We start from the raw sequence: 576,716 nt of genomic DNA, 5'->3' as shown, positions 1-576,716 counted from the left end.
TTGTTGATTAATATCTTCCTCTTTGGTTTCGATGGGTGATGTTGCTGTGCTGGGTGTGGCATCAGAATTGGACTCATCGACAGTAATGGAAACATTTTGCGTAGTATTTAACTGCAAAGAGAAAGGAAAACTTGTCAATACCACTGGTGTACTAATGCTCAACTGACTTCTAAAGCGTCGGAAATAAATGCCAAGTCAAAAGGTACTGAAAAATTAGATTTTTTTGTCATGACTATGCTAGGGAGGTCATGTTGTACTTATGGATGGCCCAGAAAGGATTTCACTCGAACGAAAGATCTTCATTGCGCTCGAAGAGGAAATTAAAGGGAAAACTTGATCTCCCTTGATACTCCCCATTGGAGTTGGTTAGGCGAGAATTTCAAATTAGCTTGAAACAGAAATTTTTGTCTAGCATAGACTTAATTTCTGATAAAGAAAGCTTTAATTTGGGATGATTCCGGTATGACAACTTGTGAACATTTAAAAGGTATTTATGCATCGATCACAGCTTAGTTCACAGGACTCATTTAGGCTCCAGTAACGTCACCGTTTATCTTTTTAGAACCCGTTTGGTACTCAGAACCTATTACATCTTTACAACCGGTTATTTTCTTAAAACCGCTTCTTTCTTAAAACCGTTCCTATCTTAGAACCCCTTATTTCGTAGAACCGGATACGCTCCTAGAAATGTCTACTTTCTCAGAAGTGGTTACTTTCTTGAAACCGGATAATTTCTTAGAAAACTTATAACAGTAATGGAACCGGTTTATATCTTGAAATCAATAACATTTATGGAACGAAATTATCGGCTGTTTATTTTTAGAAAATTTGTTTGGAACCGGTTACTGTTTTAGAGCCAGCTACTTTTTGGAATATTTTACTGTTTGAACCGGTTTCTTTTTTGAACCGGCTTCTTTTTTGAACCAATTTCTTTTCTGGACTGGTTACTCTTTTGAACAGGTTGCGTTTTTGAACCACTTTGTTTCTTGAGCAGATCACCCTTTTTAACAGTTACTTTTCTGAACCGGTAAACTTTTTCAATCGGTTACTTTTTTGAACCGGCTTCTTTTTTGAACCAATTTCTTTTCTGGACTGGTTACTCTTTTGAACAGGTTTGTTTTTGAACCACTTTGTTTTTTGAGCAGATCACCCCTTTTAGACAGTTACTTTTTTGAACCGGTAAATTTTTTGAATCGGTTACTTTTTTGAATCGATTAGCTTTTTGAAACGGCTACTTTTCGCAACCGCTATTTATTTTAACCGAAACTATTTTTGACCAGGCTACTTTTTTTAACCGGTTACTTTCTTAAACCGGCTAATTTATTGAACCGGTTAATTTCTTGAACCGGCTACCTTTTTTAACCGGTAACTATTTTGAGCCGGTTGCTTTTTTGAAATATCCACTTTTTTAATAGGCTATTTTTCTGAATCAGTAACCTTTTTAATCTGGTTACTTTTTTGAACGGTTACTTTTGCGGAGGCGATTATTCCTTTGAAACCTGGGACACTCTAGGTAACGGAACACTTTTGGTACGAGTTATACAAGAATCGCTAACTTTTTGCAGGTGAAAAGTCAGACTCTGACTTCTAAGTACAGTCAGACTCTGACTTCTGACTTTCAACTCGTATAACAGCTGTTATACTAAATTTCTCAAAAAAAGAATCCAGCCCTTCTAATAAGGGAAAATAGCGGACCACGCCCACATTTTTACTTTTTCAATTTGCCGAACACGTTAACAAAAAAATAAAATAAAATTTCGAAATGTAGAATTTCGAACTTCGAACTTCGTAAGCCGATATCTATTTTTGGAGGCTAAGTTCAGAAACGGAGATAGTACTTTGTTTACTTAAGCCTCAATCTCTACGCAAAAGTGGGTTTTGCCCAATACCCAGAAAAAAACTTGATTTTGTCGCATAGTGATATTATTATAAATACGAAACAACAGGTTTGGCTCACTTATTTACTTTGACTTCCCCTATTCATGATATTTGGCATATCTTTATTAACTCTTCAATGCAAACCCTCCAATTTTTCCTCCAAAAATATCATGAGTTTCAGGTCTAAGTATAATAAGAATCACGTGAAATAACGGTTGCAATAAATATTAAAAGTGCTATAACTTCTTTGTTTATTATTTTAGTAATATGTTTTCAAAGCAACATTTTCTTGAATTTTTAAGTACTTTCGTTTGGTAAGGAAAAAAACATACATTAGGGGGGGGGGGGGGGGGTATAATTTTATTAGCTGACCTAATCATGTGCAAACGACTTCATAGCTTAAAAGGACATTAAACGGAAATATGAAGCTTCCCAAGGCCAAAATAATGACATATCAATTTTAAAAATCGGACATCAAATAACGAAGTTACAACGAAAAAAATCGTTTCGGCTGTATTTCGAAGGATCAAAAAAAAATTTAAAACAATTTTTCCGAAACCCTCTCAACATAATCTTCAAATTTAGGGGCGGACATTAGCAACTTTTGTTTTTGTATGAGGACCAACCCAGTCTAATATACATAGTAGGAGGGCTTTACATAGATTAAGTGAGGGCCTTGAAAAAAATATTCTTATTACTAACTTCAGAGCACACAATGCATGCGAGCCACGACTACTTACCAATTGCATATTCCAAGTACGCGGTCGACTTGTAGCGCCATTCATCGCATGTTGCGGACTCGCAGCACCAATACCGCTGCCAGACGGATTAGTATCCACTTTATATGAATTAATGCTAGTTGGTGAGGACACTGTCACCTGTGCGCTCGTCTGATTCGTTTGCTTCATAATCTTACTAATTAAATCTAATTGTTCACGCGTTAAACCTTCGCTAGCGTCCACAATACTCGTCTCTGTTAGAGCAATTGTTGGCGATGAGGCAGGTAAAGAAATACCACCCACAGACGATGCAGACGATGTGGATGTTGGTGAAAGTAAAGTCACACCAGTTTTAATCGGCAGATTTATAGCTTTTAATTGTTCTTCTGTAAGTGCTACACCTGTAGTTGCATCTACAACTGCACCACCTGTAGAAATGTAAGTGCGTATGCATGTGGCGCCATCTGGCGAACTAGCATCCCCTGTGGGGGGAAAGAAGTAAAGCAATATCGATTCAGTTCAAGTATCATAAAATGTAAACGGGTATAATAAAAAAGAGATATATGTATATTTATACCGCTTGCTGTAGCTGGAGAAAGGCTAAGACCAGTTGGTGTACCCGAGGTTGGTGAGAGCGTTTGATTTTGTGGTGTTATAATACCCGAATGATGATTCTCAGTGTGACGTCGCAACGAACGTGCATCACAATATGATTTACCACAGCCTTCTGCTTTGCATTCGTAGGGTTTCTTGTTACGATGTGTCATCATGTGGCCATTCCTGTTAACAAAATTGGTTGTTAAGAAATACATAAGATCAAAGTAGTTGTACATTAGACCGTATCACAAAAAAAAAGATTTAAAATCTGAACAAAAAATTAAAAGAAAATGTAAGTGTTTAATCCTAAGTAACACATCGTTTTAATGATACGGTCTAATGCCTTTTGTGTATATAAACATAAATATAGATCAAATATTAAGGAAATTGCTGTAATTAACTTACAAGTGATCTTGTCGCTTGAATGCTTTCGAGCACATCGCACAAACGTATTTACGCTCATCACTGTGTGTCAATTTATGTTTGGCCAATGCTGACGCATTTCCAAAGATTTTACTACAAACCTACAAATATAAAATAAGCCACAAGTCCATTAGTTGTCTAAATATATGCATGATGTGCTTAAACTACTGGTGAGAAATATCAAAAGGTCGATAAGCTCATGGATGGAAACAAATAGTTTGCTTGCGATTTTCTTATACTTTTATTTTAGTAACGAATTAAGAAAATGAACTTTAGGGGTAATTCTCTCTCAAACTTTGAGAGGTCCTTCGCAAATCTGATTGCGCTGGTGGTGTTGCTTATTGGTATTTTGAACAACCGTATGATTACGTGATCACAACTTACGTTACTCTCCTTTATGTCCGAATTTCTTTGAACTAAGCATAAAAGAAATGTTAGAAATGTAGATGCGGTGGCCACCGTGGTGTGATGGTAGCATGCTCCGCCTACCACACCGTATTCACTGGGTTCAAACCCCGGGCAAAGCAAGATCAAAATTTTAGAAATAAAATTTTTCAATTAGAAGACAACTTTTCTAAGCGGGGTCGCCCCTCGGCAGTGTTTGGCAAGCGCTTCGGGTGTATTTCTGCCATGAAAAGCTCTCAGTGAAAACTCTTCTGCCTTGCAGATGCCGTTCGGAGTCGGCATAAAGCATGTAGGTCCCGTACAGCCAATTTGTAGGGAAAATCAAGAGGAGCACGACGCAAATTGGAAGAGAAGCTCGGCCTTAGATCTCTTAGAGGTTATCGCGCCTTACATTTATTTTTTATCATTTCCTTCTTATTCTGAATTGAATATAAAAAGGTATTTTATGATGACCAGTCCATTATCGAAGAAGTAACTACCTGTGGGTCTTGAGTCTTGAAATTTGGAACTTGGAACATACTTTGAGCCCCTATGTCAATGCAATATGAAAAATGACCTTTCTCTGGGTGGCGCAGCGGTCGTAAATAAAAAACTCGTCCGAATTTGAAAATTTTACGGTCGGGTTTGAAGTACTTTACCGTTGAGCTACGGACTTGAAAATTTGGACATAGCTTAAAGTTCTAATAAAATTAAATATCTACGATAAAACAAGTAAGGAAGTCTAAGTTCGAGTGAAACCGAACATTACATGCCCAGCTGTACACTTGAAATGCTGTTGTTCTTTGTTTTGTGTGCTTAATAGTGTTACAAGGCTGCGCAATAAATATGAAACTGAGTCAAATATGACCCAGTTTCGGCTGCCAGTTCGAAAACGCCCTATCCCAGAATATTTTTCTAAAACGGTTTTGTTTCAAAAATGCTCTCAAAATTCGGCTGAAGAACGTCGCATTTCAGAATTTTAACATAAAATGCCCAAACTTACGTTAAACTATTTTAAATGTATGCTAAGATATGGCGTTTTCTGAGGTAGGAAATAGGGCGTTCTTCAAAAGTTTTCCGAAATAAGGCGTTTTCGAAACGGCATAGGGTAATAGGGTAATATTCCACTCAGCAGTAGATTAAGTATTTTAGTCCCAAACAGCCGTAATTATAAATAAACAAATAAATAAATAAATTGCAGATCAGATAGATAGCTTGCGTGACTTGTTATGCAACATCCAAAAATGCCTCAGCGATTAGGCGTCAATTACTGATGAAGTTGAGAATTTTTTCTCCTTTTTCTTTTTTTAACTATTTTATTTAATAATTTTTGCGAAAATTTTAACAACATGACATCAGGACGGAGAAGGCGGCAGCTGTTTCGATTGTACCTTTTAAATCTCTTCAAAACCTTTTCTCCCGGGAGTGAAATTCGAACCCGCACTCCTACGATGGTTGAAGCGTTACAAATACATTCAGCCACGTCATGCCGTAGTTGTTGTGAACTTATTCCAATTTTCTTCCTTGCAAATTTTATTCTTTGCACAGTACATATTTTGTATGTAATCATATGTTAAAGTTATGCTTTTGTTGGTGGCGGTTTTATTGCCGTTAAACTCTGAACGAACATATTCTGAGTCACCAGATGAAAGATTGCGTTTAGCTTTCTGAGGTTCGCTAGACTAGCGCTGCTCGTCAAGAAACGCCCCAAGGTGTTGTTTCTGAGAGCTTACTATATGTTGGAAGTTTTCTGTGATCTTACTATTTTTCTTTAAATTTTTTTGAAAAGCGTAAAGATAATTTGTATTTGATGGGATATTCCTATTGCTGATCAGTTGCATAATTCTATCTATTTAAGTTTGCTCTCAACTCGACAAAGTCATAAAATCGTATCACATTTTAATTAATTTCTTTGTAGTGCTTTAAAACTATCAATTAAATGTGGCGATGACTTGCTTAGTGACTACAATGTATTTAGTAAATGTTAATAGTGACGTAGATAAAGAAAAATTTCATCAAGTATATTAATTTTCAAAGCGAGCAAAGTTTATTTCACATTTCCTTTCGAAAACTGTGAACATTTTTACTGCGCCTTTGTAAATATATCTGTCTTCTCATTAAGTTAATTATGTTGTAATTTTTATTATACTCAGCTGAGCAGAGCTCACAGAGTATATTAATTTTGTTCACTTAACGGTTCCCCGTTACGGCATAAACTAATCGAGGTAGATATAGACTTCTATATATCAAAATGATCTGGGCGAAAAAAGAAATTCATTTAGCCATGTCCGTCCGTCCGTCCGTCCGCAAGTTCCTGGGCACTCATCTCAGATCGCTATTTAAAATGAACGAAACCGGATTATGACCACGCCCGCTTTTTCGATATCGAAAATTTCGAAAAACCGAAAAAGTGCGATAATTCATTAACAAAGACGAATAAAGCGATGAAACTTGGTAGGTGCGTTGACCTTATGACGCAGAATAGAAAATTAGTAATTTGGCAGCTGAGTATGTAATGTTCGGTTACACCCAAACTTAGACTTCCTTACTTGTTTCCTTTATATTAGGTCAGTGGTTTGTCCGCATTCTCAATACAAATCTTGCAATTGATTTTTAAATAACTTCTCATTGAGCTTCAAACGTGAAACTTCACAGATTAGATAAGAATTTGGAAATTGGGAATTTTGAGATCAGTTTTTAAGTAACTTCTCAGTGAGCTAGAGACTTGAAATTTCAAACTTAGGCCCGTATTATGTATGTCACCGTGAATATTTGCGTCGCATTCACTCGTATTCACATTCACCCAGAAATCGTATTTTATAACTTCTTACGTATTCGCGTTTGTCCTCTTACGTAGTCACTACGTATTCACTGAGACTGTCAAACCAAATACGTAGCCAGTATAGCCACTTATTACTTTTGTTATTTCGGAAAATTTTGCAGTGCAATTTTTTCGGGAAACATCGTTTCAACGAGCTGGCAATATTGCAGCGAAACACCTGACAATGGTAAAAAAAGAAAACATTGCAATCATTGTATTGCAATATTGTTTGAATGTTAATGCTTTTAAAATTAGTTGCTTGTTTATTTTCCAACATGCTCTTTTATATTGAGCTGTTCATAACTATAGTTTATATATAGTATATAAATATGTTTAACATGGAAAATACCGAGGGTAGTGTTGTGGCAGGCTTGCAGCCTTTTCGAGTGTGTGTACTGCTGCACCCAAGCTTCCCTAGTTGCAGTTGTTAACGCTACACTCTTTGTAAATTTTTTACGACAAACAAAATTTCTGGTAAAGTCCAGAACAGGGGTCGATTGCTAATATGCTTCCAAAAATATAGAGAGAGGTGTCAAAACACGCGTATTGACCTCGACAATAATCCGAAGGCGGAAAATAAGAATGTGTTCTCTGTCCATAGATATTTACAGTTGAAGGTGGCAATTTTCATGTGGTTGTTGTAATGTCGTGCACTGAAAAAATTTTGTGAACAAAGGGATTTTGCACGCATTTAATTTTTATCCCACGCGCGGCCGAAGACTGCCAACGCGGAAAGGTGTTCTGCGCAAAAATAATATGGATGCCACCACCGGTTTCGGAGGGACCCGGGGTCATTTTTCAGCTTTTCGTTTATAAATTTTGCACGAGTTAATATTTTTATTTTCGTTTCACACCTCACGATATTTTTGGACGCGTATTAGCAGTCGACTGTTCTAGAGTATGACCAAAATTCTAATTTGTTTTTTTCAATATTTTGTGTTCGAATTTTATTAAATTCCCTCAATGTTCTTTCAAGTTTTATGTCGGGGTTGATTCTAGATAGGTAGAGTTTAACCTGATACAGTACCCAGATCGAATCTTAGCTAGAGTGATGCGTATTTCCCTAGGGAGAGTGATTTCCTCTTCTGCTAGTTCTGGGAATTTTTCTTTGAGTACCGGATTTGCCGGGAAAGTCCTGGCATAGAGGTCCGACGCCTGTTTGAGGATATCACTGAGGACCTGTTTGTGCTTTTTTGCTTCATATGGGTGTATTCTCAGGTGCCGTATTTCCTCATACTGCTTACGGAGATGACCCCTTAAGCCCCTGGGCGGTGTAGCCTCATCAATCATATGTCTATTGGGATGCCCAGGTTTCTAGGTATTCAAAACAAACGGTTTGGTTAGCATCTCATTTCTCTTTCTAATGGGGAATACCCTCGCCTCATAATGTAGATGGTGTTCTGGGGACATAAGAAAACAGCCCGTAGCGGTTCTGAGGGCAGTATTTTGGGCCTCTGTTTTCTTCCAGTGAGTATCCTTTAGGCTTGGAGATCATATCGGGGACGCGTAGCATGCAATCGACCGGTCAATTGCTTTGTAAGTGGCAATGAGTGTTTTTTGTCTTTGAGGATTTTATTACGGCTGTGGATCGTAGGGATAATTGCGGTTGCATGCTCTTCAAAATGTAGATCCTGATCGAACGTCACACCCAAGATATTAGGGTGTAAGTCAGTCGGTAGCGTGATTCCATCGACGTGGATGTTCAATATGGTCGACATTTGGCGCGTCCATGTTGTAAATAAGGTGACTATTGTTTATTTTATTACCTAGCTCATCGATGGGTGGGCCTGGCCCTGTGGCCATTATTGTGCAGTCATCGGCGTAGGAAACGATAGTGACTCGTTCTGGTAGTGAAGGTAGCTTCGATATGTAGAAGTTAAACAGAAGCGAGGATAGGACACCACCCTGTGGTACCACTTGTTTAATAGGCTTAGATGTTGCGTTCCTGAATTGTACCAATGTTTGCCGACGAGATAGGTAATTTGCGATACACCTTTTAATTTACTACGTTGTTCGAGAATCACTGATTTATAGGAAAATTTAAAAAAAAGTAGCACGGAGTAATAATTATTATAGTTATTAAAAAATCTACAATAAAATTTTTATTTTTATTTTCCTATTACTCAGAATTATTTTTTGACATAAAACTAAGAAAATAAGGATCGTGACGGAAGACAGTGACAAAACTATGGTATAACTATTGGTTATAATCATTCTCATTTTAATAGGTATTTGTTTTTTTTGACTCTTAAAAGTCCTTTTAAAAACTTTTCCTTGGTGAAAGTGTATGTGATTTCCGGGATACCATAGCATTTTCATGACAAATCATGCATCCCATCTCAAAAAAAAAAACCACAAAAAAACTAAAATCCGGACATGTATTTTATAAGGCCGAAAATAAAAGTTAAATCCGGACTTCTATTTTTTAAGAATAGAATAAAAGTGCGACCGCATAACTAAGATACGGTTCGTCAAAATGAAATGAATTTTTTACCAATCCATTCTCGTAAATATCTGGATTTGAAACCTGTAGGGACACTATAATTTTTTCTACTAACACTAGAAACTTGTTATCGAAAAACCATAACCAATTGTTGTTGTTGTTGTAGCTATATCGGTGTTGATGGTCCTTTACCGGATATATATCCGGTATGTTCCGGTAACAAACACCTTTAAGGTAAAAGCTCGACCATCTAGGGAACGATTTAATATGACCACATTGAACCTTCTAGGCCATACAACCAATAATTTTTTCTGAAGGACTTTTATTACAAAAGGAATAACAGTTTGGATCCCTGGCTATAATTTTTATAGGTTTCGATTTTTTTTTTATTCCTGTAAAAAATTGAACGAAGCTCCAAATATAACCTTTATCGGATGTCTATGGAAAATTTCGGAACAAGTGCAGAATACATACATTTGTCAAAAAAAAAAAAAATATAAAAAATCGGGCTTTCTAGAGATGTTTATGCTGATTCCAACGGTATATTTCTTTTTTGGTGCAAATGAAAGGTTTGGGGTAATTCCATGTCAAAAGACGAAATTATGAATTTTTCAAATCAAAATATCTCCTATATATCAAACAAAGCCTTGTTTTATTATCTATCTAAAGACATTACAATTTTCAAGAGTCACTCAATAGTTTCAAAGATATTTTGTTTTAAAAAAATGTAAAATTTACCTTTTGACGTGGAATTACCCCTATAGTTATTATTTGCACCAAAAAAAAATACGGTTGAACTCACCATAAACACCACTACCGATACTCATATACATTTTTTTAATTTGACAAATGTATGTATTCTGCACTTAAGCCAAAATTTCAATCTTTTTTCACGAAATGTTAAGACTCTCAATTTTTACTCAAAAATTATAAAAAACGACAATAAAAAAGCGAAGTGAATGAAGCAAACGCGACCCAGAAGCAAGTGAATATTTTGACAGCAAAAATGAGTGTTCGTGACACTTTGCGTCGCTATATAATACGAAAAAACGTTAGACAATCACCTGCAGTCACCCATAGTCACCGAGAGTCACCGAAGTGAATGAATGCTCTTATATGATACGAATTTGGTTTCACTTGGGTGAAGGTGATTCCTCGCGTCGCTTTGCGTTAAACATAATAACGCCGTTAGTTCAGAGGCCGTTGACAGTATAAAACATCGGATAAAGTGAATATATAGAGTAATAGTACTTGGGCGCTGAGCTTTGCTCGGCGATCTTCGAGTATGCCGCATAACATACTCTCTTCTACATGTCATCATTAATCAAACTCTACTTTTTTTTATATGTATGTACATTATTATATATTTTTAGTTACCAATATTTGATTTCTTTAAAAACAGATTTCAAAAACATATCAAACACTAACCGAAAAATGAACTGGAATGAAATATTTGAAATGGGTAATTCCAGCCTATAGTATTGTTATGACAATTAGTAAAATCGGGAACTAAGTTATTTAGGTCGAGTATCTTCATGCGCCGAATTATTAATTTCAAACATTTTCTTAGTTATACACTATGAAAGTCTCACAATTTTATTACATTCCAAAAATTTGTAAATTTCACGAATGACAACTATCAATTAGTTTAATTAAATGTCAACTTACATCCCTAAGCGCCATCTGTTGGTAAGTAGTTAAATTGTTAGATGTCGTTTTCAAATTGAACATATACCTCTAGTGTTCAACGGTAGCAAATTATCATGATGAGATATCTTTTTGCTATGGTGAGAAATCTTCTAATAGTAATCTGTGAGAAATTGCAATTATTCATTTCATATTTGCCAAAAGTATGCATTTAAATATATTTTGCTAGGATTTTCCACGGTGCCTTGATGTTGCATTTCAATTTTATTACCGTGTGTGAAATTAAGAAAATTAAGGCGAATCATGTGTAAGATTTTTTACGAAGATTTTTAACTTTAATGTTAAAGATTTAATAGAATATGAGTAAGTAGAGTACTATTTCGTCTAACTAACCCAACCCTAAATGGAAACCCTACTCAAAAATGTTCCTATTGTAATGCAGAGAGAAATACCTTTCGTTAGATACCCATATCGGCATATCTTATGCAATTTTTTTTTTAATTCTAATAGGTGGCAACCCTAAATGGCAACCCTACTCAAAAATGTCCCTATTGTAATGGGGAGTGAAATACCTTACGTTTGATATACATATCGGCATATCTCATGCAATTTTTTTTTAATTTTGAAAAGGTGGCAACCCTAAATGGCAACCCTACTCAAAAATGTCCCTATTGTAATGCGGAGTGAAATACCTTACGTTTGATACACATATCGGCATATCTCATACAATTTTTTTTTTATTTGGAATAGGTGGCAACCCTAAATGGCAACCATACTGAAAAATTTTCCTATTCTAATGCGGAGTGAAATACCTTTCGTTTGATACCCATACCGGCATATATCATGTAATTTTTTTTAATTTCGAATAGGTGGCAACGTTGTGAAACATTCTGAGTGGCAACGCCTAGGTAGAAGTCATAGAAGGTGATACATTATCTCTGTGCCAAATTTCATTTAAATCGGTTGAGCCGTTCCCGAGATCGTTCGGCTATACAAACATACAAATATACAAATATACAAGAATTGCTCGTTTAAAGTTATAAGATACATGTATAATTAGGTGAGGGAGCAACCCTAAGTGGCAACCATACTTAAAATATCTCTTTTGGAATGCGGAGTGAAATACGTTTTCGTTTCATACCCATATTGGCATGTCCCGTGAATTGTTTTTTTTTTTTTTTTTTTTTTTTGCATTTATTTACGTGGCAACCTTGTGAAAATAGCCTAGGTAGAAAGTTTAAGATTGTGATATATTATCTTTGTACAAAAATTCATTCAAATGGGTTAAGCCTTTCCGCGTTTGTAGTCGATATACAAAGAGATATAAATGATAAGGTGAGGTGGCAACCCTAAGAGGCAACTCTACTTAAAAATTGCTTTATTGATATACGAAGAGAAATACCTTTCGTTTGATACCCATATTGGCGTATCTCATGTCATTTTTTTTTATTTCAAATATGTGGCAACCTTGTGAAAATACCCTTAGTGGCAACGCCTAAGTATAAAGTCTTGCAGAGCCGAGAATTGTTCATACCAAAATAGTTGTAAGAGAACTGGAATTCTTCCACTATCTCAAAGCCCTCACTTTCTCAGTCCTTTGGGTCGACCACTGCACACAAGCGTTACTGTCCCGGATTATAAGAGTGTTCTCTTATACTCCCAATCTCGTTCCTGTCCTTACTTTAGATCTTTGTCCAAGCTGGCAGACCGCTCCTTCACCGAGAGCATTGACTGCGCACTTCATTTGCTATCTGCGTTCGATTCTTCGTGGATATCGGTTTTCTCTTCCCCGGCTTGTGACGTTATACCCTTTCGCTTCGCATCCTCTTTTGTTGTGAAGTTTTTTAGTTCATCTTGGTCATATAAAATGTGTGAACGGAAGTAGCCTAAGGGCAGGCCCCCAAACCGCTCAGCGTACGGCTGAGTCCTCAGACCAGCGACAAGGTGCCTGTCTTAGTGGGAGAATTTCAGCTCTACTTGTCGGGGTAATTATTTCTATTGAAGAAAGTTATGAACCAGCAAAATTGAAACAAATAACTTTAAATTAAAATTTATGGAACTATTTTTTTTTTCTCGACCTGAAAAGTTTTGGGGTTTTTCTTTTACAACTTTGTCTCTGAGGATGTGTGCGAATAAGTTACATTACATTGGATTCCATACTCTTATATGGTGAAGAAATGTGGGCGAACCCAATGAAATACCGGAAGAACGGAAGAGCCGAATCGCCCTCACCTCGGTCCAACGCAGAGTAGAGCTGCTGTTGCCATACAGGAGATTCGATTCGACGCTGGCAAGAACAGTGCAGCAACAGCATCATAGGAAAGTGCACTAGAGAACTCATCTCTGAACTGAATCCATGGTTGAAGTGACCACACCGAGAGCTATACTTTTACCCAGTTTCTAACTGGACACTGTTACTTCCGCAAATACCGCAAATACCTGCAGAGAATGGGCAAGGCTGATAAGCCGAGCTGCCTGTACTGTGGGCAAATTGACGATGTGCGCCACACCTTCTTCGAATGCGGGCACTACTCCGATCAGTGAAAGAGGGTAGAAGAGATACTTGGAGACCTATACCCGGGCAGTGTCATCAATAGCATGACCTGCCGAAGAGACAGATGAGATACAGTCAGCACATATATGAAGTAAACGAGAAGACGTGAGAGTAACCATGGAGCTCATGTAGTGCGCACCCGTACCGAGGTAATGCTAAACACGGTCCCAGGGACGGGAATTTGCGCGGGCCGTAGGAGGTTAGGTTTTAGTGGGTAGCCATTCATGGAAGAAGGGTGTTCTACACTCGGAGAGTCTCGCAGTGAGACTTAAATAGCCCGGTCAGTGCATTAAGAATTTCCTCCTTCCACGGAACACAAAAAAAAATATGTTACATTTTACTCTATAGAAAAATGAAGTGTATAAATTTTCTATTTTGGTCAAAAATTTCCAATACAGCTATGCCACGTTTGTATGAGTTAAGCGGGGATTGCCCTTACTGCTTAAATGTATAAAAACATTTATTTGAAGCAATTTTTAATTTATAATTTATTTAATAATTTGGGAAAAATTATACAACGTAACATCAGGACGGAGAAGTCGACAGCTGTTACGATTATACCTTGTAAATCTTAATGTAGTATATTGGAACGATTTTCCGTCATCCCTTGTCAAATTTGGTTTCGAGACAAACCGGTTTCGGCATTGTGCCATCATCAGTGATGATTTTCGTTCGGAGAACGCCGCACAACGCCGAACCCGGTTTGTCTCGAAACCAAATTTGACAAGGGATGACGGAAAATCGTTCCAATATACATCGTTTATCCACCCTGTCGGAAAATCAACAAAACAAAATAAGCCTTGTAAATCTCTTCAAAGCCTTTTCTCCCGGGACGCATAATCGCCACAGATACTAAGTTTTGGAAGACTTCAGCCTGATGACTTTACTTTAATTAACAAACGTCTTCTTCTTACCTGGCATTGTTGTGGCCCGTGTCGTGTTGGTGAGGACAATTTGGGACGACTCTTCTTCGATGTGACACTCGTCACACCACTCGCACCGCTAGCTTTGCTACTGCTACCGCTTTTCAAACCGCCTCCAGCGCTGTTGTTGCTATTTAAACTAACAATACTATCGTTGCTGCTACTTGACGAACTAAAATTGCTATTACTGCTACAATTGCTGTTACTATTCGTATTACTGTGATTCAATAATGACGTTGAGCTACTCGTACTGCTATTATTCATTATTTGCGCCAACGATGTGACGTTATTTGTATTGATGCAACTGCTGCTGCGTATTAAGCAATTTTTAACATAACTGCTGGTTGTTTTATTGGTGGTATTTGTTGCTGTGGATACAGTTTGTACAGATATTTTACCCGTTGACGTAGTTGTTGCTGCTGCTGCTGCTGTTGTTGTGCTTGTTGTTCCAGTGCCAGATGCTGTTGTTGGTACGGATGCCGCTGTTGTAGTTGTTGCGGTAGTTTGATTGCGTCGACTAATTGTAATTTTATTAACAGGTGCTGAGTCAGAGGTAGTGTTGTTACAATTGCTCGGCGGACTGTTTATGTTGTTATTATTATTGATCGTACTATCGGAAGTGTTGTTAGTGCTGGTGCTGCTTGTGATTAATATTTGGTTATTGTTATTGTTGCTACTGCTGCTGCCATTACTTATATTGCCAACAAGTATTTCATTATTATTATGATTTGTTGTTGCAATCGTGGGTGGTGGTGGTGGTGGTGTTGTTGCTACTGCACTGCTGTGATTCTTGAATGCTGAAATTGGTATGGAGTATATATTTTTGAGAGCTAATCAAATTTTTTTTTTTTTTAGTTTTTACTTACAAGCTGTCTGCAGTGAACCGAATACATCGGCCAGCATCTCTGGATCGGGGTAGCCAATGGTCAAGGCATTTTCTAAAGATGTTGATGCCGGTGATTGATTTGAATCGGATGAGTCTCTTAGTTGTAGTGTTACAGAACCCTCAGTGCCGACGGAAGCGCTACACATCAAAACACGAGGCGACGACAAGTTTGTTAATGGCAAATGAATACTTTTCTGTACCTGCAATCAGCCGACACAAAAAAAAAAAAAAAAAAAAATTATATAAAAACATGCGTTAAGTATATGAAGGCTATAACGGTATAAACATTGTGGTGCATTACATAAAATTTATGTACTAAGTAAATAAATATTTCTTAAGTGAATAACAATATTTTGTGTAGCAGAAATGAGTGCCAACTGGGCGTATGTGCTTGCAAATAATGTGTTGGGCCAACTAAATGCCAGTACATTACACACTTCAATCATTTTACACACAAATATATTCAATTTTTTTTTTTTTTGCCTTCTTATTCAGATCCTAAAATCATCGCACGATCATTCACATTGAGGTCGACGATGCTGCTAATGCGTCTGACTACAATCTAATTAATTAAATATGAATGCATTCAGTCTTATGGGCCAATGTATGTTTGTCTGTCTATTGGCACCATCATCATGTTAGTCGTCTAAAGCATTTGTCTATGGCTGTCAGTTTTTGGGCCACAGTAATGACGGAAGCAGAAATTTAAAAACTTTTAAGGACCGAAGTGCGTTGTGCGCCCAATGGTTACAGTCTTACTAACTTATATATTGAATGTTTACATACAGTTGCGAACTAAAACTTTTTGCTTGTTTTAACTAATAGTTTCTGTAATAATTTATACCAATAATAGCTCCGAGCCCGTCTTGATTTTTGGTAGTATTGTGCGTCCCTTATTAGGTCCATTTTATGTTTGTCCGTACGAATATTGCTGCCTGAAGCTAGAATTATAAAACTTGGAGCATAGTTCAGAAACCGATGGCAATGCAAGATGAGAGATTAAAGTGGTAAATACCAATTATTCGTGATGTTTTTGAGTTAACTCGAGCTCGCCGAAGGATTGAAGTTAAACCACAACATAGATAAATTTCTCAGAAACAACTAATTTCGGGTTATTTGAGATGAAGTTCGTCGGCTTCTTACGAGACACAACCGATTTTATATTCAGACCAATTCTACATATTCTTGCGGAATTTTGTTCTCGCGGATTTTTTTATTCCCGCGGAAAAATTCCTCTAATTCTTTTTTCCTAGGGAGAAGAATAATTGGGGAATAGGAATTTCGATTTTTCGAAGTCAGCTGTTTTGTCAATTGAAATTTCGTTGCGCATTTCTTATTTTGTTTAAAAAATTGAAAAGTTTAATTATTGTTGCCAATTGGTTTGAAATTAAGAAATAAGGTATAAACAATGCACATTATTGCATTTCATGTGGTATTCACTGAAATGAGTAATGAATTAATGCCACAGCAACATCAACAGAGGAGCATAGGAAGAACACCGGCGGGATAAGACAAATCCGCCGGAGTTGCCTGCATTCATTCTGCAAAGCAATTTTCTGGCGGCCAAGTCGAGTTAAGTTCGCCTTTCGTCATATGCCAAAATCTATTTAAGCCTTCTTAAAAAATCCTTGCGCAATTTCTGGATGGTTGCAGCAAATATACGAAGAGCTCTTCTGTTGCTTATGATATACTTTTCGACTTAAAATAAAGAATATTGTGGTTGTTGTTGTTGTTGTATTAACAGTGAGAATATTGTGGTAGAACGTAAATACATATTTTATCACAAATTTGTACAAATAAATGTTCTTTCTTAAAATAACCAATTTCCTTTAACTATTTTGATGTATTCCCTTTAATTTAACTAGTGAAAGAACTCCTATGAAATGGCAGAGAAATCTCCCTCTCCCTCACATTCATAATACCTACTTTTCTTCCATTACCGGTTTCCGCTTTTTCGAACATTGTTCAGAATAGGAGGAAAGGGAGAAGGGAAAAAACTCGCACGGAATTTTCGTTTAGAATTGGGCTGATTGAAATTATATCACCATCTGTTTCATAGCAAACCGATAAGTCGTCGATAGTAAATCGATAGTAAATCGATAACATCCCCATGAAAAGTCGATAGCTTTGTTATAAATACAACTTTTATATAAACCATCGATTATTTATCCATAGATGTTTTAGAATAAATCGATATTTTTCGCTAAAACTCGATTATGAATCGATAAAAACAACGAAACTTTTCGACAAGTAATCGATAACTTTTCGATTGCTAATAGATAGCTTTTTGATAGCGAATCGTTAACATATTATATAATAACATTTTCCACAAATAATCGAAAGCCTTTTGACAATAATGTAATAATAAGTTAATAAAACAATAATGTAATAACAACCTTTATTATCGATGGCAAGTTTATAAGACTTGATAACAAATCGATAACCTACACCTCACCGATAACATACCGTTAGCAAATCGAGAATAGAGAAATAAACACGTTGGAAAATTGTAAACCGCAGGACCTTCGGTGATGTAAGCGAGCTACTACCAACACAACACGGCAGCTTTCTATAAGAAGAACAAAACAGCATAAGTATGCAGGGATTTGGTTTAGGAAGGCTGCAAAAAAAGCATTCATAAGAAATCAAGAAACTACCATAGCGAGTGCATATCTCTAGCAAAAAGAAATTTCTAAACTTTATCGCAGGTAGCATACCATACTTTCAATTGGCTTATCCTTACTGGTGGGGCGGCTTGTAATACGAAAACTCGGGATTGACGGTATACGGTACGAAGACCCAACATGTGCCTATCAAGACCAAGCGTCAGGAGATAGGCTCTTTAGAAAAAGGAGGTGAATCATAAAGAAATATAAAGCGCCAGAGGTTTTGATGCTTCAAATCAAAGCATTCACTTTTACCAAATGACGAATAAGAAGTTTTTTGATTATAAATTATTTATTTTATACGGCACTAGTGAATCTAGAAAACATGTAGAGAACCTTTAAATACTTCTAGCCTTATAGTACAATCCGACAGCTATAATCTGACTGAACATTTATTTACCTTCGAACTAAAACCAAATCCTAAAACTGTATCCACCTGCTTCTACTCTGTCTTATACACTTCGTCGTCTCTTATTTTCTTTTCCCTCTGCATCTATCCGTTAATCCTAGTCGACCCACTCAAATTCTTTACCTTTTTTGTCTCTTGTCAAACGTCAGGAATCGAAGTTCCTCTTACGCTTTCTGCTCTTTCATTTATCTTAACCTCTCCCTCTCTCTCATTACTCTTAATCTTATCTTAATGTTATTCTTACTCTTGTGTGCTAACTTATGTCTACTATCTTTCCTCAAAATTTACTCCCTTCTTTTTCTATTACTCTCTCTCTCTCTCTTCCACTTTTCCCTCTTCCCTTTTTTTTCCTTCTACCATATAATTTCCTCTACTTTTCTCTCTCCATTTTTTTTTATATAAATTTTTGGCTCACACCTTTCCTTTTCTTTTCCTTTCCTTTTTTCCATAAAAGGCGTACATTTTATTAATAAATTAGTAAAACAGTAGAAAAATAGTTCCAAAAAATTTCGCTCCCTCCCAGCTTAACACTGTCTTCTTCTTCCTTTTTCGTTGCATCATGTGTTATCCTCTACGTTGTCCCTTGCTCGGAAAACTTTCAGATTTCTAAAAATGTGATTCTGTTTAAGGTTCAGTTTATCTTACTTATGACTATCAGTAGAAATTTGACGCGTCCAACGCTTTTATTTAATTATCTGATCAACGCCCTAGATTGATGAGGAGTGTTATGACTAGTACCTAGGATCTACCTAATTATTTTCTTGCTTTTAGTATTATTATTACTTTATGTAAGTATTGTAAATTTAGACGGTTAAGCGCCAATTAAGTAAGTAAGTAAGTATTGTTTTCAATAAAACCGTTTACCTAAAACAATTTGTTTAATTATTTTATTTTAATACCTCGATCCTTGCGCCACCTGGAGGCGATTTTTTTCATAGGTCGCTTTCCATTCATGTATGTATTATGTGTTCCAAATATGAGCCAAATCGGACCAAAAATACGATTTTTTTTAATATTTCGATCCATGTGCCACCTATCGGAGTTTTTTTCTTATTGTTGCATTCTCATAGGGCTGTGAACTATATTCCAAGTTTAAAGCTTGTAGCTTATCGGGAAGTTACTTAAATTATAATTACAAAATTCGTTGACAACGGCCGCCCAATTCAAGCTAAATAAAACCGTTTAAAAATAGGTAGGTACTTTGTGTGAGGATGCAAATTTTAACGTTTTTTGTGGTCTGCATGAAATAGCTATGGCCACGAATCACGTAAGTATTTGATGAACCTTGAAGCTTCAAGCCGTTAAAAAGGGGGCAGAAATTACAGTTTATATGGGGTATATAATATATATACCACCGAATCTATGATTTTTTAAGACAACAATATATGCTATATTTACGTAAGCAGTTGGTGAAATTTGAAGCTTCTAGCTGTTAAAATGTTGTAGAAATTGCGACAAGTGTCTTATCTGAATAATCGGTTGTAGGGGATATATGCTATACATAAGACCAATTTCATCCATTTTTTTCATACAACAATATCACTATCACTTCATCACTATCACTATCAACACTATCACTACATAGTATAAAACATAGTCGCGTAGTAAACACGATAACTTGAGTAAATTTTGAGGTATCTTGATGAAATTTGGTATGTAGGTTTCTGAGCACTCATCTCAGATCGCTGTTTAAAATGAACCATATCGGCCTATAACCACGCCCACATTTTCGATATGGAAAATTTCGAAAAAACGAAAAGTGCGATAATTCATTACCAAAGACGGATAAAGCGATAAAACTTGGTAGGTGAGTTGAAAGTATGACTCAGAATAGAAAACTAGTAAAATTTTGGACAATGGGCGTGGCACCGCCCACTTTTAAAAGAAGGTACTTTAAAATGTTTGCATGCTGTAATTTGGCAGTTGTTGAAGATATCATAATGAAATTTGGCAGGATCATTACTCCTGTTACTATATGTATGATTAATAAAAATTAGCAAAATCGGAGATCGACCACGCCCACTTTTAAAAAAAAATTTTTTTAAAGTAAAATTTTAACAAAAAATTTAATATTCTTACAGCATATAAGTAAATTAAGTCAACATTCAACTCCAGTAATGATATGGTGCAACAAAATTCAAAAATAAAAGAAAATTTCAAAATGGGCGTGGCTCCGCCCTTTTTCATTTAATTTGTCTAGGATACTTTTAATGCCATAAGTCGAACAAAAATTGACCAATCCTTGTGAAATTTGGTACGGGCTTAGATTCTGGGACGATAACTTATTTCTGTGGAAAAGGGCGAAATCGGTTGAAGCCACGCCCAGTTTTTATACACAGTCGACCGTCTGTTCTTCCGCTCGGCCGTTAACACGATAACTTGAGCAAAAATCGATATATCTTTACTAAACTCAGTTCACGTACTTATCTGAACTCACTTTGTATTGGTTTAAAAAATGGCCGCAATCCGACAATGACCACGCCCACTTTTTCGATACCTAAAATTACCAAATACGAAAAAAGGGATGAAACATGGTATTTGGATTGGTTTATTGACGCAAAATATAACCACCTTTATGGCGATATCTCGAACCAAGGCCCACTCCATTTTAAAATGCTCATTAACCCCTTTCATTTGATACCCATATCGTACAAACGCATTCTAGAGTCACCCCTGGTCCACTGTTATGGCGATATCTCGAAAAGGCGTCCACCTATAGAACTGAGGCCCACTCTCTCATAAAATACTCTTTAATACCTTTCATTTGATACACATGTCATACAAACACATTCCAGGGCTACCCTCGGTTCATTTTCCTAAATTGTGATTTTCCCTTATTTTGTCTCCAAAGCTCTCAACTGAGTATGTAATCTTCGGTTACACCCGAACTTAACCTTCCTTACTTGTTTTTTAATAAAGCTATTGCCGAGAGCTTTAAAGTAATTTTCATTGTGATATTCGATTTAGTCCCATCAACCTGGCAAAACTGATAAATATGCATGCGAAGCCGAAATAAAGAAATTAATTAATAATTCCCGCATACCTGTTGACATACGTTCTATTCGATTTGCCTGAAATTGGTATATAAATTTGCCATTATTAGTATTTACGATCCTTTTTCCGGGAAGTAGACCAGAGACGGACTGGGACTGGGATTAGGACTAGGACTGGAACTGAGACTCGGAGTGGGACTGGGACTTGAACAAATTACAAAACCACCCATTGGGACTGGTAATAGGGGAAGAAGAAGAATGAGAAGAACTTCAGAGAAGAGGAAAGAAGGAAGGGGAAGGACACTGGGAAAGGAATAGAGTGAGACGAAGATAGAGATAGATGAAGCGAAAAAGACAGAGGGAGGAGTGAATAAAAGGATTAAGAAAACGTGAAGAGGGGGGGGAGGCAGAGTTAAACGGAGGTTAGGTTGGGTTGAACTGGCCGGTCCATAAGGACCTCACATAGACTGATTGAGTCCGTAGTATTACCAGACGTTTGTTTTAGCGACCAAACTGAAAAACCCTATCAAAAACCAGGACCTATGTTATAAAATAACTCCATCCTCCTGGCAAATACTAAAAGCTTCCTAGGATTTAAGCCACTTTCTGCTTCTAGGTCTGACAGCTGTACACAATCCTAATAACTGGAGTCTTGGCCTGGCAAGTGCAGGGCACGATCACAGAACGTGCTCAATCGTTTCCTCCTCCAACCCGCACTTCCTACATCTGCTATCACTGACCAAGCCTAATTTAAATTCAGAATACCCGTCATGAGTCTACAGTCCTCTCTTATTAATGATAGAAGCAACTTTGTTAGTCTAAGGCTGTAAGACCTACACATAATCTTCGACACATTACAGCCGCGCGCTTGAACCCCCGCCTTTCCCGCATGTGCACCTCTCGGCTTCGCTTAATCTCGCCCAGTCTAATTGGGACGTCTAGGGAGTAAGCTTCAAGGGATGCGCCCTTTTTAGCTAGTTCGTCCGCTTTTTCATTCCCATCTATTCCCATATGCCCTGGAACCCAATATAGATGTATGCTTCTCCCTGTCCCGATTCTCTTCAGAGACTGCTTACACTCTAACACGCATTTAGATGCTGTGCTATGCGAGATTATTGCCTTAATTGCTATTTGACTGTCAATATAAAAGTTAACACGATTGCAGCTCAAGCTATTCTCTTCCAGGGTTTCTACTGCTTTGGTTACGGCTAATATTTCCGCTTGGAAAACGCTACAGTAATCTGGCAGCCTGTAGGATCTGCTTATTTCCGGATCAGCACAGTATACCGCAGACCCTACTACTTCCACTACTTTGGAACCATCTGTGTACACATGTATCGCCTCGTCCGCCATTTGCGCACTCTTGCGCAAACCGTCCACCTCTATTGTGGCCTTAAGATCTCCCTCGAAGCGCTGATAGGGAATCAGGTAGTATGTTCGTCTTGTGATTGATGACGCTATACTACTATGGCCATATGGTCGGCGCTCAAGCTGCCCCGTGGCACCGAGCCTGGTTGCGGTTGTTAAACCGATTTAAACGGAAAAAGTTTATTAAAATTTAGGCATATACTCCAAATTTAGGGCAGAACAACACCGGGTCTGCTAGTGTATAGTATACGAAAGCATGTGGTAAAGTTTGAAGCTTCAATCTGATAAGTTGAGGAAGATATGACAAAAATCCTCTTTTCACAAAAACCGGTAGTATGGGGGATAGATGCTATAGTGGTCCGATCTGGCCGGTTCCGACAAATGTCTAATCGGACACCTAAATATACCCGCACACTAAAATTTATCAAGATATCTCAAAAATTGAGCGACTAGCTTGCATGCAAACAGACAGACAGACAGACAGACGAACATGGTTAAATCAACTCAGCTCTTCATCCTGATCATTTCGGTGTACTTATTGGTGGGCCTATCTATTTTCCTTTAAGGACTTACAATATTCAGAATCTTCACGAAGTCAATATACCATTTAATTTTCATGAACGGTACAAAAATTTTATCTCCCAAAAATATGGTACAGGTGAAATGCCTAGCTCGGCAGTGTCAGCGTCGGTACGAATTTGTTAGGAAATTTGGTCTTAATTTATTCACATAAAAAATATTTAAAACTACTTCCCCTCATTTTCAAAAAAACATTTTTATTACTTTAGCAACGAACTTAAAACAACAACTTATTTTAGCTTGAAAAAATAATGTTAATTAAACAAATATTTGGCTAGCAACAAAAACTATTTGTAATTTTTCCGTGAAAAGTATTTCACGTACCGTAAGTTACTTTTTTCTTTTCTAAAGTTTAATTAAAACACAAATAAATTGTTGGCACACAAATAGAATTTATATTGAATTAATAGCGAGCATTGACCTTTCAAAAATTTTAATCCAATAAAAAGTGATGAATAATTTTATTTGAAAAAGTAAATAGACCTTTAAAAAGATTAATTAAGGAACAAAGTTTTTATAGCTTGTGTAGGCTGAAATTTTTATATTAACATATATGTATTTGCATATATACAATTAGAGGCGTGTGTGTTGTATTGTATAAATAAATTTGTAAATGGCAATAAAAAAATAGCAGACAGTTAGGCGTCTCTTTCCAGTTGCGTGCGAATATGAAAACCAAAATTTATGTATTTTCTTCATTTATTTTATAACCCTGCAAAAAATGCGATTAGTCCTGCATGAATCTGGGATGTATCTCAAAGGAGTATGCGAACAATGCCAGTTTTTATCTCTTTGTATGAGTTGAACTGTTCCCTTTTGTTTGAGCATGTCCTATGAACAGACTAATTGCAAAGAGGATAAATTAACAAAAGACATCACTTAACATGTTTGCTTCGAACTCAAACTACTCGCTGATTGAGATTGGGGTTACTGACATTTCTTTTTATAGCTGTTCGCAAAAACACGGCGAAAACCACGGTTGCCACTTCGGACTCTGTTTGGTGCGCTTGTACCTTTTTGTAAATTTTGGTGCTATTTAAGCAAGTAGCCACGATTTTGATATTTTTGTCTTTTTCACTACTGCACAGATTCAAAAATCGTTCAATCCTTTAGTTGTAGCAGAACAAAGGCATTTCCGGCACATAAAGGAGTAATGTTGGATTTTCCAAAAAAAAAAAAACAGATTTTGTAGATAGTTGATGAAGCAACGGACTTATCAGAACTAGAGGTCTAGTTTTGGTGGTTAGATATTTCGATCGATTGACAAACAAATTTCATCATAGATCACTAGTTTAGCCTAATAAAAGTGATACAACGCTGAATTGCCTCTTGGTAATTTTATAAAGCTTCCCATTGGTGGAGTCAATAAGATGGCCAGCGAAAAAATTAATTGAAAACAAAATTTTACATTTAGTGCATTCAGGGGAATCGACTTGAACTAGGTAACCTATCACTCTGCAAAATGGCTGAGTTTATACCCCTTTTCTTATTTTCTACGAAATATTGCCCCGGTTTTGTTATAAGATATGATCTCATTAATTCTTACACATCAGATGATGAATAGCACTGTGATATTGAAATATTTTGTGACTTATTCATGTATATGGGCAAGTCTGGGTTCCTGGCGCGACATTTTCATGCATTTTATGAGAATCTTTGCGAAGCTTCGCCTAGTTTTATATTCCTTAGACGAGAGGCTTATGCTCGTAGATTAACCAACGCGACAATGTTAACTCAATTAAATAGACCATATGACATTGAAAATATATTCTTTTCAAGATATACCTCAACTTTTAGGTCAAGTCTAGAATACAAAATCTGCATACTTGGATCATATACGCCCTCAAAATCCGGAGTTGGGGTCCAAAAACCCCTGTTGATAAGCGGAGACATCTACTGTCATATAACTTTCCATCTGTCTATTCTTCCATTTATTTTCACATCATTGAGATGAGTAAATTTTTGTGCTTGCAACGTTGCACAAAATGTAGGTTTTATTGACAGAAATATAGGAGAAATAGTATAAAATAAACCCAAAATTTGAATTTTTGCATTTTGAGTCAGCGTTTCCTTTACTATTTTGCTTGCCACTAATCGACAAATATTTTCACTGCATTCATAAACTACATTCAAAAGAAAAATTCTAGGTAGTTTGACTGCTTCCTTTTGTTTGTGCATATGCCATCCGTGAATACACCAACCTCAATTAATCTTTAAAACATTCATCCTAGACTAATCGCATTTTTTGCAGAGCTGTTATGGTTTTTATGAAAAAAAAATAGTAAAACTCTTAAAAAGTTGCCTTTAACTTTTAGCTTTTATGCTTAGCTTTAAAAAATTTTATTTCGTTTCTTTTAGCCTTTAATTTTTGTCCATATAGCCTTTTTTCTGCAAAAAAGTTCTGGCAACACTGCTCTAGTATTTTGACAAGCGGTGAAAATTAAAACGAAAAGTGGGAAGCAACTGTCAGAAACTCTCTTTGCTCTTTGCTAATTGTACCCATTTATACCCAAAAGCGATCGATAGAACCAATCCACTTTGTACCCATATGGGACTATATGAAGTCTAGTTCCTTTTCGTTTCAATAAGGACTAAAATGGAGACCAGTCACATTTTTCATGGCAGAAACACAATCTAAAGGTTTGCCAAGCCACCAAATCTATTTCATGTAAGTTCAAATAGAATAAAAAATATTCTCCGAAAATTTAACCCCAACTCCGGCATAGTCGTTAAGTCCGAGTAATTTAGGTTTGGTATAGGGCGCCGCATTTTTCTTAAATAATTCGATTCAATCCCCTGTAGTCTTTGTTATTTTTCTCATTTCGTTGCCGTTTTTTTTTAATATTTCTTAAAATGGGCTACATAGATTTCAAAATGGATAATCCCAACTGTACCCTAATGGGACTAACGGTGATCAATCATGCGCAAATGTAGACAAAGGAAATCAATTGGAGACCAATCTCTTTAGGGATTTATCGCACGATTTTTTGCAGGGAAATGTTAGAGTTGTTTACACATGCATACGCAAATTAGATACATAAATACGCTGGGACGTATGGAAATGGCGTCTTGCAGATTCGTTGGAGATGATGAAATAAATTTTAGCCGCTATATTAAAGAAACAGCTATTCGGAGCGTGTTTAAATTATGTAAACATCTACAGCATTTATCTGGATGCCCAACTTCTTGCAGGAAACTAGTTTGCACGCACTAATAAAATAAGTAGCAAGTGAGGTGAGTTTACTACCTACATATTTGGCTATTGGTAACTCAAGAGACGACGATGATGCAACAACATACCTGATAGAGTTTTGAAAGTCTTTAGAGCTATAGCTGGTGCCTTCGCACAGATTGCGATTACATGTGGGGGATTTTCCTGGCATCTATAATACTAATGCATAACTTAGACGCACAGTCTTTATTTACCGGCCAGTTCAGCCTAACCTAACCTAACTTGGACGCACTGAGATTGTGCAATGGCACAAGATTGCAAATAACAGCATTAACATATGTTTTGCAAGCCAGTATATTCACTGAAGGGGCCAAGTGAGAATTGGTATTGATACCTAGGATTCTATATTTTATTACGACTACATGGCTTTTCGATTGAAACGTTGGCATTTCCCTGTGAAAACTCCATTATACGAGTCCTTAAATATGAGGCAAGGACAAACACCCAAAATGGTATGAAAGCTTTGCCTACGACCAACTTTGAGTTGGTTGCTCGAGAGTATCAAAAGCTAGAAAAATTTTTGTATGAAGTGTTAGCAATAAAAAAGTTACTTATTTTAAACATGGCTGAGCTTGTTTAGATTCAAAAATATTCTGGCAAATTCTCAGGAACCGAAGAAATCTCTTACGACGTTATTTACAATGTGAAAATCGCAAATGTCTACCATATTGAACATCCACGTCGATGGCATTACGCTACCGATTGTCTTACAACCAAAAATACTGGGTATGACGTTCGATCGGGATCTACATTTTGGCGAGCATGCAGCCGCAAATTGTACTTAAATTCCAAAACCGTTTCAAAATCCTCAACTCGCTTGCAAGCAAAACTTGAAGAGAAGATAAAGAAACGCGCGTAAACACGTTTAAAGTAATTGGTCGGTCGCTTGTATGCTACGAGTCCCCAATATGGTCGCCGAGTCTTAAGGAAACACACTGGAGGGAACTACCAAGGAATGTCTTCTTCTGTCACGCGACCATCATCTAAACAGCGAAGCAAAATACTCCCCATAAAGGAGCGAAATGAAATGCTGAACAAACACTTTTGCTACCTACCGAGAAACTTGGGCGTTCCAACAGACATCTGACTCAAGAGTTTATTGTAATTTGTCGATATAAAAAAAAAAAAACAAGTAAGGAATTCAAACAAGAACGGGCGGAATGTGCACGAAAATAGTCCAGGTACTATCAAGAAATTATATAGAAGGCAAAGTTCGCGTGTAACCGAACATTACACACTCGGCACTTTTTCAGTTTTTCGAAATTTTCGATATCGAAAAAGTGGGCGTGTTTATAGTCCGATTTCGTTCATTTAAATAGCGATCTGAGCTGAGTACCCAGGAACTTACGTACCAAATTTCATTAACATACCTCAAAATTTACTCAAGTTATTGTGTTACAGAAATGGCTAAATGAATTTCTTTTTTCGCCCAGATCATTTTGATATATAGAAGTCTATATCTATCTCGATTAGTTCATGTCGTTACGGGGTACCGTTATACGAAAAAAATTAATATACTATGTGAGCTCTGCTCAGCTGAGTATAAAATGGTTCTGACAGTGTTCCTAACCGTTTCTGAAATATTTTAAGAATAATTGTGAAGTGATTCTGTATGTCCTGAAAAATTTCCAAATTGGTCTCGAAATAGTGTCGAAATGATTACAAAAATAGCCCCAAAGTATACCCAAACGGTTGCTTAAACTGTCCAAAAATTGACCCGAAACAGTCTCGCTATGGTTCTGAAGTTTTCTTGAAATGATACTTAAAATAATCCCTCAGTGATCCTGAAATTGTTCCGAAAGTTGCAAAATGATCCCGACGTGACATTGTAAAACTCTCGAAATGGTTTCGAAACAGTCTTGAAATGGTCCTGAAGTTTTCACTTAATTATACCTAAAATAATGCGGAAGTGATTCCAAATTTTCCGATATTTGTTCTGATAAAGTCTCGAAATAATTCTGAAGTCCCAAAATGGTCCAAGAAGATAAGATACAGTTCCATCCCATATAAAATTTAGCGCTCTACCATAGAATCTTCCACAGGCCATTGACTTATAAAAAACAACTTATATTCATGAATATAAAACCAACATATTTGCGTATGCAGGAGAGAAACTTGTCTATATATGTACATTTTAATAGTACGTGAATTTTAAAACAATTTCGGGTACTACACGTTCTAGACATATTTTGACTAAATTTAAAATTTAACATTCATAGATAAACTTTGTGATTTATTTTTATTTATATTTTTAATGGATGAGTGATTAAATATGATTCATTTGTATGTATAAGTACTTACCGAGTTCATGGTAGCCATCGTTGTGAATGGTAGATTTGGTTGTGGCGATGAATATTTTGTTGGTGGTATTTGTGGTTGTAATGATATTGGTGGTATTGATTGTGGTTTTGGTGATGGTGGAAAGGAATAAAATCAAAAATCTGCAAAAAAAGAAACAAGAAACATAAAGATGAAAAAAACTCATTTATGAGTCAAAATGGCGCAAAACATAATATTTAAAATTTCATATATATAAATATATATATGTTATGTACGTACATTTAAGTATATATTAATGCTAAATGATAAACATTTTTATTGAATATATGTTTTTACATCAAATGTTTTCAACAAAAAATAGTTAGATGTGTTTATGTTAACAAGAAGCCAAATGAAATGATAACTACTTATCGGTATAAGGATTAAATACTTAAAAATGTTAAGCAACATTACAAATGTAGAATAGCACTTTCCAAGTTTTCGCAAAATAAATGTTAAAAGTGCTACTTTTCGTGTGGCATGTCAATATAGACCGAAATTAGAACCAACTATGACTATTAGATAATATTTCTTTCTACTAGGATACCAGCAATTTTACAATTCTTTTGAGATTACTTTATCGTCCTTCCCTCTCCATTTTTTCTTTCTTCTCCTTGTCTCTTCATCCACCACATTCCACTCCTCCTGCACTTTCAGATGGGATTTTTAATTCAACGCCCGTTGAACTTTACTATATGTATATGTGAGTACTACTTCGGCTGATGATTACATGTGTTTATGAGTATGTCTCCGTTGCCTTGTACGTATGTGTGTAGATGATGATTGATTTGTTTACGTACATAAGAGTGGCTGATTAGTATCGGCCTAGGGATGCTAGTATCACTTAGTGATGTTAATATTCGTCACAATATATATATATAGAGTTCTCTCCAAAACATATATCCAATATGCATGGGTATTTTCTTTATTATTATAAAAAACCTTTTAATAAATTTACGAAAAAATCTCTATTGCCTAATACAGAAATGCTTCCAGCTTTTCATGCTCTGAGGAAGTTTCAGTTTCACATTTTGCACATGGACAGCTGCGAAGTACAATGACAAAGCCTATAAAAGTATTTGTTGTGAAGAGTTGGTGGAATATTATCATCTTCACTGGGTGCTTCATGATGTTGTAGCAGCGCTTCGCCCCATCCAATGGACTCGACCGATCACAAATTGTCGGCAATACCCTCTAACGGGAGAACAAGGAAACTTGCAGTTTCAACAGGAGTGAGCCATAATTAGAGGGGTCTTAGAGACGTTGGTAGAGGTTGGACAATTAATGAGATGATTGGTGTCAAGTGGAGATACATTGCAAGCAGGACATACATTTTGTATGTCAGGTTTTGATTCTGGATAGGTAAGATTTTAACCTGTTACAGTATCCAGATCGAAGTTGAGCTAGAGTGACGCGCATTTCCCTAGGCAGAGAGCCTTCCACTTCTGCGAGTTCTGAATATTTTCTTTAAGAAATGGATTCGGCGGGCAATAGAGGTCCGACGCCTGATTGTGGATATCACTGAGGACTTGCTTGTGCTTTTTTGCTACATACGGCTGCATTCTCAGGTGCCGTATTTCCTCATAATGTTTACAGAGATGACCTCTTAAGTCCCTGGGAGGTCTGTTGGGATGCCCAGGTCTCTGGGTACTCAACAGAAACTGTTTGTTAAGCATTTAATTTCTCTCTTTGATGGGATTACTCTCGCCTCATTGGGGAGATGGTGTTCTGGGGACATAAGAAGACAGCCCGTAGCGGTTATGAGGGCAGTGTTTTGGCAAGCCTGTATTTTCTTCCGGTAAATAACCTTTAGGCTTGGCGATCATATCGGGGACGCGTAGTATGCAATCGACGGGTCAATTGCTTTATAAGTGGTAATGAACGTTTCTTTGTTGTTGTTGTTGTTGTTGTAGCGATTAGGTTACTCCCCGAAGGCTTTGGGGAGTGTTATCGATGTGATGGTCCTTCGTCGGATACAGATCCGATACGCTCCGGTAACACAGCACCATTAAGGTGCTGGCCCGACCATCTCGGGAATGATTTATATGGCCACATTAAACCTTCAGGCGATCCCTCCCTCCCCACCCCCAAGTTCCATGAGGAGCTTGGGGTCGCCAGAGCCTCGTCTGTTAGTGAAACGGGATTCGCCGCTCAAAGGTGAGGTTGACAATTGGGTTGGAGAAGCTATATATTGCGCTACACAACCCCTTGAATCCCAGCGTTTCTTTGTCTTTACCTTAAGTACTGCCGGCAAGAGATTTGAGGATTTTATTACGGCTCTAGATTTTAGGTACAATTGCGGTTGCATGCTCTTCAAAATGTAGATTCTGATCGAACGTCACACCCAAAATTTTTGGGTGTAACGCAATCGGTAGTTCAATACCATCGACGGGGATGTCCAATATGGCCGACATTTGCCGGTGTCCTTGTTGTAAATAAGGTCGCCGATAATTTGATCGGTGACAATGTCAGGTTTCGCGAGGCGAAAAAACTGGAGAAATCAGGGAGATAGCTGTTTATTTTATTACAAAGCTTATCGATGTGTGGGGCTGGGCCTGTGGCCATTATTGTGTAGTCATCGGCGTAGGAAACGATAGTGACCCCTTCTGGTGGTGAAGGTAACTTCGATATGTAGAAGTTAAACATGAACTTCATCGCTGGTTTCGTTTAAGAGGACAGCACTCTCTGAACATTGGTTACAGGTCACGGCTCTTTTTCTGACAGGAATTTGACCGGTGCTTGAAACTCCGCATTTTTCGGCGAATTTCGGGTAACTCAATTTTTTAAATTTTCTTTAGAAACAAGGTCGATCTAATAGTGCCGTAATTTTCGATCGGCTGACAGCGATTTAGCTTTATGCAACTTGTAATTCTAAAACTTTGTGTTTGTAAAGTTTTTATTTAAAAATTTTATTTTATTTTAATGTCAGTTGTATCAGTGCAAGTTTAAACTACAAGTGAACGAGAGACCAATTTAATCTTAGCACTTTGGCTATTTAGTTTTAATGTTCGTAAAAGTTCTCATCTTCGTAAAAGCGCCAAAAGTTCGGCATAGGCTCTCAAAGAGTTCACAGTGTGAAGAGCATTGTTTTACGTATCGTGTGAGTTTCTTCCTTCTCATACTAATTTCTGTACCGAAGTTTTCTCACGTTTACACCCTTGAACTGCGTTCGGCCTAATTTTACTGCCTCTTGGACCAAGCGCTCACTTTTCAGGTTGGTTGTGTCGACCGCTGCTTCTAGGTGCTTGACAATTTTTAAGGCTGCACAGTACTATGGGAGGGCTCTCTTGAGTCCTCTGATCCGTACTTTTCCCCACTCTTCTTCTCCGATAGGTTTCACTTGCATTTACAAAGCGGACCTTATTATAATATTCAGCTGAGAGTATATTAGTTTTGTTCGCATAACGGTAATCTGTAACGGCATAAACTAATCGAGATTGATATAGACTTCTTTATATCAAAATGATCTGGGCGAAAAAAAAAATTCATTTAGCCATGTCCGTTCGTCCGTAAGTTCCTGGGCACTCATTTCAGATCGATATTTAAAATGAACGAAATCGGACTATAACCACGCCCACTTTTTCGATACCGAAAATTTCGAAAAAGCGGAAAAGTGCGATAATTCATTACCAAAGACGGATGACGGATAAAGCGATGAAACTTCGTAGGTGGGTTGACCTTATAACGCAGAATAGAAAATTAGTAAAATTTTGCACAATGGGCGTGCCACCGACCGCTTTTAAAAGAAGACAATTTAAAAGTTTTGCCAGCTATAATTTGGCCGCTGACTATGTAATGCTCGATTGCACCCGAACTCAGCCTTCCTTACTTGTTTTATGTTTGCAATGATCATGGCCATCGGGCATGAAATGTTTGATTTTCCTATGTATGTATTATGGGTTGTAGCTTTTATGGTCTTCGTTGAGTTGGACAATATTTTCCGGTTAAGCAAATGTGCTGACGTCATCAGTGCTAAGTGACTTTCATACAGAAATATATAAAATATGAACCATTAGGTTGTTTCATTTTCTTTAGCGCACGCGAAATCTGATTCTTTATAGAAATTAAGGATAGTGAGGAGCGGAAGCCTACGCACCTTTTGCACCTGGAATATCCCGTCCCTTAATGGGGTTAGTGCCCGGTAAAAGCTCATATCATCACCTTTCAACATATATAAGGCAGTAAAACATGACATAGGAGACGCGCCTGGAATGCAAATTTGGATGCTACCTGCACCATGATACAAAATTTGTACGACTTTATGCCAGGGTGAACAGAGTAGTGATATTTTGTTACATAGCCGAAAAGTTTAGCCTCTACGATAAAACATCATCTAATGGATTATGGACTGATCGACTTCGCCGGCGAAACATGGGAATATAGAGCATCAAATTTAAACATAAAAATATTCATCAAGCTACGTAGCTGTTCCCGTTAAGATTACAATCAACCAGATCGACCATGTTGCGGCATACATCATTGTCATTTTTTTTAGATGTGTACACGAATGGAGGTTGAAACATCGACTCGGATAGCTACCTCGACACACTTAAATCTGTACCCACCTTGCACATACAGCGAATAACTGCAAAACTTCACTTTCACACCTGATTAACCAGCGGGAGGGCATGCCTTCTTCCTCTGACAAACAGGCAGGTTCTAGGACGGGAACGTAATGGACTTCGGGGACTATTTTCGGAACAGTATCGTGATTGTTTCGGGCTAATTTTAATCAATACAATCATTCCTATCGAAATAATTTCAACACCGTTTCAGGATCAAATCGGGACTGTTCCGGGGACACTTCGAAATTATTTCGACGATAATTCCCGAAGGTTTTCGAAGTCGTTTCTAGACTGTATTCATGAAAATATCTGGATCTTTTCAATAATGTTTCGGAAAAAATCGGCATGATTTTCGAAATAGTTTGGAGGCCATTTCTGAACTGTTTTCAGGATTAATTCGAGACTATATCAGGATCGCTTGAAAGTTATTTTCGGGAAATTTTCCGAATTTTGAGTCGTGCCAACACATGTTTATGCACACCAAGTGCTTTCGAATTGTTATTGTTCAGAAAAATCCGGCAACAGACCCTAAAACCAAAATACGGGCAATTGCTTCTCAAGACAATTGAACTGTTGAATACGAACCAACTACTAGCTCGACCCTTACACAAAGAACCATTCACAGGGCATGACCACTCACAAATTGTCATCAAAGTCCTCTAACGGGAGTCCAAGGAAACTGGTTGTTTCAACAGGGGCGTACAATAGGAAGATTTGTGTTAGAGGCGTAGGTTTTACATTACAATTGAAAAGATGGTTGATGTCATGTGCGAACACATTGCATGTAGGACATACATTACGTATTTCGGGGTTGATTCTGGACAAGTAAGAGTTTTACCTGTTACAGTATTCAGAACGAAATTGGGACAGGGTGACTCGTGTCTCCCTTGGTAATGTGATTTCTTCTTCTGCAAGGGTGGGATATTGCATATTAATAACAGGGTTCACTGGGCACGTCCTGGCAAAAGTGTTTACCGATTCTTGTGGATTTGGCTTAAGGGTCTGCCATGCATGTATGGAGTACTCGCAATGGACCAAGCGAGTGCTCCAAAATTAACCAAAATTTATACAAACAAGTAAGGAAGGCTAAGTTCGGGTGTAACCGAACATTACATACTCAGTTGAGAGATATGGAGACAAAATAAGGGAAAATCACCATGTAGGAAAATGAACCTCGGGTAACCATGGAATGTGTTTGTATGACATGCGTATCAAATGGAAGGTATTAAAGAGTATTTTAAGAGGGAGTAGACCATAGTTCTATAGGTGGACACCTTTTCGAGATATCGCCATAAAGGTGGACCAGGGCTGACTCTAGAATTTGTTTGAACGATATGGGTATCAAATGAAAGGTGTTAATGAGTATTTTAAAAGGGAGTGGGGCTTTGTTCTATAGGTGGACGCCTTTTCGAGATATCGCCATAAAGGTGGACCAGGGGTGACTCTGGAATTTATTTGTACGATATGGGTATCAAATGAAAATTAACACCTGAGTATTTTAAAAGGGAGTGGGCCTTAGTTCTATAGGTGGACGCCTTTTCGGGTTATCGTTATAAAGGTGGACCAGTGGTGACTCTAGAATGCGTTTGTACAATATGGGTATCAAACGGAAGGTGTTAATGAGTGTTTTAAAAGGGAGTGGGCCTTAGCTCTATGGGTTGACGCCTTTTCGAGATCTAATATATATTATAAATGGCAAAGTTTGGATGTGAAGATGTTTGGATGTTTGGATGTTTGGATGTTTGGATGTTTGTCCAGACGTTTGTCTTTGTGACTCAATCACGCAAGAACGGCTGGACCGATTTGGATGAAATTTTGCACACATATAGCCAATAGTCTAGAAGGATCTACTAACTATATATTTTTGAAAAGGGGCGTGGTCCCCGCCCCCTAGGAACAGTTATATTTTAATTATTATATTTTTCCGTCTTTGCGACTGAATCACGCCAGAATGGCTACACGGATTTTGATGAAATTTGGGACACAGACAGTAGTCTACTAGCGAAATTTTTTTCGAACATGGAAAGAGGGGTGGGGGTCCCACAACCCCTTCGAGAAGTTATTTTTCAATAATTTTTACACATTATAACTTTACGTATACTGGCCTTCACCAATATCACAGACTCAAGGGGTCAAATAAGTCGAGGGCTTACAAAGTAAGCAGTGACACCCTCCGCCCGCCCACCCCCCTTTATCCTCCCTCTGGTGTAAAATCTATAAATTGTTATAACTCAATATAAATTTTCTCCTAAATCAATAGTTTTTGGTATCTGGTACATACAGAACGAGATCTAGACAATTTTGGAGGAACGATCAGTGGTCCTCTCCTCTACTCCCGCCATCCGCCCTCCATCAATTGTTTTTATTAGCACGCTTTTGTTAGCTTTACCTGTATGTTTCTATGTAACTTTTTATTCGCTCCAATGCGCCTGCTGCCTTATTAACATGGTTTTATAATTAGCTTCACCTTATTTGTAATCCCGTAAGGGTCATATCGAGACCCTCCGGGATCATTTCTGGATGGTTTTCGGGATCGGTCCGGGATTACGCCGGGGTAATTTCGGGACTTTTTCGGGACTATTTCGGGATCATTTTGGGACCCTTCCGGGATCATTTCTGTATAGTTTTCGAGATCCGTCCGGGATCCCGTCGGGGTTATTTTGGGACATTTTCGGGACAATTCCGGAATCATTTCGGGACTATTTCGCGATCATTTGGGGACCCTTCCGGCATCATTTCTGGATGGTTTTCGGGATCCGTCCGGGATCCCGTCGGGGTACTTTCGGGATCATTTGCGTACCTTCGAGAGATAAATTCTTGATGGTTTCCTGGATCATTACTGGACGTTTTCGGGGTCAGTTTGGGTCCTTTCCGTAATCATTCCTGGATGGTTTTAGGAATCCATCTGGGATCCCTTCGGCGTCATTTTGGGACTTTTGCGGGATCATTTGGGGTCTCTTTCGGCATCATTTCTGGATGGTTTACGGGATCCGTCCGGGATCCCGTCGGCGTCATTTTGGGACTTTTGCGGGATCATTTCTGGATGGTTTACGGGATCCGTCCGGGATCCTGTCGGGGTCATTTTAGGACTTTTGCTGGATCATTTGGGGTCTCTTCCGGCATCATTTCTGGATGGTTTACGGGATCCGTCCGGGATCCTGTCGGGGTCATTTTGGGACTTTTGCGGGATCATTTGGGGTCTCTTCCGGCATCATTTCTGGATTGTTTACGGGATCCGTCCGGGATCCCGTCGGCGTCATTTTGGAACTTTTGCGGGATCATTTGGGGCTCTTCCGGCATCATTTCTGGATGGTTTACGGGATCCGTCCGGGATCCTGTCGGGGTCATTTTGGGACTTTTGCGGGATCATTTGGGGTCTCTTCCGGCATCATTTCTGGATGGTTTACGGGATCCGTCCGGGACCCTGTCGGGGTCATTTTGGGACTTTAGCGGAATCATTTGGGGTCTCCTCCGGCATCATTTCTGGATGGTTTACGGGATCCGTCCGGGATCCTGTCGGGGTCATTTTGGGACTTTTTCGGGATCATTTGGGGTCTCTTCCAGCATCATTTCTGGATGGTTTTCGGGATCCGTCCGGGATCCTGTCGGGGTCATTTTGAGACTTTTGCGGGATCATTTGGGGTCTCCTCCGGCATCATTTCTGGATGGTTTACGGGATCCGTCCGGGATCCTGTCGGGGTCATTTTGGGACTTTTGCGGGATCATTAGGGGTCTCTTCCGGCATCATTTCTGGATGCTTTACGGGATCCGTCCGGGATCCTGTCGGGGTCATTTTGGGACTTTTGCGGGATCATTTGGGGTCTCTCACGACATCATTTCTGGATGGTTTTCGGGATCCGTCCGGGATCCTGTCGGGGTCATTTTGGGACTTTTGCGGGATCATTTGGGGTCTCTTCCGACATCATTTCTGGATGGTTTACGGGATCCGTCCGGGATCCTGTCGGGGTCATTTTGGGACTTTTGCGGGATCATTTGGGGTCTCTTCCGGCATCATTTCTGGATGGTTTACGGGATCCGTCCAGGACCCTGTCGGGGTCATTTTGGGTCTTTAGCGGGATCATTTGGGGTCTCCTCCGGCATCATTTCTGGATGGTTTTCGGGTTCCGTCCGGGATCCCGTCGATGTCATTTCGGGACTATTTCGGCATCATTTGGGGTACCTTCCTCTATCAATTCTAGATGGTTTTCGGGATCCGTCCGGGATCCCGTCGGAGTCATTTTGGAATTTTTTCTCGACTAATACAGGATCATTTGGGGACCTTATCGGCATCATTTCTGGATGGTTTTCGGAATCCGTCCGCGATCCCGTCAGGGTCATTTCGGGACTATTTCGGGATAATTTGGGGTACCTGCCGGCATCATTTCTGGATGGTTTTCGGTATCCGTCCGGGATCCCGTCGGTGTCATTTCGGGACCATTTGGGGTCCATTCCGGCATCATTTCTGGATGGTTTTCGGGATCCGTCCGGGATCCTGTCGGGGTCATTTTGGGACTTTTGCGGGATCATTTGGGGTCTCTTCCGGCATCATTTCTGGATGGTTTACGAGATCCGTCCGGGATCCTGTCGGGGTCATTTTGGGACTTTTGCGAGATCATTTGGGGTCTCTTCCGGCATCATTTCTGGATGGTTTACGGGATCCGTCCGGGACCCTGTCGGGGTCATTTTGGGACTTTAGCGGGATCATTTGGGGTCTCCTCCGGCATCATTTCTGGATGGTTTTCGGGATCCGTCCGGGATCCTGTCGGGGTCATTTTGGGACTTTTGCGGGATAATTTGGGGTCTCTTCCGGCATCATTTCTGGATGGTTTACAGGATCCGTCCGGGATCCTGTCGGGGTCATTTTGAGACTTTTGCGGGATCATTTGGGGTCTCTTCCGGCATCATTTCTGTATGGTTTTCGGGATCCGTCCGGGATCCTGTCGGGGTCATTTTGGGACTTTTGCGGTATCATTTGGGGTCTCTTCCGGCATCATTTCTGGATGGTTTACGGGATCCGTCCGGGATCCTGTCGGGTCATTTTGGGCCTTTTGCGGGATCATTTGGGTTCTCTTCCGGCATCATTTCTGGATGGTTTACGGGACCCATCCGGGATTCTGTCGGGGTCATTTTGGGACTTTTGCGAGATCATTTGGGGTCTCTCCCGGCATCATTTCTGGATGGTTTTCGGGATCCGTCCGGGATCCTGTCGGGGTCATTCTGGGACTTTTGCGGGATCATTTGGGGTCTCTTCCGGCATCATTTCTGGATGGTTTACGAGATCCGTCCGGGATCCTGTCGGGGTCATTTGGGGACCTCTGCGGGATCATTTGGGGTCTCCTCCGGCATCATTTCTGGATGGTTTTCGGGATCCGTCCGGGATCCTGTCGGGGTCATTTTGGGACTTTAGCGGGATCATTTGGGGTCTCCTCCGGCATCATTTCTGGATGGTTTTCGGGATCCGTCCGGGATCCTGTCGGGGTCATTTTGGGACCTCTGCGGGATCATTTGGGGTCTCTTCCGGCATCATTTCTAGATGGTTTTCGGGATCCATCCGGGAACCCGTCGGAGTCATTTCGGAACTTTTTCTCGACTAATACAGGATCATTTGGTGACCCTTTCGGCATCATTTCTGGATAGTTTTAGGGATCCGTTCGGGATCCCGACGGGGTCATATCGGGACCATTTGGGGTACCTACCGGCATCATTTCTGGATGGTTTACGGGATCCGTCCGGGACTCTGTCGGGGTCATTTTGGGACTTTAGCGGGATCATTTTGGGTCTCCTCCGGCATCATTTCTGGATGGTTTCCGGATCCGTCCGGGATTCCGTCGGCGTAATTTCGGGACTATTAGGGGGTTATTTGGGGACCTTTCCGGCATCATTTCTGGATAGTTTTAGGGATCCGTGCGGGATCCCGACGGGGTCATATCGGGACCATTTGGGGTACCTACCGGCATCATTTCTGGATGGTTTACGGGATCCGTCCGGGACCCTGTCGGGGTCATTTTGGGACTTTTGCGAGATCATTTGGGGTCTCTCCCGGCATCATTTCTGGATGGTTTTCGGGATCCGTCCGGGATCCTGTCGGAGTCATTTTGGGACTTTTGCGGGATCATTTTGGGTCTCCTCCGGCATCATTTCTGGATGGTTTCCGGATCCGTCCGGGATTCCGTCGGCGTAATTTCGGGACTATTAGGGGGTTATTTGGGGACCTTTCCGGCATCATTTCTGGATAGTTTTAGGGATCCGTGCGGGATCCCGACGGGGTCATATCGGGACCATTTGGGGTACCTACCGGCATCATTTCTGGATAGTTTCCGGGATCCGTCGGGAATCCCGTCAGGATCATTTCGGAACTATAAGGGGATCATTTCATTTTTCATCTTTCTTTAAGGGGATCATTTCACCTTCCAGCATCATTTCTGTATACTTTTGGGGATCCGTCCGGGATCCCGACGGGGTCATTTCTGGCCTATTTCGGGATCATTTTGGGGTACCAACCGGCATCATTTCTGTATGGTCCGGGATCCGTCCGGGATCCCATCGGGGGAATTTCGGGAATTTTTCGGGATCATTTGGGGTCCCTTCCGGCATCATTTCTGGATCGTTTTCGGGATCCGTCCGAGATCCCGTCGGGTTTATTTTTTTACTTTTTCGGGAAAATGTCAAGGAATTTCGAGACTGTTCTTGGATCATTTGGGGATCCTTCAGGTATAATTTCTGGATGGTTTTCGGGATCCCGTCGGGGTAATTTCGGGATTTTTTCACGACTATTTCGGGGTCAGTTGCCCTTAAAGATCATTTCTGGGTGGTTTTCGGGATCCGTCCGGGATCCCGTCAGGATTATTTCGCGCCTTTTCGGGACTATTTCGGGATCATTTTGGGACCCTTACGGGATAATTTCTCTATGATTTTCGGGATCTGTTCGGGATCCCTTCGTAGTTTTTTCGCGACTTTATCTGGGATAAATTGCGGACCCTTTAGAGATCAATTCTGGATGGTTTTCGGTATCGGTCTGGGATCCCCTCAAGGTCATTTCGGGACTTTTTCGGGACTATTTCGGAATCATTTTGGGACCCCTCCGGCATAATTTCTGGGTGATTTCCGGGATCTGTCCGGGATCCCGACGGAGTTTTTTCGGGACTTTTTCCGGACTCTTTCTGGATTATTTGCGGACGTTTCAGAGCTCAGTTCTGGATGATTTTCGGGATCTGTCCGGGATCCCGTCGGAGTTATTTCGGGGTAATTTTGGGACCTTTCCAGGATAATTTCTTCATGATTTTCGGGATGGGTCTGAGTTTTTCGTGACTTTCGGGACTATTTCGGGATCATTTGCGGAACCTTCAGAGATCAATTCTGGTTGGTTTGTGGACTTTTCCGGGATCATTTGGGGATCCCTCCAGAGTCATTTCTGGATGGTTTTCGGGATCCCGTCAGGGTCATTTCGGGCCTTTTTCGTGACTACTATTTCGGAATCATTTTGGGACTCCTCCGGGATAATTTCTGGGCGATTTTCTGGATTTGTCCGGGATCCCGTCAGAGTTTTTTCGGACTATATCGGGATCATTTGCGGACCGTTCAGGAATCAAATCTGGATGGTTTTCGGGATCCGTCCGGGTAATTTCGGGACTTTTCGTGACTACTTCGGGATTATTTTGGGACCCTTCCGGCATCATTTCTGGATAGTTTTCGAGATTTGTCCAGGATCCCGTCGGCATCATTTCGTGACTATTTGGTGTCATTTAGGGACACTTCCGGGATCATTTTAGGTCTCTTCGAAACCGGTAATTCAGCACACATGGCCGTGGATTTACGGCAAATTATTCGTAATTAAAATTCGGTATGTTTTATCTTTAATATATCACAGCTTTTTCGTTCTATTTTTAAATGAATCCTGTAACGAACTATTACAACTATAATTAAAATTTTTGTAATATTTTAACCAACTAAATACCCGAAAAAGCAACACTGCTTTCATTTAAAATCTTCTTTTTGGTTTTAGCTAATTGTAGTTTCACTCCTTTGTTCTATGAGTAGTAATTATTTCACCCCTGTCATATCAATTAATTTAACTTAGAAAAAAAAAATGTATTTTTTTTAATTCGAAAAAAGTGTATTGTACTATTCATGTAAGCGTGCCCATCAGCTCAGTTAGTTCTTTTTTTTACTGTATTAAAAAATAACATACATTGACAGAAAAAATTTTTAAACAGACAACTTGATAAGCAGGCTAACGTGAATAGCACATATATTTTATTTTCTCCTTGCGGACGGGGCCGCGGGTAAAGGCTAGTATTGCCATAAAGGTGGACCAGGGGTGACTCTAGAATTTGTGTGTACGATATGGGTATGAAATGAAAGGTGTTAATGAGTATTTTAAAAGGGAGTGGGCCTTAGTTCTATAGGTGGACGCCTTTTCGGGATATCGTTATAAAGGTGGACCAGGGGTGACCCTAGAATTAGTTTGTACGATATGGGTACCAAATAAAAGGTGTTAATGAGCATTTTAAAAGGGAGTGGGCCTTAGTTCTATGGGTGGACGCCTTTTCGAGATATTGCCATATAGCTGGACCAGGAGTGACTCTAGAATTAATTTGTACGATATGGGTATCAAACGAAAGGTGTTAATGAGTATTTTAAAAGTGGGTGGGCCTTAGTTCAATGGGTGGAAGCCTTTTCGAGATATCGCCATAAAGGTGGACCGGGGGTGACTTTGGAATTTTTTTACGATATGGGTGTCAAATGAAAGGTGTTAACGAGTATTTTAAAAGGGAGTGGGCCTTAATTCTATAGGTGGACGCCTTTTCGGGATATCGTTATAAAGGTGGGCCAGGGTTGACTCTAGAATGCGTTTGTACATTATGGGTATCAAACGAAAGGTGATAATGAGTATTTAAAAGGGAGTGGGCCTTAGTTCTATATGTGGACGCCTTTTCGAGATATCGCCATAAACGTGGACCAGGGGTGACTCTAGAATGTGTTTGTACGATATGGGTATCAAACGAAAGGTGATAATGAGTATTTAAAAGGGAGTGGGCCTTAGTTCTATATGTGGACGCTTTTTCGAGATATCGCCATAAACGTGGACCAGGGGTGACTCTAGAATGTGTTTGTACGATATGGGTATCAAATTAAAGGTATTAAAGAGGGTTTTAAAAGGGAGTAGCCCTTAGTTGTATATGTGAAGGCGTTTTCGAGATATCGACCAAAATGTGGACCAGGGTGACCCAGAACATCATCTGTCGGGTACCGCTAATTTATTTATATATGTAATACCACGAACAGTATTCCTGCCATGATTCCAAGGGCTTTTGATTTCGCCCTGCAGAACTTTTTCATTTTCTTTTACTTAATATGGTAGGTGTCACACCTATTTTACAAAGTTTTTTTCTAAAGTTATATTTTGCGTCAATAAACCAATCCAATTACCATGTTTAAACCCTTTTTTCGTATTTGGTATAGAATTATGGCCGTGGGCGTGGTCATAGTCAGATTTCGGCCATTTTTTATACCAATACAAAGTGAGTTCAGATAATTATGTGAACTGAGTTTAGTAAAGATATATCGATTTTTGCTCAAGTTATCGTGTTAATGGCCGAGCGGAAGGACAGACGGTCGACTGTGTATAAAAACTGGGCGTGGCTTTAACCGATTTCGCCCTTTTTCACAGAAAACAGTTATCGTCCAATAATCTAAGCCGCTACCAAATTTCACAAGGATTGGTAAATTTTTGTTCGACTTATGGCATTAAATGTATCCTAGACAAATCAAATGAAAAAGGGCGGAGCCACGCCCATTTTGAAAATTTCTTTTATTTTTGTATTTTGTTGCACCATATTATTACTGGAGTTGAATGTTGACATAATTTACTTATATACTGTAAAGATATTAAATTTTTTGTAAAAATTTCACTTTAAAAAAAAATTTGTTTAAAAGTGGACGTGGTCGTTCTCCGATTTTGCTAATTTTTATTAAGCAGACATATAGTAATAGGAGTAACATTCCTGCCAAATTTCATCATGATATCGTCAACGACTGCCAAATTACAGCTTGCAAAACTTCTAAATTACCTTCATTTAAAAGTGGGCGGTGCCACGCCCGTTGTCCAAAATTGTACCAATTTTCTATTCTGCGTCATAAGTTCAACCCACTTACCAAATTTCATCGCTTTATCTGCCTTTGGTAATGAATTATTGCACTTTTTCGGTTTTTCGAAATTTTCGATATCGAAAAAGTGGGCGTGGTTATAGTCCGATATCGTTCATTTTAAATAGCGATCTGAGATGAACGCCCAGGAATCTACGTACCAAATTTCGGCAAGATATCTCAAAATTGACTCAAGTTATCGTGTTAACGGACAGACGGACGGACGGACATGGCTCAATCGAATTTTTTTTCGATACTGATGATTTTGATATATGGAAGTCTATATCTATCTCGATTCCTTTATACCTGTACAACCAACCGTTATCCAATCAAAGTTAATATACTCTGTGAGCTCTGCTCAACTGAGTATAAAAATATGGTTCAATCAACATTGCTATGTCCTATGACTGACCATATACTCCAGCTCAGAATTACATCAGAGTAATCCATGGAGTACCCAGTATGACACAATTAACATTGCGATGTCCTAGGACTGGACCATATACTCCAGCTCAGCATTATATAAGAGTAATCCATGGAGTACTCTAGTATGACACAAGTGGACCACATGATCCAACGATTTTTGCAGGGTTATGCTTGTCTGGATTATACGGCTGTCTTGGCAGATGGAGGATCTCGTCATAGTGCTTATGGAGATGTTTCCTTAAATCCCGTCGAGGCGAAGCTAGATCAAGCAGTTGTTTGCTAGGATGTCCTGGTTTATGACCTTTTAGCAAAAACTGTCTGTTTTCGTTGTGCTCTTCAATGTTGAGCTCTTTGGCCGCACTATGTAGGTGGTGTTCGAGGGTCAAAGGAGACATCCGGTGGCAGTTCCGATAGCAGCATTTTGACAGGCCTCTAGCCTTTCGCAGTAGGTGTTTTTGTGATCAGGCGGCGTACCTCATGAGCGGCCGGCCAATTGCTTTGTACGTGGTTAGCAACGTTTCTTTATCTATTCCCCAGGTGCTGCCGGCAAGCGACTTGAGGATTTTGTTGCAGATTTGTACATTAGATACAATTTCGGTGGCATGCGCCTTGAAGGTCAGAGTATTATCGAACGTTATCCCTAAGATCTTTGGGTGGCTGACAGTTGGAAGTGTTTCATCATCTATGTGAAGGTCAAATTTTTGCGACATCTGTTCCTTCCATGTCGTAAAAACAGTCGCCGTGGATTTTATCGGTGATAATGCCAGCTTGCGCGAGGTGAAGAAACTAGAAAGATCGGGGAGATAGCTGTTTATTTTAGGAACTAATTCATCATTTTGCGGGACCAGGTCCTGTTGCCATAATCGAGCAGTCGTCGGCATAAGAAATAATTGTAACTCCTGGCAGAGTTCTAGTAGTTGGTCCATTTTCATAGTTCAGCTACCTGGTTGGGGAATTTTCGACTACGGTATTGCTTGTAAGAAGTTTAAATGAGGGGGAAATAAGCTCAATAGCCAATTGATGTTATGTCCAGTTCAAAAGGACATCAGATCAATTGGCCTTATGACCACTTGAGATGGTCATAAGGTCAATTGCCATATGATCCTTCTTAATTTGAACTTAAGACCCTTTACGAAATTTCCCTTTGATCTAATGAATGTTTCGGAAATAGGATCATAGCCATTAACAGAAAATTTAAGATCGGCACAAAAAACCCCAACTTTTAATCCAATTTTGGACAAGATTGGAAAAAATATAGGAAAAAAGGGTGCCCTATTCTAAAACTTTAAAAAAAATTTCTTGTCGTTCTACTGAGCAAAAATTAAGGGAAAAAGATAAAATGTAGCAGCAATTCAACATTTTAATCCATAGAGGTGCGAAATAAAATGATTTACCTAATGACACTTTGAGAAAAAAAGTTGACTCTATTGCCATTTCGGAAAAGCAGGGTGGTCATAATGTCAATACCGTTGACATTGTAACCATTTGAAATTTGGCGTAGTGACTGCAATGAATTTATGGCGTTTTGAAGTGGTCATAAGGTCAATTGACATTATGCCCGTTGACCTATTGTCACCCCTACGGCTGAAATATGTATGCCTTATATTAACAAAAACAAACCATGACTTAAATATCCGTTGGGTACACATATTTTAAAATCAATTAATCAAATATTTATCTATTATTAGATGCAAATTATAAATTTTGCCAAAAATCTTTATGACGTGTATACACACTCCATTTATTATTTCATACACTTTGCTACATATTTTGTGTATTCTTTTATTAATAAACTGAACCATAAAGATGATGATGATAATGATGACGACGATATTGAAAATTATGAAAATAAATATAAAATAAATGACAATTACAAAACTAATGTCGTCAAGGTTTTCATATCTCACTCAACTAAAAGGTGTTGACATTGAAGTACGTTTTGTCATTCGTGATCTTCCTTTGTACACTTTTTATGTGTTGTCCAATTCAATTTTTTTGTTTCCGCTTTTTATTTAGACTGCACCTACACAAAGTCCATTACCTAAACCGCATCCGTCGTTGTATCCATGCACGCATACGAATATTAACGGTTTGTCAAAAGTCAGCATTTCAAAGAAATATTTTAACAAATACGTAAGAAGATTTTCGAATGATGTGGCTGCCTGCCGTCCACCACAGGCGACTTAAACGTGGCGCTGTTGGTGTATTACTCAAGGTGTTGGCGTGAGGAGCTCAGCAGGGGGCGACAGACAGTAGAAGGCACAAGAATTGGTGGCACGAATTGATGTGTTGTTGCTACAACTACTTTTGTAATTTAAAAATATATATTTTTATTGTTTTTGACAAGCATGAAACGCTTCGAATATTTTTCAACGTTCCCTATGCGCCGTTACGGCTATTCAAAGTACTTATGGTACTTACTATTTGACTTTTGCGTTTTTGTACATTTTGATTTTCTAAATTTGATTTCTTTTATTCTATTTAAATTGAATTTATTTTATTTTTGGTTTTTGCTATTGTTGTTGTATTTTTATTTATAAATTCTGCGCGTTTTGTCATTACGCTATAGTTTTCGTTGTACTTTAAACAGATTTCAAAAATTTGTGTCCGATTGTCAACTTTCAACCGAAGAGACGAAAATTTTCAGCAGACGTTCGCCTCTTTTGACAGAAGGTACTGGGGTGGTCAGTGAGCACACAATACTTTGTGCATATAAACATACACTTAACTATGCTGTAGATATGTGCTATTCATACAGCTCTATATACATACATTAGAGCGGGTCAAATTGTATGGACGGTTTTTTTTTTCATTATGAGTATAGCAAAAACATAATCTGCAGATGATTCTAAGAAAAATTACTGAAAACACTATAGCTCTAAATCCGATGTCGAGTCCCCGAATTTTGCAAAATAGATATTTTTGCATATGAATGTAGGGTTTGGCCAAAAACTCTGCATAGCTTCTGATAGAAGTATAGGAAAAATATCATATTGGGTATTTGGGTATTTTACGTACACTCCAGAATCTGTATTAATATCTACAGTGTTTTTGAATTTTAGTAGAGATATCAGGCTCAAATTATGAGAAATTAGCCCAAAATGAACTTCTAACTACTATATTATCAGTTTTAACAAATTTATTATGACAACTTTTTTTTCTTTACAGCAGCTAAAATAAGTTCAGAACATTTCCAACAACTTTTATTCAGACAGGTTTTCTTTTTTCGAATTCGTTTTAGTAGAAAGCCATTTTCAAAAAAAAAAAACACCTATATTTTCAAGTAATAAGCAAAAAAAACACAATTTTTATATTTTTAATGTAATTTATTTAAAAAATTATTTTTATACTCAGCGTGATTGGTACACAGAGTATATTAATATGTTATTGGATAACGGTTGGTTGTACAGGTATAAAGGAATCGAGATAAATATAGACTTCCATATATCAAAATCATCAGTATCGAAAAAAATTTGATTGAGCCCTGTCCGTCCGTCTGTCCGTCCGCCGTTAGCACGATAACTTGAGTAAATATTGAGATATCTTCACCAAAATGAAATGAAAATGAGCGAAATCGGATGATAACCACGCCCACTTTTTATATATATAACATTTTGGAAAAATCAAAAACCATATTTTTTAGTAAATAATGCACCTAGATTGTTGAAATTTGACGTGTGGATTGATGTTGAGAGTCTTAATAAAAATTTGAAAAAAAAAATGGAGTGGCACCGCCCACTTGTGATGAAATCATTTTTACAAATATTATTAATCATAAATCAAAAATCGTTAAAACTATCGTAAAAAAATTCGGCAGAGAGGTTGCCTGTGCTATAAGGAATACTTTAAAGACAAATTAAAGAAATCGGTTAAGGACCACGCCCACTTTTATATACAAGATTTTAAAAAGGGTCGTTGGCGAATAAAATAAGCTATATTTTTGCAAAAAAGAGCTTTATATCAAGGGTATTTCATTTCCCAAGTGGATTAATAAAAATAAATAGGAAAAACTTCAAATTTAAAAAATGGGCGTGGCACGGCCCCTTTTATAACTAAGCAATTTTCTATGTTTCGGGAGCCATAAACACAAATTTGCCCTATAGTAGAAAATATTTCTAGTAAAAATGGACAAGATCGGGTTAAAGACCACGGCAACTTAGATATAAAACAAGTTAAAAAAAAAAGCTCACGCTGAGTATATAATGTTCGGTTATACCCGAGCTTAGACACCTTTACTTTTTTTACTTACAATTGGCCATTTTAACGTATTTTTCAAAATAAAATTAATGTTATGTTATTATTTTTTAAAATCTTTTTTGCTCTCCAGTCCTGGTTGTTTTTCACGACTTTCTGCTGTAACAGCCATAACACCTTCACGTTTTTTTTTCTACAATACGCTTGGAAACAGATGTTAACTACTGTACATATTTTTCTGTTCCTTGTATATGCAATGGAATATTAGGATCATATGGTGTTGGCTGATCATAATCTAATAATTGTACCAAGTGATCGTGTGGAATATCTTTTGTGAATGCCGGTTCAGATAGTAAATTATCGTCATTCAGATCAACCATATCAGTATAATCTAAAGCATTAAAATTGATACTATATTTTTTGTAAACTCTGAGTTTAGTTGGATCAAGTATTTTTTTTCGATAGTATAAAATTTTTTTGATAGCTCTATCACGAGTGGCTTTTCTATCATCAAATAACATTGTTAATAAAATGTTTTCTGGATGAGCGTAATATAAATTATTTTGGATTACACCATCTACAATATTAAGTAAATTACGCGGTAGGTATTGTGTCCAACGAATAAACTTTGATAAAAGTACACTGCCGTATAAAACAGAATTATAGTATTTCATATTGAAATACATTGCCACATAAATTATAATAATATAAACTGCTAGAGTTTTCAAATTTTCCGATGGTGTATTAGTTGTTGTATATAGATGTAATACCCTGCTTGGTTTGGTTAGCCATCGAGAATGTACAGTTGTTAACATCTATTTCCAAACGTGTTATAGGATAAAACGTGAAGGTGTTATGGCTGTTACAGCAGAAAAACGTGAAAAGCAACCACGAATGGAGAGCAAAAAGGATTTTAAAAAATAATAACATAACATTAATTTTATTTTGAAAAATACGTTAAAATGGTCAATTCTAAGTACAAAAAATAATTTTTTAAATAAATTACTTTAAAACTATCAAAATTGTGTTGTTTTGCTTATTATTTGAAATATAGGTCTTTTTTTTTTTGAAAATGGATTTCTACTAAAACGAATTGGAAAAAAGAAAACCTGTCTGAACAAAAGTTGTTGAAAATATTCTGAACTTATTTCAGCTGTAAAGAAAAAAAAATTCCATAAGAAATTTGTGAAAAATGATAATATAGTAATTAAAAGTTCATTTTAGGCTAATTTCTCATAATTTAAGCCTGATATCTCTAATAAAATTCAAAAACACTATAGATATTAATAAAGATTCAGAAATGTACGTAAAATACCTTTAAAGTAAATCCAATATGATATTTTTCCTATAATTCTATCACAAGCTATGAAGATTTTCGGCGAAATCCTACATTCATATTGCAAAATATCTATTTTGCAAAAGTCGCGGACTCGAAATCGGACATAGAGCTATAGTGTCTTCAGCAATTTTTCTTAGAGTCATATGTTTTTGCTATACTCCCGATGAGAGAAATCGATACATAAAATTTAACCCGCTCTAATATACATACATAAATATATTACGAAATGTGCGCATAAATAAAATCAACTTATTAAGTTGTCTTCCTTCAAACCCATTATAATCGTTTTTTTTTGTAGAATGAATTTTTGTGGAAAGCACCATAAAGACGAGTGAACTAGTATTAACTAGTCAGTATTTAATATTCACGTAAGAGGGTTTTATCATTAGTAGACTAAAGAATAAAAATTATTAGGCTTTCAGAGTGATTTACAGATATTCATATATTTTAAGTGCATAATTATATCAACTTAAGTACCATAATTTTGCAGTCACTTTCTGGTCCAAATAGAGTTGATATGGCACTACCAATAAATACTCGAGTACTTTGCACAAATACTGAACATTTTCGTTATCGATTAGCTCGTAAAAAACAAAACCTCGAAAGTGCAACTATTTTGGTAAACTTAGTAATTACATTTTATGCATGTAAAAAAATGCAAGGGTGTACTTGGAGTCTACCGCCCTATCCTATACCATGAAGTCCTTGTTTGGTGGTGAGCTACAAAAAAAAAGAGCCTATCTCCAAAAATTAAAAGGGACATGTAGGTTATTAATGTTTAGCATTATGGGAGCCCTGAAAGCAACCTCGACGGCTGCACTGTATGCCATTCTACACATTTACCCTGTAGGCCTGATGGCAAAGAATATAGCACAGACAATGCGGCCATAGTAGTATAGTGTTATCAATTACAAGACGAACCGACTACCTGAACTCGTACCTACGTTTCGAAGGGGTCCTCAGAGCCACAATAGAGTTGGATGTTTGACGCAAAGGTTCCCAAATGGTGGAAAAAAGCGACAAACGTTTACACGAATGTTTCCAAAGTAGTGGAAAGAGTAGCGTCTGTAGTATACTGTGCTGATCTGGAAATAAACCCATTATACAAGTTGCCAAATCACTTCAGCCTTTATCACCCTGAAGTAGTAGCCATAATCAAAGCAGTGTGACAACTTTTATATTGACAGAAAATCAGCAATTAAGGCAATAATGTCGCACAGCACAGCATCTAAAAATGTGATAGAGTGGAAGTAATCCCTAGAAATAATTGGTATAGGGAGAAGCATACATCTATATTGTGTCTCAAGATATATGAGAATAGATGGGAATGAAAACGTATGAACTAACTAAGAAGGATACATCCTTCAACGCTTGCTTCGTAAATGTAGAAAAGGTCAGAGTTGCACATGATCGACAAGCGAGATAGGCGTTGACACAATCGAGTGGTTGTAAACTGTTGAAGATTATTTGTAAGTCGTACAACCTTATACTAACAAAGTTATTCCTATCATTAAAAAGAGAGCACTGTAGACTCGTCTTTTTTTCTGACTGGGCACTGCTTTCTGGCGTCGCATGCCTTTAAATTAGGCTTAAGCAGTGGTAGCAGATGCAGGAACTGCACAAAGTAGGAAAGATAGGAACTGCAAACTTAGTTTTAACTCTTATAAAACGGGTATTGTCAATAAAGCTTAAGGTGTTTTAGCATGAGTGAAAAGGTAAAGCAAACTTTATATTACGAAAACGCTTTTTCAACTTGTTAATAACGATTTTAAGACCACTCAATAGTCTGAAATCTGCAGTCTCAAGTGCATGCAGACAGGCTCTAATCAATAAAAATAGTTGTTATAATTTGCCATAAGAAATGTTTAAGAGACTCTTTTCATAATCTTCCAGCTCTTTTTAGTCGAAGGGAAATGCTTGGTGTTATATATTTATGCAAAACTGGTGAGTGAAGCGATTTCAAGCCCATTCCTTCTGAACAGTGTGAACTACGAGACACTATAAACCTCTTCTTCTTAAACAATGTAGAGCGAATTTCAAAATAAACTGACCTTTTCATAACTCTCACCCACATCTCTCAAACACGTTTGACAGCTCGGAATCCAGTTTTTCTATAAAAAAAATGCTGTTCTTACATCTTTTTATAGTTTACGTTTTACATGTATTTTACTATTCAATAAACTTAAGTATTACACTCAGCTGATGGTTATCCTTCTGTAGCCACTGCCCGTCAAGCACTCGGCCAAAAAAGAGTTTTCCCGTGATTCCATTGGGTCACTTGAAAGCAGTGCGCTGCCACAACGTCCAAGAAAAAGATTACGTACAAGCTATCGAGTATCTAAGTGAGCACGATATCGAGGTATCGATTCTCCTGTCAAAAATAATTTTCGTTTCGAAAATGTCCGCCAAATTTCAAGGATTAATTTTTTTATGAGTGCAATACTTGACCTTTTAAGTGAGTACAGGTACAGAGTATAAGGCGGTATCGAAACAACACCAGACCAAACGCCTCAACCAATTCTAATGAATATTTTTATTAATTAAGCGGGGTTGCCTTATTGCTTTTAAATGTATGAAAACATCTATTTGAAGCAATTTTAATTTATAATTTGTTTAATAATTTGGGTTTTGTCCGTTCTTTAAAAATTGTTCCCAAATTATTAAATAAATTATGAATTAAAAATTGCTTCAAATAAATTTTTTCATACATTTAAAAGCAATAAGGGTAACCGCCGCTGAATTCATACAAATATACAATATTTGTTAATTCTTTGTAGTTCTATAAATAGAACAAAAGCAAAAATACCAGTTTCGTAGAAACCGCCACCAACAAAAAGCATAACTTTAACACATGATTACATACAAAGTATGTACTGTGCAAAAAGAATAAAATATGCAAGGAAGGCAATTGAGATAAAGTTTACAACAACTAAGGCATGACGTGGCTGAATGCGTTTGTAACACTTCAACCATCGTAGGAGTGCGGGTTCAAATGGCACTACCGGGAGAAAAGGATTTGAAGAGATTTACAAGGTATAATCGAAACATCTGTCGCCTTGTCCCTCCTGATGTCATGTTGTTTAAAAATTTGTCCCAAATTACTAAATAAATTCTAATGAGATTTTCAGTAATAATAGCTTTTAGTTTCGACTCGAAACTTTTTATATATATCTTAGGAAAGGAGGGCGATAAAGGCCTTCTCCGATAGAACATACGCTTAAGTTTTGCTGCTAATTCTGCAAATTATAAGTTAGAAGTTTTTCAGAGTTAGCTCAAATGAAACATATTCCGTTTTGGCTGTTCACCTAATATTTTGCGTTCGAGTAAACCTACAATTTCGCTATTAATGTGTATATACTAAAAAAAAGTATAATCCACTAATATTAAGTACTAGCTTATCCAGCAGACGTTGTCTTATGCAAAAAGTGTTTCTCCGATTCCGGTATTACTCTCTATCTCATTTCGTTTACTATAGCTTTCATTTATCCATACGCTTGTCCTTCACCTATTCACTTTATCTCCATGAACTTCCCGTACCCTTTCTTCCTTCCCTCTCCCACTCCCACCGCTACTCTCACTCCCATTTCTATTCCCCTTTTCTTGCCCTCAGTTTTCTTATATATGGAATTACTATACCGTATTTTGGATAACTGTATCAGGTAATTTTGGAGAACTTAAATTTTTCCTTATAGGGGGTGTGGAGCCGCTCACTTTTCCAAATTTCTATACTCATTTATAAAAAGAGTCAAATATCAATACTTTGAGGCAGCGATATTTGGCAAACTAAAATTTAATTTACTTGGTGGCGTAACGTCACCTACTTTTCCAAAAAAATCGTCAAGCTCGGTTGATAGGTACTACATACATACAATAATAAGTAAAATACTACAATTTTCTAAAGCTATTTTCTGAACTGACTGTTATCTAAATGGACTAAAGGAGCTCAAACTTGCCAATACACATGGGGAGTTGTTATACATTTTGCTTTTGAAGTATTAACCAAAACAGATAATAGTAGTAATTTCTTGGTTAGCGGTGATATATCAAATCTCTGGCTTACTACACAATTCCGTAGTTATTTCACTTGATTTTTTTTGTTTCGCTTATGTTGAATATTCATTGCCCTCTAAACAAAATTTCAAATTTTCCTCGAATGGGCCAAATTTCCAGTGTATAGCAAAATTTTATCAGTTTTGAAAAAGTTTTGCAAATATACATATCTCGACCCATACGCCTCCTATCAGAGTTTTTCACCCTTCTCAATTCTTGTGTTCTGAACTGTGGTTTTAGTTTCGGCAAGATTGTTACTTCAAAAAATGTTACGTATACGCACCGGTGCCCGTCTTTTCAAGTGGCCCGGATATGTTTAGGAGTAATTACTTTGTTTTTAATACAACAATGTGCGTCTTTAAATATGTGTATTACTTAAAATTGTATCGCAAGGTTCCGTCGGGCTTATACCATCGCCAAAACTCCAGAATTTCTTATTATGTTCTCGTGTAGTAAGTGGGCTCTGGAATGTGGTTTGGGTTTCAAAAATCTTCTTCACTGGCAAACTTCAAGTTTTCGATTGCGAAATCATGCGTTCCCTGAATGTAGGCTCACTTAGAGATTGTATTGGGCAATATTTCTTTTAATTGGCAAAGTTTTAAATTTTGAGCCTATTTCAATTATTGAGTGTCGACCAAAGTGTTTATCTACAGCTCTGTAAATTTGTTTTAAAGCTGACCTACTTTTGACTATCGGCTTTACGTGAAGTCTACTTTAATAAGCTGAATCCTTTTTGCAATGTCATAGTCGCAATTGTGATTCGGTTTCCCTCCCTGACTGAGATAAGGGGTTAGAACTCTATCCAAAGACCATATATTCCAAATACTACAAAGCATCTATCGAACAGATTAGAAGCTGTTATGAGTAATATTTTTCCCATTGAGAGAACCGTGACTGAAGGGTTTGTATTAAAAATAGCAGACTTCGTAAGTTCAGCAGGACTGCAATTGAAGTGGTGCTATATTCAAATGACGTAGTAACGCTGGCAACTAGTACTGAAGAAGCTAACTGATCTCTCCACCGACCATTTTTTCTAAACTGGCAAGTATTAGATATTTCTCATGGAGCGAATAATGTAGTAGACCTCTAGACACCAAGTTTAATCATAAGTAAAATACAGAGTATAGAGTTAAACTGGCCTTTACGCTAACGACTTTTATAACAAAACAAAAATTGATACCATCAAACCTTTCAAGCCTGGGTAGCTGAGATTTTAATACTCCCAATTCTAGGTACATTCCCAGACATCAGAGTGCCGATATATTGTTGTTTAAACGTTTTTTTTTTTTTTGTATTCAATAATCGAATGTACCTAAATTCAAAGTTTTCTTGTCACACTTATGCTGCTACCATGGTAGAATCACCAGGTGAAGTAAATAAACAAAGACAGAAGTTTTACGCTATCTGAAACGGTAGGGATGTATTTTCAACGGTGGAAGAGGGTAAAATTTTTACCCGCTTTGAAAAAATAGGAGCAGAGAATTAATACCTTGCTACGAAGAAACTGTAAAATTGAATAATGCGTCTAAAGCAAACTTACCTCAACTTCAACTGAAATTTGAAGCTTTCATCAAAAAACCGGACATAAAAGCGAGAGGTGTTATCCATTATTTAATTGAACTATAGTAACTTTGCGCACTTAAATGTGTTTCGGGTTCGGTGAAAAGTTTTACAGTCCAACTTGGAAGTGACCATAAGGCTAAGTTTATGATCGAGCGTAATCGCATCGCGCGATGCGACGAGAATCGCTGTTAGCAATAAATTATATTAGTGCATATGGAGATGTTAATGACAAAGCGATTTAGCTTAAAGCGAATTGAGTGATTACAAGCGACAAAAGCGACGAAAATATGCAACCAAAATATTTTGATTCAGTTGGGCGAAATTAGCGAAACAATATGGATATTTTTATTGAAAAGGTACGTGACATGCAGTGTTTGTGGAATTTGCGTCGTGCAGATTATTAAAATCGCGATTGGATGCACTTGATATTTTTTTTCTTATGTATACTTTTTAAATATTTTTTTCGTAACTAATAGCTTTTTTCTAATAATAAAATTTTACGAGTTAATGTACGCATGTTGCACTCTCTACACTGCCACAACATGAATAAAAAGATGTTGAGTTATATTGTTGGACAGTCCATCGCTTGCGATTTCGCTCTGCTATAAACACTCAATCGCCGGCGATAACGCTAGCGAAAACGTAACAAGCGATGGAGCGTTTCTCTTGTTGTTGTTGTTGTTGTAGCAATGCTTCGCCCCACCTAACAGCCGCGACCGATCACAAATTGTCATCAATATCCTCTAACGGGAGTCCAAGGAAACTTGCTGTTTCAACAGGGGTAGACCATAGGGAAAGAGGCGTTGGTTCTACATTACAATTAAAGAGATGGTTGGTGTCATGTGGGGACACATTGCAAGCGGGGCATACATTTTGTATGTCGGGATTGATTCTGGATAGGTAAGAGTTTAGCCTGTTACAGTATCCAGAAAGAAGTTGAGCAAGAGTGACACGCGTTTCCCTGGGGAGTATGCGTTCCTCTTCCGAGAGTTTTGGATACTTTTCTTTGAGTACTGGATTCACCGGGCAATTCCCGGCATAAAGGTCCGACGCCTGTTTATGGAGTTCACCAAGGACCTGCTTGTATTTTTCGCTTCATACGGCTGGGTTCTCAGGTGCCGTATTTCCTCAAAATGCTTGCGGAGATGACTCCTTAAGCCCCTAGGCGGAGCTGGTTCATCAATCAGATGTCTGTTGGGATGCTCAGGTTTCTGGGTATTCAACAGGAACTGTTTGGTCAGCATCTCATTTCTCTCCCTGATGGGGAGTATTCTCGCCTCATTATGCATATAGTGTTCTGGGAAAATAAGAAGACAGCCCGTGGCAATTCTGAGAGCTGTATTTTGGCAGGCCTGTAGCTTCTTCGAGTGAGTAATTTTTAGGCTTGGTGACCATATGGGTGACGCGTAGCACGTAATCGGCTGGCTAATTGCTTTGTATGTAGTCATGAGCGTTTTTTTATCTTTTCCCCAGGTTTTGCCAGCGAGGGATTTGAGGATTTTGTTACGGCTCTGAATTCTCGGAACAATTGCGGCTGCGTGCTCACCAAAATGTAGATCCTGATCAAACGTCACACCCAAGATTTTGGGGTGTAGGACTGTCGGTAGCGTAGTGCCATCGACGTGGATGTTCAAAATGGTCGACATTTGGGACGTCCATGTTGTAAATAAGGTCGCGGAAGATTTAGTCGGTGATAATGCCAGGTTTCGCGAGGCGAAAAAACTGGAGAGATCAGGGAGGTAGCCGTTTATTTTATTGCATAGCTCATCGATCTTTGGGCCTGGGCCTGTGGCCATTATTGTGCAGTCATCGGCGTAAGAAACGATTGTGACTCCTTCCGGTGGTGAAGGTAGCTTAGATATGTAGAAATTAAACAAAAGTGGAGATAGGATAAGACCCTGTGGCACCCCTTGTTTAATTCTCCTTGGTTTTGATGTTTCGTTTCTAAATTGCACCGATGCCTGCCGACCACCCAGATAATTTGCGCTCCACCTTTTAAGACATGGGGGAAAGGTAGACCCTTCCAGGCCTTGCAGTAGCGCTACGAGTACTGTTCTGGGTGCTAATGGCATTTAGCGCGGTGGTAGTGCTATGGAGTTTTCTAAAGCCATGCTGATGAGAGGCTAGCTGCAAATTTGCTTGGAAATAAGGGAGCAAAATGGCTTCAAGCGTCTTTGCTACTGGCGATAGGAGAGATATCTTACGATAGGACCCTCCTATGTTAGCTGGTTTCCCAGACTTTAGTAGCGGGACCACCTTGTCCATTTTCCATTTCTCGGGTATGACAAAGGTGGAAAGAGACAGGTTGATGACATGCGCTAAATATTTGAAACCCCTTTCCCTAGGCTTTTACGCATCGGCATGGCTATGCCGTCTGGGCCCACTGCTTTGGATGGTTTAGCGCGACCAATGGCGTCCTCAACCTCCGTCTATCTTTGTCGACCGTAGAATGCATTATATATTGTCGGCAGAAAGCGCTCTCGCATTTTTTCGCATCCGACAGCACTTTGTCGCCAAAGGCGATGGAAACTTAGTCTTTGTGCTTAGTCGGATTCGATAGGGACTTTACGGTGGACCAAAGTTTACCCACACCGGTAGAGAGGATACAACCTCTTAGGTGCTCCTCCCATTTCGCCCGCTTGTGTTCGTCCACAAGCAATCTGATGCGATGGTTTATATCCCTTATTTGGGGGTTGCCTGGATCAAGCTATCTTACAAGGTCACGTTCTCTCGCTAAGTTTGCGGCCTCCACCGGGAAGTGGGACCGGATTTCGGGAATTCTCCCGGCGGGAATGAAACGTGCCAAGGCAGATTCAATGACCTTAAGGAAGACACGCTCCCCTTGGCGGGCATCAGTCGGGATAGGGAGGGCAGCAAAGAGGTTGTCTGTAAAAGATTTATATTCTTCCCACTTTCCTTTTTTGAAGTTTATGAAAGTGCGTTTTTCGGTGGCGATGAAGTCGGCGGTACGCTCGAGCGAAATAAGTATAGGCAGGTGGTCGGATGCCAATGTTACCATCGGCTGCCAGTTGACGCAGTTTACGAGTTCTGGGCTCACGATTGAGATATCTGGTGAACTGTGACAGCTTCCTACCATACGTGTGGGGGCGTCTCCGTTTATTGTGCAGAACGTCGTTTCTTCTATTTGATCCGCCAACATCTCACCCCTACTGTCCGCCCGCAAGTTTGAGTGCCATAGATCGTGATGGGCATTGAAATCGCCTAAGATAATGCGATTGTTGCCAGTGAGTAAGGCTCTGATATTAGGGCGGTATCCACTGGGGCAACAGGTGGCAGGAGGGATGTAGATGTTGATGATTTCTAGGTTTGCATCGGCTGACCGGACAGATAGGCCTTGACGTTCTAAGACATTGTCCCTGCGGTCGATTTCAGGATCAAATATATACTATTGCACAGAGTGGGGTATGATAAACGCGAGGCCGCCTCCATTTCCGCTCTCGCGGTCTTTCCTGTGGACATTATACCCGGAGCAGGTCTGCAATGCAGATCTTGCTGTGAGTTTAGTCTCTTTAATCGCAGCAATGCGGATGTAGGCGTAGACTACGGGACGCCCTTGGGCGTGAACAGCAATGAGCCACAAACGATTTATAAAAGTTACGTGGACGTCGGGTTTTGGGATCAAGCCCAGAACAACCTGTCCGAAGCAACCATCCGTTACACGAGGCACACTGACAAGAGTATGACCGTCCTAAAAAGATTATTTTCCAGCAGATGCAGCAAAACCATTTCTCAGGACCGGGGTCAGGAGACGGACCCGGATTGGATTCGATGCCTTCCCGGAGTAAGAGAATATGGAGCAGTCCTGCTGCAAGGACCTGCTGGGAGGATGAAAATCTGTGGGAGAGACGCAACAAATTAAATGGGGTTACACTGAAATGACAGTCCTTGGTCGGGAAAAATCTCGAGTCGCTCCGGTACATAGAACCGACTGCCTTGGGAAGCGAGAGCGATTACGCTCGATCATAAACTTAGCCTAACAGCTCCGACACATAAGCAGTTTTTCATATAGATGAGTTTAACACAAGCTTATGCATTATGAGTAGATTGACGTATGGAGAACGGTAGAATGAGCGACACGGGCGCCTTCTGATATTGAAAAGTAGCCAACTCCACAATTTAGTTCCAAGCAAATCATAAGAAGAAGAATTTGACATTTGCTTTGGCTAGGGGTGTTGGCACACTTTGCAAGTGAAATTATTTTTCCCACTGGCTGGTAAATTTTCTAAAACTTTCCGCAATTAAAAACTGCAATATAACAATCGAATACGACACATAATATGTTAGCAAGTATTTTTGTTGTATAGGGAGAATGATTACAACAGGGCTTCGCGAAATGTTGTATGTGAATGGGCAAGGCGTAATAAACTTCAATTGCTAAGTCTGAAGTTCCTTCATATTTACAAACTCAACATCTTGGTTTATTGTGGCGATGTTTTAGGAATGCACAAGCTTGTGTTAAACGCATCTATATGAAAAATGTCATTGTACCGCGGCCTTAATACTTCTAAATGTGTTTCTATCCCTAAAAATGCATTGATAATGCCATCTGCTCTGTTGATTTGTCATTGAGAGTTGGAACTTAAACATATGCCCTTCTAATGTATTATACAAACTTGATCAGAAGATCCCCCAAAAACTCGTGACAGTTGAATTCATGATGTATTACTAATGTTACCAAGTTATTAATTACTAAAATATGCCACGGGATATATAGTAGCCCCGGATACATATATATATTATTTCTAATTGCTGTTTTTCTGTACGGGTCCCTTTTTCGCTCTTATTTGGAATCCCAAACTATAAATAAAGTTTTGGTTGTAAAGATGGAGATTCGGGTTATTAGCGAGCTTTGGGCAATTTTGGTCGTAGTGCTTTTGTTAAGCTATATTTTATTAAAATAATTTGTAAAAATAAACGATTGTGAGCACACAAAGAAATCTATTTGTACTATGACACTATTGTGAATGTTTGCACTGCATTACCGGCAGTTGATATTGTATGCTATATGGCAGCGCAAGCTGAAAGTTATAGAACAGCTGATTTCTGTTGGCATTTTATAAGAGACTTTTATATTGGTTGCGCTAGATGCGCTAAATTACAATCCATAACTGTAACATTCCTCATATCTTAGTGATTTAATTTTAGGGCAAAACACCAACAGTGAGTTACAATTTTTATTTTTTGTAACTATATTTAAAAATCCATTGTTTTAGCGAAGTTTTTGCACATATAAGGTGTAATACCACAGTTTTGGTGTTCTTGATGCAGGAATGACAAAAACATTTCTCGAAAGTCTTCAGTAGCGCTGCACAGGCCAAAATCCTTGTTGGATATGACGTGAATACAAATAGTTTGTTTTAAAAAAGAGCTGCTTCAATTTATATATAATGGAAACATCAACAATATGAACGTAATAGTTAAGAACGGCCTTATTTATGAAAGCCAACACGAAAGATACTCAAATGATGTATATCTGTAATTAAATCCAGTAAAGATCCATCGATATTCACCTACTAGTTTATCTGAAAAAAGTACTAAAACTACCATTTTTTACTCCTGAAAAATGTGAAAACACAACACTTTTCGGGGACAACATTGGTGAAAATTTTTCAGATAGTCGAATTACAGAACAAAGAAGAATTTAGAGCGAGACAATTGACGGCGTACTTCACCTGGTTATTCCACCATAGCTGCTACAATCACAAAAATTTTATAGGCTGTCTTGTTTCGATTTCGAGTTCAAAACACATTGCGAGCAGTTTCTGTTAGCAATATAGGAGTATTACATATATTCTGTCGAAGTAGAAAAAGAAAAGCCCCTAAGAAATTAGTTTAATTAGTTTTTAATGTGAATGTATACGTATGTTTATGTTACTTATGTGGAGAAAATGTTTCATAATATAGAAGGTTTGAAGTTCTAATGATAGCTGGGTTAGTACTATTTGATTAATCAATAAAATCTTAATTTGAATTGCAGACACACAAAAATTATCCTCACTATAGAACCAGAGCACCTTGATGTCTTCACGGATGTCTCCAAACTTAATGTATATGTACTTAGATAGTGCCTTAGTATAAGACTGCCGAAGCACAGAAGAGTCTTTCTGATGGAATTAGCAGCCATCAAGCAGGCTGATCGATGTATGCCTCCTATGAATCCCAGATCCATACTCATGAACTGTCAAGCAGGAAACCCATGGCATTTACACTGAATTGAGGAAAGATGGTAAGCAGTCTCTTCATCAACTTATAAATCGGTATGCCACAGCAATACCAGGTGTCCATACACACTGAAATCTGAATAAATGAGACACGAGCTAGGTTTGAAATTGAAATTTATCATTGAGTGGGATATTAACAACCTACTGTCTGATGGAAGAATACGCTGAATAAATAGTAATAACAAGATATACGTTTGGAATTTCTGAACAAGTGATTGCTCATCGACTGTTTGCATGAATTTAGCTTTTCTGAGATAAGCTTAGGAAGGAAAGGTCACATATTATATCCATAGGTGTCACATCAGTTCAACCGTCCTAGGTATACCCAAAATGGAAGCAATAACTATAAACTAATTTAATCCCACCCAGTTAGGTAAGTACTTTAATAAGCTTGCTACGGCGGTTATTGGATCTATATCTGATTAAGAGCCGTCTATTCGATAGAATTTCTAAAAATCTTCAAAGCATGTCTTTAACCTTACTCCAACAACAACTGTTTCAATATGACATATTTCCTTTCTGCGAACTAAGCACCAACATTTTTTGTTAATTTTTTAGCGTTGGATAATAATTTAATTTAGAACTCCACTCGAATCCTCACGGCTGCAGGTTTAAAGGGCGCCAGAGTTGCCAGATATTGAGCTAGTTCCCAGAAAACTGCTTATATTTGCATTTGCGTTCTATAACATAAATTCTGGCACCTGATTGTGGCTCTTACGTTTCCCCACATTCAGTCTATATGCGGTTTTTATTGGCCGCCCAGTTCAACATAACCTTACCTCCTTACTCCACTCGGTAACGGCAACTCACGCACATATATATAAATTTTTATATACATATTGTGACTAATATTAGCACCACTAAGCGATACTAGCATCACTAAGCCGATACTAAGCAACCAGACGTATGTACGTAAACAAATCAATCATCATGCACACGCATACATACCAGTTGGCGAAGAGATACTCGCAAACGCATGTAATCATCAACCGAAGTAGTATTCATATATACACACGCATGTAGCTACAAATTACAAATATACATGTATATGGCTGGTAACCATGCATGCCGTTCGCGAAACTACTAGACCTTAGGAGAAATGCGTGAACGAGGAAACCGAGAGTATACAAGCAGCGCAAGCTGAGGCATGACTCAGCAGTTTGATTTAAACACGCTATCAGTTACGAAGTGAAGTATTATTGTGAAGTGTAACTGTACTACTCTCAAAGCCCTCTAATAAAAACGATTTTGCAATACAGAATATTGGAGTGATTTATTCAACAGTTTAGCGATTCGAACGTTAGCAGAAGGTTTCATATAGGCGGAATTTCCCTTAATTCGTTACAATATGTATATCGCGTGAAGCAATCTATCAATCATACTTCTATGATAGAGCTTTACCGCAATACCACATAACAAGTAAGTTCCCTGCAGATGTGCTTGTGGCTGTATGTACATAAGTATGTGCGAGTGGCGCCTATGTATTTGTTGCAAATTAATTAAAATTATTTGAGATATTAAGGCGTCATGGCTCAACGAAATCACTTGGCTTCTACTATTTTTTTTCGAGACACTGACACGCCATCCATATACCTCTAGCAACAACAACTCACTAAGCTATCTCGCAGGATGCAAATGTGATGAGCGACGTTAGCTAACTGTTATACTGAATTGTCATTGTGCATACAAACCTACTTTGTGGCAGAAGTACTAAATCGCATTTATGTTTATATGTATGTTGCTGTTGTTGCACCGTTGTTATTGCCTTTGCTGTCGACCAACGTGTATCTATGCACGCCACGAAGAAAAAGAATGTTGTCGAGCGCGACGACAATTTGTTTCAGAAATGTTTGGCAACACGCCCAGTGAACCATCGGCATGCACAAACAACAACAACAACAACAAAAACAACATAAATCGCAGAAGTAACAAAAAATAAATAAAAATTGCACTCAAAATCTAAGAGCCAAACACATGACAACAACAGCAGCACCACGACCGCTTTGTTAACAGAAATCGTTGCAACAGCAATAACAATAAAGTAGTGACAACAACAAAAAAAACCAAGACAAAAAGATGCCACAAAGCCATACCAATCGCAACACTTTGAAATACAAAGAGTCTGCACAAATGTTCAAAATCATATCATAAGGATGAGCAAAATACGACAGATGCATATGAATTTGAGCTAAATCACGACAACCACAATCTTGTGGCTCATCATCATCCAACAAAATAATAAAAGTTTTATTTGGATAGTTGTACAGCCAATTTGAATTTAAGCAACTACATATTTGTTATTCCATCTGTGTTAGCGGTTTTTTGTCTTCAGACATGCCAATAGTTTTATCTTGTACTCGTATCAAACGATTATCAAAATTATCAAACAATTCAGGGTTGATTTAAATATTACGATCCGGTTTTTCCGGCCGAGTTTGAAGTAGAATTAAAGTTTACTCAAATTTATCTCTGTCTCTTTGCTTGACTTAAACTAAGATGCACAGTAAATGGGATTCAAAGTGTTTTGTAGCGCAACCTTCTCAAGGCGTGCCAACACGACACAATTATCAACCTCGCCTACGCGTAAAAAATCATGTTTCTTTAGCAGAAAGTTCAACATTGTAATATCAAATCGAAACGTACCGGATCAATATCTGCAAAAGACCAGCAAAATTGTTAAAACTCCGCAAAACCTTTGGGAAGTCCCTTCATCGCTACAAAAAGAAGAGGGAGAAGATGAACAGTGAATTGCTAATTAACGACAAAATGGCAAGGATCAAATGAGCTCAACTTTAACTCTAACGCTGACGAAAATTCAAATTTCATTCACAAAACACAAAGCTAATATCTAAGGGCGGTATACAATAGCTGTACTCCTTCTTTAAGAAGCAAATTATGAATAGCGCAACGAGTTGGCTGGCTGGCTGGCTGGAATATAGTTCAGAACCCGATTACAATGCAATAATAAAAAAAACTCCAATAGATGGCGCATGGATCGAAATATTTCAAAAAATCGTATTTGTGGTCCGATTTTTTTCATATTTGGAACACATAATACATACATGAATAAAAAGCGACCTATTAAAAAATTGCCGCTAGGTGGCGCAAGGACCGAGATATTCAAAAAATCATATTTGTGGTCGGATTTGGCTCATATTTTGAGCACATAATACATACATGAATAAAAAACGGCCTGTGAAAAAATCGCCGCTAGGTGGCGCAAAGATCGAGATATTCAAAAAAATCCTATTTGTGGTCCGATTTGGCCCATATTTGGAACACATAATAAAAACATGAATAGAAAGCGACCTATAAAAAAATTGCCGCTAGGTGGCACAAAGATCGAGATATTACAAAAAATCGTATTTGTGGTCGGATTTGGCTCATATTTTGAGCACATAATACATACATGAATAGAAAACGCCCTGTGAAAAAACGCCGCTAGGTGACGCAAGGATCGATATATTAAAAAAAATCGTATTTTTGGAACACATAATACATGTAAAATGGAAAGTTAAAGTTTGTGGAAAAGTTATTCACTATTTATTTATAGTTTTATTTCAATATATTTCAAATTCACAAACGATTGAATAATTTAATAATTTTTTGTTTAAAAGTATAGAAAATATATAGAGTATTGTATGAAGTAAGTTTTACGTTTCGCGTCTTTACTTAATGCTTTAGAAAAAACACCGACGGCTGTCGACTGACTTCTACGACTGACTCTACTGGACCAACGGATACATCAAAAACGACTGGATCAACTGCAATAAACAACGGGATCAACTGAGAGGGTAATTAACGATTGGAAATAATATGACCATGTTCCAACGGGAACGTAAAGTCACACTGGTTGTTGTTGGCAACTGTTATTAGACGGTGACCATTGTTTACATACATATATGAATAGAAAGCGACATATGATGTCCGATTTGGCTCATATTTATAACAGATATTGTATATAGTCCGGCTGAAGTGACATCAAAATATTTTATGTGAGATTGAAATTTTAGAAAATGTGACACAAAAGTGAGTTCGTGTGTATGTTCGCTGTGAATTGTGCGCGCCGAATTGGTCCTTTCCAACCCAGTTTGGTCCGCTGGTCCATTTATTTTTAATTTTGGTCCTTTTTACGCTGTAACGAAGATGTTGGTACTTTTGTTTCTTTTTCACTGAGGTAAAAATTTACAACATTGCCCACAAAATTTTCCACACCTTCATTAACCCTTATATAATTTTCATTTACGTCAATGGATTTCCTACCAAAAAAATTGCTATCATTAAAATGTAGCAGAACAATGCATTTCACCTAGCAGATAAATAAGTAAAGTGCTGGATCTTGAAACAAACCAATTTTCGTTGATTGTTGATGATTCAAGCGGCTAATTAGAAAAATCTTGTTTTGGTGGATCGGTTATCAAACACTTTTTGTGATAGATTTTTGTCACTATTTGAGCTTAAAAAAAAGTTGTTGCAAATGCACGTACCAAAGCAAATTAATGAGATATCCAAGGCTATTGTGGTGCTAGGTCGCGCAAGATATTGGGCATTTATTTTACTCGTTGGCTACCTCTGGAAAGGTTCTTCTTACGTACGCCTCACACTATTCTCCGGACGTTAAAGCCGTTTCTACTATACAATTGTCAAATTTAATACCAGTTACAAAATTAAAAGATTATACATATATATTTCTGGCCTTTACTAAAGACTTCAATCAGCAAAAGTTTGTCCGCTGATATTATACCATCAATATGAAGTACATTTTGAGTAATTTTAGGTATAATGACTATATCAAAATACTGGATATTGAAAAAATTTCAGTGCACATAATTTAGAATACTATGTATCTTCACCCGTGGAATATTTTTATTGGAAGCGAGGCCGACATATTTTTTTAAAGCGTTAACTTTACAAATGCTCAATATAGATCTGATGTAAACGCAAATTATTCCCGTTGGAGAGCAGAACCCCAAAACCTTATAGCGTTTTGTATTCTGAAATAAATTGTTGCCTAAGTGAATGGTAAAGCCTTAATAGAGTTGCTCCTACTTCAAAAAACATGCATAGTGCATTCAAAGAACATAAATGGCTACCCCGTGTATCAGCTGATTTTCTATTCGTTTAATCAACATTTTTCGTAGGAAACCGTCGAAACAACCTGAAATTTAAGATTTTACAACAAATTCGACAAATTTGTGAATTACCGAATGGTTTGTAAACCAATTAAAGAATAATAAAATTTCGTATATTTCTTTGAGATTTGGTCTTTTTTTATGTGAATTTTGGTCCCAATGAAAACATGGTGTGGCAACCGTGGGTGTGAAGTCCGCCCGTTAATTTGAAGCTTATGTTAAGAGAGTTTCGGAAAACTGATTATAATTTTTTTAAATCTTTCGAAATTGTTTTTTTTTGGTTGGATATTTGACATTCGATTTTTTTAATTGATGCGTCATTATGTTGATCTTGGAAATTTGCAATTTTGCTTTTAATGTCATTTCGATCGTTTTCACTTGATTAGGTCCTTTAATTTTGTTCTAACTTTTAGCTCTTTTTTGCAAAGATATAGCTTATTTTTTTCGTCCACTACCCTTTTAAAAATATTTTAAATGAAAGTGGGCGTGGTCCTTAACCGATTTCGTTAATTTTTCTTCAAAGCATTCCTTATAGTAAAGGCAACCTCTCTGCCGAATTCTGTTACGATAGGTTTAAAAATGTTTGGTTTATGATAAATAATATTTGTAAAATTGATTTTATCACAAGTGGGCGGTGCCACGGCCATTTTAAATTTTTTTTCAAACTTTTATCAAGAGTCTCTATACCAGTCCACACGTCAAATTTCAACATTCTAGGTGTATTATTTACTAAATTATCAGGTTTTTTGTGTTTTCCAAAATGTTAAAAAGTGGGCGTGGTTATCATCCGATTTCGCTCATTTGCAATACCAACCTATTATGGGTCCAGGTAAGCTCGTGTACCAAATTTGGTGAAGATATCTCAATATTTACTCAAGTTATTGTGTTAACGGGCAGACGGACAGAGGAACGGACGGACATGGCTCAATCAAATTTTTTTCGATACTGATTATTTTGATATATGGAATATATGGATATATGGCTGCCACGGTGGACCCAACATAACAACAAAACGGTGCCGCTGATAAATGACGACAAAAAATTTGTTTTAAATGAAAAACCTTTTTTAAAATTTTTCGTGCCCCTGACTTGAACTCAGGACATTCGGTGTGGTAGGCGGAGCTCACTTGGTGATACCAAATTGGTATGCATTGGCTGTCACGGTGGGCCAACATACCAACAAAACGGTACCGCTGATGAGGGACGACAAAAAATTTGTTTTAATTCGAATTCCAACACTCAAATAACAATAAAAATGCAATTTCGGCTGAATTTCGAAGGAATAAACAAATTTTTAAACCTGTTTCTGAAACCTTCTCAACATAGTATTCAATTTAAGTACGGGTTATTATAACTTCTTTTTGCGACCCACTCTAATGTATGTATATGGATTAGAGCTTACGATTTCTCGAACATGTTCGAGAAGAGATTTCTCGCGAGTCTCGCCTTCTCGCGAGATTCTCGAATCTAGAATTACTCGTAAGGCTCGCGAGCTTCTCGAATCTCGAATTATTCGCAAGGCTCGCGAGCTTCTCGACATTCAACTTAATAGATTCATTGCCTGTGTTATATAGAGCTTACGATTTCCTCTGGAGCACAATCCAAAATGTCCGCAAAACCACAAGTAAAAAACCCCGTAATGTATACAATATTGCCAATGCAGCGACTGAATTGAAAGTTGATAAGATCGCGAGTATTACGAGTAATTCAAGATTCGAGAATCTCGCGAGCCTTAAGAGTAATTCGAGATTCGAGAATCTCGCGGGAAGCCGTGTTCTTGATGTCTCGTTGAAAAATAAAATACTGCGAACAAAATTATCAGTATAATAAATATGTTTTGGGTGAAATGTCATTGAAGCAATATAATCAACAATAAAGTCACAAGTAAAAAAACCAAATGTATAAATACTGTCCATACAGCGATTAAGTAAGAATGTCGAGAAGCTCGCGAGATTTACGAGGACTTCGAGACACGAGAATCTCGCGAGAAGTCGAATTCTCGATTTCTAGGGTCTCGAAAATCTCGCTTGTGTTCGAGAAGAAATCGTAAGCTCTAATATGGATGTACGTTTATAGTCGAAATAAAAAAAATTGTTTAAGTTAAACGGTTTTATTGAAAACAATACTTCCATTAAGTACCAATAATAATACTAAAAGCTAGAAAATAATTAGGTAGATCCTAGGTACTACTCATCACACTCCCTTATCAATCTAGCGCGTTGATCAGGAATTAAATGAAACCGTTGGGCGCGTAAAATTTCTAAAAATGTGAGGCGTTGCATAACCTGATTAAGGTTCAGTTGATCTTACTTATGACTATCAATAGAAATTTCACGCATCCAGCGCTTTTATTTGATTGTCTGATCAACGCTCTAGATTGATGAGGGAGTGTGTTGAGTAGGACCTAGGATCTACCTAATTATTTTCTAGCTTTTAGTATTATTATTGCTACTTAATGAAAGTATTGTTTTCAATAAAGCCGTCTAACTTAAAAATTAAAAAAATTTTGTTTTTTTCATATTTTGTTTTCTATTCATGTATCTAATATTTATGTATTCCAAATATGGGCTATATCGGACCCCAAATAAGATTTTTTTTGACTATCTCGATCCTTCCGCCACCTGGCGGCGATTTGTTTTCATAGGCCGCTTCCTGTTCATGTATGTAATATATGTTCCAAATCCAATAATATATGCCGAATCGCACCACAAATACGATTTTTTTAAATATTTCGATCCATGCGCCACCTATCGGAGTTTTTTTTCTTATTATTGAATTGTCATCGGGTTCTAAACTATATTCCAAGTTTCAAGCTTGTAGATTATCGGGAAGTTACTTAAATTTAAATTACAAAATTCTTAAGCAACGCTCGCTACACAGAGCCAAGCTAAACCGTTTAAAAAATAAGACTCGTTTTCCATCTCTCCAATCTCTATCCCATTCTCGTCTACTTTATCTTCCATTTCTTCTTCTTATTTTTGTCACAAGCAACCTCACTCTCACTTCCAGTCCTCATCCCACTCCCATTCCGCCTTCCACCTCATTTTCCTTCTATATGGAATTTCTTTACCAAATAACGGAAATCTGGAGGGCGTGGCAAAAGAGTTTGAGCTAATAAATTCGATCTTTTGGCATGTTGTGTGGAGGCGTGTTTTGACTTGTAATTTTTCTATGTTTCGGGAGCGATATCTGTAAGTAGAATTTACCTGTCGCATCAATGTGTCAATTATTAGCATAACGGGAGCCTTAAAAGCTACCCCGACAGCAGCATTGCATGCCATTTTACTTACACATTCCGCCTGCAGAGCTAAAGGCCAAAAACTTCGCGTTAGCAACGGCAACAAGGCTTAAGGCCTCGGGACGGCTTGAGTGCGGGCCTTATGGCCACAGCAGAATAGCGCAATCTAATATCGGACAAACGGAATATATGGTCCCGTGCCTGAACTGGTAAAGAAATATTGGGGCCACAATTGAGCCGGAGGGTTGGTTCCGGGATGCAGAAATGGCAGAACATGCTATACACGTGTATACGGATGGTTCCAAATTAATGGATGGTGTTGGGTCTGGTTTTTACTATGTCGACCCAGAAATAATTAGATCCTACAGACTGCCAGATTACTGCAGCATTTTTCAGGCGGAAATTAAAGCAGTGAAGAAAGCAGCAGAAATTCTGGAGGAATTTATATATTGATAGTCAGGCTGCGATTAAAGCAACAATGTCACAAAGTAGTTCATCAAGAAGTGTTCTGGAATGCAAAGAAGCATTGGAAAAACTTCACTCAGGCCGGACCATACATCTTTACTTGGTTCCCGGTCATAAAGGGATAGAAGGTAACGAAAAGGCCGTTTAGTTGGCAAAGGAGGATGCAACACTTGCTGAGATGACGATAGACGTCCCAATCCGTTTGGGAGAAATCAAAAGGTGGCAGGAATTGCATATGATCCATCAAGCAGGAAAGGCGTGGACAAAAGCGTAGGGCTGCAAAATTTCTAATTTCATGTGGAAAGCCTACGATATTAGACTCACAAAGTGGCTCATATCCCTGAAGAGAGAAGAATTAAGGCTCACGATGGGCATACTGACTGGCCACTGCCTTCTGGCGTCACATGCTTACAAGTTAGGCCTCATCAGTAACGGAAAGTGTAGGAAGTGTGAGCTGCAGGAAGAAACGGTTGAGCACGTTCTGTGTTCATGTCCTGCGCTCGCCAGGTCAAGGCTCCAGCTATTAGGGGTGGCAGAGTAGCCAGATCTTGAGGCAGCAATTAAGCTGGGTCCAAGAAAACTGCTAGTATTTGCCAATAGGACGGAGGTATTCTATAACATATGTCCTGGAACCTGATTGGAATTCTTCCGTTTGGTCGTCAAACAAACTCTGGTAACAATATGGACACATTCAGTCTATGCGAGGTCTTTATTGACCGGCTAGTACAACCTATCCTAACCTACCTGTCGCGTGAAACTATTTAATAAACACGCCCGCCTTTGATAATACTTTGTCAGGAAACTGAAGCTAAATTAACTATACGATAGAAGCTCTAAGTATTTAATAATCCGGTACATCCGAACTGAGAAACCCTTCCTTCTTATCTATCTATATATAAATACGCCACACGCAAATTTTCCAACTCCTTTTTTGGACGCACTGTTTGGCCGATTTGGGTGAAATATACACCGATTTGTAGGAAAAAGAGCTCTTAACTGCATAGGGGGTAGTTTTGGTATTTAAGAGGCATGACGTCTCATATTTAAAGTAACATATGAAATTTCAAATATATCTGAGGTTAGTAGTATCAGGTAATGTTGACTGATCCCGTGATTTTTGAGGAACAATGTTATCTGTGATTGTGACCTCTCCGTCACAGCGGCTTTTAATCGTGACTGTGACTGAAAAAAAAAAAAACAAATACCACGCCAACAGGAATCAGTTTTGGTGATTCTATACGACAGCATGATACTGCTAATACGCGTCCAAAAATATCGAGAGAGCTGTCAAAAGACGCGTATTGACCTCGACAACAATAATCCAAAGGCGGAAAATAAAAATGTTGGGTCTGTCGGGAGATGTTTGCGAAAGAAATTGAAAATTTTCATGTGGTTGTTGTAATTTTGAAGATTTTGTGATACCCACAAAAAAAATTCTGAACATAAGTGTTTGGCGCGGAGACCAAAACTATGTCTCCAAACCGGTTTCGGAGCACTCCGGGCCATTTTCCGGTTTTTCGTTAATATTTTTTGAACGAGCTAAAATTTGTATTTTCCGCCTACGGATTATTGTTGTCGAGGTCAATACGCGTCTTCTGACACCTTCCTCGATATTTTTGGACACGTATTAGCAGTGTCATGCTGTCATATAAATTACCTCAGTTTTATATTTTCCCCTGCGGATTGTGTTGCGAATAACAAACTCTGCGTAATTTTTTGGGACATCTACTGTTATTCAGTCGCAGCTTAAATAACTTGCTCATTGTATTTGTTCCTGTGATGAGAGCTATGTTTGAGTCTGTGATTGGTAACGGGAAATAAGTGCTGTCACAGGCAATAACCATCATCCGGTGGCAAAATCCTGAGCCAGATAAATAATTTTGCATGTAAATGCAACAACAACGATTTGAGCCAGAAAAATCCAGATAAAAGTCTGGTTCAATTTGTGAGCCAGATAATTTGTTAATTACTTCTTTTTAGTTTGGCAACGCTGCCTTTAATAAACCTAATTTTCCAAAAATAGATGTCTCAGCTTAGTCTTTCGCCGTATGAGTTAAATGAAAAACAGCGGCGACATCTGCCTATCACATTTCACGTGTGCGAAAATTTCACGACATCTGCTTCTCAAGTCTCTCAATGATCCAGAGCATTCCTGTGAGAATTGAGCGTGAGCCAGGACTGTCAAGCTCACTGGAAGACGGCAAATAAGTCACGAATATTCCTCGTAAGCTGTCGCTGAAGTGTACTATGATATTTCAGTAGCTGTGACAAAATCGCAGGTACACGGATATTTACCAACTCTAGTATCAGGGCAATGATGCTTGGCAGGCGGATGCCCAACATCGGTATTATATCAGTGGAGGAATTGAAAAAAGAAGTGTTCCACGTCCCATACAATTTTGATTTCCATACTGCATAGCTGCTGTACAGATTCGTATGGTTAAAATTTTGTTATTATAAAAGTTTTAACAAAAATTAGGCTAAACGAGAAAAAGGCATGTGGAATTTCCATACAAATTCAAATTTCCATGTGTATATAACTACTGAATCTACTTCACTGATATTCGTTGAAAATTGTCAATATTGGAAGTCTTGCACAAAGAACAATTATATTATCATATACATAAATACTTTGGCAAATATTAGCAGTTCTATACATCACTATGCCTCTAGTAAATAAATGCAATACAATAGCAAAGTAATCAGCCACACATATGTACATATATGTAAACCAGTGGTCGGCAAAAATTTAAATGTATGTGTATTAGTGAGAACGAGAGCATGAGCATTCCAGCAGGAATTTTAATTTAAAATAGCATCGTGCATTTATTAAAAACAGTTTAATAAAATTTTTGGATAATTTGATGTTACATTGATTAACTCTAACAAACCTAAAAAGGTAAAACTCCACCCTAAATATGTTTAGACCATGAGTTAATTACGGAAAGGTCGTCTTAACATTTGCATGTAAACTGCCAAGCTAACAGCAACTAGAATATTTCACATACATATATGTAGTCGGCTGCTAAGAGAAGAAGTTGTTACTCACACCTACACACACATATAACTAGATGAAAAACGCAAATTTCAGATACATAAAGGAGACATAAATAAGCAGCTGCTCGTGAAAAGTCTAGACCTTAAGATAAATGGGTGAACGAGGTATCCGAGAGTATAAGAGCAGCGCAAGCTGGGTAATAAGGAATCAGTTTGATTTAAAAACGCTATTAGTGAAATACGCGATAATTGTTATTGTGAAGTGTTACTCCCAAAGTAGTATAAATAAAGAATATTTTGCTAAACTAAATATTCGACATTTCAGAGATTCGAACGTTAACAGAAGCTGCAAAATAATCAGAATTTCCAAAACTTGTTACAATAAATAATACCAAAGATATGCAACTTCGTTTAGGCATATCCGATTCGCATGCTTAAGCTTATTGTAGGTCCGTTTTCACGACTGCCTGTTAATGTGGGGATAACGCAACTGGCAGATAAATTTGTCAACCTGATAATTTCGATTTTTTTTTCTCAGTTAAATATTTATCAAATTATTGCGGATGTGCGGCAGCGCTGCGAATGGATTATAAGAGACTGTCAAAATTAATTGAAAAAATAAAAATATTTTGTTCTGAAACTATGTGAGCTTTATGAAAAAAGGTAAAAAAGCTTAGAACAGAGGATGAAATAGGTAGTGGAATAATTAAAAAAAAACTAATACAAAACCGGTTGCAGTGTCTTAAAACAGGATCTGAAAAATTTACACGTAGCAATCAGCTGTTTCTTGAGTATAAAAAAAAAAGATGGCGCTGTCGAATCGAATAAATTTAACAGGTGGATTGACTGCCTGAACTTTGTCGCTAGAATAAATAGAACGGGTACTGCAGTAAATGAAATTGAAGAGATATATTTTAGCAGACAGTCGAGAAAACGACACTAAATAGGTTGTTCTCCGAGTGCCAGTAAGTAGGTTGTAAGTTTTCTACAAAGACAGTGATCAGAGACAGTTCGACATGAACTTCGTGTTATACAGGCAGTCAAGGGGTTGATAAGTGCAATACAAAGCTTTATAGCTTCAAAGCTTTTGCAACCAAAATTGTTAACCTCACCCGCGCGAGGGGAATCCTTTTACAAATATGAACGTATCATACACATGTTTAGCAAGCGAGGCCCTGCCGACGCCAAGTTCCTCACGGAACTAGAGGATGGAGGGCGGGTTGGCCCAGAAGGTTTAATGTGGTCATATAAATCGTTGGCGAGATGGTCGTGCTAGTACCTTAATTGTGCTTTGTTACCGGAACATGTCGGATCTATATCCGACCATGCACCATCAACATCGATAACACTCCCCAAAACATTCTGGAAGTGTCTTTATCATTAATACAACATCAACAACAACATCGTGCTATACAGAAGAGTAGAATTTACGGAAAAGATTTTGGCCCATCTCAAATAAAGAAAGATTTGTATCTTGAAATCACCGCACAGGCTCAAGTTTTGATATCCCTTATGTTAGAAATTGGATTGGTCGAATTTTCGACACCGGGCGACACTTAATAGTATATGTATAGTATATGTGACCCGGTCTATGAGAAGGTGGCTTATGACTCAAAAAAATTACTACTACTAAGAAACTGAAGAAATGCATTGTTTATCTTTAACAGCTGTTTCTCGAAATTTTTTTTTGAGTCATAAGCCACCTTTTCATAGACCGGGTCACATATACAAATGTACAAAAATTTAGTTTAAACATTCTCTTACACGAATATGTTTTTTATTGAGGCAGTATTTTACAATCACATAAATCAGCCAAATGCTTTTTGCGTATAGAGACCATCACATCTACGCACACAAATTTTAACATTCGACAGTTTTTTTTTTAAATAAAAAAAATAAAATACAATATTTATTTTTTATTTTTAGAAAACATCGCAAGAGTCTAACATTTTCATTTAACCCATATCATAAAAACTTTAAAAGCTGTTGACCTTTTCGTTTTTTATTTAAAATTTTCATTGAAAATATTTCTTATGCAACGAAAAATTTTGAAGCAACAAAAAATAATAATATATTACGACATAATTGAAATTAATCGTCAAATCACTCGCACGCAAAATAAAAAAAATAAATAAAAATTGGGAAAAATGGAAATGAGCAAATGAAAAATAACATAAAACACACAACAACAAAAACAAAAACGAAAAACGCACAAACCGGCTAATTTTCAGTCAGACCGCAGCATTAAAAACCCCCCAAAATAAATAAACAATTTGTTGCCATTTATACCCTTCCGGCTCTTAAAATAAGAACAAACAAGTAAGGAAGGCCAAATTCGGGTGTAAACGAACATTACATACTCAGCTGAGACCTTTGGAGACCAAATAAGGGAAAATCACCATGTAGGTAAATGAACCTAGGGTAACCCTGGAATGTGTTTGTATGACATGGGTATCAAATGGAAGGTATTAAAGAGTATTTTAAATGGAAGGGAGGTGGACGCCTTTTCTAGATATCGCCATAAAGGTGGGCCAGGGGTGACTATAGAATATGTTCATACGATACGCGTATCAAATTAAATGTATTAATGAGGGTTTTAAAAGGGAGTGGCTCTTAGTTGTATATGTGAAGGCGTTTTCGAGATATCGACCAAAATGTGGACCAGGATGACCCAGAACATCATCGGGTACTGCTAATTTAGTTATATATGTACTACCACAAACAGTATTCCTGCCATGATTCCAAAAGCTTTTGACATCGCCCTGCAGTACTTTTTCATTTTTTTCTACTTAATATGGTAGGTGTCAAACACATTTTACAAAGTTTTTTCTAAAATTATATTTTGCGTCAAAAACCAAACCAATCATCATGTTTCATCGCTTTTTTCGCATTTGGTATAGAATTATGGCATTTTTTTAATTTTGCGAAATTATCGATATCGAAAAGGCGGGCGTGGTTATAGTCGGACTTGGCACATTTTTGACACCAAGGTAAATTGAGTTCAGATATGTACGTGAACTAAGTTCAGTAAAAATATGTCGATTTTTGCTCAAGTTATCGTGTCAATGGCCGATCGGAAGGACAGACGGTCGACTGTGTATAAAACCTGGGCGTGGCTTCAACCGATTTCGCGCATCTTCACAGAAAATAGTTATCATCATAGAAGCAATGGCCTTACCAAATGTTACATGGATTGGTAAATTTTTGTCCGACTTATGGTATTACAAATATTCTAGACAAATTAAATGAAAAAGGGCGGAGCCACACCCATTTTAAAATTTTCATTTATTTTTGTATTTTGTAACACCATATCATTACTGGCGGTGAATGTTGACATAATTTACTTATATACTGTAAAGATATTAAATTTATTCTTAAAATTTGACTTAAAATTTTTTTTTAAAGTGGGCGTGTACGTCATCCGATTTTGCTAATTTTATTTAGCATATATATAGAATAGGAGAAACGTTCCTGCCAAATTTCCTCATGATATCTCCAACGACTACGATATTACAGCTTGCAAAACTTTTAAATTACCTTCTTTTAAAAGTGGGCGGTGCCACGCCCATTGTCCAAAATTATACTAATTTTCTATTCTGCGTCATAAGGTCAACCCATCTACCAAGGTTCATCGCTTTATCCGTCTTTGATAATGAATTATCGCGCTTTTTTGGTTTTTCGAAATTTTCGATATCAAAAAAGTGGGCGTGGTTATAGTCCGATTTTGTTGATTTTAAATAGCGATCGGAGATGAGTGCCCAGGAACTTACATACCAATTTTCATTAAGATACCTCAAAATTTACTCCAGTTATCGTGTTTACGGGCAGACGGACGGACGGACATGGCTAAATGAATTTCTTTTTTCGCCCAGATCATTTTGATATATAGAAGTCTATATCTATCTCGATTAGCTTATGCCGTTACGGGGTACCGTTATGCGAACAAAATTAATATATACTGTGAGCTCTGGTAAGCTGAGTATAAAAAAAAACATATTTCGAAGCTTTATTACATACAAATTTATTTATTAGCACAAAAGCACATATGGTTCTATGCAAATATGTACATTGTTTGAATGTATTAAGGCGTGTTCATATGTACTCTTAAGCATATTTTATGTATCGGAGTTTTATGTTATTTTCAAGTACCTTAATTTTTTCTTTCAACAAAATTTTTTTGTTCCATTTACAAATGCCAGAATATAATCATAAAAGTTAAGTGAACGGTGCAGCAACAACATAAAATCAAATGGATATAACCAAATTGAACTTCTATAGTGACACACACACATACATATGAACACACATACATTAATTTGCATTGAGAATTTTTATTGTATAAAAGGCGGCAAATAATAACGAAACAAGAACAAGAAATTATAAGCAGAAAGTTTAAGCAGTAAAAGTTGAACTGTCGACACAAAATCAAATAAACAATTGAATTCGTGTGAAACTTCTGCCACCAGTACCTGCATATTATTCCTATTATTATTATTATTATTTTATATGCCTTTTTGTATGCATACATAGTCCTACAGCGAGGACATACAAGAATCTAAGATTAAACTTTGCTATCGTTTGAAGAAGAAAAAATGTTTATGAGTATGTAGTTGTGCCAACATTAGGGCAATTGGATTCGATCGCATGCAAATATCATGATAATGAGCATAGTAAGATCGGAACATTCGGGAAATTCTTAAAATATGTTGTAGACGGGGTCGAAAAAATTTGCAAATATCGACTCCAAAATTGAAGGACACGAAATAAATATTTTTCTACACAGTCAAAATCATTTTTTGTTTTCAAAAGCATTATTGGCAACCGATCTTAGTACCTGATATGTTATTATTTTGGTCTTGCAAAAGCTCAATATTACCTTAAACCAACCTTAAAAATTTCCTCTCTTCAGAGATATAAGCCACTTTGTAAGTCTTATATCGCAGGATTTGCAATCTTGGAAACTGTGCAGAACTGCGCTTCTGTCTATGCCTTTCTTTCTTGATGGATCATATGTAACTCCTGTCTCCTTTTCATTTCCGCCAAATGTATTGGGATGTCTACCGTCGTCTCAGTGGGTGCTGCACTCTCTTTTGGCAACTCGTCGATCTTTTTGTTACCTTCAAACCTTTTATAACCAGGAGCTCAGCAAAGGTTAATGTTCCGGCCTGCGCGTTGTTTTTCCAGTGCTTCTATGCATTCCAGGACACTTCTTGATAAAGTACTGTATGAGATAATTGCTTAACCGCCGCCGACGTGACTGCAGCTTAAGCACGCCTCCTCCAGTATTTCTGCAGAATTTCTACACGGCTACAATTTCCATCTGAAAGACGCTACAGTAATATGGCAGCCTATAGGATCTACTTGTTTCTGGATCGGCACAGTAAACAGCAGACCCAACCCCTTCCGTTAATTTAAAATTATTCGCCCAGGACCTGTTTCGAAGCTCTGGCATAGGACCAACTATTCCGTTTGTCCGATATTAGTGTGATATTGAAGTGCAATTTCAAATGTGTAGCTTTTTTAGGGATTTCCTAAAGATCTCTTAATATCTCGACCCCTGCACCATCTGTTCCAATTGCTTATCCTAACTAAAGCATTGTAATAGGTCTTTAAATTACGTTCAATGCTTCAAGTCTCTAGCTCGACAGAAAGTTACTCAAAAACGGAATACACCATTCACCAATTTCGTACAGATATCATAGAATAAATATAAAACTGAAGCAATTAAAAAAGACTATTGTAACGAATTTAGGGAAATTCCGCTTAGCAGAAGGTTTCAGCTAACGTCCGAATCGCTAAACTGTTGAATAAATCACTGTAATATTCAGTATTACAAACTGGTCTTTATTTAGGTTACTTTGGGAGTAATACTTCACGATTACACTTCACAATCAATAGCGTGCTTAAATCAAAACTGACTGGTTATTACTCAGCTTGCGCTGTTTTTATACTCCCTGTTGCTTCGTCTGCACATTTCTCCAAAGGTCTAAACGTTTCACTTTCTAGAACTCTTGTAGCTCATGCTTGGTTACGAGCTAAATACGTGTATATTTGTAGTTTATGGCCATATGCGTGTGTATGTGTGAGTAACTACTTCGGCTGATGGCTACATATATGTGCGTGTGAGATATCTCTTGTTATTGTTGTTGTTGTAGCGATAAGGTTGCTCCCCGAAGGCTTTGGGGAGTGTTATCGATGTGACGGTCCTTTGCCGGATACAGATCCGGTACGCTCCGGTAACACAGCACCATTAAGGTGCCAGCCCGACCATCTCGGGAAAGATTTATATGGCCTCATTAAACCTTCAGGCCATAACTCCCTCCCTACCCAAAAGTTCCATGTGGAGCTTGGGATCGCCAGTGCCTCGTCTGTTAGTGAAACAGGATTCGCCGCTGATAGGTGAGGTTGACAATTGGGTTTGGAGGAGCTATATATTGCCCTGGCAACCTGAAGGGTTGCGCTACACAGACTCTTGAATCTGGTATTTTAGTCGCCTCTTACGCGGGCATACCTACCGCGGGTATATTCTGACACCTTAACCCGCTGGGGGATGAGATATCTCTTCGTCGCCTTCTACATAAGTGTTGCTAGCTTTAACGTGGACATGTATATAAGAGTGGCTGATCCATGTTTTTGTTCTTGCGTGATTATTTACTAACAGCCTAGTGATGTCAACATTCCCCACATTATGTTAAGAAGACGGTGGATCTCAGAAAAACATAAAAAGGAATTAAAGTGTTCCTAAGACTATTAAAATGGCATATCTGTTAAAAAATCGAATATCAAATAACCAAGTAACAAGTTCTGAAGGTATTTTCAGAGAAAAAAATATTATATTGAGATCCCTTTAAACATAAATTCAAATTTATGAGCTAATTTTTGCTACTTTTTTAGTTTGTATGAAGACAAGACAGACAGTCCACGTTTTTCTAAAAAACCTTGGGTGTCAACTTTTTGTTTCGAATGCCTTTAACCCTTAACTAAATTTTACTCTGAAAATAGTATAAGCTTATATCATTCATGCATGGTTTTTCAGTACCAGTTTAAACTACAGTTAACGTCGAGTTTAACTCTGCCCCTTTGCTGGCAATGTTCACTCTAAACCGTCGTTCAGCCTCGAAATACGTGGCGAAATGCGTGGGGAACTACGTCAGTGCATAATGTCGTTCAGAGTTAGTTCGTTTTGAACTGAGCTGCTGACAACGGTAAACACGATTATTTTCCAATTTTAATCCAGAGTTTATCGAAATCTGACACACACTAAAATAAAATTGAAGAAAAAAAGGAAAATGTTTCAGCTCTAAAAACATGATGGATTGCTGCTTTCGAACCACTGACGAATTACTCAAGAGCACCGTGTGGGCATTACATTTAGCGGTAGTGAATTATTTCACGCCCTAATTAGATGCCGTGTGGACATGCTTTAAATTTTAAGAGCGAGTCATATTATTGGCTGATATTTCATTCTGAACTAAACCTTTATTTTCCCTTATTTGCATCGAAATCGAGAACTGAGAAAAAGTTTCAAACAGACGCAAACAGATAAACAAAAATATAGAGATGGAAGGTACTTACTGTATCTCGCATAGCACAGCATCTAAAAGTGTGTTAAAATGTAAGCGACCCCTGGAAAGAATCGTGACAGGGAAAAGCATATGTCTATATTGGGTCCCAGGACATATGGGAATATATGGGAATGAAAAAGCGGATGAACCTGCTAAAATGGGCGCATCCCTTAAAGCTTGCTTCGTAGACGTCACAATTAGATTGTTCGATATTATGAGAAGGCGAAAGATGCACTGGATCGACCAAGCGGGAAAGGTGTGGATCCAAGTGCGTGGCTGTAAAGTGTGGAAGATTATGTGTACGTCTTACAACCTTTGACTAACAAGTTACTTCTATCATTAAAAAGGGAGGACTGTAGACTCATGATAGGTATTCTGACTGGAAACAGCCTTCTGGCGTCACATGCCTTTAAATTATGCTTGATCCTTGATAGCAGATGTAGCAAGTGCGATGTGGGAAAGGGAAACGATCGAGCACATTGTGTGCTCGAGTCCTGCGCTTGCCAAGCTAAGACTCCAGCTACATATTAAGATTTATATAGCTGTCAGATCTATAACCAGCAAGTGGCATAGGTCCTAGAAAGCTTCTAGTATTTGCCAAGAGGACAGAGTTTTTTTATAACATAGGTCCTGGTTTTTTATAAGATTTTTCAATATGGTCCTTAAATAAACTTCTGGTAACACTACGGACTCATTCAGTCTATGTGAGCTCCTCGTGGACCGGCCAGTTCAACCTGACCTAGCCTATAGGAATAAAACGATCGCCAAAAGTAAGTTGTTAAGGTAATAAAAATTGCATGATGACATTGGCTACAAACAATACTTTCAAGGGTAATGTTGGAGCTCTGCTTCCAAAATGAATGACGTCGGAGTTATGAATGCGACGTATGTGTAGTGCAAATCGAGCTTTAATTAGGTGCCGAGTATAAATCATTTACAACACTTAAAAAACTTATGAGGTAATTGTAATTACTATTCAACAAAAATAAATTTACATATGAAATAATACAGACTGCAATTAAATACTGCAAAGTATGTACATTAGACTGGGTCGATTTATTAACCGATATTGCGCCATCGATTTTTCGATAAGATTTGGGCTCAGGAAAAAAAGTTCCACTACGCATACCCAAAAAAATTATTTTCGAGCCTGCGAAATTTTTTTTTTTTTTTTCAAAAAACTGTTACCGACACAATGTTTTTAGTGGACATTTTTGGGTCGGACAGGATATACATATGAAAATTTGAAAATTTTTTTAGTAGGTCATGAAAAAAACCTTAAAAATCAAAAACCAAAAAAAAAAAAATTTCGCAGGCCTGAAAATTATTTTTTGGGTATGCGTAGTGGAAGTTTTTTGCCTAAGCACAAATCATATCGAAAAATCGATGGCGAGATATCGGTTAACTTTCGTCCATACAAATCGACCCAGGTTAATGTACATACATAAATGCATAGTTAAAACACCCTAATGTTCATACATACATCTACAAATGTTGTAGATATAGAGATTACTCTGAACTTTCCCCAATGTATTTGACAGATAATTGAAGTTTGAAGTTGAATACAGATTTTATTTGTGCTTGTGAGTTTTAACAACGTTTTTTTATTCGATTTATGATTTTCTTTCGCGCTAAAGAAGGAATATTTTTCTCCGATTTCATACATTTCCAATTATATGTATTTTAGTATATTTTGTCAGTATGCAATCAAGGTCCAACTTTTTATATTTGCACGTTTCTAACAGCTTAATTATAAGATAAATATGTAGGTATATCTATCTCTTTTAAATTCTTCGAAAAATTTGTGGCATAGTGAAGTTTTCTTGCGCCCGGGGAAATACATATATTTGGGGGTCACCTCCGTCTCCATTATTACCAAAACAATATAATTGTATATTTTCAAAAATTAATAAACCAATAAAGTCGTAAGCTGAAGATATCACCTATAAGTAGACTTAAAACCATATTTAATAATAATATGATTATAATACATTAGTAAAATCAATATCTATGTACAAATATATCAATGGTATCATCAAAATTTATCATTTCAAAATTTTCTTTTTCCACACTTAATAATGTTAGGTCACTTAGGCGACCTTGCCAATCGATGATCGTAAATATGTCAAAATCAGTTTTAATTTGCTGAATGAATGTTCGCAGCTAGCAATTGATACTGAAATAGTCAAGAGTATTTGGCGGCCGCCGTGGTGTGATGGTAGCGTGCTCTGCTTCCCACACCGAAGAACCTGGGTCCACGCCCCGGTCAAAGCAATACCAAAATTTTAGAAATAAGTTTTTTCAATTATAAGTAAATGTTTCTAAGCAGGGTCGCCCCTCGGCAGTGCCCTCCGAGTGTATTTCTGCCATGAAAAGCTCTCAGTGGAAACTTACCTTGTCGATGCCGTTAGAAGTCGGCATAAAGCAAGTAGCTCCCGTCCCACCAATTTGTAGGAAAACTTAAAAGGAGCACGATGCAAATAGGAAGAGAATAAAAAAATAAAAATAAATGTAAGGCGCGATAACCTCCGAAGAGATCTAAGGCCGAGCTTCTCTTCCAATTTTCGTCGTGCTCCTCATTTTCCCTACAAATTGGCCGGACGGGACCTACATGTTTTATGCCGACTCCGAACGGCATCTGCAAGGCAGATGAGTTTTTACTGAGAGCTTTTCATGGCAGAAATACACCCGGAGCGCTTGCTAAACACTGCCGAGGGGCGACCCAGCTTAGAAAAATTTTCTTCTAATTGAAAAACTTTATTTCTAAAATTTTGATGTTGCTTTGCCCGGGGTTTGAACCCAGGGCATACGGTGTGGTAGGCGGAGCACGCTACCATCACACCAAAGGAAGTGAAGCTTGGCCTAAAATCTCTCGGAGGTTATCGCGCCTTACATTTTTTTTTTGTATTTGAAGACCCCCAGCAGATTAGGGGGCCTAGAATATACCCGCGGTAGGTATGCCTGTCGTAAGAGGCGACTAAAATGCCAAATTGCTTCAAGGGGTTGCCAACGCAATATATAGCTTCTCCAAACCCAATTGCCAACCTCACCTACCCGTTGCGAATCCGGTTTCATTAACAGCCGAGACTCTGGCGACCCCGAACTCCTGATGGATCTAGGTGTGGGAGGGCGGTATGACCTATAAAGTTTCATGTAGTCATACCAAATCGTTCTCGAGATGGTCAGGCTGGTACCTTTATGGTGCTTGTTACCAGAATGTACCGTATCTGCATCCGGCAAAGTACCATCAAGATCGACAACACTCCCCAAGGCCTTCGGGGAGTGTCCTTATCGCTGCAACAACAACAACAACAACAGAGTATTTGAAGTGTCACTCGCAAGTTTGAAAAAACATCTTCTCCACACGAGATTATAAAAGTATGTAATTCTAACGGAGTTTAGGTTCAATTTTTTTTTCAACTGCGAAGTAATATTTTGCAGTCACATATTTCGATAAAAAGTTATATTCCATCGAAATCAGTGTTATAAAATTCACCCAAGTTCTTACAACTCTAGCCGATTCTCCGGGCATTTTGCGGCGCCTTCTTACACGTTTTACTATATAAATATCCATTTTTCACAAAGAGACTTCGCTTTTTCTAATGCTTATTCACAGAGAGTGTCTCGAATTTCGGGTAGTTCAGTCGCTTATGAGTCAAGATCATGAAAGGAAAGGAAAGGAAAGGAAAGGAAAGGAAAGGAAAGGAAAGGAAAGGAAAGGAAAGGAAATGAAAGGAAACAAAAGTAATGAAAAGGACAGGAAATCAAGGGAAAGAAATGAAGTTAATTACTTATCTAAAAATTATCCATTTATTATCGGTAAATTATCGATATGCTATCGCAAAGTAAACAACTTTTTATCATCACTTTTTCTTTGTTCATTAATACCCTAAGCAGAGCTGTATGCAACTACTGCCCCTTACTTAATAGGAAACAGTGCCAGTTAATTTGGCGCAAATAATTTAGCTTAGATCGCTTTTAGCGTTCGATAAGCCCGTTTGACACAAGCTGTTTAAATATAGTCCTACTTAACTTGCTCTAGGGAGCTATTCATGTTTTGAAACTTCGTAAGTGGTATTCAGTTAGAAAAGAGCAATTCAAGCTTTAAAATACTGTTAATATGTTTGGATTTAAAATCGAATACTGAACCGATTAGCACGCTATTCGGTTCTTAGACCTCGTCGTCAATTTAAAAATGCCTACATAAATTTTACTCAAACATTTTTTGCGAAATTCGTGTTGGCAGTTTTTTGATGAGAAATTTCAACTTTAGTTAAAAAACAGTCATACAACTTTAAAAAGAATTGGTGTCAACAAGTGGCAGGTGGGCGATCATTTCAAATAATTTTTTGTTAGTTGGTTTTTGGAATGACGCTGTTAATAGGAAATATTTATAGAGCACGACATATAGATAAATAAATATATATATATATACAACATAATTTTAAAACAAATGAGAAAGACTTTTCAAGGTTTATTTAATTTAAATAATAAATTTTTAAATATAGAAAACTTTTAGAATTCTTTCGTGAATGCACCCACCTAAAATTTTTATGAATTCTTATAAATAAAATATGTACGTATATAGCTTACATAGTTAAATGTAGTGAAATTGTATATTCACATGCATGTGTGCATATATATATACATTAGAGCGGGTCAAATTTTTTTTCCGTCAGGAGTATAGCAAAAACGTAATCCAAAGATGATTCTAAGAAAAATTGCTGAATACACCATAGCTCTAAGTCGGATTTCGAATTCCCGACTTTTGCAAAATAGAAATTTTGCCATATGAATGTAGGGTTTGGCCAAAAAATCTTCAAAGCTTCTGAAAGAGTTATAGGGAAAATATTTTATTGGGCTTACTTTAAAGGTATTTTACGTACATTTCAGAATCTGTATTAATATCTATAGTGTTTTTGAATTTTAGTACAGATATTAGGCTTAAACTATGAGAAATTAGCCTAAAATGAACTTTTAACTACTATATTAGCGTTTTTAACAAATTTCTGATGGAACAATTTTTTTCTTTACCACTAAAATAAGCTAAGAACATTTGCAACAACTGTCATTCAGACAGTTTTTCTTTTTTCGAATTCGTTTTAGTAGAAAATAGAATAGAATTTTCAAAAAAAACCTACATTTTCAAGTAATAAGCAAAAAACACAATTTTTATAATTTTAATGTAATTTATTTAAAAAATTATTTTTTTACTTAGAATTGACCATTTTAACGTATTTTTCAAAAGAAAAGTAATGTTATGTTATTATTAGAAACTGTCAATAGATCAATTGCGATGGAGAACCAGCTAATACTGGAATAGAAAATGGTGTTATAAGACTTTTTGAAAAGCATTCAAATTGACCACTGCACTGGTTTATATGTTTCACATACATGCACAGTCTTGAAAGTCTTTGAATATTTTGCCACTTGCTGCTCTTGGTCCACTCGTGACTGTTTTATCTAATGCTCTGAATAAATGACCAAATGGTAATTCATTGAAATGAAGCAAACATATAAACCAGTTCAGTGGTCAATTTGAATGCTTTTCAAAAATTCTTATAACACCATTTTCTATTCCAGTATTAGCTGATTCTCCATCGCAATTAATTGATCTATTGACAGTTTTTAATAATAACGTAACATTAATTTTATTTTGAAAAATACGTTAAAATGGTTTATTCTAAGTAAAAAAATAATTTTTTAAATAAATTACATTAGAATTATAAAAGCTGTGCTTTTTTGCTTATTACTTGAAAATATAGGGGTTATTTTTTCTACTAAAACGAATACGAAAAAGAAAAACTGTAAACTGCTGTAAAGGAAACAAATTTTCTATAAGATATTTGTTAAAAATGATAATATAATAATTAAAAGTTCATTTCAGGCTAATTTCTCATAATTTAAGCCTGATATCTCTACTAAAATTCAAAAACACTTAATACAGATAAATGTACGTAAAATACCTTTAAAGTAAGCCCGATATGATATTTTCCCTATAATTCGATCAGAAGCTATGCAAAGTTTTTGGCCAAACCCTATGTTCATATGGCAAAATATCTATTTTGCAAAAGTGCGGGAGTCGAAATCGGACTTAGAGCTATGGTGTCTTCAGCAATTATTCTTAGAATCATCTGTAGATTACGTTTTTGTTATATTCCTGATGAAAAAAAAATCCATCCATACAATTTGACCCGCTCTATTATATATATATATATTAATATACAAATTTTTAAGGCAGGTTGTATAAATTATATTTAATTTATTTATTATATGCACATTATACTTAGTCATGAGCAATAACAACCTAAGTCTAATATTTTTACATCGTAATTTAGTATTTATTTCTTATGACAAGAGATACAGCATCGAACAGAAAAATAGTAATAAAAAAAATGTTTTCAAATTTTTGATACTCAGCTGTACTTGTACACAGGGTATTACAACTTTGATTGGATAATTAATTTACTTGAGTTCGCAACTCACATATCGAACGGGTGCAGAGAAGATCTTCACTCCGACGTTATACACACCGATATTAGTAAAGTATTTGATAAAGGATGCCACTCTTTACTTGTCTATAAACTCGATATGCTTGTCTTTCAATCTAGTCGCGCTCGGTGAATTTCCTCCTATCTCTGTAGCAGATCACAAAGAGCAAACTTTACAAATATGTTTTTGAGTATCATTAGTGTCACCTCTGGTGTTCCTCAGGGCAGCCATCTTGGCCCGATTTTGTTTTTCTATTTATAAACGATATCTCTGCAACAATAAAATATTCTAAAATCTTGTTGTATCCTTATGATGTAAAACTTTTTAAGACTTAGGCATCGATTGAAGAATGTACTTGGTGCAATATGAACCACATGCCGCTTAATTTTCAAAAATTTAAACTTATGTGTTTTTCGCGTAGGAATTAAAACCAGCTTCTTGCAAAATTAACAACCAAAACCTTGAAATTGTTAATGTTTTTTAGACTTGGGAGTTACAATGAACTGCAAACTTAGCTTCAACTCTCATATAAGTGCCACTGTCAAAAGAGCTAAAGGTGGTTTAGCATTTGTGAAAGGGTGATCAAAAGAGTTTAGCGAGCCCTACGTTACGAAAACCCTCTTGACAACATTGGGTAGACTGATATTAGAGTATGGCTCAATAGTTTGGAATCCGCATTTTAAAGTCCATATTGACAGTCCCGAATCAATACAAAAATAGTTTTTCCTATTTGCCTTAAGCAATCTTCAATGGGACTCTTTATTTAATGTTCCCTCTTACACTAATCGATTAAAACTTATCCGTCTTCCAACTCTTGCTAATCGAAGGAAAATATTTGTCGTTATATTTATGACAAAACTACTGAAAGGATCGATTTCAAGCCCATTTATTCTGAACGAAATGAACTTTAGTGTTCCCTGTCGAACTACGAGACACTAAAAACCTTTTCTTTTAAAACAATGTCGAACGAATTTCGAACTTAACGAACCTTTCCCGTATTTGTGCCAAGATTATAATAACTCTCACTCAAACACATTTGATATGTCGGACTCCCTTTTTTCTATAAAAAAGATTGTCCTTATCTCTCTTAATCGTTAATACTGTATATTTTTGTTTCTATATCCTATTAATTTAAGTTTTACCCTCAGCTGATGATATTTCTTATGTAGCTGAGCAGGTATAGATCTCGACGCTTCATAAACCACTGCCCATCAGTGACGCGGCCAAAAAAAAAAAAATATTTATAAATAATACAATTGATAAATAGAAAAAAATAATGAACAGGAATCGAGATAGATATAAACTTCCACTTATAAAAATTAGCAGTATCGAAAAAAAATGTGATTAAGTGATGTTCGTCCGTCCGTCCGTCTGTCCGTCCGTTACCACGATAACTGACCAAATATTGAGATATCTTCACCATATTCGATATACGGACTTATCTGGATCAAGAATAGATCGGTACTGAAAATGAGCAAAAGCGGACGATAACCACGCCCACTTTTTCGGTATCGAAAATTTATAAAAATGGAAAAAATTCGATAACTCAAAAACTAATACCAATACCTATTCTTAAGAATTCATGAGCTTAACACCGGATTATAATAATTGAATATTCAATTATTATGTTTTTCTAAGAGAAACTGAAAAGAAAGAAAGAAACTGAAAAGAGAGAAGGAATTAATAGAGACAGAATGTCTCAATTGTGTTGTTAGTGTAGAAATAAGATAAACTGAATTAAGCAAGGAAACAAATACAAGCAGGATATCCTAGTAGTTAAGGCAACTGCAGTTTCAGCGTGTGATTCGCGGTTCGAATCACGGCGAAACCTTTGATAACATTACGAAATTGCCTGATGATGAATACGTGACGGTTTTTGAAATGGTACCATTGCAATATGCCAGTAAATGTTTCTTTCGTTCTTTTCAGTTTCTCTTAGAAAAACATAATAATTTAATATTAAATTATTATAAGCCACGGTTAAGCTCATGAATTCTTGATAATAAGTATAAATTGAACATACCATTAAAACAAACAAACATAAAAAAAACTAATACCGTTAAGCTAATGAAATTTGGTAGTTGGTTTCGATTTGTTACGCAAAACATAAATTCCAAAAAAATGTTTAATATGGGCGAGGCACCACCCACATTTAGAAGAAGTAAATTTGGAAGTTTAAAAATCGGTAAATCAAAAGCCGTTAAAGATATTAATTGAAGTTTGGCAGAGACACTGTCCTTGCCAAATTATATAGACTGAGTGAAGATAAACAAAATCGGTTAAGGAGCACCCCTTCTGTACCTAAAGATAACAAAGTCTGCAATAACTCTATGGTATTTAACTACATTTGACTAATATTCTACCTAAGTAGCGGTATGGTTGAGCTAAGAACAAAACTTAAACAAATTTGAAAAATGTCGAACAAAAATCTCCCAATCCGATCGAAATTTGGAGTGAATATCTTTTTCTGTTTGCTATGAAAATGAGCGAAATCGCCTCAAAGCCACTGCTACTTCAGCGTTTCAAGTGCACAGCTGGTTATATGTAATGTTCGGTTTCACCCAAACTTGGACTTTCTTACTTGTTATTTTTAATATTTTAAGAAAAAAGTTTTTGGAACTATGCAAATTAACCTCAAAAGATTTAAAATTTAAGAAAACTTAAATCATTTTTATTGAATAATTTGGGAAAAATTTAAACAACGTGACATCAGGAAGAACAAGGTCCCCAGCGGGTTAGGGGGTCAGAATATACCATATACCCGCTGTAGGTATGCCTGTCGTAAGAGGCGACTAAAATACCAGATTCAAGGGGCTGTGTAGCACAACCCTGTTGTTGTTGTTGTAGCGATTAGGTTACTCCCCGAAGGCTTTGGGGAGTGTTATCGATGTGATGGTCCTTTGTCGGATACAGATCCGATACGCTCCGGTAACACAGCACCATTAAGGTGCTGGCCCGACCATCTCGGGAACGATTTATATGGCCACATTGAACCTTCAGGCCATCACTCCCTCCCCACCCCCAAGTTCCATGAGGAGCTTGGGGCGCCAGAGCCTCGTCTGTTAGTGAAACGGTATTCGCCGCTCGAAGGTGAGGTTGACAATTGGGTTGGAGAAGCTATATATTGCGCTACACAACCCCTTGAATCCCGTAGCACAACCCTTCAGGTTGCCAGTGCAATTAGTAGCTTCTCCAAACCCAATTGTCAACCTCACCTATCCACGGCGAATCCTGTTTCACTAACAGACGAGGTTCCGGCGACCCCAAGCTCCTCATGGAATTTGGGGGTGGGGAGGGAGGGATGATCTGAAGGTTAAATGTGGCCATATAAATCGTTCCCGAGATGGTCGGGCCAGCACCTTAATGGTGCTGTGTTACCGGAGCGTATCGGATCTGTATCCGACAAAGGACCATCACATCGATAACACTCCCCAAAGCCTTCGCGGAATAACTTTATCGCTACAACAACAACAACAACAGGATGAACAAGGCGACAGCTGTTTCGATTATGCCTTTTAAATCTCCCCTTTTCTCCCGGGAGTGGGATTTGAACCCGCACTCTTACAATGGTTGAAGTGTTACAAGAGCATTCAGCTACGTCACACCTTAGTTGTTGTCATCTTATCTCAATGGCCTTCCTTGCCTATTTTATTCCTTTGCACAGTACATACTTTGTATGTATTCAAGTGTTAAAGTTATGCTTTTTGTTAGTGGCAGTTTCAAACCTGGTATTTGCTTTGTTCTATTTGTAAAAATACAAAGAATTTACCAATGTTGTCTATTTGTATGAATTAAGCGGGGGTTGTCCTTACTGCTTTTAAATGTATGAAAACATTTATTTGAACAAAAACAATATCAGTTGCTTTTAAACCGCCTTACCAACAATCATAATTTTAACACATGATTACATAAAAATTATGTACTGTGCAAAAGAATAAAATATGCAAGGAAGGCCATCGGGATAAGATTACAACAACTAAGGCATGACGTAGCTGAATGCGTTTGTAACACTTCAACCATCGTAGGAACGAGGGTTCAAATCCCACTCCCGGGAGAAAAGGCTTTGAAGAGTTTTACAAAGTATAATCGAAACAGCTGTTGCCTTGTCCGTCCTGATATCACATTGCTTCAATTTTTTCCAAATTATTAAATAAATTATAAATTAAAATTTGCTTCAAATAAATTTTTTCATACATTTAAAAGCAAAAGGGCAACCCCCGCTTAATCATTTAAATCAATTTATTTGAAATTCTCTGAACTTTTTAAGCATGCATTTTAGTAGCCCAATAATTTTAGTTTACAGAGTACAAGATAGTGGACTCTCAAAATTCGCATTGATTTTTGACAATTTTTCCCGAAGGGTATTTTAGATTTTCTTCTATGTATATAAAATACCCTTCCGAAAAAAATTGTCAAAAATCAAGGCGACTTTTGAGAGAACTAAAACTTGTGCTTTATCACACTAAAATTGGTTAGGCTACAAAGCTGCATACTAAAAAATATTCAGGGAACTCTTAACAAAAAGTTTAAAGTTTTTACAAAATTTTCTTAAACTATCAAACTTTATCGAAACTGTTTTTTAGATTGGTTTGCATAATTTATGTATGTACATTACAAAATTTATAGAAAGTTTTTCTTAAAATATGGAAAATAAAATAAGAAGAATTTATTTTACAAAATTTGATATAAATTGCCACTGCTAATTTTTTATTCTTCGCTGTATATGCACTAACCTGGGTCGATTTGTATGGACGAAAGTTAACCGATATCGCGCCATCGATTTATCGATAGGATTTGGGCTCAGGAAAAAAAGTTCCAATACGCATACCCAAAAAAATAATTTTCGAGCCTGCGAAAAAAAATAGCGAAAGGTCAATTTTTTGAACCAAAACACTCACCAAAACCCAAAACGTATTTTTTTTTTCTTTTCAACAAACTGTTGTAAAAACGTTGGCGATAACAGTTTTTTGAAAAAAAAATATATAATTTTTGGGTTTTGGGGAGTGTTTTGGGCGGAAAATTTAACCTTTCGCCATTTTTATTTCGCAGGCCCGAAAATAATTTTTTTGGGTTTGCGTAGTGGAACTTTTTTTCCTGAGCGCAAATCCTATCATTTCGATAGATGGCGCGATGTCGGTTTATAAATCGACCCAGTCTAATATGCACACACATTAGCACATCCCTTTTCATGTGTCACAATACTAGCAAACCCATTCGTTGATTACTCATTGTTATAAATCCTGCTGCACTTTGGTTTAAAAATTCTTAATTTTTATTGGTTGGTAAATTGTTTTGAAAACAATACAAAAACTGTCATTCATTTCAACAAAACAAAACATATCATTAATTATATAAAGTAAAAACAAAAACCACAATACAAATCGTCCACATTCACCACGGCAAAGTTGCTGCATTAATTATATTTTTGTTGGTTTTTTTTTTATGTATATATTTTTAATTTTTTTGTGACAAACTGCATTGGCAAAATCACTCAGCGTACATATAGGCATGCGTACCAAAATGTTTTAAATAAATCATTCGAAAAAGTAAGTATCTACTGGCACTTCAACATTCATTTATACATACATACATACATACATACATACATACATACATACAGCCGCCACTGACAAGCAATGGCATAGCGCAAAATGCAAATTCAATTTTAATTTTCTTTTTAATTTTAATAAAATTCTATTGTGCGAAATGAAAAATGATAAAAAGTAAAAAAGAAGTATGGTAATATAAATGAGCGTGAAATAATATTTTATATACTTAGTTGCAGATTTTCAATAAGAAGGCTACTCAATGCAATTTTTTGCATTTTATGTACTCTCTTGAATTCATAATTCTCTTTAACAGAAATTCTGAAAAAAAATTTTGTTTTTAAAATGTAGGGGTGACATAGTGTCAACGGCCAGAACGTCAACAGACTTTATGACCACTTACTTGCTTGCACACAGAGTATATTAACTTTGGTAACATAACGGTTGGTTGTACTGGTATAAAGGATTCGAGATCAGACCTGTAAAGTACTGAGTACATACTTGTACTAGTACCAAATAAGTACAAGTGCTCAAGTACTTCAAATCTAAGTACAAAGTAGTAGTACTGCAGTACTTGTACTTCGAATCCGAAAGTACAAGTAGACATACTTACGAAATACTTGCAAGTACACGAAAGTACTTTTTCTGATAAAATATGTCAGTTTGATTCATAAATGGAAAATCAAAATATGAGTAAAATTTATATTAGAAAGCAACAATAAGTAAAACTACATATCAAATAAGTATAAACTGTACAACAGCTAACAACATTAAAGTAGTTTTGTGTTTGCCTTCATTAGTACTAGCTTTTCAAACGGAAAGTCCGTGATTGGTTGCCTTCTAGGACTATAAATAATGCCTGCTAAGGAAAATAAACGCTCTGCTGGGTCGGAGGAAGCTGAGGGCGTATTCATTTTGAGTGATAGGTCCTTCATAAGAGGATAACTCTGAAGCATATTGAAATCTGTTGATGTGTCATTAAAATACCTGTAAAACTCTTCTTCAACCATTTTGTCAAAGTTAGGTGATCGTAAGGGTACTGGTGGGTCCGCTTCAAAACTGTTCAATACTTATGAAAATACTTCGAAAGTACTTACAAATACTTTAGTTGTACTTCAACAATTCAATTACAAGTACTTCGATACTTATACTTGTACTCATTTTTCGAAGTACTGAGGTACTGATACTTGTACTGGTACTTTTTCTTTACAGGTCTGATGGAGATAGATATAGAGCTTTACATCAATTATATATCTTTTCCCAACATTATAGCAAGAAATAGGAAAAAATTTAAAATTTCGAAAATGGGCGCGGCACCGCCTCTTTTATGACTAAGCAGCCATAAATCAAAGAAAAATTACAGGATCGTGATAAGATTGGGCCCAAATATTTTCCCTATAACTGGTAATATATCTAGAAAAAATTGACGACATTGGTTAAGGACCACCCACATTTATATAAAAGACTTAGTATCAATGGTATTTTACTTTCTAAATGGAATTATAACAAAAAGTTAAGAATTATAACAAAAAATAATCTTGAATAGCATGATAAACACTCCAACAATAACAAGTAAGGAAGGTTAAGTTCGGGTGTAACCGAGCATTACATACTCAGTTGAGAGCTATGGTGACAAGATAAGGGAAAATAACCATGTAGGAAAATGAACCGAGGGAAACCCTGGAATGTGTTTGTATGACATGTGAATCAAATGAAAGGCATTAAAGAGTATTTTATGAGGGAGTGGGTCATAGTTCTATAGGTGGACGCCATTTAGGGATATCGCCATAAAGGTGGACCAGGGGTGACTCTAGAATTTGTTTGTACGATATGAGTATCAAATGAAAGGTGTTAATGAGTATTTTAAAAGGGAGTAATCCTTAGTCCATAGGTGGACGCCGTTTCGAGATAGCTCCATAAAGGTGAACCAGGGGTGACCCTAAAATTTGTTTGTACAATATGGATATCAAAAGAAAGGTGTTAATGAGTATTTTAAAAGGGAGTGATCCTTAGTTCCATAGGTGGACGCCGTTTCGAGATATCGCCATAAAGGTGGACCAGGGGTGACCCTAGAATTTGTTTGTACGTTATGGGTATCAAACGAAAGCTGTTAATGAGTATTTTAAAAGGGAGTGGGCCTCAGTTCTATAGGTGGACGCCGTTTCGAGATATCGCCATAAAGGTGGACCAGGGGTGACTCTAGAATGTGTTTGTACGATATTGGTATCAAATTAAAGGTATTAATGAGGGTTTTAAAAGGGAGTGGTGGTAGTTGTATAGGTGGTCGCCTTTTCGAGATATCGCCACAAAGGTGGACCAGGGGTGACCCTAAAATTTGTTTGTACAATATGGATATCAAAGGAAAGGTGTTAATGAGTATTTTAAAAAGGAGTGATCCTTAGTTCCATAGGTGGACGCCGTTTCGAGATATCGCCATAAAGGTGGACCAGGGGTGACTCTATAATGTGTTTGTACGATATTGGTATCAAATTAAAGGTATTAATGAGAGTTTTAAAAGGGAGTGGTGGTAGTTGTATATGTGAAGGCGTTTTCCAGATATCGACCAAAATGTGGACCAGGGTGACCCAGAACGTCATCTGTTGGATACCGCTAATTTATTTATATATGTAATACCTGCCAAGATTTCAAGGGTTTTTTATTTCGCCCTGCAGAACTTTTTCATTTTCTTCTACTTAATATGGTAGGTGTCACAACCATTTTACAAAGTTTTTTCTAAAGTTATATTTCGCGTCAATAAACCAATCCAATTGCCATGTTTCATCACTTTTTTCGTATTTGCCATGGAATTATGGCATTTTTTTAATTTTTTGTAATTTTTGATATCAAAAAAGTGGGCGTGGTCATAGCCGGATTTCGTTCATTTTTTATACCAAGATAAAGTGAGTTCAGAAAAGTAGGTGAACTAAGTTCAGTAAAGATATGTCGATTTTTGCTCAAGTTATCGTGTTAACGGCCATGCGGAAGGACAGACGGACGACTGTGTATAAAAACTGGGCGTGGCTTCAACCGATTTCGGCCCTTTTCATAGAAAACAGATAACGTCACAAAATCTATGCCCCTACCAAATTTCAAAAGGATTGGTAAATTTTTGTTCGACTTATGGCATTAAAATTATCATAGCCAAATTAAATGAAAAAGGGCGGCCCATTTTGAAATTTTCTTTTATTTTTGTATTTTGTTGCACCATATCATTACTGGAGTTGAATGTTGACATAATTTACTTATATACTGTAAAGGATATTAAATTTTTTGTTAAAATTTTACTTTAAAAAAATTTTTTTTTAAAGTGGGCGTGGTCGTTTTCCGATTTTGCTAATTTTTATTAAGCATATATATAGTAATAGGAGTATCGTTCTGCCAAATTTCATCATGATATCTTCAACGACTGCTAAATTACAGCTTGCAAATTTTTTAAATTAGCTTCTTTTAAAAGTAGGCGGTGCCACGCCCATTATCCAAAATTTTAGTAATTTTCTATTCTGCGTCATAAGTTCAACTCCCTACCAAGTTTCATCGCTTTATCTGTCTTTGGTAATGAATTATTGCACTTTTTCGGTTTTTCGAAATTTTAGATATCGAAAAAGTGGGCGTGGTTATAGTCCGATATCGTTCATATTAAATAGCGATCTGAGATGAGGACCAACATACCAACCTACATACCAAATTTCATCAAGATACCTCAAAATTTACTCAAGTTATCGTGTTAACGGACGGACGGACGGACGGACGGACATGGCTCAATCAAATATTTTTTCGATCCTGATGATTTTGATATATGGAAGTCTATATCTATCTCGATTCCTTTATACCTGTACAACCAACCGTTATCCAATCAAACTTAATATACTCCGTGAGCTCTGCTCAACTGAGTATAAAAAAAAACATCCTAGGGTTACCCGCGTCCACGTTTTAATCTATATCTCCATAACCTAGTATTCGACTATCAAAATTTAAAAACAGAAACCATCTAGGCGTATGAGCACATTTAGTGCTCGTACCCTGCGCTTGCCAGATGTAAAAGTCTGAAGTGGCATACCTCTTTATATATATACATAGAAAGCTTCTAGTATTTGCCAAGAGGGCGAATATTTATTAACAGAGGTCCTGGTTTTTAAGATAATTTTTAATTTTGCCGATTAAACAAACTTCTGGTAACCCCTATGGACTCATTCAGTCTATGTGAGATCCCTATGAACTGACCAGTACAACGTAACGTAACCTAGACGTATGTGCATATGTGTAAGTTTAACGGTCATGATAGTTATTGTACTTCTAAAAATAGCATAACGAAAAAACGTATTCATTAAAAATATTCCAACAACAATGCCATAGGTACATGCAAATATACTAAAGCATTTTCTGTATGTAAAAAAGTATAAATATACATATTTTAACGAATTTTGGGGAGTTCCTGATAATTATGCACTTTCTGCTAACGTTCCAATCGATGAGCTGTCGAATGAATAACTCCTATATTCAGTATTGTAAAATGGTCTTTAGGTTGAACTGGTCGGTCAATGAGGACCTCACATAGACTGAATAAGTCCGTAGTGTTAAAAAAAAAGGTCTTTATTTTAGCGTATTTATATCCAACTGATTAGTCACTGCTCAGCTTGCGCTGCTTTTATATTTTCTCAGTTAGCCTCGCACCTATTACTCCTAAGGTCTAGACCTTTCATAAACATGCCTTCTAGAACAGCTGTATATCATATTTGGTTATTTAGCTATATACATGTACATATACATACATATCTTTAGTTTATATTTTTCTTCTAGCCATATACATGTGTACGTGTGAGTAACAACTTCAGTTCTTAGCTGCCGCCTACATATATGTATGCGAAATAATATCTCTGCTTTAAGCTGCTGGTTATGTGTATGGAATATCCTTCGTTGCCTTGTACATAAGTGTGGCTGCTTGCTGTTTTTGTCATGGTAATTATTTACTAACAGAACAGTGATGCTAAAATTCGCCACAGTATTTATGTATACAACAGAAGGCAAAAGCAACAATGTCGTAAAACAACAAAACGTGGTTTGCGTTGAGTCTATCTGACGACAGATCGAGCATTACAGGAGTGCCGGTTTGAGTCTCGATCGCAAAAGAAAAGGCTTTGAAGAGATTTACAAGGTTTATCTGTTGCTTTGCTGATGCTGTTGTTTTTATTTTTTCTAAAATATCTATTACTATGGATTGGCTTTGTTCTCACTTCACATGCCATATAAATAATTAAATATTGATTAAATGATTAACTATTATGTGTAGCTACACGTCTTAGCTAAAAAATGAATCATCGGAAGATAGCCTAAGAAAAGTATGAGCAAAATTTCTAAAAGTTTTATGTAGCAACCACCCTAATTTCACAACACACAAGACATTCGTTTTCACTCGTTAATAAGAGCCTAAAATTCTACAAAAAAATAATACGAAAAGAAAATTAAATGTGGTAAAAACTAAAAATTTAAAAAAAAATTTGTGACTCGTAACAGAGGAACATGTGTTTTTGACATAAATGCATTGACAGGCAGGCACAACTCGTGTCACTCAGCCACTCACACACACACATGTATCTGTGCTTTTCGTACAACAGAGCGTATGAGTAACATTCACTTATTAAGTAGAAAATGAGATTACATTCAGCATTATTTTCTGTTGCTAAATTGTTTTTTGTTATTTTTTATAAGCAAATATAAACATGAAGTACGCAAGTATTCTGCAGTATGGGCGGTCAATACTGAAATAAAGGAAAAGTGTAAGGGTAAGGAAAAGGAAAGTAAATTAAACGGAAAGATAAAATGGTAACACAAATCATTTACTAACTTAATTGGCGCTTAACCATTTAAACAGTTATGGCTGTCCAACAGAGCGCTGTGATGAATTCATATTTTACAAATATTATTAATCATAAATCAAAAATCGTTAAACCTATCGTAACAGAATTGGACAGAGAGGTTGCCTTTACTATAAGGAATGTTTTGAAGAAAAATTAACGAAATCGGTTAAGGACCATGCCCACTTTTATATAAAAGATTTTTAAAAGGGTCGTGGACGAATAAAATAAGCTATATCTTTGCAAAAAAGAACTTTATATCAATGGTATTTCATTTGCCAAGTGAATTTATAACAATAAATAGGAAAAACTTCAAATCAAAAAAAAAAAAAATGGACGTGGCACCGCCCCTTTTATGACTAAGTAATTTTCTACGTTTCGGGAGCCATAACTCGAAGAAAAATTAGTTCAGAATAGAACAACATGTATATGTATTATTGCGCAGCCTTGTAACACTACTAAGCATACAAAACAAACAACAACAGCATTTAAAGTGTACAGCTGGGTATGTAATGCTCAGTTTCACCCGAACTTTCTTAGTAGGCTTTCTTATTTGTTATTCTATATATTAATCCAGAGCGGTTAAGTTATGCAGATAGTATAATTTTCTCCAGAATCACATTAAAGAAATCGGATGATAAGAGATCTGATCTTTTAGTTTCAAAATGCCCGGAGAGGTACTTGCCAACTCCGACTGAGCTGATGGTGTTGCTCAACGTCGTTGTGCACAGCCGTATAAGTTTTGGGGGAAACCAAATTCAAACAAAGTGGCATATAGACAGCTTCTTTTCGTGCTGTCGAAGGCGGCTTTGAAATCGACGAATAGATGATTCAATTCAATTTCAATTCAGTTTATTCAAAACAATATATTAGTGCAATACGATCGATAAATGATCTTTTCTAGCAGAACAGTTAAATATACAAGAAATATATAAGTTACTCATGAGCAAACTTAGAACTAAATATTAATAGTAATGGTAAAACATTGAAATAAAATGTAAAAAATTAACATTTGCAACACAATAAGAAAATTTATATATATGTGTGTAATTAAAGAATTTAACTAGCTATATGATAAATATTATATAAATGAAAATATAGATAGCAAATCTCATCATTGTACATATATAAATCAGTGAAAGTATGAATATAAAGTTTTCTTAAAGTTGGTTTTATTTAGACCATTCTTAATAGAAGCTGGGATGGAATTCCAAACACGAACAGCGTTGACAAAAATTAGTCTTGCAGAGGATAGGAGAGAAAAGTTGGGAACAATCAAGTAATATAGTCAGCCAGACCTTGGAAATATCAATTTCTCATATAGTTAATTAAGCTTTTTCTCCGCCTTCAGACAATAAAGAAAGATACAATTTCTTGCCTTTAAATACTCCAAAATTTCACAGCCCAAGTGGCTAGATTTCCATGCAGAGATATGCTCGTATCTTGTTAGTCCGTATACATATCTCGTGACATTATTGAACACTACTTCAATTTTGTGAGCTGACCTGGAGTCCATCTTGCTATAGATGAGTTCAGGATAACAAATGATCGGTAGTATAAGTTGTATGGCGAGCTTTCTCCTAACGGCGACCGGAGTATATGAGGCAGAAAATCGTAGGTTACGTAAAACATAATAAACTTTACTTATGATAGAGTTGACATGATCGGTACATGTTAGGCTAGAATTAATGATTAAACCTTGATTAGTAACCTTTGACACAAATTGTACACTCTCATCTCCTAAAAATACCGGTGGAATGATGTGTGTCAAATCTATTTTTGTGGGTTTTTTCCAAATTTGGCTAATTGTCAAAATCTGATAGATGATGCGGTCTGAAACCGCACTGATGAGGTCCAATCAGCCGATCTACGGTGGGCTTCAATCTATTCCACAATACACTGGAGACAACTTTATAAGCGACTGAATGTAAGCCTAAGTATAATGATTACACTATAAAGTAATATGGTAACAATATAGACGTAATCGGGATTGCACGGCTTGCTATCAATTTGTTATCGACGAATTACGCGACTCTAGAAAAAAATTTTGTTATATTTCCTAAAGTGTATTTCATGATTTCCGTTTTATTATAAACAAAAACGAAAAGAAAATATCTTTTTTCGGTGTAAAGTTAGCTTTTGTAATAGTTATATTAAGAATTCTCATAGCGCTAGAGTGATAACTAAACAACGATAAGGTGTTTTGTACAAATCTAGAATAACACTGGCTTCCAGCCAAAATGCACCAGAGACCCCATTATGAAATTCGTATGTAAATTCACCTCTGATTCCGAAAATGAAAGTTATTTTTACTTCTATGGTAACGTTTTTGAAATATTTACGAATTACCCTTTTTCAAAAAAAAAAAATTAAGTCCACTTAATCATATATATCTCAAGACCGAATTGAGAAATTCCAAAACGGTTTGAAGCTTTTAAAAAGTAATAAAATTTGCTATATTTGTGCATACAACACTTTTTGCTAGGCCCTGCAGATTCAAAGATAACGAACAATCATTACGGATTTTTTCAATTTTTTTTTGTAAAGATATAAAAAAATTTGAATTTTGCGAGGAAGAATCTCGAAAACTTTTTATTTTTTTGCAGATTTTTTTCTTTCTCTCTAAGCTCTGTTTTATTACAAAAAATAAGCTTTCATTCAACAAAATCGATTGAGTAGTACAAAAGTTATAAGCATTCAAGTAAATATATCCATTTAATACTTAAGTACCCTACTGGTATATATGTGTTAGTATTCGTATATCAGTTAGTTAGCGAATAACCAGAGCCACCGAAAAGTGAAGTGAATCATCTCTTAAGGCCAATATAATGAAAACATGATGGGAGACTATATTTGGGGTCTATTGAGGGATAGTACCTACGAACATGAAAAAAAGTAAAAGTTTACACTTTTAAATCATTTTCCACTTTTTTGTAAGTTATTTCGATATTAAAACTTAATAAAAATATTTATTTGAATTCTTTCATTTTCAAGTAAAAATTAAAACCGCAGATTTTGGAATATTTCGTTCAAGCGGTTTCCTAAATAGGAAAGCAAACTTTTTCATCCCATATATTTGTTTTCCGTCAAATTACGAGCTAAAGAATTAAAGTTTAATGCTTTGAAGTCAAAGTCAAATTAAGTGTTGACCCGTGTTATCGGTATGTTATAGTTGTGTTTGCGACGAGATATAGATTTACTGATTTATTATAGAAGTGTTATAAATTTCCTATAGATAACAAATGGTTGTTTATCGACGAGTTATCACTTTGTTATCAAAAATTTATCGAATATTTATCGAAAAGGTATCGAAAAATTATAAATATATAATCAAAAAATTATCCTTTTTTATCGAAAATTTATGGAAAGTTAAGCGGTGTGTTACCAATTCTTTATCGCCATTTTATCGATATGATATCGAAAAATCTTCAATTTATTTTATCGATGCGTAATCGAAAAATCATCAATTTATTTTATCGATATGTTATCGAAAAGTTTTTTAACTGTCATCGAAAGGCTATAAATTTGTTATCGAAAAGTTAGCGATTTTCTACGAGAAAAATATAGATATACTCCCGAAAAGTTATAGATTTTTTATCAAAAACTTTGTCTTATCACAAATTTATCGATTCGTTATTAAAAATGTATCGATTTTATATCGAAAAGTTATCAATTTCTTATCGAAGTACTACCAGTTATATTCTAGACTATCGAGTATCACAAGCACTTGGTGCTCACACCTTTTTTATCATTTGGTACATATTATTATCATGCATGCAACAACTAAAAGCTCTGTAGGGCAGTCAATAACTAGTGATAGAATTTATTAGTTCAGAACTAGGCTTAAGGTATCAAATGAGAACTCATTCGATAGCAGCTAGATGTTTACCATCGTCATGTGAATGTGGTGAATGAGGACAATACGAAGTACCTGGTGTCATCGAGCAAAGAGTCAGCACATTTGCGCCTTGGAAGCGACGTTACTGTTGGCAGCCATAATTTCGAAATAGTAAAAGACTTAGTTATATTAAAAAAAAAATATATATCATTCATCTGCGCCCATGCGCCGACAGAGGAGAAAGACGATGAGGTGAAAGACACTTTTTATGAACAATTAGAACGCACATACGAGCGCTGCCCCCGTCATGATATAAAAGTCGTGCTTGGCGACTTTAACGCCAGGGTGGGCAAAGAAGGTGTTTTTGGCCCTACAGTCGGAAAGTTCAGCCTACACAATGAAACTTCTCCTAACGAACTGAGGCTGATTGACTTTGCCGGTGCTCGAAACATGGTCATATCAAGCACGAGGTTCATGCATAAAAAGATACATCAAGCTACATGGCTGTCTCCTGATCGAAATACTCGCAATCAGATCGATCACGTTGTGATAGACGGACGGCATGCCTCCAGTGTTTTAGATGTGCGAACGATCCGAGGACCTAACATCGATTCGGACCATTATCTCGTTGCAGCCAAAATACGCACCCGCCTCAACGCGGCTAAAAACAAGGAACAAAAAACACAAGGAAAGCTAGACGTCGAAAAGCTTCAATCACAACAGACTGCCAATGATTTCGCAACTCGACTCTCACACCTGCTCTCTGAGGGCACAACTCATCCTGAAGGAATACAGGAGCAGTGGGAGCATATCTCCAAAGCACTTCATACTGCCGCCGAGGAAAAAATTGGTTACCGGCGGCCACGAAAAAACAACTGGTATGATGAAGAATGCCGCGTTGCAACCGAAAGAAAAGACGCTGCCTACAGGGCTACGTTAAAAGCGAGCGCGACAAGAGGAGTGTGTGAACGCTATCGTGAGTTTTCAGGAAGAAAAAAGCAGAAGCAGAAAGGCGTGAGTGCGAGGAGCTTGAGCTGCTAGCCACCAGGAATAACGCCCGAAAATTCTACCAAAAAATACGGCGACAGACGGAAGGTTTTAAGACCGGGGCAAACTCCTGTAGGAATGAAAACGGCGACCTTGTAACTGATGTCCAGAGAGTGCTTAGATTATGGAGGGAACACTTCTCTGCTCTCCTAAATGGAGGCAGCAATTCACCGCGCAGAGATGAAGAACCCGATCCCGCAATCGATGATGATGGAATATATGTCCCCCCGCCCGATTATGACGAAGTTAGAATAGCAATAACCAGATTGAAAAACAACAAGGCCGTGGGCGCTGATGGATTGCCTGCGGAGCTATTCAAGTTCGGCGGCGAGGAGTTGGTAAGGCGCATGCAGCAGCTTCTTAGCAAAATATGGGCGGACGAAAGCATGCCCGACGGTTGGAATCTAAGTGTTCTTTGCCCAGTCCACAAGAAGGGGGATACTGCAAAATGCACCAACTATCGTGGAATCAGCCTTCTTAATATCGCATATAAGGTCCTTTCAAGTGTATTGTGCGAAAGATTGAAGCCCACCGTGAACCGGCTGATTGGACCTTATCAGTGCGGCTTCAGACCTGGTAAATCTACCATCGACCAGATTTTCACAATGCGCCAAATCTTGGAAAAAACCCGTGAAAAGAGAATCGACATACATCACCTCTTCGTCGACTTTAAAGCCGCCTTCGACAGCACGAAAAGGAGCTGCCTATATGCCGCTATGTCTGAATTTGGTTTCCCCGCAAAACTTATACGGCTGTGCAAAATGACGTTGAGCAACACCATCAGCTCAGTCAGAATTGGGAAGGACCTCTCCGAGCCGTTCGAAACTAAACGAGGTTTCAGACAGGGTGACCCCCTATCGTGCGATTTCTTTAATTTGATGCTGGAGAAAATTATACTAGCTGCAGAACTTAACCGCACTGGAACAATATACTATAAAAGCGTGCAATTACTGGCATATGCTGATGAAATTGATATCATCGGCCTAAACACCCGCGCTGTTAGTTCTGCTTACTCCAAGCTGGAAAAAGAAGCGGTAAAGATGGGTTTGATGGTGAATGAGGACAAAACGAAGTACCTGCTGTCATCGAGCAAAGAGTCAGCGCATATGCGCCTTGGCAACCACGCTACTGTTGGCAGCCATAATTTCGAAATAGTAAAAGACTTCGTTTATTTGGGAACCAGCATCAACATTAGCAACAGCATCAGCACTGAAATCCAGCGAAGAATCAATCTTGCCAATAAATGCTACTTTGGACTAGGTAGGCAATTGAAAAGTAAAGTCCTCTCTCGGCAAACGAAAATCATACTCTACAAGTCACTTATCGTACCCGTCCTGCTATATGGGGCAGAAGCATGGACCATGACAACAGCAGATGAAGCGGCTTTGGGAGTGTTCGAGAGAAAAGTTCTTCGAAAGATTTATGGACCTCTACGCGTTGGCGATGGCGAGTACCGAAGAAGATTTAATGATGAGCTGTACGAGCTATACGCAAACATCAACATAGTCCAGCGAATTAAAACGCAGCGGCTGCGCTGGCTAGGCCATGTTATGCGAATGAAAGATGATGCTCCGGCCAAGAAAGTGTTTCTATGGAAGCAGAGGTAGAGGGCGGCCCCCACTCCGTTGGAAGGACCAGGTGGAAAACGATTTAAAATCCCTTGGTGTGACCAATTGGCGCCGGTTGGCGCAGCGAAGGAGCGACTCTCGGCAAACGAAAATTATAAGTCACTTATCGCACCCGTCCTGCTATATGGTGCAAAAGCATGGACCATGAAAACATCAGATGAAGCATCTCTGGGAGTGTTTGAGAGAAAAGTTCATCGAAAGATTTCCGGACGGAGCTTAACGCAGACATCAACATAGTCTAGCGAACTAAAACTCAGTGGCCACGCTGGCTAGGCCATATTATTCTAATGCAAGATAACGATCGAACTAAGAATATATTTTTATCGGAAACAGCCTATGGTAGCAGAGGAAGAGAACGGACCCGCACTCCGCTGAAAAGACCAGGTTGAAAATGATTTAAACTCCCAGTGTGACCAATTGGCGCCAGTTGGCAGAGCGAAGAAGCAAATGGTGCACATTTTTCGACGGTTATAACGGTTTAAATGGTTAACCGCTAATTAAGTAAGTACACATCGTCATTTTAAATGCGCTACTTGAAAGCATGCAATAGATGTTGAGGGCTGTGGAGTTATCTACTTTATATAAATATACTTTATTTGTGTAAATTATTTTTTGAATTACTTTATTTTTGAATATTATTTCAATCCGAAAATTTTAGTGTCAGTGCATTTATAAATTTTCAATGTTAATATTAATATTTTAAAATAAATAAAATTTTAAAAAATATATAGTTGTATTATCAACTATATAATGGCGATCCTACCAACGGACCTATATCTATATTTTATACAATTGTTGAATGTGGCGCTTTACGTATCGCAAAACTACTGACCAATACAATACCACAAATAGAAGTGCAGCTAAGTGATGTGCTACCAAAAAAAATTTGTTTTAGTTGCCTGAACCAATTACAACTATCTACCGGTTTCAGCAAATGTGCACACGATTCTGTTCCGAATCACCACGTCATTGAATACTGTTTAATATAAATTTTAAAATTATATTCAGTGCATTTTCATACAACTAGAACAACCATTAAAATTTAAATAAAAAAAAAAAACCGAATTAACAGGAGAAAATACTACCATGAATTTTGCGTTTGTGCCATATTTTAACCACGTCATTATCTTCAACTTTCTCAATTGAACATCTTTAGATATTCTTTCTGTACTACGAAAACAAAGTTGATTCATTTGCATATCTACAATATTAACAAACAACCACAATTTCAATTCACAATTAGTTTCTTCTGTGCAAATTATCAACATTCAACCTCAATATCAATTTATGGTTTTAACTCCAGCATCTATCAACTATCCTCAACATTTTTCAATACAAATTTTTCTTCTTTCAACCTTTTCTACCAATATCAACAATCAATAATTTTACATGAAACTACTCTTCAATCAATTTAAAATTAACTACGTAACAACAAACAATAATCAAAATTTCAAACAAAATTTATTTGGAAATTCGCAGCAAGTTATTTAATCATATTTTTTACTTATTTAATATTTTTTCAATATTTAACTTTTAATTATATGTTGATAAATTAAAGAAAAAAATATTTTTCTTGATTACCTTATTATTTTATTATATATTAAATATTCCCAAATTTATTTTTACTTGTGCAAACTTCTTCTCCAGTATACAAATAAATACATTTATCAATTATGTATACAAGAACTTTCACAACACCAAATATTGTAACCCAAAATACAAACAAAAACTTCATTTTCAATTCGAAAACAACACAAAAAAAAAACTACAAAAACAAGAAATAACTTAAATTTTAAAAATCAAACTAATAACTACAATCAATTTTAAAAAATCTCAAAAGATTTCTTAAAATAATTTTTATTGACATATATCAATTATTTCATATTGAAATTAAAATCATATTGAAAATTCAATATTAAACTCATTAACATGACAGGAATCATTGACAATTTCATATCACCCCACCCTCAAACGAATTAAGGAATCAACTTTTCATTCCTTATCAACAATTTGGACATACATTATTCAGAGTACAATTATATATTGAACATATATTCTGCATAATACAAGTTTTTAATTTTTGAGTGATTGTGCACACAAAGTTACCATCTACTATCATTCAACCTCATTGTAGGTTTTTCAAAAACATAATTATAATTGACAATATTTAACAAACAGCTATTAAGCAATTTTTAACCCCGATAGCAATAACACAACCAAATATTAATATACATAAAGTATTAATACAATAAGTAAACAATAACTACAACTAAAAATAAGCTATCAAGTACATCAAATCATCAAAAAATTGGGTACTTACATCAATACTAACATAAACTTTTAACGCAATTAACACATAATTCAATTTTTTTTTTTTTTTTCAATCTATAACAAAATTCTTATAGTACATTAAAAAATAAATTTTTCGTTTCACTGGAGGGGGAGTAAATGTTGAGTTATCTACTTTATTTATGTAAATTATTTTTTGAATTACTTTATTTTTGAATATTATTTCAAAACCAAAATTTTAGTGTCAGTGTATTTATAAATTTTCAATGTTAATATTAATATTTTAAAATAAATAAAATTTTAAAAAATATATAATTGTGTTATCAACTATATAATAAAAAATAAATAAAAAAAAAATAATAAAAATATATAGAAAATAATAATTTTCTATTTAATTTTGATTAATATATTTTAAACTTTTTTTAAAAGATATTTTTGATGACTTAAAATATTTTCATTTTTTGATAATAAAAAATAAATAATATAATAAGAATAAATTTAAAATATAACAAGTATATTTGTTACAAGTGATAACTCTACAAGGCCGAACTAGTTAGTAATAGGTACTAAAAGTACCTGTCAACTAAAAGGCTAGTAAAAGGTACTGGAAGTATACCAGTTCAGACTAGACATTTTCCCTACAGGGAACTTGTTCTTCCATAGGCCACTAGCGCAGACATATCACATTAAGAGACGGTACTACTAATATTTCTGCTTCTGGGTAGTGCTTTTAAGTGATACCTTTTACATTGTGATGTCGCACGAAATGCCAATTGCCCCTCTTACCCTCTTTTAACGCATTTTTAACTGGTTCAGACGTAGGTGGTTCAGATATAAACGCAACCTTTGATAAATTAATTTTAATACATATTGTGGCGAATATTAGCATAACTAAGCGATACTACCATCACTAAGCTGACACTAAGCATACACTCGTATATACGTAAACAAATCAATCATCACTTACAACATGCATACAAGGCAGCGGAGAGATAATCACAAACGCATGCCATCATCAATTGAAGTAGTACTCATATATACACACGCATATCACTATCATAAACGCATAAACTACAAATTTCGCTGGGAAATATGCGAATGAAGCAACGGAGAGTATAAAAGCAGCGCAAGCTGAGTAGTCAGTTTGATTTAAAAAGAAAATAGTTGTGAAGTATAAGTGTTATTGTGAAGTACTCTCAAATTAGTCTAATAAAGACCATTTTGCATTACTGAATATTGGAGTTATTTATTCGAAAATTTAGCGATTCGAACGTTTGCAGAAGGTTTCAAATAAGCGGAATTTCCAAAAATTCATGACAATATGTATAGCTCAAACTTAAGCACTGTTGGTACAAGTCTTCCAACTCTCCCGCTCCGCATCCGATGAGCATCAGTTGGGAGGTTGCCATTGAACTTTTAGTTCGAAAGTGTCGCTTTGCGTGACTGTCTCCCTTTTTCTCTGCAGGGTAGTTATCCAAATCATGGAATCCGATATTCAATGTGGAATAAATATATATTTATTTTAAATGAACAATTTAATAGAATTTGTGATACACATGCAATTTTATATTTGTATGGGTGTGTGTGTGTGTATGAATCAAAAGTTAAGCACATGCCTTTAGAAGCATGGCATTATTGCGTTCAGTTCAGTGTATTCACTAATATCCATTTACATACCGCAATGGCTATAATAGGCACCACAGTAACAACAACAATGTAACAAAAAACTGTCTATTGCCACCATAATAGCAGAACAATTGCGACTTTTGTTGCCAAAAATTTGTTATAATAGGCGCACTTTTGAAAGCAATTAGGGCCATTGAACACAATCTTCGTGCAGCATGACAAATTTACAACAGCGGCAACTACAACAAAAACTTTAAAAGTGCTAGAAAATAAAACATGATGTTGACCCTTTTTTTAACCAACTTGTAGTATGACTGACATTTGTTTGCGATAGCTGATGCTCATAAATACTATGTACATATATGTAAGCGCATATGCATGTACGTACGCACAAAATGCGATTAGTTCGGGATGAGTCCAGGATGAGTTGCAAAACGAGCGACCTACTAATGCCCACTTCGATCTCCTTAAATGACATTAATTATTTCCTTTTGTATGAAGAGATGTAGTGCTCCGCCTTCCACACCGAAGATCCTGGGTTGACGCCCTAGGTAAGGCAACATCAAAATTTAAGGAACAAGTTTTTCAATTACAATAAAACTTTTCAAAGCGGGGTCGCCCCTCAGCAATGTTTGGCAAGCACTCCGAGTGTATATGTCCCATGAAAATATCTAAGTGAAAACTCATCTGCCTTGCAATTTGTAGGAAAAATTAAATGAAACACGACACGAATTGGAAGATAAGCTCGGCCTTAAATCTCTTCGGAGGCTATCGCACCTTATATTTCGATTGTACGTCCTATCCGATAGGTAATCTTTGTATCCCAAGGAGCAAACTTTCTGATTTAGAAACATTACGAAAAATATGAAAAAAAGTTGAAAGGCATATTCGAACCCGGTAAGATGTTCGAGATAATCGAATTTTAGAAACTTTGTGTGCCTTTAAACCAGGCATGCTTAACGAACGAAACGATATCATTTCGTTACGATAATCAACGTTAATAAACGAAACGAAGTCATTTCGTTTCGTTTATTAACGTTAAGAATGACAAATTAACGTTAATTTGACGATCTTAACGTTAATAAAAGAAACGAAGTGACTTCGTTTCGTTTATTAGCGTTGATTATCGTAACGAAATGATATCGTTTCGGTCGTTAAGCATGCCTGCTTTAAACTTTTGCATTTGGTTTCTTGGGTCACTTCATAAAAAAAACAACGAGAGTCATTAGGGCCACTCGGTCATACTTATACTTCAGTGTCGTTACACCAAAAAATATTTCCTCATGCGAGCATCTGTAAGAACTAACGGGTGGTGGCCTAGGTCATGCAACCACAGTTCTACTACAGTTGGAAAGTATGAGGCAAAGCATGATACATAGCACGAAGGCAAAAAGTGTTGGATTTGTGGAAGAGAATAACCACACCGTTAACTACTACTCCTTTAAGAACAAAAAACCAAATTTTATCGATTGCATTGAAATCGTGTGCAGACAGAAGTGTCTCGCCTGACATTCGGAATTTTCAACCTCCACCAGGTCACATCTTTAACTAGAAACAAGCTAATTTACTTCGCTGCCGACGAAATATAGTTCATAAAATAATAATGCATTCAGTTTCAAAAAGTCGAATACGAAATCGGAAGCGTCGTCATCTTCCGCAGATATGGCTGCAATATAAACAATGTTCGTTCTTTTCAAAATCCCAGCCGTTATTTGAACCATAATCTTGTCGCAGCTTGTATACTCATACGCATGTATATAGCAAAAATTAGGATCTCAAGACAATTTCCACACAGAATCACCTCTCTAAATGGTTAGCAATCTTCGAAACAACGCGGTAACTGCTCAGTGGGAACATATTTCGAGCTCACTCCATACCACCGATGTGACTAGAAGATAAGAGAAGGAGTTCTCATTCTGTGTGATTGCAGTTTTCCACACTTTTCTCTCAAATACTCGATCTGGTTCTCTCTTGTTCATGGAGGGGAAACTCCAGCTAGCTTCCCGTATTCTCCCAATGGAAAAATGTTGCGAGGATAGGTCTATCTAGTAAGTTTTATTGAATGAACGTTCGATTGGGAGACATAGTGCCCTTATGTAGATGAAGCTGATAGTGCTAAAAATTTATATTGTCTATTCGTAATTGTATTGCCACAGATCATGATTACGCCTCCCAGATTACAATAATTTTTGTCCTATAATAAATTGTGATCGCTGAGGAAGATTAAGTCTTCCCCAAACCTCTTTTTCCATTTCAGTGAAGGTCTCTACTGCTATCAAAAATCACAATCTTTGCACCCTGTAAAGCTGCTATAATTCTTGGACGTATTTTGCAGAAGATTTAAAGGACTCTTAAATGGTCATTTGGGGATCACTTCGGAGTTAATTTGGGTTTAGTTTGGTAATTAATTCACGGTCCTCTCAGGGTCATATAGGGATCATTTTAAAGTATTTTGGGAACACTTTAGGGTCATATATGTGTAATTTTGGGAAGATTTTGTTAATACTTTCAAGGCTCATCCATGGTCACTTTAGTTATTTGCGGACGATGTTGGGATTCTTTGGAATTTTATCTTCCCGGAGTCATATCGATATTATTTGAAGATCATTTGAATATCATTTCTGGAAGAGTTTGGAATCACTTCGAGGTTATTTGAAAATAACTTTGTGATAAATTTGGAGATTATTTTCGAGGCACATCGAGGGTAATTTTAGTTATTTGGGGGCTTTTGTATGACTAAGGAGTCACATCGGGATTATTTGAAGGTAATTTGAATATCATTTCTGGAAGAGTTTGGGATCAGTTTGGGGTCATTTGAAAGTATGGGGTACTCCCAGCGTCATTTGATCATCATTTCGAGTTCAGTTTAAGGTTTTTTTGGGATGATTGCAGGGAAAAATGGGATGAATAACTGGTTCGATGAGAATTACTTTGAAATAAGAGAATCTAGGCGTCAATGATGTGATGGAAGCTTGCCACACCTGCCACACCTCTGAAAGCAACATTTACATCTTAAGGAAAGAGTTTTTTCAATTTAAAAAAAATCTAAACGGAGTTGCCCCTAAGCCGTGGTCAAAAATTCCAAGTGCTTTTCTGCCATGAAAAACTTTTCAGCGAAGATTCGTCTGCTTACAGACGCCATTCGGAGTCACCATAAAAGTCGGCCAGTTTTCAAGACAATTTAAAAACTAACACGAAACAAATTGGAAGATAAGCTCGACCTAAATCTTCTCGTAGGTTTATCGCACCTTGTATTTATATTTTTAAGGTAACGTTTACGCTTTTCAGGTGGTACCGATATGTTTGCGTATATGTGATTGATTTCTACTAAAACAAAGTGCTTTTTGTTTTTGCGCTGATCCCGATAAAATAAAAATATGGTTACGGCCTCTTGCACAATTGTTCGCAAGTCAAAACCGAGCTTTTAAATTGTTATGAAGTCAAATCTAAAAAAAAGGTAATAAAGTTAATTGACCTTATGTCCATTTGACGTGGCAATAAGACCATTTGACCTTATGACCATTTGAATTGCCCATTGACTTTTTGACTTGATAAGTGAAATATCATTGATTCAAAACTATTTTTTGCTAAGTTATAGCTTGTTATTCTACTCTACGACCCTTTTAAATTTGTTTTATATCTACGTTGCCGTGGTCTTTAACCGATCCAGTCCATTTTTCTAGAAATATTTTCTACTATAGGGAAAATTTGTGTACCCAATTTTATTACGATCCGTTAATTTTTCTTCGAGTTATGGCTCCCAAAATATAGAAATTGCTTAGTCATAAAAGGGGCGGTGCCACACCCATTTTCAAAAATTTTAGTGTTTTCCAATTAAATGTTATAATTCAATTTAAAAAGTAAAATTCTATTAATACAAAGCTCTTTTTCGCTAAGATATAGCTTATTATTTTCGTCTACGACCTTTTTAAAAATCTTTTATATAAAAGTGGGCGTCGTCTTTAACCGATCTCGTCTATTTTTTAAACGGTTTTATTTAGCTTGTTCTAGAAATATATTCTACTAAACGGAAAATCTGTGTACCCAATTTTATTACGATCCGTTAATTTTTCTCCGAGTTATGACTCCCGAAACATAGAAAGTTGCTTAGCCATAAAAGGGGCGGTACCACGCCCATTTTTTAAATTTGAAGTTTTTCCTATTTACTGTTATAAATTCATCTGGGAAAGGAAATACCATCGATGTAAAGCTCTTTTTTGCCAAGATATAGCTTATTTTATTCGTCCACAACACTTTTAAAAATCTTTTATATAAAAGTGGGCGTGGTCCTTAACCGATTTCGTTAATTATTCTTCAAGGCTTTTCTTATAGTAAAGGCAACCTCTCTGCCGAATTCTGTTACGATAGGTTTAATGATTTTTGATTTATGATTAATGTTTGTAAAATTGATTTTATCAGAATTGGGCGGTGCAACGGCCGTTTTAAGAAATTTTTTCAAAGTTCAAGAGTCTCAGTATCAGTCCACACGTCAAATTTCAACATTCTAGGTGTATTATTTACTAAATAATCAGGTTGTTTGTGTGTTTCCAAAATGTTATATATGTATATAAAAAGTGTGCGTGGTTATCATCCGATTTCGCTCAATTTATTCTTGGTCCAGATAAGCTCGTGTACCAAATTTGGTGAAGGTATCTCTATATTTACTCAAGTTATCGTGTTAACGGACAGGCGGACGGACGGACGGACCGACACGGCTCAATCAAATTTTTTTCGACACTAATGATTTTGATATATGGAAGTCTATATCTATCTCGATTCCTTTATAACTGTGCAACCAAGCGTTATCCAATCAAAGTTAGTATACTCTGTATGCAAAGCACGCTGAGTATAATTGCAAAGTTTACAAACTGCAAGGGTTACTAAAACATGTTTTTGAATTTCACTTCTTAATGAGCTAGCTTCTTGGGACCTGAGTACTGAACTCGAAATCTCCAACTATCATACTTTATACTAGAGTAAAGGGAAATGCCTTTAGCCACTCAGCCATATGAATGCCCCGCTGCTCGCTTTGTAATTGGCCTCTAAGTGCTGCCTTTTTCTTGCTATTCCTTTATTCGAAACGGTACTTACTAATCCCATATGCTTTTTAATCCTATTTGTGTGGAATAATTATAGGCGCCCTCTAAGGGTTTTGTAACACTGAGTTCATAGCATTGCTTTTATAAGCAGCACTTCGGCTGTTCATTATTAAAACAATAATATTGTCTGTATTTATTTAGCGAGACATGCTCATATTGTTTTATACAATTGGTTTTGTTATTGATATTAGAGAAGAATTACAAAGTTTACAAAGGGCGATGATTACTAGGACATGTTTCTGAATTTCGTCAGCTAGCTTCTCGGGAGCTGAGTATTGAACTCGAAATCTCCAACATTCATACTTCATACTAGTGTAAAGGCAGACGCCTTTAGCCACTCAGTCATATGATCTCTAAGTATTACTTTTTTGTTGCTATACCTTTAATCACCATTTAGGTACATACTCATTCGATATGCATTTTAATCCTAATTGTGTGGAATAATTATAGGCGCGCTCCAAGGGCGTAGTAACATTGGGTTTATAGCATTGCTTTTATAAGCAGTACTTCCGCTGTTCACCATTATATCAATATTATTATAGGGTATTTAAACAAAACTTGTTTGTGATTTAAGTCATTTATTAATTTGTTTGGCCAATTGAGAAGGCTTAGTTTACTTGACAAGTTGGAGTTGTGTTCACAAATGTTTAATCTTCTTCTAGTAAATCCTTTTTTATTTGCTTAGTTTTTATTTACAAAATACGTAACAAGTAAGTCATGACCTCAAATTACTCATCAATGCCAACAATTTTGTAGAAATACCTATGAAAAGTCTGACAGTTTTAATTGCATCATATATTCTTGTTTTGCTGTAGATTAATTAAATCTCTTGTATATTCTATGAAAAAGATGCTGAAGAATGCTTTTAATTTTATGTAAACTATACTTCAATAAAAGTACGCATAAATTTGTGCTAATCAAAGCAAATCAACAAATGGATTTATGGAAGGTACTAAATATAAAATTTTATCGTACACTAAAAACATCATAAAAGCAATAAAATTATTGAAGAGAAAGCGATATAATTAATTAAGACTTAGCAAGCTTTATCTACACATGGCTACTTGATCTTTCTGCAGTTTTCAAACGAATGATATAAAATTTCTGAAAAAAACCTGTATCGAAATATATATATGTAGATATTAGACCGTTAGAGAAAAAATAATAAGAAATTTATTGTTATAATATAGAGTTCTTATAAACATATGTAGAGCAGCGAACACGTAAATGAATGTGAAATTTTTATTTTCCAAATTACATCAATTAAATTTGTTTTTAAACGGTTTTATTTAGGTTGACTTGAACGAATTTTGTAATTAAAATTTAAGTAACTTCCCGACAAGCTGTATGCTTGAATCTTGGAATACAGTTCAGAACCCGATGACGATGCAATAATACAAAAAAAAATCGCCTCTAGGTGGCGCAATGATCGAGATATTCACAAAAATCGTATTTGGGGTCCGATTTGGCTCATATTTGGAACTTATAATACATACAAGAAAAGAAAGCGACCTGTGAAAAAAATCGCCGCTAGGTGGCGCAATGATCGAGATATTCACAAAACTCGTATTTGTGGTCCGATTTGGCTCATATTTGGAACTTATAATACATACAAGAATAGAAAGCGACCTATGAAAAAACTCACCGCTAGGTGGCGCAAGGATCGAGATATTCACAAAAATCGTACTTGTGGTACGATTTGGCTCATATTTGGAACACATAATACATACATGAATAGAAAGCGACCTATGATGTCCGATTTGGCTCATATTTGGAACAAATATTACATACATTCCGGTAGAAGTGATATCAAAATATTTTGGAGTTGGAGGAGGTTGTTTTCTAAAGATAATTGTAACTCTCCTTCGATGCTTCATAATAAAACAGCTCTTCAATTGGTCCTTGTCATGTTTCCCTTTCTTTCTTACGCCTCATATTAACATATAGGAAATTTATTTTCCGCTGCTTGCACTCGCATTAACGAAAAGTTAATGAAAATATTTTGGTTTCTTTCATTAATGTTTAAAAAATTTTGTTTTTATTTTTGTCGCGCGAATTTTATTTATAAAATTTTTGAATTTAGATTCGTTGGCTCATTATAGCGATACAGAATGGTAAACGAAGCAACGGCAGCAGAAGGCGATGTCATCATTATTAGGTTTTTCAGAAGGTATTTGCAAAATTTATGTCGACTATGCAAGATGTATGTGTACAAGCATGTGTGTATGTGTGAATGTGTGATCTGCATGTAATAAATACAGATTCTTAGCCCATTTCTGATCTTAAATACTTAGCAGAGAAACCAAAGCATTAGCCAGCAACAACCTACAATGCCAAAATTTAACTGATTAACAAAGCAAAATGAAGGAATGAATGGTCAGTATGCGATTTAGCCACCTGTCGCTGTTTGTTTCCGCTTTGTGACCGCAGCAAAAGGCAACCGCATTTGTTGGCATGGCGATAGAAATGACAGCAGAAACAACAAAAACAATATTCTTCTCAGATTGAGGGAAAAGATCAGCTTCTAAAAATGTGCAACTGTGCAATAGCATGCGCAGTGGCGAATAACTTGTTTAAATATTTTTATAAATTTCCTTTTTCAAGAAAGACTTGTTTTGCATTGTTTTTTTTAGAAAACTGTCGTAAAGCGGGTTTTTAGAAGTATTTTCTAGGCGGTAAGACTCTTTAGCAAATCATTTGTAGGAAATTTTACTAGGAGTGCTCTAGAAAAAAACTTTGTTTGACGAACGCGAGATACCACAGATAACACTAAAAGTAAATGTTCAGTCTTGAAATATGCAATAATTTGCATGATCTATTGAATGCCCATTGTTGGAGCCAAGGCGAATCCGTACCAGATGGTGGCAAAGCGAATTTAACCAATTCATTTCATTTCATTTATTTATTTGAGTTTTTGTACAAGTAAGACATAGTCTTTTAGATAGTACATCAATCGTATCACATTATCAAAAATAAAAGTAGAGTAATATAATATAATATAATATAATATAATCTAATATAATATAACGCAAATACAAGGGTTAAAAATATAATAAAATAAAGTTATTCTTTAACAATTAAACAACCTCAGTTCAAAATTTTTGTGACAAGGATAAAGATATATAATTAAAAGGTAGGTTAAGAGTTGATAAAAGATAATACTGCCTGCTTAAAACATCCTGCTTTCCTAATAGCTTTAGTTGCGTATGGGAGTGAGTTCCATAGACGGATTGTACTGACAAAGAACATTCTGGATGACGTTGTGTACTTAAAATTCGGGACTAATAGATTCAAAGTCCGTGTAGATTGGCAGAAACTTAGTTTATTAAATAAGTACGGCGGCTTTTGTGAGTGTATTAGCTTATGCAAAAAACAGAGATTTCGCATTTTTAGGAAATTATAGATATCGCATCCAAGAATCTGCATTGCATAAGAAGATATGTGATCAAATTTCTTTTTAGAAAAAACAAACCGGGCAACATTGTTAAAGGCCAGCTGCAATTTGTTGAGTGACATTGAGTCCAGGTTACCGTATATTAGTTCACCATAAGAGACTTGAGGTATTATTAGAGCTTTGACCAGTTTCATCTTAGCGTCTCGTGGTAACAAATAGGCAGTTATGTATAAATTACGCAAGGTATTATATATCTTCCTCACCACAAGGTTGATATGGTCAACACAAGTCAGTTTAGAGTTGATTTTATAACCTAAATTAGTTACCACATTATGAAAAATAATTTTATCTCCATTGAGAATAATATCAGGAAAGTTGTTTACGTCATTTGATGTATTTGCTAACGTAATCGCCTTAGATTTAGCTGCATTGAGAGATAGTTTATTAAGGTTAGCCCAGTTTGCTATACGTCTTAAGTCTTCATTCAGTCTAGCAAATAAGTCTTCGGAAAGACCGATAGGTCGAGACATGTATAATTGGGTATCGTCTGCATATAAATGTATGGAGGCATTGTGGCAACAAGTAACTATGTCATTGATGAAGAGTGTAAACAATAATGGTCCTAGGATCGATCCCTGTGGAACACCAGATGTGATTGGTTTTAGACTAGAGACTTGGTTATCGCATTGAACCTGTTGAAATCGCTCGAGGAGATAACTTCGCATTAACTTGATTGCAAAAGGGCTGAAATTATAGCTGGCTTCGAGCTTGAAAAGAAGTATTTTGAAATCAACCGTATCAAACGCTTTGGAGAAATCCAGTAGTACTAACACAGTAAGTTCATTATTGTCATAGGCTGGACGTATATCTTCAAGAATCTTTAACACGGATGACGCACAGCTGTGCCCTCTTCTGAATCCCGACTGGATGTCCGATAGCAAGTTATTCGTAGTTATATGTTCAGTTATTTGCGTTGCCAATAACTTCTCATATACCTTCGATAAAGAAGGCAACAGACTTATCGGTCTAAACTCATTGCAGGAGCTCGGAGACTTAGTTTTGGGGACCGGGACAACATTGGCTATTTTCCATTAACTAGGAAAACTACTGCTAGTTACAGAAAAATTAAAAATGTGAGTAAGCGGAGAGATAACAACAGGAAGGATCAGTTTGATAAATCGTATGCTAATTCCATCGATTCCTACAGCATTCGACTTAATAGCAATTCGCCATACAGAACAATGTCAAGTCTTAAGAAAGTTTTAATTGATTTCGATTAACTGACATATTAAAGTACAAGGCACTGTATGAAAAATAATCAAGAAGAAGCAATCAGCTGTTGCGATAACAACGCCTGGTAGATACAGAATTGGCCTTGGTTGGAGCAATACAACGCTTTTAGTACTCGTTGTTATTGATGTTACTGCAAAAACAGCACATGAAAGTTTAGGTGACCATAACTGATATGGGCAGTACTTTGTCGGATATCAATTCGACTACCTCTCTAATAAGCACTTTCTGATAGTAATCCGACCGCTGTGGGAGCGATTTATCACTAAACTTTCTTAACCATTATCCAAAACATATTTAGAGTTAGCAGTACCAAATAACATGAAGGTAAGCAAGAGCGTAAAATAGCAATTGCTTTAAAAAATGTATTGCACCTTTCAAGGTGCATATTTCCTTTTTTTTTTTACTTTCTCTGTTATTTGAGGTTTATTGATCAAGGATTTCCTAAAGTGTTTTCTCAAATATTTTTCAAAAATGTTGCAAACTTGTGGTGATCAAAAAATTCCTTTCACAATACATTTAAGGTGTTAAATAGTATTGTATATTTCTAGGGGCGAATATCTTTTTTTCACTCTCTTGACGTTTCAGGTCGTTTTAACTAGGATTTCGCCTACTTGTAGTGAAGCTTCCTGCAAATATTTTTTCAAAACATTTTTATCATTTGGTGATCAACAATTTCCTTGCATATACGAGATAAAGTGTAAAAGTGCATATTTCTAGACGCAAATTTCCGCTTTTTTACTCTTTCTGGCCTTTCAGGTTATTTGAACAGTGATATCGATCACTTATAGTGAAGTTTTCATGCACATATTGTAAAAAAGCATTTTAACCTTTGGTGACCAAAAATTTTCTTTCATAATACAGGAAAAGTGTTAAAATGTTCAATACAAATATTCTATGTGAAATTTAACTATATGCCCAAATTTCACATGTTACAGCCATTTATGTATTTATCTTTATTTTCAAATTTTTTTCATAGAAATCTTACTTAAAGTGCGATCAAATTTCCTTTGAGTTTTTTGAAACTTATTTTATATAAAAAGAAATAAAAAAATTGGCCGACAAACAACTAGAATTATAGAAGAAAAATTTGTACATATTTTTAAGAAGAAACAAGTAAGGACGGGACTGTCTTCGGCTGTGCCGAGGACTTCATACCTTTCATGAATGGGGCTGAGCAATAATCTTATCCCATTCGTAATTTCCAAATAATGCGCTGTATAAGATAAGAAATATACAGTGAACAGATGTACATACCTAAACGATTTTAAGTTAAATATAAAAAAAATGGCAAAAAACCCCGTTATCTGAACGATCGCTTGTGTGGGATATATATTATATATAGCTCCGATCGAAATGATTTTTACAGGAAATCTTCTATGCGTGACTTTGCAGTCATTGCTATTACTGCGTTACCCGACGATTGCTTACGAGCTTCACTTTCTTCTATTATCTTCACCTTGAGTACCTCAGCGGTTGGAAGAGCATCACGAGACTCGATTGCGCATCGAAAATTTTCATATACGACGGAAAGCTGTATAGCAGCATAATGGAAAGTAGATCACCATTTATCTGCACACTCATACTCTCCAATGTATCCACTGCATCAAAAAATTTAGCAATGTCCTCTTTAACGTCTCCTCCTTCATCCAGCTTCTGTAGCATCAGCTGCTTAAGCTATGTTGCCTTTCGCGCCGGGCCCTTTGACGCATATATCGACTCCAACTTGAGCCAAACTTCTCGCGAAGTTTCACAACCACGTACCTGCTTCAACTCTGATGGCTGTATAGCCAGAACCAAATCTGCTTTAGCTGTCTTTTCAGCTTTTAACCACGCAGTTCGCGCTGCTGTATCACCATCTGCCGGTATTAAATTTTTACCATTTACATATTCCCAGAGATCGTTTTTCACAAGTAACGCTTCCACTTGCATACTCCAAGTGTCGAAGTTTTCCTTGGACAGTAACTCGATTCGGGACGAACTCGGTGTAGAACTCACGGCCATCACTGTGGATACTTCGTTACACGTGTTGACAGGAATTGGCGTAATATTTTCTGATTTTTGCTCAGACTTTGCAATATCGTCCATAACATGAACAATTATATAAAATACGTATTATTTTCGGGGCCTGGGCCCATAACCTGATGCGATGTCCGGAATATAATCGTATTTTATTTATGCAAAGGAAAAATACGAACCTTACTCAACGAGTTATAAATCCAGAAGAAGTTTTATTTGACAAAAAAGGAAGTTAAAAAGTAATATGTGATGACGTTTATAATGACATTGTAAGTTATGACAAGATTACATGCATAGTGTTGTTAAGAAACAAAATGAATAATAGTTAACTCCAACAATATATTAGTATATATATCACCAAGTTTCACGTTTTTATATTGGAAACTAAGGGAGAAATGGCCAAAAATCTTTCTATCTGAACGATCGGTTGTATGGAATATGTATATACCAGGGGCATAGCGACGGGGGTTTTTGGGGGTTTAAACCCCCCCCCCCCCCCCCCCGGATCATTTGATTTTTTAGGTCATTACAATTCAAATATTTGATGTTTTATGTCTATGTTAATACATTTCTTTATAATTCTGCTAGGTATTTACTTTGTTGGTGATATTATATTTTTAATATGCAAGCATATGTATGTACGAAGTGAACACTTATATATTTTAATCATATTCTCTTTTATAATAATTCTGCAATTTATTAAATATACAAATGTACATGTTAACTTTTACTATAATTTCATAACGAAGTTTCCTTGTAAATTTGCCTAACGACCATCTACATACATATCACAGAACAGCAAAAATCGAACACAACAACGTTCGGCAATAACGGCAACATGATCGTGTTCAATGATCCAACTTGCTTAAGCGAACATAATCGACATTGATTTAAAATCAACCAACTTATTGCATGCGTGAATATAATCAATTTAGGCGTTTGCTCGTTTGCCTCAACATTTAAATAATGTTAAATTTACAGCATTTTTTTGAAGTACACATTTCCTATTTTGAAATGTAATTCAAATCTGATATTATTTTTCATGTGGAAAACACATTATTATAATGTAATATCTACAATTTTTTTTTCATGTCAAAAACACATTTCAAAAATGTTAAATTCAAATTATTTGATAAAGGAAAAATAATGTGTTTTTCACATTTTAAAATGTAAAAAACACATTAGTGTTTTTTCCGTGTAGATATGACTTTTTTAAATTAAGTTTTTTTCTTTTCGATCACTTTCATGGTTCAATTATGTACAGGTTGGCTCATCTCATCAGCTGATTTTATTTATGTCATTGCATGGTCGAAGGGATTGTCAAAAGGAGATGGCAAACTCAAAATGAAACCAACACATTGGCAACATTTTACTTACACATACAAAAACTGCTAAGTTTTATGTTTCCATTCCATACCATTCGCACCAACACCAATACACAGATTTTGACGATTTGAACAGACATATTTTGTTGCTTTACAGATGAGCCAACCTGTATATAGTTGAACCATGATCACTTTCTTTCTTTTTAATTTTATATACGCATACGTTAGATCTCATGCATAGGCTTAAAAGGCATGAATTCTACTTATTCCTGAAGGAGGTACTTCGGTTTTTTTTTTATCAATTTATCTATGATTAATATTATAGGAATGCGATTCTGTGGCTTTTCCTAATGTTCACATGTTGTTGAAAATCTTGTGTACGCTTCCAATAACAACGGCAACGAACGAGAGATCTTTTTCAACTCTTAGGCTGATTAAAAACTATTTGAGAAACACGATGGTGAAAACCGATTGAATGGCTGTACATCACTAAACATCCACCGTGATCAAATTGTAACCGTTGATGAAGTTTTAGATGAAATGGCAAAGAAAAGCCGACGCATGCGCTTGAATTTTTAATGCAACCTTTTTCATATCATATTCTAAATACACGTAATTTAATGTTAAAGTTAAAGACAACATTTTTTTATTTATTTAACTGAAAAAAAAATTTTTTTTTTTGAAGCCCCCTCCCCCCAAGGCAATTTTCTGGCTATGCCCCTGGTATATACTATATACATATAGCTCCCATCAAATTGATTTCTTCAGGAAATCTTCTATGATATATTAGAATAAATATCACCAAGTTGAACGTTTTTATATTGGAAAATAAGGGAGAAATGGCTAAAAATCGTTCTATCTGAACGATCGGTTGTATGGGATATATATTATATATAGCTCCGATCGAAATGATTTTTTCATGAAATCTTCTATCATCTATTAGAATAAATATCACCAAGTTTAACGTTTATATTTTCTAAATTGCGGCAGGAATGACCAAAATGGGAAATTAAGGGAGAAATTGCCAAAAATCTTTTTATCTCTACAATCGGTTGTATGGTATATATACTACATATAGATTTGATCAGTGATTTTTTCAAAAAATCTTCTATGATATATTAAAATATATATCACCGAGTTTCACGTTTACACTTTCTAAATTAAGGGAGAAATGGCCAAAAATCTTTCTATCTGAACGATCGGTTGTATGGGATATAACTATATATAGCTCCGATCAAAGTGATTTTTTCAGGATATCTTCTATGATATATTAGAATATATATCACCGAGTTTCACGTTTATATTTTCTAAATTGCGGTAGTAATGACCAAAATCGTCTTATATGAACGATCGGTTGTATGGGAGATATATGTTATAGTGGTCCGATCCTACCGGATCCGACAGATGTCTAATATAATACAAAAATACATCCTTGTGTCAATTTTCATTGAGTTATCTCAAAATATGGGGGACTAGTTTGCGTTCAAACAGACAGACGGACGGACGGACAGACGGACATGGCTATATCAACTCAATTCGTCGCCCTGATCAATTCGGTATACTTTATGGTGAGTCTATCTTCTATATTTCTCAACGTCACAAACATCATATACCATTTCATGTTCATGAAAGGTATAACAAAAAGGTAAGAACCAAATGCTTACTTAATTTAAAGAAGTGGCTATTCGACCGGAAAATTGTCTTTTCGTCCAGAATCAAATAAAATATAGGAAATGTTTGAACAGAATTTCCTTGAAGAATACGGACAGCAAAAATTTAAATGTTTAAAATTTTTATTTTCCGGTTTTTTATTTTATATGACTGAGGATGCGAAGTCATCATCACAAATCTAAGAGGAATTGACGCGCACGCACTTTCAGCAAATAATAATTTCACTCTGCCTCATAGAGCTGGATTTCCATTAGATTCTTAGTCGATTTAATCGATCTTTTTTTTAGAAATGTAGAATCGATTTTTTAAAAAAAAATCGTTCGATTCTTCAGGCATTAAAGTTTTTATCACTATCTGCTTTACGGATTCTTGAGGAAATACATATTCTGTAATTATTGTTTTTATAAATTTAGCTTTATTGGCTTCGAGAGAAAGAAGAAGAAATTTCTTCGCACTTCTGGTAAGCAATATATTGAACATGTGTTTATCCATTTTGTGGTATGATATTGTGTTCAGTACGAAATTAATACCACAGTTTTAGATTCTAGTATGCCAATTGGAAGTGAATGAAGGGGAATTCAATTAAAGTAATCCAAAGATTCGCAGATCTGTTGTCTGGAAGTATTTAAGTCAAGTGCAGGGCGATTCTCCGAAATGCAAATCGTACGGAAAAATGCAAAACAGGTGGAAATACAACCAATTTGTTAAATCACTTGAAGCGGTAACATCCAACGTTGATGGAAATGTCTTCATCAACAGCTCATATAGAATCCTTTATTGAACGTCATAACAATAACATAAGGAAGTCTCAGTCTGTAGATGAGCGAAAAAAACAAGTGGATTGTGCTTTGATTAGAAAGATTGCCACAGATATGCAACCCCTTAGTATTGTCGAAGATAACGGATTCAGATCTTTTACACAATGCTTGGATCCTCGGTACGTTTTGCCTTAACGAGTAACATTAAGAAATACACCTTAACAAATATATAAAATCAATACTTTTTATGACATAGACAGCAGCAAACACGAAAACAGAAGTGGCAATTTTTATGAAATTTCGTCAATTAAATTCCTTATTCCTTTCCGTATGTTGTTAATTGAAAGTTCCGTATACTTCATTGGTTAAAAAGCTGCAAACGTATACTGAGAACATGTTACCTTACGTATGTATATTTATATGACCCTAAACGTAGATCGATTCTAATGCCGTAAACGAAGCGAGAACATTATACATATCGTAATAATAAGTATTAAAGAAGAAAGTGTATTGGTTAATGTTCCCAAGGTTGGTTTTTCTACATTTTGAACTAAGAGATTCAAAAAAGCGCAAAAAGTATGACATTTCAGTAAAGACTATACTAATGATCTCACTTCGATGAAGGGATCAAGTAAAGACCCATGTGGCATTCCTTGATGCGGCCAATTTTGTCGGCAGGTAACGAAACGAAAGAGAAACTGACCAGCTTTATTTGTCGGGAAAAATCGTGTAATGGTTAAGTACGTAGACAAGTGCATCGAATCGAAAAAATCGATTCTTAAAAAAATCGAATCGAATCCAGGTCTACTGTCTCATATTTTTCACTACTCAAATATTTTCATTATTATTTTCCTCGCCTACTAATTTTTAATATGTAAACTTTACAACAAGTGTTTTATGAAATAGTGCGCGTCACTTCATCAAAGTATGTCCCCCCATACTCTAAACTTATTGACAGATCCGACATGGCCATAATGACAAGTCATACCCCCCGTGATATACTTCAAAGAGTCTACCACTCGACCATTACTGACTTAAAGTCTTACCTTCAGTTTTTCTTTTATTCATTTTATAATAAGAACTACAACTTTCCTTCAACATAAATAAACAAATTTAAATTCATTACAAATATCGCTCCGCTAAGCCACGTTATCTTTTCCTGCACTTACACCAGTGGTTACATTTCATTATCCACCACTTACACCAGTGGTTACATTTCATTATCCACCACTTACACCAGAGATTAAATATAATTTTCGTTAAAAATAAACTAAATAGATAACTCGGATGTGTTCAATTTTTGGAAAAAGTGTTCTTATATTTCTATGTCCTTACTTTCAGTTTCTTTATCTTCGCCATCTAACTCTCGTAAAATACCTGATGGCGACTTTACAGCACAAATATCGACTCTACGATTAGCAATACCACTCAATGTTTTGTTTTTTGGCAACGATAACACTTGACTGATGCCTTGTTTGGATTAAAAGAACTCCTATTTGGTAATTCCTTCTTGGGTGTTAATTGTGTGGTTTTATCCAATTTATATTTGCACATCGCCGCTTTGTGTCCTGATTTACCACAGATGAAACATTTGACAACAAACGGAACTGGGGAATGCTTCTAACGTTTGGTATCAATTCGTTCACATTCACTGCTCGTTGTTGAAAATTTCCTCTTGATAAACGACATCGAATTTAGTTCTTGCTGTAAAAGTTTTCTTGTTCCCAAGCTTGATGTCCCATTTGCGGGGTAATTTTAAATTGCTTCTACACATTTTCATGAGGTATTTTTGATTGTTTTAAAGGATCGTATTAATTTAACAATTCATCCTTTTTCCAACAATCACAATATATTGTGACGAATATTAGTAACACTAAGTGATACTCACATCACTAATCTAAAACTAAGTGCCACACTTGTACAAACACATGCATATATCTGAGATACTCCCAAAAGTAGGCAATCATCGGTAGAAGTATCACTCACATATACACGCGCATATGGCTATGCGAGAAGCTATAATTGTGCATGTGTAGTTATAGCTGATGACTTTATAGCTGGTAAACAAGTAGTAGATTCTAGAAGATAGAAACGCCTAGAAGTATGCGAACGAGACATCACAGAGTATAAAAGGAGTTAAAGCTGAGTAATCAGTAAACAATTTGATTTAAGCAAGCTATTGGTTGTGAAGCATCAGTGAAGTGCTTTAATAAAGGCCATTTTGCATTATTGAATATTAGAGTTATTTATTCAACATTTTAGCGATACGAACGTTAGTAGAAGGTTGCAAATAAGCGGAATTGCACAAAATTCGTTACAATATATTAATATAAACAATTTTCTAATACCCGCCAATTAGGTACATTACAAATCAAAATTGAACTGACATCTCTTATTCTATCTATTCTCTTTGGCCTGTCCAACACCGGCTACTCGATCCACAGTATTCTGTGCAGAACACCTTTCTGCGTAGGTGGCTATCGGCCACGTCTCAAAAAAACTTACTTTTAGGCGATCCAACACCGGCTACGCGATCAACAGTTTTTCAACGCATAGCACCATTCTGCGTAGACTTGGTGTGTAAAAACGAAATTTGAGTAAATTTGTCTGGATCGTGTGATGTTGGGATTTGGAGTTGTAAGGATTTTGCCTAGTCGGGGTTTCTGAAAATTTTCAGGGTTATATCTTGTCGAGATTCTGAAAGTTGGGTTTACAAGGTGCACCCGAGAAAAATATTGAAATAAAAACCAAATTATATAAATGTTTAAAACATGCAATTTACAAGTTTTGTTATATTTACATATGATGTGGTTTTAGGTACAATATTTTAGTGAACATATTTTCATTCCTAATTCTAAAACACCCCTTGAATGAACGAACTTTGTGTTTTCGCCACATTATTATTTGTTATACGTGAGTAGCACACACGTTTTTTATATTCATTTATTTAAACATATGTATAAATATTTTCTGTAGATATTTTTGAAAAAATATTTATTGATACAAATGTGTGAACACGAGTTTGAAAGCATTTAACGGATACAATTCAATTACAATCGTTAAATATTTAAGAATCATCAATAAAAAAATATCATCATCAGTAGAAGCATGATTGAAAAGTAATAAAAACATTTATATTTGAGTGCGTTCCATGTCTACTTATCGTAACGAAGGTGTTTGCTAAAAATTTGAGCATATCTTTGTGATACATGTGATAATTCAATTTGTTTCGGAGCACTTCTTCTGAAAGAATAAATTTTTCAGAAAAAAACTTTTCAGAATTCACTTTTATTACGAGGCTTGTGTTTTTGTGAAAAGGAGATATTAGTTTTTTAAAATTGAATATTTTTAAAAACTTTTTTTTGCAATTTTTTGTGTGACTTGGCTGATATTGAATTTCGTTTTTAGTTTTTATAGATTTCCTGAAAAAAAAATTTGGTACAAATTTTATTTTTAAATTCTAACATGAGGTTTATACTCCAAAAAAATTTTTTTTAAATATAATTTTTGAAAATTTTGGTGAAACTTTTTTTCTTCTTAATCTATTGTGTTTTCATAACGTATATTCCGTTTCAAACAATTAACTACAAATTTAATACTTTTTTTATTTCAAAAACGTTAAAGCGTTGACTATAAGATAATTCGTACTTCTCGATTTCTAATTTCAGAAATCCCAAAAATTTTATTTTTTCAGAATTTTCATGAAGTAAAAAGTAATAAAAAAATTACCCAAGCCTAACAGTTTTTTTTTTAACAAGTATGAATAAAAGTTAAAGTTTGGTTAAATAAATTTAAAGGATGTAAACAATCCTAAAATCCTTGTATATCGTTTTTAACTTAAAAAAAATTATAAAATTATCAAACTTATGATCAATAATTATAACTAAAAAGGATTGTGGTGAATAATTAATCATCACCACTCTTTTAATTTTTTTTTTTTATTTATTGCTTCTCCGACTTGGGAGATTTATTATTTCAATAATGAAAAAAATATTCAATAACATACATATTTTCTTTTTCTAAATTAAAAAAGTTCAAAAAAAATTATTTCAAATCTTATTAATTAAAGTTTTTTTATTTTCTCTTACTTGGTTGTAAAATTTTTCGAAATTATAATTTTTGAAATCCAAAAAAATTACAAAATAAAACAGCTCAATTAAAAAATTTTTGAAAAACGGGGCATTCGTATGGCTGAGTCGTTATAGACATCTATCTGCCTTTATACTAGTATAAAGTAGGAATGTTGGAAGTTTTAGTTCAATACTCAGCTCCCGAGAAGCTGGCTGATGAAGAAGTAAAATTCGGAAACATGTCCTGTAACCATCGCCGTTTGCAAACTTTGCAATTTTCTCTAATATCAATAACAAAAACAATTGTCTCGTTAATTAAATACAGATTTTTGAAAATAGGTGCTTCAAAATCGGTTTTAACTTCTTTAACTCTACAATTTTTCATGACTAATTCGTTGTACATAATTTTTTCTCCGACTACGTTTAATGAAAGTGAATGCCAGGAGGTCTGCCGAAGTAATTGGGTTCAGTAAGGCTCACCTATCAATGATACTGCTGCAGCTCTATGGAGGATGATGAGATGGAATTATCAAATCACTTTAAGCTTGATTGTTCAGCTTTTGCCAGAACTAGGCGAAAGTACTTCGGTCGCGACTCACTTGGATCTCCCGGGGATTTATCCAAGGTTGAGATCGGTATCATTCGTACACTACGTCACCGTTATTTACTGTATGTGGTATCACAACGGACCTTCATGTTGTTCAAGTGAGCTTCCCCTATCAGGGCAGCTACTACCAAACCTAACCTAAAATGAAATTTCATGAAGTTTGTCACGAATTTCAACACTGTAAGTCTTGAAGGAGAAAAGAAAGACTCACCAATTAATATACCGAAATGATTAGGATGGCAAACTGAGCTGATTTAGCTATGTCCGTCTCTCTGTCTGCCTGTCGGTTTGTTTGAACGCAAACTAGTCACTCAGTTTTTGAGATATTTAGAAACAATATGGTGGGCGGGTATATTTGGGGGTCCAATTGAGCATTTGTCGGAACCGGCCGGATCGGACCACTATAGCATATATGGGGGATATACAACATATTTTTCGAAAAAGAGGGTTTTTGTCATTTATTCCTTATTTTAACAGCTAGAAGGTTGAAATTCCTGAAGATGCTTACACATATGTATGTTATACGTTTTTGTCTTAAAATCGTCTAGATCAGTCATACATATTATATATATCCCATACAAGCGATTGTTCAGATAAAAGATTAAACGTAATTTCCAGAAGCTAGAAATTCCACAGGATGTCTACATATAAGGCATATAATTTTGTCTGAAAACACCGTTATTATCGGTAGCTTATATGTATGTATAAGATATATACTCCTGATTGAACAGATGTTATGAATTTTTGAAATTTAAACACATTATTGTTCAAATCGCTTCATGAAAAGTATGAGCTCTTCGGTACAGCCGAAGACAGTCCCGTCCTTACTTGTTTTTATTTTATTTTTTTAATAAGTTCTTAAAAAACATTTAAGTTAATAATTAATTGCGAATTTTTTTTTAAATTTGTTTTAAAAATAAAAAAGAATCCTCAATGTCCTTTTTCAAAGAGTACAAAATGAGAACAAAATTTTTGCCGAATCGGTTGGTTGAAATGGAATGCCTCATGCAAACATAAATACATCATATTTTCACTATGGCATAAAAACATCAACAACCGAACATTTTTTTTGTTTTGCAATTGATTTCCGCACATCCTAAATTTTTTTTGGCTATATTTACGTATTACCACACATACATATACATATAAGTACTTATGATGCATAAAAAAAAAATTTTATTTGATATTGAGATGATTGATTTGGTTTTCTTATTTGCCATAAAGTTTATTTATTTTTTGTGTACTACAATATGAAATTAGTTAGAAATTTAAAAAATTCTTCTGAAGTTTTCATTTCAACTCGTATCTGTTGAAAATTGATGATGTTTGAAAATTCATAAAGTACGAATACCATTGTGAAAACTCTCTGGTAGATAAGTAAATAAAATGTTACAATTTTTTTTTTTTTTTTAATTTTTATTTAATGCATTTTTACTACGCTTGCACTATTTTTGCTTCTACGAGCACGTGTCACGCTATTTTACATTCACACTTAACCATTAGCTCTTAAATATCTTAATATATAAAAAACACGTGTCACACAATTGAGGCCAATGGACTCCTAAACTACTCAACCGATTTTGAATTTGTTTTGCACCCCGTGCGTAGTTTGATCTAACTTGAAATATAGGATAGGTTACTGGGTGTCTAGGGTCTCGAGATATAGGGCAAAACGTGGACCCAGGTACCCCTAGAGTGTGTTTATAGAATATGGATATCAAATGAAAGCTGTCGATGAGTGCTTTAGTAGAGGGTAAATTTCATACCCCTGGGTGACTAGGGTCTCAAGATATAGGCCAAAACGTGGACCCGGGGACCCCTAGAGTGTGTTTATAGAATATGGATATCAAATGAAAGCTGTTGATGAGTGCTTTAGTAGAGGGTAATTTTCATACCCCTTGGTGACTCGGGTCTCGAGATATAGGCTAAAACGTGGACGTGGGTACCCCTAGAATGTGTGTATAGAATATGGATATCAAATGAAAGCTGTTGATGAGTGCTTTAGTAGAGGGTAAATTTCATTCCCCTGGGTGACTAGGGTCTCGAGATATAGGCCAAAACGTGGACCCGGGTACCCTTACAGTGTGTTTATAGAATATGGATATCAAATTAAAGCTGTTGATGAGTGCTTTAGTACAGAGTAATATATTATCCAGAGATGGACAGGTTCTGGGAGTCAGATGGAAAAAGCTTATTAAAATGTATGCAGATTGGCCAAATTTAGGGCTGGACAACGTCTGCCGGGTCTTCTAGTCTTATATATTATTTCTAACTGCTGTTTTTATATACAAGCCCCTTTTTCGCTCTTATTTGGTTGTGGGGATTTACGCTATTAGCGAGCTTTGGGCCTTATTAGTCGTAGTGCTTTTGTTTAGCTATATTTTGTTAAAATTATTTGTTAAAAATTAACGATTGTGAGCACACAAAGAAATCTATTTGTACTATGGCACTATTGTGAATATTTGATTAGAACTAACACTGTATTACCGGCAGTTGCTAACATTCGCCAGATGGCAGCGCAAGCGCATGTGAGTTTATAGATGTTTGATTGATAGAACAACTGATTTCTGTTGATATTTGATATGAGACTTTTATATTTGTTGCGCAAGATGCACACGGGTCCGGCTCGTAAATTATTAATAAAAAACTTTTATAGTTTCAGAGGGCGTTTTATAGAATTTAATTCTAAACGTCTACGAATTCCGATGAAAGCAATAATTGTAAGCATAGCAAGAGTAAAAGTTGAATAAATGTGTTTGAGTGTCAATCTTAATATGCAAATATATGGAAATAATATTTTTTTTTACTTGGTTTTCTGCCGAAAAATTAATGTAAGAATTTCAGCATGTCTATGGCTCAGTTTATTCTGACAGCTAACGATTATCAGCTTAATTTATATGGGATTAAATTTTGTTAAATACAAAGATTTACCTGAGCTCCAACAATTTGAATATGACAATTCTTACTTATTTTTCTCAGAAAAATCAGCTCATTTGACAAATGAATGTACGAACGAAATCAACAGATAAGATAACCGCCACTTCAAGTATTCGAAATATGATTTTCTGGGAAAGGAAAGGAAACTAGAGGAAAGGAAAGAAAAGTAAAGGGAAGGAAACGAAAGGAAAGGAAAAAAACGAAAGGAAAGGATAGGAAAGCAAGGGAAAGGAATGGAAACGAAAGAAAGGAAAGGAAAGCAAGGGAAAGGAAAGGAAGTTCGCTATCGAAAAGTTATCGATATTTTATCAAAAAATTATCAATTCGGTATCGAAATGTATCAGTTTATTGTTAGAGTGTTGACAACTCATATTCGGTATGTTATGGATTTGTTATCGAAAATCTATAGATTTTCTATCGAAAGTTTATCGATTTGTTTTCGGTTTGGTATCGATTTTTTATCAAAACTTGCTTATTTGATATTGGCAAGTCATCGATTTCTTATCGACGATTCCTCGGTCTTTACTCCGTCATTTAAGCCGATAAAAAAACAATTAAAGCCGAATATTCGAAGCTAACAAACCGATAATTCTACGATTATATCTTGCAATCGATAATAAGGCGATATTAAAACAATAACTTGTCGGCAGCGGTTATTAGTGACAAAAAGTCGACGAAGTTCTTCCCAAAACGTAATTGTTGCTCTTTAGCTCTTGAGCTCTAGTTAAACTAAATAAGCTTTCTAGACGACATGTCATTTTTACAGATTTTAGTAAAGCTATCGATGAAGTTTACCATTAATTTCTTCTGTTCAAAATCGATCGATTTCGCTTTCCGCCTTTTTTTCTCTCCTGGGCATCTTCATACTTGAGGAAAAGAAAACAAACAGTTATATTTAATAATCACTACTGGAGTTCCTCAAGGCAGCCACCTTGGTCCAGTGCACTTTCTGGTGTTCATTAACGACCTTCCATATGTTTTGAAGTACCACAAACCGCTAATGTACGCAGATAATATCAAACTTATTATGCCTATCCGCTCACTAAGGGATACATCAAATATTCAATCGGATCTGGATAGCTAAGCTGAATGGTGTAACGTAAATGTAATCTCATTAAACCTGCCGAAGTGGAAATTCATTTGCTTCACAAGGGACTCCTAACAATCCCACGAGTATGTGATTGATGATTATTTCATAAACCAAGTCAATAGCTTCGTAGAACTCGGCGTTTCGATGTGCTCTAATGTTTGGTGGGAACAAAGTACTGCATATACAAAATTTGTTACCAGACTATCACCTTGTTGGTCACAAAAAGTTCGGTGCTAATTTTCGTACGATACGTCAATTACCAAAATCTAAGTTCATACAGGTCACGTGAATATCAAAATTTTGGCAAAATTGGTCGAAGTTGCAAAACACATAACATTTTGAAGATTTGGTGGAAAAGGGGAGCGACTTAATAAATTTTTTTCTATTATATGGGGCGCGAAGCTTTGAAATATATGACGGTATTATGAGTGGCGCGGCAAATGAATGGGCGAAGGGAACATTTTTTCAAAAGAGTTTAAAGGGACCATGTTACTCTTTAGCAAATTTACTCCCAATGGAAATATGTGTCCTTATATCTGCCAAGGATGCCCACTTTAACTAAATTCATGCTAAATTTAAATTGTCGTTTGTAATTGTAATTGTTTTATGTTTTGTCAAAGATACTTTTAAACCCCTGATGAAGGTACGAATTAGCTCCGAAACGTGTATTTGGAAACAGGAAAGCTTAGTAGGTATTTGGTTTCAACAAAATCCAACCGTAAGCTTAATAAGTATACACTTAACCTCCCTGCATTTTTCCCCTTTTAGGCGTATTCGCTTCGCCAACTCATTCCTTCCCGCACGTATAACCTCACGACGGGTGAAATGTACAAATATTTGCAATGCATCATTTGCAATTAAAATGAATGGCGCGAACTTTTTCATATTTACTATTCGGATCGCATCGTTTCACACCTTTGCATACACTTTCTATACTTTTAAAATATTTCGATTTTGTATTGAAGTTTTTTCGGTACCTCGTCAGCCAAGTGTGCAAACCTGCTAAGTATCATTTTTCCAAAAGTGAATTTTTGATGCAGTTCGATAGAGCAGGAGGAAATGCATTAATCTGGCATAACAGTAATATTAAATATTGGCCACACACAAATTTAATCAACTTTATGCTGACTCACTTCCTAAGCTTTCAATGAAAAGTTCAAATAGTTGTTTGACTGTCAGTTAACAGGTTTGCACCCTAAGCCGACGATCTGTTTCATAACAAACCGATGAGCCGTCGATAGTACACCTATATCGAACTGGTAACACTCCGAGAAGAAATCGATAACATTTTTATATCAAATCGATAACTTTTTTATATTAATTCGATAACTTTTTGATAATTAATCGATAACTTTTCGATAAAAAATCGACATCTGCAGCTGGTCGAAACACTCCGATAAAAAAGGCGATAACAAATAAAAACCTTCTCCAAAACAAATTGATAACTTTAATATTACATATTGATAACTTTTTCATAACAAACCACTAATTGGCAGATAAATTATCGATATCTCAGAGATAACCTCTGTTATCGATAGCAAATCAGCAACACTTAAATAACAAACCGATAACTCGTCAACAAGAAAGAGATAACATGGCTATAGCCCCTTGCTAATAAATTGCTTTGAGCTATATAGATAATTTTTCGATAAAAAACCGATAACTCAGCGATAGCAAACTGTTATCAAATCGTTTTCCTCGTATCAACTTATTACTTATATTGTTCACGCATTACGCTACAGTGTAATGACTATATTTACGCTTATACCTATTCTCCCATACCGTGAGCAAAGATGTTTACATATTAGAAATTCGTTTCCGTTTACAGTAAATTCATTTCCGACACGTCGTTAAATATACATACGCCAAACTAAAACCAAAAGCTGCGTATACGCCCCGCATACAAATTACACTGTGCAACAGCCGACTGGGTATTGGACCAAACCCATTTTTTTGTAGAGATTGAGGCTTAAGTAGAAAAAATACTATCTCTGTTTTTCCAAGTTAGCCTCCAAAAAATAGATATCGGCCTTCGAAGATCGAAATTCTACATTTCGAAATTTAATTTTTTGTTTTGTTAACGCGTTCAGCAAATTAAAAAAGTAAAAATGTGGTCGTGGTCCGCGTTTTTCTTTTATTTGAATTTTGTATAACAGCTGTTATACGAGGTGAAAAGTCAGAATTTCGAAAATATGAAAAAAATATGATGTTCTGATTTTTCACCCCGTATAACAGCCGTTATACTAAATTTCCCAAAAAAAAAATTCAGCCCTTCAAATAAGGGAAAAGGGTTGACCACGACCACATTTTTAATTTGCTGAACGCGTTAACAAAAAAAATAAAATTTCGAAACGTAGAATTTCGAACTTCGTAAACCGATATCTATTTTTTGGAGGCTAACTTAAGAAAACGGAGATAGTACTTTTTATACTTAAGCCTTAATCTCCTCAAAAAAGTTGGTTTGGTCCAATACCCAGAAAAAAGTTGATTTTGTCGCATAGTGTTATTTACATACCAAAGCAATGCGCTGTTCCAACAACATACCAAATCATTAAATGCAAACAAACTAAAGTTGTGGGCGATCAAAAGCATAAAATTTGTCATACGCGATTTAAATTATGTTTAATATAAATTTATGAATATCAGATAGCGTACGATGAAGAGAAAGCAGCAAAACAAAAAATAACACGCCAATAAATTGACGTAAACAAAAAACAGCGAATAGCGGAAAATGTGTAAACTATAAGAAATGTCGGCGAATAAGGTAAACAATTTTTTTTTTGTTTATTACAAAAACAAACAAAAAAACAAAGAATCTTTATATACACATAAATACAAACTCACCAATGGTTTTTGATGCATGCGCTGTCTATAGATCCTGCAGCGCTACACTCACTACTTACACAATCACACACACAAAACACGCCTGCTGAGCAGCCGCCTAAATATGACGGGCAGCTAAAGTCGACGAATGATAGGCGCGTCTGTTTAATTGACGCTGCGTCATCTATTGAACTTCAATTGGCAGAGTTCAGCTGCTACTGTTGCTCTTGTTAGCGTGTTTGCAGCGTTTGTGCTTGGTTTTAATTACGTATCATTTGACATTTCAATATTTATTTAATACCGATTTTCCAATATGATTTATTGGCATGTTGGCGCACTCTCACTACACCGCTTACGTTTTATGCGTGTTTTAATTGATTAATTTTTTGTTGTTGTTATGCTTGTTTGCACTTTTTTCTTCGTATTTGCTATTCACTGTCTTGCCTTCATTGTTATTGTGTTTTTTTTTTTTTTTGGCTATTTATTCTTGTTGCTTTATTTGCACGTATAACAAATGATCCTTCCCATGGAAGCTGCCCCTTTTCTGTTGTTGACAGCTTGCAGCACGCACCGTTGCTTTGTAACACCGCGCTTGTGTGCGTGCGCCGCGAGCGTGTGTGTGTATATGATGTATAGCTTATTGGCAAACAAAAAATTCAGTATTTGCTTCAGCGCGTACTCTGCTTCTTCTTTGTTTTCAAATTTTTGCACTTTCTTTTAGTTGCCTCCTTTACACGCAGCGCTCTATTGATATTTCGATTCTTGTTGAATGTTGTACAAATATTTCGTTTTCTTCCATATTCATAGTTTATACTTTTCTTTGTATATATATGCGTTTGTATGTATGCCTATGAATTTTAATTAGGTACATTCAGTGGATTTACTCAGACACTTAATTGAATGGGTGAAATGTGTTTTGGAAATTTTGATACACCTTTTATTGCAATTGTTATTATAATGCTGCTTTGTTTGTTTGTATTCTTTGAAATTTGAGTGTTTTATTATTTTTGTTTGCTTTCACAATTTTGCCAGCATGGTCTATGACAGTTTTGTGTACTTACACGAATACACATTTAGCTAGAACTTGCAACTGTTTTCAATATATTCGGCGCTTTGTGGAACTATTTTATGTTTGGCTTCACTCAATCTAGACTTGCGCTGCTTTTTTTTTTTATTTATAATTTTTTTATTTTTTTTGAGATTTTTTTTGTAATAATTTACTATTAAAAATACACACAGCTATTTTAAAAGTTAGTTGAAATACTTTTGTTGGTTAAACTGTTGGCTTATAATATTATTAATACATTTTTTTTTTTTCTTAAATATTTTTTTTCTACTTTTTTATTTGTAATGTAAAGAGGACGGTCGTTTATTTCGAGTAAAATTACGTTAGTCTAGGCTTAAAATGTACAATAAAAATTTAAAAACTAGACATGCTTCATTTCACTGCGACACTGCAACGCGCATTCATCTAAATTTATGTTTAAAATGTTTTTTTAATTTTTTTATGTAGAGCAGAGCACACAGTCACAAAGATAAGTTCGTCAAGTTATTACTTATACATATATTTATACAGGTGTAAATATTTTCTTTTATCAATTTATTTATTTTATATTTTTTACATAGTCATTTGCGCGCACACACACATGAAAAAATTAATTATAATTTTTAATTATAATATGTATGTACATACATATATGGTATCTATTATGTCACACTTTTACTTTGTTTTCATTTTTGTATGTGTGCATTTATGCGTGCACAATCACTACGAAATATACATACATACATACCATATATTACGCGTGAAAATTTTAATAAATTTTAATCTTATTTTAATATTTTATTTTAATTAAAATTTTCAATTAGCGTTTTTTTGTTGTTATTAAACTATGCATGCAATTTATTTTATATCAGTTTGTATGTTTTTTTTGCTAAAATGGTTTCTTTTTCTGTTTTTGTTTTTTTTTTTTTTTGTAGTAAGCTTAAGTCACGCCTAAATTTTCACAACCACGCGGCTTTTATTTTTATTTTTTTTTTTTTTTGTTGAGTACTCGGGAAGGGGGAGGATTTGGAGTACGAATTGTTTTGTGATTTTGTTGTTGGCGCTCTCTTTGCTAATGCATGTGTTTTGTTTGTTGTTTTTGCATATTTTTGTTAGCTTCCTATTATGCGCTTCATTTGCATAGCACAAATTTTACACAGAATTTGCTTGTATTGATTTGGAGTTGTTTTTATTTCAATTTTTGTTTGTTATGCAGTTGTTTTTTGCATAAAATTATTTTGTCAACCAAATTGAATATGCAATTTTTTTCAAACGAGTTTTTAAGTAGCTGCTGCCCATATCACTGTTGGCCATACGTGCTCATCTGAAATAGTAATAAAAAGAAAAACAATAATTAGAAAAACACATTTTCAATTTTCGGTCAAATTCGAATAATATAACAACATTTAAATCGTTGAGTTTCAATAAACTTGAGCGCATTTGTCAATAAGTTGATATAAGTGTGAAAATTTGCACGGGGTTATAAAAAATCGTGCCCTTAAGGTATGAAGCTGTAATTAAATTTTCAAGTGCAGTTCTCCATTTGGACACATATTTCTGAACGAACGAACGAAATTGTGTCAGCGATAAAATTTGGAAATCTTTTTTTTTTTTTTTTTGCATCAAACATTTTTTTTTTTGTGTTTTATCGGCCTATTGATAAAGGATTTCAGGTTCGATTCGAGCTCAAGACCAGAAAAATAATTTTTATGATAATTATTGTTTTTTAAATTTTTCTTTATTTGAAAATTTGTTTTTTCATTTTTTTTTTTCAAAACTAAAAAAAAAAAACAATTTTTCAATTAAAGAAAAATTACTTTTATTCTATTTTGGCCTTTATTTTGTAAATTTTTATAAACATTTTTTCGAGCTGTAGGCCATGTATATGTAAGTTGAAACACCAAAAATGCTTATTTTACATATAAATTTTATATTTGGCAAATTTATTTGTATCAATTTATTTTTATCGATATTTCGATTTCAAACTGAACTCATCTTCAGGACTGAAAGACATGTAAAAATAAAAACATATTAACACATAAAACATAACAACATTCCATAATTTTTAACTTACACTCTTGAGTGCATCTGATCGACTAACTTAACAAAGCTTAAAATAAACAAGTACAAGGGAAAACGGTAAACAAAAAAGGTAAACATCTAAAGAACCATAATAATAAACAAATTTTTACATAAACAACAATACGTTAAATAATTAGCAATAAGTGGCGCTCAGCACATTAGCGTTGGGACAGCATGTTTGGAACGACACTCTTCTCACGAGTAATTGTAGTTGTTGTAATCAATCAACGATAGGCTGCCGCGCAGCCTTCTACATCTCTACCTTAAAATTTATTCTTTGATCTCTTGGTGTATTGATAATATGAAGCATTTCTAATGTGTATCTTTTGTTGTTATGCCTCTCTTATTGAATTACTGCTACGTTGTTTAAATCTGGAGAGTGCCCGGTTACTCTGCAATGTTGTGTCAAAGCTGTTTTATTATCATAAGCATGGTCCCGATTTTTGATATTTGATTTATGCGCGGAAATCCATGTCTTTAATTTTGATTTTGTAGTCCCGACATATACTTTATTGCATACGTGAGACCCATCGCCGTTACATGAAATTTGGTATATTACGTCAGATTTCTCGTATTTTTCGATTTTGTCCTTTGTGTTGCTAAAAATTTGTTGTACGGTGTTGTTGTACGTGAAGGCCATTTGGAATTTTTCGTGGTCATACATATTGGAATATTTTAGCCGTTTGGACAGTCCAGGGACCTATACGGACATTTTATATATTTTATTTCTATTATTATTTATTCGATTGGTACTTGATTTTTCAAAATAATCGCGTATATAACCTTTTATAAGATATATCGGAAAGTCGTTGTTTTTAAGCATTTTTACAATAATTTCTATATTTTTATTATGGTATATTTCATCACTGATGGTCAGTACTCTTCGAATAAAATTTTTTGCTGTGTTTACTATAGTTGCTTTGCTGTGTTTCGACTGGAAATTAATCAATCTGCCTGACGACGTAGGCTTTTTATACCAATCAAAGTATAGTTTTTTGTATTTTCTTATCACCAAAGTATCTAAAAATGATAACTGGCCATCCTTTTCAATTTCATGGGTAAACTTTACTGATTTATTATAACTGTTTAAGTTCGTTAGCATATCTTCTACAGCATCAATTTTTACGATGGCGAAATTTACAAGGTATAATCGAAACAGCTGTCGCCTTGTCCATCCTGATGTCACGTTGTTTAAATTTTTCCCAAATTATTAAATAAATTATAAAATTAAAAATTGCTTGAGATAAATCTTCATACATTTAAAGCAATACGGGCAATCCCTGATTGTTTCATATAAGGAGACAACATTTGTTTAATTCGTTGTAGTTCTATAAATAGAACAAAAACAGCGATAATACCAAGTTTCTATGAAACCGCCTTACAAACATGCATAACTTCAACACATAACTACAAACGAAGTATGTGATGTGTGGAATATAATATATGCGAAAAAACGCAATTGGGACAAACTTTACAACAACTAAGACATGACGTAGCTGAATGCGTTTGTAACCATTTCAACTATCGTAGGAGTGCGGGTTCGACTCCCACTCCCAGGAGAAAAGGCTTTGAAGAGATTTACAAGGTATAATCGAAACAGCTGTCGCCTTGTCCGTCCTGATGTCGCGTTGCTTAAATTTTTCCCAAATTATTAAATAAATTAAAAAATAATTATAATAAAAATTGTTGTTCTGGCTTTAAGCAAGAATAGAACAAAACTTTTTTTTTTTTTTTTTAATTTTAATTCTTTTATAACTTTTCTTTTCAAAAGTTTGAGAAAAAATGGAAGACTTTGTTTAAAGTTTTTTAATCAATTATTTTTAAATCGCGGTAAAAAGTCTAAATTCCGCGCTAAATCAGACAGTTTGCAACCCTGCAAAAATTGTTGGATCATGTGGTCCACTTATGTCATACAGGAGTACTTACCATTCTACTCCACTGTAATGCAGCTATGGACCAACTCATGTTTCTACACGAACATATTATAAGCCGATCATTGATCGATGTTTATTGCTCTGTGAGTACTCCATGGATTACTCTGATGTAATGCTGAGCTGGAGTATATGGTCCAGTCCTAGGACATCGCAATGTTAATTGGGTCATATTTTTTGTATGAATTGTGGTTAATTTTGAAGCACTCGCTTGGTCCATAGCGAGTACTCCATACATGCATGCATGGAGTACTCGCGATTTTGGCAGGGCTACAATTATTTCTGCTCACATTTAATATTGGAGCGCTCATTGCAGGGCAGGTAGAGGTAGTAAATATCAAGAAATTTTTACGAAAATATGAGAGGAAAACCTACCCGTGGCGAATCCTGTTTCTTTAACAGCCGAGGCTCTGGCGACCCCAAGTTCCTCATGGATCTAGGGGGTGGGAGGGCGGCATGCCCTAGAAAATTTCACGTGGTCATACTAAATCGTTCCCGAGATGGTCGGGCCAGTACCTTAATGATTCTTGTTACCGAAACGTACCGGATCTGCATCCGGCAAAGGACCATCAACATCTATAACACTTCCCAAAACCTTCGGGGAGTGTCCTTATCGCTACAAAAAAAAACACCAACTAGGATAACTTAGATGATTTAGAGCCAGAGTTATCAAAAGACTAGCTGATGGTGCCGCGCAGCATTAAGAATCATTCAGTGCATGCCAGCCGTAGTCGACCCAATCGATCCGGCGGACAAGCACTTGGCAAGTATGTTGGTGAGACAATATACCCCAATTGAAAGCTGTTCGCTTATAAATACATAAACACGATTAATTCCGGATACCTGAATCGGTTTAAGGATGGATTAAAGAGACAGTGATTGGTTGAATCAAAAAACCTGTTTTGCGAAGCGAAATCCATGTAGTCATGCTGATAAGACATACCCCTCTTAAGCTGCAAATGAGAGGAAAGAAGAAGAGCGTGAACCACGAAAGCTGCTAAGCAAAAAAAGAGGTTAAATTGTTTAGGTATGCTGAGATCAAAGAGTGAGGCAGAAGAAGTTGTTGATAAATCGGAAGGAATTACCAAGAACCACTGTGATTCCTCTTTAACTCGAAAGAACGTGCAACGTGGCCAAGGAGGTCCTCATTCATGCACTAATTGAGCGTGCAATAACAATAAGAAGATAGATACCGAACGTGATAAACCAGAACGAACCAAATAAACCAGGACCAACCTTTGCTTAGGATAGGAACAACATCATTCAAATACACATATTATAACAAAACTGCTGGTATATCGATGATTTCTTTTATTAATATATGGTCCCACTGTTATTATTATCGGATTGTTATCCGGATGTTATTGGTTTGTTATTGGCGTGCAATCCGCTTTTTATAAGTAACAACTTTTATCGAAACCGCTATTATCGAAATTTTATCGATTTAATATCGAATATTTGTCAGTTTAAGAAGGAAAAACTATCGATTCGTTATCGAAAAAATATCGATTTGTTAACAAAAGTTAATCGGCTTTTTATCGAAGTATTATTATAATCGATAACAAGGCAATACTCGATACTTTTCGATGGCAAATCGAAATTTTTGCGATAACGAATCGATACATTTTCAATAATAGATCCATAAAGTTTGTCATCGATACCAAATGTGTAACCCTTAACAACCTAATAACAAATGCATAAAAAACCGATGACTCTTCGATAACGGTTGTTATTAAAAACAAACCGTGACCACTTCGATAAAAAATCTATAATAAGCCGTTTAGTTTCCGTTTTGAATTCTTATATTTCGGCATTAATAAAAATAATAAGGTGTGTAAGCATATCAGCGATTTATTTGAACAAAATAGTATTACAGCTTAGAGCGACTTCCAAGACTTCCATTCAGTTCGCTATAATTCTAAGGTAGGTACATAAATAATTATGAAAATTCACCCCCCCCCCCCTAGGTTTATTGTGAGATTCGTATTAATTTAGAATATCTATTGGAGAGAGAGAATATACCCATTAGGGTGGGTCGATTTATTACCCGATTTCGCGCCATCAATTTTTCGATAGGATTTGGGCTCAGGAAAGAAAGTTCCACTACGAGTACCCAAAATAATAATTTTCGAACCTGCGAAATTTGGTTTTTTTGACTTTTTTCGACTTTGATTTTTAAGGTTTTTTTCATGACCTACTAAAAAAATTTTCATATGTATACCCTGTCCGACCCAAACATGTCCGCTTTGTAGATAATATTTTTATTTTTTTTTTCAAAAACCTGTTATCTACAACGTTTTTAGCAGACATTTTGGATCGGACAGGGTATACATATATGAAAATTTTACAATCAAATGAAAATTTGCTTAGTAGGTCATGAAAAAAAATATAAAAATCAAAGTCGAAAAAAGTAAAAAAATGAAATTTCGAAAATTATTTTTTTGCGTATGCGTAGTGGAACTTTTCGATGGCGCGATATCGGTTAACTTTTATCCATACAAATCGACCCACCCTAATACTCATATAGTAGTTTTTGTATACTTTTACACTTTTTATATAATATCAGCTTCCTTATGACCTGAGTAGCGCATTTAATCCAAAAATATTCACTACTATCATTAAGCATTGGCTTCTTTGCTTTGTTGTTCAGCATTCAATTACTAAGAATACTTGTCAAAAACCTGACTGTCATACTAAATGCTAGTATGAAAAGCTTTTTTGCAATTGCATGTGTGCTCACTTTCAGTTGTGGATATATTTGATCCTTCCTCTTAGGCACTCACAATTGTTTATTGTTATTTTTTTGACAAAAATTTTTTTTTAGTCAAGTGTTAGTGTTTCCATTTTTATTGCCACTTAAGAATTGCTTAATGTGACATTTGCTTTGTTAGTGAATATGTCGGTAGGTATGTATGTATATGTGAATGTACATATAGAAATGTTATACCTTGTTTCTATGTAAGTGTGTACTATAAATATGCTAGTATCTCATTTTGTATACAAAAAAAATATTTGTATAGAGCATCTCTAACCCCACGAAAACTGTACCTTAGTTTAGCTTTAAGAGCACACATTGAATCGCGTTAAAAGCCGAAGGCTAGCAAGGTAATCAATAAAATATACTACACGAGATATACATATACACACATATGTATTTGAAATGTAGACCCTGTCAGCAATTTCCTGATAATCTGATCGTCTTTCGCCAAGATGTAACTAATTCGATACGTTTTGTAGTTAAATTCATTTTTCAAACAAAAAAATACTTTAAGGGAATTATTTCCTCGTGTTATTCGAGTTTATTATTATTATTATGAGGCCTGGAAGCACTGTGACCTTTGTGCAGATTATGATATTTCAGCCTAATTTTGTATTTGGAGGCTTTTGATGTATCTAAGTACATCTTCAAGGGTTTTACTCCATATCACATAGGGATTTAAAGTCACACCACCTAGATGGGAGAGTCTCTGCCTTGCCAGAGCGACGCATTTTCAGAGAATGTGAACGGGCATTTCATCCTCCAGCTCACAGAAACGACAAATTTGAGTATCGGATAGATTTAACTTACTTAGGTGATATCGCAGACCACAGTGTCGCGTATAGTACCCAGTGAGAGTTGTTAGGTTCTCCCTGCTTAGATTAATGAGTTTGGCTGATACTTGCTCGAAGTCTAAACAGTTTGGTCTGTCTTTGCCCTGGGCTGCCAATCCCGTAACGTCTGAATTGTTTTGTTTCACAGTTACTTATGGTTTTCCTAATCTGTGCTTTTGTGAGTCTACAAAAGGGGTTTTGGACCATAGAATGCTGCTATAGCACCCTGCTTTGCTAGGCAATCTGCATGTTCATTACCCAGTGCGTCCTGTCCACATTGGACACTTCAAAGTTCTGTGAGATTCTGAGCTACGTCACACGTGAATTTTGGTATTATTTTCATTTGCCCTTTCATGTTTCCTGGCCTCAACTCCGAAATATTTTCTTCTTTTCTATCAGAATAGGAAAGGAAAGTATTCCCACTAAAGCACTAAGTGCATCAGCAGGGAACGTTCTCATCGCACCCGTTATGCACATCCAAACTAGTCGATTCAGTTTGCTTTGTTTTGCTGTTGGCCGTTCTTTGCGTGGCCTTCTGCCACCAAATTAGGGAAGTATAGGTGACTATTGGCCTTACATCAGTATTAAGTCTCGAGTATACCATTTTTGGAGATATCCTCCCTGTTTTGCCTTAGAGTTGAGTACAGGCAAAGAAAAGCTCTTGTTGCTTTGTTTAGGATAGCATCAAAATGAGCATTCAACGTTAGGGTTCTATCCAGTGTGATCCCTAGGTATTTTACCACGATTGATAATTGTATTTTAGTTCCACACAGGGATGGTTCTAGGATGGATGCTTTCCTTCTCCTGGGGAAAGGCATTTTGACAGTTTTGTTAGCACTGATATACAGTCCTTTGGTATCGCACCACCTCCCTATGATGCGAAGAGCTTGTAACATGCGATCTGATAATGTTTCCTCGTGCATCCCTGTGATATGAATAAATATATCGTCTGCAATCCTTGTGTGTCAAATCTCTTGGTTTTCATTAACTGAAGGAGGTCATCTATGACCAGGGTCCACAGGAGGGGAGAGCAGACTTTCTTGTGTGCATCCTCTTGTGGTCGCATTTAATTCAGTTTTCCCTCCAAATTCCATATGGATTTTTCTACTATTTAACATGGACAGCACCCATCGAATTATCATAGGGCTTATGTACTTGTCAATAATAGCTTGCCCGATATCTTGATGTGTTGTGTTACCGAAAGCCCCTGATATGTCAATAAAAGCGCAGAGGGCTATATTGTTTGAATCTAGAGCATTTTCAATTTTTACCGGGAGGCTATGAATAGTTGTCTCCGTGCATTTCCCTGACTAGTAGGCGAACTGATTTCTATAGAGAGGGAGTATGTTTAGATTGACCTCCCTGATATGCTGATCTAAGATTTTCCCCAAACCCCTTTAGGAGAAACGAGCTCAGGCTTATTGGTCGATACGGCAAGGGCAGTTTCTCGGTATTCCCTGGCTTTGGTAAAAATATTACCTTAATCTCTGCCCACCTGTTTGGAATATAGCCGAGCAGTAGTGATACCTGATATAAAGTGGATAAGACTGGGGCTATATAATGTTGATATAATAATCGTTCAGCAGCGATTACTCGAATAATTGGCAACGAGCAATTATTCTAGTAGTCGCACAAATGTACGATTATTCGATTTTAGCTAATCGAATATAAATTAAACAATTCGAATGATTCGAATATAATATTAATCGAATATCACCTTCTGTAATTAGGTCTACCCTTGTGTGTTATAGCAAGGGATAAATCATATAGCCCCAGTTTTATCCACCAACATTATAATAATAGGCAAACTTTAAGCATAAAAAACTCAATATTTTTCATTTTGAACCATGCAGAAATGAAAAATATGCTTTGCATCTGCTTTGGCTGTGAATATGAAATTGCGTGATGATTGTAATGCTTTGGAGGCCCATATGAGCCACGTCGTGTTTCAGGGCACAGAAAATAGCAAAATAATAACTAAGAACGTTAAGGCAGAGCTGTAGGATATGTAGGGTATTGTCTTCCGTAGTTATTTCGGGATCATTTCGGTGACTCGTAGAAGCTTTTAGGGACTATTTCGTTGTCATTTTGGGATAGTTTTGGAGGCCTATCGGAATGTTTGTAGGGTTCGTCGGTATCATTTGGGGACTATTTCGTGGTTCATCCGGGGCATTTATAGTCAACTTGTGGTCTTTTTCTGATGATCTTGGGGACTATTTCGTGTTTCTACCTGAGATTACTTTGGGGTTAATTCGGAATGATTTTGGAGACTATTTCGAGGTCATTTCAGAATCATATTGGTACTATATCGGGATCATTGGGACTATTTCCTTCACCTTCCCTATTTCCTTACCTTCGTGAGGCCAATTTGTGATAATTTCCTGTTGATATTGAGAACTATTTCAAGATTCTCTCGATGTCATTTAGAAATCACTTTGATGTAATTTTGGAATGAGACAATTTCACTGCTCTTCCGGGGTCATTTCGGGATCAATTTTTGTTCATTGCATAATGGTTTTAGAGACCATTTCAGAGTTCTTTCAAGGTAATTTTTCAAATAATTCCGGGCTCTTCGCGGCTGCTGCTTTGTCAAACGGCTTTAAAATTTTACCCATACTACCTATTTCTTCCAACTTACAGGATTTAAAGCTTCTTTGATGACAAGATATGTGAGTTTACAACAACGCCGTTGGTGTAATACTGCATATATGAATGATGCAGTGAAGCGTCTGACTTATCTTGCCACTATTTTCGTTATTATTTAATGGCAGGTCTGAGCTATTGCTAAAACTATTTGGGTACTAATATTGAGGCGTAAATTTTTGGATTACTTGACTTCCAGAGGTGCTTCCTGTTAACCCAGCTTTGGCAAGATATTGGCAAAGTTATCTCTTGTTGCTTCAGAAATTGCTTCCCAGGGCTCTATCAACTTCTGTTGAAAGTATGAATGTTCTTCGCAAATTTTAAATTCCCAAAATATTATATCGAAATATATTATCTCTGGTGATAATTTCTTTAGAAATATCGTATGGAATTAGTGACTTGCGCAATAGAAAATGGTGGCAGGGCATATGAAAAACCGGCCCAATAAGGAATTTTTAAGTATTCTTAATAATTGACACGATTAAATTTTAATTCTCTTAAAAGTAAATCGATAACTTTTTGAAAGCATATCGATAACTTTTTCTATAAATTACCAATAACTTTTCTATAATAAATCGGTATTACTTTAATCAATATTTTTGACTGTAAATCGATAATATTTCGATAAATAATATAAATCTTTGCGATAGTAAATTGATAATAAATCGTTATCAAATCGATGACTCATTGGTAAGCAATCTATATTTTTGATTGTAACCCGATTCCTTTATACCGCATATAAAACAATAGCTTTTCGATAATAAATCAATAACGTTTCGATACGAAACCGATAACACGTCAATAAAAAATCTATAACATATCGATAAGTTTGCTGTTGTTGTTGTAGCGAGAAAGATACTCCCCGAAGGTTTTGGGGAGTTTAATTGATGTTGATGGCCATTTACCGGGTGTGGAGCCGGTACGTTCTAGATAACAAGCATCATTAAGGTACACGCCCGATCATCTCGAGAATGATTTTATAGAAAAAGCCACTTCGTGTCGCCAGAGCATCGGCTGCCGAAGAAACAGGACTCCACACGGGTAAGTGAAGTTGACAATTGTGTTGAAGAAGTTCTAAATTGCGCTGGTGGTCCCTTGAATCACAAAAGGAGCGGGGAACTCTTGCAAAATACCTTTGACGTAGATTTTCATCGAGATAGTTTAAAAATTGCCAGAATTTTTGCAGTCATGACAAAGACTGTTAAGTATAATCCCTAGAAGATAAAGGCTTTTAGACGTTGCTCACGGGCCAATGATAGTACAATACCTATTACGAAATACTCCGCTAGGGCGTGCACAGAGCGATGTATTTTAAAAATCGTACGAATGAAGGGAATTGTGTGATAAATTTTGAGGAGGATTGCCATTGCAATACAAATTCCACAAAGTTAGGAGCACAGAGATAATGCAACAATGTTACAGAAATATTTTCAGAAATATAGCGAAATGGCTGACATCAGTAGGATACATAGCACCGCCTACTTTTCAAAACTGTTATACAAACAAATAGCATATATATTCCTAATCAAAACTCGAAGTTATTTAAAGTCTATGTTATTCCCAATCACCAGATAAACTTACCATCAAGCACCCGCTATTCGCTTCAATTCGAAATATTTCACATTTTTCGCCTCATGCGAAACGTTTTTCCTTTTGGTTAATATAACATGCTGGGTCAATTGCGCGTTGGTTAAAAACAAAAAAAAACTTTACAATTTTGTACAGAAAAATTTTTCACTAACAACATAAGCGATTACAGGCCACAGACTACTCGGAAAGCACACTTTATTCCTACAGGGCATAAAAATAACATGACCACGAACCATTACAAATATGTATGCTGCTATTTTAGTTGATTCATTCATATACATATATGCGAAAGTGTACGCAGTTTTGTTGTTGTAACAGCTGCCTCATCACAAATGGCCTAGACACAACATCGCCTGCCTCTACTCAAATTACTCCCAAAGCGTAGCTTAACAATGCAAACAACAACACACAAGCTCTTGTACACTGATACATAAATGTAATTTATATCCCGTCCTCCTCACTTCCTCTCCTTATTATTCATCAGTGAAACTCCACTGATGCTAACTGCTGAGCTTTGCTACTTTGGTTGTTGGTGCCTTGAGCGGGTGCGTGTGCGTGTGCGTGTGCGTTTTGGTGTGAGTGGAGGAACCTCCTCGTTTAAGCTGTGATATTTTTTTTATGTTTACATATACATATGTGTGTATGAATGTGTTTGCATAATTTTTTTAAATAATTTTTACAAAGTAATTTCTTGTCCGCATGTTTGTAAACTTTTGGTTAACTTTTCCTTCGAAATTGGGATGCTTTTGCTTAGCAATTTAGATGACATGTTTCCATTGTTTTTTCTATTTTTTTTTTTTTTTTATTAACTAAAGTTGTTTTTATTTTATTCCGCTTCTTATTTATCCTCTGGGATTCGCGTCATGCCGCCATGTTACAGATTTTTAGCTCAGTGGTTTGATTTGAACACAGAATATCGCTTACTTATTATATAAATTCTTTCGTTTGACCGCCAGTGCGTATGAGTAACATTCTGCGAGCGTAGGGTGGTAGATCGGAGTCGTTATATTAACTGCTAATCTTTAAATTAAAATAAATAAAAACGTAATATTTCTTCTTAAGCAATAAAACTCTGATTCTTCAAGTTTTTTTTTTTTTTGTAGAGCGTTAAGCGATTGAACTCTTACACCTCAGAGGGTTAGGGGGATTAGAATATACTCGCGGCAGGTATGCCTGTCGTAAGAGAAAAGTAAAGTACTCAAATGATTCAAGGGGTTGAGCAGCGCAACCCTTTCAACGGGCTGCCAGTGGAATTTATAGCTTTTCCAACTCGATTTTTAACCTCACGTACACGTAGCGAATCCTGTTTCTTTAGCCCCCGAGGCTCTGTTGACCCCAAGTTCCATGGAACTAGAGGTGGGGAAGGGATGGCCTAGGAGTTTTAGTGTGGTCATATTAAATCGTTCCCGTTATTGCCGGGCTTGTACCTTAATGGTGCATTTTACCTCAACGTACGGGATCTATATGCGACAAAGAACCATCAACATCGATATCGCACCCCAAAAACTTCGCTACAACAACAACATTCAACTGCGCTATTCAAATTACCCTATCTTTTTTGCATATAAACAATTTTTATTCAAACAACAGAAATCATAGCGTCTACTCACTCTAGTTCATTCTAGTTTTACCTCAGAAAATTACAATTAATATTTGGAAAGTTATAATTCATATTCAGCAAATTCCAGCTAATATTCAGAGTTTTCATTTCATATTCAGGAACTTGCCCTTAATATGCACAAAATTACAATTAACATTCGGAAAATTCCATTCCACAAACTTTAAAAGAGATGCAACAAAACTTATGTAAAAATTCATAAAATTTTTTATAATCAGCTGAGCAGAGCTCACAGAGTATATTAATTTTGTTCGCATAACGGTAATCCGTAACGGCATAAACTAATCGAGATAGATATAGACTTCTATATTTCAAAATAAACTGGGCGAAAAAAGAAATTCATTTAGCCATGTCCGCCCGTCCGTCCGTCCGTTAACACGATAGCTTCAGTAAATTTTGAGGTATCTTAATTAAATTTGGTATGTAAGTTCCTGGGCACTCATCTCAGATCGCTGTTTAAAATGAATGAAATCGGACTATAACCACGCCTACTTTTACGATATCGAATATTTCGAAAAATCGAAAAAGTGCGATAATTCATTACCAAAGACGGATAAAGCGATGAAACTTTGTGGGTGAGTTGAACTTGACGCAGAATAGAAAATTAGTAAAATTTTGGACAATGGGCGTGGCTTCGCCCACTTTTAAAAGAAGGTAGTTTAAAAGTTTTGCAAGCTTTAATTTGGCAGTCATTGAAGATATCATCATGAAATTTGGCAGGAACGTTACTCCTATTAGTGTATGTGTGCTAAATAAAATCGAATGATGAACACGCCCACTTAAAAAAAATTTTTAAGTCAAATTTTATCCAAAAATTTGATATCTTTACAGTATATAAGTAAATTATGCCAACATTCAACTCCAGTAATGATATGGTGCAACAAAATACAAAAATAAAAGAAAATTTCAAAACGGGCGTGGCTCCGCCCTTTTTCATTTAATCTGTCTAGAATACTTTTAATGCCATAAGTCGAACAAAAATTTACCGATCCTTGTGAAATTTGGTAAGGGCATCGCTCCTATGCCGGTAACTGTTTTCTGTGAAAATGGGAGAAATCCTCTCGGCCTTTAACGCGATAACTTGAGCAAAAATCGATGTATCTTTATTAAACTTAGTTCAGTTGAGATAAGTAACTCACTTTATCTTGGTATCAAAAATGGGCGAAATCCGATCACACCAACTTTTTCGATATCGAAAATTTCGAAAAATGAAAACAAAAATCCCATAATTCTATACCAAATGTGAAAAAAGGGATGAAATATAACTTTGGAAAAAACTTTGTAAAATGGATTTGACACCTACCATATTAAGTAGAAAAAATGAAAAAGTTCTGCAGGGCAAAATCGAAATCCCTTGTAATCATGGCAGGAATACTGTTCGTGGTGTTACATATATAAATAAATTAGCGGTACCCGGCAGATGATGTTCTGGGTCACCCTGGTCCACATTTTTGTCGATATCTCGAAAAGGCGTCCACTTATAGAACTAAGGATGACTCTCTTTTAAAATACTCATTACCATCTTTCATTTGATACCCGTATCGTACAAACATATTCTAGAGTCACCCCTGGTCCACCTTTGTTGCGATTTCTCGAAAACGCGTGCATCTATAGAACTATGGCCCACTCCCTTTTAAAATACTCTTTTTTGCCTTCCATTTGATACCAATGTCATATAAACGCATTCCAGGATTACCCTTGGTTCATTTTCCTACATTGTGATTTTCCCTTATGTTGTCTCCAAAGCTCTTAGCTTAGTATGTAATGTTCGGTTACGCCCGAACTTAGCTTTCCTTACTTGTTTTTTCGATAAAAATGCAACGAGAATCAGCTTAGCTTTTCTTTGCACATTGAAATTTGGTAGTCTGAATATTTATTGCATACAATTGTAGGGAGAGCAGCTACTTTTCTACACCCTGTATTAAAGCAATACGCTCATATTTCGGTCCACCTTTCTGCACAGGTAATTTAATCTTTAATAACAACATGTTCACCAACTTTGGTGGATTTTGGAGATATCAAGTCTTACAAGATCGTCGGTATAGTCGGCAAGCACGCTTACTGCTATACGTCATTTTGGAGCACCCTGTATTGATGACTCAACAAGACGGATAATCTAAAAGCACTACGATGAATATTTTGAATCTTCAATTATTTTTTTTACTAATTAGTTCGACTCTTAAAAATTCAATTACTACAAAGAATGTCAATTAAATCGCTGAGTCACACACAACTTTTAGATTATTTAAAAATAAACTCAGCTACACAAAAATACGAAAAGAAAATTAACAAGTAAGGGTGTCTAAGTTCGGGTGTAATTGAACATTATATACTGAGCGTGAGTTTCAATTGTACAGTTCATTTCAAATAAATTACTTTTCTAATACTACAGAGGCATATTTTAAACACAAACTATTCCCAAAAAAGTAAGGGAGTATTAGTTCGGGTGTAACCGTAGTTGGATTAACGCTGCTGTTTATTTTACATATTTTTTTACACATTTGCATTTTAAGGAAACATACCTAAAACTTGAAGCTTTCGTTATGGTTCAATATTATGAACTTTGCTAACATAACGGTTGATCGTAACGGCATAAACGAATTGGGAAAATATAGACTTCCATTCATAAAAATGCTCAGGATGAGAAAAGGAATTGAATTAGCCATGTCCGTCCGTTCGTCTGTCTGTGATCAAGATAACTTGAGTAAATATTGAGATATATTATTGAAATTTGGTATATGGGTTCCTTGGCAATAAATTTTAAAATGAACGGAATCGAATGAGAGCTACGCCCACTTATAATGTTAAAATTGGATATATTCTAATATATAATATATATGATATAAGCCTAACATGTTTAATTAATTTTGTTGCAAAGGAGTTATTTTTTTTTTACGCTCAAGAAATGTTATGTAAAGTAATTAAAGTCTACGACCCTTTTAAACATATTTTGTTTAAAAGTGGGCATGGTCCTTAGCCGATACCGTTCACTACGAAATATTTCCTCCCATAAAGAGGGTATGCATTCCTAGGTTTATTACGATACGTTAATTCTTCTTCGAGTAATGGCTGCGAAAACATAGAGAATTGTTTAGTCAAAAAAGGGGCAGTGCCACGCCCGTTTTCAAAAATTTTAGTACTTTCTGACTTTTTTTATAATTCCATTTAGAAATTAAAATACCGTTGACATTAAGCTCTTTTTCGACAAGGTATAGTTTATTATATTAATCTACGACCCTTTTAAAAGTCTTTTATATATATGTGGGCGTGGTTCTTAAGCATTTTCCATTTCCATTTTCTCTTGAAATAGTTTCTGCTATGTGAAAAATATGTGTACCCAATCTTGTCACGATACGTAAATTTTTCTTCGAGTAATTGCTTCCGAAACATAGAAAATTGTTTAGTCGTAAAAGGGGCGATGCCTCGCCCATTTTCAAATATTTAAACTCTTCCCCATTTTTGTTATAATTCCACTTGGAAAAAGAAATACTATTGATATATAGCTCTTTTTTGCAAAGATATAGCTTATTTTATTCGTGCACAACCCTTTTAGAAAACTTGTATATAAAAGTGGGCGTGGTACTGGACCAATCGTTAATTTTTGTTCTAAACATTCCTTGTAGTAAAGACAACTTTTCTGGTGAATTTTGTTACGATAGGTTTAATGATTTTTGATTTATGATTAATAATATTTGTGAAATTGATTTTATCATAAGTGGGCGGTGCCACGCCCATATTAAATTTTTTTTCAAATTTTTATCAAGAGTCTCATATCAGTCCACATGTCCAATTTCAACATTGATGTATTATTTACTAAATAATCAGGTTTTTTGTGTTTTCCAAAATGTTATATATATAAAAAGTGGGCGTGGTTATCATCCGATTTCGCTCATTTTAAATAGCGATGAAAGATGACCGCCAAAGAACTCATATACCAAATTTCAATAATACATTTCAATATATACTCAAGCTATCGTGATCACAGACAGACGAACGGACGGACATGGCTAAATCAATTCCTTTTTTCATCCTGACAATTTTTATATACGAGCCGAACCCGTGCGCATCTTTCGCAACCAATCTAAAGTCTCTTATCAAATATCAACAGAAATTAGCTGTTCTATCAATTAATTAAAACTTACAGCTTCCGTTGCGATCTAACGTATGGGAGCAACTGACGGTAATGCTGTGCAAATATTCATAATAGTGCCATAGTAGAAATAGATTTCTTTGTGTGCTCACAATCGTTTATTTTTAACAAATTATTTTAACAAAATATAGCTAAACAAAAGCACTACGACTAATAAGGCCCAAAGCGCGCTAATAGCGTGAATCTCCATCTTTACAACCAAAACTTTATTTATAGATTTGGGTCCCAAATAAGTGCGAAAAAGGAGTCCGTACATAAAAACAGCAATAATATGTATGATGGAAGTCTATATTTTCGTTTATGCCGTTACGATCAATCGTTATGTTACCAAAATTAATATACCCTGTGTTTAAAGCACGCTGAGTATACAAAAATAGCACAGTTCATTAAAAACATACACTAATCTACAAATCTTAGTTGTCATAAATCCAATTGGCTCATCAATAAAACAAGTGATGGACTTACATTCATAAATTTTCAAAGATACCACAACTTTTTCACAACTCTTTTTGCTTTAGCTTTCAAGCCAGCGAAAATGTTGCCTTTTTCGCTAATTTTATTTGAAAGTTTTTTAAAAATGTTTTTCGTTAATAAACAAAAATTGTATAGAAAATCCTTGCATTGTCACTTGTACTTCATCGTTATATATTGCTGCTTGAGCACGTACGTTTGTATAGAAATTTATATGCACGTCACGTCGCCCACCACTGATAAATTCGACATCGTCAGCATAATAATTATTACCACTCGCAATGTTCCAAATATAAAGTTCCAAGCACCGGAAAATCAATCAATTTTGGGCGTAAATAATCAAGTTTGAAAAAATGCATGAAAAAATGCCTTATAAATAAAACAAAAATGTAGGGCGCGATAACCTCCGAAGAGATTTTAGGCCGAGCTTCTCTTCCAATTTGCGCCGTGCTCCTTTTAATATTTCCTAAAATTTGGCGGCACGGGACCGACTCGTTTTTAAACAGACTCCGGGGACGTGAACTCGTGATCTTCGGTGTGGTAGGTGGAGCACGCTACCATTACACGACGGCGGCCGCCTTATATGGTCTGAAAATCAATAAAATCGGTACTCACCATACCAAAAGGAGGTAAATATATCCTTTTGAATCTACAGAACGATATGTTTTCGTATCATTTCTCAAGACATAACTCGACTCAAGAACGAATTTTTCGAATTTAAAATGCATAAGCGGGGATATAAACTTTATGTATGGAATTTTTCAAAAAATGTTCGAAAAATAATAGCAAGCATGATTCGTCATAAGAATATCTCCTGTGGATAGTTTTTTATGAATATTTGCCGAGCTTTATTTGTAAAGATGAATAAACATTGGTTAGGAGACGTAAACGTTCGTTTTGCAACTCTTTCGAAATTAGTGTTGAAGCCGCTTCGTTTCTGGAGCTTTATTGGTTTCTTTTCAAACTCTTTTTACGCTCTCTTCGGGAGCCATATACGAACCTTTATCCCAGTCCCTTCCAGAATCCTATTGAAATCTTCAGAGTTCAAATTTGTGCTTGTGACTAAAAGAACAACTCAAGTTAGCGCATAGTATTTTTTATTCATGTAATAGTTTTGAAAAGAAGACTTAAAATCGCGACCTGAAGGTGTCCGAGGAATCTCACAGACATCACTCACTTCAGGCAATTTTTAACAATCTTCATAGCAGCATTCCCGAGGTATCCATTTTCCCGAAAACCCTTCTAAAAACTCTGAAAATTAGTGGTCCTAGTGGGTCTGGAACCCAGGTCTTCGACAAGAAAAGCAAACTACACACAGCACAATGCTTCCCATTTTCGCGAATTTTATTTCAATCCACTTTTTTTGGCTCGAAAATAATGCCACTTGGTATTATGTCATGGCATCCGCCTTCAATATGCGCCGGCACCCTTACGAACCAGGCGATAAATTTTCCGGAGTGCTTTTCTCCCCAACACTCCAAAATCCGTCTCAACTTCTCTCGACACCGTCGAGCATGACACTTATAGAGCATGACTTTTCTTCTTCAAGAGAGGGCTTTACTTTCCTATTGATACTCAGTCCAAAGTAGCCCTTATAGGCAAAAGTTGTTATGCGTTTGATTTTGAAGTTGAGGGAGAATAATGCTCTTAAAGCTGGTTCCCATTTCGGTACTCTGAAGGAATTCGCCTGTGTCCGTAAGAGGACTCTGAAGGAAATCGTCTATGTCCTTAAGAGTCCCGAACTTATGTTCATCAAGAGTGCCGTGGCTGCCTACGTGCATATGCGCCATTTCTTTTTTGGAGGACAAAACTTAACTGGTCGTGTCCTAATTTAACACAAAACTCACTTTTTGAGCAGCTTTATATAATTTTTGGAAGGCAGAACTTAAGGCCAATACTATCAATAAAGTTATACCCCTCTCCATATCAGCATACACCGCTCTTCCTCTAAGTTTACGCCTAAACAAAACCCCCGTCGTTCCTTGATATTAGTGCTTCCACCCCCAAAATACCTACGAGGTGAGGTCACCCGAATAGATTAGTTGGTTGTGTGGTATTGAACCGTCGGTTATTTTGAGAAATTCGTCCGTCAATGCACCGATTATAGGACTTCAGCCCATCAATCAAGATCCACCGATACTATCTCTACTGCTTCGGTAACTAATTTTTTATTCCTCGAACGCACGGGTCTGTGGAACTAGGGCGCCTCGACTCTTCTTTGTTAGAGTGTCTTCGCACAAAAGACATCATCGGAGACCATTCTCTTTAGGGATTAAACGCACGATTTTTGCAGTGATGCAAAAGCATACCCACATTAATGTGTATATATGCACATCTGCATACATATTGGTACACACCCACACAATGTCAATAAGAGAAATCATGATGATGAAAGTTTTTCTGAAGGGCACACAACACAATTCATTTGAACAATTCGCGTTTACTTTTGTAGCAATTTTTATCGCTAATTTGTGTAACAAACCCAAGAGATGCGGCGTAGTTAAGTGAAATTGCTGGAATTCGCGTCCTATTCCCCCCCCCCCCCCCCCCCAAACCACTTCTAATGTGCCACACGCTGTATTTGAACTTTAGTCAACTATAAATAATTGAAGCCAAAATGAAAGCTCTGCTAAGTGACCCAATTTTCTCTAAAATATTCATATGAATTGCATTGAGTGCAACAGTCAACCAATAAATGAACGAATTTGGCTAAATATGATGGATTCTCGAAACATAGCAAATTTTGTATGAATTTCAGTTCGTTGGTTTTTTGTTGCTAGCATGAACATATGGAAATTCTGACTAAGTGCATATTTTAGCTAAATGTGAAACACTTGAATTTTGTTTTTTCTTTTTTTTAGTCGAACTTTTGGGGGGTTTTTACATTAGCAGGAATGTAACTACATGGATTTGTAAAAATCCCGCTACGATATTCGATCAGGGCTGCATTGCATCGAAAACTCAAGAAAAATTTTTTCGTTATGTTAGAAATTTATGATTCAACTAATTTGAACAAATATTTACAAATATTTTAATCGATTAAACTACAGCAAGCTCTAAATAACCTCATGCATGGTACTTTTTTTTTTTTTTTTTTTTTTAATGGACGTTGTGGCAGCGCGCTGCCCTCAAGTGGCCCAATGAAACCAGGCTAATCCTGTTCACGCGATCGATTTATATATATATATAATAACTTTTCTTTTTTTTTTTTTTTTTTTATTTTGCCGAGTCTTTGATGGGCAGCGGTTTGTCAAGCGTCACGATCTGAGACTGCTCAGCTACAGAAGAAATTTCATCAGCCAAGCGTAATACTTAAAGAGAACAGAAGCAAACGTATTATACATTAATTTAGAGAGGTGAGAACAATCTTTTTTATAGAAAAAAGGGAGTCCGAGCTATCAAATGTGTTTGAGTGAGAGTTATAATCTTGGCATAAACGCCGAATAATAATTTGCAGCAATACTCAGCTTAGCATGATATAGGTATCTAGTAGGGATTTAGGTCAACCCACAATAATTTGCAATGTAGAAGTTTCAGTTACTTTTGTACACAATTGGAGGGACTTGTGAGTTGGTTAGACTTGTCAGTGGTCCTTTGCCGGACACAGATCAGGTACGTTCACGTAACAAGCACCATTAAGGCATCAGCCCGACCATCTCGGGAACGATTTTATGACCACATGAAACCCTAATGACCATACCACCCTCCCACCCCCTAGATCCATGAGAAACTTGGGGTCGCCAGACCCTCGGCTGTTAAAGTAACAGGAATTGCCACGGGCAGGTGAGGTTGACAATTGGGTTGGAGAAGCAATATCTTGCATTGGCAACCCCTTGAAAAGGGTGGCGCTACACAACCCTTTGAATCAAGCCAAGCGGGGTCGCTCTCGGCAGTAATTTGGCAAACACTCCGAGTGCACATATTTCTGCCATCAAAATCTTGTCAGTGAAAACTCATCTGCCTTGCAGATGCTGTTCGAAGTCCGCGTAAATATGAAGGTCCAGTCCCGCCAACTTGTAGGAAAAAATTTAATGAAGGAGGATGCAAAATGAGAAGTGAAGCTCAGCCGAAATCTCTTCAGAGGTTTATCACCCCTTGTATTTATTTTTTTTTTTACTGCTCGCCCAGGAGTTGGAGTTAAATCGTCACAGAGGTAACTTTACCAGAAACAAATAATTCCGTGCTATTTGGTTCCTTATAAAATTGTTATCGGCGTTGTATAGATGTGTCGTCGGCTTTATATCTCATAACATACCGATGAGATAACACAAATGGATAACACGCCGTTATCATTGGCAACGCTCTGATAAGAAATCGATAACTTTTCGATAGCAAATCGAAAGTTTTTCAAATGAAAATCGATAACTTTTTGATAACTAATCGATTAGTTTTCGAGAAAAAATCGATTATATTTGCATATCGAATCGACAATTTGTCGACAACAAATTAGTAGCTTCTTGATAACAAATCGATTAATATTCGACAACAAATCAATAATATTTTGAAGGCATATCCACAACTGTTCGATGTCTAAACGATACGATAACAAATCTATAACTCTTCGATATCAAATGGATAACTATTTGATAGCAAATCGATAAATTTTTGATAACAAGTCAAATAATTTTAGTTATCAAATCAATAACTTTTCGAAAACAAATCCATAACATTTCGATAACTAAACGACTACAAATTTATAATACTTCGATAAAGAATCGAAAGCGGTAGCTTGTCGAAAGGAAATTGATAACTAGACCAAACCCGTCGATAACAAACTGATAACTCATTAATAAAGGCTTCGATTTTGATTTCTAATCTTCCCTTTTCTCTTCCTTTATTTCCTCTTTTCTTTTAATTTCCTTTTCCTAAGTTTCTTCTCGTTCCCGTCCTCTTTCTTAACTTAATTTCCATTAACCGATTTGCTGTCTGATTTTTCTCATATCAGCAATGCCAGGTACAGTTTTCCAACATTACCCTACAGAGTAGTGACTTCACTTACACCTACATTTAAGCTCATATTCAGGATTTCCGTATACCTTGACCTTAGATGTTGGCACTATGCTGATCCGGAAGCAAACTTATCCGAGAAGCTGCCAGATCACTGTAGTGTTTTCGGGCGGAGCTGTAATCAAAGCAGTAGAAACACTGGAAGAAGATAGCTTAAACTTCAGCCGCGCAAACTCTTATATTGACAGCCAAGCAGCAATTAAGGCAATATTCTCAATTTCGAATGACACAGCATCTACAAGTGTGTTAAAGTGTTAGTAATCCTAGGAAAGAATAGGTATAGGGAAAAGCATAACTTTATATTGTGTACCAGGACATATGGGAATATATGGGAATGAAAGACGTGGACCCAACCGCGGGGCTGTAAAGTGACGAAGATCATGGATTGATCTTACAACGTTAGACTAAGAAAAATACTTCATTCTTTAGTAAGAGTGGACTGTAGATTCATGGCGGGTATTCTGACGAGACACAGCCTTCTGGCGTCACATGCCCTTAAATTAAGCTTGGTCAGTGATAGCAAATGTAGCCCTGCGATTGCCTGGCTAAGACTACAGCTATTAGAAGAGATGTCAGATCTAGAAGCAGTAAGTGGCATAGGTCCATAAAGCTTCCAGTATTTGACAAGAGGACAGAGTTATTGTATAACATAGTTCCTGGTTTTTGATAGAGTTTTTTAAGTTTGGTCTTTAAAAAAACTTCTTAATTCAGTCTATGTGAGGTATTCACGGACTGGCCAGTTCAATCTATCCTTCCCTCACATTAGTTTAAATTTTTAACAGTACATATCTGGTTACTTTTTCAGATCCGGGTACTTGCAGAGTGTAAACATTGTTTCTCTCCGATAGTAGGTCCTAAAATGAAAAAAATGTATTACTAGGATGCCTGAAGGTTTGCAGCATTGCTCTAAGTCTTTAAAATAATACAATCAATGCGAGCTTTGCCTAATACTCTATTCTAATTCTATACATTCGAAAAAGATTTTCTCCTCCAGAAAGAAGTATAATAAAGACAAACATAACAAGCAAAAAATTAGAAACCGGTAAACAATTTTCAGAATAAAATATAAAAATGTTGCATAAGTACGATTAAAAATATTTATTAGTATTGTCATTATTATTAATATTATTATAACTAATGAATTCCAATAATTTCATATCAAAATTATTTCTATAATTTAATTTGTATTATTAAATATTGAGTTTTAAGATTTCCTCTACTTAATCATTCTTTACATTGTCAACAAATCTTTCAAACACACAAAATTTAATGAACTAAATGCATGAGCATATACACATATATACATATATATGTATGTATGTATGTGTATATGTAAATCCAGCAATTTAGCACTAAAATAGTACGTCGAGTATAAAAATAGGTGAAGGTCGACGCAGCCATAACCAAACAACAGCAGCCACCCGCTTAACAGCAAAGTCTTTCGTCAACGACCAACGCCATCAGCAAATTAACATCAGCATCAACAACAACAAGAACAACAAAAGCAATAAATAAACGACCACACTGGTAGAAAAGCACAAAACAACAAATTTGTTTGCAATCACAAGAATCAGGAATAAATAACAAAACATCGACAACAACAAATGTTCTGATTTATTTAGTTATGCAACGAGAAAACCATGAAATCAAAATAATCACAAACTATAAATAAGTAGATATGCATAATTGTTGAGTATCGGTAAGCAACAGCGCAGCACAGGACAGCTTAGCCGCTTTGAACCTCAGTCAAGTAGGCCTTCTCTTAATCCAGGGACAAGTACTTAGGTAAGTTTAATAAAAGCAAATAGATAAATATTTACATACTTATACACAAATATATATTAGAGCGGGTCAAATTGTATGGATGGATTTTTTTTTATCAAGAGTATAGCAAAAACGTAATCTACAGATGATTCTAAGAAAAATTGCTGAAGACATTATAGCTCTAGTTGTTGTTAACATCTGTTTCCAAACGTGTTATAGAAAACAAGTAAGGAAGGCTAAGTTCGGGTGTAACCGAACATTACATACTCAGCTAAGAGTTTTGGAGACAAAATAAGGGATAATCACCATTTAGGAAAATGAACCCTGGAATGTGTTTGTATGACATGGTTATCAAATGGAAGGTATTAAAGATTACTTTAAGAGGGAGTGGGCCAAGGTTCTATAGGTGGACGCCTTTTCGGGATATCGCCATAAAGGTGGACCAGGGGTGACTCTAGAATGTGTTTGTACGATATGGGTATCAAATGAAAGGTGTTAATGAATATTTTAAAAGGAAGTGGGCCATATTTCTTTAGGTGGACGCCATTTCGGGATATCGTCATAAAGGTGGACCAGGGGTGACTCTAGAATGTGTTTGTACGATATGGGTATCAAATGAAATATGGTAATGAGTATTTTAAAAGGGAGTGATCCTTAGTTCTATAGGTGGACGCCTATTCGAGATATCGCCATAAAGGTGAACCAGGGACTCTAGAATGTGTTTGTACCTTATGGGTATCAAAGTAAAGGTGTTAATGAGGGTTTTAAAAGGGAGTGGCCCTTAGTTGTATATGTGAAGGCGTTTTCGTAATATCGACCAAAATGTGGACCAGGGTGACCCAGAACATCGTCTGTTGGGCACCGTTAATTTATTTATATATGTAATACCACGAACAGTATTCCTGTCAAGATTTCAAGGCCTTTTGATTTCGCCATAACTTTTACATGTTTTTCTACTTAATATGGTAGGCGTCACACCCATTTTACAAAGTTTTTTCTAAAGTTATATTTTGCGTCAATAAACCAATCCAATTACTATGTTTCATTTCTTTTTTCATATTTGGTACATAATTATGGCATTTCTTTCATTCTTCGTAATTTTCGATATCGAAAAAGTGGGCGTGGTCATAGTCGGATTTTGCCAATTTTTTATACCAAGCTAAAGTGAGTTCAGATATATCAAGATATATCAATTTTTGCCCAAGAACGGCCAAGCGGAAGGACAGGCGGTTGACTGTGTACAAAACCTGGGCGTGGCTTCAACCGATTTCGCCCATTTTCACAGAAAACAGTTATCGTCATAAAATCTATGCCCCTACCAAATTTCACAAGGATTGGTGAATTTTTGTTCGACTTATGGCATTAAAAGTATTCTATACGAATTAAATGACAAGGGGCGGAGCCACGCCCATTTTGAAATTTTCTTTTATTTTTGTATTTTGTTGCACCATATCATTACTGGAGTTGAATGTTTGCATAATTTACTTATATACTGTAAAGATATCAAATTTTTTGATAAAATTTGACTTAAAAAAAAAATGTTTTTTAAAGTGGGCGTGTTCGTCATCCGATTTTGCTAATTTTTCTTCAGCACATAAATAGTAATAGGAGTAACGTTTCTGCCAAATTTCATCATAATATCTTCAACGACTGCCAAATTACAGCTTGCAAAACTTTTTAAATTACCTTATTTTAAAAGTGGGCGGTGCCACGCCCATTGTCCAAAATTTTACTAATTTTCTATTCTGCGTCACAACTTCAACCCACCTACCAAGTTTCATCGCTTTATCCGTCTTTGGTAATAAATTATCGCACTTTTTCTGTTTTTCGAAATTTTCGATATCGAAAAAGTGGGCGTGGTTGCAGTCCAATTTCGTTCATTTTAAATAGCGATCTGAGATGAGCGCCCAGGAACCTACGTACCAAATTTCATCAAGATACCTCAAAATTTACTAAAGTTATCGTGTTTACGGACGGACGGACGGACATGGCTAGATAAATTTCTTTTTTCGCCCAGATCATTTTGATATATAGAAGTCTATATTTATCTCGATTAGTTTATGCCGTTACGGATTGCCGTTATGCGAACAAAGTTAATATACTCTGTGAGCTCTGCTCAGCTGAGTATAAAAAGGCGTGAAGGTGTTATGGCTGTTAAAGCAGAAAGTCGTTAAAAACAACCACGAATGGAGAGCAAAAACGATTTTTTAAAATAATAACATAACATTACTTTTATTTTTCAAAATACGCTAAATTGGTCAATTCTAAGTAAAAAATAATTTTTAAATAAATTACATTAAAATTATACAAATTTTGTTTTTTCGCTTATTACTTGATATCGGTTTTTTTGAAAATTTTTTTCTACTAAAACGAATTCGAAAAAAGAAAAACTGTCTCAATGAAAGTTGTTGGAAATATTCTGAACTTATTTTAGCTGTAAATAGAAAAATGTTCTATAAGAAATTTGTTAAAAATGATAATATAGTAGTGAAAAGTTCATTTTAGGCTAATTTCTCATAATTTTAGCCTGATATCTCTACTAAAATTCAAAAACACTAGAGATATTAATGCAGATTCTGAAATGAATGTAAAATACCTTTAAAATAAGCCCAATATGATATTTTTCCTATAATTCTATCAGAAGCTATGAAGATTTTTTAGCCAAACCCTACATTCATATAGCAAAATATCTATTTTTCAAAAATCGGGACCTCGAAATTGGATTTACCGCTATGGTGTCTTCAACGATTTTTCTTAGAATCATCTTTTGATTACATTTTTGCTATACTCCTGATGGAAGAAAAATTTGACCCGTTCTAATATACACATATATATTTCTGCCTACTTCTGTAAATAGTTTTACACAAACCAACAACAATGCCAAATGTATATATGACCATTACAAACGCAGACGCAGTTGCAGCTGCACTTGTCGTATTCATTAAATCACAAATGCACTCACCTTTAAGCTCGACCACCACTCACCCGTTCGTACATCGACTGTCATTAACAGTAGAGTTCACAAAACCTATCTCCAAACTCACAAAACTTACCCCATTGGCGATTGCTCGATTTCAAGCACGACAAAACCATTCAGTTTATACGAAATGCTGCAACCATGAATAACAATCCTATACCTAACCGAGCTCAAGTAACGAATAAATCGCCATAGAAAGTTTCAACGAATATTTGTTAGTATTGATGTCGTTCGTTCTCTATTCAAATACGAATGGGTAGGAATTTCTCGCATTGCACTCGTGTCTAACATTCCTTATTTCAGTATTTTTCTCACGTATTTTACTCAGATGTTTGCTTCGTTTCTTTCACGCCAAAATAGATATGGATGAATACATACTTGCATATAAACTAAAACTGTATGAATAACCTCTAGTTCTGAACTGGTATGGTTGTAAGGCATTCCGAGACTTTTTTGTTCTTTTCAGAACTATACCTGTTCAGTGGATTTTGATTTGCAAATAAACTTGGGTAATTTTCTCGATATCCTCGTCTAACTCATAAATTTTAAAAGAATCTCTGATACGAGCGAAGGTGTCTACTCCGCCTCAATACTTATCCGTCTTAATCTCCTTTGGGTATAAACTGATTCCAGATATCCTAGCTACAGTCATGTGATCGTACTATGTAAAGTGGATAGGGGGAACTTATTCCAAAGTACCATAATCTCATCAGTGAAGGTCTCACCAAAATATCAAATGGTCACACTATAGTTAAGAGACCTCGCATACACTCGAGAAGATTTATTATAGGTACTGGGGCTACGAAAATAAGGCTCAGAAGTGCATGGCGACTATCGACAGATCAGAACTATGCAGGTGGTTAGGAGGGTCGCGAACTGCTCGAACGTACTTAAATGCGCTTTATGTGCAGGACCATATTTTGCAGGCAGTCTTACATAAACACAACAAGAGGCAAGCAATCAGGTTAGACCAAATCATCGGCGACCTTATTTAAAACACAGACGCGCCAAATGTTTACCAATATTGAGCATCCACGTCGATGGCACTACGCTACCGACTGTCATACACCCAAAAATCTTGGGTGTGACGTTCGATCAGGATCTAGATTTTGGAGTGCATACAACCTCAATTGTACCGAAAATCCAGAGTCGTAATAAAATCCTCAAATCCCTTGCTGGCAGTACTTGGGGAAAAGACAAAGAAACGCTCATTACCACATACAAAGCAATTGGCCAGCCGATTGCATGCTACACGTACCCCATATGGTCGCCAAGCCTAAATACTACTCACTGGAAGAAATTTACATACATTATGAGACGAGAATTCTCCCCATCAGGGAGAGAAATTAAATGCTAGCCACACAGTTCCTGTTGAATACATAGAAACCTGGGCATCCCAACAGACATTTAATTGATGAGCCAACACCGCCTAGGGGCTGAAGGAGTCATCTCCTAAGCATTTTCCCCAAGTACTGCCAGCAAGGGATTTGAGGATTTTATTGCGGCTCTGGATTTTCGGTACAGTTGCGGTTGCATGCTCTTCAAAATGTAGATACTGATCGAACGTCACACCCAAAATTTTTGGGTATAAGACAGTCGGTAGCGTAATACCGTCGACGGGGATGTCCAATATGGTCGATATTTGGGACACCCATGTTGTAAATAAGGTCGCCGATTATTTAGTCGGTGATAATGTCAGGGTTCGCGAGGTTAAGAAACAGAAGAGATCAGGGAGGTATCCGTTTATTTTGTTGCATATCACATCGATCAGTGGGCCTGGGCCTATGGTCATTATTGTGCAGTCATCGGCGTATGAAACGATATTGACTCCTTCTGATGGCGAGAGGAGCTTTCATATGTAGAAGTTAAACAAAAGTGGGGATAGGACACCACCCTGTGGCACCCCTTGTTTAATTCTTCTTGGTTTGGATGTTGCGTTCCTAAATTGCACCGATGCCTGCCGAGCACCCAGATAATTTGCGGTCCACCTTTAAAGAATTGGGGGAACGGTAAACCCTTTGAGGTCTTGCAGTAACGTGCCATGGTTGACCATATCAAAAGCTTTTGATAGGTCTAGCGCAACGAGTACTGTTCTATGGTGTGGGTGTGGTGTGCGATAAGAGAGATATCGGGCGATATGACTCTGCTATGTTAACTGGTTTCCCAGGCTTTAGTAGCGGGACCACCTTGGCCATTTTCCAATATTCGGTATTGAAAAAGTGGAAAGAGACAGGTTGAAAACATGCGCTAAATATTTGAAACCCTCTTTCCCTAGGCTTTTAGGCATCGGCATGGCTATGCCGTCTGAGCCCACTGCTTTAAATGGTTTAGCATGACCGATGGCATCCACAACCTCTTTGGCGGTGATGGTAATTGGGGACGCGCTGAATTTATGTTTGTATGTCTTATAGACATACATATATACATACTACTATGCCATATAATTGTGATTGGCATAATTTATAGAAAATATATTCACACGCAAAAACTTTACATCATATATGCATGTAACAATATTTGTTTGTGTAAAATACATATTTACACACATTTAGAAGTAATTGAAAACTGATGATTTATAACGAAAATCTGAGAAGAACAACATAACAACAAATACACATATGCATTCATACAACCAAACAAAAACAAAAAAAAAAAACAAAACAAAGGACCCATAAAAGCCGAACATTCAAAATAACCAAACAACAATTGGTGACTATTTATTGTATTTATGCATTGTTGTTGTTGTTGTTTATTATTAAACTTAAGACTGTTGTTCTACGCATTGATTATTCTTACAACCATTGGATGTACATACATTATGTACTTAGAGACAGAAGCTATTCATATATAAGAAGAAGATAGTAAAGTTAAACTTTTACACATATTTACACACATACAAACGGAACTGTTGTTAATACGCAGTGGAATGTTTGTTAGTAAATCCTAAAGTCATAGCAGAACATTTTGCTTATACAGTATATGGATATAATAATATCAACATTAGACTGTGCAGTGAATAGTTGTTGAAAAAAGATGAAAGTTTGTTATTGGTTTGACAGGGCGTATGATACACATTAACGGCGTTTTCTTTTCAGAAAATTATGTCGCCCTGTTAGATCTGCTTGACTACTGCGTGAGTTGGTGTATTCATTTCACAAAATATTTTCCACTGAATGAGAAAAGCTGTATCTTTACCTTTTTCAAATCGAACCATTTTGCTTAGTGCCAGGTTACATAGTTCAAAAGTTAGAACTTAAGAGTGTGACATGAGGTAACATTTCTTTCTGACAAGAAAATGGCAAAATTTTGTGAATACAAGATTTTATAAGTTCCTACAGAAATAGTTATACAGTGTTACAAGAAAGGCAATAGTGAAAATACCTGGGAAGTCACATCATTCAGATCAGTCAGATCTAAGAATGATTGCATACAAGATTTTCCCCGGATACCAATTAGGTTAGGTTATGTTGAACTTGCCGGTCCATGAGGACCTCACATTGCATGAGTGTGTCCGCAGTGTTACCAGAAGTTTGTTTTAACGACCAAACTGAAAAACCCTATCAAAAACCAGGACCTATGTTATAAAATAACTCCGTCATTTTGGCAAATAATAGAAGCTTCCTAGGACTTAAGCCACTTGCTGCTTCTAGATCTGACAGCTGTATCACTCCTAATAACTGGAGCCTGGCAAGCGCAGGGCACGAGCACAGAACGTGCTCAATCGTTTCCTCCTGCAACCCGCACTTCCTACATCTGTTATCACTCGCCAATGGCATGAGTCTACAATCCGCCCTTTTTAATGATAGAAGTAACTTGTTAGTCAAAGGTTGTAAGATGTGCACATAATCTTCCACACTTTGCAGCCACGCACTTGAGTCCACAGCTTTCCCACTTGGTTGATCATGTGCACCTCTCGCCTTCGCTTAATCTCGCCCAGTCTAATTGGGACGTCTACGGAGCAAGCTTAAAGTGATGCGCCCTTTTTAGCACCACCCGTACACCCCTTAAATCGTGATAAGCTGTTTGTCTCTCTCCAAATTATCCGCCACTGCGCTCACGCAATGGATTTTTCCGCTGCTTTCAAAGTCTGGAGGTCCGATTCTCCCACCCCTGCATCAATGATCTATTTGTCTACTTCCAACATCTCTGCCACAACTAATCCGTTCTAAAATGAACACATTTTTTTCGGGTTTCGTCAACTTTGAAGCTATCTGTGGGTTTTGGTGTCGCACAATGTTATTAACTGCTATAGCTAAGTTAGGTTAGGTTGAAACCGCTGGTCTGTACACTAAATGAAGCCATAGTGTTACCAGAAGTTTGCTCAACGACCAAACTGAAAAACTCTATCAGAAAACAGGACATATGTTATAAAATAATAGCATAACTATAAGACTACAATTGGGCAGAAGTATCTCGACAAATGGTAACAAGTGACCCACCTTTCCAAAAAAATACCGAAAATGGCCAGCGGACTTCTAAAGTTGCTACTGAAATCCACCTCCAGTTCGCACAGACCAGCCATGTCCTGACTCCCAAATTATGCAACACCAATCGATTTCAGGTACCCTCTGTTTTGAGGCCGAGTGATTTAATAGGCGCCTGACCGTCCGAGTAGATGTTAAGCTCTCTAACACAGGACGCACTGGATAGCAACCCATGCATCATTTGTAAGACAATGCAGTGGTCGGGCAGCGTTAACTTTAGACTAAGTGCAATTTCTTATTCAGCGGAGAGCCATCCATCAACGAGTTCACCAGACTCCTCTCACACATGAGTTACATAGCGAGGCAGAAACTATAAAAAGGTAGTAAAAATGGTGGAGTGCCCCTTGCTCATAAATCAACATTACACATCTAGAAGCTCCACAAAAGCTCGAGCGCAACCGCTCTCCAATACTCTAAGGCGGGTATATATTTAGCATAACATACAAAGCCGGAGTTGGTGTTGTATTAAGGGCCAGATGATTCCAATCAGGAACACACTTTGCAATGATTCTAGCCTTATGATATTATTAGTAGTGACTAATGCGTTCTGGCCAATTAGTCTCTCGTCGTTTCTCCTTAAGACGTTTGAGCGGTTGATTAACCTGTGCTTACGGGAAAGGATTCCTCGCGGGTTACAATGTCTTACCAGGAGCAATCGAAAGGGCCCTAGTTAGTTTAGGGGATCTCGTTGAATTTATTAACAAAATTCTCTGCAGCAGAACTCTCGCAGCAGAGTGGGGAGGGGTCACAATCGAGAAGGTGTGCAGGGGCACGCCACAGGAGGTGTTCTATCTCCTCTGCTCTTGGTTGTGGTAGTCAACGAGCTTATTGTGGAGCTGGAAGCCAATTGCTGTCGGGTTGCCGCTTACGCAGATGATCTGGATATCTTATTAAAGGGCAAATTTCTGGGCACCCTCCGCTATGTTCTGCTGGGCTACCTGGATACTGTAGCTAGGTGGGCTGAAGCATGTGGAGGGGTACCGTTGATACTTTCGGATAGTGCTAAATATATATGGGGGTTGTTTTGGACAAGAAACTGTCCCGGAGGCACAATGTGGAAGATATGGCCAGGACAACCGGGGTTGCTTTGTACTGCTGAGGGGGGCTATCGGCAAGAGATGTGGGCACTCACTCGGAGTATTACATTGGCTTTGTGAGATGGTAGTCTATGGGGTGTTCGGATATAACCGGTTAGACGGTTAAGCGCCAATTAAGTAAGTAAGTAAGTATATGGGGTGCTGGTCTGTTGGATTGCACTGGACACGGCGAGAACCACCAAAATATTTGTGTCAGTACAAAGGAAGGCGCTGGTTGGTATGTCAAGAGCTAAATGTAAGCCGCAAGCGGATAATGCTGTGATTGAGGATGCTGCAAATGAAATGTTATCCAGCTTTACTACAATTAGGGAATTTGACATCTACTAAGCGGCTATCAAGGCCTTGAGTTCAACTATAGTGCGATCTGGGGGGGGTCTAGGAGTGTCTGACCTCGCTTGCGATTGCATCGAACTTTTTTATGATTAAGATTATCTGGGTCTCGGGCCATAGTAATATCCCGGTGAACTGTCAAGCGGATCTCTTAGCCCGCGTCGGTACAACTGAACCGGTCATTTTTGGGTCGGACACGGTATACATGAAAATTTTACAATCAAATAAAAAAATTTTCATATGTATACCCTATATGGAAATTTTTTTAGTAGGTCATGAAAAAACCTTAAAAATCAAAGTCGAAAAAAGTTAAAAAAACGAAATTTCGCAGGCTCGAAAATTATTTTTTTGGGTATGCGAAGTGGAACTTTTTTTTCCTGAGCCCAAATCCTATCGAAAAATCGATGGCGCGATATCGGTTAACTTTCGTCCATACAAATCGACCCACCCTAATGTATATAGATATGTACTTATATGATATCGTTATGGACCACATTTACTGAAATATATGCAGGTCAGAGCACAGAATCGTACACACACACAAACCACACAAATAAATTTATCCGTTTGCCCTTTTGTGGGTGCACATAATTGCACATATATTTGCACTCACACACATACACACAAACACTCACATACACAGTTCCCTCATTTATATTAATATTTATGCATGAATATTTCAATGTTGTTAACACGTGTGCTTTGTGAATGGAGTAAATATGCAAGTAAGTAAATATGTGAATGTAATTGTAATGTGGCGTAAAAGTATCCTTTGAAGGATTGCTCCTAACGTATCCTGCTATTTTAATTTTCGCTATCGGACTCTATAACCTACTATAAACACGAATGCATACATACATACATAGAAGCGTACATATATTTGCTTTGTGGTATCTTATCGTCTTCCATCGCCTGCTGTTTAGCATCACTTCATGCTGTCCTTCGCGACATTTGCTCTTTGTCTGTCATTCGTTAGTCTTTTCACTTTTTTTTTGTAATTTGACACTTGACATTTATCGCTTAATGAATGTCTTTGGGCTTTGAATTTTGTGGGTGTGTTTGTGTACTGTTTGTTATGGCATTTTTCGAAACATTAAATAATTCTAGTTTTGAAGTACCCTGAAGTATCATAACTATTTAGCGTCTATTTACATACATAAATAGATTTTATCAACGTTTAGTTCTTTCACAAAAAATAACTTAATATTGGTTGGACAAAGTTAAATTGGCTATCGCTTTTGAAGGGAAGTACTTGGACTAATAAAATATTATAATTTTGGATACCTCAACACAAATAAGAAACCCGTCTGAGGGCCGTACTCAAGAAGAGATTGAAACGAACTCGAAAAGGATTCGCTGTGCTTCCTTACACATTGCTAAGACGACGCTACTGATAGAAGGAGCGGAAACGGAGAGACATATGTAGAGGAAGAAGAAAAGGATAGTGTCTCGGCGGTTTAAGAAGCTAAACATTTTCTCGCGTAAAGCGCGTAAGAAGCGATTCAAACCCACTGACTCGAAATTTTGATCTCAAACAAATCGTTAACTTAGCAGACGGGATTCTAGGGTTTGATAAGCGCAATATAAAGCTTTATAGCTTCAAAGCTTCCGCAACCCAATTGACAACCTCACCTACGCGAGGAGAATCCTGTTACAAATATAAATGTATTATACACATATTTAGCAGGCGAGGCTCTGGCGACCTCGAATTCCTCACGGAACTAAGGGGTGGGCAGCGGAATGGCCTAGAAGAATTGATGTGGTCATATCATGTTCGGGCTAGTACCTTAATGGTGCTTTGTTACCGGAACGTACCGGGTCTATATCCGGCAAAGGACCACCAACATCGATAACACTCCCCAAAACCTTCCGAAGTGTCTTTGTCGTTAATACAACAATAACGACGGGCTGGTAGCAGATGGTTCTAAGATTCATGGCCGGTTCTTCACAACTGCAACGCTGTCCGATATATGCAGAGAGTGTTTCTCCTGCTACAGCAACATCAGAAAAAAACAAGTAAGGAAGGCATTGCATACTCACTGAAAGCTTTGGAGACAAATTTTGGAGCTGAATGTTGACATAATTTACTTTTATACTGTAAAGATATTCAACTGTTTGTTAAAATTTGACTTTTAAATTTTTTTTTTTTAAAGTGGGCGGGTTCGTCATCCGATTTTGCTAATTTTTATTTAGAACACATATAGTAATAGGACGTTCCTTCCAAATCTCATCAATATATCTCCAAATTACAGCTTACAAAACTTTTAAATTGCCTCTTTTTAAAAATGGGCGGTGCCACTCCCATTGTCCAAAATTTTACTAATTTTCTATTCCGCGTCATAAGGTCAACCCACCTACCAAGTTTCATTGCTTTATCCGTATTTGGTAATGAATTATCGCACTTTTTCGGTTTTTCGAAATTTTCGATATCGAAAAAGTGGGCGTGGTTATAGTCCGATTTCGTTCATTTTAAATAGCAATATGAGATGAGTGCCCAGGAACTTTCATACCAAATTTCACTAAGATAGCTCAAAATTTTCTCTAGTTATCGTGTTTACGAACGGATGGACGGCATGGCTAAATGAATTTCCTTTTTCGCCCAGATCATTTTGATATATAGAAGTCTATATCTACGACTAGTTTATGCTGTTACGGGGTACCGTTATGCGAATAAATTTAATATACTCTGTGAGCTCTGCTCAGCTGAGTATAAAAACATGAAAAAGAAGATTAGTGGACGACGAAGTAAGGAGATAGCGAGACGGGCAGCCGAAAATCTAGAAGAAGGGGGAGGAAAAGTAAATTTGTGGATTTTAGGCTTACATGTGATTATCCACACTTCTACTCACAGGCATTTATGTACAAACATTAGACGGGGTCGATTTGTATGGACGAAAGTTAACCGATATCGCGCCATCGATTTCCGATGGGATTTGGGCTCAGGAAAAAAAGTTCCACTACGCATACACAAAAAATAATTTTCGAGCCTGCGAAATTTAATTTTTTTTACTCTTTTTCGACTTTCAATTTTAAGGTTTTTTGATGACCTACTAAAAAAATTTTCATTTCATTGTAAAAAAAAAAATATATATATTTTTTTTTTTCAAAAAACTTATCGACAACGTTTTTAGCGGACATTTTTGGGTCGGACAGAGTATACATATGAAAATGTGTTTAGTATGTCATGAAAAAAACCTTAAAAATCAAAGTTGAAACAAGTAAAGAAGGTTAAGTTCGTGTGTAACCGAACATTATATACTCAGTTGAGAGCTATGGTGACAACATAAGGGAAAATAAACATGTAGGAAAATGAACCGAGGGAATGTGTTTGCATGACATGTCTATCAAATGAAAGGCACTAAAGAGTATTTTATGAGGGAGTGGGCCATAGTTCTATAGGTGGACGCCATTAAGGGATATCGCCATAAAGGTGGATCAGGGTTGACTCTAGAATTTGTTTGTACGATATGGGTATCAAATTAAAGGTATTAATGAGGGCTTTAAAAGGGAGTGGTGGTAGTTGTATAGGTGGTCGCCTTTTCAGAGATATCGCCATAAGGGTGGCCCAGGGGTGACCCCAGAATTTGTTTGTACGATATTGGTATCAAATTCAAGGTATTAATGAGAGTTTTAAAAGGGAGTGGTGGTAGTTGTATATGTTAAGGCGTTTTCCAGATATCGACCAAAATGTGGACCAGGGTGACCCAGAACATCATCTGTTGGATACCGCTAATTTATTTATATATGTAACACCGGCCAAGATTTCAAGGATTTTTTATTTCGCACTGCAGAACTTTTTCATTTTCTTCTACTTAATATGGTAGGTGTCACAACCAGTTTACAAAGTTTTTTCTAAGGTTATATTTCGCGTCAATAAACCAATCCAATTACCATGTTTCATCCCTTTTTTAGTATTTGGTATAGAATTATGGCATTTTTTTTTTTCATTTTTCGTAATTTTCGATATCGAAAAATTGGGCGTGGTCATAGTCGGATTTCGTTCACCTTTTATACCAAGATAAAGTGAGTTCAGATAAGTACGTGAACTATGTTCAATAAAGATATGTCGATTTTTGCTCAAGTTATCGTGTTAAGGGCCATGCGGAAGAACAGACGGACGACTGTGTATAAAAACTGGGCTGGCTTCAACCGATTTCACCCATTTTCACAGAAAACAGTTAACGTCATAAAATCTATGCCAGTACCAAATTTCAAAGGGATTGGTAAATTTTTGTTCGACTTATGGCATTAAAAGTATCCTAAACAAATTAAATGAAAAAGGGCGGAGCCACGCCCATTTTGAAATTATCTTTTATTTTTGTATTTTGTTGCACCATATCATTACTAGAGTTGAATGTTGACATAATTTACTTATATACTGTAAAGATATTAAATTTTTTGTTAAAATTTTACTTTAGAAAAAAATTTTTTTAAAAGTGGGCGTGGTTCTTCTCCGATTTTGCTAATTTTTTAAGCGTACATATAGTAATAGGAGTAACGTTCCTGCCAAATTTCATCATGATATCTTCAACGACTGCCAAATTACAGCTTGCAAAAATTTTAAATTACCTTCTTTTAACAGTGGGCGGTGCCACGCCCGTTGTCCAAAATTTTACTAGTTTTCTATTCTGCATCGTAAGTTCAACCCACCTACCAAGTTCCATCGTTTTATCTGTCTTTGGTAATGAATTAACGCACTTTTTCGGTTTTTCGAAATTTTCGATATCGAAAAAGTCGGCGTGTTTATAGTCCGATATCGTTCATTTTAAATAGCGATCTGAGATGAGTGCCCAGGAATCTACATACCAAATTTCATCAAGATACCTCAAAATTTACTCAAGTTATCGTGTTAACGGGCAGACGGACGGACGGACGGACGGACATGGCTCAATCAAATTTTTTTTCGATACTGATGATTTTGATATATGGAAGTCTATATCTATCTCTATTCCTTTATACTTGTACAACCAACCGTTATCCAATCAAACGTAATATACTCTGTGAGCCCTGCTCAACTGAGTATAAAAAAGTCAAAAAAATTAAATTTCGCAGGCTCGAAAATTACTTTTTTGGGTATGGGTAGTGGAACTTTTTTTCCTGAGCCCAAATCCTATCGGAAATCGATGGCGCGATATCGGTTAATAAATCGACCCAGTCTAATAACCATTGTAAATTTCCTTAATTAGTGCCCAGTGGAGGTACATTAGTCCAACCATATATTTAAAACTTAGGAGCACTTTTCCTACTAATTCGCATATGAACTGGAGTAGGAGGTAGATATTCATTTTAAAGGCAGAAACATAAGCGCCTTGGTTTGAGACAGAGTGTCGTGCATTCTATTAAGCGTTTTGCTACGATGACCACTTCCTTGTACCGGGGAGCGAGCTGAACTTGTTTTCTCGAAGCAGATTTTAGCAGCTGGACTACTGCGTAGCTGGACCACGTCTCTTCACTTTTATCCGGCACAAACATTCTTGCCATACAAGACCATTAGCTTTTGGTCCGCTATAAGTACTATGTGTACCATATGTTGGCATATAATATACATACTTGCATTCAGCAACGAGCCATACTCCTGAGCTACTGGACCAACAATGCAGCATACCTCGGTCCCAAAATTGAGCAAACAGCAATATCAACCGCCAAAGCTGCGATAGCACACTTGACCTCCATCAAGATGAACTCATCACTTCTTAGAGGCCATTTAATGGTGACTTATCCATAACCAGATAAAACAGCTGATCGAACGAACCTTATGGAAATCAATATAATCGATTAATGGTGCCATACCATAACGCTAACGCCATAACCATACCATAGCCAACCAATTTGTTTTTGGTTTTTCGCCATATCCATAACATAAAAATATTTGAGTGGGTGAATTTATTAACTTTTTGTATATTTAATTTATTGTTTTGGATACGTTTTGACTAAGAGACTTATTGTTTGTCGAATATATTTGTAATTTTTTGCGTTTTCCTCATTTTTATGAAAATGTCAGCTGTTTAAGGTTATGGCACCATTAATCGATCACAATGGAGATGGTTATGGATATGCGTATGGTTACGATTATGACGTTAGAGTTAAGGAAGTTTAACTGACCGTTAACCGCAGTAAATTCCAGAAGTCTTAGTCGCTTTATCTACAGTCCTTGACATCGCTTCCTGACAAAGGCAACTTATTGATGTACTCCATTTTTCCAGTATCCTGTAATGACACCCGTAAGTCCACTCACTACAAAAGTGCTTAGTCTGTGAAGCAAGCTCGCTCTAATACTATTCACACATTACCATAGCAACCATGGAAACTTGTAGTAAATCCGGTTGCTACATAGCAAGCCAGGTGCTCCCAAAAAGTATTCTTCGATTTTCGTTCGGAAATCACCAAAAGGACCGACGCGAGCGACTTATCAGTCTCGCTTTTATGAATTTGGGAACATTCGGGTGTCAGGTCCTAGCATGCTAATAAGGTGAGAGTTCCCACGTCAGTACTTTCGTTGCTCGAGCTATAATACTGGTGAGTCCGTAAAGACCTTTTATAGACTGAATGTATCCATAGCACTACCAGATGCCTACTCGACGGCTTAACTGAAAACCCTCATTAAGAACTAAGGTTTATGTTATAAAACAGCTCTGTTCATTAGGCAAATACTAGAAGCTACTTTACCAATCATTCTTGCTATATGGAGGCGACAGTGAGTTTTTCGCGTTTTCTGAACATTGCAATTTTTTGATTTCTATGGACATGTGATGCCAAAAGACACCGCCCTGTAAGTGCGTCTATCATGAGCCGTTAGTCCTCTTATTTAGTGTTGAGTGTAACTTTGTCAATATAATGTCGTAAGACGGTTAACTTAAGCCGTAACATCCATCTGCACATTACCTACTGTAATCTACATCGTCGTTCTTTCGGATAACTTTAAATCAACTGATTCGTATGTGCATGGGAGAAACAAGAGCTCCCATGGATGGGCCAAAGCACGAAGAAAGGTCTGGAGACATCGACTAAAGTGGAGCCAAGCTGTAAGATTGAATTTGCCGCGGAAAAACATATGGCCACGATCAGGATCTACGTGCATCCTCGTTCCGACAAAAGGAAAGGACGGTGCTTAAATTTATTTATTTTTCAACCGTTTGTGCGTTTTGCCCCGCAATTACATTGTCGTCGTGTTTACAGCGATAGAATAGCTAAGGAAGGTTTTAGCATATCCTAAGACAAAGTGAGGTTGTCTGGCATCGTGATCAATAAATTTGACTGCAAATATTTCACGTCCAAAAATTGAGGCTGCAAGTTAATACTACTAAAAGGTTAGACTGCTGTACAAAAGATATAATATACGAGAATTTAACCAGTAAATTTAGAAAATGCGAAAGAATTTAAGACAAGCCTCCACAGGAACCATAACTAGAAGGTCAGACAACATCCAACACCCCAGCCGGTTAGGGGGTCAGAATATACCCGACGTAGGAATGCAGTCGTAAGAGGCGACTAAAATACCAGATCCAAGGGGCTGTGTAGCCCAACCCTTCAGGTTTCTCCAAAGCCAATTGTCAACCTCACTTATACGCGGCGAATCCTGTTTCACTAACAGACGAGGCTGTGGCGACCCCAAGCTCCTCATGGAACTTGGGGATGAGGAGGGAGGGATGGCCTGAAGGTTTAATGTGGCCATATAAATCATTCTCGAGGTGGTCGGGCTAGCACCTTTATGGTGCTGTGTTACCGGAGCGTACCGGATCTGTATCCGACAAAGGACCATCACATCGATAATACTCCCCAAAGCCTTCGGGGAGCAATCTTATCGCTACAACAACAACAACAACAACATCCGACGACATCTTCAATCAAAATGTATTTTTTCGAAAAGCTTTCCATGCTCAGAAATACATGGAGTGCCTTCCGAGCGCCGACCTCGTTTAGATGCATTTTCTTAAGTAATTTTTGACATTTATTCCTGAATTTAATTATCCAGTATAATTAAAACACTTCAGTCCGGAAAGTATTCTTATCGTCATCCGTAAGTGATAGAAGTGCTTAAAGCACTAGTTCAATATTGACACATAGGCTAGGCGGCGGCCGTATGTGCTCTCTTCCCTTAATGGACAAACATGATTTGAAGGGGATCAGATGGCATATGCTGGTTGCCTGGGATAGAGACCATCTCGACTTAGCTTGTTACATATTTCAAAATAGAAATCATATTTAAGAAAAATAAACAACTAACAAACTTTACTGGACTCTGCCAAAAACGCCCACATGTTTACGCGTCAGTCGAGAGAAGATGACATACGACACTCATACAAACGCACGTATGTATGTATTTATTGTTTTTGTATTTTATTCAGGTAAAGAGCAAATGGCACATTGTCTAATTATACATTCATATTGTTGGAAATTGAGATGTTCATCAAATTGGCATCTGTCAAATTTTCCCTATGCTCCAATTAGTATAAGTCCATATGTAGTGCGCACATTAGGTTGTTACGTTATTTTAGGTGAAGCTTTATTTTCGGTGGTTGACATGAAAAGGTGATACCTGCAATTAAATTTTGAAAGATTCACTTTCATTCTGCTTTAACAAAAACCAGAAAATTTGTAAAGAAAAATTTTATTTTTCTAAAAAGAAGCGTTTGTGTGTTTGTTCGCTTTCAACCATTCGTTCAGACACCAGATGTTAAATTAGAGCAAATGCTAAAAAGGCCAGCTGGCAAAAGCATGCCTACCTAGGTATATAATTTTCTATATAATGGACTATGCGAAAACGTCTAATTTATGATGCGAATTTTATAATTCGCCTACATGAATAGTTGGCATACTTCATTTTACAGAGCGGATTCCTAGAATTTGATTAGAGGAAACGAGTGAAAGCAAACGGAAATGAAGGAGAGAGAGATTGAGTTGGACGAAGAGAGAGGGAGGCGGTTGAGAAAAATGGGAGGGAGGCAAATCGAGAAATATAGATTTGTATCCAGGAATGAGAACAGGACAGAAAACGACGGAGAGGTAGTTAGACGCAGAAAGAGAGAAATACAGAGATGAGCGAATAAAAAGAAGAGCAAAAGGGTATTAGATTGAACTCGCCGGTCCGTGGGAACCCCACATGAACTGAATGAGTCCAAAGAGTTAAGAGCAGGACGGGGAGTAAGAGATAAAAACTTCTTAAAAGTCATGCATTGAAACTTTGTAGTTTAGGTCAGAACCTCGTATGAACCATCTGCTAGTAGCGCATTAAAAGGTTTGATTACCAATGGCAGTCCAATCAATAGTTCTTGAGCTAAAAAACTGGAATATCGAAACTTTTCTGCATTCAAAATTGCGGTTCCAGAACTCAAAAGCTAATGTTTGCACAACATGTGGTCGCAGTATATTTTTGGTTGTAAATTTCATGCCCCTTTAACCGCTTCAAACTCATTCAAAACTTAAAATTATCCCTTGGAATTTGTCCAGAAAAACGAATTTGATTCGAGTGTTAGGCTAATCAAATTTTTTAAATGCTATAGTCAGACTTTCAGTGGGAGTGGTACTGGGAGTGGGAGATGGAGTGGTAGTGACGGTGGGAAAGGGAGTGGAACAAAGCCAGGACAAAGTCTGCAGGCTACTCTAGCAAAGAATATAAAAACTCACCTGAACACTAAACACTCTAATGTGCATATTTATCTATTTTCCTTAATATATGTATGTATGTCGATAAGAACTGTGAAAACCGCATATGCTAAGACAGTTCACACCATAAACTGATGCTTTCGAGTCCATGGAGAATTTGTATGTACCACGAATTTAGATTTATGAACACGCATATGTACATTGTAAATACATACATAAATCGTACTTAGGTACACCATTTTTGCGAAATTCTAATATTTATACTCAGCGTGCTTTGCACACAGAGTATATTAACTTTGATTGGATAACGGTTGGTTGTACAGGTATAAATGAATCGATATAGATATAGACTCCCATATATCAAAATCATCAGTATCGAAAAAAAAATTTGATTGAGCCATGCCCGTCCGTCTGTCCGTTAACACGATAGCTTGAGTAAATTTTGAGGTATCTGGCTGAGATGTAGGTTCCTGGGCGCTCATCTCAGATCGCTATTTAAAATGAACGATATCGGACTATAACCACCCCCAATTTTTCGATATCGAAAATTTAGAAAAACCAAGAAAGCGCGATAATTCATTACCAAAGTCGGATAAAGCGATGAAACTTGGTACGTGGATTGAACTTATGACACGGAATCGAAAATTAGTAAAATGACAATGGGCGAGCCACCGCCCACTTTTAAAGGAAGGTAATTTCAAAGTTTTTCAAGCTGTAATTTGACAGTCGTTGAAGATATCACGACGAAATTTGGCAGGAACGTTACTCTTATTACTATATATCTGCTTAATAAAAATTACCAAAATCGGATAAAGAACACGCCCACTTAAAAAAAATTTTAAGTCAAATTTTAAGAAAAAATTTAATATCTTTACAGTATATAAGTAAATTTTGTCAACATTAAACTCCAGTAATGATATGGTGAAACAAAAAACCAAAATAAAAGAAATTTTCAAAATGGGCGTGGCTCCACCCTTTTTCATTTAATTTGTCTAGAATACTTTTAGTGCCATAAGTCGAACAAAAATTTACCAATCCTTATGAAATTTGGTAAGGGCAAAGCTTCTAAGACGATAACAGTTTTCTGTGAAAATGGGCGAAATCGCTCACCTTCCGCTCGGCCGTTAACACGATAACTTGAGCAAAAATCGATATATCTTTACTGAAATTAGTTCACGTACTTATCTGAACTCACTTTATCTTGGTGTTAAAAATGGGCGAAATCTAACTATGACCATGCCCACTTTTTCGATATAGAAAATTTCGAAAAATTAAAAAAAAATTCCATAATTCTATACCAAATACGAAAAAAGGGATGAAACATGGTGATTAGATAGGTTTATTTACGCCTTCACATATACAACTTAGGGCCACTCCATCTCAAAGCCTTCATTATTACCTTTATGGCAATATCTCGAAAAGGCGTCCATCTATGGAACTAAGTCCCACTCCCTTTTAAATAATCATTAACACCTTTCGTTTGATACCCATATCGTACAAACGCATTCTGGAGTCACCCCTGGTCCACCTTTATGGCGATATCTCGAAAAGGCATCCACCTATGGAACTAAGGCCAACTCCCTTTTAAATAATCACTAACACCTTTCATTTGATACCAATATCGTACAAACGCATTCCAGGGTTGCCCTAGGTTAATTTTCCTATATGGTGATTTTCCCTTATTTTGTCTCCAAATGTGTCAGCTGAGTATGTAATGTTCGGTTACACCCGAACTTAGCCTTCCTTACTTGCTTTTTAATGAATTTTTTAACTAATAAAAAACTTTTAAGTAGTTTCCAAATGTTTTATGTGCTTACGCACGGCCACGTCTATAATTCCCCCGAAACGTAAAAACACATTTCTGTGCCACGAAAAAATCAAAATTATAATAAGTAACAAGTAAGGACGGGACTGTTTTCGGTGTTTCGGTTTCTTTTAAAAGAAGCAAAAAGGATACGGAGGCTAACACCAATGACCTTGAGGAGGGTAATAATGCTGTTTTCCTTCAGGTATGGGGATTTCCTTACTGTTTATTTTAAAATAAAGATATCACAGAACAATAAACATAAACACACAAGTGCCATTGTACTAAAAGGCTTTATTACAAAAACAAAAGGCCAGGGTTATTCCCCCAGCGGGTTAGGGGATCAGAATATACCAGCGGTAGGTATGCCTGTCGTAAAAGGCGACTAAAATACCAGATTCAAGGGGCTGTGTAGCGCAACCTTTCAGGTTGCCAGCGCAATATATAGCTTCTCCAAACCCAATTGTCAACCTCACCTATCCGCGGCGAATCCTGTTTCACTAACAGACGAGGCTCTGGTGACCCCAAACTCCTCATGGAACTTGGGGGTAGGGAGGGAGGGAATGGCCTGAAGGTTTAATGTGGCCACATAAATCGTTCACGAGATGGTCGGGCTAGCACCTTAATGGTGCTATGGTACTGGAGCGTACCGGATTTGTATCCGGCAAAGGACCATCACATCGATAACACTCCCCAAAGCCTTCGGGGAGCAACCTTATCGCTACAACAACAACAACAGCCAGGGTTATTAACGAAATTTTCCAACTTTTACTAGAAATAAATTATTACCTGCATCTACGCATTTTTACAAAATCTTGTATATTAAAGAAGGCGATTTAACAGATTTATTCCATTTTTAATGAAAATATTTCCTGTTAAAAGGCATACATGTGCACCAAATGGCTCCAGAAACGTTGGGAAATGCATTGTAAGCAAGGCCAAGTGCCACGCCCATTTTTCAAGATTTAAATTTTTTCGCATTTCTTGTTATAATGACACAAAATACGGATGGTACAAATTTTTCGCTAATATTTAACGTATTATTTTTGCCTACGATCCCTTTTTAAAGTCATTTATATAAAAGTGGGCGTGGTCCTTAACCAATCTTATCCATTTTTACTAGAACTATTTCCTGCTATAAGGAAAATATGTGTACTAGAATGGGTCCATTTATTAACAGATAACCCGCCGTCGATTTTTCGATAGGATTTGTGCTCAGGAAAAAAAGTTCCACTACGCATACCCAACAAAATTATTTTCGAGCCTGCGAAATTGCATTTTTTTGACTTTTTTCGACTTTATTTTTAAGGGTTTTTTCATGACCTACTAAAAAATGTTTCATATGTATATAGAGGTATAGGTGGACCCCATTTAGGGATATCGCCTGAAAGGTGGATCAGGGTTGACTCTAGAATTTGTTTGTACGATATGGGTATCAAATGAAAGGTGTTAATGAGTATTTTAAAAGGGAGTAATCCTTAGTTCCATAGGTGGACGCTGTTTCGAGATATCTCCATAAAGGTGGACCAGGGCTGACCCTAGAATTTGTTTGTACAATATGGATATCAAAAGAAAGGTGTTAATGAGTATTTTAAAAGGGAGTGATCCTTAGTTCCATAGGTGGACGCCGTTTCGAGATATCGCCATAAAGGTGGACCAGGGATGAACCCTAGAATTTGTTTGTACGATATGGGTATCAAATTAAAGGTATTAATGAGGGGTTTAAAAGGGAGTGGTGGTAGTTGTATAGCTGGTCGCCTTTTCGAGATATCGCCATATAGGTGGACCAGGGGTGACTCTAGAATGCTTTTGTACAATATGGGTATCAAAAGAAAGGTGTTAATGAGTATTTTAAAAGGGAGTGATCCTTAGTTCCATAGGTGGACGCTGTTTCGAGATATCTCCATAAAGGTGGACCAGGGGTGACCCTAGAATTTGTTTGTACAATATGGGTATCAAAAGAAAGGTGTTAATGAGTATTTTAAAAGGGAGTGATCCTTAGTTCCATAGGTGGACGCCGTTTCGAGATATCGCCATAAAGGTGGACCAGGGGTGACTCTAGACTTTGTTTGTAAAATATGGTATCAAATGAAAGGTGTTAATGAGTATTTTTAAAAGGGGTGGGCCTTCGTTCTATAGGTGGTCGCCTTTTCGAGATATCGCCATAAAGGTGGACCAGGGGTGACTCTAGACTTTGTTTGTAAGATATGGGTATCAAATGAAAGGTATTAATGAGTATTTTAAAAGGGCGTGGGGCTTATTTCTATAGGTGGACGCCTTTTCGAGATATCGCCATAAAGGTGGACCAGGGGTGACTCTAGAATGTGTTTGTCCGATATTTGTATCAAATTAAAGGTATTAATGAGGATTTTAAAAGGGAGTGGCCCTTAGTTGTATATGTGAAGTCGTTTTCCAGATATCGACCAAAATGTGAAACAGTGTGACCCAGAATATCATCTGTTGGATACCGCTAATTTATTTATATATGTAATACCTGCCAAGATTTTAAGGGTGATTTATTTCGCCCTGCAGAACTTTTTCATTTTCTTCTACTTAATATGGTAGGTGTCACAACCATTTTACAAAGTTTTTTCTAAAGTTATATTTCGCGTCAATAAACCGATCCAATTATCATGTTTCATCCCTTTTTTCGTATTTGGTACAGAATTATGGCATTTTTTTCATTTTTCGTAATTTTCGATATCGAAAAAGTGGGCGTGGTCATAGTCGGATTTCGTTCATTTTTTATACCAAGATAAAGTAAGTTTAGATAAGTACGTGAACTAAGTTCAGTAAAGATATGTCGATTTTTGCTTAAGTTATCGTGTTAACGGCCATGCGGAAGGACAGACGGACGACTGTGTATAAAAACTGGGCGTGGCTTCAACCGATTTCGCCCATTTTCACAGAAAACAGTTAGCGTCAAAAAATCTATTCCCCTGCCAAATTTCAAAAGATTGGGAAATTTTTGTTCGACTTATGGCATTAAAAGTGTCCTAGACAAACTAAATGAAAAAGGGCGGAGCCAAGCCCATTTTGAAATTTTCTTTATTTTTTGTATTTTGTTGCACCATATCATTACTGGAGTTGAATGTTGACATAATTTACTTATATACTGTAAAGATATTAAATTTTTTGTTAAAATTTTACTTTTAAAAAATTTTTTTTTTTAAAGTGGGCGTGGCCTTTCTCCGATTTTGCTAATTTTTATTAAGCGTACATATAGTAATAGGAGCAACGTTCCTGCCAAATTTCATCATGATATCTTCAACGACTGCAAAATTACAGCTTGCAAAATTTTCAATTACCTTCTTTTAAAAGTGGGCGGTGCCACGCCCATTGTCCAAAATTTTACTAATTTTCTATTCTGCGTCATAAGTTCAACTCACCTACCAAGTTGCATCGCTTTATCTGTCTTTGGTAATGAATTATTGCACTTTTTCGGTTTTTCGAAATTTTCGATATCGAAAAAGTGGGCGTGGTTATAGTCCGACATCGTTCATTTTAAATAGCGATCTGAGCTCAGGAACCTACGTACCAAATTTCATCAAGATACCTCAAAATTTACTCAAGTTATCGTGTTAACGGACGGACGGACGGACGGACGGACATGGCTCAATCAAATTTTTTTTCGATCCTGATGATTTTGATATATGGAAGTCTATATCTATCTCGATTCCTTTATACCTGTACAACCAACCGTTATCCAATCAAACTTAATATTTTTGTTGTTATATCGACCTACTGATTTTAAGATCGCGGGTTCGAATCGAGCTCAAGGCCTAACAATAATTTTTTATCATTATTATTGTTATGATAAATTTTTTCTTAATTGAAAAAAATTTTTAAATTAGAATAGAAGAAAGAAAAAATGTTAGACAACTGCCAAAGCTCGTTGTATAGATCCATTTCGGGAACTGCTAAATTCCTTCATCGGCAACGTTTAGGCGCCGCTGCTATAACCATTCAGCCACCACAGCTGTTTTTTGTTTGTCTTCATTAATCCTACTTCCATTCTGGTTCGTGCCAATTGATATTCACAACACTGCGACATCTGTTGCAGAATAGCTGTGAAAATTGGACTTGTTTGTTGGCAATGCTGCCATAGTGTCATATTTTATTGACACTTTTTCCCCGTGCTCTGGGATGTATTAACAATTTTTGTTGTTATATCGGCCTACTGATTTTAAGATCGCGGGTTCGAATCGAGCTCAAGGCCTAACAATAATTTTTTATCATTATTATTGTTATGATAAATTTTTTCTTAATTGAAAAAATTTTTAAATTAGAATAGAAGAAAGAAAAAATTTAGAATTTAGCAGTTCCCGAAATGGATCTATACAACGAGCTTTGGCAGTTGTCTAAAATTTTTTCTTTCTTCTATTCTAATTTAAAAATTTTTTCAATTAAGAAAAAATTTATCATAACAATAATAATGATAAAAAATTATTGTTAGGCCTTGAGCTCGATTCGAACCCGCAAACTTAATATACTCTGTGAGCTCTGCTCAACTGTGTATAAAAATAGGTAGGTACTTTGTGTGAGAATGCAAATGAATGATTACAATGAATTATTTATCTCAACAACATATAACGCAAACGTTAGTATTTGACAGGGATGCACTTTAACGTTAAGCTAATCGTTTATCAAAAAATTTCCACCGTTTCCGTTGAAACACTTCGAAATATTATCGATAAAGAAATTATCAAGATAAATTGTATCTCGTTTTTATCCGAAACGAAAAGCTTTCGTTAACGTTAAAAACGTTAACAAAAACGTGATACTTTATGTTTGAATTGTGCTGGCAATGCTATAGCCATGGTGAAGCCGTAAGGTGGTAACAACGAGCGCACATACACACACAAACTCCGTATAATTTGTTTGTGTAATTCGTTGGTGGTAATGTCAAAAACACTCTGAGAAATGTTCGTACTGTCAAAATTCATGAGAAAAGTTGCAATCAGCTTGGCTATTGCTTTCACCTTTAATGACTCCGCCATCAATCAGCTTTGCCAGCATAGTTTGAAATTAATAATGAACATAAACGATTTGATTCCGTTTTGATATGGCAGAAAACGAAACGAAATCATTTCGTTAATTTGACGTTTTTAACGTTAATAAACGAAACGAAATGACTTTGTTTCGTTTATTAACGTTAATTATCGTAACGAAATGATATCGGTTCGTTGGTTAAGCATGCCTGGTATTTGATGAAATCTGAAGCTTCTACGCGTAAAAAAGGAGGCAGAAACGACAGTTTGTATGGGGTATATAATATATGTACCGATCTCTATGATTTCTCCAGAGAACAATATTTGCTAAATACGTAAGCATTTTGTGAAATCTGAAGCTCTTAAAATGGTGTAGAAATTGCGTAAAGTTTCTTATCTGAATAATCGGTTGTAGGGGACATATGTTATATATACGACCGATCTATTCGAATTTTTCAAACAACTATATTTGCTATATACGAATGCATATGGTGAAATTTGAAGATCATAGCTGTTATAATGTGGCAGAATTTGTAACACTATTAAGCAGGCATGCTTAACCAACGAACCGATATCATTTCGTTACGATAATTAACGTTAATAAACGAAACAAAGTCATTTCGTTTCGTTTATTAACGTTAAAAACGTCAAATTAACGAAATGATTTCGTTTCGTTTTCTGCCATATCAAAACGGAATCAAATCGTTTATGTTCATTATTAATTTCAAACTATGCTGGCAAAGCTGATTGATGGCGGAGTCATTAAAGGTGAAAGCAATAGCCAAGCTGATTGCAACTTTTCTCATGAATTTTGACAGTACGAACATTTCTCAGAGTGTTTTTGACATTACCACCAACGAATTACACAAACAAATTATACGGAGTTTGTGTGTGTATGTGCGCTCGTTGTTACCACCTTACGGCTTCACCATGGCTATAGCATTGCCAGCACAATTCAAACATAAAGTATCACGTTTTTGTTAACGTTTTTAACGTTAACGAAAGCTTTTCGTTTCGGATAAAAACGAGATACAATTTATCTTGATAATTTCTTTATCGATAATATTTCGAAGTGTTTCAACGGAAACGGTGGAAATTTTTTGATAAACGATTAGCTTAACGTTAAAGTGCATCCCTGCTATTAAGCACACAAAACAAACAACAACAGCATTTCAAGTTTACAACTGGGTTTGTAATGTTCGGTTTCACCCGAACTTAGACTTTCTTACTTGTTAATATTGTACTGTTTGTCCATGGCCGACGACCACGGCATAGCTTCATATGCTAGTATGGGTTTGACAGCAGCTGTTTTTAAGTCACATCACGAGTTTGAGTTTTAGACACCGATTCGTTTACACGAGTAGAGAGCTATGTAAGCCTTTTTGATCCTACGTTCAGTATTTGATTTCCAGCTAAGATTAATGTATATCTCTCAGATAGTTGAATCTCAAAAAGAGTGTGAATGCAGTACCAGTTTGCAGAGAACGGTCGAAACTATGGTATTATATTATTGTTAGTAAACTATATCGACTCCATCTTACAATAGTTTTCATTAGTGCCGCTTTTCACTACACAAAATTGAAGTCTTCTAAGCGTCACCTTTAGTTTTTTCACTTAAATTGCATGGGAAAGGACCTGCTACAGCGACTAAGACGACTTTTAGCGAATTCGTATATTCTCCAGCCTTGGATTAGAATATGACTTTAACCCTTTTCCAACTTTGAGGAATAAAGGCTAGAGTGGTTATTGTATGGTTGTACCGTTGTACACGAACTGCTCTATGGTAGTTTGGTACTTTGTTTTCGGTTTTTTACCATGGAATGCCCTACAGCGTACAATATGAAATGTTTCGCTTCGTTTGGAACATAGTATTGGTGTATTACGTATGTATATTAGACTGGATCGATTTGATGATTCCAAGCCACATAACGGGACAAGTATGATGAGCGACTTGTAGAGCGTGAGGTTTGCAAGGAAAGGCAGCGGTTCTCAAGACCAAAATAATGGCATACCAAGTCAAGTGACGACGTTCATAAGACAATACTGCATTAAAAAAAATAATATTTCTTTATACCTTCAAAGAAATATCAGCTTCGCATACTTAAATCTTGATAAATTTCCGAAATATTCCTGAAAATACTAAATTTCAAAATTCCGGCGGAAACTCCACACGTTATTTCTGGTGGCACATACATAGACATCCTATTATATAGAGTTTCCGTATAAATGTAATCAACGTACATATTCGGCATTGGAGAATGTTTTTGTGTGCAAGGAAGTGAAACGAAAAATAAATGAACAAAGTGTAAATATGTATGTATGTATGTATATAAAGTCCGTTTCATATTTATAATATATCAAGATTAAAAAATCTTAAAATGGCAACAAAGACAGAGTTATTGTGATACGCGTACCATAGTCAACAAACTGATTGGACCTTATCATCGCGGCTGGACATCTGGGTAAATCTACTGTCGACCAGATCTTAACGATGCGCCATATCGTGCAGAAGAATCACGATAAGGGGATCGACACCAACTATCTTTTTGTCGACTTCAAAGCAGCATTTGAAAGCGCGAAGGGAAGCTGCTATGAATATAAGTTCCCGACAAAGTTTATAAGTCTCTGCCAAGTGACGTAAAGAGTCGGAAGGACCTCTGCGAGCCATCCGAAACCAAATGAAGCTTCAGACAAGGCGACTCCCTTTCATGCGTCTTCTTCGACAGAATGCTGGAGAAGGTAATTCTTGCAGCAGAACTAAACCTGATGGTACATCCATTAGAGCGTAGTACAATTACTGGCATATGCTGATGATATTGATATAATTGGCCTGAACAAACGCGCTGTGATTATATAAAGAAGCAAAAAAAGTGGGTCTTGCGATAAATGAGGACAAGACGAAATACTTGCTGTCATCCAAGAAGGAATAGGCATATTGGGGCCTTGGCAGCCACGTCACTGTTGACGGATTTAATTCGAGATTGTGAAGGATTTCATTTATTTAGGAAATAGCATTAACAGCAAAAGCAATGTCGGATCAATTGAAAAGTAAAATCCTCACGTTGTACAAGTCGCGCATCATAGCTGTTCTAATGTATGGCACGAAACCATGGACGGTGTCTATAGAAGATGAGATAGCTCTTGGAGTCTTCGAGGAAAAAGGTCTCGGGAAGATTTATGTCTTGTGAGTATCGAAGGAGATATAATGTTGAGCTATTTGAGCTTTACACCGTTATAACGATATTGCAGCGAATAGAAAACCAAAGGCTTCGCTGCCTAAGTCATGTTATGCGAATAGACTAAGACGCTTTGGCCAAGAAAATATATTAGTCAACAACTCAGTTTGAAAGCAGAGAAATTGGGAATATGCCACTGATTTTGGAAAGGCAAGTGGAGGAAAACTTCACTTCCCTTGGTGCTTTCAATTGGCGCCAGTTGTCGCGAAACAGGGATACCTGGCGTGACATTTTACGAAAAGGCCAAAATCGATAAGCGCCAATAAATGATGATGATGACTGGGTCCGAAGGCACTCTGATAAACTCAAATCAGATAGTCAGCGATGGTCTTTTCTCCTGGTTTGGGCAGAGATTACTTCAGTTTCAATCTGTAGGTGCTCGTTATCCGGTATTGGACATACAAATTTTTGGTTATAATTCATACTATCCAGCACCTAGCTTTTCCCACTCCCAGGGCTTTTCAGCTTATTGTTTTTGTGTATTTTAAAACAAGGCACCTCTTTTCACTCTTAGTGCCATCGGTGCACAACTCGGCCCAGTAGGCGGAGTGTTGTTCTTTTCAGGGATAGTGCCATATTTTATTGCTTAATAGGGTTTTATCCGAGATCATTTGGATCTACACGCCGGCAAAGTCTTCTAGTGACATTAAACGAGCCTGGAGACTGGCTACCACAAGTTAATGCTTCGACTCAAAATTTGGACTCCCGAAGAGTGAGCACATTCAGAACACTGATTCTATGCCTGCGTCGATCACTTAGACTTCGTCTTCTTTGATTTGGCGAAACCTAGGTAACTCGATCTGATAGAACCTTGTATATCGAAGCTGAATTTTTCTCATTTAAAACTAACTACTTTTTCCTTGCCCACTTGGCGTTAAAATCGCCAAGCATGGTATTTGTATCGTAGCAGTAGAAGCTATCGTAGGCTCGTCGGCTAAGACTCAAAGCGTTGTTGAGGGCGTAACATAGATCATTCGCTACCCATTTTCTCAAATTCAATTTTTCACCTCACCCAAACAAAGCAAATCCAGTTGCACCAAAGTTCAGGTAATGCCAAGTATCTTATGAAGAGCGTGGGGATGGGATAACCTAGAAAATTCTGCGTAGTCATTACGTTACCGAGATAATTAGGATAGTATCTTAAGGTGATTGTGTAACGTGTATCGGAGAAAAAACCGGGTAACAACAACTCCCCAAGACCTTCAGGGATCTTTATCGGTGCAACAAGCACGCCGGTCACCACATCTGTCGCTCTTAGGCATTATGTTGAAGAGCCGCGCTTTGAAACTAAGGACACACTGAGCTCCACTATATTACGCGGACGAATATTATTTGCATGTATTCTTATGGAGCAATTCACACCCAGGGACAACAGCACTATGAAACGCGGCCGTGAGCGACAATGTCGATCGCGCCGCTTAGTTTGAATACGCTTTTATGCAGATCGATCACAGCCGTGAGTTATAGAACCTGATGGCGAAGTCTCTTCCGTCGCAAGATGTGTGTATGCTTTCAAGTGGACGTTAACCATCCGATCACCGGTATCTTCCCCTGAAACGGTTCGAACATTGAAGGAATATGTCTAAATTTATAGTCCTTAAAACATTTCCGACCACCGTAGTGTAATGGTAGCGTATTCCACTCACCACACCAAAGGTCTCGGGTTCAAGCCTCGGGAAATGCAACATCAAAAATTTAGGAATAAGTTTTTGTAAACGGGATCGCCCCCTGTAGTGATTTGTCAAACACTTCGAGTGTTTTTCTGTATGAAAAGCTTTTCAATGAAAATTCATCTGCCATGCAGCTGGCGTTTGCAGCCGCCAACAAACATGTAGTCGCCGACCCGCCAATTTAAATCTCGTCGGAGGCAAATTGCAGCAAGTATTTATTTTATTTTATATTTTTACGTAGCGGGTCCGAAGCTCAACGCACAGCTCGCGTACGGAATTTGGATTTTAGCCACTTCTTACGACAGGCATGCTTTAGGTAAGGCTCGGTTGAACTGCCCGGAAGATGAGGACCTCACATAGACTAACTGAGTCGATAGTGTTAACAGAAGTTTTCCAAACGACCAAACTGAAAAATCTTACGAAAAACCTATATGTGTATCTATATTACAAAACAACTCCGTCCTCTTTGCAAAAACTAGAATCTTTCTAGGTTCCGTTCTATATTCTTCCTCTAGGACTGATAGCTGTGTATTTCCTGATCACTGTAGTATTAGGATTTAAAAGAATGTGATGTCAGGAGGCTATTTGCAATCAGAATACCCATCGTTAGCCTACTCGTTTTTCTGATTTCCGACGATTGGTTCCACACTTTTTCTGCTTGCTTGACATGCGCAAATCTCGTTTTCTTTTACTCTTGCCCAATCTAAATAGAACGTCTACGGTACAAGCTGCGAGGGATGCACCCTGCTGGGATAGCTCATCCGCTTTTTCATGTCCCTCTATTCTCATATGGCCCTGGACTCATTATAGATGTAGATCTCTTCCGATTCCTTCTAGGTATTACCCAAACTATAACACACTTTTTGATGCTGTGCTGTGCGATGTTATTGCCTTACTGTGCCTTAGTCTTGTTTCGATCGGAAGATTGTTTTGTGCCTGACCTTATAACTATAAAACGGGCTTTATCAACAAACTTTGATATGAAAAAAATATGGAAAAAATGCGAAAGGCAGCAAAAAAAAAATATTTAAAAAAAACAAAGCAACACAAATTGTACGAACTACCAATAGAAGTGAAAATAAAAGGAAAACCATTTCGTAACTGCAAAAGGCATAACAACGATAAAATTGTAATGGAAAAACAACATTGTCATTCGAAGAGTGGGGAAAAAGTGAGAGCAAAATACTATGCGGGTGGCACAACGGGAGCAAGCTTGGAAATGGAAGAATTCAAGCAAAAGTAGATGCTAACGTTGTTGAGGGAGGAGAAGGGAATTAAAAATGAGATGTTGGATCGATGGGCCGATTTTTACCTACAGCACAAACCGAAGCATAGCATAAGAAAAGAACAGTGGAGGGGAATGTGAATTATATTAAATTGGCAGAAAAGAATTATTTTCTGTGTATTTTTAGTATTTGTACGTAGAAAGATGTTTTGATATGATAAATCAACGAAATCTACAGTTATACACACCTACTTTAGAAAGTATTGAGTTTTACTAAGAGTTTACACACACACACATATACACAAACACACAAAACACGATGACAATCGACATAAAATAAACGAAAGGACATTTGCCAATTGCTTGCAGCTGATGCTGGTTACTGAATGATTGTTTTTATGTGTATTTGTATGTGTGTAGAGGTGGGATTTGCAAAAGCAACGAGACAATGAGGCGTATTTTCGTTTGCTTGCTTTGCTTTGGCAAAAACTTTAAAGAAATAGAGAATTTTAAAATTTATTTCACGTTGACTGCTTGCTGAGCATTGAAGCATGAAAATGAAAATAAAAATAAAAATACTTAATTCAAGTATCTATGGTGGCCATTTTCACGCCGAATTTTGTATGTTTTAGGATGCGAAAACCAAAATATACAAACGTCTATGTGCCAGTATACAAACATACGAATGTTAGAGGGCATCTTGTATTTTTGTATAAGAATTTTCGTTTAACTTCGTGAATTATCTGTGAATATTTGTATTGTGATGTGACGAATATTCGTATTTGCATTGACAAAAAACTAAAGCGAAACTTTTATGAAAAAACCAGTAAAATCAACCGAATCAATTCAACCGATATTAAAAAAAAAAAAAAAACCGATATTACTGTCAATTTTTAACCATCGCAAGTAGCTGTTAAATCCATTTTGCACAAATTGTTGATTCTGAATTGTGTGTTGCAACAGTTAAATCAACAAAAATAAAATAATTTGAAAAAATTTTTTTTTAAGTTAAACGGTTTTATTGAAAACAATACATACATGAAATAATAATATTATTAAAGCTAGAAAATAATTAGGTAGGTACTAGGTACTAGTCACCACACTCATCATCAATCTAGGGCGTTGATCAGACAATTAAATAAAAGCGTTGGTCGCGTGAAATTTCTAAAAATGTGAGGCGTATCATAACCTGATTAAGGTTCAGTTGGTCTTACTTATGACTATCAATAGAAATATGACGCGTCCAACGCTTTTATTTAATTGTCTGATCAACGCCCTAGATTGATGATGAGTGTGGTGACTAGTACCTAGGACCCACCTAATTATTTTCTAGTCTTTAGTATTATTATTACTTCATGTAAGTATTGTTTTCAATAAAACCGTTTAACTTAAACAAATTTTTCTAATTATTTTTAATTTTTTTGAAGTTTTTACTCTTTATTTAATTGCCCATTATTTATCATTTTATTTGGTGACTCATTATTACAAGGACTCTTTCTAGACAATTTGTTACAATCTAAGTCCTCAATACATAATCCTTCCAAAGAGTCGAGCGCCATTTATGCTTGTCCCTCCTCGAACTCCAAAATATTTTGATGTCACTTCTACCGGACTATATGTAATATTTGTTCCAAATGTGAGCCAAATCGGACCACAAATACGATTTTTTTATACATATCGATCCTTGCGCCACCTAGTGGCGATTTTTTTCATAGGTCGCTTTTCATTCATATATGCATTATGTGTTCCAAATATGGACCTAATGGGACCACAAAGACGATTTTTTGAATATATCGATCCTTGCGCCACCTTGCGGCGAGTTTTTTCATAGGTCGCTTTCTATTCTTGTATGTATTATGTGTTCCAAATATGAACCAAATCGGACCACAAATACGATTTTTTGAAATATTTCGATCCATGCGCCACCTATCGGGGTTTTTTTCTTATTATTGCATTGTCATCGGGTTCTAAACTATACTCCAAGTTTCAAGGTTGTAGCTTATCGGGAAGTTACTTAAATTTCAATTACAAAATTCGTGCCGGCCGGCCGTCCACCCTGTCAAGTCAAGCTAAATAAAACCGTTTAAAAAAGAAGTTCATCAAATGTAAGCCACAGCGGGAAAGGCGACCACGGCCGGATCGTTGGTCAGGCTTCGTGTTATGGGCTTTCTAACTTTGGGCACATTTGCCTTCTTACTGGGTTCGGCTTTAATCCTGGCAGTACAGATTATTGTGTGCCGATAACAGCTCGCTGTGCAACCTTCACCTCAGTTATTACCTCGATAGCAGAATTGGGAGGAAATCTCATCTGGGGCAGGGAACCAGTTAACTTATTCAAGGATGGACGGAAAGGTTGGTGGGGGTCTTTTGTCAAGAGCTAAATATAAGCCGCAAGATAAAGTTGGCTGATCATTGCAGCGCCTTACAAACGGAAGTTGGTGCGATTAAGGATGCGGTGGTTGAAATGCTGTCCAGTGCTACTACGGTTAGGGATTCCAACATCTACTCAGATAGCCAAGCGGCTTTCAATACCTTGAGTTCAACTTTGCTTCAGCTTTTCGTTGGCTTGCAGTGGCAATAGAATTGTTTAAGGTTAAAAGTCAAAATTTGAATTTTGTGTGAATCTTTCCATACCCCACTTATAGAAGCTTTGCACTGATTTCAGTAGCGTTATCTCGAGAAAGGGTAGAGACATAATAATGCAATTTTGTTTACGTCTTTGCTCTCTAAAGAAAAATTGTAAAAGTTTCTTTAATCGATGGATGTTACCAAAGCAACACTATTTCAAAACAAAAACATTGAACTGAATCCATTTCCAAATCAATCCTAAAATAATAAGAAACTGGTCCCAAAACAAAAGAAATTTCCTAATGATTTCGAAGGAGATATGGCGAGATCAAGAAATTGTTCATGGCAGGGAGCAGAAGCGTACCCTTTCTACTTTCTCGCAATGACCAGACCTCGATCTATCTGACTTAGATAACAAATACTATGGATACTGAACGCGTTAACAAACAAAATTAAATTTCTTAATGTATAAATTCGAACTTCGAAAGGCGATATCTATGTTTTGGAGGCTAACTTCGAAAAACGGAGATAGTACTTTGTCTACTTAAGCCTCAATTTCTACAAAAAAGTGGGTTTGGTCCAATACCCAGCCGGCTGTTGCACAGTGTTATTTAAGAATTCATGAGCTTAACATCGGCTTATAATAATTGAATATTCAGTTATTATGTTTTTCTAAGATAAACTGAAAAGAGGGAAAGAAACATTTACTGGCATATTGCGATGGTACCATTTCGAACACCGCCACGTAATCATCATCAGGCAATTTCGTAGTGTAATCGAAGGTTTCACCGAGATTCGAACCGCGAATCATAGGGTGAAACTGCAGTTCCGTTAACCACTAGGCTATCCTGCTTGTATTTGTGTCCTTGCTTAATTCAGTTTATCTCATTTCTACACTAACAACAAAATTGAGACATTCTGTCTCTATATTAATTTGTGTTTGTGTGTTGTAACCCAGTGGTTCAGGCAACTGCAGTTTCACCGTTTGATTCGCGGTTCGGATCTCGGTGAAACCTTTGATAACATTATGAAATTGCCTGATGATGATTACGTGGCGGTTTTCGAAATGGTACCATCGCAATATGCCAGTAAATGTATCTTTCTTTCTTTTCACTTTATCTTAGAAAACCATAATAATTGAATATTAATTATTATAAGCCGAGTAATGGAATACGAACGAGCGAATATTTTATCCAAAAGATCCTTCAATATGAGCTTAATTTTGAGAAAAGTGTGAGTATATGAAAAATTTTGATGCGATAGAAGTGATAAATATTTCAATGAGTTTTAAGTGAAGACTTTTCATTTTTTCCCACTCACGATGATGAAAGGGTAGAAATAAATTTGCCATGAGCTTTAATGAACTTAGTAAAAAAGGTAAATCCTAGTCCCGCATTGCGTTAAACGTTCCGCAATCTAAATCATTTTTTAAATCGCAATAGCTCTGAAATGGGTAATCGGATTAGGGAAATATATGAAATGGTCGCTACTAGTATCTATAAGATCCATAACTTATTATCATTTTTACGAATCTTTTGACAGTTTTTGATTTTTTGTTTGAGTGAAATTTCTTTTCGATACGTAATCGTATAGCACGGTACGGGTCCTGATTTCATCAATGCGTCGTTTTTCTGAACCCTGCACCCGAATCGTATTCTACGATCACGTTTCGAAAAACAGTTTCACTCAAACGATAAATATGATTCCGTCAAACTATTCGTAAAAATTATATTGAGTTATGAATCTAGTAAGTACATGCAGCCCCAAGTTCACATGTGTCCTTAATCCGATTCGCCATTTCACTGAGTTCGATCACAGATCGTAACGCACGATATGGGCCCTGGTTTGAAGGGGAGACTTATGAGTTTCCGATTTTTTTTTTATTTTGATTCATTCATCTTGTAAGCAGTAAAATTGATGCCGTCGCTATCTAAAGCTCTGTTTATGCATGTAAATAACTCTTGTTCGCTTATATAATGGAAAATGTGTATTCTAGGTGCATCTTTGGTCTATTAACAGATATAAACACTATGCATTTTTTCAGCTGTTAAATATTCAAGAGTGTTCTTTACTGGTTTTCAAACTTTTTTCAATATATACTTTTTTTTTGTATTTTTTTTCTTTCTCTATACATTTAGGTGTCATATATGTATTGTGACGAATATTAGTATCACTAAGCTGCTACTAAATAAATGTACAACAACAATAAAGCAGCGACACTTATGTACAAGGCAACGAAGAGATACCTCACACACACAGATGCAGTCATCAGCCGAAGTAGTTACTCCCACATACACACGCATATGGCTATGGGAAAGGCGTGGACCACAGATATACATATATATAGCTAGTAAATAATCAAGCATGACATGCAACTGTTCTCGAAACAACTAGATCTTAAGAGAAGTATACGGACAAGGCAACAGAGAGTACAAAAGCAGCGCAATCTGATGAATGACGATTCAGTTTTATTGAAACACGCTATCAGTTGCGAAGTGAAGTATAATTGTACTACTCCCAAAGTAGTCTAATAAAGATCATTATACAATACAGAATATTGGAGTGAGTTTAGCGATTCAAACGTTAGCAGAATGTTTCCAATAAGCGGAATTTCCCTAAATTCGTTACGGTAATTCAAGTTCGCAAAATAAGAATGTTGCTCATACGCAGTGCTGGCCAAATTTGTATACTCAGCTGAGCAGAGCTCACAGAGTATATTAGTTTTATTCGAATAACGGTACCCCGCAACGGCATAAACTAATCGAGATAGATATAGACTTCTATATATCAAAATGATCTGGGCGAAAAAAGAAATTCATTTAGCCATGTCCGTTCGTCCGTCCGTCTGTCTGTCCGTGAACAAGATAACTTGAGTAAATTTTGAAGTATCTTAATGAAATTTGGTATGTAAGTTCCTGGGCACTCATCTCAGATCGCTATTTAAAATGAAAGAAATCGAAATTTCCAAAAACCGAAAAAGTGCTATAATTCATTGCCAAAGACGGATAAAGCGATTAAACTTGGTAGGTGGGTTGACCTTATGACGCAGAATAGAAAATTAGTAAAATTTTGGACAATGGGCGTGGCACCACCAACTTTTAAAAGAAGGTAATTTAAAAGTTTTGCAAGCTGTAATTTGGCAGCTGGGTATGTAATGTTCGGTTATACCTGAACTTAGCCTTCCTTACTTGTTTGTTTTCAGCCTCAATCACTCAAACGTCCACTATATATGAGGAGTTTCAAACCAAAATGCAACAAGTACATCCTTAACTATTTTTGAAATATGGGTAGGGTTTAGGGCTGGGACTATCCGCATATTCGAATATCCGGATATCCATACGGATATCCGTTGACACGGATAAAATCCGAACGGCATGGATATACCGTTAATATTCGCTTGTGAAACTATCCGGATTTATGAAGATCCGTTTAATAACCGAATTTTTGGATATCCAGTGAAAGAAACTAATTGATGTACCATATATGTTTATTTAACATTAATAACAGTCATTCGTAGGGCATTTTAATCAATTAACAGTGAATACAAAAAAGGCTCGTATTGAGAAATATGTAATACCATGTTAAACTATTTTCTTCTTATTCTGGAGTAAGAAAACAAGTGCCGATATCATTTCCCGACTCAAACAATTTCGTGTTGGACGAACTACATTTCCAGCACTTGAAAATACCCTTTCAGAAGCAGTTGAAGTGGCAGGTACCGCAAGATATCTTTTGGCGATTTTCTACAGATTGGGATATATTTTTTCATGGTCTTGCCACCAATTGCTGGCACTGATATTGTGGTTTATTTGTTCTTCGAATAAGTAGCGCTGAAACTCGTCTTGTGTCACTGTCATTATCATTTAGGAGTATATCCATGGCGTGAGGTCACTGTTTTCCGGAGCTTCTTCTTGGGCATTCATGCCAGCAGTACCCATTTCATTGTCATTTTTTTCACATGATTTTTTATTTTGTTACGAAAAGCATCAGTCTCAACGTGCTTCAACTGTTTCATCCTCGGAACAAGACAACTCGCCATATGTGCAATAATGATATTTTCCAGAGATGGATCTTCAATGTCTTCAAAAGAAAAACGTCTTCTCTAGTTTGCAGCTACTTTTTCTTTGAATGTTTTGCTATCCTCGTATCAGTGTTTTTATACTACGCGTGCTTTGCACACAGAGTATATTAACTTTGATTGGATAACGGTTGATTGTACAGGTATAAAGGAATCGAGATAGATATAGACTTCCATATAGCAAAATCATCAGTATCGAAAAAAAATTTTATTGAAGCATATCCGACCGATTCTGCTATATGGGGTGCTGGTCTGGTGGAAAGCACTGGACACGGCGAGCACCTCCAAAATGCTAGTGTCAGTGCAACGGACGGCGCTTATCGGCATCAGTGGCGCTATGAGAACAACACCTACCTTGGCACTGAATGTCATGCTGAATATACATCCAGTAGATATTGCGGGAAAGGCAGCCGCGGCCCGGTCGTTGGTCAGGCTTCGTGATATGGGTTATATGCTTTCTGATTTCGGACACTCTAGCCTTCTTACTAGTTTCGACTTTATCCCGGACAGGACGGACTATTGCATGCCGGTGGCCGCTCCCTATACAACCTTCACCCCAGTCATTCCCCCGAGGGAGGAGTGGAGAAGAGGAATTATCTGGGGCATGGGACCGGTTAACTTGTTCACGGATGGGTCGAAGTTGGACGGAAAGGTTGGCGGGGGGGTCTTTTGTCAAGAGCTAAATGTAAGCCGCAAGTTTAAGTTGGCTGATCACTGCAGTGTATTCCAAGCGGAAGTTGCTGCGATTAAGGATGCGGTGGATGAAATGCTATCCAGCGCTACTACGGTTAGGGAATTTAACATCTACTCTGATAGCCAAGCGGCTATAAAGGCCTTGAGCTCAACTACAGTGCGATCGAGGGTGGTCTGGGAGTGCCTGACCACACTTGCGATTGCATCGAATTATTTTACAATTAAGATTATCTGGGTCCCGGGCCATAGTGATATTCCGGGTAACTGTCAAGCGGATCTCTTAGCCCGAATCGGTACAACTGAACCGGATGAAGATGGCTGTAGGGATTTCGGGATTCCGCTAGCCACCTGTGGATTGCTCTTCCATAGCTGGGCCTCGAGTCAGCTCAGCAAACGTTGGGCGGACACTACGTCTTGTAGGATATCAAGATCTTTCTGGCCGAAAGTGGATGGCAGGAGGTCTGCTGAAATAATTGGGTTCACTAAGGCTCACCTATCAATGGTCATTGGGGTTTTGACAGGGCACTGTCCCATGGGTATCCATGCGGTACGTCTCAATATATTGGAAACTCCATCCTGCTGCAGCTGTATGGAGGATGATGAGGTGGAATCACCAAATCACTTTATGCTTGACTGCCCAGCTTTTGCCAGAACTAGGCGAAAGTATTTTGGTCGTGACTCACTTGGATCTCCCGAGGAGCTATCCAAGGTTGAGATCGGGATCATTCGGAACTTTATCGTTGCTACCCAACGATTCTCTAAGTAGTTATATCTACGTCACCGTTAGTTTAGTTTATTATATGTGGTATCACAACGGACCGTCATGTTGTCCAAGTGAGCTTCCTCTCATCAGGGAAGCTACCACCCAACCTAACCTAACCATATCCGTCCGTCCGTCCGTTAACACGATAACTGGAGTAAATATTGAGATATCCAAGCAATTTTCTATGTTTCGGGAGCCACAACTCGAAGAAAAATTAACATATCGTAATGAAATTGTGTACACATATTTTCCTTATAGCAGAAAATATTTCTAGTAAAAATGAACGGGATCGGTTAAAGACCACGGCAACTTAGACATAAGACAAGTTTAAAATGGTCGTAGACTAGAATAATAAGCTATAACTTACGAAAAAATAGTTTTAAATCAATGATATTTCACTTATCAAGTTTTACTGTAAGAGGAAATGGGGAGAGTTTTTTTTTTAAACGAGCGGTGCCACGTGTTATGTAGAAAATAATTCATCTGAAAAGAAATGTACAATTGCAGCTCACGCTGAGTATATAATGTTCGGTTACACCCGAACCTAGACACCTTTACTTGTTAAATTTCAGATGGTTATTAATAATTTTATGAATGATTGGTTTCATTTTAGAAAATGTTATCTCGCTGTCACTGCTAAGCACATTTCTCGCAATTTCGAAAGGGGTGAGTAAATCTATTAGATCATCAACTGCATCCCAGTCACTGTCCGAAATTGCGATATTTTGAGCGGCCTTGTTGTTGAAAATTGAACGATCAGCAATTACTGCAACAATAGAAGATCTAAGCTCTTTAACTCTTTCCAACATAAAAAGAACTGAATTCCATCTACTTGAACAAGTTTGGATTAGTTTTTTAACTCTCTTTTCAGTTTGTATTAAATGTTTTTCGAGAGGATATGGACGTTTACTCGAATGATTGAAACTCATCACCACCTTTGAAACCTTTTGGGTGACTCCACACTATTCAGGTAGTTTCAATTGAAGCGTATGTGCACTGCACGGATGACTGGTTATGTCAGGGTTCAAAACCCGAACAGCATTTGCGTCCATACCATTCTCTTGAAGATGGAAAACCCGATAGTGGTTCCATAGACTTGATATCGATCCTTTGTTTTGTAGCGTTTTTTTCACAATATAAACAAATGGCACTGTTCTTATTTTCGCTGGTTTGTACAATTGTAGCTTTTTAATTTTTGGCGTTAATTTAATAATCTACAAACATATTTTGTGAAAAATTTTTCGATATTTGCTTCGTTCAATTCTGATTTGCAGATATTCAACTTTTATATTCCAGTATCCGGACATACGATATCCGGATTTTCCGTTTACGTATCCGGATAGCCGAACAGCGGATATCCGGATTTTCCATTTATGAATCCGGATAGTTGAAAAATCCGGATGCAGTTCAAAGCCCTAGTAGGATTTAGCTGCATTTCCAAAATCCATGCACTACTTTTAATGAGAATGAAAAAGAAAAAAATTAGCCATTCTGGAACATTCCAAAAAACACGTTCCCTCGCAAAACGTAATAATTTCATAAAACTTTTACACTTTTTAAGTTGAAAATTTTTTTATATGAAAAGTGATATGTAGGTTGTGAAATACTGGTATATGCCCTAAGGATGATTTAGGGAATACTTTATGAGTATTTAAGGAGTATAAGTGGACTCCATAACTAGTCCTCATACGTATGACAAATGTGGTTCTTGGCCAGGATCACCTACTTCAGTTCGGAATACTTCTACAGAGTCCCTCATAGAACACCCACCGGCGAGAACTTTCCAAAAAATCTCATAACATTATATAATGAATACTGAAGTACTAATATGTCAAAAATGGTGCACCAAATACACTTATTTTTTCCAGGGTCGCTGGAAAGATGATACCAACCCATATTTTCTAAAAAGCAAATACATACTGCTCCCTCCAAAATGTGCAAAATCATCACTCACTTTCAAACCAAAACGTAAGAAATTATTTATTTTAGAAAACGCAATAATAACAAACAACTCTCTGCATTCACTTCAAAACCATGCGCAATAAAACCAGACGGATGAAGTAATTTTTTAAGCTTTTATTTACTTTCACTTGGCTGTTATCTGTAATCAAATTTTGCAAGTTAAATTTGCTACACTTCCCGGTGTCCGATTGAGCTGAAATTTTGCACACATGTATAACTCCGATGACAATGCAATATTACTTTGCGATAATTCGATAAAGTAATCTATAACAGAGTTATCGGTATAGATTTGTATTCACAAGGGAATAAAAGCCTAAGTCTTCAAGAACGCAGGTAACTTCGCTTTGTTTGTGTATGCAACAAACGTAGAAGTTAAGCTGTTATCGCTAAATGTTGCATACTTTTTGTTGCATACTTTTCTGTGCACCTGATTTTGTTTTACAGATTATTGGCGATGGAACAGAGACGAGATCTGCAATGAGTAGTTGTAAACTGAACGCGACATAGGAAAAGTCACAATAAAATATGATTTTAAGTTAGTTAACACTCGAATAGAAGAATTTGACTGTTCAAACTTGACTTCGAAGAAACCTTGTAATGTTGATGCATTAAAAGAAATGGATAGGATGAGAAACGTTACAAATAACTAAGTAAAGATTACATAATTAATTTAAACAATATTTTACCTACTAAAAATTTAAAAAAATTCATATTTAAACTAAATTTAAGAAAAAATCTTTTCTAAGAACAAGCTTCTATTACTTGTAAATAAAACGAACTAAAAAGTAAAAAATAAAATGAAAGAAAAAAAAACTTTTTTAAAAATAAGCTTTTATTATTGGTCCATAAAATTAACTAAAAAGTAAAAAATAAATTGACTGTAAAGAAATATAACACTTTGTTAGTTCATTGTAAGCTTTAACGATAATTAGGCTTTTTCGTCTGCGACAAACAAAATTCCATATTGTACATAATTATATATTTTTAACACTAGAAGACCCGGCAGACGTTGTCCTGCTCTAAATTTGGCCTATCTGCATACATTTTAATAAGCTTTTTCCGTCTGACTCTGCCCTCCCCCCCCCCCCCTCTTCACTTTTTCCTAATCCTTTTATTCACTCCTCCCTCCGTCTTTTTCGCTTCATCTATCTCCATTGTCGTCTCATTCTATCTCTTTCTCAATCTCCTTCTCTCCTTTCTCTTCTCTGAATTCCTTCTCATTCTTCTGCATGCCGTATTGCCTGTCCCAGAGGGTGCTATGTATTTTATTCCAGCCCAGTCCCAGTCCCACTCCGAGTCTTAGTCCCAGTCCTAGTCCTAATCCCAGTCCCAGTCCGTCTCTGGATAATATATTACTCTGTACCAAAGCACTCATCAATAGCTTTCATTTGATATCCATATTGTATAAACACTGTCTAGGCACTCACTGGCCCACATTTTGGCCTATATCTCGAGACCCTGTAACTGTAGTAACCACCGCGTGAGGTTTACGCAACTTGTGTGAAAGTTTGAACAAAATCGACCGACGCATCTCTTCAAACACCGGCGACCAACTAACACACATTTTAGCCTTTCTTTTTTTATATATGGATTTTTATTTTTGACACTTCACTATAATATTAAAACGAAATGCAGATTTTCGTTGCTTTTGAAGTTGGGCTTAAAAATTGCACATGGAACAACTACAGACTCTCCTGTATTAAAAAAAATGTCATAGTACCTCTAAATCGCGGGCCCCTCAGAAACCCCCCCCCCCCTCTCTCGGCGGGCCTGGTGATGTGCTATACTTGATATCATTCGCTATAATATTTTTTATTGATAAGCAGGTTGTTTAATTAAACACCAACCAATTACACGGAAGTGTATCCGCACCACCTGAAAATATGAGTGCCACTGCGTATACGTAACAGTTTAATATTACGTATAAACAAATAAAAAAATTGCAATCAAATAATATTGCGACTATAAACTGAGATATAATCTATCCTATATTTCAAGTTAGATCAAACTACACGCGGGGTGCAAAATAAATTCAAAATCGGTTCAGTAGTTTAGGAGTCCACTGGCCTCAAACTTGTGACACGTGTTTTTTATATATTAAGATTAAAACCTTACACCTAAATTATTAAATCTTACAGTTTATATCACAGTCCTAATTGTTCTAATAAAAAGCGTGTTAAATTTTGATGGTATAATTAAGAACATTTAGGACCTCCTTTTCTTGCTATCACAATGTAACACGCTTTTATTAGAACAATTAGGACTGTGATATTAACTGTAAGATTTAATAATTTAGGTGTAAAGTTTTAATGTTAAAAATATGTAATTATGTACAATATGGAATTTTTTTGTCGCCGACGAAAAAGCCTAATTATCGTTGAAGGTTACAATGAACTTATAAAGTGTTATATTTCTTTACAAAATGGACTCGCACTTGACAATACTCGCACTCATGATTCTGTTCCTTCTTGACACAGCTGCAGCCTTGATTTTTTCAGTATCATAAAATAATACTACATTAATGCCTTTTTGTAATATGAAGGAACGTGCAGGAAAGAACGCCTGTGGTGTGTATTTCCTTTTGTGGGAGGGGTCTATTTCCTTTTCATGAATGGAAATGTTTCAGTCAGCGCAACTGAATAGCTCGAGTTTCTGTGGATCCCATTTTCCACAACTAAGGAATATCGAAACGGACTTTTGATGTCAGTGAGATGATTTAGGACCTGGAACAATGTCATTAAATTGCGAAAGAGCATCTGGGAGGCTTTTAATACGAAAGCTAGGGATCGGCGGCACACGATCCCAAGACCCAACATTTATCTATATAAACGAAGCGTTAAGAGGAAGGTTCATTGAGCAGAAAACGGTGGCTGGCATAAAAATATAAAGCGGCAGAGGTTTTGCAGCAACGATGCTTCAAAAAATCAGAGCTTATAGAAATTCATTGATGGCAAAAAAGAAATATGTGACCTGCCAAACTTTATTTTAAACAGCTATGGCTGCCCTGTAAACATTTCGGCAAACATGAAATAGCCGTGTGATAAAACCCGACAGACATGGTTCCAACTTCATGAATGACTTCTTTTATTAAATATTTCTAGATCCATCGTTAACTACAGCTTTCTAGTTTATAACGGTAAGCGCCTTAAAGGACTCGAAATATCCATTTACTATTTCGCTCTTAATAGGGCCGACTGGCCTTATCTATAAAACAAAGCTAAATCAGTTGTGCGGGACAACGCTCTGTAGTGTGCTTCTTCACAGATGTGCTGCGACCTCACAACCTGCCAACTAAGCGTTTATCTTTCTGGACTGTAGATCAAACTAATATAGCTCACAATGGTATATTCAATACCAAGGGTATATAGGTCAACTGGTATTTCTTTCAGGAGAACATTATTGAAAGGTCCCTCCTATATCGAAGGATGCGAACTTGCACATCCAGTATTCTTTCAAAATTTTTCATCGGGGCTTGTAGTTTGCTGAACGAAAAACTACTGATTGTCTGCACACTGTTACTTGGCGTTATTAGCTCATAGCTTCATTGGTTTCATTTGTTTGAAACTACAGTCTGAGAGGTATATTTTAACGGTGGGGTGAAAGTTGACTTTGTGACCACTTCAAACGGCCATAAGATCAATTAACCTTATATCAACTTCAAATAATCATAAGATGAGTATAGGTTTTGACCTTCCCAATTTGACTTTATGGCCATGTTCGAAATTTCCGTTTGACCTTTTGACCATTTCAGAAAGAGGCCATAACCATATGCAGCAAGATAAGATCAGCCCAAAGGGGACTCGTTTATACGAAATGTCCCCACATGACACCAATTATCTCTTTAATTGCAATGTGGAACCAAAGCATGTAACACCCCTACCACCCCTGTTGAAACTGCATGTTTCCTTGGATTGCCTTTGAGGATATTGATGTTATTTTGTGAGTGGTCGCGTCTATTCGATGGCGCGATACACTGCTACAACAACACCAACATGAGAAATTAAATGCTGAACAGTTTCCCAGAGACCTGGGCATCCCAAAAAAATCTGATTGAAGAGGCCCCGCCTCCCAAGAACTTAAAGAGTCATCTCCGTAAGCACTATGAACAAAACCGCTACTAAAAAAGTAAGCCGTATGAAGAAAAGGAGCACAAAAGGGCTCAGAGACATCCACAAAAAGTAGTCGAATTACTATACCAACAATTTCTCAGTGAACTCCGTTCTCAAAGACAAATACCTCGAACTCGCAGTTGAGGAAAGCAACCTCCGCAGAGATACGCGTATCACTCTAGCTCAAGTTCGATCTATATACCTACTGTAGCAGGTTGAACTTTCACTTATCCAGAATCAATCCCGACATGCCAAATGCATATCCCGTTTGTAATGTGTCCCCACATGACACCAACCACCTTTTCATTGGCAGTGCCAATTCCTTAAAAAAAGTTATCTCGTTGGGCCAACCCTTCTGAAACTGCCAATTTCCTCGGACTCCTGTTAGAGAATACTGATGACAATTTGGAAGTGATCGCACCTATTGGACGGGGCGAAGCACTTCTACTACAACAACAACAACGTCATTAGGCCAGTTTTTAACCCATTTTTCACTAGAATAGGACTAAAATATAGGCACTCCTTCCATATCAGAAAACTTCAAATAAAAAACTTATCTTTTCTTTCGACATTAAAATATAACTGTAATTCGATCGTTGCTCTCATTCTAATACGTGGTGGTGCAAAACAAAATAGTTGCCCTAATGATTTGAGAAAGAAATTCATTTATGGCCATTTAGGAGAAGCAGGATCGTCATAACGTCAATACCGTTGACTTGTAACTATTTCAACTTTGACGCTGTGATCGTTTCATATGGTTATAACTTCAGTTAACTTATTTATTTATTATTAAAGTCAACACAGACACAAAGCGATCGACTACTGGATACAAGACACAATACAATTAACAAGGAAAAGAAGTAAGGAAGGTTAAGTTCGAGTGTAACCGAACATTACATACTCAGTTGAGAGCTATGGTGACAACATAAGGGAAAATAACCATGTAGGAAAATGAACCGAGGGTAACCCTGGGATGTGTTTGTATGACATGTGTATCAAATGAAAGGTATTAAAGAGTATTTTATGAGGGAGTGGGCCATAGTTCTATAGGTGGACGCTGTTTCGAGATATCGCCATAAAGGTGGACCAGGGGTGACCCTAGAATTTGTTTGTACGATATGGGTATCAAATGAAAGGGGTTAATGAGGGTTTTAAAAGGGAGTGGTGGTAGTTTTATAGGTGGTCGCGTTTTCGATATATCGCCATAAAGGTGGACCATGGGTGACTCTAGAATGTGTTTGTACAATATCGGTATCAAATTAAAGGTATTAAAAGGGAGTGATCCTTAGTTCCATAGATGGACGCCGTTTCGAGATATCGCCATAAAGGTGGACCAGGGGTGACCCTAGAATTTGTTTGTACGATATGGGTATCAAATGAAAGGGGTTAATGAATATTTTAAAAGGGAGTGGGCCTTAGTTCTATAGGTGGACGCCTTTTCGGGATATCGCCATAAAGGTGGATCAGGGGCGACTCTAGAATGCATTTGTACGATATGGGTATCAAATTAAAGGTATTAATGAGGGTTTTAAAAGGGAGTTGTGGTAGTTCTATAGTTGGTCGCCGTTTCGAGATATCGCCATAAAGGTGGACCAGGGGTGACCCTAGAATTTGTTTGTACGATATGGGTATCAAATGAAAGGGGTTAATGAATATTTTAAAAGGGAGTGGGCCTTAGTTCTATAGGTGGACGCCTTTTCGAGATATCGCCTTATAGGTGGACCAGGGGTGACTCTAGAATGTGTTTGTACGATATCGGTATCAAATGAAAGGTGTTAATGAGTCTTTTTAAAAGGGAGTGGGCCTTAGTTCTATAGGTGGCCGCCTTTTCGAGATATCGCCATAAAGGTGGACCAGGGCTGACTCTAGGATGCGTTTGTACGATATCGGTATCAAATTAAAGGTATTAATGAGGGTTTTAAAAGGGAATAGTGGTAGTTGTATAGGTGGTCGCCTTTTCGAGATATCGGCATAAACGTGGACCAGGGGTGACTCTAGAATGTGTTTGTACGATATCGGTATCAAATTAAAGGTATTAATGAGGGTTTTAAAAGGGAATAGTGGTAGTTGTATAGGTGGTCGCCTTTTCGAGATATCGGCATAAAGGTGGACCAGGGGTGACTCTAGAATGTGTTTGTACGATATGGGTATCAAATTAAAGGTATTAATGAGGCTTTTAAAAGGGAGTGGTGGTAGTTGTATATGTGAAGGCGTTTTCCAATTATCGACCAAAATGTGGACCATGGTGACCCAGAACATCATATGTTGGATACCGCTAATTTATTTATATATATAATACCAAGAACAGTATTCCTGTCAAGATTTTAAGGGTTTTTTTATTTCACCCTGCAGAACTTTTTCATTTCATTCTACTTAATATGGTAGGTGCCACACCCATTTTACAAAGTTTTTTTCTAAAGTTATATTTTGCGTCAATAAACCAATCCAAATACCATGTTTCATCCTTTTTTCGTATTTGGTATAGAATTATGGCATTTTTTTCGTTTTTGGTAATTTTCGATATCGAAAAAGTGGGCGTGGTCATAGTCGGATTTCGGCCATTTTTTATACCAATGCAAAGTGAGTTCAGATAAGTACGCGAACTGAGTTTAGCAAAGAGATATCGATTTTTGCTCAAGTTCTCGTGTTAACGGCCGAACGGAAGGACAGACGGTCGACTGTGTATAAAAACTGGGCGTGGCTTTAACCGATTTCGCCCTTTTTCACAGAAATAAGTTATCGTCCCAGAATCTAAGCCCCTACCAAATTTTACAAGGATTGGTAAAGGTTTGTTCGACTTATGGCATTAAAAGTATCCTAGACAAATTAAATAAAAAGGGCGGAAGCACGCCCATTCTGAAATTTTCTTTAATTTTGCATTTTGTTGCACCATATCATTACTGGAGTTGAATGTTGACATAATTTACTTATATACTGTAAAGATATTAAATTTTTTGTTAAAATTTGACTTTAAAAAAAATTTTTTTTAAAAGTGGGCGTGGTCGTTCTCCGATTTTGCTAATATTTATTAAGCATACATACATTAATAGGAGCAACGTTCCTGCCAAATTTCATCATGATATCTTCAACGACTGCCAAATTACAGCTTGCAAAATTTTAAATTACCTTCTTTTAAAAGTGGGCGGTGCCACGCCCGTTGTCCAAAATTTTACTAGTTTTCTATTCTGCGTCATAAGTTCAACTCACCTACCAAGTTTCATCGCTTTATCCGACTTTGGTAATGAATTATCGCACGTTTTCCGTTTTTCGAAATTTTCGATATCGAAAAAGTGGGCGTGGTTATAGTCCGATATTGTTCATTTTAAATAGAGATCTGAGATGAGTGCACAGGAACCTACATACCAAATTTCATCAAGATATCTCAAAATTTACTCAAGTTATCGTGTTAACGGACGGACGGACGGACGGACATGGCTCAATCAAATTTTTTTTCAATCCTGATGATTTTGATATATGGAAGTCTATATCTATCTCGATTCCTTTATACCTGTACAACAACCGTTATCCAATCAAAGTTAATATACTCTGTGAGCTCTGCTCAACTGAGTATAAAGACATAGGTTAAGTTGAATTGGCCGGTCCATAAGGACCTCACATAGACTGACTGAGTCCGTATTGTTATTAGAAGTTTGTTTTAACGACCAAACTGAAAAACCCTATCAAAACCAGGACCTATGTTACAAAATAACTCCGTCCTCTTGGCAAATACTAGAAGCTTCCTAGGACTTAAGCCACTTGCTACTTCTAGATCTGACAGCTGTATCACTCCTAATAGCTGGAATATTAGCCTGGCAGGTGCAGGGCACGAGCACAGATCGTGCTCGATTGTTTCCTCCTCCAACCCGTACTTCCTACATATGCTATCACTGACCAAGCCTAATTTAAAAGCATGTGACGCCAGAAGGCAGTGTCCAGTCAAAATACCCGTCATGAGTCTACAGTCCTCTCTTTTTAATGATAGAAGCAACTTTGTTTGTCTAAGGTTGTAAGACCTGCACATAATCTTCGACAATCTTCGAAAAAAAACATAAGTGTAAAAATAAAACTAAAATAATAAACAATCAAATTAATTAAGTTGAATTTTAATTAACACATAAATCGAATAAAAAATTAAAATTAATTAAAATTGATATTGAAATAAAAATTGACATTTTACTTAAAAATGTTTGAAAAATATCATGCTAAACGTGATGGTGTTTCCTTACGGATAGCAGCAATCGAATACTCAAAACTAATATGAAGAGGGCTATATTTGGCAAAATTACCCCAGAGAATGGGTAAATGAAAGAGTACATAGTGACTCGAAGTTCTCGCAGGAACAGTAAAGTTCAGAAGTATATTTCTATAAGGCGGAAGATGATGATTTGAGTCCCAGTTAAGACCACGTAATGCGAAAATTAGAAACTGCTTCTGTACCGATTCAATTCGATCTATATGATTTTTATATCCCGAGGACCAAATACAGAAACAATACTTAAGTGGGCGCACCAGTGATGTGTAAAGGGTCTTGGTTAAATAAGTATCATCAAATGCTTTAGCCCATCTTTTAATAAATCCGAGTACATCCGATGCTTTGTTTACGATAGATGAAATATGCATGTTAAAGCTCAGTTTCGCATTAAAAAAGATCACCTACATATGTCGTATACTACAGATATACGCTCCAAGGGAGGACCGTCTAGCATATAGTATTTTAAAACTTGTTTGACTCTGTTAAATGTCATTATTTTACATTTGCAGCAGTTCAAAACTAGTCGATTTACTGTATACCATAATTGAAATGAGTTCAAATCGGCCTGAAGTAGATCCAAACGAGAAGAGTCAGAAGGCAAGTATGTATAGCATAGTTTTACATCATCTGCATACATTAGAGCACGGGAATACGAAATAACCTTAGGTAAGTCATTTATGAAGAGTGTAAAAAGTAATGCAAATTCTTCGGAAAACCCAGTAAGTCAAGTTTATGAGTTAAAAGCGCGTGATTAACAGAATCAAATGCTCTGCTGTAGTCGGCTCTTTGAAGTGGTTATAGAGTCAATTGTTTTTATGGCCGTTAACTTTATGCCACCCCTTCATTTTAACTGCCAAGTCCATTGTAGAATATGAACAGAATGGTTTTTCTTTGAAAGAATATTCCCTACTTCAACGTTTCGCGTGAATAATCTTCAAACGCTTTTCCTAAGCTTAACAAAATTTAGTTCCATTATATGCAGAAGAGGCTCCAAGGCGTTCGCAAGTTGGTATTAAGATCCTCCTTTGATAAAAGATTGGCCACCTAGCTCATTGCTCATCAGCTTGGCGTTTTTTTTTTTTTTTTTTTTTGTACACACATATGAAAATATTAATTTTGAAAATTTTTCGCAGCAATTTCTTGAAATCTAAAAAATTTTCATTAGAAATGTTCTTGCCGTAAACAGTAAAAAAAATCGTCAATAATGGCAAGGCTACATTGTTGATATGTTTATTAGACTGCGTCGATTTATTGACCGATATCGCGCCATCGACTTTTCAATAGGGTTTGGGCTCAAGAGAAAAAAATTTTACTACGCATACCCAAAAAAAATATTTTCGAGCCTTCGAAATTTCATTTCTTTGACATTTTTTCGACTTTGATTTTTCAGGTTTTTTTCATGACCTACTAAAAAATTTTCATTTGATTGTAAAATTTTCATGTATACTTTGTCCGACCCAAAAATGTCCGCTAACGTTAGCGATAACAGTTAAAAAAAAAAATATGAAAATGTTTTAGTAGGTCATGAAAAAAACGTTAAAAATAAAAGTCGAAAAAACTAAAAAAAATGAAATTTCGCAGGCTCGAACATTATTTTTGTGGGTATGCGTTTATGCGGTATTTTTTTTCCTGAGCCCAAATCCTATCGAAAAATCGATGGCGCAATATCGGTTAACTTTCGTCCATACAAATCGACCCACCCTAATGTTAACTAAACATTATTTATACTTAGAAACTAATGCTTTATGGGAGGTGTCCCCAAATCATCAAAAACAGCTGAGCTCAAAGTTGTCAGTTATGTACATATGTACTAGGTACATTCATGCATAAGCATGTACATATGTCTGCATGTTTGACGATAACAGTATACCTGATCAAATGCCAATCAAACAACAAAAAAATAAAACGGAAACTCAATCCATTATTCCGTCAATTGTTACTTTGTGCAAAAAGGATACTTTTATAAATATGTGTGTATGTACATACATAATATTGTGTAATATTACATATGTATGTATGTATAAAACAAAATATTTGTTTCTGGATTTGTTGGATTCGTGATAGAGAAAATGTGTACATTTATATGTTTGTGCATATTTACATACAAACGTACATACGTTTGGATGTTTGTATATGTATGTCAATACTTGCAGAACGCTATGAATTGTTGTTGCGTGCTTATGTATCATATACAATATGTACATATGTAAGTATATTTGTATGTTTAAATGTGCGCAATTGAATGTTTTGTAAAGTTACAAGTCGAATTTTACATACATACATACATATGTACATCAATAGATATGTATGTATGCATATACAAAAAAATATATACATACATGTCCATGTGTGTGTATGTATAGCAGAGCATATAATTATGATAGATACTAAAATTTTCACTTCACAAAAATAACAACAAATTTTTCACATCGATTTTAAGGCTTTTAGGTAACAAAATTTATCACTTTTTCAAATTATTTCGCAAAATAGCGCTAGTTTTGAAGAGAAAAAATAATTTTTTTTTTTTTTTCAAAAAAGTTTAGTATTTATAAAAACAAATTCCTGAAGGTGCTTTAATTGCGTTTGCTGCATTTATTTTCTACGCTAATTTGTGGTTTTTGCAGTTTCCAAAACAAAATTTGCGAATTATACCCGAATTTCACAGTTTAGGTTTTATATTTTCATATTTTCACAAGTTTGAAAATGAAGCTTGGATTTTCACAGTTTAGAAAATGTGCACCTCAATTTTCGTCATTTGTTAATATTTGCGCATTTTTTAATTAAAAAATTTTCGTTTTTTTTCCAACTATGCGCCTGCATTTGATTATTTTTCTTTTCTCATCAACGTAAAATTTTCTAAAATACAAATTTTTTTTGTATAGTAGATACATATCTTTCACTGAAATAAATTTAGCAGTTTTCGACGTGTTTCTCGTTTGCTTTCTCTCAAAATTGATTTCAAACATTTCCACATTTTTGTATGCTAAACACTGTATCTTTTATAGCGTTTTTTTTCGAAATGCAAATTTTTGTTTCATTTAAAATGGTTATACCTATTTTATAATTTTTTTCTTCTTACTTTTTTAATTTGTTTTTCTGTTTTTTTATTTTTACTTTCTAGAATTATGTGTAGAAAAAAAGTAAAATAAAAAATAAACGCGTTGTGCGAAAATTCCGTTGGTATTTTGCCGTTTTCTGCGTGTGCGAACCAACTATTTTACGGAGCACTACTATTTTGGCCAAGACGAACATCAAAGACGACGAAAATCAACAACCAAAAATCATCTCACCAAAACAGCATCCATCGCTGCATCTTGCCCCGCCCTCGGTAAAGCTTCCCAACATGTACCGTCGGTTATTCGTTTGGCCAACTCAAATCTTTGCTCATCTCATATGCTCACTGCTCGGCAGTATGCTCCGTAATCGTTCTTTTTAGTCTCAGGCGTGCACTAACCAATGATGTTGGCATGCATATAAACATACATATTTACTATGTATGCTTGTTGTTGTTGGTTTAATGAGATGCTGCTGTTTCGGTGGCAATGGCGTGTATTTTGATGTTTCATGCGCTCACGATTCTCCGAGACAAATGATGCACCTGTTCGTTTTGTTTGTACTTAGGAGAGTGTGAGCCCTTATATTACGCGCATTCGCCCTATGTAGTACATATGGGGCATTTCATGTTTATTTAATCCAACGATATGCCTTTAGTTACCAATTTCGTTGATATATGGAAATTTGAACATATTTTTGTAGGCTGTCGTAAAGTTGTATGCGTTATTGTGGTATCGTGAAAAGGTGTGACATAAGTTCAACGGCCATAACGTCAACTGGCGATTTCAAATGGCATTAAAGTCAATTAAAGTTATAACCAAATGAAATATCCACAACGTCAAATTTAAAATGGTTACAACGGCAACGATATTCACTTAATACTTACTTACTTAATTGGCGCTTAACCGTCTAAACGGTTATGGCCGTCCAACAAGGCGCGCCAGTCGCTCCTTTGCTCCGCCAACCGGCGCCAATTGGTCACACCAAGGAAGTTTAAATCGTTATCCACCTGGTCCTTCCAACGGAGTGGGGGCCGCCCTCTACCTCTGCTTCCATAGGCGTGTTCCGATCGCATAACATGGCTAGCCAGCGCAGCCGCTGCGTTTAAATTCGTGGATATCTGCGTATAGCTCGTACAGCCCATCATTAAATCTTTTTCGTTACTCGCCATCGCCAACGCGTAGAGGTCCCCTTTTTCCAAAAGGTCATAAAGTCAACTCTTTGGCGGTAGTTGTGCAAAAAGATTTCAAATTCGTGTCAGTTTAGAAAAAAAATCTTTTGTGAAGTTCGCATAGTTATACAAAAAGTTTATTGCATATTAAACGTCGTGAAATGATCCTCAATATAAACCTGAAATACTACATAAATGGTCAGAAAATGGCCTAAAATAATCATGAGAACAACTTTAAATAAGGCTGAGATGATTCCAAAACAGTTAGGATTTATTCCTATTGTTCTCGAGAAAACAATCACAAAATAGTTCCAATTGTTCCCAAATGAACTCAAACTGACACCGAAGATCATCCCGAAGCAGTGCAAAATTATCTCAAATATTGTGCCGGAAAGTTCCGGAGATTGTCCTGAAAATATTCCGAAAACATTCTCGAGCTTATTGCAAAATTGCCTTCAAAAAGTTCGGTTCTCAATACAATCTATAAATACTCCCTAAACGATACAGAAACGGCGCAGAAATAGTGCCCTAATCACCAGAGGCATTCATATGAGATGATCCCGAAACGGTTCCGAATTATTCCCAGAATGGTTCTGAAAACAATCCCCAAATGTTTTCGGAATTATCCAAAAATAGTTCTGGGTTTATCTTAACAATGCCACATAAACAAAACCCACAAAAACAAAAAATCGTATTGCAAGAAACTGCCAAAAATATCCTGAAAGGGGCGGCTGCCGCCATGGTGTGGTGGTAGCGTGCTCCACCTACCACATCGAATATCAGATCCCGGGAAAAGTAACATCAAAAATTTAGAAACAATTTCTATTTTTTTTTTTAATTACAACGAAGTTTTTTAAAGGATAGATTTTAAGATACATTTTTTTATAATATTGGTTTATAATAACTTCTAGAAACAACTTCCGGAAACAAAAAATTGAGCACCAAGTTTTTTTTTTTAAATAGAGCCATAAAAAATACGTCACACTCCACATACAATTACTAAGTTATTAAAAATAAATATTCCTCACAAAAAAATTGTCCAAAAATTCCAAAAAATTGACTAAAATAACAACTGAAAAAAGCCATAGAAACCACTATTGTAAAATCCGTGGGTAGAATGAATTGGCATGGAATGCGCCAAGTATGTATGTATGTATGTATATTCTTTACTCAGTGTAAGTAATAACAGCTTTCACGTTAACCAACTGAATGTTTACCATTTCCACGCCTGCTGAGCGTTTTGTTGTGAATGAGGTTGAGTTTGGGGTGTTGTAGTACATACACACAAACAAACATATGTACATACACATATTGACATAAAAAGCAACTTAGGTATGTATATTGTTTTTGGCGCGCTGTTCCAATATTCAGTACCAAAGGAGAACGATACACAATAAAAGTTGTGATAAATATACTAAAGAAACAGCACAGTAAACATATTCAAAAAGCTGATCGAAATTCGAAGCGCGCGCATGCCCTAATATAGTATTTCTGTCAATGACATTGCCAGGCAAAAGAGATTTCGAAACCTGCTACAATATTTGAAACATTCCGCTGTGGACCAACGTAACGTATACGTAACCGCGGATTGCAATTAGTCAAGATTTGTGTCGATCAAAACACTAATTTTACAATCGCTGTTAAATATGCTATTTTGATTTGAATCACTGCTTTGGGCTCTCATGATGTTATTAACACAGGGAGATGTAAACTTCTCTACTGCTGTTCAGTTTAAATAATAAACTTTATAAATTTAGAAATACCACCGAATAAATCAGTACCGGTAAAGGCCGCAGCACAATGAAATTTTGCATATAGACGCGTTTAAGGCAAGCTTATGCATTCAAATAACATCGCTACAATCAATCAAGATATTGCTTTTATAAAGATGCCCATTCACATACGAAATTTCGCGAAGCACTGTTATTAACATTATTCCTATTCAATAAAAGTACTTGCTAATATATATTGTGTCGTATCTATTAGAGGTTTACGCCGATAACTTTATCGGCGGCGGCGGCGGCGTAGGCTCTATTATATACCGGAGGCGGAGGCGTGAGCGGCCCGCCGGCGTACGCCGGTGTTCTTACTTTGTATGTATTTAAGGAAATCAATTTCGGAAAGATTCGGGGTTTTTGCCTCAAGATTTCGCGGACCGTTCAAAAATTTTCAGGAGTAGCTCCTTGCGCAGGGATTGTCCCTCGTTCGCTTACTCGAGAGAGGCTTCGAACCCAACCCCGGTCTTTGGAATTGGTACTACTGCATCTGCTGAAAAGAAATAGAGATACATAAAATAGTCACACATTTGTCTGCATATCTCGTGCAAAGCATAGTTTCACCTAGGTATAACTCCTAATAATCGTCGCGAACACAATTTCTTTAAATCATTTGTGGCTCCTTGGCGGTAACGCACAAAGGCGACTTACGGTTGCTATTAATGGTCTATTAATACTCATGACTCTCGTGGCACAGGGTGCCACAGTTTTTTCGGCTTGTTTTGAGAGCTACAATTCCCGATGTGCGAACAGTAGCAATCCCGACCACCAGTCGCTACCACGCCTCCTGACCCTCGCACCATATGCCAGAATAGAAACTATACGACTGCGACTACGAACTCATACCTTCGTCGACATCACTTTCTTAGAAGCTCTAGGTGTTGCTCCGAAGACTTTCCAACGGACGCTTTTGTCGCACTATGCTGCCGAGCTACACCAGAGTAACACCTTGAAACGTTAGGGAGTGACTATTCGGCCAAGGATGCCGAAATCATAAGCAGTCTAAGCAGATGTCATTGCGTGCTGGCTGAAAATCTATATCTACACAATTAAAATTTTATAAGGACCATGTATAACATTTTTAAAATATAGACCAAAGTTTGCAGACGTTTGTGTTCACAACATTGATTTCAATAGTCTTCGTTAAATCAAAACGATATTTTAGAGTGAAAGTCAACCGATTTTAAGTTGAAAGATGTTAACTGCTGTTTTCCGGCCTTATGATATAAGAGCTCATTATGGATGACCGCGTAGCTTTAGTTTTCAGACTAGTTCGACTGTCCACTACGTTAGGGTAGTATCACACACGGTCATTAGTTAGACTGTCTGGGGAAAGCTTTTGCTTCACCACTTCGAGTGTTCTTGCGAAGAACAAAGACTCACCTGGTAAATATATGTGCCTACGTATTCACATTTGTAAAAGGAGCTGTAACGTGTAGGTGATATTTAAACTTGTTTGATAGGCTATAATCAATGTGATTCACTCCAAGGGACTAGTTTTGGATAGGGCCGCCAACTTTATGAAATGTCGAACCGGGAGACTTGGGTGTTGAAGGATGAAGAGTGAAAATCAAAATTAACATTTCAGATGCTAGTTTAAAGTTTCGTAAATAAACAACAGATGTATGAACGTAAGGCCAAGTGATTTTTCAAACCCTTCTCATACCTAGATATATCCTCAACTTAAGTATGAGGTAAGAATCATTTCCAAGGAGTGTTTATGCCCCTAGAACCTACTAAGGGATTTTGCATCACTGATTTCGCTTATTCTTTCAGCTTTTTTTTTTTTGGGTAACTTACTTTTTTTTAACAACTTGAGGACAATTTGAAAACATGTTCGCCTTGGGTCATTTTATTTGAATTCATTGTTCATTATTAATTTTTTTTTTATACTCAGTTGAGCAGAGCTCACAGAGTATATTAACTTTGATTGGATAATGGTTGGTTGTACAGGTATAAAGGAATCGAGATAGATATAGACTTCCATATATCAAAATCATCAGGATCGAAAAAAAAATTTGATTGAGCCATGTCCGTCCGTCTGTCCGTCCGTCCGTTAACACGATAACTTGAGTAAATTTTGAGGTATCTTGATGAAATTTGGTACGTAGGTTCCTGAGCACTCATCTCAGATCGCTGTTTAAAATGAACAATATCGGGCTATAACCACGCTCACTTTTTCGATGTATAAAATTTCGAAAAGCAGAAAAAGTGCGATAATTCATTACCAAAGACGGATAAAGCGATGAAACTTGGTAGGTGAGTTGAACTTATGACGCAGAATAGGAAATTAGTAAAATTTTGGACAATGGGCGTGGCACCGCCCACTTTTAAAAGAAGGTAATTTAAAAGTTTTGCAAGCTGTAATTTGGCAGTCGTTGAAGATATCATGATGAAATTTGGCAGGAATGTTACTCCTATTACTATATGCAGGCTTAATAAAAATTAGCAAAATCGGAGAACGACCACGCCCACTTTTAAAAAAAAAAATTTTTAAGTCAAATTTTAACAAAAAATTTGATATCTTGACAGTATATAAGTAAATTATGTCAACATTCAACTCCAGTAAAGATATGGTGCAACAAAATGCAAAAATAAAAGAAAATTTCAAAATGGGAGTGGCTCCGCCCTTTTTCATTTAATTTGTCTAGGATACTTTTAATGCCATAAGTCGAACAAAAATTTACCAATCCTTGTGAAATTTGGTAGGGGCTTAGATTCTGGGACGATAACTTATTTCTGTGAAAAAGGGCGAAATCGGTTTAAGCCACGCCCAATTTTTATACACAGTCGACCGTCTGTCCTTCCGCTCGGCCGTTAACACGATAACTTGAGCAAAATCGATATATTTTTACTAACCTCAGTTCACGTACTTATTTGAACTCACTTTGTATTGGTATAAAAAATGGCAGAAATCTGATTATGACCACGCCCAGTTTTTCGATATCGAAAATTACCAAAAACGAAAAAAATGCCATAATTCTACACCAAATACGAAAAAAGGGATGAAACATGGTATTTGGATTGGTTTATTGACGCAAAATATAACTTTAGAAAAAAACTTTGTAAAATGGGTGTGACACCTACCATATTAAGTAGAATGAAATGAAAAAGTTCTGCAGGGCGAAATAAAAAACCCTTGAAATCTTGGCAGGAATACTGTTCGTAGTATTATATATATAAATAAATTAGCGGTATCCAACAGATGATGTTCTGGGTCACCATGGTCCACATTTTGGTCGATAATTGGAAAACGCCTTCACATATACAACTACCACCACTCCCTTTTAAAAGCCTCATTAATACCTTTAATTTGATACCCATATCGTACAGACATATTCCAGAGTCTCCCCTGGTCCACCTTTATGGCGATATATCGCAAAGGCGCCCACCTATAGAACTAAGGCCCACTCCCTTTTAAAAAGACTCGTTAACACCCTTCATTTGATACCCATATCGTACAAACATATTCTAGAGTCACCCCTGGTCCACCTTTATGGCGATATCTCGAAAAGGCGACCACCTATAGAACTAAGGCCCACTCCCTTTTAAAAAGACTCATTAACACCTTTCATTTGATACCCATATCGTACAAACGCATTCTAGAGTCATCCCTGGTCCACCTTTATGGCGATATCTCGAAAAGGCGTCCCCCTATAGAACTAAGGCTCACTCAATTTTAAAATGCTCATCAACCCCTTTCATTTGATACCCATATCGTACAAACCAATTCTAGGGTCACCCCTGGTCCACCTTTATGGCGATATCTCGAAACGGCGTCCACCGATAGAACTAAGCCCCACTCCCTTTTAAAATACTCATTAACACCTTTCATTTGATATCCATATCGTACAAACAAATTCTAGGGTCACCCCTGGTCCACCTTTATGGCGATATCTGGAAACGGCGTCCACCTATAGAACTAAGGATCACTCCCTTTTAAAATACTCATTAACACCTTTAATTTGATACCCATATCGTACAAACACATTCTAGAGTCACCCCTGGTCCACCTTTATGGCGATATCTCGAAAAGGCGTCCACCTATAGCTAAGGCCCACTCCCTTTTAAAATACTCATTAACACCTTTCATTTGATACCCATATTGCACAAACTCATTCCAGAGTCACCCCTGGTCCACCTTTATGGCGTTATCTCGAAAAGGCGTCCACCTATAGAACTAAGGCCCACTCCCTTTTAAAATACTCATTAACACCTTTCATTTGATACCCATATTGTACAAACGCATTCTAGAGTCACCCCTGGTCTACCTTTATGGCGATATCTCGAAAAGGCGTCCACCCATAGAACTAAGGCCCGCTCCCTTTTAAAATACTCATTGCAAACGCATTCTAGAGTCACCCCTGGTCCACCTTTATGGCGATATCCCTAAATGGCGTCCACCTATAGAACCATGGCCCTCTTAAAATACTCTTTAATACTATCCATTTGATACACATGTCATACAAACACATTCCAAGGTTACCCTAGGTTCATTTTCCTACATGGTGATTTTCCCTTACTTTGTCTCCATAGCTCTCAACTGAGTATGTAATGTTCGGTTACACCCGAACTTAGCCTTCCTTACTTGTTTAAATATGCAAAGTGAGGATATAAATTTATTATACAACTTTTCTCTTAGTATTTTGTTTTAATAACTTGGTGATGCAAAGCCCGTGTTAAGCTGACATCGAAAACGCCTGTTTTTTAAATGACTTTTGAACATTTAGAAAGATTTAAATCCGTTGATACCACTTTCGACCATATCCGACCAATTTTCGACAATGGCCTAAACAGTCTTAAACGAGTAGAAAATATAGTAACGCGCCGGACGCCGCCGCTGCCGCGCCGATATTTTTGACATTCGGCGGCGGCGTGCAAAAAACGACCAAAATCGGCGGCGTATATCTCTAGTATCTATTCAGCCAAAGCAAATGTCAAATTCTCCTTCTTATGCTTTGCTTGCAACAAAAGTTTGCCATTTGGCAACTTTTCCATGTCAGATGGCAGCAGTGCCGCTCAATATACCGTTCTCCATAAAAATACGAGCAATCTACTCATAACGCATGCGATTGAGTAAAACGCATCTCTATGAAAAACTGCTTATGTGACAGGGCTTTAATGTCGCATACTTATGATACAAATTAGGTCACGCCAAATGGCAATCACTATGATAAAGAGCGATTTTCCAATCACTGGTTGCCTACCATATTGCTTTTCGAATTTTACTGAGGCCAGTGGCGTAACAGTAGGTCAAGAGGCGGCGAGCTCAAAAATAGTTTGTTCAAAGTGAACATATTTTGTCGAGTATTGGACTTCATTATCAACCAATGTAAATCTTATGTCATTCCAATGTATGAAATTGTTTCAAACTGCAGTGCTTTAAAGCCTTCCACTTTAAAAGTTTTAAATGACACTGATCTATTAAAAAAGCTCTAGAATTTGTTGAGATATATACACAAGGAAGACATATTTGCATCATTTGCCAGAAAAATTCTCAGTTTTCGATCCACTTTTAGAAACGAAATAGAAAAATCGTCGTGAAAGAGACCTTTTCGATTTATTAATGATAAAAAACGAGCCTGAATCGTGGGCATCTTGCTCAACCAATATAAAAGTCTCTTCTCAAATATCAACAGAAATCAGCTGTTCTATCAATCAATTAAAACTTACAGCTGGCGTATGGTCGCGACTGTCGGTAATGCAGTGCAAATATTCACAATAGTGCCATAGTAAACATAGGTTTCTTTCGTTTATTTTTAACAAATTATTTTAATAAATTATAGCTAAATAAAAGCATTACGACCAAAATTGCTCGCTAATATCCCGAATCTCCATCTTTACAAGCAAACCTTTGTTTATTGATTTGGGTCCCAAATAAGAGCGAAAAAGGGACCCGTATATAAAAACAGCAATTAGAAATAATATATATGATGATGTCTTGAAGCTTTCCTGGAGTATGCACTGCATTAATGTTATTTCTTACAATTCTTGTAACTACTGTAACTACAGCTGGTGCTGAAAGATCATTTTCAAAATTAAAATTGATAGATACCTATTTACGAAACTCTATGAGGCAAGACATATTCAGTCCATTGAAAATTCTATGGCCCGATCTTTAAACTTTGATGGTGTTATAGAGACTTTTGCGGAACAGAGATCCCAAAAAAACGATTTTTCTTACAAAATATCTTATTGAAATTAAGTTGTAATTTAATTTCATTGTAAATGCATGCAGGTTTCCTCACGATGTTGTTCCTTCAACGAAAATCTAGCGAATACGCATTGGACCATTCTCTCTTGTCTGTGAGAGGAGGCGTATGGCCATTAGTGGGACATATACAAAGTTTAATTGAGTACGCTGAAAACCTTTAAGTCTATTAAAATTAAACTGATTATAACGTGACGCTTTTTATTGATAGGGTCCCATCAAAAGAATTTGCCACGGGTCCCAGATGGTTTAGTTACGCCATTGACTTTTGCACAAATTTGCTTTCGAGAAGCTGCTCACGAAACTGACAGCAGTGTATTCCTTTTACCACTATTGTGGTAGATCTACTGCCCTCTTGGCAAATTTCCCATTCTACCCAAACCACCCCGTCTTTTAAAATCTCCCACAATTTAATTTGTCATTATATTTATATCAGAAATCTACAGAATGGATTTCAAAATATTATTGTAAGTCGCCTGAAATTATTTTAAGATTAAGCTTTATATTGAAAATCACACAAAATATATTTTGGCAGCCTCTATAAACACTTGCCGGGTACAATGAAAAAAATTACGCAATAAAACCATACAGGTGATCTCAGTAGTAGAACAACAAAAACTTTACGGGAATTTTTTTTAAGCTATTGCATAGATTTTATCGCGGGCTTGGCGACTAAATCAAAAAAAACCGTAACGGATATTTGTCAAAAAAGGTTCGAAAAGGCTCGAAAAGTTTCGAAAAGGTTCGTAAAGGTTCGGTGTTAGCAACAGGCCAAATACATAAAATTGGATCTCTATCATAAACAGCGGTGGGCACCACTACATTTACACGGTTACCAAATTGAGAATGTGTTAGTAAACACGAACGCGTAGCGAGCACGAAAACAAAATAAATTATTTATTTAGTTTGATTTCAATGCTTGAACGGTGAACACGTGTCACACGCACTCTTTGGTACTTGTTTTAAGCGCGCGTGCGACACTTTCTTACCGTACGACCATCGAAATCAAACTAAAAGAGCTGTCGTTGATTTTCACGAAGTAGCCATTGTGCTATCGCTTATCGTATACATATATGGTCGCTTACAAGCATGGCGGAACGACACAAGGTGGCAGCATGGTGGCATACCTACAAACATAAATAAAAATTCCATTTACTTTGTTTTTGTAAATTCGATGGGCAAATGTCAAAATCGTACTGCGCCGGAAGTTGATGTATCAAATCAAATAAAAAAAGTTTATAATCAGCTGTCCAATGCTGCCACCTTGTATCGTTCCGCCATGCTTACAAGCCAACCTAATAAAACCGCACTACGTTTTTAGCGCACGCAAACAACCGGCTTTTTTTGCCCTAACCCAAATAAGCATGCGTTGCTACAATGTAAAGCATGTGTGCAAACGTCAAATCTAAATGTCACGCAGAACAAAAATTGGAAATCGAGTTAGGTTTTCACGCAGCAAATTCAATTTGAGTTGCTCCCATACAAGCTGTATGTGCATGAGACATTTTTGACAGAAAACGACTTGCGTGCTTATATTAGGTTGGCTTGTTAGCAGTTGCTAAGCTCACGCCCACCCCGGATCATAAAGTTAAAGTTAAAGTGAATGTTAAAGTTAAAGCGAAAGTTAAAGTTAAAAATAAAGTTAAAGTTAAAGTGAAAGTTAAAGTTAAAGTTAAAGTTAAAGTTAAGGTTAAAGTTAAAGTTAAAGTTAAAGTTAAAGTTAAAGTTAAAGTTAAAGTTAAAGTTGAAGTTAAAGTTAAAGTGAATATTAAAGTTAAAGCGAAAATTAAAGTTAAAGTTAAAAATAAAGTTAAAGATAAAGTTAAAGTTAAAGTTAAAGTGAAAGTTAAAGTTAAAATTAAGGTTAAAGTTAAAGTCAAAGTTAAAGTTAAAAATAAAGTTAAAGTGAAAGTTAAAGATAAAGTTAAGGTTAAAGTTAAAGTTCAGGTTAAAGTTAAAGTTAAATTAAAAATTAAAGTTAAAGTTAAAAATAAAGTTAAAGTTAAAGTTGAAATTAAAGTTAAAGTTAAAGTTAAAGTGAATGTTAAAGTTAAAGCGAAAGTTAAAGTTAGAGTTAAAAATAAAGCTAAAGTTAAAATGAAAGTTAAAGTTAAAGTTAAAGTTAAGGTTAAAGTTAAAGTTAAAGTCAAAGTTAAAGTTAAAGTTAAGGTTAAAGTTAAAGTTAAATTTAAAGTTAAAGTTACAGTTAAAGTTAAAGTTAAAGTTAAGTTTTAAGTTAAAGTTAAAGTTAAAGTTAAAGTAAAAGTTAAAGTTAAAGTTAAAGTTAAGGTTAAAGTTAAAGTTAAAGTTAAGGTTAAAGCTAAAGTTAAAGTTAAAGTTGAAGTTAAAGTTAAAGTGAATGTTAAAGTTAAAGCGAAAGTTAAAGTTAAAGTTAAATTGAATGTTAAAGTTAAAGCGAAAGTTAAAGTTAAAAATAAAGTTAAAGTTGAAATTAAAGTTAAAGTTAAAGTGAATGTTAAAGTTAAAGCGAAAGTTAAAGTTATAGTTAAAAATAAAGTTAAAGTTAAAATGAAAGTTAAAGTTAAAGTCAAAGTCAAAGTTAAAGTTAAAGTTAAGGTTAAAGTTAAAGTTAAAGTTAAAGTTAAAGTTAAAGTTGAAGTCAAAGTTAAAGTTAAGGTTAAAGTTAAAGTTAAAGTTAAATTTAAATTTAAAGTTAAAGTTACAGTTACAGTTAAAGTTAAAGTTAAAGTTAAGTTAAAGTTAAAGTCAAAGTTAAAGTTAAGGTTAAAGTTAAAGTTAAATTTAAAGTTAAAGTTACAGTTTTTTTTTTTTTTTTTTTTGTTGTGTTTCGTGGAAGGAGGAAATGCTTTATGCACTGACCGGGATATTTAAGCCTCACTGCGAGACTCTCCGAGTGTAGGACTCCCTTCTGCCATGAAGGCCTACCCACTAAAACCTAACCTCCCACGGCCCGCGCAAATCCCCGTACCTGGGACCGCGTTTAGCATTACTTCGGGTACGGGTGCGCGCTACGTGAGCTCTATGGCTACTCTCACGCTAATGGGCTAGGCATCCGTCTTCTCGTTTACTGGTAAGTATATGCCTCACATATGTGCTGACCGTATCCCATCTGTCTCTTCGACAGGTCATGTTATTAATGACACTGCCCGGGGATAGGTCGCCAAGTACCTCTTCTACCCTCCTTCGCTGATGGGAGAAGTGCCTGCATTCGAAGAAGGTGTGGCGTACATCGTCTATTTCCCCACAGTACAGACAGCTCGGGCTATCAACCTTACCCATTCTGTGTAGGTATTTGCGGAAGTAACCATGTCCCGTTAGAAACTGGGTCAGGTAAAAGTCTACCTCTCCGTGCGGTCGCTTCAACCATGGATCAAGTTCAGGGATTAGTTCCCTAGTCCACTTTCCTACGATGCTGTTGCTCCACTGATCTTGCCTACGTCGGATCGATTCTTCTCGCGCCTGCATGGCAACAGCAGCTCTACTTGCTTGCGATCCGTTGTCATATATTGTTTTTCTTTCCTCAACGAGAAGATATATCGGTATGGTTCCCGCAACGACCAGGACAGCTTCAGCTGATACCGTGCGGTAAGCCGAAGATATTCGCAGCGCCCCTCTGCGTTGGACCGAGGTGAGGGCGACTCGGTTCTTCCGGTATTTCATTGCGTCCGCCCAGATTTCTGCACCATATAAGAGTATAGAATCCGAGGCTGATGCAAGCAACTTCCTTGTGCATGGCTTTGGGCCACCTGTGTTTGCCATTAATCTACTCAACTGCGCTATTATGCGCGCAGCTCTTTCGCAGGTCCCTCGTATGTGATCCGAGAAGTTGAGTTTGCTGTCTAACCTCACTCCCAGATATTTCGCTGAAGCGAGTGTTTCTATTGGCTGGTCCCCAACCATCATGTTCCTGGTAGTGGGAATACGTCTCTTTGTGAGGATGACGATCTCCGTTTTGGCTGTTGCTAACTGGAGACCGTGCTCAGCCATCCACCTATTTACATTACGCATGACCTGGTTTAATTTTAGCGTGACCAGCAACACTATAGGTCTTGCTCTGTGGCACGCTGTCTCGGCTTTCTTGACTGCGTCTATAACTTCTGCTATGGCATCCATTGTAGAGTGCCCCCTCCGAAAACCATGCTGTCTGGGCGACAGTCCTCCGGCGTCCTGTAACGCTCTGGTGAGGCGTTGCTTCAGGAGACTCTCCATCAATTTCCCTGCTGTGTCCAACATACATAGGGGACGGTAGGATGATGGAGAGTTGGGATCTCCTTTCCCTTTTGGAATGAGAACCAGTCGTGCTGTCTTCCATATGGTGGGGAAAATTCTTTCTTCGAGACATTTGTTGTACATGTGCAACATAAGTTCTGGGCAGTCGTTTGCAGCTAGTCTAATTGCCTCCGCGGGTATTCCGTCGGGCCCAGATGCTTTCCTAGGTTTCATAGTTCGCACGGCAGTTTTAAGCTCTTCTTCTGGGAATGGTTCCACGTTGCGATCTTCATGGGTAACGTACCCGCCCTCCCTAGGCAGTTGGGTGGGAAACAGGCCATCCACAATGTTCCTTATTTGGTTCTCGTCCATCAGCTGGTTTGGCGGACGGAACTTCTTCATTACTATCTTATATCCCTGCCCCCGTGGGTCTCGATCCACTTCCTCGCAAAGCGCTTTCCAGCACTTAAGCTTGCTTTGCTTAATGGCAGCACTAAGAGCTTTCTTCGCTCCTTTGTACGCTTCCGACTTTTCTAGAGCCTCAGGCCTGCCGCGCGCGCGAGTTGCTAGCCTTCGCATCCTGTGGCATATTTTCCGCAGCTCCGCGATTTCGCTATTCCACCAGTATACCTGCTTTTTACCCCTCCACACTCCCCTCCGTGGCATAGAGAGGTTGCAAGCGTGGCGAAGACAGCTCATTGTCTTTTCAACCGTCTCTTCCGTCGGACTGGAGTTGTTGATTATCCGTCGGGCATCCCCCAGTACTGATACGGAGAACGTGGCAGAGTCGACCTTGGATGCGTCCCATGCTTTTGTTCTGCGTGGCCCGTTCGGAATCTGCCTCTGACCGGGATCGTTTAGGTGGAAAGTGATGTAGTTGTGATCGCTGCCAGTCAGATCCTCTATGACTCTCCATCCAGCAGCGGTCAGCAGCAGGCTTTCTGACACTAGTGTTACATCGTGGATCGAGTATCCAAAGCCTGGCCGTCGGTATGTAGGGGTCGTACCAGTGTTAAGCACGTTCAAACCGAGCCTGGCGGCCATCTCAAGGATTAACCTTCCACGGGTGTTAGTCTGCGGCATTCCCCATTCGACGGCTCTTGCGTTAAAGTCTCCCGCCACAACCAGGTTACTAGTTAAGTCCCTCAGGTCGTCTTCAATAAGTTCAAGCTTCTCCCTGAGCGTTTGAATGGGATCATTCGGGGACAAGTAGCAGCTTACTATTGTGGTATTATTCGTAGTTAGGCGGACGTAGCCTTGTCCGGCAACACGGTTCACAATATTGGCGTTTGCATCTGTCATCCAGATTGCGGCGGTGCCGGTGTTGTCTATATGCCAATCATTTCGGGCTCTATAGGGTTCGCTGATGATAACGATGTTAGCTTTATGGTCTAAGACCAACTGTTGTAGTAGCTCATCAGCAAGTCTGCTCCGGTTTAGGTTGCCTTGGATAAAACTAATCACTATTGAATTGAGACTTTGGCCTTTGCAACAGCGAGTGCCGCCCTGAAAATGCTGCATGCTCCAGATCCAGGGACATGATCGAGCTTCTGTGTATTACACAGGTAACATTTTGGAGCTGCGGTACAGGCCGAAGCTTTGTGGCCGCTTTGCCCACACTTCCAGCAGGCGTTACTCCTGTCTGGACCCTTGCATTCTGCCTTCCGGTGTCCGTAGCCGAGACACCTAAAGCAGCGTTGTACTTCTGCTCGCTGTCTGATTCGGCACTGTATCCACCCGATAGGAATTTTACCTTTCTTGAGTAGGGCGTTGCCAATATTCTCGTCCACTTCGACGACCGCCATTTTCTGTTCTCTTTGGTTTGCTGCGAACACAGAGACACGGAGAGGTCTAGTGATTTCTTCTTTTCCGACCTCCCTCCTTATTGCGTCTTGGATTTCTGTTTCAGTTGTGAGACAGTCCATGCCAAGTACTTCCAACTTCATCCGCTTGGAGAGCTGTTGTGCTTCACCGACCTCTCCTACTGCACTACCTATAGCTGCTCTGAAGGCCGTCCGGTCACTGCAGCGCGCCGTTTCAATCAGTACGTTACCAGATTTGGTTTTTCGTACTGACCGTACCACCGTACCTGTGTCATTAGAGCGGAGCTGGCCGCGTATGGCCCCTAGTACCTGGGCATAGCTTTTGCCTTCCACAGGTTTTACCACAAAAGTTGCTGCTTGTCTCCTCTTTCTCGCCCGTTTTTGAGCTTTAGGAGCTTACAGTTACAGTTAAAGTTAAAGTTAAAGTTAAAGTTAAAGTTAAAGTTAAAGTTAAAGTTAAAGTTAAAGTTAAAGTTAAAGTCAAAGTTAAGGTTAAAGTTAAAGTTAAAGTTTAATTTAAAGTTAAAGTTACAGTTAAAGTTAAAGTTAAAGTCAAAGTAAAAGTTAAAGTTAAATTTAAAGTTAAAGTTACAGTTAAAGTTATAGTTAAAGTTAAAGTGAATGTTAAAGTTAAAGCGAAAGTTAAAGTTAAAGTTAAAAATAAAGTTAAAGTTAAAGTTAAAGTTGAAATTAAAGTTAAATTTAAAGTTAAAATTAAAGTTAAAGTTAAAGTGAATGTTAAAGTTAAAGCGAAAGTTAAAGTTATAGTTAAAAATAAAGTTAAAGTTAAAATGAAAGTTAAAGTTAAAGTCAAAGTTAAAGTTAAAGCTAAGGTTAAAGTTAAAGTTAAAGTTAAAGTTAAAGTTAAAGTCAAAGTTAAAGTTAAGGTTAAAGTTAAAGTTAAATTTAAAGTTAAAGTTACAGCTAAAGTTGAAGTTAAAGTTAAAAATAAAGTTAAAATTAAAGTTAAAGTCAAAGTGAATGTTAAAGTTAAATTGAAAGTTAAAGTTAAAGTTAAAAATAAAGTTAAAGTTAAAGTGAAAGTTAAATATTAACTTCTCCTTTATTCAATAAAAGTAAACAATTTGTTTTCTAATCGGTCACCACGCTTAAAAAGGTTAACTTGAATTAATATCAAAGAAAACAAAATGTTGTATAAATATTATAATTGCATAAGTTGATAATATGCAATAGATTTACCGCGGCAGTCCCCGAGTGTCACACGCCCTTTTTTTTTATTTAATGGGCCGAATAAGGTAAAATAGAAAATGCAGAGTGGAAAGGAAATAAGAAAGGATGAAAAGGGTTAGCCAGAGGATAGGCAGCTGGATAGATAAAGAAAATCGGAACCATGTCTGTCGGGTTTGATCATACGGCTATTTCATGTTTGCCCAAACGTTTCCAGGGTCTGCCATAGCTGTTTAAAATAAAGTTTTAACAAGCCACAAATTTCTTTTTTGCCGTCAAGCTCTGATTGAAGCGTTGTTGTTGAAAAACCTCTGCCGCTTTATATTTTTATGCCAGCCACCGTTTTCAATGAACCTATCTCTTAACGCTTCGTTCACATAGATAAATGTTGCGTCTTGGGACCGTGTGCCGACGATCCCTAGCTTTCGTATTAAAAGCCTACCTCCCAGATACTCTTCCGCAATTTAATGACATTGTTCCTGGTCGTCAATCATCTCATTGGCGTCAAAAGTCAATTTCCATATTTTTAAGTTGTGAACGATGGGATACTCTGAGGATCCAGCTATTCAGTTGCGTTGATTAAAACCTTCCCATTTCCACTCAGGAATTTCCCACAAAATGAAATACAGACCACAGGCGTTGTTTTCCTGCACGTTACTTCATATTTTAGAAATATGATACTAAAAAAATCAATGCTGAAGATAAGTCAAGGAGGAACACTTGGAATTATGAGGGTGATTATTGTTAAATGCGACTCCATTATGTAATAATGACTTCACCAGTGTGGTTTTATTGCGTCATGAGTGAAAATCATTCAACTTGATTAGAACAAAATCTTCCTTTAGAAGTCCTCTCTGTTTTAAAAATCTTCCAGAGTAGGTCAAATAGCCTAACACCGAATTGGTTTTGGCAGTGGCAACACTAACTGACAGCTGATGATCCTCCCCTAGGATCTCACACCTGCTCACTGAGAGCAATCTTCGTCATGACGACGCAATCTAGTAATGGGAGCACATTTCAATCACTACGTGCCGACGAAGTATTATTTACACGTTTATATAGCGAGCTGCTTTATCTACGACAGACGCCCGCTTGCAGTCGCACCTCGTGTTGGACAGACGCTGCCGATGAAAGATTCCCCATATAGCCCTTAAACCGAGTATGTCAGAGTGGCCTAGCCATACTGTCGCTAAAAATATCTAAAACAGTATCAAGTGCGCAGAAAAGTATGCAACATTAAGGAGCATATGGTCATATGGAATAACCGCCGAAGTCCTATGAAAAGCTTTGGAGTTAGGCTGTTAATCCTTGTAATAATTTGCTTCTAAATGTTGCATATTTTTCTGCGGTATTTTCAGCGATTGAAGTTTAGCGTTCGCGAAGGTTAGAATTCAAGGGCTGAGTGAGGTATTTTGTAAGAACGTGTAGTATCCTCGAGTGTGTTTTCTTTTAGCTCGGCGACCATATCGGAGACGCATAGCACACAAATGGCTGGCCAATTGTCATCCCAGGCAATCGTTCCAGGTATGTTGTGAGACTTATAGAACGAAATTTACATTTCAATTGACTGTTCGGTTAGGGAGCTAAAAAGATATCCGCTGGTCGTAACAGGCGACTAAAATACTAAATTGATTCAAGGGGTTGTGTAGCCCAACCCTTTCAAGGAGCTGCCAGCGCAATTCATAGCTTCTCCAACCCAATTTTCAACCTCACCTACCCGTGGCGAATTTTGTTTCTTTAACAGCCGACGCTATGACGATCCCAAGTTCGTCAGGGATCTAGGGGGTGGGAGGCTGGTGTGGCCATACTAAATCGTTGCCGAGATGGGCGGGCTAGTACCTTAATGGTGCTTGTTACCGGAACGTACCGGATCTGCATCCGCCAAATAACTATCAACGTCGATAACACTCCCCAACACCTTCGGGGAGTTTCCTTGTGGCTACTAAACCAACGACAGCAGAAAAAAATTCCATATCATATTGTAACGAATTTACTTCAAATCCTCTTATTTGCCGTCTTACTAAGTTCGTATCACTAAACTGTTGAATAAATAACTCCAATATTGAATAATGGAAAAATGGCCTTTATTAAAGTACTTCACAATAACACTTATACTTTGCAACTAGCTGGCTTAATAACCAAACTGATAGCTTAAATGAAACTGATTTTCAAAATAATACTGCTATTGCTCGCTAGATAGCATCTTAATAGAAACTGCCCATAGCGCCTCTACCACTGATGCTTTTATACTCTGTGATTTCCTCGTGGCATCTTCTAGGCGCTTCCAGAATTTTACTTAGTTAGTTATAAATTTCTCAGCTACAAATACAGATATATAATTTCTCATTTGAGTAATACTTGCACAAATTATTGCCCTCTCTTGTGACAACTCAGATAAGATATATGCATGTGTTTGTGCATTGCTTCCCTCTGCTCGTATACGTACATATGTGTAGACGCAATTATTGATTCGTTTATGTAGATACATAATGATTGAATTATTGATGTGAATCCACGTCACTGCTTAGCATCGGTCTAGAGATGGCAGCACCTCTTAATTTTGCTAATATTCGTAACACTGCCCTCCACATAAGTCTGATCGTCCCGATCAGACAAATCTCTCGATCTAAACGCTCCTAGCATCGCCAAATGTACCACTCTTCTATTTCGTGATTTCTCAATTGCTTGTATGCGGTAGATGGCATCACTGATCGTATCCACAACTCTGTACGGGCCTTCCCAACTGCACCGATATTTGGATGGAACACCTCTCCGCCGGTGAGGGTTGTATAGCAGTACCAAATCTCCCTCCCGGAAACCTTCCGAATTATTTTCCTTGTCGTACCTGTGTTTCATCTTACTACTCATTATCCTGGATCATTCCCTCGCACTCTGTTGCTTGGCCAATGAAGAACTACTTCGCAGAGCTTGATCTTGACGGATTGACTTTGCATCATCAGTATCGTCTTGACGTTTCACAACAGTAGTGCGCGCTGGCTTGAAACCACCCTTGTATTCTTTCTGGAAAATTTTTTCAGTCGTTTTAGTGCGTCCATTAGGGTTTGTCAATGACAGTATTTTTCTCACAGGTACTTTTGATTTCGCTTTATTTGGCCCATTTGATCCATCAACCTTTGATCGAACTACTTTCCTTGACTTTCGTGGTCTCTGTCGAATCTCGTCCACCAGCACTCGCTTACTGCTGAACCCTTTTTCCAAACTGAAGTTAAGTGGCAAATCTTGGTTCTCATAACGCATCACCCTTCTCCGCATATCGATCTTGATGTCATGGTCAACCAAGAAATCCACTCCCAATATAACTTCATCAACAATCTCCGACAAAACCAATTTGTGTAAAACCATGACCTTCCCAATTAAGACTTCACAGATCACTTCTCCCCGGACTTGGTTATACTCGCCAGTGACCGTACGCAACCTCGCTCCAGGTAATGGCTTTACTCTCCTGTAGACCAAATCAGATCGAATCAAGGAATGAGATGCGCCCGTATCTACTGTCAGTACATGTTCTTTACAATCCACATTCCCTCTGACGGTAAGACTGCTCGATTTTCTACCAATTTGCAACACAGATATCACAGGCCATTCAAAAGCTGGATCTAGCTCTCGATCTCTACCTTTTACTCGCTCTTGCTCATCTCCTACAGCTTTGCGTTTACGGGCACCCGCATTGTTGGAACTATTAGGATCAAGATCGCAATGACGTACAATGTGACCGGACTTCCCGCATTTAAAGCATTTGATAACTTTTTCACTCCGCTTTTGCGATCCTTTCAGCGCCTCAATATTGCGTCTACCCACTCTGGCCTTTATACTTCCACACGGCGTGCTTTGAAAACTGGCTTACACAGAAGCGACGCTGTTTCCTGAATCAGAGCTTGTGACACCGTTTCTACGAATGTTGGCTTCGGTTTTGCGTATGTAGCTCGCTTTGTTTCGACGTCCCGTATGCCATTTATAAAGCTCTGAATCTTTACCCTTTCAGTGTATTCCACGGGTGCGTTCGCATTCGCTAAATGTGCTAGCCTTTCAATATCCGACGCAAACTCTTGCAATGTTTCACCAGGCCTCTGGAAGCGGTTCAGCAACTCAATTTGGTATATCTGTCTCCTATGCTCAGTTCCGTATCGTCTTTCTAGAGCGCCCATCAATGCTTCATAACAGTTCCGTTCGCCCTCTGGAATGGTTTGTAAAATCTCAGCTGCAGACCCTTTCAACGCCATGAACAATGCAGCAACTTAATCTTCAGCACTCCAGCTGTTCACTGCTGCGGGCTTCTCAAACTGTAGCTTAAAGACCTGAAAAGGAACAGAACCATCAAATGATGGTGTCTTTACCTTTGGATTACTCGCTGAAACTGTTGGGCCATTTATTTGCAACTCCTGTATACGACCTTTCAAAGCTCCTATATCGGCTTCCATTTTGTCCTCGAGCTGTACAATTTTTGTATTCTGTGCTTCTAACTGCGAAGACATTTGTGCCACCTGCAATGATAAGCGCTCCTCTTGTGCTTCCATTTTGGATGTAATCTGTGCCGACATTTCTGAAATACGCGTTTCTTGTGCTTCAATCTTCGATGTTATTTCTGACGACATTTCTGCAATACTTGTCTTCTATTTTTCCATCTTGGATGTTATACGGTTCTCCTGGGATTCTAGTTGAGATGCCATACTTATCTTTTGTTCTTCCAGTTGAGATGTTATATCTGTCTTTTGCGATTCCAGTTGAGAAGCCACTGTCGATGTTTGAGCAGATATTGCAGCCAAAATCATGTTCAAGTCTGTGCTCGTAACTGTCTGCGTAAATGTCTGTTCCATTTTTGTTGTTTCCTCGCCATTAAAGATGAAAGTCATACTCTTCCACGTCAATTTCTTCTAATTCCACTGCCTCTCGTAGTCGTGCCTGAAGTTCGAGTTTAATGCCGATTGTATTCAATCCACGGCTCTCCAACTCCTTCTTCAGTTGCTGGATCTTCAATTCACTGAACTTTGCCATGTCCAAGTTGTATTCCCAATCTTCGGAATTTATTCAACAATTCCTCTTCTGACACCAATTGTAACTAATTTACTTCAAATCCTCTTATTTGCCGTCTTGCTAAGTTCGTATCACTAAACTGTTGAATAAATAAATCCAATATTGAATAATGGAAAAATAGCCTTTATTAAAGTACTTCACAATAACACTTATACTTTGCAACTGGCTGGCTTAATAACCAAACTGATAGCTTAAATGAAACCGACTTTCAAAATAATACTGCTATTGCTCGCTAGATAGCGGTTGAAACTGCCCATAGCGCCTCTACCGCTGATGCTTTTATACTCTGTGATTTCCTCGTGGCATCTTCTAGGCGCTTCCAGAATTTTACTTAGTTAGTTATAAATTTCTCAGCTACAACTACAGATGTATAATTTCTCATTTGAGTAATACTTGCACAAATTATTGCCCTCTCTCGTGACAACTCAGATAAGATATATACATGTGTTTGTGCTTTGCTTCTCCGCTGCTCGTATACGTACATACGTGTAGACGCAATTATTGATTGAATTATTGATGTGAATTCACGTCACTGCTTAGCATCGGCCTAGAGATGGCAGCGCCCCTTCGTTTTGCTAATATTCGTAACAATATATATTGGAGCATAGTCATAGTCAAAATGAAATAGGTTGTTAATTTAATTGCAGCAAATAGGATAAATTATGTTAAGAGACTTCACTCGATACTCGCAGTGATCTGCTCGATGTTTTCTAAAAGGTAGTCGCTTTTTTTTTTCTTGGGCGAGATGTACATAAAATTTCTTCTAAACATTTTCGTCGGGTATTTGTGTTTATTTTTCCGACTGTATTTAATTAATTAATTAATTCTCTTTCCAAAAATCACAGTTGCATCACTAATCTGATACTAAGTAAATAAAGCCACAACAACAATAAAGCAAGCACTCACTTGTATCTACATCATCTGCCGGCGTTTCATAGATCAATTGATCAGACAAACAGGTTACGCTCTTTGCATACCAAATGATTTAGTCGTCGCTGCACAAGTGGCGTAGCAACATTGTGTGTGGCTATCGCATGTTTGCGCAGCGAATGTTAAAAATATGCATGAATGTATTTCATTTTATGAAATAAAAAAATACAAGTGTTTGTTAGTTGCTGTCTAACAAGTAACTGACACGAAAACCAATTGGTTCGCGCGATCAATGCGCTCTCACTTACCTATACACTTGCATTTACAAATCTGCCTACGCTTGATCTACATAAACGAATCAATCATTATGTCTACACATATGAACGTACAAGCAGCGGAGAGAAAACGCACAAACACAGGCATATATCTTATCTGAGATGCTCACAAAAATAGGTAATAATTTATGCAAGTATTACTCACATATACACGCGCATCTGTAGTTATAGCTGGTATTTTTATTGCTGGTAACTAAGTTAAATTCTAGAAACGCCTAAAAGTATGGGAACAAGGAAATCAGAGAGTATAAAAGGAGGTAAAGCTGAGAATCAGAATCAGTTTGATTTAAGCACGCTATCTTTCGAGCAGTAGAAGTGTTATTGTGAAGTACTTTAATAAAGGCCATTTTTCATTATTGAATATTGGAGTTATTTATTCAAAACTTTAGTGATTCGAACGTTAGTAGAAGGTTGCAAATAAGAGGATTTGAAGTAAATTCGTTACAATTGGTGTCAGAAGAGGAATTGTTGAATAAATTCTGAAGATTTCGAATACAACTTGGACATGGCAAAGTTAAGTGAATTAAGGATCCAGCAACTGAAAAATGAGTTGGATAACCGTGGATTGAATACAACTGGCAATAACATCGAACTTCAAGCACGGCTACGAGAGGTATTGGAGTTGGAAGGAATTAATGTGTAAGAGTATGTATTTTATCCTGATTTGGAAGAGCTAAAATGGAGGAGAATATAGAGACTCCGAATCCATTGGCAAGTGTTGACACTAACGCGATACTAACAGTGTTGAAGTAAATGTCGTCACAAATATCAACCGAAATATCATCTCAACTGGAAGAACAGATGTATGTATACCATCTGGAAGCACAGGAGACACGTATAACATCCAAGATGGAAACTCAACTGGAAGAACAGAATATATATGGCATCCAAGATGGAAACTCAACTGGAAGAACCGAAGACATATATATCATCCCAACTGGAATCACAGGAGGCACGTATTTCAGAAATGACGTCGTAAGTGTCATCTCAATTGGAAGACCAAAAGACATATATGGTATCTCAATTGGAATCGCAAAAGGCACGTATATCTGAAATGTCGGCAGAAATTTTGGAACAGGTATCATCAAAACTGGAAGCGCATGATGCAAAAATGGCTCAATTTCAGGCATAAGTAGATGATTTAAAAGGTCGTATGGAGCAGTTACAACTAAATCGCACAGCTCTTTCAGCCCTTTCCAGGTCTTTAAGCTACAATTTGAGAAGACCGCAGCAGTGAAAAGCTGGAATGCTGAAGATAAAGTTGAAGCTCTATGTGTAGCATTGAAGGGGCCAGCAGCCGAAATCTTACAGACGATTCCCGAAGGAGAGCGGAACAACTATGAAGCATTGATGGCCGCTGTTGAGCGACGTTACGGAAGCGAACACAGGAAACAAATCTACCAAATGGAATTTCAAAACCGCTGCCAAAAATCTAACGAGACTTTGCAGGAGTTTGCTTCGGATATTGAAAGATTCGCTCATCTTGCAAATGCGGAGGCATCCGTGGAATACACTGAACGGGTAAAGATTCAGAGCTTTATAAACGACATACGGGACGTCGAAACCAAGCGAGCCACATATGCGAACCCAAAGTTGAAACGGTATCCCATGCATTGACTCAGGAAACGGCGTCACTATTGAGTAAACCAGCATACAAAGCTCATCGTGTGGGAGTAGAAAGGCCAGAGTGGGTAGACACAATTTTGGAAGCACTGAAGGGACCACAACAGAAAAATGCGGGAGTTATGAAATGTTTCAAGTGCGGCAACCCTGGTCACATTGCACGTCATTGCAATACTGGTCTTAATACTTCCAACCAATCTCCAAGTCCACCCAATCGTTAAACTACAGAGAGTCAGCCGCAAGGGGCGACAGCTGGCTCCCTTCATTGAATGCCCCATAATCTCTATCTCGCAAATTGGAAGAAGGTCGAACAATCTTACTGTCGGAGGACATGTGGATGGAAAGGAACGTTAACTGACTGTAGATACGGGTGCATCTCATTCCATCATTCAGGCGGATTTAGTCAACAAGAAGTTAAGACCATTGCATGGAGCAACATTGCGTACAGCCACTGGAGAAGACACCACGGTTCTAAGAGAAGTAGCATGTGAAGTCGCAATTGGGAACGTCACGGTAGTACACAATTTTATAGTGGCAGAGATTGTTGATGAAATCATAATTGGAGTGGACTTCTTAATCGACCAAGCCATCAAGATCGATATGCAAAGCAAGACGATGAGATATAAGAACATGGATGTGCCACATAATTTCGGCTTCGAGAGAGGCTACAGCAGTAAACGAGTGCTGGTGGAAGAAAGTCAGCAAATACCACCAAAATCAGAAGCAGTCATCTGGGCAAAGGTTGATGGAGATTGTGGGACAAACAAATTGTGGGTTGTCGAAGCAGCAAAGAAACCAACACCGAACATACTTGTAGGAAAAACCCTGGCTATGACAAAACAAGATGGACGTATTCCGGTAAGAGTACTCAATGAGTTCAAGTCACCAATCAAACTGACCAAAGGAGCTATATTGGGAAAATGCCAAGAGGCTGAAGTAGTTAACTGTGAACAGCTCCAGGAACACGTTTCAACTAGCAAGACTGATCTTTCAAATGACATCACGGCATGGACGGTGGGGCTAGATCAAGATTATCAGAGTAACGCAAAGCAACTGCTCCTAAAGTACGCAAACATATTTGACCAGGCCGCACCAATGTTGTGAAACATCAAATTGACACTGGAGACGCGAGGCCGATACGTCAAGCTCCTCGTAGTGTTCCACTGGCGAAGCGGGAAGATATGAGTCAAATCGTACAAGAAATGAGCGACAGAGGCGGCATCGAACCATCAGCTAGTCCATGGAGCTCACCGGTGGTACTTGTGAAGAAGAAGAAGAAGGATGGGAAAATGAGGTTTTGCGTGGACTACCGCAAGTTGAACGACGTCACGAAAAAGGATAGCTACCCATTGCCAAGAATTTACGATACTCTAGACTCGCTATCTTGTACGAAATTGTTTTCCACACTGCACATGAAAAGAGGCTACCGGCAAGTTGAGGTGAAGGAGGAAGATAAAGAGAAAACAGCCTTCAGTGTCGGTGATGGTCTTTGGCAATTTACCATGATGCCTTTTGGACTTTGTAATGCACCAGCTACTTTTGAGAGACTCATGGACCAGGTACTGAAAGGACTACATTGGAAAACAAGCTTGGTGTACCTGGACGACATCATCGTATTGGGCAAGAACTTTGATGAACATCTTAAGAACTTGGATGAAGTTTTCCAGAGAATAGCTGGCGCTGGTCTGAAACTAAGTCCCAAAAAGTGTTCGCTGTTTAAAAAGGAAGTAAATTATTTGGGTCACAAGGTAACGACAGAAGGCATCTGTACAGCGAATGAAAAGATAGAGGCAGAATTAAGAAGTTTCCTTGGGCTGTTCACATATTACCGCCGATTTGTACCAAACTTTTCCAGCGTAGCCCATAGCCTCCATGAGCTTACGAGAAAAAAAAAAAGCTTTTGAATGGAAGAAGGAGCAAGAAGTGGCTTTACAAAAATTGAAGGAGCGTTTGTGCACTGCGCCAATGTTGGCATATCCGATTCCAGGAGCAACATTTATTCTAGATACAGATGCGAGTGGATATGCTATAGGAGGCGTTTTATCACAGCTGGTCGATGGACAGGAGAAGGTAGTTGCATATTACAGCCGTTCGATTGGAAAACCAGAGAGGAACTATTGCTTTACACGGAGAGAGCTGTTGGCATTGGTAGAGTGCATTAAACATTTTCACAAATACCTCTACGGCAGCGATTCCGCGTCAGGACAGATCACGCAGAGTTGAAATGGCTTCTGCAGTTACGTAATCCGGAAGGACAATTGGCACGGTGGATCGAGCGACTACAAAGCTATGACTTTTCCATTGAGCATCGAAAAGGTAGTACACATGGAAATGCTGATGCAATATCACGAAGACCATGTAGTTTGGAATGCAAGCACTGTTCAAAGGCCGAGGCTAAAGAAGAAATTATAGGTATCCGGATAATAACTATAACATGGACGGATGAATGGGACAAGGAACAACTAAGGAAGTGTCAGCTAGAAGATACTGATCTGTCACATGTTATGCAAAATAAAATAGATTAAATTTTAAAATAAAAAGTTATTTTTTATTAAACGATCTTGCACGATCGAGCTTAAATTTTCAACTTCAAATTCAATTCAAGTCTTTCAAAACATACAATAGAAAAATTTATTGCATACTGATTTACAATATAATGAGTAAGAACAGATACAGTAAGTGCCTATTTCTTTAATATAGCCAAGAAGCCAACAATGATCATTAACTACTCCCCCTTCAAATCTATAGCGTCCTCGTTTAGATACTATAATTTTCAAGTTTCTTTCAAAATCATTTAAAAACAAATATAATAACAATTATAATATCGGATATCTTGGCTATATCTCTGTTATTTACATCAAGAAAAAAAGCCTCTTAAACGGTTAAGCCAATTATGATTTCAAACATCATTAACTCAAACAACATTGTTAGCAAATAAAACAATAACCAAAATTGATCATTTAAAGGTTTGAAAATTAATTCATTAATAACATTTTCCAATTAAAATTTACCGAAGATTGCTTATATGAATTTTTTTCTATCAATTAACACTGTTGTACCAAGATCCCTTTCAACAACTTTCTCAAGAAAAATTTTATCAAACTTATTCCCAAGTCGCTTGTTTCTTTTAACAAAAACAATATCTCCAGGTGCATAGCTTTTCATCTTCCTATTGCAATTAACCCTTCTTAAGTTTATTTCCTGAGCCTTTAACAGCCGTTCTCGAACCTTACTCAGTTCTTCATCTAAGCTGTTATGAAGTATTTGAATTGGTTTAGCATTTACTGTAGTATGAATACTATTGTTGTATTTATTAGTCGCAAGCAATATGATACTGTAACGAATTTACTGCAAATCCTCTTATTTGCCCTTTTGCTAAGTTCGTATCGCTAAACTGTTGAATAAATTACTCCAATATTGAATAATGGAAAAATGGCCATTATTAAAGTACTACACAATAACACTTATACTTTGCAACTAGCTGGCTTAATAACCAAACTGACTGATAGCTTAAATGAAAGTGATCTATTGCCCGACAGATAGCGTGCTTAACTGAAACTGCCCATAGCGCCTCTACCGCTGATGCTTTTATACTCTGTGATTTCCTTGTGGCATCTTCTAGGCGCTTCCAGAATTTACTTAGTTATGAATTTCTCAGCTACAACTACAGATGTATAATTTTTATAGTTTCTCTCATACCCCATGCGCTTGTATATGTGAACGACACTTCCACAATCACAATTGCATACCTTTAGGAGCATTTCAGATAAGATATCTGCATGTGCTTGTGCGTTGCTCTCAGCTGCGTGTACCTACATATGTGTAGACATAATGATTGTTTCGTTTATGTAGATACATAATGATTTATCTATGGATGTGCATGCAAGACGCTGCTTAGCATCGGCTTAGAGATGGCAGCACGCCTTAGTTTTGCTAATATTCGTAACACTGCCCTCCACCTAAGTCTGATCGTCCCGAGCAGACAAATCTCTCGATCTAAACGCTGCTAGCATCTCAAAATGTACCACTCTTCTACTCCGTGGTTTCCTAGTGGTTTGTATGCGGTAGATGGTATCACTGATCTTCTTCGCAACTTTGTACGGGCCTTCCCAACTGCACCGTATCTTGGATGGAACACCTTTCCGACGGTGAGGGTTGTATAGCAGTACCAAATCTCCCTCCCGGAAGCCTTCCGAATTATTTTCCTTGTCGCACCTGTGTTTCATCTTTCTACTCATTATCCTTTCCCTCGCACTCTGTTGTTTGGCCAATGAAGAACTACTTCGCAGAGCTTGATCTTGACGGATTGACTTTGCATCATCAGTATCGTCTTGACGTTTCACAACAGTAGTGCGCGCTGGCTTGAAACCACCCTTGTATTCTTTCTGGAAAATTCTTTCAGCCGTTTTAGTGCGTCCATTAGGGTTTGTCAATTCCAGTGTTTTTCTCGTAGGTACCTTTGATTTCGCTTTATTTGGCCCATTCGATCCATCAACCTTTGCTTGATCTACTTTCCTTGACTTTCGTGGTCTCTGTGGAATCTCCTCCACCAGCACTCGCTTACTGCTGAACCCTTTTTCCAAACTGAAGTTAAGTGGCACATCTTGGTTCTCATAACGCATCACCCTTCTCTGCATATCGATCTTGATGTCATGGTCAACCAAGAAATCCACTCCCAATATAACTTCATCAACAATCTCCGCCACAACGAATTTGTGTAAAACCATGACCTTCCCAATTAAGACTTCACAGATCACTTCTCCCCGGACTTGGTTATACTCGCCAGTGACCGTATGCAACCTTGCTCCAGGTAATGACTTTACTCTCGTGTAGACCAAATCAGATCGAATCAAGGAATGAGATGCGCCCGTATCTACAGTCAGTACACGTTCTTTACCATCCACATTCCCTCTGACGGTAATACTGCTCGATTTTCTACCAATTTGCAACACAGATATCACAGGGCATTCAATAGCTGGAGCTCTCGATCTCTACATCTTACTCGCTCTTGCTCATCCCCTCGAGCTTTGTTATTAAGACCACCCATGCTGTTGAAACCACTAGGATCAAGATCGCAATGACGTGAAATGTGACCGGGCTTCCCGCATTTGAAGCATTTGATAACTTTTTCACTCCGCTTTTGCAATCCTGTCAGCGCCTCGAATATTGCGTCTACCCAGTCTGGTCTTTCTACTTCCACACGATGAGCATTGTATGCGGGCTTACTCAAAAGTGACGCTGTTTCCTGAGTCAGTGCATGGGATACCGTTTCTGCAAATGTGGGTTTTGGGTTTGCATATGTCGCTCGCTTCGTTTCTACGTCCCGTATGCCATTTATAAACTCTGGATTTTTACCCTCTCGGTGTACTCCACGGGTGCGTCCGCATTTGCCAAATGAGCCAACTTTCAACATCCGAAGCAAAATCCTGTAATGTCTCATTTGCTTTTTGGTAACGGTTTTGCAACTCAATTTGGTATATCTGTTTTCTATGCTCGCTTCCGTAACGTCTCTCGACAGCGGCCATCAATGCTTCATAGTTGTTCCGCTCTCCTTCGGGAATCGTCTGTAGGGTTTCGGCTGCTGGCCCCTTCAATGCTACGAACAGAGCAGCAACTTTATTTTCAGCATTCCAGTTGTTCACTGCTGACGTGTTCTCAAATTGAAGCTTGAATACCTCGAAAGGAACAGAGCCGTCAAAAGATGGAGTTTTTAACCTTCGGATTGGTCGCTGGAACAGCTGGGCGATTTAGTTGTAACTGTTGCATAGGACCTTTCAACGCTTCTATCTCGGCATCAATTTTGTCCTCGAGTTGTAAAATTTTTGCATCCTGCTCTTCCAGTTTCGCAAAGAGCTGCGATGATACCTGTTCCGAAATTTTTGTCGACATTCTAGATATACATGCCTCTTGCGCTTCCAGTTGAGATGACATATATGTCTTCTGTTCTTCCAATTGTGATGACATTTGCGAAGCCATTTCTGAAATGCGTGCCTCCTGTGACTACAGCTGAGATGCCATTGTCGATGTTTGTAGAGATATTGTGTTCGTCACTGTCGGCGGTGTTTCCTTTTTTTCTTCCATTTTTGTTGTTGTTTTGTCGCTATCATAATGAAAGACACACTCCTCAGCATTGAAGATTCCTTCAAATACCATAGCTACACTTAGTCGTTAGCTGGGATTTATCGCCAAAAGTAGCCAATCTACGGACTTCCAACTCCTCCTTCAGTTGCTGGATCGTCAATTCTCTCAACTTTGCCATGTCCAAGTTGTATTCCCAATCTTCGGAATTTATTCAACAATTCCTCTTCTGACACCAATTGTAACGAATTTACTGCAAATCCTCTTATTCGCCCTTTTGCTAAGTTCGTATCGCTAAACTGTTGAATAAATAACTCCAATATTGAATAATGGAAAAATGGCCTTTATTAAAGTACTACACAATAACACTTATACTTTGCAACTAGCTGGCTTAATAACCAAACTGACTGATAGCTTAAATGAAACTGATCTATTGCCCGACAGATAGCGTGCTTAACTGAAACTGCCCATAGCGCCTCTACCGCTGATGCTTTTATACTCTGTGATTTCCTCGTGGCATCTTCTAGGTGCTTCCAGAATTTACTTAGTTATAAATTTCTCAGCTACAACTACAGATGTATAATTTTTATAGCTCGAAATTTTTTCACTATCAAATTTTGTTTTTGTTTTCCATGATGTGTTAAATAAATGTATACAGAATATAAAATGACATGACAAAACGAGGATTTTCAAAATTAAAAAAAATTAAATAACTTACTAATAAAGTACAAGCAATATTTTCTGAAATGAAGTTCTTCTTTTATTCAGCACAATCGAGATATTGATATAACAACCATATACAAATAGTCATAAAAACCTTTCTTTCAAACCCACTTATTGCTGGTTCAATATTCTATCGACCAATCCAAAGATTCGAGTCGTCGGGGCTTCGATTTACAGAAAAGATCGGTTATTTCTTCAATGCCCGTTTCTATTTCTTTGTGGACGTTCCCTAGTGCCAGACCAGTCAGTCGATTTTCAGACATGTTGACTCTCAAATAAGTCTTCAAGCGCTTTAGAAAGAAAAGGAACGCTGTGCGGTCGCTGATGTCACGGGGATAGTCGGAAATATTTGCAACAGTGTCGTCACGTTTGGAAAAAATGAAGAAGAGTGTGCTGATTTAATGATTTTCAGGGCATCAGTAGCTGTTTGAGCACTCTTGAATGGATCACTTTTGCAATGGTTATGCCACAATAAAATCTCATTTTTCAGCACTGTCTCATTGTGACTGGGGAAATCTTCTTTATTAACTTTAGCAGCAAGTACAATTTCTTCAATCGTTACTCCTGCAGAGTATGCTGGAATCAGTCCCTCCAGAGGCAGTAACTTCAAAAATTCACCTTTGAACCTTGACGTCAATGAAGAAATCATGTAGTCCAGGAAAGGGTAGTAAATTGTAGCTCTGTAAGTACAATGTCAACGAATCATTCACCCCTATTAAAAACGTAAATAAACGCATTTAATCAACAAGAACTCACCAGAAAAATTCGAGAGGAGCCTTACTCTTAGTTGGAACATTGGAGCGGTACTTTTGTCTGTCACAAATGTGGGGAATTTCGAGTTTGATTCCCAATTCACATGCTTTCTCCTCGGCTCTCTTGAAGACTTCAAAGAATGATGTTTCGTTTTCACGCGTCTTGAAAAAAATCATGATTATATGATCAATATGAGCACAGGCCTATTTCAGTTGCAATTCAGGTTGTTGAAGTGTTCTACGGAGAGTCACAATCAGCGAATTCACATCGTTGAATGTTTTGAGAGGGATCAGAAATTCGGATTTCTCACTGAGAAGTTGCGACGCTTTTGAAGACGGTTCAAGATCTTTATCAAACTTCAAGTTGCCTACCACTTCAGCAATATGTGGGAGAAATTCACTAACGGTTTCCACACTATCGTGTTTTTCAACCCATCGAGTAGGGCAAAGTGTTTTGAGGCGAGTTTTCTGTAATTCGGGTGATCTTTCTTTGATTTCTTCCTCAAGTGCTTGCGTTCTTTTGTGTGATGATGTGAAAAAATTTATTACTGCAGAAACGGTTCCAAGCATATTTCGAATTTCGGGAACTTCACACGCCTTGCATACACAGAGACTCAAGGAATGGTTGAAGCAGTGAGTGTAAAATGCAAGTGGTTGCTCTTTATCCCCCATAGCCTCCCCCCTTGATCCGCCACTGGGTTTAACAAGGGCAAACTTTGAAAATGTATCTATACATGTTAGAAAATACTGCCTATTTGTCATGAAAATATCAAGATGTAAAATTTCTCCTGGATAATTAGGTACCGGTGTTTTAATTTAGAAATTAATTATCCGGTTTACGCTGGTATTTATTTTCTAAGCAAATTTTGCAATTTTCTATAATTGTCTTAAATCTTTCTTAATATCTGGAAAAAATATTCACTAGAAATTTGTTTGAAATTCTCTATCAAACAACGGTGTGCACGATTGTGTTCAGCAGTAACAGTTTCAAGGTGGTCTGTTTGTCAAATCAATCACAATTGATTCAGTATGTCGAAATTTAATTCCTGGAAAGGAGGTAATAATATAATTTTGAATTTCTGCTAAAATGTCTAAGTCACAGTGAATGGCATTAGTAACACTTGGATTAACAATATCTTTTAAACATCGAATTAAATTTTTAATTGTGTCATAACAAAAAGTATGCCGAAAATAGTTTTTAAAAAAATCTTTGTTGTCTTTGTTACCGAAGGCCCTCTTGACAATATCAATTGGTTTTTAAATTGGTTTACAGAGGATTTAAGACTTCTAATAACATCACTTAAAGAATCTTCACTGTGTGCTATTAACGGAGGTACTATGATTATGAGTGAACTGTCGCGAAAGAGCATCAGCAACTTTATTTTCTTTCCCTGGTTTGTAGTGAAAAGTTGGAGAAAACTCCTCTACAAATGCACGCCCCCTTTTCATTTTTAACGGAGGTACTATGATTATGAGTGAACTGTCGCGAAAGAGCATCAGCAACTTTATTTTCTTTCCCTGGTTTGTAGTGAAAAGTTGGAGAAAACTCCTCTACAAATGCACGCCCCCTTTTCATTTTTGAGTTAGGATTTTTTTCTGATAATTAAAATATGAGAGGCTGATGGTCGGTAAAAATTTTTATATTTTTAACACCATAAAGGTAATGACGAAGCGTTCTAAGTGCCCAGACAATAGCTAACATTTCACGCTCATTCGTTGCATAATTTTGTTCCGTAGACGAAAGTGTTCGAGATATCATTGTTATATGTAGGTCGATTATTTTGTGACAAAACCGCTCCCAGAGCGTTCGATGATGCATCAGTTGTCAGCTCAAATGGTTTGCTGAAATCTGGATACTGTAGAAGAACGTCCTCGGATGCCATTATTTTTTTTTTATTTTTCAAAGGCAGACGTAGCTTCAAAATCCAATTTCAATTTAATATTCTTGGATCTTTTTGCATCAACATGTCCATTTTCTCCCCTCAAATATTTCGTTAATGGCTTAACAATTTCAGCATAGTCTCTTATGGTTGGCTCATTTCATCAGCTGATTTTATGTCTTTCATTTCACTGGAGTAGGGACTGTCAAAAGAAGATGGCAAAATCAAAATGAAAACAAAACATTGAACACATTTTCTTACAACACACAAAAATTTCAAAGTTTTATGTTTAAATTCCATTTCATTCACGTAATACCAACACGCACATTTTGACAGTCTCAACAAAGATATGTTGTTACTGTAGAGATGAGCCAACCAGCTATCAAATTACTATTGTGTAAGCTAAATAGAGTTGTATGAACACCACTCAATTTAAATCGAAATAGCCTCCATTTATTTTTCTGTTTGAACATAGTATTACGAATCACCTATAATAACGCGCTGAATGTCACAAAGTGGTCGCCTAAGCCCAGAAATGAAAACACGCAAAGCGTTTTCCCTAGCACGCTCATTTAACGTATCTATAACTTCATCACCACTATATGTCATAATTTGCTTATTAATTATGAGCATTAGGGGGACTCATGTAACCGTATAAATGCCTTATAAAGTGTGTAAACGTATAAATTTATCCAGTTTACGCAGGAGCTGTCAAATTTTGTATGAAAAATCATTTACACAATTTGTATAAATTTACGCGCACATTTCATTGTGTAAACGCGGTAAACTCAAAGGAATGCAACCTTGCAGACATTACAGACGGCATTTTCATCAAAAATCTCCAACATCAGCAAGTAAAGGCGTTTTAGTTTTGATTTTTCACTTAATCCTGGTATTTTTTAATTTGTATAACAATCAAAAAAATTTTTTTGGAAATAATACAGCTGAAAAACAATCAAGTTTATCAAGAGTATTACTAGGTGCGTTCATATAACCGCGTGTGTAAATGGATATAATTTTACACCTTATAAGTTTATATGCTATCATGAGTCCCCCTATTGTAAATTTTACCAAGTAGCGCAACTAACAGCTGATCGGTGAAAATTCGCACATTCACACGCACAGTTCTCGACTCAGTTTCAAAAAAACACTTTAGATTATTTAATTCAAATTTTAAAGTGAGATAATCCTTGCCAATTAATGTATACAGAATATATATGGCGTTTTTGTTGTTATTAAAACAATAGTTTTATTTATATTAAAGCTTTTATCATTTTTTTTTAACTTTGAAAAAACTCCGAACACCATTCCTTCATTATATGACATTCGACTGCCTAGTCCACTGCCTTCCACTCTATTCGCAACATAACCTCTACTTAAGCTGCCAAACTATATAGTAAACAATGATTATGAGTGTCAAATGCTTCTCAACTTTATCATAATAATCTTTAATTTGTAAATCACCTTGCCTAAGAATATTCAACTCATTTTCTAACACGTAAATTGGACGTTTAGAAGCATAAGTCTGATCAAGCCTGGCAATAATTGCTTTAAAATTTAAAACAGTGTTAAAGGAAGAAAGGGTCGAATTTGCAGAGCCTGTAATTTTGTTTCTTAGAATACCCATGGCAAGGTAATATTTTTCAGAACCCTCATTGTAGTATTTTATACCAAAATTTGAAGAAGTCTGCCATGCTGGATAAGAGGAAGGATCACCATTAAACTCTGGCAAGGACTTTATTAAATCCATACTACAATTTCCAGAGTCTATCGCAACGGGTAAATAACATTAAAAATTTGAAAGTTCTAAACGACCTAAAGCAGACGTTAAACTATTTACTTGAATTTCTAATTCTCTTCTAGCTTGATCGCTTGCTTCTAATTGTGCAGCGAACTCCTGCCTATTTCTCTCATAACTTGACTGAATAATTTCCAAAACCTATTCTCTAGAGACACTCATTTTATCAACTTTAAGATAAGATTTGTTATAAATATAATCCGACAAAAGATTATTAAAATGGATCACAGACAAATACTTCCAAAAATTTACGCAACAAATTCACTTGCAATCTTTCGCAGATTTATATTAAATTTAAAAAAAAATCAATCAATTTTGATTACTTACAGTTTGCTGCTTTTTACTAACTAATAAATTTGGATGTACTTGGAAAGTATGATTCTTAACGATCTTTAAAATATTTTGATCAATGAAACATATTTGGCGGCCACCGTATTTTAGAAATAAGGTTTTTAAATTAGAAGAAAATTTTTCTAAGCGGGGTCGCCCCTCGGCAGTGTTTGGCAAGCGCTCCGGGTGTATTTCTGCCATGAAAAGCTCTCAGTGAAAACTCATCTTCCTTGCAGATGCCGTTCGGAGTCGGCATAAAGCATGTAGGTCCCGTCCGGCCAATTTGTAGGGAAAATCAAGAGCAGCACGACGCAAATTGGAAGAGAAGCTCGGCCTTAGATCTCTTCGGAAGTTATCGCGCCTTACATTTTTTGAAACATATTTAGGACGTTGAATTATTTTAACCCTCTATATCAAAATTTTCTGATTTTTAAAGCCAAACGTTGATTGAAGAATGTTAAGAATTTGACGCTTTTTGTTAGTGATTTAATTGCTGAAGATATGATTCGTCAAATGTTGATAAATGGAAAATTTGAATATAAAAATTTGATGTCTTCTTTATTACTGGTTATACTGATTGTTGATAATTTTTTTTCTAAATAAATACAATTTTTTAAACCAGATGATGTAAATTAATGTGAAGTTTCTTTTTGTTAATAAATTTTAATTTTTGAAAGATGAAGACAAATAACGTTTGGATTGATGTTTTTTTGATTGTTGAAAATTTTTATATTTTCGATGTAATTATCAAATTTGAAAATTGTTGGTATGTATGTTGAAAAAATTCCTCATCCTTATGAGATTCCTTTGTTGAGCTGATTAGCTTTAGTTGATGAGTTAAAAATTCTTTTTCCGTATAGGAATTGTTGACTGAAGAATTAAGCTTTAGTTGGTAACTTTAAAGTTCCTCTTCCTTACGGGAATCGTTTATTGAGGTGTTTAGCTGCCAGCTCGCCAATGATCTATGATCCTTTTATATTGGCTTAAATTTATGGCAGCCCCACGTTGGGCGCCAAATAAAATAGATTAAATTTTAAAATAAAAAGTTTTTTTTTATTAAACGATCTTACACGATCGAGCTTAAATTCAATTCAAGTCTTTCAAAACATACAATAGAAAAATTCATTGCAAACTGATTTACAATTTAATGAGTAAGAACAGTTACAGTAGGTGCCTATTTCTTTAATATAGCCAAGAAACCAACAATGATCATTAACTTGCAAGGGCTCGAACGAAACGAAAGACCAAATAGAGAGGATATGTCAGCAGAGAATCCCATTGCGAAGTCATATTGGGCACAGTGGAATAGTTTAGAATTGATATCCGGTTGCTTGCATCGAGTATGGAAGAGTGATGATGGTCAATGCAAGAAGAAACTGATTGTTGTTCCCAGAAAGAGTATTCCTGACGTGCTCAGCGAGCTGCATAATGGTCCAAGCTCACGAAGACGCTCAAGAAGATTAAACCGAGATTCTATTGGGATGGTTGCCGTCAGTCGGTCACTGAGTGGATTGCGAACTGCAAGGTTTGCAGCAGAGCGAAAGGGCCCAAAACCCGAGGTCATGGGCAGATGAAGCGATATAACTCAGTTGCGCCATTTGAAAGGATCGCTATGGATGTCGCAGATCCATTTCCTACTAGCAACTGCGGAAACAAATATGTACTGGTGGTTAAGGATTATTTCAGTAAATGACCAGAGGATACCCAATCCCAAATCAACAAGCGGAAACAGTAGCAGAAATGTTTATAAACAATTGGGTTGCAAGGTATGGTGTACCAATGGAGTAACATTCTGACCAAGGCAAGAATTTCGCATCAGCTGTATTCCAGGAAATGTGTAAATCATTGGGCATTCGAAAAACACGGACAACTGCATTGCATCCTCAGTCTGATGGTATGGTGGAACGATTCAATAGAACATTGGAGGAGCACTTAAGGAAAGTAGTGGACAAGTAACATAAGGGATACCCGAATACCATTATTCTTGATGGCTTACCGATCAGCAGTGCATGAGACAACGGGCCAAACCCCTGCAAAAGTAATTTTTGGCCATGACCTTCGACTGCCAGCTGATTTGAAGTTTGGGATAGATGCCGATGCGGAGAGGAATGTCAAGAAATCCACTGGTGTTTTTGAAAAAGAGCTCAGAGAAGTACTCGATCTGATAAGGCAACGAACAAAGATTATGAGTGACAAGGTGAAAGCCAGATACGATAAAGCAATTAATTCGGAAGGTTTTTAGGAAGGAGATTTTGTGCTGTTATACAACCCACAACGGAAAAAAGGTTTGTCCCCGAAATTGCAGTGTAACTGGTAAGTCCCATACAAAGTTGTAAAACGGATCAACGATGTAGTTTACCGCATAAAAGCCATTGGTAAACCACGAACCAATATGAAAGTGGTTCATCTGGAAAGGCTGGTGGCGTTTAGATCGGGAAATTTCTCTGATCGGGACGAATATTAGTGACACTAAGTGATACTCACATCCCTAATCTGATACTAAGTAAATAAAGCCACAACAACAATAAAGCAAGCAGGCACTTGTATCTACATAAACGAATCAGTCATTATATCTACACATATGTACGGACACGCAGCGGAGAGAAAACGCACAAACACATGCATATATCTGATCTGAGAGGATCACAAAAGTAGGCAATAATTTGTGCAAGTATCACTTACATATACACGCGCATCTGTAGTTATAGCTGGTAACTAAGTTAAATTCTAGAAACGCCTAGAAGTACGCGAACGAGGAAATCACAGAGTATAAAATAAGGTAAAGCTGAGAATCAGTATCAGTTTGATTTGAGCACGCTATCTGTCGAGCAGTAGAAGTGTTATTGTGAAGTACTTTAATAAAGACCATTTTGCATCATTAAATATTGGAGTTATTTATTCAACAGTTTAGTCATTCGAACGTTAGTAGAAGGTTGCAAATAATTATAAAACCTATTGTAACGAATTTTGGGAGATTCCGCTTATTTGAAACCTTCGGCTAATATTCGAATCGCTGAACTGTCGAAAAAATAACTCCAATAGTCTGTATTGCAAACTGTTCTTTATTTAGCTTACTTTGGGAGTAGTACTTCACAATTATACTTCACAACCAATAGCGTGTTTAAGTCAAAACTGAATATTCATTCCTCAGCTTGCGCTGATTTTATACTCTCTGTTGCTTCGTCCGCATATTTCTACTAAGGTCTAGACGTTTCGCCTTCTAGAACTGCTGTATCTCCTGCTTGGTAATTAAGCTACATATATGCGTAAGTAACAACTTCGGCTGATGACTACATCTGTGTGTGTGAGGTATCTCTTCGTTGCCTTGTACATAAGAGTGGCTGCTTTGTGTTCGTGTTGTTGCGTAATTGTTAGCTAGCCTAGTGATGTCAACATTTGCCACATTATTTTATTTTTACTATGACTATGCGCCAATTTATTGTTGACTCTAGCTGTGTTTTTTTACATCTATATACATATACGCTTAAAATTTATATGGACTGCTAAGCGTTAAACTTTATCTCCACTTCTGAAATTGCTGCGCAGAAAATTAGTAATCCTAAATTTCAATAGGCATTATACTCATATGCAAACGATATCGGTGTCTACCTCTACAAATGGTGGGTGTCCATTATTCACCGCAACCGATTCAGCTATAGGTTATACACTATGGTGGTCAACAGAGGTGTCTCCGCTTTTGGTACAACATGCTCTGTAGCAAGTTATTTAACCACTGCCGCTAGATGGATCTCCTAAACATTTTCTGAGGATAAGCGTTTTTTATCCGCAAACATAGACGTATATACGTGTAAAAAAAACACGGATTATAATTATGCACCATTTTGATGACCGACAATAAAAATGAATGAAAGATTTGATGCATGTACGACGCCCTTAATTTTAGTACACTCTATTTGACATTTATACATTAAACTCAGCAACCCTGCGTCGTCAAACTGACGTGTGTTCTATACAGTCGTGTCATCTCGGTCTTTCGCACGATTCATGCGTAAGTGTGCAACAAAAACAATTGAAATGGTGTGAAAAGGTGTCAATTGTCAAATAAAAAGGTATAATTCTCTGTTATCTGAGAAAAATTATAAATTTTAGCAAATACCGACACTTTTGGAGGAAAAATTTCTTTTACAAATAAAAAGCTAGATTCAAGCATTTGAAGGCGTTTAAAAAGTCTCAATTACGCTATACAGAGTAAGTGGAGAATGCTTATATTAATAAAATAAATTTGATGGTATTCTGTGTGTATACAAATTTTCGTAATTATTAGAATATCCAGTGTACCTCTACCTGGGGAACTGTTCCTGAGTAATGTTCAAGTTCAATTTTAAACTGAAAAAATCTTTAATACATAGAAAATATGTTTTTGATTAAAAATGGTGTATGGTCAAAGATCATCGTGGCGGTTAGGGCAACAAAATGCGTTTTATTGATAATACAGCACAGCATCACTACTTCAGGCAGACTAGAGAAATAACTAAATTCACTTTACAAACAAATTCCCGAAATTGCTGTGATTTTCCATACCTATATCCATGATTTAACATTATTGTAAGGTTGGCGATGGACATTCCGATACACCAAATCTAGTTCAAGAAATGTTGCAGCAAGTTTCCTAATCACCATTTTATCCGAAATTTTTTAGCTTATGTATTTGTTTTTCAATTTTTCCAATTAAATCAAATTTGCCCATTTGGTTTAGATAGTTGACGTGCCATTTGTGTATCGAGTAATGTAGTTTAAGATACGGAAACAAATTTAGTTGCACGTGCTTACAACATCATGCTGCTGAAAAAGCAATGATTGCTATGAAACACTCTTCGAAAGTAAGACCGATACGTGAACGGTCACGAAATGTCATCGAAATAACCAAACGGAAGCTCAAAAAAACTGGCCGTTTGCACATATGGATATTGCTGCTAAACTTGGCGGTTCCACATAACAAATATCATGCTGGTTGCATGTGGGACAAAGTTTATTCTGGATAAGTAAGAGCTGTACCTGTAATAGTGTTACACCCTTTGCTCTTCTGCAGAAAATCTTTTACCGGCTTATAAGGCTGAGGCCACCTTATATTTTTCTTGATCAAAGGGCAATGTTCATGATGTTCACTAGAACAATAACATCATTCGCCACATTGACCCACTAGGTGTCACGGCGAATCTCATCTCATCATATTACTTACAAAGCAACCCCATTATTAAGAAGATCATCAAACAGTTATCTATTGGATACCCAGGGTTGAAGCAATTCAACAGAGTTTATTTGTTACGCTTTTGACGGCGCTTCATTTTGTTGTGCAATTTCGCCTCACTATATAAAGGATGCGCAGGAATCATAAAGAGGCCTTGCGTGGCAGTTCCGAGCATAATGTTCCCCGCATATGTAAGATGGGGCCCAAAGCCTTACGAGTGTTATCGAGTTGATGGCCCCTTTTCGGAAGCAGATTCGGTACCAAGCCCGACCATCTCGGGATTCAAGGGGTTGTGTAGCGCAATATATAGCTTCTCCAACCCAATTGTCAACCTCACCATCGAGCGGCGAATCGCGTTTCACTAACAGACGAGGCTCTGGCGACCCCAAGCTCCTCATGGAACTTGGGGGTGGGGAGGGAGGGAAGGTGAAGGTGTGAAGGGGCGTGAAGGTTTAATGTGGCCATATAAATCGTTCCCGAGATGGTCGGGCCAGCACCTTAATGGTGTTGTGTTACCGGAGCGTATCGGATCTGTATCCGACAAAGGACCATCACATCAATAACACTCCCCAGCCTTCGGGGAGTAACCTAATCGCTACAACAACAACAACAACCACATGCGACCTTCGCATCCCAAGGCAGTTGGTTCTATGTACGGGAGCGACTCGGGATTTTTCAGAGTAAACCATTTAATTTGTTGCGTCTCCCTCATAAATTGTCATCCTACCAGCAGCTCCTTGCAGTGGGTCTGCTCCATATTCTCTTGCTCCGGGAAGGTATCGAATCCAACCCGGGTCCGTCTCCTGACCCCGGTCCTGAGAAGTGGTTTTGCTGCGTCTGCCGGAAAAGAATTTTTTTGGAGGGTCATACTCTTGTCAGTGTGTCTCGTGTAAGGGATGGTTGCATCGGACAGGTTGTTCTGGGCTAGATCACAAAACAAGACGTCCACGTAACTTCTTTAAATCTTTTGTGGCTCCTTGCTGTTCACACCCAAGGGCGTATCGGATCTGTATCCGACAAAGGACCATCACATCAATAACACTCCCCAGCCTTCGGGGAGTAACCTAATCGCTACAACAACAACAACAACCACATGCGACCTTCGCATCCCAAGGCAGTTGGTTCTATGTACGGGAGCGACTCGGGATTTTTCAGAGTAAACCATTTAATTTGTTGCGTCTCCCTCATAAATTGTCATCCTACCAGCAGCTCCTTGCAGTGGGTCTGCTCCATATTCTCTTGCTCCGGGAAGGTATCGAATCCAACCCGGGTCCGTCTCCTGACCCCGGTCCTGAGAAGTGGTTTTGCTGCGTCTGCCGGAAAAGAATTTTTTTGGAGGGTCATACTCTTGTCAGTGTGTCTCGTGTAAGGGATGGTTGCATCGGACAGGTTGTTCTGGGCTAGATCACAAAACAAGACGTCCACGTAACTTCTTTAAATCTTTTGTGGCTCCTTGCTGTTCACACCCAAGGGCGTCCCGTAGTCTACGCCTTAGTGCCGCCCCCCCCCCCCCCCCCACTACCTTCCAGCAGCCCCGCTGCTCAGCAAGCCACAACAAGTACCCGCTGTTGCTCGCGCCCCATGCCGCCACCAACTCATACGGCTGCTCCCACTCACACCTACAATATCCGTAGTAGAGTCGGAAGCAATGCCGGGCATCAGCCCCTGCCCCCGTCTTCTCCCCCCCTCTTTTTCGGCAGCAATCGTGTAGGTCTGGGAAACGGACTCTTAGTACCTACCTCCTTTTGCACCGTTTGGTAGCACAGAATATATATGTTTGCGACATCCGCCCAATGCAGCACCTGCCGTGGTCGATGCCACTTTCCTAGATGTTCTGGTTTCCGCGACGGCAACCCCCCGACGGTTTTCATTGCGCCATGTTTCCAGGCCGCATACCAAATACACCGGGTACCCCAAAGCTTACCCAAGGACGTCCAGTCCCAGGGCCACAACAGCAGTTGCGTCCTAGTCTTTCACAAGCCAGGCGTAGTCACCCGACACTTACTCCCAGAGTGACTGCTATTCAAGAGACTAAACTCACAGCAAGATCTGCTCTGGAGACCTGTTCTGGGTATAATGTCCACAGAAAAGATCGCAAGAGCGGAAATGGAGGCGGCCTCGCGTTTATCATACACCACTCTGTGCAATATCATATATCCCGACATCGGCCGCAGGGACAGTGGCTTAGAACGCCAAGGCTTATCTCTCCGGTCAGACGATGAAAACCTAAAAATCATCAACATCTACATCCCTCCTGCCACCTGTTGCCCAGTAAACGCACTTTCATAAACTTCAAAAAAGGAAAGTGGGACGAATACATATCCTTTACAGACAATCGCTTTGCTGCCCTCCCTATCCCGACTGATGCTCGCCAAGGGTAGCGTGCTTTCCGGAAGGTCATTGAATCTGCCTCGGCTCGCTTCATTCCCGCGGGTAGAATTCCCGAAATTCGGCCTCACTTTCCGGCGCAGGTGCAAATTTAGCGAGAGAACGTGACCTTATAAGACAGCTCGATCCCGGCGACCCCCAAATAAGGGATACAAACCAACGCATCAGATTGCTTGTGGATGAACACAAGCAGGCGAAATGGGAGGAGCACCTAAGCGGTTGTAACTCTCTGCCAGTGTACGAAAGCTTTGGTCCACCGTAAAGTTCCTATCGAATCCGTCCAGGCACAATGACAAAATTTCCATCGCCTCTGGCGATAAAGTGTTGTCGGATGTGAAAAAATGGGCGAGCGCTTTCTCCTGACAATATCTATTGCATTCTACGGTCGACAAAGATAGACGGAGGGCGCACATAAACATAAATTCAGCGCGTCTCCAATTACCATCACCGTCAAAGAGGTTGAGGACGCCATCGGTCATGCTAAACCATCCAAAGCAGTGGGCCCAGACGGCATAGCCATGTCGATGCTTAAAAGCCTAGGGAAAGAGGGTTTCAAATATTTAGCACATGTCTTCAACCTGTCTCTTTCCACCTTTGTCATTCCCGAAAAATGGAAAATTACCAAGGTGGTCCTGCTACTAAAGCCTGGGAAACCAGCTAATATAGGAGAGTCATATCGCCCGATATCTCTCCTATCGCCATTAGCTAAGACGCTTGAAGCCATTTTGCTCCCCTACTTCAAAGCAAATCTGCAGCGAACCTGTCATCAGCATGGCTTCAGAAAACTACATAGCACCACCGCCGCGCTAAATGCCATTAGCACCCAGATAAATTGCGGTTTAAATCAAAACCCCCACCATAGAACAGTACTTGTTGCGCTAGACCTATCAAAAGCTTTTGATACGGTCAACCATGGCACGTTACTGCAAGACCTGGAAGGGTCTACCCTTCCCCAATGTCTTAAAAGGTGGACCGCAAATTATCTGGGTGGTCGGCAAGCATCGGTGCAATTTAGAAACGAAACATCAAAACCAAGAAGAATTAAACAAGGGGTGCCACAGGGTGGTGTCTAAAATGCTCAATATAAAGTTTATTTGAAGAATGAATCTCACACCATATATAAAAAATTTAAGACTAACATATTCTTGAAAGTTAACAAGATCAATTTAATATCAACAGGTGTTTCTATCACAAAGTAAAACATATCATTTTTTCCTCCCCAATTTTTTACAAATTTGTGTTGTATAAAAATCTGATTTTAAAACCGAAGATCGCTTTGATTTTTCCGCAATACTTGTATGCAGTTGAGATGCCTCAACGAAATCTGAACTTTAAAATAAAAAATAAATGTAAGGCGCGATAACCTCCGAAGAGATCTAAGGCCGAGCTTCTCTTCCAATTTGCGTCGTGCTCCTCTTGATTTTCCCTACGAATTGGCCGGACGGGACCTACATGTTTTATGCCGACTCCGAACGGCATCTGCAAGGCAGATGAGTTTTCACTGAGAGCTTTTCATGGCAGAAATACACCCGGAGCGCTTGCCAAACACTGCCGAGGGGCGACCCCGCTTAGAAAAATTTTCTTCTTATTGAAAAACCTTATTTCTAAAATTTTGATGTTGCTTGCCCGGGGTGTGAACCCAGGGGATACGGTGTGGTGGGCGGAGCACGCTACCATCACACCACGGTGGCCGCCAATCTGAACTTTGCTCTGATATATTTAAAGTTTTTGATGCATGAGCTATCGGACATTCGCTACCATCAGGAAACACATGCGATAAAACTGCTCCAATGCCATATGAAGATGCAGCAGTTGCTAATATAATAGGTAAGGAATCATCAAAATGAACTAACTCTGTCATTTCAACTATTTGACGTTTCAACTCATTAAAAGAGTCTTCCTACTCCTTTCCTCAAAGAAACTTTTTATTTTTCTTTCGTAGTGCATTCAATGGAGCAGCAATCTGAGAATAGTTCTTAATGAATGAACAATAATTCACTTTACCCATAAATGACTGTATTTCGTCCAAATTTCTCGGATACGGAATTTTCCGTATCGCTTCTGTTGGATCCTTTGACTGTTGAGTACCAGATGCACTTGTTATATGTCCCAACTACTCAATTTTGTTTTGCATAAATGAGCATTTTTCAAAGTTACAAGAAAAGCCACTTTCGTATAATCTCTGAAATAATGATCTAAGATTTATAATATGTTCCTCGTCAGTATCACCTCTGCAAGTGATGTCGTCTAAATAATTAACGCAACCAGGAATACCACTGTCTGTTCAATCAAACGCTGAAAATTTGCTGGTGCACTTGCTACGCCAAAGGGTAATCGTTGATATTGAAAAAGGCCTAAAAGTTTATTCACAACAAGCAAATTTTTGGACTCATCGTCAACTTCATCACATTTATTTTTGATACCTTTAATTGTGCTCTGAGTTGCTTCATATGTTTCTGCTATCTGCAAAACTTCCTTTAATGTTGGCTCATCCTTATGTAATGCTGCTGTCCGGACCGACTCATCAGTGGAATATAAAACAATAATATCACGAATGAGTTCATCAACAAATTCCTCATTGCAATTTTAAGTTTTACATACAAAAATACATTCTCTAGCCATACCTTTTAAGGCAGTCGGTTCTATGTACCGGAGCGACTCGGGATTTTTCCCGACCAAGGCAGTCGGTTCTATGTACCGGAGCGACTCGGGATGTTTCCCGACCAAGGACTGTCATTTCAGTGTGACCCCATCTAATTTGTTTCGTCCCTCTCACAAATTGTCATCCTCCCAGCAGCTCCTTGCAGCAAGACTGCTCCATATTCTCTTACTCCGGGAAGGCATCGAATCCAATCCGGGTCCGTCTCCTGACCCCGGTCCTGAGAAATGGTTTTGCTGCATCTGCCGGAAAAGAATCTTTTTAGGACGGTCATACTCTGTTCAGTGTGTCTCGTGCAAGGGATGGTTGCATCGGACAGGTTGTTCTGGGCTTGATCCCATAACCCGACGTCCACGTAACTTTTATAAATCTTTTGTGGCTCCTTGCTGTTCACGCCCAAGGGCGTCCCGTAGTCTACGCCCAAGCGCCCCCCACTACCTTCCAGCAGCCCCGCTGCACAGCAAGCCACAACAAGTACCCGCTGCTGCTCGCGCCCCACGGCGCCAACAACTCAAACAGCTGATACCACTCATAACTACTACCTTCGTAGTAGAGTTGGTAGCAATGCTGAGCATCATCCCCTGCCCCCGTCTTCTCCCCCCCCCCCCCCTCTATTCCGGCAGCAATCGTGCAGGTCAGGGAAACAGACTCTTAGTCCCTACCTCCTTTTGCACCGTCTGCCAGCACAGAATATATAGGTTTGCGACATCCGCCCAATGCAGCTCCTGCCTTGGGTGGTGCCACTTTCCTAGATGTTCTGGTCTCCGCGACGGCAACCCCCGACGGGTTTCATCGCGCCATGTTGTCAGGTCGCAAACCCAAATCATCCGGGTACCCCAATGCTTGCCCAAGGACGCCCAGTCCCAGGGCCACAACAGCAATTGCGTCCTGGCCTTCCACAACCCAGGCGTAGTCACCCGTCACTTACCCCCAGAGTGGCGACGTCTCCCCTTATGCACTTCAGAATTCTGCAGTTAAACTGTAATGGACTAACTGGGAAGATTACGGAGATAGTAGATTTCATGAAGCGGCACAACATCCGCATTGCTGCGATTCAAGAGACTAAACTCACAGCAAGATCTGCATTGCAGACCTGCTCTGGGTATAACGTCCACAGGAAAGACCGCGAGAGCGGAAATGGAGGCGGTCTCGCGTTTATCATACACCACTCTGTGCAATATTATATATTTGATCCTGGCATCGACCGCAGGGACAATGTCTTAGAACGTCAAGGCCTATCTGTCCGGTCAGGCGATGCAAACCTAGAAATCATCAACATCTACATCCCTCCTACCACCTGTTGCCCCAGTGGCTACCGCCCTAATATCAGGGCCTTACTCACTGGCAACAATCGCATTATCTTAGGCGATTTCAATGCCCATCACGATCTATGGCACTCAAACTTGCGGGCGGGCAGTAGGGGTGAGATGTTGGCGGATCAAATAGAAGAAACGACGTTCTGCACAATAAACGGAGACGCTCCACACGTATGGTAGGAAGCTGTCATAGTTCGCCAGATATCTCAATCGTGAGCGCAGAACTCGTAAACTGCGTCAACTGGCAGCCGATGGTAATATTGGCATCCGACCACCTGCCTATACTTATTTCCCTCGAGCGTACCGCCGACTTCATCGTCACCGAAAAACGCACTTTCATAAACTTAAAAAAGGAAAGTGGGAAGAATATAAATCTTTTACAGACAACCGCTTTGCTGCCCTCCCTATCCCGACTGATGCCCGCCAAGGGGAGTGTACCTTCCGTAAGGTCATTGAATCCGCCTCGGCACGTTTCATTCCCGCCGGGAGAATTCCCGAAATCCGGCCCCACTTCCCGGCGGAGGCCGCAAACTTAGCGAGAGAACGTGACCTTATAAGACAGCTTGATCCAGGCGACCCCCAAATAAGGGATATAAACCAACGCATCAGATTCCTTGTGGACGAACACAAGCGGGCGAAATGGGTGGAGCACCTAAGAGGTTGTAACCTCTCTACCGGTGTGGGTAAACTTTGGTCCACCGTAAAGTCCCTATCGAATCCGACTAAGCACAATGCATCCTACGGTCGATAAAGATAGACGAAGAGCCAATAGACACGCACATAAACACAAATTCAGCGCGTCACCAATCACCATCACCGCTAAAGAGGTTGAGGACGCCATTGGTCGCGCTAAACCATCCAAAGCCCGGACGGCATAGCCATGCCGATGCTTAAAAGCCTAGGGAAAGAGTTTTTCAAATATTTAGCGCATGTCTTCAACCTGTCTCTTTCCACTTTTGTCATACCCGAGAAATGGAAAATGGCCAAGGTGGTCCCGCTACTAAAGCCTGGGAAACCAGCAAACATAGGAGAGTCGTATCGTCCGACATCTCTCCTATCGCCAGTAGCAAAGACGCTTGAAGCCATTTTGCGCCCTTATTTCCAAGCAAATTTGCAGCTAGCCTCTCATCAGCAAGGCTTCAGAAAACTCCATAGCACTACCACCGCGCTAAATGCCATTAGCACCCAGATAAATTGCGGTTTAAATCAATACCCCACCATAGAACAGTACTCGTAGCGCTAGACCTTTCAAAAGCTTTTGATACGGTCAACTATGGCTCGTTACTGCAAGACCTGGAAGGGTCTACCCTTCCCCCATGTCTTAAAAGGTGGACCGCAAATTATCTGGGTGGTCGGCAGGCATTGGTGCAATTTAGAAACGAAACATCAAAACCAAGGAGAATTAAACAAGGGGTGCCACAGGGTGGTGTCCTATCCCCACTTTTGTTTAATTTCTACATATCTAAGCTACCTTCACCACCGGAAGGAGTCACAATCGTTTCCTACGCCGATGACTGCACAATAATGGCCACAGGCCCAGGCCCAAAGATCGATGCGCTATGCAATAAAATAAACGGCTACCTCCCTGATCTCTCCAGTTTTTTCGCCTCGCGAAACCTAGCATTATCACCGGCTAAATCTTCCGCGACCTTATTTACAACATGGACGCCCCAAATGTCGACCATTTTGAACATCCACGTCGATGGCACTACGCTACCGACTGTCCTACACCCCAAAATCTTGGGTGTGACGTTTGATCAGGGTCTACATTTTGGTGAGCACGCAGCCGCAATTGTTCCGAGAATTCAGAGCCGTAACAAAATCCTCAAATCCCTCGCTGGCAGTACTTGGGGAAAAGATAAAGAAACGCTCATGACTACATACAAAGCAATTAGCCAGCCGATTACGTGCTACGCGTCACCCATATGGTCGCCAAGCCTAAAAATCACCCACTGGAAGAAACTACAGGCCTGCCAAAATACTGCTCTCAGAATCGCCACGGGCTGTCTTCTTATGTCCCCAGAACACCATCTGCATAATGAGGCGAGAATACTCCCCATCAGGGAGAGAAATGAGATGCTGACCAAACAGTTCCTGTTGAATACCCAGAAACCTGGGCATCCCAACAGACATCTGATTGATGAACCAGCACCGCCTAGGGGCTTAAGGAGTCATCTCCGTAAGCATTTTGAGGAAATACGGCACCTGAGAACCCAGCCGTATGAAGTGAAAAAACACAAGCAGGTCCTTGGTGAACTCCACAAACAGGCGTCGGACCTTTATGCCGGGAATTGCCCGGTGAATCCAGTACTTAACGAATATTATCCAAAACTTGCGGAAGAGGAACGCATACTCCCCAGGGAAACGCGTGTCACTCTTGCTCAACTTCGTTCTGGATACTGTAACAGGTTAAACTCTTACCTATCCAGAATCAACCCCGACATACAAAATGTATGCCCCGCTTGCAATGTGTCCCCACATGACACCAACCATCTCTTCAATTGTAATGTGGAACCAACGCTTCTAACACCCCTTTCCTTATGGTCCACCCCTGTTGAAACGGCAAGTTTCCTTGGACTCCCGTTAGAGGATATTGATGACAATTTGTGATCGGTCGCGGTTATTAGGTGGGGCGAGCATTGCTACAACAACAACAACAACATACCTTTTAATTCAGCTACCTACTGAGTATTAGATTCCGTATCCCTTTTATTCCTCTTATAAAAATCATACCTAGATTTATTAACATGCGTTTTTGACTTGAAATGAATGTTATGCTTTCCAACGGGTTTCTGAATTAAACGAAACGTCGTATCACCAACCCATGCTAGGAAAAATGATTTCTTTTTTTCTATGTCCAAGTGCCTCTTATATGCATCGAATTCGTTGTTGTGATCTTCGAAAGGATGAAATTTGGGAACTGATATAGAAGTCGGTGTGATGCTCACACTAGGACTGTGTCCGCTTATTCAATAGTTGTGTAAAAAATATTGCTGTTGAGCAAATATAGTTTGCGTGAATTCTTTTGCCATTGTAGGATTTCCGCAATAGTTGCTTCCATTATATAAAAAAAATGTTCTCGTCGCCAAATAAAATGTTCAATATAAAGTTTATTTGAAAAATGAATCTCACACCATATACAAAAAATTTAAGACAAACATATTCCTGAAAGTTAACAAGATCAATTGAATATCAACAGCTGGCGCACAGATCGATGAGCTATGCAACAAAATAAACGGATACATCCCTGTTTCTGCACCTCGCGAAACCTGACATTATCACCGACTAAATCATCGGCGACCTTATTTACAACATGGACGTCCCAAATGTCGACCATATTGGACATCCCCGTCGATGGTATTACGCTACCGACTGTCTTATACCCAAACATTTTGGGTGTGACGTTCGATCAGGATCTACATTTTGAAGAGCATGCAACCGCAATTGTACCGCAAATCCAGAGCCGCAATAAAATCCTCAAATCTCTTGCTGGCAGTACTTGGGGTAAAGACAAAGAAACGCTCGTTACTACTTAGCAATTGGCCAGCCGAATGCATGCTACGCGTCCCCCATATGGTCGCCAAGCCTAAAGACCACTCACTGGAAGAAGCTACAGGCCTGCCAAAATACTGCCCTCAGAACCGCCACGGGTTGTCTTCTTATGCCGCCAGAACACCATCTACATAACGAGGCGATAATAATCCCCGTCAGGGAGAGAAATGAGATGCTAACACAACAGTTCCTGTTGAATATCAAGAAACCTGGGCATCCCAACAGACATCTGATTGATGAGCCAATACCCCCCAGGAGCTTAAGGAGTCATCTCCGTAAGCATTATGAAGAAATACGGCACCTGAGAACTCAGTCGTATGGAGCCAAAAAACACAAGCAGGTCCTCAGCGAACTCCATAAACAGGCGTCGGACCTTTATGCCGGGAATTGCCCGGTGGTCGCCAGAGCCTCGGCTCTTAATGAAACAGGATTCGCCACGGATAGGTGAGGTTGACAATTGGGTTTGGAGAAGCTATGTATTGCGCTGGCAACCTGAAAGGGCTGCGCTACACAAACCCTTTGAACCCGGTATTTTAGTCGCCTCTTACGACAGGCATACCTACCGCGGGTATATTCTAACCCTCTAACCTTTTGCTGCTTCTATCAATATAATCAATTACAATTATCTCTAGAATTTTTAAGATCGGCGTTGCGCTCTCTGTATTTTGTTTAGTACGAAATATATGTAATGATGTGTTTGATGCCATGTGTGTATGCAATTATATTTTGCTAACATTGACCGTCGTTTTATTTTGATGATTCGGCAGTCAATCGCTGATCGCCAATCGATAAAATACAACTGTAGTTTCTATTAGTAAGCAATGTAAAATAAAACAAATTGATTTGTTTTTAAGGTGATTTGTGTACTTGTTATGGCTCTCTCAGTGATCTAATTCAATGAAACATTTTATATTTAAAAACATTTAGTATTTGAATATTGGTAATGGGTGAATATTCCGCTATGTCACTGTCTTTCATATTTGAGATTTTTAAACGCATTAGTATATATTTTTTGTAGACGGAACAAACATTTCTTATTCACCTAATTGATTTTTGTACCCAGCAATCATGCGGAATCAGAAAGGAGTTCTAATTCGGATTATTTACGCTCATTTATGAGTCCGGAATGAGTGTATTTCCCTTCCTGCAATCATCGTCCGATATGAGCCTTCTTTCATATATTATGTGAGCCTAAATAGGAGTCCAATCAGAATGTTATTACGCTCGAAAACAGCTCATAATTTGCTTCTTATATGACTCTTTGCGGAGTCTTTTATGTGCTTTATATTATGGATTAGAATTGGCCAGATCAGGAGGGATTTTTGACGCATGGCTTTAAAAATGGAGAAGCATACCCTCAATATCGGTTGGGAAACAGGTATTTCAAAGGAAATACAAGTCGGACATGCCAACCTTAGCTCTAATTAAATACAAAGAGGGATCGATTGACCATCCAGGGCATACTACGGAGCAAGTTTTGTCGTTACAATGAAAAAGCACGAAGTAATACATTGTTAAAATGTTGATCATTACGGAGATGATTAGAGAGAAGTGTCCATGCTTATTTAAATCGGGAATAGCAACAAGACACGTTATAAACTATGATTTTATTCAAATTGGATATGAAACAAAATATGAATATTTCTTCCAAAGCTGCCCTGTTTGCTGAGCACTCTTGGCAATATTTTTTTTTTTTTTTAAGTACTGAATTTATTTAAATACTTCATAGACCATATTTCTCCTCTAGGCGGCAATGGGAGAGGCATATGTTTATCCGCCAAAGGTGTGTCAAGGTCAATACTCCAAAACTTTGGAACGGGTCTTTATCGTTACTACATAAATAATAGCATATTCGTTTTCCTGCGATACGAAATCACTTTTGATAATATTGATTTGAAAGTCGATATAACCTGTCCTTAATATGAAAAGAAGGACGGCCACCGTGGTGTGATGGTAGCGTGCTCCGCCTACCACACCGAATGCACTGGGTTCACACCCCGGGCAAAGCAACATCAAAATTTTTTAAAAAAGGTTTTTCAATTAGAAAAAATTTTCTAAGCGGGGTCGCCCCTCGTCAGTGTTTGGAAAGCACTCCGAGTGTATTTCTGCCATGAAAAGCTCTCAGTGAAAACTCATCTGCCTCGCAGATGCCGTTCGGAGTCGGCATAAAACAAGTAGTTCCCGTCCCGCCAATTTGTAGGAAAAATTAAAAAGGCGCACCACGCAAATTGGAAGAGAAGCTCGGCCTAAAATCTCTTCGGAGGTTATCGCGCCTTACATTTTCTTATATTTTTTGTTTTAATAGGAAAAGATTGGAAATTAGAGCTTTTCAGCACTTATTCAGTTGGAATTCAGTCTTTAAAGAGATATTTGCTGTGCGCGTCTCTTCCAAACCTCCCAATATATGTTGAGTTGCATCGAAATCTTCATGCCGGATTCGGGAAAAGATTGTCAACATCTATAACACTCCCCAAGGGGACGATCTTCATCGCTACGACAACAACAACATATTGGTTACAAATAACAGTTGAATAGATGGTTTGTACCATGTGAAGATGCACCGCATGCAGGCATACATCACGTATGACGGAGGCTTATTTGGGTAAGAAAAAGTTGAATCTTGTTCAATATCCATTTGCGCGACTCTCACCATCAATATAGAACGGCTGACATCTAAAAAGACAGTGAAATTTAAAAAGTTTTCAAAATAGAACTTGAAGGCAAAACAATAAAGATTTTCTCTTCGAGTTGATAGTAGCCATCAAGCCCTGTATTGGTAAATTAGTGAGTTGTTGTTTTTGAAACCACAGGAGCTCTCCCCGAAAGTTTATGGAAGTTTGAAAAGACAAATGGTATAAAAAAGGACATAGAATGCCTTAGATCGAAGCGTAATATTATATATCAACTGTTATAAAAGCAACACAAACAGCTGCTTTTTCGAGACATTCGAAAACAAGCGAGCCTTCAGACAAAGATAGGTAGATCATTCGCATCATAAATAAATAAATAACTCGTATGTAACAGACTCATACGTTAAGATGGTTACACAAGATTTGAATGAAAACCTTTACGGACATTTTCAATTCAAAGCAGCAAGCCTAATTCCAATTTTTCTACGCTTATTTCAACTATTGTTTAAATCATCATCATTTTAAAATTTTCTTCATTCTTGGTCTCCCTTTTTTTTTTTTTGTATAAGCTTAGGGCATTGTATGTTAAAATGGCAAACAGATTAATGTATCATACAATTTTGGCAATAAATAAACTTAATGTTATATATACAACAAAATTTTATCCTAATTTATATCTAAAAATAATTTTATAGTTTACAATAACAGACGCATGAAAATGTACTTGTGCCTACATTAATATATTCCTATATGCAAATGTATATTAGGGTGCGTAGCAAAGAAGGTTGCGTTTTTTCACCGGAGAATATGTTTGGCAACAAGCACTGCTTTCGACCTCCCAGAGGGTACGGGTGCTTAGAGTTTACCCCAGGCAAGTATGCCTGTCATAAGAGGCGACTAAAATATCCAAATGATGTAAGGGATTGTGTTACGTAACCCTTTCATGGGGCTGCCAGAGCAATTTTTAGCTTTTTAAATTTTTTCGCTACAACAACCGATAACCGAATAAACAGCAGGAAAATAAAGTCCTCTTTCTACTAACAATAATCACGCCTTATTTGGTTCTTATATATGTATTGGCATATGGCAGGGAATCTCCGTACGGATAGTAAAATACTCAAACTTAAAATGATTTAAAAATTGTTCTCAAATATTTCGGTGGTTGTTCTCAAATATTTCGGTGGATAAACAATATGTACATTTTATAATTGCGATAAATAAATAGAAGTTGGGGCAAGCTAATGTACTGTGACGAATATTAGCAACACTAAGGGATACTATCATCTCTAAGCCAATACTAAGCAGTGACTTGTATGCACATCAACAAATCAATCATTATGTCTATACATATGTCCATACAAGCAGCGGAGAGCAACGCACAAACACATGCATATATCTGAGATACTCCCAAAAGTAGTCAATAATCTGAGGAAGTATCACCCACATATACACGCGCATATGGCTGTGCGAGAAGCTAAAATAATCGTGCATCTGTAGTTATAGCTGAGAAATTTGTAGCTGTTAAACGAGTAGTAAATTCTAGAAATAGAAACGCCTAGAAGTATGCGAACGAGGCATCACAGAGTATTCAGTTTGATTTAAGCACGCCATATGTTGAGAAGTAGAAGTGTTATTGTGAAAGTAGTCTAATAAAGGCCATTTTGCATTATTGAATATTGGAGTTATTTATTCAATAGTTTAGTGATTCGAACAGAAGGCTGCAAATAAGCGGAATTTCCCAAAATTCGTTACAGTACGTATGTGTACCAACGTACACACATTGGACATTCCTAAACCTTCTACGAATCAATGATATAATAACCTTTTCATGAAATGTAAAATATAGGTACAAAGTCTTCCTAATTAGTGCATATGTGCAATTTTGTTAGTGAACAAAAGCTTTTGCTCAGAGAAAGACAGAATCACAAAAAAAAAAATTATTTCTTTGAGATAATCAGCCTTATTGTAAACTTCGCGTGAATGCAATTCCCAATGGAAAAATTCCCACATTTGTTCTGTTCTCATTGTAAACTTCACATGTGAAAAATTTCCCATTTTCGAAAAATTACCCTAACCGTCAACAAATTTTATTCCACGTGAATGTATAGAATTTGTTCGCAAAACTGTAAGTGGGGAACAACACTCGATAAAATGTAATGATTGTTTATTGCTTATTAAACTTAGTTAAGAATTATTTTATATCACATTAGGTCTATAAACAAAACTCAGTTGACTTTCTTAGTAAGCACTATGGCCGAAAATCCTGAAATAGGAAAGGGGTTCCAAAAAAAATAAAGATAAAGTGCTGACTTTTTGGAAGAAATTCAACAATTCCCTCAATAGCATGGACCCACCATCAAAATCAATCTCCGAATGGAAAAAGGTGACTATCAATGCAATGTGGCTATGGAATGTGCCATAATTTATATAGCCATTGCTTACAGGTTTGGATTGATCAAAAACCATACGTACGAAACAAGGCTGTCGAAAATACCAAAAGACCGATGGAGAACCTTGCAAGCAACATCTTTTTTCTGTATTAGAACAGTCAATTTTGGATATAACTGCGTCAGTAGCAGCTGCGGAAGGTGTCGAAGATGGCAAGCCTTTTGGTTTGAATGCAACGAAATCAACTGCTAAGCAACGTGAAAATAACAGTAGTGATGAAGACAACAGCTCTAGTGAGGACTGTGAAGTGGAACTTAGTTGCATGGACAATAGCTTGGACGAAAATAGCACCGAAACTGCCGGTGACACGCAAAGGGAAAGTGCTTTGCCTGCACAAAAAACCAGCCAGCAAACTCGCAAAAAAATTAACCCTTCGGAGCTATTAAACATTGAACTAGATGATCAAAAAGAAATGAATGACAACGTCAGAAAGGACTTGGAAATCCAGAGTCATCACTATACTGAAATAGAAGACCACTTAAAGGAATTAAACCAAAGCCTCGAAAACTTTCAAAATATTCAAAACAGTTTACTAAAGGAATCAAAACGCCACAATTCGGAAATTGAACCGCTCAGAAAAATTGAAGTTGACCGTAAACTCATACTTATAAACAGCCAAATCGAGGTTCAAAATTTGAAAATACTAGCTGTAAAGAAAATCTTAGGCATTAATTAGAATGTTTCGAACGTTTTTGTAAAAAAATTAATTGTATGTACTTTATTTTTTCAAATTGGTAAAGCAAGATTAACAATAAAGCCGCTTTTGAGGTAATACAAATCAGACATTTCTTTGAAGAGTGTCATTCAATTATAAAAACATTTTGTCATAAATTTACATAAGGCAATTGCCTATATTTGCTCTAATACGCTTAGCATCATTGAGGTATGATGAATGCGATTCAGATTCTTCAAACTGCACGTGTTCAGAAATTTCCGGTTGAGAAGCTCTATTTGAAATAAAAGGTGTGTCATCGCATCGATACTTTAAGCATATATTGTGCAACGTGCAACAGACATTAGTAATTTGAGCTGCTTTCTTAGGCGAATAATGTAGCTCCCTGTCTCCTAGTACACACCTCCATCTATTTTTTAAGACGCCATTGGTCCTTTCCACAATGTTACGTCCACGTGCATGAACCTCATTAAATTTGCTTTCTGTGGAGTCCTCTTCCGCTGATCTGTGGGGTGTTAGCAACCAAGGCTCCAGTGGATATCCAGCGTCGCCTATGAACAAAATTTGATTTTGGGACTTACAGATTTCATTAGCAGCCAAACATTTCTAGTGCCTAGCAAGTAATCCTGCTCCATTGAAACCCTCAATTCACTTGCATTCCAAATTAATGAGTCATGGCAGGCTCCAGCGTGTGTAGCATCGACGTATCTTATTGCCATTTTGTTATCACATACCTGCAGATAAAATTATTAACATGCGTAAAAGCATACACAAATTTTACCAATCTACCAGCAAAACGTTCATACTATAGTAACCCTTTCTGTTATAATATAAGTGTTTATTATTCCTAGGGCCTATAATTCTAACGTGTGTGCCATCTACGCAGCCAATAATGCCTGGGATATTAAATTGTTGATGAAAATCCAAAGCAATTTCACGCATTTCGTCTTTAGTAGGCCATTTTATCCACTGATTGCAAAGGCACTCCTGCGATAACCCAACATCCACTTGCCTCCCTACTCCATTTTGGTATGCTCCTTAACCAAAAATCTTAGAGCAGCTGAAAGCTTTACGACTGTGTCTATTGCAAAACGTTTACGTGCCACTGGCAGACCACTGTGCAATATACCCAACCAATATTTGAACGCCGGCTTATTTATTCTATACAATTTGTGAAAGCTATGTATAAATAGTTAAAACGCGATTATTTATTTGGTTTACGAGTATAATTATTTGCATGTTTACCTTGCATTGGGTAATTCAAGGGGATTACACTTGTCGCGTAATATCCTCCTGGACACTCGTTCAGCCAATTGCTGACTGGTATTAGTTTCTTCTTAAATTAAAAAAAGGCGCAAGTAAGCACTAATCATTACAATTTTAATATTTAACGCAAAAATAAAAATGTTTGACTACACAACAGCAATTTTTTCTGCAAAAATTTGTTAACAAAACATGAGTGATGTTCACAATAGCATATTCGAAATACGAATATAAGGATTGATTCACATGAAATTAACAATACGAATTTTTCGTTCATGGGAAATAAAAAAATCATGGGATTGATTTATTCACATGAAGTTTACAATAAGGCTGAATATTGTAACGAATTTTGTGGAATTCCGTTTATTCCAAACCTTCTGATAACGTTCGAATCGTTAAACTGTTGAATAAATAACTCCAATATTGAATAATGCAAAATGGTCTTTTTAGACTACTTTGAGAGTTCTTCACAATAACATTTATACTTCACAACCAATGGCGTCCTTAAATAAAAACTGATTCCTGATTACTCAGCTTGCGCTGCTTTTATACTCTCCGTTGCTTCATTCGCAATTTTGAAATTTTGAAAATTCTAAAAACCGTTCGAACTTGGAAACTTTGCTTCTCGATAACGCAAAGATCTGAAACTTCGAACGATGCTTTGGGCTTTATTAAGTTGGAATATTTAGGATAAAGGAGCTTTCTGGAGATAGGGATCGAGATATTTAAAAAAGAAAGTCAATTAACAAAATGTGGAATCTTTCGACCGCTATTTGAGTTGCTTCCGGTAGAGCTACTTTCTTGAAACTAAGAATATACGTCAGAACCCCAAGACAATGCAACATGAGGGAAACAAATTTTCGCTTAATGATCCAGGGATCGTCAAAATTCAAAAAATCGTTCCAAGTTGGAAATTTTGTTTCGAGTAACATGGAACTTTCCGATAACCCAGTGACTTGAAACTATGAACATAGCTTCTGGCTTTAGGTTGTAATATTTATTCGATATATTTAAAAGTATTGAAAAGTCCACTTAGAATTCTCGTTCATTTGATCGATTTTTAAACAACTACTCATTGAGCTAGAAACATGGAACCTTACACATAGTTCAGGTCACCTTGACAATGCTACAAAAAGGGAAAGAAGATAAAAAAAATTTAAGTATAAATGGACCAGAAGAAACTAAAAATGTTTCTTGTTGAACTTCGATTTTCAAATTTTAATACAACCACTGCACGGTGGGGTATTCGATCAATCTAGCTGGCCAAAACTAAAACAGCAGTTATTTCTGTTAAAAAAGTAGTTGTCTCACTTCATTGTTACGAAAGGTATTTTACTCCGCATTTCTATTGATACTTTTAAGTAGGGTTGTCACCTCACATGCTTTTTTATATTTCTTTGTATATCCACTACCATCTCGGAAACGACTTAATCGATTTGAATCAAATTTGGTACATCGATTTACATTTTAAGACTTTTCACCTAGGTTTGCCACTGAGGACGTTTTCACAAGGTCGCCAACTTTTGCCAATTAGGGTGTCAGTCTCTTACAAAATTGATCACCACTCAAAAAATCGCGGGTATGCGCAGCCGTTTTTGTTATTAAACTTTGAAATAAACACAAGCTTATGTATTGCCAAAAAATTACTGACATGATAGGTTAGGTTAGGTTAGAGTGGCCACCGCTGCGAGCACCAGAGCACTTAGGCCCAAAAGGTCCCATTGTGATACCACGTGGATCTCTCCCCTACTCAAACAAATGGGTCGATTCAGCAAATGTCAGGAATTTCTTAGGTTCCAGACACTGTTAAAATTTTTGTAAGGAACAAAAATATAAAGGTGGAGCGCGCATTGCCGGACTAAGGTAATGATTATATCGAAAGTATATTTATTGTACTCTACCTTTAAATTTTGATCCTCATAAAAATTTTTACAATGGTTATGTTAATTTTAATATCAAAACCCAAAAAGAGTAATAAATAAATGTAATCGCGATAACCTCTAGAGATCTAAGGCTGAGCTTCTCTTCCAATTTCTGTCGTGCTCCTCTTGATTTTTCCTATAAATTGGCCGGACGGGACCTACATGTTTTTTGCCATCTCCGAACGGCATCTGCAAGGCAGATGAGTTTTCACTGAGAGCTTTTCATGGCAGAAATACACCCGGAGCGATTGCCAAACACTACCGAGGGGCGACCCCGCTTAGACAAATTTTCTTCTTCTTTTTAAAACCTTATTTCTAAAATTTTCAAAAAGAGTATGCCTTTGTTAAAAAGAAACCTTTCAGGTCATTCTTGACATCCTTCCATTATATCTAGCTGTATATCGCGTGGCGGCAACTTCAGCCCTGCGCCTAAGGGAGTTGTATTGGAACAGTAATACCACAGAACCATCTAGTATAATAAACAAATACAGTTTCCTCCCTCCTAGCACAGATCACTGTGCGACCACAACAGTTGCGGAAGCCAACTTTATGATAAACATTCGCAGTAGCTATGACTGGACGGAGTCGGGTAAGTGTTTTGCTATTGACTGCAGCATTTCCATATACATGGACGGCTCCAAGCTAAACGGTAGAGTTGGAGGAGGAGTATACTCAAGGGACCTTGACCTCCAGCTCTCTTTCAGACTACCCGTCCACTGCAGTGTATTCCAGGCAGAAGTTTCAGCCATCATGGAAGCCGCAGCTAGGGTGGGGACATACAATGTCCGCAAAGAAATCTTTATTTTCAGCGACAGCCAGGATGATCTCTTATCTCCTACTCGTTCAATTCTGAACTAGCACTAAACTGTCGCCGATCTCTTCAAGATATGTCCCAACAGAACCGTGTACACCTCACATGGGTCCCTGGACATAGCGACATCGAGGTAAACTGCATTGCAGATAAACTCGCTAAGCTGGGTACAACAAGGCAGATTCTTCCTGATCAAGAACGCTTAGGTATGCCGCTGGCCATATGCGAGCTAATGCTAAAAGAACACATCCACCGTCAAGCCGACGAAAGATGGCTACAGACACGGGGTGTCGAATATCGAGGGAAACCTAGCCAAAATGGGATCCTAAAAGATCCCGTCACGTGTACAACCTAAGTAGGGATACAATTTCCACACTTGCGGGGGTACTAACTGGTCATTGCCTTATAGGTAAGCATGCAGAAAGGTTAGGAGCGCCTTATCGTCGATGCCGCAGGAGCTGTAAAGAGGATGAGGAGGAGGAAACGGTGATTCATCTCATCTGCAACTGCCCGGCACTAAGCGGAGAACGGCAGTGCTTTCTTGGTGCTCCATTTCTAGATAATCTGAGCCAGGTTGTGGAGTATGACGCCAAGGACTTGGTAGCTTTTATCAGGTCCTCAAAATGGTTCGAAGAGGAAAGGAAATTGTGTTATTCGTGGTATCACAAAAGGCCTAATATAACTGGCCTAAGTGTGCCCTCGGGCAGACACCTACTTAAAAATGTGTTTTCTTATTTTTATTATGATTCTAACACTGATACTAATACATAGATTAAAGTAGATCGTGTGCCATAAGGAAATATAGAAAACGATAATTGGTTATCGTGACTTTGGTTATAAGCTTATCTTCTAATGTGGATTACACTGAGGACATATAGTTTTTAAGCAGATAAATTGACAACGAGATGACATGAATACCCCAAACTTAATTGATTATTGATGCTATACCATAACTATTTGATGCCATAGTTATACCACGCCACCAGAGCTGCTATAATCAACTAATTTGTAATTTAATTTGGCATAACGGCTCTATAAAGTAAAATACACCCTCCCTATAAACTAGTTCTTATTTATACAATCATATCTAAAAGATCGTTACTTCTTCGTTAAACAAGGTGTGGAGCAGAGTGTCCTTTTTGAGTGCTTAGCAGGCGTCCCGTAAGGCAGTGTAATGGACCCAATACTTTATCTACTTTACCCGTTTGACCTCCCAAGAAGGCTTCACTATAGGCACGTTTGCCGATGATACTGCGGTGCTGGCCGTTGATCCTAAACCTAGCGTGGCTTCACTCAAGCTCCAAGGAAGTTTAAATAAAATTACCAATTGGCTTAAAGAATGGAGGATCAAATGCAATGAATCAAAATCCGTTCAAGTGACGTTTACTACCAGACGTAACACTTGCCCACCCGTTAAACTCAACGATATTAATATACCACAAAGCGACGAAACAAAGTACCGTGGTATGCACCTCCACAGAAAATTAACTTGGAGGACCGACCCACATATTCAACAAAAGAAAAGCCCTTGGTATCAAACTAAGAAATCTGTACTGGCTTATGAACCGAAATTCGCAATTATCAGTTGATAACAAAGTCCTGCTTTACTCAGCCATCATAAAACCCCTTTGGACATATGGAATACAACTGTGGGGAACTGCAGCAAACTCAAACATAGAAATTCTCCAAAGATTCAAATCGAAAACCCTTAGAATGATTGTTAACGCACCCTACTATGTGACTATCCATCCATGCCCAAAGTTTATTAGGTTTAATTAATTGTGAATTACTTTTAAAAAACCAAAAATTTAGATGTATTCTATGTATACAGTTGTCAAAATATATTGGATGCTAAAAAAAAAATTTTATTTGTTGCGTCTCTCTCAGAAGCTGTCATCCTCAGAGCAGATCCTTGCAGCGAGACTGATTCATATTCTCTTGCTTCGGGATAGTGCCGAACTTAACCCCAGCCCAGGGAAATGGTTTTGCTACGTGTGCCGGAAACGAATCTTTTTAGGACGGTGACACTCATGTCAGTCCGTCATGTGCAAAGGATGGTTGCATCGAACGTGGTGTTCTGGGCTAGATCACAACATTCGTCAACCCAGAAATTTCTTCAAAACCTTTGTGGCACCTTGATGTTGGCGCTCCAAGGGGGTCTCCCATTTAGTCCGTTTGTGTTGATCCACCGTTCGCCTTATTTTCATTTTGAAGTCATTTGCGATGATCACACATTGTCTTGCTAAGATACATAAAGAAATACAAGGCGCGATAACCTCCGACGAGATTTTACGCTGAGTTGCTCTTCCGATTTGCGTGGTGATCCTTTTTAATTTTTTCTAGAAATTGGCCGGATGGGACATCACCTACTTTAAAGTCAAATAATTCGCAAAACAGTTCAGTATACCGAAATAATAATATCAAGTAAGGACGGGACTGTCTTCGGCTGTGCCGAAGACTTCATACCTTTCATGAATGGGACTGAATAATAATCTTATCCCATTCGTAACCTCCAAATAATCGGCTGTATAACAAAAAAAATATATAGTGAACAGATGTACATACCTAAGCGATTTTTAAAATAAATATAAAATAAAAAATAGGTAGGTCCTTTGTGTGAGGATGCAAAGTTTCATGTTTTTTTGTGGTCTGCATGTAAAAGCTATGAATACGAATCACGTATTTCAACAATATATGACGTAAACGTAAGTATTTCATGATCAATTTTGTTATTTCATAGCAATCCATGTCAAAAATATTTAGAAAGCAGATTTGCCTTTGCTATTAATTCATTGGGAAAAGTTTCTTGTTTCAACTATAATTTTTTAAAGCGCTAAAATAATTTAAATAAAAATTTCTATCAAACATATAGTATTGATTTTTTCCCAACAATATACGTAAGCATTCGTTGAAATTTGAAGCCTCTAGCTCTTAAATTGGGGCAGTAATTACGAAAAGTTTCTTATCTGAACAACCGGTTGTGGGGGATATATGCCATATACATATGTACATATACGACCGATCTCATCAATTTTTTCAGACAACAATATGTGCAATATACGGAAGCATGTGGTGAAGTTTGAAGCTTCAATCTGATAAATTGAGGAAGATATGACAAAAATCCTCTTTTTCTGAAAAATCGGTTGTATGGAGGATATATGCTATAGTGGTCCGATCCCAATAAATTTACACAACTATTGATTCTATGACAATTGATCCGCCGGGTCAACTAGTTTATTATAAACAATTTCTTTCTTATGTACATACATATGTACAAACGCCAACTGATTTAAATTTTTCGTCTAAAAATAAATAATTCCTACTTATAAAAAGCATCCCATTCTAAAAATACTTCAAATATACACAGTTGAGGAATTCATAGTTTGTGGGCAAAGTTAACAAACATGTGGCATCTTTAACCAAATAAGATACACTTTAGCTGTGAGCCTTCATTAAACATAAATTTTGTTTTAATTTTAACATGAATTGAACTGTCACATTTTAAAATTATTAAATTTACTAGTTTCTTCTTCTTTCTATACCTGCTGATGTGAGATCTCAGCTTTGCGCAAAATGAAAACATAGAGCCAACTCGTGTTATCTCCCAGTAATACGCGAAGCAACAGAGAAAGTTACCAGAGCGTTAAAGTTAACAGACGGTAATGTTAATGCCTTAGATAACACGTAACTGTGATAACCCCAATTATATTTACCACATATTAACTACACTTAAAGTCTACACCTTTTCAAGTTTATAATGAGAAACGGTAAGATTATATTGAGAATATATAAAGTCATAACGCGAAATAAAGCTTAGTATTGAGAAAATACAAATTGATAATGAGAAATGTAATTTCATAATGAGAATTTATAAATTGATAATGAGAAATATAAGTTGATAGTGTGAAAATACAAATTGATGATGAGAAATGTAACTACATATTGAGAATATATAAATTGATAATGAGAAATATAAATTGATATCGAGAAAATACAAATTGATAATGAGAATATATAAATTAATAATGAAGTTGGGTTAGGTTAGGTTGAACTGGCCGATCAATAAGGACCTCACATAAACTGAATGTGTCCATAGGGTTACCAGAATTTGTTTGACGACCAAATGGAAGAACCCAATCACATGACAGGACATATGTGAATAACTCCGTCCTCTTGGCAAATACTACATAGCAGTTTTCTAGCACTCAGTTTAATTGCTGCCTCGAGATCTGGCAAATCTGCCGCCCCTAATAGCTGGAGCCTTGACCTGGCGAGCGTAGAACATGAACACAGAACGTTCTCAACCGTTTTTTCCTGCAGCTCATACTTCCTACACTTGCAGTTACTGACGAGGTCTAACATATATGTATGTTACGGCAGAAGGCAGTGTCCAGTCAGTATGCCCATAGTGAGCCTTAAGTCTTCTCTCTTTAGAGATATGGGCCACATGATCTTAAAAATGGTGCAGCCCACGCTTTTGTACATGCCTTTCCTGCTTGATGGATCATATGCAACTCCTGTCTCCTTTTGATTTCTCCCAAACGGATTGAGAAGTCTATCGTCGACTCAGCGAGTATTGCACCCTCCTTTGCCAACTCATCGGCCTTTTCGTTACCTTCTATCCCTTTATGACCGGGAACCCAGTAAAGATGTGTGGTCCGGCCTAAAAGAAGTTTTTCTAATGTTTCTTTACATTCCAGAACATATTTTCCGGATACACTGCAGTCCTAGCTGCAATCCTAGCTCGCAGACCAGATTACTTATGGCACATCACAATTAAAATTTTATACATATGTATGTTCTCACTACCAATTTATGTTTTCTCATTATTAATTTATATTTTCTCAATATGTAGTTACACTCCTCATTATCAATTCGTACTTTCATAATATTAATTTATATTTCTCATTATCAACTTATATATTCGCAATATGAAATTTTGTTTCTCAATATCAATTTGAATTTTCTCAATATGAACTTTTATTTCTCATTATCAACTAATATAATTTCAATATGAAGTTCTGTTTCTCATTATCAGTTCGTATTTTCTCGATGTAAAGTTACATTTCTGAATATAAACTTATATTTTCTCATTATAAAGTTGAAAAGGTGTAGAAACTAATATTCAATTTAAGAAGCCCTTCATTCACTTTTTAGCAGCACTTGAGAACTTTATCATTTGAGATTTAGTTACGTTGGTGGTTTCTTTTTGTGCGAAGTAAAGTATTGATAGACTAAACTTCAGACGTAAAGCTTAAAAAAAATGCTGCACTTTTTCGTAGCAGACAAAGCGAGTCCACCTCTTTTTTGTATAACAGTTTATACACAGCCATTTCTAAGTGAACATTTCCAGCATTGGCATATAGTATGGCAGCGTATCGAGTACATTATTATCGGGCGCGTCTGTCGTTCGATCAAAACATAACGCATGACGTGGTGAAGTCATTAGCTGACGTACATTATACGCAATCTCATCGAAATTAATACGTTCACTAGGCTCCAACTGCCAGCAGTTGAGCAACAATTGATATAAATCCTGAAAAACGTAAGTCGGTCGTGCAGGACGCGAGCCACTTTTGATTGCCTCCAACAATTGCTGTGTATTAGTTATGTTCGCATATAGAGTGCCACCCAACGTACAACATTCCCAAGCGACACAAGCAAATGCCCAAACATCCGATTTAACTGAAAAATGCTGATAACGCAATGCTTCGGGTGCCAACCAACGAGTTATATCAATTCTCTTCTCATTTTGTACATACGGTATTGGACCAAAAAGTGATACTTTCAACTTTGCATCAGCCGTCACATAAACGTTATGTGAACATAGTTCCTTGTGTACAACTTTAAACTTGCTAAGATACTCAAAAGCGCTAGATATTTCATAAATCCATTGTAATACCAACTCTTCGGAGAGCGCTGTAATACGTTGCATTGGCGCTGAACTGGGTACACGTCTACTCTCGATGAGGCGGCGTTTTAAGCTTACCGTTTCATGTTCAAAAACCATATAAAACCAATCAGCGCTAGCCGATATACCATAGAAATCAAGTATGTGCTCATGCCGTTGCAATTTGGAAAGATTGCGAAAGTCACGTAATAAATGCGCCTGCTCTTTACCCTGCAAATCATCCAAAGCCAACACATGCAGCTGACAATCGGCGCTCGCTTCTGGCAGGTCAGCGGATATGAATTTACCCGTAATCACCTCACCGTAACGTCCCTCCGCAATCACGTCATTAACATTCATACGTAGCGCATTGCGAGGTAAATGTTTCGTTTTATCCAATGCTGAGATGAGTGCATCAAGTTGTTGGCGAAAATTCTCAGCAGGTAGCAATTCATCCTCGGTCATAAAACCATTATTCTCGCGCTCAATAATGGGTTGTTGCATTGTCATTTCATGAGCATTTCGATTCATGCCAAGGCGCGCTTGACAAGTTTTGTAACGCAAATAGAAATATGTAAATACGCTCAATACCAAACAAATGGTAAATATTATACAAGTTACGACCAATGCAATAATCGAAGCTCGTCCCGCATCGAAAGTGGCATATTGAAAATTATCAAATGTAATTGTATGCTGATCATGTGAGCTACGGGTGTAGAGAGTTTTCGTAATACCATCCAGCGTGCTGACCTGCAATTAGATAATACCAAAAAATATTTCTTAGACAATGTCGTAATAACAATGCAAGAAAGAGTGAGGATGTTTTCTCGAGTAAAATTTTAATAAAAGTAAAATAAAAAAATGTTAAGCACTTTCTTTATATAAATGGACTAAGATCGGCGAAAAATGTCTCCTTATATAAAGACATATTCTTGCTAAACTTTGATTTTTAAATTTTGACATAGAAATTGTAAACATTTTTATGAGAAATAAAAATATAAAAGCGGAGCGCATATTACTTGGATTGGAAAGTTGGTAGGAAAGGATATATTATTAGTCAATCAATTTCGCTCCACCTTTATACTTCTACTTCTCATAAATATTTTTGCAATTTCTATATCAAAATTTAAAAATGAAATTGTAGCTAGAATATGTCTTTATATAACTAGACATTTTTCGCTGATTTTTGTCCATTTATATAAAGGAAGTGCTTCAAATTTTTTTATTTTATTTTTCTCCTTTTCTTACATTTTCTCGGTGTCCTATCTGTTAAGTTTTACGCTTGTAGCTCAATGAGAACTTACATAAAAATTAGTTTGATTTTTCTAAATATCTCAGTCCGTGCGCCCCCTAGCGAATATTTTTCTCATGTCATCGGCTGTCATCGACCTCTGAATTAAGTTTGAAATTTCAAGTCTCTAACTCATCGAGAAGTTACTTAAAAGCTGGTTTGAAAATTTTCAAATTCTTATCTAATTATTTCGATCCGTGCGCCACCTAACGGATTTGTTTCCTTTTGTTGCATTGTCACGGTGTTTTTGTTGTTGTTGTAGCGATCAGGTTATTCCCCGAAGGCTTTGGGGAATGTTATCGATGTGATGGTCCTTTACCGGATACCGATCCGGTACGCTCCGGTAACAGAGCACCATTAAGTTGTTAGCCCGAAAATCTCGGGAATGATTTATATGACCACATTAAACCTTCAGGCCATCCCTCCCTCCCCACCCCCAAGTTCCACGAGGAGCTTGTGGTCGCCAGAGCCTCATCTGTTAGTGAAACAGGATTCGCCCCGGATAGGTGAGGTTGACAATTGGGTTTGGAGAAGCTATATATTGCGCTGGCAACCTGAAGGGTTGCGCTACACAGTCCCTTGAATCTGGTATTTTAGTCGCCTTTTACGATAGGCATACCTACCGCGGGTATATTCTGATCCCCTAATCCGCTGGGGGTTGTCGCGGTGTTCTAACCTATGTGTAAAGTTTCACGTTTGTAGCTCAATGAGAAGTTACTTAAAAATCGATTGCAAGATTTGTATGAAAAGCGGACAAACATACAACCGACCTAATATAAAGGAAGTAAAAACAGGCAAAGCAACATCAAAAATTTAGGAACAAGTTTTTTTTCAATTAGAAATGATTTGGCAAACACTCCGAGTGTATTTCTGCCATGAAAGGCTTCTCAGTGAAAACTCTCCTGCCTTGCAGATGCCGTTCAGAGTCGGCGTAGAACATGTATGTCACGCCCCGCCAATTCGTAGGAAAAATGAAAAGGGGCATGACGCAAATTGGAAGAGAAATCGCGCTCTCCATCCGTCTTCCAAACTCAGCTAGTATCTTTCAGGCAGACCTACTAGGAACAGAAACGGTCTGTTGACCCGTCAGTGAATACTCAGGTGCCACTCTCCTTACATACCATGTCCGATGACCAATCCGTTCTCGAGGGTATCCTCACCTTAAACTTCTTGTCAATGTTCAATGTACGCGAAATGTAATATGTGGTCGTATGTACGCCGGCTAACCTAACAAGGCTACATACTGCTTTTTGTTCCAGCATCTAGACTCCCTAGGCCTGATGGCAGAGGTAGTAGCTGTAAAGAATATGCCGATGTCTAGTGACAGCTGATTAAGGATAACATTTAACGCGTCCGTTGGAGACGACCTAATTGCTCCTGTTATCACTGCAAAGGCTACCCGTTGTACTTTGTTTAGCTGTCTCATGTTGTATTGCTTGTCCAGGGCTGTATAATTCCACATCGTAAGTTTTGGTTGTTGTTGTTGTAGCGGTGCTGCGCCCCATACAATAGGTGCAATGGAGTGTTTTTCCACAAAACAAATGAGCTCATGGGGGCCGGTTTCTGTTGACCTGCGCTTCGTGTACATGCCCAAAAGCCCCTCAAGAACCTCAAGCATAAGAGATGTAAGGCTTATTGCTCTAGTTATTATGAAATATATTCTTTCCATACAATATCTGTAGCGTTCGATTAGATATTTTTATGTTTGAGGTAATCACAGTTTGGTGGTAAAGCTATCATCTGGCATATGCACGCAGATAACACCTATGTCTGTGGCCACCCTTCCATTATTCAATATTTTGTTAATATGAAATAAGCTTAAATTTTAACATAAGTGAAATTTTCGAATTTCAAAATTATAGAAATTCACCTATTTCTTTTAAAAATTGTCTTCTTCTGTTTGCTTGCAAACGATTAAATCAGCAGACGCTAGATGCCCGCCCAACACTGAAGAAATGCATAAAGTTGGATTTACAAATGCTTTGATCTCGTTGCTTTGGCTTTGAAGCTGAGCGAGTTATGCTTGGCATTTCATGTTATCTCTTACGAAACAACAACAAAGACAGTTATCTAGGTGTTAAGTGTGTAAAAGTAAATAAACGGCAAGGTTAACACCAAAGATAACAAAATACTGAGATTATCTTAATTCATAGTATTGGCATTGCAAGATTTAGCATTTTATCTTTAGCGCTGCTAGCGATAAGCAAATTGGAAGTTCTATTTTATGTGGAAAGTTCCACGAAACCTTGGATTTCTGAGTGGAATATTACCCTATTTCGGGTAGCACCTTTACAGCAAACTTTTGAAAAACGCCCTATATTAAAATTTGTTTAAAGTACCCTCTACTTTAAAAACTTTTTCGAAAACACTTTATATCAAATATTCGACCTATCCCAACATAAAGTCAATCAGACCAATTCTAAATATTCCGCGGAATTTTGTTCTCGCGGATTTTTGTATTCCCGCGGAAGAATTCCTCCAATTCTTTTCTCCTAGGGAGAAGAATAATTTGGGAATTTTAGGAATTTCGAATGTTCGAAGTCCGCTGTTTTGTCAATTGAAATTTCGTTATTTTGTTTAAAAATTGTAAAGTTTAATTATTGTTGCCAATTTGTTTGAAATTAAGAAATAAGATATAAACAATGCACATTATTGCATTTCATTTGGTATTCACTGAAATGAGTAATGAATTGGTGCCACAGCAACATCAACAGAGGAGCATAAGAAGAAGAAGACGGCGGGATAACACAAATTCATTCTGCAAAGCAATTTTCTGGCGGCCAAGTCGAGTTGAGTTCCCCTTTCGCCATATGCCAAAATCTATTTAAGCCTTCTTAAAAAATCCTTGCCCAATTTCTGGATGGCTGGATGAAATATGCGAAGATCTCTTCCGTTGCTTATGATATACTTTTCGACTTAAAATAAAGAATATTGTGGTTGTTGTTGTTGTTGTATTAACAGTGAGAATATTGTGGTAGAATGGAAATACATATTTTAACACAAATTTATACAAATAAGTGTTCTTTCTTAAAATAACCAATTTCCTTTAACTATTTTGATGCATTCCCTTTAATTTAACTAGTGAAAAAACTCCTATGAAATGGCAGAGAAATCTCCCTCTCCCTCACATTCCTACTTTTCTCCCATAACCGGTTTCCGCTTTTTCGAACATTGTTCAGAATAGGAGGAAAGGGAGAAGTGAAAAAACTCACAAGTAATTTTTATTTAGAATACGAGGAATGGGAGAAGGGAAAAAACTCGCACGGAATTTTCGTTTAGAATTGGGCTGAATACCTTTTGAGCTGAGATAGGGCGTTTATGAAAACAACTCTTTTTGTATCTGATATACTTAGGGGCATAGTTGGGCATTATTCTCATAAATTTTTATCTAGATAACTATTCGAATGAAATTGAATCTTAAAAAGTTATTTTATTCATGAAAATATTATCCCTTAATAAATGTTCGATAGATAAATTATTTTTGAATCATTTTCCGATTGAATTTTTTTTATACTCAGCGTGCTTTGCACACAGAGTATATTAACTTTGATTGGATAACGGTTGGTTGTACAGGTATAAAGGAATCGAGATAGATATAGACTTCCATATGTCAAAAACATCAGTGTCGAAAAAAAAATTGATTGAGCCATGCCCGTCTGTCCGTCCGTCTGTACGTTAACACGATAACTTGAGTAAATATTAAAATATCTTCTTGTTACACGAGCTTATCTGGACCCATAATAGATTGGTATTGAAAATGAGCGAAATCGGATGTTAACCACGCCCACTTTTTATATAAATAAAATTTTGGAAAACACAAAAAACCTGATTATTTAGTAAATAATATACCTAGAATGGTGAAATTTGACATGTGGGCTGATATGGAGACTCCTGCTACAAATTTGGAAAGAAAATTTAAAATGGGCGTGGCACCGACCACTTGTGATAAAATCAATTTTACAAATATTATTAATCATAAATGAAAAATCGTTAAACCTATCGTAACAAAATTCAGCAGAGAGGTTGCCATTACTATAAGGAATGCTTTGAAGAAAAGTTAACGAAATCGGTTAAGGACCACGCCCACTTTTATATAAAAGATTTTTAAAAGGGTCGTGGACGAATAAAATAAGCTATATCTTTACAAAAAAGAGCTTTATATCAATGGTAGTTCATTTCCCAAGTGTATTTATAACAATAAATAGGAAAAACTTCAAATTTTAAAAAATGGGTGTGGCACCGCCCCTTTTATCACTAAGTAATTTTCTATGTTTCGGGAGCCATAACTCGAAGAAAAATTAACGGATCGTAATAAAATTGGGTACACAAATTTTCCCTATAGTAGAAAATATTTCTAGTAAAAATGGACGGGATCGGTTAAAGACCACGGCAGATATAAAACAAGTTTAAAAGGGTCGTAGACTAGAAGAATAAGCTTTGTATAACTTAACAAAAAATAGTTTTGAACCAATGATATTTCACTTATCAAGTTTTATTGTAAGAGGAAATGGGGAGACATTTTTTTTAAACGGGCGGTGGCACGTGGTATGTAGAAAAGTAATTTATATGAAATGAAATGTGCAATTGCAGCTCACGCTGAGTATATAATGTTCGGTTACACCCGAACTTAGACACCTTTACATGATTCAATCAATTCAACAAGAGGTTTGCTCGACAGACACGTTTTTTGATAATTGCAGTAATTTTGCTCCCAAATCGAATTGACATCCGTTAACTGTGTTGTTTCTTTGCGAATTTTCGAAAAATATTAGTAGTAGAAATAGGAAGCAATCAGTTTACAAATACCCGATAAGTACTCAACAGCATAATTCCCTAGAACATTTGACTGTGTCTGAACATAGGTTTTATGAAAAGTACGGACACCAAGAAATCGTGCACTTTCGTAAACCTATGAACATACGAAACTTAAACTAATTCAAAATTCATCATTCAACGTCAAAACCTCGACTATTAAATCGATTCACGAAAAAATGTCATTAGTAAATATTGGAGATGCCATAACGAAGTGTACTCATTGGGCATGTTAACTTATTCAGGTAAAAGTCTAGAGTAGGAGTCTACTGCTAATACGCGTGCAAAATCCTAAGGCGAAAAAGAAAAATTGTATCTCTGTCCGGAGATATTTGCAGTTGAAGTTGGCAATTTTCATGTGATTGTTGTAATGTTTTTGTGCACTGAAAACGATTTTGTGTGCAAAGGGAGTTTGCACGCATTTAATTTTGATCCCACCTCATTGGTGGACCGGCCAGCGTATGTAAGCTCGGCTGGAGGCCGCGTCAATATCTTTTGAACGAGCTACAATTTTTATTTCCGCCTTCGAATTATTGTTATCGAGGTCAATACGCGTCTTTTAACACTTCTCTCGATGGTTTTGGGCGCGTATTAAAAGTCTACCTTCTGTTCTATTAATTTCGTATTTTCGGAACTATCGTCTCCATTTAAGAATTTGGAGAATCGGTTTATATTTGGAATATTATGCATATCCCGACCTCGTGAGGTAGTATCAAATGAACGTATTCCGAATATTCTAAATTAACGGTTTACCCGGAACGCTCCCATGAATGCTTAACGGAAAAGAGCTTTCCGAAATTTCAGAATGAAAAGGTGAATACTCCCTGTGTGGCAGGAACGAACAAAAGCTTAACTCTTCTGTCAAAGCCAAGGTAGGAATATAAATTTCTAAAAGAATAAGCCAGTTTCTTTATTTTTGTTTTTGTCAGTTCATTGCGGCTGCTGAGTTCCGTATCACCCCATGTCGCCTGCCTGTTCAAAATCATGCTATCTTAAAATATTTTTAAAAAATTTCCCAATTTAGAATTTGTCACAAAACCGCGCTATATTAGAGTTAGATTGAAAAACGCTACATCTCAGAATGCTTTTCATCAACTCCCTCTTATGACAAAATGAATTGAACTTATGCTCATATAGGGAGTTTTTGAAACAAATTTTGAGATATTGCATTTTTGAATAAAATTCTAACGTACGGCATTTTTCAAACAATTTCTGAAAGAATACCCAAAACCAACATAGCTTTACCAATTCACGAAATATTTAGTAGAAAATGAATTATTTCCCCAAAAACTTTTGGCAATTACAAATTTTTTATCACTACTAATATACTACCAAAGATACTTGTCTACTACAATTTTACTGGAAGGGATTGAATTACTCCCCGTTTTCCTTACTTCGTAAAAGCAACCAGTCCAGATTTTTCAATTTGGGAGTGTCAAAGATCTGTCATCATTGAAGAACAAACCTCTAGTAATTGAATCATGACACCTTTACTTGTTTTTTTTTTTTTTTTTTGAAAATTCGCTTTGCTCATTAAATATCATAGTACAGGTCTACAAGTAGGATATGTAGCAGCGCGCACATACACATCCACGTTCACCTGATAAAATGCTTGTTCGTTTTTTGTGTGGATGCTATTTGGCACTGTTGTACTTCTTAGGTCCAAGAAAAGTGTAGTAGCTGCTAACGAAAACTGTGTAAAATTTTTATTGCAAAATTACAAAGAAATATTCTTATTTACTTTCAAATGAGCACTTAATTATATCTCTCTTTAAAATCCATATATTTTGGACTAGTTTAATTAACAAATTGTGATACTTTATTACCGGGGACGATTGCTAAAACACGACCAAAACCGTCGGTGGAGGTATTAATATACGCGTTTTTGCCTCGCTTCCAATAATTCGAATACTTTTCGCCTTTGAACTATAGATAACAGGACAAAACGCGTCTTTTCATTTCTCTCTCCACATTTTTGGAGGGGTTATTGCAGTCGACCTCGGTTTCAAACTGTTTTTCGCGGAGAACTTTTGAACGGATAGAAAAACTTAGCACCCGTGTTTGTATTCTTAATACTGGAATAACTACGCATCCTCATATACCCCAATTCAAGACTTTTGCATAATTTTCTGTAGGATCCATATAGGTGCACTACATTTTCATAATAATTCGTTCAAAAAAATTTACCATCACAGCAACCCATATCTGATATTCCGCTCCTTTTTTTTGTTTCACTGCGTCGCTTTCCACGACAACAACCCCGGTAATTTTGACACTTCGTTCAGTGTCAAACGCATGTTCCACTCAGGTTCCACACTAGTTTGACACTGACCGAAGTGTCAAACGGCAGTGTGTTAGAAAGAGAAAGGAATTGTTTCCTTCTCATACATATCATACTTGTAAACCTGTACTATGATTAAATATGAAGCAAATAAAATTATTTTTTGTGTTAACTGGAAGAATTATTATTATTATTCGAATACCGTACAAATAAATTTTTGTTTTTAAATAAACAAAATTAACTGTACTCGTAAATATCCGAAAAAAAATCACTTGTCTTTTATTCGTCACTAGAATAAGTTTTGCTTAGCTCTGCTTAAGGGTTTCTTAAAACAAATTCAGAGTGTTTTGGTGATAAGGTGATACTCCGCTGGTAGTTATGTTCCATTTTTATTTATAATTAGTATACATGTAGATTTGGGATTCAGCGACGAATTCCAGAAGTCCAGCGTAAGTCCTTTGGTTTTTGGATTCAAATTTTATAGAGATCGACTTGAACGAGACACAGAATATGGTTGTACCAAAATGTAAAAATTTAAGTTTTTTTGGTGCACTCTAATGTAAGTTAGATACATAGATCACCTTAGCTTTTACTCAAATTATCATCTGTTCAAACAAACTGACTGGCGTGGCTTAATCAAGTTAATTTGAAATGTCGAAAAATTTTTGCATATGTAAATATGTTTGTTCTAGCGATGCTGCGAATATTTGTATACGTTAATAAGGAACTTTCGTTTTAATTTTTGTGAATGCGAATGTTATGAAAAAACCGGTGCCAAAAATAAAATGTTAGGTCATGTGTTCAGTGAGTATAACATAGGGGTATAAGTCTGTGGCTTCCCGACATAACCGATTCGATATCTGGGAGGTTTCATGAGAAACTAAACCGTGGTGCGGAGATAATTTTTCTTATAAAACTTGGAGCCGTGTGGACACTAATGTTGTAAATACCTCCAATCAACCTAAAAATATGAAATTTAATCTTTAAAAGTATTTTTAATACATTTTTTTCTTAAAGTAAGGTGCTGATTTAACTATTTCAGTTAGGTTGAAACAGCTTGTATTGAAAAAGCTGTCAAACCATTTGTGATTTACCATTTTTGCATACTTCAAGGCGTAAAATAAAATTTTTTCTTTTCTGTAGCTTTCCAGCCCCCAAATTTCAACCATCGCTAACGCTAAAACTCCATCGCCAAAAATATTTTAAATAGTATGAAGTACGCGGAAAAGTATGCAACATTTAGTACCATATAGTCGCAAGGAATAACAGTTTAACTCCTATACTTTTACAAAGTATTTCGGCGGCTATTCCTTATGTTAATGTTCTACATTAGGCTTGGGGATCTATTGAACTAAAGAACGAAAGAACTAGATCTTTTAATCGAACTAGTTCGCTAGTTCGTTCAGTAAAGTGAACTAATCTTTTATGTGGCAACTTTGCAAATTAAAATTTCAAAATGTATGGCAACTCACTTCTTTGTCAAAATTAAAACAGCTGATCGAATTTCGCGATGTTTACCGTCATATCGCCATTTTGTCAAGTTTTAAAATTTATTTTAGAAGTTTAGTCTTATAAATGTAATAGTAAGTGTTTCCATTCTGCTTTCATAAATTTAGCTAGAAAAATGTGTGATTAATACATAATGATTTGTTTCAGATGCCAAAGTGAAGTGTAATATGGAAGCACTTTAAAGACAGTCGTCAATGATGACATGATATGAAACTTCTCGCTCTCTGAGAGCGCGTGAAAATGTGCATTTTTTATAACATTGACCATAGATGCCATCATCCTCAAAATCAAATTTGGGAATTTCGGAATAACTTTGGGGTATTTTACATGGTAAAGGTTTAATTTATGATTTTCACCGAAAACTTACTCAAGATTGTCAAATGGGATATCAAAAAACTCGAATTTTTTCAGGATCACAAATACAAAAAAAGCTTATTTTACCCGTTAAAAATTTTTCCGTGACAACACGTGAAATTTAATTTTTTGATAGCTAAGATAAAATGTACTTATCTATTTTCGTGCGTTAATATAACAGCTCATTTAATTTTGTTATTTCTTGTACCTTTTTTACAAATTTTTGATCCGCTTATGTAATATACATTTGAAATGAAAATTAATGAAAACACACCGATTTTCTTGCATTTTTTTTTTTTGCGCGGTTTACGCAACTCTGATCTTCAAGACCCATTCTTGGAAACGAATGAAGTTTGTTTACAATCGAACGAACCAATGTTTACAATTGAATGAACTTTAAGACCCATTCCTGGAAACGAATTGAGAGAGAATGAATGTTTCGTATCATGTCATCATTGACAGTCGTGAAGAAAACAAAAGGAAATGCAAATACTGCCGAATTCCCATAAGTGTTGCTGGCGGCATATAAGATGTTTAAATCAGGAATTGAGTAGATTTGACTTCCGAATTGAACTATTTCAAATGATTGAACAATAATTCAATTAGGTGACCGAACTAAGAGCCAAAAGAACTAGTTCGATGGACTGAATGAACTAGAAGTAAACTAATATTTTCATTGAACTAAAGAGTCCAACTCTATTCTACATACTTTTTTTTAGCGTTAGCGAAGGTTGGATATTAGGGGCAGGTTTTTTGTACGATTTCTTTGAGAGCACTCCTTACTAGTGAACATTTCCGGGTAAATGACTTTTTAAAACATTTAAACATTGTACCTACCTCCTAAAACAATTTTCTGCGAGCTTTAAAAAAAATCGGGAAAGGCTTTCGTGAGAAAGTGAACGGTTGAAACATTCTATAAAATTATTCCGATATGTATTCTATTGCACTTATTCTAAAGGCATTCCTGCAACATTTAGTAAATTTAAAATGGCCATAGAAGAGGTATTACACCAAACATCTTTCATTCAGAGTTAGAGTTATTGCGCCCCCAAAATTGCTGCTGCACAGCACTTGACATATCGGCCCATAATTATGCGATACTTTGATTCGCTTTCTCATATCAACTTTAAAATATATCTTCCATGTAATTACACATTTTCTTTACAAAAAAACTTTATCGGCCAGATGTACATTAAAGTTAACACAAGAAAACGGCCCTTAAAAAATCAATACCAATTTTACTTGAGTTTTCTAGATCGAAGCATTCACGTCACAAGCGCCTTCTCTTGCCTCTTCGATGCATGTTTCTATATTTCTAGAAGTCGAAAGTTCGTAAAGTCCTCTCTCAGCAAACGAAAATCGTGGTCTACAAGTCAGTTATCGTACCTATTCTGCTATATAGTGCACAAGCATGGACGCTGATAACATCAGAAGAAGCGGCACTAGGAGTGTTTGAGAGAAAAGTTCTTCGAAAGATTTACGAACCGCTAAGCGTTAGCGATTTCGAGTACCGAAGAAGATTTAATGGTGAACTGTACGAACTTTACGCAGACATCAACATAGTCCAGTGAATTAATGTTATGCGAATGAAATATGACGCTTCGGCTAAGAAAGTATTTTTATCGCAACCCGCTTGTTGTGAACAATTGGCGCCAGTTGGCATAGCGAAGAAACTAGCGCGCCTTGTTGGACCGTCATAACCGTTCAAACGCTTAAGTGCCAACTAAGTAAGGAACTTAGTAGTGGAATAATAAAGCTTTCAAGCACAACATCAAAATAGATACATTAAGATCGTCTCATATTCTAGGTTTCAGATACCCGATCCTGTAAAATTTCGGTATCAAACAAACTTTCGACATCTCTACTACTAATTAATGGCTTTAAATGCTTCAAAATCGCATTCACAACCGCGTTTATTTAAAATTGCCCATTCGCCACATTCCTATAATGTATGCAAGTCTATTTGGAATCTTTATGGGATCTAAACTAATATTACGTGCAAAAACTTATCAAAACCTGTGCTATCACTACCGGATATAAAATGTTAACAACTCACCAATCCCAAGCTAAGATGAATATCAGCGTTAGTCGTATTTAGTGGTACATTCACATAAGATCCATAACTTTTACCATCACCAACAACAAACACACGCGTACGATTATCCTCTGGTCCATTGTAATCCAATTCTGCCGCTATATAATATGGCAAACCGTCATCTTGCGCTTTCTGCCAACTACCCAACAGTTCAGTGTCAAATGGTTGACTCAATGCTGGATCAATACGTTCTACAATAACCAACACTTTACTCAATGGACCATTATCATTACGCATTTGTGGAATTTCTATAGTCATCTCAGTTTCCGTTGTACGTAATACACGCGGTTGTGGTGGCATTGGACTTGGTACACCCACCATAGTGTGGGCCAGTAACGAATCACTTCCACATATTAGCTGTGCACACATTGCCTCTACTGTGATATTGTATTCAGTAGCCGGATGTAGATCAGTAATTTCGAAAGTTGTCTCCATGCCTTGTACTATGAATTCAGGTTGCGGAAAAAAAGGTAACGCCGAGTATGTATGCAGTACATGGGTACGTATAAGAAAATTTGTAATCTCTTGCACTGATTTGGAGTTCATTGTGCCTGTTTCGGTATTAGCGGCCACAAAAGCTTGGCTGGGCGCCACATGCATATCCCAAGCAATTGTTATTGTATTTTCGGTAACATTCGCCAGACGCAAATTTCTTGGTGCAGTTTGTGCAGCCCATATTGTTGAATAATAACTGTGTACGCCGACACCGCCACAATATTGTGATTTGTCAGCTAAACAACGTGTATTACATAGCTTATCATCCAAGCGATCCTGTGAAATTATATTATGCGTACAAAAACAACGTTCCGCTGAGAGTATGGCATAACTAAATGTTTTATGTTCACATATTTCTACACAAGTTCGTGGTGTTTTCGCGTAGATGGATTCCTTTAGAAGATCAGTGCGTGCGGTGTAACAGCCAACATAATAAAATGTTGACTCACCAATAATGGGAACTATTTGTAAATGTTCTGAAGTTTGTGCTTCGTTGAAATTAAAAAAAAATATAATAAAAATCAATGTTACTGCAAACTGCATCAAGCGGTAAGAACGATGTTGTGTTGTTGTTGTTGTTGTTAAAAAACGCGTTGAACTTCTGTTGGTGGTGTTGGTGTTGTTGCTACTTCGACTGCAGGTGTGACTACACGCGTTACCTGGGCGGTGGCTGCTATTGTTATAATAGACTTTCTTTTTTCGTTGTAGTAGCCAAAGCATTTGTTGTTGTGATTCTAATGAAATTTCTAACATTTTGTATGCTGCTTAATGTTACCGCCACTGTTGCTGAATTAAGACTAATTAAATACCTCGTTCTATAGGCGTTCAGGGTGCCACCCTCGAGTCAAAAACGCTTCACGTTTTTTTTTTTTTTTTGCTCTTATCAAATTCGATCACCCGTGCGATTTTACCTACTGCTGGCTACCCAATTAAAATTTGTTCGTTTGTACTTTTTTTTGTATTAGTTTTATTAGATTTTTGAATTGTGTTTTTAATTTTTCTACAACGTTTTGTTTTCCTCGTTCATATTTTACTATGGAAATTCGCAGTCTGAATAGTTGACGTGCATCATGATGTTTTGCGCTTCATTGTCCAATATTCCAATATAATGCAGCGATTTAACAAACAAGCACAACAGAGCAGAGCACTCAATCAGTAACGTTCCATTTAAACCACACACGGCTAACTACTAAATGAGAATTGACAACGAAGCAAGCAGCGCTCAGTTGTCTATTTACTCACTTTATTATTACACATATTCGTCGTTCCCTTAGTCGACAAAATAATATTTCCAAGCGATTGAGACGAATGGAGGCTGAAAAGCAAAACCTGTGCTTAAGTGGCTGTCATGACGCAATGTTGGACATAGTACAAGCTCTCTTGATGTTGTGCATATCGTTGTTACTTTAATATTTTGTTGTTTACCAAGCGCCATAAATACTTAACACGCATGTAAAGAAAAGAGATCGCCAATGATCTCACCTGCGTTTCGTGGCCACATTTTTTTCTTTTTCACTATTGCTTTCTGTTTTGCTTTACTCGCTATTGTTTGGTATTTTACCTGTTTTCATTTTAGCCCGGCTCTAAAGTGCTTCAAACCATTGATGACTAATACCCATATGTTGTATTGGCTTGTTCCATCAAACTCTTATTTTTTTCGTGCTGAGAGAGATAGGGGGAGAGAGAGAACACATTGATAGTATGAACTGAGAACCACCAAAGCTATGAACAGTTACCTTATTTAAATTTACCCTCTAAGTGCCAATTAATTATATACACTGTGTGACAAAATAAAAAAATAATTAAAAACAAGTAAAGTTGTCTAAGTTCGGGTGTAATCGAACATTATATACTCAGCGTGAGGTTCAATTGTACATTTCATTTCAGATAACTTACTTTTCTACATAACACGTGGCACCGCCCGTTAAAAAAAAATGTCTCCCCATTTCCTCTTACAATAAAACTTGATAAGTGAAATATCATTGATTTAAAACTATTTTTTCCTAAGTTATAGCTTATTATTCTAGTCTACGACCCTTTTAAACCTTTTAAACTTGTTTTATATCTAAGTTGCCGCGGTCTTTAACCGATCCCGTCCATTTTTACCAGAAATATTTTCTGCTATAAGGAAAATACGTGTACACAATTTCATTACGATATGTTAATTCTTCGAGTTATGGCTCCCGAAACATAGAAAATTGCTTAGTCATAAAAGGGGCGGTGCCACGCCCATTTAAAAATTTTTTTTCTAATTTTTATCAAGAGTCTCAATATCAATCCACACGTCAATTTTCAACATTCTATGTGTATTATTTACTAAATAATCAGGTTTTTTGTGTTTTCCAAAATGTTATATATATAAAAAGTGGGCGTGGTTTTCGCTTTGGATTTGGATTTCGCTCATTTTCAATACCAATCTATTCTGGGCCCAGATATGCTCGTGTACCAAATTTGGTTAAGGTATCTCAATATTTACTCAAGTTATCGTGTTAACGGACAGGCGGACGGACATATCTCAATTGTTGCTTTAATTTTTCATTATGACAATAATCAAAATGTGACGTTTTCTTTTGCATGCGTTGTGGTAGGGAAACTGTCAACGTGCGTTGTAGGCTTAACAATACTTGACCAATTTAAATGTTTTTTAACCCAAAAAATTTCGTTAATCTATCAGCTTGTGCCTGATGTAGGCTTCGTTCAATTTACTAAGTATACTGCAGTAATTTTTCTATTCAAAAATTCGATAAATTAAAAAAAAAAACACACACACTTATTATTGTTATGAATTTGCCCAAAACTCTTCGGTTTTCTTTATAAAAAAAATCCCTAATATGTGCATTGATTGGTTTTTGGTCGTGAGGGTGGCGTAAGTCCTTTGAGATAGGACGTTTTCGAAACGGTGCTATTTCACTTACTTCCAATAAGGCGCGACAATCGCTTCTTCTGTCTGCCAACCGGCGACAAAAAAATTTTTCTCTAGCGGGGTCGCCCCTCGGCAGTGTTTGGCAAGCGCTCCGGGTGTATTTCTGCCATGAAAAACTGTGAAACTCATCTGCCTTGCAGATGCCGTTCGGAGTCGGCATAAAACATGTAGGTCCCGTCCGGCCAATTTGTAGACAAAATCAAGAGGAGCACGACGCACATTGGAAGAGAAGCTCGGCCTTATATCTCTTGGAGATTATTGCGCCTTACATTTATTTATTTATGTTTATGTTGATGTCTGCGTATAACTCGTACAGCTCATCGTTAAATTTTCTTCGGTACTCGCCATCGCCAACGCGTCGAGGTCCATAAATCTTTCGAAGAACTTTTCTCTCGAACACTCCCAGAGCCGTTTCATCTGATGTTGTCATGGTTCATGCTTCTGCACCATATAGCAGGACGGGAACGATAAATTACTTGCAGAGTGTGCTTTTCGTATGCCGAGAGAGGACTTTACTTTTAAAATGCTTACCTAGTCCAAAGTAGTATTTATTGGCAAGAGTGATTCTTCGCTGTATTTCAGAGCTGATGTTGTTGTTAGTGTTGATGCTGGTTCCCAAATAAACGAAGTATTTTACTATTTCGAAATTATAGCTGCCAACAGTAGAGTGGTTGCCAAGGCGCATATGCTGTGACTCTTTGCTCGCTGACAGCAGGTACTTCGTTTCGTCCTCATTCACCATCAAACCCATCTTCTGCTATTTCACTTAGCAGTCGATAATACTCGATAGTGTTTGCTAAACCACTTCCGAGATTTTCGCAAGCATTTGATGTTTGATTTTGGTAATACAATGAGCACATCGAGTTTATGTGAGTTCGTTATTTAGCGTGCAGTTCAACCTAACCCAACTTTTATAACAAAGACTATATTGTAACGAATTTTAGGAAAATTCCGCTTATTCCAAACCTTCTGCTAACTTTCGAATTGCTAAACTGTTGAATAAATAACTCCAATATTCAATAATGCAAAATGGTCTTTATTAGACTACTTTGAAAGTACTTCACAATAACACTTATACTTCGCAACCAATAGCGTGCTTAAATCAAAACTGATTGCTGACTACTCAGCTTGCGCTGCTGTTATACTTTCCGTTGCTTCATTCGCATATTTCTACTAAAGTTTAGATGTTTCGCCTTCTAGAATATCTTGCTTGGTTACCAGCGATATACATGTATATATGTAGTTTATACGTTTCTCATAGTCATATGCGTGTGTATTTGTGAGCCCTATTCGGCCGTAGTCATCGCGCTTGTGAGTATCTCTCCGTTGCCTTATATGTATGTGCGTAAGTGATGATTTGTTTACGTACACAAGAGTGGCAGCTTGCTTTATTGTTGTAGTGCCTTCATTTAATAATATAATAACATAATATTTTTGGTTAAAGCCATATTCCTATGTAAACTATTTCCGTTACTAGTTGCTCAATCGGAGTTTTTCGATATAAACGAACCTCAGGTACGGACTAAGCACGTCGAAATACATACATCGCTCTGATATATAAAGTTGTTTTTTTTTTGTGTGATGCTGATGCGCCCGCAAGGACGGCAATCTAAAATCACAGGAATCTTGAATCGATCTCCGTGTTTAGTCCTGCCAATGAAGATCGTGCCTCTTCTTCTGCTCACATCGGTTTGTGCTGATTGCAAATCGTTTTTGTGGTAAAGCGCCAATTAGTGATATGATGCCGAGGGTGATGGTAATTTTAGGTCAATTAATCATGATGCTTCTACCGTCCCTCGTACATACAATACATATTCAATACGTCTCATTGGCATATATCCAACTGGTCTGGAAAAAGTGACATTTTATACTGTAATACGTAATTTTAGTGTTATTGTATTCAGTTTCACTAACTAGTTTCTTGCTCTCACATAGGTATTAGGGTGCACCATAAAACCACTTTTTTATATTAACTGCTTTAGTTGTCATCAGATATTATAATCAAAATGCAAGAAACCATTCATTTAATTAATAGTCAGTTGTAAATGCGAAAGTCTCACTTCAATATAAAAATAGTCCACATATCGGATTTCCTACGAATTTTCTTATAGCCTTCGTATGCCCTGTCATATTTCCGTTCTTCAGTTCAGAAAGGTTTTTAAGTCTTGGTGAAGCAAGTGTTGCCTCTTTAGGGGGACTCATGTAACCGTATAAATGCCTTATAAAGTGTGTAAACGTATAAATTTATCTAGTTTACGCACGAGCTGTCAAATTTTGTATGAAAAATCATTTACACAATTTGTATAAATTTACGCGCACATTTCATTGTGTAAACGCGGTAAACTCAAAGGAATGCAACCTTGCAGACATTACAGACGGCATTTTCATCAAAAATATCCAACATCAGCAAGTAAAGACGTTTTAGTTTTGATTTTTCACTTAATCTTGGTATTTTTTAATTTGTATAACCATCAAAAAAATTTTTTTGGAAATAATACAGCTGAAAAACAATCAAGTTTATCAAGAGTATTACTAGGTGCGTTCATATAACCGCGTGTGTAAATGGATATAATTTTACACCTTATAAGTTTATATGCTATCATGAGTCCCCCTTTTATCTATTAAAGTATCATCGCACTCATTATGCCAATGCAAACTAGTAGATGCAGTTTGCTTAATTTTGTTATTGCTATTCTTTGCGTGGTCTTCGGCCACTCAATTAAGGAAGCATAGTTGGTTATTGGCTTCACAACAGTTTTCAAAGCTCCAGTACACCGTTTTTGGAGATAGCCCCCATGTTTTGCCATTCACCCTTATTGTCATTGTCGTCGTCGTCACTGAACGACGACGACTCACGACACCCCTGCAAAAATTGGTGGATTACGTGTTCCATTTTCTTGATGTTGGAGTACTCTAACAATACTCCTTTGCAATTTTTTCAGCCGACCATTGCTCGTTTTTTAACGACAGTGATCACGACACGATGACGATCGAACAGAGTTGCCAAAAGTAAAATATTGCATACAAATAACTGATAATAAAATTTTACTATGGCAACTCTGATAAAATGCAACCGCGCACTGGTATTATGTACACATACTATAGTATAGATAAATATTAGTTTCTTTATTCACGCAAATGCTAAATAACATAAGAATATTCGTAGTATAAAATATAAAAGTTGTATTGCCCCTCTTCATTTACTTTCATTTTCAATGAAATTCACTCCGATAATTCTTTCCGACACAATTCCTCTTTAGTACTTTGGCATATGATCCTCTGTGGGTGCTCCATGGAGTACTACAGTGAAAGTACTTTGGAAAGTACTCTCACGTATGTACTCTATGGAATACTCACAAACAAAGCGAGAGTGGGATCACCTACTCCTCTCCTAGGACATCGCAATGTTAATTGGAGCACATTTTTTGTATGAATACAGATTAGTTTTGGAACACTCCTATACTCCTAAAGGAGTATTCCTTACACTATTTATAGAGTACTCGCGTTTTTTGAAGAGACGTGTTAAATCCGGTATTGCCATCGTCGTTTTCGATAACTATTGACGACTATCGACGCATGTTTAGTATTCGCTAAGCAAATTTGCTGTCGTCATCGCCCTCACACGACGCCATTTTTGTCGACGCTGTTTTTACAGACGACAGAAGAAAAATTTGTAAGCAAAACATTTCTTTTTTAATTAATTAAATATACAAATATGTAATATGCATTGTTTTTTAAATATTCAAAATGAAAAAAAATTTAAGAAAAAAAACTTTTAAAAATAAGCTTTTATTATTGGTTAATAAAATTAACTAAAAAGTGAAAAATAAATTGACTTTAAAGAAATATAATACTATGTACAAACACACACCAAATTGGCAATTTATACCATGTGGGCAATTTAATGCGCAATTTATCATATATTAAATTGTAATAATAAATTGCCTGTTTAAAAAAATTGCGTAATAAATTGTTCCAAACTGCAAATGCAACCTTGGAAAGTGTGTTTATTGAGTAGGTTTAAACGTCAGTTACGCATGGCTCAACTATATGGTTGGCTCATCTCATCAGCTGATTTTATTTTTTTCATTTCACTGGAGTAGGGATTGTCAAAAGAAGATGGCAAACTCAAAATGAAACCAAAGCATTGAACACATTTTCTGACAACACACAAAAATTTCAAAATTGTATGTTTTCATTCCATTCCATTCGCCTAATACCAACACGCATATTTTGACAGTCTGAACAAAGGTATGTTGTTGCTGTAGAGATGAGCCAACCAACTATCAAATTACTATTGTGTAAGCTAAAATGAGTTGTATGAACACCACTCAATTTAAATCGAAATTGCATCAATTTATTTTTCTGTTTGAACATAGTATAACACTTCATAAGTTCATTGTAACCTTTAACGATAATTAAGCTTTTTCGTCGGCGACAAAAAAATTCCATATTGTACATAATTATATATTTTTATACTAAGTTGAGCAGAGCTCACAAAGTATATTAACTTTGATTGGATAACGGTTGGTTGTACAGGTATAAAGGAATCGAGATAGATATAGACTTCAATATATCAAAATCATCAGGATCGAAAAAAAATTTGAATGAGCCATGTCCGTCCGTCCGTCCGTCCGTTAACACGATAACTTGAGTAAATTTTGATGTATCTAGATGAAATTTGGTATGTAGGTTCCTGAGCACTCATCTCAGATCGCTATTTTAAATGAACGATATCGGACTATAACCACTCCCAGTTTTTCGATATCGAAAATTTCGAAAAACCGAAGAAGTGCGAAAATTCATTACCAAAGACGGATAAAGAGATGAAACTTGGTAGGTGAGTTGAACTTATGACGCAAAATAGAAAATTAGAAAAATTTTGGACAAGGGCGTGGCACGGCCCACTTTTAAAAGAAGGTAATTAAAAAGTTTTGCAAGCTGTAATTTGGCAGTCGTTGGAGATATCATGATGAAATTTGGCAGGAACGTTACCCCTATTACTATATATATGCTTAATGAAAATTTGCAAAATCGGAGAACGACCACGCCAACTTTAAAAAAAATTTTGTTTTAAGTCAAATTTTAACAAAAAATTTAATATCTTTACAGTATATAAGTAAATGATGTCAACATTCAACTCCAGTAATGATATGGTGCAAAAATAAAATAAAATTTTAAAATGGGCGTGGCTCCGCCCTTTTTCATTTAATTTGTCTAGGATACTTTTAATGCCATAAGTCGAACAAAAATTTACCAATCCTTGTGAAATTTGGTAGGAGCTTAGATTCTAGGACGATAACTTATTTCTGTGAAAAAGGGCGAAATCGGTTGAAGCCACGCCCAGTTTTTATACACAGTCGACCGTCTGTCCTTCCGCTCGGCCGTTAACACGATAACTTGAGCAAAAATCGATATATCTTTACTAAACTCAGTACACGTACTTAACTGAACTCACTTTGTATTGGTATAAAAAATGCCGAAATCCGACTATGACCACGCCAACTTTTTCGATATCGAAAATGAAAAAAATGTCATAATTCTATACCAAATACGAAGAAAGGGATGAAACATGGTAATTGGATTGGTTTTTTGACGCAAAATATAACTTTAGAAAAAAACTTTGTAAAATGGGTGTGCCACCTACCATATTAAGTAGAAGAAAATGAAAAAGTTCTGCAGGGCGAAATCAAAAGCCCTTGGAATCTTGGCAAATTAACATATATAAATAAATTAGCGGTATCCAACAGATGATGTTCTGGGTCACCCTGGTCCACATTTTGGTCGATATCTGGAAAACGCCTTCACATATACAACTACCACCACTCCCTTTTAAAACCCTCATTAATACCTTTAATTTGATACCCATATCGTACAAACACATTCTAGAGTCACCCCTGGTCCACCTTTATGGCGATATCTCTAAAAGGCGACCACCTATAGAACTAAGGCCCACTCCCTTTTAAAAAGGCTCATTAACACCTTTCGTTTGATACCAATATTGTACAAACGCACTCTAGAGTCACCCCTAGTCCACCTATAGAACTAAGCCCCACGTCCTTTTAAAATACTCATTAAAAAAAGAACTAAATGAGCTGATAGGCACGCTTACGTGAATAGTGCAATACACTTTTTTCGAACTAAAAAAAATACATTTTGTTTTTAAGTTAAATTAATTGATATGACAGGGCTGAAACAATTACTACTCATAGAACAAAGGAGTGAAACTACAATTAGCTAAAACCAAAAAGAATTTTTTAAATGAAAGTAGTGTTGTTTTTCTGGTATTTAGTTGGTTAAAATATTAAAAAAATTGTAATTATAGTTGTTACAGTTCGTTACAGGATTAATTTAAAAATAGAACGAAAAAGCTGTGTTAGATATTAAAGATAAAACATACCGAATTTTAATTACGAATAATTTGCAGTAAATCCACGGCCATGTGTGCTGAATTACCGGTTTCGAAGAGACCTAAAATGATCCCAGAAGGGTCGCTAAATGACACCAAAATAGTCACGAAATGATGCCGACGGGATCCCGGACAAATCCCGAAAACTAATCAGAAATGATGCTGGAAGGGTCCCAAAATAATCCCGAAGTAGTCACGAAAAGTCCCGAAATGACCCTGACGGGATCCCGGACGGATCCCGAAAACCATCCAGAATTGATTCCTGAACGGTCCGCAAATGATCCCGAAATAGTCCGGAAAAAGTCCCGGAAAAACTCAGAGTCCCAAAGTGATCCCGAAAAAGTCCCCAAATTGCACCGACGGGATCCCGGACGGATTCAGAAAGCCATGCGGAATTGCTCTCTAAAGGGTTCATATTGACCGCGAAATAGGCCTGAAAAAGTCCCGAAATTACCCTGACGGGATCCCGAAAGCAATCCAGAAATTATCCCCGAAGGATCCCCAAATGATCCCGGAACAGTACCGAAAAAGATGCCGGAAGGGACCCCAAATGATCCCGTAAAAGTCCCGAAATTACCCCGACGGGATCCAGTGCGGATAACGAAAACCATCCAGATATGATACCGAAAGGTCCTCAAATGATCCCCTAATAGTACCGAATTGACACTGACAGGATCCCGGACGGATCCCGGAAACCATCCTGAAGTTATGCCGAAAGGGAGAAAAAGTTGAGAAAGTCGAGAAAAAGTCCCCAAATGACACCGACGGGATTCCGGACGGATCCCGAAAACCATCCAGAAATGATGCCGGAAGGGACCCCAAATGATCCCTAAAAAGTAGTGATCCCGGACGGATCCCGAAAATGATCCAGAAATGATGACGGAAGGGACGCCAAATGATCCCGAAAAATTCCCGAAATTACCCCGACGGGATCCCGGATGGATCACGAAAACCATCCATCTAGGCACCCCAAATGATCCCGAAATAGTCCCGAAATTACCCTGAAGGGATCCCCGAGACATCCCGGAAACTATCCAGGAATGATGCCCGAAAGGTTCCCAAATGATCCCCATATAGTCCCGAAACGACCCTCACGAGGTCCCGGATGGATCCCGAAAACCTTCCAGAAATGATGGCGAAAGGGTTCCCAAATGATCCCGTATTATTCGCGAAATAGTTCGGAAATGACCCCGATGGGCTTCCGCACGGATCCAGAAATGATCCCGGAAGGGTCCCATAATAATCCCGAAAAAGTAACAAAAAAAATCCCGAAATGACTCCTACGCCATCCCGGACGGATCCAGAAATGATCTCGGAAGGGTCCCCAAATGATCCCAAAATGGTACCGAAATTACCCTGATGAATCCGGCAAATCATCAACAATTGATGCCGGAAGGGTCACCAAATGATCCCGAAATAATACAGACAAAGTCATGAAATGACCCATGCTGGGTTCCCGTACAGATCCCGAAATCCATCCAGAAGTGATGCCAAGGGTCCCCAAATGATCCCGTATTAGCCCTGAAAAAGCCCCTAAAGGACCCCGACGGGATCCCGGACGGATCCCGAAAACCATCCAAAAATTATCCCGAAATAGTCCAAAAGAAGTCCCGAAATGACCTTGACGGGATCTCGAACGGATCCCTAAGTGATCCTAACGGGACCACGGACATATCCTGAAATCCATCCAGGAATGATCTTGGAAGGGTCCCAAAATGATCCTGAAATAGTCTCGGAAAAGACCAGAAATTACCCTGACGAATCGCGGACGGATCACGAAAACCATCCAGAAATGATGCCGGTAGGTACCCAAATGATCCCGAAATAGTCCCGAAATGACCCCGACGGAATCCCAGACGCATCCCGAAAACCAACCAGAAATGATGCCGGTAGGTACCCCAAATGATCCCGAAATGACCCTGTCGGGATCCCGAACGGATCCCTAAAACTATACAGAAATGATGCCGAAAAGGTCCCCTAATAGTCCCGATATGACGCTGACGGAATCCCGGACAGATCCCGAAAACCATCTGGAAATGATGGCGAAAGGGTCTCCAAATGATCCCGAAAAAGCGCTGAAATGACCCCGACGGGATCCCAGACGGATCCCGAAAACCATGCAGAAATTATGCCGGAAGGGACCCCAAATGATCCTGAAATGACCCTGAAGGGATCCCGGAAACTATCCAGAAATGATGCCCTAAAGGTTCCCAAATGATCCCCAAATAGTCCCGAAACGACCCTGACGAGATCCCGGACGGATCCCGAAAACCATCCAGAAATGATGGCGAAAGGGTCTCCAAATGATCCCGAAAAAGCCCTGAAATGACCACAACGGGATCCCAGACGGATCCCGAAAACCATCTGGAAATGATGCCGGAAGGTACCCCAAATGATATCGGAAAAGTCCTGAAATGACCCCGACGTGATCCTGGACGAATCCCGAAAGCCATCCATAAATGATGCCAAAAGGGACCCCAAATCATCCCGAAAAAGTCCTAAAATGACCCCGATGGGATCCCGAACGAATACCGAAAACCATCCAGAAATGATGCCGGAAAGGTCCCCAAAGATCACCCAATAGTCTCGAAATGACGTCGACGGGATCCCGGACGGATCCCGTAAGCCATCCAGAAATGATGCTGAAAGGTTCCCCAAATGATCCTGTATTAGTCGAGAAAAAGTTGCGAAATGACCCTGACGGGATCCCGGACGGATCCCAAAAACCATCTAGAAATGATGCCGGCAGGTACCCCAAATGATGCCGAAATAGTCCCGAAATGACGTCGACGGGATCCCGGACGGATCCCGAAAACCATCCAGAAATGATGCCGGAAGAGACCCCAAATGATCCCACAAAAGTCCCGAAATGACCCGACGGGATCCCGGACGGATACCGAAAATCATCCAGAAATGATGCCGGTAGGTATCCCAAATTATGCCGAAATAGTCCCGAAATGACCCTGACGGGATCGCTGACGGATCCCGAAAACCATCCAGAAATGATGCCGAAAGGGTCCCCAAATGATCCCGTATTAGTCGAGAAAAAGTCCCAAAATGACCCCGACGGGATCCCGGACGGATCTCGAAAACCATCCAGAAACCATCTTAATGATCCGGAAATAGCCCCGAAATTACCCCGACGGGATCCCGGACGGATCCCGAAAACCATCCAGAAATGATGTGGGTGTCATTGCTTACTTTGTAAGCCCTCGACTTATTTGACCCCTTGAGTCTGTGATATTGGTGACGGCCAGTATACGTAAAGTTATAATGTGTAAAAATTATTAAAAAGTAATTGCTCGAAGGGGTCGTAAGACCCCATCCCTCTTTCCATGTTCGGAAATAATTTCGCTAGTAGAGTATAGTCTGTGTCCCAAATTTCATCAAAATCCGTGTAGCCATTCTGGCGTGATTCAGTCGCAAAGACGAAAAAATATAATAATTAAATTATAACTGTTCCTAGGGGGCGGGGACCACGCCCCTTTTGAAAAATGTATAGCTAGTAGATCCTTCTAGACTATTGGCTATATGTGTGCAAAATTTCATCCAAATCGGTCCAGCCGTTCTTGCGTGATTGAGTCACAAAGACAAACGTCTGGACAAACATCCAAACATCCAAACATCCAAACATACAAACATCCAAACATCCAAACTTTCCCATTTATAATATAAATTAGAATATATATTAGATTTATTTTAATACCGTCATTGAAACACCTTTATGGCGATATCTCGAAACGGCGTCCACCTATGGAACTAAGGATCACTCCCTTTTAAAATACTCATTAACACCTTTCATTTGATACTCATATCGTACAAACAAATTCTAGAGTCACTCCTGGTCCATCTTTATGGCGATATCTCGAAAAGGCGTCCATCTATAGAACTTAGGCCCACGCCCTTTTAAAATACTCATTAATACCTTTCATTTGATACCCATATCGTACAAACAAATTCTAGAGTCAGCCCTGGTCCACCTTTATGGCGATATCCCTAAATGGCGTCCACCTATAGAACTATGGCTCATTCCCTCATAAAATACTCTTTAATACCTTTCATTTGATACACATGTCATATAAACACATTCCAGGGTTACCCTCGGTTCATTTTCCTACATGGTTATTTTCCCTTATGTTGTCGCCATAGCTCTCAACTGAGTATGTAATGTTCGGTTACACCCGAACTTAACCTTCCTTATTTGTTAACATTAAAACTTTACACCTAAATTTTTAAATCTTACAGTTTACATCACAGTCCTAATTGTTCTAATAAAAAGAGTGTTACATTTTGATGGTATAATTAAGAACATTTAGGACCTCCTTTTCTTGCTATCACAATGTAACACGCTTTTATTAGAACAATTAGGACTGTGATATAAACTTTAAGATTTAACAAGTAAGGAAGGCTAAGTTCGGGTGTAACCGAACATTACATACTCAGTTGAGAGCTGTGGAGACAAAGTAAGGGAAAATCACCATGTTGTAAAAAGAACCTAGGGTAACCCTGGAATGTGTTTGTATGACATGTGTATCAAATGGAAGGTATTAAAAAGTATTTTAAGAGGAAGTGGGCCATAGTTCTATAGATGGACGCCATTTAGGGATATCGCCATAAAGGTGGACCAGGCCTGACTCTAGAATTTGTTTGTACGATATGGGTATCAAATGAAAGGTATTAATGAGTATTTTAAAAGGGCGTGGGCTTAAGTTCTATAGATGGACGCCTTTTCGAGATATCGCCATAAAGATGGACCAGGAGTGACTCTAGAATTTGTTTGTACGATATGAGTATCAAATGAAAGGTGTTAATGAGTATTTTAAGAGGGCGTGGACCTCAGTTCTATATGTGGACGCCTTTTCGAGATATCGCCATAAAGGTGGACCAGGGGTGACTCTAGAATTTGTTTGTACTATATGGGTATCAAATGAAAGGTGTTAATGAGTATTTTGGAAGGGAGTGGGCCTTAGTTCTATAGGTGGACGCCTATTCGGAATATCGTTATAAAAGTGGACCAGGGTTGACTCTAGAATGCGTTTGTACAATATGGATATCAAACGAAAGGTGCTAATAAGTGTTTTAAAAGGAAGTGGGCCTTAGTTCTATAGGTGGACGCCTTTTCGAGATATCGCCATAAAGGTGGACCAGGGGTGACTCTAGAATTTGTTTGTACGATATGGGTATCAAATGAAAGGTGTTAATGAGTATTTTAAAAGGGAGTGGGCCTTAGTTCTATATGTGGATGCCTTTTCGAGATATCGCCATAAAGGTGGGCCAGGGGTGACTAGATTTTTTTTGTACGATATGGGTATCAAATGAAAGGTGTTAATGAGTATTTTAAAAAGGAGTGGGCCTTAGTTCTATATGTGGACGCCTTTTCGTGGACCAGGGGTGACTCTAGAATGTGTTTGTACGATATGGGTATCAAATTAAAGGTATTAATGAGGGTTTTAAAAGGGAGTGGCCCTTAGTTGTATATGTGAAGGCGTTTTCGATATATCGACCAAAATGTGGACCAGGGTGATCCAGAACATCATCTGTCGGGTACCGCTAATTTATTTATATATATAATACCAGGACAGTATTCCTTCCAAGATTCCAAGGGCTTTTGATTTCGCCCTGCAAAACTTTTTCATTTTCTTCTACTTAATATGGTAGGTGTCACACCCATTTTACCAAGTTTTTTTCTAAAGTTATATTTTGCGTCAATAGATCAATACAATTACCATGTTTCATCCCTTTTTTCGTATTTGGTATATAATTATGGCATTTTTTTCATTTTTCGTAATTTCGATATCGAAAAAGTGGGCGTGGTCATGGTCGGATTTCGGCCATTTTTTACACCAATACAAAGTGAGTTCAGATAAGTACGTGAACTGAGTTTAGTAAAGATATATCGATTTTTGCTCAAGTTATCCTGTTAACAGCCGAGCGGAAGGACAGACGGTCGACTGTGTACAAAAACTGGGCGTGGCTTCAACCGATTTCGCCCTTTTTCACAGAAAACAGTTATCGTCCTAGAATCGAAGCCTCTACCAAATTTCACAAGGATTGGTAAATTTTTGTTCGACTTATGGCATTAAAAGTATCCTAGACCAATTAAATGAAAAAGGGCGGAGCCACGCCCATTTTGAAATTTTCTTTTAATTTTGTATTTTGTTGCAACATATCATTACTGGATTTGAATTTTGACATAATTTACTTATATACTGTAAAGATATTAACTTTTCTTTTAAAATTTGAATAAAAAAAAAATTTTTTTAAAAGTGGGCGTGGTCGTTCTCCGATTTTGCTAATTTTTATTAACCAGACATATGCTAATAAGGGTAATGTTCCTGCCAAATTTCATCATGATATCTTCAACGACTGCCAAATTACAGCTTGCAAAACTTCTAAATTACCTTCTTTTAAAAGTGGGCGGTGCCACGCCCACTGTCCAAAATTTTACTAGTTTTCTATTCTGCGTCATAAGTTCAACTCACCTGCCAAGTTTCATCGCTTAATCCGTATTTGGTAATGAATTATCGCACTTTTTCGATTTTTCGAAATTTTCGATATCGAAAAAGTGGGCGTGGTTATTGTCCGATATCGTTCATTTTAAATAGCGATCTGAGATGAGTGCCCAGGAACCTACATACCAAATTTCATCAAGATACCTCAAAATTTACTAAAGTTATCGTGTTAACGGACAGACGGACGGACGGACGGACATGGCTCAATCGAATTTTTTTTCGATACTGATGATTTTGATATATGGAAGTCTATATCTATCTCGATTCCTTTATACCTGTACAACCAACCGTTATCCAATCAAAGTTAATATACTCTGTGAGCTCTGCTCAACTGAGTATAAAAATTTAGGTGTAAAGTTTCAATGTTAAAAATATATAATTATGTACAATATGGAATTTTTTTGTCGCCGACGAAAAAGCCTAATTATCGTTAAAGGGTACAATGAACTTATAAAGTGTTATATTTCTTTACAGTCAATTTATTTTTCACTTTTTAGTTAATTTTATTAACCAATAATAAAAGCTTATTTTTAAAAAAGTTTTTTCTTCAATTTTATTTTTTACTTTTTAGTTCGTTTTATTTACAAGTAATAGAAGCTTATTCTTAGAAAAGCTTTTTTCTTAAATTTAATTTAAATATGAATTTTTTTAAATTTTAGTAGGGTAAAATATTGTTTAAATTCGTTATGTAATCTTTACTTAGTTATTTGTAACGTTTCTCATCCTATCCATTTCTTTTAATGCATCAACATTACAAGGTTACTTCGAAGTCAAGTTTGAACAGTCAAATTCTTCTATTCGAGTGTTAACTGACTTAAAATCATATTTTATTGTGACTTTGCCTATGTCGCGTTCAGTATACAACTACTCATTGCAGATCTCTGCTCTGTTCCATCGCCAAAAATGTAAAGTGAAAGTAAATAAAAGCTTATAATGACGAGTGCGCAACAATTGGAGGTTGTAGCTGAGCTAGAAAAAATCGGAGTTATTTCAAATTTTTTTCTATTGAGTCTAAGCTCCTCTTTATTATTTTCGTCACTAGAGCTCGCACTACTGTCATAATAAAACATTTTTGTAAAATCTTTAAATGAAATATTTAAACAAATCTCAAATCGCAAAAAAGATACAGAAATAGTGAAGAAAATCTAACAGCTGATCCAGAAATGGCAGAGATGGTATATTTTTCCTTTCGTTCTATCGATAAATTGTCGTCGTCGTCTCAAAAGCTTATCCAATACCATGGCAGAACGATACAAGGTGGCAGCATGGGACAGCTGATTATAACCTTTTTTTATTTGATTTGATACATCAACTTCCGGCGCAGTACGATTTTGACATTTGTCCATCGAACTTACAAAAACAAAATACATGGAGATTTTATTTATGTTTGTAGGTATGTCGAAGTGACGACGACGTCGATACGAAGTGACGTCGACTGAAAAACGACAACGATGTCGACGACGACAATGACACACCCTTATTGTCATTGAGTCGAATGCAGGCAAAGAATACTTTTGTTGCTTTGTTCAAGATAACATTTGGATGAGCCATTCCACCTGGCGGTTCTGTTCAGTGTAACCCCTAGATATTTTGCTTACCTTGAAAATCGGATTTTGGTGCCAGACACCCATGCTTCTAACATAGATATTTTTCCTCTCCAAGTAAGAGACACTAGGAAATTTAGTTAGGATTGATTGAAAGTCCTTTTATATTACACACCTTTTTTATGATAAGCAGGGCTTGTTGCATGCGATTGGATATTGTTTCCTCGTTCGTCCCTCCTATGCAGACTACTAATGCTTGATTTTCACTAGATCAAAATAAAATTTTAATATCAAATTTGATATGCCGTTGGACAATAGTCGTCTTCACTTACGCCCCAATTCTAGTGTGGTAACAACATTCTTCACCACGGTAACGAAATCATGTGGCAACTTTTACACCCTTTTGGTATTCTACCCGCGAAAGTAGCCGGATAATCTTTAACTCACAAAAGTAGGTGGTTACATCGAAATAACCACACAACAGCTGTTGTTTAGAAAAAGGCAAAACTGAAAAATAAAGAATTGTAAGCGCAAATAAGTAAAGATAATAGTAAAAAAGTGTTGCCTCTTGCTATACATATGTATTTGTTTACATTATGTACTTTCACAGAATAAATTACAATATACCTATGTAGAAACTTATCATGCATAATATGCATATACACAACCGTTTATTCGTTAACCTCGTATCTACAAGTGAGACATTTTCGGTAAAGCGAACACGGTTGCTACACCATGTTTTCATTCATCGAAAAAAGGACCAAATTTTTGTTTTATTTTATCAGTATAAAATAAAAAATTTTAGGATGTTTCCATATAAAATTTTACTAACATAGTGAAGCCTTTCCTTTAATTCAAGCTGAACAAACAAATATATGTGCATGCAACCAAAAATGGTACTATATTTTGACATAGGATAAGTCTATGTCTTTCACCAACCAAACGTTGTGAACCTAGTTTTGGTCACAAAGCTCTTGGTTTTAGTATTAGCATTATCTTGTTGATTGCAATGAAATAAAATGTATAGTGCAGTTAGGTTTTAGTAAGAAACGGTTTAAAATTTGCGTTCTGGTGTTGCCGAACTATGTATGTGGAAAACTCAGTAAATCATAAATGAAACTAGGCAATTTTGTTAGTGCTATTTTTATAGATGCTTACTTTTCCCTTGACGTTTAAACTTCATATCAGAGCCTAGATTCAGTAAGTGTGAGTTATCCCAGGCCCCAGGGGTTCTGCTAGCACCTACGGGAATAATTTTATACAAAACATTTCTTCCGAAATCAAATCTCTTTTGCATTTGCTTACTTCTGTATTCGAGTTAAAATATTTCTTGTGCCAATATACTTAGTTTTCAATTACCTTGCATGGCTTAACACCACAATAGTCCTGGAATTCCTTGAACTCATTAAGCTGGGTGAGAAAGATTTAAATATCAACGTGCCAAACGAGAAGTAATTTATAGAATTTCTTTGTATAAGTTTTGAAAGTGTTAGGCTCACGACAGAGTGCTCGCTATAAGATATGCTAGGCGAGAAGCAATTTTTATTTTCATATATTTTCATTGTGTTGTATAACCGATCGAAATGTCTAGCCGTTATTAATATTATATTAATACGCTAACAAAATTTCCATACAATCAATTGACAGGCTGTTTCGCGTACTTAGCATACGTAAAATCATATAAAAGTTATGTGAATCGATTCGTATTGATCAGCCGCAGTGCATAGGCCTATCTTTGTTAACAAATATTACTCTATTTGTTTATAATTAATAGAAAAAGTTTTTTGTAAATTCGAAAATCTGTGCAACTATCGAAATTGCCATCTGTAGGACGCATTATGTTCACAAACCCCCCTGAGTACATAGCTCCAAATTCTCAATTGTTCCGTTGCTCAAATGTTTCATCTCTACATATGTATATATTTGTACACGACAAACGGTGAGAGAACTACTGTTTCGCTCATTTTCTTTTGAAATAAAATATTGTTTCCAATTACCTATATTGGTTTGTACCAAAATCTTTAAAAAATTGTTCTAAAATAATTGTTAGCGCACAAAAAACTTTAAAGAGAAGTAATAACTTTACCGGCCTATTTTTTGGACAAATTTTACTTACACGTAAAAGCATAGGTCTTTATTTAACAGATTCTTTGTTTTTCATTTTAGGTGCTTTAAAAAAAAAAAATCAGAAAAAATGAGTCAAATTTTGTTCAAACTCACTAAATTTATTTATTTATAACAATTAATTGCAAATTTGACCCAAATGTTTTTTGCATTTCCAGATTTTATGCTCATTTTAGATATAGCACGTCTTATAGTGAACAAAAAATAAATAAATTTGCTACAAAGATATTACATTAAAATTTGTATATTGTCTTTTATGTTAATTTATTTTGATATTTCTTATTTTATTTTATTATATTATCTTTTATCACGTTGTATATTAAATTTGCTACAAAGATATTACATTAAAATTTGTATATTGTCTTTTATGCTAATTTATTTTGATATTTCTTATTTTATTTTATTATATTATCTTTTATTTCAACTTAGTTTATTATTATTTAAATGCAACTTGATTGAATCGGAAAATTTCACGTTGTATATTAAACGAAAAAAACGACCCAAAAACGTTTTCGATTTTAGGTCGAAATATGCAGGCAGTATATTACCCACTATATTTATTATTAGGCTAACTTTGTTTGATTATATGCCCATTAATCGGATGCTTAGATCCCATAATCCTAATTTGTTTATGTCGCTTAAAATTATGAAATCAATTTTATTTTATTAAATATGTTTGCGTGAATAATTTCAATGTTTTTGTTGCTTTTTCTTTTTTTTTTCAATTTATTCTGCTTTGCTATATCTTAGTATTATATCGTTCACAGACGATATTTTATGGTAGATATGGTCATATATATTCATCTCCATTTCATGAATATGAATGTTTACAAATTTAATACAAATTAATTACGTACATAGATCTCAATGGGAATCCCAACATTAAATATCCGAATATTAGAATCTTCATATTTCCACAATGATAACATCAAAACCCGGAAAAAGGTCCAAGTGTACTTTTTGCGTTTTTATATGGAACTGTTTATTCACATCACTTAATTTTTTCGCACTTTAAGTACTTTATTTTTTTTTCTTTCATTTAAATTTTTTTTATTAAACTCTGCCTTCTTTCTCATTACATAATTTTTTTATATTTTTATTTTGTATGAAGGTATCCTCTATTCTATTCGAAATTTTCGTTTTGTGTCACACTTATGTACATACTACATATGTATTTATACAAAATTAAACTCGGTAAAGCGCCAATTGCATACCTAACGGGTGGCGTGAAATAGGCTATGACACTATTGAAGTAAATGGGCGATATATGTATATGGGAGATATAGGCCCACTGGGGAACCGAGCACACAAAACTACTTCGGTAGCGCCCCAACGGGGACCTCCCGGATGGTGTGGAAAAACCTATTTTTCAATTTAATGTCAAGTAATTTCACTTTAATTCTATGTCAATTTCTTTTGATTTCACATATTTTTTATATTTTTGTTTAAGGAGCTCCATACCAAAAGGTTATAATTACATTTGAAAATTTTGTAGAAAATTTAAGAAAATACAATAAAAATTACAGTGTCTTAATGAAAATTTTAAGTAAGTTAGACCAGTTTGCTATATTTCCGCTCACTGCTTGACTATTAACGCATTATTTCACTACCCCCAACACTGGATGCATAGACTGAGTTGGAAAAAATAAGAGTTTCGACCACAGGCGATACTAGTTAATATTATTATAAAACAAAAGTTTTTTTTTATTAGTCGGTTATTTCATCAAAAATTAACGACAATGTGTTTGCCAACACTTTTCTTTTTAATGCCTAGCATAAATTACTATATCCTAGGTAAAATGTTATTGTTCTGGTACATTTTATTGACTGAGCAATTTTTTATGGTAAGAGTTCCATTGAAGTAAATTAAAAATTATATGGGGGCTAACGAAAGTGTGGCGAATTTTTGGACAATATTGTGAGTTTTTACCTGAGTGAAAAGAAGGAAAAGTACCAATCGTGGCTACTGCCTAAAAAGGACCAAAATTGAAAAAAAGGACCAGCGGACCAAATGGGGTTGGAAGGGACCATTTTTGGTCTAAATGGACCAAAGTGGCAACGGTAAAAGCGAAGAAAACTACCTTTCAAATTTCTCCACAGACACTGGTGAGTTTTTCAGTGATGACAGCGTTACCACTTTGGCCAGAATCGCGAATAAAAGAACTGGTAACGATATTCGCTTACATAATGTTCAGGGTACTATTTTGCCGGTAACGCTCAGAATCAGGGCGTTATTGGTCAATTTAATTACTCATTGTACTCAAAACGGACGGCAAATGCATTTCACATTGTATGATAAAACGTGTTTGTGATATGGCCAAGTCCGAAATTGACCTAGTGAAATCCAAGCATAAACCATCTGCATATACTTGAGTGTCAAATTAAAAAGATGCAGTTATAGGGTACCCCTAATACGTGTTACGAAATAAAACTACTTGTCTCCAGGCGCTCATAAGTTTGTTTGCATCATTGAGCTGTGAACGCTGATTTAATTTGCAGGTATCTGCTCAGATACAAGCTCGCTGAATGTGAAAAGCATCTCAACGTAGACAGAGAACAAGAAATGATCATTGCAATTGAACAAATAGACGATGTAATCATTCTCCACATATTTGTGTGTATGTATGTGTTTATTATACGATCAAAGTGAGGAGCTTTTCTTTTCAACTTCTCTCCCATCTCTGTGCCCAGTATAGGTGAATGCGCAAGCTTTTATAAATAAAACATTGAATACCTACCTAGGCGCTCGGAACGAGCACCAGAGAACAGACTACATTGCTGCTCTGCATCATCTAAATGTCACGATCGGAATAAAATCGTTTTGTGTTTAACTAAACTAAACCCAAAAGGAGCTGAGACCAACAAAGCTGAGTTGGTGCTGTTGAGTAGCATTTCGACTACGAGCGGTGACGGTTAATTAATTAAATTAAGGCGGCGTTAAAACAACAAACGAAAAAAAAACAGCAATCCGCTGGTAAATAGATACATATAAACCTATAGGAACAGAGCTATACGTACGCATGTACATAAATAATTGTGATAGAATGCGACGAATAAATAATAATAATTCTCCATAATCGGCTTCTTAGTGTTATTGTGGTGATTTTATTACGTCTATCAAATACAGAATTAATAAATATTGTGGATTTGGTTATTGTTATTATTATTATTTTATTGTACATATATTTGTACTTTTCGATGATCGCTAACAGATTCTGTGATTTAACTATGTTCAAGAAAGTGGTATGAACTATTATTGGATCGCATTCTTTTACTCTGATCTTTTATTGGCTTTTTATTGATTTTTTGCAAGTTTTGCTTTTATAAAAACTTTTCACTTAGTGCATTGTGTTTGGCCTTGAGAATGGGTTTAAGCTTGAAGTTCAAAGCTTTGATGTGCAAAATTCTATATGAAAAAAAAATACTGTTTTCATTGCTAAGGTTTTACATATTTATATATACACCTTCAACAGTGTCGTGAAATACAATAGTAGTCTTACTAATATTGTAAATATGAAATTTTGGCTGTGTATGTTACTCAATCACGCCAGTACAAGTGCACAGATTTAGCTAAAATTTAGCATACCGATTATGGAGTATGAAGTGATCTACTCTAAAATTTTAAATTTCGGCCTATTATGTGTTTTTTTTTAACATACTGTTATCGACAACGTTTTTAGCGGACATCTTTGGGTCGGACACGGTATACATATAACAATTTTTTTAGTAGGTCATGAAAAACACCTTAAAAATCAAAGTCGATTCGCCTAGGTAAGAGGTAAGTGTTTTGCTTTTGTGGTAAACACAAATGCCTCACATATAACTTAAAGTGTCTGAGTGCGTGCAAACACATCAAGAGATGTATACACTCTGCTCTGTTGTTGGAAATACAGAGCCAAACAGACCAATTCTAAATATTCTCGCGGATTTTTTTATTCCCGCGGAAAAATTCATCCAATTCTTTTCTCCTAGGGAGAAGAATAATTGCGGAACAGGAATTTCAAATTTTCGAAGTCAGCTGTTTTGTCAATTGAAATTTCGTTGCGCATTTCTTATTTTGTTTAAAAAATTTTAAAGTTTAATTATTGTTGCGAATTTGTTGAAATTAAGAAATAAAATATAAACAATGCACAGTATTGTATTTCGTATGGTATTCACTGAAATGAGTAATGAATTGGTGCCACAGCAACATCAACAGAGGAGCATAAGAAGAAGAAGACGGCGGGATAACACAAATTCATTCTGCAAAGCAATTTTCTGGCGGCCAAGTCGAGTTGAGTTCGCCTTTCGCCATATACCAAAATCTATTTAAGCCTTCTTAAAAAATCCTTGCCCAATTTCTGGATGGCTGCATCAAATATGCGAAGATCTCTTCCGTTGCTTATGATATACTTTTCGACTTAAAATAAAGAATATTGTGGTTGTTGTTGTTGTTGTATTAACAGTGAGAATATTGTGGTAGAATGTAAATACATATTTTAGCACAAATTTGTACAAATAAGTGTTCTTTCTTAAAAGAACCAATTTCCCTTTAACTATTTTGATGCATTCCTTTTAATTTAACTAGTGAAAAAACTCCTATGAAATGGCAGAGAAATCTCCCTCACCCTCACATTCATAATACATACTTTTCTCCCATAACCGGTTTCCGCTTTTTCAAACATTGTTCAGAATAGGAGGAAAGGGAGAAGGGAAAAAACTCGCACGGAATTTTCGTTTAGAATTGGGCTGAATAAGATCAAATGATCAAGTATTCGGGTTTGTGTATTAAGGTTGTTCTTGGTTGTAACAATATTTAGGCTTTTTATATGAAAATATGAATTATTAATATTAATTAAAATAATAATGATCATAAACTCAAACCCGGAATCCTTTATCAATAGCCCGATAAAGACAAAAACCATTGTTAATAAACCAAGAGCACAGAGAAATGTCAAAAAGTAATTAACAGTAAACAAAAATCCAACATTATCAGTGACTTGCAACAGGTGTCGCAGCGCAGGAGGTAAAGAAGTACCCTGGAAAAAATACGACTAGTCTAGAATGAATCCGGGATGAGTCGCACAGGAGTATGCAACTATAGCCAGTTCAGCTATGGAATCGTAACATACGATCACGGATCGAAAACTATTTTTACTCAAGCGATAAAGATTAGCCTATCCAAATATTAAAAAAAAAATTAATAAAAAATTGTAAGCACTTCCTTTATATAAATGGACGAAAATCAGCGAAAAATGACATATTCTTGCTAAACTTTGATTTTAAAATTTTTGACATAGAAATTGTAAAAATATTTATGAGAAGTAAAAATATTCTCCTTTTGTTGCATTGTCACGGTGTTCTAACCTATTTGTACAGTTTCACGTTTGTAGCACAATGAGAAGTTACTTAAAAATCGATTGCAAGATTTGTATGAAAAGCGGACAAACATTAAACCTACCTAATATAAAGGAAGTAAAAAAAAAACAATAATATATTGTGGATCTAGTGAGTATGCATTATCCCTAGTTCACATATTTCATTCATTTCAAATTAATAAATAATTTTTCAATTATAGAAAAAAAAAACGATTATCATAAAAATCATTAAAGTACGGGAAAGTGAAGAAAAGGAGAGGAATGAGATGCAAAAGAAAGGAGAGGAAATCAAAGGAAGCAAGATAAAATTAAATAAAATAAAAAAGTTTAATAAAATAAAAATAGTAGTCAGAAAGCGAAATAAAGGAAAAGAAAGGAAAAGAAAAGCTAAGGAAAGGAAAAGAGAGTATAGAAAAGGGAAAGAAGCAAAGGAGTGGAAGGAAAAGAAAAGAAAAATAGAGAAGTAAAGGAAAATAAAGGAAATGAAATTAAAAGAAAAGAAAGGAAGGAAATGAAATAAAGTAAAAAAGATGTTAAATAAAATAGAAAAGTAAAATAAAAATTGTAGCCAGAAAGCGAAATGAGGGAAAAGCAAAGATAGGAAAGAAAAGAAAAAGAGCGGAAAGATAAGGGAAGGAAATGAAAATAAAGGTAAAGAAATGAAAGGTAGAAAGGAAAGATTTTGTTGTGTTACTGTTGTATGTGGTATACTTAGTGACCACTGCAGTGCTTGAATTTCAGCCACTGGGCGAAACTCTAGTTAAAAGAAATATACTATCTTTTCATCGCATCTTAAATGTCATCTGAAGTGTTATTTTTTTATTTATTAATATTAATGGTGATTTATTAACATACATATGTACATATAAAGAAAGGAACTTGTTCATCAATTATTTGATGTCGTGGAGCAAAGGTCTCTGCCTTTTGAACTAAAAATCGCAGACAAACGAAATCAAGTTTGCATTTCTCAAGCAACATTTTCTAACAACACAGTGACGTTTTAGCAGAAAAATAAATTAAATTATTTGCACGTATTAATGTTGAGTATAGGTTTGTGTTTTCTAGGCGATTTAATTTGTTTGACTCTAAATGAGTTCCTTGCCATTTGGTGGACGCAATACAACAAAAAAAGTTTCTAATTTTTCTTTAAATAAGATGATTAATCTTAAAAAGCATGTAGGTATGTATGTATGTATGTACATATGTAGGAATGTCGAAATCGTTGAATATCAGCGGCTATGCAGCATATGACTACAGTAGGGGCCAGGTAAATATTACAGTTATTAAAAATTGTTGCTTCGAGTTCTCTCAAATGTAAAAAATTCCCATTCTGATGAGCTACCAGGACTTTCCAGGCTTTATGAAGTCATGATTATTTTGTGGAAAATGGCCGAATTTCAGCATATTATTTGATTTAATATTGTGACGAATATTAGCATCACTAAGCTGATACCAAATAAATGCACAACAACAATAAAGCAGGCACTCTTATGTAGAAGGCGACGAAGAGATATCTCATCTTACACATACAAATATGTAGTAATCAGCCGAAGTTGTTACTCACACATATACTCGCATATGGCTACAAACTACAAATATATGTACATGTATATGGCTGGTAACCAAGCATGAAGTTCGCGAAATTACTAGACCTTAGGAGAAATGGGTGAACGAGGAAACCGAGAGTATAAAAGCAGCGCAAGCTGGTAATAAGTAATCAGTTTGATTTAAACACGCTATCAGTTGCGAAGTGAAGTATAATTGTACTACTCCCAAAGTAGTCTAATAAAGACCATTTTGCAATACAGAATATTGGAGTTATTTATTCAACAGTTTAGCGATTCGAACGTTAGCAGAAGGTTTCAAATAAGCGGAATTTCCCAAAATTCGTTACAATATGTTAAGTTGAGCTTCTGCTTTTATGATCGCCATCTAAAAACTCCTATCTATATATGTATACTTTTCCTGTCGGATTTTTTAAACTTTCCGGTTTAGCTGATATTCGTTGACACTCCTGCTGACATGTTTCTGTGCTGCTTTTTTATCTCCGGCTTTTTTGAGCATTCTTCAAACAAATTTCGAGACATTGTTTAAAAAAGTTTTGAAGGACAATGTTTTTGATAAAATAAGTGTAAAAAGCAGAAAATATGAACGGCTTAGTGGAATGTCACTATATCTCGGTTGACTGTTCAAAAACGCGCGGCCTCAGCACAATAATGAAAATTGAGATATTTCACAATTCGTTAGAAGAGTATCCAATCTCAGAATTATTTTCAGAACTACCCAGTCTAGGGATTTGGTTGTAGAACATTCTGTGAGAATTTATTTCAAAAAAATCTCCATGGACACATTGAGATTGTGAGGTCCTTGCAGACTGGAGACTGGACTTTATTTTTCTGTATGTCGAAGAGATAGATATTGAGTGAAAGAGAAAAGAACATACGAAGAACGATAGCAGAAGGGAAGAGATGGCGAGAGTCAGACGAAGTGAGTGAAAAAAATTGAGTAAGAAAAACATTGTTTACTATATAGTTTGGCAGCTTAAATTGAGATTACGCTGCGAATAGACTGAAAGGCAGTAAAAGAAGGCAGTCGAATGGAGTGGAATGAAGAACAGCAGGAAGAGCACAGTTGTATTACATCAATATACCTTCAATCTTTGCATCGATATTAAAGATAAATGTAGAAAAAATACCTAAATACTTGAATATAAGCAAACATTTTCTCTTAAATACTGCAAATAAGGTGTTCTAAAAGCTATACATTCTAAAAGTATCACAGTTTATGTCTGTTTAAAAATTTAACTTGAATTTTCTTAAAGATTTTCGTAATATGGACGTTAGTAATGTTGGTGTGTGTGTGTGTGCTTATTTTGAGCGATCAGCTGTTAGTTGCGGTACTTGTTAAAGTTCACAATGAAGAAAAAGTTTTAAATATATATATGCAAAAGTTCGAAAGGACTATGGTTTTCTAAAATAAATAAAAAAGTGGCAACTCACTCAAACTCGCATTGTCTCGTAACCATGGAAACCTCACAAATGAAACAATATTTTTTTATTTTTCAGTGTCTGCGTTCTATTATTTGTTCTGTTTGCCATTTATTTTCTCTTCCGTTTATAAAAAGAAAACATACAGGAGGTATGCGTCTGGGAAACTAATATTTTTAAGTTAACTAGAGCTCTACCAAAGCTTGAAGTTAAACTACAACAGCGGTAACTTTACCAGAAGCAAATAGTTTCGAGCTTTTTGAGAATGGCTTCATCGGCTTCTTATCGGTAACAACCGATACCCACAAATTATTGTTTCATTATTGGTTTAGTATTGATAGCGAATTATTATCGTCAAGTTTTCGATTCGATATTAGCTTGCCATCGATTTGTTATCAGCTTGCCATCGATTTGTTATCAGCTTGCCATCGTCTTCTTATTAATTTCTATATTGTATAGGTATTTAATTGATTACAAACCGATGAGTTGTGAACAAATCGATAACATTCCGATAACAAATTGGTAACACTCCGATAGTAAATCGATAACTTTTCGAAAATCGATGCATTTTTGATAACCAAATAGATAACTTTTCGATAACACGCCGATAACAAATCCATGTTTCGGAAAACAATTTGATATCATTTTGATAACACATCAAAGCTTCTCAGTAAGTAATAGATAATTTTTTGTTAACAAATCAATAACCTATGGATAGCACTCCGCTAAAGAAATTGATAAGAATCCGATAATATATCGACAATTTGTCGATGTTAAATCCAAAACTTTTCGATTTAATTTAGTTTTACTTATTCAATGCTTATTTTTTATTTCAGTTCATTTTTTTATTTTACTTAAATCTTTTTTTATTTTGATTATGCTAATTTAACTAATGTTTTTTTATTTTATTTAAATTTATTTTGTATTTTCCAATAACTTATTTACTTAAACTTAATTAATGTATAAAATGAACATTTTGAGTTTATTTCATTTTATTTTATTTTAATTATTGTTGTTTTTTCTTTGTTTGCACAAATTATATACAAAGATGGTACAACCAACAAAACTCTAAAAAGAAGCGAACTTCAACTTAAACCTGAATACCTAACCACGTGTTTTTTCTTAACTTTGTGTCATTTGTTTAGCATTATATCTCTGGCTCCTTATTTCCAACTTAACAACAGACTGTATACATCTTTTCGTGCACCTGCATGCACTCTACATGCTTACAACGCTTACATTCAAGACCTCTATACCGTGAGCAAAGATGTTTGCACATCAAAAATCGTATAACTTTAAACGAGCAATTCTTGTATCTTTGTATGTTTGTATAGCCGAACGATCTCGGAAACGGCTCAACCGATTTAAATGAAATTTGGCACAGAATGTTTCACAAGGTTGCTACCTATTCGAAATTAAAAAAATTGTATGAGATATGCCGATATGGCTATCAAACGAAAAGTATTTCACTCCGCATTACAATAGGAACATTTTTAAATGCATATTTTTGGCAAATATGAAATGAATAATTGCAATTTCCCACAGTGATTTTAACGTTCGTATCGCTAAATTGTTGAATAAATAACTCCAATATTGAATAATGCAAAATGGTCTTTATTAGACTACTTTGAAAATACTTCACTTAATTCGCAACTAATAGTGTGCTTAAATCAAACTTATCGCTGCTTACTCAGCTTTCGCTCCTTTTATACCCTCTGCTGTCTCGTTCGCATACTTCTAGGCGTTTCTTCTTCTAGAATTTACTACTTGGTTACCAGCTATAAACTACAGATGCACGTTTATAGCCTCTCGCATAGCCATATGCGCGTGTATATGTGAGTAATACTTCGCTGATGATTGCATACTTTTGTGAGTATCTCAGATATATGCATGTGTTTGTGCGTATCTCTCCGCTGCTTGTATGTACATATGTGTAGACATAATGATTGATTTGTTTATGTACATACAAGTGACTGCTTAGTATCGGTTTAGAGATGATAATATCCCTTAGTGTTGCTAATATTCGTCACAGTATGTTATGCGGCATAGCTCGTTGGCCGAGGTACTGTTACTTATACGCAATAGTTCAGTCTCAGAAGACAATATTATTTGGTATTATTAATCCTTCCACGACTGTGCATCCACATGTACGTATGTATGAATATAATGCTTATGTTGTTAGTATACATATTTATGGTAAGACCAGAACAGGTGTAGCCAGCCTCTATACAAACTCGATTTCATGCACATTTAATGTGTAAGTGCAAGCCTACATACTATATATTTATGCATGTGTGTACGAATGCACTTACCTGTCAATGACATATGTTTTAAATAAACTTTTCGACTTTTTATGCTATTTGCAGCGAAAATTCCATTTTGTCGCTGCACTTTCCTATCCGATCGTTTCTTGTCACTAAATTTCGCCGACAATAGTTGTTTGTTGCTGCTTTTTGCTTGACATCACTTTGCTTTTGCCAAGTACGCCGCCAACCACTGATGACGAATGCAAGACCTAACAAAAATTATTTTTGGATTCTTATAGTTGGGAGAAAAATTAAAAATGTATGTAAATTAAAAATGTATTCGAAAACGTGCCAAATAAACCTCCACTTTGTTCTAAAAATTATTATTCTCATTTTAGATTAGGTTTAGGTTTTAATTTTATTGTGTTTACCACATGCACTTAGTTTTTGCGTACTCTTTTTTTTATGTCTCTCGTTCAAAGTACTTAGCTTGCCAAAAATTTGAATATTGCAACATTATTTTTTTTGTCAGCCATTAATTCTGGTATAAAATATTAATTTTGGTGGTTTGGCACTGAGAACTTCGTTGCGAATGATTATAATGCCATTGTTTCGCATTTATATGTTGGACTTTATATCCTTACCATAACGAGAGCCCTGAAAGCAACCCGGTATGTCAATCTGCACCTTCCACCTTTAGACCTGGTGTCGAAGATTATGGCGTTCACAACTGCAACGAGACTCAAAGCCTCGGCGCAGCTCGAGCTCAGACGATATGGCCTTAGCAATATAGCGTCACCAATTATTGGACGAACATACAACCTAGTTCCCTACCTGTGCTTTAATGGGTCTCCTAGAGCCCACAATAGACTTGGAAGATGGGTACAGAAGTGCTCAAATGCCAGACGAGGCGATACACATGTACACTGATGGTTCAAATATTATCGAAGGAGTGGGCTATGCGTTATACTCCGCTAATCCGGAAACTAACAGATCCTACAAGCTGCCAGATCACTTCAATATCCTGCAGGTGGAAGTACACTCAGAGAAAAAATCGTTCTAAAACGAACGAAACAAGTTCAAAATTAAGAACATTCGTTGACAAAAGTCTGTTAAGTACGTTTTTTCTTAACTCGTGACCGATGGGCTTGTTTTAGGAACAGTTTTTCCAAGCACACCATTCGTATTTTATGACCAGTTTGGTATTGATGTGTGAACCTCCTGTGCTCATTTCAAGCACTACTTGGGCTTGATTTAAGATTTTTCGTTCTCACGCTTCGAGAACGTTTTGTGGTCGATTTAACAGTTTCCGGTCTTAATTCAAGAACGGTTTGTGCTTGATCATTGGTGGGAGGAAGGTAATTTTTTAATTACTACCCATTTATTTATTTTTTATTAATAAATATTTTTTGTTATTAATTAGAAATATTAATAACAAAAAAAAAACTATTATTAAAACCCAAAAGGTTTGAAAAAACGCATAATATGCATTCTTTCATATATTTCTCTTATCGAGAAATTTTCCTTATTTGATGATGCAATCTGAATATATATTTAAAACATTTCATAACAAGTTTGAGAATTACCTGTGCATATATTAATGAAACTCAACGCAAAATAAGAGTTAAAAAAATAGAATATAAAAAAATTGTTTTAAAAAACTTTAGAGTTTGACGGTGATCGAACTCGCGCCACACGATCGCAACTGCAACATCATAGCCGCTGGGCCACTACAACTGTTTAATTGCTTGTGCCAAATGTTGTATTTAACATTTTAGTGCACACAAATTATACCGTTTCTTTTTTCTTCAACTTAATTTAAGAACATTGTTCTTAATTTAAGAACATTGTTCTCATTAATAGAACATTTGTTCATATTTTAAGATCAGCCATTCTCTTTTCAAGAAAATGGTTGTCAGTTCAAGAACAAGGTTGTTGTTTTGAGAACAGGTCGTTCGTTTTTCAAGAACAAAAAAGTAAGAACATGAAGAGCTTGAATTGAGTCCGGTGGTGCTGGATTTTAGAACGGCGTTTTTCTCTGAGTGTAGTAGCCGGGCCTAAAGCAGTAGAAACACTGGAGGAAAGTTTTTACATTGACATTCAAGCACCCTCAACAATCCCAGAAAGAAACGGGATAGGGAGAAATATATATCAGAATCCCTATTCATCCCTGGGCATATGGGAATAGATGGAAATGAAAAAGCGGATGAGGTAGCTAAGCAGAGCGCATCCCTCGAGGCTTGTACCGTAAACGTCCCAATCAGATTGGGCGAGATTAAAAGAGGGCGACAGTTTGCTTTGATCGAGATCATATGCAGGTCTTACAACCTTAGAGTAACAAATTCATCATATTATTGAAAAGAACACTGCCTTCTGGCGTATGTAAGAAGTGCGGTTTTGAGGAGGAAAGGATAGTGCACGTTTTTTACTATTGTTGTTGTAGCGATAAAGACACGCCCCGAAGGTTTTGGGTAGTGCTAACGATGTTGTTGGTCCTTTGCTGCTGTTGTTTTTGTTGTTGTTGTATTAACGATAAAAACACTCCCCGAAGGCACCATTGAGGTACTAGCCCGACCATCTCGGGAACGATTTATATGACCACATTAAACCTTCTAGGCCATAACGCCCTCCCCACCCCCTATTTCCATGAGGAACTTGGGGTCGCCAGCCTTGGCTGTTAATAAAACAGGATTCGCCACGGATAGGTGAGGTTGACATTTGGGTTGGAGAAGCTATATATTGCGCTGGCAACCCCTTGAGAGGGTTGCGCTACACAACCCGTTGACTCAATTTGGTATTTTAGTCGCCTCTTACGACAGGCATACCTACCGCGGATATATTCTAAGCCGCTGAGGGTTTGGTCCTTTGCCATATATAGATACGGTACGTTCCGGTAACAAGCACCAATAAGGCACCCGAGATGGTCGGGATCTCGGGATCGATTTAAAATCACCACATTGAACATTATCTAAAGGGCTTATCTTACCGTCTCAGCTAAGATTTAAGAAATACAACGAAATGTATTTACTTCTATTTTGGTAATCGTTGCGCACCCAAGTGCTGCCACATCAGCTGAAGAGATAAATATCCCGTTAAATTTGAATGTAACATGAACACAGTTGTGTTCACAAAAATAGCAGCGCCTTCTTTTAGTGGAATGTGGTGGTGTGGTTGGATTACACTGAGTTGAACTAATTATTATTATTATTAGACCGCGATTTACTGCAGCCTTTATTTAAATATCTTGTGCTTGTCCTTTCAGCCTTTTATTGTACGTGTAGGCTGTGTATTGAAGTACATCTTCATGCATTTTAATCAATTTTATGAGGGGATTAGGAGTCACGCCGCCTAGATGGGAGGAACCCTGCCTTGCCAGAGAGACGCATTCGCAAAGAATTAGAACCGGCGTTTCATTATCCTACTCAGAAAAGCGACAGATTTGTGTATCAGATAGATTTAACCTACTTAAATGATAAAGGTGACATCGTACAGTGTCTCGTATGGATTAATGACTTTGGCGGATACTTTCTTTGCTGGGAGTATAAACAATATGTCCTGTCTTTGCTCTGGGCAGTCAATCCTGTGTTGTCTGAACTGCTCTGTTTCCCAGTTACTTACTTATGGTTTCCCTAGTGTGTGCTTTTGTGAAGTAGGACCTGTTAGTTACCTGCATGTCGCTGATGCCCGTAAACCCATTCTAACAAAACTTCTTTTTGGCTCCCCGACCAATCATCCACCAGCTTAGCTGTGTAAGACTGGAAAGCACAACAGCTTTTGCATGGGAGTCCGCCTGAAAAATAGTGGGATAGCATCCAACTGGTATCGATTTCTTAAAGTTCGGCCCGTATATAGCAGCTCCCGCTTTTTCGTCATGCAATTTTTATCGATCTGTGAACGAGAACTCTGAACCAGTGTCATTATACGGGTTCCTTGTTTCTCAAAGAGTTCTGCCTGCAGTGGACAAAGTTCCGTGCGATTCTGTGCGTACAGCAGTAGGGGACGTTCTCATCGCGTTGAACTTAAACTTGATTCAGACCCCGAATATGAAACTACTAGCCTCTACCAGTGGCTCCGACCGCAAAATGGAAATAGAACATAACATTTCATTGAATTAAAGTTTGAATTCTATGTATATACTTTCAAACATCGCTTGAGCTTCAGTCTGACCCACATGCAAAATTTTCTTGGTATGGCTCGAATTATAAAATTGTCATCTAGCCTGTAAGATTTAGGAAACTATCATAGACTCAGAGTTATAACGATTTGACAAAAGTAAGTGCTCACATAAAGAGGAAAATAGCTCCGAAAAAAAATTCGGAAAAAATTACGAAACTTCCGAAATAGTCTTGAAAGTAATAATTAAATGATCTGAAAACAATCCTGAAATTATCCACAAATCATATATATTATTTCTAATTGCTGTTTCTATGTACGGGTCCCTTTTTCGCTCTTATTTGGAATCCAAATCTATATATAAATTTTTGGTTGTAAAGATGGAGATTCGGGCTATTTAGCGAGATTTGGGCAATTTTAGTTTTAGTGCTTTTGTTTAGCTATATTATAATAATTTGTTAAAAATAAACGATTGTGAGCACACAAAGAAATCTATATGTACTATGGTACTATTGTGAATATTTACACTGCATTACCGGCAGTTGCTATTGTGCGCTAGATGGCAGTGCAAGCTGTATTGTGCGCTAGATGGCAGCGCAAGCTGTATGTTTTAATTGATTGCCGGCAGTTGCTATTACACGCTAGATGGCTGCGCAAGCTGTAAGTTAATAGAACAGCTGATTTCTGTTGATATTTGATAAGAGACTTTTGTATTGGTTGCGCAAGATGCGCATGGGTCAAGCTCATCTTTAAATATTCCAAAACTACTTCTGAAGTGATCCTTAAGCAATTACGAAATGGTTCAAAATAATCCTGAAACAGCCCCCAACTAATCCCAACACAATTCCGAAATAGTCCTTAAATAATCCCGAAAATAATACTGAAATACCTCGGATAGTCCTAAATTGATCCCGAAAACAATCCTGAAATTATCCCCAATGATCCTGAAATGATCTCGAAATAGTTCCGAAATGATGCCGAGTCGCTTCGGAGCATTGACAAATTTACGACGTTAACACGTTCAGAAAGTTCCGAACCCATTCTGATACAGTGCCGAAAGAATCCAGAGCACAATCGAGACAAACTGTACAGAAGCTATCCCGAAAATCACACCGAATTTATCCCTAAATGATCCCGAAATAGTCTCTCATCACACTTCTCCTGATGTATGGCTGGATATTATGGACGTTGTCGGAATGGACCTTGGATTATGTGAGAGAAAAGTTTTCCGGGAAATATATGGTTTCGAAGGAAGTTCAAAATATCGCTGTATGAGCTTTAAATAAACACAGTGCAACGAATAAAATCCCAACGACTTCGTTGGTAGGCCATGTTACTAATGACTGAAAACGCTCCCACCATTAAAGTTTTCCAAACGATACTGAAATTCGGTGGCAGGTAGAGGGGGAAGTCCCCACTGAGTTGGAGCTAACTCGTTCAGGATGACTTCATTTCCGTTAGTGTTGTTTTTTTGTGATAAAGACACTCTGCGAAGGTTATCCATGTTGGTATAGTTCCAGCTGGATATAGATCAGATACTTTCCGGAGGTCGTGCTCTGCCTACCACGCCAAAGGTCGTGGGTTCAAGTTCTGAAAACCAACATCAAAAAATTATAAAAAACTTGTTTCGAGTAGAACAATCTTTTCTAAGAGGGGTCGCACCTCGGCTTTCGTTTGGAAACACTACGAGTGTATTTTTCCCCTGCTGCCGTTCGGAGTGGGCTTAACACATGTAGTTCAGGTGCAGTCCATTTATAGGAAAAATTAAAAAGAAGCAAGGCGCAAACTAGAAGAACAGCTCGGCCTAAATATTCTTTATTTTACTTTACGGGAACTACCACCATTGAAGTATTATCCTATCTCGGAAAAGATTTGAGATGACAAAGTTAAATCTTCTTATCTTAATATTTTTTAGAAAAAGTTTTAAAAAGTATTGACAGCATTCACATTCTTCTATTCTTCCAGTTCAATCAATTGTGATATCAACATACCATAAGCTTGTCAAATTGTAAAAGCTGTCCCCGTAGTTCGTAGCAATCGTACACACACACAGACTTGAGCATGCCTGGAACGGCAGTTCAGATAATAAACACATCGGAAGAGCATACTTTTGTGCTTAACGAAGATGCGCTAAGTGAAGTATTGATGCGTGACGAGATAAAAGATCGTTATGTCTGTGTTGTATCAGTGGCTGGCGCATTTCGTAAAGGCAAAAGTTTTCTACTCGACTTCTTCCTGCGGTACTTATACTCCAAAGTAAGTTTAATGCTTCTTATACATGCCTTTATTTGCATATAATTCTCCTTTTTCGTTTCACCCTCTTTTTTTAGTATGTTCGGCATGATGTGGTAACCGATTGGGTTGGCGATGATAACGAACCTCTCACAGGATTCTCGTGGCGCGGTGGTTCCGAACGTGATACCACTGGTATCTTAATGTGGTCCGAAATATTCCTGCACGATTATCCGAATGGTGATAAGGTGGCCATTATTTTGCTCGATACACAAGGTGCTTTCGATAGTCAAAGTACTGTACGCGATTGTGCTACAGTTTTTGCTCTAAGCACAATGGTATCCTCTGTACAAATATATAATCTGTCACAAAATATACAAGAAGATGATCTGCAACACTTACAGTTATTTACAGAATATGGTCGTTTAGCATTAGCTGATACAGGCAAAAAGCCGTTTCAACGTTTACAGTTCTTGGTGCGCGATTGGAGTTTTCCATATGAAGCTGAATATGGCGCTTTAGGTGGCGATAAAATACTTAAACGCCGCCTAGAAGTGTCTGATAAACAGCACCCAGAATTGCAGTCGTTGCGACGACATATTGCATCCTGCTTTATGGAAGTGGCATGCTTCTTAATGCCACACCCAGGCTTAAGTGTTGCTACAAATCCCAAATTTGATGGTCGTCTTAAGGATATAACACCCGAATTTAAACAAAGTTTACGTACATTTGTGCCAATGTTGCTGTCACCGGATAATTTGGTATACAAAGAAATTAGTGGCCAAAGAGTGCGGGCACGTGACCTCATACAATACTTCCAATCATATATGAGCATCTACAAAGGCAATGAGCTACCAGAGCCAAAGAGCATGCTAGTGGTAAGTATTATTATTATTATATCTGAACTATCTATGTTTTGTTGCAAAAAATTATGCTGGCTGTTCAAGAGTTACAATGTTCTACGGTGCAATTTGTAGGTGGGGCATCCCATAGTGATAGGTGGGACATTTTTCTCGACTTTGACTCAAACTTAAAGAAATTTTTCTTTAAAAGGTATATATAGAAATTATATCATTTAACTCCAAATACCAATTTGAAACGAAGCTAATGAAATATAAAACTAAGTTGTGTAAAGGGCCAATTAGTGGTGACTTATAACCATAAAACCATAACCAGATAAAACAGCTGATCGATTAATGGTGCCATACCATAACGCTAACGCCATAACCATACCATAGCCAACCAATTGGTTTTTGGTTTCTCGCCATATCCATAACCTAAAAATATTTGAATTTGTGAATTTAATAACTTTTTGTAGATTTTATTCATTGTTTTGGATACGTTATGACTAAGAGGCTTTATTTTTATACCTTTCATGAAAATGAAATGGTATATTAATTTCGTCACGAAACCGAAAATTGTAAGTCCTTAAAGGAAAATAGATAGACCCACCATTAAGTTTACCGAAATAATCAGGTTGAAGAGCTGAGTTGATTTAGCCATGTCCGTCTGTCCGTCTGTCTGTTTATATGCAAACTAGTCCCTCAATTTTTGAGATATCTTGATAAAATTTGGTGAGCGGGTGTATTTGGGTATCCGATTAGACATTTGTCGGAACCGACCGGATCGGACCACTATAGCATATATCCTCCATACAACCGATTTTTCAGAAAAAGAGGATTTTTGTAATATCTTACCCAATTTAACAGATTGAAGCTTCAAATTTCACCATATACTTTCGTATATTGCACATATTGTTGCCTGAAAAAATTGATGAGATCGGTTATATATATAGTATATACCCCCCACAACCGATTGTTCAGATAAGGAACTCTTCGTAATTACTGCCCTATTTTAAGAGCTAGAGGCTTCAAATTTCAACGAATGCTTACGTATATAGCATATATTGTTGTCTGAAAAAATCATAAAGATCGGTGGTATATATAGTATATATATGGTGGTATATATAGTATATATATGGTGGTATATATAGTATATATATGGTGGTATATATAGTATATATATATATATTTTCGCAAATTTTATCCCCATTTTAACAGCTAGAAGCTTCAAATTTCACCGAATACTTACGTATATAGCATATATTGTTGTCTGAAAAAATCATAGAGATCGGTTGTATATATAGTATATATCTCATAAATCGGTTGTATATATAGTATATATCTCATACAACCGATTGTTCAGATAAGAAACTTTTCGCAATTTCTACCCCATTTTAACAGCTATAAGCTTCAAATTTCACCGATTGCTTACGTATATAGCATATATTGTTGTCTGAAAAAATCATAGAGATCGGTTGTTTATATAGTATATATCTCATACAACCGATTGTTCAGATAAGCTTACGTATATAGCATATATTGTTGTCTGAAAAAATCATAGAGATCGGTTGTATATATAGTATATATCTCATACAACCGATTGTTCAGGTAAGAAACTTTTCGCAATTTCTACCCCATTTTAACAGCTATAAGATTCAAATTTCACCGATTGCTTAGGTATATAGCATATATTGTTGTCTGAAAAAATCATAGAGATCGGTGGTATATATAGTATATATCTCATATAACCGATTGTTCAGATAAGAAACTTTGCGCAATTTCTGCCCCGTTTTAACAGCTAGAAGCTTCAAATTTCGCCAAATGCTTACGTATATAGCATATATTGTTGTCTGAAAAAATCATAGAGATCGGTGGTACATATATTATATACCCCATATAAACTGTATTTTTTTGCCCCTTTTTTACGGCTAGAAGCTTCAAAATTCAAAACATTTCATCAAATAGTTACGTTTACGTCATATATTGTTGAAATACGTGATTCGTAGTCATAGTTTTTACACGCAGACCACAAAAAACCTGAAACTTTGCATCCTCACACAAAGCACCTACCTATTTTTTATTTTATATTTATCTTAAAATTCGTTTAGGTATGTAGATCTGTTCACTAGATATTTCTTATCTTATACATCCGATTATTCGGAGATTACGAACGGGATAAGTTTATTGTTCAGCCCCATTCATGAAAGGTATGAAGTCTTCGGCATAGCCGAAGACAGTCCCGTCCTTACTTGTTTTCTTCAGTTTTATGAAATTTTCACGATTTTTAGGTTAAGGGACCATTAATCGAATGCATTGGAGATGGTTATGGATATGGGTATGGTTACAACTATGGCGTTAGGGTTAAGGAAGTTTAATTGGCCCTTAATTTCCACGGTTTTATTTATTTTATTTTTTAGTATAAAATAAATTCCTATTACCATATTGCCCACGGATATTAAAGAAGCCATCGAGCTTACTAAACCATTTAAAGCCATTTAAAGCAGCCCGGACGGGATTTCCATGTGCAATTTTCGCTTTAGGGATTTAAATCCCTGGCGGTCGCCTTCAACCTATCTCGGTCCACTTTTGTCATTCCTAAAAAATTTAAAATGACGAGGGTGGCACCGCTGCTAAAGCCTGTGAAACCAGCTAACGTAGGGACTCATATCGTCAGATATCCCTCCTATCGCCATTAGTCAATACACTTAAAGCCTTCCTGCTCCCTTATTTCACCACAAACCTGCGACATGGGAATCATCAGCATAGTTTTCTAAAATAACATAGCACGACCACCGCACTAAACTCCAATACACAAATAAATTGCGGACTGAATCAAGAACCCCACCAAAGAACAGTATTCGTAGTGCTAGACGTATCAAAAGCCTTTGACACAGTCAATCAAAACACGTTACTGCAAGACTTGAAATGGTACAGTCTCAAAAGGTGGACTGCAAATTTTTTGTGTGATCGGCAGGCATCGCAATTGGCCAGCGCTTGTATTCTACGCTTCTTCAATATGGTCACCTAGCCCAAAAAAAACACGCTGGTGGAAACTGCACAGGGAGGTGCGTATCACTCTAGCTCAACTTCGATCTGGATGCTATAATAGGTTAAACTCTTACTTATCCAGAATCAACCCCGACATACCCAAAGTATGTCCCGCCTGTAACGTACCCCACATGACACCAAACATCTTTTCAATTGTAATGTAGAAATAACACCTCTAACACCCATATCTGTGTGGTCCAACACTGTTGAATCTGCAAGTTTCCGTGGGCTCCCGCTAGAGGATATTGATGGCAATTTGTGAGTTATTTCACCTTTTGGATAGGGCGAAGTAATGCTAAAACAACAGTGACGGGTGGGACCACAAAATCATCCGTCTATGTAAGTAGATGATTCACTTTCCAATTTCAGAAAAAATATAAAAACTTCATAATAGTCGATACCATGTTTGAATAGGGAATTAAGGTCCAATTTTGATTTTAACGCAACCTAAATATTTTATAAAGGAAAAATAGAAAATCATTTTAGCTTGTGACTGGTGGGACAACCTGCATTGAAATTCCATAATGGGTGAAAAAATTTCAATGAATTACTTGGCTGTAAATATTCAATCGTGTTTGAGAAACAAAAATTTTATGTATTTGATGTTAAAAACGTTGTTATAGCAAATAAAAGCTACGGATCGTGAACAACTTTTTTCATAAAATTTTTTTTTTTTTTGCATATTTTGTTTTAGTTTGACAGTTGTTGATTTGCTATTGAAAAAATAAACTAAGGTTTTTGAGGTTGCATATTTGCCATGACGTAGCAAATACATAGCTGTGTATTTTGTTAGTGTGTTGTAAAAAAATATGCTACACATGTTTGCAATGCAATGATGCTAGACCATTTGCATAAAATCCCGAACTCCCTTAATAAAATATTGTAATGAATTTTGGGAAATTCCCCTTATTCCAAACCTTCTGCTAACATTCCAATCGCTAAACTGTTGAATAAATAACTGCAATATTCAATAATGCAAAATGGTCTTTATAAGACTACTTTGAGAGTACTTCACAATAACACTTATACTTCACAACCAATAGCGTGCTTAAATGAAACTGCTTGCTTACTACTCAGCTTGCTCTGCTTTTATACTCTCAGTTTCCTTGTTCACCCATTTTCCTAAACCTAGTAATTTCGTGAACTTCATGCTTGGTTACCAGCATATACATGTATATTTGTAGTTTGTATCTATATGCGTGTGTATATGTGAGTACTACTTCGGCTGATGATGACATGCGTTTGTGAGTATCTCTCTGCTGCCTTGTATGTATGTGTGTACATGATGATTGATTTGTTTACGTACATATGAGTGACTGCTTAGTATCGGCTTAGTGATGGTAGTATCTCTTAGTGATGATAATTTTCGTCACAATATGGCTGCTTAGGATCTTTGCATTAAGAATTTGAATGCTTAATACAACGCTATATTGTATGTATATAATGTTGCACCATGAGCGCTTTTCGAACTTTGTTCGATAATGCTAAATATTACATTTTAGGTTCAGCGAACTCCACAATACCCGACATCATTCAGACGTAGTTTTGTTGATCAATAGAACCTCCTTTCGGTTTTTGCTGCTGATGTAGCAAAAAAGGAACTTCTTGAACGATTTAGGCAATGGTATTGATGTTGATAATACTTGTTTGTCGAATATACAGCAGCGAACAGAACAATAGCAGTGGCAATGTTTTTTTATACTCAGCTGAGCAGAGCTCACCGAGTATAATAACTTTGTTCGCATAACGGTACCCCGTAACGGCATAAAACTAACCGAGATAGATATATACTTCTATACATCAAAATGATCTGGGCGAAAAAAGAAATTCATTTAGCCATGTCCGTCGGTCTGTCCGTAAGCACGATAACTTGAGTAAATTTTGAGGTATCTTAATGGAATTTGGCATGTAGGTTCCTGGGCACTCATCTCAGATCGCTATTTAAAATGAACGAAATCGGACTATAACCACGCTCACTTTTTCGATATCGAAAGTTTCGAAAAACGGAAGAGGTGCCATAATTCATTACCAAAGACGGATAAAGCGATGAAACTTGGTAGGTGGGTTGACCTTATGACGCAGAATAGAAAATTAGTAAAATTTTTAAAATAAGGCAATTTACAAGTTTTGCAAGCTGTACTTTGGCAGTCGTTGAAGATATTATGATGAAATTTGGCAGGAACGTTACTCCTATTACTATATGTGTGCTGAATAAAAATTTGCAAAATGGGATGACGAAAACGTCCACCTAAAAAAAAATTAAAAAATTTTAAGTCAATTTTTAACAAAAATTTAATATCTTTAGAGTATAAAAGTAAATTATGTCAACATTCATCTCCAGTAATGATATGGTGCAACAAAATGCAAAAATAAAAGAAAATTTCAAAATGGGCGTGCCTCTGCCCTTTTTCATTTAATTTGTCTAGAAAACTTTTAAAGCCATAAGTCGAGCAAAAATTTACCAAACCTTGTGAAATTTGCTTCTATGACGATAACTGTTTTCTGTGAAAATGGGCGAAATCGGTTGAAGCCACGCCCAGTTTTTTATACACAGTCTTCCGTCTGTCCTTCCGCTCGGCCGTTAAGACGATAACTTGAGCAACAATCTATATATCTTTACTAAACTTAGTTCACGTACTTATCTGAACTCACTTTATCTTGGTATTACAAATGGGCCAAATCCGACTATGACCACGCCCACTTTTTCGATATCAAAAATTTCGAAAAATGAAAAAATGCCATAATTCTATACCAAATACGAAAAAAAGGGATGAAACGTGGTAATTGGATTCATTTTTTGACGCAAAATATAACTTTAGAAAAAACTTTGTAAAATGGATGTGACACCTACCATATTAAGTAGAAGAAAATGAAAAAGTTCTGCAGGGCGAAATCAAAAGCCCTTGGAATCATGGCAGGAATACTGTACCCTGGTCCACATTTTGGTCGATATCTCGAAAACGCCTTCATATATACAACTTAGGGCTACTCCCTTTTAAAATACTCATTAACACCTTTCATTTGATATCCATATCGTACAAACACATTCTAGAGACACCCCTGGGCCACCTTTATGGCGATTCCTCGAAAAAGCGTCCATCCAGAGAACTATGGCCCACTCCCTTTTAAAATAATCTTTAGTACCTTCTATTTGATACCCATATCATATAAACACAATCCAGGGTTACCCTTGGTTCATTTTCCTACATGGTTATTTTCCGTTATTTTGTCTCCAAACCTCTCAGCTGAGTATGTAATGTTCAGTTACATCCGAACTTAGCCTTCCTTACTTGTTTCACATGTCTTCAGTTTCCTTTTTTACGATACGTTAAGATACAACTTCTATGATTTTTGTAATTGAAGAATCGTTAAGATTTCCTTCTTATTTGCACTCTATTAGGAAACAGTTATAATTTAAGGATAAGCCAATATTAAATCTAAATTTTGTGCAATACTGCCTTTTTTATAATTTGCATTTATTCGTAATTTTAGGCTACCGCTGAAGCGAATCATTTGACAGCCGTTGCAGCAGCGAAAGAACTTTACAGTCAGCTTATGGAGGAGGTTTGTGGCGGAACTAAGCCGTACTTAAGTACAGCGCATTTGGAAACCGAACATTTTCGTATCAAAGATCAGGCGCTATTCCAAGTAAACGACATAAACAAACACGACTTTTTTAACATTTTCTGTTATAACTTTCATAATTTTTCCTATTAAAACAGTTTGCATCCAAACGGAAAATGGGTGGGGAAGAGTTCTCTGAGAAATTCCGTCAACAGTTAGATTTGGATTTGGAAGACTCTTATGTAAATTATAAAGCGCACAATGAAAGCAAAAACATATTCAAAGCTGCACGCACGCCGGCCGTGTATTTTGCCTCTGCAGTCATTTGTTACGTTCTAAGTGGAATATTTGGCTTAATAGGCCTTTACACATTTGCCAATTTCTGTAATCTAGTAATGGGTGTGGCTTTATTGACATTAGCATTGTGGGCGTATATAAGGTAGGAAGGGAGTAAAAAATGTTGTTTTACAACCTGATGACAGCCAATGTTTCGGATGTCGGCCAGATATGTATATTAGACTGGGTCGATTTATTAACCGATATCGCGCCATCGATTTTTCGATAGGATTTGGGCTCAGGATTAAAAATTTCCACTACGCATACCCAAAAAAATAATTTTCGAGCCTGCGAAATTAATTTTTTTTTTTTACTTTTTTTCGACTTTGATTTTTAAGGTTTTTTTCATGTCCTACTAAAAAAATTTCATTTGATTGTAAAATTTTCATGTATACCCTGTCCGACCCAAAAATGTCCGCCAAAAACGTTTTTTAGTAGGACATGAAAATAACCTTAAAAATCAAAGTCGAAAAAAAGTCAAAAAATGAAATTTAGCAGGCTCGAAAATTATTTTTTTGTGTATGCGTAGTAGAACTTTTTTTCTGAGCACAAATCCTATCGAAAAATCGATGGCGCGATATCGGTTAACTTTCGTCCATACAAATCGACCCACCTTAATGTATATATGTATATGGTTGTCATGGGCTTGCAATCGTATTGTAAAAATTTTTTTAACAATGCATTTTGAAATTTCTTCAAATAGGTATAGCGGCGAAATGGGTGATTTTGGTGTCAAACTGGATGACTTTGCAACGTTTATGTGGGACAACGTAAGTACAAAATCTTTTTTTTATTCAGTAAAAAAGTAATATACAAATAAATTTACTTACTTAATTGGGGCTTAACCGTTTAAACAGTTATGGCCGTCCAACACGACGCGCCAGTCGCTTCTTCGTTTTGCTAGCTGACACCACTTGATAGCACGATTCAAATCGTTACCACCTGGTCTTTCCAGCGGAGTAGGGGCCGCCCTCTTGCTCTCCTTCAGTGGACGGGTTCAGATAAAAATATTTGCTTCGCAATATCATAACATGGCCGCTTGTGTTGCGCTGTGTTTTAATTCGCTAGGCTATGTTGATGTCTGCGTAAAGCTCGCACAGGTCATCATTAAACCTTCGGTATACGCAGTCGCCAACGCTTATGAGGTCCCTAAATCCTTCGTAAATCTTTTCTCCCGAATACGCCCAGAGCCGTCCCATCTGATGTTGTCAGGCTCACGCTTCTACTGCACCATGCCGAGGGAGGACATTAGCTTTGATTGTCTACTTCGTCGAAAGTGGCATTTATTGCAGGGGCTGAAACTAGTATTCCTTTTATAATATAACTCCTTGCAAAACTATTAATTTTGGACTTTAAATATATTTAGGATTTTTATTTTTTGAGTCCGATAGAACTAGTTAAACTCGGACTTTTAAAAATAAAAGTCCGGAAATAAAAGTTAAATCCGGACTTTTATTTTTTAAGGCCAAAATAAAAGTCTCGCTTGATAACAAAGAAACTGCTTATCCGAATTAAAAAAAATTTAACGAACTGCTCGAGCCCACAGCTGGGTCTATAAAGCAGGCTTCGCTTTTACCCCCCTTGTCAAAGCTGGATACACCCTTGTTCATTACTGCTATCAACCTGGTTTTTATGTCTCACAGTAAACAGCTGTTGATTTTGGTGGTACAACCTTGGAGATTTTTTTCAACTCCACCTCAACTCGATATCCAGTGTAGGATATCAACTGGAGAAATGTGCTGAATATTCATTTGAGAACTCTATAATTCTCAAAATCTCTGGAAAGTTGGATAATAATTGGAAAATATTTATAACGTTGGACATCAACTCGATGACTCTTAATTTTACAAAATTTCTCAAAGGTTGGTAGTGATTGTAGAATGAAGTTGGATATCAACTCGAGAACTATCTGGTTTATTTTAAATAATTAAATAATGTTGTTGGATATCACTTCCCGAACTAGATAATATTTCGCTGGAGAATTTTTTTTCATGTTTGTTGGGTAAACAAAATCCAGCTGTTGCCGTATCTACAAATTATCTAATGTTATGTTTTTTTGGTTTTATTGGTCTGTAAATAATTAATTATTATATTAATTTGTTGTCTTCAAGACCAACTTTATTATTTTTGTAAAATGAATATTTTACAAGTTATATTATATTAAATAAGTATAAGTAGAAAACGAGTAAATTAGAAAAAACAAACTTTCATAGACCGTATAGCCGACTATTTCAAACCCCATGACGGTTTATCATCAGCGATCCACACATTGAAGGCTTGACGTTTTAACGCATCAGGCCATCAATGCACTTTGAAGTTTCTATTTATAACTCGTTTGGTGGTAAAGAATATAAACAACAAAGAGTAGAAAACGAGTTATAAATAGAAACTTGCAAAGTGCATTGATGGCCTGAACTGGAGTTTGAATACGACTAGAGTTTAAGCAAACTTAGTTTCAGCTTAGCTTAAACATCTACTGAAAAACCGGGCCTAATTCACAAAGGCCCTAACCAGCAAATTTTTCGAAATAGTGTTTCTCACAGATTTTGGTATGACAAATTAAAATACAGCCCAAGTAAAAATTTGAAATCAGCTTGCAGTGAATGTTAAAAAATTCCACGTCTGATTGTAGTGAATGTTAAAATAAATCTTATTTGCTTCTCCTGTAAAATCTTAAATTTCTTGTTTAGGCCCTTTGGGAATTAAGCTAACGATATAGTTTTATATACTTTTCATTATTTGTTTTTACCAAAATGAATAATTGTTCCATTCACTTTTTGCAGTTCATGAAACCCATATATCAGGGTTGCATGGAGAAGGGCATACAACATGTAGCAACGCATGCTGCCGAGGCGGCGGTTGGTGGTCGTACAACATCTCCATCTATGAATGGCAAAGTCAAAAAGTCATGAGAATACGCCCAGCCAAAACAGAAAAAGCAACAACAAAATCAAGATAATTCTAAAGAAAAAACTACAGCAACAACGAAAACTACCAACAACAATAATAATGTGGCACGACAGAAGAGTACAGCAGCAGCAACAACAATGTCATATGGGAGTGGTGGTAGAAAGCAGGGTAATAACGTGGACAACATACCCGGTAAGGCGTTAATTAGTCAAATTTGGTCACGTTTAGTAGGTGCGACATCATCGAGTACCCAAACAAATTTAAATGAAATTCACAAGCCAAATTTACGCCGCAACGCTAACATCCCACTGTCGAATGGTGATGCCAATAGTAACAACAACAGCAGCTATAATACAACAAACCCGAATAGTGCGACTAACAACAATCGTAAAAAGCGAAGATCAAAGAAATAAATTAAATGTACATAAATAATATAAAACAAAAAAAAAATTAAAAAAGTTTAAACTCTCGCCCAGCACCGTTATAATAGTAAAATAAAAACGTTCGTTAGCTATTAGTGCGACTTTTTAAAGTATATGTTAATAGATATGCATAACGTTTGGTTTGATAATGCAACCCTATGGCTTTGGAAAGATTGTTGCTGTCGCCTTAATGGCTTAGTTGCGCCTAAATATGGTAAAGCAACTAATAGCGTTTTCTTTTCTGGCAAAAGTGTCGCGCTTTTTGTACGCCGCGCAAGGGTTGTAAACATATTTTATTCTATTCTAAAAAGCAAGTAACGCCTTTACGGGGTATTTCGTTCTTTTGTGAAAATTGTTATCTGCTCGCACGTTAAAAGCGTTACACTTTAACCATTTATGTTCTTTACATGCACTATAAATGTTGAACATTTTCTGGAGTAGTAGTAACTCTATTAAGGCTTTACCATTTACTTAGGCAACAATTTATTTCAGAAAAGAAAACGCTATAAATTTCACACATTCAGAAGCACAATCATTTACGATTGAGCACTAGAGTTGCCAAATATCCGTGTACCTGTGATTTTGTCACAGCTACTGAAATATCACAGTACACTTCAGCGACAGCTTACAAGTAATAATCGTGACTGATTGCCTGTGACAGCATTTATTTCCCGTTACCAATCACAGACTCAAACATAGCTCTCATCACAGGAACAAATGGCTTCTATGCTATGAACCAATACAATGATCAAGTTACTTAAGCTGCGACTGAATAACAGTAGATGTCCCAAAAAATTACGCAGAGTTTGTTATTCGCAACACAATCCGCAGGGGAAAATATAAAACTGAGGTAATTCTATATGCCAGCATGACACTGCTAATACGCGTCCAAAAATATGGAGAGAGGTGTCAAAAGTCGCGTGTTGACCTCGACAACAATAATCCGAAGGCCGAAAATAAAAGTTTTAGCTCGTGCAAAAAATATTAACGAAAACCCGGAAAATGACCCCGAAGTGCTCCGAAACCGGTTTGGAGACCAAAACCATATCCGCGTAAAACCCTTATCTTCACAATTTCTTTTTTGTGGGTTTCAAAAAATCTTCAAAATTACAACAACCACATGCAAATTTTCAATTTCTTTCGCAAATATCTCTTGACATACCCAAAATTTATTGTTGTCGAGGTCAATACGCGTCTTTTGACACCTCTCTCGACATTTTTGGACGCGTATTAGCAGAGTCATGCTGTCGTATAGAATCACCAAAACTGATTCCTGTCGGCGTGGTATTTGTTTTTTTTTTTTCAGTCACAGGCACGGTTAAAAGCCACTGTGACTGAGAGGTCACAATCACAGATAACATTGTTCCTCAAAAATCACGGGATCGGCCAACATTATTGAGCACCAAAATTTCATGAAGCATACGTTATTTAAACCGTTAAGCGCCAGTAAGTCAGACATTAAATGTTCGAAAAAGTAGTCAGTGTGATTGCAAAAAAGGTGTAACTGAACAAATAATGCAGTGTAATCAATAAACGTAATCATTAATTCAGGTGATGTTAAATGGAGTTTGACAACTCTGTTCTTCGTTAAAAAAAATCTGACTCTCAAAAACTGTATTCTTGTTGATGACACTTAAATCGCTTTTACTGTTCGATTTGTCATCTAGAGTAACAAAATATTAAGCATTTGTATGGAAAATGGTACAAGATGCTGGTGCAGGTTATTTCGAGACTTTATAGAATTTTTCTTTAAAATATACTTTTGAAGACTAAAAATAAAAAAGTGTAATAGAGCCAAGAGCCCGTGACTGCCAGACCTTCGTCATTTTATAAAAGTTGAAATTTCGTCCGTGCATACTTCCAACTGAAGCAGGATCGTTGGTCTATTCTAAAACTTGAATCATAGTGGCTTTAACAGATATCGTGCAAAAAAATTGCACTTTCGTTATTTTATAAAAACTGATTTTCATATATGGTCTTCGTCACGATATAAGTAGCCACTAGCCTCATTGCCAGACACTTTCCATAGTGGCTTCGATTAGCCAAACACTTTTAATCCTTTTAAACTTCAAAGAACATGGAAGCAATTTTATACTGAAATTCGAATACAAAATCTAAAAAAAAAACTTTTGAAATTGTGTTTGCCGTAAAAAACTTTCAGCTTTCATTTTATGAAAAAGTACAGTTTTGCATTACAAAAAGTGTCTGGCTGAACGAAGCCACTATGGAAAGTGTCTGTCAATGAAGCTAGTGGCTTCTTATATCGTGACGAAGACCATATATGAAAATCAGTCTATGAAATAACAAAAGAAAGGTATATTTTTCTGCAGTTTTTTTGCAGAGGTTTTTTAAGAGGTATTATAGGGGGTAAAAAGATAGATCTACAAAAAAATCCAAAGCCGTTTATTATATTCATCCCTAGCTTAGAATGTACCCAGGGAAGGTATGACTGTCGTAACAGGCGACCTAAATAACCAATTTACTCGAAGGTTTGTGTAGCGCAACTGTTATGATTGTCCAATAAATAAATTAATACAACTTTTGAATTCCAAAAGTTTTATTTATTTATTTTTTGGACAATCATAACATTTGGTGATCGTGCCAGGAGCTGCGAATCTGTTCCACGAATACTTATTTTATTTCAACCACCATCAACAACCTTTATCGAACATCAATCAATATTTATGCAGATACAAACTTATTTGGAATAATTCTATCAAGACTAATTTTATATGGCTATTTTCCAAAAAATCTTTAACGACCTATATTAAAGTTAAAACATTAAAACTAATACAATAAAAGTACCCTACAGCAACCCTTTCAAGGGGATGGCTGCGCAATTTTAAGCTTCTCCAACCCTATTGTAAAACTCACCTACTCGTGGCGAATCCTGTTTCTTTAGCAGACAAGGCTCTGGCGACCCCAATTTCCTCAAGGAACTAAGGGATGGGGCGGTATGGCCTAGAAGGTCCAAGTCGTATGAAATCGTTCACGAGATAGTCGGGCTTATACCTTAATGGTGCTTCGGATGTATGTATATCCGGCAAAGTACCATAAATATCGAAAACACTCACCAAAACCGTTGGTTATACTTGTATAAGCTTGGAAAGAAAAAGAGTTTATTTTAATAAGGAAAGAAGTCAAACCACGACCACATTTTTACTTTTTGTACCTTTCATGAAAATTAAATATTATATTAAGCTATGGCCGAATCTCGAAGATTTAAAGTCTTTAAAGGGGAAGAGATAGGCCGGCCGACCAATAACACTATGCCGCAAAATCAACTTTCCTTCTAGGTATTGGACCAAACCAACTTTTTTGAGGAGATTGAGGCTTAAGCATAAAAAGTGCTATCTCCATTTTTCGTAGTTAGACTCCAAAAAATAGATATCGGCTTTCGAAGTTCGAAATTCTACATTCCGAAAATTTTTTTTTTTTTTGCCCGTTCAGCAAAGTAAAAAAGTAAAAATGTGGTCGTGGCCCGCTCTTTTCCTTTATTTGAAGGGTTGAATTCTTTTTTGAGAAAATTAGTATAACAAGCTGTTATACGAGGTGAAAAGTCAGATAGTCCCAAGATAATGGCTACTACTTTCATGTCTGCACTGGAATTGCTCGTACTGTAATTTTTCAAAAAAAGAATTCAGCCATTCAAATTAAAGGAAAAAGGCGAACCACGACACATTCCACTTTTTTAATTTGCTGAACGCGTTAACACAAAAAAAGTTAAAATTTCGAAATGTAGAATTTCGAACTTCGAAAGCCGATATCTATTTTTTGGAGGCTAACTTCGAAAAACGGAGATAGTAATTTGTCTACATAAGCCTCAATCTCTAGAAAAAAGTGAGTTTGCTCCAATACCCAGCCGGCTGTTGCACAGTGTAATAAGTATTCCGTAATGATCAGGGCGAACATAACATACGATGTTACATACGACCAGTGTTTTAAGTTAAATGGGACTATAACATACGATAGCAAGCAAATCTCGATTTATTTTGAATAAATTACTCATGTAGGACCAAATGTGCGTTAGTAATAATAAATATAAAAACGTGGAATTGGTTGTAAAAATACTTAAAAGAAAACCAATTTAGTGATTGCCTTCAATTGCTCGTTTACGTATACGAATCAAGTAGTACAATCACGCAAACTAGCCTCTAATTGTTTTGATATCTTAATGAAATTCGTGGAGTTGGTATGTTTTGGTGTCCGATTAATCATTTGCCGGAACCGATCGGATCGGATTTTCAGGAGAGCATATTTTGTGTTTTAGAGGCGATTGATATTTCCACTGGCTTCTGAGCCGTCATTATTGATAACTAGCTTACAAAAAATGCACACTAGGTAGGCATGATGCTGAAGTTTCAGAAGGTGCAGTTAACGCAGTTTTGGTCAAATAGGCACTTAGCACAAGTGTGCGCTCATCCATCGATATATCTCCCATACAACCAATTTTTCGGATAACAGAATTTTCGTAATTTTTTCCTCATTTAATTAGCTAGAAGCTTAAAATCTTCCAGAATTCTTACATGTAAAACATACATTGTTGTGTGAAAAAATCATCAGGATCGATAGTACATATATTTAATATATGTATATTAGACTGGGTCGATTTATTAACCGATATCGCGCCATCGATTTTTCGATAGAATTTGTGCTCAGGAAAAAAGTTCGACTACGCATACCCAAAAAAATAATTTTCGAGCCTGCGAAATTTAATTTTTTTTACTTTGATTTTTAAGGTTTTTTTCATGGCTTACTAAAAAAATGTTCATTTGATTGTAAAATTTTCATGTATACTCTGTCCAATCCAAAAATGTCCGCTAAAAACGTTATCGTTATCGCCAACGTTTTTATCGGACATTTTTGGGTCGGACAGGGTATACATATGAAATTTTGTTTAGTAGGCCGTGAAAAAAACGTTAAAAATCAAGGTCGAAAAAAGTCAAAAAAATTAAATTTCGAAGGCTCGAAAATTATTTTTTTGGGTATGCGTAGTGGAACTTTTTTTCCTGAGCCCCAATCCTATCGAAAAAACGATGGTGCGATATCGGTTAACTTACGTCCATACAAATCGACCCACCCTAATTTACATATGGATATCGAATACAACTGATTTTTTTTAATTTTGGAAATTTCATCAGATTATAGTTCAGCTCCATTCATGAAATGTATGAGGTCCGAAGACGGAGAGGATTGTCGGGATAAGTTTTTAACTACAATAATTAAAAAAATATATATATTTCGAACAGTCCGATTTCGAATTCGAAAAGGCTATACTTACATATGTTTTGGAAGCTACTTTTGTAAAACGTTTAAATTGCTCTTTTCTATATAGCTAATGCTCTTCAAAAAATATAGTTTACTCCAATACCCTATACAATTCTTGCTTTTGCGAATATAGCTCGCATCGCGCTTTTGTGATTGACTTCGATAATATTTTTTAACACTGTGTGGGTTGCATTATAAAACCAAACATTCTGGCCCAGCATTTACCCTAAACGCTAAATATTTATATGTAATATGATTACAATATATAATTGCCCTCTAGAAACACTTTTTAAAAAAGTCAACTTTGATCCTTGAGTTGGTCATTGTTATTGTTGTATGACGACGTGAACATAAAGGTGTTTGTTATAATTATTATTACTATTATTATTATTATTTCGATGATTGTATTGTTTTCAATACTGCCTCGAAAAGAAATGTTAACAAAATTTAATAAAAAGGCAAAACTAAACAAAACTTGGTCCATACTATTTGTGAACTGTAAGCTTTATTCAACATTAATTTGATTTTTAAACAAATGCTGCATATAGTTTATTAAATTTTTAATAAAATTATTATTTTTTTTTTTATTTGGAATTCCCCAATTTTAAAGCCAATTTTAAACTAGTTTTTTTATCGCAATAATGTTTAGACTGTTGTTTAAAAACAGCCTTTTAATTTTGAAAAATATAAAAAAAAACACAAAAAAAATAACAATTAAATAATGTTGTGTCATTATGTGTGCATTGAAAGAATTTATAGATTTATCGCACAGATTTTAAATTTATTTTAGAATTTTAATTTTATATTCCACCTATCAGCATATTTATGTAATAATTTTAATAGTAATGAAATCATTTTTTGTTAGTAACTAAATATAATCAATGTTTTATGCGTACCATTTCTTTTATATACAATTTGTTTTCTATAACTTTGTAAGAATTATTTGGTTAAGGTTATCGTACGCAATGAACGAATATACTTACATATACATACATACATATATAAAAAATATAAAATTTGGAAATATAATTTTTGAACTAAAAAAAAGCAAATAAACATCAATTAAAAGTGCAATAAATTGTCTGAATTTGCATGTAACGGTGACACCAAGAGAAAGTCTTAAGCATCAAAGCAGATTGAACTTAAGACGCCGAAAGGTACACTACCTTAAACATTTGGTCAATAAAGTCCTACTTCAGAATTAGGTTGAAGAACGCCCTATGTATCTCGGAAAGTTTCTTCGTAAACGCACTATCTAATGCCCGCACAAGGGCGAATGCAGGGGGCGGATACAGGGGGCCGTTGCCCCACCCTTTGCGAACTAAGAACACAAAACTGAAAGTTAAACATTAACAACATAAAAGGTTTTTAGTTCCTCACCTTTTTTTCAAATTATGAGCTTAATAATATTTATTTACATAAATTTATTAAGACCTACAATTACTACTTACCTATTCTTACTAATAAAGTAACTAAAATGATAAATAACTTTGAATAAGATGAAGATGAGTCTTAGAGACATCGAAAGCAAACCTGTCGATGCCAAGGTTTTTAATCGGTTTTATTTAGGTTGACTTGACAGGCTGCACAGCCAGCGCGAATTTTGTAATTAAAATTTAAGTAACTTCCCGATAAGCTACAAGCTTGAAACTTGGAATATAGTTCAGAACCCGATGACAATGCAATAATAAGAAAAAAATCGCCGCTAGGTGGCGCAAGGATCGAGATAATCACAAAAATCGTATTGGTGGTCCGATTTGGCTCATATTTGGAACACATAATACATACACGAATAGAAAGCGACCTATGAAATAAATTAAATAAAAAAAATTTTTTTAGTTAAGCGGTTTTATTGAAAGCAGTATTTACATTAAGTAATAATAATACTAAAAGCTAGAAAATAATTAGGTAGGTCCTAGGTACTAGTCATCACACTCCTCATCAATCTAGGGCGTTGATCAGACAATTAAATAAAAGCGTTGGGCGCGTGAAATTTCTAAAAATGTGAGGCGTAGCATAACCTGATTAAAGTTCAGTTGGTCTTACTTATGACTATCATTAGAAATTTGACGCGTCCAACGCTTTTATTTAATTGTCTGATCAACGCCCTAGATTGATGAGGAGTGTGATGACTAGTACCTAATACCTACCTAATTATTTTCTATCTTTTAGTATTATTACTACTTAATGTAAGTATTGTTTTCAATAAAACCGTTTAACTTAAAAATTAGTTTTTAATTATTTAATTTATAATTTATATGGTATTGATAATAAACTGGAATTGTGGCACAGGGCTTGCCAAAATCAGGGACCAACAGATCTTGTATGTGCCTTCGAGAAGACAGCATTCCATCCAAAAATAAGAGAAGCACTTGAAATTCTGCTTGCAATGCCCTGCACAACCGCAACTGTGGAACGCTCCTTCAGCACTCTAAGGAGGGTAAAGACGTGGCTGAGAACAACAATGGCAGAATCTCGCCTTAATGGTAAATACAGTTTTTTTAATATATTTATTGTATTTTTTTTTTTTTTTTCAAAGGTTTATGTATGTTGAGTGCTCACAGAAAATTGGTAGCGGAAAATGATAAGATATAAAGATGAATTTACAATAAATCTGCGAAGAATTATACTTAGCAGGTTTTCTAATACTGAGATAATGAGTAACGCAATTCAAAATACATCTCTGTAACCAAATAAAGTATGTGGAAAAAACCCAATTTTGTGGAATCTAAAACTCACTTGGGGGATCACATTTCTAAAGTAATTACACCTTGTAGTGACTATTAAATTATTCTATCTAATTGAACAAAATTTTGAATTACCAAATCCTAGACATGGTAGATATTTTAGGGAGCTCTTGATAAATAAATAAAAATTTTAACGGACTGCTAGGCCCCACAGCTGGGTCTATAAAGCAGGCTTCGCTTTTACCTAGACATCATTACTCTTTATACTGTAACGAATTTAGACAAACTCCGCTTATTTGTAACCTTCTACTAACGTTCGTATCGCTAAATTGTTGAATAAACAACTCCAATATTCAATAATGCAAAATGGTCTTTATTAGACTACTTTAAAAATACTTCACAAAAACACTTATACTTCGCAACTGATAGCGTGCTTAAATCAAACTGATTCGTCGTGCCTCAGCTGGTGCTGCTTTTATACTTTTAGGTTTCATCGTTGGCATATTTCTAGGCATTTCTATTTCGAGAATTTACTACTTGTTTTCCAGCTATAACTACAGATGCACGATTATAGCTTCTCGCATATCCATATGCGCGTGTATATGTGAGTGATACTTCCACCGATGATGGCCTACTTTTGGGAGCATCTCAGATATATGCATGTGTTTGTGCGTTTCTCTCCGCTGCTTGTATGGACTTATGTGTAGGCATAATGATTGATTTGTTTATGTGTATACAAGTCACTGCTTAGTATCGGCTTAGAGATTATAGCATCCCTTAGTGTTGTTAATATTCGTCACAATACTTATAAATACGAAATATATGATTCTGAAATTAAAAAAAAAATTGGGCCCCCTTTGTGAAAGGCTGGATACGCCCTTGTGTCCGCATATGTTGAATTATTTTTAAAATAGGGTGTTTTGAAACAAATTCTCAAACTATGCGTATTTCAAAAGTTTTCTGAGATACAGCGTTTTTGAAATGGCTGCCGAGATAGGGCGATGTTTCATTCAACCGTCGATATGCAAGCTGAGCAATAGTGGCCGAGAATAAGTTGTTCACCAACTTTTTTTAAGCACTTTCTGCAACAAAAACGTGGAAAAAGCTTGGTAACACATTTTTCTTTCTCACTTTCTTTAAATTATGATATTTCCTTTTTTTAAGGTGAAGGAGTGAAACGATAGACGTCTGTCTGTATTAATTTAGCTATTTGAAAGGTTTTTGTGGACAAATTGAACTGTAAAAGGCGCACTAAACATTAGTGGTTTCCTCAACATTTTCGATCCAGGGCTTGATTTTCCAACAACTTTTAGGTCGTTATGATAGTCGTTAAATAGAATACAATAAAGTTTCTCAAACCCTTTCTGTGCGAGCATTGCCTGCTGAAATACCGATTATCAAAGTTAAAAGGATCATTTTCCATTTGAAGACGGATATGTCGGCGAGAAGTGGACGTATCAAAGTGTATAACAAAAATTAATTAAAGGTCAATGAACAAAGCATCCGAACCTAATAGATGTATAACTAAAAAAAAAATTTGGTCCATGCCCGTAGACCAAAAACAATGAAAATATGTTTTTTGCTGGTTTTTCTAAGATTACTCAAAATCGTCGAGGCTACAAAATTGTAAGTTCCAATCCAAGAACTAGACACTTGGAGCTACCATTTCCTGTACGACCATTTTTCTAGATGTTATGGCTTTTTGAAAATTTACCCAAAAATTTGGAATTTTTATTCAACCTTTAATTTTTTTTCAAGTAGTGCATATTGTAACGAATTTAGGGAAATCCTGCATATTTCAAACCTTCTGCTAACGTTCGAATCGCTAAACTTTTGAATAAACTACTCCAATATTCAGTAAGCAAAATGGTATTTATTAGACTACTTTGAGAGTACTTCACAATTATACTTCACAACTAATTGCGTGTTTAAATCAAACTGATTCTGATTCCACAGATTGCGCTGCTTTTATGCTCTCTGTTGCCTCATCTGCATATTTCTCCAAAGAACTAGACGTTTCACCTTCTAGAATATCCTCCTTGGTACATGTATATTTGTCTTTTATGCGTTTCTCATAGTCATATACGTGTGCATGTGTGAGCAACTACTTCGGCTGATGACCATATGTGTGTTGTGTGACAGATCTCTTCGTTGCCTTGTACATAAATAAGTGTTGCTAGCTTTAATGAGTACATGCATATACGAGTGGTTGCTTCATGTTTTTTATTGTTGCGTGATTATTTACTAACAGCCTAGTGCTGTCAACATTCGCCGCAATATATATGTATGAATGCCAGCTCGCCACTCCATGAAGCCGATCTTCCCAGCTCTTTACAGCAACAGGTGAGTACTACTAACTTACGTGCACTATACTGTAATGGATTCTCATAAAACGCTTTGATTTATATTGAAAGATTGCAGAATGTAAAGTGAGGCAAACAGTTAAGATTTTCTCTACCTATGGCTCTGCCTAAGCGACGCAACACAGCAAGAGTTCTACGTAAATCCGGCCTAATGGTGACCATAACCTAAACTCGGATTTATATAGAAGGCTTTGTCAATTGCCTCTACTTTTAACAGATAAGCGCGCCATATGTTTAAAACAATCAAATATGTACCGCTCTTTATGTTCCACACCACCTAAAACATTGATTTCATCTGTCAAAAGTGAAGCACTGGACAAAGTTTTATGTAAATTCGCCTTAAATATAAGAAATAGCCCGACTCCATAACTATACACTGGGATAATGTTACTTGTTGCTTTATTTCAACCAATATTTATGATTTTTTTCAACGAAACTTGGCACACCTTCCGCGTACCATGCTGCCATGAAAAATCCGCTCACAAAATCCAGATGTTTGACAGATACCGTTAGGTGTAAGCATAGTGCTTAATCTTCCGAAGTAAATTAAAGAATATACCACAAGTTAGAGGAAAAGCTCAGCTTTTTATTATGATCTTAAATATCAAAAACATCTTATATTTCATTACTTTCCACATGTCTTTTCGCCGTCGCCCTTACTGCAACACGACTTGGCTGCCGTTCCGTTATTTTCCGTATCGTTTCCATGACAATTGCATTTGTTGTCCTTTGAACATTTGCATTTTTCATCGCATTTTTCTGGCGTGCATTTGCACTCTGCAAAATTTAAAAATATTTGCTGTTATATTTGAATTTATACTTCATGAAAAGTTTTACGTTTTTCGCATCCTTTGCACGGCATATTGAACGGAATCAATTATGTAGGGTTGGAACTATACTCAATAAATTTTTCTGAGGCAACTTATGCGCAGGTCCGATTTGCAGGGCTATACAACTTCGAGTAGTCGGTTAGGCCGGATTTACATACATAGAACTCTTGCCTCGTTGCGTCACTTTGACAATTTGACAGTACAATAAGTTAAGAATATCTTAACTTTTTCCTTCGCTTATGCCCCTATTACGGTATACAACTCAACTTAGTTGGGCTGTAATTAAAACAACTCAACTTTCAGACAACTCAGCTCCTGTTTGGTATTACGAATTACAACTTATTTCAGTTGAAGTTGAATTGGTGCTGCCAACCTAGGAAAGTGATGATTTGACAGATAAATGAACAGCTGATCAATTTGTGGCGGAAATTTAAGCATTCGCAAAAATGATTTTGTTATTTCCAGATATGATATGAAATCTATTTTATAATCGAAAATGTTGGCGATTGACATGTCGCGAATACGGAAAACATTCATTCCAATCCCTTGGAACTACCTAGCACCAAGTGAGAAAATGTTTAATTGGCATATGATGAGCTTCAAATGAAGTTATTTTGGAGATTTGAAAGGATGTATTTTGCTCATTACTAAACAAAATTAAGGACCATTTCCGCAAACGCTTTCGAGGGAAGGCTGTACCACTATTTTAAAATTATGCGCCACACTCAGACTCCTTGGTGATGCCAGCTATCAAAAATGCTGTGGAAATGATTTTGGTGTTGGACTGGTTTTAGATATTATTGAGGAGCATATTTGTGCGAAGTGGATTAAAACCCAAAGGTCAAAACTTGTATTTTACTCTAAAACAGGATTCCCAGGAGTAGTGACTAGTATTAATGGGGCTCACGTTCCAATAATTTCACCTATATTGGCTGCCTCCGAACTGCCGCCAGCCTCGTCCAACTTCGGAATGCCGCTCCATAAAGTCAAAAAGTTATTCAATGTAATCCTTCGTTTAAACGTTGTTTTTTCTCTAAAGGTGTACAAAATGGTTGATTATTGTTTGATTAAAAACGTTTAACTACCGGCTTTAAATTTTTTGTTTTTTTTTTTTGTAACTTTTTATGAGCCCGTTCACCATCCAAATCTTATCAAAGGTGGTATCAAAATACGCGTTTCGGTCTCCGTTTTTAGGATTCGAAAGCGGAAATTAAAAATTTTATTTCTGTCTAAAAATATTTACAAAAACCCACGAAATGGCCCGAGGGTCCGAAATATGAGGCCCGATCCACAGTAAAAATAACGCTGGGTGGGTTCAACGCCTTTCTGCATTAGTGTGTACAAAAAATCTGGCAAAATACAACCACATTAAAATTTGAACCGAAATGATATGACAGAAATTAAATTTTTAATTTTTGTTTTCGGATTCTTAAATCGGAGCTCAAAACGTGTCCTTTGATACCAACTTTGAAAATTTTTGTTAAAAATTGGGTGGTGAGCCGTCTTCTAAAACCTAAATTTTTTTCAAAACAACTACAAAATTGTATGAGACAACTGCTAGTAATCAGTTGTAAGATTTTGACGTCTTTGACAACTACACCAACACAAGGTTGTAAACGGCAATGCCACAAAAAGTTGTTAGACTAGACAACTCAACCGACATTTTTTGACAGGTTGAGTTGTAATCTGTAATACCAATTTGCGAAATTTCAACCCAACCAGAGTTGAGTTGTAAACGGCAATAGGAGCATTAACATTCCACAAACTATATGTGACACGGTCTATGAAAAGGTGGCTTATGAATCAAAAAATAAATTGCTAGAAACAGCTGTTAACAGCTGTTTTTTTTTTTTTTTTTGCGAGAAACAGCTCTTAACAGCTTTTTTTTTTGTGTCAAAACCACCTTTTCTTAGACCGGGTCACATATAACTATATTCAGCAAGATATACGTGCGGCCATACATTGTACTCAGTTGTCATTCAAAGCAACGTGACGAAGCGCTCTATGTAAATTTGGTATAGAGCAAGTTTACGTAGAAGTTTTCACCTCAGACTTTAACATATTGTAACGAATTTAGAGAAATTCCTCTTATTTGAAACCTTTTGCTAACGTTCGAATCGCTAAACTGTTGAATAAATAACTCAAATATTCAGTATTCAAATTGTCTTTATTATACTACTTTGAGAGTACTTCGCAATAGCTCTTACTTCACAACTAATTGCGTATTTAAATCAAACTGCTTACTGACTACTCAGCTTGTGCTGCTTTTATACTCTGTTGCCTTGTCCGCATATTTCTCCAAATGTCTAGACGTTTCTCCTTCTGAAATCTCCTACTTGGTTGCCAGCTATATGCATGTGTATTTGTAGTATATAGCCTCTCGCATAGCCATATGCGTGTGTATATGTGAGTACTACTTCGGCTGATGATTACATGTGTTTATGAGTATCTCTCCGTTGCCTTGTATGTATGTGTGTAGAAGATGATTGATTTGTTTACGTACATACGAGTGGCTGCTTAGTATCGGCTTAGTGATAGTAGTATCGCTTAGTGATACTAATATTCGTCAGAATATGTATATCTAAATGCGTACATGTTAAGGCCGTTTCGACTTTTGGTTCACACTAGGTTAGGTTAGGTTGAACTGGCCGGTCCATGAGGACCTCACATAGACTGGTTGAGTCCGTAGTGTTTGAACGAGCAAATTGAAAAAACCCTATCAAAAACCAGGAACTATGTTATAAAATAACTCCGTCCTATTGGCAAATACTAGAAGCTTCCTAGGACTTAAGTCACTTGCTGCTTTTAGATCTGACAGCTGTATCACTCCTAATAGCTGGAGTCTTAGCCTGGCAAGAGCAGAGCACGAGCACACAACGTGCTCGATCGTTTCCTCCTCCAACCCACACTTCCTACATCTGATATCACTGACCAAGCCTAATTTAAAGGCATGTGACGCCAGAAGGCAGTGTCCAGTCAGAATACCCGTCATGAGTCTACAGTCCTCTTTTTGTAATGATAGAAGCAACTTTGTTAGTCCAAGGTTGTAAGACGACACTTTACAGCCCCGCGCTTGAACCCACGCCTTTCCCGCTTGGTCGATCATGTGCACCTCTCGCCTTCGCTTAATCTCGGCCAGTCTAATTGGGACGTCTACGGAGCAAGCTTCACGGGATGCGCCCTTCTTAGCTAGTTCGTCCGCTTTTTCATTCCCATCTATTCCCATATGCCCTGGGACCCAATATAGATGTATGCTTCTCCCTGTCCCGATTCTCTCCAGAGACTGCTTACACTCTAACACGCATTTAGATGCTGTGCTATGCGTTCACACTAAGTCCTACAAACTCTGTGTAGCAAAAATGGTATCTAAAGCCCGGTAATACAATGGATAATTGGGGCACGTTGCTTCGCTTTACATTAAACAAACTTTGTGTAGCGAGATATATGTAGATGCTACCAAAGCGAACCAAGGGGCAAAGCCGTCTGTGTGTTTAGGAGCTGCAATTATTTCTTCGCTTTACATTCTGTGTGGCATAACCATGCATTGAACTCGTCTGCCAAAGATAAAGAATGGGGAAAATATTCATTGTACATCCACTTTTAGAGCGAGCTTACCAATATGCCTAGGAACCTAAGCTTAAATCAGACAAATCTTAGGGAGTGAACTCTTAACAGCTGTTGATCCTCTGTAGACTATTAATCTATCCTATTTTTAGAATTGAAATAAGAACCGAACAGGTAGGCTGGGCTTAAGTCGAGTATGCACACAAAAAATAACACTTTTCGGAGTAATATCAAAACAAATTTTGGTATTTTCAAATTTAGCACCCAAATAATGCAAGGTTTGGTGTAATTGTACATTATTTTACATTTCGAAATGATATCAAAACTAACGCTATTGCTCATTGTATTGAGTAATGCCAGATGGTAACAGCAAGCCGCAGTGGTGTGGTGGTAGCGTGATCGGCCTATTAGGCGTCCTAAGTTCAAGTCTCGTCAGAAGTAGCATCAATATTTTTTTATGTGCACAATGAATATTTTGCGCAGTGCTTCACATTGACAGGCTAGCTCAATGTATGGTTTAGGTGCGATCTTGATACCTATACGTAGGATCCGAATCCATGCGCTTTAAACTAAGGACGTTTGAACACAAATGAGTCGTTTCCAATCTGTATTACATTTTAGAAAGGTGGACGCATTTGCTATATCTCCACAGCTGTTTTCACAACTATTTAGTAATTGGTGTTAAGATCCTATACATGAGGGTGTAGGAGTATGATAAGTATAGTGATAGAGTTGGGGAAAGGGATAGGGACATGGACAGGAATATGAATACGAATAGGGAGTGGTATATGAATACAAATAGGGATAGAGATATAGATATAGAGATAGGGAAAAGGATAGGAAATACGAATAAGGATTGGAGTAGTCTGCGTTATGGATAGGGATAGGAATAATGATAGGGACAGGGATGAAAAGGAATAAGGATATGGAAAGAAATAGCGAGTGGGATTGGGATGGGAATACGAATAACGATAAGGATAAGAGAAGCGATAGGGATAGGCATATAGATAGGGATGGTCAGGGATATGGATAGGGATTAAAATTGGGATAGGTATAGAAGTGGGAATAGGGATGGAGATAGGGAAAGAGAGTGGGATTGGGACAGGAATACGAATAGGGAATAAGGCAGGAATATAGGTAGTGGTAGCAATAGCGATAGATAGGGATTAGAAATATACGCCGCCGCCGAGTGCCATAATTATCGGCGCGGCAGCGGCGGCGTTCGGAGCAGTTATTTTATCGTTGTTGTAGCGATAACGACGCTCCGGAAGATTTGGGGGTGTGTTATAGAAGTTGAAGGTTCTTTGTCGGATATATTATATATAAAATATTCGAATAAAGCACAGCTAAAAATCCAATGTTACTGAGCTCTTGAGAGAGCGCCTATAAGTATTCCATACACTTAGGATTAAAAACATATAGAATTAGTATGTACTTAATGATGTATAAAGGAATAGCAATAAAAAGGCAATACTTACAGATCAATTGCAAAGCGAGCAGCGGGGCATTCATATGGCTGAGTGAATGAATGTTGGAGATTTCGAGTTTAATACTCATCTCCTGAGAAGCTAGCTGATGAAGAAGTGAAATTGAGAAACATGTCCTAGTAACCATCGCCGTTTGTAAACTTTGTAATTTTTCTGTAATATCAATAACTAAAAAAATTATTTATTTATTTTTAAAATTTCTAAGAATTTTTTAAACAAAATGTTAAAAAAAAAACAACGAAATAAAGTGTTTGTATCAGTAAAAGTTTTTGCGGTTGCATTAATTTAGATATTTGTATGCTTATTGGTAATGGCTCTTCGTACTGATTACAACACAGAACACATGACAGGTTTAAAATCATAGCACATACGTTGCATAGGATAGCTTGAAAATTGCGTCGCCACCGGTATTTCACGAAGCCTAATAGCGATAGTTAGAGCTAGAAATGCATACAGTGATAGAAATAGGGATAAGGTTTCCAAATTGAAAAGGGTTATTATCCAAATTGAGAAAGTACCCAATTCAGATTTATATCTGCCGACAGTGATGACGCTGCCAAAGCGCCAAAGGCCAGAATCTTTCTTTGAAGACAGCAAGAATTTGTGCCCGCTTAATGCCATACAAATTTTTTTCGCCTCTGTATCGAGGCCATGAAATATACGCAGTATTCGCTAGCAATTGCATAGCCTTGAGGAGTGTTATCGATGTTGATAGTCCTTTGCCGCATGCAGATCCGTTACGTTCGGGTGCATGCTCTTGTTAGATTGCGGTTTGCATCTCCTGTTAGAATTATGTTTTCTAGCATCAGACTTAGGAAATCGTACATATTGTCACGAATATTAGAATCACTAAGTGATACTCACATCACATCGCTAGGGTGATTCTAAGCAGTATGTGCGTAAATAATTAAATCATTATGTACACATTACGACAAGCAACATTCACATACACGCAGCGGGGAAATACACATAAACACATTAATCGTCGTTTACCCACATGCATACAAGGCAGCGAAGAGATAACTCACACACAGATGTACATAGTTAGTCAACAGTCAATGTATTGCTCACATATATACACGCATATGCCTATGTGAGAGTCTATAAACTACGAATAGGTATGCATACATGTAGCTCAATTACTAGGGTAAACAAGTAGAACATTCTACAAGGAGAAACATCTGGAATATCCCAACGATGCAGCAAAGAGTATAAAAGCGGCAAAAGCGGAGTAGTCTGACTTGAGTTTGATTTAAACACGCTAACAGTTGTGAAGTATAAGTGTTATTCCAAGTAGTCTAATAAAGACCGTTTTGCATTATTAAATATTTGATTTATTTATTCGACAATTTAGCGATACGAACGTAAGAAGCAAGTTGAAAATAAGCGAAGTTACGTAAATTCGTTACAATTGGTGTCAGAAGAGGAATTGTTGAATAAATTCCGAAGATTGCGAATATATCTTGGACATGGCAAAGTTAAGTGAATTAAGGATCCATCAACTGAAAAAGGAGTTGGAAAACCGTGGATTGAATACAACCGGCAATAAGGTCGAACTTCAAGCACGGCTACGAGAGGTAATGGAGTCGGAGGGAATTAATGTGGACGATGATGTCTTTCATCCTGATGGCGACGAGACAACAACAAAAATTGAGGAGAAAACCGAAACATCGCAGACAGTTACGAGCACAGACTTAAGCATGATTTTGGCGGCAATATCTGCCCAAACATCGACAGTGTCATCTCAACTGGCAGAACAGAAAACATATATGGCATCTCAAAAGGAATCACAAGAAATGCGTATTTCAGAAATGTCGACACAGATTACATCGAAGATTGAAGCACAAGAAACGCGTATTTCAGAAATGTCGTCGCAAATGCCATCTCAACTGGAAGAACAGAAGACATATATGGCATCGCAACTAGAGTCGCAGGAGAACCGTATAACATCCAAGATTGAAGCACAAGAAACACGTATAACAGAAATTTCATCACAAATATCCACAAATATGGCATCTCAACTGGAAGAACAGAAGACATACATGATATCTAAGTTGGCTCAGCAGTTGAAAGCACAAGAGGATCGCATATTATCGCAGTTGGAGGGTTTTAGTGAACGACAAGATAAAATGAAGGCTGAGATGGATGCTTTGAAAGATCGGATTCAGGAGTTACAATTGAACCGTCCAATCACTTCAGGGTCTACTCTGAAGGTAAAATCACCAACGTTTGATGGTTCTGTTCCTTTCCAGGTATTTAAGCTTCAATTTGAGAAGACGTCAGCAGCGAACAACTGGAATGCCGAAGATAAAGTTGCAACATTGTTCGTGGCTTTAAAAGGACCAGCTGCTGAGATCCTACAGACCAACACAGAGTACGAACGTAACAGTTACGAAGCATTAATGGCTGCTGTAGAACGAAGATACGGAAGCGAACACAGGAAACAGATCTACCAAATAGAATTGCAAAACCACTACCAAAAAGCTAAAGAGACTTTGCAGGAGTTTGCTTCGGACATTGAAATATTGGCTCATCTTGCAAATGCGGATGCACCCGTGGAATACACGGAAAGAGTGAAGATTCAGAGCTTTATAAATGGCATACGGGACGTCGAAACGAAGCGAGCCACATACGCGAACCCAAAGCAAACATTTTCTGAAACGGTATCCCATGCATTGACTCAGGAAACGGCGTCACTATTGAGTAAACCAGCATACAAAGCTCATCGTGTGGAAGTAGAAAGGCCAGAGTGAGTAGATACAATTTTGAAAGCTCTGAAGGGATCACAACATAAAAATGCCGGAGTTATGAAATGTTTCAAGTGCGGTAACCCAGGTCACATTGCACGTCATTGCAGTAGCAATTCCAATAGTTCCAACAATGTGGGTGGCCGTAAACGCAGAGCTGAAGGAGATGAGAAAATCTCCAAGTCCACTCAACCGTTAAACTAAAGCGAGTCAGCCGCAAGGGGCGACAGCTGGCTCCCCCAATTGAATGCCCCATAATCTCTATCTCGCAAATTGGAAGCAGGTCAAACAATCTTACTGTAGGAGGACATGTGGATGGAAAGGAACGTTTACTGACTGTAGATACGGGTGCATCTCATTCCATTATTCGAGCGGATTTAGTGAAGAAGAAGATAAGACCATTGCATGGAGCAAGATTGCGTACAGCCACTGGAGAAGACACCACGGTCCTAGGAGAAGTAGTATGTGAAGTCGCAACTGGGAACGTCACGGTAGTATACAATTTTATAGTGGCGGAGATTGTTGATGAAATCATAATCGGAGTGGACTTCTTAATCGACCAAGGCATCAAGATCGATATGCAAAGCAAGATGATGCGATATAAGAACATGGATGTGCCACTTAATTTCGGCTACGAGAGAGGCTACAGCAGTAAACGAGTGATGGTGGAAGAGAATCAGCAAATACCACCCAAATCAGAAGCAGTCATCTGGGCAAAGGTTGATGGAGATTGTGGGACAAACAAATTGTGGGTTGTTGAAGCAGCAAACAAATCAACACCGAATGTTCTTGTAGGAAAAACCCTGGCTATGACAAAACAAGATGGACGTATTCCGGCAAGAGTACTCAATGAGTTCAATTCACCAATCAAACTTACCAAAGGAGCTATATTGGGAAGATGTCAAGAGGCTGATATAATTATTAACTGTGAGTAGCTCCAGGAGCACGTCCCAACCAGCAACAATGATCTTTCAAATGACATCATGGCATGGACGGAGGGGCTAGAGGAAGATTATTAGAGTAAAGCAAAACAACTGCTCCTAAACTACGCGAATATATTTGGCCAGGATGACTCTAAACCAGGCCGCACCAAAGTTGTGAAACATCAAATTGACACTGGAGATGCGAGGCCGATCCGTCAAGCTCCTCGTAGTGTTCTACTTGCGAAGCGGGAAGTTTTAAGTCAAATCGTGCAAGAAATGAGCGACAGTAGCGTCATCGAACCATCAGCTAGTCCATGGAGCTCACCCGTGGTACTTGTGAAAAAGAAGGATGGAAAAATGAGGTTTTGCGTGGACTACCGCAAGTTGAACGACGTTACGAAAAAGGATAGCTACCCATTGCCAAGAATTGACGATACTCTGGACTCCCTATCTGGTACGAAATGGTTTTCCACACTGGACTTGAAAAGCGGCTACTGGCAAGTGGAGGTGAAGGAGGAAGACAGAGAGAAAACAGCCTTCAGTGATGCCTTTTGGACTTTGTAATGCACCAGCTACTTTCGAGAGACTCATGGATCAGGTATTGAAAGGACTACATTGGAAAACATGCTTGGTGTACTTGGACGACATCATCGTATTGGGCAAGAACTTTGAAGAACATCTTAAAAACTTAGAGGAAGTTTTCCAGAGAATAGCTGGCGCTGGTCTGAAACTAAGTCCCAAAAAGTGTTCGTTGTTTAAAAAGGAAGTAAATTATTTGGGTCACAAGGTAACGACAGAGGGCATCTGTACTGCGAATGAAAAAATAGAAGCTGTAAAAGATTGGCCAAGACCACAGAACTTGCATGAATTAAGAAGTTTCCTTGGGCTGTGCACATATTACCGCCGATTTGTACGAAACTTTTCCAGCGTAGCCCATAGCCTTCACGAGCTTACAAGAAAAAATAAAGCTTTTCAGTGGAAAAAGGAGCAAGAAGTGGCTTTCCAAACATTGAAAGAGTGGTTGTGCACTGCCCCAATGTTGGCATATCCGATTCCAGGAGCAACGTTTATTCTAGATACCGATGCGAGTGGATATGCTATAGGAGGCGTTTTGTCACAACTGGTCGATGGACAGGAGAAGGTAGTTGCATATTACAGCCGATCAATTGGAAAACCAGAGAGGAACTATTGCGTTACACGGAGAGAACTATTAGCATTGGTAGAGTGCATTAAACATTTTCATAAATACCTCTACTGGCAGCGATTCCGCGCCAGGACAGATCACGCAGCGTTGAAATGGCTCCTGCAGTTCCGTAACCCAGGAGGTCAATTGGCACGGTGGATCGAGCGACTACAAAGCTATGACTTTTTCATTGAGCATCGAAAAGGTAGTACCCATGGAAATGCTGATGCAATGTCACGAAGACCATGTAGTTTGGAATGTAAACACTGCTCAAAAGCTGAGGCTAAGGAAGACATTATAGATGTTCGGCGTATGACTATGACGTGTTCGGATGACTGGGACATGGAACAGCTAAGGAAGTGTTAGCTAGAAGATTCAGATCTGTCCCATGTTATGCACGGGCTCGAACGAAATGAGAGACCGAATAAAGAGATGTCAGCAGAAAGTCCTATTGTGAAGTCATATTGGGCCCAGTGGAATAGTTTACAATTGATATCCGGTTGCCTGTATCGAATACGAGAGAGTGAGGACGGCCAGTGCAAGAAGAAACTGATAGTTGTTCCCAGGAAAAGGATTCCTGACGTTCTCAACGAGCTACATAATGGTCCAAGTGGAGGTCATCTGGGAATCACGAAAACGCTCGAGAAGATTAAACAGATATTCTATTGGGTTGGTTGCTGTCAGTCGGTCACTAAGTGGATTGCCAACTGCGAGGTTTGCAGCAGAGCCAAAGGGCCCAGAACACGAAGTCATGGCCAGATGAAGCAATATAACTCAGGTGCACCATTTGAAAGGATTGCTTTAGATGTCGCGGGTCCATTTCCTACTAGCAACAGCGGAAACAAATACGTATTGGTGGTTATGGATTATTTTAGCAAATGGCCAGAAGTATACCCAATCCCAAATCAAGATGCGGAAACAATTACAGTCTTGGTTGTAAATAATTGGGTTGCAAGGTATGGTGTACCAATGGAATTACATTCTGACCAAGGCAGGAATTTTGAATCAGCTGTGTTCCAAGAAATGTGTAAAATACTGGGCATTCGAAAAACACGGACAACTGCATTGCATCCTCAGTCCGATGGTATGGTGGAACGATTCAATAGAACCTGGAGCACTTAAGGAAAGTAGTCGACAAGTACCATAAAGAGTGGGATACGCACATACAATTATTTTTGATGGCTTTCCGATCGGCAGTGCATGAGAACACGGGCCAAACCCCCGCAAAAGTAATTTTTGGCAATGACCTTTGACTGCCAGCCCATTTGGAGTTTGGGATTAAGGCCGATGCGGAGAGAAATGCAAAGAAATCCACTGGTGTCTTGGAAGAAGAGATGAGAGAAATACACGATCTTGTAAGACAACGAACAAAGATTATGAGTGACAAGATGAAAGCCAGATACGATAAAGCAATTAATTCGGAAGGTTTTCAGGAAGGCGATTTGGTGCTGTTGTATAACCCACAACGGAAGAAAGGTTTGTCCCCGAAATTGCAGTGTAATTGGGAAGGCCCATACAAAATTTTAAAGCGAATCAACGATGTAGTTTACCGCATACAAACCATCCGCAAACCACGAACCAAAATGAAAGTGGTTCATTTGGAGAGCCTAGCAGCGTTTAGATCAGGAGATCTGTCTGATCGGGACGATCCGACTTAGGTGGAGGGCAGTGTCACGAATATTAAAATCACTACGTGATACTCACATCACATCGCTAGGGTGATTCTAAGCAGTATGTGCGTAAATAATTAAATCATTATGTACACATTACGACAAGCAACATTCACATACACGCAGCGGGGAAATACACATAAACACATTAATCGTCGTTTACCCACATGCATACAAGGCAGCGAAAAGATAACTCACACACAGATGTACATATTTAGTCAACAGTCAATGTATTGCTCACATATATACACGCACATGCCTATGGGAGAGTCTATAAACTACAAATAGGTATGCATATATGTAGCTCAATTACTAGGGTAAACAAGTAGAACATTCTACAAGGAGAAACATCTGGAATATCCCAACGATGCAGCAAAGAGTATAAAAGCGGCCAAAGCGGAGTAGTCTGACTTGAGTTTGATTTAAACACGCTAACAGCTGTGAAGTATAAGTGTTATTCAAAGTAGTCTAATAAAGACCGTTTTGCATTATTAAATATTTGATTTATTTATTCGACAATTTAGCGATATGAACGTAAGAAGCAAGTTCAAAATAAGCGGAGTTACAGTAAATTCGTTACAATATGTTAGAGCGCTTTTTCTGAAGCCATTGGTTTCGAGCGACAGGGACAGCTCTTTTACAATCTTGCCGGAGCTGATGGTGTCGTTCAACGTTGTTGTTGTTGTAGCATTGCTTCGCCCCATCCAATAGGTGTGACCTATCACAAATTGTCATCAATATCCGCAAACGAGAGTCCAAGGAAACAGGATGGACCATAATGAGAGGGGTATTAGAGGCATTGGTTCCACATTACAATTGAAGAGATGGTTGGTGTCATGTGGGGACACATTGCAAGCAGAGCATACATTTTGGATGTCGGAGTTGATTCTGGATAGGTAAGAGTTTAAGCTGTTACAGTCTCCAGATCGAAGTTGAGCTATAGTGACTCGCGTTTCCCTAGGTGGTGTGCGTTCCTCTTCTGTAAGTTTAGGGTATTGTTCTTTGAGTACAGGATTCACCGGGCAATTCCTGACATAGAGGTCCGACGCCTGTTTGTGAAGTTCACTGAGGACCTGCTTGTGTTTTTTGGCTTCATGCGGCTGTGTTCTCAAGTGCCGTATTTCCTCATAATTACGGAGATGACTCCTTAAGCCCATGGGCGGTGTTGGCTCATCAATCAGATGTCTGTTGGGATGCCCAGGTTTCTGGGTATTCAACAGGAACTGTTTGGTTAGCATTTCATTTCTCTCCCTGATGGGGAGTATTCTCGCCTCATTATGTAGATGTTGATCTGGGGACATAAGAAGACAACCCGTGACGGTTCTGAGGGCAGTATTTTGGCAGGCCTGTAGCTTCTTCCAGTGAGTAGTCTTTAGGCTTGGCGACCATATAGGGGACTTGGTTTGCAAGTGGTAACGAGCGTTTTTTAACTTTTCCCCAAGTACTGCCAGCAAGAGATTTGAGGATTTTATTACGGCTCTGGATTTTCGGTACAATTGCGGCTGCATGCTCACCAAAATGTAGATCCTGATCGAACGTGACACCCAAGATTTTGGGGTGTAAGACAGTCGGTAGCGTAGTGCCATTGACGTGGTTGTTCCAAATGGTCGACATTTGGCACGTCCATGTTGTAAATAAGGTCGCCGATGATTTAGTCGGTGATAATGTCAGGTTACGCGAGGTGAAAAAACTGGAGAGATCAGGGAGGTAGCCGTTTATTTTCTTACAAAGCTCATCGATCTGTGGGCCTGGGCCTGTGACCATTATTGTGCAGTCATCGGCATAGGAAACGATAGTAACTCCTTCTGGTGGCGAAGGTAGCTTTGATATGTAGTAGTTAAACAAAAGTGGGAATAGGACACCACCCTGTGGCACCCCTTGTTTAATTCTTCTTGGTTTTGATGTTTCGTTTCTAAATTGCACCGATGCCTGCCGACCACCCAGATAATTTGCGGTACACCTTTTAAGACATGGGGGAAGGGTAGACCCTTCCAGGTCTTGCAGTAACGTGCCATGGTTGACCGTATCAAAACCTTTTGTTAGGTTTAGCGCGACGAGTTTTGATTTAAACCGCAATTTATCTGGGTGCTAATGGCATTTAGCGCGGTGGTGGTGCTATGAAGTTTTCTAAAGCCATGCTGATGACAGGCTAGCTGCAACTTCAACGTCATTTGGCACAGCCTTATGTATGCGATTTTTTAGTAATACTGTATTCCACAGGCTGTACTAAAAAAAACTACTAATTTATATTTAAATTACAAGTACTATACTTTTATTCAGTAATCAAACTTCTAATGGTGTTTAATGAAATTGGATGACTCATACGTTGATGGATTTTTAAAAATCCTTACGCTATGTTATCAAAAACTCATTCAAACAGATAACGCAGACGCCATATATAAAATATTTTTAGTTTTTGCTGTTCAATTATGTATTACATAATTACAAAAATAATATAATTTTAGAATACAAATGTAGATAGTGTGGACCATAAAAATAAAAATACAACTACATTATTATAGATTAATGGAGGATTAACAAAAATTTGATATAAAACATATCGTTAGCTTAATTCATAAAGCACATAACCAACAGATTTTTCGAAACTGTGTTTTTAACATATTTTGCTGTGATATATTTATATACACCCTCTCTTTCAAAGCGTTAATATCAATAACAACGGAGTTATGCTAATTTTAAAAAGCCTTATTTGCATGTAATGAATGTGAAAATAAAATGTTTTTGCTTCTAACGTAAAATTTTAAATTTGTTGGTTAAAACTTTGTTAAAAAAGCTAACGATATGCGCTCATATAAATGTGTTTGTGTATTAACATTTGGTAAGGGGGTGCATACATATTCAATTATATAACTTGTGAAAAGTTTGTGTATACATTACTATGTTATTGATTTACTTTAACATTATGCTGCAAAAATGAAAAGAATAAAAAACAACAAGAATACGGTATGGCATTATGAAAATGAAGGAATTCTTAAAAATGCTACCAAAGCTGTATTGTACCTAAAGGGCCAATTAAACTTACTTAACCCTAACGCCATAGTCGTAACCGTACCCATATCCATAACCATCTCCAATGTGATCGATTAATGGTGCCATAACCTAAAAATCGTGAAAATTTCATAAAAATGAAGAAAACGCAAAAAATCACAAACATATTCCACAAAAAATAAGTCTCTTCGTCATAACGTATACAAAACAATGAATAAAATTTACAAAAAGCTATTAAATTCACCAACTCAAATATTTTTAGGTTATGGACATGGCGAGAAACCAAAAACCAATTGGTTGGCTATGGTATGGTTATGGCTTTAGCGTTATGGTGCGGCGCCATTAATAGATTACATTAATTTCCATAAGGTTGGTTATTGGTGCCTTAACCTAAAAATCTTGAAAATTTCATAAGAATGAAGAAAACGCAAAAAATTACAAACATATTCCACAAAAAATAAGTCTCTTCGTCATAAAGTATACAAAACAATGAATTAAATCTACAAAGGGTTATTAAATTCACCAACTCAAATATTTTTAGGTTATGGACATGGCGAGAAACCAAAAACCAATTGCTTGGCTATGGTATGGTTATGACTTTAGCGTTATGGTATAGCACCATTAATCGATTACATAGATTTCCATAAGGTTGGTTCGATCAGCTGTTTTATCTGGCTATGGTTTTATGGTTATAAGTCATCATTAATTGGCCCTTTTTTAAGGCACCACGAGCCATAGCTCAAATGAGGCATACTTGCTTCACACATATTCTTAAGGCCACAATGACGTTTTTAAAATAGATGCGTTTAACACAACCTTATGCATTCCAATAACATCGCCACAATCAACCAAGATGTTGCGTTTGTAAATATGAAGGAACTTCAGACTTGGCAATTGAAGTTTATTACGTCTTGCCCATTCACATACAAAATTTCGCGAAGCACTGTTATAAACATTCTCCCTATACAACAAAAATACTTGCTAACATATTTTGTGTCGTATTCGTTTGTTATATTGCAGTTTTTAATTGTGAAAAATGTTAGAAAATTTACCAACCAGTGGGAAAAATAATTTCACTTGCAGAGTGTGCCAACACCCTTAGCCAAAGCAAATGTCAAATTCTTCTTCTTATGATTTGCTTCCAACAAAATTTGGGAGTTGGCTACTTTTCAATATCAGACGGCGCCAGTGTCGCTCATTCTACCGTTCTCCATGAAAATACGTGCTATCTACTCATAATGCATAAGCTTGTGTTAAACTCATCTATATGAAAAACTGCTTATGTGTCGGGACCTATAACCTACATCGTCTGTCGTTAGCGAGACAGCAACAAATAAACACTGCGAATTGCTGTTGCACAAATGTGAAGGTTCCCTGTGAGAAATATTACGATTGGAAAACGCAACTACTACGACGGCCTTTCCATATGTAGCTCATCTTCCAAACACGTTTAGGTTTGGGTTTTAAACTTAGTGGGTATGTTACATTTAATAACTTTTCAATACAATATGAGTTTTGTAAATTATTTTAACAAAAGTAAAAATTTCATTCTGGACTCTCCAAAAAAAGTTTTTTTTTTTCTGAGCCAAAAAAAATTGAACTTCTGCACTGCAAAAAACTAATATAGAATGTTTTGAGAAACTTAGCGAAATAATAAAAAATTTATATGAATGTATCTTTATGTCTTTTTTTAAGTCAGCTAAATATTTTTTAAACATTTTTCAATTCCCTGATTACGGCAAATGTATTAATTTCGGAAATATGATTTTTTAAGCGAGTGATCGCCATTAATTTCACCATATTTGCCGTGTTGAGCAGCTCTGGCAAACCAAATTTCATGTGCATTTGCATGTAAAAATATCGGTTACCTTTCGAAGCGAGTAAAGCTTAATGAATTGAGGGACTTGAGAATACTTCAAACTATATCTGAATCAAACATGAAATTTTCCAAAAATATTTGGTATAACTGTTTTTAATAAATGCACCATCAGCATGCTGTAATTGTAACTTTGATTTCCTGCTGGGATTTTCATGCTCTCGCTCGCACTAAAGGGCCAATTAATGGTGACTTATCCATAACCAGATAAAAAAGGTGATGGAACGAACCTTATGCAAATCAATTCGATTATTGGTGTCATCCATACCATAACGCTAACGCCACAACCATACCATAGCCAACCAATTGGTTTTTGGTTTTTACCATATCCATAACCTAAAAATATTTGAGTTGGTGAATTGATTAACTTTTTGTATAATTTATTTATTGTTTTGGACACGTTTTGACTAAGAGACTCATTGTTTGTGGAATATGGTTACAATTTTTTGCGTTTTCCTCATCTCAGTTTGATATGGATCAGTAAAAATATGGTTACGACTATGGCGTTATGGTTAAGGAAGTTTAATTGGCCCTTAATACACTTTTATTTTTATTTTTGCCTACCAGTGAGCTAAAGGGCTAATTAAACTTCCTTAGCCCTAACGCCATAGTCGTAACCATACCCATATCCATAACCATCTCCAATGGCACCATTCCTTAACCTAAAAATCGTAAAAATGAAGAAAACGCAAAAAATTACAAACGTATTCCACAAAAAATAAGTCCCTTAGTCATAACGTATCCAAAACAATGAATAAAATCTACAAAAAGTTATTAAATTGACCAACTCAAATATTTTTGGTTATGGATATGGCGAGAAACCAAAAACCAATTGGTTGGCTATGGTTATGGCTTTAGCGTTATGGTGTGGCGCTATTAATCGATTACATTAATTTTCATAAGGTAGGTTCGATCAGCTGTTTTATCTGGTTATGGTTTTACGGTTATAAGTCACCATTAATTAGCCCTTAAAACTATGTGCAAACGGGTTTCAGAGCACGAAAGGCATTATAAGGAATTATAGAACATCTCGAGACTAAACTTTAAAAGTCGTATAATAAAAGCGAAATTAAAAAAAAACCATTCGGCTACTTTAGGTTAAAAACCTTTAATACAATTCTGTGGCTTTCAGGCATAACCGAAAAATCACTTAAAGCTGATTCGTTTTTTCGAAGTGTTTACAAAAGTTGGCGGAATACGCTGAGTTGTTCGGTTATGGGAAAAATGTAGTTGTTTGGTTGAGAAATGTCGATATTTTAAGCTGAGTGTTGGAACAATTAACATTTACAGATGGGAGTTTCCATCAAATAAAACCCCTTCTGAGCTAATAAATACATTGTATTTTGCACCATCCAAAAACGTTTACATGGGTTCAAGTCAGGATTCAATTACTAGAGGTTTGTTCTCCAATGATGACAGATCTTTGACACTCCCAAGTTAAAAAAAACTGGACGGGTTGCTTTTACGAAGTAAGGAAAACGGGGAATAATTCAATACCCTTCAGTGGAAGTTGTAGTAGAAAAGTATCTTTAGTAGTATATTAATAGTGATAATAAATTTGCAAATGCCAAAAGTTTTTGGGGAAATAATTAATTTTCTACTAAATATTTCGTGAATTGATAAAGTTATGTTGGTTTCGTCATTCTTTCAGAAATTGTTTGAAGAATGCCGTACGTTAGAATTTTATTCAAAAATGCACTATCCCAAAATTTGTTTCAAAAACTCCCTATATGAGCATAAGTTCAATGCATTTTGTCATAAAAGGGAGTCAACGAAAAGCATTCTGAGATGAAGCGTTCTTCAATCTAACTCTAATATAGGGCGGTTTTGTGACAAATCCTGAATTGGGAAATTTTTGAAAAATATTTTGAGATAGCACGATTTTGAACAGGCAGCGGACATGGGGTGATACGCTACTCAGCAGCCGTAATGAACTGACAAAACGAATGTTCCGAACACACGGAATTAATAGAACAGAATGTCGACTTTTAATACGCGCCCAAAAATATCCAGATAAGTGTCAAAATACGTATATACACCTCGATAACAATAATTCGAAGCCGGAAATAACAATTTTAGCTCGTTCAAAAGATATTGAAAAACCGAAAAATTACCCAGAGTTGCGTTGCCGGCCTTCAGCCGAGCTTATAAAAAATTACCCTGGCCGGTCCACCAATGACGTGGGATCAAAATTAAATGCGTGCAAAATCCCTTTGTACACAAAATCTTTTTCAGTGCACAAAAACATTACAACAAGCACATGAAAATTGCCAACTTCAACTGCAAATATCTCGGGACAGAGCTACAATTTTTCTTTTCCGTCTTCGGATTATTGTTGTCGAGATCACCTCTCGATATTTTTGGACGAGTATTAGCAGTAGACTTCTGTCCTAGACTTTTACCTGAATAAGTTAACATGCCCAATGAGTACATTTCGTTATGGCATCTCCATTATTTACTAATGACAATTCAACGTGAATCGATTTAATTGTCGAGGTTTTGACGTTGAACGATGAATTTTGAATTGGTTTAGGTTTCGTATATTCATAGGTTTACGAAAGTGCACGATTTCCTGGTATCCTCACTTTTCATAAAATTACCTATGTTCAATGTTCAGCCATACATATAGATCGAGGCATAGTTAATAAATTCAGTATAAAATTAAAAAAAAATATTCTGAGAAATTATGCAGCTCAGTACTTAGCCGGTATTTGTAAACTGATTGCTTCCTATTTCTACTACTAATATTTTTCGAAAATTCGCAAAGAAACAACGCAGTTAACGAATGTCAGTTCGATTTGGGAGCAAAATGGGTGCAATTGTCAAAAAATGTCGAGCAAACCTCTTGTGATTGAATCATGGGTTCAAGTAAGGTTAATCCATTATTTTTTTAAATTTCTTTTGTATTTGGATAATGTGAAGAAGACGTAAGCTTAGCTCAAGGTTCTTTATAACAAGATAAATTGAAAAGTTTTTTTGCAAATATTTTTTACAAAGTTGCCATTCTTTTACAAACAAGAAATCAAGCTGCGATGAATTTGACATACTTTTTTCCCAATTCGAAATAAATTTCGAGATATTTGGAAATATTTACGACTCACTATACACATTTAAACTTTAAAAGAAATGGTTACGGATCGTAACAGGAAAAGGGGACACATTTTGTATAACATGAGAACTATAATTTTCTCAAATTAAATTCAAACAGCATCTAAATCAGACCTGTTAAATTTGAATTAGCATTAGTAATCAATTAATTAGATGCCTATTTTAATGGCCAATGATTATTTCAATTGTTTTCCGAAAAAGGCAATTACTAATTGATTACCATTAGAAAAAAATCAAAAAAAAATATGATTTTTTCCGATTATTGAAAAAAAAAAATAAAAATTATTACTTTTGATTATTTTTGATTTTTTCGATTATTTTAATTTTTTTTTGATTATTTTTTATTTTTTTTTTTTTTATTAATTTTCCCGCTTTGTTGGAAATAAAATTCTCGTTTGTTGCTGCACGGGATAATTTCTACATACAAGTACATTTTAGGATGGAATAGTAAATCGTAAACGCTTATCGAGGCGAATATATACATGCAACATATAGGGCGAATGGTATATGAGCGTTGATTCAAACATATTCTCCGGTAAGTACACACACATCTGCATATTTTACTACTCTCATTTTATGAAATAATTTGGGATCGAAAACGGCAGTTTTTCTAATTACCCAGACAATATGTAAAAAAATGTTGGATAGGTTGGCGTCCAAAAGCTTTCATTTAGCAACGATCCTTTACGGTTTCATCCTTAAGTCTAGCCAATTTTGTTATAAAAAATAATGTTATATTCAAAATAAATATAACCACTATTTTGGATTACGTTATGGATATGCACTGCTTATTTTGTACATACAAGTACATTGGTGGATGTAACGGTATATCGTGAGCGCTTATCTAGGCATATGGGAACATACATACCCACTTACAAATCATCGTGTCTATAGATGTATCCGACGAATACCTTGCGGGGGAGTGCGTATTGTTTTACGACAAAACAATATGCTCAAACAATATGTATGAGTAATACTACTTAGATTGATAGCTTCACTTCCAACTGAAGCGGTCCTCTAAGATATCATTCATCATCATGATCAGTTGTCTAAGCAAAGGTTGTTATATCCCAGATAAATTTATTAACATATGTCCATGTACATTCGATTGAAACTTCTTTTTTTTATTTCCTTATGATTACGTCTAGGATATTTCCTATAAAATCCGAACGCGGAAAACAAAAATTTTGAGTGGTTCAAAAGATATTAACAAAAAAAAATGCTTATTTATGATAAAGCTCTCTAAATTGGACGAAGAATACTCACATAGTGGCGATGCTATGAAACCAATATTACTAAAATAAAGCGAACAATATGATAAACTTTGATTACAAAACAGTGCATAGCCATAACTTAATCCAAAATGGCGGATATATTAATTTTAGATACAAAATAAAATTTGGCTTGACTTAAGGATGAAACCATTATTATTTTATATAATGAATGTAATCATATACTATTCGCCCTATATGTTGCAAGTACATATATATTCATGCATGCTTAACCAACGAGCCGATATCATTTCGTTACGATAATTAACGTTAATAAACGAAACAAAGTCATTTCGTTTCGTTTATTAACGTTAAGAACGTCAAATTAACGAAATGATTTTGTTTCGTTTTCTGCCCTATCAAAACGAAATCAAATCGTTTATGTTGATTATTAATTTCAAACTATGCTGGCAAAGCTGATTGATGGCGGAGTCATTAAAGGTGGAAGCATTAGCCAAGCTGATTGCAACTTTTCTCATGAATTTTGACAGTACGAACATTTCTCAGAGTATTTTTGACATTACCACCAACGAATTACACAAACAAATTACATGGAGTTTGTGTGTGTATGTCCGCTCGCTGTTACCACCTTACGGCTTCACCATGGCTATAGCATTGCCAGCACAATTCAAACATAAAGTATCACGTTTTTGTTAACGTTTTTAACGTTAACGAGAGCTTTTCGTTTCGGTTAAAAACGAGATACAATTTATCTTGATAATTTCTTTATCGATAATATTTCGAAGTGTTTCAACAGAAACGGTGGAAATTTTTTGATAAACGATTAGCTTAACGTCCCTGATATATTCGCCTCGATGAGCGCTTATGATTTACGATTGCATCCTAAAATTTACTTGTATGTAGAAATTATCCCGTGCATGCAACAAACGAGAATTTTTCTTTAAACAAAGCTGAAAAATAATCCAAAAAAATCAAAAAAAAAATCAAAAATAATCATTACTTTTGATTATTTTTGATTTTTTTCTGATTTTTGATTACTTTTGATTATTTCTGATTTTTTCAATAATCGTAAAAAATCATGATTTTTTTTGATTATTTTTTTAATCAATTGAAAAGTAATCATTCAAAATAGAAAATAATGGCAAGTAATCACTAAATGGCATTTAAAGAAAATAATCAATGGAACGGCTAATCATTACCATTAGTAATCATTATTTAACAGGTCTGATCTAAATATTACAATACCAAAACTGCAATAAGACATGTTAGACCGTTTAGTTTTTTTCTAACTTTTTATACTTGTCAAGACCGTGACGTTTACTACATTTTCTTTGATAGTTACGGCACTAGTTTTTAAACGTAAATTTTTATAATCAACCGAGAAACGGGGCGTATACAATTATTTCAAGTCTGCTGAATTCAGTGGTACTATCAATTTTGCTATGTTAACCGCCGTTTTCGAGATGTTGACCAAAGTTTGTCCCTGGATTACCTCAAGATATTTTACACTTATATTGATACAACACAAAAGGAGGTGTTTAGACTATCAAGATATGATGCATTGGGAGATATCGCACAAAATACACTAAACTAAGCTAAGCATGAAAACGCTTATAAATCAAAAAGGGTTAATTATTGTAAAAAATTTAATGAGCTGATAGGCCTTAGTTATTAGTTATATCGACGAAGTAAAACTAAAACACAACTTTAAATATTGTGTTTTATTTAACTAAGGCCTATCAGCTCATTAAATTTTTTACAATAATAAGTACTTACAAGGCTATAAAAATCAGCAATATACAAAAAGGGTTAAGAAATTCTTTTTCTTTGAACGCAGTGTCAATGGGAAAGATTTCAAAATTAGTTAAGGCGGTCCCACAATGGCATTTCTCATATAGATGCGTTTAACACAAGCTTATGCATTCCAATAACATCGCCACAATCAACCAAGATGTTGCGTTTGTAAATATGAAGGAACTTCAGACTTGGCAATTGAAGTTTATTACGCCTTGCCCATTCACATACAAAATTTCGCGAAGCACTGGTATAAACATTATCCCCTTACAACAAAGATACTTGCTAACATATTTTGTGTCGTATTCATTTGTTATATTACAGTTTTTACCTGCGAAAAATGTTAGAAAATTTACCAACCAGTGGGAAAAATAATTTCACTTGCAAAGTGTGTCAACACCCTTAACCAAAACAAATGTCACATTCTTCTTCTTATGCTTTGCTTGTAACAAAATTTGGGAGATGGCTACTTTTCAATATCAGATGGCGCCAGTGTCGCTCATTCTACCGTTCTCCATAAAAATGCGTGCAATCTACTCATAATGCATAAGCTTGTGTTAAACTCATCTATATGAAAAAGTGCTTATGTATCGGGGCTTTTATGGTAAGACAGTTTTGCGGCTGCCGTTTTGTGGTCGTAGCGTGTTCCTCCTACACACCGAAGAGTCCCGGGCAAAGCAACATCGAAAATTTTGAAAATAGAAAAAAGCTTTTTCAATTGGAAAACAGTTTTTATAAGCTGCGTCGCCACTCGGCGGTGATTTAGCAAACACTCCGAGTGTATTTTTGCCATGAAAAGCTGAAGTGAAAATTCGTCTGCCTTGTGGCTGCCGTTCAGAGTCGGCATAAAACATGTACGTTCCGTCCCGCCAATTTGTAGGAAAAATTAAAAATCTCTTCGAAGGTATATCGCCCCTTGTATTAATTTATTTTTTAATTTGTTTTTAGAAAAATGTCGAGTTACAGTTTATAAAAGCAAAATATAGCTCAGACAACTAGCTGGTATCAACTAAAGAATTAGTGAGCCAGGTGTGATTTTCGCTAATATTTTTCGTTGTGAAATCGTGTGAAACATTTTCAATATCAGACTTTTTTTGTTTTGATACAAATGCACACTCAATATGGTTGAAGCGATATTGGCAACCACTAGCAAAACGACACTTTTGTTTCTTATCGCGTTGCCAGCCATACCGCAATCGTGTTTTTTTTTTTGTTCTGATCAGGAGCCGAAATTGTTATTCCTTTTATAATTCCTTGCAAAACTATTAATTTTGAACTTTTAATATATTTGGATTAAGATACAAATTATTTTGGTATTGTTATTTTTTGAGTCCGATAGAACTAGTTAAACTCGGACTTTTAAAAATAAAAGTCCGGAAATAAAAATTAAATCCGGACTTTTATTTTTTACGGCCAAAATAAAAGTCCCGCTTGATAACAAAGAAACGGCTTATCCGAAACAAACAATTTTTTTTAATTCAGATAATCCGTTTCTTTGTTATCAAGCCGGACTTTTATTTTGGCCTTAAAAAATAAAAGTCCGGATTTAACTTTTATTTCCGGACTTTAATTTTTAAAACCCCGAGTTTAACTAGTTCTATCGGACTAAAAAAATAAAAATACAGATTTTACTTTTATATATGGACGTTTATGGAAACAGTTCGAAAAATAAAAAGGATGCATGATTCGACAGGATATTGCTATAGTGATACCTGGGAACTCAAACATTTTCACCTAGGACAATTTTTTGACCAGGACTTTTTCGACTCCAAAAAAAAAAATAATTATTATTTTCCGTCCCTGGTTCTGATCGCACAGTTTAAATAACAAAGGATAGGTACAATAAGTTACAATTAACTGAATGCAAAACATTATATCTAATCCAACTATTATACGGTTATGCTTTAGCAACAAACGCACTTACATCAATGCAATTATGCTCTGAGAATGAATAATTTTAGAAAGTTAGCAACGAGTTTTCATCTACATTGTATTAACTTGTGAATACTTTTAGTCTTTCTTCTTTTTGCATATTCTAAAATCTTATACGCGATTGTATTTGTTGTGAGTCTTTGATTTGTTGGCTTTATGGTGATATAAGTAGCTGGTTAGGCTACTGTTGACGACGACGAAGGGGCTGCTACAACTTAATTTGACGTGTTTGGTGCACTCAACGTGGTGGCTGATGAAAACGAGGACGTTGGTGGTAGTGTTGGTTGTGGTGGATCCATATGTGTGGGTAAAAATAATGGCAGTGGTGGCAAATCGCTAAACTGATTTTTTCCTACCTTTACGCCAGTTGAATTATTATTAGCTGCTAAAAATGTGGTATCAGGCGTTATGGACTGCGCTTGTGCGAAGCACTGTGTAAGCGCCGCTGGCGTTAAATTATTTAAACCAATTGCATTAAAGTTTATTGGGGGTCATTGAGAGCAGTGATCCTTTTTAGAGCCATTTTGAGGTGATGTCATATTAGTCTTTTGTTGTTGTAAATCCTAAAATAGATATAATATTTATAATTATGTATATTTGAAAAAGCAAACATATCTACATATATAAATAATAAAGTACGATGTCTGAGTCCGAACATTAAATACTCAGCTGAGACATTCTATAATAAAGTTTATGGAGCTTCACAGAACGTGTTATCAAATGTTTGCGTTTTTATTAATCGCCCGTAATGCCCATAATGCAATAATAAAGGTTGATGTCGACAACATAACCTCGCTTTTTCGGCAGCTATATTTTCCAGTACTTACTTGTACTAAAAAAGTAATAAATTTTGATTGCTTCATTTTTCGTACAAGTTTCCCCAAAAAAAATCAGTTTTAAGCTAAATTTTATCTAAACAAGTGAAGGTGTCTAAGTTCGGGTGTAACCGAAATTTATATACTCAGCGTGAGCTTCAATTGTACATTTACTTTTTTACATAACCGCCCGTTTAAAAAAAATGTCTCCCCATTTCCTCTTACAATAAAACTTGATAAGTGAAATATCATTGATTCAAAACTATTTTTTGCAAAGTTATAGCTTATTATTATAGTCTACGACCCTTTTAAACCTTTAAATTTGTTTTATATCTAAGTTGCCGTGGTCTTTAACCGATCCCGTCCATTTTTACTAGAAATATTTTCTGCTATAGGGAAAATTTGTGTACACAATTTCATTACGATATGTAAATTTTTCTTCGAGTTATGGCTCGAGAAACATAGAAAATTGCTTAGTCATAAAAGGGGCGGTGCCACACCAATTTTCAAACATTTTAGTGTTTTCCAATTTAATGTTATCTATAATTCAATTTAGAAAGTAAAATTCTATTGATACATAGCTCTTTTTTGCTAAGATATAGCTTATTACGTCTACGACCCTTTTAAAAATCTTTTATATAAAAGTGAGCGTGGTCCTTAACCAATCTCGTCAATTTTTCTTCAAAGCATTCCTTATAGTAAAGGCAACCTCTCTGCCGAATTTTGTTACGATAGGTTTAACGATTTTTGATTTATGATTAATAATATTTGTAAAATTGATTTTATCACAAGTGGGCGGTACCACGCCCATTTAAAAATTTTTATACTCAGTTGAGCAGAGCTCACAGAGTGTATTAACTTTGATTGGATAACGGTTGGTTGTACAGGTATAAAGGAATCGAGATAGATATAGACTTCCATATATCAAAATCATCAGGATCGAAAAAAAATTTGATTGAGATGTCCGTCCGTCCGTCCGTTAATACGATAACTTGAGTAAATTTTGAGGTATCTTGATGAAATTTGGTATGTGAATTCCTGGGCGTTCATCTCAGACCGCTATTTAAAATGAACAATATCGGACTATAACCACGCCCACTTTTTCGATATCGAAAATTTCGAAAAACCGAAAAAGTGCGATGATTCATTACCAAAGACGGATAAAGCGATGAAACTTGGTAGGTGAGTTGAACTTATAACGCAGAATAGAAAATTAGTAAAATTTTGGACAATGGGCGTGGCACCGCCCACTTTTAAAAGAAGGTAATTTAAAAGTTTTGCAAGCTGTAATTTGGCAGTCGTTGAAGATATCATGATGAAATTTGGCAGGAACGTTACTCCTATTACTATATGTATGCTTAAAAAAAATTTGCAAAATCGGAGAAAGACCACGCCCACTTCTAAAAAAAAAAAATTTTAAGTCAAATTTTAACAAAAAATTTAATATCTTTACAGTATATAAGTAAATTTTGTCAACATTCAACTCCAGTAATGATATGGTGCAACAAAATGCAAAAATAAAAGAAAATTTCAAAATGGGCGTGGCTCCGCCCTTTTTCATTTAATTTGTCTAGGATACGTTTAATGCCATAAGTCGAACAAACATTTACCAATCCTTGTGAAATTTGGTAGGGGCTTAGATTCTGGGATGATAACTTATTTCTGTGAAAAAGGGCGAAATCGGTTGAAGCCACGCCAAGTATTTATACACATTCGACCGTCTGTCCTTCCGCTCGGCCGTTAACACGATAACTTGAGCAAAAATCGATATATCTTTACTAAACTCAGTTCACGTACTTATCTGAACTCACTTTTATTGGTATACAAAATGGCCGAAATGCGACTATGACCACGCCCGATTTTCGATATCGAAAATTACGAAAAATGAAAAAAATGCCATAATTCTATAACAAACTAGCAGACCTGGCAGACGTTGTTCTGCCCTAAATTTGGCCTATCTGCATTTTTTAATAAGCTTTTTCCGTCTAACTCTGTCCTTCCCCACCCCTCTTCACTTTTTCCTGATCCTTTTATTCACTCCTCCTTCCGTCTTTTTCGCTTCATCTATCTCCATATTCGTCTCATTCTATTTCTTTCTCAGTATCCTTCTACTTCTCTCTTTTCTCTTCTCTCATCTTCTTCTCATTCTTCTTCATCCCTTATTGACTGTCCCAGAGGGTGGTATGTATTTTGTTCCAGTCCCACTCCGAGTCTCAGTCCCGGTCCTAGTTCTAATCCCAGCCCCAGTCCGTCTCTGGTTAACTTCCCGGAAAAAAGGATCGTAAATACTAATATAGGCAAATTTATATACCAAATTTTCAAATTTTGAATTATTTCTAAAAAAAATCACAACTCAAGAATGGCTAAACCGATTTGGGATTTCAAAATCAACTAACCATCACCTCTCCTTCCTGTATCTTTCCTAAAAATATCATGGCAATCTTTCTATCCGTTCTCGAGTTATGGAGTGACAATCAAAATGTACACTTCTTTTTATATATATAGATACGAAAAAAAGGATGAAACATGGTAATTGGATTGGTTTGTTGACGCAAAATATAACTTTAGAAAAAAACTTTGTAAAATGGGTGTTATTACACCTACCATATTAAGTAGAATAAATGAAAAAGTTCTGCAGGGCGAAATAAAAAACCTTTGAAATCTTGGCAGGAATACTGGTCGTGGTATTATATATATAAAAAAATTAGCGGTACCCAACAGATGATGTTCTGGGTCACCCTGGTCCACATTTTGGTCGATATCTGGAAAACGCCTTCACATATACAACTACCACGACTCCCTTTTAAAAGCCTCATTAATACCTTTAATTTGATACCCATATCGTACAAACACATTATAGTCACCCCTGGTCCACCTTTATGGCGATATCTCGAAAAGGCGTCCACCTATAGAACTAAGCCCCGCGCCCTTTTAAAATACTCATTAACACCTTTCGTTTGACACCCATACTGTACAAACGCATTCTAGAGTCACCCGTGGTCCACCTTCATGCCGATATCTCGAAATGGCGACCACCTATACAACTACAACCACTCCGTTTTAAAACCCTCATTAATACCTTTAATTTGATACCCATATCTTACAAACACATTCTAGAGTCACCCCTGACCCACCTTTATGGCGATATCTCGAAAAGGGGTCCACCTATAGAACTAAGCCCCACGCCCTTTTGAAATACTCATTAACACCTTTCGTTTGATACCCATATTGTACAAACGCATTCTAGAGTCACCCCTGGTCCACCTTTATGCCGATATCTCGAAATGGCGACCACCTATACAACTACAACCACTCCCTTTTAAAACCCTCATTAATACCTTTAATTTGATACCCATATCGTACAAACACATTCTAGAGTCACCCCTGGTCCACCTATATGGCGATATCTCGAAAAGGCGTCCACCTATAGAACTAAGGCCCACTCCCTTTTAAAATGCTCATTAACTCCTTTCATTTGATACCCATATCGTACAAACAAATTCTAGGGTCACCCCTGGTCCACCTTTATGGCGATATCTCGAAACGGCGTCCACCTATGGAACTAAGGATCACTCCCTTTTAAAATACGCATTAACACCTTTCGTTTGATACCCATATCGTACAAACAAATTCTAGAGTCACCCCTGGTCCACCTTTATGCCGATATCTCGAAAAGGCGGCCACCTATAGAACTAAGGCCCACTCCCTTTTAAAATGCCCATTAACCCCTTTCATTTGCTACCCATATCGTACAAACAAATTCTAGAGTCAACCCTCATCCACCTTTATGGCGATATCCCTAAATGGCGTCCACCTATAGAACTATGGCCCACTCCCTCATAAAGTACTCTTTAATACCTTTCATTTGATACACATGTCATACAAACACATTCCAGGGTTACCCTCGGTTCATTTTCCTACATGGTTATTTTCCCTTATGTTGTCACCATAGCTCTCAACTGAGTATATAATGTTCGGTTACACACGAACTTAACCTTCCTTGCTTGTTTTTTCTAATTATTATCAAGAGTCTCAATATCAGTCCACACGTCAAATTTCAACATTCTAGGTGTATTATTTACGAAATAATCATGTTTTTTGTGTTTTCCAAAATGTTATATATATAAAAAGTGGCCGTGGTTATCATCCGATTTCGATCATTTTCAATACCAATCTATTCTGGGTCCAGATAAGCTCGTGTACCAAATTTGGTGAAGATATCTCAATATTTAACTCAAGTTATCGTGTTAACGGACAGACGGACGGACATGGCTCAATCAATGTTTTTTTTTCGATACTGATGATTTTGATATATGGAAGTCTATATCTATCTCGATTCCTTTATACCTGTACAACCAACCGTTATCCAATCACAGTTAATATACTCTGTGTGCAAAGCATGCTGAGTATAAAAATTCTGGTAGCGGCTTATATAGTTATTTCTCAACGTATAATCGTAGTAGAAATCAAACGCAGTTATGTATGTAAAGACAACCCTTTATATTATGCCGAACTTTGTCAGAATAAGGGAAAAGGTCAACGGGATGAGAACACCTGAATATTCATTTCATCATGGCTTTTGCCAACTTTTATTAGAAATGTTCCTCTTTACCAGAGCTGATGAAGAATGAAATCATTTGCTTTTTGAAATTAGAGCTTTTCTACAATCAGTATTTCACAATTTTTTCTTCATACGAGAATTATACTTTCATTTCTTTAATTCTGCAATCATGCGGAGAAACAAGGATTTCATTCAGCACCGCATGCAATTGAAAAGAATGCTAAATCAGACTGCAGAAATAAATGTACTGAAATCAATGAGTGCACTCAGGTGATTTCACATTTTTGGTGTGTGAACTCATGCATTCATTACCAATCACTTGCTACAAAAATGCGTAAATAGTACCTAAAATAGTACGAAAAAATTTTAAGTTCCATTTTATGAAAGCTTAGTTTTAAAAATTGGTTGAAAAAGTTTTTATGAAAATAATTAGCGTGAGAAGAGTTAAAACAACTTGCTCAAGAGCATTAAGCATGACAACCTTAAAAATGTCGAGTTATATTGAAAAAAAGTATCATTCCGGCAAGTTGAACATTCCTGTCTTTCTTATTACATTTTTTTTGGAGTTCGTGATATAGTGATTTTTTTACTTGGGCATATTTAATTAACCCTCGGAGCATATTTGGTGATTCATTTTGTTAGGTTTTCTAACAAATTTTGCTCGTTTTTTTCGAAGGAGCCCTTGAAATTCGCTCTCATAGCTTTATAAAAAATAAAGCTAAATGGAAAATAAATGCTTATCAAAATTTTGTTTGGAAATTGTCATAGACAAAGTGCAAAACCACCCAAATAACACAAATCGCAAACGTAAGATTTTACAGCTCTGCACCCCAGACACCCCGCTCTATACATAAAATAAATTTTTTTATTTGAACCTTAATTTTGCAAAATAACGGTTGAATAAAATGTTGCTTACACAAATGCAATACACTCTTTCAGTAGGCAGAAGCATTTTTTAATTTAGAAAAATTATTACTTACCTTCTCATGGTAAAAATTGGAAAAGAAAAAGTTGTCTACAGTAAGTTTTCTACCCAACTGTAAAGTTTGCATCATCGGTTTCAATCAATTTCTTTTTTCCCCGTGATCATTTTGATACATGTAAATCTTTATTTATCTCGATTAGTTTATGCCATTACGATGCAGAATGACAGATGAAACCAATAACCTTATTATCTTGGGTAGAATAAAGTAAAATGGATATATCCAAAATTTCACATCACTTGCGCACCATACAACATATGGCACATTTATATAAAAAAATGTTGTGAAAATCGGCGTGATATCGAGCAATCTCTTTAAGTGGGTGTAAACTATTTACTTTACTGCAAAATTTCTAAACTGTACCTACTCGCTAAGAACCATGGATCTTACTGATCTTGGTATTCTTTATTTACGTAGTTTTTTTGTGCTTTTTTTCATAAAAAAAAAGTTTCTTACACTTTTAATGTTTTTTATGTTATTAGTAAAAAAATATATACGTTCTCACCGTACAAGTTTCTGAGGTCTCGAAAACTGCGTTTTAGAAATTTTTTTTTAGTTTCCGAATAATAGCAACATGTGCCGCCAAATGGGTTAATGAATATGCCAACAAATTCTAAAACTTCACCTTATATTAGGGATATCAATATTTTATAATTTCGGAACCCCGGGAATTTCGCGATCTTGTATTGTAATTAATACGGGGATTAGATATTCTTTAGATTTCAAAAACCTAACCTACGAAAGTGCACAATATTATTTAGGATAACCTTTTATGCATCAAATCATAAGGGTTAAAATTAATTCAGATATAAAAAGGTTTCAAACTTCGTTGCATAACATTTTCAATTCAAACTAACAATCACATATTTTGAAAAAAATAATATACATTGTATAATAAAACCATAATTTCTTGTGAACCTTTAATCCTATTTATGTGTGTTCTGCTTTTAATACTAAGCAACATTAAAAAACTTCCAAAAATATTCCCACATTCAAATAAGTACTACTACTATAGGTTTGTATGTATATGTATGTGCGCATGCTAAATTAATATTGAATTAGGTAAGCCTTAAAAAGCGGTCTTCTGACGGCAAGTAATGTTTCATAAGAAATTTGGAGTCCCGAAAATGCTACAATCAGTCTCTGAATTTACATCGCTAGCATGCATGTTTAGGCAATTGTCAAATAAAAATAAAAAATGTATTTAAATAATTTTACACACCAAGTGCACCAGTAGGAAATGAGCGCGTGTATGGCAAAGTTTCTGCAATGCTATCTAATGGGGATTTCCTTTCTTTCTTATTGTTACTATTTAATATTGTAACGATCACTAAATTTGTACAAAATGATGCTTTTTCGGACAATATTTTATTAAATGAGGAACACAAACATGTCCACTGCCAAGAGTGGGGTAGGGTTTTATAAGTTTGTTTCATAAACTTCACCCTTAAATGGAACAATTGAAGTATAAGCACTTCCGCAGTACTACTTTTACAATTTTTGTTTGCATACTGATGGTCCCCACCGTACACATTAATTCTGCTTAACTGTTTCCCCAACATTTTTTTCAGAAAAATATACGTACTTATTCTCAGTACTAAGAAGTTGTTTTCATAATATAAACCAAAGTAGAAAATTAAGATTCTTATTGTACGTTTTAGCACCATCAATTAAAGGGTTCAAGTTTTTTATTACTTCTTTTTAAATGATCCCATCAAGTAAATGGAGCATTTTAGAAAAATTTTCTTTTGAAAAAAAGTGTTCAGAGCGCAAAGAGTTTTTTTATATATTTTTTGTATGTACGTTGTGACACTGCACTACTCTCAAGTTGTCAAATGAAACCAGGCTAATCCTGTTCATGCCGAGTCGTTGTAAGGCAATGGTTTGTTAACAGTCGAAATCTAAAACTGCTCAGCTACAGAGGAACCCTCATCAGCTAAGTAAAATAAATGCCGTATTAGTAATAAATATACAGACATATAATGGATAGAATTAGTAGAAAATATGGTAATGAATACAGTTAGTTACTATTAAGAGAGGAAGGAACAGATTTTTTAATACAAAAAAGCGAGTCCGAAACATCAAATGTGCTAGAGTGGGAGATGTAATTCTGACACAAACAGCGGAAGGGCTCATTTAGTTCAAAATCTGATCTACAATATTTTAGGAAGAGAGGTTTAAGATGTCTTGAAGGCCCGCAAGGGACATTAAAGTTGTTTACTTCGCTTAACAGAAATCAGTTAGAGACCGAACCATTTAGTAATTTAATCATATATATAATTCCAAGCATTTCCCTGCGACTAGCAAAGAAATCCCTTAAGGAGAAAGGTAAGAATTGTTTTTGGACTGATTCTAGCCGATCAATATGAACCTGGTAGCTCGGGTTCCAAATTATTGCACCATATTCTAATATCGGCCTGACTAATGTTGTAAAAAGAGCTTTAGTAACATACGGGTCGCTGAATTCTTTATACCATCGCCTTACAAACGCCAGAATACCTTATTAACAGCCTTATTAATAGTTGTAGTAATATGAATGTTGAAGTTAAGTTTACTGTCAATATCAACCCCAAGGTTTATAAAACTGTATACATACCTCTTCAAGATTTGAATTGTTAAGAGTGTAGGAAGCTGGCTGAAGTAATCTACATAAATTTGCATTTTTTAAGATTAAGTGGCATATAGTTGATGGTGCACCAATTGAGCCATGTGTCCAAATCTGATTGTAAAATAGACCTTTCTTCGCTTGACGCATAGGATAATAGGAAATTTACATCTTCCTTTGCGAGAGAAAACCTAATTATTATTATTAACTTATTTATTTGGGCGAAATCCAAAATTTTCTTGCTAACATATTCTTGGAAAAGACGCGGCGATATATATTGTATGAGCAATAAAGTTTCCAATTGGGTAGGTAGTTCAATATTGTACTTATGTCATTTAATGAAATTGTTTTATTTTTATAAATTTGTTTGCTTATGACAATAGAAAAAACATCGCATCCAGACACAGGTGTAGCATTTTCAACAAACGAGATATAAAGAAAAAAGCTTATAGCCAGCTAACGTAATTAATAGTAATATAGTTACACTATTTACTATTAATAAAAAATTACGTTGGTGTCATGCGAATTTCATCTTTTTATATGAACAAACTTTCTAAAAGTCTTGAAAACGATAGAGGTCGTGTTTTTCATTAAAGAAGTGGTCAATTTCGATACCATTCGCTGCCAAAACTTTCTAAATTTTCAAAACTATTGCAGGGGCTCCAAGAAAACAAAAAAAAAAAACGTTTTTATAAATAATAATCTGTACAAAATCCCCCTTTCTCCTTGACCTGATGCAAGGATCGCCAAAAGCTTCTTATGGGAGCGTGACCACACCTACTTTGAAATCCAAAAATAAAAAAATGGCGATGAAGCTAGTAAAAAGTACACTGCAAAAACTTCGAAAATTCGTAAAATAACAGTTTTTTAATATCTCGATCCTTGCGCCACCTGGCGGCGATTTTTTTCATATGTCGCTTTCTATTCATGTATGTAATATGTGTTCCAAATATTAGCCTAATCGGAGCACAAATACGATTTTTTGAAATATTTCGATCCATGCGCCACCTAGCGGGAGTTTTTTTCACAAGGCGATTTCTATTCCCGTATTTAATATGCGTTCCAAATATGAGCCTAATCGGAGTACAAATACGATTTTTTTAAATATTTCGATCCATGCGCCACCTATCTGAAATTTTTTGTCTAATTATTGCATTTTCATCGAGTTCTGAACCATATTCCAAGTTTCAAGCTTGTAGCTTATCGGGAAGTTACTTAAATTTCGATTACAAAATTATGTTCGCTACACAGATTTAAGCTAAATAAAACACTTTAAAAATAACGGCTATTATTATATTCTACTAGAAGACCCAGCAGACATTGTCCTGCCCTAAATTTGGCCTATCTGCATACATTTTAATAAGCTTTTTCCGTCTGACTCTGCCCCCCCCCCCCCCTCTTCACTTTTTCCTAATCCTTTTATTCACTCCTCCCTCCGTCTTTTTCGCTTCATCTATCTCCATCTTCGTCTCATTCTATCTCTTTCTCAATCTCCTTCTCTCTTTTCTCTTCTCTCAATTCCTTCTCATTCTTCTGTATCCCTGATTGCCTGTCCCAGAGGGTGGTATGTATTTTATTCCAGTCCCAGTCCCACTCCGAGTCTCAGTCCCAGTCCTAGTCCTAATCCCAGTCCCAGTCCGTCTCTGGATAATATATTACTCTGCACTAAAGCACTCATCAACAGCTTTTATTTCATGTCCATATTGTATAAACACTGTCTAGGAATTCACTGGCCCACGTTTTGGCCTATATCTCGAGACCCTACTCACCCAGGGGTATAAAAATTACTAGAATTACTAAAGCACTCATCAACAGCTTTCATTTGTTATCCATATTCTATAAACACATTCTAGGGGTACTCGGGTCCACGTTTCGGCCTATATCTTGAGACCCTGTACGTCGATCGCAACCAAACCTATGTAGTAACCACCGCGTGAGGTTTACGCAACTTGTGTGAAAGTTTGAACAAAATCGACCGACGCATCTCTTCAAACACCGGCGACCAACTAACACACATTTTAGCCTTTTTTTTTTATATATATAGATTTTTATTTTTCACACTACACTATAATATTAAAACGAAATGCAGATTTTCGTTGCTTTTGAAATTCGGCTTAAAAATTGCACATGGAACAACTAAAGACTCCTGAATTAAAAAAAAAAATGTCATAGTACCTCTAAATCGCGGGCCCCCTCAGAAACCCCCCACCCTCTCGGCGGGCCTGGTGATGTGCTATACTTGCACAATGCCGAAGACTTTGTAAATCGGAAAAATTGTTTTTTTAAATTTCCGAGTAGCTTGTTTTTTTTTTTGATAATGACTTTTTCTTTTGACTTATACTTATATACATTGAAACATGCTTTACAGATGTTGTTGAATTTCGATACATGGGTATTTGCTAGTAACAGTATTCAATACTGTCCCAGATGTGACTTTTACTTCATAAAGATATCATTGTAGGGTTCTTATGATTTTTATTTAACTTTGTATTTTAGTTACTTTGAACTTTGTAATTTTAAAATGTTTTATCAATATTTTAATTTTCAATATTGATTATTCAATTATCAAAAAATTTTCATTGTTGGAAGTTGGTTAAATAAAAGAATTAAAAAGATCAAAATAAAAAATAATCAAAATACGTTCTTTTAAAAAACAGAATTTTTAATTATAACCTACAACTGGCGATCCCGCCTATACACCTAAAATTGTGCTACAACAAATTATTGCAACTAATTAGTGCGCCTAAAATCAGGCAAAAGAACATTTTTTAAAAGCAACTACAACAAGTAAGGACGGGACTTCATACCTTTCATGAATGGGGCTGAACAATAAACTCATCCCGTTCGTAATCTCCGAATAATCGGATGTATAAGATAAGAAATATCTAGTGAACAGATGTACATACCTAAACGATTTTTAAGATAAATATAAAATAAAAAATAGGTAAGTACTTTGTGTGAGGATGCAAAGTTTCAGGTTTTTTTTTGGTCTGCGTGTAAAAACTATGGCTACGAATCACGTATTTCAACAATATATGACGTAAACGTAACTATTTGATGAAATGTTTTGAATTTTGAAGCTTCTAGCCGTAAAAAAGGGGCAAAAAAATACAGTTTATATGGGGTATATAATATATGTACCACCGATCTCTATGATTTTTTCAGACAACAATATATGCTATATACGTAAGCATTTGGTGAAATTTGAAGCTTCTAGCTGTTAAAACGGGGCAGAAATTGCGCAAAGTTTCTTATCTGAACAATCGGTTGTATGAGATATATACTATATATAACACCGATCTCAATGATTTTTTCAGACAACAATATGTACTATACACGTAAGCATTTGGTGAAATTTGAAGCTTCTAGCTGTTAAAATGGGGATGAAATTGCGCAAAGTTTCTTATCTGAACAATCGGTTGTATGACATATATACTATATATACAACCGATCTCAATGATTTTTTCAGACAACATATATACCACCGATCTTTATGATTTTTTCAGAAAACAATATATGCTATATACGTAAGCATTCGTTGAAATTTGAAGCCTCTAGCTCTTAAAATAGGGCAGTAATTACGAAAAGTTCCTTATCTGAACAATCGGTTGTATGAGATATATACTATATATACAACCAATCTCTATGATTTTTTCAGACAACAATATATGCTATATACGTAAGCAATCGGTGAAATTTGAAGCTTATAGCTGCTAAAATGGGGTAGAAATTGCGAAAAGTTTCTTATCTGAACAATCGGTTGTATGAGATATATACTATATATACAACCGATCTCTATGATTTTTTCAGACAACAATATATGCTATATACGTAAGCAATCGATGAAATTTGAAGCTTATAGCTGTTAAAATGGGGTAGAAATTGCGAAAAGTTTCTTATCTGAACAATCGGTTGTATGAGATATATACTATATATACAACCGATCTCTATGATTTTTTCAGACAACAATATGTGCAATATACGAAAGTATATGGTGAAGTTTGAAGCTTCAATCTGTTAAATTGGGTAAGATATTACAAAAATCCTCTTTTTCTGAAAAATCGGTTGTATGGAGGATATATGCTATAGTGGTCCGATCGGGTCGGTTCCGACAAATGTCTAATCGGACACCCAAATACACCCGCTCGCCAAATTTTATCAAGATATCTCAAAAATTGAGGGACTAGTTTGCATACAAACAGACAGACGGACAGACGGACATGGCTAAATCAACTCAGCTCTTCAACCTGATTATTTCGGTATACTTAATGGTGGGTGTATCTATTTTCCTTTAAGGACTTACAATTTTCGGTTTCGTGACGAAATTAATATACCATTTCATTTTCATGAAAGGTATAAAAACTGCATCCCTACAGTTGTTGTGGAAGCCCTCAAGTCGGTGTTTATTGTATTGGAATTTGTCAGCAGTATCAATTTTTCGTCCTTGTAGTTGAAGTTAATAATTATTTGAATAGTATTCTATTGAATTACCAATGTGGAATAGCATGGATCAACGTTTGCTATTGGCTGTTATTTAAGAACTGTGTTTTTGCAAGAAGACGTCATTTATTATTAAACTGCAATTAGTGTATTCATTTATTCGTGATGCGCTATTTATTTGATTAAAAGAGTTAGCAGATAATACAGTTTAATAGAGACAAGGAGCAGCAGTATCAGTTTTTCATGACTGCATTCAAGCTTATTGGTCAAAATTGTTGTGGATATGTATTTTCATTTATGCCACATTCATTGAGCTCAATTGGAATCATCTTATATCCATCCAATTATACCAATTGCAATCAAAGTCATTAACAAAAGTAAAAAAGCTGTAGTAAACGCAGTACAATGCAAAGCAAAATAAAGCAAAAACAAGTAAGGAAGGTTAAGTTCGGGTGTAACCGAACATTACATACTCAGTTGAGAGCTAAGGTGACAACATAAGGGAAAATAACCATGTAGGAAAATGAACGGAGGGAAACCCTGGAATGTGTTTGTATGACATGTGTATCAAATGAAAGTCATTAAAGAGTATTTTATGAGGGAGTGGGCCATAGTTCTATAGGTGGACGCCATTTAGGGATATAGCCATAAAGGTGGATCAGGGGTGACTCTAGAATGCGTTTGTACGATATGGGTATCAAATGAAAGGTGTTAATGAGCATTTTAAAAGGGAGTAATCCTTAGTTCCATAGGTGGACGCCGTTTCGAGATATCGCCATAGAGGTGGGCCAGGGGTGACTCTAGAATTCGTTTGTGCAATATGGGTATTAAATGAAAGGAGTTAATGAGTATTTTAAGAGGGAGTGGGCCTTTCTGGACCAGGGGTGACTCTAGACTTTGTTTGTACGATATGGGTATCAAATGAAAGGTGTTAATGAGTATTTTTAAAAGGGAGTGGGCCTTCGTTCTATAGGTGTTCGCCTTTTCGAAATATCGCCATAAAGGTGGACCAGGGGTGACTCTAGAATGAGTTTGTACGATATGGGTATCAAATTAAAGGTATTAATGAGAGTTTTAAAAGGGAGTTGTGGTAGTTGTATATGTGAAGGCGTTTTCCAGATATCGACCAAAATGTGGACCAGGGTGACCCAGAACATCATCTGTTGGATACCGCTAATTTATTTATATATGTAATACCTGCCAAGATTTTAAGGGTTTTTTATTTCGCCCTGCAGAACTTTTTCATTTTCTTCTACTTAATATGGTAGGTGTCACAACCATTTTATAAAGTTTTTTCTAACGTTATATTTCGCGTCAATAAAACAATCCTTACCTTACCATGTTTCATCCCTTTTTTCATATTTGGTATAGAATTATGGCATTTTTTTCATTTTTCGCAATTTTCGATATCGAAAAAGTGGACGTGGTTATAGTCGGATTTCGTTCATTTTTCATACCAAGATAAAGTGGGTTCAGATAAGTACGTGAACTGAGTTTAGTAAAGATATATCGATTTTTGCTCAAGTTATCGTGTTAACGGCCATGCGGAAGGACAGACGGAGGACTGTGTATAAAAACTGGGCGTGGCATCAACCGATTTCGCCCATTTTCACAGAAAACAGTTAACGCCATAAAATCTATGCCCCTACCAAATTTCAAAAGGATTGGTTAATTTTTGTTCGACTTATGGCGTTAAAAGTATCCTAGACAAATTAAATGAAAAAGGGCGGAGCCACGCCCATTTTTAAATTTTCTTTTATTTTTGTGTTTTGTTGCACCATATCATTACTGGAGTTGAATCTTGACATAATTTACTTATATACTGTAAAGATATTAAATTTTTTGTTAAAATTTTACTTTAAAAAAATTTTTTTTTTAAAACTGGGCGTGGTCCTTCTCCGATTTTGCTAATTTTTATTAAGCGTACATATAGTAATAAGAGTAACGTTCCTGCTAAATTTCATCATGATATCTTCAACGACTGCCAAATTACAGCTTCCAAAAGTTTTAAATTACCTTCTTTTAAAAGTGGGTGGTGCCACGCCCATTGTCCAAAATTTTACTAATTTTCTATTTTGCGTCATAAGTTCAACTCACCTACCAAGTTTCGTCGCTTTAGCTGTCTTTTGTAATGAATTATCGCACTTTTTCGGTTTTTCGAAATTTTCGATATCGAAAAAGTGGGCGTGGTTATAGTCCGATATCGTTGATTTTAAATAGCGATCTGAGATGAGTGCTCAGGAACCTACATACCAAATTTCATCAAGATACCTCAAAATTTACTCAAGTTATCGTGTTAACGGACGGACGGACGGACGGACGGACATGGCTCAATCAAATTTTTTTTCGATCCTGATTATTTTGATATATGGAAGTCTATATCTATCTCGATTCCTTTATATATGTACAACCAACCGTTATCCAATCAAACTTAATATACTCTGTGAGCTCTGCTCAACTGAGTATAAAAACTAAAAATTAAAAACAAACAAGTAAGGAAGGCTAAGTTCGGGTGTAACCGAACATTACATACTCAGTTGAGAGCTATGGAGACAAAATAAGGAAAATCACCATGTAGGAAAATGAACCTAGGGTAACCTTGGAATGTGGTTGTATGACATGTGTATCAAATGGAAGGTATTAAAGAGTATTTTAAGAGAGAGTAGGCCATAGTTCTATGGATGGACGCCATTTAGGAATATCGCCATAAAGGTGGACCAGGGCTGACTCTACAATTTGTTTGTACGATATGGGTATCAAATGAAAGGTGTTACTGAGCATTTTAAGAGGGAGTGGGCCTTAGGTCTATCGGTGGACGCCTTTTCGAGATATCGCCATTAAGGTGGACCAGGGGTGACTCTAGAATGTGTTTGTACGATATGGGTATCAAATGAAAGGTGGTAATGAGTATTTTAAAAGGGAATGGGCTTTAGTTCTATAGGTGAACGCCTTTTCGAGAAATCGCCATAAAGGTGGACCAGGGGTGACTCTAGAATATGTTTGTACGATATGGGTATCAAAGGAAAGCTGTTAATGAGTATTTTGAAAAGGAGTGATCCTTAGTTCCATAGGTGGCCGCCGTTTCGAGATATCGCCATAAAGGTGGACCAGGGGTGTCTCTAGAATGTGTTTGTACGATATGGGAATCAAATGAAAGGTGTTACTGAGCATTTTAAGAGGGAGTGGGCATTAGGTCTATAGGTGGACGCCTTTTCGAGATATTGCCATTAGGGTGGGCCAGGGGTGACTCTAGAATGTTTGTACGATATGGGTATAAAACGAAAAGTGTTACTGAGCATTTTAAGAGGGAGTGGGCAATAGGTCTATAGGTGGACGCCTTTTCGAAATGTCGCCATTAGGGTGGGCCAGGAGTGACTCTAGAATGTGTTTGTATGATATGGGTATCAAATGAAAGATGGTAATGAGTATCTTAAAAGGGAGTAATCCTTAGTTCTATAGGTGGACGCCTTTTCGATATATCGCCATAAAGGTGGACCAAGGGTGACTCTAGAATGTTTGTACGATATGGGTATCAAACGAAAGGTGTTACTGAGCATTTTAAGAGGGAGTGGGCATTAGGTCTATAAGTGGACGCCTTTTCGAGATATCGTCATTAGGGTGGGCCAGGGGTGACTCTAGAATGTGTTTGTACGATATGGGTATCAAACGAAAGGTGTTACTGAGCATTTTAAGAGGGAGTGGGCATTAGGTCTATAGGTGGACGTCTTTTCGAGATATCGCCATTAGTGTGGGCCAGGGGTGACTCTATAATGTTTGTGCGATATGGGTATCAAACGAAAGGTGTTACTGAGCATTTTAAGAGGGAGTGGGCATTAGGTCTATAGGTGGACGCCTTTTCGAGATATCGCCATTAGGGTGGGCCAGGGGTGACTCTAGAATGTGTTTGTACGATATGGGTATCAAATGAAAGGTGGTAATGAGTATTTTAAAAGGGAGTAATCCTTAGTTCTATATGTGGACGCCTTTTCGAGATATCGCCATAAAGGTGGACCAAGGGTGACTCTAGAATGTTTGTACGATATGGGTATCAAACGAAAGGTGTTACTGAGCATTTTAAGAGGGAGTGGGCATTAGGTCTATAGGTGGACGCCTTTTCGAGATATCGCCATTAGGGTGGGCCAGGGTGACTCTAGAATGTATTTGTACGATATGGGTATCAAATGAAAGGTGGTAATGAGTATTTTAAAAGGGAGTAATCCTTAGTTCTATAGGTGGACGCCTTTTCGAGATATCGCCATAAAGGTGGACCAAGGGTGACTCTAGAATGTTTGTACGATATGGGTATCAAACGAAAGGTGTGACTGAGCATTTTAAGAGGGAGTGGGCATTAGGTCTATAGGTGGACGCCTTTTCGAGATATCGCCATTAGGGTGGGCCAGGGGGACTCTAGAATGTTTGTACGATATGGGTATCAAACGAAATGTATTACTGAGCATTTTAAGAGGGAGTGGGCATTAGGTCTATAGGTGGCCTTTTCGAGACATCGCCAATAGGGTGGGCCAGGGGTGACTCTAGAATGTTTGTACGATATGGGTATCAAACGAAAGGTGTTACTGAGCATTTTAAGAGGGAGTGGACATTAGGTCTATAGGTGGACGCCTTTTCGAGATATCGCCATTAGGGTGGGCCAGAGGTGACTCTAGAATGTTTATACGATATGGGTATCAAACGAAAGGTGTTACTGAGCATTTTAAGAGGGAGTGGGCATTAGGTCTATAGGTGGACGCCTTTTCGAGATATCGCCATTAGGGTGGGCCAGGGGTGACTCTAGAATGTGTTTGTACGATATGGATATCAAATTAAAGGTATTAATGAGGGTTTTAAAAGCGAGTGGCCCTTAGATGTATATGTGAAGGTGTTCTCGCGATATCGACCAAAATGTGGACCAGGTGATCCAGAAAATCATCTGTCGGGTACTGCTAATTTATTTATATATGCAATACCACTAACAGTATTCCTGCCAAGATTCCAAGGGCTGTTGATTTTGCCTTGTAGAACTTTTTCATTTTCTTCTACTTAATATGGTAGGTGTCACACCCATTTTACAAAATTTTTTCCAAAGTTATATTTTGCGTCAATAAACCAATCCAGTTACCATGTTTCATCCCTTTTTTCGTATTTGGTATAGAATTATGGCATTTTTTTCATTTTTCGTAATTTTCGATATCGATAAAGTGGGCGTGGTTATGGTCGGATTTCGGCTATTTTTTATACCGAGATAAAGTGAGTTCAGATAAGTAGGTGGGCTAAGTTTAGTAAAGATATATCGGTTTTTGCTCAAGTTATTGTGTTAACAGCCGAGCGGAAGGACAGACGGTGGACTGTGTATAAAAACTGGGCGTGGCTTCCACCGATTTCGCCCATTTTCACAGAGAACAGTTATAGAGTCATAGAATCTATGTACCTACCAAATTTGAGAAGGATTGGTAAATTTTTGTTCGACTTATGGCATTAAAAGTATTCTAGACAAACTAAATGAAAATGGGCGGAGCCACGCCCATTTTGAAATTTTCTTTTATTTTTGTATTTTGTTGCATCATATCATTACAGGAGTTGAATTTTGACTTAATTTACTTATATACAGTAAAGATATTACATTTTTTGTTAAAATTTGAATTAAAAAATTTTTTTTTTTAAAAAGTGGGCGTGTTCTTCATCCAATTTTGCTAATTTTTATTTAGCACATATATAGTAATAGTAGCAGCGTTCCTGCCAAATTTCATCATGATATCTTCAACGACTGCCAAATTACAGCTTGCAAAACTTTTAAATTACCTTCTTGTAAAAGTGGGCGGTGCCACGCCCATTGTCCAAAATCTTACTAATTTTCTATTCTGCGTCATAACGTCAACCCATCTGCCAAGTTTGATCGCTTTAATTGCCTTTGGCAATGAATTATCGCATTTTTTCGGTTTTTCGAAATTTTCGATATCGAAAAAGTGGGCGTGGTTATAGTCCGATATCGTTCTTTTTAAATAGCGATCTGAGATGAGTGCCCAGGAATCTACATACCAAATTTCATCAAGATAGCTCAAAATTTACTCAAGTTATCGTGTTAACGGACGGACGGACGGACGGACGGACGGACGGACATGGCTCAATCAAATTTTTTTTCGATCCTGATTATTTTGATATATGGAAGTCTATATCTATCTCGATTCCTTTATATATGTACAACCAACCGTTATCCAATCAAACTTAATATACTCTGTGAGCTCTGCTCAACTGAGTATAAAAATAACCAACTGTGAATAGCTTTTCATACAATAAGTCACTAACATCGAACGTGTGTTCAAGTCAACGATTATTAAGTGCTGCGCGCTAAATCAAACTCGCAGTTTAAAAATTTTAATTTGCAAAATTGTTAAAAGAGTTTCCGTCACTTATTTCATAGCCAGATTATACTAAACCTGTTAAACATACAACAGTACATCGACTTGTAACAGAAGGTAGTATTCCATTTTCTAAGCCCAGGCGCTTACATCCGGTAAAATACAAAGTCCCGAAAACGGAGTTTGATTTCTTAGTTAAAACAGGCATTTGTCGGCCTTCAAATTCTTCAATAGCATCACCACTTCACCTTGTACTTAAAAAAGAGTTGAATGATTGGCGTCCATGACTGAATATTGTAACTGTTCCCGATCGTTATCCCTTACCTCACATACAAGATTTTAATATAAACCTTTATAATAAAAACATATTTTCAAAATTAGATTTAGTTAGGGCATATCACCAAATTCCTATGGCTGAAGAAGATATTTATAAAACTGCTATTACAACTCCTTTCGGTATGTTTGAATTGATGAGAATGCCTTTCGGATTTAGAAATTCTGCAAAAACTTTCAAAGATTCATAAATGAGGTAGTAGGTGACTTAGATTTTGTATATGCTTACATCGATGACTTACTTATTGCAAGTAAAGACGAAGAACAACATTTAAAAGATGTACGTATCCTTTTTCAACGCCTTACAGAGTATGGTTTAAACATTAAACCAAGTAAATGTACTTTTGGTGTAACAAATATAGATTTTTTAGGACATAACATTTCTGGAACAGTTATTAGACCTTCCGATGAAAAGGTATGAGCTATTCGCAATTTCGAACGTCCAAAATCAGTTAATCAGGAACAGAAATTTATTGGTATGGTAAATTATTATCATATATACATTCCAAAATTAGCAGAATTTACAAACAAAATTTATGATCTAATTAACAAAGTAAGTAATAAACGTGACAAAACTTTGGTATGGGACGAGAATTCGAATGAAGCTTTTGAATGCATTAAAGATAAATTTGCATTTACGATATTGTTAAATCATTTTAACAAAGATGATAAATTATCTTTAACAGTAGATGCATCTAACAATAGTAAAATTGAACCCATTGCATTCTTTTCTAAAAAACTTTCTCCAACTGAAATTAAATATAGTGCTTTTCATAGGGAGTTATTGGCAATTTACTTAAATATAAAACATTTTAGATATCTTTTGGAAGGACGACAATTTACAGTTTATACGGACCATAAACATTTGACTACTGCTTTAAATTCAAAAACAGAACGAAGTCCTAGACAAACAAGACACTTGGAATTTATATCACAATTTACTGATGACATACAATACAGAGCTTTTGAGGTTAATGCAATATATAATACAGAACTGAATTTTAAAATTTACAAACTGAACAGCAAAAAGATGATGACTTAAATCAACTTGTATCTGATTCTCAACATCTAAATTTAAAACTAATTAGTATTCCCATTTTAAATTTTAATATTTGGTGTGAAATTTCAGGAGAAACTCCTAGGCGATTTGTACTGAGTAATTTGGGAAAGACAGTATTTGATATTTTACATGGAATAGCACATCCGGGTACAAGAGCTACACGACGGCTTATAGTTAGGGTTACCAGATGCCCGGGATGTGAATCGGGGACACTTCCAACAAAAAAGGTAATCAAATTTCAATTGTAAAAAGTTTGACCAAGTGTAACCTTCTAAACGCAGTTGAAGACGGGCAATTGCACCCAGCGAACTGCAAAAAAATGTATAAAGGGTAGGGGATTATTGAAAATAATTTAACAATTCGCATAAACATGTTCTATATTACAGATAATTATTTATATATTCTTTTTTCTTACTTCAATTTCAAAAATCTGGTGATCTTTTTCTGTCAGCACTTACCGACATATTTCTGGGAATTGTTGATTTTTTTCAAAAGTTCAGCATTCTCAGGAAGGGTTAAAATTTTTTGGAATTCAAGACATGTAAAATCTGAAAAATTAAACTTCACTCGAAGGATGTGCACAACATTTCCAACAGTAAAACGATTTCTTTCTTTTGTCCATTGCGAGCTCATTAAGGAGAAAATTCTTTCGCAGTTCGCACTGTGAAATGGTATCGAATAAAAAAATTGAGCAATTCTGAGCACTTCCGAATATCCTTCGAGATCTTTATTAGCTGAACAGAACGCAGCCATTTTTGTCGTTCATCCACTTTTGATAGGAGATCATCGTAAACTGAAATTATATCTAAAATGCTATTGTCTTTTTTTTCAATAGAAGCGATTTTTGAATGGAACAAAGCCATAAATGAATGATCAAAAATATATATAACTTTCGCTGAGGTCATTATTAAATAACGCTCAATCATTGCAGGTGGTTTGTTTTGAGATAAATAATATTTCAAGGCCTCAAACATTTTCGAAATCCTCTCGACTGCAGGGAAAAGGCTTAACCAGCGCGTTTTACACTGATTGAGCAGATTTTTATAATCTGTCTCAACGAATTCGCAAAAGGATTTCAATTCCGATGTTAGAACAGTATAAATAGAGAAGTATTCGTACAATTTACAATTGATATCAAATAGAACAAACTGCTCCAATCCATGATGGGCCGAATTGTTTATAATATTTGCGGTCTGTGAAAAATGTTATTTTTATACTCAGTTGAGCAGAGCTCACAGAGTATATTAAGTTTGATTGGATAACGGTTGGTTGTACATATATAAAGGAATCGAGATAGATATAGACTTCCATATATCAAAATAATCAGGATCCAGAAAAAATTTGATTGAGCCATGTCCGTCCGTCCGTCCGTCCGTCCGTCCGTTAACACGATAACTTGAGTAAATTTTGAGGTATCTTGATGAAATTTGGTATGTAGGTTCCTGAGCACTCATCTCAGATCGCTATTTAAAATGAACGATATCGGACTATAACCACGCCCACTTTTTCGATATCGAAAATTTCGAAAAACCGAAAAAATGCGATAATTCATTGCCAAAGGCGGTTAAAGCGATGAAACTTGGCAGATGGGTTGACGTTATGACGCAGAATAGAAAATTAGTAAGATTTTGGACAATGGGCGTGGCACCGCCCACTTTTACAAGAAGGTAATTATAAGTTTTGCAAGCTGTAATTTGGCAGTCGTTGAAGATATCATGATGAAATTTGGCAGGAACGTTACTACTATTACTATATATGTGCTAAATAAAAATTAGCAAAATTGGATGAAGAACACGCCCACTTTTTAAAAAAAATTTTTTTTAAATTCAAATTTTAACAAAAAATTTAATATCTTTACAGTATATAAGTAAATTAAGTCAAAATTCAACTCCAGTAATGATATGATGCAACAAAATACAAAAATAAAAGAAAATTTCAAAATGGGCGTGGCTCCGCCCATTTTCATTTAGTGTGTCTAGAATACTTTTAATGCCATAAGTCGAACAAAAATTTACCAATCCTTTTGAAATTTGGTAGGAGCATAGATTCTATGACGTTAACTGTTCTCTGTGAAAATGGGCGAAATCGGTGGAAGCCACGCCCAGTTTTTATACACAGTCCACCGTCTGTCCTTCCGCTCGGCCGGTAACACAATAACTTGAGCAAAAACCGATATATCTTTACTAAACTTAGCCCACGTACTTATCTGAACTCACTTTATCTTGGTATAAAAAATGGCCGAAATCCGACCATAACCACGCCCACTTTATCGATATCGAAAATTACGAAAAATTAAAAAAATGCCATAATTCTATACCAAATACGAAAAAAGGGATGAAACATGGTAACTGGATTGGTTTATTGACGCAAAATATAACTTTGGAAAAAACTTTGTAAAATGGGTGTGACACCTACCATATTAAGTAGAAGAAAATGAAAAAGTTCTACAAGGCGAAATCAACAGCCCTTGGAATCTTGGCAGGAATACTGTTAGTGTTATTGAATATATAAATAAATTAGCAGTACCCGACAGATGATTTTCTGGATCACCTGATCCACATTTGGTCGATATCGCGAGAACGCCTTCACATATACATCTACGGGCCACTCGTTTTTTAAACCCTCATCAATACCTTAATTTGATATCCATATCGTACAAACACATTCTAGAGTCAACCCTGGTCCACCCTAATGGCGATATCTCGAAAAGGCGTGCACCTATAGACCTAATGCCCACTCCCTCTTAAAATGCTCAGTAACACCTTTCGTTTGATACCCATATCGTAAAAACATTCTAGAGTCACCCCTGGCCCACCCTAATGGCGATATCTCGAAAAGGCGTCCACCTATAGACCTAATGTCCACTCCCTCTTAAAATGCTCAGTAACACCTTTCCTTTGATACCCATATCGTACAAACATTCTAGAGTCACCCCTGACCCACCCTAATGGCGATATCTCGAAAAGGCGTCCACCTATAGACCTAATGCCCACTCCCTCTTAAAATGCTCAGTAACACCTTTCGTTTGATACCCATATCGTACAAACATTCTAGAGTCACCCCTGGCCCACCCTAATGGCGATATCTCGAAAAGGCGTCCACCTATAGACCTAATGCCCACTCCCTCTTAAAATGCTCAGTAACACCTTTCGTTTGATACCCATATCGTACAAACATTCTAGAGTCACCCTTGGTCAACCTTTATGGCGATATCTCGAAAAGGCGTCCACCTATAGAACTGAGGATTACTCCCTTTTAAAATACTCATTACCACCTTTTATTTGATACCCATATCGTACAAACACATTCTAGAGTCACCCTGGCCCACCCTGCGATATCTCGAAAAGGCGCCAACCTATAGACCTAATGCCCACTTTCTCTTAAAATGCTCAGTAGCACCTTTCGTTTGATACCCATATCGTACAAACATTCTAGAGTCACCCCTGGCCCACCCTAATGGCGATATCTCGAAAAGGCGTCCACCTATAGACCTAGTGCCCACTCCCTCTTAAAATGCTCAGTAACACCTTTCATTTGATACCCATATCGTAAAAACATTCTAGAGTCACCCTTGGTCCACCTTTATGGCGATATCTCGAAAAGGCGTCTCACCTATAGAACTAAGGATTGCTCCCTTTTAAAATACTCATTACCACCTTTCATTTGATACCCATATCGTACAAACACATTCCAGAGTCACCCCTGGCCCACCCTAATGGCGATATCTCGAAAAGGCGTCCACCTATGGACCTAAATGCCCACTCCCTCTTAAAATGCTCAGTAACACCTTTCGTTTGATACCCATATCGTACAAACACATTCTAGAGTCACCCCTGGCCCACCCTAATGGCGACATTTCGAAAAGGCGTCCACCTATAGACCTAATGTCCACACCCTCTTAAATCGCTCAGTAACACCTTTCATTTGATTCCCCATATCGTACAACTAGAGACACCCCTGGTCCACCTTTATGGCGATATCTCGAAACGGCGTCCACCTAGGGAACTAAGGATCACTCCTTTTCAAAATACTCATTAACAGCTTTCATTTGATACACATGTCATACAACCACATTCCAGGGTTACCCTAGGTTCATTTTCCTACATGGTGATTTTCCTTATTTTGTCTCCATAGCTCTCAACTGAGTATGTAATGTTCGGTTACACCCGAACTTAGCCTTCCTTACTTGTTTCCATTGCGATTGAAACCTCCGAAATTCGTATTCGTGTTGTCAGCAACAAAAGCACATAATTTCTTTGTTAAATTACATGAGTGCTGGTAAATCGTAAAAGCGGGGACATTTAGAGTATAAGCGGGGACGCGGGAACAAATCGTCGAAATCGGGGACAAATCCCCGAAAGTGGGGACGTCTGGCAACCATACTCATATGAATAAGGATATTAATATTTGGTCAAAAGAGTGTCTTAATTTTCAAAAGTCTAAAGTTTATCGTCATACAAAAACCCCTGTTGTCAAAATTCAAATCCCCAAGAATAGATTTGAACACATCCATTTAGATATAGTTGGACCATTACCTATTTCAAAAGGACAACGCTATATTTTAACGATTATTGAAAGATTTACCCGTTGGCCTGAGGCATATGCATTAAAAGTTATTTCAGCAACTACAATTGCAAATAAGTTTTTTAGAGAATATATTTCCCGGTTTGGAGTTCCGTTAAAGATAACAACTGATCAAGGTAGCCAATTTACATCGAAATTGTTTTCAGAGTTAACTAAGTTACTTGGTAGTCACCAAATTACAACATCCGCATATCACCCTCAAGGAAATGGTATGGTTGAGAGGTTTCATAGAAAATTAAAAACTACTATAAAGGCTAGAGAGTACGCAACTAATTGGTATGACGAGTTACCTGTCATATTACTTGGTTTGCGATCTATTTACAAAGAAGATATTTCGGCTACACCAGCGGAAATGGTTTTCGGTCAGAATTTACGTTTACCAGGGGAACTTGTTGTGCCACCAGCTAAAAATTTCTCATCAACTGAAATTTTAAGTAATTTACGTGAACATTTTCGAAATGTTAGATCAAATTTAAGTCATCATAAAGATTCTGATACTGAAATTTACGTTCCAAAAGATCTTCAAACTTGTAAATTTGCATTTGTTCGAGTCATTAATAAACATTCATTACAACAACCATATGAAGGACCTTACAAAATTGTGGAAAAAGACCAAAAATGTTTTAAACTTGAAATAGATAATAATATTAAAACTACTATTGATAGATTAAAACCTGCAATAATTGAAACAACAGACACAAACAACACCAAGGATTTACATAAAAAGAGAGTTACGTTCAATTTGTTTAATGTTAAATTTTCTTGAAGGGGGAGTAATGTAGGGTTCTTATTAGTTTTATTTAACCTTGTATTTTGGTTACTTTGAACTTTGTAATTTTAAAATGTTTTATCAATATTTTAATTTTCAATATTGATTATTCAATTATCAAAAATTTTCATTGTTGGAAGTTGGTAAAATAAAAGAATTAAAAAGATCAAAATAAAAAAAAATCAAAATACGTTCTTTTAAAAAACAGATTTTTTAATTATAACCTACAATCATTAACATGCTCTAATAAACGAATTCAAGTTACTTGTGCATGGTGAAATAGACAGAAGTCCAAAATTACAAAATATTTAATCACTGATTAGCATAGTTAACCATATCAAGAAATGAGCCCTTGATTTTGAAAGTGGTCTAAGTCATATTTTCCTTGTTCCGAGATAATTAGAGTTTTGCGTTATAAAGGATTGAAAAATATTTTTGCACTATGGAAAATGATTTTTCGACAGTAAAGTAGTGCCAACAAACAAGAATTTATTATGGTTGTGAAATTTATTACCATTTTTAACTGGAAATGTGCTTTTGAAAGGTTGGAAATGACTTAGACCACTTTCAAAATTAACAGAATGACTTTATAAATGACTTATACCAAGGAAACATTTTAATTAGTAATTAACATTTTATTCAAACTCATTTCATTATAACAAAGTAAATTATTTATTATGACATATTTAGGGAAGTGAAGTGTTTGTGAAAAATTGGTGGGATATAGGGTAGTAAATCCATCATATCTTTATGTTTTTCTTTTGTTATTGGTCTAATAGTTGTGTATAATGGAGGCAAATCAATATTTGCATATATTCTAGGTCTTCCTTTTTTAGGTGAGAGGTCTAATATTTTGAATTCGGAATTGTCATCCAAGGAAGTTTTATAAAACATCTTATATGGAGATTTTTTTAGAAATCTGATCCATTGAATTTTAAGCCAAGACACAGCTTCTCCATTGGTGTTTTTCTTTCTATTATTCGTTGAATCTTTAAGTTTTTTTGTCGAAATAAAATTTCTCTGAGCCATTTGTACCACCAAAAATGGGTTTTTCTTTTTACATACTTCTATTAAACTATAATAATGCTCAGGTATGTATAAATAATTTGATTTTTTAATTTTAGTTTCTATTAAACCAAAATCCCGATCATTTGGCAAAAAAGAATGGCCGGATACCATAAATTTATGATCAACAGTTTCAACATTATTATCAGATGACTGAACAATTTTTAACCAAATTAAAGCTATGTTGATGTTACGATTTTGTCCTGTGCAGGCATCACTGTAAGCTATGACATGCTTTTGAGTGGTAATGTCCTGAATGTGCTTTAAGATGCAAGACGCAACTTCCTGTGATCCCCTTGAAGCGATTGTTTCATCCCATACATACATTTTAGCATTTTCATTGTGGAAATTATGAAACCCTAAATTGTATACATACATGTTGCGCTTATAATAAGCTACCGAGACAGAAAGTTTTGGGTAAGAAAGTGCTTTCTGTAGATCAAATGTGAAACCGTAATATTCACTCTGGTTATCTTTTGCTCTTTGTATGTCTTCTGTCAAACTTTTTCTAGCCTGTTCGGCACTGTTAAGATGGGAATCATGAATTTCCATAAGATGCAACTTCTCGTCTTCGTTACTGGATGCTTCTATTTTTAGTTTTAGTGAATCACACTTTTGGCAAGTGTCTTTGCGAGGAGTATGAAAATTTAAGTTGAACTCCGTATTGAAAATTTTCCTGTAAGTCCACTCCTTCACACGTGGTGTATTATTTTCATCACATTTTTCTACATACAGCTCATACATTTTTCGAATATCTAAGTCAGCACTTAAATACTTTCGACCTGAAGTGTGATGTGATTTCGTGTAATGGCTCTCACATGCCGGAAAACTCAGAATATGTTCTCGTACCACTTTAATTTTTTCTTCATCTGTTTTTCTCGATGAACCAGTCATTTTGCCACGTAAATCCATTCCAGGGGATTTAGCATTTAAGGCACGGCTTAATCTTCCGTAAGATATTTTAAAAGTATCCAAAAAAAAAGTTCTACAAACAGAAACTTCTGACATCCGTAAATTTATATGAAACTTATAACTACATTTTCTCATGTATCCTTTGTTATTTCTGGGTCGCCTTTGCTTTATTAATAGTTTTCCAACCAAACCATGCAGAAACAAATTCTGTTTTTCGAAACTTGCTAATTTCCAAAATGCATCAAAATTAGCTTTCCTGTCTTCATATCCAATTGCATTTATACATTGTTTGGAACAAAGGCAATATTTATTTTCGAAAAGTTTGCCACTCACAAGCTTAGACTTTTTTGTTTCATATTCCTCTCCCCTATTTCTCTTAATTTTTCTTAAATTTTGTGCATAATTATGTTGATATCGGCTCCTCTTTCTTGATTTCATGTTAATTTCTTCCATTTGTAGGGGTTCCGAATTCACTTTTAAAGTATCAGTTGATTCATCTGAAGACGATATTACTCTTATTCGTTTCCATTTCTTGGGAGCATTACTTACACTTCTTCGCAGGATAATGTCTACAATTAACTATATATAGAACATTTTTACATTTTAAGGATTACTTGATCATACCTGAATCGTTATCTGAAGGCATTACAAAATTACTATTTATTTTCCAAAATTTCTCAACAGACTGACTTAGACCACTTTCAAAATAAACAGTTTCTATATTTTGTTTAACAACCAAAAAATTCATTCAATTTTACGAGTTAATTTTCATGGCATACCGCCAATCTCTTCAGATTATGTTATTTTATTATGGTTAGATAACAAATAGCTGATAAACTCGATTTTCAAAAATTTTGACTTAGACCACTTTCAAAATCAAGGGCTCAAATGTTGAAATAAATGTATTGCAAAGGCAAGCTTAAATCTGCAAGTGAAATAGTCTCGCAGTCTGAAAATATATATTTGGGGAAGAACACTGTGCACAACTACTTGACGTCTACCGTTTCAGGTTTTTAAACGCATTTTCTCCACCTTCACTGCACTATAATCTACAAGAAGCACTTCATTATATTCCTTATTTATGTGGCAATTGATTTCTATTTAACTTTTAAAAAAATGATGCTTATTTTTGTAGAAAATACCAAAATACAGTTTTACAATATAAAATGTCAAAACATTGAGTCAGAGTTACCGTCGCTATTGAATTCGAGAACCACATTTTGGATTTATGATAGGGAATTATTTTTTTGGAAATAATATTTTATTCCAATTATGTTTTATGGATGTATTAACTCATTTATTCGTGTTTCTTATTTATTTCAATCAGAACTGAAGCATTTAAAATTTAATTTCATTGATTCGGGGCAAAATTCCCCGAATAAAACTTTTTAGAATCAAACAAAATGTTTTAAATGAAATATGCCAGCCCGGCTATTTATAACTATTTTGACACCTTCAAAACAATCACAGGTATGTTAGCCATCAAAAGTACGAAAGTATCAACCCTGAAAGCAGATATTTCAATGGAAGGGTATGAAAAAGTTATTGCAGTCAACAAATTTTGCAATCACTCGTAAGTGGGAGTGCTTTCGATGCATTCACAATCACGCTGAATGCTTTTTTTACAGTCATGCAATCACTAACGGAATTTTTGTATGGAAAAAATGAAATCGCATTCAAACTTGGCTTATATATTTGAAATCATCCAATCATATTTGTTAAATGAATCAATCATGAATTTTTAACTGTATTGATTGAATCACTTTACATCTCTGCTCTTTACCCAGCACAAACTGGCATAAGCGGTTGTAAGCAATGAGGAATACTGACTTTACTCCTGACAGATAATCCCTAGAAAAGGTAAATATAGTACACCGTACGCCCTATACTACGCCATTTACACTACAAATAAGCCTTATCCCTAAGATAAAAAAAAATAAAATGTTGCCTAAATTTAAAGGATGCATGATATATAGAACCATTGTACAGGTTTACAAGGAGGATATGTTTGAGAAGGAAACATTTGCTTTCTCTTTCTAACACATTGCAGTTTGACACTTCGGTCAGTGTGAAACTAGCGTGGAACCCAGTAGAACCTGCGTGAAACATGAGTTTGACACTGAACGAAGTGTCAAAATTACAGAGGTTGCTGTCGTCGAAAGAGACGCAGGGAAACAAAAAAGGAGCGGAATATCAGATATGGATTGCTGTGATGGTAAATTTTTTTGAACGAATTTAGTATGAAAATGTAAAGTACACCTATATGGGTCCTACCAAAAATTATACAAAAGTCTTCAATTGGAGTATCTGGGGACGCGTAGTTATTCCAGCATTAAGAATACAAATACGGGTGCTAAGTTTTTCTACCCGTTCAAAAGTTCTCCGCGTCAAACAGTTTGAAACCGTGGTCGACTGCAATAACTCGTCCAAAATGTGGAAAGAGATATGAAAAGACGCGTTTTGTCCTGGTATCAATAATCCAAAGGCGAAAAAGTCATGGAGTTATTGGAAGCGAGGCTAAAACGCATCTAATAATACCTCCCCCGACGGTTTTGGCCGTGTTTTAGCAATCGTCCCCGGTAATAAAGTATCACAATTTGTTAACTAAAATGGTCCAAAAATATATGTTTTAAAGAGAGATGTAATTAAGTGCTCGTTTGAAAAGAAATAAGGGTATTTCTTTGTAAATTTACAATTAAATTTCTACGCAGTTTGCGTTAGCGGCTACTACCCTTTTTTGTACCTACGAAGTACAACAGTGCCAAATGATGCCAAATAGCATCCACAAAAAAGCGAACAAGAAAAAGTATTTTTATCAGGTCAGCGTGGCTGTGTTTGTGCGTGCGGCTACATTCCTACTTGTAAACCTTTACAATGATATAGAACCTAGCTCTAGTCGATACATTTTGGGAAAATTTTATTGAAATTGAATTTTCAATTTTCTTTTTATTTGTAAAACTAGTTTTGTCCTTTTAAATAACTCAGTACCTGGGTGACCGAGCTTAGCTCGGCAATCTTCGAGTATGCCGCATAACATATCATCATCGCCGAATTATTAATTTCAAACATTTTTTTTAGTTATACACTATGAAAGTCTCGCAATTTTATTACATTCCAAAGCTTGTAAATTTCACGAATGACAACTATCAGTTAGTTTAATTATATGTCAACTTACTTCCCTAAGCGCCATTTGTTGGTAAGTAGTTAAATGGTTAGATGTCGTTTTCAAATTGAACATATGCCTCTAGTGTTCAATGGTAGCAAATTACCTTGGTGAGATATCTTTTTGCTATGGTGAGAAATATTTCTAATAGTAATCTGTGAGAAATTGCAATTATTCATTTCATATTTGCCAAAGATATGCATTTAAATATATTTTGCTAGAATTTGCCACGGTGCCTTGATTTTGCATTTCAATTTTATTAGCGTGCGAAATTAAGAAATCTAACAGCTGAATTCAGTAAGACGTATCTAGTCACTATTAGAGACTATTTGTGGTGAAAATCACTTTTGAGACAATTTGCCATTCTGTAAGCTGTCTCGCGTCTCCAGCCTCACAAAAACAATCACTAATTTGTGAGCTGGGCCGGGGCAGATCACAAACGTGAAAATTTCAGAAAAAGTATGAAAATTATTTGGGAAAAACGCTTTAAATATATTTTTTTATTCCTCAAGTTAAAATAAGCATAGAAAAATTAAAAAAACAGAAAATACTTAAAAAAAGACATCGTACTCTAATGTGGCGCCGCTGAGATTCGAACCTACACACTTTGGGATTTTCTATAAAAATTATGAACGGCGTCTTAGCAAGCTCAGCCACAATACCACTTAACATTATGTTAACAAAATGCAATGCTATATTATTTGTTCAATGTATGAGTAAATTGTTATTTTGGTGAATTTCGTTGATATGGTGAATTGTTTTTGTGACTTTCGTTTACTGAATACCGAAATCATCTCAAGTCACAAAAATTGTATCTAAAGGAAAATCTCAAATTTAGAGATTTGAGATGCGACTGAATTACAGAATTCAGCCGTAAGTCGAATCATGTGTAAGATTTTTTACGAAGATTTTAAACTTTAACGTTCTCCTTTAAAGCTTTAATAGAATATGAGTACGTAGAGTACTATTTCGTCTAACTACCCCAACCCTAAATGGCAAACCTACTCAAAAATGTCCCTATTGTAATGCGGAGTGAAATACCTTTCGTTTTGATGCCCATATCGGCATATCTCATGCAATTTTTTTTTAATTTCGAGTAGGTGGCAACCTTGTAAAAATTCTGAGTGACAACATCTCGGTAGAAAGTCTTAGAAGTTGATACATTATCTCTGTGCCAAATTTCATTTAAATCGGTTGAGCCGTTCCCGAGATCGTTCGGCTATACAAACATACAAATATACGAATACTATTTCGTCTAACTACCCCAACCCTAAATGGCAACCCTACTCAAAAATGTATCTATTGTAATGCGGAGTGAAATACCTTTCGTTTGATACCCATATCGGCATATCTCATGCAATTTCTTTTTAATTTTGAGTAGGTGGCAACCTTGTAAAACATTCTGAGTGGCAACACCTAGGTAGAAAGTCTTAGAAGGTGATACATTATCTCTGTGCGTTCCCGAGATCGTTCGGCTATACAAACATACAAATATACGAATATACAAGAATTTCTCGTTTAAAGTTATAAGATAAAAGATGTAAATTCTACATATATTTCTCACTGTCTAAGCAGTTCCGTTTCAAGTTTTTTGTATACCGCTTTTCAATCTTTTCCCCACATTAGCGCGAGTTTCGTGTTTTACGCGGACTCCAATTGATATATGGAAAATGACATATAACACCCTAAATCAAAAATCGCGATATAAAACACAAGTTTTTTTGATAATGATAATAATTTTCAACTAATAGACTCGTTGATCCTATTTTTGTAAAAATTTAGTTATTTTTGAGTTATACAGAAACATTTAACCCAAAGCTAGTCTGATTTTGAGTTGTGACTCTTCTGATATGGCGAATGAATTTTTGAATGGCTGATATACACCTTCTGGGCTGGCCGTGCCACTACAGAGGACTGAGGCTGTTTAAAAAAACTTTCAAAAAGTATTTTTAATGTTACTTGTCTAGTAACTTAAGCGAAAGAAAGGAAAACGAACTTTCGCTGATAAATTACCATTTCTGTACTTAAATAAAGTTCTGAAATAGGTGATTGTAAATACGGTAAAAGGAATTTAAAGTCAGATGGTGTTTTATTGTAAGTTCTATGCAAATCTGATTTTATATGTGCAATAAGACTTTTAATTAGATGAAAATATGGTATACTATTCCTTATTCACCTGGTTCATAAACCTTATAATCAGGTTATTATACTCGATAACGCCTTGTATAATAATGACTTATAGTACATAGGTTAAAAGCCTTATATAAAATGTCCTAGTACAGCCCAATGACATAAGTGCAGAAACATAAAGAGTATTATAACGAATACGCATACAACTAATTTTCCTTATAGAATTAAGGCCTGATGCCATAAGCCCTTTGGCCATATTAATAAGCTTTATAAAAGGTTCACATTTTTTGCTGGATGTAAAAAACTAAGTTTTTTAACGATAAGTAAATTCTTCTTCTACTTATGGCTCCGGAAATGTAGAAGAATGATTGCTCAAAATAGGGGCTGTGACACGCCTATTCCCAAACAAATTTTTTATATAAATTTTCTGATTATAAATATACTTTAAAAGTATAAGTATATAAAAGTGGGCGTGTTCTTAATAAAATTTTGTTAAGAGCTATTTGGCCGGTGGTTTTAAGCGAAAAACTAAGTTTTCCTTTATCCTCCTACGCGTTTCGGTACATTTTGTACCTTCCGAAACGCGTAGGAGGATAAATGAAAACTTAGTTTTTCGCTTAAAAACCACCGGCCAAATAGCTCTTATATAAAATAACCCAAACATAATAAACAGTGGCCCATCAAACAACTGAAATTTTGTTAATTTTTTGCAGGTTATAAGGAAAATATGTGTGCCGAATATTTTCCAGCAGAGCTGTAAAATGATTCAATCAATACAGTTATAAATCAAGATTGATTCATTTTACAAATATGATTGGGTGATTTCAAATATATAAGCCAAGTTTGAATGCGATTTAATTTTTTCCATTCAAAAAATCCGTTAGTGATTGCATGACTGTAAAAAAAGCATTCAGCGTGATTGTGAATGTATCGAGAGCACTCCCACTCACGAATGATTGCAAAATTTGTTGACTGCAATCACTTTTTCATTCACTTCCATTCAAATATCCGCTTTTAGGGTTGATACTTTCGTACTTTCGATGGCTCACATACCTGTGATTGAATTGAAAGTGTCAAAACAGTTCTAAATAACCGGGCTGCCATATTTCATTTAAAACATTTTGCTTGATTCTAAAAAGTTTTATTCGGGGAATTTTGCCCCAAATCAATGAAATTAAATTTTAAATGCTTCAGTTCTGATTGAAATAAATAAGAAACACGAATAAATGAGTTAATACATTCATAAAACATAATTGGAATAAAACATTATTTCCAAAAAAATAATTTCCAATCATAAATCCAAAATGTGGTTCTCGCATTCAATAGCGACGGTAACTCTGACTCAATGTTTTGACATTTTATATTGTAAAACTGTATTTTGGTATTTTCTAAAAAAATAAGCATAATTTTTTTAAAAGTTAAGTAGAAATCAATTGCCACATAAATTAGGAATAGTGCAGTGAAGGTGGAGAAAAATGCGTTTAAAAACCTGAAACGGTAGACGTCAAATAGTTGTGCACACTGTTCCTCTTTATATCAAAAACACATAAAATGTGATTGCATTATTCAAAGGCCCGGCATTTCTTGATCTTCCCCAAATATATATTTTAAGACTGCGAGACTATTTCACTTGCAGATTTAAGCTTGCCTTTGCAATACATTTATTTCAGCATTTCTTGATATGGTTAGCTATGCTAATCAGTGATTTAATATTTTGTAATTTTGGACTTCTGTCTATTTCACCATGCACAAGTAACTTGAATTCGTTTATTAGAGCATGTTAATGATATCTTTATGAAGTAAAAGTCACATCTGGGACAGTCTTGAATACTGTTACTAGCAAATACCTATGTATCGAAATTCAACAACATCTGTAAAGCATGTTTCAATGTACATATATAAGTATAAGACAAAAGTAAAAGTCATTATAAAAAAAACAACAAGCTACTCTGAAATTTAAAAAAAAAAACTTTTTTCCGATTTACAAAGTCTTCGGCATTGTGTGCATAACTTAAAATAAACCAAGATTTGATAGTTACTTTCCACTAGATCTATGGGTGTGATGTCTCTGTGCATTGACTAAGCTTCCCGTCTTGGTACAAATGGCCTAAAGGCATCAGGGCAGCGGTCGTCACCTCATAAGCGCTTTCACGCAATTGTTTTTGTAAAACGGTTAGGCAAGCGCATCGCATAGGAATGTATTCTGCTGTGCCCATTAGGAACTCAACTGCGATAATTTCGTGTAAAATGACTTTTGAAGTAATATTTTTGGTTATATTTTTCGGTCACCTGTACGAAAACAATGAAGCTTTGTTTGATTTATTAAATTGAAGGCATGTAGAAGTATTTTTAAATGCATTCAAGAAAACAATGCGATACGTTAATTTTGAAAGCTACCAAGTCCGACTGGGTTTGTTTACATGCCAGCGCCATTTCTGCTCGCTGATTGTTTGTCGCTATTGTTTTAGAAAACAAAATGAAGAATAGACATCCACTGACAAAAATTTATTTCATCTCACTTGAACTTAAAAATTGAATACGGAATATACATATTAGTGAAAAGTTTGAAGTTAAGAAAATAATTTAAGATTATAACTCATTTATCTAATAGAATATAATAAATAATATCCGTTATTTTTAAAGGGTTTTATTTAGCTTAACTCTGTGTAGCAAACAGAATTTTGTAATCGAAATTTAAGTAACTTCCCGATAAGCTACAAGGTTGAAACTTGGAATATGGTTCAGAACTGGATGAAAATGCAATAATAAGACAAACATTTCAGATAGGTGGCGCATGGATCGAAATATTAAAAAAAATCGTATTTGTACTCCGATTAAGCTCATATTTGGAACACATATTAAATATGGAAATAGAAATCGCCTTGTGAAAAAACTCCCGCTAGGGATCGAAATATTTCAAAAAATCGTATCTGCGCTCCGATTAGGCTAATATTTGGAACACATATTACATACATGAATAGAAAGCAACATATGAAAAAATCGCCGCCAGGTGGCGCAAGGATCGATATATTAAAAAACTGTTATAATATGATTTTTCGAAGTTTTTACAGTGTACTTTTTACTAGCTTCGTCGCCATTTTTTTTATTTTTGGATTTCAAAGTAGGTGTGGTCACGCTTCCATAAGAAGCTTTTGGCGATCCCTGCATCAGGGGGATCAAAACCAAGGAGAAAGGGGGATTTTGTACAGATTATTATTTATAAAAACGTTTTTTTTTTTGTTTTTTCTTGGAGCCCCTGCAATAGTTTTGAAAATTTAGAAAGATTTGGCAGCGAATGGTATCGAAATCGACCCCTTTTTTTAATGAAAAATACAGAGTTGAAATTCGCATGACACCAACGTAATTTTTTATTAACAGTTAATAGTGTAACTATATTACTATTAATTACGTTAGCTGGCTATAAGCTTTTTTCTTTATATCTCATGTTTGTTGAAAATGCTACACTGTGTCTGGATGCGAAGTTTTTTCTATTGTCATAAGCAAAAAAATTTATAAAAATAAAACAATTTCATTCAATGACATAAGTACAATATTGGACTGCCTACCCAATTGGAAACTTTATTGCTCATACAATATATATCGCCGTGTCTTTTCCAAGAATATGTTAGCAAGAAAATTTTGGATTTCGCCCAAATAAATAAGTTAATAATAATAATTAGTTTTTCTCTCGCAAAGGAAGATGTAAATTTTTTGTATCCTATGCGTCAAGCGAAGAAAGGTCTATTTTACAATCAGATTTGGATACATTGCTCAATTGGTGCACCATCAACTATATGCCACTTAATCTTAAAAAATCCAAATTTATGTAGATTACTTAAGCCAGCTTCCTACACTGGTAACAATTAATATCATGAACAGGTATGTATACAGTTTTATAGACCTTGGGGTTGATATTGACAGTAAACTTAACTTCAACCTTCATATTACTACAACTGTTAATAAGGCTAGAGGTATTCTGTTATAAAGAATTCTGCGACCCGTATGTTACTAAAGCTTATTTACAACATTAGTCAGGCCGATATTAGAATATGGTGCAATAATTTGGAACCCGAGCTACCAGGTTCATATTGATCGGCTAGAATAAGTCCAAAAACAATTCTTACCTTTCTCCTTAAGGGATTTCCTTGCTAGTCGTAGGGAAATGCTTGGATTTGTATTTATGATTAAATTACTAAATGGTTCGGTCTCTAACTCATACCTGTTGAGCGAAGTAAACAACTTTAATGTCCCTTGCCGGCCTTCAAGACATCTTAAACCTCTCTTCCTAAAATATTGTAGATCAAATTTTGAACTAAATGAGCCCTTCCGCTGTTTGTGTTACATCTCCCACTCTAGGACATTTGATGTTTCGGACTCGCTTTTTTGTATTAAGAAATCTGTTCCTTCCTCTCTTAATAGTAACTAAGTGTATTCATTACCATATTGAATTCATTTTCTACCAATTCCATCCATTATATGTCTGTATATGTATTACTAATACGGTGCGGCAGTGCGGTGTCACAACGTCTATAAAGAAAATATATAAAAAAAACCCTTTCCGCTACGAACACTTTTTTTTCAAAAGAAAATTTTTCTAAATACCCCATTTACTTGATGGGATCATTTAAAAAGAAGTAATAAAAAGCTTGATTTCTTTAAGTCCTTTAATTGGTGGTGCTAAAACGTACAATAAGAATCATAATTTTCTACTTTGGTTTATATTATGAAAACAACTTCTTAGTTCTGAGAATAAGTACGTATATTTTTCTTAAAAAAATGTTGGGGAAAGGGTTAAGCAGAATTAATGTGTACGGTGGGGCCGTCAGTATGCAAAAAAATTGTAAAAGTAGTACTGCGGAAGTGCTTATACTTCAATTGTTCAATTTAAGAGTGAAGTTTATGAAACAAACCTATAAAACCCTACCCCACTCTTGGCAGTGGACATGTTTGTTCTTTTCAGGAATAAATATTGCATGATTTTTGCAGCTCTCCCGAAAGTTTGCGTCCTCATTTAATAAAATATTGTCCGAAAAAGCATCATTTTGTACAAATTTTGTGATCGTTACATTATTAAATAGCAACAATAAGAAAGAAAGGAAATTCCCATTAGATAGCATTGCAGAAACTTTGCCATACATGCGCTAATTTCCTACTGGTGCGCTTGGTGTGTAAAATTATTTGAATAAATTTTTATTTTTATTTGACAATTGCCTAAACATGAATGCTAACGATGTAAATTCAGAGACTTCACCTTTAATACAAATTCTAGCATTTTCGGTACTCCAAATTTCTTAAGAATCATGAAGTGCCGTCAGAAAACCGCTTTTTAAAGCTTACCTAATTCAATATTAATTTAGCACGCGCGCACACATATTGTAACGAATGTTAGCAGCACTGAGCGATGCTATCGTCTCTAAGCCGATGCTAAGCAGTGACGTGAATTTGCATCCATAGATCAATCATTATGTATCTACATAAACGAAACAATAATTGCGTCTACACATATGTACCATGTACGTATACGAGCAGCGGAGAGTCAATGCACAAACACATGCATATATCTGAGATACTCCTATAAGTATGCAATGAGAAAAACTATAAATTTTTTCAAAAGTAGTTACAGCTGAGAAGTTTGAGAGCTGCTGGACTAGTAGATTCTGGAAGCTCCTAGAAGATGCGAAGGTTGAAATCAAAGAGTATAAAAGGCGGCAATTGTAGAGGCGCTGGAATTCAGTTTGATTTGAGATTTCGATTTAAGACGCTATCTAGCGAGCAAGAGCAGTATTATTTGAGCTATCAATCAGTGTAGTTATTAAGCAAGCTATTCGTTGCACAGTTTGAGTGTCATTGTGAAGTACTTTAATAAAGGCCATTTTTCCATTATTCAATATTGGAGTTATTTATTCAACAGTTTAGTGATTCGAACTTAGCAGAAGGGCAAATAAGAGGATTTGCAAGTAAAATCGTTACAATTGGTGTCAGAAGAGGAATTGTTGAATAAATTCCGAAGATTGGGAATACAACTTGGACATGGCAAAGTTCAGTGAATTGAAGATCCAGCAACTAAAGAAGGAGTTGGAGAGCCGTGGATTGAATAAAAGCGGCGTTAAACTCGAACTTCAGGCACAGCTACGAGAGGCAATGCAAGCAGAAGGAATTGATGGGGACGAGACAACAACAAAAATTTAAGAGAAAAATGAAACACCGCAGACAATGGCGAACACAGACCTGAACATGATATTGGCTGCAATATCGGCACAAATGTCCGAAATCTCATCACAAATATCTACCAACATGTCATCACAATTGGAATCGCAGGAGACACGTATAACATCGAAGATTGAAGCACAGGAAACACAAATTTCTTCACAACTGGAAGAACAGAAGACGTATATGGTATCCCAACTGGAATCGCAGGAAACCCGTATAACATCACAATTGGAAGAACAGAAGACATATTTGGCATCTCAACTGGAAGCGCAAGAGGCACGTATATCTGAAATGTCGGCACAAATTTCGGAACAGGTATCATCGCAGCTCTTTGTGAAACTGGAAGAGCAGGATGCAAAAATTTTACAACTCGAGGAAAAAATTGATGCTGAAATAGAAGCGTTAAAAGGTCGTATGGAGCAGTTACAACTAAACCGCCCAGCTGTTTCAGCAAGCAATCCAAAGGTAAAAACACCATCACTTGACGGTTCTGTTCCTTTCCAGGTCTTCAAGCTACAGTTTGAGAAGACCGCAGCAGTGAACAACTGGAATGCGGAAGATAAAGTTGCTGCACTGTTCGTGGCATTGAAAGGGCCTGCAGCGGAAATCTTACAGACGATTCCAGAGTACGAACGGAACAATTATGAAGCATTGATGGCTGCTGTAGAACGACGTTATGGAAGCGAGCATAGGAAACAGATATTCCAAATTGAGTTGCAAAACCGTCACCAAAGAGCGAATGAGAATTTGCAGGAGTTTGCCTCGGATGTTGAAAGGTTGGCTCATCTCGCAAATGCGGACGCACCCGTGGAATACACCGAGAGGGTAAAAATCCAGAGTTTTATAAATGGCATACGGGACGTGGAAACGAAGCGAGCTACATATGCGAATCCAAAACAAACATTTGCTGAAACGGTATCGCATGCACTGACTCAGGAAACAGCCTCACTTTTGAGTAAGCCAGCGTACAAAGCTCATCGCGTGGAAGTGGAAAGGCCAGAGTGGGTAGACGCAATATTGGAGGCGCTGAAAGGATCGCTATGGATGCCACATCAGCTGAGAAGTTTGAGAGCTGCTGGACTAGTAGATTCTGGAAGCGCCTAGAAGATGCGAAGGTTGAAATCAAAGAGTATAAAAGGCGGCAATTGTAGAGACGCTGGAATTCAGTTTGATTTGAGATTTCGATTAAGACGCTATCTAGCGAGCAAGAGCAGTATTATTTTTTAGCTATCAATCAGTTTGGTTATTAAGCAAGCTATTCGTTGCACAGTTTGAGTGTCATTGTGAAGTACTTTAATAAAGGCCATTTTTCCATTATTCAATATTGGAGTTATTTATTCAACAGTTTAGTGATTCGAACTTAGCAGAAGGGCAAATAAGAGGATTTGCAAGTAAAATCGTTACAATATACATACGAATACATACAAACCTATAAGTAGTAGTACTTATTTGAATGTAGGAATACTTTTTAAAATTTTTGAATGTTGCTTAGTATTAAAAGCAGAGCATACACATAAGTAGGATGTTATGAAATTTCTTTGACTTATCAGATCACAATTGATTAAAAGTTCTCAAGAAATTATGGTCTTATTATACAATGTATATTATTTTTTTCAAAATATGTGATTGTTAGTTTGAATTGAAAATGTTATGCAACGAAGTTTGAAACCTTTTTATTTCTGAATTAATTTTAACCCTTATGATTTGATGCATAAAAGGTTATCCTAAATAATATTGTGCAATTTCGTAGGTTAGGTTTTTGAAATCTAAAGAATATCTAATCCCGGTATTAATTACAATACAAGATCCCGAAATTCCCGGGGTTCCGAAATTATAAAATATTGACATCCCTAATATAAGGTGAAGTTTTAGAATTTGTTGGCATATTCATTAACCCATTTGTCGGCATATGTTGCTATTATTCGGAAACTAAAAAAAATTCTAAAACTTAGTTTTCGGGACCTCAGAAACTTGTACGGTGAGTACGTATATATATGTATATTTTTACTAATAACATAAAAAACATTAAAAGTCCAAGAAACTTTTTTTTATAAAAAAAGCACAAAAAACTACGTAAATAAACAAGTAGGCACAGTTTAGAAATTTTGCAGTAAAGTAAATAGTTTACACCCACTTAAAGAGATTGCTCGATATCACGCCGATTTTCAGAGATTTTTATATAAATGTGCCATATGTTGTTGTATGGTGCGCAAGTGATGTGAAATTTTGGATATATCCATTTTACTTAATTCTACCCAAGATAATAAGGTTATAATTAATAAATTAATCGAGATAAAATGTATCAAAATGATCACGGGGAAAAAAGAAATTGATTGAAACCGATGATGCAAACTTTACAGTTAGGTAGAAAACTTACTGTAGACAACTTTTTCTTTTCCAATTTTTACCATGAGAAGGTAAGTAATAATTTTTCTAAATTAAAAAATGCTTCTGCTTACTGAAAGAGTCTATAGCATTTCTGAAAGCAACATTTTATTCAACCGTTATTTTGCAAAATTAATGTTCAAATAAAAAATTTATGATTTTTATGTATAGAGCGGTGTGTCTGGGGTTCAGAGCTGTAAAATCTTAAGTTTGCGATTTGTGTTATTTGGGTGGTTTTGCACTTTGTCTATGAGAATTTCAAAAAAAAAATTTTGATAAGCATTTATTGTCCATTTAGCTTTATTTTTTTAAAGCTGTGAGAGCGAACTTTAAAGGCTCCTTCGAAAAAAGCGAGCAAAATTTGTTAAAAAACCTAACAAAATGAATCACCAAATATGCTCCGAGGGTTAATTCAATATGCCCAAGTAAAAAAATCACTATATCAGCAACTCCAAAAAAAATTTAATATGAAACACAGGAATGTTCAACTTGCCGGAATGATACTTTTTTTCAATATAACTCGACATTTTTAAAATTGTCATGCTTAATGCTCTTGAGCAAGTTGTTTTAACTCTTCTTACGCTAATTATCTTCATAACAACTTTTTCAATCAGTTTTTAAAACTAAGCTTTCATAAAATGGAACTTAAAATTTTTCGTACTATTTTACGTACTATTTACGCCTTTTTGTAGCAAGTGATTGGTAATGAATGCATGAGTTCACACACCAAAAATGTGAAATCACCTGAGTGCACTCATTGATTTCAGTACATTTATTTCTGCAGTCTGATTTAGCATTCTTTTCAATTGCATGCGGTGCTGAATGAAATCCTTATTTCTCTGCATGATTGTAGAATTAAAAAAATGAAAGCATAATTCTCGTATGAAGAAAAAATTGTGAAATACTGATTGTAGAAAAGCTCTAATTTCAAAAAGCAAATGATTTCATTCTTCATCAGCTCTGTTTTCCAGGCATATCATTTGGTCTTCGATTTATTGCTCCACAAAACTTGGGAAAATACTTGGTCACACAATGACATAAATATAGTTTAAAAAACTAAACAGCACGCCGTAGCACAGAGGTTCGTGTCGGCGCTATTAAGCATAACTCGTTTTGTAGCGAGTTATTTAACCACTGCCTTCTTCAGTAATTGCCGCTAGATGGGTCTAACTCTCCTCTGGGCGAGTCTTCAATAATTTCCGCTAGATGGATCTCTTTGCGCGCCTAGCCTAGAGAGTTATAAACATGCAAATGAAGCTAATAGCCGTGTTTTTTTACACGTAAACGTCTATACGTTTAACTTTATATGGACTGCTAAGCATCAAACTTTAAATACACCTCTGAAATTGCTGCGCATAAAATGTGTACTACTAAATTTCAATACGCATTATACTCAGATGTAACTGAAATATGTGTTTTTGTTTCACCCTCTTCACTAATTCTATGTATTCTATGTGTGTCCACAATTCATCGCAACTGATTTAGCTATATGTTATACCCTATGGCCATCAGAGGGTTGTGTCTCCGCTTTTCGGTACACCTTGTGGCTCTAGCTAGTTATTTAACCACTGCTGCTAGATAGCTCTCCTAAGCATTATCTAAGTGAGGATAGGCGTTTTTTTCACGCGCAAACGTAAACGTGTATACGCGTGTATAAAAAAACGCGGCTAATATTAGCGTATTAAAACTGTATTCTTGTACGTTGCGTAATGTATTGTACTTCAATGTACGGCACTTAAATGTATTGTGTTGAGCTTTATGGTACGTGATGTATGTAATATGCTGGATGCACATGGAAATGTTGAAGTCATCTTACCCCGAGCTCCTTAAATGTGAGAACTATTTGCTTGTTATCATAGTTTGGAACATTGATCACCGGTGATTCCGTTTGTTTACCCTTTGCATTTTGACTATTATTATTATTTGCTTTTATGTTATTATTGTTGTGGGTGATGGAAGATGTACCCGGTTGGAGCGCATTCATTGCATAATTTGAAGATGCATTTCTTTTGTTTTTTTGTTTTGAACCCGCTGTCACCCCAGTAGATTTATTATTTTGAGCAGGATAGACACTGACAATTTCAACGCCATCTGATTCACTACTACTTTCTCGTCGATTTGGCAGACCTGGTGCATTTAAGGCAGTTTTTGCATTGTTATTCCTCGTCGCCGGTCGTGACAATTGTTGTGACGTTAATAGTATTTCGTTCGGACTACGATAATTATCTAAATCTATTACTTGTACATTCTCTGTCTCACCCGATTTGGAATGTTTAGATTGTTGCTGCGTCGTTGTCAAATTAACCGATGATGTACTTATACTTTTCGCAGTTACTAATGATGATGATGATGATGGTTGAGTAGCAGTCGATACTGGAGACAAGTTGTTGGAGGCATTGCTCGTCAACACGTTTTTCATGCTGGATTCTTTATTTGTTGATGCAGGTAATTGTTGTAAATTTTTCTTGTTGTTATCTACGTTATTATTGGAGATTGGTATATTGCTTTGTGTTTGTTTTTTTGCTACTTTTGCCGACGCCTTACCGCCAGTTTTACGTTTAAGACCATTCGAAGTACTACTACTTGCTACAGATTCAGTGTCAGAATTTGCGAATGAACTACGACTCCCTGCTGTGGCGAACTCTTCAAATTGTTTTATATAGGTGTTAGTGGTGCCAGCACTCTGTGTAACCGTTACGGATGACGTCGCAGCCACAGCACTAGTCACTGTTGTATGGTTGATTACATTTGTGTTAGTATTACCACCAGTTTCCTTTTTCTTGTCTTTTGCCCTTTTTGTTGCTGATTTACGTTTTTCAATTTCACGTTGAAGTTCCTCAAATCGCATCCAATCTTTTGGCCAAAGTTCTACAACTTTTTCTCTTAAAAATACATTAATGAAATCCTCCAGAGATTCCTTTCTCGTACCAAGCACCGGATAAGATGTCCAACGAACTTGATAAACATCGTACAGCAGTGTCCTGTAATAAACGATTAATAAATAATATAATATTCAAATCGAAGTACCGATGAAAAACCCAATACTTCATACTTAAGCATAGGTTTTAGCAAAAGAAAACATAATTTAGGAACGGTACGGCTACCAAATATTCCCAAGCATTTTTATGCGCTTAATCCGAATCAGCCGTTACCTCAAAAAGAAAATCACTCAGCTAGCAAATATCATAGCTTATTCGGAGGCAGAACATCAAAACATGACTACATTTATTCTCTTTCAATTTGGATAGATTCCCCTTGAAAAGGTCCAAATATCGAGCTTCGAGAACAAATTCTATGTTTTGGAGATGAAAAACGAGGAAATTCGTTTTTACCCATGGATCAATCTCATCAATGTACATAAGTAGTTTGGTTCAATACCATGGCGAATATATACCAGGTGATTGCGAAGCGAATTAAACCAAATTCGCCGAGCAAAAGAAAGTCAAGTAAAAAGAAAATTTGCATTATTTTCGATTAACTGACATACTTATTGCTGAATAAAGCGCTGTATAGGACATATCAAGAATAAGCAATCAACTGATCTGATAGATAAATAATTTGTTGAGGATTGCACTGCGACCGTTGGTCTATTGTACCCTCATCTCCTTCACAGCAAATCATCCAAGCCGACTTCCTTGATGAAGCCTAGTATTTCTCTTGTCTTGGGGGATTGAATGTGGGAATGCTCTGACCCAACGTCTTGAGATTGCTTCGCATTCTAATCGGATATGTCCTGCCGTCTCCGCTGATCGATCACAATATCGGCATGTGTTATTCGATTGTATGCCCAATTTCTGCATATGACTGTTGAGTCTACAGTGTATTGTAAGAATAGCTGTTAGAAATCTTATGTTACTTTCGAGAGCCCTATAGCGAATTGTACTATAAAATCCCATTGCGCCAGTGCTCTTCTCTCTTTTCCCTCTCTTCCAATTTCTCCTAATTTCCTATGGGCCGCCTGGTAGAAGCGGCTCAGGACCAATGTGTCGTGCAGCCGCTGCCTCTCTAGCCAGGCCGTATGCCTGCTCATTGCCCTCCACTGCACTATGGCCTGGAACCCAAGCCAACAATACTACGTTGTGTGCTCCTAATTGATTTAGCTTTTCGACGCACGCAAGGAACAGTACAGACTTTATTTCGAACGCCGAAAGTGCCTTGAGTGCGGCCTAGCTGTAAATGAGTATGACGATTGTTTCGTTGGAGTATCCGTGTTGAAGGTTCAGCTTAGAGCACTGATTTATGGTCAATAGTTCCGCTTAAAGTACGCTCGGGTGTACTTTCAGAAGTACATACTGATATTTTGGCTCTGCGTCCGAAGAATCCAGCTCCAATCCGCTCTGGCGTCTTCAAGCAATCCGTGTATTATACGAGCTTGTGTAGACGTGTGATGCTATGAAGTTTCGTTTCATTCCATGTAGTCTTGTCTCCCAATTTCACTTTGTAACTTTTCTGAAATACTACTTGCCTAAGGATATCATCTATCTGGAGTTGGTAGTGTGGGATTCTCTCCCAGTTCCTCCATGTTCCGGGATTATATAACTTTTCCTTTGCCCCAACCCTCCCTTGCTATATTCAGGTGGGTTTGCTTGGCTAACTGCTCTATCGCTATGTGTAGCGGGGTTAGCTCGAGTGATACTCCCATGTTGCATACACACGCTGATCCGATAGCAACACCTGGTACTGAGCTCGGCTTGAGTACATTTTAATAAAAAAAAAAAAAATTTTTTCCATCGCTTGTTATAACAAATTATTGATTGATGTCTATCGTAATAGATTTACCGCGTTACAAACAACCGTTATGTCGATAAAGTTATAGCACCCTACGTTATAGTGCCTTTGTAATAACACCTGGGAAAGTTCAACGTAGGAGGTTGGGATGGGCAGAGCATCCTTGAGCTTGTCTTAAGGATAGCCTTTGTCCTCCCAACATGAACTGACAAATATTTTGGAAATACGTATTACTGATGTTGTGCTTGGCGTGATGCCATTAAAACCAACTTATTACGGACTTTGTGCCTGGCGCGGTGCCATTTAAAAACCAAGAATGAACATTGTTACGAGAAATAACAGAATTAAAATATTATTGCATAACGGAGCTACGGTGAATAACGGAGGAACATTGAAATTTAAAAGCTGGCGTGGTGCCATTTAAAAACCAAACTCGTTTTATATACATAACGGAACATAACGGGATAAAAAATACCTGACGTGGTGCCATTTAAAACCAATTTGTACGACAAATATATTTGAAAATGGAATGAAGTATAAATGAAAACAACTTATAAACTTGTGCCTGGCATACTGCCATTAAAATACAAAATTTAACAAAAAATTTTATGTAAAATTTACATTTTTAATTAAATTTAAAATTAAATTGAAAACAAAGCTACTGTGAATAAGTTGATCTGGCATTATCGGTTTATTCGACGCCAATCACCCTCAACACATGTAGAGCAAATCCCAAAAAAAAAAAAAACAAAAAAAAACTGCCTAGGTTAGGTTGTCAACATCAAATGAAGCGGGCCTGGGAGTGTTCCAGAAAAAAGTTCTTTGAAAGATTAACGATAGAAGTACAGAATTCAAAAACGAATTATTTGAAGAATTAACTAAACTCTTAAATATTAAACATAATTTTTCAACTGCATACCATCACGAAACTGTTGGTACAATAGAACGTAATCATAGAGTTTTTAATGAATACTTGCGTGCATATCTAGACAATACTTTTTATGATTGGGATATTTACTTAAATATCGCGTGTACCGAAGAAGATTTCATGATGAGCTGTACGAGCTTTCCGCAGACATCAACATAGTCCAGCGAATTAAAATGAAGCGGCTACGCTGGCTAGTGAAAGATGAAGAGGGCAGCCCCACTCCGCTGGAAGGACCAGCTCTGTGAAGTTGGCACCTACATGTGCGAGTAATTAAAAAAAACCATATCTAATTCGTTTGTCCACCGTTTGTGCATGTTTGTCCAGGAAAAATTTTCGTTTGTCCACCTTTTGTTAAAGTTATTTCAAAAAAAAAAATCGTGTGTGAAGTTGACACCTTCATTTGCGAGTAATTAAAAAAGCCAAATGCCATTCGTTTGTCCACCGTTCGTCCACGTTTGTCCAGGAAAAAATTTCGTTTGTCCACCTTTTGTTAAAAAGTTATAACAAACTATTTTTTTTTCGAAAAATACAAAAATTTTGTTTTTCGCTTTATTGTGCTAAATCGTATGTCCGTCGTTTGCCCATCGTTTGTCCATGTTTGTCCAGGAAAAATTTTTGTTTGTCCACCATTTGTTAAAAAGTTATAGGTTAGGTTAAGTTGAGGTGGCTGCCGGAGGGCACACTTAGGCCAGTAGTATTAGGCCCGTTGTGATACCACGAAAATACACCGTTACCTTTCTTCTTCGAACCATTTTGAGGACCTGATGAAAGCTACCACGTCCTTGACGTCATGCTCCACAACTTGGTTCAGATTATCAAGAAATGAAGCACCCAAAAAGCGCTGCCGTGCTCCGCTTAGTGCTGGGCAGTTGCAAATGAGATGAACCATCGTTTCCTCCTCCTCACCCTCTTTACAAATCCTACAGCACCGACGATAAGGCGCTCCTAACCTTTCTGCATGCCTACCTATGAGGCAATGACCAGTTAGTGTCCCCACAAGTGTGGAAATTGTATCCCTTTTTAGGTTGTACACGTGACGGGATCTCTTAGGATCCCATTTAGGCCAGGTTTCTTTCGATGTTCGACACCCCGGTGTTTGTAGCCATCTTTCGTCGGCTTGACGGTGGATGTGCTCTTTTAGCATTAGCTTCCATGTGGACACGGGCATACCTAAGCGTTCTTGGCCAGGAAGAACCTGGCTGGTTGTATCCTGCCTGGCGAGTTCATCTGCAATGCAGTTTCTCTCGATGTCCCTATGTCCAGGGGCCCATGTGAGGTATACACGGTTCTGTTGAGCCATCCCTTAAGAGATCGGCGACAGTTTAGTGCTAGTTCAGAATTGAACGAGTAGGAGCCAAGAGATTTTATGGCAGCTTGGCTGTCGCTGAAAATAAAAATTTCTTTGCCGACGGTGTGTGTCCCTATCCTAGCTGCGGCTTCCATTATGGCTGCAACTTCTGCCTGGAATACACTGCAGGTGTCGGGTAGTCTGAAGGAGAGCTGGAGGTCAAGGTCCCTTGAGTATACTCCACCTCCAACTCTACCGTTAACTTGGAGCCGTCCGTGTATATGGAAATGCTACTGTCAATAGCAAGGCACCTGTCCGACTCCGTCCAGTCATCCCTGCTGGGAATGTTTATCTTAAAGTTGGTTTCCGCAACTGCTGTGGTCGCGCACCGAAACTGTATTTGTTTAGTATACTTGATTGTCCTGTAGTCTTGTTGTTCCAACACGACAACTCCCTTAGACGCAGGGCTGGCGTTGCCGCCGCTCGATAACCTGCTAGATCCAATGGAAAAATTTTCGTTTGTCCACCAATGGAAGGATGTCAAGACTGACCTGTAAAAAGTTATAACAAAAATATTTTTTTTTTTTTTTCGAAAAACTACCAATATTTTTTTTTTCGCTTTATTGTGCTAAATCGTATGTCTGTCGTTTGCCTATCAATTGTCCATGTTTATCCAGGAAACAATTTCGCTTGTCCATCTTTTGTTAAAACGTTATTTCAAAACAAAACAAACATCGTGGGTGAAGTGAAAGCTAGGCGTATTTCTTTTTTCCTCCTTCAAACAGATATAAGCATATACCTACATATTTAAACACCAATTATATAACAACTAAATGCCACAAAAAAATTTAGGGATTTTTTCGAAAAAAAAAAATATTTTTGTTATAACTTTTTAACAAAAGGTGGACAAACGAAAATTGTTGCTGGACAAACGATGGAAAAACGACGCAGATACGATTTAGCACAATAAAGCGAAAAACAAAATTTTTGCATTTTTCGAAAAAATAATATTTTTGTTATAACAAACGAAAATTGTTCCTGGACAAACGTGGACAAACGATGGAAAAACGAATGGCATTTGGTTTTTTTAATTACTCGCAAATGGAGGTGCCAACTTCACACAACTTTTTTTTTTACCAACTTTTTAACAAAAGGCGGACAAACGAAAAATTTTCCTGGACAAACATGGACAAACGATGGGCAAACGGCGGACATACGATTAGCACAATAAAGCGAAAAACAAAATTTTTGTATTTTTCGAAAAAGAAAAAATATTTTTGTTATAACTTTTTAACAAAATGTGGACAAACGTGGACAAACGATGGAAAAACGAATGGCATTTGTTTTTTTTAATTACTCGCAAACGGAGGTGCCAACTTCACACGACTTTTTTTTTTAAATAACTTTTTAACAAAAGGTGGACAAACGAAAATTTTTCCTGGACAAACATCGACAAACGATGGGCAAACGCCGGACATACGATCAAGCACGATAAAGCGAAAAACAAAATTTTTGTATTTTTCGAAAAAGAAAAAATATTTTTGTTATAACTTTTTAACAAAATGTGGACAAACGATGGAAAAACGATGGAAAAACGAATGGCATTTGTTTTTTTTAATTACTCGCAAACGGAGGTGCCAACTTCACACGACTTTTTTTTTAAATAACTTTTTAACAAAAGGTGGACAAACGAAAATTTTTCCTGGACAAACATCGACAAACGATGGGCAAACGCCGGACATACAATCAAGCACGATAAAGCGAAAAACAAAATTTTTGTATTTTTCGAAAAAGAAAAAAATATTTTTGTTATAACTTTTTAACAAAATGTGGACAAACGATGGAAAAACGATGGAAAAACGAATGGCATTTGTTTTTTTTAATTACTCGCAAACGGAGGTGCCAACTTCACACAACTTTTTTTTTTACCAACTTTTTAACAAAAGGCGGACAAACGAAAAATTTTCCTGGACAAACATGGACAAACGATGGGCAAACGGCGGACATACGATTTAGCACAATAATGCGAAAAAAAAATTTTGGAAGTTTTAGAAAAAAAATATTTTTGTTATAACTTTTTAAAAAAAGGTGGACAAACGAAAATTTTTCCTGGGCAAACATGGACAAACGATGGGCGACCGATGGGCAAACGACGGACATACGATTTAGCACAATAATGCGAACAAAAATTTTGGGGATTTTCGAAAAAAAAAAATATTTTTGTTATAACTTTTTAACAAAATGTGGACAAACGTGGACAAACGATGGAAAAACGAATGGCATTTGGTTTTTTTAATTACTCGCAAATGGAGGTGCCAACTTCACACAACTATTTTTTTTTAAATAACTTTTTAACAAAAGGTGGACAAACGAAAATTTTTCCTGGACAAACATGGACAAACGATGGGCAAACGGCGGACATACGATTAGCACAATAAAGCGAAAAACAAAATTTTTGTATTTTTCGAAAAAGAAAAAATATTTTTGTTATAACTTTTTAACAAAATGTGGACAAACGTGGACAAACGATGGAAAAACGAATGGCATTTGTTTTTTTTAATTACTCGCAAACGGAGGTGCCAACTTCACACGACTTTTTTTTTAAATAACTTTTTAACAAAAGGTGGACAAACGAAAATTTTTCCTGGACAAACATCGACAAACGATGGGCAAACGCCGGACATACGATCAAGCACGATAAAGCGAAAAACAAAATTTTTGTATTTTTCGAAAAAGAAAAAATATTTTTGTTATAACTTTTTAACAAAATGTGGACAAACGATGGAAAAACGAATGGCATTTGTTTTTTTTAATTACTCGCAAACGGAGGTGCCAACTTCACACGACTTTTTTTTTTAAATAACTTTTTAACAAAAGGTGGACAAACGAAAATTTTTCCTGGACAAACATCGACAAACGATGGGCAAACGCCGGACATACGATCAAGCACGATAAAGCGAAAAACAAAATTTTTGTATTTTTCGAAAAAGAAAAAATATTTTTGTTATAACTTTTTAACAAAATGTGGACAAACGATGGAAAAACGATGGAAAAACGAATGGCATTTGGTGTTTTTAATTACTCGCAGATGGAGGTGCCAACTTCACACGACTTTTTTTTAAATAACTTTTTAACAAAAGGTGGACAAACGAAAACTTTTCCTGGACAAACATGGACAAACGATGGGCAAACGCCGGACATACGATTAAGCACAATAAAGCGAAAAACAAAATTTTTGTATTTTTCGAAAAAGAAAAAATATTTTTGTTATAACTTTTTAACAAAATGTGGACAAACGATGGAAAAACGAATGGCATTTGGTGTTTTTAATTACTCGCAAATGGAGGTGCCAACTTCACACGACTTTTTTTAAATAACTTTTTAACAAAAGGTGGACAAACGAAAATTTTTCCTGGACAAACATGGACAAACGAAAAACAAAATTTTTCGAAAAAAAAATTATTTTTGTTATAACTTTTTAACAAAAGGTGGTCAAACGAAAATTTTTCCTGGAAAAACGTGGAAAAACGATGGAAAACGAATGGTATTTGGTTTTTTTATTTACTCCCAAATGGAGGTGCCAACTTCACACACCATTTTTTTTTTGTAAATAACTTTTTAACAAAAGGTGGAACAAAGAAAATTTTCCTGTACAAACATGGACAAACGATGGACAAACGACGGACATACGATTTAGCACAATAATGCGAAAAAAAAATTTTGGGAGTTTTCGAAAAAAAATATATGTTTGTTATAACTTTTTAAAAAAAGGTGGACAAACGAAAATTTTTTATGAGCAAACATGGACAAACGATGGGCAAACGACGGACATACGATTTAGCACAATAATGCGAAAAAAAATTATGGGGTTTTCGAAAAAAAATATTTTTGTTTTATAACTTTTTAACAAAAGGTGGACAAACGAATATTTTTCATGGACAAACGACGGACATAGGATTTAGCACAATAATTGAAAAAAAAAAAAATGTTGGGGTTTCGCGAAAAAAAATATTTTTGTACAAACGAAAATTTTTCCTTGACAAACGTGGACAAACCAATGGCATTTGGCTTTGGACAAACGACGGACATACCTGTTAGCACAATAATGCGAAAAAAAATTTTGAGAGTTTTCGAAAAAAAAATATTTTTGTTATAACTTTTTAAAAAAAGGTGGAAAAACGAAAATTTTTCCTGGGCAAACATGGACAAACGATGGGCAAACGACGGACATACGATTTAGCACAATAATGCGAAAAAAAATTTTGGGGGTTTTCGAAAAAAAATATTTTTGTTATAACTTTTTAACAAAATGTGGACAAACGAAAAATTTTCCTGGACAAACGTGGACAAACGATGGAAAACGAATGGTATTTGGTTTTTTTAATTACTCGCAAATGGAGGTGCCAACTTCACACACGATTTTTTTTTTTTAATAACTTTTTAACAAAAGGTGGACAAACGAAAATTTTCCTTGGACAAACATGGACAAACGATGGTCAAACGACGGACATACGATTTAGCACAATAATGCGAAAAAAAAATTTTGCGAGTTTTCGAAAAAAAATATATTTTTGTTATAACTTTTTAAAAAAAGGTGGACAAACGAAAATTTTTAATGGGCAAACATGGACAAACGATGGGCAAACGACGGACATATGATTTAGCACAATAATGCGAAAAGAAAATTTTGGGAATTTTCGAAAAAAAAAATATATTTTTGTTATAACTTTTTAAAAAAAGGTGGACAAATGAAAATTTTTCATGGGCAAACATGGACAAACGATGGGCAAACGACGGACATACGATTTAGCACAATAATGCGACAAAAAATTTTGGGAGTTTTCAAAAAAAAATATATTTTTGTTATAACTTTTTAAACAAAGGTGGACAAACGAAAATTTTTCATGGGCAAACATGGACAAACGATGGGCAAACGACGGACATACGATTTAGCACAATAATGCAAAAAAAAAAATTTTGGGAGTTTTCGAAAAAAAATATATTTTTGTTATAACTTTTTAAAAAAAGGTGGACAAACGAAAATTTTCCTTGGACAAACATGGCCAAACGACGGACATACTATTTAGCACAATAATGCGAAAAAAAAATTTTGGGAGTTTTCGAAAAAAAATATATTTTTGTTATAACTTTTTAAAAAAAAGGTGGACAAACGAAAATTTTTCATGGGCAAACATGGACAAACGATGGGCAAACGACGGACATACGATTTAGCACAATAATGCGAAAAAAAAAAATTGGGAGTTTTCGAAAAAAAATATATTTTTGTTATAACTTTTTAAAAAAGGTGGACAAACGAAAATTTGTCATGGGCAAACATGGACAAACGATGGGCAAACGACGGACATACGATTTAGCACAATAATGCGAAAAAAAAATTTTGGGAGTTTTCGAAAAAAAATATATTTTTGTTATAACTTTTTAAAAAAAGCTGGAAAAACGAAAATTTTTCCTGGGCAAACATGGACAAACGATGGACAAACGATGGACAAACGACGGACATACGATTTAGCACAATAATGCGAAAAAAAGATTTTGGGAGTTTTCGAAAAAAAAATATTTTTGTTATAACTTTTTAACAAAAGGTGGACAAACGAAAATTTTTCCCGGGCAAACATGGACAAACGATGGGCAAACGACGGACATACGATTTAGCACAATAATGCGAAAAAAAATTTTGGGGGTTTTCGAAAAAAAAAAATATTTTTGTTATAACTTTTTAACAAAATGTGGACAATCGAAAATTGTTCCTGGACAAACGTGGACAAACGATGGAAAAACGAATGGCATTTGGTTTTTTTAATTACTCGCAAATGGAGGTGCCAACTTCACACAACTTTTTTTTTTTACTAACTTTTTAACAAAAGGCGGACAAACGAAAAATTTTCCTGGACAAACATGGACAAACGATGGGCAAACGGCGGACATACGATTTAGCACAATAAAGCGAAGAACACAATTTTTGTATTTTTCGAAAAAGAAAAAATATTTTTGTTATAACTTTTTAACAAAATGTGGACAAACGTGGACAAACGATGGAAAAACGAATGGCATTTGGTTTTTTTAATTACTCGCAAATGGAGGTGCCAACTTCACACACGATTTTTTTTTTTTAATAACTTTTTAACAAAAGGTGGCCAAACGAAAATTTTTCCTGGACAAACATGGACAAACGATGGGCAAACGACGGACATACGATTTAGCACAATAATGCGAAAAAAAAAATTTGGAAGTTTTCGAAAAAAAAATATTTTTGTTATAACTTTTTAAAAAAAGGTGGACAAACGAAAATTTTTCCTGGGCAAACATGGACAAACGATGGGCGACCGATGGGCAAACGACGGACATACGATTTAGCACAATAATGCGAACAAAAATTTTGGGGGTATTCGAAAAAAAAAATATTTTTGTTATAACTTTTTAACAAAATGTGGACAAGCGTGGACAAACGATGGAAAAACGAATGGCATTTGGTTTTTTTAATTACTCGCAAATGGAGGTGCCAACTTCACACAACTTTTTTTTTTTTAAATAACTTTTTAACAAAAGGTGGACAAACGAAAATTTTTCCTGGACAAACATGGACAAACGATGGGCAAACGGCGGACATACGATTTAGCAGAATAAAGCGAAAAACAAAATTTTTGTATTTTTCGAAAAAGAAAAAATATTTTTGTTATAACTTTTTAACAAAATGTGGACAAACGATGGAAAAACGAATAGCATTTGGTGTTTTTAATTACTCGCAAATGGAGGTGCCAACTTCACACGACTTTTTTTTTTAAATAACTTTTAACAAAAGGTGTACAAACGAAAATTTTTCCTGGACAAACATGGACAAATGATGGGCAAACGGCGGACATACGATTAAGCACGATAAAGCGAAAAACAAAATTTTTGTATTTTTCGAAAAAGAAAAAATATTTTTGTTATAACTTTTTAACAAAATGTGGACAAACGATTGAAAAACGAATGGCATTTGGTGTTTTTAATTACTCGCAAATGGAGGTGCCAACTTCACACGACTTTTTTTTAAATAACTTTTTAACAAAAGGTGGACAAACGAAAATTTTTCCTGGACAAACATGGACAAACGATGGGCAAACGCCGGACATACGATTAAGCACAATAAAGCGAAAAACAAAATTTTTGTATTTTTCGAAAAAGAAAAAATATTTTTGTTATAACTTTTTAACAAAATGTGGACAAACGATGGAAAAACGAATGGCATTTGGTGTTTTTAATTACTCGCAAATGGAGGTGCCAACTTCACACGACTTTTTTTTAAATAACTTTTTAACAAAAGGTGGACAAACGAAAATTTTTCCTGGACAAACATGGACAAACGATGGGCAAACGGTGGACATACAATTTAGCACAATAAAGTGAAAAACAAAATTTTGGTATTTTTCGAAAAAAAAAAATATTTTTGTTATAACTTTTTAACAAAAGGTGGTCAAACGAAAATGTTTCCTGGCAAAACGTGGAACATACCTGTTAGCACAATAATGCGAAAAAAAATTTTGAGAGTTTTCGAAAAAAAAAATATTTTTGTTATAACTTTTTAAAAAAAGGTGGAAAAACGAAAATTTTTCCTGGGCAAACATGGACAAACGATGGGCAAACGACGGACATACGATTTAGCACAATAATGCGAAAAAAAATTTTGGGTGTTTTCGAAAAAAATATTTTTGTTATAACTTTTTAACAAAATGTGGACAAACGAAAAATTTTAATGGGCAAACATGGACAAACGATGGGCAAACGATGGGCAAACGACGGACATATGATTTAGCACAATAATGCGAAAAGAAAATTTTGGGAATTTTCGCAAAAAAAAAATATATTTTTGTTATAACTTTTTAAAAAAAGGTGGACAAACGAAAATTTTTCATGGGCAAACATGGACAAACGATGGGCAAACGACGGACATACGATTTAGCACAATAATGCGAAAAAAAATTTTGGGAGTTTTCAAAAAAAAATATATTTTTGTTATAACTTTTTAAAAAAAGGTGGACAAATGAAAATTTTTCATGGGCAAACATGGACAAACGATGGGCAAACGACGGACATACGATTTAGTACAATAATGCAAAAAACAAAATTTTGGGAGTTTTCGAAAAAAAATATATTTTTGTTATAACTTTTTAAAAAAAGGTGGACAAACGAAAATTTTTCATGGGCAAACATGGACAAACGATGGGCAAACGACGGACATACGATTTAGCACAATAATGCGAAAAAAATTGGGAGTTTTCGAAAAAAAATATATTTTTGTTATAACTTTTTAAAAAAGGTGGACAAACGAAAATTTGTCATGGGCAAACATGGACAGACGATGGGCAAACGACGGACATACGATTTAGCACAATAATGCGAAAAAAAAATGTTGGGAGTTTTCGAAAAAAAATATATTTTTGTTATAACTTTTTAAAAAAAGCTGGAAAAACGAAAATTTTTCCTGGGCAAACATGGACACACGATGGGCAAACGACGGACATACGATTTAGCACAATAATGCGAAAAAAAATTTGGGGGTTTTCGAAAAAAAATATTTTTGTTATAACTTTTTAACAAAATGTGGACAAACGTGGACAAACGATGGAAAACGAATGGTATTTGGTTTTTTTAATTACTCGCAAATGGAGGTGCCAACTTTACACACGATTTTTTTTAAATAACTTTTTAACAAAAGGTGGCCAAACTAAAAATTTTCCTGGACAAACATGGAAAAAAAAATTTTGGGAGTTTTCGAAAAAAAATATATTTTTATTATAATTTTTTAAAAAAAGGTGGACAAACGAAAATTTTCCTTGGACAAACATGGACAAACGATGGACAAACGATGGACAAACGACGGACATACTATTTAGCACAATAATGGGAAAAAAAATTTTGGGAGTTTTCGAAAAAAAATATATTTTTGTTATAACTTTTTAAAAAAAGGTGGACAAACGAAAATTTTTCATGGGCAAACATGGACAAACGATGGGCAAACGACGGACATACGATTTAGCACAATAATGCGAAAAAAAATTATGGGAGTTTTCGAAAAAAAGAACATTTTTGTTATAACTTTTTAAAAAAAGGTGGACAAACGAACATTTTTCCTGGGCAAACATGGACAAACGATGGGCGAACGATGGGCAAACGACGGACATACGATTTAGCACAATAATTCGAAAAAAAAAATTTTGGGTGTTTTCGAAAAAAAAAATATTTTTGTTATAACTTTTTAACAAAATGTGGACAAACGAAAATTGTTCCTGGACAAACGTGGACAAACGATGGAAAACGAATGGTATTTGGTTTTTTTAATTACTCGCAAATGGAGGTGCCAACTTCACACACGATTTTTTTTTTTTAATAACTTTTTAACAAAAGGTGGACAAACGAAAATTTTCCTTGGACAAACATGGACAAACGAGGACAAACGACGGACATACTATTTAGCACAATAATGCGAAAAAAAAATTTTGGGAGTTTTCGAAAAAAAATATATTTTTGTTATAACTTTTTAAAAAAAGGTGGACAAACGAAAATTTTTAATGGGCAAACATGGACAAACGATGGGCAAACGACGGACATATGATTTAGCACAATAATGCGAAAAGAAAATTTTGGGAATTTTCGAAAAAAAAAATATATTTTTGTTATAACTTTTTAAAAAAAGGTGGACAAACGAAAATTTTTCATGGGCAAACATGGACAAACGATGGGCAAACGACGAACATACGATTTAGCACAATAATGCGAAAAAAAATTTTGGGAGTTTTCAAAAAAAAATATATTTTTGTTATAACTTTTTAAAAAAAGGTGGACAAACGAAAATTTTCCTTGGACAAACATGGCCAAACGACGGACATACTATTTAGCACAATAATGCGAAAAAAAATTTGGGGGTTTTCGAAAAAAAATATATTTTTGTTATAACTTTTTAAAAAAAGGTGGACAAACGAAAATTTTCCTTGGACAAACGAGGACAAACGACGGACATACTATTTAGCACAATAATGCGAAAAAAAATTTTGGGAGTTTTCGAAAAAAAATATATTTTTGTTATAACTTTTTAAAAAAAGGTGGACAAACGGAAATTTTTCATGGGCAAACATGGACAAACGATGGGCAAACGACGGACATACGATTTAGCACAATAATGCAAAAAAAAAATTTTGGGAGTTTTCGAAAAAAAATATATTTTTGTTATAACTTTTTAAAAAAAGGTGGACAAACGAAAATTTTCCTTGGACAAACATGGCCAAACGACGGACATACTATTTAGCACAATAATGCGAAAAAAAATTTGGGGGTTTTCGAAAAAAAATATATTTTTGTTATAACTTTTTAAAAAAAGGTGGACAAACGAAAATTTTCCTTGGACAAACGAGGACAAACGACGGACATACTATTTAGCACAATAATGCGAAAAAAAATTTTGGGAGTTTTCGAAAAAAAATATATTTTTGTTATAACTTTTTAAAAAAAGCTGGAAAAACGAAAATTTTTCCTGGGCAAACATGGACACACGATGGGCAAACGACGGACATACGATTTAGCACAATAATGCGAAAAAAAATTTGGGGGTTTTCGAAAAAAAATATTTTTGTTATAACTTTTTAACAAAATGTGGACAAACGTGGACAAACGATGGAAAACGAATGGTATTTGGTTTTTTTAATTACTCGCAAATGGAGGTGCCAACTTTACACACGATTTTTTTTAAATAACTTTTTAACAAAAGGTGGCCAAACTAAAAATTTTCCTGGACAAACATGGAAAAAAAAATTTTGGGAGTTTTCGAAAAAAAATATATTTTTATTATAATTTTTTAAAAAAAGGTGGACAAACGAAAATTTTCCTTGGACAAACATGGACAAACGATGGACAAACGATGGACAAACGACGGACATACTATTTAGCACAATAATGGGAAAAAAAATTTTGGGAGTTTTCGAAAAAAAATATATTTTTGTTATAACTTTTTAAAAAAAGGTGGACAAACGAAAATTTTTCATGGGCAAACATGGACAAACGATGGGCAAACGACGGACATACGATTTAGCACAATAATGCGAAAAAAAATTATGGGAGTTTTCGAAAAAAAGAACATTTTTGTTATAACTTTTTAAAAAAAGGTGGACAAACGAACATTTTTCCTGGGCAAACATGGACAAACGATGGGCGAACGATGGGCAAACGACGGACATACGATTTAGCACAATAATTCGAAAAAAAAAATTTTGGGTGTTTTCGAAAAAAAAAATATTTTTGTTATAACTTTTTAACAAAATGTGGACAAACGAAAATTGTTCCTGGACAAACGTGGACAAACGATGGAAAACGAATGGTATTTGGTTTTTTTAATTACTCGCAAATGGAGGTGCCAACTTCACACACGATTTTTTTTTTTTAATAACTTTTTAACAAAAGGTGGACAAACGAAAATTTTCCTTGGACAAACATGGACAAACGAGGACAAACGACGGACATACTATTTAGCACAATAATGCGAAAAAAAAATTTTGGGAGTTTTCGAAAAAAAATATATTTTTGTTATAACTTTTTAAAAAAAGGTGGACAAACGAAAATTTTTAATGGGCAAACATGGACAAACGATGGGCAAACGACGGACATATGATTTAGCACAATAATGCGAAAAGAAAATTTTGGGAATTTTCGAAAAAAAAAATATATTTTTGTTATAACTTTTTAAAAAAAGGTGGACAAACGAAAATTTTTCATGGGCAAACATGGACAAACGATGGGCAAACGACGAACATACGATTTAGCACAATAATGCGAAAAAAAATTTTGGGAGTTTTCAAAAAAAAATATATTTTTGTTATAACTTTTTAAAAAAAGGTGGACAAACGAAAATTTTCCTTGGACAAACATGGCCAAACGACGGACATACTATTTAGCACAATAATGCGAAAAAAAATTTGGGGGTTTTCGAAAAAAAATATATTTTTGTTATAACTTTTTAAAAAAAGGTGGACAAACGAAAATTTTCCTTGGACAAACGAGGACAAACGACGGACATACTATTTAGCACAATAATGCGAAAAAAAATTTTGGGAGTTTTCGAAAAAAAATATATTTTTGTTATAACTTTTTAAAAAAAGGTGGACAAACGGAAATTTTTCATGGGCAAACATGGACAAACGATGGGCAAACGACGGACATACGATTTAGCACAATAATGCAAAAAAAAAATTTTGGGAGTTTTCGAAAAAAAATATATTTTTGTTATAACTTTTTAAAAAAAGGTGGACAAACGAAAATTTTTCATGGGCAAACATGGACAAACGATGGGCAAACGACGGACATCGATTTAGCACAATAATGCGAAAAAAATTGGGAGTTTTCGAAAAAAAATATATTTTTGTTATAACTTTTTAAAAAAGGTGGACAAACGAAAATTTGTCATGGGCAAACATGGACAAACGATGGGCAAACGACGGGCATACGATTTAGCACAATAATGCGAAAAAAAATTTTGGGAGTTTTCGAAAAAAAATATATTTTTGTTATAACTTCTTAAAAAAAGCTGGAAAAACGAAAATTTTTCCTGGGCAAACATGGACACACCATGGGCAAACGACGGACATACGATTTAGCACAATAATGCGAAAAAAAATTTGGGGGTTTTCGAAAAAAAATATTTTTGTTATAACTTTTTAACAAAATGTGGACAAACGAAAAATTTTCCTGGACAAACGTTGACAAACGATTGAAAACGAATGGTATTTGGTTTTTTTAATTACTCGCAAATGGAGGTGCCAACTTCACACACGATTTTTTTTTTTTAATAACTTTTTAACAAAAGGTGGACAAACGAAAATTTTCCTTGGACAAACATGGACAAACGAGGACAAACGACGGACATACTATTTAGCACAATAATGCGAAAAAATAATTTTGGGAGTTTTCGAAAAAAAATATATTTTTGTTATAACTTTTTAAAAAAAGGTGGACAAACGAAAAATTTTAATGGGCAAACATGGGCAAACGACGGACATATGATTTAGCACAATAATGCGAAAAGAAAATTTTGGGAATTTTCGAAAAAAAAAATATATTTTTGTTATAACTTTTTAAAGAAAGGTGGACAAACGAAAATTTTTCATGGGCAAACATGGACAAACGATGGGCAAACATGGACAAACGATGGGCAAACGACGGACATACGATTTAGCACAATAATGCGAAAAAAAATTTTGGGAGTTTTCAAAAAAAAATATATTTTTGTTATAACTTTTTAAAAAAAGGTGGACAAACGAAAATTTTTCATGGGCAAACATGGGCAAATGACGGGCATACGATTTAGCACAATAATGCGAAAAAAAAATTTTGGGAGTTTTCGAAAAAAAATATTTTTGTTATAACTTTTTAACAAAATGTGGACAAACGAAAAATTTTCCTGGACAAACGTTGACAAACGATTGAAAACGAATGGTATTTGGTTTTTTTAATTACTCGCAAATGGAGGTGCCAACTTCACACACGATTTTTTTTTTTAATAACTTTTTAACAAAAGGTGGACAAACGAAAATTTTCCTTGGACAAACATGGACAAACGAGGACAAACGACGGACATACTATTTAGCACAATAATGCGAAAAAAAAATTTTGGGAGTTTTCGAAAAAAAATATATTTTTGTTATAACTTTTTAAAAAAAGGTGGACAAACGAAAAATTTTAATGGGCAAACATGGGCAAACGATGGGCAAACGACGGACATATGATTTAGCACAATAATGCGAAAAGAAAATTTTGGGAATTTTCGAAAAAAAAAATATATTTTTGTTATAACTTTTTAAAAAAAGGTGGACAAACGAAAATTTTTCATGGGCAAACATGGACAAACGATGGGCAAACATGGACAAACGATGGGCAAACGACGGACATACGATTTAGCACAATAATGCGAAAAAAAATTTTGGGAGTTTTCAAAAAAAAATATATTTTTGTTATAACTTTTTAAAAAAAGGTGGACAAACGAAAATTTTTCATGGGCAAACATGGGCAAATGACGGGCATACGATTTAGCACAATAATGCGAAAAAAAAATTTTGGGAGTTTTCGAAAAAAATATTTTTGTTATAACTTTTTAACAAAATGTGGACAAACGAAAAATTTTCGTGGACAAACGATGGAAAACGAATGGTATTTGGTTTTTTTAATTACTCGCAAATGGAGGTGCCAACTTTACACACGATTTTTTTTAAATAACTTTTTAACAAAAGGTGGCCAAACTAAAAATTTTCCTGGACAAACATGGAAAAAAAAATTTTGGGAGTTTTCGAAAAAAAATATATTTTTGTTATAATTTTTTAAAAAAAGGTGGACAAACGAAAATTTTCCCTTGGACAAACATGGACAAACGATGGACAAACGATGGACAAACGATGGACAAACGATGGACAAACGACGGACATACTATTTAGCACAATAATGGGAAAAAAAATTTTGGGAGTTTTCGAAAAAAAATATATTTTTGTTATATTTTTTTAAAAAAAAGGTGGACAAACGAAAATTTTTCATGGGCAAACATGGACAAACGATGGGCAAACGACGGACATACGATTTAGCACAATAATGCGAAAAAAAATTATGGGAGTTTTCGAAAAAAAAAACATTTTTGTTATAACTTTTTAAAAAAAGGTGGACAAACGAACATTTTTCCTGGACAAACGTGAACAAACGATGGAAAACGAATGGCATTTGGTTTTTTTAATTGCTCGCAAATGGAGGTGCCAACACGATTTTTTTTTTTTTTTTAAATAACTTTTTAACAAAAGTTGGCTAAACTAAAATTTTTCCTGGACAAACATGGACAAACGATGGGCAAACAACGGACATACGATTTAGCTCAATAATGCGAAAAAAAATTTTGGGAGTTTTCGAAAAAAAAATGGAGGTGCCAACTTTACACACGATTTTTTTTAAATAACTTTTTAACAAAAGGTGGCCAAACTAAAAATTTTTCTGGACAAACATGGAAAAAAAAATTTTGGGAGTTTTCGAAAAAAAATATATTTTTGTTATAACTTTTTAAAAAAAGGTGGACAAACGAAAATTTTTCATGGGCAAACATGGACAAACGATGGGCAAACGACGGACATACGATTTAGCACAATAATGCGAAAAAAAATTATGGGAGTTTTCGAAAAAAAAAACATTTTTGTTATAACTTTTTAAAAAAAGGTGGACAAACGAACATTTTTCCTGGACAAACGTGAACAAACGATGGAAAACGAATGGCATTTGGTTTTTTTAATTACTCGCAAATGGAGGTGCCAACTTCACACACGATTTTTTTTTTTTTTTAAATAACTTTTTAACAAAAGTTGGCCAAACTAAAATTTTTCCTGGACAAACATGGACAAACGATGGGCAAACAACGGACATACGATTTAGCTCAATAATGCGAAAAAAAATTTTGGGAGTTTTCGAAAAAAAATATTTTTGTTATAACTTTTTAACAAAATGTGGACAACCGAAAAATTTTCCTGGACAAACGTGGCCAAACGATGGAAAATGAATGGTATTTGGTTTTTTTAATTACTCGCAAATGGAGGTGCCAACTTCACACACGATTTTTTTTTAAATAACTTTTTAACAAAAGGTGGTCAAACTAAAAATTTTCCTGGACAAACATGGACAAACGATGGACAAACGACGGGCATACGATTTAGCACAATAATGCGAAAAAAAAATTTGGGAGTTTTCGAAAAAAAATATATTTTTGTTATAACTTTTCAAAAAAAGGTGGACCAACGAAAATTTTTCATGGGCAAACATGGACAAACGATGGGCAAACGACGGGCATACGATTTAGCACAATAATGCGAAAAAAAAAATTTTGGGAGTTTTCGAAAAAAAATATATTTTTGTTATAACTTTTTAAAAAAAGGTGGACAAACGAAAATTTTTCATGGGCAAACATGGACAAACGATGGGCAAACGACGGACATACGATTTAGCACAATAATGCGAAAAAAAATTATGGGAGTTTTCGAAAAAAAAACATTTTTGTTATAACTTTTTAAAAAAAAGGTGGACAAACGAACATTTTTCCTGGACAAACGTCAACAAACGATGGAAAACGAATGGCATTTGGTTTTTTTAATTACTCGCAAATGGAGGTGCCAACTTCACACACGATTTTTTTTTTTTAAATAACTTTTTAACAAAAGGTGGCCAAACTAAAATTTTTCCTGGACAAACATGGACAAACGATGGGCAAACAACGGACATACGATTTAGCAAAATAATGCGAAAAAAAATTATGGGGGTTTTCGAAAAAAAAAATATTTTTGTTATAACTTTTTAACACATACATACATACAAAGGTGGACAAACGAACATTTTTCCTGGACAAACGTGAACAAACGATGGAAAACGAATGGCATTTGGCTTTTTTAATTACTCGCAAATGGAGGTGCCAACTTCACACACGATTTTTTTTTAAATAACTTTTTAAAAAAAGGTGGACAAGCGAAAATTGTTCCTGGGCACACATGGACAAACGATGGGCAAACGACGGACATACGATTTAGCACAATAATGCGAAAAAAAAATTTTGGCGAGTTTTCGAAAAAAAATATATTTTTGTTATAACTTTTTAAAAAAAGGTGGACAAACCAAAATTTTTCATGGGCAAACATGGACAAACGATGGGCAAACAACGGGCATACGATTTAGCACAATAATGCGAAAAAAAAAAATTTTGGGAGTTTTCGAAAAAAAATATATTTTTGTTATAACTTTTTAAAAAAAGGTGGACAAACGAAAATTTTCCTTGGACAAACGAGGACAAACGACGGACATACTATTTAGCACAATAATGCGAAAAAAAATTTTGGGAGTTTTCGAAAAAAAATATATTTTTGTTATAACTTTTTAAAAAAAGGTGGACAAACGAAAATTTTTCATGGGCAAACATGGACAAACGATGGGGGACAAACGAAAAATTTTCGTGGACAAACGATGGAAAACGAATGGTATTTGGTTTTTTTAATTACTCGCAAATGGAGGTGCCAACTCAAACGACGGACATACTATTTAGCACAATAATGGGAAAAAAAATTTTGGGAGTTTTCGAAAAAAATATATTTTTGTTATAACTTTTTAAAAAAAGGTGGACAAACGAAAATTTTTCATGGGCAAACATGGACAAACGATGGGCAAACGACGGACATACGATTTAGCACAATAATGCAAAAAAAAATTATGGGAGTTTTCGAAAAAAAAAAACATTTTTGTTATAACTTTTTTAAAAGGTGGACAAACGAACATTTTTCCTGGACAAACGTGAACAAACGATGGAAAACGAATGGCATTTGGTTTTTTTAATTGCTCGCAAATGGAGGTGCCAACACGATTTTTTTTTTTTTTTAAATAACTTTTTAACAAAAGTTGGCCAAACTAAAATTTTTCCTGGACAAACATGGACAAACGATGGGCAAACAACGGACATACGATTTAGCTCAATAATGCGAAAAAAAATTTTGGGAGTTTTCGAAAAAAATATGGAGGTGCCAACTTTACACACGATTTTTTTTAAATATTTTTTTAACAAAAGGTGGCCAAACTAAAAATTTTCCTGGACAAACATGGAAAAAAAAAATTTTGGGAGTTTTCGAAAAAAAATATATTTTTGTTATAATTTTTTAAAAAAAGGTGGACAAACGAAAATTTTCCTTGGACAAACATGGACAAACGACGGACATACTATTTAGCACAATAATGGGAAAAAAAATTTTGGGAGTTTTCGAAAAAAAATATATTTTTGTTATAACTTTTTAAAAAAAGGTGGACAAACGAAAATTTTTCATGGGCAAACGACGGACATACGATTTAGCACAATAATGCGAAAAAAAATTATGGGAGTTTTCGAAAAAAAAAACATTTTTGTTATAACTTTTTAAAAAAAGGTGGACAAACGAACATTTTTCCTGGACAAACGTGAACAAACGATGGAAAACGAATGGCATTTGGTTTTTTTAATTACTCGCAAATGGAGGTGCCAACTTCACACACGATTTTTTTTTTTTTTAAATAACTTTTTAACAAAAGTTGGCCAAACTAAAATTTTTCCTGGACAAACATGGAGAAACGATGGGCAAACAACGGACATACGATTTAGCTCAATAATGCGAAAAAAAATTTTGGGAGTTTTCGAAAAAAAATATTTTTGTTATAACTTTTTAACAAAATGTGGACAACCGAAAAATTTTCCTGGACAAACGTGGCCAAACGATGGAAAATGAATGGTATTTGGTTTTTTTAATTACTCGCAAATGGAGGTGCCAACTTCACACACGATTTTTTTTTAAATAACTTTTTAACAAAAGGTGGTCAAACTAAAAATTTTCCTGGACAAACATGGACAAACGATGGACAAACGACGGGCATACGATTTAGCACAATAATGCGAAAAAAAATTTTGGGAGTTTTCGAAAAAAAATATATTTTTGTTATAACTTTTTAAAAAAAGGTGGACCAACGAAAATTTTTCATGGGCAAACATGGACAAACGATGGGCAAACGACGGGCATACGATTTAGCACAATAATGCGAAAAAAAAAATTTTGGGAGTTTTCGAAAAAAAATATATTTTTGTTATAACTTTTTAAAAAAAGGTGGACAAACGAAAATTTTTCATGGGCAAACATGGACAAACGATGGGCAAACGACGGACATACGATTTAGCACAATAATGCGAAAAAAAATTATGGGAGTTTTCGAAAAAAAAAACATTTTTGTTATAACTTTTTAAAAAAAAGGTGGACAAACGAACATTTTTCCTGGACAAACGTCAACAAACGATGGAAAACGAATGGCACTTGGTTTTTTTAATTACTCGCAAATGGAGGTGCCAACTTCACACACGATTTTTTTTTTTAAATAACTTTTTAACAAAAGGTGGCCAAACTAAACTTTTTCCTGGACAAACATGGACAAACGATGGGCAAACAACGGACATACGATTTAGCAAAATAATGCGAAAAAAAATTATGGGGGTTTTCGAAAAAAAAATATTTTTGTTATAACTTTTTAACACATACATACATACAAAGGTGGACAAACGTGAACAAACGATGGAAAACGAATGGCATTTGGCTTTTTTAATTACTCGCAAATGGAGGTGCCAACTTCACACACGATTTTTTTTTTAAATAACTTTTTAAAAAAAGGTGGACAAGCGAAAATTGTTCCTGGGCACACATGGACAAACGATGGGCAAACGACGGACATACGATTTAGCACAATAATGCGAAAAAAAAATTTTGGCGAGTTTTCGAAAAAAAATATATTTTTGTTATAACTTTTTAAAAAAAGGTGGACAAACCAAAATTTTTTATGGGCAAACATGGACAAACGATGGGCAAACGACGGGCATACGATTTAGCAGAATAATGCGAAAAAAAAAATTTTTGGGAGTTTTCGAAAAAAAATATATTTTTGTTATAACTTTTTAAAAAAAGGTGGACAAACGAAAATTTTTCATGGGCAAACATGGACAAACGATGGGCAAACGACGGACATACGATTTAGCACAATAATGCGAAAAAAAATTATGGGAGTTTTCGAAAAAAAAAACATTTTTGTTATAACTTTTTAAAAAAAGGTGGACAAACGAACATTTTTCCTGGATAAACGTCAACAAATGATGGAAAACGAATGGCATTTGGTTTTTTTAATTACTCGCAAATGGAGGTGCGAACTTCACACACGATTTTTTTTTTTAAATAACTTTTTAACAAAAGGTGTCCAAACTAAAATTTTTCCTGGACAAACATGGACAAACGATGGGCAAACAACGGACATACGATTTTGCAAAATAATGCGAACAAAAATTATGGGGGTTTTCGAAAAAAAAATATTTTTGTTATAACTTTTTAACACATACATACATACATACAAAGGAGGACAAACGAACATTTTTCCTGGACAAACGTGAACAAACGATGGAAAACGAATGGCATTTGGCTTTTTTAATTACTCGCAAATGGAGGTGCCAACTTCACACACGAGTTTTTTTAAATAACTTTTTAAAAAAAGGTGGACAAGCGAAAATTGTTCCTGGGCAAACATGGACAAACGATGGGCAAACGACGGACATACGATTTAGCACAATAATGCGAAAAAAAAATTTTGGGAGTTTTCGAAAAAAAAATATATTTTTGTTATAACTTTTTAAAAAAAAGCTGGAAAATCGAAAATTTTTCCTGGGCAAACATGGACAAACGATGGAAAACGAATGGTATTTGGTTTTTTTAATTACTCGCAAATGGAGGTGCCAACTTCACACACGATTTTTTTTTAAATAACTTTTTAAAAAAAGGTGGACAAGCGAAAATTGTTCCTGGGCAAACATGGACAAACGATGGGCAAACGACGGACATACGATTTAGCACAATAATGCGAAAAAAAATTTGGGGGTTTTCGAAAAAAAATATTTTTTGTTATAACTTTTTAACAAAATGTGGACAAACGAAAAATTTTCCTGGACAAACGTGGACAAACGATTGAAAACGAATGGTATTTGGTTTTTTTAATTACTCGCAAATGGAGGTGCCAACTTCACACACGATTTTTTTTTTAATAACTTTTTAAGAAAAGGTGGACAAACGAAAATTTTCCCTGGATAAACATGGACAAACGATGGACAAACGACGGACATACTATTTAGCACAATAATGCGAAAAAAAAATTTTGGGAGTTTTCGAAAAAAAATATATTTTTGTTATAACTTTTTAAAAAAAGGTGGACAAACGAAAATTTTTCATGGGCAAACATGGGCAAATGACGGGCATACGATTTAGCACAATAATGCGAAAAAAAAATTTTGGGAGTTTCGAAAAAAAATATTTTTGTTATAACTTTTTAACAAAATGTGGACAAACGAAAAATTTTCCTGGACAAACGTGGACAAACGATGGAAAACGAATGGTATTTGGTTTTTTTAATTACTCGCAAATGGAGGTGCCAACTTCACACACGATTTTTTTTAAATAACTTTTTAACAAAAGGTGGCCAAACTAAAAATTCTCCTGGACAAACATGGACAAACGATGGACAAACGACGGACATACGATTTAGCACAATAATGCGAAAAAAAAATTTTGGGAGTTTTCGAAAAAAAATATATTTTTGTTATAACTTTTTAAAAAAGGTGGACAAACGAAAATTTTCCTTGGACAAACATGGACAAACGATGGACAAACGATGGACAAACGACGGACATACTATTTAGCACAATAATGGGAAAAAAAATTTTGGGAGTTTTCGAAAAAAAATATATTTTTGTTATAACTTTTTAAAAAAAGGTGGACAAACCAAAATTTTTCATGGGCAAACATGGACAAACGATAGGCAAACGACGGGCATACGATTTAGCACAATAATGCGAAAAAAAAAAATTTTGGGAGTTTTCGAAAAAAAATATATTTTTGTTATAACTTTTTAAAAAAGGTGGACAAACGAAAATTTGTCATGGGAAAACATGGACAAACGATGGGCAAACGACGGACATACGATTTAGCACAATAATGCGAAAAAAAATTTTGGGAGTTTTCGAAAAAAAATATATTTTTGTTATAACTTTTTAAAAAAAAGGTGGACGAACGAAAATTTTCCTTGGACAAACATGGACAAACGATGGACAAACGACGGACATACTATTTAGCACAATAATGGGAAAAAAAATTTTGGGAGTTTTCGAAAAAAAATATATTTTTGTTATAACTTTTTAAAAAAAGGTGGACAAACCAAAATTTTTCATGGGCAAACATGGACAAACGATAGGCAAACGACGGGCATACGATTTAGCACAATAATGCGAAAAAAAAAAATTTTGGGAGTTTTCGAAAAAAAATATATTTTTGTTATAACTTTTTAAAAAAAGGTGGACAAACGAAAATTTGTCATGGGCAAACATGGACAAACGATGGGCAAACGACGGACATACGATTTAGCACAATAATGCGAAAAAAAATTTTGGGAGTTTTCGAAAAAAAATATATTTTTGTTATAACTTTTTAAAAAAAAGGTGGACAAACGAAAATTTTCCTTGGACAAACATGGAAAAACGATGGACAAACGACGGACATACTATTTAGCACAATAATGGGAAAAAAAATTTTGGGAGTTTTCGAAAAAAAATATATTTTTGTTATAACTTTTTAAAAAAAGGTGGACAAACCAAAATTTTTCATGGGCAAAGATGGACAAACGATAGGCAAACGACGGGCATACGATTTAGCACAATAATGCGAAAAAAAAAATTTTGGGAGTTTTCGAAAAAAAATATATTTTTGTTATAACTTTTTAAAAAAAGGTGGACAAACGAAAATTTGTCATGGGAAAACATGGACAAACGATGGGCAAACGACGGACATACGATTTAGCACAATAATGCGAAAAAAAATTTGGGGGTTTTCGAAAAAAAATATTTTTTGTTATAACTTTTTAACAAAATGTGGACAAACGAAAAATTTTCCTGGACAAACGTGGACAAACGATTGAAAACGAATGGTATTTGGTTTTTTTAATTACTCGCAAATGGAGGTGCCAACTTCACACACGATTTTTTTTTTTTAATAACTTTTTAACAAAAGGTGGACAAACGAAAATTTTCCTTGGACAAACATGGACAAACGAGGACAAACGACGGACATACTATTTAGCACAATAATGCGAAAAAAAAATTTTGGGAGTTTTCGAAAAAAAATATATTTTTGTTATAACTTTTTAAAAAAAGGTGGACAAACGAAAAATTTTAATGGGCAAACATGGACAAACAATGGGCAAACGACGGACATATGATTTACCACAATAATGCGAAAAGAAAATTTTGGGAATTTTCGAAAAAAAAAATATATTTTTGTTATAACTTTTTAAAAAAAGGTGGACAAACGAAAATTTTTCATGGGCAAACATGGACAAACGATGGGCAAACGACGGACATACGATTTAGCACAATAATGCGAAAAAAAATTTTGGGAGATTTCAAAAAAAAATATATTTTTGTTATAACTTTTTAAAAAAAGGTGGACAAACGAAAATTGTTCATGGGCAAACATGGGCAAATGACGGGCATACGATTTAGCACAATAATGCGAAAAAAAAATTTTGGGAGTTTTCGAAAAAAAATATTTTTGTTATAACTTTTTAACAAAATGTGGACAAACGAAAAATTTTCCTGGACAAACGTGGACAAACGATGGAAAACGAATGGTATTTGGTTTTTTTAATTACTCGCAAATGGAGGTGCCAACTTTACCCACGATTTTTTTTAAATAACTTTTTAACAAAAGGTGGCCAAACTAAAAATTTTCCTGGACAAACATGGAAAAAAAATGTTTGGGAGTTTTCGAAAAAAAATATATTTTTGTTATAATTTTTTAAAAAAAGGTGGACAAACGAAAATTTTCCTTGGACAAACATGGACAAACGATGGACAAACGATAGACAAACGATGGACAAACGACGGACATACTATTTAGCACAATAATGGGAAAAAAATTTTGGGAGTTTTCGAAAAAAAATATATTTTTGTTATAACTTTTTAAAAAAAGGTGGACAAACGAAAATTTTTCATGGGCAAACATGGACAAACGATGGGCAAACGACGGACATACGATTTAGCACAATAATGCGAAAAAAAATTATGGGAGTTTTCGAAAAAAAAAAACATTTTTGTTATAACTTTTTAAAAAAAGGTGGACAAACGAACATTTTTCCTGGACAAACGTCAACAAACGATGGAAAACGAATGGCATTTGGTTTTTTTAATTACTCGCAAATGGAGGTGCCAACTTCACACACGATTTTTTTTTTTAAATAACTTTTTAACAAAAGGTGTCCAAACTAAAATTTTTCCTGGACAAACATGGACAAACGATGGGCAAACAACGGACATACGATTTAGCAAAATAATGCGAAAAAAAATTATGGGGGTTTTCGAAAAAAAAATATTTTTGTTATAACTTTTTAACACATATATACATACATACATACATACATACAAAGGAGGAGAAACGAACATTTTTCCTGGACAAACGTGAACAAACGATGGAAAACGAATGGCATTTGGCTTTTTTAATTACTCGCAAATGGAGGTGCCAACTTCACACACGAGTTTTTTTAAATAACTTTTTAAAAAAAAGGTGGACAAGCGAAAATTGTTCCTGTGCAAACATGGACAAACGATGGGCAAACGACGGACATACGATTTAGCACAATAATGCGAAAAAAAAATTTTGGGAGTTTTCGAAAAAAAATATATTTTTGTTATAACTTTTTAAAAAAAGCTGGAAAATCGAAAATTTTTCCTGGGCAAACATGGACAAACGATGGAAAACGAATGGTATTTGGTTTTTTTAATTACTCGCAAATGGAGGTGCCAACTTCACACACGATTTTTTTTTAAATAACTTTTTAAAAAAAGGTGGACAAGCGAAAATTGTTCCTGGGCAAACATGGACAAACGATGGGCAAACGACAGACATACGATTTAGCACAATAATGCGAAAAAAAATGTTGGGGGTTTTCGAAAAAAAATATTTTTGTTATAACTTTTTAACAAAATGTGGACAAACGAAAAATTTTCCTGGACAAACGTGGACAAACGATGGAAAACGAATGGTATTTGGTTTTTTTAATTACTCGCAAATGGAGGTGCCAACTTCACACACGATTTTTTTTTTTTAATAACTTTTTAACAAAAGGTGGACAAACGAAAATTTTCCCTGGACAAACATGGACAACCGATGGACAAACGACGGACATACTTATTTAGCACAATAATGCGAAAAAAAAATTTTGGGAGTTTTCGAAAAAAAATATATTTTTGTTATAACTTTTTAAAAAAAAGGTGGACAAACGAAAATTTTCCTTGGACAAACATGGACAAACGATGGACAAACGACGGACATACTATTTAGCACAATAATGGGAAAAAAATTTTGGGAGTTTTCGAAAAAAAATATATTTTTGTTATAACTTTTTAAAAAAAGGTGGACAAACCAAAATTTTTCATGGGCAAATATGGACAAACGATAGGCAAACGACGGGCATACGATTTAGCACAATAATGCGAAAAAAAAAAATTTTTGGGAGTTTTCGAAAAAAAATATATTTTTGTTATACCTTTTTAAAAAAAGGTGGACAAACGAAAATTTTTCATGGGCAAACATGGACAAACGATGGGCAAACGACGGACATACGATTTAGCACAATAATGCGAAAAAAAATTATGGGAGTTTTCGAAAAAAAAAAACATTTTTGTTATACCTTTTTAAAAAAAGGTGGACAAACGAACATTTTTCCTGGACAAACGTGAACAAACGATGGAAAACGAATGGCATTTGGTTTTTTTAATTACTCGCAAATGGAGGTGCCAACTTCACACACGATTTTTTTTTTTTTTTTTTTTAAATAACTTTTTAACAAAAGGTGGCCAAACTAAAATTTTTCCTGGACAAACATGGACAAACGATGGGCAAACAACGGACATACGATTTAGCACAATAATGCGAAAAAAAATTTTGGGAGTTTTCGAAAAAAAATATTTTTGTTATAACTTTTTAACAAAATGTGGACAACCGAAAAATTTTCCTGGACAAACGTGGACAAACGATGGAAAATTAATGGTATTTGGTTTTTTTAATTACTCGCAAATGGAGGTGCCAACTTTCAACACGATTTTTTTAAAATAACTTTTTAACAAAAGGTGGCAAAACTAAAAATTTTCCTGGACAAACATGGACAAACGATGGACAAACGACGGACATACGATTTAGCACAATAATGCGAAAAAAAAATTTTGCGAGTTTTCGAAAAAAAATATATTTTTGTTATAACTTTTTAAAAAAAGGTGGACAAACGAAAATTTTCCTTGGACAAACATGGACAAACGATGGACAAACGACGGATATACTATTTAGCACAATAATGGGAAAAAAAAATTTTGCGAGTTTTCGAAAAAAAATATATTTTTGTTATAACTTTTTAAAAAAAGGTGGACAAACCAAAATTTTTCATGGGCAAACATGGACAAACGATGGGCAAACGACGGGCATACGATTTAGCACAATAATGCGAAAAAAAAAATTTAGGGAGTTTTCGAAAAAAAATATATTTTTGTTATAACTTTTTAAAAAAAGGTGGACAAACGAAAATTTTTCATGGGCAAACATGGACAAACGATGGGCAAACGACGGACATACGATTTAGCACAATAATGCGAAAAAAAATTATGGGAGTTTTCGAAAAAAAAAAAAACATTGTTGTTATAACGTTTTAAAAAAAAGGTGGACAAACGAACATTTTTCCTGGACAAATTTGAACAAACGATGGAAAACGAATGGCATTTGGTTTTTTTAATTACTCGCAAATGGAGGTGCCAACTTCACACACGATTTTTTTTTTCTAAATAACTTTTTAACAAAAGGTGGCCAAACTAAAATTTTTCCTGGACAAACATGGACAAACGATGGGAAAACGACGGACGTACGATTTAACACAATAAAGCTGGAGTTTTAGCGTGGCGAGTGTAGGACACTAGCATAGAACGTGCTCGGTCGTTTCCTCCTGCAATATGCACTTCCTGCACCTGCTATCACAGACCAGGCCGAAGTTAAAAGCATATGACGACAAAAAGCAATGTCCAGTGGGAATATCCTTCATGGGACTACAGTTTTTATAGTCAAGAGTAACTACGAGCTTCGTGGGATGCGCACTTTTTAGCTAGCCCATCTCCTTTTTCATTTCTATATATACCCATACGATCGGGGAGCCAATGTAAATGCATGTGTCTCCCTATCCCGATTCTCTCTAGGTCTATCTAACACTTTAAAACACTCTTAGATGTTGTGCTATGCGAGATGTTTGCCTTAGTTGCTGCTTTGCTGTAAATTTAAAACTTTACGCGGCTGAAGTTTAGGATCTGTGTCTTTCCGGAACAGCACAATAAACCGCAGACCCTACCCTTTCTATTACTTTGGAACCATCAGTGTTCACATGCACGCTTCGTCGGCTATATTGGCGCCCTTATGGTTGCATCTAGGATTCTCAAAGAAGCGCATTCATGCTTTCAGGTGGTCTGTTCGTCCAATATTTGCTGATTCTATACTACTATGGCGGCCACCGTGGTGTGATGGTAGCGTGCTCCGCCTATCACACCGTATGCCCTGGGTTCAACTCCCGGGCAAAGCAACATCAACATTTTAGAAATAAGGTTTTTCAATTAGAAGAAAAATTTTCTAAGCGGGGTCGCCCCTCGGCAGTGTTTGGCAGCGCTCCGGGTGTATTTCTGCCGTGAAAAGCTCTCAGTGAAAACTCATCTGCCTTGCAGATGCCGTTCGTAGTCGGCATAAAACATGTAGGTCCCGTCCGGCCAATTTGTAGGGAAAATCAAGAGGAGCACGACGCAAATTGGAAGAGAAGCTCGGCCTTAGATCTCTTCGGAGGTTATCGCGCCTTACATTTATTTTTTTATACTACTATGGCCGTATGGTCTACGCTCAAGCTGCCCTGAGGCATTGAGTTTCGTTGCATTTTTTAACGCTATGTTTTTCGTCACCAGATCTACAGATAAGCAGAATTTCAGACTGTGCAACCATCGTGCTGTTTTCCAGGGCTTAATACTTAAAAAAAGAGTTTCATAAAGTTACCTCAAGTTATTGTTCCATGGGAATTTCTTCTTTGGCATTTTTGGTGGATGATCAGTATTTACATTAACAGCGCTAAAAACATAAAGAGTAATGTTTATTGGTTTTTCAAAATAATAACAATATTATGATTATCTCACAGTTCAGCATGCTTTCTAATATCTGCTTCGAAATTTGCAATAACATTCGGCATTGCTTCTATTATAGCTTTACGCAATTTTGCTAGTGCTCTTTTGCTTTTCATTTTTTCTTCCTTAATTCGCAACTGTTTTGCTTTGCGTAGAAAAAAATATTTAGGCAGTAAAAGATGAAATTCTAAATGTGCAAAAACCATATTCCTTTGAGTTTTTTCAACACACAGTAACGCATCATCGATTCTAGACAAAACAGGAAAGAGGGAATAGAAATTAAATTTCAATCGAAAAACTAAACTTCTATGCCTGGGCTGACGTTACATAAATTTTTTAAAAATGTGTTAAGTGTTTGTACAACTGGACACCTAGAAAGACCTTTACGAAGTTTCAATTCCAAAAATTAATGCTGTTTTGACACTTACTTCAAGAAGACTTCGACTAACGAATCATCAAATTGAAAACGTTGACCGGTCATGTTTTTTAATTTTACAATTTCTTTAAATTGTTGCACCTCCGATAAAATGTCAGCTTCGATATTGGGTAAATTAGTATCGCTGGTACGCAACTCTGCGGGGAATAACAATGAGAAATCAGCTTAAGTAAATTATATACATATTTAAACAACAACTTACTTTCAGTTCCTCCATCGTTAGTTTTCTTTTCTTCTGGTTCTGTATCATTGGAGTCACTATCATCGCTAGACTCATCTGATTCGCCACTTGAAGAGGAATCATCTTCATCAGACGATTTACTATCAGTACCTTTTAATTCACCATTGATTACTTTGCCCTCTGAATTTCCGCTCGCTCCATTACCGCCGTTACCTTCTTGCATTTTTAGAAAATTGTCGCGTTTTGCTTTGAGCATATCTTTTATTGTAGTTGTTTTGACAGTTTTTTGTCGCACGCGTTCTTTATCAGAGTCTGAACCAACTGATGACGGTTTCGGGGAATTTGATGTTGATGAATTGACGATCACCGCATTTTTAACAACTTTCCCCTTTTTAGTGTTGCTAGTTTCTTGACTAGGCTTGGATTTCTTTGTTGTCGTTGTAGGATTGACAGTTGAATTGGTGCGTTGACGTTTTTCAGCAGGCTGTGTTATGGCGTTACCATTTTTGCTGCCTTTAACTGTATCTGCACTGGATACCTCTCCATCAGATTCGGCATCTTCATCGGCCTCTTCGTCACTTCCGCTAGAGGAGCTCTCCGAAGAAGAAGAAGATATAACACGTTTTCTTGGACGATTTGGCATTTTTATAATTTCGTCTGTTTTTGTGGTAGTTGATTCTGTGTGAAGTTTTTGGAATTCCAATGGGCCGCAATTAATGTAAAAGCCACCCTCAATGGTTTCCATTTCTTCCGGGATTATTTCGTCGTACTAAAAGCAAGGATAATAAGTTATATGAATGATGTATCTATACACCAACAAGGAAAAAGTAACTCTAAAATCGTACTACTTAAAAAGTTTTTTAAAATCTTGTGGCGAATATTAGCACTTCTAACATCACTACAGTAAGCCATTTACACACATACATAGAAGGCAACGAAGAATATTTCACACACGTAACCAGCAGCAGATAAGAGCGAAGAAGAAAGAGAAACAATCACACATCGCGTTATCATCAGCTAAGAGCAGAAGCTGTTACTCACATATACACACGCTGTAAGAAATAATAAACTACAGATATACATGTATATAGATAAATAACCAAGTATGAGATACAACTGTTCCAGAAGGCGTGTTCGTGAAAAGTCTAGACCTTAGGAGAAACAGGTGAACGAGGCTGAGAGTATAAAAGCAGCGCAAGGAATCGGGAATCAGTTTGATTTAAACACACTATTGGTGAAGTACGCGATAATTGTAATTATGAAGCACTACTCGCAAGGTAGTTTAAATAAAGAACGTTTTGCTATACTAAATATTTGGGTTATTTATTTGACAGTTCAGAGATACGAACGTTAACAGAAGCTTCAAAATAGTCAGGAATTCCCCAAAATTCGCTACAATATGATTTTTATTTTTCGAAACACGTCATCGAGATCATCACGCCATTTGAGTTGGATGAATTATGTAGTTTCATGGAGCATGTGAATCATACCAGGACTCCAGCCATGCGGCACAGTTCTCTACTGGGAGAAGTTGGTGTTAAGAGGCGTATGTTCGACATTACAAGTGAAAAGGTGGTTGGTGTCATGTGGGGACACATCGCATGCAGGACATACATACGTATGTCGTTGTTGATCCTGGGCAAACAAGAGGTAAACTTGCTACAGTATCCAGAACGAAGTTGGGCCAAGGGACTCGTGTTGTTGTTGTTGTAGCAGTGGTACGCCTCATCCAATGGGTGCGACCGATCACAAATTGTCATCAATGTCCTCTAACGGGAGTACAAGGAAACTTGTAGTTTCAACAGGGGTTGGAGGCGTTGTTTCCACATTACAATTGAAGTGATGGTTGGTGTCATTAGGGGACACATCGATCACCAGTCGCTACCACGCATCCTGGCCCTTATACCATATGCCAGCACAGAAGCCATAGGACTGCGACTTCGAATTCATACTCTCGTTGACGTCACTTTCCAAGAAGCTTTAGGTATAGCTCCGCAGACTTTCTGACGGATGCTTTTGTCGCGCTATGCTTCCGAGCTAAAAAAAAAAAACACCTTGAAACGTTAGGGAGTACCTATTCGGCCAAGGACGCCGCTCTCGAAATCATAAACGGTCTAAGTGGATACATTGGGTAACTCATGGGTGAAAGTCGTATAATCATTGGCGCATCTACATATTTTAAATTTTACATCAGGGGGTCAGAATATACCCGCGGTAGGTATGCCTATCGTAAGAGGCGACTAAAATGCCAGATTCAAGGGGCTGGGTAGCGCAACCTTTCAGGTTGCCAGCGCAATATATAGCTTCTCCAAACCCAATCGTCAACCTCACCCATCCGCGGCGAATCCTGTTTCACTAACAGACGAGGCTCTGGCGACCCCAAGCTCCTCATGGAACTTGGGGCTGGGGTGGGAGGGAATGGCCTGAAGGGTTAATTTGGCCACATAAATCGTTCCCGAGATGGTCGGGCTAGTACCTTAATGGTGCTGTGTTACCGGAACGTACCGGATCTATATCCGGCAAAGGACCATCACATCGATAACACTCCCCAAAGCCTTCGGGGAGCAACCTTATCGCTACAACAACAACAACAACAATATATCACATAAATATGTAGTCATCAGCTAAGAGTTGTTACTCACACATGCACACACATATGGCTAGAAGAAAAGCATAACCTACAAATATACATGTATACCCAAGCATGAGATACAACTGTTCTCGAACACATTTTCGCGAAATGACTAGACCTTATGAGAAATGGGTGAACGAGAAACCCGAGAGTATAAAAGCAGCGCAAGTTGAGGAATCAGTACTCAGTTTTATTTAAACACGCTTTTGTGAAGTACGTTATATTGAAGTATAATTGTACTACTTCCAAGGTAGACTAAATAAAGACCATATTGCAATATTGTGTATTGGAGTTATTTGTTCGACAATTCAGCGATACGAACGTTAGCAGAGGGTGCATAATAACCAGGATTTCCCTAAATTCGTTACAATACCAAATTGATTCAAGGGGTTGTATAGCGCAACCCTCTCAAGGGGTTGCTAGTGCAATATATAGCTTCTCCAACCCAATTGTCAACATTACCTACCCGTGGCGAATCCTGTGATGGATCTAGGGGGTGGGAGGGCCGTATGGTCTAGAAGGTTTCATGTGGTTGCACCAAATCGTTCCCGAGATGGTCGGGCTAGTACTTTATGGTGATTGGTAGCGGAAGGTACGGGAACGTACGGGATCTGCATCCGGCAAAGGACAATCAACATCAAGAACACTCGCCAAGGACTTTGGGGTCTACGGGGTTCACTGGACACGTCCTGGCAAAAGCGTTTACCAATTCGGTGTGGATTTGGCCCAGGGCCTTCTCATGCTCGTCTGGATCAAACGACTGTGTTGGCGGGTGTCGGATCTCGTCATAGTGCTTATGGTGATGTTCTTTTAACCCTCTTGAAGGCGGCTCTAGATCAAGCAGTTGTTTGCTAGGGTGTCCTGGTTTGAGACAAACTGTCTGTTCATCATTTCGTTGTGCTCTTTAATGTTGAGCTCTTTGGCCTCGCAATGTAGGTGATGCTCAGGGGTCAAAAGGAAACATTGTTTTAATAGGCGTCTGACTATCAGTATATATATTGATGCGACTGCAGCTTTCTTCAAGCCTATAATTTCCGCCTTAAATAGACTGCAGTGATCTGACTGCCTATGGGATCTACTTATTTGTTTTTTGACCAGTAAACAGCATACATAACCCCTTCCATTAATTTTTAATCATCAGTGTACACATATAATGCTTACAGAATTTAATTTTTTTCGTGTAAATTTGCGAAACTAACGCGGTTTACCTTTTAATGAATCATCTTTAAGAGTTGCTACGTATAACCCAAATATTTTAATACTTACTGCTTCTGTATTATCTATAAACGAATCGGATTCATCATAGCCCATCCCAATGTCACAGAGATCATCTTTTTTACTGCGTCCTCTGCCGCTTCCATATGAAGTGCCATATTTCTTTTCTAACTCACGTGCAATTCGAGCGACATCATCATCATTATCGTTAAATGGATTATCGAAACCATTTGTTTTTTGTTTTAATTTTTTCAGTTTCTTCTGCAATTTCAAAAAGTGTATCAGTAATTTTGAATTTAATAAATAATGTATTTATAGATATGTATGTATCTATAATTTTACCTTCTCTAAATGCATTAGTCTGGAATAATTAAACTCAGGGTATTTGCAAGAGTCTGTGGGAAATAATTCTATAGCGAGCCGCATCGTTTTATTTGTTTTGCGATCAGCATTTGACGAACCAGCAGCACTTGCACGATCCGCATTTTGTGGACCACCGAAGCGGGCTGAACTTGCAGCGGTTAAAGCACTGTTGTTAATACCTCCCGAAGAACCGGCCGTGTTACTACCCCCAACGCCAAAGTTAGCTAAAGATGATGCGCTACTACTTACTGTGGTGAGCGAAACTCGTTTCATTTCGGACATTGGCACAAGTCTACTTGTTTGTTAGTTTTTTCACCAAATTGGTATTATATTAAAAATTTACAGATAATTGTTGGACTCAAATATGACCTCTTCACTCATGTACGTAGAATATTTTCAAATTATCTCATGCAATAAGCTTCACAGGACTGTTTTGTCCAGCAATTTACTTATTTTTAAGTGCACTACATATATATAATAATCGTTGTTATTTAAATTGAAATTAAGTGTTAACGAAAGCTATTTTATTATTTCTGTAATATTTCATATATATATATATATATATATATATATGGATGTATTTTCTGGATTTTCTCTTAATTCGCTTCGCGTATGTAATATATGTTCGTTTGTAATTCTTCCAATTCTACTTTGTGCCATTGGCGCTAATTTCTTATTTCACATCTTTTTTCTAGCGCATACGCACTCACGTCCATACGCACACTCCTCAACAACTTTTATCTTTACTGGTCCTTTTTTGTACAAAACCGCCTATGGAATAGCACAAAAGGCCAGATTTCTTGCACTATTCGACTTCAGCCTAAGCTGCCTTGGTTTCTGCTACTGCGGATACTTTTTAGCATAATGGAGATTAGCTGCAGACGTGACTAATTTTATATTCTATTTAACTACTCAAAAAACCTATTTTATTTTATTAAGCGAATAACAAACTCTTTTTCACCGTAGTTACGCGTTTTAATTTTTCACTTGTATCTATTTAATTTTAAATTGGTCGTACTCCTGCAAATCTGCTAATTTTTCAATGTATAGATTTGCATTTTGTTATTTTGTAACATTTATCTCTGTTTCTGTTATATCCCGACATTACGGTTGCATTTTTCAAAAAAATAAAGAGCATGATTCAATAGGTCTGTTTCAATAGTTGCACGCCAGTTTTGTATAGTGCAGCCAGGGACCGGGAGATAGACCTGATAAGTTAAATAATTATAAAAAAAATAAAATATATAAGGCTTGATAACCTCCGAAGAGATCTAAGGCCGAGCTTCTCTTCCAAATTGCGTCGTGCTCCTATTTTTTTCCTACAAATTGGCGGAATGGGGCCTACTTGTTTAATGCCGACTCCGAACGGCATCTGCAAGGCAGATGACTTTTCACTGGTAAGCTTTTAATGGCAAAAATACATTCGGAGCGCTTGCCAAACACTACCAGGGGCGACCCCGCTTAGAAAAATTGTCCTCTAATTGAAAAAACTTGTTTCTGAAGTTTTTGATATTACTTTTTCCGGTGCGTTAACCCAGGATCCTCCGTGTGGTAGGCGGAGTACGCTACCATCACAACACGGCGGCTGTAAACTATAGAATATATAATAACATCCGTGTTTCTTTTTACACGCGTATGCGTTTACGTTTGCGCGTAAAAAAAAACGCATATCTTCGCTTAGATAATACTTAGGATACCCATCTAGCGGCAGTGGTTAAATAACTAGCTACAGCACAGGGTGTACCGAAAAGCGGAGACAGAACCCTCTGAATGCCATAGTGTATAACCATATAGCTGAATCAGTTCCGATGAATTGTGGACACGCACCATTTTAAGAGGTGATACATTGACTTAGTGTAGAGGTGAAACAAAGACACATATTTCTGTTGAATCTGAGTATAATGCGTTCTTGTCCTATTTTATGCGCGGCAATTTCAGAAGAGTAGATAAAGTTTGACGCTTAGCAGTCCATATAAAGTTTAGACGTAAACGTCTATAGATGTAAAAAAATAGAAAACCTCCAGATATATAGATTTGCTTTCTCGTTCTCGGCAAGGTCAGACGATCTTAGTTTCAGAAACGACACGTTTGGTGCTTTCAGCGAACACAACTTTTTATAATTATAAGCTTTTATTTACTTTCACTTGGCTGTTGTTTGTAATCAAATCTTGCAAGTTAAATTTGATACACTTCCGGGTGTCCGATTGAGCTGAAATTTTGCACACATGTATAACTCCGAAGACAATGCAATATTACTTTGCGAAAATCCGAAAAATTAATCGATAACAGAGTTATCGGTAAATTTTTGGGTTCACTTGGGAATAAAAGCCTAAGTCTTTTGTTTAGAGGGATGGTGAATAACCTACAGCAGCTCAAGAACGATGTAACTTTGCTTTGTTTGTGTATACAATGGACGTTATTCCTTAATGTTGCATACTTTTCTGCGCATTTAATTTTGTTCTACAGTTTTAACCTACAGAGCAGAGATCTGCAATGAGTAGTTGTAAACTGAACGCGACATAGGCAAAGTCACAATAAAATATGATTTTAAGTTAGTTAGCACTGTTTGACACAATTTTATATATGCTGTCTGTCAAAAATGCTTTAACTAACTTAGGCACATTTTATTTCGATTGTTCATACTCAGTCAGGGTTATTTAAACGTAGCGATTCGTATCAGTAATTTGGTTGAGAGTCTTTTTCATCCTGATACCGCGTTAGCGTTGAACGCGAAAGATCTGGCAACCGAAGATGCTGACATCCGAAGTGAAGCCACTTTTGGCAAACACATACGATATGTTTTCTTAAAAATCTGTATATTCATATGTATGCATGTATGTATTTAACGTTTTGTTGTTGCAAGAACACGTGAACTGGTGTATGCACATATATACAAATTCATTTGAATGAGTCGAACAAAGCATGGGGCGCATTCCAAAAGCTGGCGAAGTTGATTAGTGATAAGCTTCTTGGAACGCACAGTTGCAACTTTACGACAAATTAGTGAGCATAAAAATTTTCCGCTCTATTCACTCAACGTTTTTATCGATTGGTTGTTGACAGTTGGCTCAACGTATCGTTTCAAAAGCACAATTTCTTTCACTCAGCTTATAACTGATTATTAGCAAGATCAATTAATTGATGGACCAAAAAACAATGATCAGATTGATTTTAATAATAAAATACACCCAGACATTAACAAAACATTAGGTCTTCCAAAAGAACTAGAAATATTTGTTGGTGCTAAAGTTATGTTGAGATCTAACGTTGACGTTGCTAAGGGCTTTTAAATGGAGCAATAGGTCACATCACTGAAATTATATGGCCATATTACATACGTGCTCAAATATACCATAACGACATACCATCGGTTCGCGTAGATTTTGGTAACGATGGCGTTCACATAATACAGCCTAAATCAGTTCAATTTCCTTCTAAATTTAATCACGGCACAGCTGAAAGAAGAATGCTCCCGATTGTCTTGTCGTGGGCTTCAACTGTGCACAAAATGCAGGGAACTATTGTAGATCATGTTGTTATTTATCTAGGCTGCAAATTATTTGCTGCTGGTCAAGCTTATGTGGCTTTAAGCCGAGTTAGGTCTTTAGGAGGTCTTCGAATCGAAGAACTTGACTGTTCAAAGTTGACTTCGAAGAAACCTTGTAATGTTGATGCATTAAAAGAAATGGATAGGATGAGAAACGTTACAAATAACTAAGTAAAGATTACATAACTAACTTAAACAATATTTTACCCTACCACAAATTAAAAAAAAATGCTATTTAAATTAAATTTAAGAAAAAAGCTTTTCTAAGAACAAGCTTTTATTACTTGTAAATAAAACGAACTAAAAAGTAAAAAATAAAATTAAAGAAGAAAATTTTTTTATTAAAAATAAGCTTTTATTATTGGTTAATAAAATTAACTAAAAAGTAAAGAATAAAGGTAAAGAAAAAAACTTTTTTAAAAATAACCTATTATTGGTTAATAAAATTAACTAAAAATTAAATAAAATTAAAGAAAAAAACTTTTTTAAAAATAAGCTTTTATTACTGGTTAATAAAATTAACTAACAAGTAAAAAATAAATTGACTGTAAAGAAATATAACACTTTATAAATTCATTATATCCTTTAACGATAATTAGGCTGCTTCGTCTCCGACAAAAAAATTCCATATTGTACATAATTATATATTTTTAACATTAAAACTTTACACCTAAATTATTAAATCTTACAGTATATATCACAGTCCTAATTGCTCTAATAAAAGCGTGGATCGAAAGTACTCAACGGTGCGGTTGCTGAAAGCGCTCGTTATTATGACAGATACAATCCGTCACTTTTACGACGTACGCCACAGCATTGACATCATTGTGAATGATATTTATAATGATAGTTATGATTCACAATGATTGACATGCCACATATAGTGAGACATATAGCGACTGATGTAAATACTTTTATTTGGTAATAAAAATTTTTTATTAAAAATAAGCTTTTATTATTGGTTAATAAAATTAACTAAAAAGTAAAGAATAAAGGTAAAGAAAAAAACTTTTTTAAAAATAACCTATTATTGGTTAATAAAATTAACTAAAAATTTAATAATATATTTTTAAATTTTTGAGCTGAAGGCCAATTTAAATAAAAACACAACTTTTTGTATTATAGTTGTATAATTTATTCTTGTCGATATTTCGGCTTTATTCTAAAGCCATCTTCGGGACTAGGGGTATAAAAAAAAAAAAAAAAAAAAAAAAAAAAAAAAAAACTTATTAGAAGGGTTCTCACAATCAGTGATGAGGTTTTCCACGAGAAAAATATTAAAATAATTAAAGTAACCCTGGAACAGAACGACTTTCCCAAAGAGTTAACAAATAAACTTATCCACAATTTTCATACCACGAAAAATAATGAAGAAAAAAGAACGGACGCGGCTAACAAAAAGTATTTGACAATGGAATATGTTCCAGGATTATCGGAGAGGATAAGGAGCTCCAATCTATACGACAAGGATAGCTATAATCTAGCGTTCACGTACAAAAATACACTAAGGCAAGTTTTTAATAACATAAAGGATAAGATCCCCAAGTTCGAGAAATCTGACGTAGTTTATCGAATCCCATGCAACGGCGACGGGTCCCGCGTATGCGAGAAGGTATATGTGGGGACAACAAAACTCAAGCTCATGACAAGGATTTCCGGTCACAGGTCAAACATAAAATTAAGGAACAGTTTTTCAGGAAATAAGACGGCCCTATCTGCCCACTGCAAAGATACAGGACATCACCCTGATTTTGAGAACGTAAATATATTGGAGAAGGAAAAACATTACCAAAAACGCTATACCTTAGAAATGCTACATATATTGAACACTCCTAGTGAAAAACGAATTAATTTTAAAATGGACACTGCCCACTGTGCGAGTGCTTATCGCAATTTGATTTTGAAACAACAGCAACATACACCGCGCTCACTTAAATAAGAATATTCAGCATCCAGCATACTTCAAGACAACAACTAAGCAAAAGGGGGTTGATATACATACTAAGTTATGTCTTATTATTACATGTATTTTATTATTGTAAAATTTTTGTTTATACTTACTGTTCTTGAAAATTTGTTTACATTTGCGGTATTCTGTACATTTGTTTATTTTTCATACTTTCGCTTTTTGTACCTTCAACAAAGATTTTTGGCCATTGCTAATTTAGTCGATAGAACATATTTATATGAGTAAGTCGCTTATTATATGTATATACGTAAACATTATGTAGAATACGTTCTAATGGTTTGTTTTTTTTTTTTTTTTTTTTATACCCCTAGTCCCGAAGATGGCTTTAGAATAAAGCCGAAATATCGACAAGAATAAATTATACAACTATAATACAAAAAGTTGTGTTTTTATTTAAATTGGCCTTCAGCTCAAAAATTTAAAAATATATTATTTAATATAAAGGCTATTAATTCTTATCAAAATGTTAAAAATTTAATAAAATTAAAGAAAAAAACTTTTTTAAAAATAAGCTTTTATTACTGGTTAATAAAATTAACTAACAAGTAAAAAATAAATTGACTGTAAAGAAATATAACACTTTATAAATTCATTATATCCTTTAACGATAATTAGGCTGCTTCGTCTCCGACAAAAAAATTCCATATTGTACATAATTATATATTTTTAACATTAAAACTTTACACCTAAATTATTAAATCTTACAGTATATATCACAGTCCTAATTGTTCTACTAAAAGCGTGGATCGAAAGTACTCAACGGTGCGGTTGCTGAAAGCGCTCGTTATTATGACAGATACAATCCGTCACTTTTACGACATACGCCACAGCATTGACATCATTGTGAATGATATTTATAATGATAGTTATGATTCACAATGATTGACATGCCACATATAGTGAGACATATAGCGACTGATGTAAATACTTTTATTTGGTAATAAAAATTTAGATTCCGTTATGAAAATACTAATAAATTGTCAACTAATAGCATTGCTCAATTTTAAACAGCAATTTTACACAGACGACTACTTGAAATGGCTAAAAAACCAAAGTGCAACTTATATGACGTGACTGACGTATATCAGTAGTAGAAAATCGGCAAAAAATGAAGGATGTGACGACGGATATGTTGCCTATCTGGCGTTTACCATTAAAATAAACATACCCAACTATGCTGCCAGCTTCTTCCCTTTCCGCAAAGTAATGGTCGTGTCACAATCAACTTTTTCATATAGATGCGTTCAACGCATTCTTACATATGTATTTTTTAGCGACATGTGACATAAAAAAGTTGGCTTCACCTTTTGCTACATGTACAGCATAAAACGAATAATTCGACATTTGCTTAGGCTATGGGTGCTTTCACTCTTTGCATTTTAACAAAAGAATAGGAGACAAAATATGTTAGCAAGTAATTTTTAAAAATATTTTTATTTGCCTTCAAATATTATAATTTATTAAATTTTGACGGTAAAACATATTCAATTGTTTCATGAGGTAGATCTCAGAATGAGATCGAAATATCGACCAAATAAAATTGAAATATAAACATTTAAACAGTGTTTAAATTTTTTAAACTGCCTCGAGCTCATCAAAATTTAATAAGTTAGCAAGTAATTTTATTAAATTTTATGCTTGGTAATTTGACCCCAACCGGTGGGTGGATAAACAATACTAAACGGTGCATTCAGAAAGTGATCACTCAACTATTGAACGAAAGCACATATTTATATCACCATTTGGATCAACTCAAAAAACAGCAGCAAACAGAAAAAAATATATAGCCCCTCTGCCACTACATGTCGCGCCGCTAGTGCCCGGCTTTTCAGTGCGAGTGTAAACTCCAGTTGAAGTTGACTACAGTTTTACCCATTACAATGTTTGTTCTGTGTTCGATAACATAAGATTGTGCTCCTCTTCTCAGCTTAAGCGGCGAAGTTGCAGGGTTAAACTCTAGTCAACTTTGCTGGAGTTTAAACCAAAGACGACGTTTAAACTCGGACTGATAAACCGGACATAAGTGTGCAATCACTTTAACTTGTTCAGCGTTTTAGTTCTCTTTCCATTCCACAATTTTTGAGTAGCAAGTAATCCGGGTGGCTATAAAGTGAACCCATCTGTGGAAACGAAGCACTGGGAAAAGTGTTCAATGTAAATCTGGCTTTAATATTTCTATCATTCTGGATTGTACACAATGGCGCATAGTCGTAGTCAAAATAAAATAGGTTTTAAATTTACTTACAGCTTTTTGACATAATTTTCTCTGAGCTGTTTATCAAAAAACTGCAACTAAATATAAAACCAATTTTATTTTGACTATGACTATGGGCCAATGATTTCGATATATGTGTATGATATCGCAATACATTTGGAGTAGTGCTTGAAACGTTATAGCTCCGACAAATAAGAAGTTTTTCATATAGATGAGTTTAACACATGCTTATGCATTATGAGTAGATTGCACGTATTTTTATGGAGAACGGTAGAATGAGCGACACTGGTGCCATCTGATATTGAAAAGTAGCTAACTCCCCAATTTTGTTCCAAGCAAAGCATAAGAAGAAGAATTTGCCATTTGCTTTGGCTAAGGGTGTTGGCAAACTTTGCAAGTGAAATTATTTTGCCCATTGGTTGGTCAATTTTCTAACATTTTTCACAATTAAAAAATGCAATATAACAATCGAATACGACACAAAATATGCTAGCAAGTATTTTGGTTGTATAGGGAGAATGTTTACAAAAGTGCTTCGCGAAATTTTGTATGTGAATGGGCAAGGCGTAATAAACTTCAATTGCGAAGTCTGAAGTTCCTTCATATTTACAAAGGCAACATCTTGGTTGATTGTGGCGTTGTTATTGGAATGCATAAGCTTGTGTTAAACGCATCTATATAATATATGTCATTGTGTCACGGCCTTTAATCAAATATCGTTACCTTAATGTGAAAATGTGCTAAGTCACTTTTTTGAAAAATTGTATTTTAATGCAGTTTAAAAACTGAATTCAAAATACATCGATCACAAAAAAAAATATTTTTTCAGTTTTTACGTGCTGTGGGCAATGATGTGTAAATGTGCTAAGTCGGCAGCTTTCTTGTTTTTGTATTAACGATAAAGACACTACCCGAAGGCTATGGGGAGTGTTACCGATGTTGTTGGTCCTTTGCCGGATATACATAGTACGTCCCGGTAACAAAGCACTATTAAGGTACTAGCCCGACCATCTCGGGAACGATTTATATGACCACATTAAACCTTCTAGGCCATCCCGTCCTCCCCAACATGAGAAACTTGGGGTCGTCAGAGCCTCGGCTGTCAATGAAACCGGATTCGCCACGGGTAGGTGAGGTTGACAATTTGGCTGAGGAGCTATATATTGCGCTGGCAACCCCTTGAGAGAGTTGCACAACACAACCCCTTGAAATTGGATTCACCCCATTGAGATATGCCTTTGGTGTTTGATAAATGCTTTGCGCTGACCATAGTCTACTTCCATTCTTCTATGTCGATAACTACATGCTTTCTTACAGACTAGTTAAAAATAGAAAACAATTCAAGCTTAAACTTATATAAGCTGTTATTAAGATTGATAACACTACTGAATCGATTTGCTAGATGTATAGTCCTAGTTATAGGTTCATTCATAGCATAATATATTTTATTAGTTATTTAGATAAATAATCTATTATGCCGAACAACACGCATTGGAATATACGGAATGAACAAATTAGATAAATCAGAGCAATTCGTTTAATACATTATAGGCAAGTATGACTGAGATAAAAGCAATTTGTGCCTGTTGGTATATGATGGGAGGCCGTCTGGCCAGTGAAGCATACGTAAAGCAATTTTTGTAGCAATTTTTTGAACTTCCTCAATTTTATGAGAGTCAGATTCATAGAAAGGCCTCCATATTATTGAGCAATATTCAAAACCACTTCTGACCACGGATATATAAAGTGTCTTCAACATCATAGGGCCCTTAAAGTCACTGGTGTTACGTCTACTGAACCCAACCATTGCAACAAATTTTGAAACAGCGAAGTCAATGTGAAGAGAGTTTGGAGTCAAAAATTACAAGTCTTTACTCTCTTGACAACGATTAAGAGATTTAGTATTTAGTTTGTAGATAAAGTATGTGGCAGTTGTCTTTTTCGAATAAGACACAACACAACATTTGTTTGAATTTAAAAATAAATTATTATTTATTACAATAATAAATTATTGTCTGCGCACCATCCGGCAAAAAGAGTCCAGATCAGCACGGTTAGAAATAGTTTGACAAATAAAGAGTATTTTTCGTGAAACATATAGTTTTAGTGTTATTCAAGGTAAGGAGTGATGGGGAAACATATTGAGCAAAAAGTGCTGTCAGGAGAAAAAATTTGTTTTGAGTGCGGAAATTGTGCTAAGTCATAAAATATCTGCTGGGTTAGCATACATGATTTTTATTTATATTTTTCAAAGCTTCTGCACTCAAAAGTATTGCAATTAAGGTATCCTCATTCAAAGTTTTGAAAAAATAAGGTTATTAAAAAAAATATTCATTCTTTTTCGTCTCCTGTAAAATTTATAAAAGTTGACTTAGCACATTTTCACATTAAGCTAACGATATATACTTTGGATTTCTTATCATGTCGTAGTCAGCATAATACAATAAATAAATTCACTTACATGCCAACCTAATAAAACCGCACTGCATTTTTTTAGCGCACGTAAACAACCGGCGTTTTTTGCCCTAACCGCAATAAGTATGCGTTGCGACGATGAAAAACATGTATGCAAACGTCAAATCTAAATGTCACGCAAAACAAAAATTTCAATTTCAGTGCTCTTATACAAGTTGTTTGACAGAAAATGACTTGCGTGCGTTTATATTAGGTTGGCATGTTAGCATCACCATTTCTAAATTTCCTTTGACTGACATATGTTTTAACAAGAAAATGCATGCACCATGGTGAATTAGATTCGTTAGAGAGTTATCAGGTAGTTGAAATAGTTGTTATACATAAACACGTGATACTACACACTATTTAACGCCAAAACTGCTTGCGTTAATTTGGTTCACGCCGTTCATTTAAAAAGTTCTAACATTATACCTAATATCATGATTGTTATTGTAATTCGCATGCGTATACGCACTACATGGCAGGGCTTCAATGGACGATCGATCACTAGCCTTTATCTGTGGACTATTTTCATTGAATTGTTTTCCCTGCCTCGTTAAAATGAAGAAACTTTCCAGTTACATATTTTCATTTTCAAACTCGCACATATCTGTATTTGTAATGCTCAAGCTTTTACCGGCCGGCAAAGAAAGGTTAATGGCCATTAAAATGTTTGTATGGCAACCCAATTCTTCCCACTTTCCTTTATCAAAATCACCCCAAAACGTCAAAGCACTAAAATCAAAAAGACACGAAGAGCGTCAAAAGGTGGAAAGTAAGGAATTCTACGCGAGAAGAAAGAAAAGTAAAATTCTTGTGTGAAAATTTGTAACTTTGTAAAAGTGAAATAAAATATTGTTATATTGAAGAAAAAGAAAATGCAAGAAGTTATACAGGTCAACATTTCGTGGAGTAAATGGGAGACCAAAAATTGAACAACCAAACTAAACATTATAGCGAGAGAAGAAATTTGGCTGAAGAAGCATATGAAGATTTAGTCCAGCAGCATAGAATACAAAACCGCTGGCTACGGCAACAGCAACGACCACAACAGCACCGAAAAAGACAACGACGGAGCAGCCGTTGTGGCTGAATAGGAAAATAAGAAGATAGCTCCACCAAAATCCGCTTAAAACAACAGGTATAATTGCAAAGTGCAATTAAAGGCTCCGAAAGGGAAGGCGGAGGAGTGTGACGGAGCATCTAGTGACACGGAGTAATTATAAAGTAGTACAATGTGCGACGTTTGTTCAGATTTTCTGCACTTGCTGGAGTCGTGTAAGTATTTTAATTAACGAACTTAAATATCGTTCCACGCAATATTTATAAATTATACACCAAGAACGTGGTTGCAATGGTAACGGGGCTTTAAATCTTCGAACCTAACTTCATGCAAAAGCTTATACAAATTATTGGGCCGCTACTACAAAAAATGGAGTTCATCAAATGTGCAAGTCGGCGGCTGATCTACGAACAGGATGCCTTTCACATCTGACTATAATTGATTTAATACAATAATTATTTTAATGTTAATATGTTAATATGTAGGTTGATGATTACTGGAGTAAGGGGGGGGGGGGGGGAGGAGGGTGACAACCATCCTTCCCGCTGCGGCTGGATTTATTACCAGCAAGCCGGATGCTGAGCATATCGGTATCATATCCGTCAAATATCAGCCTATATCCGTTACGTACCCCCACAACTAAAAAGGAGCATCTTTATGTTTACAATAACAAACGTATAAGCAGTGAAGGGTGGAAGGTACTTCGTAAGGTTTTAACAAATACCATTCTTTTCTCATTAAAAACCCACTTAAATACTTTCTAATTACGCACTTAAACTTAACTATTTATTTATTTATTAGTCTACAAATTTAATAATTAATCAGACTAAATATAATTACGGATTACAGAATAAATAACAGAAGCATACATAGTGAGCAGAATTATATTATAAAATATGTATATATATTATTAAATCAGTTGTCGGGATGGACTGTGATGCCGAGCAAATGAGTTGATTATTAGTGCTGTCGGAATGGACGTGATTTCGAGCAGCTGATGTATGGCCGTCCAACAGCTTCTTCGTCGGGCTAACTGGCGCCAAGTCTTCTTCGAGACTCGCCGTCGCCAATGCGTGGAGGTCCCGCCTCATGAGATGTTGTCTGTGTTCATGCTTCTGAGCCATATATTAGGACGGGTACGATAGTTGACTCGTAGAGCATGATCGTTTGCCGAGATAGGGCTTTACTTTTCAATTACCTACTTAGTTCTTAGTAGCTTTTATTGGATAAAGTGATTCTTCGCTGATTACCAAATAAACAATCTTTTACTATTTCGAAATTATCGCTGCCATCAGTGGTTGCCAAGATGCAAATGTTTCCTACAAACCCAACACGGGAATCAATACGTTAATAAGCACAATTCAAAGCTTTTTAGCATCAAAGCATCCGCAACCCAATTCCTCAGGATACTAGGGGGTGGTGGAGGGCGGGATGACCCAGTAATTTGGTCATATTATTCGTTCCCGAGATAGTTGGGCTAGTAACTTAATGGTGCTTTGTTACCGGAACATGGATACACTCCCCAAAGAACTCGGGAGCGTATTTACGGTTAATACAAAAACAAATCCAACACCAACAAAATAAAAAAAACGACGGGCTTAAGTTTCAAAATCCAAGAGAAACGGCGTTTGAATAAGTGGATGCAATATTTCTACGTCAGTCGGATCGAAACATTGGGAGTTACTAACGGCACTCGGCGCACGAATACTGTTGCGGGAGCTGACATCCTCCAGATCAACCGCCTGCATTTTGTGAAAGTGATTATGTGCATGCTGCAAGCTTGTTGTGGTTGAGGGTCCTCCGCCGGATATTGATTCTGATTACTATGACCATATTGAACCTTTTAGGTGTGTGATGCATTCAAATTTGGATTGGCCTCGTGTAGGTGAGGATGTCAAATGGGTTGGGGAAGCTGTGAAACCGTATAGTTTTGTATTGCGCTTAACAAGCCCTTGACCGCGATAACTCAGCTTCGGAAGCAAGGATGCCCCAAGTGGCAGTTCTGAGGGTGCAGTTCGGGCAGACCTACAGTTGTATTCGCTGAGTGCCGTTTTCCCTTTTAGAACAAATCGGCTGTAGCTTTAATCGATAGCAACCGTCGCATCACGCGAGGTACACAAATTAAGGAGATTACTATAATGTAGAGCCCTTGTCATTATTTTGCGATAGTCTGAAGAGGAAGCTTTACTAACGTTTTTCTGGGAGTTAAGATATTTATAAATTAAACAAGAATGGGGATACTAAGACTTAATTTCGCCCCATCTGCTAAATTCATGTTTGATGCTTCATTCCGAAGTGTCATCGACTCCAATGAGTAAAACACCTACCAATGGGGTAATTTTTGGTTCATAACGTTAGGTTTTCGGCAGAGATGACGTAGAGGGACGTCGGTGAGAAAGAATTCGCCAGTTCGGTGGGGCTTAACTTGATTTAGCCCTCAAATCATTTGCGTCCATCTCGGGAACGGTTTGATATGACCACGCTAAACCTTCCTTCTAAGTCATTCACCCCCTCCTGCCATGAAGAGCTCTTTTAATTGTAGTTGCTATATGCAAAAGCAAAGATAATGGGCGTTTTGGTTATCCTCGATTAGTGGTTCCCAAATATAAAGAAACGTGACGGGTTTGTTAGATAGCTAACTTCCTACATAAGAACTTTTTTAACATGGCTATAACGTAGGGATCCACTGCTTTGGAGTGTGTGTATGTCGGACGGTTTACCTAATATATGTTACGGGCGACCCTCTTTTATTTTCGGATACCACATGACCTTGTCAACGAAAACGATTAACACTATTTGTTTTACCCCAGCGGGTTAGGGGGTCAGAATATTCCCGCGGTAGGTATGCCTGTCATAAGAGGCGACTAAAATACCAGATTCAAGGGGCTGTGTAGCGCAACCCTTCAGGTTGCCAGCGCAATATATAGCTTCTCCAAACCCAATTGTCAACCTCACCTATCCGCGGCGAATCCTGTTTCACTAACAGACGAGGCTCTGGCGACCCCAAGATCCTCAAGGAACTTGGGGGTGGGGGGGAGGGAATGGCCTGAAGGTTTAATTTGGCCAAATAATTCGTTCCCGAAATGGTCGGGCTAGCACCTTAATGGTTGTGGTACCGGAGCGTACCGGATCTGTATCCGTCAAAAGACCATTACATCGATAACACTCCCCACAGCCTTCGGGGAGCAACCTTATCGCTACAACAACAACAACAACAACATTTTGTTTTGCCCGCAGCGGGATAGGGGATAAGAATATACCAGCGGTAGGTATGCCTGTCGTAAGAGGCGACTAAAATACCAAATGGATTCAAGGGGTTGTGTAGTGCAACCCTCTCGAGGGGTTGCCAGGGCAATATATAGCTTCTCCAACCCAATTGTCAACCTCACCTATCCGTGGCGAATCCTGTTTCATTGACAACGACCCCGAACTCCTCATGGATCTAGGAGGTGGGAGGGCCGTATGGCCAGAAGGTCGCATGTGGTCATAACAAATTGTTCCCGAGATGGTCGAGCTTGGTACCGGAGCGTACCGGATCTGCATCCGGCGAAGGACCGCCAACATCGATAATACTTCCCAAAGCCTTCGGGGAGTGTCCTCATCGCTACAACAACAACATTTTGTTTTGTCGGATTACACATTTCTCATTTGTTCATTTGCTCCAGCAAAGGGTTGTTGTTCTTGTTGTTGTAGCGATAAGGTTACTCCCCGAAGGCTTTGAGGAGTGTTATCGATGTGAATGTCCTTTGCCGGATGCAGATCCGGTGCGCTCCGGTAACACAGCACCGTTAAGGTGCTACCCCGACCATCTTGGGAACGATTTATATGGCCACATTAAACCTTCAGGCCATCCCTCCCTCACCCACCCCCAAGTTCCATGAGGAGCTTGGGTCGTCAGAGCTTCGTCTGTTAGTGAAATGGGATTCGCCGCTCGAAGGTGAGGTTGACAATTGTGTTGGAGAAGCTATATATTGCGCTACACAACCCCTCGAATCCAGCAAAGGGCTTTAAAGTACTCTTACCATTGTTTTGTCAATGTTTTTTGGGTATTTGCTTCTTTTTACGGACACACACAGAGAACGCCGTATATTTTTTGAACCTTGAAGCAATGAGTAAAAACACCTGAGATCCTGTAATGTTATAAATGGGGTGATTAAACTATGGACAATCGTTAAAGCCAACTATTTCAAGTATAATGACAACATAACCATTACCATTGCCGACTTTGTAGCAGTATTCTTAATTAATTCGCTTGCTTATTTTTTGGAAAATTTCTCCTGCACCACTCTAACCATAGAATTGGCATTGAGGTACCAGGTTGTTGGAGCACAGCTTATACTCTCAATTAGAAGTGTGCTATCGGCCGAAATAGTACCCCTATGAAATAGTGAAGGCACTGAAACATATCAGCTCTCATACGTGATGTCTTTAAGCTTTCTGCGTTTTAGAGAAAGTCTGTAATGAAGAAGCTAAACCAATGAGAATTAAACAAGGGATGCTAAAGTGCGGTGTTTTATTCATCTATCGCAAATAGATACCGTTGGCAACATACATATACATGTTGCAGCAAGCAATAACAACCAAAGACGTCTTTGCGAGCGGGTTTAAATTTTAAAATATTTCCTGAAATAAGATATTTCCCGTTTAGATTTCGCACCAAAAAATCTTTATATTGTTAGGTCAATTAGAAATATATTTTTTTTTTGTTTTTTTATAGATGAAGTTCGTATAACCAGCAATGATGCAAAGCATTCAATTTTATTAAAAAATGAAATTGAAACCGCATTTGGGTATATACAAGCATGGCCACAACGTCAGTGTATGTGTTTGTATCGTGACCCGAAAAACTTTGAACGATTCAATTTAGTGGTACAATCTATGATATGTTTGGCAGTACACCATCTAAAACATATTGAACGCTTAATTGATGATTATAAACGACTGACAGCATGCAGCTTAGGACATACAACTGCTGCTACGCAGGCGGCGCAACCACAGGGTACAAGCGCAGCCGCAACTGATAAGAATACAAACAGTTTGGTGGAGGAAAAGGATGCTGATTCAATCGAAGAAGATAATTCGAATCGTAATTCAAAGCGTGATGATAGCCAAAATGTAGATGCAAAAATGGAAACGAAAAAGGCTAAACGAGAATCTAGCTCATCACCATGTCCATCGCCGCCTTCATCACGTAACATACCTTCGCCATCATCACCACCACCACCTGCTCCATCAATGCGCCTACCACCAGGAGCAAATGCAGCTGGAATATCCAAGGCAAGCAAATCATCCAATATAAGTACAACATTAACGCAACTTACTGAAGAACCATGGATCTTACCTGAAGTGGAAAAACTCTTCATATTGGTATCGAAAGTATTTTTGTTGAATTTTCCATTATACATCGCATATAAGCATGGCACACATGCTCGTCTGGATGACATTTCTGCAGAAGAAGCACAACATTTGGCTATATTTTGTGATTTGCATGACAATGAAATCCCCGTCTACTTATTGCGTAATATAACATTATTTTGTAATTCGGGCGGTTTTGCTGCAATGATGCTATGCTTTGAACAGCCGGATTTGCCGGTCACCACTGCACAAGCTATTACAGCAACTGTATCAAATATAAAACTATGGTTAAATTATGGTTGTATTGTTCAATTGTTTGTGCCGTTGCGTAGTCGCGTATTACAATATATGTGTAAATTATCGGATCAAAATCTACGTTCGGCTGCAACAAGAGCAATGGCCGATTTTGTTTGGTCGGCAATACGTGATCCGCTTGATGCGTCAGTCAGCTTCGATATTGAGGGTTTAGCTTTGGCTTTTAAGTATTTTACATCTACGACTCTAACCATGCGATTAGCAGGTGTGTACTTTAATTTTTCCATACCTAAGGAAATTTAATATATGTGTAATTTTTCTTTACTACAGGCATGGCTCAAATAAATGCGCATATTAATCTTTTCAATGAAATTTGCACTACAGAAACTGTTGGTGAGGTAGAGATTGTTGGACAAAAAATTGCCAACTGGCTTACGGAAAATCAAATAATTCAACATTTGTTTGGACCAAATTTACATGTTGAAGTAATCAAACAGGCTCATGTTGTATTGAATTTTCTTGCTGTCGAAAATCAAATCACCGAAGAACATATTAAGTTAATATGGCAAGCTACACAGTTGAAACATTGTTCGAAAACCATTTTCGATATACTACCGGCATTGGTAAAAAACTTGGCACCACGCCCAGCAATGCATTTGTATTCGTTATTGTGTCGTATGGATCCGAAGGAGCATACTGAACAAAGTATTTATATTGCATCTGCGCTTACGAAATTGATATGGTCACGCGATAGTTCACGAACACAAATGAGCATGATGCAAGATCATCTTTTGGCAGCACATGTAACAGCTTCAAGTTCCGATAGTGGAAGTATGGATGGCAGTAATTCTGATGATGAACCGGGTAATGGTGATGACAGCAGCTTAGCTAGTGGTACACGTAAGAGTCCAATAGATATAGAAAATGTTGGTTCTGATACTGGTGCACCGCCACCACGCAAGCAGGCGCGTCATCGACGACACGCATTTGAAGCCAGCTCTGAAGGTAATTTTTTTATTATTTCTACCTTTATATTAAGTCCCTTTCATGTTTGTCCCCTCATTTCTATACGAATTTCTGGCCCACGGAAAAGTCTTTTTCCGTAACTTCCCGTTGAGCTAGACACTTGATACTTAGAACATAGTTCAGATCTGGGGAACATTACAATGCAAGTGAAAAAAATCAGCTAGGTGGCGCACGGATCGAGATATACAGAAAATTTATTTTAAAATGGAAACTTTGTGATCGACTCTTAATCCAGAGACTTGAAACTTAGCGCATTTTGCGAGTCGATGGCACTACAATTCGTGGAAAACAAAATGCCGCCGGCAGACGAATCGAGATAAACGAAAATCCGTGAAAAAATGCAGGGAATCTTGCGATCGATTTTTAAGTAACTTCCCGGTGAGCTAGAGACTTGAAAGGTGAGTCAGAACCCGGTGACAATGCAATATTTGATGAAAACAATTTCGATAGGTGGCGCATGGATCGAGATATTAAGAAAATTAGTTTTGATTTGGGAATCTTTCAATCCATTTTTAACTAACTTCCCTGTGACCTAGAGACTTGAAACTTGGCACACAGTTCGAGGCTTGGTGACAATACAATTCACAGAAAACAAAATTCCGCTAGGTGGCGCGCTAAGTGAGATAACTACAAATTCTTAAAAAACGAGGGGAATCTTGCAATCGATTTTTGAGTAACTTCCCGGTGAGTTGGAGATATGAAACTTGAGCTGTAAGTCAGAACCCGGTGACAATGCAATATCTTATCAAAAAAATTCCGCTGGTGGCGCATGGATCGAGATATTGGGAAACATTATTTTAATTTGGGAATCATTCATCCATTTTTAACTAACTTCCCGGTTACCTAGAGACTTGTAACTTAGCACATAGTTCGAGACTCGGTGACAATACAATTTATAGAAAACAAAGTTCCGCTAGGTGGCGTGCTAATTGAGATAACTACAAATCCCTGAAAAACGAGGGAAATCTTGCGATCGATTTTTGAGTTACTTGGTGAGCTAGAGACTTGAAACATGGCCGTGGGTCAGAACACGGTGACAATGCAACATTTGATCAAAAAATATTCGCTAGGCGGCACGCGGATCGAGATAGTAAGAAAACAAATTTTAATTTGGGAATCTTTCAATCCATTTTTAACTAACTTCCCGGTTACCTAGAGACTTGAAACTTGGCACTTAGAGGCCTGATGACAATACAACTTATAGAAACCAAAGTTCCGCGAGGTGGCGCGCTAGTCATGATAACTGCAAATCCTTTAAAAAAGGGGGAATCTTGCGATCGATTTTCGAGTAACTTCCCGATGAGCTAGAGACATGAAACTTGGGCCGTAAGTCAGAACCCGGTGACAATGCAATGTTTTATCAAAAAATTCCGCTAGGTGGCGCATGGATATAGATATTGAGAAAACTAGTTTTAAATTGGGAATCTTGCAATCGATTTTTAACTAACTTCCTGGATATCTAGAGACTTGAAATCTGAAATATAATTTAAAACTCGGCGACAGCGCAATGTTTGAGCAAAAAATTTGGGCTACGTAACGCACAAGTCGAACTATTTAGAAGATTAGGCCATAGCTTCATGGCTAGCCTCCTGAGTGTTGCAGGCGTTGTAGAATTCCACCTCGTTGAAGACCCAACTCAATGCACGTCCTTGCATACTTTTTAGCGTACGCGACTTTCACCACGATTCTTATGTGGATTTCACCACGGTTTTCAGCTGTGCAAATTAAGTAGCTGACAAACGAGGTGGAATTATCTTGTTATGATGCGAGGTGGAATTCTGTTGTTTTCGCCAGTATTGTCAGCGAAAATTCCACTAATTTTATTAAATCTTGCTATTTTGAACAAATAAATAAAGAAAGAGAATTTTCACTTAGGAACTACTTAAATTACTAATCAAAGTTGCAATTGCCTTTTTGTAGGCAGTACTAAAAAATTGAAAATAAAAAGATGATAAAAAAATTTTAAGAACTACCTTTATATAAATGGACCAAAAAATAGAAGGCAATTTTTCCTTAAATACAGACATAATCTTGTTGAATTTTGGTTAAAAAATTTAACAAAAGCTCTTGTAAAAGAATTTTGGGCTTTAAAATTATAAAGGTAGAGCGCGTGCTTAAATTTTAAATAATCAATTAGTTAATCCCAAGTACATGGTTTGCCTTAAATTGAAAGATTGCGCTCCACCTTTATAGTTTTAAATCCCAAAATTCTTTTACAAGAGCTATTGTTAAAGTTTTTTAGTCAAAATTCAACAAGACTATGTCCGTATTAAAGGAAAAATTGCCTTAAATTTTTTGGTCCATTTATATAAAGGTAGTCCTTAAAATTTTTTTATCATTTTTTTTTTTTAAAGATTTATATAACCACTTTAAATTTTAAATATGTTCACCCATTGATCCTTTAAAAACTGTTCTTTGGGGTACAAAAAATTATTTAGGTTTAAAGATATTTATTCCTCGAAACAATTTCACTATTGCTGCGTTGTCTTTTTGACCTAGATAAAAAGCGAAAGTTAGCACAATGCAACCATATTTAATTAAAAACCAAGCCCCTGTTTCTGAAACATTTGCGCAGCTTTTTTCAATCGTTTACTGCTCTCCTTTTGAGTTCTAGGCGTTTCATTGAAAATCCTATGTATTGCAATCTGATATATGTACATATTAATAACTTACAGAAAAAGAAACTCGTTCGAATGTAGAGGATTTGGACTTGATTAATCAAAAAATTGATAAAAAGTAAGTTAGCGAAATCAGCTACATTTATAATTATACTTCTGCTAATAATAACGATCTTATAGAATGCAAAACCATCGCATTGTTAATATTATCGACAACTCAAGTAGTGAGGATGACTTACAACAGGCTGCACTAGACATACAAATGCATCGTAAGAAATCGCGCAAGCGTAGAAAAAATAGTAATTTACCATTAACACGTTTAGCACACGAAATTGTAGAAGCTATATGGGACGGTGGTGAGGACGAGGAGGCCAGTAGTGATGATGCTGACGATGCCGATGAGGCTGATGGTGAAGTTTTGAATGATAGTGATGATTGTAGTGAACCTGGTGGCCAAGTTGTACCAAGTGCTGTGCTAAAACATTTACGCGGTGAGGGTCCTTATATACGAGCCATTGATGAGACTCATATTAGCGAACTTTTGAATGGTGCAGAAATCGATGGTTACTCATCACCAATGAGTAATAAATCTGAAAAAAATATGGCTGATTTCGATGATGAAGATGTATCGCCATGTGAGGAGGAGCTAAGCCAATTGCATGCATTGCATGTGACGCATAATTGTGTACCGCCAGCTTTTGCAGCCGCTGCAATGGTTGCTGCACATTCGACTATTCAAAAACAACAAAAACAGCAACAACAAAAGTCCGTAGAGGCAGTTTCTTCCGGTACAACTGTATCAGATGTGGTAGCAGCTGTAACTGATACAGCTGCAACTACCGCAGCAGCAGTTGCTGCAGCTGCATCTGCACGTGTAGATGCAGATTTGCAACAGCAAGTGGCAAGTGCAAATGCAGCTGCAATTGCAGCAGCTTTAGCAGCAGTTATGGTACGACGCACTGGCGACCCAACAGATGTTGAAATGTTAGAAAATACTGCTAAGTTGCTATCACCACAAGCTCAATTTGCCAGCCGCGTCTTGCAAAGTGCAGTACAGCAATCACAACATGCACAATCATTACCAATTTCTCCACAGCAAACGCCTCCGCAACCGCAACAACCATCTTTCAAAATCAACGATGTTTGCCAACCGGGCAACACATTGCTTTGGGATTTGTTGCAGGATGACAAAATTGTAATAATGTGAAATATTTGTAATTCATTTTCCTCTATAATTGCTTTATTTTTATTGTAGTATCAATTAGGCGAATCTCTGGCACTTGAGGCAGAAAAGGCATTAGCTACACTACTTTGCTTTAGTATGGATCGCCAATTGCGTACAAAATTTATTGAAGGTTGCTTACAAAATCTGGCTAACAACCGCAGTGTTGTTGTTAGTCTACGTTTGTTACCTAAACTTTTCGCATCGTTTCAACATTTTCGGCCAGCCGATACACATCATGTGACAATGTGGGCTGAAAGACAGCATCGTATGATGCATCACTTCTTTAACAATATAAAATATTATGCAAAGAGTTATATAGAATTGCAAGGGAGATTGGCTAGCGGTAGTACTGAAGTGCCACCTGAAGCTGTTATGTATTCTCATAAAACTCAGGTATCGGTACGTTTACATTTTTTGACCTCAATTTTTTCCACGTTGGGATCACCAAAAACTTTTCGGTAAGTTTAATAAATACTTTCTACAGATATTTATTACACAATCATAGAAAATATCATAGTTGACTACATTCAGCTTTACATTACACTGCAAGAAACAAGGAACTTAATTAATATACTATCCCAGGACTATTGTAGAAAACTAGCTTTACTCGGCGTACTTTGTAACGTACGCATATTTGGTGAAATTTTCGATTAAAACATTTTAGTATTGTATGTTATTGTAATGCAAGTGGGTACACAATATTTTTGGTTTTTTCGTTCGGTGCAAAGATAAATAAATGTTTTGGTGTTCCAACTCTAAGAGCAAGCAACACATAGCTGGCCATGGGAAAAGCATGGACTCTCTAAATTTAATCCTGCCACATTAAGCGATTGTCTTTGTGCTTTTTTGATTGTAATTGCAAAAGCAGGGCGTACAGGAAACTGTAAGCGCTTAAAATTCAATGGCAAATCTGTAGGAATTATTGGGATCCGTGTTATGAGCACATCTTCACCTTTGCTTTTACCGCTGATGATTGTTGCTTCGATTACATTCGGCATTAATTTTTTGACGCAAAATCTGGTTCCATTGCACAATTTTGGTTGGTCTAAATTCCGAAGAAGCATGATTGGTGAGCCAATTTTTAAAGTTAATATATGCGCAGGCATTCCAGGTAGTTCTAAAGAGTTTAGAAATTCAATTGGATAATTCACAATTTGATCTTCATCTGTAACTGTGTCGATCGATTTATATTTCGCCACTTCAATAGGAATTTGGTTTTGAATGTGATCATTGATTTTGTTAACATGATCATTTTTGGGAGTTAAGATTGCTCGTTCGCATAGCCAAAAAAAATTTTATTTAAAATTCTTAATCCTGAAATATGAAAAACCTTCGTCTTGATCGAAGGAACCTATAGCCAAAATTTGGTGATGATTGAAGTTTGGGAAATACGTTTCCATAGGGAACACACACACATAATTTGATGTTTTAGAAAATGTAGATAGACTGAAGCTAACACATTTTTTTAGCGGCGGATTTCTAAACGTCCAAAAGGAATAACAGCCAAACTCAACAATACAGTCAAACTTTAGGTGTTAAAATAACCTAAGTTAGTACAGACAGCCATAGTTCTGAAAAATCCCATTTGTAGGGAATGTGCCACACCCCTTTTTTCCCAATTCCACATTTTACTGGAGGTGTTAGGACTTAACGTCATATATCTCCTTACCAATTTTCATTATCCTACTATTACTACATCCAGAGATATGCAGTATGATGTATTCTATTTGTATGAGTGGTGCCACGCCCCCTTTTTCCCAATTCCACATTTTCTTGGTGGTGTTAGGGATTGACCTTATATAACTCCTTACTGAATTTCAATGTTCTGGCATGTATACCTTTAAAGTTATGCAGTACCAAAGATTCCATTTGTATGGGAGGTGCCACACCCCTTTTATATATCGAAATTATTTTTAGCCTAAAACCTTCCCGTTGATCGAAGGAACCCATACCCAAAATTTGGTGATGATTGAAGTGTGAGAAATACGTTTTGTGAGGTTCCATTTCGGAACCTCAGAAAAAGTTGTACTTGCGCGCACACCTCTACTTTTAGTGTTAAGTTACCCTTCTTTATTTAAGTTAATTTTGTAGGATGATAAACAGTTTTAAACTTTTTCGTTCCGTTTTAAATTAATCCCTCGACTTAGTTAATTTTATAATTTTTCCGATTCAATATGGTTTTAGTTTTTTTCCACACTTGCTTCGTGTGTTAACTTTAATGCCCAAAATTATAATGGTACGATATAGAAAATGTCGATTGGCAATAGTGCCATCGTCATTTTCTATATTTCACCTCACATAAATACAACGTATTCTTTCTCATGTGCTGTATTACAGCGGCTGAATACATATGAACATACATTCTTTTATTCTTTCTAGCAAGATGCACTATTCACAACGGCATATGTGCATTGTGAGCAACGATGTTGCCAGATGGTTTATAAAAGATGATTTGGGGAATTTTACCCTTACATCACCCTTTTTGGGGAAAAGAAGAATTGACAAAGTGATCAGTTTTGTCACATTCTTCTTGCCCATAAACGTATAAAAATTATTGCGAACCAACAAATAAACGAATTCGTTAGTTCGGAACCATTTTTATTACTAATTGAAAAAGATTTTATACTTAGAATACTTAAATTGTAGTTACATTTTGTAGTTTATTGTAACTTAAATAAAGGCTATAAAAATTAATAACATTTTAATTTACTACAATATATGTTGAATGTTTCTTTGTAAGTATTTATGTTTTATATATTCAATTTAAAGTTTTACATTTCTATTACATATTAAATATGTATTTTTATACTCAGCTGAGCAGAGCTCACAAAGTATATTAAATTTGTTCGCATAACGGTAATCCGTAACGGCATAAACTAATCGAGATAGATATAGACTTCTATATATCAAAATGGTCTGGGCGAAAAAAGAAATTCATTTAGCCATGTCCGTCCGTCCGTCCGTCCATAAACACGATAACTTGAGTAAATTTTGAGGTATCTTGATAAAATTTGGTATGTAGGTTCCTGGGCGCTCATCTCAGATCGGTATTTAAAATGAACGAAATCGGACTACAACCACGCCCACTTTTTCGATATCGAAAATTTCGAAAAACCGAAAAAGTGCGATAGTTCATTACCAAAAACGGATATAGCGATGAAACTTTGTAGGTGCGTTGACCTTATGGCGCAAAATAGAAAATTAGTAAAATTTTAGACAATGGGCGTGGCACCGCCCACTTTTAAAAGAAGGTAATTTGAAAGTTTTGCAAGCTCTAATTTCGCAGTCGTTGAAGATATCATGATGAAATTTGGCAGGCACGTTGCTCCTATTACTATATGTGTGCTAAATAAAAATTTGAAAAATCGGATGACGAACACGCCCACTTTAAAAAAATTTTTTTTAAGTCAAATTTTAACAAAAAATTTAATATCTTTACAGTATATAAGTAAATTATGTCAACATTCAACTCCAGTGATGATATGGTAACAAAATACAAAAATAAAAGAAAATGTCAAAATGGGCGTGGCTCCGCCCTTTTTCATTTAATTCGTCTAGAATACTTTTAAGGCCATAAGTCGAACAAAAATTTACCAATCCTTGTGAAATTTGGTAGGTGCATAGATTCTATGACGTTAACTGTTTTCTGTGAAAATCGGTTGAAGCCACGCCAAGTTTTTATACACATTCGACCGTCTGTCCTTCCGCTCGGCCGTTAACACGATAACTTGAGCAAAAATCGATATATCTTTACTAAACTCAGTTCACGTACTTATCTGAACTCACTTTATCTTGATATAAAAAATGGCCGAAATCCGACTATGACCACGCCCACTTTTTCGATATCGAAAATTACGAAAAATGAAAAAAATGCCATAATTCTGTACCAAATATGATAAAAGAGATGAAACATGGTAATTGGATTGGTTTATTGACACAAAATATAACTTTAGAAAAAACTTTGAAAATGGTTGTGACACCTACCATATTAAGTAGAAGAAAATGAAAAAGTTCTGGAGGGCGAAATCAAAAGCCCTTGAAATTTTGGCAGGAATACTGTTCGTGGTATGACATATATAAATAAATTAGCGGTACCCGACAGATGATGTTCTGGGTCACCCTGGTCCACATTTTTGTCAATATCTCGAAAACGCCTTCACATATACAACTAATGGCCACTCCCTTTTAAAACCCTCATTAATACCTTTAATTTGATACCCATATCGTAAAAACACATTCTAGAGTCACCCCTAGTGCCCCTCATTGCGATATCTCGAAAAGGCGTCCACCTATAGAACTAAGGCCCACTACGTTTTAAATAATCAGTAACACCTTTCATTTGATACCCATATCGTACACGCGCATTGTAGAGTCACCCCTGATCCGCCTTTATGGCGATATCCCGAAATGGCTTCCACCTATAGAACTATGGCCCACTCCCTTTTTAAATACTCTTTAATACCTTCCATTTGATACACATGTCACATAAACACATTCCAGGTTTACCCTAGGTTCATTTTCCTACATTGTGATTTTCCCTTATTTTGTCTCCAAAGCTCTCAGCTGAGTATGTAATGTTCGGTTACACCCGAACTTAGCCTTCCTTACTTTTTTTTTTTTTTTTTTTTTAGCAATTAAGGAATACAATTAAGGGCTTCATTCTGTATTGCGAACGATAGCTCAGACGAACGATTCAATTCAAACAATTTCGTCGAGCAATGGTACTCTCTATCATTTTCGTTCGGTCTTTACGTTTCTAACTAACAGGAAGGCAAAAGTAAGTGTCAAGTGATAAGTTGCCATCGTTTAACATAGTGCAAATACACTAGCGATACGTCTCTGATCCGCAACGGAAGTTCGTTTCGTAATAGAGAATGAGGCCCTAAGAAATACAATTTTGTTATCCGGTATGAAAAATTTTTATGAAATACGTTTTTTTTTTTCTCTTTGAATATACAAAATTTTGTGCTATTTTTCTTTTTTTTTGTTTTAACAGTTTTTTGGGCCTTTGTGGCTGCTTAAATGCTAGTACTAAAAAAAAATTTTTTTTTAAAATTATTTTTCAATCAAATTTAAAGTATAATCAAAGTATTAAAGTAATGTTAATTTACTTTACTTAGGCTATTTTATGTACTACTTTTTCTTTGTTTTTAACTTCATCGAAAATAGTTACATTAGGTTCGTTAATTTTAGTTATTGTAAACGGACCTTGATAAATATTTTCATGTTTGTGATGTGGTTCTTTCTGTAAGAGTACTTTATCTCCGATTTTGACAACTAACGGATGAGCCGTTTTATCATAAAGATTTTTACTTTGTAACTTATTTTTATTTATTAGGTTTTGTGCCATTTTGGGTGCTTTCTGCATCTTCTTTACTTAATTCATTAGGCAAAGTTGCCTTTTTTGCAAAAACTAACTCAAAAGGCGAAAATTGTTTGTCGAAAACTGTGCTACTCGTAGTATTGTGTAGGAAAGTAAAGTATTTTAAATAAACATCCCAATCAGAAAAAGTATCTTTCAAATATGCACGTAAGTATTCATTAAAAACTCTATGATTACGTTCAATTGTGCAAACAGTTTCGTGATGGTATGCAGTGGAAAAATTATGTTTAATATTCAAAAGTTTAGTTAATTCTTCAAATAATTCATTTTTAAATTCTGTACCTAAATCCGATTTTATGGCATTCATTGTGCCGTATGTCAAAATAAAGCCTTCAAAAATTGCTGAAGCAATTGTTTTTGCTGATCTGTCTGGCACAGCGACTGTTACCAGGTAATTGGTCATGTCGCAAATCATGATAAGTGCGAACTTGTTACCATATTTGGACTCAGGTAAGGGTCCTATTGTGTCAATTACTAGTATATCGAATGGTTTACAAAGAGTTGGTGTTAAAACAAGTTTTTCTTTTGTTTTAGGTTTAACCTCGTTTAAAAGACAATCTTTACAATTTTTGATATATTTCGATCACGAGTCATATCTTTACAATACAATTTTGTTCGTAGTTTTGCGTATAATTTTTTCATACCACAATGTCCACCAGAAATGGGATCGTTATGGTAAATTTTCATTAGCTTTAGTTTTGTGTCCTCATCTGTTACTGTCTCCACTGGATCTGTTAAAATAATTTCTAATGATATTAAAATTTTATTTCCAATATTTTTGAAATTTGTAATAGTGTAATGTTCGAACAAAATATCGTTTTAGGCCATTCAATCTGCTTAATTTTGCGTTTGCTGGCTTCTGATTCAAGCCTCGAAAGTAATTTCTCTAAAGTCATTATTTAGTTAGCAATCTCAAAACTAAGAACTCGAGTTTTTTATGTTTAATATGCGCAAAAATTCTCAAATTTGTTGTTTTATTATTTTTATCGTACGTAATTTCAGATCTTGTCCGTGGAACTTTTTTCGAAAAATTCAATGAAAATTTGTCGTAAACGTGTAAAGTAAGTTGTCAGTTTTCCTATGTAAATTTTTGTCGTTTGCCTGTTTTGTCATTGCCCTTGTCTGTACTGCCAAAATTAGTTTGTTAGCTTCTTTAATCTCATCCATTGTAATGCGCGATAGTGCATCAGCGCCAACGTTTGATTTACCCTTTATATAAACTATAGTAAATTTGTATTCTGCTAATTCTAGCCTAATTCTCGAAAGTTTTGAAGAGGGGTCTTTCATGTTGAATAGGTATACTAGAGGTCTATGGTCTGACTTTACGATGAAATTTGTGCCATAAACGTATGGCCGAAACTGCTTTATTGCGAAGTAAATAGCTAAGAGTTCCAACTCTATAATTGGTTTTTTTCTTCTCTGCTTTATTAAATGCTTTAGAAGCGAAACAAATTGGTAAATCACTGCCTTGCTGTTCTTGACTCAAAATAGCGCCACATCCAGTTGTGGAAGCATCAACCGTAATAATGAATTGTTTTGTAAAATCTGGATATTGAAGTAGTTTTGGTGAAAGTAATGCTGCTTTCAAAGATAAAAGTGCCCTTTCGCACTCTACATCCCATACAAATTCAACTCTTTTTCTGCCTAATCGATTTAGAGGCGCTGTCAGAGACGCAAAATTAGGTATAAACCATCTGTAATAGTTTGCAAACGCCACGAATCGTCGTACCGCGTTTTTATCAGTTGGTTTTGTATACTTTTTAATTGCGTTTATTTTGGAGTCGTCTGGCAACAAACCTGTGGCTGAACATTTATGTCCTAAAAATGTAACTTCTGGTCGTAAAAAGCTGCATTTATTTGGGTTAAGCTTGAGATTGAAAGACCTACAAGTATTGAAAACTTTTGAAAGATTTTTAATATGGTGTGCTTCACTACAACCTATGACGATGATATCGTCGACGTACAAAAAAACGACGTTAGGTGGTATACCCGAAAAAGCTATTGTCATCATTCGTGAGAATGAATTTGGTGCTATATTTAAACCGAATGGAAGCCTTTTCCATCTAAATGCACCTCGGTCAGTGCTGAAAGAAGTAATGTCACGTGAGTCAGGATGCAAGGGGATTTGATGAAATCCCGAAAAAAGATCTAATGTGGAAAAATACTTTGCGCTGCCAAGATTGGCTAAAATATTGTCAACTCTAGCTAGTGGAAATTTATCAGCAATGAGTTTTTTGTTTACTGCGCGAAAATCTACGCACATACGATAAGCTTTTTGACCATTAGTATCTTTCTTTGGGACTACAATCAAAGGACTATTGTAATTGAAGTAACTCGGTTCAATAAAATCGTTGTCTAACAGTTTATTTACTTGGCAATTTATTTCTTCGCGTTGAGAGTATGGCAATCGATAGTTTTTAACATATACCGGCTCGTTGTCTGTCAGTCTTAATTTTTGCTCGTAGAAGTTGTTTAAAGTCATTTTGTCCGTGTCAAGAGCAAAAATATTGGCATAATCTATGCAAAGGTTAACTAATTTATTTGGAGCATGTTGAGGTATTTGATTTTTTTAAATTGAAATAAGCTTTTTCGTACGCTTGTCTTCTGTTTCTGTCTTGTTAATTGTATAAACATTATAATTTGAAAGTTTACTGTCCGAATACTGTTTCTTTTCACATACTTCACATCATCCGTGGTGTTTATGACTTTAATTATTGGGTTACTGGAATTAACAATGCACCTAGCTGTGACAACGCCTTTTTCAATTTCCTGCGAGCCCACGAAAAGTGGCTCGGGTGAATCTCCTAAATCAAAAAGTCTGAATATTTCACATCTGGGAGGAATGATACAACTGTCGTTTTCTGTTCCGTACAGGATTGGTATCGCGACTTTTTCATTACCTACCCAAAAGGAAATACTATTTCTTTCATAATTAATAATGCATTTGTTAATTTTCAGAAAATCTTTACCCAGTATGCCATCGGATGGAATATTAAAGTCTTCATTTACTACATGTAAAGTATGTTTAAGAGGAAAGTTTGAAAAATTTAAATTTACGGTAATTTTACCTAAAGTGGAAACTGAATTAGAAGTGACACCGGTAATGTTAATAATGTCGTTTGTATTTAATGAGATATTACTGCCTATACATGATATTTTTATTAAAGAAATGTCTGCTTGAGTGTCTACTAGGAAAGAACAAAATTTTTGTCACTCGTTAAGTTGTAATTCTATGAAATCTGAGTAATTTAAATTTAAACAATAGATGCCTATTGGTGAGGGAAGTTCGCTTACTCGCTTAGTTCGTCCTCCCCCAGTGTTCGCTCCTGAGGGGCACTCGCGTTTAAAGCGCGTACGTTTGCATTTCTACCTCTACCGTTTGATGATCTTGAATTGTTACTTCTATTGTTACTGCTATTTGTATTTAAATTGGAATTTGGACGTGTATTACTATTGTTGCTATTCGGGTATCTATTTCCGTTATAATTTCGATATCCCTGATTATTGTTACCGTTACGCTTGCTGTTGTATGCAAATGAACTATTGTTTCTATAACCAGTATAGCCGCGGTTTGGGTAAAAGCCACGGTAACTACCACGTGAATTTCTGAATGTATTGTTGATACGCGATCGAAAAGCTAAAACCTGACGCTCTGTTACTTCGTTGTTTTGTTCTACAATTAATTTCGCTACTACGTCTTTCGGATCGGTAAATGGCGTTGAGGCTAAAATAGTTTTCACTAAATTGGATTTTGCATTTTAACGAAACACGTTAACCGTCATTTAACTGCCATTTCATGAGCTTTCGCTTGAGTGATCCCTTTAATAATAAGAGACCGCTCAAGTGAGTCAGCTAAATCTTCAACTTTTTTGGCAAAATCTGTATAATTGTTATTGTCAACGTGCAACGCTGCAATTTTCCCTGCTACAACTTTCGAGTTGTCTGGTTTGGTCCTACTACGTAGAGCTACTTTAATTTCATTGACTGAAGTTACTTGTCTTGGTATTGCTTCACGGGCTTTACCCTCCAGTTTTGATTTTAAAAATGCTATAAAGGTATTAGTTAGATCTTCAGTAGCGAACTGTTCAAGTAATTCAATTTTGTCTCTAAAAGTTGCAAGTGCTAAAGGATCACCGCTGTAGTTTTCTGTAATAGAATTAGCACATGTGTTAATAAAAGTTTTCTTTTCCTCAAGTGTTGCCATGATTTGATCGTTAAAATCTGAAGCTGAATTAGAAGAGGGTGAGGCAACGTTTGTACTAATTGGATGGTTAAGATCTGGGTTTACGTTAGAAGAAGGGGTAACTAAGTTTGTACTATTTGAGTCGTTAAGATCTGATTTTAAAGTAGAAGAAGTTGAAGTTAATTTTGCACTATTTGAATCGTTAAGATTTGAAGCTAAATTAAAAGTAAAAATTTTACTGGAAGAATCTTCGAAGCCTGGAAAATCTGTTGACAAAGATAATCTATTTTCCTGGTTTGTGACTTTTTCGGTCGAAGATCAAGTTAAACTTTCGTAGCATGAGGCTGATTTATAGGAATCGGATTCTGAATCTGTAGTTTTTTGCACTTGCTTCCAATTTTTAAGGTTGTACATACATATGTAGTTATCAGAATAATAAAAAGAATTCAGTTCAAATTGCTATGAAATTAATGAAGTACTTATTTGAATGTCTGAACTTATATTTGAAGCTGAAATGTTGAGGAAAAAGAGAAAAAAAATTTTGTAAAAGGGAGCTGATTTACAGGTGAATAGTCGCTAAAGAAATATTTAACAATTTATTGGAAGAATTAATTGAAACTGCAGTATACTTGTATGAAAAATCTGTAAGAAGTAATTGAATTTAAAATGGCACTAAAGTATATAAGTATGAATTGGTAAAAATCTCAAAAATGTGGTAATCACGGACGCACGCTTTATTCAAAAAAATCTAATTTGGTATTTTACGGAACCATCGCATATATCAAAAAAATGTTAATTGGTTTTTCACGGAACCACCGCTTGTATCAGAAAAATCCAAAATTTATATGAAATGCGAAAATATTTTAATTGAAATGCGAAGGCACGGAATTTTATATCAATTTTAATGTTAAGTCGCTGCTGGTGTTCTTGCTGCTGCTGATTTTCGTCGCTGAGCGTTAATGCTGGTAGTGGTGACAAAATGGCGTTGTATTGGGTGGAGTGGTTTTTCGCGTTCTGTTATGCGTGCCGTGGTTTGAGTGCCGTTATGTACAGGCCCGCTGGTTTTACCAAAGTTACTAGTTTAATTTTGTCGATTAGATTTAGAAATTGTAGTTTGATTAAATTTGCTTTAGAAGATTGTAGTTTTATTAAATTTGATTCAGAAATTGTAGTTTTATTAAATTTGATTTAAAAAAATTGTAGTTTTATTAAATTTGATATTGCACACCATGCACCTTATCCTTGATAACGCACACCACGCACTTTATCTTTTCACTGCTAGCCAAAGACTGTACACATCCAAAAAAATATTTTTCCACTCACCACCAATCCCCCGTCCAAAAAAAAAACCCGCTGCCTGACGAGGCTCCAGTCTCACGGTCACCATGCGAGGTTCCATTTCGGAACCTCCGAAAAAGTTGTACTTACGCGCACACCCTACTGCACACTCCACACTCCACACCAAACACCAATTCCAAAAACTACTTTTAGTTTTAAGTTAACCTTCTTTATTTAAGTTAATTTTGTAGGATGATAAACAGTTTTAAACATTTTCTTTCCGTTTTAAATTAATCCCTCGACTTAGTTAATTTTATAATTTTTCCGATTCAATATGGTTTAAGTTTTTTTCCACACTTGCTTCGTGTGTTAACTTTAATGTCCAAAATTATAATGGTGCGATGTAGAAAATGTCGATTGGCAATAGTGCCATCGTCATTTTCTATATTTCACCTCACATAAATACAACGTATTCTTTCTCATGTGCTGTATTACAACAGCTGAATACATATGAACATACATTCTTTTATTCTTTCTAGCAAGATGCACTATTCACAATGACATATGTGCATTGTGAGCAACGATGTTGCCAGATAGTTTACAAAAGATGATTTGGGGAATTTTACCCTTACAGTTTCCATAGCGAACACGCACACACACACAGAATTTTATTTTTATACCTATAGATGTAGATAGACTGAAGCTAACACATTTTTTTAACGGCGGCAGGTTACTAAACGTCCAAAAGGAATAACAGCCAAACTCAACAATGCAGTCAAACTTTAGGTGTTAAAATAACCTAAGTTTGTACGGCAGCCATAGTTCTGAAAAATCCCATTTGTAGGGAGTGTGCCACGCCCCTTTTTCTCAATTCCACATTTTACTGGAGGTGTTAGGACTTAACGTCATATACCTTCAGAGTTATGCAGTACCAAATATTCCATTTGTATGGGAGGTGCCACGCCCCTTTTATATATCGAAATTATTTTTAGCCTAAAACCTTCGCGTTGATCGAAGGAACCCATAGCCAAAATTTGGTGATGATTGAAATGTGAGAAATACGTTTCCATAGCAAACACACACACACAGAATTTGATTTTTATATATATAGATGTTTAAGTTTACTAATTTCCATAAAAATTTGTATTTAAAGCTTAACACTTGAGCAAGTGGATGCATTATGGGAGTGGCTGGCACATGATAGTGAATGCGCCGACTGTTATTTTTCATGGTTGCAAAGTCAGGCCAAAGGTGGCGATCAGCATGCATTGGGAATTGATGCGTTGCAACATTTATATTTGAAAAAATTACCAGAACTACGACCTGAAGAATTCTCAATGGTTGCACTGGGATTATTTCAACAATTGTGTAGTTTGGCACGCATGGCTATTGCACATTACGAGAAACAAACTGACTCAATATCACCCACATCATCGAACATAGTTGGTATGTATCATCTATGGAAGATCGCCTTGCGCGCACACAACACAGAAGTGTCCTTGGCTGCCATACAATATATCAATATGTACTATATGGGACAACAGTTGAGATTAGAAAAGGAATTTGTATCACAATGCATGGATAATTTGGTGCAAGCAACAAACGCATTAGAAAGGTAGATCAAATTGCCTAACTTTGCAAAATTAATTGATAACGTCTTATTTCCTTACAGTAATGAAGATGAAAATGCACTTATGTGTGTACAGCGTGGACTTATGCTACTCAATACACATTTAGAGACATTTCGTCGTCGTTATGCGTTTCATTTGCGACGTTGGGCTATTGAAGGCAAAGGCGTTTGCTCACATAGCAATTTAAAAAATGAAGCTACGGGCCCAGCTATACGTATAGTTTTACAACCGGCTGGTCTCTCTGAGAAGTCCATTTTACATATGCATGCTTGTGATTTAATAGCAGAACTTAAAGCGGAAATATCTAAATGGTATACGATTTGTTTGTTTGTAATATGTAAACATATTTATATATTTATTTTTCGTGTAACAGGTGGGAAAATTTACAAGGTAGCAGTAGTAGTGGCGGGGTTTCAGCACCAGTTCTTGGACTTTTGTTGAGTGATGGGCCGCTACGTATCATAACACAAGGTCAAGAATTGACATCCGATTATGACGAGCGTAGTTTGGGCGATGCCGGTTTCAAGGATAATCAGGTTAGTTCTTCTTTTTAAAATTAATTTCTTAAGCGGAGATGCGTAGTATTTTATTGTGAGACAAATTTTAAAAATATACGGATACGTATATATCTATGATATCTTATGGTAATACGATACTACGTAGTTACGCCAATACCACAAAACGCAAGTAAGCTAATACAGCTTTACGGTAGTACAACCTAGAAGGTTCAATGTGTTTATAAAAAATGGTTTTCAAATTTTCGAGCTGGTACCTTAATCGTGCAACACTTTACTTCCCTACAATTGAAAAATGATAACTATCTTCCGATCGTGCTTTATACTCCCTTTTCCCGTCTCCCCCTCTATCACTCTCCGACATTTTTATATCTTCCTTTTATATCCCAACTCTCATAATTATAATCTATGTTTACTAAATATTTGGTGCTTGAAATATTTTTTGAGATATAAAGAAACTCGGCAAAGAAAGCGCGTCGCCTCTACGCTTTGTCCACGTTTCCAAAATTCTATACAGAAGGAATATATAGGCTACTTATAACCAAATATCATGAATTTTAGCCATTTAGAAATGAAATTTTGAGTTTTATTTTAGCAAAATTAAATAAACATTGCATGAAGGTGTTTGCTACTGCTCCAAATTTGATATAGTCCGTGTGATCACTTGAACCTACTATTTCTGCAGGGCAGGTGCAGTGTAATAACACCCGAGCGGCACAACATCCGCATTGCTGCGATTCAAGAGACTAAACTCACAGCAAGATCTGCTCTGCAGACCTGTTCTGGGTATAATGTCCACAGCAAAGATCGCGAGAGCGGAAATGGAGGCGACCTAGCTTTGAACATACACCACTCTGTGCAATATCACATATTTGATCCCGACATCGGCCGCAGGGACAGTGTCTTAGAACGTCAAGGCTTATCTGTCCGGTCAGGCGATGCAAACATAGAAATCATCAAGATATACATCCCTCCTGCCACCTGTTGCCCCGGTGGATACCGCCCTAATATCATACACACTGGTAACAATCGCATTATCTTAGGCGATTTCAATGCCCATCATGATCTATGGCATTCAAACTTGCGGGCGGACAGTAGGGGTGACATGTTGGCGGATCAAAAAGAAGAAACACGTATGGTAGGAAGCTGTCACAGTTCGCCGGATATATCAATCGTGAGCGCAGAACTGTACAGTAAACTGCGTCAACTGGCAGCCGATGATAACATTGGCATCCGACCATCTGCCTATACTTATTTCGCTCGAGCGTACCGCCTACTTCATCGTCACAGAAAAACGCACTTTTATAAACTTTAAAAAAGGAAGGTGGGACGAATAAAAATCCTTTACAGACAACCGCTTTGCTACCCTCGCTATCCCGACTGATGCCCGCCAAGGGGAGCGTGCTTTCCGCAAGGTCATTGAATCCGCCTCGGCTCGTTTCATTCCCGCCGGTAGAATTCCCGAAATTCGGCCCCACTTTCCGGCGGAGGCCGCAAATTTAGCGAGAGAGCGTGACCTTATAAGACAGCTCGATCCCGGCGACCCCCAAATAAGGGATATAAACCAACGCATCAGATTGCTTGTGGATGAACACAAGCGGGCAACCTCTCTGCCGGTGTAGGTAAACTTTGGTCCACCGTAAAGGCACTATCGAATCCGTCTCGGCGCAATGACAAAGTTTCCATCGCCTTTGGCGATAAAGTGCTGTCGGATGCGAAAAAATGCGCGAGCGCTTTCTGCCGACAATATATAATGCATTCTACAGAGACAAAGATAGACGGAGGGCCAACAGACGCGCACATAAACATAAATTCAGCGCGTCACCAATTACCATCACCGCCAAAGAGGTTGAGGATGCCATCGGTCATGCTAAACCATCCAAAGCAGTGGGCCCAGACGGCATAGCCATGCCAATGCTTAAAAGCCCAGGGAAACGGGGTTTCAAATATTTAGCGGATGTCTTCAACCTGTCTCTTGCCACCTTTGTCATTCCCGAAAAACGGAAAATCGCCAAGGTGGTCCCGTTACTAAACCCTGGGAAACCAGCTAACATAGGAGAGTCATATCGACCGATATCTCTCCTATCGCCAGTAGCCAAGACGCTTGAAGCCATTTTGCTCCCCTACTTCAAAGCAAATTTGCAGCTAGCCTGTCACCAGCATGGCTTCAGAAAACTCCATAGCACCACCACCGCGCTACATGCCATTAGCACCCAGATAAATTGCGGTTTAAATCAAAACCCCCTCCATAGAACAGTACTCGTTGCGCTAGACCTATCAAAAGCTTTTGATACGGTCAACCATGGCACGTTACTGCAAGACTTGGAATGGTCTACCCTTACCCCATGTCCTAAAAGGTGGACCGCAAATTATCTGGGTGGTCGGCAGGCATCGCTGCAATTTAGAAACGAAACATCAAAACCAAGAAGAATTAAACAAGGGGTGCCACAGGGTGGTGTCCTATCCTCACTTTTGTTTAATTTCTACATATCTAAGCTACCTTCGCCACCAGCAGGAGTTACTATCGTTTCCTACGCCGATGACTGCACAATAATGGCCACAGGCCCAGGCCCACAGATCGATGGGCTTTGCAACAGAATAAACAACTACCTCCCTAATCTCTCCAGTTTTTTCGCCTCGCGAAACCTGGCATTATCACCGACTAAATCCTTCGCGACCTTATTTACAATATGGACGTCCCAAATGTCGACCATTTTGAACATCCACGTCGATGGGACTACGCTACCGGCTGTCCTACACTCCAAAATCTTGGGAGTAACGTTTGATCAGGATCTACATTTTGGTGAGCATGCAGCCGCAATTGTACCGAAAATCCAAAAACGCTCACTACCACATACAAAGCAATTGGCCAGCCGATTGCATGTTACGCGTGCCCTATATGGTCGCCAAGCCTAAAAACTACTCACTGGAAGAATCTACAGGCCTGCCAAAATACTGCTCTCAGAGCCGCCACGGGCTTTCTTCTTATGTCCCCAGAACACCATCTACATAGTGAGGCGAGAATACTCCCCATCAGGGAGAGAAATGAGATGCTAACCAAACAGTTCCTGTTGAATACCCAGAAACCTGGGCATCCCAACAGACATCTGATTGATGAGCCAACACCGCCTAGGGGCTTAAGGAGTCATCTCCGTAAGCATTTTGAGGAAATACGGCACCTGAGAACTCAGCCGTATGAAGCAAAAAACACAAGCAGGTCCTCAGTGAACTCCACAAGCAGGCGTCGGACCTTTATGCCAGGAATTGCCCGGTGAATCCAGTACTCAAAGAACAGTACCCAGGGAAACGCGAGTCACTCTAGCAGGTGGGGCGAAGCACTGCTACAACAACAACAACAACCCGAGGAAATAATGGCCGCGGGCGTTATTATTATTTTTTTGAGATGGAATTAACGACCGTCAGAGAAAGGCAATAACGCCCGCCACCGTCTTTTGGAAAGGAAATCCCGCCCTTCAGATAAGCGCAATAACGCCCGCGGGCGTTATGGTTCTTTTGAAAAGGAAATAACACCCGTCTACAAAAGAAAATAGCTTCCACGGGTTTTGTTTCTTTTTCTGTTACCATTTATAACTTACACTTATTATTAAGAATTCATGAGCTTAACACCGGCTTATAATAATTGAATATTCGATTATTATCTTTTCTAAGAGAAACTGCAAAGAAAGAAAGAAACATTTACTGGCATATTGCGATGGTACCATTTCGAAAACCGCCACGTAATCATCATCAGGAAAATTCGTAATGTTTAATTAATACAAACAAAAATAAATATGTAAAACTGAGCCCGAGTCTACAAAGCTTCCCATTCGCAACGAAAAAGAAACTTTACAAAAACAAATCTACATAACACGCGAATTAATAGAGACAGAATGTCTCAATTGTGTTGTTAGTGTAGAAATGAGATAAACTGAATTCAGCAAGGAAACAAACACAAGCAGGGTAGCCTAGTGGTTAAGACCGTGTGATTCGCGGTTCGAATCTCGGTGAAACCTTTGATAACATTACAAAATTGCCTGATGATGATTACGTGGCGGACCTGCTTGTGTTTTTTGCCTGATGATGATTACGTGGCGGTTTTCGTAATGGTGCCATCGCAATATGCCAGTAAATGTTTCTTTCTTTCTTTTCAGTTTCTCTTAGAAAAACATAATAATTGAATATCCAATTATTATAAGCCGGTGTTAAGCTCATGAATTCTTAATAATAAGTATAAATTGAACACACCATTAAGGTCCGGTTTTTCAATACAAGTTCAACTCAGTTTGTCAGTTAAACTACGCTTAAACTTATTCTGCAGTTTTTCAGTCTACTTTAACTGAAGTTTAAGCAGAGCTTAAGCGGCCGATCTGGCATGGTTAAACTCTAGTTAACCTATCGATGATTTGCCTTCGTTCGAAATGGCGTCGAATATACCGAACGAGCATTTGGGCTTGAGTAGCATTAGAGCTCATGTTGAGAACTAGCATACCTCGAAAATCTGAAGTGTTGTTACGAAACAGTGGCTCAACTTGAGAATCATAGTATACTCAGCAAAAGAGGGAATTTTTTATAAAGCGAAAAATGCTATTACTTAAGTTGAAAAATGATAGTTCCCAACTTGTGGTTCTGTTACTAGACTCAAGTGTAAGATTCCAATACTACAGTATTTTCACAAAAATAAAATATATACCATTTATTTTTGATAAATTACGCTTCATTGCTGCTTTCAATCAGGTGTTTATTTCTCACAATAAATAGCCGTTGGCTTTGGTGGTACCACCTTGGAGATTTTTTTTCAACTTCACCTCAACTGGACATGCAATGTAGGATATCACCTGGAGAAACGTGTTGAATATTCATTTGAGAACTGTACATTTCTCAAAATCTCTCAAAGGTTGATAATAATTTGAAAATGCTAATGACATTGGAGATGAACTCGAGAACTATAAAATTTACAAAATTTCTCAAAGGTTGGATAGTGATTGCAGAATGAAGTTCGATATCAACTGGAGAGCTATCTGGTTTAAGAATAACTAAATAATGATTTGGATATCATCTCCAGAACTAGATTATATTCCACTGGAGAAATATCTTTTAAATGTTTGTTGGGTCGGCGAAATCCAGCTGTTGTCGTATCTACAAATTATCTATAGATAAAAAAAACAATGTTGCCGTAAAAAAAAGCCTACTCCAAAAGCGGCCTTAAACTGTGTGAAAAACTGCTCAGTAGTTTAACTGGAGTTTTAATTTGATTAGAGTTTAAGCAAACTTAGTTTCATCTTAGCTTTACCAACTACTGATAAACCGGGCCTAAAACAAACCAACATAAATTTATAACTTACTATAAACATTTCTATGCTCATATTGGTATAAAATGGAAATACACAATAAATTACAATAATACAAAATAAAAAATATTAAAATGTAACAAAAGTAGAATAAAACAAAATAAAATAAAAAACAAAATGAAACAAATTTATTTAATAATTTGGGAAAAATTGAAACAACGTGACATCGGGATGGACGAGGCGACAATCGAAACAGTGATAAATAAATTATAAATTAAAAATTGCTTCAAATAAATGTTTTCATACATTTAATAGCAATGAGCGCAGTCCCCGCTTAATTCATACAAAATGAAATAAAATTAAGGGTCCATTTCATTTTATTCGGAAACTAACACGGCGGCCACCGTGGTGTGATGGTAGCGTGCTCCGCCTACCACACCGTATGCTATGAGTTCACACCCCAGGCAAACCAACATAAAAATTTTAGAAATAAGGTTTTTCAATTAGAAGAAAATTTTTCTAAGCGGGGTCACCCCTCGGCAGTGTTTGGCAAGCGCTCCGGGTGTATTTCTGCCATGAAAAGTTCTCAGTGAAAACTCACCTGCCTTGCAGATGCCGTTCGGAGTCGGCATAAAACATGTAGGTCCCGTCCGGCCAATTTGTAGGGAAAATCAAGAGGAGCACGACGCAAATTGGAAGAGAAGCTCGGCCTTAGATCTCTTCGGAGGTTATCGCGCCTTACATTTATTTTTTATTTAAAGATGTTTGACCTCTGAAATTGGGCATAAATTGTATGTGAGGGTTTCCCAACGAGTATTAATTAGTTCAATTGTTGTAATCAATTTCTAAGTAATTTGTGGTTAAAGTTACAACGATGATAACATTTCTTTTTACACTTTCACAAGATATTTTTATATAACTACATACTGTGACGAATATTAGCATCACTAAGCTGCTACTAAATAAATGCACAACAACAATAAAGCAGCCACTCTTATGTAGAAGGCGACGAAGAGATATCTCACACACACAAATATGTATGTAGTCATCAGCTACTATTCGAGTTTCTTACACATACACACGCATATGGCTGGTAACTAACCAAGCATGAGCTACAACTGTTCGCGAAATTACTAAATTACTAGACTTATTTTGCTTTGTTGATTTTCCGACAGGGTGGATAAATGATATATTGGAACGATTTTCCGTCAGTCCTTGTCAAATTTGGTTTCGAGACAACCCGGTTCCGGCGTTGTGCCATCATCAGTGTCGATTTTCGTTTTCAAAACCAAATTTGACAAGGGATGACGGAAAATCGTTCCAATGTACTTAAATTACTAGACTTTAGGAGAATTGGGTGAAGGAGGAAACGGAGAGTATAGAAGCAGCGCAAGCTGAGGAATAACGAATCAGTTTTGATTTAAACACGCTATTGGTTGTGAAGTATAATTTTGAAGTTCTACTCCCAATGTAATCTAAATAAAGACCAGTTTGCAATACTGAATACTGGGGTGGTTTATTCGATAATTTAGCGATTCGAACGTTAGCAGAAGGTTTCAAATAAGCGGAATTTCCTAAAATTCGTTACAATACGTTAATATGTATAAAGCCACAAACCGTCATTTTGATTTATTTAAATTTAGGTATTGTTGTATGAATTAATAAGTTATTTGTTTACTTTCCCCGAACATAAATGTTGTTAAAAGTACTAACAATTGAAAAAGGAAAAATAAAGGGCCTCTTTCATTCAACTACGGGTATTTATTTCACAAAAAAAAAAAAAAAATAAGTTTAGTCATTTTGCAGGAATTTTTTAATTTTCAAAAGGAAAATAACGGCATTCGAGAAAAGGAAATAACGACTGCGGCCTTTTATTTACTCGGAAATAAAATTTAAACCCATCCCAAAGTGATCTTGAAATAACCGCTATAATAATACTGTGATTCCAAATGAGTAACGAAATGAGGGGAAGTTAGTGTAGTAAATAACGCCGAAACAATTAAAAAAAAAAAAATGCCACCGACGCAATGATCCCAAAATATTCGGATTGCTCAAAATAGTTCTGAAAAGATCTCAAAATAATCCCAAAATATTTCCAAAAGTAATACCGAGAGCTCACGAAGTTACCCCCAAAAGCTAATAAGACACACCTGACCCGTTAGTTCGTTAGTCCGAATTTGGTAATTTTTTCTGTGTATTTTGCTTCTATAAATTGAAGTTTGATAATTTTACAAAAACGAAGTACACATAAAAAACTACCAACTTTCGACAAAGAAATAAACGAGCTAGGTGTGAATCACGCAATATTATGCTTACATAATATTAAGTTTGTACACAGCAGCCGGCCAATGAACTCCAATTCGGTTGTGCCGCAAAATAAAATTTGGCAAAAAACCTTTGAACGAATCAGATTCCACCATGAAAATGAATTTTAGTTGAATGAAAGAAATTCACCGCTAAGAAAGTCCGTGTCTGTGCATGGAAATCAGTTTTTATCCGCGAAACAGGGGAACATTTTTTCGATAGGCCGCTAAAGGCATTTGCTGTTGACCTAGAAATAATTAACATCTATATTCCCCCTGCCACCTGCTGTCCAAGTGGCTATCGCCCTGATATCAGTGAGCTACTCTGTCTTATCCTTGGCGATTTCAACGCTCACCATGATCTGTGGCATTCTAGCTTGCCAGATGACAGCAGAGGCAGGCAGCTAGCAGAGCAAATAGACAATACAACTTTCTGCACGATAAACGGCGATGCCCCACCAGAATTGCAGGTAATTGCCACAGCTCACCTGACATCTCAATCGTCAGCGCAGGGCTCATAAATTGCGTGGAATGGCAACCGATCCTTATTTTAGCTTCTGATTACCTGCACATACTCCTTTCAATTGGGCGACCTGCCAACTTTATCACCTCTGAAAAGCGGACTTGGGAAGATTACACAACCTTTACGAACCAATATTTCGCTGCTCTTCCCGTTCCGACCGATGTCCGGCCGGTAGAATACCTGAAATCATACCGCATTTCCCGGCCGAAGCCGCAAATTTAGCAAGAGAACGTGACCTTGCGAGACACCTCAACCCTAGAGACCCCTTTATTAGGAGTCTTAACTTGGATATCGTGCGGCTGGTAAATGAACATAAACCTACCAAATGCGAGGAGCATCTAAAGAACTGCAACCTATCTGCGGGTGTTGGTAAATTGTGGTCAACCGTCAAATCCTTGTCTAATCCTACTAAAAACAATGATAAAGTGTCTATAGCCTTCGGTGATAAAACTTTATCTGATTCGAAGAAATGCGCGAGCGGCTTTTGCCGACAACAATTGTGTAGGCAAAGCCAGACGTCGTGCCAACAGACGAGCCCATAAACATAAACACAACGTCCCACCCATTACCATCACCCCCACATAGGTTGAAGCAGCCATCCGTAAGACAAGGCCCTCCAAGTCGATAGGCCCCGACGGAATAGCCATGCCAATGCTTAAACACCTTGGCGATGAGGGAATAAAATACCTGACACATGTCACTGGAATCCTAAGTCATTCTCGACAAATTCAAAATGGCATGGATAATCCCGCTACTAAAGCCTGGCAAACCAGCTTACGGCGACTCTTATCGACCGATATCACTCCTTTCGCCAGTAGCTAAGACATTGGCAACCGTTTTGCTCCCTCATTTTACGGCAAATCTTCGCCTAGCCACGCACCAACATGGCTTCCGTAAAATGCACAGCACCACCACCGCGCTCAATGCCATTAACACTTAGATTAATTACTTAATTTAATCAGCAAAAACCCCATCATAGGCCGGTGCTCGTGGCACTTAAGCTGTCAAAAGCTTTTGACATAGTCAACCACGGCACGCTACTCCAAGACATAGAAGCCATCCTGCTTGTCTAAAAAGATGGACCGCTAATTATCTGAGTGGTCGGCAAGCGTCGGTTGAATTTAGGAACGAAATTACTACACCTAGAAAAATTAAACAGGGGGTTCCACAGGGTGGTGTCCTATCCCCGTTTCTGTTTTTATTTTTACATATCAAAACTCCCTTCCCACCAGAAGGAGTCACAATTATTTCCTATGCTAACGACTGCACGATTATGGCTACAGGACCTGGCCCTTCAGTTGATGAATTAGTTTCTAAAATAAACAGCTATCTCCCCGATCTTTCCGGTTTCTTCACCTCGCGCAACTTGGCATTATCGCCGATAAAATCCACGGCCACCCTGTTTACGACATGGAAGGAACAAATGTCGCAAATATTGCACGTACGCGTCGATGGTGTCACACTACCGACTGTCAATCACCCAAAGATTTTAGGGGTAACGTTCGATAATACTCTAACCTTCAAAGCTCATGCCACCGAGATTTTTTCTAAATCCTCAAGTCGCTTGCCGGCAGAACATGGGGAAAAGATAAAGAAACGTTGCTAACCACGTACAAAGCAATTGGCCGGCCGCTCATGAGCTACGTGTGACCAGTATGGTAGCCTGGTCTTAAAAATACACACTGGAAAAGGCTACTTACTTACTTACTTACTTAATTGGCGCTTAACCGTCTTAACGGTTATGGCCGTCCTACAAGGCGCGCCAGTCGCTCCTTCGCTCCGCCAACTGGCGCCAATTAGTCACACCAAGGGAGTTTAAATCATTTTCCACCTGGTCCTTCCAACGGAGTGGGGGCCGCCCTCTACCTCTGCTTCCATAGGCGGGTTCCGATAGAAACACTTTCTTGGCCGGAGCATCATCATTCATTCGCATAACATGGCCTAGCCAGCGCAGCCGCTGCGTTTTAATTCGCTGGACTATGTTGATGTCTGCGTATAGCTCGTACAGCTCATCATTAAATCTTCTTCGGTACTCGCCATCGCCAACGCGTAGAGGTCCATAAATCTTTCGGAGAACTTTTCTCTCGAACACTCCCAAAGCCGCTTCATCTGCTGTTGTCATGGTCCATGCTTCTGTCCCATATAGCAGGACGGGTACGATAAGTGACTTGTAGAGTATGATTTTCGTTCGCCGAGAGAGGACTTTACTTTTCAATTGCCTACCTAGTCCAAAGTAGCATTTATTGGCAAGATTGATTCTTCGCTGGATTTTAGTGCTGGTGTTGTTGATAGTGTTGATGCTGGTTCCCAAATAAACGAAGTCTTTTACTATTTCGAAATTATGGCTGCCAACAGTAGCGTGGTTGCCAAGGCGCGTATGCACTGACTCTTTGCTGGATGACAGCAGGTACTTCGTTTTGTCCTCATTCACCATCAAACCCATCTTTACCGCTTCTTTTTCCAGTTTGGAGTAATCTGAACTAACAGCGCGGGTGTTTAGGCCGATGATATCAATTTCATCAGCATATGCCAGTAATTGCACGCTTTTATAGTATATTGTTCCAGTGCGGTTAAGTTCTGCAGATAGTATAATTTTCTCCAGCATCAAATTAAAGAAATCGCACGATAGGGGTCACCCTGTCTGAAACCTCGTTTAGTTTCGAACGGCTCGGAGAGGTCCTTCCCAATTCTGACTGAGCTGATGGTGTTGCTCAACGTCATTTTGCACAGCCGTATAAGTTTTGCGGGGAAACCAAATTCAGACATAGCGGCATATAGGCAGCTCCTTTTCGTGCTGTTGAGGGCGGCTTTAAAGTCGACGAAGAGGTGATGTAATCGACACACATTTTTCACGGGGTTTTTCCAAGATTTGGCGCATTGTGAAAATCTGGTCGATGGTAGATTTAATAGGTCTGAAGCCGTACTGATAAGGTCCAATCAGCCGGTTCACGGTGGGCTTCAATCTTTCGCACAATACACTTGAAAGGACCTTATATGCGATATTAAGAAGGCTGATTCCACGATAGTTGGTGCATTTTGCAGTATCCCCCTTCTTGTGGACTGGACAAAGAACACTTAGATTCCAACCGTCGGGCATGCACTCGTCCGCCCATATTTTGCTAAGAAGCTGCTGCATGCGCCTTACCAACTCCTCGCCGCCGTACTTGAATAGCTCCGCCGGCAATCCATCAGGGCCCACGGCCTTGTTGTTTTTCAATCTCGTTATTGCTATTCTAACTTCGTCATAATCGGGCGGGGGGACATATCTTCCATCATCATCAATTGCGGGATCGGGTTCTTCATCTCTGCGCGGTGAATTGCTGCCTCCATTTAGGAGAGCAGAGATGTATTCCCTCCATAATCTAAGCACTCTCTGGACATCAGTTACAAGGTCGCCGTTTTCATTCCTACAGGAGTTTGGCCCGGTCTTAAAACCTTCCGTCTGTCGCCGTATTTTTTGGTAGAATTTTCGGGCGTTATTCCTGGTGGCTAGCAGCTCAAGTTCCTCGCACTCACGCCTTTCTGCTTCTGCTTTTTTCTTCCTCAAAAGGCGTCTCGCTTCCCTTTCCAACTCACGATAGCGTTCACACACTCCTCTTGTCGCGCTCGCTTTTAACGTAGCCCTGTGGGCAGCGTCTTTTCTTTCGGCTGCAACGCGGCATTCTTCATCGTACCAGTTGTTTTTTCGTGGCCGCCGGTAACCAATTTTTTCCTCGGCGGCAGTACGAAGTGGTTTGGAGATATGCTCCCACTGCTCCTGTATTCCTTCAGGATAAGTTGTGCTCACAGAGAGCAGATGTGAGAGTCGAGTTGCGAAATCATTGGCAGTCTGTTGTGATTGAAGCTTTTCGACGTTTAGCTTTCCTTGTGTTTTTTGTTCCTTGGTTTTAGCCGCGTTGAGGCGGGTGCGTATTTTGGCTGCAACGAGATAATGGTCCGAGTCGATGTTAGGTCCTCGGATCGTGCGCACATCTAAAACACTGGAGGCACGTGATCGATCTGATTGCGAGTATTTCGATCAGGAGACAACCATGTAGCTTGATGTATCTTTTTATGCATGAACCTCGTGCTGGATATGACCATGTTTCGAGCACCGGCAAAGTCAATCAGCCTCAGTCCGTTAGGAGAAGTTTCATTGTGTAGGCTGAACTTTCCGACTGTAGGGCCAAAAACACCTTCTTTGCCCACCCTGGCGTTAAAGTCGCCAAGCACGACTTTTATATCATGACGGGGGCAGCGCTCGTATGTGCGTTCTTATTGTTCATAAAAAGTGTCTTTCACCTCATCGTCTTTCTCCTCTGTCGGCGCATGGGCGCAGATGAATGATATATTAAAAAATTTTGCTTTTATTGGGATATCGGCGAGACGCTCGTCCATAGGCGTGAACGCCAGCATTTGACGACAAAGTCTCTCTCCCACCACGAATCCGACGCCGAAACTGCGCTTATTCGTATGGCCACTCCAATAGATGTCACAATTTTTGATCTTCTTTTTTCCTTGCTTCGTCCAACGCATTTCTTGGTTGGAGGCGATGTCAGATTTTGCTTTGACGAAGACATAAACCAGCCGGGCATCTGCACCAATCCCATTCAGGGATCGGACGTTCCAGGTGCATGCCCTCAATTCATTGTCCTTCAAACGTTTGCCATGGTCGTCATCAATAGAGAGTGTATTTATCGGAGGCTTGTTGTTATATTTCATTGGAGTATGGTTTTACGTGGCGGGTCCCAAGTCCAGCGCACAACCCGCTCAGCGGGGGTGAAAATATTACTTGCACGTTTATATAGCGAGCCGCTTGCTCCAAGACAGACGCCCGCTTGCTCCAAGACAGACGCCCGCTTGCAGCCACACCTAGAGGTGTACAGACGCTGTCGATGAGATCTCCCCCGGCTAGCCCTTAAACCGATTATGTCAGAGTGGCCTAGCCAGGTTGTCGCCTTCTCACATTAGCTCACCGCTAAACGGATGCTTAACCGCTACCCAGAGGATACTTGGCCGCAAGCGACCGGCAGTAGTGAGCTGCTTAAACCGCATGCAAAAGAATCGCTCTGGCCATTCCCAGGTGAATGGCGGTCAGAAGCTTTCCCCACTTTCGTGGACTTCTATACACGGCTACAGGCCTGTCAAAATGCTGCAATCAGAACTGCCACCGGATGTCTCCTTATGACTCCCGAACACCATCTACATAGTGAGGCCAAAGAGCTCAATATTGCAACTAATTTCCGGGAACTCCGCTTATTTGCAAACGTCTGCTTACGTTCGTATCGCTAAACTGTTGAATAAAACACTCCAATATTCTGTATTACAAAATGGTCTTTATTAGACTGCTTCACAATTAAGCTTCACTTCGCAACTGATAGCGTGTTCAAAACAAACTGAATTCGTGCTGCCTCAGCTTGCGCTGCTTTTATACTCTTCAGTTTCCTCGTTCACCCATTTCTCCTAAGGTCTAGTAATTTTGTGAACCTGCTGCTTGTTTACCAGCTATATACACGTATATTTGTAATTTGTATCCATATGCGTGTGTATACATATGTGAGCGGCTGATGATGACATGCGTTTGTGAGTATCTCCCTCTGTTGCCTTGTATGTATGTGTGTAGACATAATGATTAATTTGATTACGTACATACAAGTGTAGCAGCTTGCTTTATTGTTGTTGTGGCTTCATTTACTTAGCATCAGACTAGTGATGTGAGTATCACTTAGTGTCACTAATATTCGTCACAATATTATAGAGCACAATGAAATGCTGAACAAACAGTTCTTGCTTAATTGTCACAAACCAGGACATCCCAGCAAACAACTGCTTGATTTAGCACCGCGTCCACGGGGGTTAAGGGAACATCTCCTAAAGCACTATAACGAGATCCTACACCTGCCAACACTGCCGTTTGATCCAGGCAAGCATAAGCAGGCCCTTAGCCAAATCTACAGAGAATCGGTAAACGCCCTGTTAACCCCGTTATTAATATGTAATATCCCACCCTTGCAGAAGAAGAAAGCACACTACCAAGCGAAACACGAGTCACCCTGGCCCAACTTCGTTCTTGATACTGTAACAGGTTAAACTCTTACTTGTCCAGAATCAACCCCGACATACGTAATGTATGTCCTGCATGTGATGTGTCCCCACATGACGCCAACCATCTCGTCAATTGTAATGTGGAACCTACGCCTCTAACACCCATCTCCCTATGGTCCGCCCCTGTTGAAACAGCCAGTTTCCTTGGACTCCCGTTAGACAATTTGATGACAATTTGTGATTGGTCGTGTCCATTGAATGGGGCAAAGCACTGTTAATACAACAACATGCATTTCCTGATATAAGAGTACAGCTGAATTAATAAAATTTGGTGTGAAGAAAAATTATGCATTTAAGAAATAAAAATATAAATTTTTAAATAGCCTCGCTTTGAAAGCGACGATTTTAAACACCAAAGTGCTACCTGATTTTAAAGTATGACATATATTTTTAATAAATTTTACTGCTTTCAGATTGTTTATGTATCTTTGGGAGGACGCGGTGCCAGAAGAAAAGAGACAAATCTTGATCATCCATCCATGCAGCCACCACCGCCTAAAGAATGTCTACCAACGGTACTTTTGCTGCAACCGCATTACTTTGAAAAACTTTTTTGTTTAATGCAAACATTGGGCGATATGAAACCACAAAGTTCAAATTTGCAATTACACACCAAAGCACAATTGCTTTCCAGACGCGTCTGGGATATCTTGGCTATATTACCAACAAATCCGCTTATATTAGATGCATTTAAAGATCTGAACAACGATCTTAGCACTTTCGAACGACTTAGTAATGAAGAAGAACAAGCCAACAAACGGAAAGAGATAAAACAAAAGCTCAATCAATTACTTGATTGGAGTAACTTACAAAAATTCATGTATTCATTACATATTGTCGAGAGTCTGACATTAAATAGTGTATTGCAGCAAAAGGGGGCGGGTAGTGGTAATGGTTCGACATGCTGTGGGTTTGGTGGTGCTAATGGTAATGTGATACCTTTGGATCAATATGTGCGTAATACTAAAAGCGGAAGCAATGCTTCAAAACGTAGTTCAAGCAGACGTCGGAACAGCAATGAAAGTGCGAATGCAAAAGAGGAAAACAAACGCAACAATAGCGGTAATAGTAGTGGTTGTAGTAGTAGTGGTAGCGGCAGCGGCAGCGGTAGTGTAAGTGGCAGCGTCAGTGGAAGTGGCAACGGAAGTGCTAGCAGTGCTGGTGCTGCCTTGGAATCACTGTCCCACAAAGACAACTATGAAGCAGCCACACAAAAAGAAATTGAAAGTGCTAGTGCTGAAAGTGAGTGTGCCAGTGAAATGCCCGGCGAAGACGCGCCAAACCATGATAAGGAAAATAATCAGACATTAATGGGTAGACCACATAAACGTCTTAAGCGGAGCGATAGTAATGCTAATATCAGTGATGATAAGGAGAGTAGACTGGTGAACAGCGCAGTGGACACGAGTAGTAGTGCTGTAACGGGTAATTGTGGTGGTACTAGCGCTGCTACCACTGCTTTATCAGTTTCCAATGTACGTTCTGTACACGACATGAAATGGAGCGAAGTATTTGTGCGTTGCGGTGGCTTACGTTTACTCTACGAAATTTTTATATCGGGGAAGTTACAACAAAGTTCACATCCATGCGAATTGTTGAATGAGTGGCGGCATGATTGTTTAGCCAGTCTGATGCGCGTACTCTGGCTTTTAGGCTTTGAAGAAGTACAAGCTGAAGATATACATGTTGTCGTATCACGTCCACATACTTTCATGCTTGAGTTAATGGTTGTAGATCCATGTTTGCGCCGTTTGGCTTCTATACTTAATGATGAAGCCTATCATAATTATGCAGCACTAATGCCAACTACACAATTTCAATATCAATATCCTTATCAATATCATCATTTACGTACTGGATTTTGGGGACGTGCGCAGGTGGTACAATTTACTATGAATATTATGGTTAGTTTTGTTCATGCATCGGCAGAAGCACGTCGCGTACTTTGGACACAGCCAGAGTATTGTAATTGGTTGCAAAAATTCATTTTAGAGGACCCAGAACCGGCAGTACGACGCGAAATTTGCGCTGGACTTTATCGTATATGTTTGGGTAATACGCAAAGCTATAAAGTTTTGTTAGCGCCCTTGCTACGGAAATTAATATCATTTCTGCCACTTGCCGAAAAGATGACGTCATATGTACAGCATCAGCAGTATTTATTGTCGGATGAGGGCAAAGAACCGCATGGACCAGCTTGTCGCGATTACTTTTGGTTACTAGCACGTCTCGTCGACACCATGACACCAGAAATGGTGAAGTGCTCTTTGGAAAGTGAAAACGAAGGAGAATCGTTTGATATTGAACGATTATGTCAATCGGTCTCACAGAGTATATTGACTCGTGATTTTTATGAAACCAGGCATGGTTATCAGGTAAGGCCAAAGAAAATATTAAAATTCATAATGGATTTTATAAATTTTGTGGATTTTTACGCCGTCCTACATTTGGTATTCGAGTACTTACTTAAATTTAACTGAAATTGAAAATGAGCTGAAGGGTCCATTAATATTAAATTAAATTTGACGCATTGCTCCGTTAAGTGGATCGTAACTTCTCAACGGTGCATTCAGAAAGTTTTCACTCAACAATTGATATACGGTTCTGTGAAAGCGCCCATTTAATCCATATTAGCACTTCCCTGAATTACACCAAAAATTTCAATTAAAATATTAGCACTTTATGCGAACACTAAACTATTTGAATCGCTGAATCTTTCTCTACTTCATGAACGCTAACGTCTACACCATTTCCAGTTGTAAATGAGAAATCGTCATATGGAAATTAGAATAGTTCCTTGTAAATGAGATGGTAGCGTGCTCCGCCTACCACACCGAATGCCCTGGGTTCACACCCTGGGCAAAGCAACGTCAAAATTTTAGAAATAAGGTTTTTCAATTAGAAGAAAATTTTTCTAAGCGGGTTCGTCCCTCGGCAGTGTTTGGCAAGCACACCGAGTGTATTTCTGCCAAGAAATCTCTCAGTGAAGACTCATCTGCCTCGCAGATGCCGTTCGGAGTCGGCATAAAACAAGTAGGTCCCATCCCTCCAATTTGTAGGAAAGATTAAAAAGGAGCACGACGCGAATTGGAAGAGAAGCTCGGCCTAAAATCACTTCGGAGGTTATCGTGCCTTACATTTATTTATTTTTTAAATGAGAAAGCGTCATTTGGAAATTAGAATAGTTCCTTGTAAATGAGAAATCGTCATTTGGACACAAGATTTTTTAATTGTAAATTAGATTAATAAATTGTAAATCAGAAAGCGTCAAATATCAATGCGAAAACGTCATATGAACATGAGAATAGTCAATTGAAATTGCGAAAGCGTCGCTCTCATGATACAAAAAATGGAGGCATAGTACAGGTTTACAAGTATGATATGTATGAGAAGGAAACAATTCCTTTCTCTTTCTAACACACTGCGGTTTGACACTTCGGTCAGTGTCAAACTATTGTGGAACTCAGTGGAACCTGCGTGGAACATGCGTTTGAAGTGTCAAAATTACCGGGGTTGCTGTCGTGGAAAGCGACGCAGTGAAACAAAAAAAAAGGAGCGGAATATCAGATATGGGTTGCTGTGATGGTAAATTTTTTTGAACGAATTATTATGAAAATGTAGTGCACCTATATGGATCCTACAGAAATCTACCCGTTTAAAAGTTCTCCCCAAAAAACAGTTTGAAACCGAGGTCGACTGCAATAACCTGTCCAAAAATGTGTAAAGAGAAATGAAAAGACGCGTTTTGTCCTGTCATCAATAGTCCAAAGACGAAAAAGTATTCGAATTATTGGAAGCGAGGCAAAAACGCGCCTATTAATACATCCCCCCACGGTTTTACCAATCGTCCCCGGTAATAAAGTATCAGAATTTGTTAATTAAAATTGTCCAAAACATATGGATTTTAAACAGAGATGTAATCAAGTGCTCGTTTGATAGTAAATACGGATATTTCTTTGTAATTTTACGATAAAAATTTAACGCATTTTTCGTTAGCAGCTATTACACTTTTCTTGGACTTAAGAAGTACAACAGTGCCAAATAGCATCCACAAAAAAAAAAAAACGAACAAGAACAAGCATTTTGTCAGGTGAGCGTAGCTGTGTATGTGCGTGCTGCTACATATCCTACTTGTAGACCTGTACTATGAATGGAGGTAGTTCCATTTAGTGTGACGTTAGCCATTTGACATTTGCGGGGTTATTTTAAATAAAAAAAAAAAATATCAGCCTAGAAAAGAAGGTTTTTAATAAGTTTTTGGAGCTCCCGAAAATTGCTTTGGTGGAATAAACTTGGCTTGAAGTATACAAAGCAAGGGAATATAGCCTTCTTAAGTGTCCGTACGTTTGCTCAGAACATGCTGACAGAACATGCACGTTTGTCAATTGATTGCCCAAAGGAGGTCCTTATAAACCTACACCGCATTTTTTAAAGAGTTTAGCATACTTAAACGCAATTTTTATGAAATTGAATGGTGATAAATTGGCTACAAGTTAACATTTTTTATTTAATGCATAATTCAAGCGTAGCGCTTAAGGAGGGAATTATTGGACCATTTTTTACAGAGAACATTGCCCTGTAGCTCTGCAGGTTAGCCACTAGTTATGAGTTATTTTGCCCGTTGTACTAGGGGCACCTTGGGGCATATTCTGTGCCCTTTAAGCACAAACGTAACAAATTAAACACCTACCATTCACTGCAGACTTTGGAGGTACATTTTTGCTCAACATTCCTTGAGAAATATCTACTATAGAGGCATAATAACATGGCCATGCTAGAACAACAAGTTTTTTCGTGTATTTTTTCTGTCTGGGGGTCAAGCTGTCATAAAGATATGAATCATTAACCAATGTATGAGTCATTATCCACTATTTTTGAATAAAATTGCATGTTTTACTGTATTCTCAATTGATATTTATGCACATAAATCGTGCTAAGCATATTATTATTGTCTCAGATGACCATTGCGTTTTCATCCTGAAGGAAATTTCTATCGCGAAAAGCCACAATTTCGCCTTAAACAGTAACGGTATGGCAACACTTCTAGCAAAACAACAAACATTTGCCGTCATCCAGTGAGTTTCACAGCTCAGGCTCACGCTCAATTCTCACGGGAATGCTCTGGATCATTGAGAGACTTGAGAAGTAGATGAAATTTTCGCACACGTGAAATGTGATAGGCAGATGTCGCCGCTGTTTTTCATTTAACTCATACGGCGAAAGGCTAAGTAGCGACATCTATTTTTGAAAAAGTAGGTTTATTAAAGACAGCGTTGCCAAACTAAAAAGAAGTAGTTAACAAATTATCTGGCTCACAAATTGAACCAGACTTCTATCTGGATTTATCTGGCTCAAATCGTTGTTGTTGCACTTACATGCAAAATTATTTATCTGGCTCAGGATCTTTGCCACCGGATGATAACAATTATGAGACTTCAAAAATCTCCAAATACGTAAACAAATTTTGAGTGGACTACCTTCTTTTTTATATCATAGTAGCTCTGCTATAAGAAAAGATATTTGTAAATGAGAGAGTGTCAAATGAAAATGCAAACGCGTCAGATGTAAATGCGAAAGCATCATAGAAATGAGAATAGCCAAGTGTAAATGAGAAAGCATAGTCTGAATATGCGAAAGCTCCACTTGTTCATTTATTCGGCGCGATATCACTGTCTGTAGTGTCGTCGATCAAGATCGGGGTCCGTTCAGCATGAGCACATGCGCTTCTTCAGTAAGGTCAGTTTTTTAACGATGGCAAGGGCAGGCGAACGATTTAAACGACTCAGTTTTGGTGCGCGAGAACAGGCCATGCCACTTAAAAATCGATTCAATGATAGCTGATGCTTAAAATGGCCAAATGAAAGTGCTGCATTTAGCATTGTACTCGCCAATACTGATCCCCGACGAAACTCTGTAGGGGAAAGTAAAACTATGAGTGCAGGGACACATGACACATTGCAATACGCATGTTTTATGTAGAAAATCCCTGCAATATTTATGTATGTAGAATAACCGGTGGATGGAGCGAAGAGATCAGTTTTTCATCGAGTGTTATTATCCTTAGAGTATATGCTCGCTGCCACAAACATAGCTTATCCTTATTACCATTTTTATACCTTTCATGGAAATGAAATGGTATATTAACTTCGTCACGAATCCCAAAATTGTAGGTCCTTTAAGGAAAATAGATAGACCCACCATTAAGTATATCGAAATAATCAGGATGAAGAGCTGAGTATATTTAGCCATGTCCGTCTATCCGTCTGTCTGTTTGTATGCTAAATTGAGGGACTAGAATTTTTGAGATATCTTGATAAAATTTGGTGAGCCGGTGTTATTAGGTGTCCGATTAGACATTTGTCGACCGATACAACCGATTTTTCAGAAAAGGAGGATTTTTGTTATATCTTCTTCAATTGATCAGATTGAAGCTTCAAACTTCACCATATACTTTCGTATATTGCACATATAATTATCTGAAAAAATTGATGAGATCAGTCGTATATATAGCATATATCACCCACAACCGGTTGTTCAGATAAGCAACTTTTCGCAATATCTGCCCCATTTTAACAGCTAGAAGCTTCAAATCTCACCAAATGCTTACATATATAGCGTATATTGTTGTCTGAAAAAATCATAGAGATCGGTTGTATATATAGTGTATACCCTATATAAACTGTAATTTCTGCCCCCTTTTTTACGGCTAGAAGTATCAAATTTCATCAAAAACTTACGCTTACGTCATATATTGTTGAAATAAGTGATTCGTGGTCATAGTTTTTACATGCAGACTACAAAAAACGTGAAACTTTGCATCCTCACACAAACTACCTACCTACATATTTTTTATTTTATATTTATACTAAAAATCGCGTATATTTCTTATCTTATGCAGCCAATTATTTGAATATTACGAATGAGATAAGATTATTGTTCAGCCCCATTCATGAAAGGTATGGAGTCTTCGGCACAGCCGAAGACAGTCCCGTCCTTACTTGTTATATTCTCAATTAAAAACTACGTTTTCGCATTTTTATTTGATGCTTTCTAATTTATAATTGACTATTCTCATTTACAACCGCCTATTATCATTTACAACTAACTATTCTCATTTACAACTGGAAATAGTCTAGACCAGTGGTGCACAACGGCGGAGAAATTTAAGTACAGGCGCAAATTTTTATGTAGCAGTATGTGTTTACCTGGAGAATGTTTGAGCATAGAATTCACGCATGAGATGTTTAATGCTTATAGTACAACCTAAAACTGATTGCTTCGACAACCTTTACCGATTAATGTCCTTAATCCAGAATGGGCCTATTGCACGATTCTAAGCCAATGAGTATATTTGACTGTGTTTAAGCTGAACCCATTGTAAAGGTCTACAAGTAGGATATGTAGCAGCACGCACTTACACAGCCACGCTCACCTGATAAAATGCTTGTTCTTGTTCGTTTTTTTTGTGGATGCTATTTGGCACTGTTGTACTTCTGAGGTCCAAAAGAAGTGTAGTACAATGACAGAAAAATACTGGTAAAATCAACCGAAAAACGGGTCAATTCAACCGAAATTTCTGTAAATTTTTATCCATCGCAACAAGATGTTGAATCAACTGCACACAAATCGTTGATTCTTAATTGACCGTTTTAGTAGTCAAATGAACAAAAAAAAGTTGTTGCGACAGCTTTGTACGAAAGTACCTATGTTGCGGCATTTGCAAGGCAGATGAGTTTTCGCTGAGATCTTTTCATCGCAGAAATACAATCGGAGTGCTTGCCGAACAGTGCCAAGGGGCGACCCCGCTTATGAAAATTTTCTTCTAATTGAAAAACCTTATTTCTAAAATTTTTATGTTGCTTTGCCCGGGGTGTGAACCCAAGGTCTTCGGTGTGGTAGGCGGAGCACGCCATGGCGGCCGCCATATGCATACGTAAATATGTGCATACATATAGTACACAGCATACATAAGTACAAAGTAGAGAGCGCAGTGAGCGTAAAATTCTCTTTGAAATTTGCTCATGTATTGACTGTGAGATCAGTTGTGTTAACAAAAAATCAGTTAGATTGATTAGGAATCTGTCAATTTTACAGAATTTTGTTAACTTAAGAGCGACAATTTCTCTTCTGTTGAAATGACTAAACTAATTTGTTCGCTTGACAAAGAACTCGGTCGAATTAACCATAATTCGATCAATTTCACCGAATCTCCGTTAAGTCAAGAACAACAGAACCGATTTGTTGATTTTACTAGCACCATTTCTTTCAGTGTAGCTGCTTACGAAAACTGCGTAAAATGTTTATCGTAAAATTACGAAGAAATATCCTTATTTACTTTCAAACGAGCACTTAATTACATCTCTCTCTAAAATCCATATGTTTTGGACCATTTTAGTTAATGTAATACTTTATTACCGGGGACGATTGCTAAAACACGACCAAAACCGTCGAGGGATGTCTTAATAGACGCGTTTTTGCCTCGCTTCCAATAATTCGAATACTTTTTTTCGGACTATTGATAATAGAACAAAACGCGTCTTTTACTTTCTCTTTCCACATTTTTGGAGGGGTTATTGCAGTCAACCTCGGTTTCAAACTGTTTTTCGCGGAGAACTTTTGAACGGGTAGAAGAACTTAGCACCCGTGTTTGTATTCTTAATACTGGAATAGCTACGCGTCCTCAGATACCCCAATTCAAGACTTTTGTGTAAGTTTCTGTAGGACCCATATAGGTGCACTACATTTTCATACTAAATTCTTTCAAAAAAATTTATCATCACAGCAACCCATATCTGATATTCCGCTCCTTTTTTGTTTCCCTGCGTCGCTTTCCACGACAACAACCCCGGTAATTTTGACACTTCGTTCAATGTCAAACGCATGTTCCACAATAGTTTGACACTGACCGAAGTGTCAAACGGCAGTGTGTTAGAAAGAGAAAGGAATTGTTTCCTTCTCATACATATCATACGTGTAAACCTGTACTATGGCTGAACCTTCCCGATACCTGGCTGCTTTGTGAAGTATCTTTGGCCTTACCGTAAGCGGCCATGCAGTGACGGATAGTTATTTTCCCTCATATTTAATACTGTCAAGTGATTTACTCAAAAACTTTTAAAGGCTATAATGGCATCGCAGGAAGAAAGCGTTTTAAGTAATGCTTTGGACCTGGATATCAGGAGAAGCGTGGTGTCTGCGAGCCCGAACAAAGAAACAGATTTGCGAAAGGAACGGGACAGATAGGAAGAGAGTTTTCTCAGAATAAGCAGTAACGTTAAGGATTGGCGGCTGCCGTGCTGTTGTGGACATTTTTTCAGTAAGAAAAAGTGTTTCTTAGCTGGGACGTCCCTCGACAGTGGGTGGTTTGGCAAGCACATCGAGTGTATTTCTAAATTATTCTGCCTTGTAGCTATCGTTCGGAGTCGGCATAAAAGTCGTAGGTCCCGTCCCGGTAATTTAGAGAAGAAAAATTTAAAAGGAGCGCGACGCAAGTTGAAAGAGAAGCTCGGCCTAAATCTCCTCAGATGTAAATCGCGCTAAGTATTTATTTCTTGTATAGGAATGAATCTTGGGCAACCCATACAGATTACCACTGTAGCGGAAGACTCAAAGAAGAAGCAAGACTGCCTTGCCGAATTATGGCGATGAGTTTTGTTAAAATGCAAAATTGATTTTTAAACTGGCGAAAGTTTCAGAAACTGAGTCGTGATGGGACGAGTATGATGATCTGTTGAAGGTTAATAAACATTAAATTAACAGGGCTAAGAGATTTTAATGGAAAGTTTTCATTGAGAAAAGTCCTATCTGGGGAGATATAGTCCAGTGAATGATAAAGGGCAATAATTGGGATTGGTCATGTTTCTGGGAGCCCTCCTTAATACAAATTTCCCACTACGATATCATACGAAAGAGTTGGACAACCTAATTAACACTTTAATGGCGGAGAAAGAACTCCAGGTTTGAGGACTAAAACCAAAATTGAAATGAAGTTTAAATCGGTGGATACAACTGGGTTATATTCTGCTATGCTGAAGTTGGCAGGATTTTATCCCCCGCATAACATGGCCTAAGTACTTTTTTTATCGACGTAAGTTAAATAAATCGAATGATTAGCAGTCCCCTTGTCCCAAATTTCGTTTGATTGTCTTGGGATATTAATTCCATTATCTTTGATTATTCTCATGGTTTTCATCACTTGTGATGTTTTTTTCGGATTTTGTATTGAAAGAAAGTGTTGGCTTGTAATCAAAGTACTCCCTGGACGCTTTGAACGTGTTTTCTGTAGGCCAACTCTTGCTCTTTGTGTATCTTAGCTTTGTGTTAGAAAAGGTGTCTCTTTTTGCCTGAACAATGACTTAGCAGCCTCTAGTAAGCTACCTTAATACATATCTTAACTTTTATTTTTTCAACAGGATGATGGTCTCGTTGGTTTAATCAATCTCATGTCGAATTTCGTAAAATACGACCCCACATTCAAATTTAGTGGTTCAGCATTGCAGTTCATAGATAGGATCTTTGAGTTTCTTTTTGATATGCCATCGCCGACGAATCGACACAAACCAAAATGCAAATCAGCAACATCACGAGCAGCTGCGTACGATCTCTTAGTAGAATTATGTAAAAGTAGTCCAAAGAATTATGTATTCTTACATGCAAAACTATTAGCACAGCATACACCCGGTGCCAAAGCACCATATCCATGGGATTATTGGCCACGCGATGAGGGACGTTCCGAATGTGGCTATGTTGGTTTAACGAATTTAGGAGCCACCTGTTACATGGCCTCGTGCATACAACATCTGTATATGATGCCACAAGCTCGTGCCGCTATACTCAATGTACCACCGACTGGAGCACAAAAGCATGGACCAACTTTATTGGAACTTCAACGAATGTTTGCTTATTTATTAGAATCAGAACGTAAAGCATATAATCCGCGATCTTTTTGTCGCGTCTATCAAATGGATCATCAACCACTAAATACGGGCGAACAAAAAGATATGGCTGAGTTTTTTATTGACCTTGTCTCAAAGTTAGAAGAAATGACACCAGAATTGAAAGACCTTGTAAAGCGACTCTTCTGTGGTACGCTAAGTAACAATGTTGTATCGCTCGATTGTGGTCATGTTTCACGTACCGCTGAAGAATTTTATACGGTACGTTGTCAAGTGGCTGATATGCGTAATCTACAGGAATCACTTGATGAAGTAACCGTAAAAGATACGCTTGAAGGTGATAATATGTACACATGCTCACAATGTGGCAAAAAAGTGCGTGCGGAAAAACGGGCTTGCTTCAAAAAGTTACCACAAATTTTGTGTTTCAATACAATGCGTTATACTTTTAATATGGTAACTATGTTAAAGGAGAAAGTTAACACACACTTTTCGTTTCCTATGCTCTTAAATATGACTGATTATGTGGAAAAGACGCTTATGCCTCATCAATATAAGGGTAAGTAAAATGGTGTTAATATTTATTCGCGCATTAGTGAATTTTGAAATTATACGATATTATTATCTATTGTTTTTCTGCAGAGGAGCGCGAGAAACGCAAACAAGAACTAGAAAAACAGTTGAATGGCGATGAGAATCCTAAAAAGGCGATGGATGAAGATATCGAGGAGTGTTTAGAGTAAGTAATTAGTACACTGAAAGAAAAAGACTGGTAAAATCAACCGAAATACGGGTCAATTCAACCGAAATTTCTGTCAATTTTTATTCATGTTGAGATGTTGAATCAACTGCGCACAAATCGTTGATTCGTAATTCGCCGTTTTAGTAGTCAAATAAACAAAAATAGTTGTGTCATTGTACTTTACCCATAGTTTTGTTAAATTAACAATTATTACTGTCGCTCTAAGAATACCAATCAAAACTGTTAATATGAAATGGATTTCTGTTCATTCGAAATAACCAGCGTGCACTGTTAAATTAACAGTATTTGTTCTCGAAATGACACTGACAGTGAAATCTATTGAAATAACAGATATTTCTGTTTTTTCTAGATCAATAGCGTAAACTTTTACATCAACAGAGTTTTCTGTTCATACCTATGACATTAACACCTGTGGAAAAAATAAAAGCCGTATAAATATATTTTTAATCTTACGTATTTTTTTTATTTGCATAAATTACACATAAGTACATTTCATTGCTATGAATTTTATCGCTATATTTAGTAATATTAATTAAAATAATAATAACTTAAACCTGAATTCAAAAAAACGAGTTACCATCGACAGCTTTGTACGAAAGTATATTGCCATATTTATACGTAAATATGTGAACACATAAATACGCATGCTTGCTACATACATATACGTATATATATTGCAACGAATTTAGTGCAATTCCCCTTATTTGCAATCTTCTGCTAACGTTCGAGTCACTAAACTGTTGAATAAATAACACCACTATTGAATAATGCAAAATTGCCTTTATTAAAATACTTTCAAAAATAACACTGCTACTGCTCGGCAGATGGAATGCTTAAATCAAACTGATTGTCGCGCCTCTACTGTTGCTGCTTTTATACTGTGTGATTTCCTCGTTGCATCTTCTATGCACTTCCAGAATTTACTTAGTTACTGGTATATAATTATAACTACAGATGCACGTGTGTAGCTCTCATACGCGCGTGTATTTAAGAGTGACACTTCCACAATTATACTTGCATACTTTTGGGAGCATCTCAGATAAGATATCTGCATGTGTTTGTGCGTTGCTTCTCCGCTGCGTGTACGTACATATGTGTAGACATAATGATTGAATTATTGATGTTCATACAAGTCACTGCTTAGCATCGGCTTAGAGATAACAGTACCTCTAGTGTTGCTAATATTCGTTACACTGCCTTCCACAAATTACTCGATCTAAACGCCGCTAGCATCTCCAAATGTACCACTCTTCTATTTCGTGGTTTCCAAATGGTTTGTATGCGGTAGATGGTATCACTGATCTTCTTCACAACTTTGTACGGGCCTTCCCAACTGCACCGAAATTTGGATGGGACACCTTCCCGCCGGTGAGGGTTGTATAACAGTACCAAATCTCCCTCCAAGAAACCTTCCGAATTATTGTTCTCATCGTACCTGCGTTGCATCTTACTACTCATTATCATTGATCGTTCCCTCGCACTCTGTTGTTTGGCCAATGAACTACTTCGCAGAGCTTGCGCTTCACGGATTGGCTTCGCATAATCAGTATCGTTCCCACGTTTCACAACAGTGGTGCGCCCTGGCTTGAAACTACCCTCGGGAAATTCTTTCCTTCGTTTTCGTGCTTCCCGTTGGTTTTGTCAATGCCAGTGTTTCTCCCGCAGGTACTTTTGATTTCCCTTTATTTCGCGCATTCGATCCATCAACCTTTACCGTTGACTTCCGTGGTCTTTGTCGAGTCTTCTCCACCAGTACTCGATTACTGCTGAACCCTTCCTCCAAACTAAAGTTAAGTGGCACATCCTGGTCCTCATAACGTATAACCCTTCTCTGCATATCGATCTTGATGTCATGGTCAACTAAGAAGTCCACTCCCAATATGACTTCATCAACAATGAATTTGTGTAGAACCATGACCTTCCCAATTAAGACTTCACATATTACTTCTCCCTGGACTTGGTTATACTCGCCTGTGACCGTACGCAACCTTGCTCCAGGAAATGGCTTTACTCTCCTATTGACCAAATCAGATCGAATTAAGGAGTGAGATGCGCCCGTATCTACAGTCAGTACACGCTCCTTGCCATCCAGCTTTCCTTTGACGGCAAGACTGCTCGATTTGGGAGATAGATATCACAGTACATTCAACAGCTGGAGCTAGCTCTCGATCTTTACATCTGGCACGCTCTTGCTCATCTCCTCCAGCTTTGCGTTTACGGCCACCCAAGTTGGAAATACCAGGACCGGTGCTGCAACGACGAGCAATGTGACCTGGGTTACCGCACTTGAAACATTTGATTGCACCATTATTCCCCTGTTGCGTTCTTTTTAAAGCTTCTAAAATTGCGTCTACCCACTATGGCCTTTCTACTTCCACACGGCGTGCTTTGAAAACTGGCTTACACAGAAGCGACGATGTTTCCTGAATCAGAGCATGTGATACCGTTTCTGCGAATGTTGGCTTTGGGTTTGCGTATGTAGCTCGCTTTGTTTCGACGTCCCGTATGCCATTTATAAAACTCTGAAACTTTACCCTTTCAGTGTATTCCACAGGTGCGTCCGCGTTCGCTAAATGTACCAGCGTTTCAACATCCGACGAAAACTCTTGCAATGTCTCACCAGGCTTCGGGAAGCGGTTCAGTAACTCCATTTGGTATATCTGTCTCCTATGCTCAGTTCCGTATCGTCTCTCTAGAGCGCCCATCAATGCTTCGTAACAGTTCCGTTCGCCCTCTGGAATGGTTTGTAAAATCTCAGCTGCAGGCCCTTTCAACGCCATGAACAGTGCAGCAACTTTATCTTCAGCATTCCAGTTGTTCACTGCTGCGGTCTTCTCAAACTGTAGCTTAAAGACCTGGAAAGGAACAGAACCGTCAAAGGAAGGTGTTTTTACCTTTGGATTACTCGTTTAAGCTGCTGGGCGATTTAGTTGCAACTGCTCGATACGTCCTCTCAAAGCATCCACCTCGGCCTCGATTTTTTCCTCAAACCGTAAAATTTTTATATCCTGGGCCTCCAGCCTCGATGTTACCCTTATCTCCTGTGCCTCCAGCTGCGAGGATATGCGGGCCTCCTGTGCTTTCAACTGCTCGGCCAACTGAGATGTCATAAATGTCTTTTGCTCTTCCAGTTGGGATGCCATATATGTTTTCTGTTCTTCCAGTTGGGTTTCCATCTTGGATGTTACTGTCGACGTTTGTGCAGATATTGCAGCTAATATCACGTTCAAATCTGTGCTGGTAACTGCCTGCGATGTTGCGTTTTTCTCTTCAATTTTTGTTGTTGTCTCGTCCCCATCAGGATGAAAGACATCATCGTCCACATTAATTCCTTCCGACTCCATAGCGTCTCGTAGCCGTGCTTGAAGTTCGATCTTATTGCCGGTTGTATTCAATCCACGGGCTTCCAACTCCTTTTTCAGTTGCATGATCCTTAATTCACTTAACTTCGCCATGTCCTTGTTGTGCTCTGCAACTCTGGAATTTATTCAACAATTCCTCTTCTGACACCAATTGTAACGAATTTACTGCAATTCCCCTTGTTTGCAATCTTCCGCTAACGTTCGAATCACTAAACTGTTGAATAAATAACACCACTATTCAATAATGCAAAATGACCTTTATTAAAGTACTTTCAAAAATAACACTGCTACTGCTCGACAGATGGAATGCTTAAATGAAACTGATTGTCGCGTCTCTACTGTTGCTGCTTTTATACTGTGTGATTTCCTCGTTGCATCTTCTAGGCACTTCCAGAATTTACTTATTTACTGGTATATAATTATAACTACAGATGCACGTGTGTAGCTCTCATATGCGCGTGTATTTGTGGGCGACACTTCCACAATTATAATTGCATACTTTTTGGAGCATCTCATATAAGATATCTGCATGTGTTTGTGCATTGCTTCTCCGCTGCGTGTACGTACATATGTTTAGACATAATGATTGAATTATTGATGTGCATACAAGTGACTGCTTAGCATCGGCTTAGAGATGACAGTACCCCTTAGTGTTGCTAATATTCGTAACAATATGCTATATTAGGGTGGTTACAAGGTGTATGGTGAATTTTAATTCTTGCTCTATCTTTCGGGCACCCTCCTAAAATGTGCTAATAGATCAGAAAATGATTATTGCAAAGTTTCAGACCAATCCGATAATGTTAAAAGGTGCCTCATTGAGGTCAAAGTTAGGAAAAACAGCGATTTTTCAGAAAAAATTTTAGTGTTTCGTCAGTAAAAGTGAAACCATTTATGCCAGGAACTTGACTCGTATACCATTGAATATTGTAATGTCCATAGACGTTTGCATGGAAATTAAAAATTACAATAAAATTACCTATCGAATGGTATACGAGTCGAGTTCCTGGCATAAATGGTTTCACTTTTACTGACGAAACATAAATAATTTTCTCTGACAAATCGCTGTTTTTCCTAACTTTGGCCTCAATGAGGCACGTGTTAACATTATTGGATTGGCCTGAAAATTTGTATGTATAATTTTCTAATCTATTGGCATATTTTATGGGGGTGCCCCAGCGGTAAACCTAAAATTGATTTCTAATACTACATCCATATACATGCTCTAGCGAAAATAAGGGAATGCACCGTTTGTTAAACCACATTGGCGTCGGTCTCAAAAACTTTCTTTCAACTTTACAATTAATCATTATACACTTTATTACTTTGTTTTCTTAAACGCACATTCACCAAATTTTATTTTTTATAATTTATTTAATTTATAGTTTTGAACTTCGCCGCGGGTAACTTCACTTTTCAAATAGAAATGAAAATAAATAGTAGTAACGAAACTGATTCTCAATTTTTTCAGTTGCGGCTCATTCTCAATTTATTCTCTCTCATGTAGAGTTGCCACACTTAATTTTTTCGAACAAAACTTGTAGTATAAATGTTTGACATAACATTTTAAATAGAGAACTTATAAGTTATAGAAAAGTAAAAAATCAAATCGCGGCAAGGTAATTCACCATTGGAGTAACAGTAATTTACATTTAATTCGGCAAGTTTAATTCTCATAAAAGTTCATTTTGAAACGATTCCAAAACAACTCAAACTTTATGCTGTCGGAAACATCAACATTAAAAAAGGATGTTTTTTATTATCTTATTAGATTCGTTCGCGTGAGTGAAAATTCGTAAAAACTTGAACGAAATGTTATTAATTTTGAAAAATCCTGTTCGTTCAAACAAAACTTTTGCAACAAGATGGCGCAATTTTGCATTTCGCTTGGAGGAGAAGTTGCAAAATTGTACCCGATAAATAGATGTCCCGGTATCGCATAATTTTTTGCAGTGTTATGCACATTAAATTCAAAAAAGGGGTTTTTTGTTTTGTATTGATAACTGAAAAACTATTTTTTTGTGGTTTTCGCGATTTGCGTATTTTTTCGATTTGGTGGTTTTCTTATTTTGGTGGTTTTTTAAACAAGTAGCACCATCGTCAAAAGTACAAAAGTAGAAAGCGCAGTAAGGCAAAATTCTCTTTGAAATGTGCCCATGCATTGACTGTTGAAATGACCGGTAAGATCAGTTGTGTTAACAGAAAAATTAGTTAGATTGATTAGGAATCTGTCAATTTTACAAAATTTTGTTAACTTAAGAGCGACAATTTCTCTTCTGTTGAAATGACTATACTAATTTGTTCGCTTGACAATGAACTCGGTCGAATTAATCATAATTCGATCAATTTCACCGAATCTCCGTTAAGTCAAGAACACCAGAACAGGTTTGTTGATTCTACTAGCACCATTTCTTTCAGTATAGGTTAACAAAAAGTTGCTTTAACAATTAAATTGCTTGCAATGCTTGTATCGTCGCCCGCTTGCTAGAAGCATGCATGTGCAAAAATGTAACTGTTGAGAAATCGAGTATTATAAAGTTTATTGCTCCCTCAAAATTAGAATAATTAATTGCTAGTGTTAAGATGTACTTTTATATTATACATACTCACACTATGCTCTTTCAACTGAAATAATAGTTCTGCTCGCATCCCTTCTATTCTCCTAGATTTGGCATATTCATATTTCTGGCACAACAAAAATTTAAAAATCTGATCTAATTTTTTGTTAACACATCTATACAAAAAAATTACAAGTAGTGAGATCAGGTAAATTGGCTCATGCTTTATATGCATTTTGATGCGGTGAACCCAAATACGCTATAAGAATTGGCCCAAGTGTTCCTGGTATGGCCTTAACCTCAAAATATGTAAAAAAAAAAAATCACAGCAGATTGATTTTTAAATAATGTTAGAACCAAGCCAAGACCTGCTAAGCCAATTCTGTTGACGGATTGGGATTCGGAGCATCACAGTACTTGGGAAAACATCCGCGTCTGTGACTTATCGAAAGTATGTACATATGTAAATGAAAACAAAATTTCAATTCAATTTCAATTATTGCAAACTTAGGAACTAGTTCTTATTTTCATCAGAATCAGAATCTTCTGAAATGTTGGGTTCGGATAAAGCGTTGCCCTCTGGAGTTTTATAATAAGAACTAGCAGACCCGTCAGACGTTGTTCTGCCCTAAATTTGGTCTATCTCCATACATTCCAATAAGCTTTTTCCCGTCAATCACAATGAAAATTACTTTAAAGCTCTCAGCAACAACTTTCATTTGATATCCATATTACACACACATTCTAGGGGTATCCGGGTCCACGTTTTACCCATATCTTGAGACCCTAGTCACCCAGCGGTATAAAAATTACTCTGTACTAAAGCACTCATCAACAGCTTCAATTTGATACCCATAATGTAAAAACACATCCTAGTGTTACCCTGATGCACGTTTTGGCCTATATCTCGAGACCCTTCACAAATAGGTATGAAAACTACCCTGTACTAAAGCACTCATCAACAGCTTTCACTTGTTATCCATATTGTATAAACACATTCTAGGGGTACCCGCGTCCACGTTTTCGCTTATATTTCGAGACCCTAGTTACCCGCGGGTACGAAAAATACCCCGTATCAAAGTACTCATAAAGAATTACACAGGTCCACGTTTTGATCTGAAGACCCTATACAGAACGGGATAAAAATTAGCCTATGTATGTCTCCTGGTTCTAAGCTACCCCTCCACCAATTTTCAGCCAAATATGTTCATCCGTTACTTCCTCTTCAATCACTCTTTATCTATTAAAAAAAGCGCATCAAAATCCGTTGCGTATTTTTAAAGGTTTAAGCATTCAAAGGGACATAGGGACAGAAAAAGCGACTTTGTTTAAACTATGTAGTGATGTACATCCATACATACCTATAAACCTACGCACGAAGTTAAATAACGCAGCGAAAACTATGTATGGACGTATGTATGTGTCGCATCAAGCCTCACTCAAAAGCAATTAGTGCGGACAGTTCACAGCGAACAAACACACATACGCATTTTTTGATAAAAATGTTACTTTTGTTTAAACAATTTGGCTGATATAAGAAAGGAATCAAGTATTTTTTTTGATGCAGATCGAAGGTAAATAGTTCAAAGTTTTACTGAAAAGTAGAATTTTTTAAATCCATCCATCCGTTTATGAGTTATAGCTGTGTAAACAAAAATTTTATGATTTTTTACTACATTTTGGCAATTTGCCACGCCCCTATAATATATACCTTCAAATTATATTAACTGTACCATCTCACGCAGCTAAGCTTTCAAATGCAAAAAAACGTTTTAAAATCGGAGCATTCTGTGTGAAGTTATGTGCATACATGGCATTTAGCGACTTTATTTTATAAGATTTATAGATAGATGATGAATTCTTGGTATAACCAGTTTTTCATACATTTTGTCTTTTAGTTTTGATTTGGCCTCATGGCTTCGAATAAGCCGGTTTGATTTCAATTAAACAACAACCCTTTTTCGGATATTCAGATATTAAAAATTCTTCATCGGTATACTTTTACTTTACATTATACAGCTCATCTTTTGTGTATCTCAACTAGCATATATATTGCAAGGGTAGTTTTATAGCTCCCTCGGTAAAATAATTATAAATAAAACAAGTAAGGAAGTCTAAGTTTGGGTGAAACCGAACATTACATACCCAGCTGTACACTTGAAATGCCGTTGTTGTTTGTTTTGTGTGCTTACAACGCTGCGCAATAATACATATACATATGGTTCTACTCTGAACTAATTTTTCTTCGAGTTATGGCTCCCGAAACATACAAATTGCTTAGTCATAAAAGGGGCGGTGCCACGCCCATTAACCGATTTCGTTAATTTTTCTTCAAAGCATTCCTTGTAGTAAAGGCAACCTCTGCCGAATTTTGTTACGAGAGGTTTAACGATTTTTGTTTTATGATTAATAATATTTGTAAAATTGATCTTATCCCAAATGGGCGGTGCCACGCCCATTTAAAAAAAATTTTTCAAATTTTTATCAATAGTCTCAATATCAGTCCACACGTCAAATTTCAACATTCTAGGTGTATTATTTACTAAATAATCAGGTTTTTTGTGTTTTCCAAAATGTTACATATATAAAAAGTGGGCGTGGTTATCACCCGATTTCGCTCATTTTCAATGCCAATCTATTCTGGGTCCAGATAACCTCGTGTGCCACATTTGGTGAATATATCTCAATAGTTACTCAAGTTATCGTGTTAACGGACAGACGGATGGACGGACGGACATGGCTCAATCAAATTTTTTTTCGATACTGATGATTTTGATATATGGAAGTCTATATCTATCTCGATTCCCTTATACCTGTGCTACATTAATTTTTCTGGCTCAACTTTGTGTGATTGAATTATATATTCGTGAAAATGGCACTGCAATTTACTGGGGTTTCCATGTACATAGGAAGCTCTAGATTTAAGTAGAACCTAGAGAATCTAAAGGGTAATACAACGAGGCCTATAACACAAAATCGGAAAAATTGCACATTCATGCTTCTGGCTAGTGGGCCACGGTATGTCACTAATAGTACAGTAGTTGTGGGAAGACATAAGGTAATTCGCGTTGTCTTGAAAACGATGCATGAATTGCACGGGAGCATAGAATGCACAGATTGTAAAGTTACAACAATAAAATACACGTAAACATTTTATTTAAATCGTGCAATTTATGTCATGCTAAAACCTATGTATATTTTCATATAGGAAATGAAAATGCGACCCTGCTTCAACGGTATTCCTCTCAAACCTCCCATTCCGCTCACGAAAAAAATCAAGCAATTGTTTTTCTTGATTTTTCGTGGTTTTTCTGTTATATTTTGTGCCAATAATGTAATGATTTTTACTGATACATGCTTCAACTCCACAATGAGATCCTCTTGTAGTATTGCATAGGGTATAAACTATAAATGCACCCTGCAAGACAAGCTATAAGTGCACCTTGTAAGACCAATCAATATTGGCCTATGTCGTATAAACTCAGAGTGTTATCAACTGCTTAGACCTCGATCTTGATGGCCCACACATTAAACATCAGTAGTCAAAGTAAAACCGATCAAATGAATATTTTTTAAGAGTTTGATCCATAAGTAAAAATTGAGGTCTCCGTTTTTCGAAGTTAGACACAAAAACTAGTAATTGAATTTCGAAAAGGAAGGATTCGCCACGGGTATGTGAGGTTGACAATTGTGTTGGATAAGCCCTGGCATCCCTTTGAAAAGGTTACCCTACACAATCCCATGAATCAATTGGGTATTTTAGTCGCCTCTTACTACAGGTATACCTGCCGCGGGAATATTCTAAGTCCTCTTACATTCGCCGTTTTTAACCAAAGCAAAATGGGGAATATCAGAAAATAAACAAATCAGCATGGTTAAACCTTTGAGAATAATAGAGCAAACTTTTAAGATTTTCGCAATGTTTTCAAGTCATTAAGGCAATTTTGAAATTGGATTTTTGGCTATCTTATGTTAATTTTATGAGCTTAAAGGCCGTGGTTAAATAAAACACAATGTCTTGAGAATTCTCAAAAATATCACTTCTTCTTTTAAATATTACGTCAAGGACTCAACAGAATTTAAGAATAAGGTCAATGGCGCATATATTTATAATGACGAAAGCCTTGTTTCTTTGGACGTAGTCTCCTTGTTCCCAAGCATTCCGGTTGATTTAGCCATTGAAATCATATCTGCAAAGTGGGATGATATAAAAGAATATACATCCTTAACAGGGGAACTATTTATCACAATGGTGAAATTCTGCATAAAAGAGAATCGATATTTTAAATACAATGAAAAGATATACGAACAGCGTACAGGAATGCCCATGGGCTCACCAGCCTCCCCGGTCATAGCTGACATTGTCATGGAGAGCTGCTAACAAGATTCGAAACGCAAGCTACTAGCAAACCACGTCTACTTACAGAGATGTAGTATGTAGAGTATGTAGTATGTAGATGACTTATTTGCCATTGTAAAAACTGAAGAAATTGAAAACGTTCTCACTGAACTCAGACTAGAGGTTGAGGAAGATTGACAACTACCGTACTTGGATACGTTAATCAATAGGAGAAACAATAAATTATATATTGACTGGTACAAAAAACCTACAGCTTCGGTAAGACTAATTAACTTTTATTCAAAACACGAAAAAAGTACAATATTAAATACCGCCAAAACTTCATAAGACGGGTACTTACAATAAGCGACAGAATGTATCACAAGATCACAAGAATATCACGATCATCAAAAAAACTCTAGAGGAAAATGACTTTCCAAGTAGCTTGGTCAATAAACTGGTCCGAAATTTCTATACCAGAGCACGTAATGAACGGAAACCCGAGGAAGCAAATAACCAAATATAGAAAGCGATAACCTATGTCCCAAGAATAGCAGAGCGAATCAAGATATCGAATTTATATGACAAAGAAAAGGTCAAAATAGCGTTCACATACAACAGTTCACTGAGACATATTTACAGCAATACAAAGGACAGAATTCCAAAGGATGAGAAATCCAACGTAATATACAGAATCCCATGCAACGGTGACGGGTCTCACTTATGCGAGAAGGTATATGTGGGGACAACCAAATTAAAACTAAAGACAAGGATTTCCGGTCATAAGTCCAATATTAAACTTAGGAACAACGCTTCTGTAAAAATACGGGCCACCATCCTGATTTCCAGAATGTTACTATATTGGACATAGAAAACAATATAATAAGCGCTTCACCATGGAAATGCTACATATTACGAACACGCCTAATGATAAGAGCATTAATTTTAAAAGTGACAGGCCAATGCGCATATGCATATCGCAATTTATTGCTTAAGCAACAACAACACAAAATGCAAGTCGCACGGCGCACATGAAAGAAATTATTCCGCTAGCAGCATATTTATGATCAACAAATCATAATGTTGGATGACGACATATTTTTTGTTCTATTGTTCGTATCCCTATATATTTGTTTGTGCATATTTTTGTTTACACTTACGGTACTTTAAATTGTATGCATTTTTGATGTTTACTTTACTTTTGTTTTTCGAACATATGATCAGTCGATCAAGCATTATCACATGTGTAAGTTGTGTTTCGTTTATATTGTAACGAATTTAGGGAAACTCCGCTTATTTTACACCTTCTACTAACGTTGGTATCGCTAAATTGTTGAATAAATAACTCCAATATTCAATAATGCAAAATGTCTTTATTAGACTTCTTTGAAAATACTTCGCAACCAATAGCGTGCTTAAATCAAACTGATTACTGCTTACTCAGCTTTAACTCCTTTTATACTCTGTGATGTCTCGTTCGCATACTTCTAGCCGTTTCTTCTTCTAGAATTTACCACTTGTTTACTAGCTATATATAAACTCACCAGCTATAAACTACAGATGCACGTTTATAGCTTCTCATATGAGCGTGTATATGTGAGCGATACCTGCACAAATGATTGCCTACTTTTGTGAGCGTCTCAGATATATGCATGTGTATGTGTGAGAAATACTTTGCTGATGATTGCATACTTTTGTGAGCATCTCTCCGCTGCTGGCATGTACATATGTGTAGACATAATGATTGATTTGTTTATGTACATACAAGTCACTGCGTAGTATCGGCTTAGAGATGATAGTATCCCTTAGTGTTGCTAATATTCGTCACAATATGTATACCTAGTTGCATAAAGTAAATTTTGATGACCATGTATCCAAAATTAATGTCCCCCTTTTTATATATTTGTGTTTAGTTACAGTCCTGAAGATGGCTTCAGATTGAATCCGAAATATCGACAAATTAAAAACCAATGCAATTTTTTGAACATTGTGTTTTATTTAACCACGGCCTTTAAGCTCATAAAATTAACATAACATAAACGTATAAGGCTATAAAAATTACCAAAAAAAAAAATTGTTTGGCTATCCACACAAATTTAAATGTATCCCATTTTGTATTTACTTTCAGATATGAACTAGTAGGAGTAACTGTACACACAGGCACAGCCGATGGCGGTCACTATTACAGTTTTATTAAAGAGCGTAATAAATCTGTTCTGCAACATGATCGGTGGTATTTATTTAATGATGCGGAAGTAAAACCATTCGATCCCTCACAGATCGCAGCAGAATGTTTTGGTGGAGAAATGACAGTAAGTTAATATGTTAGTTAAATGTTTCATTATACATTTTATGCAATACACAAGAGTGTCGTATTCATATAAAGTTTTAAGTTTTAAGTTGCTCCCATGGTTTCCAATGTGTAATTTGATAATAGCATAGCACATACGGCGAATAGGAGACCTTGTGAATTGGCTAATTGTTTAAAAATATATGTTTTCAAGAAGGTTAACAAAAAAATCTAAATTTTTCAGAGCAAAACGTACGATTCTGTAACTGAGAAATATATGGACTTTAGTTTTGAGAAAACCAACTCTGCTTATATGTTATTTTATGAACGCCGCCTACCCGAACATTTAAAGCAACGACACTCAGAGCTCTTAGCATCGCCTACTTCACATGCACGGTCGGTAGATAACGGTAAAGTAAAAGAGGAAAATGATAGCGCAACTACAGAGGCTTTAAAAATAAGCGTCGAAAATGAAGAAAGCGACTTAAAAAATGTAAATAAAGAAATTGATACTAAAAATCCAGACAACGAAGCAAACGATACAAATGAAACAGAAGCTGTTGCGAGTAAAAAATCTGAAACTGGTAATACCGTTATTACCTCAAACGAACCGCAGGCGTCTACATCAGCTGCGGCAGCTGCTAGTAGTAAGACAGCAGTTGAATCTTTGGCAAAGAGTTCACGTTTACTGATACCACAATTGAATAAAGATTTGGAGGATTGGATTTGGCAGGATAATAGACAGTTCTTGCAGGACCGAAATATATTCGAGCATACATATTTTAAGTAAATAGTGTTTTAATAAACATATCGCTCATTTACTTCAATATTGTCATAACTTAAAAAACACGACTTTTGAGTTAATAACATATAAACGTACCCAATATCATGATCTATGTTGTATAAAAAAATCTTTGTGATCAGTTAAAAATTTACCACGTGCTATAAAAATGAAAATATGCCTTTATATGCGCAACAGATGGCAGTTGAAATCTTTGAATGGCTCTCCTGGAAAATTGTGTTTTTTGAATTATGACACTGTTAAAGTAAATGAGTGATATATTATCATATTTAATCAGATGGGTGTTATAAAACGCTCTATCTCAGAATTTATTTCGCGAATGTGTCCTATCTCAAACCATTTACTGAAATAGAACGTTTTCGCACCGGCAGCCACTATAGTGTTGTCTACCAGAATCGTTTTTATTTTTATTACTGACAATTAACATTCCCTTGTAGTTTTATGTGGCAAATTTGTGGACATATACCACAAACGCTATTAGCACAAACTGATGTTACTTGCATGGCGGCTAAGTTGTCGGTGTCTTTCTTTATTGAAACATTCATACATGCCAAGGAAAAGGTAACAACATTTTTAATATTTTCCCTGCCAGTATAAATTTAAACTATTTTAACCTTTTCATTCAGCCAACAATGGTGCCCTGGATTGAATTATTAACAAAGCAATTTAATGCCAGCCAAGAGGCATGCGAATGGTTTCTCACACATATGTCAATCGAACCGTGGTGGCCTGTGCAGGTACTAATCCAATGCCCAAATCAAATGGTGCGCCAAATGTTCCAGAGGCTTGTCATACATGTGATTCAGAGGCTAAGGTATGTACAAAAAAAAAAAAAACAAGTAATGCTGATACTGTCTTCGGCTGTGCCGAACACTTCATACCTTTCATGAATGGGGCTGAACAATAATCTTATCCCATTCGTAATCTCCAAATAATCGGCTGTATAAGATAAGAAATATATAGTGAACAGATGTACATACCTAAGCGATTTTTAAGATAAATATAAAATAAAACAAGTAAAGGTGTCTAAGTTAGGGTGTAACCGAACATTATATACTCAGCGTGAGCTTTAATTGTACATTTCATTTCAGATAAATTACTTTTCTACATAACACGTGGCACCGCCCGTTTAAAAAAAATTTCTCCACATTTTCTCTTACAATAAAACTTGATAAGGAAATATCATTGATTCAAAACTATTTTTTGCTAAGTTATAGTTATATAGTTATAGCTTATTATTCTAACCTACGACCCTTTTAAACTTGTTTTATATCTAAGTTGCCGTGGTCTTTAACCGATCCCGTGCATTTTTACTATAAGGAAAATATGTGTACACAATTTCATTACGATATGTTAATTTTTCTTCGAGTTATGGCTGCCGAAACATAGAAAATTGCTTAGTCATAAAAGGGGCGGTGTCACGCCCATTTTTTTAAATTTGAAGTTTTTCCTATTTATTGCTATAAATCCACTTGGGAAATGAAATACCATTGATATAAAGCCCCTTTTTGCAAACGTGTAGCTTATTTTATTCGTCCCTTTTAAAAACATTTTATATAAAAGTGGGCGTGGTCCTTAACCGATTTCGTTAATTTTTCTTCCTTATAGTAAAGGCAACCTCTCTGCCGAATTTTGTTACGATAGGTTTAACGATTTTTGATTTATGATTAATAATATTTGTCACATTGATTTTATCACAAGTGGGCGGTGCCACGTCCATTTTAATAAAATTTTTTATCAAGTCTCAATATCAGGCCAGACGTCAAATTTCAACATTTTAGGTTTATTATTTACTAAATAATCAGATTTTTTGTGTTTTCCAAAATGTTGTATATATAAAGGGTGGGCGTGGTTATCATCCGATTACGCTAATTTTCAATATCAATCTATTCTGGGTCCAGATAAGCTAGTGTACCAAATTTGGTGAAGATATCTCAATTTTTACTAAAGTTATCGTGCTAACGGACGGACGGACATGGGTCAATCAAATTTTTTTTTTGATACTGATAATTTTGATATATGGAAGTCTATATCTATCTCGATTCCTTTACACCTGTACAACCAACCGTTATCCAATCAAAGTGAATATACTCTGTGTGCAACGCACGCTGAGTATAAAAATAGGTAGGTAGTGTGTGTGAGGATGCAAAGTTTCACGTTTTTTGTGGTCTGCATGTAAAAACTATTACTACGAATCACGTATTTCAACAATATATGACGTAAACGTAAGTATTTGATGAAATTTAAAGCTTCTAGCCGTAAAAAGGGCAAAAATTACAGTTTATATGGGGTATATAATATATATACCACCGATCTCTGTGATTTTTTCAGACAATAGTATATGCTTTATACGTAAGCATTTGGTGAAGTTTGAAGCTTTAATCTGATAAATTGAGGAAGATATGACAAAAATCATCTTTTTCTGAAAAATCGGTAGTATGGAGGATATATGCTACAGTGGTCCGATCCCGCCGGTTCCGGCAAATGTCTAACACCTAAATACACCCGCTCACCAAATTTTATCAAGATATCTCAAAAATTGAGGGACTAGTTTGCATACAAACAAACAGACAGACAGACAGACGGATAGACGGACATGGCTAAATCAACTCAGCTCTTCATCCTGATCACATCGATATACTTATTGGTGGGTCTATCTTTTTTCCTTTAAGGACTTTCAATTTTGAGATTCGTGCCAAAGTTAATATACCATTTCATTTTCATGAAAGGTATATAAAATATACACTCTGATAGGGTTATTTTCCCAGTAGGGCTTACAATCAGAGTACCATATATATAATTTTGTTTAAATAATTTTGTGTAGATCTTCACATGCTCATTTATATTTGAAAACTGAAACCGATGACGATGGAAAAGAAGTTATGGGTAATGCTTCATGCGTAACGCGTTTTATTAGCTCGTTGATACTGTTAATGGAACACGGTGCTAAGGCGCATTTACGGCATTTATCCGAATTTTTTGGGCTGCTTTTCGAGTTCTCACGTATGGGCGACGAAGAAACTGTATTCTTGTTACGCATAAATGTAATAAAGAGTGTTGCAGACTTCTATTTAGGCAATAAAACCCAGGATTGTGTGAGTACTGTATGCACTTGTAGATGTAGAAATAAAAGAGGGAGATGAATGTTTTAAATTGTTTAATATATTTGACCTGTACAGATTGATGTTGGTTCGGATAATGATGATAATTCATCGGATGAGGCATTGTCTGTTGATAAAACACGTCCTGCATCTTTAGACAAAATGATTGCATTGGTTGCGAATTTAGTGGAGCGATCACGTGGACAAGATTTTCGATTACGTCTCTCAACGAAGGATTATAATGCCATAGCTGGTGGCAAGGTAAATAATAATGTCTATTCCTATTACGAATTTAGCCATAACTTTTCAAGGGTAAACATAAAATGTTAAAAAAAAATCGGATATTTTGATGTTTACGTAAATTTGGCGGTAAAGCCTCGATACATCATGATGTAAAAGATAAAAAAGCAATGGAAGACAATACAGAGCTTAAAAAGTTTATTTAACCTTTTACTATGATTCTACTTTCAATAGGGTTTCCCATTCTTGTATCAACAAATCAAGGACAACATTAATCCCCATCAGACTAAGCATCTCATACACGCACTGTGCCGTTGGGATGACCGTCTGGCAAATCAAATTATAACAATGCTTTTTGCATCCGTTACCAAGCACACCGAATTGTGTGGTCCTTTTTTTAAGCTACTAACATTACTTACTGAAACTCAAGGTGGTCCATCTGGTTTACCGTGTTTTTCGCAGCTGGTGTTGCAACGTGTTTGGGATGCCGCAGAATATTGCCCACAATCTGCACTCGATTGGCTTGCCTTTCAAGCACCAAAAAATAAAATTGCGCATGCGTGGATATTACAATCGGCTGATAATTGGGTAGAACAATATCTATTAGCGCACAATAACTCGCGCGTGCGTAATGGTAAGTATTTACGTACACGTATTTATATCAAATAGATAACAGAAAAAAATCCTCAAAGGTTGAGATTGAGCAAAAATGTTTATAGGGTGAATATGTAATTTATAAGTTTTGCAAATATATTGTTACGAATATTAGCAAAACTAAGGGGTGATGCTATCGTATCTAAGCCGATGCTAAGCAGTGACGTGAATGCATATCAATAATTCAATCACTATGTATCTACATAAACGACACAATAACTGCGACTACATATATGTACCATGTACGTATACGAGCAGCGGAGAGTCAATGCACAAACACATGCATATATCTGAGATACTCCTATAAGTATGCAATGAGAAAAACTATAAAATTGTGCAATTGTAGTTACAGCTGAGAAGTTTGAGAGCTACTGGACTAGTAGATTCTGGAAGCGCCTAGAAGATATATAAAATTGTGCAATTGTAGTTACAGCTGAGAAGTTTGAGAGCTGCTGGACTAGTAGATTCTAGAAGATGCGAAGGTTGAAATCAAAGAGTATAAAAGGCGCTGAAATTCAGTTTGATTTGAGTTGTCAAGCAGTTTCGATTAAGACGATATCTAGCGAGCAATAGCAGTATTATTTTGAATAGTAGAGTTTCATTTGAGCTATCAATCAGTTTGGTTATTAAGCAAGCTATTCGTTGCACAGTTTGAGTGTTATTGTGAAGTACTTTAATAAAGGCCATTTTGCATTATTACAAATTGGAGTTATTTATTCAACAGTTTAGTGATTCGAACTTTGCAGAGGATTCCAAATAAGAGGATTTGCAAGTAAATTCGTTACAATTGGTGTCAGAAGAGGAATTGTTGAATACATTCCAGAAGACAACAAGGACATGGCAAAGTTCAGTGAATTGAAGATCCAGCAACTAAAGAAGGAGTTGGAGAGCCGTGGATTGAATACAAGCGGCGTTAAACTCGAACTTCAGGCACGGCTACGAGAGACAATGGAAGCAGAAGGAATTGATGTGGACGAGTATGTCTTTTATCCTGGGGACGAGACAACAACAAAAATTGAAGAGAAAAACGAAACATCGCAGACAGTTACGAGCACAGACTTGAACATGATTTTGGCTGCAATATCTGCTCAAACATCGACAATGTCATCTCAACTAGAAGAACAGAAAACGTATATGTCATCTCAACTAGAAGAACAGAAAACGTATATGTCATCTCAACTAGAAGAACAGAAAACGTATATGTCATCACAGATGGAATCCCAAGAGACACGAATAACATCGAAGATAGAAGCACAGGAAACGCGTATGTCAGAAATGTCGACACAGATAACATCCAAGATGGAAACACAGCTCGAAAAACTGAAGACATATATGGCATCCCAACTGGAAGAGCAGAAGACATATATGGCATCCCAACTGGAATCACAGGAGTCACGTATTTCAGAAATGCCGTCGCAAGTCTCATCTCAACTGGAAGACCAAAAGACATATATGGCATCTCAATTGGAAGCGCAAGAGGCACGTATATCTGAAATGTCGGCAGAAATTTTGGAACAGGTATCATCAAAACTGGAAGCGCAGGATGCAAAAATCGCTCAATTTCAGGCAGAAGTCGATGATTTGAAGGGTCGTATGGAGCAGTTACAACTAAATCGCCCAGCTGTTTCAGCGAGTAATCAAAAGGTAAAAACACCATCCTTTGACGGTTCTGTTCCTTTCCAGGTCTTTAAGCTACAATTTGAGAAGACCTCAACAGTGGACAACTGGAATGCTGAAGATAAAGTTGCTGCATTGTTCATGGCGTTGAAAGGGCCTGCAGCTGAGATTTTACAAGCCATTCCAGAGGACGAACGGAACAGTTATGAAGCATTGATGGGCGCTCTAGAGAGACGATACGGAACTGAGCATAGGAGACAGATATACCAAATGGAGTTGCTGAACCGCTTCCAGAGGCCTGGTGAAACATTGCAAGAGTTTGCGTCGGATATTGAAAAGCTAGCACATTTAGCGAATGCGGACGCACCCGTGGAATACACTGAAAGGGTAAAGATTCAGAGCTTTATAAATGGCATACGAGATGTGGAAACGAAGCGGGCTACATATGCGAATCCAAAACTAACATTTGCTGAAACGGTATCGCATGCTCTGATTCAGGAAACAGCGTCGCTTCTGTGTAAGCCAGTTTTCAAAGCACGCCGTGTGCAAGTAGAAAGGCCAGAGTGGGTAGACACAATTTTGGAAGCACTGAAGGGATCTCAACAGAAGAATGCCGGAGTTATTAAATGTTTCAAGTGCGGCAACCCAGGTCACATTGCACGTCATTGCGATCTGGGTCCTAATAGTTCCAACAATGTGGGTGGCCGTAAACGCAAAGCTGAAGGAGATGAGCAAGAGCGAGTAAGAGGTAGAGATCGAGAGCTAGATCCAGCTAGTGATGAGTGCCCTGTGATATCTGTGTTGCAAATTGGTAGAAAATCTAGCAGTCTTACCGTCAGAGGGAATGTGGATGGTAAAGAACGTGTATTGACTGTAGATACAGGCGCATCTCATTCCTTGATCCGATCTGACTTGGTCAACAGGAGAATAAAACCGTTACCTGGAGCAAAGTTGCGTACGGTCACTGGCGAGTATAACCAAGTTCAGGGGGAAGTGATATGTGAAGTCTTGATTGGAAAGGTCACGGTTCTACACAAATTCGTTGTGGCGAATATCGTTGAAGAAGTCATATTGGGGTGGACTTCTTGGTTGACCATGACATTAAGATCGATATACCACTTAACTTCAGTTTTCGGAAAGAATTCAGTAGTAATCGAGTACTGGTGGAGAAGTCTCGACAAAAACCACGGAAGTCAAAGGCAAAGGTTAATAGGTCGAATGGGCCAAATAAAGCAAAACCAAAAGTACCTGCGAGAGAAACACTGGCATTGACAAAACCTAAAAGACGCAGGAAAACGAAGCAACGAATTTCCGAGAAAGAATGTGAGGGTAGTTTCAAGCCGGAGCGCACTACTGTTGTGAAATGTGGGAACGATACTGATTATGCGAAGCCAATCCGTCAAGCGCAAGCTCTACGAAGTAGTTCATTGGCCAAGCAACAGAGTGCGAGGGAACGATCCAGGATAATGAGTAGTAAGATGAAGCACAGGTACGACAAGGAAAATAATTTGGAAGGTTTCCGGGAGGGAGATTTGGTACGATATACAACCCTCACCGGCGGAAAGGTGTTCCATCCAAATTTCGGTGCAGTTGGGAAGGCCCGTACAAAGTTGTGAAGAAGATCAGTGACACCATCTACCGCATACAAACCATTGGGAAACCACGAAGTAGAAGAGTGGTACATTTGGAGATGCTGGCAGCGTTTAGATCGAGAGATTTGTCTGATCGGGACGATCAGACTTAGGTGGTTGGCAGTGTTACGAATATTAGCAAAACTAAGGGGTGATGCTATCGTCTCTAAGCCGATGCTAAGCAGTGACGTGAATGCATCAATCATTATGTATCTACATAAACGAAACAATAACTGCGTCTACATATATGTACCATGTACGTATACGAGCAGCGGAGAGTCAATGCACAAACACATGCATATATCTGAGATACTCCTATAAGTATGCAATGAGAAAAACTATAAAATTGTGCAATTGTAGTTGCAGCTGAGAAGTTTGAGAGCTACTGGACTAGTAGATTCTGGAAGCGCCTAGAAGATGTATAAAATTATGTAATTGTAGTTACAACTGAGAAGTTTGAGAGCTACTGGACTAGTAGATTCTGGAAGCGCCTAGAAGATATATAAAATTGTGCAATTGTAGTTACAGCTGAGAAGTTTGAGAGCTGCTGGACTAGTAGATTCTAGAAGATGCGAAGGTTGAAATCAAAGAGTATAAAAGGCGGCAATTGTAGAGGCGCTGAAATTCAGTTTGATTTGAGTTGTCAAGCAGTTTCGATTAAGACGATATCTAGCGAGCAATAGCAGTACTATTTTGAATAGTAGAGTTTCATTTGAGCTATCAATCAGTTTGGTTATTAAGCAAGCTATTCGTTGCACAGTTTGAGTGTTATTGTGAAGTACTTTAATAAAGGCCATTTTGCATTATTACAAATTGGAGTTATTTATTCAACAGTTTAGTGATTCGAACTTAGCAGATAATTGCAAATAAGAGGATTTGCAAGTAAATTCGTTACAATATGTATACTAGAGCGGGTCAAATTGTATGGATGGATTTTTTTTCATCAGGAGTATAGCAAAAACGTAATCTACAGATGATTCTAAGAAAAATTGCTGAAAACACCATAGCTCTAAGTCCGATTTCGAGATAGAATTATAGGAAAAATATCATATTGCGCTTACTTTAAAGGCCTTTAACGTACATTTCAGAATCTGTATTAATATCTATAGTGTTTTTGAATTTTAGTAGGGATGTCAGGGTTAAATTATGAGAAATTAGCATAAAATTAACTTTTAACTACTATATTATCATTTTTAACATTTTTTTTCTTTACAGCTAAAATAAATTCAGAACATTTACAACAACTTTCATTCAGACAGTTTTTCTTTTTTTTAATTCGTTTTAGTAGAAACAAATTTTCAAAAAAAAACTTATTAGTTGTAGCGGGTCAATAAATTATTGTAAATATTTTTGTGTTATTATAGGCTTTTCTTGACCATAATGTTGCTTTTAGTACAAGTAAAACTCCACTATTACGTCCCAACGTTTCGCTAAGCACCTTAGCTTCCTCAGGGGCGAAACTGCATTTATTTAAATATTTTTTCAATTTACCAACGTAATTTGACATGAAATTATAAAAATAGTTGTTTAAAATTTCAACAATGTCCAAAAATTTATTGTTTTTTGTTTGGTTTTAATTTTTGGACATTGTTGAAATTTTAAACAATTATTATTATAATTTCATGTCAAATTACGTTGGTAAATTGAAAAAATATTTAAATAAATGCAGTTTCGCCCCTGATGAAGCTAAGGTGCTTAGCGAAACGTTGGGACGTAATAGTGGAGTTTTACTTGCACTAAAAGCAACATTATGGTCAAGAAAAGCCTATCATAACACAAAAAAAAAACTTATATTTCCAAGTAATAAGCAAAAAAACACAATTTTTATAATTAATGTAATTTATTTTAAAAAATTATTTTTTACTTAGAATTTATCATTTTAACGTATTTTTCAAAATAAAAGTAATGTTATGTTATTAATTTTTAAAATCTTTTTTGGGACTTAGAGCTATGGTGTCTTCAGCAATTTTTCTTAGAATCGTCTGTAGATTACGTTTTTGCTATACTCCTGATGGAAAAAAATTTGACCCGCTCTAATGTATACTTACATATACGTATTATTAACAGCAATGCTGCGGTTAGATTGAACTAAACTAAGAATGATGATGTTTTTAACGTTTATATTAAGTTAGTATTTTAGAATAAGTATTTAAAAGGGGTAAATTTATTACACTATACAACAAAATCACTTTTTCTGGGTATTGGACAAAAAAAAAAAACAATTTCCTTGGTTTTTTTGAATCTAGCTTTTTCAAACAAAGATATTAAGAAGTTCGAAAATCAGCGCTCTCAATATATTACATTTCATTATTGTATATCAAAAATTAAAAAAGTAAAATTGTAAGCGAGGTCTGGCAATAGATCTTCCAAAAAAACTTATAAGCGATAAATTGCACAGATACACACTAAAGTTTGCGGAAAGGCTTTACTTTAATGTGCTGAGAGTTCGAATCCGCAATCAGAGTTGGACTATCGGTTTTTTCGGCGGATCCTAGTTCGTATCTAACCTCAAACGCACACTCGCCAGTGATTTTGGTTTTAAGGTTAGGACTAAACCTGAAGCCGCTAGGCCAATTCTGATAGCTGGTTCGGATTCAGAGCATCAAAGTGTATGGAATGGTGATGATGTTGTGCAACTAATCGCTTTTAATTTTTTCGAAGATCTGCCTTTTGACTCGTTATAATATCAGCTATGAAAGCTTGAAAAGCAAAACACAAAGAAGACCACGCCTATATTTTTCTTCATTTAAATTTTAAGCAGTAAATAAATAATGATTCAGCTCGACTGCAGCAAGCAAATAAAAATAACAAAAACAACAAACGGGAAAAACTGAAGTTAACCCACATACATACAGACGCAGTGATAGCCTAATGGTAGGCCTGCGGTGTTAGAAATTTGACGACTCGACTTCGAATGTCATTCGTGAAGAATATAATTTCTTATTTAAAAATACAAAGATATCTGAAGAGATTTTTGGCAGGGTCGAAATAGCTATTATCCAGTATGTTTAATTCCTTTCAGTTTTTTCCAATGATAATAAAAATATAATAGTTTAATAAGAGAAATTATTTTGAATACTTCTCAAACTCATTAAATTTACGAATGTATAAGTGTATAGACGATTAAATCATAGATAATAAATAAATAAAATATATTAGGATCGATCCAATATTGAATTCAAATTTCTATGTTTTGGTGGCTTGGAAAAATCTGGAAATTCTTATTTTCATTCTGGAGGCTAATCCAATTTCTAAAACGTTTTCGAAAAAATTTGAAATATTTGAAAACTCTCATGAAGATTTCGAAATTTTGCAGTTTTGTATTCCAGTGAATTTCAGTATAATAAAGTACAGTTTTGAAATCTTCCAAAACATATTCGGAAAAAGTTCGAAGTTTTATAAATAGTCATGAAGATTTAGAAATTTTGATTTGGAGTTTTTTGAAACTTTGCAAATGCAGCTTTATAGTTCAGTGAATTCTAGTCTAAGCACAATTTATAATTCAAAACTGATACATTTGACAAATTTTTCAGAATATGTGGAATCATAAAGTAATCAAAACGGAGTCCCCATTTAAGATGGTCGGCCGGTATGAGCTTAGGTTAGGTTAGATAGTAGCTACCCTGGTAGTGGAAGCTCTCTTGGATAGCATGAAGGTCCGTTTTTATACCACATAAAATAACGGTGACGTAGCTAAAGCAACTTAGAGAATGGTTGCGTAGCAACGATATAGTTTCGAATGAGACCGACCTCAACCTTGATAAATCCTCCGGAGATCTAAGTGAGTGGCGACCAAAATACTTTTGCCTAGTTTTGGCAAAAGCTGTGCAATCAAGCATAAAGTGACTCGATGATTCCACTTCATCCTCCTCCATACAGCTGCAGCAAGATGGGTGGACAGTGCCCTGTCAAAACCCCAATGACCATTGATAGATAAGCCTTAGTGAACCCAATTATTTCGGCAGATCTCCGGCCATCCACTTCCGGCCGGAAAGATTGCTACCCTGCAAGAGGTGGTGTCCGCCCAACACTTGCTGAGTTGACTCGTGGCACATCTGTGCAGGAGCAGACCACAGGTGGCGGAATCCCGAATACCTACAACCAATTGTACCGATGTGGGCTAAGAGATCCGCTTGACCCGTGATATCACTATGGCCCGGGACCCATATAAACTTTATTATAAAATAGTTCGATGCAATCGCAAGCGAGGTTAGTAACTCCCAGACCACCCTCGATCGCACTATAGCTGAGCTCAAGGCCTTGATAGCCGTTTGGCTATGAGCCGATTAATCGGCATCGGTATCGGCGAGTTCCTACTTGTTAGACATTTAATCGGCAGTGGCCTCTGAAAACAAAAACTGCCGGCGGGCGCACTCTACTTTATGCAACTACAACCCACCGTTATCCCATCAAAGGTTTAATACTATGTGAACAAGGACAATTAGGATTAAAAATTAAAAGTCAATAGGGCAGTAAAAGGGACATTTGAGCTTGGGTCAAATTAAAACGAAAGTATGGGTCTATAGATTTCATCAAAATTTGGAAGCATTTCGGTGCTGATAATCGTCCTGAACTTGTTTCTCAGTGATATTAAACTATTTTTGTTACTTTACTAGCTGCTGCGTATTTGCTTGTATCCTTGGTGCCATCACAACCGTTTAGAGCCAATTTCCGAACTCATTCTTTGCATAAATTGTCAGCACATGTTTATCGGTAAGTTTGTCCATCAACACGTACATTCAAATGTATATAAATTAGGGTTGCTAGACTTTTATTTCGGGTTCCCGGGGCAAACCTCAAATTTGAGCCAAATTCCCGGGATTTTGAAAAATTTCGCGGAACATTTGAAAAATAAGAAACACCTATATATTTGTATGGGTTGCTCATTCGGCGAAATAATTTTTAGATAGAATTAAACTTTTTAAACTCTTATTTATAACAAAGATTTTTATGAAACAGGCTAACAATTAATACGTTTACTGTGTTTAATGCGAATTCAATATTCTATGGATTCATTTTCCAAACGTTATTTTAAAACACAACACTTCCCCATGCAAAATGAATATTTAGGTGTGCGAAATGTCATGCCAATGTTTGACATTTCGCACACCTAAATATTCATTTTGCATGGGGAAGTGTTGTGTTTTAAAATAACGTTTGGAAAATGAATCCATAGAATATTGAATACCTGTGTTTTTTTTACATCTATAGACGTTTACGCTTAAACTTTATATGGACTGCTAAGCGTCAAACTTTAAATACACCTCTGAAATTGCTGCGCATAAAATTAGTACTACTAAATTTCAATACGCATTATACTCAGATGCAACTGAAATATGTGTCTATGTTTCACCCTCTACACTCATTCTATGTATTCTATGCGTGTCCACAATTCATCGCAACTGATTCAGCTATATGTTATACATTATGGCCACCAGAGGTTTGTGTCTCCGATTTTAGGTACACCCTGTTCTGTAGCTACCCTTCAAAAAACGCGAGTACTCCATAAATAGTGTAAGGAATACTCCTTTAGGAGTATAGGAGTGCTCCAAAACTAATCTGTATTCATACAAAAAATGTTATCCAATAAACATTGCGATGTCCTAGGAGGAATAGGTGATCCCACTCTCGCTTTGTTTGTAAGTATTCCATAGAGTACATACGTGAGAGTACCTTCCTAAGTACTTTCACTGTAGTACTCCATGGAGCACCCACAGATGATCATATGCCAAAGTACTCCAGAAAAACTACTCTATGGGGTATCTGCGGAACAGTACTCTAAACTGTTCCTGAAATATTAGTCCATGGAGTACCGACAAAAGATTACTTCCGAAACTGCTCTCAAAACATTACTCCTTGGAATACTAGCAAAAGAGTGCTCGTTAAACCACCCTGGATAGAGTACCTACAGGAGATTACTTAAGAAAGTACTCTCAGGGCATTACTCCTTGGAGTAGCTATGGAAGAGTACTTTTAAAACCATCGCTAGAGAAGAAGCCACCCAAAATAAAACATAAAATTTATAAAAAAGATCACGCAAATACTAAATAACATAAGAATACAATTGTTTTTCTTTTAAATTAAATTCACACCGATAATTCTTTTCGACACAATTCCTCTTTGAATACCCTGCAAAAATCGTTGGACCATGTGGTCCACTGGAGTACTTACCATTATACTCCACTGTAATGCAGCAATGGACCAACTCATGTTCCTACACGAACATATTGTAAGCCGATCATTGCTCGTTTTTAACGATTGTAATCACTACACGATGTTTATTGGACTGTGGGTACTCCATGGATTACTCTGATGTAATGCGGAACTGGAGTATATGGTCCAGTCCTAGGACATCGCAATATTAATTGGACCATATTTTTTGTATGGATTGTGGTTAATTTTGGAACAGTCGGTTGGTCCATAGCCCTGCAAAAATCGTTGGACCATGTGGTCCACTGGAGTACTTACCATTATACTCCACTGTAATGCAGCAATGGACCAACTCATGTTCCTACACGAACATATTGTAAGCCGATCATTGCTCGTTTTTAATGATTATAATCACTACACGATGTTTATTGGACTGTGGGTACTCCATGAATTACTCTGATGTAATGCGGAACTGGAGTATATGGTCGAGTCCTAGGACATCGCAATGTTAATTGGACCATATTCTTTGTATGGATTGTGGTTAATTTTGGAGCAGTCGGTTGGTCCATAGCGAGTACTCCATACATGCATGCATGGAGTACTCGCGATTTTTGCAGGGTATTTCTCTATACTATAGTATATATACATAAAATCAGATGCGCGGTTGCATTTTATCAGAGTTGCCATAGTAAAATTTTATTATCAGTGATTTGTATGCAATATTTTACTTTTCGCAACTCTGTTCGATCGTCATCGTGTCGTGATCACGGTTGTTAAAACACGAGCAATGATCGGCTGATGGTGGTCCGCAAACGCACTGCAAAGGAGTATTTTTAGAGTACTCCAACATGAAAAAAATGGAACACGTAATTCAACTATTTTTGCATGGTAGTTATTTAACCACTGCCGCTAGATGGGTCTCCTAAGCATTATTTAAGCGAGGATAAGCGTTTTTTTTTACGCGCAAAACGTAAACGTATACGGTTGTAAAAAAAACACGGCTAATATTCAGAACCACAGTAGGGATGAATTTTTCTTCTTTACAGTGTTGCATGCAATATGCTAATGAGCTGAATACAATCGAAGCCGCAAATATGGCCATGTTTCGTAGCAGATTATAGCTTATTAATTTTGATATTGTGAAAATGCCGGGACATAGCATTTCCCGGCGGGACACTTTAAAATTTGTGAAAAATACGGGACATTTGGCAACGCTAGTATAAATATTAACTAAAATTAGGCCCGGTTTTTCAGTGCGAGTTTAAACTCCAGTCAAAGTTGACTAGAGGTTAGCCCTGTCATTTCGACCGCTTAAACTGAGCTGAGCAGCAAGGTTTGTTGTTATCGAAAGAAGTGGCAAGGTTAAACTCGAGTCAACTTTAACTGCAGTTTACACTCGCACTGAAAAACCCGGCCTTAGTATGTGGAATTAAACATTTATTTCTGCTCTTTGCTACAGTGATTTGAATAGTGATGCCCAAATTATATTGCATAACATTATCAACTTGTTGTTGCGTTTACTTCGGCCGGCTCGTGCCTATGCAGACATCGGAATACATGGCACCACCAAACTTACAACTTACTTTAGCTTACTTAGCTACTGCATGGTTTCAAAAAATGAAAAACTAATGGTAAACAATGATTAGTATAAGTAAAAAAATTTTGATAAAATAAATAATCACACATCATCAAAATTGCAGATTGGCCCGTATATGCGAGCTTTATGGGATTTATTTCATCCACGTTTATCGGAGCCCAGCGTACCAGCACATCACAATAAACATGCGTTACTAGCATTTTGGCATCATTCAATTGTCGATTGTCCTGAAAATGCACTTATTGTGGCTAATTGTCACGAAATTACACGAAATATTGCATTTAATTATATTTTGTAAGTTAAAAATACTCACGAATTTTATTTGTTTAGTAAAATATGCAAATTTTGTTTTGTTGTTTTTTTTTTTTTATAAAGAGCTGATCATGATGACTCGGAAATAGTCGCCTATAATCGTGCCATGCTACCAGCATATTACGGTTTGTTGCGTTCGTGTTGCGAACAGAGCCGCGCTCTTACCCGTCAACTTGCTGCACATCAAAACCTACAATGGGCTTTCAAGAATATAACCCCACATCCTACCCAATATGCTGCTGCTGTCGATGAATTGTTTAAGCTAATGACTTTGTTTGCTGCAAGGCATCCAGATGCGAGCGAGCAAGAACAACATGAGGTAACAACATTCCGTCGCACAACACTTTCTGCATATTTGACTGGATTGGATGCTCGCGTTTCTTGGGGCACTCTAATAAATGCACTGCGAATTTTGGGTAAGTTTGAATATTACTTTATTCGGACTCGAAATACGAACCACATACGAAACAGAAACGAAAACCTAGTCTGAAAACGTAGGCGGGCCGAAGCCAAAACCAAGTTCAAACTCATTGTGAAACGGATACTGTGGCCCAGTATTTTAGTGCCAGTTCAAGTTAAAGCGATAAGGTTGCTCCCCGAAGGCTTTGGGGAGTGTTATCGATGTAATGATCCTTTGCCGGATACAGATCAGGTACGCTCCGGTACCACAGCACCATTAAGGTGCTAGCCCGACCATCTCGGGAACGATTTATGTGGCCACATTAAACCTTCAGGCCATCCCCTCCCTCCCCACCCCCAAGTTCCATGAGGAGCTTGGGGTCGCCAGAGCCTCGTCTGTTAGTGAAACAGGATTCACCGCGGATAGGTGAGGTTGACAATTGGATTTGGAGAAGCTATATATTGCGCTGGCAACCTGAAGGGTTGCGCTACACAGCCCCTTGAATCTGGTATTTTAGTCGCCTCTAACGACAGGCATACATACCGCGGCAATATTCTGACCCCCTAACCCGCTGGAGTAACCGCCATAGTGGCAGGATTATATTGAGATTAACTTTAACAACAGCTTGTATTGGCACTGACACATTGAGCCTTTGCATCAGAAATGACAGGGTTAAATACTAGTCAAGTTTAACTGTAGTTTAAACTCAAATTAAAAAACTGAGTCTATGGAATCCGAAGCCGATAACGATTGAGGAACCAAAATCAAATAAAAAAAAAATAAATAAATGTAAGGCGCGATAACCTCCGAAGAGATCTAAGGGCGAGCTTCTCTTCCAATTTGCGTCGTGCTCCTCTTGATTTTCCCTACAAATTGGCCGGACGGGACCTACATGTTTTATGCCAACTCCGAACGGCATCTGCAAGGCAGATGAGTTTTCACTGAGAGCTTTTCATGGCAGAAATACACTCGGAGCGCTTGCCAGACACTGCCTAGGGGCGACCCCGCTTAGAAAAATTTTCTTCTAATTGAAAAACCTTATTTCTAAAATTTGTATGTTGCTTTGCTCGGGGTGCGAACCCAGGGCATACGGTGTGGTAGGCGGAGCACGCTACCATCACACCACGGTGGCCGCCAAAATCAAACTATATGTAATATATATACTATGGAGCAGAGTGAACACTTAAGAATCAATTTTGCAGGTTGTGTCATACACAAAACGTAGTGTTATAATATGACAGAAATCAACCAGGTTATTAGCATTGCCATTGTTTTTGGAGCAAAAATTAATTAATAAACAAAAACAACAACAAATGCATTTAACACAATTCGTCTTTAAGTAAGGTATAGTGTTCACTTTTGCACTCATTCAAATTTTTTGCACTTGGATAAAGTAGGAGCGGCGTTAAATACCGTTATTCGGTATTTTACTAAGATAAGGGGCTGACTTGGTATTTGCTATTCCAGCTATGATCAGTTTGTCCTAGTTCGCTGTGAAAAGTGGAAATATTAACCTTTATTTACAAAATGAAGCCGCGTAACAACAAAATGATTGCGGAGGTAGAAAAGCTGCTTTAACTGGGCAAGTCTACACGGGAAGTGGCAAAGCAATCTAAACTCTCCCAATCACAAGTGATGAAAGTGAATGGACGTCAAATTTCAACATTCTAGGTGTATTATTTACTAAATAATCAGGTTTTTTGTGTTTTCCAAAATGTTATATATATAAAAAGTGGGCGTGGTTATCATCCGATTTCGCTCATTTTCAATGCCACACTATTCTGGGTCCATATAAGCTCGTGTACCAAATTTGGTGAAGATATCTCAATATTTACTCAAGTTATCGTGTTAACGGACAGACGGACGGACATGGTTCAATCAAATTTTTTTTCGATACTGATGATTTTGATATAGGGAAGTCTATATCTATCTCGATTACTTTATACCTGTACAGCCAACCGTTCTCCAATGAAAGTTATAATACCCTGTGTACAAGTACAGCTGGGTATAATTGCAAACTCCATTATCAAAGAGGATATCAGGAAAATCAATGCTAGGGCTTGATATGTGCGCTATTAGACAAGTTGTACTCAGTTTGTCAGTTAAACTACCCTTAAACTTATTCTGCAGTTTTTCAGTCTGCTTTAAATGAAGTTTAAGCTGAGCTTAAGCGGCCGATCTGGCAGGGTTAAGCTCTAGTTAACCCATCAGTTATTTGCGTTCGTTCGAAATGGCGTCGAATATACCCAACATGCATTTGGGATTGAGTACCATCAGAGCTAATGTTGATAACTAGGCATGCTTCTAAAATCTCAAGAGTTGTTTCGAAACAGTGGCCTAACTCGAGAATCATAGCGTACTCAGCAAAAGAGGGATTTTTTTAAAGCAAAAAATGCTATTACTTAAGTTGAAATAATTTAATTAACAATTTGTGGTTCTCTAACGACTCAAATGTAAAATTCCACACTACAATATTTTCACGAAAATAAAATAAAATATATATAATTTATTTTTGATTAATTACGCTACATTACTGCTATCAACCAGGGGCCAAATCGTAACATCCGTGATCGTATAACTCGTCACGTAAAAATACGATTTTCGGATTATGACATACGTGAACGTACTACTTCGATCGTAATTTTGGATCGCAACATACGTGACGAGTGATTGAACGATCGTATACACACAAACGTCATTGAAAATGTAAAAAAATTGTTAAAATGGATGAATAAGTAAAATATAATAACAAATTTCAAACTGCTATTAACAATGGTCGGAATGAAACAAGCTTAATCCAAGCCAAAAGGAAATATTGGCGGAATTCATGGCGATACACCCGCTTTGGTATCCGCTTGCTTCAAATTTAACTTCTCCAGACTGTAACTAAAACTTACAAGATATAAGACATAAATGAATTGCTTGCGCTTTTTTCTATAAGTCCAAAGGGTTACTGCACTCTCTTAACCGCCATTGGAGTATCTTTACATCACCCTCGCTATTATTGGAGCTCAAACAAAACAATAAAATTTGATCCATCGCAGTTATTAATTTATTTTTTATATTTTGGCAACCAATTTGACAGTTCAAAATCTAGTGTGAGCTAAAAATACAATCCAATCTAATGTGGATCGTAGAATTTATTGTGAATTGAAAATAAATTACGTTCCGTTTGCTTTCGTATGTTATAATCCTATTTTGTTTTTACGTTTGACGTACACGTAATTTTCTTTCGTATAGTTACCAATCCGTGATCGTATGTTACGATTCGGGCCCAGGTGTTTATTTCTCACAATAAACAGCTGTTGGTTTTGGTGGTATCACCAACTGGAGAAATGTATTGAATATTGATTTGAGAACTGTACATTTCTTAAAATCTCTCGAAAGTTGGATAATAATTGGAAAATATTAATAACGGGAGATCAACGCGAAAACTCTTAATTTTACAAAATTTCTCAAAGGGACGAGATATATAATTCGAGAATTTTTGTCCATGTTTATTGGGTAAACAAAATCCAGCTGTTGCCGTATCTACAACTTATCTATATAATAAAAAAACCAATGTTGCCGCACAAAAAAGCCAACCCCAAAGTGTCTGAAAAACTGCTCAGTAGTTTAACTGGAGTTCAAATTTGACTAGAGATTAAGCAAACTTAGTTTAAGCTTAGCTTAACCAACTACTGAAAAACTGGGCCTAAATAATTATAGACCACCAACTGTGTATTACTAAACCTTTAACAATATTCTATTAAACAATTACAGTTGACAACGACGAAGATCGTCTTCTGGTCATCTATAATGGCGGCATTGAGATGTGTTTTGAAGCATTGCATACGTTACATTCCATGCATCACGAAGCCACGGCATGTCACGTATCTGGCGACCTACAGGAGCTCTTGAGTGAATTGGTATTGCTACTTGCAACGTTGCGCATGAGCACGAGATTAGATGCACCACCAGGTTCATCGAACGCTAGCAAAAAGCAATTACAACATCAGCAGCAACAACAACAACGACTTCCCGATGCTGTCAAACGATTGGCAACTTTCCTTAACACATTCAATCCACCCGAAATATGTCGCCTATCATTGGAAGTATTAAAAGAGCTCGTACGCAATCCCAGTTTAGATGTCACAAGTATATTAGCACCCATTCTTATTAATTGTCATCTATCAGTGGCGAATGCCCCAAGCAATATTGGACCATTGGGACCATATTTTCCACGACGTGGCAATAAGGCACCATGGCCGGCTATGTCTAAAAACACGCCACGCCCACCACGTCCTATGGTTCAAATGAGCATACCACATGGTGAAATATTACAAAAAGGTGTTGATTTAGAATATGATGCACAAGTGGAGGCATTCTATCGACCTTATCACGACTTTTTGGATGTAATGATGCGCATGGCAGTAAATACAAATCAATTAAATGAAACATTAGTGAAGTTAGGTTGTTTGGTTGCAATTGAGGCGGCACCTTTGCATTTTAATTTGTTCCCCAAATTTTGGGTGGGCATTTACAACAATAAAAGCACAAACAAGTAAGTATCTATAGATGTACACTGAAAGAAAAAGACTGGTAAAATCAACCGAAATCCGGGTCAATTCAACAAGATGTTGAATCAACTGCACACAAATCGTTGATTCGTAATTCAGCCGTTTTAGTAGTCAAATTCATTATTCTTTACCCATAGTTTTGTTAAATTAACAATTATTACTGTCTCTCTAAGAATACCAATCAAAACTGTTAATATGAAAGGGATTTCTGTTCATTCGAAATAAGCAGCGTAAACTGTTAAATTAACAGTGTTTATTGTCGAAATGACACTGACAGCGAAATCTATTGAAATAACAGATATTTCTGTTTTTCCTAGATTAATAGCGTAAATTTTTATATCAACAGAGTTTTCTGTTCATATGACATTAATACCTGTGGAAAAAATAAAAGCCAGACATATATATATTTAAACTGACGTAGTTTTTTTTTATTTGTATGAATTGCACATAAGTACATTTCATTTCTAATGATTTTGTTGCTATATTTAGTAATATTACTTAAAATAATAATAACTTAAATCTGAATTCAAATAAACAAAACTTGTTCCGAAGTACCATCGACAGCTTTTGACGAAAGTATGTTGTCATATACTTACTTACTTACTTAATTGGCGCTTAACCGTCTAAACGGTTATGGCCGTCCAACAAGGCGCGCCAGTCGCTCCTTCGCTCCGCCAACCGGTGCCAATTGGTCACACCAAGGGAGTTTAAGTCATATATATACACACGTAAATATGTGAATACATAAATACGCATGCTTGCTACATACATATTCATACACGCGTTAGTACATGCTCTAGCGAAAATAAGGGCATGCACTGTTTGTTAAACCAAATTGGCGTCGGTTTCAAGAACTTTATTTCAACTTTAAAATTAAACATTATACACTTTATTACTTTGTTTTATTAAGCGCACTTTCACCAAATTTTATTTTTTTATAATTTGTTTAATTTACAGTTTTGAACTTCGCCGCGCGTCACTTTACTTTTCAAATAGAGATGAAAATAAATCAGGGTTGCGCGTTTACAACATTTTTTGGATTGTTTACACTTTCATTGTAAACAATTGTAAATAATGTAAAAAATTGTATACATTTATGTTGTTGTTGTTGTAGCGATTAGGTTACTCCCCGAAGGCTTTGGGGAGTGTTATCGATGTGATGGTCCTTTGTCGGATACAGATCCGATACGCTCCGGTAACACAGCACCATTAAGGTGCTGGCCCGACCATCTCGGGAACGATTTATATGGCCACATTGAACCTTCAGGCCATCCCTCCCTCCCCACCCCCAAGTTCCATGAGGAGCTTGGGGTCGCCAGAGCCTCGTCTGTTAGTGAAACGGGATTCGCCGCTCGAAGGTGAGGTTGACAATTGGGTTGGAGAAGCTATATATTGCGCTACACAATCCCTTGAATCCCATACATTTATCAACTTGTATTGTAAACTGTCAAGTCAAACAGATCGATTTGAAAGGTCCAAAAAGTTACTTTTTAATTTATTATAAAATAAAAATTGACCAAAACAATGAAGAATCGGACAGTGAAAATGAATAAAAAATATTAAAATACTAAATATTAAAGCGTATTTTTGTATTATTTTTTTATTATTATTTTTTACTGTTTGAAAAATTGTGAAAATGCTTAATTAGTAGTAGATTGTTTCTGACTCATAAAAAAAAGCAAAAAATTGTTTACGTAACAATTAGCCTGTAAACAATGTAAATAATGTAAACAGTTTACAGGCCCAACCCTGAAATAAATAGTAGTAACGAAACTGATTCTCAATTCTTTCATTTGCAGCTCATTCTCAATTTCTTCTCTCGCATGTAGAGTTGCCACACGTGATTGTTTCGAACAAAAGTTGTAGTACAAATGTTTGACATAACATGTTAAATAGTGAACTTGTAAGTTATAGAAAAGTAAAGAATGAAATCGCTGGAAGGTAATTCACCACTGGAGTAACTATACATGTAATTCGGCAAGTTTAATTCTCGTAAAAGTTCACTTTGAAACGATTCCAAAATAACTCAAACTTTATGCTGGCGGAAACATCAACATTAAAAAAGTATGTTTTTTTATTTTTTTATTATCTTCTTCGATTCGTTCGCGTGAGAGAAAATTCGTAAAAACTTGAACGAAATGTTATTAATTTTGGAAAAATCCTGTTCGTTTACACAAAACTTTTGCAACAAGAGGGCGCAATTTTGCATTTCGCTTGGAGGAGAAGTTGCAAAATTGTACCCGATAAATAGGTGTCCCGCTATCGCATAATTTTTTGCAGTGTTATGCACATTAAATTCAAATAAGGGGTTTTTGTTTTGTATTGATAACTGAAAAACTAGTTTTTTGTTGTTTTTCCAATTTATGTGTTTATTCGATTTGGTGGTTTTCTTATTTTGGTGTTTTTTTAAACAAGTAGCACCATCGTCATATGTACAAAGTAGAGAGCGCAGTGAGTGCAAAATTCTCTTTGAAATGTGCTCATGCATTGACTGTTGTTCGCTGTTAAAATGACCATGAATTAACCATAATTCGATCAATTTCACCGAATCTCCGTTAAGTCAAGAGCAACAGAACAGATTTGTTGATTTTACTAGCACCATTTCTTTCAGTGTATGTACGGGGTACATTGTATTAGTTTCAATAAATGCTTATAATTAATTTTTTTATTTACAGATATGCTGAGCTCCTTATTAATAGTCAGTGTCTCGTAGAATATATACACATTATCTTAAGGGACGAGCGGGTCTCTCTGAGTGATCACTACATAAGAAATTTCTTAGAAATCTATTATCCGAAGGTAAGATCATCTTTATTATAAAACTGTACAACATTCGGCTGAGTATTGTACCAAATCAATTTTATTGAAGAGACTGATATATAAACTTTAAAAAAAATTTCCTTGTTATTAAAAACTTAAAAAGTAAAGCGTGGCCAGCCCTCTCTTCTTAAAACGTATTAATTTGTCTTGTGTTCAAACTTATCTACACAACAGTTATTATATGACTCGTTAGGCTAAATCTGATAGCATAATCGAATTCCGCCCATCAAAATACATGTGAATAGATTTGCCGCATTACCAGATCCAGTAAATTTTTTATGGCTATGCGCAGATACCTAAAGGTTCTTTAAAAGTGGCGAATTAGACAGTCACAATAAAAATAGATAGATGGCGGATCGGTGCAATTTAGAAAGGAAACATCAAAACCAAGAAGAATTAAACAAGGGGTGCCACAGGGTGGTATCCTATCGCCACTTTTGTTTAACTTCTACATATCAAAACTACCTTTCGCCACCAGAAGCAGTTACTATCGTCTCCTACGCCGATGACTGCACAATAATGGCCACAGGCCCAGTCCCACAGATCGATGAGCTTTACAACAGAATAAACGGCTACTTCCCTGATCTCTCCAGTTTTTCGCCTCGCGAAACCTGGCATTATCACCGACTAAATCCTCCGCGACCTTATTTACAACATGGACGTCTCAAATGTCGAACATTTTGAACAACCACGTCATACCGACTGTCCTACACCCCATAATCTTGGGTGTGACGTTTGATCAGGATCTACATTTTGGTGAGCATGCCGCCGCAATTGTACCGAAAATCCAGAGCCGTAATAAAGTCCTCAAATCTCTTGCTGGCAGTACTTGGGGAACGACAAAGAAACGCTCATTACCACTTACAAAGCAATTGGCCAACCGATTGCATGCTACGCGTCCCCTAGGTCGCCAAAGCTAAACCCTATTCACTGCAAGAAGCTACAGGCCTGCCAAAATACTGCTCTCAGAACCGCCACGGGCTGTCTTCTTATGTCCCCAGAACATCATCTACATAATGAGGCGAGAATACTCCCCATCAGTGAGCGAAATGAGATGCTAACCAAACAGTTTCTGTTGAATACCCAGAAATAAGGGCATCCCAACAGACATCTGATTGATGAGCCAACACCTCCCAGGGGCTTATGGAGTAATCTCCGTAAGCATTATGAGGAAATACGGCACCTGAGAACTCAGCCGTATGAAGCAAAAAAACACAAGCAGGTCCTCAGTGAACTCCACAAACAGGCGTCGGATCTTTATGCCAGGAATTGCCCCATAAATCCAGTACTCAAAATTTGCGGAAGAGGAACGCACACTCCCAGGGAAACGCGAGTCACTCTAGCTCAACTTCGATCTGGATACTGTAACAGTTAAACTCTTACCTATCCAGAATCAACCCCGACATACAAAATGTATCCCCAGCGGGTTAGGGGATTAGAATATACCCGCGGTAGGTATGCCTGCCGTAAGAGGCGGCTAAAATACCAGATTCAAAGGGGTTGTGTAGCGCAACCTTTTCAGATTGCCAGCGCAATATATAGCTTCTCCAAACCCAATGGTCAACCTCACCTATCCGTGGCGAATCCTGTTTCATTACCAGCCGAGGCTCTGGCGACTCGGAACTCCTCATGGATTTGAGGGGTGGGAAGGCGGGCTGGCTTCGAAGGTCGCATGTGGGCGGGCTTGGTACCGGAACGTACCGGATCCTCATCCGGCAAAGGACCATCAATTCCATAACACTCCCCAAGGCCTTCGGGGAGTGTCCTTATCGCTACAACAACAACTACAACATAGCTGGCGGATCTGGTAATATGCATGCATTTTTATGCGCTGACCTCGAATCCGCAGTCAGACTTACTAACGGGCCATGGTGCTGCTCTATTCTCAAAAAAAAAAAAGAAAAAAAATAAATCACTTTCAAATGACCTTTTTTTGAGGTTAGGGTCGAACTGGGACCTGCTATGCCAATTAAATTCTGGAATTCGGCTCCAGTGCATTACATCTTTTGTGTAACTATTCAGTGTATCGCTTTTATTTTTTTCGAATATCTGCATTTGTCCCTTCTAATACATGTTATATAAGAATGAAAAGAATTAAAAAGGGAAGGCTGCGCCTTGTGGAAATTTCTTGTTCCTTAAGTAAAGTTCCTTGAGGGAGTAGGAACTGCGTTTTTGTTTTAGAGAATTTACATATTTTTTAAATTATAAAAGGTGCATTGAAATTTATTGACATAAACATACATATATATGAACTCATCTTAGATTGCCGCCCAGCTGCCTATTGCGCGCCTTCTCTATACGATTAGTTATTCAATGCATTCAAAGGAGGATCTCGATGATTTATGCGGCGATTTATTTGCCATCCGTGTGATAGCCCAATGCACAGGCATACCCACTTCCGTCCGTAAACAGCTGCGAGGATCTTTAAAAGCATTGTTGTATAAGACTTCGCGTTATCAAGAAGTAGCTGAATTAGAAATTGCACAAGCCAAGTCATCGTCGCAAGTATGTAATGTACCCGATGAAGAAGATCAAACAAAACACACGCCAGCTGAAACCCAGACAAACGCGTCGACATCTACAGCTGGTGATGTAAACGAATCTGTGACGGATAGTGCTTCGATGGAAAAGAAAAACGAGAAGGAATCAAATATAGCTGCCAAAGTTGCCAACGATTCAGAAGAGGCTATGGAAACGGATAAATCTCCAACAGATGGTAAAACAAGCAGTTGCGAGGTCATTGAGAGTAAAACTATTGATAAGTGTGAGAACGGTGAAAATAAAAGTGAAAGCACAGACAAAATAGGGAATGAAACAGCGGAAAAAACAAACGAACAAAATGATGCATGTGCTAATCGGAGGGGCGAAGAAACCACAAAAACAACGACTATAAAAATTAAGGAGAATGCTGAAAAGAATATGTCTGAAGATACATCACCTGGAACCTCCAAGACTTTAATCACACCTGCAGCAGCTGAAACAGTTGCGGAGCAATATAAAAATATGCAAAAGAAACCAGTTGAGATGCGTATTTTGGATGAGCATGAAAAACGCATTAAACTCCTGCTAACGATGGAGACATACATACGTAGCATACTCGTACTAATGCAACGGGATGAAAGTAGCAATTCGCCAACGTCCGTCGATCAGGGTGGTGGTGGTGACGATAGCGAAATGGCTGCATATATAGCAGAAATTACATGTAGGGCTGATATGACTGCTTCAACTGATGCACCATCACCTTCGTCTTCTCCCAGCTCGGCGACAGCAACAAAAAAGTCTACAAAGGCAATGTGTTACAAAGAAAATGTTGATACAAGAGGAGAATCAAATAATAATGGAATATGTCCAAATAAATCAAACACCATCACCACCACCACCACCATGGCAATGCACAAAGATGATAACAATGCCACAACGACGACAACAATAACAGATACAAATGCAAACACAACATCGTCCCAACTAACAACAACAACAAATCCAACTCCCTCAATATCGGCTGTAACCGCTGCCGCACTTCATTCACAACAAATTTAGTTGTCGTTTAATGATTTACTAAATATTTTATTTTTCGGTAAGATGCTGGAATAATGCTGCCACTAAGTTGAAAGTAAGAGAGAGAGATAGAGAGAGAGTGTGCGTGTTAAAATATATACATAAGTAGAAGGCGCATACGAAATACACATTATACATACGTTACGTAGTTTTATTGCGAATTTCATTTTTTTCTTAAAGTATTCGCATAATTACTGTTACTAAACTTATATTAATATCTTTATTTAATTAAACCTTAAAGCAATAACACTGGATCACACATTTCAACTTTTTTTCTGCGCCAGAGACGCCATTATTAAATTCCTATTTAAAATCACCCCCTGATTCCGAAAATCACGGTTATTTTCAATTCTATGGTAACTTTTTTGGGATATTTACGAATAACTGTTTTTTAATAAAAAAAAGGGGCCCATTTATCATATATTTCTCAAGAACGAATTGAGCAATTCCAAAACGGTGTGAAGCTTTTAAAAGGTAATAAAATTTGCTATAAACTGTGCATACAACACTTTTTGCCAGACCCTGCAGATTCAAAGATAACGAACAATCATTACGGATTTTTGCAATTTTTTTGTAAAAATATAAACTCTGTTTTATTACAAAAAAAATAAGCTTTCATTCAACAAAATCGATGGACTAATAGAAAAGTTATAAGCATTCAAGTAAATATATCCATTTAATACTTAAGTACCCTACTGGTAAATATGTGTTAGTATTCGCTAACGAACTGATATACGAATACTAACACATACATATGTACCAGTAGGGTACTTGAGTATTAAATGGATATATTTACTTGAATGCTTATAACTTTTCTATTAGTCCATCGATTTTGTTGATTGAAAGCTTTTTTTTTTGTAATAAAACAGAGCTTAGAGGGAAAAAATCTGCAAAAAAAAAAATAAAAAGTTTTCGAGATCCTCCCTCGCGAAGTACACATTTTTTTTATATTTTACAAAAAAAATTTAAAAACTCCGTAATGATTGTTCGTTATCTTTGAATCTGCAGGTCCTAGTGTTGTATGCACAGTTTATAGCAAATTTTATTACCTTTTAAAAGCTTCAAACCGTTTTGGAATTGCTCAATTCGTTCTCGAGATATATATGACTAAGTGGACCCAATTTTTTTCGTAAATATCTCAAAAACGTTACCATAGAATTTAAAAAAATTCGGATTTTCGAAATCAGGGGGTGATTTTACATAGGAATTTCATAATGGCGTCTCTGGTGCATTTTGGCTGTAAACCAGTGTAATCATTGGAAATAGCCAAGGTTGGTTCACTTTCAAAAAGAAAATACGTTTTTTTTTGCCTTTTTTAACATACCTATGTACATATGTATATGATGGCGTTTCAAGAATAAGTTTTTCTTTGTAACAGACTCAAACATTTCGTTTATGTTTTATATACCCTAAACTATCAAAAATTTAAGCTTTAATTTCTTTACTTTTTTGGAGGGGTTCGCATTATGTATTTCGTTAACTATAGTGGACCGTCGTAGTATAGTTGTTTGCCATTCGAATATGCTATTGAAAAAATCTCCCAATAAACTATTGAATAGCAAGGGACATGAAGATATTCAAAAATGCATGACTCTTATCATTTGTCTGTAACTCTTTTTGGTTTCCGTGGGAGTGCTTTGGAACTTTTAAACCATTCATTTGATTATTTTTTTATACAACTGTCAACACAACTATAGCATAAGTTATTAACAAATTCATTTCATTTTGCATTAAGTCAACCGTAGACCACTACTAATATACTACCAAAGATACTTTTCTACTACAATTTTCACTGAAGGGGATTGAATTATTCCCCGTTTTCCTTACTTCGTAAAAGCAACCCGTCCAGATTTTTCAATTTGGGAGTGTCAAAGATCTGTCATCATTGGAGAACAAACAAACCTCTAGTAATAGAATCATGTAGAAACCGTAGAAAATGTTTCACAAGTGTAGACAATTTTTAACAGTAAAATGGAAAAGTTTCTACGTTTTCTATGGTTTCTAGGCAGAGTAAATACCGCTATTGCTTTAAAGTTATTTTTCTGCTTGCGTTCACCAAAGTAATTTAGAGGTGCCAGCTTAACACAAAAAAGGGCTGAGCAGAGAATTTAGTGGGGAAATGTCCAACAACATTTAAGTTGACTAAATTTTTCATGAACTTTAACGATAACGAAAATACAACAGATTCGTAGACTTTTCTGTTAAAATAATTTGTATTATTTGAGGGAAATGTTGACAAATGCTATGCGGGCTAGCTCCATATAAATATTGAAGACTCATTTTTAACCGTTTTTTTCCTTCAATACTCAAACGCAACTTTGCTGTTTCGCAGAAAAAATATTTGTTTTTGAATCACCCTTTATACATACGTATTTACATATTATGTGACTAATAAACAATTGCAAATTGGTTAAATTAGATAGAATGAAATATTAATATTAAATTATAATATACGTTCGTTAAAAAAAAAAGTTTGCTTTGCCGGACGGAATTTAATAAATAATAGTATTAAAATTAAACTGGATACCTCTTACGTTGCATTTGAAAATTTTTAAAACCATATGCATTAGGTTGCAGAAGTTTATATAAAATAATTGATACAAGTTTTTTTTGTTTATCATTTACTACGTCAAATAACGTAGATAATTAGATAATGAAAGTAAAAATCATTAAACGTGGCTTGGGTGTGAGATTTTCGACTTTCAAAAAACAAGAAAACGCAATTCGTAATATTTAAAATATCTCCAGTTTTAAATATGCAATTGCGAAAGATTTTCATTCGCCCTATCATCCCGCCATATAATGATGTGCGCGAAACGGAGCATTATTCAAATTCGTATAGTAGTGTATTGCATAATACCTTTCGAGCAAGTATTTTGCCTAAGCTTTGTTGTAATATTAGTTGAGTTCCAATGAAGCTTGATCCAGATCCCGAATAAAATTGTAACACGACAATGCAACAACAACGTCGTGATCATGATATTTATCTGGATCAATTCCGGATCCGTAAGGCGGTTCTGTGGAGAGTAAACGAAAAGAAATTCGATTTGAATGCTGTCAGATCAAATTCTTTTTTTTTTTTTAAATACGAAAGGAATTTTGTGTCGAATCGAGTTACATAATAAGGCTGTACGTTTTGTTTTTTAACACGTTCGTATGTTTGTAACTCTAGGCTAGGCGCGCAAAGAGACACATCTAGCGGCAATTATTGAGGGCAATGGTTAAATAACTCGATACAAAACGAGTTGTGCTTAATAGCGGAGACATGAACCTGTGTGACGGCGCGTGGTAAGGTTTTTTTTAAACTATATTTATTATTGTAGTAGATTTTTGACAGCGTTTACTTTTTACTTGGTAGCACTTACAGACATATGCACTAGGGTACCCGATATTTACCAACTTTTTTCCAGTCGACACCTCATGCATACATATTGACCTGTAAGGCCCGGTTTTTCAGTAGTTGGTTAAGCTAAGCTTAAACTAAGTTTGCTTAAACTTAAACCTCAGTTTAACTACAGTTTGGGTTCCATTTTTTTGTACAGCAACATTGTTTTTTTATTATCTAAATAATTTGTAGATACGCCAATAGCTGCATTTTGTTAAACCCACAAACATGGAAAAAATATTTCTCCAGCCTTCGAGAAATATGTATTTAGTTCTGAAGTTAATATCCAACATCATTTTCCACTCACTATGCAGCCTTTGAGAAATTGCGGCAAACTTATAATTCTCGACTTGATCTCCAACATCATTCTCAAATTATTTTCCAACCACTGAGTGTTTTTGAGAGAAATTTAAAGCTCTGAAATAAATGTCCAGCACATTTCTCCAGTTGATATCCTGTATTAGAGCTGGAGTTGAAAAAAATCTTCTCCAAGGTGGTACCACCAAAGCCAACATCTATTAATTGTGAGAAATAAGCATCTGGTTGGTAGCAGTAATGTAGCGTTATAAATTAAAAATAAATTGTACATGTTTCATTTTATTTTCGTAGAAACACTGTAGTATTGGAATCTTACATTTGAGTAAAATTAGAGAAGGCCTAAAAATTTGCTATTCTAGCGGACCTGATTCCATCTCTTGTGCTAAAAACGTGTGCTGAATTCCTGTATAAACCTCTTACATGTCTTTTTAACACATCCCTAAAGCAAGGAATATTTCCCAGAAAGTGGAAAGAGTCTTTTATAATACCACTTTACAAAAATGGGAATAGATCATGCGTTTTAAATTATCGAGAAATAGCAAAGCTTAGTGCTATACCCAAACTTTTTGAATCGTCACAATGCAACTAGATCATAGGGTATCCTCAATCATTGACTTGTGTCAACATGGTTTTTGCTCGGGTAAATCTGCCGTGACTAACATGTTTGAGTTCACAACTCATATGATGAACGGATTTAAGGTTAATAGCGAAATTGATGTAATTTATACTGATTTTAGTAAATCTTTTGATAAAGTTTCCCATTCACTTCTTCTGTTCAAACTCGATCGTTTTGGCTTCCCGGCTTTGTTTCTATCTTGGATATCTTCATACTTGATGGATAGAAAACAAACAGTTATATTTAATAACTGTAGGTCAGAAGCTATAAATGTTACTTCTGGTGTTCCTGAAGGCAGCCACCTTGGTCCAGTGCTGTTTCCGCTGTTCATTAACGACCTTCCAAATGTTTTGAAGTACTGCAAGCCGCTAATGTACGCTGATGATGTCAAGCTTCTTATACCTATCCGCTCACCTGTGGATAGATCAAATCTACAATCGGATCTGAATAGCCTAGTCGAATGGTGTAGTGTAAATGTTATGTGACTAAACCTGCCGAAGTGCAAGTTCATGTGCTTTACAAGGAAATCATACCAATCCTACGAGTATATGATTGACGATTATACAATTAAGCAAGTCATTAGTTTTGTAGACCTTGGGGTTACGATGGACCCTAAACTCGACTTTAAATTGCACATAGAAAGCTGCGTGAACAGGGCCAAAGGGACTTTGGCGTTCGCCAAACGATGGTCTAAAGAATTCGATGATCCATATATTACTAAAACTCACTTTATCAGCCCAATTCTAAACGAAAATTCCGTGCGAGTTTTTTCCCTTCTCCCATTCCTCGTATTATAAATAAAAATTCCTTGTGAGTTTTTTCACTTCTCCCTTTCCTCCTATTCTGAACAATGTTGGAAAAAGCGGAAACCGGTTATGGGAGAAAAGTAGGTATTATGAATGTGAGGGAGAGGGAGATTTCTCTGCCATTTCATAGGAGTTTTTTCACTATTTAAATTAAAGGGAATGCATCAAAATAGTTAAAGGAAATTGGTTATTTTAAGAAAGAACACTTTTTTGTACAAATTTTTGCTAAAATATGTATTTACATTCTACCACAATATTCTCACTGTTAATACAACAACAACAATATTCTTTATTTTAAGTCGAAAAGTATATCATAAGCAACGGTAGAGCTCTTGGTATACATATTTGATGCAGCCATCCGGAATTGCGCAAGGATTTTTTAATAAGGCTTAAATAGATTTTGGCATATGACGAAGGACGAATTCAACTCAACTTGGCCGCCAGAAAATTGCTTTGCTGAATGAAAGCAGGCAACTCCGGCAGATTTGTGTTATGCGGCCGTCTTCTTCTTATGTTCCGCTGTTGATGTTGCTGTGGCACCAATTCATTACTCATTTCAGTGAATACCACATGAAATGCTATAAATACTGTGCATTGTTTATATTTTTTTTCTTAATTTCCAACAAATTTGCAACAATAATTTAACTTTTCAATTTTTTAAACAGAAGAAGAAATGTGCAACGAAATTTCAATTGACAAAACAGCTGACTTCGAAAATTCGAAATTCCTATTCCCCAATTATTGTTCTCCCTAGGAGAACAGAATTGGAGGAATATTTCCGCGGGAATAAAAAAATCCGCGAGAACAAAATTCCGCGATAATATTTAGAATTGGTCTGTATATCTTTGGTACGGCCAATATTAGAATACGCTTCTATAATCTGGAACCCTCGTTACCAGACGCACTGCGACAAATTAGAGTCGGTTCAAAAGCAATTCCTGATTTTTGCGCTAAGGGACTTACGATGGGACCCCTCAAGGATTCTGCCTCCCTACTCCTGCCGTTTAAAACTTGTTCAGCTCCCTACGTTACGGAGTCGTAGGGAGATGGTAGGTGTGTTATTTGTAGTAAAACTTATTAGAGGTATGGTAAATAGCCCTTTTCTGCTCGGTGAAATTTTTTTTAATGTTCCCTTTCGACCAGACATTTTCAACCGCTTCATATAAGCACATGCAGATCGAATTTTGAAATGCACGAACCTCTTCGTTGTCTGTTTACTGACTTCAATAAGCACTGCAAAAGCATTGATACGTGTGACACACTCTACGTAATAAAAAATATCTGCTGACTACATTAAATACGCAATGATTTGGGTGGGTGGCTTGGAATCACGTCCTTTCCAACCTCCCACTCTTATCACGAGCTCCAGTAACTTTGGGCGGGTGGCTTGGAATCACGTCCTTTCCAACCTTTCTACTTGTTGTGTGTCAAATATACATCAGCTGCTCGAAATCACGTCTTATCACCAGCTCCAGTAACTTTGGGCGGGTGGCTTGGAATCACGTACTTTCCAACCTCCCACACATCGCAGCCCTACTGGTTATGTGTCAAATATACATCAGCTGCTCGAAATCACGTCCATTCCGATAGCACTAATAATCAATTCCCGTTGCTCGGCATCACAGTCCATCCCGACAACTGATTTAATAATGTATATACATATTTTATAATATAATTACTAACTAATAAATAAATAAATAAATACTTCAGTACAAGTTGAGAACTATCTTTTTCTCAACTTAAGTAGTACCATTTGTTGCTTTTTAAAAACTCCTTTTTTTCAAGCCGAATGCTTGTTGGATATATTCGACGCCATTGCGAACGAAAGCAAATATCTGAAAGGTTAACTAAAGTTTAACCCTGCCAGATCTGTCGCTTACGCTCAGCTCAAATTTCAGTTAAATTAAACTGATAAATTGCAAAATAAGTTTAAGCGTGTTTAGCTGACAAAACTGAGTTAAATTTGTACTGAAAAACTGGGCATTGGTCTGAAAACAAATTATAAAGGACATAAAATAATATTTGTTTGAAGCAATGCTGGAAAAACGTTACATTTGCCAGGTCAAAATTAATGACATTACCAAATGTTCCTAGAAAATTTCAATTGAAAATTTTGTGCGTCAAAATGTATTCATGGAACACTTCTGTGTAAGTGTGGATGAGTATAACAATGAAATATGAAAAATATAAAAATCACAAGAAATGTGCAATTGTTTTTAGCACATAACTCCTGACAGATGTACAATTTTTAATATCAGCCTTCAGACGATTGTTATTTGGTTCAAAATTAGTATTTTCTTTAACTGCCGACCCCGCTTTTTAAGTAATGGAATTGTAGTTTTTTTTATGTAAGACTTTTAAGAATTAATGAGCTTGACACCGAGAAATGATAATTGTTATTCAATTATTATTTTTGGTTTTTATTGGAAAAACTGAAAAGACGGAAACATTTACTGGCATATTGCGATGGTACCATTTCGAAAACGCCACGTCATCATCATCAGGCAATTTCGTAATGTTTATTTATTTCAACAGGTTTCATCGGGAATCGAACCTCGGTCAAACTGCTGAAATCACAATCGCCTAACCATTGGGCTATTGTGTTGTATTTGCTTTCTTGGCTTATTTCAGTTTTATCCCATTTTCACGCTCGCACAATTTGAGACATTCTGTCTCTACAATAATAAATAATCTTATGTGCAAGATCCTATACAATTTTATATAGAACAAAATATATCGCATTTGTGGCATGATTTAAAGAACTTATAATACTAATTATTGGTTTGATAATGTGTTTTGAATTTTAAAATAAACAATTAGGGACGATTCGGGCAAAAAACTTTGTAAATAACAGGTACCCCATTATGTGTACACATGAGTTGAGTGCTGCCCAATCTCATAGAACTGATCTAGATCGTTCCAATCGTGATCCAGAGCTGGATATCTCAATGAAACGTTACTATTAAAGCTTAATCAATTTCATACCATATTTATTTAAACAATCAACAAATACTTTATTACCTTTTTAAAGCATATCGTAATACCAAATGAAGCTATATATAACTTAACTGAAATTCAAAGGGTTGATAATGGCAAAGCTTTATAGCTTCAGAGCTTCCGCAATCCGATTGTCAAACTCACCTAGGCGAGGGGAATCATGTTACAAATATGAATGTTTCACACACATGTTTAGCCTAGAAAGTTTAATGTGGTCATATTAATCGTTCCCGAGATGGTCTGGCTATTACCTTAATGGTTCTTGTTACCGAAACGTACCGGATCTATATCCGGCAAAGAACTATCAACAGCGATAACACTCCACAAAACCTTCGGGGAATGCCTTTATCGTTAATACAACAACAACAATAATATAACTTTACTAAATTTGCCATAACTTTGCTAATTCTGACCCGATTTGAAAATGGTCCACATCAATGTGATGTGAAAATGGTTGAGCTTTGCTATCTTAGCCTAATCAAAACCAAATAATTTTTCCTTATTGATGTATGCAAAATATCACGATGCGACTGTGAATTGTGCTCTATTTCTCGCATAAGTATACACCTTTTCCAGTTTAAGTTTAGAAATTTGCAACTCAAGTTCAGAAAATTGCAATTCAAGTTCAGAAAATTACAATTCAAGTTCAGAAATTTATAATTCAAGTTCAGATTTTCCAATTCGAGTTCAGAAAATTACAATTCAAGTTCAGAAATTCCAATTTAAATTCAGAAAATTACAATTCAAGTTCAGAAAATTACAACTCAAGATCAGAATTTTCATTTCAAGCTCAGAAAATTACAATTCAAGTTTAGAAAATTACAATTCAAGTTCAGAAATTTATAATTCAAGTTCAGATTTTCCAATTCGAGTTCAGAAAATTACAATTCAAGTTCAGAAATTCCAATTTAAATTCAGAAAATTACAATTCAAGTTCAGAAAATTACAACTCAAGATCAGAATTTTCATTTCAAGCTCAGAAAATTACAATTCAAGTTTAGAAAATTACAATTCAAGTTCAGAACATTGCATTTCAAGTTCAGAAAATTATAAGTAGGGTGTTATTTTAAAAAAGTTATTCCAATTCATACTACGTAATGTAATACTTATATGTTATTTGCGGAAGTGCTGATGCTTCGTTGACAATGGTGGCTTGGATATACTGTACCCCAAGTTTTCTCCAAGGCGTGTACATCCCGAGTTAAGAAATCAAACGGAGGATAACTCTTTGTAGCAAGTGCAAGAGGACGCTCCGACCATGAAAGTACACCGCAGTTTGGAAGCAGTAGAAGGGGGGACCTCCACAGAGTTGCGAGGCGGCGGAAGACTTGATCTGTGCACACAGTACTTCTACGTTATTTGTGGGATTGTGGACACACCGTTGATTTCGTCATCACTACTGTCATACTCAATGCAGATCAATGCTTGTGACCTTTACATAGAATATAGCTGGATGTCCTTGTAATTGACCTCTTATGAGAGGAGGAGAGAGAAGAGAGGAAACAGTTTTTTTTCGCTATATCCTTCATGTGAGCAAAATTGATTTAAGTGAGTTAAGAAGTCCAATTTCTTAACAGATAGTAGGCCTTCATATCCTTGAATCACATTATTAGCGCTAACATTTACCATGTTACATACTTTAATTGTCATTGTTGAATGGTAATTTTCTGAATTTTAGTTGTAATTTTCTGAACTTAAATTGGAATTTCTGAACTTGAACTGTAACTTTCTGAATTTGAATAGTAAATTTCTGAATTTAAAATGGAATTTCTGCACTTGAATTGCAATTTTCTGAACATGAATTGAAAACTCTGAACTTGAATTGTAAATTTCTGAACTTGAATTGTAAATTTCTGAATTTAAATTGGAAATTCTGGACTTGAATTGAAATTTTCTGAACTTCAATTGTAATTTTTTGAACATAAACTGGAAAAGGTGTATAAATAGCTCATAAACTCTAGGTCTAATTGAAAAACATTATATGGCGGGATCTTAGGGCGAAGGAAGATCTTTAATGGTCTGAAAGTCGTTTCCCGCAGTTCCATATAAAAACTGGAGATTTTTTAAGTAGCACAATAATGATGTTTTCCTCTCTTGTTGAAATTCGATAATTTCACGAAATCTCAGACCCATTACAATTGTAATAAATGATAAAAAAAATTAACGTTTATCAATTATTAGTTTATATACATTGATATACTGATGCACCCTGATTGCGTATCATTTTAGACATTTTCAAATGCAACGTAGCAGTTCTTAGAGTTATCCAATTCGAGGGAAATTTTGCACGACTTACTTTTAGACCATTATTTATTATATTCTGCCCGGCAAACTTAATATTTGAAAAAAAGTATACGGAACGGCCTAATATACATACATACAATGTAAATCAAAACCCTCCATTATTTTTCTATAATTTCACACATTGACCGCGTTGCTTTGTGTATACTGCTTTTTTAGCTTTCTTTTATAAACAAAAAGTAGCAGTTTTTAACTAAGCAAGAATAATTTTTTCTATATGAGAATAAATAACAACAATTTATAATACACATAGATACATACATATATACATAAATAAATATATTAAATGACAAACACGAAACGAAAGCAAAAACGATGATGCTATAGAATTTCTGACCCAAGGTCATAAATATTTATGTATGAAAAACAAAAAAAAATATTTAAAAAAAAAAAAAAATTATAAAAAAATAGCTAACCTAAGGTTGGTTGTGTAAAAATAAAATTTTAATTAGATATTAAAAGATTACTTATTAAAAGGTAAAATAGATAAAAATGGTATTGATACATAATGTTCAGTTTGAGATCAACATGAAAACGAATGTGCAACACAATTTTGGAATTATTAGTGCGTTCTCATAAGGTGATGTTCAATGTACAACAATTGTCAGTTTACTAGACCAAACCAATTTCTGTGAAAATATTCATTTATAACCAAAAAAGCTAATGAAATAAAAGTAAGCCTCCAAACCATTTACAGATATTAACTTTGAAGATTCGAAAATTTACGCTTCCAAATATATTTGACTCACCCTATCTGAGAAAACTTTTTAATAACGTTCTGTTCAAGAATTTGTTTCAAAAATTACATATCTAAACTTTAATTCAATACATATTGTAACGAATCCTGGGGAAATTACGTTTATTCCAAACCTTCTGCTAATGTTCGAATCGCTAAACTGTTGGATAAATCACTCCAATATTCAGTATTGCAATATGGTCTTTATTTAGTCTACTTGGGGAGTAGTACAATTACACTTCAATCTCACGTACTTCACAACAGCGTGTTTAAATCAAAGCTGATTACTGACTACTCAGCTTGCGCTGCTTTTATACTTTCCGTTGCTTCATTCGCATGTTTCGCCTTCTAGAACTGCTGCATCTCCTTCTTGGTAATTGAGCTACATATGTGCGTGTGTATGTGTGAGTAACAACTTCGGCTGATGACTACATCTGTGTGTGTGAGGTATCCCTTCGTTGCCTTGTACATAAGTATAAATGATGACTGATGTATTCATGTACACCAGTGTGGCTTGCTTCATGTTTTTGTTGCTGCGTGATTATTTACTAACAGCCTAGTGATGTCAACATTCGCCACAATATTTATAATAGCTGGGGTATTTACGAAAAAAAAATCTGAGATAAGGCGTATTTTAAGCAAATTCTGAAATAGTGTTTTTGTTATCTTCTCATATAAGGCGTTTTCGAACTGACAGCCGAGATAAGGTGATATTGCGCTTAGCTGTCGATTAAAAAATTAAAAATGTAAAAACAAAAGCATGATCTTTCTGGGATTCTCTTATGTACACATTTTTTTTTTTTTTCAACTTTAAAAGAATTAAATTCCCCAGCTACTCTAAAAACATATACGTAAATCGACACATGCATTTTGAAGCGTTAAATTTGTACCCGCCATTTAAATTGGCCTAACGGGTCGTTATTATATTGTTCTGATACGAGTAACTTCTAGTACATACACGAGTACTTTGCTTCAGTGCCGTGTGTTTTTTCGTAGCCTATTGCATCGTCCAAGTACCTTCCTTAGGTATCGAGTGCGTGGGCGTCACTAAAAAACTCCTCCTGTACTCTTGTAAAGTTTGCTCTAACAATTCCCGCCAAATTGTATTTTAAGATTTTCTAACCGTAAGGATTTGGTCGATAGTAGATTTACCAGGTCTGAATCTGTACTGGTGAGGTGCAATCAGTTCATTGGCTTTTGGCTTCAGTCTTGTCGTAAAGAAATGCGACTTAAAAAATTAAAGATTTTGCGAACATTGAGTTCCGCTCATAAACTCGCTGGCACAAAAAAACGGAGTTCATTTTTATTAATTACACCGGCATACCAAAATATAAGTAGTCTGTAAATATTCTTTTATATGAAATTTTAAATAAAAGTAGGAAATGTAAGGTAATTGTGAAGTTTATGTGGCGGTTTTAAAACTGGGCCACTTTTTTGTAAGGTATTAGAGGACGCGTATTCGGGCTAAAGACTCCGGAATCTAACATATGGTAACGAATTTAGGGAAATTCCGCTTATTTCAAACCTTCTGCTAACGTTCGAAACGCTAAACTGTTGAATAAATAACGCCAATATTCAATAATGCAAAATGGTCTTTATTAGACTACTTTGAAAGTACTTCACAATAACACTTATACTTCACAACCAATAGTGCTTAAATCAAAACTGCTTACTAACTACTCAGCTTGTGCTGCTTTTGTACTCTCCGCTGCTTCATTCGCATACCCCTACTAAGATCTAGTAATTTCTCGAACCTCATGCTTGGTTACCAGCCATATAAAGATATACTTGTAGTTTGTAATAATATGCGTGTGTATATGTGAGTACTATTTCGGTTGATGACTACATGTGTTTGTGCGTATCTCTCCGTTGCCTTGTATGTGAGTAAATGATGATTGATTTGATGTACATTACAGTCGCAGCTTACTTTATTGTTGTTGTGCCTTTATTTACTTAGTATCAGATTAGTGATGTTGCTAATATTCGTCACAATATTTTGATCGTTCGAAAGCTATGAGAGTTACTTTTATTTTACGTTCACCATAATCCAATGTTTTTATAAAAGGGCAATTACATATATGAAAAATCGTTCCGTTTGCGAGGTTTCCATGGTTATGAGGCAACTGCGAGATCTAGTGAGTTGCTTTAGTAAGCAACAGATTAATTTTCATAAGTTTTACTAAACTTTTTAATGACAACGAAACGAATAAGTATCGATTACTTTCTCTCGATACTTGTTTTGGGTATTGATTACTTTCCTCGATCCTTTTATACAAGTAACGAGTAGATTTGGCGCTAACTTCAAAAAACGAGAAAGGGTTTTTTTTTTTAGGTTAGGACCTACCCAGGACTAACAAGGCTTATTCTGTGTAGCTCTACAATTTACCTATTTAAATGTTGTGGTTGCGTTGACAGTGCTTCGCGACATTCAAAAGTTGCAACCACTCACAAATTGCCATCAAAGTACTCTTACGAGAGTCCAAGGAAACTAGCAGTTTCAACAGGCTTGCTCCATCGGTATGGTGCTGTTAGGTGCGTAGGTTCCACATTACAATTGAAAAGATAATTGGTGTCAATGGGTTCACATCACATTCTAGTTTTTTAAATGTTCTCCAAGCTTAGCGATTTGACCCCTTAAAATACCTGCAATATAAGAAAATTATATGAAAAGATAAAAACATATTACAACTAACAAAAGAAAACGTAAATCAAAAATATTGTATTAGGATGGATACAATTTCGAATTTCCTAAGCCAATATCTATGTTTTCGAAAGTAACTTCGAAAAACGTGGAAACATCTATTTTGCGTATGGATCTATCAAAACAAAAAAATTGCTGCGGTCCAATACGCAGAGAAAAAGTGATTTTATCGTTTAGTGTAAAAGAAAATATTTGTATAACTCCAAAATACTTTCAAGATGCTTTAAGATATGAAAACGAAAGCGGTCATACTAAAATACTAAACGATTTCGACGAGCGTTTAGTATCGAATTACGGAAAACTACACCTTTTCCAGTTCAAGTTCAGAAAATTGCCATTCAAGTTCAGAAAATTACAATTCAAGTTCCGAAAATTACAATTCAACTTCAGCATTTCCAGTTTAAATTCAGAAATTTACAATTCAATTTCAGATTTTCCAATTGAAGTTCAGAAATTCCAATTTAAATTCAGAAAATTACAATTCAAGTTCAGAAAATTACAATTCAATTTCAGAAAATTATAGGTTGGGTGTTTTCTTTTTAAGTTATTCCAATTCATACTACATAATGTAATACTTATATGTTACTTGCGGAAGTGTTGATGCTTCGTTGACAATGATGGCTTGGATATACTGTACCTCAAGTTTTCTCCAAGGCGTGTGCATCCCGAGCTAAGAAATCAAACGGAGGATAACTCTTTGCAACAAGTGCATGAAGATGCTCCGGCCATAAAGAACTTGGAAAGTAAGTGGAAGGTGGAGACCTCCACAGAGTTGCGAGAGGCAGGTGGAGGAAGACTTGATCTGTGCACAAAGTACTTATACGTTACTTGCGAGATTGTAAACAATCCGTTGACTGCTGTCATACTGAATGCAGATCAATACTGTGACCTTTAGAATATAGCTGGATGTCCTTGTAACTGACCTCTTATGAGAGGAGAGAGAAGAGAGGAAAGGGTTTTTTCTTAGCTATCTCCTTCATGTGAGCAAAATTGATTTAAGTGAGTTAAGAAGTCCAATGCTTCCTTAACAGATTGTAGGCCTTCATATCCTTGTATCAAATTATTAGCGCTAACATTTACCATCTTACATACTTTCATTTCCGTTGCATGAATGAACAAATTCCTGACAAACTTTCTGAACTTGAATTGTAATTTTCGGAACTTAAATCGTAATTTTCTGAAGTTGAATTGTAATTTTCTGATCTTAAATCGTAATTTTCTGAACTCGAATTATAATTTTCTGAACTTGAATTGTAATTTTCTGAACTTGTAATGAAAATTCTGAACTTGAGTTATAATTTTCTGGACTTGAATTGTAACTTTCTGAACTTGAAATGAAAATTCTGAGCTTGAATTGTAAATTTCTGAATTTAAATTGGAAATTCTGAACTTGAATTGTCATTTTCTCCACCTCAATTGTAATTTTGTGAACTTAAATTGGAAATTCTGAACTTGAATTGTAATTTTCTGGAAAAGGTGTAGTTTAAAATTCGTTCAGACTCAATATTCAAAAAATTTTGAAAACCTATTTTGAAATAATCACGGGAACATATTTTCAAGCTTAACATGTCCCGAATACATAAATAGGCCATGAATTGAACATGAAACTGCGTATTATATCTGAAGTGTTGAGCATCATTCTTTAGTCAGACCTTTAAAAATAATGCACGGTTCCCTATCGCCAAGTTATACATTACAAAAATTAATTGTGTTCATTTTTTTAATACATAAATTATAAAGCCTTAACCATTTGTGAAAAAAGTCCCTCAAGCCGAATAAAGTTTTTTAATGAGTAAAGTTCCTATTTTTCTGTTTAAGCCTCTCGCGTCTCTTAAATGCTTCTCTTGCAATAACTTTTCTATGTTTGTATACAATATTGCATTGTGTTTTCGTAAACTTTAATACCATTTCGTTACTTACATACTTATCTCAAACTGTAGATTCGATTAATCCAGCGCCAAAGACGTGAAAAATATTACGAAAACAGTGACATCGATATCGATACGTCCCATCGAAAGGGGAGATATACCTCGTGTTCCAATGAAATATGAACCAGATACGGATAGAGATTTAACATGCGCATGTTTCATTGGAACACGAGGATAGATATACAGCCTCGAGCTATTATTATCCAACAACATTGGCGTTAGATTAAAAATTGTTGTCGAGATGTAAAAGCAAAAAGAAATTAGTAATAAGATATAAAAAAAATATATATATAAACATTTAAAGTACACCATCGACTGCAATCGTGCAAATGCGGATTAAAAAAGCATTGTTGCCACGTTTAAACGAAGACTTGAGTTGACTTCATTTACTTTCGATACTCCTTCATTAAAAACTTGACGTATTTTACCTCAAATCATATTCGAAACCATCACTGAATTTTTTTATTTAGTTAAAAAATAAAAATAATATAAGGGGTATTCTCTGATTTTAGTAAGCATAGACAACGTAGAATATATTTTAGCGTTTCTAGACCAAGTTTAAAAGCAAAATTTTGTTTGATTCTAATCTGAGAAGCATTTGACAACTAACACCGTTCACAAATGTCAAGCATTAGCTTTTAAATGCTTCTGAAATAACCGTTGAAAGCAGGGACGGAAAAAATTTTTTTTTTCGGAGTCGAAAAAGTTCGGGTCAAAAAATTGTCCTAGGTGAAAATGTTTGAGTTCTCAGGTATCCCTATAGCAATATCATGTCGAATCATGCATCCTTTTTATTTTT

At 36.6% G+C, this 576,716-nt stretch overlaps 5 protein-coding genes across 28 annotated transcripts in view; 2 read left to right on the top strand and 3 right to left on the bottom strand.

Annotated features, from left to right (window-relative positions):
* Positions 1-215,235, bottom strand: part of LOC137237505 (serine-rich adhesin for platelets) — a 242,022-nt gene extending 26,787 nt beyond the window's left edge. For 3 of the 15 annotated variants that reach the window (XR_010948973.1, XR_010948975.1, XR_010948974.1), the window contains exons 1-9: positions 214,978-215,227; positions 136,186-138,533; positions 28,824-28,963; positions 15,256-15,475; positions 14,381-15,186; positions 3,600-3,718; positions 3,175-3,377; positions 2,619-3,079; positions 1-111 (exon numbers count right to left, since the gene is read on the bottom strand). The exon at positions 1-111 is cut by the window's left edge and continues 267 nt beyond it. Coding sequence is in view for 12 of the 15 variants with exons in the window: in XM_067761190.1 (XP_067617291.1) it covers positions 1-111; positions 2,619-3,079; positions 3,175-3,377; positions 3,600-3,718; positions 14,381-15,186; positions 15,256-15,475; positions 28,824-28,841 (1,938 nt within the window). In the remaining 3 variants the exon portion in view is untranslated. Of the gene's footprint in view, positions 112-2,618; positions 3,080-3,174; positions 3,378-3,599; positions 3,719-14,380; positions 15,187-15,255; positions 15,476-28,823; positions 28,964-115,910; positions 116,137-136,185; positions 138,534-149,047; positions 149,127-155,279; positions 155,427-214,237; positions 214,507-214,550; positions 214,755-214,951 lie in introns of those variants that run through there. The other 12 variants (XM_067761190.1, XM_067761187.1, XM_067761189.1 and 9 more) reach the window with 12 other exon arrangements.
* A 39,587-nt stretch (positions 215,236-254,822) lies between these two features.
* atl (atlastin GTPase) lies at positions 254,823-348,265 on the top strand. 6 transcript variants are annotated; one of them, XM_067761179.1, is made up of 8 exons: positions 316,640-316,836; positions 324,573-324,771; positions 330,531-330,821; positions 330,896-331,675; positions 338,180-338,335; positions 338,410-338,690; positions 339,291-339,357; positions 341,371-348,265. In XM_067761179.1, exons 3-8 carry the CDS (start codon positions 330,627-330,629, stop codon positions 341,497-341,499), a joined length of 1,608 nt encoding a protein of 535 aa, XP_067617280.1. In that variant the 5' UTR covers positions 316,640-316,836; positions 324,573-324,771; positions 330,531-330,626; the 3' UTR covers positions 341,500-348,265. The 6 variants fall into 6 exon arrangements, with proteins under 6 accessions (XP_067617279.1, XP_067617282.1, XP_067617280.1 ...); XM_067761180.1 differs by lacking the exon at positions 324,573-324,771 and adding an exon at positions 317,543-317,640; XM_067761178.1 differs by lacking the exons at positions 316,640-316,836; positions 324,573-324,771 and adding an exon at positions 254,823-254,961.
* Positions 278,821-295,910, bottom strand: Wsck (tyrosine-protein kinase Wsck). The gene is made up of 2 exons (XM_067761176.1): positions 293,817-295,910; positions 278,821-282,263 (listed from the first exon to the last, which is right to left on the bottom strand). The coding sequence occupies exons 1-2, from the start codon at positions 295,101-295,103 to the stop codon at positions 280,959-280,961; spliced, it is 2,592 nt and encodes an 863-aa protein (XP_067617277.1). The 5' UTR covers positions 295,104-295,910; the 3' UTR covers positions 278,821-280,958.
* Positions 336,828-460,654, bottom strand: yem (yemanuclein). Of its 5 annotated transcripts, none has more exons than XR_010948970.1 (9): positions 459,546-460,654; positions 459,255-459,464; positions 455,378-456,125; positions 455,168-455,312; positions 454,752-454,988; positions 454,615-454,686; positions 421,777-422,941; positions 377,585-378,155; positions 336,828-336,935 (listed from the first exon to the last, which is right to left on the bottom strand). XR_010948970.1 is itself a non-coding variant. In XM_067761175.1 (9 exons), the coding sequence occupies exons 2-9, from the start codon at positions 459,846-459,848 to the stop codon at positions 378,084-378,086; spliced, it is 2,952 nt and encodes a 983-aa protein (XP_067617276.1). In that variant the 5' UTR covers positions 459,849-460,030; positions 460,528-460,634; the 3' UTR covers positions 377,173-378,083. The 5 variants fall into 5 exon arrangements, 3 of the variants coding, with proteins under 3 accessions (XP_067617276.1, XP_067617275.1, XP_067617274.1); XR_010948971.1 differs by lacking the exon at positions 336,828-336,935 and adding an exon at positions 358,131-358,271; XM_067761175.1 differs by lacking the exon at positions 336,828-336,935 and having other exon boundaries at positions 377,173-378,155; positions 459,546-460,030; positions 460,528-460,634.
* Positions 460,655-470,517: 9,863 nt separating this feature from the next.
* puf (ubiquitinyl hydrolase 1 puf) lies at positions 470,518-562,653 on the top strand. Its single transcript, XM_067761172.1, has 26 exons — positions 470,518-471,029; positions 475,532-476,689; positions 476,755-477,429; positions 480,126-480,186; positions 480,249-481,263; positions 481,324-481,751; positions 493,291-493,752; positions 493,810-494,079; positions 494,142-494,304; positions 508,895-510,856; positions 518,894-519,935; positions 520,019-520,115; positions 532,527-532,710; positions 532,933-533,474; positions 533,928-534,051; positions 534,117-534,304; positions 536,315-536,585; positions 536,670-536,852; positions 537,066-537,465; positions 545,350-545,446; positions 548,343-548,514; positions 548,584-548,774; positions 548,856-549,208; positions 552,955-553,735; positions 556,427-556,550; positions 558,834-562,653. Exons 1-26 carry the CDS (start codon positions 470,987-470,989, stop codon positions 560,109-560,111), a joined length of 12,264 nt encoding a protein of 4,087 aa, XP_067617273.1. The 5' UTR covers positions 470,518-470,986; the 3' UTR covers positions 560,112-562,653.
* The last annotated feature ends 14,063 nt before the right edge of the window (positions 562,654-576,716 follow it).

The sequence above is a fragment of the Eurosta solidaginis genome, chromosome 1 (assembly GCF_040869045.1).
Source record: "Eurosta solidaginis isolate ZX-2024a chromosome 1, ASM4086904v1, whole genome shotgun sequence".
Lineage (NCBI taxonomy): Eukaryota > Metazoa > Arthropoda > Insecta > Diptera > Tephritidae > Eurosta > Eurosta solidaginis.
Note: the sequence above shows the minus strand (reverse complement) of the source record. Positions and strands in the feature narration are given on the sequence as shown.

Coding starts and splice junctions, on each gene's coding strand:
- yem (XM_067761173.1), bottom strand. CDS start 459,848: ATGTCCGAAATGAAACGAGTTTCGCTCACCACAGTAAGTAGTAGCGCA. Junction 456,126..459,254: donor TTATAGATAATACAGAAGCA/GTAAGTATTAAA, acceptor CCTTGCTTTTAG/TACGACGAAATAATCCCGGA. Junction 454,687..454,751: donor ATTAGAAAGCATGCTGAACT/GTGAGATAATCA, acceptor TTATGTTTTTAG/CGCTGTTAATGTAAATACTG.
- puf (XM_067761172.1), top strand. CDS start 470,987: ATGTGCGACGTTTGTTCAGATTTTCTGCACTTGCTGGAGTCGT. Junction 545,447..548,342: donor TTGTCAGCACATGTTTATCG/GTAAGTTTGTCC, acceptor TCTTTGCTACAG/TGATTTGAATAGTGATGCCC. Junction 548,775..548,855: donor ATTGCATTTAATTATATTTT/GTAAGTTAAAAA, acceptor TTTTTTATAAAG/AGCTGATCATGATGACTCGG.
- atl (XM_067761178.1), top strand. CDS start 330,627: ATGCCTGGAACGGCAGTTCAGATAATAAACACATCGGAAGAGCATACT. Junction 338,691..339,290: donor GCATTGTGGGCGTATATAAG/GTAGGAAGGGAG, acceptor TTCTTCAAATAG/GTATAGCGGCGAAATGGGTG. Junction 339,358..341,370: donor CAACGTTTATGTGGGACAAC/GTAAGTACAAAA, acceptor CACTTTTTGCAG/TTCATGAAACCCATATATCA.
- Wsck (XM_067761176.1), bottom strand. CDS start 295,103: ATGTTAGAAATTTCATTAGAATCACAACAACAAATGCTTTGGCTACTA. Junction 282,264..293,816: donor TTCATCTTAGCTTGGGATTG/GTGAGTTGTTAA, acceptor ATCTAATTGCAG/GTCAGCACGCTGGATGGTAT.